This window comes from Panthera pardus, unplaced genomic scaffold, assembly GCF_024362965.1.
Source record: "Panthera pardus isolate Hobbes unplaced genomic scaffold, ASM2436296v1 HiC_scaffold_12, whole genome shotgun sequence".
Lineage (NCBI taxonomy): Eukaryota > Metazoa > Chordata > Mammalia > Carnivora > Felidae > Panthera > Panthera pardus.
The window spans coordinates 44,745,602-45,306,272 of record NW_026526677.1 but is presented as its reverse complement, the minus strand read 5'-3'; the positions used below and the strand labels follow the sequence as shown (position 1 = coordinate 45,306,272).

The window sequence follows — 560,671 nt, the reverse complement described above, 5'->3', positions numbered from 1 at the left end:
TTGCTCTACTCGGAGAAAAACTCTCTAACCATTTGCATGAGAAACTAGAGACAGGAAGGTATGCTGCATAACTTGGTAGAGAAATGAGTTCTTTAAACTTACAGTCTCTGTGATAAAAGACGTATGAAATATTTTCTTATTGAATAATTAATGTTTTTATCTTACAGCATTTTCTAGTCATAGAATGAATTTATCTTTTTTTTTTTATGGTGGTATGTTCTTCTATTTCTGTTACTCTTAAGATTCCTAAGCAAATCATCTTTGTCAATTGAGCATAGTTGTGTCTAATTGTTAAATAATTCCTTGATTTTTCTTTATTAAAGACAAGTTTGAGTAACATTAAGTTTGACGTGCTCCTTTTGCAAGTTGATGGCTGTAAAATACATTTATGTAGAAAAACACAAAGTGAGAAGTATGAATTTAATATCTTTACTGTAGGCCTGAAATGAAAGGAATAAGGCTATAATTGTTTTTCTTTCTTTCTTTCTTTCTTTCTTTCTTTCTTTCTTTCTTTCTTTGTCACAGATCACAGACACTGCCTTTAATTTTATACAAGAAGAAAAGAGGCACTGGAGATTTTTCTGAATTCATTAAAATATACAAATATTCATAGTTACTGTCTTCGAAACATTTACCTTAAGATTCTCTACTAGATGTTTAACTTCATTTTCATATTACAGCTTCATGGGGTTGAAGTAGGTGTCTTCCGAAGATGCTTTGGAGACAAAATTGCTTTATTTTCCGCTGGTTGTACAGAAAACCTAATACCTTCTCGCTGTCTGTGTCTCTCTCATGCGTAAATCTGTTTGATCTTGAGATTTGGTGACCAAGTATAACTAGAACGTTTTAGTCTGAACCGTGTAAAAATGCTAATATTTGATCATCTTAGACCTATAAAGGTCTAAGGCTTTCATATGACTCAACCTAGTATTAGAGCTGTTTTGGTTTTATTTTTTTAAAACATCTGAACCTAAACATACAGAAGAATGTGGTTTCATTTAAAATAGTCATCCTGGGAGATTGTAGATCAGTACTTAATTTTTTTGACATTTAATACCTAATTTTCTGCTTTATGTTGTATCTTTCATAGATTCTTGTCATTTCTCCCCACCTGGTTGTTGGTTTCTTGAAAGGCAAACCAGCCTTGTACCCTTCATGTAGTAGAAGTAACACTAGCGAACATTTGTTGAGCATTTATGCTGTGTATCAGCCAGTACTGTAAACATTTTACATATATCAACCCACTTAGGCCTTTTAGCAACCCTTTGAGGAGGGTCCCTCTATCACCTGTGATTTATAGGTGGGTAACTGAGGCAAATGGTATAACTGTTTACCCATGTTACCAGTTCTAGTGGCAGAGCGTAGGTGTGAACTTAGGTAAAGCCCTGCTCCACAATGCCCAAGACAATACTGTAGGAACATAAATGTTTCTGGACTATTCAGAGAAGTTGCCTGACATGCTGTTGTTCTAAATGTCTTTATTGGCTTCTTCCTTTTATTTTATTTTTAAAGTTTATTATTTTGAGAGAGAGCATGTATGTGAGTGGGGGTGGGGGAAGAGGTGGGCAGAGAGGGGAAGAGAGAGAACCCCAAGCAGGCCTTGCATTGTTTGGAGCAGAGTCGGATGCAGGGCTTGAACTCACAAACCGTGAGATTATGACCCGAGTCGAAATCAAGAGTCAGACCCTCAGTCGACTGAGCCACCCACACGCCCCTTTATTGGCTTCTTCATTTTAAAACCCAGCACTCATCAAAATATTGAGAACTTACTATGGGTCTGGTGCTATGTTTTATACTGCAGTTATCTGTTTATCCATTCGTATCACTTACCACACTATAAGCTTCTCAGTGGTCCAGACATGAATATAACACACTGCCTACCCTTTAGGATGTGGTGATTTAACATACATAAGTACACAATTTTAAACAGGCTTTTTGTTTATTTATTTATTTTTGAGAGAGAGCAAGCGAGCAGGGGAGGGACAGAGAGAGAGGAAGACACAGAATCTGAAGCAGGCTCCAGGCTCTGAGCTGTCAGTGCAGAGCCTGACGTGGGGCTCAAACTCACAAACTGCGAGATCATGACCTGAGCAGAAGTTGGATGCTTAACCAACTGAGCCATCCAGGTGCCCCAAGTAAACATAATTTTAATACAACATACAAGGAAAGGAAAAGACGAGATACTAAAAGCACTAAAAACACTGCTTGGTGTTTCAGGGAAGAGCTTATACAAACACCTGACATTTAAGTCGTGGTTGTAAGTCTGATTGAGACAAGGCTGGGATCGAGATGCATTCCATGTATAGAGCAGAGCACATGTTAAGGCTGGGCAGTGCGGTGCAATGAGGAGATATTTTGGTGCTACAGGGGAAGACGACGAAGGGAAGATGAAGAAGTTAGGGGCCAACGAGGGCCTGTGCGTGGTCAGTGCACTCTAGGCTGTGGAATACCTCTTGTCTAAAACATTCCGTTTCCCCAGCCAAAGCCCACCTATTAAATATCAATAGATTTGTGACTTTAAATGTACTGACCCATTACATTTATAAATGAAATTAGTTTGAGAGAAAAAAGTCTACTCCTACCGTGTCCCTAAGTACTTTTGAGAATACAAACCACAAGAGTATTTAAACAACTAGTTTCTGGTCTTCAGTTTTTTGATTCTCCAAGTAGGATCCCTAGACCAGCAGCATCTGCGTCTCCTGGGAACTCCATAGAAATGCAGCTTTCCAAACCATCCCAGACTTAGTCAGAAATGGGTGGGCCCGGCAGTCTGTTTCACAAACTCCCAAGTGACTGTAAAGTGCACTGAAGGTGGAGAAGCTCTGGGCTCTATAGTCAGTCTTTGTGAGGTACCAGCAAGGTCCAGGCAGAGTGCTGTTCTAGGATCTGGGACAAGGTCTGGAAAGTTCTACTTGAAACTAAAAATCACTATAGAAAACACCATACAAAACACATAGTAATACATAGAAAAGGGTCTGGCCTGGCAGGGATAATGCCAAAACGTTCAAGTTAGCCTTGTGTGGTGGAGTTATGGTTGGTTTGGCTTTTTGTCCTTTATTCTCATATTTTCTAAGTTTTCTGCCGTGAGCCTGAGTTTTCTTTTTCTTTCTTTTTTTTTTTTTTTTTTAACCAAAGAGTTTTTATTTTAAAATAACTTTACAGATGTGGGTGCATGGAATTTGGAAAAGTAACAAAAATGTAAAAATGTGTCTTTTCTCCAATAAAGAGTCAAGGTCCATTCATTCTGGATTTTTAACTCCAAATCTTGAGGTGGAATTCAGTCTCACAATTAAGGAATGACAACTTACTAGGCACCAATGACCCTTGAAACCAGGTCTTTGTTCATATTCTACATTGGTTAATTGTGATTTGACAGAGAATCTGCTCCCATTCAGCTCTTGGTAGACTGAGAAGGTGTTCCTCGTTCTTAAAGCGGAGTTCTGGAACCAGCGCCGTGGGGATCTCTCTTAACTACCATAACATGGTGCAGGCAGTTGAAAGTGTTGCTAATTTGAGAATGTCATCTTTGAGGAAATCTGAAATGATCAGAGTTCTGTGGCCTTAAGCTTTATGAAAACAGGACTTGCCCCACCTCCCCCATTAGATTGAAAATACCTCTTCACTTTGATTTCTGCATTTGATTGTGAGCTCTCCCTTAGAGCAGGGCCTGTTAAAGTACCTGGCACATAGAAGTTACTCAGTAAGCCTTCCAACTTACTGATAACGTGAAGTTTGTTTTGTTCTTCCTTCTGTGAGTCACAAGATTTTAAGCTCCCTCCTCATGTACAAGATTTTGCAATTGAGGAGACTTTGCCGAAAAGGATGTGAAAGTGGTTTACACTGTTAACCATTTATTTATCTTTTTAATAAAGCTAGAGATGCTAACAAAACAGACAGTGCACTTGCCCCAAGTTAGAAACTCCACAATTGACAAATTTTACCAAGTCTTTTATTCAACAAGACTTTTTATCCACTAATGTAAAATCATGCTTAAATTCTATCTTCTAAACTCTTAGCAGGTTATAATCAAAATAATAACTCTGATGACTGTATTACCTCCAGAGTCTTTCTTGATAAAGGTATCTATTCAAAGAAGCCTAGTTGAAGGGCGAGTTGATTTCTGGAACGTGGTGATTCCTAATGGTGTGTGCTTTAGATTAGAAAAAACTCGGGGTGAGCTTTATGAATGTTTAGCAGTGCTAAAGCCATTGGGAGGGTGGGCTGTGTGTAACATCTAACAGCATTGTAGAATGACCTAATGGAACACTTTTACCTGACTACATCATCTGCCTTCCCCACTATGCCAGAATCCATCTTACAGGCCTGGGCCAATTTTTGAATTGTTTTCCAGTTCATAGTGCGCAATGCACTGTGAGAATTGCCCACCCTGCTCTGATGTCTTCAACCCTCAGTTCCTTCATTCGTATAATATCAGTATTGTCCTAACTCCTGTCATGTTAGGACCATCCTCCCACCTCTTCCTGTATTGTCAGATGCACTTTACCTGCAAGTACACTTTGTATATCCACACTTGGTTGTCTTCACAGACCATCAAATTCTACCTATCTGTGACCATCCCAGAGCAAATGGGACTGTTTCTTGAAGAAATGTCAATACTGGGGTCCCGGACCCTTCCCTTTAGCATGATCATATCCAGAGACCCTCCTCCTTGGCATAAGGGCAGACATTTTAGCGTCTTCTCAAAAAGACACGTACACAAAACCATCCCCATCATTTTACAATTTTTCCCTTGGCAAGAACTTTCTAGTTATTCCATTTGAGTTGAGTTTCTAATTCTGATGCACAGTCCCCCGTTTGCCCCTAAGACAAAGGTTCCTATGTGCAGTGTTCTTCCTTCACCCCTGCAGACCTATTCTTTGCAACTGATTTCCATGCCTTGTCTGGTTCCTCTTCAGAGCATGCTCTTCCAGCAGCTGAGTGATCTTCCTAAATCACAAATCTGTTCATATTTACCCCTATATACTTAAAACCCTAAGGGGCTCCCCTTTTGCACACTGTCCCCAGGACCAAGCCCATACTTCATGACATGGTTTCAATAGCTCATCATGATCTGGACAACTTCTTGGCTCTCACATTCTTCCTATTCCTCATGTCCAAACCACTTGGTGTTTTACCAAATCTCTCTAGTCTCTCTTGCCTTGATCACGATATCCCTCTACCTGCAAAATTATGTCTACTCTCTCCAACTTTCTCATTTCAGTTTAGACATCAAGTCCACATCAGGGATGCCTTCAACTGCAAATAGCCAAGAAAGCCAGATGGCAGCTAATTTTTTGTGAGCATTGATTTACTGTCACCATCAGCATTATTGGTATTATTTATAATCATAAGTTCAGTCTTCCAACCTATTCTTAAGTGATCCAGTGGCTGTGATAAAACTCCATTCCACATTCCCATTCCCCTGGTTCCAAACCGGGGATCACAAACAGGTTTTATCTTAGCTATTGTTGCCAATTGGTTAATAACTGATAACTGTGTTGAAAAAATTTTGAGACTCAAGAGACACTCAGCAGAAGAGAATGCCTTGTGTGATCTGTCGTGGGTGCAGAAAACAAGCGTGGCATGTGTGCAATGTGTCTGCCGTCTTTTGCCAAACTTGTGCATCTCTAAATGGCTTGGAATAAAAACGGTTTCACAGTTAGCTTGTTGGGATGAAAAAGCACAATTCTAGATGAAGAAAAGCATTATGATTACTTTTTCTCTAATTTGCATACCTGGTGCATTGTTCCGCTTTAAATGATAAAACAGCCTCACTTTTCTAGGATTAAACCCAATTTAGTTCTAGTATAGTTATTATTTTTTGTGTACATTACTCAGCTCAGCTTGCTAGTATTTCTACTCATCAGTCAACTTTGAATTGTTACAACACTTAACACATAAGAACCTTACAGCAGTAGTTACATTTATCTCTTTCCCATTTTTCATGCCTTTGTTGTCAAATATTCTTTTTTTTCAACTTTTCCAAGTATTACAAACTGCAGAAACATTTTTGCTTCAAATAGTCAACTGTTTTTCGTGCCAATGAACTTAAGAAAACAAAACGTAGTTAGCATTTATGGAGTTCTTTATTCCTTCATGTAGATCCATATTTCCAACTGGTACCATTTCCCCTTGGCCTGAAAACATGAACATTTCTGGTAGTGTAGGTCTGCTGGTGGTGAATTCTTTAGCTTTTGTTTATCTGGAAATGTCTTTTTTTTATCTTCATTTTGTAGGATATTTTCCCTGGAAAAAGAAGTCTATGTTGGCAGCTTTTCTTCTTTAGCATTTCAAATATATGATTTTAAGTACATCATTGTCTTTTGCTCTCCATTGCTTCTCATGGGAAGTCGGTGATTATTCTTATATTGCCCCCTTTTAGGTAAACATGCACGTTTTCTTCTGGCTACTTTTATTTTGTTTTCAGCAGTTTGACTATCATAGATATGTTGAGTTGTTTGGTGTTTTTTTGTTTTTTTTTTTAATGTTTATTCTGCTTATGTTTTACTGAGTTTTGTCTGGGGTCTGTGGGTTAATAATAGTTTTCATCAAATTTAGAAAATGTTGGCCATTATTACTTCAAAATTTTTTCTGTGTCACTCGCACGTTCTTTTCCTCTAAGACTCCACATATATATGTATTAGACTGCTTAATATTGTCTTATAGACACTGAGGCTATATTTAATTTTTCAGTCCCTTTTTCACTCTGTATTTCAGTTTGGATCATTTATATTGACTTGTTTCCAAGTATACTGATTTTTTTTTTCTTTTTGTAATGTCTAATTTACTGTTAAACCCATCTAGTAAAATTTCATGTCAGATATGACCATTTTTAGTTCTACAATTTCCATTTAGCTGTCTTTTTATAGTTTTCATTTCTCTACCGACATTTCTTACATCAATCTTTTCCTTTAAATCTTCCATACACTCATAATAGCTCTTTTCAAGTCCTTAGCTATTAATTCCAATGTCTGTGTCCTCTCAGAGTGTGGTTTTTTAGGGAGCCATTATGTTGTTGTTGCTGCTGCTGTTCCTGGTTGTAGGTCACATTTTCCTGTTCCTCCTTCTCCTATCTAATAATTTTTATTGCTTGCTGAACCATGTGGATATGACAGTATTGAGAGTCTGGACTTTGTTTTCTTCCTTTAAAGAACATTGAGTTTTGGTTTTGTAGGAGTTAATTTGTTGGTAGATCAGCTTAAAGGAGTAGGGCTTTCATGTAGCCCTTATTCTAAGGCTAGAACAGATCTACTTCTACGTACAGCCCTTCTGAGCTCTTCCACTCAGTGCCTGGGGGCCACTTTATTGTGTCCAATTAGAATATAAATACTTCAGATTGTGTAACATTCAGAATCTCCATTTGGCTTACACAGACCCCGAAGGATAACTCTTTTCCTGATTAGTATTCGGTCAAAGACCCAAGGGGGTCCATATGCAATTTCAGGAGCTACTGCCCTGAAGAACCTCCCCCCCTCTGGTATCCTGAATTTCAATTTCCAAGCACCTCAGCAGCTCCAGACTCTGATCTTTATTTCTTTCATATAGCAAGGCTACACTCAATCCTAGGTTCCCCAAGGTTCTGGAAACCCCTCCTGAGAGAGCCAGGTGACCTTGGTATTTCTGGCTGTCTGATTAGGGATGTGCCTGATATTCAGGAAGAAGCCTGCAGCTCCCTTTGTCCCACTAGATCCAGCGGAGGCAACCAGCTCCCTGTCCACCCCCCCACCCCTTGCTAAATCCATCTGCACTCTCATGCCTTCCAAACCACCGAACACCAGAGGTTAGTGTCAGTGAAAAGGAAAGTCAGAGGTCAGTGTCAGTGTCAGTGGAGGGGATTTAGTTCCTCCATCATCCCCACCAATACCCCCTAGCCATTGCATGGTATTCTTTGATAGGGATAATTTGTCTCAAAGCTATGGAAAGCTTGAATATAAGAATCTTTCAATTCTGAGCCTGGGTGGCTCCGTTGGTTAAGCATCCAGCTCTTGATTTCGGCTCAGGTAATGACCTCACAGTTTGTGAGATTGGGCCCCATGTCGGGCTGTGTGCTGACAGTGCAGAGCCTGCTTGGGATTCTTTCCCTCCCTCTTTCTCCCTCTCTGCCCCTCCCCTGCTCGCTTGCGTGCACTCGCTCTCTCAACATAAATAAAGAAACATTAAATAAATAAAATATTGCTGCCTTTATCTGTAGATTTAAAAAATTAATGAGGCCACTTGGGTTCTTGGGAACAGACTCTGAGTTGGGGTTTCAGAATCAAGCTGTTTACTAGGGATTGACACCTGTGAGAAGAAGGAACTGAAAACAGGTTGGCAGAGGAGGAAATTAAACTCTGTTGGAGGCCTGCTGAGGCTTCAGCCCTCTAGCAGGGAGCTTGGGAGTCACTATTGCCTGTTAGGTGCTTTGCATCAAGCCGAATGACTGAACCTAGATACCCCACCCCTCTCACTCAGTCACCGGATCTGTGTTGCTCCAGTTAGGGCAGAACTTTGGGTATGGCAACTCTCAGAGCAAGACAGACCCTGCAGGAGCTGTGTCAGAGGCTGTCTGCTGACCACGCTCTGCATTTGAGCAGCACGTCCTCCCTGGAAGGAGAATGTGGTGGTATATCTCTCAGGGCTACCACAAAAAAAGGTGCTTGCTGTGGAAATGCAGCTTTAGGACAAATACTCTTGCTGATCTTCCCAACCCGATTGTCACTCCTAAACTCCATCTGGTCAGAAAATCTGGAGCCAGCTAGTCTCATCTTTTGAGATACCAGGAAGTAGTGAGGACTGGACTGTCATGGAGCCTCACTGGGGTAAAGTTGGGGCAGGGGCCACCCGGCAGCCTCGAACATGCATTGATCCACACATCCATCCATCTGTCCATCTCTCCATGTGTCCGCCCACAAATGTTCCCTGTGTTAGGCTCTTGGTCAGGTGTTGGGAAGGGACCTGTGGCTACAACCCCTTCCCTGCCCTCAAGGAACTCAGAGGCAGTGGGGGTGACATCACAGGGGCACAGCAGTCATCACTGTGACCCAGGCAGATGATTGGACCTACAGTAAGAGGGCCTCAGCAGTGGGTCGGTCATTCCCACTGCTTCTGGGCTCAGAAGCCAATGTCAGGCGAGTGGGAGGCACTGAGAAGTCAGCCCATGGGGAGAAGTACCAGCATGAGGCCATGGGCAGGACTGAGCTGGCAGTAGCTGCCAAAGGAAGAGTCAGGCCTGGGCCTGGGCTGCATGAGGTGGGCACAGGCAATGGGCTTTAGGGGAGACTCAAAGGCATGTGGGCACAGGACACAGCTGAGCTTTGAGGGACCAGCGAAAGTGCAGCGGATCCAGAAATGGAGGAGTGAAGAAACAGGCTGGGCAGATGTAGGAGTGGAGTAGGGGTGAGGCACCAGCGGTGTCTGTGACCAGCAGGAGGGGAACAGATTCAAGTGCAGAGAGAAGGTCAACTTCCGCTGGGGTGGGAGGGTACTGTTGCTCAATGTTCTTTCTCGGATGTGCTTACTTGGTGCTTCCCTACTCTCTCCCTGTTGCTCTGTTGCCTTCTCCCTGACCCAGGGCTGACCTAGGAGGCTGGGTTAAGGGTTGACCAGGGAGCCTGTGCATCAGCATCTTCAAAGAGAGAAAGTCACAGTGCGAGAAAGAAAGGGAGATCAACTCTGAAGGGGGCACCTGCCTGGAGCCTCTCACTTGGCCAACTCTCACTTTCCCCGGATAGACCTCATTTCTCAGGCCTCTGCTATTTGGGGAGCTTGAGACAAGCCCAGGACTCTTCAACCTGAAATATTGTCTCTGTCTGCTACAGAGACACAGCTCCCACACTGGAAACATACACGATTATTCTCATTCAGGCAGGTCCAGCCAAGCTATGAGGAGAGAGACCCCTCCGGGAGGTCTAGCCAGTATCCCAATAGGCATGGCTGACAGGGGCCTGAGGAGGCAGACCCCCAGAAGGCCTGAGGAGGCCTTTGGGAAACTTGAACAGTAACATTATATCAGGGCAATTTCCGACCTTCCACCAAAGCCCTGGCACTAGCTGAATCAATGACATGAAAAAGGTAGCTTAATGTTGCACAAGATAACTTGCTTTTTGGAGAAAAGAAAACGGAAAGAAAGGAATAGCATGGATGCTCAGGCTGTTGTTTTCCTACCAGGGCAAATAATCTTGCTCCCAGGCCGGAGGGAAAATCAACACATGCGTGTTCTGGGCATTGCTGGTGGGATGCTTTGCCCACTGCTCATGTGATCATGGAGTGCCTTCTTCACTCTTCCCAAGTTCCCACATCAGTCCAGATTCCTCCCCGCAAAGGTCAGAGCCTCAGGCAGGGGCCCCTCTGCTCCCAGGCTTACCTCTCAGTGTGGCCACCCTTCCCCGGGTCTCAGGAGCTGCACCCCTTGTTCAAGTGAGGAGCCCCCCACTTCAGGTGCCCTTCTCCCCACGACTGTTCCAGAATACCTAGTTATCAATCACTATTGCTCCCCCTGCTTCCTTCTCCTGCTCAAATGGACCCCACTGACCGGCAGGCACTCGCTCCACTGGCTCCTTCTCACTGGTGCCTTCTTACTTCTCCCTGTCCCCTCCAATCTTGGCAGAGTGGCCTGTTTTCTTCGCTTGGCTCTCTCCCTTACCACCAGCACTTCAGCACCTTGCACTCTAGCTGGTCACACCCAGCGGGCGCTTATCAGCAGGTGGTTATCTCATGTGCCCTCCTGTCTGCACCAGCTGGCACCACTGGCCACCCTATCATCCTTGACTCTCTCCCCTCCCCGGCTTTCCCTAACAGTTATATCCCGCGTTTCCCCAATCTCCTTTATGGATGTCGCTGGGGACTAAGCTGCAGACACCTCTCTTGAGCTTCAGACCCCTGTTTCCAGAGTCTTCCGGTCACCCCTCAAGGATGTACACAGACACCTTCACGGTCATCTTCCCAACTTCCAATTCTTCCCTCTCCTGTGTCATCCGTCTTAGCCAACGGCCTCAGTGTGCTTGCCCTGCCTGTAACTTGGGAGTCCTCCCTGTTCCACGACTCATGAACTTGCCTCGATCCTCCTCCTCTTCCTCCTTACCCTCCTTCCTTCCCCCTCTTCCCTCTCCTGCTCTTCCCTATCCTCCTCCTCCTCCTGTTCCTCTGCTCAACTCTGGTCCTCATCACCTCTTAGCCCAAGGACTTCAACACCCCCACTCTCTGGTAGATCCACCCCCTCCCCTCTGGTACTCCTCAAATTCATTCTAGGTAACGAGAGCCATCTTTTTAAAGCACACAACTGATCATTTCGCTCTCTGCTAGATACCTTTGATACCCTTCCCTTGCCTTAAAGCAAAGTATGGTCCAGTCCCCTCAATAGAGTCTATAAAACCATCCTTGATCTGGCTCCTGTTGGCTCCTCCAGTTGGCTTCCCCACTCCCTCCCTGCCTGGCACTTTATCCTCCAACAACACCAAGCTGAAGCCTCTGCTGCTTTGCCCAGGCTGTTCCTTCTGTCTGCAATGTCATCCCTAACTTTAACTTTCCCTACTCATTGTTTAAGGCTTGATTCAAGTGTTCCTTCTTTGAGACACCCTTGTCTGGTCCACAGACAGATCTATGATAGCTTTTGGCATAAATGCCTTGTAGTTATGTACAAAGAGTGTTCTAGCTGAGCCTAGAATGGGGGTCAGAATTGGTGGACAGGATGCCTTCTTGGATTCTGTTTGCATGAGCGGATAAGCATGAGGGTTGTTTGGGGAGAAGCACTGAGTGTGGGATCGGAACTCAGAAAGATGGCAGATAGAAACACATTAGGGCTGTTCACAGGAGGCGTTTATTCTCTGCCAAGCCCCTGGAAATGTTGGTGAATCTTGGGGGGGGGGGGCAGTGAGTCACATAGTCTGGGCTCAGACAACACAAATTCAGGGTCCCCTGGTGACAAGGACCAATGCAAATGTGAGGAGAGGCCATCCTCTCCTTCTTGGCAAGGAGCCCAGTATCACTTTAGCACCTTCAGGCCTAGAGGTTTGGTGGGGGGTGGGGGGGGGCAGCCTTGGCTCCCAGCCCTACCATGTATGGCTGGCACAGGTTGTGCCTTGCACATGCACACCCAGACAAAGGGTTGGGAATGGGACTCAAGTCCACCCAAAGCAAGGAAGAGCTTCCTCTACTTTGCACAGAGGCTTTGTGTTCTTGTAGCAACCATATTGGAGTAGCTATGGCTTTTTCAGAAAGGGCACTGTCATTTCTTGGTGTGCAGAAGCTCCCCTTTGTAGCTGTGAGGCTGGAGGACATTGACAAGGAAGAAACTTGGGCAGGCTGTAGAGTGAGGGTTAAGTGTTGGTTAAACTGATGGATTGGTTCATGATTACGTGTGAAACATTCTTTGGGAACTTTGAGAAATATTTGAGGGACCCTTCACAGGGAATTAACTCTGAGTGAGTTTATTTGAATGAATGGGCCCCCGTTTGTACTCGCAAGTTATTGTGGAGTGGGAAAATTGAGTTTATATTTTCAGTTTCCCCACAGTGGCCCCCAAAAGCTGATGATTGGACTATTCTTATTCCTTTTTTGCTCCCTGGGCCTAAGCACAGTGCCTGGTGCTCAGTGGATGGACAGATGGATGAAAAGACTGTTCTGTCGATTCCTTGTTCCAAGTTGAAGGAATTTGGTGAGGGGCACAGCAACCCTGCACGGGTCAGTCCTAAAAGCAATTAATATCTCTCGTTTCTTCATGCAGGATAGTCGCGCTCTGACAATGAGGCTTGACCCTCACCCAGGAAGATGCAAAGAAAAGGAAACAGTGGTGGATGTGGCTTGTGCTCTGGTTCTAGTGGCTGTGAGCAGTGGGCCTTTATGGTGCTCTGGGGAGCGAGGGGTGGCTCTGTGAGGTGTTGTGTCCACAGGCACAGGCTTCTCTTCCTCCACGAGCAGCCACCATCTTGTGCAGCCACGATGCCAGCCCAAAGCGAGAAATTGGTAGAGTCCACCTTGGGCAGCCCTGGAAGGTGATGCCCCACGCAAGCTCTGTTCCCCTTCCTGCTTCCGTTCCGTAGCTCTCCTGGGCCCCATTCTGAATTTAGCGAGGGCCAAGAGAGCCCTCTGTGGACCATGTACTGCCGCGTGGCTGAAAGAAGATGCCTGTCTTCATTGCCTGTGGGTTATCTGGATTTAGGTCCCTTTTCCTCCCTTCCAACAAACCACCATTTTCTCATGACAGAGGAACAGGCTGATGTTAGGGAAGGAACCAAGACCTTTAGAGTCAAGCAGACCTAGGTCAAGGCCTGGCTCTGACACCTGAGCACCCTAGGCAACTCATTTAGTGTCTGAGTCTCAGTTTTCTCACCTGTGAAATGGGCCACTGTGGATGAAATGTGATCAGGTATGTAATGTACCCTGGGCAATGCCCAGCCCACAGTTAATGTGCTTCGTAAATGCTAGCCACAATCATCAACAGGCAAGCCAGCTCTTTGGCCTGCTCCTGGAATGAAGACCTTCCTACAGGCTCAGAGCAGAGATTCTGACAACCCAGTGGTGCCACCTTTTACTCAACCTAAATATGCACAAACGACAAGGAACAGCAAGGAACATGGGTTTTCTTTCACTGAGCTGGTACACCAGGTCTGGGCAGTGAATTCAATTTGGCAAATACGGTTTTAAGGACCTGTTTGTGTCCATACTTAGTCTGGAGTTTCAAAGGGAGGCCGCCGGGGACAGGACCACTGGGAAATCTGAGCCGGAGGCCCAGGGTGAGGGATGGGGCAGGGGTGGGGTGGGGTGGGGAAGCAGCCTGGGGGGGGGGGGCACAGGTGGGTTGGAGGTCTGAGTACCCCCACTTAGGCTTCTCCTTCCAGAGCCCTGCAGGGACGTCTGCTGGAGTTTAGAAACGGGAGAGTGTCCCTGCAGATGGGAAGGCTGCTCAGTAGCCTGCCTGATTCAGTAGCTCTGCCTCACCTGTCAGAGGCCCCCACACCAGAGTCTAGCCATGAGGCCCTTCTGAGCTTGGCCCCACTTTATCGTTCCACCCACCGTGCGCTCTGACTCAACGCTTCCCCTTTCCAGCCCCGCCGATCAGTTTCTCAACACAGCTGCTACTGTCCGCTGGGGCAGTACAATTCTTCCTGACGCAGGACTATCTTGAACATTCCTGGACGTTTGACTTCGCCGGCCTCCACTCACTGAGTGCCTGTAGCCCTCACCCCCCCCCCCCCCCCCCAAGATTCATTTCCAGATGCCTTCCCCCTTTTCCAAGTGCACCCGGCCCTGGGCACGCACTCGGAACGTCCCTCCGCACCCCGCCCACCCCGCCGCCTCTCCACCTAGCCCTCCGGAAACACCCGAGTCAGATCCCACGTGTGAGGAAGCGCCCCCTTATTCCCCGAGGCCCAGTCACAGCTGCGGTCCCTCCCCACTCCGCAGCAGATCTCCGCTCTTGGAGGGCTGTCCGGAGGTCGATTTCCTTCCTTCCCCCGCAGCAGCTCCCCAAGGGCAGGAGCACATCTTAGAAGCAGCTGTGGGCTTCTCACATCCCGCCCTCATCTGAGCCGGAGAAGCAAAAGGTGCCTCACGCAGGGGTCCTGGTTCGGGAAAGCGGCGTGGTCCAGGGCGGGGCGGGGCGGGGCGGCACTAAGGGGGACCCGGCAGGGACGCAGCTCGGCTTCCCCTGCCACCTGGCGGCGATCCCGCGCCCCGCGATGAGCCGGGCCCGGGGTGGGGGGGCAGCCTGCCAGTGCCCTGGGCCCCTGGGGCCGCTTAGGGCAGCGCTCCTGGCGGGGGCCCGGGTATTCCAGCAACTATCGTGATTATCATCACTGCGACAGCCTGTGTTTGTGCAGCTATTTACAGTTTAAGGAGCTTTCATTTCACCCACACTCTGCCACTCAAACCACGTGGCAACCCTGTGAGGTCGGCAGAGCCGCAATTGTTATTTTACAGGTGGGTAAAGGGAGGTGAGTAATATCGATAACACCATCAGCTAACAGCATCACTTCTCCCACCTCCAGTCTTTTCCCTGCCCTAATTATTGAGTGGTTCACACGTGCCAGGCAGCGGCCTAAGGAATTCTACCAACCTCGGGTAACAGACTCCTGAGAGTGGCTTTTCCTGTCTCAGAGTTTGGGCAAGGTCCTAAAGCCATGTGCCCACACATTTCAAAGCAGCGCTGTTCCCAGAAATAGAGTCACATATGTATTTTAAATTTTCTAGGAGCCACATTTTAAAAAAAGAAGGAAAAGAGGTGAAATCAATTTTAATGAGATATTAATTAACTCACCCAATATATCAAAAATATTATTCCAACATGTAATCAATATAAAGAATATTAGTGAGGTATTTTCATATTGCTTTATTCACACTGAGTCTTTGAAAGCTGGTGTGTCCATTATACTTCCAGGACATCTCAGATTGGACCAGCCATATTTCAAGTGCTCAGTAGCTGTATGTGGCCAGTGGCTGCCATGTTGGATAGTGTGGTTCTAAACAAAGGAATTTGGCTAAGAAAGGTTCAGCTGACTAGAAGTCTCTTACCAGCTTTTGACCCTTATCCTACCATCAATGTCTGGATCATTTATAAGAGGAGGTAGGGGGTTGGAGGGTAGGTAGAAGTGAGGATTGAGCATTTCTTTGAAAAGAATTGTTGGCATGCTGTGTGATTCCTGTCCCCTGTCTGTGGAGGAGAGGAGGTTAGACCCCCTCTTCCAATTTAAGCCATGTAAGGGAAGCTTCTGTACAGTACACAGGCTGATGGCTGAGTAGTGCCTGGAGAAGCCAAGGAATGCACCTGGCTGGAGTTGACCCTGATGTCAGAGCAAGGAGAGAAGGCTGTGGAGTGAATAGGTGGGTTGTGCATATGGTAGGGCAAGGGGCATGTTCTCCCTGGGACATTTGTCACCTTGAGAGAGCCACTGCATTGTAGTCCTACCAGTACAGAGAGGCTGCAGGGACTGAGGGGCCACTTGTGAGCAGTCAGCCAGAGCTTTCATCACTCACAGCAGAGGATGGTGCAATGGGAAGGGCTTGGGAAACCCATAAAAGTATTCCATGAGAGAAAGAGCCTGTACCTTGGGACCTGCCACCCAGAGGGTCCTGAGGCTACATCACAACATTACCTATGGAGGGCCTTGCCCTTTTCCTCAAATCTTCTGCGCATCTCTGCGTATGACCCGGAAGATGCCCCAAAATGGCAGCTTGGTGAGTGGAAGGCAATGGAGTAAGGAAGAGGGAAGAAACTGACCGTGAGCTTCTTTTCCTTCTGTGGCTTCTCCAGTAGTCGCAGGCATTATGGTGGGATAGGGCGGCCAGGAACTGAAGTTCCTAGAGAAGGACACAGGCTGGGCCCCCATGTCTTGCTTTTTGGCAAGGCTTTTGCTTACTTCTGTGACAATCATTCATCCCACGAATATTTACTGAGCACTCAATAGTAGTTGTTATTATCACTATACTAGCCTTTCATATTTGGATTAAAATTTTTTCTAATAATTGGTGATGACACTATCAGCTATGATTAATTATGAGGTTAATGTTGAAGGCTTTACAATACAGGTAATCAGAGATCTCTGTTATATGCAAAATAAATCCAGCTCAGAGTAGCAAAAATGAAAAAAGTAGTGGAGTGGATCATGTAAGTTAGAAATTTAGAGGGTGATTGACCTCAGGAATGTTTAAAAAACTCAGAGAGGGGCGCCTGGGTAGTTCAGTTGGTTAAGCATCCGACTTTGGCTCAGGTCATGATCTCGTAGTTCACAGGTTCAAGCCCTGTGCTGTGCTGACAGCTCAGAGCCTGGAGCCTGCTTCGGATTCTGTGTCTCCCCCTCTCTCTGCCCCTCCCCTGCTCGTACTCTGTCTCTCTCTCTCTCTCTCTCTCTCTCTCTCTCAAAAAATAAAAACAAGTGTGAAGAAACTCAGAGAATATTTGTTCATCTTTTGGAATTTCTTCCTTGCTTTCTTTGTGTGAGAATCACAAACTCTCATACTATAAACAGCTTCTTCTGCCAAGCTAGGGAAGATGGCTGTCCAGTGATCCAAACCTGCGTCTTTCCAGCACTGTAGCCCAAAGGCAAGATAGCATCATTCTCACTAGTTCCAGCCGTGATGTCCCTAGGACTCTGGTCTGACGGACGCAGATGCCCACCATTTGGAGCTGGGGATTAGGGAAAGATAAAGCGTGGCAGTTGATTACATCTCAAACACAAGGACTGGGGGCAAGTTTCTTTGAGAATGTTGGCAGAAATGAGATGGGGAAGCATGCCAAGAAGATGAAACCATAGTTACCACTGCCAACTCTGGGGCATATGTGCAAAGAGCTATGCAGCAGAGAAGAGGGTGTGACCAGTATTGCTTCCTTAAGGAATTCCTAACAACCTTTGTCAAATACCTCGCTCAAGTCCAGATATGTTACATATTAATTTTCCTAATAATCTTGGCCGGATATCTCCTATCTGCCCCTCCAGATCTGCTCTCCACCCTTCTCCTCTACCCTGCTTTCCACCTGCTCTTTGCCCCAGGAGGTTGACTTATCTGGACTATATCAACAGTTCTTTTGCCCTCTGGTTGGATTTTCAGTTGAGGTTGGCCAATAGAGACAGGGAATTGGACAGAAAGAGAAAGACAAATCGAGATATTTATTTTCCAAGCTCCCTTAATGTCAGATTACTTCAGGCCGCCCAGGTTCCTCCACCAAAGGGGGTGTGGCTCTGCTATAGTAGCTCTGTCTTCAGGTTCGCACCCACCTTCAGGCTCAGGGGGGTGACATCCCCCCTGTTGTAGCCCGGGGTACTGTACTACCCCTTGGGTTTTCCTACATCCTGTTCATCTTTGTATATAATTCCTTTATAAAATTCTAAGGCCATCCTAATTTGAGTACACTATCAGTTACCTGACAAAACCCTTCTCTGCAAAGTAAATGAAAATTGGTTGCTTGTGATTGTCTTTAAGCCATATCGACTCCTTACGGTCTCTGCTTTCTTTTCGAAGCGTTCACACACCATTCTTTGTGCCTATTCCTTGACTCTTGTAGAGAGTCAGTGTCAAGTTTGGCGGCCTGTTGGTTTTTGGAACGCTCTCTTGAAAAAGTATCGCTGCCTTTGCTGTTATGAGTTCTTTAATACCCTCCCCTATGCTCTAGCATACTCTGGACATTTGGCCACTTCACTCTTTTAGTGTTTCAGTCAGAATAACCCGGGCCATGCCCTGGTAACAAACAACCTCCAACACTCACTGGCTTAAGTAAAAACAGGTTGATTTCTTGTTCCTGCTAAGCGTCCATCATGGGTTGGCATAGGGCTCTGCTCATAGTGAACACTTAGGGACCCAAAATGACACCAACAGATGGTGTCGATCATTGTGCCGGGGGAAAGAGAGTTCTGGAGTGTCTTGCATGGACAATTAAATGTTTGCCCTGAACATGAGACCAAACTTGTCACAAGGCCTCATATCTCCACATGCCTCCAAAAGGGCCAGGAAGGCAGTCCTACTGTTTGCCTGGAAGGTGCCTGTCCCTTTTGGAGGGCATTTAATGGTTTCAGATGTATCTCTTATCTGTCCAGTTGGGGCATAATACCTCTCGGGACAGAGTTGTTTTGCACTGCTTCTTTCTAGCATATGTCTGGACCACGATCACACTCAGTGATTACCCACTTGGCTTGTCCGACCATGATTTTAAGGGTGAATGACATTTGAGGGGCACCTGGGTGCCTCAGTCGGTTAAGTGTCTGACTCTCGACTTCAGCTCAGCTCATGATCTCACGGTTCATGAGTTCGAGCCCAGCTTCAGGCTCTGCACTGACAGCACAGAGCTTGCTTGGGATTCTGTCTCTCTCTCTCCCTGCCTCTCCCCCACTTGCTCTCTCTCTCAAATTAAAAAAAAAAACAAAACTTAAAAAAAAGAAGAGTGAATGATATTTGAAAACAGGTGTGCTGGGTGTTATGCTATTTAGCCAGCAGTTGCTAAGAGGTGTGTGTGCAGGTGTGTGTGTATTTCAACGTCAATGGTAAATGCTAGTTCTTACAATAGCAAAATCTCATGTAAACAGTAAAATCCATACAGAAGGACAAATGTCGCTTCTAGATGTGCCAGTTCTACCATCAGGGTTTATTCTGAAGTAAGCATACGGTTCAGTATGGAACCAACACAATACCTGGCACATATTGGGCTACTTTTTTTTTGAGTGGATGCATGAGTATCGTCATCTTATTCACCTAGCCTCGTATCCCAGCTTTTGTCGTGTTGCCGGGCAACAGAGAACATATGTTCACTTTAAGCAAGATGTAGCATGGAAGGGCTGAGCTACAAGATCATACCAATGAGGTGAAATACTGAGGGTTCTGACTCTAGCACAAAAACAGTAGAATCTGGGGGGACTTTTATTGGAAAGAGGACAAGGCACGGGTGGGGAACCACGTAGGCCATATCCACTCTTTGCTGGCCACTGCCAGCCTCACCTGTGTAAATCTACCTGGCTTTGCCAGCCTGAGAGTATAAGACATGGTTGAACGAACTTTGAATTTCACATCTTAATCGAGGTGGGGCCCATCTGCTTACAAAAGGCTCCAGGTGGTCTCAAAGTCACCCCCAGGTATTTCTGCTTCCGAGGACTCAGGCTGAGTCCATTCATGCTCTTCCACTCCTTGATGCAGGTCAGTGTCTGCAAACCATTCTGTCCCTGCTAATGGTGCCCCTGGGTTATTACACAGCCCTGTCCGGCATGCTGGCCTCATTGGTGGTGCCCCAAGCCCTCAGTGGGGAGTCAGGTGTGGTGTGACCATCTCCTCCCCAACTCTGAGTCGCCTTAAAACAGCTCGCAAGTCCTTCAAGAACAGAGTGTCCTCCGTTTCTGACTTTGTCCTCTTTCCTCTTCACCTTCACCCTACTCCCCACCCTAAGCTGACTCTATTCTCACCCTCCCCACCCCTACCACTTCCTGCCCTCCATCCTCCACCCCTGGTGGGGATGGCTCAAAACTGGTTCCTCAGGCTGGGCCAGGGATCTGTCAGCATTTCTGTGTGGTCACCTTGGTCCTCATCATGGCCAAATAAGGAGTGGGGGGTAGAGCCAGGATTGAAACCCTCGTCCACCCTTGCACTCACTCTCCCCTAAAAGCACACACTGAGACCCTAAGATAAAAATGAAATGCAGAGATTATCTGTTGCAAGTCAAAACTCTTTAGTTCTCCTCTCCCTGGATTTGTCCCTCTCCAGGCATTCCTTCGCTCAATAAATGGCATCACACCGCATCTAGCCTGCTCAGAAAGTGCGAGTAGTGCTACTTGCAAAACGGAGCTCACAGTCACCACATTGCCCCTGTCCTCACCCTGGTCCAAACCATTATGTTATCCTCCACCTGGTCAACCGTCAGTGACCTCCTACCTGGTCTCATCGCTTCCAGGCTCAGCCCACTTATTTCTCCATTAAACGATTCCACTCAATTCTCCATAAATAGATCCCTCATTGCTGGGTCTCCTCCACCATGCTAGTCTTCCTTGTGTTTGTTGATCATATTTCAAAATAATTCACGTGCGTGTTTCTCCCCCTATCTCCCACCCCCGCCCCGAGCTCACTGACCTCCTTGACTTCCCCCGCAACAGGCAGATAGAAGTCCCCTACTGTGGAATGAGTTGCAAAACCCTGCAGATATTTAACTGTAAGCAAAGAAGAGAGTGTTGCTTTTGTAAGCACAAGACTGAATATTCCAGCGCAAACTTGCAGGGTGACTGTTCTTTTCCTTCCGGGAGAGACGATAAGGGGCGAGAACGGATTTAAAACACCTGTCATCCACTACGGACATACCCCCCCTCCCCCGTTCTATGCCTCAGTACCCTCATGAATACCTAGGATGTAAGGTGGGGGTCTTGATGACGAGGGATGCAAGAATCAAGGAGGGAACCTTTTCCCTGTCCAAGGGAGAGCTGGATAGAACCAGTTTGTAATTGCCACTGAGCTGGGGCAGCAGTGAAACACAGCTCCATCATCACACTTGTGAGACTGTTTGGTTAATATTTATCTCCCTGGCTAGACTATAAGCTCTGTGAGGACAGGCGGGGGCTAGTTTTTGCTGTCAATTCAGCAGTGTCAGACACATGGTAAGTGCTCAATACATACCTGCTATTCAAAAAATGAACCAAGTATATGTTTATGTGCAGGTGGATATTTACAAACACACATGGGGCATGTAAGTGTATATGTATGTGTGCACATATTGATACACACAAGGTTGAGGCTTCAGGTGCTCAGTGTTCACACTTGTTTTTCAAATGCAACATTAGCCAGTAGAATTTTATTGAAGCGTGGTAAGGACGTAAAAAGATGCTAAAACTCATAAAACCTCTGTGTGCTGCGATATGAAGTCCTTTTTTTAATTTAAATTTTTTTTAAGTTTATTTATTTTGAGAGAGAGAGAGGGAATAAGTAGGGGATGGGCAGAGACAGAGGATCTGAAGTAGGCTCTGTGCTGACAGCAGAGAGCCCAACACAGGACTCGAACTCCCGAATCGTGAGATCATGACCTGAACTGAAGTCATATGTTTAACCAACCAAGCCACCCAGTCGCCCTTTAAATTTTTTTGACTGGAGATAGATAGTGTTGGTTAGGGAGCCAATTCTCTCTAACAAAAATGAAGGTGCTTTTTGAAGGGATGTAACCATCTCCTTTGGGCAGATTAGAATGAGATTGTAACTAGCCAGGGCTGTGTGGTACACAGCTTTAATGCCAGCTGTGGCCAGTGAGATGTGGTGCCTGGTGACCAAGGGACCCTAGAGAGAGTTGACGTAGAGCAGACAGAAGAAGCAAGAGGAGAATGGAGTGGAATACAGTTGTGCTCACTCAGAAACTGCAGGAACGAGACAGTAGATCAGAGACAAAAAGTTTACATGATGAATGTAAATGAATTTATTATGGTTATTTGGGTGTTAGAAACATCACACTCCAAAACGGATTTGGCTTAGTCCTTTATCTGTCGGAATTAGTGGCAAAGCAAAGTCTATCACTACATGTGCCTCTGTGTGTGTGTGTGTGTGTGTGTGTGTGTGTGTGCATGTGTGTGTACATGTGCATGCCTACATGGCACAACTTTCCTGCCTGCTAATTGTGCAAGAGCCCTGGGGGCTTATGGGCAACCCCCAAAGAAGGCTCCTTGCAGGTGGATACACCTCTTCGTTCTGCTTGCCCATGTTCTGTTGGATCCATTCAGAAGCAGTGACCCCCTTGCATGTTATAACACGCTTTAACACAGAGATCTTGGCTAAGATTCCTAAGCCCTTGTGCCTGGTGGCCAGGGTCCTTAGCCATTTCTGTTCGGAGTCTCTCGTAGTTTTTTGCTACTCAGCATCCAACCCCCGCTTCCTTCAGTTATAATACCCAATTTTCTAAGTTTCACAGAAGAAGCATGTGACTGGCTAATTCGAGTACTATGTCTCATCGATTTAGTGATTGGCCGAGTAACTGACATATATTCTATTGAAAAGCCAATATGATTTTTTGGAGACAGCTTCTGGAGAACATTACATGGATCCTGCCAATGAAATCAACAGAGAGAGGGAAATACAATATTGAGAGATGGATAAAAACAGTTCTCATGATATATTTTAGATCCCTGGATCAAGCCATACCTGACGTTAGTTACCCACGCACTATTTAGTAACCAACCAATAAATCGCCCAAATTCCATTGTCTTTTTCCCCCTTAAGCCTGGTTTACCTGTGTTTTCCATCATTTGCAATAGAAGGTATCCCAACAGATACTGAGTCCTGCTCCTGGGAATTTTAAGTGAGGCAAAGGTCATGGCTATTTATGAATCCAGCATCTCCCCTCTATCCTTCAAGTCTCCAAGAATATAGTTCTTTTCTGATTTGGGTGTTTTCCCTATTTTCAGCCCCTGGAAGACTTTCCATTCTGGAGAAATCCAGCTCAAGGTTCTATATGACTAGGCCCTTGAAAATAAACAAACAAAACCTGTTAATTCTCCCACAAGGCAAAGGTTACTTAGATCTCCTGGACACAAATGCTTGGCTGATCTTCCAGAAGGGGGGGGAGGGAAAATCTACCTTTTCATTTGCTTATAGATGGGAGAATAAGCTAGAATAGATATCTCAATAACTTACCTGCTAGTTAACTTTAAAGGTCTAATGCTAAGACAGCAAAGTCCTAGTAATAGAACACATGACCACTCACTTTCAGGCTTGTTTGAAACACCGTAAGGACAAGACAGCAGAGCAAGACACGAGGCACCTGACCCGGTGCTCCCTGACTAGAGAATTCTGGCCAACTGACTAGGTGACCAGAGCTGCACTTACATGGCAAATTACAAATTTAGATGCCTCCAGGGCCAGGTGGGTAACAAAACTAGTGATCTGGGGGAGGGTGGAGGAGCACAGGCAGCAGTGGGGACCACCCAGAACAGGGGAGGACTGTTCAATAAAGAGGCAGCCGATACTCAGCTCAGCCTATTGTCACCATGTGGGAAAATGGGCAGTGTGGCTCCAGTTTAAGAGAAGCCCTAAGTTTTGCAATTTCTAAATGTTGGCAGCTAAAGAAATAAATTAAAAAAAAAAAAGGCAAACAGCACTATCCAGCCAAACAAAATACATAAGCTGGCAAGATCCACACTTTTCTGTTTCTTTGTTTAAGTCCAAGATAAATAGCCTCTCAGATATCATCAGAAACCAGATTCTCCAAATGTCACAAGCTACTAGATGGGTTCCTGGCTTGGACCACCATGCATGGTGTCTGAGTTGACCTGTTCCCCCTTTTCCAGGTACTGGATCTGGCTCTCCTTTGGTGGGTGCTTCTCTCCCTCCATGTCTGTGTGGTTTAGGTGAGGCTGACTCAACCTCTGAGTGTTAGCAGCCCACAACCCTGTCCTGGCCAGAAATCTCATCCTCCTGCCATGGTGGACTAGGGCAATAAGGCAATTCCTGGATTTCTTTTTAAAAAATTATTGGGAAAGAGAAGCTCTGTTTCCTCTGAGATTGCTAGCTAGCTACAAGGATTATGCATCTGGAGGGTTCATGTACCATCCATGGGCGAGGCCTGAAAAAGAACTGCCCTATCACCAAGAAAGCAGCAAATAAGGAGGGTGAAGGTTGGAAAGAGAAGTATACAGGGACCAAATGTGAGCTCCTGGATCCAGCTACACCTGAAGCCATATCTACATCTGGAGTTTGAGTAGCTTAGCACAATTTCCTCCTTAAGACAGTTTTAGCTTACATGCTGCCACTAGTAATCAAAATAAGCTCGTCAAATAATAGTGTGTTACTCACTTCCTAATAGCTCTTCAGACATAACTGAAGCCCAGAGCCTTGGCTGGGCCCCCGTGCCTGGGAGATGGGGATATCTGTGAATCCAACATTGAAATTGTAGGGAGAAGGCCAGAAGAAGAAGTGGGGCCGACAGATCCACCCTTTCTGCAGGGGTTAGAATCAAATGTGTGCTAGGGAAGCATCCCACGTTCAGTCTGTTTTGCTATAACACTTGTGTGTTGTGAGTGATTTTAACACAAATTAGCTCAGATGTGTTGGATGAGCGGTGGGAACGATGTCCGTGAAATGTGGAAGGTGGCACTGGTTCATGTGTGACGCTGCCAGCCGGCCAGGAGCTGAGGGCGCAGCGCAGGAACACAGCTCGCTGCAGCAAGCAGAGTGGGGAGGCGGGAGGAAGTAACACACAGTTGTCCCTTGCTTCGTGTCACTTTAGTTGAGCCACAGTCTCTGTCTCAGGAGTGCTTCCTGCTCGGTGGTCCCTGATCCTGGGCATCAGTTCCTTATCTCCATGACTCCATTACAGCTTCTCTTACATTGCCTTCTATCAGTCCTTTCCTTCTTTCTTCAAGTCAAAGTCCTTCATTTTCTGTAGAATTTTTTTTTTAATGTATTAGGAGCTGAGCATTCTTTTTAAAACTCTGCTGGCATTTAAAAAAAAAATCAGATTGTTATTGCTTTGGTTACTGCTCTGGTTGCAAACTTGTGTATGTTTTGAATTGTCTGCCTCAATCCTATTTTCCCATAAGTCTTATTATTTTTAGTGTGCAATTTTACAGAAAGTGTTTTCTCCCTCCCCCAGGAACGCACGTATCTTGTTATTGCAGAAACAAAGGCATTTTTTACAAAAGAGCAGAATGATAGATGGGCATCGGTATGCTGACTTTGGACCACGTTGCTTCAGTTCTCATTCATTTCCTTGCTTTTATATGGTATTATCAAGGTTCAACCTGTCTTTTAATCTTTTGTTTGTTTATTTCTTTAGTATTGAAATATAAAGAGACTTACACCTGAATCTCAGGTCCTAATAGGGTGAACCTGGAAGATTTTTGTGGATCTCTGAATTTAATTGTCAAACCAGGAAGGCCTCGCTGTGCCCCCTCAGCATCCAGGAAGGGCCTTTAAGCAAAACCATATGCACCAACAACACAGCATAAGCAGATGCTATATGCTGTAAAGGACGTGAGATTCAGGCAGCTGGAAAATTGTGCTACAAAAATAAACACCCACTTTCTGCAAATTGGGCAACTCTCATTAGCCCTGGGAAGCTCATTTTCATGGTTAAGTAGTTAAGCTGCTGATTAAAGGCACAAGACCATTTAGGCACCTGCTTATTCTTTCATTTGCTAGTTTCAACTTTGACCAGGAGATGGCGCTCTTGAATGTAATTTGGCAGAGGGCTCCTCCGCGTTGGCTCTACCAGGCCAATTCAGCACCTGCAAATACTTCCTTCTTAAACTAAGCAAATGACTTGGATTTTCCGATGGGGAGAGGAATGCAATTGTAAAACCAGCTAGAAGCCTGAGTGGCTAAGAACATAATAACACCACCTGTCATGTTTTCATTTGAATTTAAAAATTCAATTAATGCTGATTAGTGTTGGGGGGGCCGGGGTGGGGGGGGGCAGGAATAGCCCCTAGTGCTGTGATGTTAAACCAGGAAGTAATAATACTTTGAAGGAAAAAAATAAGGCATTTGAGGAAGAACTCGTTTTTGATTTGACCACATTAGAATAAAGACAGCTTGGTGCACTGGAGTCTGGTAGACCTGGCTTTCTATCTTCTATACAAATACCGCATATACTGGCCTGTATCTTCCAGACTTGCCTTTGCATGCTACCAGATGACTTCAAAGCCATTATTCCCAGTACTGAGTAAACCAGGAGGTTTTGGAGCCAATTTACGTCTCTTCAAACATTGCTTTTTAGGCAGTGCCCACCAATATTTGAAGAGCAAGTTCTAGAATGTGGTGGCTTGAGGTCTGAATCTTAGTTTGCACTGAGATGTGGGTCCAAGAGAGTGATGTCCTAAAATAGAATCATAATGTGGCTTCCCGGGTGCCCTGTATGAGGCGCTCTGAATGCAGTATCTCTTTTAATCCTTACAACATCAAGAGGTGTTTCCTCTTGATGATCTTTGTTCACAGATGAGCCTCACAGAGGCTTAAAGAAGCTAAATAACTTGCCCAAGATTAAGCAGGTAACAACTATTACAACTAGGAAATTGTTCAGCTGGTTCCAGAATCCACACTCATTACTGTGCTGTTGATATCCCCCCCAGAACGGCTACAGTTTCTTTCCTACTTAAGACTTTCTTGACTTTCTTATTTTTAATGTTTTTTTTTTTGAGAGAGAGACAGAGTATGAGTGGGGGAAGGGCAGAGAGAGGGAGACACAGAATCCGAAGGAGGCTCCAGGCTCTGAGCTGTCAGCACAGAGCCCAAGGTGGGGCTCGAACTCACGAATCATGAGATCATGCCCTGAGCCGAGGTCAGACGCTTAACTGACTGAACCGCCCCGGTGCGCCTATTTCTAATTTTAAAGAAATTCTAAATAATGCCTCATATTTCCTTCCTGTACTCTGATGGAAGGTCTTGTTCGTCCCTTGTAGCCCATTCCCCCTGCACACTTTGGAAACCGCCAGCTTAAGGTGAGACCGGCCAGTTCTGGCTCTCTGCTCTGAGACAGAGATTCTCTTCTGTCAGCGTTCAGGAGAGCTCAGGTCTTCAGCGGTATCAGGGCTGGTATACGTGTGCTGAAGAGCCAGCCTATCCTTTCCCTGGGCTGGGGAGGGAATGAGTATCAAAATGATCTCTAACTTGGTGAGGCTGAAACAAAGGGAAATTATAGGGACTGAACGATGCCCATGCCTAGGGGTCCAGGGTGTGCAAAGTCCATTTGCCAAGGCATTGTCAAATGGTGTGTCAGTTAGTCAGGGTTGCCACGACAGAGCACCACAGACTGGCTGCCTGAGACCTGAGAAATTTATTCTCTCATAGTTCTGGAGGCTAGAAGTCTGACCAAGGTGTGGACGGGGTTGTTTCTTTCTGAAGGCATAAAAGAGGTCTCGTTGCAGGTCTCTTTTCTAGCTTCTGGTGGTTTGCTGCCAATCTTTGGTGTATCTTGGCTTGTAGAGGCTTCCCCCTTATATCTGCCTTCATTTTCACGTGGCAGTGTTTTTTTTTTTTTGGTGCATGCCTCCGTCACTGGTGTTCTTTTTACGAGGATGTCAGCCATGTTGGGTCGGGGCCCATCCTACTCTCGTATGACTTCATCTTAACTAATTACATCTGCGACCATTCTATTTCCAAATGAAATCATATTCTGGAGATTGGGGGTTAGGATTTCAACATCTCTTTGGGGGGGAATAAAATTCAACTGTAACAGACGTCCTCTGCTAAAAGCTGGCTTCTATAATTCCCCCTTGTCTAAGCTTTTCTATGACTGACCGCTCCCCTGATGATCAATGTTTACTTGCTTTACGTCAGGGTTTCTGAACTTCTTGGTGCTACTGACATTTCAGACCAGATAATTCTTTGTTGTTGGTAGGCTGCCTCGTGCACTGTCACGAGATGCCAGTAGCACTCCACCCCTCCCTGAGTTGTTACAGTCAAAAATGTCTCCAGACATTCCCAAAAGTCCCCTGGGGTGCAAATTCACCCCCTTCTAGAACCACTGCTTTGGATAGAGCAACATGGTGCAGTGAACTCCAGCTGTGCCCTGGGGTCAGGGACTCACTCTGCTCCTGGAGACTTTGCGTCTCTGTGCTCTCCTCCATGCTAGGTCTACTTGCCGTTTCAGTCCTGGAAGGTGACCTCTCAGGCAGGGTATGCCCCTCCCAGGAGCTCCCAAGACCACTTTTTCTTTTGTTAGTTGTGTTTCTGATGTCACCTGTGTATCTGGACCAGCATACTACAATAGCTCTTATGAGGGAGTATTGAAATAGTATTGCTTGATTCTTCCCGATGGGACTCTGAGCTCCCTGGTAGGGGGCAGGGAATGGGGAACAATAAAGCTTTATTAAATTTGTATTCTTAAAAGTGCCTAGTGGTTGTCTGCATTTTAGCAAAGTGGTTAAGGACATGGGCTCCGCATTTGGGTGCCTGGGTGAAAATCCCCTCTATCACTGTGACCTTGAGCTTCAGAGCCCTCAGTTGTAAGGTGGGGACAATGGTAAGCAATTAGCATTGTCCTGAGGATCAACTGAGCAATGCCTGTAAGGCAGTTGGCAGAGGCCCTTGAACTTGATAAACATGTTAGCCGGGCCATTATTATTATCTCAGTACCTGGCATAGAGTGGACCAGTAGGTGCTTGCTGAATCAGTGACTGATAAAGTTTCATTAAGCAGAGCAACCCAGTCTCTGTGTAGAGTCACAATCCTGGTGGGCCCACAGGGGGCGGGGGGGGGGTCATCCCCTTTCACATAAACTCCAGGAACTATCCCCAACCAGGATTGTGACTCTACACAGAGACTGGGTTGCTCTCCTTAATGAAACTTTATCAGTCACCGATTCAGCAAATAGGTGATGCTTGCTAAGAAACATGTGTTCTTTTTCATAGTTGGAAGCTTCTTCCCCCTCCCCCCCAAGTGTGTTTCTCTCCTTGGTTTGTCTCAGTCTCTCTTGGGAGGATTCAGGCTGAGTTTATTGGACGTTAAACTCACGCCAATTTAAAAAAAATTTTTTTTTTAGATTTTTTTCTTTCTTTTTTGAGAGCAAGAGACTGAGCACAAGCAGGGGAGGGGCAGAGAGAGAGGGAGACACAGAAGTTGAAGCAGGCTCCAGGCTCTGAGCTGTCAGCACAGAACCCGATGTGGGGGTTGAACTCACAGACTGAGAGATCACGATTTGAGTCAAAGCTGGACACTTAATCTACTGAGCTACCCAGGTGCCCCAAGCTCACACCAATTTTTTTTTAATTTTTTTAATGTTTATTTATATGTGAGAGAGAGAGACAGAGAATGATCAGGGGAGGGGCAGAGGGAGAGGGAGAAACAGAATCCGAAGCAGGCTCCAGACCCTGTCAGCACAGAGCCGGACATGGGGCTCAAAGCCACAAACCGTGAGATCATGACCTGAGCTGAAGCCGGATGCTTAACCGACTGAACCACCCAGGTACCCCTCACGCCAATGTTTAATAATCGCTTCTCCCAAAGGCAGGCACGTTCTGGTTGTAAGGATGCTGCCCATGGGACCGGACAAGGCATTTGAAAATCTAAAATGAGTTAAAGAATCACCACAACAAAGAACAAATGTACATAAACTTAGCTATTTTACCAGAAATGGAGACAAATGTTATTTACTTTATTTTTATTTTTTTTAATTTTTTTTAACGTTTATTTATTTTTGAGACAGAGAGAGACAGAGCTTGAATGGGGGAGGGTCAGAGAGAGAGGGAGACACAGAATCTGAAACAGGCTCCAGGCTTTGAGCTGTCAGCACAGAGCTCGATGCGGGGCTCGAACCCACAGACCGAGAGATCATGACCTGAGCCGAAGTCGGACGCTCAACCGACTGAGCTACCCAGGTGCCCCAACGTTATTTACTTTAAATTCAGGGTTTTTGTTTTTTTTTTTAAGTCTTTGGGAAGTTCCAAAGTTATTGTCCCTCCTTCCCCAAATGAGACAAACGCAATGGCTGCTTTTTGGGAGCTGCCCTTATGGGGCCCTCGTTTTGTACAACAGATTTAAGCAACACCTCCTCCGATCTGTGTCTACCACAGTCCGAAGGTTCTGGGGTGTTAGCTTCCACAGAAAGTCTGGGGGTGGGTTCTGGGCCTCACCTATATGAGGCGGGTGGAGTGTTCCAAGGGCAGGAAAGATACAGAGGTTTAGAGGCTGGAGCCCTTGAAATGGAAGGGTATGGGTCACGAGCAGCAAACATGAGCCTGTACATACTGATAGATATGGCCCCCAAAGCCCAGTCAGGGTGGGAAGGAGGCACAGAGAACAGCAATATTAAGGGAACAATTTCTAAATTAAGAAAAAAAAAATGAGCAACATCAGAAAACGGTACGGTGGTTCCTGAAAAAATTAAGCATAGAATTGTCGTTTGATCCAGCAACTCCACTTCTGGGCATATACCCCAAAGAATGGAAAGCAGGGGATTTTAAACAGATTATTTGTGCACCAGCACTCACAGCAGCATTATTCACGGGAGCCCAAAGGAGGAAGTGCACCAAGTGTCCTTTGATGGACGACTGGATACATGAAACGTGGTATATACATGCAATAGAAAGCTATTCAGCCTTAAAAAGGAAGGAAACTCTGAAACGTGCTATGCCATGGACGAGCCCTGAAGACACTGTGCTTAGTGGGATAAGCCAGTCACAAAAGGACATATATGGTATGATTCTACTTGGATGAGGTACTTAGAGCAGTCAATTCGTAGACACCGGAAGCAGACCGTGGCTCCCAGGGGCTGAGAAGAGGGGGGATGGACAGATAGTGTTTAATGGGCACACTTTCAATTTTACAAGATGAAAAGGGTTCTGGAGGTGGGTGGTGGGGATGGCTGCACAACAGTGTGAATGTACTTAATGCCCCTGGTCTGTACACTTAGAAATGGCTACAATGGTAAATTTTATGTTAGGTCTGTTTCACCACAATTTAAAAAAAGGAAGTAATGTCCTCCCATCCCAGAGTAGATGCCTGGCTAGAGTTGTGCATCATAAGCTGGGAGGCCGGCTCAGAAGCACTTCACAGGTTTAGAAAGACAAACAGCAAGGGGGCGCCTGGGTGACTCAGTCGGTTGGGTTGGGCATCCGACTTCAGCTCAGGTCATGATCTTGCAGTTCGTGAGTTCGAGCCCCCGCCCCGGCGGGCTCTGTGCTGACAGCTTGGAGCCTGGAACCTGCTTCAGATTCTGTGTCTCCCTCTCTCTCTGCCCCTCCCCTGCTCATGCTCTGTCTCTCTCTTCCTCTCAAAAATAAAGATTAAAAAAAAAAAAGACAAACAGCAGGGGTGCCTGGGTGGCTCAGTCGGTTAAGCGTCAAAGGGGTTAAGCACCCAACCTTGGCGGGGGTTACCATCTCACGGTTCATGGGATGGAGCCCCAAGTTGGGATTTTCTCTCTCTCATCCTCTCTCTCTCTGCCCCTTCCCTGCTCTCTCTCTCTCTCAAAATAAGTAAATAAACTTTTAAAAAAGTATACTTTTAAAATTTTACCTGAATGTGTGTGTCTGTGTGCACGTGTGTGTGTGTGTGTGGCCCTGGAATTGGGAAGGATGAGCACAGAGGTGAGCAGAGATCGGAGGCCACTCGTCGACAGGGTGGCAGCCCTCTAGGTTCATAGAAGGGAAGTCCCCACAGCAACCCTGTGAGCATAATGCGTCTGCATCCTCCCCTCAACGGCCTTCCTCCCACAGAGTCAGCTGTCCCTCAAGCCTCAGGTCTGCTTCAGTGACAGAGACAGACAACATGATATAATAAAAGAGCAATGGACTAGGAGTCAGAAAGCGTGGGTGTGAATCCCAGCTCTGCCGCCGAGTGATCTCTGAGAAGTGGCTCAATCGCTGAGCCTCCGTGCTCTGAACTGGGTCCTGAAAGGGAGATGTCTGGCATACAGGAGGCACTTAATACGTGTTTGGGATATCAAATGCGGTGTTTACCACCTGTTTATCATAAGATGCTAACATTCACAGAGTATCCTTGCAGCAATCACCTGCATATCATCCTGGGCTGGAAGAAGAGAAGCCTGCTGGGTTGGGCAGATTAGGTAGCAGCAGTAGGCATTCCCAAGGTCGTAGAAAATCCAGTGACTCAGGCATTATGAAGCTTCAGAGAGAAGCCAAAGTGGGCTATGCAAGGTGGGGGCACCTGGAATTGGGCATTGCTCTAGAAATATTATTAATAGGCCCTGCGCCAGTGCCTCATTTCTTGGTCCAGACTCGGTGTTAGGCCCCTGGAGATGTGGAAGTGAGTTGAGGTCAGCTTTCTCTGTCAAAGGGCTCATGGTCCAGTGGGAGGGGGGAGGAAGGGAGTGCAAGCAGAGCTCTAATGGGGGATTAGCAAAGAGTTGCAGAGAACTTCACTAATTCTTCTGGAATCTCCTTCTCAGAGATGACATGTGAATCGAATTTTAAAGGGTGGCTATGTGTTATCCAGACAGATAAATGTCATTAAAAAAACACTCCAGACAGGAAACATTACAAAGGTCAGAAGCATATCTGAGAATTTTCCTCGATTTCATGTGGCTGGAATATTGAGTGGAATGATCATGGTCAAGGGCTGAAAACAGCTAACAGTTTTTGAGCACTTGCCTTGTGTTGGGATGGTGCAAAGGGCACTTTGCATGCATTGTCTAATTGAATCTACTCGGTGCGATTATTATCCCATTTTACAGAGGTGAAAATGGGAAGCTTAGAAAGGGTAAGGGACGTGCCTGCAATCACACAGCTCGTTGATGGAAGAAACAGGTGTCAAACCTGAGTCCAATGGGCTTCAATGCCAGAGCTTAAAAAACAGGCCCAGTCTCCCTTGTAAAGCCCCTGAATGTGGTGCTAAGATGTTTGGATGCCATTGGGTGGACATACCAAGCTCCATTGTTCATTTGGGTTTTTTTTTTAATGCTTATTTTTGAGAGGTGGGGAAGGGCGAGAGAGAGGGAGATAGGGGATATGAAGCAGGCTCTGTGCTGGCAACAGAGAGCCTGATGTGGGGCTCGAACCCACGAACCTGAGATCCTGACCTGAGCCGAAACCAAGAGTCCAGCGCTTCACCGGCTGAGCCACTCAGACGCCCCTCAACCTCCATAGTAATATGGGTATGATCTATGGCTCCCAGGCCACACAGCTCAGGGAGGTGAGACCGGCATGAGGACAGCAGTTACACATCACATTTGCCCACGTGCAGCAGCCACTGGAGCCCTCCTATCAGTGCACACACGCGGTCCTTGCGCTGGTGCCGCCGCTGGCCCCTTGCTTCTGTTTGCCCTGGGAACAATGGCAGGGAGGCCTGTGGGATGTTTTAGCTTCCATTGATCTTGTATTGCACCACCTTTGCATTAGGACCTAGGATGAGTCCACTGGGACGAGGGACGATCCATGGAACACACCTCATGCGGGGCTTAGATACCTGCTCATCTTTCCCACTGGTTTACTCTCTCTGACTCAAATTTGTGCTCTTTCCCTTTAGGGTAAATTCCTTCTCAGAAGATTCCTGGGCTCCTCATGCAAGCAGGTTCTCAGTAGACATACCTAGCCATACCTAGCTCCTAGAGTGACCACAGCTTGGCTTCAAGCCAGGCCCTTCCAGCTGTGTCTGTCTTTACATCTGGATACGCCCTCTGAGAAATGGGTTCATCTCTCACATTGAGTGCATTTTCCATCAGCTGCATCGTGAAGACCAATTAGATTTATTGTATGAATCAGCTTTATTTATTTATTGTATGAATCATTTTAAGGCCGTGGCGTTCTCAGTAGGGGCAATATCACCCCAAAGAGGTGAAAATTGGTTCTTGGTTGTATATAAAGCACAGACATACATATGAACAGGTAGACAGTATGTCAGTGGCAATAAAATTTCACGGATGATATTAGGGAAAAAATGCCTGCAAGGCTACTTGGGGGCAGTAGAGAAAAAAGATAGAGAAACACTCTTAAGACCCTAAGATAATAGGAATATTTATGTCAATTACAAATACACTTTATATGTGATTATCTTTCTGTTCAAGCTTATTAACAGATTTCTATGTGACAAACATTAGTAAAACAAAACGAATGTTGAAGACTATTAAAAACGGTTTTAGAATGTGTCTACAGAAGGACGTCTCCTCTTCTATAGGCTATATTTGGGGTATTTCATATATTTGGAAGCCTGTGTTCTTTTTTATGAAACATAGAAATTCCCCAAATAGTTTTATTGGCACGGGTTACCCTCATGGAATTTGGGCCGAAAGCCCTTTAGACATCTGTGATCAATTAGCTTTTGATTATTGGCTAATTAAGTACATTCAAAATATATCCAAGAGATGGATATTACAGTTAAGTATAATTCAGCTAATATTATGATTGAAAAAATTAAAAAAAATTTTAAAAATGTTTATTTTTGAGAGAGACAAAGAGCGCAAGTGGGGGAGGGGCAGAGAGAGAGGGAGACACAGAATCAGAAGCAGGCTCCAGGCTCTGAGCTGTCAGCACAGAGCCCGACACGGGGCTCAGACTCACAGACTGTGAGATCATGACTTGAGCTGATATCGGATGCTTCATCAAGTGAGCCACCCAGGCGCCCCATGATTGAAAATATTTTCATCTTTCATCAGTCCAGGGCACTCATGGAAGGAATATTTATTATTTAATTTCATATGTACAATTTACAAAGAGCTTTCACGTAAGCTCCATTTGCTGGTTGTGTACCTCATCTGACCACTCCCAAGAGCCCTGTGAAGTAGGGATTATTATTATTTTACCATTTGATTTTAGAGATAAGGAAAACGAGGCTCAGTCAGCTTAAATAATTTCTTCAAGAGATTTAGCTGCCAATGGTGCATATGGGTCAACTCAGGCTGCCATAATAAAATGCCGTACACTGGGTAGTGTCGGGAGAAAGAACTCTTTTTTCTACTATCCTCATGAGTTCTCTGATTGGGGTCCTATACATTGGGCTGAGAAAAAGAATAGCCACAAGAGAGAAACAGAGCTTTATTAGCATGTGCCTCACCCTGACACATGGGAGCACTCAGAGATGAGTAACTCAAAGGGTTCATTAGATTTGGGGCTTACAAAAAGAAAAGAAAAAAGAAAACAAAAACAAAAACAGAAATTGGGCTTACGTAGCTTCTTAGCAAAATAACAATACATTTTTAGAGTGTGTCAAGACAGAGGAAAAGAACCTTGGGTTTCTAGGGGCAGCAAACTAGTGGTAGGTCAAAGCTGGTTAGGAAAATTTGTTATGTAGATTCCTCTCCAGCACCAGGCTGATAAAGGTCTAAAGTTGTCTCCAGTGATTAACTTTTGTTTTTCCTGCTAGAGAGGGTAGGAGATTTATGTCCTATCTTTAGGTAAAGAAAGCTTTTCTCATTATCTGCTTCTTCTCAATTGCCTTCAGCTCAAAACAATCCTTATGCTTAGGTGGCATACAGTGGCTTAAGCAACAGGAACTTACTTTCTCAGTTCTGGAGGCTACAAGTCTGAAAGCAAGGTACCAGGGTCCGGTGAGACTTCTCTTCCTGGCTTACACATGGCCACCTTCCTGCTGCATCCTTATAGGGACGTTCTTTTATGCATGTGAAGGGAGAGAAAAATACCTCTGGTGTCTCTTCCTCTCCTTATAGGCTCAGCAACCTCTCAGATTAGGATTCCACCCTTATGACCTCATTTAAGCTTAATTACTTTACTAAAGGTCTCCTTTCTCCAAATAGAGTCCCATTGGGTGTTAGGGGGTGAACGGAGAATTGGTGGGGGGCGGGTACACTTTGGTCCATAACATGGTGGCATTGGGAACTGTATTCCTCTCCTCTGACTCCCAAACCTGTCTTTCTGGGCCCCATCACATGATCCCTCCACGTGCCGGCATCCATGCCCTGAGCCAGCGTCAGACCGTGGTGGCAAGCCTAGTGCAGGCAGGCAGCCGCTGGCCTGGGGTAAGTGCCAGAGGTAGGAGGAAGGCCTGCATCCTTGGCATCAGGGAGAGGAAGAGCAGGCGGAAATGCAAGCTTCCCATTGCGGTGGTCATGACTGTCATTCAGGTGTTCATTTTCTCCTGCCTTGAACATTGGAGGAGTTCCCTGCTTACCTCCTCTGCCTCCAGCCTTGGCCCACTCTATTCCATCCCCCCACAGACACGAGTCCTTTTCCTAAAATGCACCTCTTTACTGTGTTTAAAACTGTTCAGTGTGGGGGCACCTGGCTGATTCAGATAGTAGAGTGTGTGACTCTTGATTTCGGAGTTGTGAGTTTGAGCCCCACGTTGGGTATAGAGATTACTTAAGAATAAGATCTTAAAAAACAAAAGAAAACAAAACTGTTCAGTGTTTCTCAACATCTACATAATGTCCAATTCCTTAACTCTGTATTTAAGAGCCATCACCACCTTGGCCAGAACCACATCTCTGACATCATCTCCTGCCACCACTCTCCTCATATTGAATATTCCAGCTACCCAGAACTCCCTTTTGTTCTCCCCAATACACTGTTTGAGAAAATGTCTATTCTTATTTCAAAACTCAGCTCAGAGAGCATCTCTTTTAGGAATCTCCTCCAGAAGTCCCTCCTAAAGAAACCTAGCCATGCTTTTCTTTCTGAAGCATGATCATTTGGTTATGCAAAGCAGTTACCTTCTATCAGAATTGTCTCCATTTTTTATCTGCCCTAATGGAATGTGGGCCTCACGTAGAACATGGTCCCGGGAGTACTTCCAAAGCAATTAAGTGTTTCTGGTGGCAGTTCCCTCACCCAGATGGGTCTCTTCCTCTTCTTCATTCCCCAGCAAGCAAGAAAGCCCGCCTATTCTTATGCAGACCTGTAGCCTTGGCTATTCTCTAAAAAGGCTAATGGACAATCTCAAGGAAGAAATCGACTCCTATGGGTTTTCTCTAGTAGTAGAAAATACCATCAGGAAAATAGGATTTCTCTTAACTCTCAGTAACCAGTATTTCATCTCCTCTTCTATTTAGAATAATTTCTTCTATGCCCAATATGGCAGCCCAGTTCTGCATCAATTTTAGAACTCTGGAGGTCTCTGAGGCTCTTAAGAAATCAGTTCTTCAAGCTTTTCTACAGTCAGCCAAGGCTCCTAGACGGTCAAATACAAAGCCCTGGCAAATCCCTTTAGTCAGAGTCCAGACTTGGCTCTTAACTCACCACCTGCAGCCAATTATCTCTTGAACTGATTGCTTGGCCAACTGTTGGGGCTTTTTTTCACTGACCAGCTGCTTAACTCAGTGGTCTATCACTTCCTTCCCTACTTGAGATATACAGAATCTTCCCCAAGAGATTTATCTGCCTAACTCAGATTCTACTCTTCATTCTCTCTCTGTCCCCTTTTCCTGGAGCACAACCACCTTCAATGCCAACCCAAGAAGAGAAAGAACTTGGTGTAACTTTAAAACTTGGCTGTTTATCATACAATAAGGGAAGGATTGTAATTTGTAACAAAATTGTCTTATCTTTAGTCAAGCACACATGCAATCTTGGAGATTCTTAGGATGGCTCTTCATTTTAGGATCAAAAGTCTTTGTAGAGTCCACAGGGAGTGACGGTTCATGCCTGGCTTCTCAGTTCTGTCTCACTGGCCCCAATCATTTTTCACTGGCATGATGCCTTTGTAATACTCTCAGAATGCACCCTATGCTCATCCCCGTGGTAACAAAGAGTAACATTGCTGAACATTCCTTCTTGTTCTCTTTCCTACACTCTCCTCCACATCTTATATCCTGATTTTATTCTACTTAACTGTCACACCACAAACATTTTTCATGTTTTTATAGGGTTTTTAAAAAAGTTTTTAACATTTATTTATTTTTGAGAGACAGAGAGAGACAGAGCATGAGCGGGGAGGGGCAGAGAGAGAGAAGGAGACACAGAATCTGAAGCAGGCTGCAGGCTCTGAGCAAGTTGTCAGCACAGAGCCTGATGCGGGGCGGGGCTCGAACCCACAAACTGTGAGATCATGACCTGAGCTGAAGTCGGATGCTCAACTGACTGAACCACCCAGGCGCCCCTTTATAGGATTTTTATAAATTAATATTTCACCAAGTGCATTTAAATACTCTTTCTTTTAATTTTTAAATTTTTTATTTTATTTTTTTATTTTAGAGAAAGAGAGTGTGTGAGCAGGGGAGATGGGCAGAGGGAGAGAGAGAGAGAGAGAGAATCTTTTTAAAAATAGGTTTTCTATGTATTATTCATTTAATTAAGATCCTAAGTACACACAGGACCACTGACCACCTTCCTCAGCCCATGCTATGTCCTTATCATTGACTCCTACATAAATCTATGTGTTCACTTCTATTTCTTTTTTTATCATTATTTTTTTTAATTTAAGTCCAAGTTAATTAACATATAGCATAATAATGATTTCAGGAGTAGAATTTAGTGCTTCATCACTTACATATAACACCCAGTGCTCAACCCAACAAATGCCTTCCTTAATGCCCATCACCCATTTAGCCCATCCACCCACCCAGCACCCCACCAGCAACCCTCAGTTTGTTCTCTATATTTATTTAAGAGTCTTTTTATGGTTTGCTTCCCGAGAGAGAGAGAATCTTAAGCAGGTTCCATGCTGATCATGGATCCTGACATGGGGCTCAATACCATGACCCCTGAATCATGACCTGAGCCAAAATCAAGAGCTGGATGCACAAACGACAGATACTCAGGTGGCCCAGGATTAATTTTTAGTAATGGAATGGCTGGGTTAAATGGGGTGAATATCATTTTAACTCTTTTAAGCTATTACTCTCTTGCTTTATATATACTGTGACAACTCTGTGTAGGTGTGTACTTTAGACCAAGATCACCCACAACGAGGGCTACGATTTTCAGTTTATCTTTACTAATTAAATAAGCATAAAATAATATTTTCAGTTCCATTTCAATTTCTACTTGAGTCATGGCCACCACCTTTGAAGTACCACTCCTCCGTGGTCAACGCAGACATTTTAAGCACCACTAACTAAACTGCTATTTCCAGGTTCTTTTAAATCAACTTTGGTTCGACTTTGGTTATAGACTTCATTAACATCTAGAAACGTGACAACCTGCACCTGCTTCATAGGTGCCCTTCCCTCACCTTCTCCCTATTCTTGTCTATGCTGGTGTCTACACAGGTCAGCATCTCTCTAGATTGTGCATCTGTTCTGCCTTATGAGTTATGTCTAACTGCATTTCTTTCTCTAGAAACATGTTTTGACTCTTTGTTCCAAATGCTCAGGACTACTGTTCTATTCCCACAATGCTGGCAGAGCCCAAAATAGTTTGGAAAATTTTCTTTGGAAATTGTTGTCAAAGCCATTGGCATGTTCTTTTGAATATCCTTATTAGTGGCAAAACTTGGTATTTAGAAGGTAGATTTTTAAAATTTGTTTTGGAAGGAAACTAGTATCTTTTACATAACTTTCCAAATCAGGCGGATCCTGTCAGAGGCCAAAAGCCATGCCATTATTTCAGCAGGGAGATATAACGAAACTATTTCCCAGACAGAAGAGAGCTGGGCAGGCAAAAAGGGGACACTGAGGTATCACAAAGGTAGTAGCTGCAGGAAGCAGCTGTCTCCCTTAGAGATGGGGATATGTCGAGATTACTGAAACTTGGAAGTTTCTAGGAGGAGCCCGCAGAGCTGGGACTCAGCCTCTAGGGAGAAGGCATGCTCAAATGCAACTCTGCTCGGAGCTTGGAGTCTGGAGAAGCGGCTCTTTGGAGCTGGGATTCTGACTCTGCAGAGGGAGGTGCCAGTGGCTGGGGCCTTATTTCAGAGAGAGCTCATGGGCTTGGTTCTGGTTGAGGAACAACCGCAAACTAGAGCCACCTGTGTGGCTGGAACCAGCAGCTGCTGCGCGGTGAAGACCTGATAGGAACGGGAAGCAAACCAAGGAGAAAGTCTTCATCCTCCCTCCACCCGTCATGCTCCCTGTGGCCTCCTTGACAGACAGAGACGAACAAGGAGCCAGCTGGAAAAAGAGAATGTCGTATGCAGAAGTTGAGCCCTGGCCTCAGAAGTGGACTTATGGAGGAGGGGAAGATTGGGGCAGACAATAGTGGCTTCGTAACGAGCCACCCATCAGGTACCAGGCTGCATAAGGATTATCAATCATGAGGCCTCCCTTAGTTCTTGGGACGCTCTTGTGCCTGAGGAATTCCTGCTGACGTGTCGCTGAGGACCCGGAGGCCTGGAGAGAGGAGCTACTAGCCTGAGAACGCACCCTTCTCACTCTGTGTTCACGGCTGGTTCCATGACGTCTGCTGAAGGTAGGCTGTCTTTGGGATGACAAGGGGGCTGTGATGGCAGACATAGGAGGAAAGGAAGGAAGGAGCCGGGGAGGTGGCATAAGACTGGGCCACATGTCCTGTGATTCTTCCTTGTGACCCACGCTCTACATCTTTAGAAATTTCTACACACCTCATGAAATGCTTGCAGGAAATGGATTTCTTGTGGCAACCGTGGAAAGGTCTGAACTTTGCCCTGTGAGAGACTTGTAGAGGGACAAGGACAGCATGTGGAGATGCAACATAGACTAAGCAGGAATCTTGCCGGCAGCCTAAATCTCGTGAAGGATTATGACTTCACTAGGCTGTGTAATTGGTCTATCTATATCTTAAGACTTGGGAGGCTCTGGCATTTAAATTACACCCATTTTATAGATAGAGAATTTGAGGCTGAAAAATCTTAGGTAACACGACCGAGATCACATAGCTGTTAAATTGTAAAACGTGAATTTGAACTCAGTTCTGATTCCCAAGATACTTCCTCTCTGCAGTGGAAGGGACAAAGAAGCCACAATAGCACAATTATAGGCCATTTATTCAACATAGAGTATATACCTGAAAATACACTAAGTGCTTATATTGCTTAATCCTCATAATTTCATGAGGTAGATACTATTTGCCTATTTCACAGAAAGAAAAACTGAGGCTGAGAGGCTAAATAATATGCCCTATTCACAGTCAGCAGTAAGTGGAGCTGGAATACCCAAGTCCATTGGACTCCAAATCTTGGGCTCCCAACCAGTGCTCCTTAGACTCTAATGTGCCTGAAAATCACCTGGGGATCATATTTAATGCAGATTGCAATTCAGTAGCACGGGGATGGGGCCTGAAAAATTGAATTTCTAATAAGCTTCCCAGTGATGTTGATGCTACTGGTTCACGAACTTCACCTTGATTAATAAGGTTCCTAATGATGACATCACACCGCTTCCCCATCCTGCCAAATCCAACTTGCTATTTTCACATTGGCTCGTCACCAAGACCCCAGGAGGACCTCTTGGTCAGGCTCGGTTGTAATATGACACACAGGGCTCATCCTTCTTTCTTTTTCCTTCCTTGGAAATTCTTCATAGTAAAGTAAGTAACCAAACAAATCCATCATCTGGCAAGTCATTAAGGAAAACATGATTTTCATCCCCATGTGATTCCATTCAATTAATGAAGCTGTCATTAAAGTCCATGACTATGTCAAGAAAATTAGTTTCAGGTGTTAGATTGTTTAGTTCTAGGGTAATTTCTATATTTTTAATGAGGAATATTTGAAATATCATCACCCTTTTCTCCACCAGGGACTTACAGCTCAGGATACCTAAGAAGTCTGCCATATTGGGGGTCAGCGGGTTGTTTACAGGAAGCAATTCACAACAGCTCATTGTTGTCTCCTTCTATTACCAGGAGATCTGCTCATTGAGAATGTTTTCAGAGCCTTAGCATTTCTTTGGGGATAGAGAAGCAAATGTAGCTTATGAAAAGTGCTGACAACTTTGTAAAGGGACCCAAAGAAGTCTAGCCAGGAATCTCCCGCTGATGTTATCTGCCCAGAAAGTGGAAAGCCTTAAGGAAGATTCATTTCCCTTCTCTAACATAGAATATTTATATTGTAAACTCTGGTTTAAAAAAAACAAACAATATTTTATTCCAAGAGTTAAATGTTTTCCCCCTGCAGTCCTAACCCCCGTTATTTCCAACCACATTTGAAATTAAACCTCAGCATTTTCACCTCTTAGTGTTGGGTTGTTGCAAAAAGAATGATAATGAAAAGTTTGTGGGTTTTTTTTGTTTGGGTTTTTTTTTTTTTTTTTTTTTTTGGCTTTGGAACTTTAAAAAACTGAGTCTGGACTTTAGCAATGAGTTTAGAAAAATACTTACGCAGTAAGCTTGCTTCCCCTCCACACCAGGGAGCTAAAACTATATGGGCTGGAGCATTGAGGAAGCAATCAGGAAGCAAAGTTAATTGCTGGTGGGGGTGTCTGAGAAGTATCTTGTTTTGTTCCCCAGTCCATGGGTTGACATCTTAGGACAGGACAGGAAAACAATAGAAACTGAGTAAAGGTCCTGCTTGGCTTTCAGTGTATTCCTTCCTAAGGTAGGTTTCTGGGGACTTCTATGTCTTTTCAGACATCACTTTCTATTTTCCATGTTTTGTGTGTCAGTAGTTCAATCTTTCTTCTTCTTCTTCTTCTTCTTCTTCTTCTTCTTCTTCTTCTTCTTCTTCTTCAGTTCAGTCATTTTTATTGTTGAACAACATGCTGTGGTAGAAACATGCCATAATATGTTTGTGCATTTGCTTGTTGATGGACATTTGGGTTATTTCTACTTTTGCTAATAAGAATATTCACGTACAGCTTTTTAAAAATAAACTTTTAATTTTAGAGTAGTTTTAGATTTCTAGGAAAGGTGCACAGCTAATACAGAGAGTTCTTGTATATCACACATCCGGTTTCCCCTATTATTAACAACTTATATTAGAATCATGTACTTGTCACATTTAATGAACCAATATTGATACATTATTATCAACCAAAGTCCATACTTTATTTAGATTTGTTTCATTTTTGCCTAATGTCCTTTTACTGTTCAGCATCCCATCTACGATACTATGTACATTAAGTCATCATGTCTCCTTAGGCTCCTCTTGGCTGTGATTTGCTAATGTTGAGTTGAAGATTTTATATCTGTGTTCATGAGTTATAGTGTGTTGTTTTCTTATAGTATCTTTCTTGGTTTTGTATCAGAGCAATGCTGTCCACATAAAATAAGTTGAAAAGTGTTCTCTTCTATTTTCTCGAAGAATTTGGGTAAGCTTGATATCTTATGTTCCTTAGCATTCGATAGGATTCACCAGTGAAGGCTCCGAGCTTAGAATTTTCCAAGTTAGAAACCTTTTAATTACAGATTCGATTTCATTAATAGATATGTAGTCATTAAGTTCTTTTTCTTCTTGAGTCAGTTTTAGTATGTTGTGCTTTTTTATCCATTTCATCTATGCTATCAAACTTATTGGCATAAATATGTTCTTACTATTTCCTTAATATATTTTGATTGTCAGTAAGCTTTCCCCACCTCCAACATTTTATGTTAACAATTTGAATTCTCTCCTTTTTCTTTCTTACCAGAGATTGATCAGTTTTGATATTTCACAGAATCCTCTCTTGGCTTTGTCAATTTTTCCTAATGTTTCTTCTCTATATCATTTATTTCTGCTTTTATTTTTATTATTTCTCCCCTTCTTCCTTTGTGTTTATTTATGTATTTATTTTTAATATTTCCTCTAGCTTCTCTAAGTAAAAATTATGCTTTTTTTATTTTAAGCCTTTTTTTCTACTTTAGCTGTGAAAGCTATAAATTTCACTCTCAGCACTGTTTTTGCTGCATACTATACATTTTAGTATGTTTTGTTTCCATTATTATTCATTTGAAACAATTTCCTAATTTCTCTTGTGACTTCTTCGACCAATGGATTATTTACAAATTTGTTGTTTAATTTCTAAATATTTAAGGGCTTTTCTAGGTATCTTATTATTAATACTTTCTACTTGGTTTTGTTGTCTGTTGTGGGCAGAGCCCATACTCTGTAAGATTCCAGTCTCTTAAAGTTTATGGCAAATTATTTTATGTTCTGCCTTGTGACTTTGCCATTTCTCCTGCAAAAGCTGTATGATGTATTTTCTTACCGTTTGACTTTGAATTTGACTATGTGACTTGAGTGACACAATATAATCAGGTGGAAGTAATGGCACATTAGTTCCAAGCAAAAGAAGGCCTTCTGTATTTCCCATTGCCTTTGGGGGGTTTAGCTATCTCCATAAAAAGAACATGTCTGGGCTAGCCTGCTGGCTCCGGAGAAGGATGACAGACACAGGGAGCAGAGCCTGGCCTCAATCAGTCTAAGAGGTCAACCTCCAGATCTATGATCAAAAATAAATCATTGTCATTTTAAGCCACTGAGTGTTTTGAATGATTTGTTATGTAAAAAGAGGTAACTGATATAGCCATTCTCCATGACAAGTGATTGAATGGATGCTCAAGGCCTAGCCAGCTGGTCTGTACCCATTCCAATAGACTTCCCTGCTCTTTTGAGCTAAAGCACTACCAGGCCTATGTTCCTGTCCTTCCAGCTGCTGCCATTACTTTTCTTCCCTTGGAACAATGACAGTGAACATTGGTTTGGACATCAGCCTGATGAGTTTGCTCATGGAGTTGCCCTGACAAAGTCCCTATTGAAAAAGCTCAGGCATCCTGGGTGCATATCTGGCCAGAGGGACAGCCTAACAGGGGTGGTGGGACTGAGCCTGACCAGTCTCAGTCTCCCCCACCAGCAAAGGAATGTGGAGTTGAGGGCACAATTAAAAACCTCTGCTGGCCTGCAACTCCTTTATATTGGCTCCCAACATTCACCCATGCTTTTGGACTCCATTGACTTCAGGATATCATTCTCTTCCTACATTAAAACTTGGCTACTTTCAATCTGGTAAGGATGAGGCTTCTGGTTCTGGCTCTGCATTTGGTCAGTTTCCCTGTATCTATTCTGGCATCTCTAGTTTGGTAGGGAGAAAGGGGGCCAACAGCAGCTGTTAGTTTTTCATCTTGCCTAGAATTGGAAGCTCCAACTTTTCTGTGTTGCTGCTGGTGTATGTGTATTTGTGAGTGTGTGCAATGTAGAACTATTTGTGTGTCTATGTATGCACAGGTATACATATACATTCTTTTTTGTCTATCGGTAGATAGATGTATATATACGCATACATAACTATGCACGTATGTGTACACATAGGTATACATACCCATACATGCCATATATATATATATATATATATATATATATATATATGTATATATATTCCACTAATATTTATTCATGCTGTATGTATTAGTCTGCTATTGGTTTTCACCTGTGCTAAATCTGGAAGAGGTGGGCTGGCTCACTCTTTTTGGGGCCTGAGACAAGAGTACAAATAAAAGCTTATTTACCATATGTCAGGATATTTAGCTATGAATCAAGCTAATAAATTGTTTAACAGAATACGTCCTGTCCTCCTACCTTGACACTTATATCTTCATAATAACCTAGAATACCAGGTTCAAATTTAGAACTCTTGTATCCCTCAGAGTTCTGTATCAGAAGTAGTGGTATGGGTGGGTGGGGCGCCTGGATGGCTCAGTCGGTTAAACCTCCAACTCTTGATTTGGGATCAAGTCATGATCTCACAGCCCTGAGTAGGACTCCTTGCTGATAGTGGAGCCTGCTTGGGATTCTCCCTCTCTCTCTCTCTCTCTGCTCCACATCCCCCCCCCCCCAAAAAAAAGTAGCAGTATGGGAAAAGCTATTCCTTGACCCTTGGCCTTCTCCCCCTATCTTTCTACCCTAGACTGGGATACACACTAATTCATGCATTCAAGCATCATTTACCCTCTGCAAAGAACCACCCTTGGCCACACTTTGGGCATAGGCATGGATATTCTAATAGCAGAGACCACCCTTGGAAGAACAGACAGGGGAAGAGGCATGTGCAGGCCAGTTAACTGGCTTTAGGGACATCTTGGCAGGGAATCCCAAGGTCTGAGAGGCCCAGATTGTCATCTGTAAGGGTGGGGGCATAGCCAGCAGAGGACAGTAAATATACATTATACCAATACTATAATGCTAACAGTGCTTCATTGAGGTATAAGTCATCCTTGAATATGGGTATTGTTGTTTTAATATACCAGCTGCAAATATTTTCTTTAGAACTTTTCCACATTTATTTTTAAGTGAGATTGACTTTTTTTTTTTTTGCTATGTTATTTATTAGGTTTTGGTATTAAGCTTATGACAGACTTATAAAATGGTTTGGGAAACTTTCCACTTATATATTCTGAAAGAGTTTCAGTAATTTAGGTAGGATTATGTGTTCCTTGATAGCTAGGTTAGTTAGATCTTGCCTGTAAAACAAGCAAGGTCTAATGTTCTTATTTATTTTTACTCTTTAAAGTGGTAGATTTATGAGAAACCTTGCTAGTATATTGTGTGGTTGTTAATGTGTTTGGAGAGTCTAGTTTTTCGTGAATCAATTTTTGATAATTTATATTGTGCTAGGAAAATCAGCCATTTCATCTAGATTTGAAAATTTATTGACAACATTTTATATGATATTTTATAATGATTTTTACTATTTTTTGCAACTATGGTTTTATCTTCTTTCTCATTCCTGATGTATTTGTTTGTCTTGCACTTTTTCTTAGTCAAACTTCCTAGAGTACTGGGTTTATCTATCATTTCTGCTGGCATTTGTTTTGTGATTCATTATTTCAGCACTTTATCTTTATTAATTCCCTCATATTTCTTTTACTTTGTTCCAATCTTTTAAATGGAATGCTTAGTTCAATTATGTTCCGATTTCCAAATGTAAACACCAAGGAAAGACCAGGTGCAGGATTGTGAATAGGTAATGAAGCCAAGGGTCAGAAGGAGGACAGGACATGAGGTGGAAGGGGGAGAGCCACACGAGGAGGAGTTATGACAAGCAGCAGAGAATGTGTGAGGCTTGGTTGTCAGCGTGACATGTTATAAAACACTGCTCTCAGGACAGGGTGACATGTTATAAAACACTGCCCTAACTCCACAGGCTTTGCCTCCAACTCCTGTCTCCATTTTGGCCACGAGCACATCCTGAAGAACTTGCCAAATACCCAACAGAAATCCAGACCCACAATGTCTACTGCAGTTTCGATCCAAGACTTTTACTGGGCTTTTTTTCAGAGCCCAATAAGAGAAAAAGAAAAACCAATAGGGACAAACGTAGGGTTAGCAAATTTTATTTTGTCAGGGAAGGATATTAAATAATATTAAATATACACATACAACCATTTATTAGTCCAGTGATTACAACTACATTTAAGATATTTTAACATACAACAGTTTATAGCTGAAAAATCACAGAATGACGGTTTTTAATTCAATTTGCAATGTGGTTCTTCACAGAATTCCAGCCCTAGCAGCACAAAGCAGAGAATAGAAGGGTGGCTTTGAAACTGGGTAACAATAGCTTAATAATAACCAGCTAACTTGCTGGGCATGGGGGAAACTTGGTGAACCCTACTTGCTTTTGGCTTAGGGCCTTAAATTTTGGACCCTAGGAGTAAGCATGAAATGGAGTTCGAAGACCTACCGCAGGGACTGTAACTCAGCTTTGCTTTATCCCAATCCTTAACAATTAAGATGAACCCACAGTGCCAAACACCAGGCAATAGCAATTGTCCGTCGTCTCAGGAAGAAGATATGATCATGTAGGTCACAAATTATTTCCACCATTTTATAAAGATAGCATCCTGGACCAGAAAAAAAAAACTAGCCAGCAACACAAGGAGGCAAACCAGTAAGAATGAAAACCATCAGAGGCAGAAGCAATAGGGCTTAATATATTGGAATGATCAGATCCAGACTTTGAAGTAGTGGGGATCAGAGTATTCAAGGGGATAAAATACAAGGTCTAGGATTTTAGGAGAGAACTGAAAGCTGTTTTTATTTTATAATTATTTTTTAATTAATTTACTTATTTTGAGAGAGTCAGAGACAGTGCGAGTGGGGGAGGGGCAGAGAGGGAGAGAGGGAGAGAGGGAGGGAGAAAGACAGAGAGAGAGAGAGAGAGAGAGAGAGAGAGAGAGAACCCCAAGCAGGCTCTGTGCTGGCAGCGCAGAGCCTGAAGTGGGGCTTGAACTCACGAAACCATGAGATCATGACCTGAGCTGAAACCAAGAGTTGGACATGAAAGCTAGTTTTAAAAAAGAGTCAAGTGAGTATCCTAGATTTAAAAACCAAAATTAAGCATACAATTAAAGGGTTTACTAGCTAATGAGAGAATTAATGCACTAGAAAATAAATTGAAAAAAAGCACCCAGAATGAAACACAGAGAGGCAGAGGTAGGAAAAACACAGAGTAGAAGATAAGAGACAGAAGGATATAGGAATATGCTAGATAGGTTTAATATTTGTGTTATTAGCATTCCAGTAGGCTGAGGATGGAGAGAGCAGTGGAGAGAGGGAGGGATAGAATGTATGAGAGAGGGAGAGAGAGACAGACAGAAGGAATGGGGAAGAAGCAATACTTGAAGAGATAGTGGCTAAGAATTTCCAAACCCAAAGAGCAATATGAGTCCAGTCTTTTAAGATTCTCTCCAAATATCTTGCAGGGTAAATAAAAAAAGAATTCCGCATCTAAACACATCATAGTAAAAATGACAAAAATCAAAGACAAGATAAAAATCTTAATATGACTTTGTCCTGCTGCTGATTTTCTCTTCATAGTCACAATAAGATCAGCAACTAACACATCAACAGAAAGAATGGAAGCCTTGGGACAGTGGGCTAAGAACTTGTAAGTGCTAAAAGAAAACTGTCAACCTTAGAATTTTACATCCATCAAAAATGTCATTCAAGAAAGAATAGAAACTAAAGATACTTTCAGACTCATCTAAATGGAGAAAATTCATAACCAGTAGACTGAACTACAGAGAGTACTAAAGGGCAGAAGGGAATAATACCAATTTGCTGTGTAGGAAGAAATAAAGGTCAATAAAAAATAAGTCAATATAAATAATATTTACTGTATAAAACCATTTAAAATATTTACCATTAAACACTTTAAATTTATAAATAAATTATAAGATGAAGAGCACATAAATTAGAGTTGAAATGTTATAAGAGTTTGACATGTCCAAGAAGAAGGTAAAAGTACCAGTTAATATTGGATTGGATAAATTCACAAGCCGTAATGTAATCTCTAAGGCAGCCACTAAAAGAATTATAAAACAGCATTTGGCTTCCTAGCTAATAGAAAAGAAAAATGAAGCAATTAAAAATATTTCAAGAGAAAGGGAGAAAGAATATGTGGGACAAAGAAAAAATAAATAATAAAATGGTAAATTAAAACATCCCAATGTCAGTGATAGGAAAACAAATGGACTAAACACTCTGATTAAAAATGAAAGATTACTAGTGTTGATTACAAACTCAATTCACGCTTTAGATGAAGTATTCATAAAACCTAAGAGTATAAAAAACAAGAAAGGATTGAGGTCACATTCACAGGTACCAGGGATTAGGGTTTCAACATGTCTTTATGGGGGACACAGTTCAACCCACAATGATACCCAATACAAAAACATGCACATGGGCACCTTGAGATGTGTAAGAATATAGATAACAGGAGTATTTGTCATAATCCCAAACCAGAGACATCTTTTATGTTATCCATAAATCATAGTGGCATAGTAATGCTATAAAATACTATATGATAATTAAAATGGATAAGTTATAGCTATTTACACCAATGTGTGTCTCACAAACATAATATTAAGTTAGAGAAGCTAGACATGCAGAATATTTATTGTATGGAATCCATTTATTGAAAGTTGCTGCACTACTATTTGAGGATATACGTGAGATGGTTGAACCCAAAAGAAATTCAAGAAGATGATTAGCGTAAAAGTCAGGATAGTGGTTATCTTTGGAGGTAGGGAAGAGGATGCAATGGGGAAGGGGCATGAGGAGGGTTTGTGGATGTAGACAGTGTTCTCTCTCTTGACCGGGATGCTGGTTGCAATGTGTTTACTTTGTGATAGATCATTTGATCATACACCCTTATTTATTTTTCTGTATATGGGTTTTCTCATATGTACGCACACATATTTACAGAGAGGAAGAAAGGAAAGAAGGGAGGGAAGCAGGGAAGTTAGGATGGGAGGGAGTAAGGAAGGAAAGGGGGGGAGGAAAGGAAGGAAGTTAGGGAGAATGGAAGGAACAAAGGAAGAAAAAAAAAGTGAATCCAGAAATTTAGTGAATTTGAGGCCATCTGGGTTATATTTACAATCAAATGAGGCAAACTAAAGCAGTATAATTAAGTTTATTAGAAAGAACACATTGGCCTCAATTCTGTTCACTAACTTGGATGTGTGTGGCTTTGCCTGCAATATCTCCTGAATAGTTTTGAAAATGTTTAATTCATGCAATAATACATCTTTGAGAACACTCAGTGTGCTGGACACTGGGGTACACTTTTCCTCTGAGTTGAATTTTATGGAACTCAGAGGAAACATGGACAATTTTGGTCTGAACAGCTACTAGTCTCAAATTTCCTCACGATGAGAAGCTCTTCCCTCACACCACCCCCACCTTTGCCCACGCTTTAGTTGCAATGACTAAAACTTGCGAAATACTATGTATTAAAGCAGACAGGATGCACATATTCAAAAAATACCATGGCCATCTGAGATCAGGGTGAGAAAGTCTGTTGAAAATCTGTGGCAGCCTGAGTTGGGGAGTTGATGTGCATGTTCTCTGAATATTTAAGTTAGATAATGATTCTAAATCTTATTGCTTGAAAGCTATCTAAAACCCAAAGTGCCAGCCTCACTGGCTCCTCCTTTAGGAATACAGATGTCATCAAATCTCAATAATGACAGCTATTAACACAGCACATGAGATGAAAAAGAAATTTAAGAAGACATTTATTGTTTCTTAAACTTTTATGATCTTCCATGCCTGGCTTAAAATTCATTGCACATGATGTTGCTGTCTTATTTAATCATGTGTTTAAGACTAATGGATGTGTAGAATATGCTGCAAGTGAATTTCCAGGAATCTGGTTTGCCCACTCATAAGTCAACCATGTTCAGGTAGTGATGTGCCAAGACTACAGTCAACTTGTCTTCATAGCCTTTCTCTCTTTCGAGAAGCCATGAGCTTCAGGAACGCAGGGACCATGTTTTCTTCCCTTACCAACGTGTGCTTAGTACCTAGGGCAGTATTAAGCATGCAGCAAACACTAAATATTTATTGATTTGCTGATTGAGACAAGAAATGAATAAATACATGACAAAGCATATGTTGTCCTACAATGAACAATGATATTCCAGAATCATTCCTCTTGAGTTGTATTTAACCCTTGCCATTACCAAAAAGGACCCTGACTTGGACTTTCATTCACTCAATCAACTGATTTTTATTGAATCCTTATGTAGACATTAGGGACATGAGGTACTTTTGATGATAAGAGGTAGGGGGAAATTTTTTTAAGTAGTAGGAAATATTAGGGGCCGATTTTAAATAGAGAGACCAAGTAAGGTCTCACTGAGTTGGTGTTTGAGTAAGATCTGAAGGAGGTGAGCGAGTGAGAGGTGAAGTGAATTTTAGGCAAAGAGAATAGCATGTACAATGGCCCTGAGGCAGAAAATCCTGGGAGAATTTAAGGGAAAGCAAGAAGCTGTGTAGCTGGAACAAAGTGAAAAGGGGAGAAGAATGGGAGGTGAGGTCAAAGTGGTACCTGGTCCAGACTGTGTAGGGTCTCATAAGCCCTTGGTTTTTACTAACAGTGAGATAGGAATCTATTGGATGATCTTGGGCAAATGATTGACATGACCTGACTTGCTTTTAAACAGGATCACTTTGATAATTTCATTGGAAATACATATAAAGATCAAGAGCAGAAACATTTGGAGCCAGAGCTAGTTTAGTCTATGGAAAATTCTAATTCCATCACGTATACACAATTGTAAGCAGAGGATTTGTTTTTCACCAAGACCAAGTCAAAATAGTTCCCTCCTTTCAAGAATATATTTGAGGATAGAGTAGATACTATCATTACACAATAGATGTTTCCTTCTTCTTTAAAAAAATTTTTTTAATGTTTATTTACTTTTGAGAGAGAGAGAGAGAGAGAGAGACAGAGTTCAAGTGGGGGAGGTGCAGAGAGAGACAGAGGGAGACACAGAATCTGAAGCTGAGCGGTCAGCACAGAGCACAAGGCGGTGCTCGAACTCACGGACCGGACCGTGAGATCATGACCTGAGCTGAAGTTGGACTCCTAACCAACTGAGCCACCCAGGTGCCCCTGTTTTCTTCTTTTTGATGGAAGTATATATTTGGTAGTGCATGAGTATTCTACCATAACTGCAATGTGGAAAGGGGTTTTAGAATGTTTAAACAAAATGAGAAATTATAGACTACCGTTTTGAGTGTTTTTGAAGAGTACCATTTGGCATCTGTAAATGCATTTTTTTAAAGAACTGACAAGATATTTAGATTAAAATTAATGGAATATGAAGCAAAAACAGTAGAGATGAATAGTGAAATCAATAGAAGTTATTTTGATACTGAGAAGTGAATTGTAATAAAATTTTCAGATTATTCTGAAAGCAGCAATTCACTAAGAGAAAGATAAATTTAAAATAGAAGTGATAAACTTGATCATCCCATAAAATAAATCATCCAATTAATACAGAGAAGTGATTAAGTAGCCACATTGCTAATGTGGCAAAAACAAAAAACCCCCCAAAACCAGTGACATTAATGAAGATAACAGAAAAGTCAAAATATGCTAACACAAGAAGATATCAACAAAGAATATTGGTTAAAGAATATTGTCAATTCAAAAAAACATTTAGATTCAATCACTGGAAAGACAATCTCGAAATGTTCTGAACTCTAAAGTTCATATATGAAAGGAACTTGATGGAGATTTTCCCAAATTTGAAAACAACCCAAAAATGTATATGACATTACCCATGACAAGTTGTAAAGCTGAAAGAAACTTTCTAAAATATCAGTATTAAAAATTGACTTCTCACCAACCATGCCAGAGAAAAACCTAATTGTCTTTCTCTTGTTGGTGTCGAAAATGAAGAGTTGATCAAAGAGTAAGTACCCCAAAATTGGTAGGAGAAAATAGTATAAAGGTCTGTCAGGTAGTTAGTTAATCAAAATATTGCTTCTGGATTTTGTGGTATTCATAGGTTTTGTTGGCTTTTTAGAATTTGGATCTAGTTATAGTTTTTTTTTTCTCACTCTTGTTAAATTAATCAAATGAGGAAGCCATTAGACTGAGGTAACTCTAATAAGGTGGCAGCCTAGGTAGCAAATCAAAGTCTAAGCCTATATGTAAAAAAATGCCTCAAGGTGATGAAACTGAAACCTAAGGACAACTGATCAAAAATAGCCAGGTTTTAAGCTATAGCCAATCAAATAATTTCCTTTCTTTGCTTCCACCTCTTGTCTATATGTCTTCTAGCTCCTGTCAGCTGGGTGCCTCTAACTACTTCTGGTTTGGTCTTGCCCAATCAAATTGATTTTTTGCTCAAATAAACTCTTAAAATCTGCCTCTGTTATCTTCTAACATTTTAAGTGAATATTTACTTTATGCCTGAATTAAAAAATTTTTTTAATGTTTATTTATTTTTGAGAGAGACAAAGACAGAATGTGAGTGGGTTAGGGGCAGAGAGAGAGGGAGACACAGAATCCAAAGCAGGCTCCAGGCTCTGAGCTGTCAGCACAGAGCCACACACGGGGCTTGAACTCATGAGCTGTGAGATTATGACCTGAGCGGAAGTTGGACACTCAACTGACTGAGCCACCCAGGAGCCCCATATGCCTAAATTTTTTAATGCATTTTTTAAAAGAGGGACCCCCAAATTATATAAGCTTCAGGCTCCCAAAATCTGGATTCACTCTGATCAATAGGTCACTTAGCATGTTTTAAGAATATAAGAGAAATTAGATGTTCCTAACGATAGAAAGATATACAAATTTGGAGTTCAGGATCAAGGTTCAAGTTGGAGAAGTACATTTGTGAATGTTATGTTGGCCATATTCTAATGCGTGGCTCTTTACCATACCACTAAAGCAATTAACTGGATCCTCTGCAGATGGGGTGTCCCACGGATTTAACTCGGCTGTGACACTACCTGGAAATAGTGTCAGATTCCATGGGTTAAGGGCTGAGTCCCATAACCAGTTTCCCACCCCCCTGCCCATGCGGATGCCAATCTCAAATTCAGGTGGTTACCTGTGCTTCTGACCAAATGGCTGTAAATCAGAGGTTACCATGAACCCCTCCTCGGGTTCCATTGATTTGCTAGAATGACTCCCAGAACTCAGGAAACTAGTTTACTTACTGGATTACTGGTTTATTGCAAAGAAAATTAAAGGATACAAATGAACTACCAGATGAAGAGATACACAGGGAGAGGTCCCTAACACAGGAGTTTCTGTCCAGTGGAGTTTGGTGCCTGGAACATGGATGTGTTTCTGGTTCATCAACATAGAAGCTCTCTGAATATATTTTTTGTGGAGGCTTCATTACATAGGCATGATTGATCAAGTCATTGGCTAGTGGCCATGGATTCAACCTCTAGTTCCACTCCTTGCCCTAGAGGTACAGGGGTGGGACTGAAATCAACCAGGTTGATTCTCCTGGCAACCAGCTTCCATCCTTAGGTACGTTCCAAAACTCACCTCATTAAGGTAACAAAGACATATTTATAGCTCTCATTTCTTAGGAAATTCCAAGGGTCTTAAGAGCTCTGTGCCAGAAAGAGAACAAAGACCAAATATAGGCAAACCTCGTTTTATTGCACTTTGCTTTACTGTGATTCACAGATATTGCATTTTCTTTTTTTTTAACAAATTGAAGATTTGTGGAAACCGTGCTTTAAGTAAGTTTATCAGTGTCATTTGTCCAACAGCATTTGCTCACTTCATGTCTCAGTGTCACACTTTGGTAATTCTTACAATATTTAAAACTTTTTCGTTATTATTGTTATTTGTTGTGGTGATCTGTGATCAGTGACTACAACTCGATAAAAGCTCAGATGATGGTTGACACTTTTTAGCAATAAAGTATTTTTAAATTAAGGTTTGTATTTTTTTTAGTGTATAATATTGCACACTTAATAGACTGCAGTCTAGTGTAAACACAAATTTATAGGCACTGGAAACCAAAACATTTATTTGACTTTGCTTTATTGTGATATTTGCCTTATTGCAGGGGACTGGAACCCAACCTGTGATATCTCCAAGGTAGGCCTGCATGTATTTCTTATTATAAAATCACAATAGTACACATATCTAAATGGTATTTAAAAACTTAAGACTCAGGGCCACATTATGACTTTTGTGAGTTCTAGGCAATTTTGCCTTTGTGAGCCTCTTCCTCCACTAAAAAGGCATATAAAATTGTATAATTATTAATAGTTATCCACATAAAATTATATAATTATTAATAATTAATATAATAGGAAGAACAAATACTGTTAAAATGTCAACACTACCCAAAGCAATCTACGTATTCAATGCAATCCCTATCAAAATAACACCAGCATTCTTCACAGAGCTAGAACAAACAATCCTAAAATTTGTATGGAAACAGAAAAGACCCCGAAGCCAAAGCAATCTTGAAAAAGAAAACCAAAGCAGGAGGCATCACAATCCTGGACTTTAAGCTGTATTACAAAGCTGTAATTATCAAGACGGTATGGTACTGGCATAAAAAGACACATAGATCAATGGAACGAAATAGAGAACCCAGAAATGGATCCACAAATGTATAGCCAACTAATCTTTGACAAAGCAGGAAAGAATATCCAATGGAATAAAGATGGTCTCTTTAGCAAGTAGTGCTGGGAAAACTGGACAGCGACATGCAGAAGAATGAACCTGGACCACTTTCTTACACCACACACAAAAATAAACTCAAAACGGATGAAAGACCTAAATGTAAGACAGGAAGCCATCAAAATCCTCAAGCGAAAGCAGGCAAAAACCTCTTTCATCTTGGCCGCAGCAACTTCTTACTCAACACGTCTCTGGAGGCAAGGGAAACAAAAGCAAAAACGAATTATTGGGACCTCATCAAAATTAAAAGCCTCTGCACAGTGAAGGAAACAATCAGCAAAACTAAAAGGCAACCGACAGAATTGAAGATATTTGCAAACAACATATCAGATAAAGGGTTAGTATCCAAAATCTATAAAGAACTTATCAAACTCAACACCCAAAAAACAAATAATCCAGTGAAGAAATGGACAAAAGACATGAATAGACAGTTCTCCAAAGAAGACACCCAGATGGCCAACCGACACAAGAAAAAATGCTCAACATCACTCATCATCAGGGAAATACAAATCAAAACCACAATGAGATACCACCTGACACCTGTCAGAATGGCTAACATTAACGACTCCGGCAACAACAGATGTTGGCAAGGGTGCAGAGAAAGAGGATCTCTTTTGCACTGCTGGTGGGAATGCAAGCTGGTGCAGCTACTCTGGAAAACAGTACAGAGGTTCCTCAAAAAATTAAAAATAGAAGTACCTTATGACCCAGCAATTGCACTACTAGGCATTTATCCACAGGATACAGGTATGCTATTTTGAAGGGACACATGCACCCCCATGTTTATAGCAGCACTATCAACAATAGTCAAAGTATGGAAAGAGCCCAAATGTCCATTGATGGATGAAGAGATAAAGAAGAGGTGGTATATCTATACAATGGAGTATTACTCGGCAATCAAAAAGGATGAAATCTTGCCATTTGCAACCATGTGGATGGAACTAGAGGGTATTATGCTAAGGGAAATTAGTCAGAGAAAGACAAATATCATATGACTTCACTCATATGAGGACTTTAAGATACAAAACAGATGAACATAAGGGAAGGGAAGCAAAAATAATATAAAAACAGGGAGGGAGACAAAACATAAGAGACTCTTAAATATGGAGAACAAACTGAGGGTTGCTGGAGGGGTTGGGGGAGGGCTAAATGGGTAAGGGTCATTAAGGAATCTACTCCTGAAATCATTGTTGCACTATATGTTAACTAACTTGTATGTAAATTAAAAAAATAAGTTAAATGTAAAAAAATTAAAAAAAATCAAGTCAATGTAATTAATACTGAATATAATTCATATGTGATAATTTATAAATTAACATAACAAAATAATAAGTAATTACATTTTGATATATTTGTATATTATTGTTGTCAAAAACTGACTTCCATACTTTGAAGCCAGAAGTGTAACACAGAGACAGAGTTTGGGATAAAGATGAACAATAGTTTTACTGTTTTGCCAGGCAAAGGAGGCTGTAGCAGATTATGGCCTTCAAAAACTGCAAGCCTGCCTGGAGGAAGGGGCTGGGGGCTTTATAGGGAAATACAGGACCTAGCTCGTTTTGACAGGGATTGTGTACGTGCTGCACACCTCCTTTGTCTTGTCGTTAGGGGGGTACTGGCTTTCGAAACAGGAGGCTGAGAAGGGAGGAGGGGAGGTGTGGGGAAGAGAGGAAAAAGGTTACTTTAAAATTGAGTTTCGCACAAAACAGATGAACATATGTGAGGGGAGAAAAGAGAGAAACTATCCATGAGAGACTCTTACAGATAGAAAACAGGTGCGCCTGGGTGGCTCAGTCTGTTAAGCATCTGACTCTTGATTTGGGCTCAGGTCATGATTTCAGGGTTCGTGGGTTCGAGGCTCTGCACTGACGGTGTGGAGCCTGTTTGGAATTCTTTCTCTCCTTCTCTCTCTGCCCCTCCCCACCTTAAAAATAAATAAATAAACAACAACAACAAAAGAGAACAAACTGGGGGGTGATGGGGGGAGGTGGGTGGGGGATGGGCTAGATGGGTGATGGGTATTAAGAAGACACTTGCTATGATGAGCACTGGGTGTTGTATGAAAGTGATGAATCCCTGAATTCTACTCCTGAAACCAATATTGCATTAACGTTTCATTATGATTATATATATATATATATATATATATATATATATATATATAGTAGCATGTATTAAGATGAATATTATCTAGGCTGAATGTATTATCATATTCACTTTTTCTTCTAACTTTAAAATAAAATATGTTCATGGGCACCTAAAAGTGTCACATAATTGTTAAAGTAACCAGATTAGGTCCAAGGTGGAGTCCCCATGTTAAACCCGTATCAGCAAACCAAAACTTTACTAAGTTTCTATGCTTGGTGCTCCCAGAAAAGGAAGAAGCTTAACCAATCAGCAGATGCCTGCTCAGCACCTTACCTGACCTGGCTCCAACTAAGGAAAGTAATTGGCAAATGCCAGTATAACTTCCTTGTTCCTGCTCACTTTGGTGTATAAAAATCTCTTGCCTTATATAGCTTTTTGGAGATCCTTTCTATCTGCTGGATAGATGCTGCCCGATTCATGAATCACTGAATAAAAGCCTGCTGGAACAGTAAGTTGTCTGTGGAAAATTTTCTTTTAACATGGCCAATTTTGCATCTCCTTCCCAAATCAATCGCACATGACGGCCTGCGTTCTAGTTAGCCGGCCTCCAGCTTTCCCACACCAACAATCTCAGTCAGAGTGCACCTGAAGCCTTCCTTTCCTTTCACTGGAAAGGTTTCTCGTTCCCCTGCCTGCCGCTGACTCATTTGCTGACTCACTTGCTCTATAGCCTGCTCAAGCTTTGGTTCATTTCCACAAGGACAAAACCAATGGAGGGGAGAAGGTCAACAAACTGGAGGTCAGGATAGTAGAAGGATCAAATATGTGGATGTTAAAGACACCTAGAATTATGACAGGAAGAGGGTTGGAAGGACAGACATTGGTCATGTGAGAGAGGAACCCAAATATTGAAGAAATTGTGGGAATCACCCAGGGTTCATGGGTGATGGTAGCAATGGGGGATGGTGTGTGATAAAGTCTGATGACATGGGAGTCAGAGCTATGGCTCTTTCAGAGGTAAGAGGAGAATAGTGGAGAAGCAACAGTGAGGAATTTAAAGAACTCCCTCCCCCCCCCCCCCCCCCCCACCACGAACCCCAGTGACAGGAGGGATGTGGGAACTGCTGCAACGTAAACGCTGCTCTCAGGGAAGAGCCAGGTTTTGGTTAGAGCCAGACTATAGAGAAGGCTTGAATGTTTAGGGAACATTGCTTATTATGACCATGAATTTCAGACATTGACCGTTTTAGAAGTTGGAGAGGGTTATGAGATGGGGTCAGAATATGCAGAACATTTTGGAGATCTTGGGGATGAAGTGAGGGATGTGGGCTTCCTGCAGTGACTAATACAAATGGAGACAAAGGACATACAGATGGATGGTTGTGGTGAAGTTGTCAGTGTCAGGGAAGGGAGAGGTGAGGATCTTGTCAAGGAGGATTCTGAGCTCTGGTGCTTTTTCCAGACTCCTCCTGGAGGTGTGGAGGCCTGTGGAAGATAAGTTGTCCACTGAGCATGTGAAGTTCTGTTAAGACCCCAAGGTTGGAGGTGTGGGGTGTGTGAGAGGGAGTCTTACAAATGGGAAAGTTTCCCATGTAGACGTAAAGGTGGCCCCATAAAGACTGCCATAGCTGCCTCAGAAGTCCTGCCAAGCCTGATACACAGGCACTTAAATATTTGTTGAATGAGTGAATGTATTGTCTTTAGTAACTGGAATATTTAACATTCACAGCCTAAAGCATCTACATTAGAATCACTTCTTGGGTAGATACCTACCAGACATCTACACAATTAAAAGAAAAACAAATAAAAAATTAGAGCCTGCCCTAACAACAAATTCCTGCCCCCAGAATGAAGAAAATTCTTACACATTGTAAAATTACAGTTTTCAGGGTGCCTAGCTGGCTCAGTCAGTTGAGTGTCAGACTTCAGCTTAGGTCATGATCTCACGGTTCACAAGTTCAAGCCCCGCGTCAGGCTCTGTGCTGACAGCTCCGAGCCTGGAGCCTGCTTCAGATTCTGTGTCTCCCTCTCTCTCTGCCCCATTGTGCTATGTCTCTCTCAGAAATAAATAAAAACATGAAAAAAATTTTTTAAGTAAAATAAAATTACAGTTTTCAACATCTAATCATTTAAAGATCCAGACTGCATAGGACAAAGAACAAGTGATTATAGAATAAAGGAAAAGAAAAGAGGAGGTAAACTTTTTGGGTAGTGGGGGGGATGGTGGTCAAAGAAAGAATATGATGTGTCTTGAACATTGGTTTGAATTAAGAGCCAGCACAGGCTAGAGGGGCAAGTGTAACAGGTATTTCCCCTAAGTCATAGCAGCCTGGGGTGAAATTGGGGTTCCTGGTACCCAAATGCTAAAAATAAAAGAAAATTAGTTATTTCACCTTTCTTCATTAGCGACCTTGTGGGATCACGCAGCATTTCCTAGGTCTCTCCTTGCAATGGCCATCAGGAGCCATTTCCTGGGACCTGGGTGACTGCACTGGGAAAGCCATCATGAGTACTTCTTGGCTTCTGGGTTTAGGCTTGCTCCAGGTGTGTTCTCTGTAGCAGCTTCTGGAAGAATTCGTATTCTGCTTTCCAGTTATAGACCCCTGAAGGCCACACTCATAAAGTAACAGATTAAAGGGATCTTAAAGAGTTTTTAGTGTAATTCCCTACCTGATTGCAGAGGGCCTTCAGAAAATGGCATTCCACTTCAAAGTGACACAGCATTTACCACCCAGAGGCAGCCCATTCCATTTTGGTCCTTTTCAATAAATAGAATGTTCAGGCTCATTGAACTGAAATCCCCATAGCTTCTTTAACAGTATTCCTGCCAAGATTTTGTAATCAGTTTAATAAGATCAGTGGCCATAGGATTATATGCCATAGGGTGTCTTTCTAGTGACCAGAATTCAGTCTCTGAAATGGAAACAGCTGATTCAACCCCGGTGCAGTCTTACTAGTCAATTTCTTTTTCTGTATGCATTATTTATAAATTTTCTTCTAATTTAATTCTCTTATTACGTTATTCTTTGTTTTATGCAATCCAACAAGCATTAAATAAATTACAGAGTGCCTACTGTGTGTCAGGCACAGATGTTACAGCCACATTGGTGAGTCAGATAAAGTTCCACTCTCTAAGACTTTGTTGGCTATAGGAATAGAGTCAAGGAAAAAGGCTTTAATTCCAAAGTAAGCCAAGTGCTGTGTTATGGGATTTATTAGAATATATTGGAGTTCACACTGGGCCACCTAATCTAATTTGAATTATAATGCCACAAATCAAATGGCTGTTTTTTTTTTAAAGTATATTTTAGACCTGAATGTAAACTTCACTCACCTTGGATAAATCTGTGTTTGCTCCACATTCTATCAAGCATTCATATACAGATCATCAGTAGTGGTGAAGCCTATGGATAGGGCAAACCCAGCTTTAAGCAGTCACAGATAGGATAAGCGGTTGGCAGGGGTGGAGGAGTAGGGAGGTGGGCCTTGGCCCTGGGTGTATTTTTTACGGCTGTCAAATTCCAGACTCACTCATCTTTCCCTAGTGGGAAAGATTACTTCTCAGAATGACACAAGTTCCTGGGCCTATGATGATAACAGCAGGAGCACTGTTTTTGCCCATTGATTATTCAATGGAACAAGGTCAGAAACATTAAGCACAAATATTTCAAATATATATATATATATATATATATATATATATATACACATATACAGGGATTCATCAGTTTCCTAATCCTGTGGGTACACGTGCACACAGGCACAGATCCAATGTGACTAGGTAGAGATGGAAACCACCAGGAGGAAGCCATTTTGTTAGGACACTGTTACATATTTGAAGACAAAAGTGATTACTAAATATAGTCCCCAGATGTCAAATCACATAAGTTAAGAGCCTCATTTCAGTGATAGCATTCCTAGCCTCAGGCTATCTTCATCATTTTTATGTTTTCCTTAACTTAATGAAATCTGCTCTGATTAAAAAACAAGATCTCCATAATTATGCCCTAAATTATGGCAGAGGGGAGGGGGTGGGTCTAATCATAGAGATTTCTTGTGGGGAGGAATGAGGGCCAGACTTTAATCCCAATTATTCGCCCTCTTGTCCTGCAAGTTCCTGAAGCACTCCACAAATGTGCATGAACGGTCCCCATGTCATGGGATTGATGTGAGCCAGCCATTCATTCACTTGACAGATATTTACCCAGCGCCTACTCTGAGGTTCCAACATCTCAGGACTAGGATACAGCAGTGAAAAAGATGTGCACAGAGCCCTGCTCTTGTGGAATGTATGTGGCTCAGGGGATGATGGTAGACGATGAGTATAATTCCCAAATGCATTATACAGAAGATAAGGGCCAGAAAACATGAAAATATGATATGGGCAAGAGGGGCTTGGGAGGGCAGATAGGGCTGCATAGATCCCATGGTTAAATAGAATGGTGCAGGTGAGCCTTGCTGGGAAGAGGAGGTGTAAGCTGAGACCTGAAGGAAGTAACAGAATTACCTAAGTGGGTGGCCAGGAGAAGACCCTCAAAGGAAGAAGAAACAGCTGGTGCAAAGGCCCCAAGGTAGGAATTTTCCTGGCGTGTTTTCGGGAGGAAGAGGCCAGGGTATCTAAAACCAAGTAAAAACAAAACAAAACAAAACAAAAAACTGGGAGGAGTGGTAGTCTGGGGTGTCACAGGATCCCATAACGCCTTGTAGGTTTCTATAAGGATTTAGGGTTTTCCTCTGAGCAAAATGGAGAACTACAGGATTTTGAAAATTTGTTTTGAGCATAGGAGGGTTTCCTGGCTACTGTGTTGAAAATAGATGTCTAGGAAGCAAGGGGAACTGGCTAGGAGGCAGTAATGGAGGTGAGGGATGATGGTAACCCAGGGATAACAGAAAGTGGTGAAAAGCGATGGGATTCCAGATAAATTCTGGAGAAGGGCCAGCATGATTTCTGATGGGTTGGATAGGAATCATGAGCATGTCTGTGGAAGGGAATCAGGATCTCAGGTTGGATATGTTTAATTTAAGATGTCTTCTAGGCATCAACGTAGACAAGTCAAGAGGCAGTGGATGTGACTCTGGGGTTTGAGGAGGGGTTCTTGGATGGAGATATACATTCAGGAGTGTTTACAAAGACTCAGTCCTTCTCCTGTGTTTCTCTCTTACTCTCAGTGCTGTTACACTCAGAACATTCTGACGATAGAAATGTGTAGGTTTTCTTACAACAAGCAGTTCTCTGCAACCCCAGCTGGGTGTCCTACAATTTAACTCCATTCTGAAACTGTGTACCTGGACATTGCATCAGATCCCACAAATTAAGTGTTCAGTCTTAGAAGACCACCCCCCCCCCCCCACGCAATTCAGATGCCAGTTCTAACTCTAGCTGTCACCTACGCTTCTGACTGATTAGCTATAAACAGGAGGTTCCCATGACCCCCTCTTTAGGTTCCATTAATTTGCTGGAGTGGTTCCCAGAACTCAGGAAAACAGTTTACTTACTGTTTATTATAAAAGGATATGATAAAGGATACAGGTGAACATCCAGATGGAAGAGATGCCTAGGAAAAGGTGTGTGTGGGAAGGGGCGAGGAGCTTCCACCCCTTGTGCAGGCATGCCTCTCTCTCTGCTCCTCCACATATTTGCCCATCTGAAAGCTCTCCAAGCCCTACACCTGTAGGATTTGTATGGAGGCTTCATCATGTATGCATGATCCATAATTACCTCCATTTCCAGTCCCTCTCCCTTCTCTGGAGAGTGATCTGTAGGACTCAAAACTTCAAGCTTCGGATCAAGGCTTGGTCTTTTTGGTGACCCCCACCCACCCTTGCCTCCTTAGAACAAAAGACACTGCTAGCACCTGGGCAATCCCAAAGGATTTAGGAACTCTGTGTCAGGAACTGGGGTCAAAGACCACGTTTTAGAACAAAAGATGTTTTTAGCATTCTTGTCACTTAGGAAATGACAAGAGTTTTAGGAGTTTCATGCCAGGCACTGGGGGGCAGAGACCAATATATATATATATTATATATATATATATATATATATAATATATATATCTATCATATATGATAGATATTATAATTATAATAAATACATAATTATATATAATAAATACATATTTTAATATAAATATATATGTTTAAATAAATATATTAAATATATTACAGATATATAAATATACTATATATATATATATATATTTTTTTTTTTTTTCCTGTTACCTTACAGGGGGTCATCAGAGAACCCACTACAATATGCATCAGGTTAATTTACTGATACAGTCATTTGTCTTTGGCTGTCATTATATTTTCCCCTCCACATCACTACTCCTGTGACAAAAGAGGGAGCAGGCTTTTGTTTTCTTTGGTCTCTGGGGAAGTTGGTTTAGCAATAGAAATGTCAATTGAGTGAAGGCAACCCATTTTTATTGCTTTTGTTGTCAAAAGCTTAGAGTTTCTGGTTGGGGCTCCCCAGGAAGGTGTGTGTAGCAGGCAGGAGGTTTGGGTAAAGTTCATTCCCCTTGTCACAGTTCAGGTAACCCAGGGCTTTCGCAGTCAGCCTATGTCATTTCCCTAATTTGGGGGGTGGTTCAGGGGTGGCCCAATTTGTCAGAAGCTTAAGTCAATTGCTAGGGATTCTAAGATACCATACAGACTCTCTTTTGGACAGTGAGGTGTATGTTCATCAGACCTGGAACTAATACAGCTATTTTATCTTCACGAGGGAAGTAAGCTTAAGAATTAAGGTGCCATTGGGGCGCCTGGGTGGCTCAGTCGGTTGAGTGTCCGACTTCAGCTCAGGTCACGATCTCGCGGTCCGTGAGTTCGAGCCCCGCGTCGGGCTCTGGCCTGATGGCTCAGAGCCTGGAGCCTGCTTCCGATTCTGTGTCTCCCTCTCTCTCTGCCCCTCCCCCGTTCATGCTTTGTCTCTCTCTGTCTCAAAAATAAATAAAACGTTAAAAAATTTTTTTTTAAAAATAAAAAAAGAATTAAGGTGCCATGTGGAAAAGGGCATAATGGGAAAGTAGAAGAAATAGGCACAATGATTATCTATTGCTATGTAACAAATTATCCTAAAATGAAATAGTTAAAGAAAACAAGATTATTATTTCATGCAGTCTCTTTGGACAAGGGGTTTGGGAGCGGCTTGGGTAGGTGGTTCTTGTTCTCAGGGTCTTTCAGGAGGTTGCAGTCAAGATGTCAGGTGGAGCTGTGCTCATCTGAAGGCTTGTCTGGAGCTGGAGGAGCTGATTCTAGAATGGCCCTTTTGCATAGGTGGCAGGTTTGTGATTGCTGTAAGTAGGACTCCCCCTGGGGCGCCTGGGTGGCTCAGTCGGTTGAGCGTCCGACTTCAGCTCAGGTCATGATCTCATAGCTTGTGAGTTCGAGCCCCATGTCAGGCTCTGGGCTGACAGCTCAGAGCCTGGAGCCTGCCTAGGATTCTGTGTGTGTCTCTCTTTCTGCCCCTAACCTACTCACATTCTGTCTCTGTCTCTCTCAAAAATAAACATTAAAAAAAAATTTTTTTTTAAAGTAGGACCCTCCCTGTAGGGCTGTCTGAAGTATCTTCACAACATGGTAGATAACTTCCCCCAGAGTAAGGAAACTTTTTCATAGAAATTTTTTTTTCTTAAGTAGGCTTCGTGCCCAGTGCAGAGCCTAACATAGGGCTTGAATTCACGACCCTGAGATCAGACCTGAACTGAGGTCAAGAGTCAGATGCTTAACTGACTGAGACACTCAGGTGCCCCTAGAGTAAGGTAACTTTAATGCCTTTTATGTTATTGTCTCAAAAGTCACACATTGTAACTTCTGCCATGTTCTACTCACTAGAGGCAAGCCACTAAGTCCAGCCCATACTCAGTGTGTGGGGAATTAAGCTTCACTTTTTGAAAAGAGAAGCATCAAAGAATTTGTAGGCGTATTTTAAGACCACCACACATAGTGCTAGAGATCTTAGAACCACACCTGAAGACTTTCCTACCAGTAAGTAAGCCAAAACCTCCCTTTATTTAAAAAAAAAATTTAATGTTTATTTTTGAGAGAGAGAGAGAGAGAGAGAGAGAGTGGGGAGCAGCAGAGAGAGAGGGAGACATAGAATCTGAAGCAGGCTCCAGACTCTGAGCTTTCAGCACAGACCCTGATGCAGGGCTCGAACTTGTGAACCGTGAATTCATGGCGTGAGCTGAAGTCAGATGCTTAACCAACTGAGCCACCCAGGCATCCCTTCCCTTTATTTTTAAAGCCAAGTTGAGTTTTTTAATTACTTGTAGCTGAAACTATCCTTTTTTTTTTTTTTTAAAGACATGGGGTTTTTAATGTGTATTTATTTCTTGAGAGAGAGGGAGAGAGAGAATCCCAAGCAGTGGGAGCTCAGTACTAAGCCTGACAAGGGGCTGGATCTCACAACCGTGAGATCATGACCTGAGCTGCAATCAAGTCAGACATTTAACTGACTGAGATACCCAGGTACCCCAGAGCTGAAACTATCATAATTAATGCAGAGGGTGTAAATTGAAGTAGTTGGTCTGGGAGAGGATAGCAGTTCCTAAAGCTGAGGGAGAGCTAGTTTCTTGGGAACTGAGAGGGTCTCCAAAAGGTAAGGGAAATGGCAGCCCTAGGAGACTGGATCTTCCACAACGGGGCTCCCAGTCTACACAAAAATCCTTCAGCCCTGCACAAACATCCTGGCACTGCATTACCTATGTCTTTCATTATCTCTATTCTGAGGCTTTGACATCTGAGGCCCTGCTCTCTCTGGAGAGACTGCCCCTCCCATGGTTAGCCAATTTCTAGAGATAGTAAGCAACTCACCCTGGAGGGTGTTTTTCAAATGCAAACCAACCAATCCAGAGTCCAAATCCCAACTAACTCCTTTATCTGACTCTCACCCTCTGAACCACTATCCACCTGCACTAGTCACCCTAGGGCCATCTCCCAGACAACCAGGGACAGTCCCTATGCTCTAGACCCCACCAAAATAATCCAAACTAGCCAATCCTAAACCTGCTTACTATGCCTCATCTGCTCCTTTCTGAGGAAAATACGGTAAAGACTTGCACACAGTATGGCCCTTCTCCTTAGCCTCCCAACCAACCCTGGTGCTTCCCTGTGTGGCCCCTACATGGCATGGCATGACCTCCTCTATTGGGATCTGTGAGTTACAAACTATCTCTTCAATGGTAATCATCTCTTGATCTCTTGGCCTTACTAAACCTCAAATTTTCTACTAATACATTATATTTTAAATCAAGTACATAATACATAAAACTTCCTACCTTCAAAGGATCATGTGGAAATAACCGGGGGGTATATCAGCTACGACCAATATTGTATACCTTCCTGAATGTTTTGGACTATTTAAGACTCTAGGGGAATATGAGGAACAGGGGCTGGCCAGTCAGAGGCTGGGTAGAGTCAGATTTAATATAATTTTAAGAAAATAGATAACATAATGCTTTTTAACCTGAGCATGGTGATTACAAAATTAATACTTGCTATATATAAGTTTTGCTTTTTGAAGAATCTGTGATAAGCCTAATAAGCAGTTATTACCATTCCTATGTTGATTTTAATTTTCAAAGTAATTTATAAAGATTTATTTTTAAAAATCTCTAGCCCCTGCCGTCTCCACCTTTTGACCTTACTACACATTTAAACACTGGGATGTGTGAAAGCATTTGGTGACAATTTTTGTTACACAGATGGTGAACGCCTCACCTCGTCTACGAAATTTGCCAAAGTATGTTAAATCTTATTACTTGAAAACAAATGTACAATTATTTTTATAAATTTAATCATGAATTTACTTCATGGTCATTTCAATTTGGCCTTTCTGGCAACCTATGGAATTTCTCTAAAATTCAAATCTCAAGCATCTCTAGTAGGTACAAGGCTTTCATTTTTTAAATTTGTATCTATTTATTTCTTCCTGGAAAGAAAGGTGATCCCCCTTTTAAGAAGCTTTAACCAATAGCCTTTGCCTAAGACTGACATTCCAGTAATGTTTTCTCCTTTGTAGTCATTCTAATGCCCCTCCCCCCCCCTTTTTTTTTGCATTATCTATCTCAGTCCTTTCTCTGAGTCCTTATCTCAAATCTGTCTGATCATTGTCTTCAATAAGTGACTATATGTCCTTCATCACCAATGAGATGGAAGCTATAAATGGAAAACCCAGTTTTTTACTTTCTATGTGTGGGGAAAAACCCAGTTCTTATGTGTGTGCTTCCTTTGCTTTCACAGAAAATACTTTTGACACTTTTGGTCACCAAAGGTGTGGAGGTTTATACCCATACCAAGCAATTCTCCGGACACCAGTGGGGTATTCTATGATTTAACTCAATTCTAACACTATTTTCCTGGAGATAGTATCAGATCCCACAGGTTAGGGACTCAGCCCCACAAGACTATTTCTACCCCACTTCAGATGCCCATCACAATTAGTAGATTTCCAGGTTATTGAAAACTTCTGTCTGACTTGGCTACAAATCGGAGGATCACAGACCCCCTTCAATTAATTTGCTAGAGTGGCTCACAAAACTCAGAGAAACATTTTCTTACATTTATCAGTTTATAAAAGGATATGATAAAGTCTACAGATGAACAGCCAGATGAAGAGATACAGGACAAGGTCTGGGAGGGTCCTGAGCACAGGAGCATCTGTCGCCATGGAGTTGGGGTGTGTCACCCTCCTGGTACGGATGTGTTTGCCAGCCTGGAAGTTCCCTGAACCTCATTCTATTGGAATTTTATGGAGGCTTCTTCACATAGGCATGACCAATTATTAACTCCATCTTAGTCCCTCTCCCTTCTCTAGAGAACGGAGCGGGGTGGGGTGGGGGGGGGCTGAAAATTCCAAACTTCTAATCATGGCTTGATTTTTCTGGTGACCAGGAGCCATCCAGGAGCCCACCCTGAGCTGCCTCAATAGAACAAAAGATGCTCCAGTGCTCTTATCACTTAGGAAGTCGCAAGGATTTCAGGAGCTCTGTGTCAGGAACTGGGGGCAGAGACCAATATATATTTTCTATTACCTCATAGATGTGAGTGATATCAAGGAGTGCCCTCATTCACCCTCAGGTTCTAAATTCTCTGTATTTCTGTGTTAAATTCTCTCATTTTCCTTCAAGTGTCAGAGGAAGGGGTTTTGGGAAAGGACTCCTCTCTTAAGCTAAATCATTCTTTTTGGCTCCTTGAGGGAAAATTGTTCCTATATTTATCACCTCTCATGCATCCATCCATCTTAGCCAGTCATCCACCCAATAACTAATTACTGAGCACCTGCTATCTGAGAAATCAGAGGTGCTTAAGATACTGTCCTTGTCTTTAAGGTCTCAAAATGAAGACTGATGAATTAGAAATCCAACAATTACAAAAGTGTGTACAAAAATACCATGATAGCACAGAGGGGATGATGACTTACTGTGACATAGGGTGGCATTTCATTTTTTTATTACTGTGTAACAAGCCACCCCCAACTTTTGTGGCTTAAAACAAGAATTTATGATTTCTTATAATTCTATAATCTGTGCTTGGCTTAGCTGGGAGACTGTCCTGTTCTATGCGTTGTCTGCTAGAGCAGAAAGTCCATGATGGCTCCTTTACTTGCATGTCTATTTATTCATCTGAGAGGACTGGAATAGCTGCCTGCTGGCCAGATATCTCTCACCCTCCAAGTGGCATCTCCACTTGGCTTGTCTGGACTTCCTCATGGCATCACTGTCTCAGGGCAGTTGGCCTTCTTTTGACAGATAGCTTCTAAGAGGGGGGACATAGAACTGTTAGTTTTATTTAGGCCTGGGCTTGGAAGTCCTAGAATGTCACTTTCACTATATTGTATTGTCAAAACAGGTCACAAGTCCAGACCAGATTTAAGGGGAGGAGACAGAGATTTTACTTCTTCTTCTTTTTTTAATGTTTATTTATTTTTGAGAGAGAGAGAGAGAGAGAGAGAGAGAGAGAGAACGTGAACAGAGGAGGGCAGAGAGAGAGAGAGGGAGACACAAAATCCGAAGCAGGCTCCAGGCTCTGAGCTGTCAGCACAGAGCCCGATGTGGGGCTTGAACTCACGAACTGTGAAATCATGACCTGAGCCACAGCTGGACACTTAACCAACTGAGCCACCCAGGCGCCCTAAGAGATTTCACCTCTTGATGAGTGGAAAGCCCTGCATTTGCATGGTGGGAAGGTATTTGTGGTAGTCATCTTCCAAAAAATTACAGAGAAAAGGTCCAGGAAAGTGATTAAACTGGCCAAGGAAAAATTGCCCAAGCATAAACTCCTTATTCTTTTTGGCTTCTATGAATGAGGACTTCTTGTCCCCATCCCACTTTTATCACTTTTATCAACTCCCCTTCCCATTGCTCAGAGAACCTAGGATGGTTCACTTCTGGCATAAAAATAATACATGTAGAGTAGCTATTTTAGATGTGGTAAAGAGTCCATTGTCCATAATAGGACCTTATTTTGATGGTCCTGACCCTCAATTTGTCTGTCTACGTTCCTGGCATTTTAAAAAAATACTTTGCAACATACCCCAGTCAATACCAAATTTATCCATAACCTGAAGAAGAAGCATGTCTCTCAGACAGCAACATAGAAACATGGACTCTGGAAACTTGACTCTCTCTTTTCCTATGGGACTGGAAGTTCATTTCTGGAGCCTCAAAAACTCTGGAAATCATGTTGTTTCTATGAAATGTGCATTCTGGGGAATTATTTATTTACTGTTCTCTCTCCAGATTTAGTGAAATGTCCTTGGAATTTCCATCTTTCTCAGCTGTGCTAAATGGGGCTAAGGGTAGAGATTTAAGCCCATACTTCAGTCAGAACCATACAGCAGAAGCTGTAGTCCCCCTCTCCACCTGACTTTCAGGGTATGCATGGTGGTAGTGGCAGGAAAAGCAGGGGGAGTGCCCTAAGTGGGAGATAAGAGAGTTTGGTGAGGGCTCCTTGGCCAGACACATCCAGCCACCACTCTTTGCCAGAGTCTCCTCCTATTCTTCCCCAACTGGGAAGTTCTGCATTTTAGTTTCATTTCTTTACAGGAGACTGTTGCTAAAGTCCAAGTGGGGATGGAGGGTTTGAACTAAGGCAGTGCATTGGTGAGGAATGGTCAGTCATCTTTGTCCATGCCTACGCTCCACTTTGCACGCAGACACTTGGACCTCCTTGTCCTGGGCAAAGGCAGCTCAGAGTTTCTGCTTTGTTTGCACAGTTGCTTGTTTGCCCATTATTCTGGATCCCTGCACATCTTCAGAGCACTGGCAATCTTCCTGGGAGTAACCCTCAGCCTGGGAGCTGCCTTCTACTATCACCATTTGAAACAGTCCCTCCTAAGTTGGACTGGGGTGCACCTGGGAACACATTGCAACTTCAAAATCCAGATGCCACTGTATCCAATCTAAAGACAAATGAGATGACACGGTTTGTTGCCCTTAATGAAACAGAGGTTAACTTGGAAATGAACAGCATGAACTATGAGCCCCAAAGGATTCCTCCCTGCCAGGGGTCCAAGTTGGGCCAGACATCACTGACAGGACCAAGCTGACTTTCCACATCTAGAGGTTCCAAATGTTATTTTAGCTCTCAATGTGTTTTGAGAGCTAAAAATTTCTGAGAAATGTTTATGTCGAGGCTGGGAGAAAAATGAAAAGAAAAAAAAAGAATCATGATAACTTTAAGAGGTGGAAATTACTACCATGCATATTTTACAAAGGCACTGGAAGATGAAGACACTGGTCTGTGTCAGAGATTTGAATCTAGGACTCTTTGGCCCTAGATGGCCTCCTCTCCCTGATTAGGAGCCTACCAGCCACAGGTAAGCTAGCAGGAACTCTAAGTAGGGCCTGCCTGCTGCTCTGCCCAGGGTGCTTCCTTGGGCCTGTCCAGCTCCCTGTTCTCTCCTTTTTCTTTTCCTGACACAAACCCCAGTGACTTGGTCTGATTTTCTTTCTTCTGGAGCTTTCCATCATTCTCTTCTCCCTGGTTTTCTGCCCCCAATCTCAGAGGCACAATGGCCTGTGTTGTATCCAATTCCCTACTTCCTCCCTGCTCTCTAAGGCAAGCACTTACTCCTTTTGTGTTTTAAGGGTTTCACTGCAGGTCTCTTTAGGGACACAGAGAGGGGGTGACAGAACTAAGAACCCTGCATACTCTTTACACTCCTGGTCTTGGGTATAGAGTACATGACCCTCTTGTGAGATAGGTAACGACAGCCTTGGTGACCATCAAACATCAAATTTATGTCAGAAAGTGGACACCACCACTTCCCTTTGTTCCCCAGCTTAGGGATGAAAATGGGGATGCTTCTGTCCCTTAAGAAACTTTTCTCCAGCCAAAAGACTCCCTCCTGCCTGAGTAGCTATTGGAGATTTCCTAGGCAGTTTGCCTCTCTGGAGTCTTCCAGACTAGGAATCACTCAATTTCCTGGATCTGCCATTCCCAACTTTTCCTCTGGGGGCACTATTTCTTTGTGCCTTGGCCCCAATCCTTTGAGGCCAACAAGAACCCTAAGTGAATGGGCAGCTAGCTGCCCCTGGTAGATTAAGATACTGGTATCAGAAGGCATCGCAGGACACTGAAGATTGAAAAAGTTGGTCCCATCAGCCAGGTCACCAGGAGACTACATATTTTCTCAAAATTTAAAGCATTCAATTTCTTACTGCCTAAGAAAAATCTCATAAGGGAGTCTGAGTCATGAACAAAGACAGGACAGCTGTGGATTTATTTTCCTTTCTTTTTTTTTTCAATGGGGATATGATACAATTAGGTTGGAATAGACTGGGTGATTGTCTCACCAGGTGATTCTTAGGGGAGAGCAGAGACGGTGTGGCTTGAAAATAGTCTAGTATCATCCACAGCTGTGGTGTGGGAGGGACAGTCAGCATTCTCAGCGGGCAATGAAAGTCAGTTATTCATTACCACCAACACTTGACAGTGAAGTGAACACACGACATTATATTTATGCTACATAAAATAACGTGATACAATTTTTATGACCCAATTTAATGCAGTAGAGGGTATCGGTTTAATAAAGACAAGGACAATAGAATTAAAATTATCTATAGATCTACATAACAAAGGCTAGTAAAAAGCAAGAACTGCACTGATTTGACAGAAAATAGATAGCACTGTCATAAAATTTGTAAAAGGGAGAGAAAGTGCCTCACTCTGAATTTGTGTGAGTTAAGTTGTCAGGTGCTGATCTGCAAGAGGAAAAAAGCAAAACCACACGGCCGTCTTTTCTGAATTCCCAGGCCAACCACAGCTCCCTTCATTTATGCCTTCCTCTGACAGCAAAACGGACTGTGAAAAACTTTAATCCTTTAACAACTAGGCGACAAACCAGCAAACTTTCCGAGGGTTGTGTAAGATTTTTCAAAGTGAATTTCATTTCACTTTGGTACCTTACTTACCTTCTTGATATCCGTAGCAACTGGCTGGAAATGGTTAATATAAATATAGAAATATCAGCACTAGTGGCTCCCTGGACCCATGGAGGGCCATGGGCTCAGGGATGAGGGTGATTTCTAAGGGGAAAAAAATGTGTGTGTGGCGTGTGGGGTGGATTTCAATTTTATGCAACTCACTAAGTGTTGATGGAGCTTCCTCTGAGATTCCATGTCAGGACTGGGTTTGGTGGAGAGGCGGAAAAGTCTATGACCTGGTCCCTGCCTTCAAAGAGCTCACAGTCTGTAGGAGATGTAAGTTACACTGACATGTTGGTTTTCTTTTAAGAGTTCGAGTTGAGAGTAAATCCTAACGCTCTTTGTTCACTCTGCCTAAAGATTTTTCTTCACCATGATCCTAGTACTAAGTTTATGGCGGTATTGGCTCCTTCAGGCTCTTTTTTGTTTGTCCGTCAGTCAACTATGTTGAACTCCCCCCCCCTTTCCTTTCCAGGGAAGGATCAAACCAATCACTGGCTTCCTTTACTCCACAGGGTTATAGGAGTGGATTTGGGGGCATTAAGTATCTAACCCATGTCAGATCACTGTCAAATCCTGAGCTCTTTTCTCTGTACAGTGCCACTCAGTCTCTACTCGTCAGAATTCCTGGGTCCCCCTGAGGTTCTTGGTCAGTGCTGCAGGGAGGAGGGAGGAAGAAGGGAGGCTGAGAGGTCAGGCCAGGCCCCTACCCTGTCACAGTAGTAGCTACAGTAGAGCTCTACTTTCATCTGTTTTACATATAAACTCTACATAAACACTCTCAAATCCAAATGAGGCTCAGTGAGTTTGGAGACTGAGAAACAACAAAGGATTTGACCACTAAGGTTTCTCTATGTAATGGCTAATTTGATGTGTTAGCTTGACTAGGTCACAGGTGCCCAGATATTCAGTTAAATATTATCTGTGTGTGTCTGTGAGGGTGTTTCTGGATGAGATGAGCATTTGACTTGGTAGACTAGGTAAAGCATATTGCCCTTCCCAATTTGGGTGGGCATCACCCAGTACACCAGGGGCCTGAATAAAACAAAAAGGAGGAGGAAGGAAGAGTTTGGTCTCTGCCCAATTGTTAGGCTGGGCCATCAGTCTTCTCCCACCCTTGGGAGCCCATGACTACTGGCTCCTTTTGTTGTCAGGCCTTAGAACTTGAGCCAGAACTACACTGCCAGCTTTCTTGGGCCTTCATTTTGCAGATGGCAAATTATGGGACTTCTCAGCTTCCATAATCACATGAGCCAATTCCTTATAATAAATATCTTTCTTTCTTTATATATCCTATTGATCCTATTGCCCTGGAGAACCTTGATTAATGCATGGCCTTAGGTCAGCTTCAGAAGAGAGGTGGGTGTAGAAACCAGGCTGAAATGAGTTAATGGGAAGTGAGGAGGTAGAGGTGGTAAACATAAACTGATTTTTTCTAGAATGGATGTAAGGAAGTAGCTTGGGGTGGGGGGACAAAAGGTTTAGAGAGAATTTCCATTGAGAATTCTTGACCTTGAGGGTAGAGAGGAAGTTGTCCACAAGTTGAAAAGGAGTCACAGGAAGTATGTGTGGAAAAGGCAACTGTTTACACATCATTCCCAAGAAGTGGGTGGGGAAGGAGCCAAGGGCACTGCCCAGCTCTGTGAACTCAGACAAGTAACTTACCCTCTTGAGCCTCCATGCCCTCACTTATAACCTGGACATCAGGTTATTGCCCGTTCCCCAGGGTTGTAAGGATTAAAAGAGATGGATTGTGTTAAGGCAGGTAGCACAGAGCCTGGTACAGAGGGCAGTCACTCCTCCCTCCCCTCCTCTCTCAGCTTCTTGACACCACCCTCTGTCTCCTGGTTTCCACACTTTCGTCTGCACCTGTGGGCACAGTCAGGTAGATCAGGGTTTCAACCATGGCTCTACCTGTATTGGCTGTTTGACTTTGGGCAGGTTATACCGTCTACCCAAGCCTCAGTACTGACATCTGTAAAATGGGAATAACATTTCTACCTTGTGGAGGTGAAATGAGACAGTATATATAAAGCATTAATGAAGTGCCTAACTTACAGAAGATTTGGTCAAGAAAAACATAGTTTAAGTGACTCAATAGAGGCTAAAGATTTTTATTCAACTGATGTGCATTGGGGAGTATGTGACAACCAGGTGTCTCTCCAAATCAAAGCAGGACTGTGGTTTTATGGGGTGTAGAGAAGAGAGGGGTATGTGTCCTTGTGGTTTTAGCGTAGTCCTTTTCGGCACCAAGTACGGGGAAGCCTGTGCTTGGAGCTGTGCCTCTCGTTCAGCATTGTTGCTATAATCCTGGAGCGGTTCTTTCAAGAGCTGTTTTTTAAATCTTGCAGGCTGTTGGAGGAATCAGTTAGGAAGATAGTGGCATAGGAGGACGCTGGGCTCACCTCGTCCTGCTGATTGCTTAGATTCCACCCACATCTGCCTAAATAACCCAGAAAACCACCAGAAGACTAACGGAAAGGACTCTCTGGAGCCAAGTGTAGACAAGAGGCCCTTGGAAGAGGGTAGGAAGGGCAGAGAGGCGGTGCCTGCTCCACGGACTGGTGGGAGGGAGCCGGGGCGGTTGAGTGGCAGCCCACCCAGCAAGGCAGAGCCCCCCTGGCTTGCAAAAGCAGAGGGGCTGGACAGAGTGTGTTCTGACAGCCAGCAGGACTTAACATCTGCAATGTTAAAAGTTAACAGCTTTGCTCGGAGAGCGGGAGGGCGAGAGGACACCATGAGGGAGAGGTGTTGGAGCCCCAGGAGACAGAGCTCAGCTCAGCGGGGAACAAAGGCGCTGGGAAGTGCCATCTACCTCTCCCATCCCCCAGCCAAAATCCCAAAGGGAACCAGTTCCCATCACCGAACTTGCTTGCACCATGCAAACACCCAACGCTGTGCTTCTGTGGATCCCTCCCTCCCACGGGTCTGCCTCCCTCCCCATGCTGCAGGGCCCCTCCCGCAGGGGACCACCCATGGCAAAGCGAGCTAAGCCTGCCCCTCCTACCCCTGTGCACCTTGTGGATCCACCCCAGCTAATACGCCAGATTCCATTGAAGCAGCACCACAAGCCTGGCAGTGTGCAAGCACCCAGACAGGGGCCACACCACTCCATAGTGAGTCCTGCCCCTGGGAGAGAGGAAGATAAGGTACATACCAGTCTGACTGTAGCCCCAGTGGTGGGCTGGGGGCAGACATCGGGTCTGACTGTGGCCCTGCCCACCAACACAAGTTTCTCTGGACAGCACAGGGGAAGTGCCCTGCAGTTTGGAGCTACCACAGGGACTACCCAAAATGACAAAACAAAAGAATTCTCCTCAAAAGAAACTCCAGGAAGTAGCGACAGCTAACAAATTGATCAAAACTGATTTCAGCAATATAACAGAACAAGAATCTAGAATAATAGTCATAAAATTAATCTCTGGGCTTGAAAAAAGCATAGAGGACAGCAGAGAATCTATTACTACAGAGATCAAGGGACTAAGAAATAGTCAGGGGCTAAACAATGCTATAAATGAGGTGCAAAATAAAATGGAGATGGCCATAGCATGGATTGAAGAGGCAGAGGAGAGAATATGTGAAGATAAAATTTAGAAGATAAAATTATGGAAAAAGAGGAAGCTGAGAAAAAGAGAGATAAAAACATCCAGGAGTATGAGGGGAGAATTAGAGAACTAAGTGATGCAATCAAACAGAACAATATCCATATCATAAGAATTCCAGAAGAAGAAGAAGAGAGAGACAGGGGCTGAAGGTGTACTTGAACAAATCATAGCTGAGAACTTCCCTGATCTGGGGAAAGAAAAAGGCATCGAAATCCAAGAGGCACAGAGAACTCCATTCAGACGTAACTTGAATCGATCTTCTGCACAACATATCATAGTGAAACTGGCAAAATACAAGGATAAAGAGAAAATTCTGAAAGCAGCTAGGGATAAACAGACTCTAACTTACAAAGGTAGACACATAAGAATAGTAGCAGACCTATCTACTGAAACTTGGCAGACCAGAAAGGAATGGCAGGAAATCTTCAATGTGCTGAACAGAAAAAATATGCAGCCAAGAATCCTTTATCCAGCAAGTCTGTCACTCAGAATAGAAGGAGAGATAAAGGTTTTCCCAAACAAACAAAAACTGAAGGGATTCATCACCACTAAACCAGCCATACAAGAGATCCTAAGGGGGATTCTGTGAGTGAAATGTTGCAAGGACCACAAAGTACCAGAGACATCACTACAAGCATGAAACCTACAGACATCACAATGACTCTAAACCCATATCTTTCTATAATAACACTGAATGTAAATGGACTAAATGCTCCAACCAAAAGACATAGGGTGTCAGAATGGATAAAAAAAAACAAGACCCATCTATTTGCTGTCTATAAGAGACTCATTTTAGACCTGAGGACACCTTCAGATTGAAAGTGAGGGGATAGAGAACTATTTATCATGCTACTGGAAGTCAAAAGAAAGCTGGAGTAGCCATACTTATATCAGAAAAACTAGATTTTAAATTAAAGGCTGTAACAAGAGATGAAGAAGGGCATTATATAATAATTACAGGGTCTATCCATCAAGAAGAACTAACAATTATAAATATCTATGCACCGAATACGGAAGCCCCCAAATATATAAAACAATTATTCACAAACATAAGCAACCTTATTGATAAAAATGTGGTAATTGCAGGGGACTTTAATATCCCACTTACAACAATGGATAGATTATCTAGACACAGAATCAATAAAGAAACAAGGGCCCTGAATGATACATTGAATCAGATGGACTTGACAGAAATACTTAGAACTCTGCATCCTAAAGCACCAGAATATACTTTCTTCTTGAGTGCACATGGAACATTCTCCAAGATAGATCACATACCGGGTCACAAAACAGCCCTTCATAAGTATAAAAGAATTGAGATGATACCATGCACACTTTCAGACCACAATGCTATGAAACTTGAAATCAACCACAGGAAAAAGTCTGGAAAACCTCCAAAAGCATGGAGGTTAAAGAACACCTTACTAAAGAATGAATGGGTCAACCAGGCAATTAGAGAAGAAATTAAAAAATACATGGAAACAAATGAAAATGAAAATACAACAATCCAAACGCTTTGGGATGCAGCGAAGGCAGTCCTGAGAGGAAAATACATTGCAATCCAGGCCTATCTCAAGAAACAAGAAAAATCCCAAATACAAAATCTAACAGCACACGTAAAGGAACTAGAAGCAGAACAGCAAAGACACCCCAAACCCAGCAGAAGAAGAGAAATAATAAAGAGCAGAGCAGAAGTAAACAATATAGAATCTAAAAAAACTATAGAGAAGATCAATGAAACCAAGAGCTGGTTTTTTGAAAAAATAAACAAAATTGATAAACCTCTAGCCAGGCTTCTCAAAAAGAAAAGAGAGATGACCCAAATAGATAAAATCATGAATGAAAATGGAATTATTACAACCAATCCCTCAGAGATACAAGTAATTATCAGGGAATACTATGAAAAATTATATGCCAACAAACTGGACAACCTGGAAGAAATGGACAAATTCCTAAACACCCACACACTTCCAAAACTCAAACAGGAAGAAACAGAAAACTTGAACAGACCCATAACCAGAGAAGAAATTGAATCAGTTATCAAAAATCTCCCAACAAATAAGAGTCCAGGGCCAGATGGCTTGCAGGGGAATTCTACCAGACATTTAAAGCAGAAATAATACCTATCCTTCTCAAGCTGTTCCAAAAAATAGAAAGGGAAGGAAAACTTCCAGACTCATTCTATGAAGCCAGCATTACTTTGATTCCTAAACCAGACAGAGACCCAGTATAAAAAGAGAACTACAGGCCAATATCCCTGATGAATATGGATGCAAAAATTCTCAACAAGATACTAGCAAATCGAGTTCAACAGCATATAAAAAGAATTATTCACCATGATCAAGTGGGATTCATTCCTGGGCTGCAGGGCTGGTTCAACATTCACAAATCAATCAATATGATACATCACATTAACAAAAGAAAAGATAAGAACCATATGATCCTGTCAATCGATGCAGAAAAAGCATTTGACAAAATTCAGCAACCTTTCTTAATAAAAACCCTCGAGAAAGTCGGGAGAGAAGGAACATACTTAAACATCATAAAAGCTATTTATGAAAAGCCCACAGCTAACATCATCCTCAATGGGGAAAAACTGAGAGCTTTCCCCCTGAGATCAGGAGCACAACAGGGATGTCCAGTCTCACCACTGTTGTTTAACATAGTGTTGGAAGTTCTAGCATCAGCAATCAGACAACAAAGGGAAATCAAAGACATCAAAATTGGCAAAGATGAAGTCAAGCTTTCACTTTTGCAAATGACATGATATTATACATGGAAAACCTGATAGGCTCCACCAAAAGTCTACTAGAACTGATACATGAATTCAGCAAAGTCGCAGGATACAAAATTAATGTACAGAAATCAGTTGCATTCTTATACACTAATAATGAAGCAACAGAAAGACAAATAAACTGATCCCATTCACAATTGCACCAAGAATCATAAAATACCTAGGAATAAACCTAACCAAAGATGTAAAAGATCTGTATGCTGAAAACTATAGAAAGCTTATGAAGGAAATTGAAGAAGACACAAAGAAATGGAAAAACATTCCATGCTCATGGATTGGAAGAATAAATATTGTTAAAATATCAATATTACCCAAAGCTATCTACACATTCAATGCAATCCCAATCAAAATTGCACCAGCATTCTTCTCAAAGCTAGAACAAGCAATCCTAAAATTTGTATGGAACCACAAAAGACCCTGAATAGCCAAAGTAATTTTGAAGAAGAAGACTAAAGCAGGAGGCATCCCAAACCCAGACTTTAGCCTCTACTACAAAGCTGTAGTCAGCAAGACAGCATGGTATTGGCACAAAAACAGATGCATAGACCAATGGAATAGAATAGAGACTCCAGAATTGGACCCACAAAAGTATGGCCAACTAATCTTTGACAAAGCAGGAAAAAGTATCCAATGGAAAAAAGACAGTCTCTTTAACAAATGGTCTGGGAGAACTGGACAGCAACATGCAGAAGAATGAAACTAGACCACTTTCTTACACCATTCACAAAAATAAACTCAAAATGGATGAAGGACCTGAATGTGAGACAGGAAACAATCAAAACCCTAGAGGAGAAAGCAGGAAAAAATCTCTCTGACCTCAGCCGTAGCAATTTCTTACTTGACACATCTCCAAAGGCAAGGGAATTAAAAGCAAAAATGAACTATTGGGACCTCCTCAAGATAAAAAGCTTCTGCACTGCCAAGGAAACAACAACTCTAAAAGGCAACCGACGGAATGGGAAAGGATATTTGCAAATGACATATCGGACAAAGGGCTAGTATCCAAAATCTGTAAAGAACTCACCAAACTCCACACCCAAAAAACAAATAATCCAGTGAAGAAATGGGCAAAAGACATGAATAAACACTTCCCCGAAGAAGACATCCAGATGGCCAAAAAGCACGTGAAAAGATGCTCATCGTTGCTCCTCATCAGGGAAATACAAATCAAAACCACACTGAGATATCTCTTCATGCCAGAGTGGCTAAAATGAACAAATCAAGAGACTATAGATGTTGGAGAGGATGTGGGGAAACGGGAACCCTCTTGCACTGTTGGTGGGAATGCAAACTGGTGCAGCCACTCTGGAAAACAGGGTGGAGGTTCCTCAAAAAATTAAAAATAGATCTACCCTATGACCCAGCAATAGCACTGCTAGGAATTTACCCAAGGGATACAGGAGTGCTGATGCATAGGGGCACTTGTACCCCAGTGTTTATAGCAGCACTTTCCACAATAGCCAAATTGTGGAAAGAGCCTAAATGTCCATGAACTGATGAATGGATAAAGAAATTGTGGTTTATATATACAATGGAATACTACTTGGCAATGAGAAAGAATGAAATATGGCCTTTTGTAGCAACGTGGATGGAGCTGGAGAGTGTTATGCTAAGTGAAATATCTCAGAGAAAGACAGATACCATATGTTTTCACTCTTATGTGCATCCTGAGAAACTTAACAGAAACCCATGGGGGAGGGGAAGGAAAAAAAAAAAGGTTAGAGAGGGAGGGAGCCAAACCGTAAGAAACTCTTAAAAACTGAGAATAATGTGGGTTGATGGAGGGTGGGAGGGAGGGGAGGGTGGGTGATGGGCACTGAGGAGGTCACCTGTTGGGATGAGCACTGGGTGTTGTATGGAAACCAATTTGACAAATTTCATATTAATAATAAACAAACAAATAAACAAATATAAATAAACTTTGCAGCCTGTCTGCTAGCCAAGGTCCAGGTGGGGAGGAGAGAGCAGGAAAAAAAGAGGAAAGAGGAAAGGGGCAAGGGCCAAAGCAAGGAGACCTGGGGGCCCTGGTGTGTCTGTTTTAATTCTCTTATAATATTAAGCAAATGTGCTGAAGGAATGAAGGACTAGACATGGTCTGGCCTAGGATTACTTCAGTGCCTTTAACTGAGATACGGAGTTATCCAAATGAAAATCCCTCTCACCCGTGCTTGTTTTAAGGTTTTTTGTTTTTTTTTTTTTTTTAATGCTTATTTGTTTTGAGAGGGGGTCTGGGGGGATAGAGAGAATCCCAAGCAGGCTCCAGAGTCAGCGCAGAGCCTGACACGGGGCTCAAACCCATGAGTGTGAGATCATGACCTGAGCTGATGTGGAGAGCTGGACGTTCAACCGACTGAGCCAGCCAGGTGCCCCACTCATGCTTGTTTTAAAAGTCGTACAAGACTATGTAGACATATATCTCCCAGGTCCCCCCCAACTCTCTGCCCTATGGAATCACCCTTTAAATATCAAGCCACAATTGGTCAAGATTCCCTCCTTGGTGATTCCAGGAATTCTGGTCTTCCGTAGGGTTTTCTCAAGAAGATCTCACCCATCCCACAGAAGTATTTTTGAGTTTTCTCCACGAATATTTGCATGAGTCAGGACTGGGTCCTGACCATTGCTTGTCACCTCGGGCCACCCTTTGCCACCTTATAACTTTTTTCCAGATTTTCCCTCCTCTTTCTCTAGGACATGGCTAAGCTCAAGTTCTACATTTCGACAAAACTTAAAGGTTTCAACATATAGAGGGGAAAAATACCTTTTGGTAACTTTAATTTTTTTTTAATGTTTATTTATTTTTGAGAGAGAGAGAGAAAGAGAGAAAGGGGGGAGGGGCAGAGAGAGAGAGAGAGAGAGAGAGAGAGAGACGGAATCTGAAGAAGGTTCCAGGCTCTGTGCTGACAGTTCAGAGTTCAGAGGGGCCTGAACTCACAAACTGTGAAAAGTTGGATGCTTAACTGACTGAGCCACCCGGCCACCCCTTTTGGTAACTTTAAAACAGTGGTTTGTTTTAAGTACGTGTATGAATAACTTGCAATAAAATGGAGACATTTTTTGTTGCTGGAATTCTTCATGGGAAGAGAGTTATATTTGTTGGGAAGAAATAAGGCAATGAGGAGTGTGGAGCGTGGCGGGGCACAGAAGGCAGGTGGGGGCTGGGTAGAGAAGCAAGACTGGTAAGACACTTAAAGTAACAAGAGAAGGTCACTATAGTGTGTTCCAAGGAGGTAGGTGGAGCCTGTTAACCTGAGGACCCTTTGCTTCCAGGACTGGGTAGTGACGTCGGCATGTAAACTGGAGAGTAGGAATAAAGCAGAGCTACTTAGTAGAAGAGATAGGAAATTGAGATCCTCCAAGGTAAATCGAAGATTAAAGGATCCAGGAATTGAGTACTGGTGGGAAAGGAAGAGAGAGGGAAAGAAAATAACCAAATAAACTAAATAAAAGAAACAAAAGACAAAACTGCTAGCCAGAATGGACAATGGACCTGCAGGATATGAGAGCCACCTCTTTCTCTTTCTTTTTAGGATCTCCATTCAAGTCCACATTGCTTATTCATGCCATGGGGGAGCAGGAGTGGGGAGGAGATGAGAAAACATGCTGAGTTCTACACCAGAGGTGATTCCTGATAGAAATAAGGTTTCAGGACAAGAGAACCAAGGATTCTGATGGATCAGGGACAAGAGGACAGCTACATTTGGTTGCAAGTGACATAGAAGTTAACTGTACTGCCTCCCATTATATTTTGTACCAACCCCCCTGTCCAGACTCCAAGTTTTAAGAAATTCAAGGTCATTATCATTTTGTTGTACAAATAATTGCTTAGACTAACATAACTGTATTATTGTTTTAATTAAAAAAAAAAAACTGTGGAGACAGTGATCTTGTCTTTAAAACATGGTAGTCCTTTCAGTATAATGTCTTAGATTAATAAAGACATGGCCTTTAATATCTGTTGGGAAGGAAGTGTCCAGACTGTTTCCTCTTTTGTTTATATAGGAAATAATGTTTATAGTTGTGTGTACAGTGAGGGTCTACAACAAGTAGTGTATATTTTCAAACAATATTTTTAACAATTTAACAATTTTCGTGTATCACGTTCAGGCTTCTGCAGCTGTAGAGTCTCACCCTGAATCCCTTGCTTGTTCATGCATAAGTGTATTTGCAATAGCAAATGTACAGGTTTAGAATTTTTGCCTGTTAGTGATTGTTTCGCATGTGTAATGTTTTGGTTGGGATGCTCAATGGTGAACGAGTACTGTGGACGTGGAGGTGGGAAGTAATTTTAATTATGTGCAATTGGTCACAAGGCCTAAGTTGCAGTAACTATTGCTGTTTTATTTAACAATGCTTTGTTGCTTTGTATGCATTACCGTTTGGGGGTAAAGATTGGGTGTCTATCCAACAGGGAGCCACAGTATTTAAATCGACCAGCCTAATGTTTCAACTTCTTTGAAGTGGCCAAATGTAAACTAAAAGCCTTAATTAGGGTGATGCAATTTTGTATGACTTAGTATCAGTAGTTCAATAAATTTGGATTGCTGTACGAGAGCTTGCATTATTATATATATAAAATATATATTATATATGTAATATACTATGTATATATACTATATACCATATACATATATATACATATATATACTATATATATTCTATATATACATGGCGCCCCCTCTCCAACCCTTTGAGTACTCTCTCCTCCCTTTGAAATCCAGACACCATCTTCTCTAAATTCCTTGAAGCTCCAAGATAGATCCAATTTTTATTTGTTTATTTACTTTTACACCCATCTCTTCAACCAGGCTGTTAAGTCAACAAAAGCGTGTATGCTTTTTTTCTTTTTTTTAAATCACTACATAGCCAGGACCTAACCTTGAACCTGGTGTACAGAGAAGTACATCGTGTTTGTCAAATGAGTGAATGAGCAAACTGTGGCCTATTCTCCTTTATTTCATTGTTCAGCCTGTCTCTAAGTCCCAGTCGGTTTTTCCTTTGTTCCTCTCTGACCTTCACCTCTCTTGTCCATACCCGCTGCTTCTGTGTAAAGGGGTGCAGAGGATAATGAAATAGGCCAGACCATGGTGAGTGGACATGCCCACCAGAATGGAGCAGCTCCTGGCGATAAACCCCACTTCAGGCAAAAATGAACCATGAGGCACCAAGTGGGAAGATGGAGTCCAGTGCGTGGAGCTCCTGGTCCAAGCAGGGAGTGGGCCTTGTGCTGTTATACAGCTGTACGGAGGGAACAGCCAGGTGTGTGGGCAGGTGTTGGGACCTATGAGATATTGAAGAGGAGGCACGTGTCTGGAGGACTTGAGGCTTGGGGATGAAATGTGTGTGTGTGTGTGTGTGTGTGTGTGTGCACTCACACTCACCTACACGGGGAAAAAGAATAGAATCAGAGAGAGAGAGAGAGAGAGAGAGAGAGAGAGAGAGAGGGTGGTGGCCACACAGAATAGCAGCCTTGTCACAAGAAGTGGTCCCCTGAGTCATTGACTCTTGTAAGAACAAGATGGGTCTCTGAGCTTGCAGAGAAGTCACCAAGCGTTTCCAGCTATGAAATCGGGATGTATGATGTGAAGGAGACAGCCAGGTAGATTCATCCTACCTCAAAGTTTCATACCTCCTCAACTGCGGACTAGTAAAACAATTTTAATTTCTCCCCACTCTCATCCCACGTGCACAATTCATCTTGATCCACTTGCTAAAGCTCTGATGGAATCATGGCATTGTTGCTAGACTTTCCATAGCTCCCTATTGACAGCAAAAGTAGAAACTCACCTTGGCATTCAAAGCCCAATCAATCTGTACTCTTTCTCCCCAGTTTAAGCAGATCATTCTGTTTCCATAATATATGTTGTCCTTTGCTGCCTTCCTGCTTTCGATTTGGCAGTTTCCTTATTCTTGAAGACCTTCCCCATTTTTACTCCTGGGCAAGTCAGCTCGGTGCTGCAGGAAAAGACACATCTGGGCTTCGACTTGGGTTCTCTCCTCTAATAGTTGCTGTTTTGGTGTATGCTGTCCAACTCCCCACTTTACTTATCAGTTTAATGGGGATGGCGGTTCCTGTTTGGTAGGGCTGCTGGGAGGATTAAGTGTGATGTCTCATGCTAGTTCCTGGCACATAGCTGGTGCTCAAAACTGTTGCTGTCCCATTTCTCAAAACCATTTCAGCTGACATCTCCTTCAGGCCCCCCTCAACCACACATGACCTTGTTTCCCCTCAACCCTCACAGACACGATTGTTAACTCTCTATGGCATTTGCGTTTCCTATATTTTATTAAGATTGTCTGGTGGCACCTGGGTGGCTCAGTCAGTCGTGTGTCTGACTCTTGGTTTTTGCTTGGGTCATGATCTCACGGTGCTTGGGTTCGAACCCTGCATCGGGCTCTGCACTGACAGTGTGGAGTCTGCTTGGGATTCTCTTTCTCCCTTTCTCTCTGCCCCTCCTGCGCACTCTTTCCCTCTCAAAATAAAATTTAAAAATGAAGACAAAAAAAAAAAAAAGATTGTTCCATCTCCCTCTTTAGATTTATACTCTTGAGGACAAAGCCTAAATATCTTTTTCTTAGCAGCCTCCGCGGAAGGTATTACAAAACTGGTGCAGTGACTGGCAGCCATGCTCGTAGTATTTAATAAACATTTGTTGCACTTAATTGAAATGTCCGAAACAACCTGATCCCATTGTTATTCTGGCAAACATCAGTCTTAGGAGCCACAACCATCCCAGGCTATCATGCATTATTCATGCGAAAGTCGCCTTCAGTGCTCTGGTTTCTTGGTCCTGCATCAGAGGAGGAGGCTGGACACATTTGCATTTCAGAAGATGTGATCTCTCTCCCCATCAGCGTGTTCCAGCCCCAGTGAGCTTAGCTCAGCATTGCCAGTCACCCAACCACAGAAGTTCTGGCAAGAATATCGGCCTTTCAATGCAACTCCAGCTCAAAATATATCATTTGCTCTCTCACATCCTTCGTATTTCTGAAAAGCAGAACTCTAGCACTAAGTGCAGACCCAGAGGAGTGAAATTGTTTAGTAAAAGAAGACATACAGTTGGCATAAAAAATGTCTGTGGAAAGGAAGTATAGAAAATCTGGATGTGGATGTAGCTGGATTTTCCATGAGAAGACACATACAGAGTCCTCCCTTATTTTTAGTTAACTCAGTAAAAAGTTTGAGGTTTATGCTGTCACAGAGCAGGTAGGCCTGTGATATTTACAAAGCTGATTTCATGTGCTTTGACAGGTGCACCACAGTTCTGACAGTGAAAAACCCATCTTCTGCCTCTCATCACACTGGATGTTGATGTTACATTGGGGTGTCCTGACAACATCCTGAAGCTACCCTCAGAGAACTGAGGATTTTCAGAGTCTAGTTGGAATATAAAACATACTTATTTTAATTGATTTACTTACAAAGTGACATTTCTGGAAGGACTGCACAGTCAACTAGAGATCATTTCAAGTTGAGTTGCAAGAAAACCCACAGTCTTGTTCCTTACACATATTATTCTTGCCGAATTCCTATCAGGCCCTCACTAGTGGAGCCCCTATATCTTTGCAGATATGTTCTCTCTGCTTGGAATGCTTCCCATCCATGTACTTATAGGGACAAGGCCATCTTCTGCTAAGATCAAATGTCATCTTTCGAGTTGCTCCCTCTTTTTTGTTCCCACATAATTTGACACACCCTTTTCCAGTGCTGCTTTTTATATTGCTACAATTATTTGCTTATATGCCTGTCTCTTTTTCTAGATTGTGAATCCTTCAGTGATGACAGGGATGATTTTCTTTTCCGAGACCATGTTTCTGCTTCTCTTTGTATTCCATGCCCTGCATGGAAATTAAAACAAAACACAATCCACAGGTCAATCTCAAGGAATTGGCAGTTATGAATACAAACAGAACAGCTTAAAATTCTGTCCTACAATGATAAGAATCATAGAAAACTGTAAAAAAAAAAGTACAGTGGGTACTCTACAAGATTGTAATGGTGAAACACAAGGTAGATACAATCCAAAAATACATAGTAGCTGAAAACAAAGAGAACAAAGAAATATCCTACCTGCTCCACTGTCGCCTGATGGAATCTATATAAACAAGAAATAAACACAGATAGTGTTCAGTCACACCCTTCCACTCTTCTATTATTTACTCTTGGTTCTCTTAGGAACCACCCTTTTCCACTTATGACCGTTTTTACTTACCTTCAAATAGGTGGTTGAGATAATAGTTATAGTTTAGATGTAATAATTGGTTTCACCGCTCATTATTTATGTTATTTCTATAGCCAAAATTTCTCCTCCTAACACTCATTACTGTAGATAAGGCCCTCCAGTTATTTCAACAGAATAGCTATTTGAGTTATATAGTTCCTACAAATTTTCAGGTCTTAGAATATCTTCCATGAAAAAATAATAAGTTGTATGGACACAGCCATCTGGTATCACTCTCTTTTTCTTTAAAAATTCTGAAACTAGAATTCATTGTCTTTGGACACAGGTGTAAGTTGTACTAGAGGAGTAAGAAATTATCCTAATTGGGGCCCATTGGAATTTTTTCTATAGGTAGTGCATCTTGACAAGATAAACGCATAACTGAGAGATGGTAGCTAGATATTGTGAAATATCTGTGTCCCTCCCAATTTTATGTCCCATCCACCTGATTCCTACCTTCATCTCATCCCAGGGAATGACTATTATAATACCTACTTAATCGACATAACACCAGAAGAAATTTCTTATGTGCCAACAAGGAAACATAAACATATATATTGTTTTCCTCTTTTTACCAATAGGAAGAGGGAGATGGAGTGAAGATAATTATTTTAATTTGCTTGGATGAACGCAGGGTATAGAAGACACAGAAGGAGGTATATTAGCTCTCAGATTATGCTAATGGTCAATGAGGAGGCATGAAAGAAGTAAGAAAATCCAAAAAGAATCTAATTCCTTATCTGCCATAAAAGAAAGTCTGAAGTTATGCTGGAATAGATAGATTTAAATTGATGGTGACGGTACACAGAATATTTATAGAAGGTCTGAAGTTCATGATGAGCAATGTAAAAACAGAGTGTTTACCTTCTAAATCATTCTAGAATAAAGAAAAGCTAATATTGCTTGTACATCAAAAATTCATTACATAAAAGGGACCTCAAGGAAAAATAATGTTTAAAAGCATGAACTAGGATGACAGACCTAGTATTGTGATGGTATCGCGCTATCTGCTTTGAAATAGTGGTTTGATAAGTTACAGTTTATTGGCCCTTTGGAAGGTGGTGAAGGTAAAGGGAATGATCTTTGTAAGGACTGAGGTGTGATGAGAAAAAGCATTTAAGGTGTGGAGTTAAGTAAAAAGCTGATAAGTAGATTGGGATTGCAGCGGTGAAATAAATCTGGACAGGGGAGGGCCATGTGGCAGGGTGAAGGTGTTGAAATTACAGAATTTATTTTTGGTACTATTTTGCTTAATTGAAACTCTTCTCGGTTTTTGTTTTTATATTTACCTTTTCATACATTAAATAAAAAATCACAGTATCAATGTTCATCATCTATGAGACCCTCCTGAGATATGTTTTTAGAAGGTTAAAAATCTCTTCCCACTGCTCTCCGTTCCAATCCTCCTGAGATGATCAACATTAATAAGCTGTTGTATGTTTTTTACAATTTCCTTTATGCTCAAACAGAAACACGTATTTAGGACCTTTATGGTTGGTGTTGGTGTTTGTTTTCATAGAAATGGAATTGTACTATAAATGTAACTCTGCAAATCACTTTTTGTACTTAACAGTACACCATGGGCAAGTAGAGACAGATTTATTTCAATCTTTTAAAGAGTTGCATAATAATTTATGATATGAATATATTACAGTTGAATCGAGCACATCCCTTATTCCTGGACATTTATGTTCTTCCCAGATTTTTACTTCTCTAAACAATGATGCAATAAATATTTTGTTAGATATATCCTTATATATTGGAGCTTTTATTTCTGTTAGGTAGATTTTCCAAAGTGGGATTTCTAGACAGTTGGTTGTATTGTCTATTTAAAAAGAAAGAACTTGGAGAAAAATGTGTTTTTGTAAATTCATGCATATTTACTTTTGCCCTAGTTTTCCAAGATGATCATTCTTTGTAGGGCTAAAGATAAAAGTTTGAATTTGGCTTCCTCTAGGCCCCATCTTGGTCCATTCTGGATGAAATCTTAGCTCAGAAGGTGGGGACGCATGCTTTTTGAGGGAGAAAAGAAGCGTAATAGGTGGGCATGTGGGTGGCTCAGTTGGTTCTGAATTGGTCTCAGGTCATGATCTTGTGGTCCGTGAGTTCAAGCCCTGCACATTGGGCGATCTGCTGTCAGCACAGAGCCTGCTTCACATCCTCTCTCCCCGTCTCTCTCTGCCCCTCCCCCACTGTCTCTCTGTCTCCAAAATAAATCAACTTTAAAAAAAGTTAACCAAGAGTAATAGGAGGAGTCAGAGAAGAAGTGAGCAGGGCCAAAGAGGAAGAGAATTTCAAGGAAGGTAGATGGTCAACAGAGTTAAATGCTGCTGAGAGGTAGAGGAAAAGCATCCTTTTTATTGATGAGGAGAAAGACTGTTCACAAAACTTCATATGTATCTTTCCTCGGAACAAGGTAATATGATACTCCTTCCATTCTTTTGATGTTAGGCATTACTATGTGACTTGTTTTAGTGAGTAAAATGAGAGCCGAAGTGACATCTGACACTATGAGATAGAAGACTTTGAGGGGCGATGCTCAATATCCTATGCCTCTTTTTCCCTATCACAGTGACTGGTACAATTCTAGATATGGAGACTCTATAAACCAGAGTCCCTGAGTGAGGACATATGGCGGACCAATGTGGGATGGACACATGTGGCATAGGTGAGATATAAACCCAGTTACTTTATGCTACTAAGGTTTTAGGGTTGTTTGTTACTACAGCATAACTTAGCCTATCCTGTCTGATACCTAGAGAAAAGGTTCAGCTGAGAAATACTGAAGTCTGGTCTCAAGGGGGTAAAAAGTAATCAGATTGTAGCTCAGGGGGTTAAAGAGGGGGTGTGTAGTCAGGCAGCCTAAGTAGCAAGTGTTGAATTCCTTTCAAGGTTGCTTCAGGGCTATCTGAACCCAGTTCTGCCAGTTGGTTAAATAGATGCTCTTTGGGGAAATCTAGGAATAAATCTAGAAGAACACTTTTAAAATAAACCTAGAAACATTAACTGCATAAATAATGACAAAACCCAAGACATATACTGTAGAATTCTTTATATATAGATTAAGACTCCAGCAGCTTTTATGCATCTTAAGTTTACTGAAGCTATAAGAATATCCCACAATAAATTCCTCTGTGTTTACTTCTAGGAAAAAATTTGTGTCGCTGGCTGAAATACATTTCCTTTTATTAGTTAATGAGAATCATGTCAACATCCCTACAAAACGCTTGTCCTTGCTCTTTTCTTATCTTTACTTTCAAGGGGTTGAAAGACCATCCTTTACCTCAATGGTTTGACGCCCTGTCTGCCCTCAGGGGCTAGCTTGTGGGGCAGAGAAGCATCAGGCATGGGGTTGTGCTGGAAAATCTGGAGGGCTAGACAACTCAGGGTGGTGAACGCAGTGAAGGTTGTTATTGACTGTGGCCACGACAACTTGGCATATTCCATAACTAGAAGAGATCCATCAGAAATTCTATGGGAACAACAGAATAGAGGGAGGTGTGTGTGTGTCCACGTGCATGCGTACCGACTTTACTGAGGATGGCCCTTAAACCAGTGGTCAGATAACTAGTAAAATCCAGCGGTATCCTGAGAATCGTTCAGCTGTAGTTGGACAGTCTGAATGCAGAAAACAATGTTGATAAGGGCCTGGTTCCCAGCAGATAAGCCCAGAACTGTCTACTACACAAGATGAGAGTTTTTGAAACTGCAAGTCACATGCTTTTAGGGGATTGTGAAATTGATTTAGAGCCTCCTGACCCAAATTTTTGAAAAAGAACATATGGAATAGAAAAATCAGCATGCAGCTTGTGTAGTAAAGTTTAGGTTTTGTTTTTGTTTATTTTTAAATAAAACTTTGGTTGCAGTCTGTGTGTGTATGTATGTGTGTATGTGTGTGTGTGTTCCAGGTTGTGGTCAAGAATGTATTTGTTACCGTGGGTTCTGGGTCAAAAAATTTTTTTTAAAGTTTATTCATTTATTGTTGAGAGAGAGCATGAGCAGGGGAGGGGCAGAGAGAGGGAGAGAGAGAATCCCAAACAGGCTCCATGCCGTCAGCACAGAGTCTGATGTAGGGCTCGAACTCACAAGACCGTGAGATCGTGACTTGAGCCGAAGCCAAGAGTCAGATGCTCAGTTGACTGAGCCACCCATGTGCCCCTGGGTCAAAACGATTTACAAGCCACTAGTCTAGAGCCTACCGGGAGCCTACATTTGTTCTCTGAGGACAGAGGCAGACTGGCACAGCCCCGAGAGACCCAAAAGTGGTGATATCAAAAGATGGGCAAAAACTGATCATTGCTGAGGAAAGAGCTCCTTCGAAAGCTAACGCCAGTGGTGGTTACCACTGACTTTTGAGTGAACCGGGGCTTCCCAAGCCTGCAGACAAGAGATGTAAATGGGTGTGCGCTAGCATGGCTGAACATAGTTTGTTAGAGTCAATAAATGCTTAAATTGGTATACCATGTCAGTAGCAATTTGTATTAAATCCCTCTCCTTGATCTTGGATCAATTTCCTCCTGCATAATAAACCAGAGGGATAATCAGAGAGAGGCACTGAAGGTCAAACCAAAGGAGTGAGGCCGAACACAAGGGCCTAAGCGTGAATAGCATTGGAGCCCGGACAATCATTCAGGTGCAGGGCCTTCCCGGCAAAGACTGAAGGTGTGGAAGACCTGGTTTTAGGTGACTCTGCTGCTCAGTGTGAGGGCAAATCCGAGCGGTAAAGTAGCCATGAAGGACCAAACATCTTTTCCTACGTGCTACGGCTTTGTTATTCTATTTCTGGGTGATACTACTTTTGAACCTTTCGTGAAAAGCCACTTTGAATTCTTTTCCGAAACCAGTGGTATTGCAAGTGACAGATAAGTAAATGGAGATTGGTAAGGCTATAGCTCATTTTATTTTATTTTGTGCCTTATCCTCTTGTTTATGCCACCCCTTTGGCAAGTTTATAGGCTGTTGTTTTTTCCTATCAGTAGAAGTTTTACAGAGCATCCAACATGCCCAATGATGACGGTACTGGGGATTCACAGATATTTAAACTGTCATAACAGTTTGTATTAAATCTTTACCTTCTGGTAATGCAGGCATAATTTTCTGACCTCTGAAGACCGTTCCAGCCGTAGAACCAGAATCATCCCAAGACTGAGAGGGTTTTTTGGCCCACTATTTTCAAAACTTCGGCTGTGCCTGGCATGCTGCAAACATATCTGGCCGTCCAGACTGAGAGTGTAATTCTGGGTGTGGACAGTGTCACCCCCGTTAAATTGCTGATATAGAAGAATTCTTTTTAGGCTATTGTCGGCGATAGAGCGCAAAACACATGTCTGTTTGAACATTTCTCTTTTCTCCCTTTGTTTGCAGGAAGATTATAAGCATGAAAAGACCTTCATTAGAAGGGTAGTAGCATATTTTATTTAACCTAACACTGCTTAATAAATAGGAACACATCCAAGTTACAACATAGAGCAAGACTTGTTTTTTTGAAATGGAAACATAAATCCTTACTAAAAAATGATTAACCTTTGTCACACTGTTAATTACCTTCAGTCACTACTTAGCCACACTCATTTATTTCATTGTTTATTTATCTGTTTATTTGTTTACTACTTGCAGAGTAAACCAGTCTATAAAGATTTGCCGTTTGGCCCATTACAGCCTCTAACAATCAGGTTGTCACTGCCGGTGTCAGTTTACGTCATGGTCACTTGTCCTTATGCATGCTTAGCTCAGATTAACTCTGAAATTCAGATTTTCCCTTATTATACAACATATGGCTGATTTTTTTTTAAAGGATCCATTCTTATCTTGCCTTATAACCATTTAAAATCTATAGGAAGGGGCACCTGGGTGGCTTAGTTGGTTAAGCATCTTACTTTGGCTCAGGTCATGAGGCTCAGGTCATGATCTCACAGTTCATGAGTTTGAGCCCTGCGTCAGGTTCCATGCTGACAGCTCGAGCCTGGAGCCTGCTTTGGATTCTGCGTCTCCCTCTCTCTCTGCCCCTCCCTGCTTGTGTTGTCTTTCTCTCTCATAAATAAATAACCATTGAAAAATAAAATAAAATATGGGGCGCCTGGGTGACTCAGTCAGTTAAATGTCTGACTTTGGTTCAGGTCATGATCTTGCAGTTCATGAGTTCGAGCCCTGTGTCTGGCTCTGTGCTCACAGCTCGGAGCCTGGAGCCTGCTTCTGATTCTGTATCTCCCTCTCTCTCTCTCTGCTTCTCCCCTGCTCACACTCTGTCTTGCTGTCTCTCTCTCTAAAAAATAAATAAACATTAAAAAATTTAAATAAAATAAATAAAATAAAATCCATAGGAAAAAAATCAAATCAATTTTAAAATCCAAACAGATATTTTTCATAATCTTAAGTACTACTTACTTTTCCATTTTGTAAACATTCTAATATGTATTTTTGTAACAGCTATAAAATATCTAAAACAAAAAAAGCTGTATGTCCCTCCCACCTATCCATGTCCCTGCCTCCTTCCCCCAAGGAGCCAACAGAAATTTTCTTAAAGGGAGGTTTGGATTGCATTTGGAGACGGCAGAAGCGAACTTTAAAGATAACACGGTTTACATATGTGCTGGGATTTCTAATCACCCCTTCCTTGGCTGGCTTGAAAAATTAAACATGCCGTGTCCTATGTACAACCAGATGTGCATGGCTCCTCGTTGCTTTGAACAGTTCCAGAACCTTAGTAATTTGAGTTTATCTCAAAAATTACTGAACTGCACGGCAAGAAATTAAACTAAAAATTACGTTCATCCATCACCTTTTATGAGCCATGGAAAACTACATGGGGAATAAATCTTTGCAAGCAAGACAGTTTCTGTTATAAGTGGTTCTTCTCACTTCAAATGCATTAATATTCAAAACCATAACCTGTCGTGTGCTCAGCTTTGTGTGAGAAGGGGAACAAATCAATCCCCTCCTTCTGTTTACTGTGTTGATTAACACTGTTCTGTCTGTGCCTGGGGTTTGGGAAGTACCGCTCTTTCTCACTTAAAGGGGTAGGCACCCAGGAAGCCCAGAAGAAGGGGAGGGAATCAGCACCTATCACGTGCCTACTGTGGTCCGTGCTCGGTGATCCTAACAATCCCAAGAGGGTTTTGTTATCCTCACTTTCTAGTGGAGGAAAACAAAGCTCAGAGAGCCTGTGAAACTCTGGCAGGCTGACACAGCTAGACAGTGTGAGACCAGGTCTGAATCCAGCTCAGTCGAACTCCAAACGCTTCTTAGATTCTTCCATGACACCCCTCAAAAGGCAATCAAAGGGACCAAGAAAATGATGCCTCAAGCAACTGGAGCCTTTCAAGTGTCTCCAGAGTGGAGAATGGAGAGTTCTGCCTATTGCCAGTTCCTAAAGATGGCTCCTTCACTCCACTCACAGACTGTCCAGAAGTCACAGCGAGCTGTTCACTCTCTGTGTGACCGTCTGGCTTGTGAGTGGGAGTTGCCACGAGTGACTCAGGCCATGTGTCCCCATATAGCCCTCGTGAGGGTGTGGGAAGCTCTCATCTCAACTCGTTCTGAAGCGATGCATTCCTGTCTGGATGACATCGTTGTTCCCTAGGTGTGTGTCAGTTGGTCCCCCTTCCCTAACCTCCAAATAGTTATCAAAGTCAGAAGAAATGCCTTTCAAGCAGAAACCCAGTCTCTCTACCTTTTGCAGAAAGTCAACTTACAGTCTCCTTGGCTGGGGACCGTCTGAAGGGCCCTGCTAACTCTTTACAGCTCTCTGCTTGGACCCAAGGCACTGATTGGTGCTCGTGGGAAGAAACCAGAGAGCAATTTTTCTCTGCAGCTGTCCCGAGTTCAAGGCTGTCTATGCAGCAGCCTTAGATGGTATCTGTTTCACAGCAGAGAACAGTCTCAAGCCTTTTCCACAATCAAGATGCCCTGTTTGTAAACATCCAAAACTGTAACTGTGTCCCTGGCCCATTACGGAGAGGCGGATGCCTGGTCACCCACTGCCTCCACAGAACAGCAGGTGCCCTCCATGTGATGCCTCGTGACAGCCTCTGGAGAAAGGGTCCTATTGTGAACGACATTCTTATCTCTATCCACAGCCCAGCATCCCCCGTTGGGCTCCCAGCACTCACTCTGTAGACTCCCTAACATCCCCTAGGTCCTCAGCCCCTTGTGGGCCACCCCACCCACCTAGCCAATCAGCTTCCCTGCCTCTGCCCATGAGCAGCTCAGCCTTCCTGGAGAGAAACTGCACAATTACGCCAAATGGTGTCACAGACATTGCATTTCGAGCTACATTTAGCAGCGCTCTCAACACAACCCAGTAGGAAGCAATCATCGCTGGGTGATTCTCCATCACATCACGCCTCGGGGACTGGCCTGAAGCTCTCCGCCTGGCCCTGAGGTCAGTGATCATTCCTTTCCTCTCTCCCTACCTCCAGTTCTTACAGCACACTTCTTCGGAGTTAATGATTCAGAGCTCCTCAAAGGTAGGGTCCAGGTTTTGTTCACATTTGTGGTCATATGTTGAGTAAGTGATATCAATGAGCAAACAGGATAAAACACCTTAACCTAGGTCCCCACAAACTGAGTCCTCTCTCCTGAGAATCAAAATCAAGGAGAAGGGAGGGAGATGAAGTTAAATTGGGCACTAAATGATTTTTCTAAGCCCTGTGATCAGCACAGCTACCTACATCATCTCATGTAATCCTCACCCAAGTCTGAAGGGTAGATAACATTATTTCTGCTTTACAGGTACAGAAAAGTAAGTGGTCCAGGCTCACCTAACTCTGCTGCTTATGCTCTCTTCTGTGCTTTTGCTATCTGACTTCCCACCTGCCCTTCCACGGTTACCTCCTCAAGTTCCCTAATAACCCAGGGAGCTTAAGAGCAGTTGGTGTCCATGGAAATTCCTTGGGAGGAGGTACCATTCGAGTTGGCCTCTGCAGACAACAGTGAGATGAAGACATCACCCAAACTTTCAAACTCTCTGATGATACTTGGCAAAGGAGGCAGGAGGGGGCTGAGCCACGTATTAGTTTGAACACATTGGATTTTGATTGCAAGTGACAGGTGCCTAACTTCAGAGAGAGAGAGAGAGAGAGAGAGAGGAGACACTGTGTGTCAAGTGCCCAGGAAATCTGAGGCACATTTGTGGGTTGTTTGGGTATGGAGCCCCAACAATGTCATTAGCAGGTGGCCCTTCTCCTGTCTCTGCCTAGGTGTTCCTCCCCTCCTCATCTATGTTGGTTTTATCGTGAGGTAGACTGTCTCTACCTGGTGGCCATCTCTACATCCGTAAGCTACATTGTCCTCATGACTCTTACTATGTTGCACCCCCATTCCCCAACCTCTGGTCTCTGTCTGAGCTTCTTTAGAGCACGGCCCATACCTTCATCTATATTCCCAGGGCCTGGCCCAATGATCACCCACTAAATAGATGAAAGATGAATGAACACAACCTGCTGGTCCTCTTCAAGTCTGGACTGGCCAAGTTCACTGCTGGCGGTGAGGGGAGGCAGGAAGAGCAGATCCGAGAGGAAGTTTCTCTTTGTGTATCCTTCCACTTAGTTTTTAATTCTAGCACTGTTTGCCTTTGTTCTCTGGTGACTTTTGACAGATCTCTTCCTTCCTTGATCTCCAATCAAGAGTTGGCGGGAGTAGGGGGTGGGGGAGAAGTAGGGATGCGCCGATGGGAAGGGGGACCACTAATATTTGCAGCAGTGTTTAGAGAAGCAAATGTTCTAAAATTAGATTAGGTGATGACTGCACAACTCTGTGGATAGACTAAGAAGCACTGAATTGTACACTTTAAATTGGTGGATTATATGGTATGTGAATTATGTCTAAATAAAGTGGCTTAAGAAAAGATTTAGAAGGAAAAAAAGTCCAGAAAAGGGTAACATTACAACATGGAATAAACAGAAAGCCCACTATACTACCTTTCCCTAGATTTACTCTAATTATAGTTACTATGTTATTAATAATAGACTGTCTATACAGTTACCATATATTGCTATAATCATGCTGGGAAAGAAAAGGCAGGGATTTGTGTCTGTTTTCTGCATGGTGTTCTCCTTAGAGTCTAGAACGGTGCCTGGTATATGGTAGGTGTGGTAAATTGCAGAAAGTGGGCGCAAATTCTTTGTAGTTCCTCTCATCAAAAGGTAGAGTCTACCTCTCCTCCTCTGACTCTGAGCTTGGCCACATGACTTGATTTGGCCAAAGGGACATTAACGTACATGATCCAAGTACAGCTTTAAAAGTACTAGAGCACTGAGGCTTACCCTTGTCTGGGACTGGAAATCCTTCCATCACCATGTGAAAAATCCCAGGTTAGCCTCCTGGAGGCTGACAGACCCAATGAAGCACAGATGATGAGTTGTCCCAGCCAGGGTTTCCTAGACCTTAACCAGTCTGCCAACTACTGGCCATGTGAGTGAAGGCCATGCCAGACCTACAGTCCCAGCTGGACCCAGCTGGCTGCAGAGATTTCCCACAGCCCCACCTGCCAAACAGTCCAGAAGAATTGCCCAGCTGACTTGCTGAATCATGAGCAAATAAATGGTTGTTGTTTGAAACTGCTGAGTTCTGCGGTGCTTTGTTACCCAGCAGCAGATAACTGGAATGGTAGGCAGTCAGTAAATAGAGAGTAAATGTAGGCAAAAGTGTCTGCATGTTGGTTGGGGAGAAAAGCCTGCACTGGAGAACAGAAGTAAAGTCTGAGTCAGCTGATGGAAGAATGGGAGCCAGAGGGAGGTAGGAGAGACATAATGGCAGCTACCAAGGAAAGAAAACTCATCCTCCTCCCCTTATGAAATTGTGTGTCTTCTATAATATTTAACTGTCTCTTTAAAAACACCTGCCCACACACACCCAGGCAGCACTGGGCCACAAAAGCCAGCTGCCGACAATTATACTTGCTCTAGACAATTGTCCTAGGTTGCTTTGGACTTCAAACTCCAGCTTTTGATTCCTTGGTCCTCGGATGTCATACGTCGTTGCTCTTTGCTGCTTCTGGTTCCTTTGGTTCTCAAAACTTCTTGGAGTCTCTTCCTTAACTTTTCGGACTCAACCGTCTGTTCTAAGCTCTGGTAGCTCTTTGGTTCCGCGTTCCCCGTGGCTTCAGGCTGCTTCTGGAGGAAATCCTCTAATCCGGAGTAAAGACTTCAGACATTGTTTTTTTGAAACTTAGGATTCCTGCAGCCTCCTGTTATCCCGGGTGGTGGGGGTGGGAGGGCAATATCCTCTCTGTACCTAACACTTGGTGGGTGCAGCGCAGTGGCACAAACCCAGGAGCTACCTGACTTTCTCTGCTGGAGAGGTGTGAAGGGAGCTGTTGTGCATATGCTCCTGGGAAGCAGGAATGGAGCTGCCGCTCTTGCCACTGCTTTTCCTAAGAGGTCCTGAGAGTTGAGATTGAGTCGTAGGACTGGGGATGGCATTAGATTGTTCTAGAACACAATGCACAACAGGCATTTCTGGACGAGCCTCAGGACCTTAGAAAGAGGACAGGAGAAGAGCAGAGATGTGCCCTTCATATCTGGCCCTTTATTTATTGTAAAGTTTATTTATTTTTGAGAGAGAGAGAGCACAAGTGGGGAGGGGCAGAGAGAGAGGGAGACACAGAATCCCAAGCAGGCTCCAGGCTCTGACCTGTCAGCACAGAGCCCAACACGGGGCTGGAACTCACAAACCATGAAATCATGACCTGAGCTGGAAGTCAAGATGCTTAACACACTGTGCCACCCAGGCGCCCCCATATCTGGCTCTTTATTTATTTATTTAAAAACTTGTTAACGTTTATTTATTTTTGAGAGACAGAGACAGAGCACAAGCGGGGAAGGGGTAGAGAGAAAGGGAGACACCGAATCTGAAGCAGGCTTCAGGCTCTGAGCTGTCAGCACAGAGCTGGGCACAGGGCTCGAACCCAGGAACTGCAAGATCATGACCTCAGCCAAAGTTGGGTGCTCAGCTGACTGAGCCACCCAGGCACCCCTTTATCTGGCCCTTTAAATATGGCTGACATACCATGTACCACGCTGTAGCTGGCAAGTCAAAGCCACTTTATCTCATTGTCACAGACCACAATGAAGTATTCAAGTATTCAAATCTGATGTTTTCACATTCATTTTCCTGACGCTGTGCCACGGCTTTTGGTTGCTTCTTGTCTCTCCTTCCTTCCTTCCTTCCTTCCTTCTTTCTTTTTCTTTCTTTCTTTCTTTCTTTCTTTCTTTCTTTCTTTCTTTCTCTTTCCTTCTTTCTTTCTTTCTTTCCTTCCTTCTTTCTTTCTTTCTTTCTTTTTTTCTTTTTTTTTTTGAGAGAGAGAGAGAGTGCTCCAGTGAGGGAGAGGGGCAGAGGGAGAGAGAGAGAGAGAGAGAGAGAGAGAGGATATTTTTTTATTATTTAAATTCTAGTTAATTAACATACAGTTCAATATTGATTGGTCTCAGGAGTAGAATTCAGTGACTCACTTACATACAATACCCAGTGCCCATCACAACAGGTGCCTTCCTTGGTACCTACCCATCACCTATCTAGCCCATCCTTCATCCACTTCCCTTCAACCCTCAGTTTGTTCTCTATCATTAAGAGTCTCCTGTGGTTTGTTTCCCTCTCTCCTCTCCCCGCTCCCCCAATATGTATATCTGGTTTGTTTCTTAAATGCCAAATATGAGTGAAATTTGTTTTTCTCTGTCTGACTTATTTTGCTCAGCATAATACATTCTAGTACCATCCACGTCATTGCAAATGGCAAGATTTCATTCTTTTTCATGGCTGAGAAATATTCCAGTGTGTGTGTGTGTGTGTGTGTGTGTGTGTGTGTGTGTGTATCACAACTTCTTTATCCATTCTTCAGTCAATGGACATTTGAGAGAGAGAGAGAATCTTAAGTAGGCCCCATACTCAGCATGGAGCCCGATGTGGGGCTTGATCCCATAACCGTGAGTCAGACACTTAACTGACTGAGCTACCCACACACCCCTGCTTCTTGTCTCTTAAACAAACCATTTGGACTCCATCTTTGGATCATAGGACTCAACTTTCCTTTCAGAATTTGGAACCATTCTTTCTGAATTTGGAACCCTCCCCCTGCCAAAAAAAACCACCTCATATAGGAAGAGGGTGATCAACTCATCCTGATTTTCCCAGTTTTAGGAAAGGAAGTCTCAATTCCCAGAAAACCCTTTCAGTCCTGGACGAACCATCCTACTTTGTCCTACATACGAGAACTCCAAAAAACCCAGATGGCCCGGCTAATACCTCCATGGCCATGTGCAACTGGGGAAGCCTCTGGTAATGCACAGCTCATCTGTAAGATGAGGGATAACAATAGTGCATGTCACCTAGGGTGGCTGTGAGAATTCAGTGAGACAGAACATGCAGGGAGCTTACTGCTATATAGTAAGTTGCTGGTAAATATTTATTATTGTCATTATTGTTATTCTCAATGTTATTATTTAGAGACATATTTGAGAAGAGCTGAATTAGCATAATCCTGTAGGGGATTTTAGGAAGTGGTGCTGAAGAACCAAGGAAAACCAATGCTACTAGATAAAACAAAAAGATTAGAACTATGGGGCCACGGAGATGCCTCACCTCTATAGCAATAACCAAATTAATATTATTTGATGTGAATTAATTATTGTTCACATAGCTTTTGGAAAGAGTGCCTGTCCCATATTTGATTACGACCTTCCAAGGAGTGCTCGAGAAGGGGAGCTGATGCCAGCCCAACACTACCGCATACAGCAAACTGCCAGAGGAGATTTACGAAGAGTGTATTATACATAGTTTGGCTTTGGCAGCTAACAACTATTGAGCACCGATTGATTCAGAATCTCTGAGAGTGGGTCCCAGAAACCCACATATTTAACACCTTGCCCAGCTGATTCTTACATGCCCTGAAGATGGAGAAGCCCACAGCAGGGGACCTGTGCCCAGAAGGTGCTCCCCAAATCTGTCTTTATTTATCAATCTGTCTTTTTGTTTCTGATGTTAAGGATTTGGTTTGCCCAGAAAGTGTTTCTCCAGAATGAGACACCAACACGTGTTCTAGTCACTGAGGCATTTATTTGAACTACTTTTCCACCATGGTGGTAATGATTAGGGCTGAAAACCCTTTGAAAATTAATAAATTTTATGAGGGAAGGAACCAATGAAGTCTGTGCAGGCAAGAGGCTTCGACGAGATGGCTAGATAGAAAGAGCACTTTAAAAATAATTGCCTGGCCTGACATGGAAGGTACACTCTCCTCTCCAATTAATGCCATCTGGTTATCCAGTGCGACACAAAGCCCCTCCCCAGGAATGCCAGGCGCTGGAAGGAGGACAAGTAATCTAATTCTCCACGACATTTCCATCTCCATTTTAATATGGAAAATCTCGATGAAATGGATTCTACAAGAACAGATTTTCATTATTGAAAAGCCATGTCAGAATAAATTAGCATGAAGAAGAAGCTGGAAAACACTAGATTGGATTATTCAGAACAATTTGATTATCCACCTATTGTTAAAGTTGTTTCATATGCATTTAGAAGGTGTTAGAGACCCTAAGTATTACTCTTTCTGCGAGTGAAAAAGTTAAATGATCAGTCTTGTCTGGGTTGTTAATTTGAATGCTTTCCCAGCTATTTCCAGGTCATCGGGTTATTTTGCATCTTGGGTGGATAATCATGGCTAGCAGAGCAGTGGTTAGAAGAGGGATTTGCCATTTGTAGATTCAGCTTAACCTCATAGCCATCACACCTGAGTATACACTTAGCTGGCATCTACCCGCAGAATATTGTCAAAGGAGAAGAAAGAGCAAAATGGATACAGATAGGCAAATTTGGGGGTTGTGGGCAAGAACTGAGCTGCCCCTTTTGCGGGAGAGCCAGGGGGATGGCCCCAGAGACTGCTGGGGTCTCAGGAAGACAGCTAGGGGAAGAGGAGATTGCTCACAAGTTACTCTCAGTGTGGCCAGGGCTCACAGATACGCTCAGGGCTCCAAAGCTTTTGCCCTAAGGCAGCTCAAGCAAAGTCTCCCTTCCCTTTCTCCCCCTCCCCACTAACTTCCAGGCCTCCCTCAGGCTGCCCTGTCAGATTCTGTCATCCACTTGGTGTTTCTAAACTCCTGGGGAGCTTCCCAAATGTAATCTGAACCTCTCCTCCCCACCCCCCACCTCCACCCTCCATCTTCTGGAGGCAGAGGATCAGAAGAGTCTAAAGAAGGAGGTGGGCCGACCAGATGGGTGGGCAGCAGGTTACATAGTCAAGGGAACTTATATACAAGGCTTGTCCTGAGTGGCAGCAAGATGTGTAGATTCCACACCTGCTGCAAAATCTTAAAAGTTTATATGGAGGCCTTAAGTGGGTTCAGTTGAGCATACCAACCAGATGGTCTCAGCACTATCTCAAGGTTGTGTCCTGAGGGCAGCCTCTGGGTGTGGGGAAGGCAAGTGAAATGCACATTCCAAGGACAGGGGAGAGGGTGAAGAGCCTCTGATGGCTGGGGTCCAGCACGCGGGTCAACAGCAGTCGCATCTTCTCAATGACGTCCCCCAACACCAGTATTTCTCAAATACCTTCTAATTCTAGGCTGGGCATTAGTTCCCCTACATGGTCATTATCCATGTGAAATGGGAAAAGCAGCCAAGCATTTCCTCTTTGCTTTATGACTCTGTTTTTGTGCCTAAATTCCTGGTTCCAGCTCAGGGACTATGTCTTATTCATCCAGCAGCTACCTCTGCACTTGGCACTTGCTGGGCACATAATAAATGTGCAACAAGTGAATAAGTGAGTGGACCATGGCCCTGTGGCATGGGTCTGACCGCTCCCATTTAACAGATGAGGAAACTGAAACTCAGAGTTTAAATGATGTGTCTGTGGGTTACACAGCTAAGATGGGAGCTGCAGAGCCTCACCCCATCTTTGTCTTTTGGCTCAAACCCATGATGAGTGGGGCTGAGAGGCCCATAAGTCTCCCTGCCCTGTTCTATATCACAAGCCTATGGACCCCATACCCTGGGGCAGGGCCACTGCTCTGGAAAATCCCTGCTTTCTTAGATTCCTTCACCAAGGGGACTCAATTCATCCCCATCCCTAAATGGTAGCTTTTCTCAGATGGCCATCAGAGCTGCGCCTCCTTACTGCCCAGTAACCCTTCTTTCCTGAGGTTCTTCTGGTCTGAAGGCTTCGCTGGGCCCCGGCTGAATGGGGCTCACCGCATAGCACTGCCTGGGGCTGGCACCATAGCAGCCTCCGCCTTTGCTGCTGCTACCCCCTTGCGGGGCCCACATCTCCAAATCCCCCTGGCCCCCTGCATCTGCAGTGTGCTGCTGGGGCCTCTGCTCTGGTCTCTGAAGGGTAGAGCTCAGTGGTCTTGGGCATGGGTTTTCTGGTTGCCCAAGACTGTGTTCAGAGAACCATGATGGGTATATAAAGCAAGAGATGGGGTGGGGTGGGACACGACACCGGAGCGACTACTAGGCCCTTATCATGAAGAATTCTATGTACTGTGTTGAGTAATTGCCCTGTCTCCTAACGCAAGTAACTCACTGGATATCAGCCCCAAACTTCCTAACTCACCAGCTAGTGTATGGAAGTTAAGCCTTCTTCAAACTGAATCAAGCTATGTGACTACTAATTAATCACAATACCTTTTCCTCCCTGGAGCCCAGATAGAGAATTGAAATTCTTCTCACTACTGTCTTCCGGGTAGTTACTACCACTGCACTGGATGAAATCTACCTGCCATCTTGATTCTAAGCTCGCCCCCCATTTCCACAAGTGGAGGAAGATTCTGTCATCCAGGTAACCCCGATCCATCCTCCCGGCTCCCCTCTACTCTTTGTTCCAGGGGTCTATATACCAACAACCCATGGGTGAGTCACGCATCCCGCCCCGCCCCCACTCCCCCAGTCCTACCCCAAAGGACAAACCCACACCCACTAAAAACAGCATCTGTGGCTTTCTCAGTGGCCCCGGGAATGGCAAACCTGGGGTGGGGCACAGGCTTTCCTGCTAAGCTCTCAGACTTTCACTAACCAGGGGTCTCATTGTGCTTCCTCCATCAGTATCAAGCAGTTGCACCCGTTTCTTAAAGTTGCACGTGAGCGCCACGCTGCCATTAATGAGAACAGTTCTCCATCAGATGAAAGCTTGTAATTCTGCCCCAAAGTTCCGTGTGGGCTCCTCGGTAGTTCTGGCTTCCTTTGTTAGGAGAGAGTGAGGACGCACCGCCTGGAGCCTCTCCCGGGGCAGCAGGGAGCAGAGCTGGCAGATGATTGACAGCTCGGAAAGGGGGTGCAGGGGGATGGGGTGGGGGGGGTGTCCTGTCGCTGCCTCTTTCTCGGGCACAGGGCTACGGGACCAGGATTCTGTTACAAAGCGGAGCAGATGCAGATTGTTGTCACCCAGGAGCAGAGGCCGATGTGTGAGGAATTTTAAAACAGAGTTTATTCAGCACCAATTAAATCCCATTTCACAAATTCCGGCGGATGTTTTCACACTAAGCCAGCCTAGGTGGCAGCGCCGGGCTGTGCCCCTGCAGCCTGGCTGTCCACGAAGGGCTGTCAGAGCACAGTTCTGTGCTTTCTTAGAAATGGCAGAAGGATTTATGTGGTATAACTAAGTACCAGAAAGACAAGGTTATTTCTAAGCAGGTAGCAGAAAATAAAATGACAGGCATGAAATGCGAAATAGAATCTTTGAAGAGAAGCATTCGAGCAACCCAGGGGCTCACAAATCAAGAGAGAAAAGGGTTTTTTTTTTTTTTTCTTTGTCTTTGGTTCTTTGAAGAAGACTAGTTCTCTCTAGTCCAGGGATACCCAGTGAACATTATGGGTTTTAGAATGGCTCCCGGTTAAAGCAATTTTATTTTTATTTTTATTTTTATTATTTTTAAAAATTCACATCGAATTAATTAGCATATAGTGCAACAATGATTTCAGGAGTAGATTCCTTAGTGCCCCTTCCCATTAAGCCCATCCCCCCTCCCACAACCACTCCAGCAACCCTCAGTTTGTCCTCCATACTTATGAGTCTCTTCTGTTTTGTCCCCCTCCCTGTTTTTATGTTATTTGTGTTTCACTCTCTTATGTTCATCTGTTTTGTCTCTTAAAGTCCTCATATGAGTGAAGTCAGATGATATTTGTCTTTCTCTGACTAATTTCACTTAGCATAATATCCTCCAGTTCCATCCACATAGTTGCAAATGGCAAGATTTCATTCTTTTTGATTGCCGAATAATACTCCATTGTATATATATACCACATCTTCTTTCTCCATTCAACCCTCCATGGACATTTGGGCTCTTTCCATACTTTGGCTATTGTTGATAGTGCTGCTATAAACATGGGGGTGCATGGGCCCCTTCAAAACAGCACACCTGTAACCTGTGGATAAATGCCTAGTAGTGCAATTAATGGGTCATAGGGTGTTCTATTTTTAGTTTTTTGAGGAACCTCCATAGCGTTTTCCAGAGTGGCTGCACCAGCTTGCATTCCCACCAACAATGCAAAAGAGATCCTCTTTCTCTTCATCCTCACCAACATCTGTTGTTGCCGGAGTCATTAATGTTAGCCATTCTGACAGGTGTGAGGTGGTATCTCATTGTGGTTTTGATTTGTATTTCCCTGATGTTGAGTGATATTGAGCATTTTTTTCATGTGTCAGTTGACCAACTGGATGTCTTTGGAGAAGTGTCTATTCATATCTTTTGCCCATTTCTTCCCTGGATTATTTCTTTTTTGGGTGTTGTGTTTGATAACTTCTTTATAGATTTTGGATACTAACCCTTTATCTGATATGCCATTTGCAAATATCTTCTTCCATTCTGTCGGTTGCCTTTTAGTTTTGCTGATTGTTTCCTTCGCTGTGCAGAAACTTTTTATTTTGGTGAGGTTGCAATAGTTCATTTTGCTTTTGTCTCCCTTGCCTCTGGAGACGTGTTGAGGAAGAAGTTGCTGCAGCCAAGATCAAAGAGGTTTATGCCTGCTTTCTCCTCAAGGATTTTGATGGCTTCCTGTCTTGCATTGATGTCTTTCATCCATTTTGAGTTTATTTTTGTGTATGGTGTAAGAAAGTGGTCCACGTTCATTCTTCTGCATGTTGCTGTCCAGTTTTCCCAGCACCACTTGCTGAAGAGATATTCTTTCCTGCTTTGTCAAAGATTAGTTGGCCATACGTTTGTGGGTCCATTTCTGGAATCAATTCTAGCAGTTTTTTGGTGGACTCTTTTGGGTTTTCCATATAGAGTATCATGTCATCTGAGAAGAGTGAAAGTGTGACCTCCTCCTGGCTGATTTGGATGCCTTTTATGTCTTTGTGTTGTCTGATTGCAGAAGCTAAGACTTCCAATACTATGTTGAAAAACAGTGGCGAGAGTGGACATCCCTGTCTTGTTCCTGACCTTAGGGGGAAAGTTCTTTGTTTCTCCCCATTGAGGATGATATTAGCATTGGGTCGTTCATATATGGCTTTTATGATCTTGAGGTATGCTCCTTCTATCCCTACTTTCTTGAGGGTTTTTATCAAGAAAGGATGCTCTATTTTGTCAAATGCTTTCTCTGCATCTATTGAGAGGAGCATGTGGTTCTTGTTTTTTCTTTTATTGATGTGATGAATCACGTTAATTGTTTTGCAGATATTGAACCAGCCCTGCATCCCAGGTATAAATCCCACTTGGTCATGGTGAATAATTTTTTTAATGTATTGTTGGAGCCGGTTGGCTAATATCTTGTTGAGTATTTTTGCATCCATGTTCATGAGGGAAATTGGCCTATAGTTCTCCTTTTTAGTGGGGTCTTTGTCTGGTTTTGGAATCAAGGTAGTACTCGCTTCATAGAAAGACTTTGGAAGTTTTCCTTCCATTTCTATTTTTTTGGAACAGCTTCAAGACAATAGGTGTGAACTCTTCCTTAAATGTTTGGTAGAATTCCCCTGGAAAGCCATCTGGCCCTGGACTCTTGTTTTTTGGCAGATTTTTGATTACTAATTCGATTTCCTTACTGGTTATGGGTCTGTTCAAATTTTCTATTTCTTCCTGTTTCAGTTTTGGTAGTGTATATGTTTTTAGGAATTTGTCCATTTCTTCCAGATTGCCCATTTTATTGGCATATAATTGCTCATAATATTCTCTTATTATTGTTTTTATTTCTGCTGTGTTGGTTGTGATCTCTCCTCTTTCATTCTTGATTTTATTTATTTGGGTCCTTTCCTTTTTCTTTTTGATCAAACTGGCTAGTGGTATGTCAATTTTGTTAATTTTTTCAAAGAACCAGCTTCTCGTTTCATTGATTTGTTCTACTGTTTTTTTTTTTTTTTTGGTTTTGATAGCATTAATTTCTGCTCTAATCATTATTATTTCCTGTCTTCTGCTGGTTTGGGGTTTTATCTGCTGTTCTTTTTCCAGCTCCCTAAGGCATAAGATTAGGTTGTGTATCTGAGACCTTTCTTCCTTCTTTAGGAAGGCCTGGATTGCTATATACTTTCCTCTTATGACCGCCTTTGATGCATCCCAGAGGTTTTGGGTTGTGGTGTTATCATTTTCATTGACTTCCATATACTTTTAAATTTCCTCTTTAACTTCTTGGTTAGCCCATTCATTCTTTAGTAGGATGTTCTTCAGTCTCCAAGTATTTGTTACCTTTCCAAATTTTTTCTTGTGGTTGATTTCAAGTTTCACAGCGCTGTGGTATGAAAATATGCACGGTATGATCTCTATCTTTTTGTATTTACTTAGGGCTGATTTGTGTCCCAGCATATGGTCTATTCTGGAGAACGTTCCATGTGCACTGGAGAAGAATGTATATTCCGCTGCTTTAGGATGAAATATTCTGAATATATCTGTTAAGTCCATCTGGTCCAGTGTGTCATTCAAAGCCATTGTTTCCTTGTTGATTTTCTGTTTAGATGACCTGTCCATTGTTGTAAGTGGGCTGTTGAAGTCCCCTAGTATTATGGTATTATTATCAATGAGTTTCTTTATGTTTGTGATTAATTGATTGATATATTTGGGTGCTACCACATTTGGAGCATAAATGTTTACAATTGATAGGTCTTTTTGGTGGATAGACCCCTTAATTATGATATAATGCCTTTCTTCATCTCTTGTTACAGTCTTTATTTTAAAGTCTAGTTTGTCTGATATAAGTATGGCTACTCTGACTTTCTTTTGTCGACCATTAGCATGATGGTTCTCCATCCCCTTATGTTCAATCTGTAGGTGTCTTTAGGTCTAAAGTAGGTCTCTTGTAAACCCATATAGATGGATCTTGTTTTCTTATCTATTCTGTTACCCTGTGTCTTTTGATTGGAGCATTGAGTCCATTGACATTTAGAGTGAGTACTGAAAGATATGAATTTATTGCCATTATGATGCTTGTAGAGTTGGAGTTTCTGGTGGTGTTCTCTGGTCCTTTCTAATCTTTGTTGCTTTTGGTGTTTATATATATATATATATATATATATATATATATATATATATTTTTTTTTTTTTTTTTTTTTTTTTTTTCATCTTTTCTCCCCTCAGAGAGTCCCCCTTAAAATTTCTTGCAGGGCTGGTTTAATGGTCACAAACTCCTTTAATTTTTGTTTGGGAACTTTTTATCTCTCCTTCTATTTTGAATGACAGGCTTGCTGGATAAAGAATTCTTGGCTATGTATTTTTCTGATTCAGCACACTGAATATATCCTGCCACTCCTTTCTGGCCTGCCAAGTTTCTGTGGATAGGTCTGCTGCAAACCTGATCTGTCTTCCCTTGTATGTTAGGGACTTTTTTTCCCTTGCTGCTTTCATGATTCTCTCCTTGCCTGAGTATTTTGTGAATTTGACTATGATATGCCTTGTGGACGATCGGTTTTTGTTGAATCTAATGGGGGTCCTCTGTGCTTCCTGGATTTTGATGTCCATGTCTTTCCCCAGGTTAGGAAAGTTTTCCACTATGATTTGCTCACATAACGCTTCTACCCCTATTTCTCTCTTTTCCTCTTCTGGAACCCCTATGATTCTGATGTTGTTCCTTTTTATTGAGTCACTGATTTCTCTAACTCTTAAATCGTGCTCTTTTGCCTTAATCTCCCTTTTTTTTTCCTGCTTCATTATTCTCTATAAGCTTGTCCTCTATATCGCTGATTCTCTGTTCTGCCTCATCCATCCTTGCCGCCGCTGCATCCATCCGTGATTGCAACTCAGTTATAGCATTTTAAATGTCATTCTGGCTATTTTTTACTTCTTTTATATCTGCAGAAAGGGATTCTAATCTATTTTCGACTCCAGCTAGTATTCTTATTATCGTGATTCTAAATTCCGGTTCAGACGTCTTGTTTGTATCTGTGTTAGTTACATCCCTGGCTGTCGTTTCTTCATGCTCTTTCTTTTGGGGTGAATTCCTTCGCTTTGTCATTTTGAAGGAAGAAAAGGAATTAATGAGGTAGAAAAATTGAAATAAAAACAATTAAAATCAAAAATATATTAAAATTAAAAATTAAACACACACACACACAACTCGAATAGATGATGCTAGATCTTAGGTGTGCTTTGGTCTGGGTGTTGAAAGTGCTTTGACATATTAGAGAAAAAAAAAGGGGGGAGGAAATCATTTGAGAATTTGAAAAAATAAATATGCTGAAGTAGACTAAAATGAGATGGTGGGGGTAAAATAGAATTTGAAAAAATATACACAAAAGTAACGAATATAGTAGAAAAAATCAAAGAAAGCTATTTTTAATAAAAACTAAAAATAAATATGAATTTTTTCTTTTTCTTTTCAAGAAAAAAGAAAAGAAATGAAAAAGAAAAAAGATTAAAAAAGAAAGAAAAAAAGGAAATCGTTTGAAATTTGAAAAAATGAATACACTGTAGTAGACTAAAATAAAATGATGGAAGTAACATAGAATTTGAAAACATTTACATAAAAGCAAAAAAATATAGTAAAAAATTAAATAAAAATATTTTTAATAGAAATTGAAAGTAAAAATGAAGTTTTTCTCTTTCTGCATTCAAGAAAAAGAAAAGAAACAAAAAAGAGAAAAAAAGAAAGAAAATAAATAAAAGGAAATTGTTTGAAAATTTGAAAAGGTGAATACACTGAAGTAGACTAAAATAAAATGATGGAAGTTAAAATAGAATTTGAAAAAATTTACACGGAAGTAAAAAATAGAGTAATAAAAATTAAAGAAAAATATTTTTAATAAAAATTGAAAATAAAAATGAATTTTTCTCTTTCTGTATTCAAGAAAAAGAAAAAAAGTGTAAAAGAAAAAAATAAAAAAAAAAGGAAAGAAAGAAAATTGAATAGATGAACCTGCTAACAGATTGAAGTAGGACTGGAATTGCTTCGTTTTCTCCTAGAAGTCATGTAGCTCTTTATAGTCCAGAAACTAAGCTGGTGGTGAGACTTGTGTTCTTGAAGAGGGAAGTTGGCCCAGTTGGGCGGGGCTCAGTGTAATGGCTCCGCTCTCCACTAGTTGGCGCTGCTAGCCTACTGGGGTGGATTGTTGCGGCGCTCGTAGGTGCATGTGCACATGCCCAGCTACCCAGTCTGTTATCCCGGGTCAGCAATCGCGCACCCGTCCTCTGTCTTCAGCTCTCGTCCGCTCCCCGCTCTTTCACTCTCCGTGACCAGGCCCCAGGCAGTACCTCTTTCCTGAGTTTTGTCTCAGATGCGGCTGTTTTCCCTGGCCCCTTACTTCCGAAGGACTGTGGCTTTGACCTGTTCCGCTCCTCTGTGGGGGGTGGGGGAGGGGAGGGGGGTCTCACTGAACAATGGCCAAATGAGCAATGGCCCAATGTCAGCTGCACCCAGGAATGCTTGCTGGACCCTGCTGCTGCCAGTGCTCTGAGACTGCGGCCAGGTGCCAGCCCACCCCAGAAAATGTTCGTGAGACAGTGTAGCAGCAGCATTTCAGGGATTATGGAAAGTCACAACACACATCTGGCACCAGGCTTCACCCTTAACAACCTTGTTCCAGCACCAGTGAATGTGACCATTCTCTGGGATCTGCTGGGACCAGGTGGCTTCAACAGTCTCTACCAAATGTCCTTCCAGCAGTGGAACCACTTTTCCCCATGTGGTCCGAGAACCTCACGGACCCCACTCTGCTCCTGGGGATTCGTCCTTCCCACCAGTGCACTGCCAGGTATCGAGCTGAGGAGTTCCAGCCTTTGCGCTCCCCTTGTTTACAGTCTTAATGGAATTTAAATCCTCTCCTTTCTCCCTTTTTAGTTTAGTCCCTGCGGCTGTTTCCAATTTTCCACTTTCTCTTCAGCTTTTGGGGAGGGGTGCTTTTCCTGTATTCTGCCCCCCTTCCCAGTCTCCATCCTCTCTCCGCCCACAAAAGCGGTTCCCTACCCTCAGCGGCTTCTTGCTCCCCAAATTCACCTCTCCGTGCCGCGTACCTGCTGAATTCTGTGGTTCAGGTTGTGCAGACTGGTGGTTAAAGCAATTTTAAAAAGAACATCACAGATAAAGCCTCCTGGGTTGTCTTTTAGCTATTGAATGGGTCACCAGAGAATTAGCCTGTTCTTCACTCAACACCCAGCCTAGAACTGGAAATCATGAGGATATCCTAATGTTAGGATGTCCTCCCTCTAGTCACTTTTTTTTTAACCTTCTCAGGCACCCCGGAAGCCCCACTTTGGGGCACAGGTCCAAATTCTCACTCTTTGTTCCTGACTTGGAGGCGGCCTTAAATGCAGCCCCCATTACTGCCCTACATTTCTGCCCTTGTAAGGTGAGCTCCCAACTGCATGGCCTCCTTCGCATCCCCATTGAGGCCTGGGGCAGCTTTAAATCCAGGAAACAGGCCCCTTGAGCCTTGTGGGAACTTCATCAGCTCTCCAGAGCCAAGGGGATCTCCTGTGCACCAGGAATCTTCAAACTCTGGTCTAGCTACTGGAAATGCACCATAAAGGGCAAGGAGTAGGGCAAGTGAAAACAGGGTAGGGTGGGAGACAACTACCCCCCCCTACTGCACCTGAGGTTTGTCCATGACACATCTCTGGGGGGACAGGTCACAGAGGCTGAGTAGGGCATGGGAGTTTGTGGGCAGAGGGAAGACAAGCGTTGACCATCTGTTCTCTCCCTCCTTTCCATCCTCCCTTCCTTTTCCCTTTCCTTCTTTGCCCTTACTTCTAAAAGTCTAATTAGGTGAGAGGAAACTACATGAATTTGTATGCTTTCCATGACTTTGCAACTAAAGTTTGAAAATTTAATATTTCAAAGGCTGTTCTTTGCTCTTTCTCCTTCTCTTCCACCTTGAGAACTTTTCCTGCAAGTGAGACCTCTGACCCCTGGCTGGTGATAGGATCCTTGGACTTGAACTGCAAGGCATGTGATTTATCTCATACTTTGATTGCCAACATAATTTTCCATTTATTTTACAGAAACAGTTTTATTGAAACAGGGGAGAAAGTGGTGGCTCCCACCCCACTTCAGAAACAACCTTGCTTGGTGATTAGTCATTCAGTTCCTGTCGATTTACTACTGGCAAAAAGGACATTTTAATTATAAAGAAAGACAATAGAAAAACTGCATTTTCTGCAACATATCTTTCTGGAACCAATGAAGCCCAGGTAGTACTCTAGGAGTCAAATGAGAACAGAGTATAGCAGACTTTCATCCTGATGCAACTTTAAAAGACAAGGGAATAAAACGTGCATTTATTAGAGGAAAGCTGTACACCTGTTTTTCTCCACTTCAGTTTTTTTGTGCTCAAATGGGAGATCTGGGGTTCCCACAGCTGGCAGAGTTCCTGGAGACCCTCCAGCCCAGGTACTTGAATACAGAAATTCTCAACAGGACTGAGCCAGCAAGACTGAGTCTCAGTGCAAAGCCTGGTATGGTTGGAAGCCAGGGGCTGACCCAGGTTGAGAAAGGCAGGGCCAGGATGTGCCTAGGCCAATGGCAGAAGGAAACTATCCAAGGAAGGAATGGAAGTCAGGGAGCTGTCAGAAAGGGGGGCAGGGGTGGGCATTAGCAGGCCTGTAGAGCAAGATCGTACAGCTAAAGGTCCAGCTGGTAACTGAACTGAGGTCAGAGGGTAGGGTGTAAGACAACAGAGAGTGGTGGGAACTGTGTCAAAGTGGCAGCTAAGTGCCTCTGTCTGAAGGTTGCTAGCTCTCCTCAGATCCAGTGACTTGTGGCCATGAAGGAATCCAGGCCCATCATGACCATATCTTACCATTTTTAAAGAAAAGCATGAGACCTTGAGTTTTACTTGAAACATCCCCGGTTTGGAACACTGGACAAGTCAACGAAATATGGGTTGGTTGGGGTCCTGTGACAAAGTCTGTGGCCTGTATAAAATCAAATGTCAAGGCAAAACTCAGATGGATACATGAGAGAAGTAGGCACAAAGTGGGCGCAGATGGGAGTAGCTTGGGCTCCAGGGAGAGGTGAGGTCAGAGGGAAAAGGGCCGGCTTTGTGGGAGGCACAGAGCATGGCCACAGTCTTTCAGCACAACCCTTCTTCACTACCATGGAGGCTTCAGGCCATCAGCCCCTTCTCTGCTCCCCCAGCGCCAGTGTGAAGGCAAGGTTGTCACAACAGCCTAAAATCCCCTATGGGATCTGGACCCCCTGATTCTCTGGCATCATCCCCTCCTACTCTCTCTTCCTTTTCGGCACTCCAGCCACAAGAGCCTCTGTGGTTCCTTGGATGTACCAAGCACATCTTTCCGGTAGGGCCTCCGCATGGCCATTCCTTCTGCTTAGCACGCTCTTCCCCCACATCTCCACATGGCAGATTCCCCACCTCCTTCTAGTCTTTGCTCAGTGTCCTCTTCTGACCTCTCTCTATGCAAGTTCAACCTACAGCTGCACCTGGTTGGCTTCTCAGTTCTTATTTTCTTTTTCCAAGTCAATCACCACCTCCCAAATATTACACAATTTGTTTGTTTATTGTGTGTCTCATGCAACTAGAATGTAAGCTCCTCCAAGGTGAAGGTTTTTGTCTGTTTGGCTCAGATGGCTGGAACATAGTTTTTCACATTAAGAGGCACTCGGTGAATATTTACTGAAAGCAAGTATGAATTCATATTTCTTCCCTTTGTCATGTAGCTCTGGGGGGAGCCTGTCTTCCCTTCCCTATTTTATTCCTCCTCTGTGTTTCCCAGAGTTCAACTCAGGTCAGCAAATGTTTGTTGAGTGACCATGCTATGCTAAGCCTCAGAGAGAGTTCTGATAGCATAGGGACAAGGGGAAACAATGCCTGCCCTCAAAGAACTTATCATCTAAGAGGAGATGCATGGCAAGTATTATTACAGGGGATGTCCAAGGGTCTGTGGAGAATCAGAGGAGGACCACTTGAACTGGTCTTAAAAGATGTGCAGAGTTTAGTGGGAGAAGAGGACATGCTAGGTGTCCAGGGGGTAGGGCCAGGCGGGGGGCAAGAGTAAGTCAACAGGATGGATGCTGTGAACTTAACTTTGTGGGGTGTTTAAAAATGAACTACTTATAGGACATTGGCTGATGCCCCTGTGACAATATGTTCATTGACATTTTGATGCTTTCTATGACTCTGCAATTAAAATTTGCAAATTTAGTATTTCAAAGGCTGTTCTTTGCTCTTCCTCCTCCTCTTCTGCTTTGCGAACTTTTCCTGCAAGTGAGACCCCTGACCCCTGGCTGGTGATAGGATCCTTGGACTTAAACTTCAAGGCATGTGATTTATCTCATGCTTTAATTGCCAACATAATTTTCCATTTATTTTCCAGAAACAGAAGTTTTATTGAAACAGGGAAACAAGTGATGTGAGCAAAGCATTATTCCTACATGTCACTTGTACTATGACAGCTTTTGAAAAATAACATTAACTCTTATATACAGAATAAGTATGCTCTCCTTTTACTGCGGTTGTCAAGGATGCTGACTTCACTGCATCAAAACACTGAAGGTCTTTTTTTTTCCTTGAAATTGATCTAATTATTCAGTAGGTGTTTCAGTTCCTTTCTTCTTCTTTTTTAAAAAGTTTACTTATATTTGGGGCATCTGGGTGGCTCAGTCGGTTGAGCGTCTGACTTTGGCTCAGGTCATGATCTCATGGCATGAGTTCGAGCCCTGCATCCGGCTCTGTGCTGACAGCTCAGAGCCTGGAGCTGGCTTCGGATTCTGTGTCTCCCTCTCTCTCTGTCCCTCCCCCCTCACACTATCTCTCTCTCTCTCTCTCTCCCCCCCCCTCAAAAATAAATAAACTGAGAGAGAGACAGAGTGAGACAGGGGAGAGGGGGAGACAAGGAATCTGAAGCAGGCCCCAAGGTCTGAGCTGTCAGTACAGAGCCCTCCACAGGGCTCGAACCCACAAACTGTGAGATCATGACCTGAGCCAAAGTCAGATGCTTAACCAACTGAGCCACCCAGGTGCCCCTGTTCTCAGCTGTTTTCAATGGAAAGTGTGAGTTTGCCTTTGTACAGTTTCCTGGGCTGTACATGGCAGGGATGAAAAATTAAACTATCACGTGGAGTTGGGGTGCTTCTAGAAGTAGGAGGATCCCTCTGATTTCCAATCTCTCAAATTCCCTGTATAAATGGAACTGATTATCCCCTTGACTCCTGAAGCACAGTGAACCATGTTCCTTAGCAAGAGGTATTTCAAATGTTCTAAATGTGACTTGACCAGTGTAAGAATAGTACTTCTCGGGAACAACTTGAGCTCCTCAATTGGCACCTTTAAAAAAAACCTTCTGTTACAAATTCAGACTTATGCTGAGTACAGCCTTTTAACCCAAAACTTTAAATACGGATCTGGAAATAAATTCTTTTTTTTTTCAGCCATAATAAGCAAATATTTACTGAGTGCCTCATTATATAGGCATATGCTACTAGGTATTAGATATACAGAATTAATAGGACATAACCCTTTTTAGAAAAGTGTTCAGATTATAAGTCAGGTAGCTACAGATTCATATATAATGTATATTTCTATGAACACAGTATATATATGTGTATATATATATACATATAATTTAATATATGTAATATAATAGGTATATTAAATCAAACAGTTGCATTATAAATACAAAGGAAATCATGTGGACATAGATGAATGTACAAGCCTTAAAAACAAACTTTTACATTTTTTCCTAGTACATTTTTTTCCTAATTAAAACAGAAAACATTATATATACACAGAACTTCTGAGAAAGTATCTGAAGCGAACCATATTTCTGTTTCTTTGTGGGGTACATAGGAAGAATGTTTAACCCCACATTCTACAAAAAGACATTTGAATGCAGGACAGAAAAAGTAAATATAAGCAAAAAGGGGCTTCTAAATAATGGGGGAAAACTCATCCTGGTTCTAATTAACATAGAAATTATCATTTTTATTCCTCAATCCAATACTGAAGCCAATAGCCACCGTACTGCAAGGGAAAAATGTTATTTTATGGTAGGAGATTTTACGCTGGCTATTCACACAGTATACAGTTGAGTAAAACAGCCAGGAGGTACCTCAAAAGCTAGAATTAATCTGCAGTTGGTGGCAACTTTAATTCTCTGAAGACCAAACTTTGGCCAATTGTAGAGAGAGTAAGTGAGCAGTGAACGGACTGTGATAACAGGGTGTGACTGGAGTTCTTGAAAAGGTGTGGAATCAGTATGGGGGGTCAATGAATAGGACAGAGGCAGGAGTAATGACCAAAGGGAATCTGGATCCCCACCAGAAAATATCAGATTTCTCAAATCCTAAGACACCTTCAGTTACAAAATACCACCAATTTACAAACAGCTCAGGGAAAAGAAACACCACAATAAAGAACACACATTTTTACATTTCTACTCGTCTTTATCTGTATAATTATGCACTATTTCCCCTTTTCAGTAATATAACCGAACTTTGAGTCTAAGTTTAAAACATTGAGTACAATTTTTTTTATCTGAAATGTTTTGGCCAATAACAGCTATGCTTACTGTCACATGATACATTGATTTTTCACAAATTGTGCGTTTGACCTCTTTGACACCTTTATTGCCTTCAGGATTGGCAATGTAATTTTGAGTCATACAAAAAAGAAAACTCCATCTGCATTTCCTATTTGGCTACTGTAATATTTTTTTTCTCCACTGAAAATGACTAAAAAGTAAACAGGTGTTCTTGAATAGAAAGACTTAAACCAAGTCCATCAAAAGGCTTTCTCCTGTCCCCATGCTGTACAGCTTACATACGTCCTCTCATGACTGAGCAGTAACTGAAAAACCCTTTTCTGGGTGTGCATGTGGGATACCACCAAGAGGTGCTTTAAATATACATTGTTCTTCAAGACAAAGCACATCTTGACATTCGATTTCTATGAGCCACTCTACTGTTACTTCCTTCTAGAGTGGAAGGAGATTATTTTGCACCTATGTGTGCCAGGCATTGGGCTGGTACCCTCTAACGGCCAATTTCATTTATTCTTTACAATGCTGCTGAAAGGTATCATTATACTCTTTCTGTAGTTGGAGAAATGGAGGGTCAAGTAGTTGTATAACTTGTTTGCAGTCACATAGACAGTAAGAGTTTAAACACGAATTTGACTGATTCTGAAGTCCATGAGGTCAAAGAAGTCTTCAGCTGTGGTTTTCTCCCTCTGCAATCAAATGAAGAATAGGTCCTGGGAACTCTCCAATTAAGTACCACACCATTGACAATGATTCTATTCTCGTTGGCCTTATCTGCCCTACTCTGTCTTGATCAGCTCACCTCACCCGATGCCCTGACCCAGGAACCATCTGACCCAATGACTCGTCACTCCACATTTCTCTGGCCTCAGAGGTGGATTTTCCATCCACTAAAGCCCTTGAAGTCTTTCCTGACCATACCCTCCCCCAATCATTCATTATTTTGTTGCTTCTTTATAATCAAATACATTTTTTATCCTGTCTTATGGCATTCATTATGCCATTTGGCTTGCATTATAGAGTTGTCCTATTTTCTTCCCATAGTTTGTCGGGAAGAAAATAGTTTCTTCCCATAGTCTGTTGGGAGGCCATGAGACCAGCACATATGGCTTTGTCAACCCTTCAAAAGGGGACCTGTCAGTAGTACCAGCAGCATGACCAAGTCACATGAGTGACCGGATTCTAGTCCACTCATAACACCTCTTTCCAGAGCTTCTATGGCCTCTTAATTGGTGTACTTCCAGCCTACCATTACCACAGTTAATACCCAGAAGAACTATGGGCCATTCGAAAGAATTTTTAGGAAATCCTTCTGTGTAACAAAGAACAACACACGATATATTCCACAGATGCATAAATCTGTAATTTATATGTGCACCTTATGCTTGTAGCTTATATTTTGTAACACCAAGCCAGTGCTTTACCCTGCCTTTCTGAACATCTTGGTTCTAGAGTTACATGAAGGGAAAGAAAAATGATCTTTTCTACCTAAATTTACACTAATCAAAAGAGAGGCAGTATTAAGCCTCAAACCAAAATAGAAAGCAAAAAATGACTCCAGACCTTAGATAAGGAAATACTTGTGTCAGAGATGGCTTCTAGCCAAATGAATTAAAGGGAGCAGAGGAAGACTCGAAAGCTTCTGTCAGGTGGATTGGCTTAGCTAGCATGCAATCTTCTTAAAATCCCAACCCTTCCCTCATTTCTCCTTCCAGCATTTCAGCCTGTGCCCTTCAAGGAGACAGAACATCAAAGCCATGTCTTGGCTGTTTACCATCCTTTTTTCTGTGTATATTGACCCATCTTTTATCACTTCTGCAAACCACTATTCAGTCCTGATGCTCCAAGATGTCAAAGCCAAGTTTATTATCAGAGAATCATACGACTACCGTTGATACCAGGACCCATGTTAGTAGCTATCTCTTGGGAAGTGTTAAGGTCAAAAGAATGGATATGATAGGTCACCCCAAAGCTTAGGAACATCTCCAAATGCATGGAAGTTGGCCAGTAAAGAAACCGGCTTATATTTGTTCTAATACCTACATGACTAGGGGTGCCTGGGTGGCTCTGTCGGTTAAGCATCTTGCTTCCGGCTCAAGTCATGATCTCATGGTTTGTGAGTTCAAGCCCCGCATCAGGCTTTGTGCTGACAGCTCAGAGCCTGGAACCTGCTTCGGATTCTGTGTCTCCCTCTCTCTCTCTGGCCCACTCCCCCCACTCATGCTCTCTTTCTTTCTCTCAAAAATAAACATTAAAAAAATTAATACCTACATGACTAGATTTATTTTGACAAATTCTACCCTGACCCACACCCACCCATGTTGCTCTTGTTATACTTAAGGGAATTAGCCTTCTTTGGAACACATTTAGAAAACGTTAATGTCCCCTTCTGGTTCATGGCTCTAGCCCTTCCTTCTCACATTCTCAATTTCCTGGGAGATCTCATTGCACTACCCTCCCCTAAACAAGTTCTATTTTAGGAAATACAGTTTACAACAAAAATATAGTCAGGATATGGTCTCTGGAAGTCTCTGCCAGGTGCAGCCATCTTCTTAAGCCTCAACATTCCTGGAGAATGTGGCACTCTAAAATTTCCATTTAAAACTAAAACTCCAAAAATATTTCAGGTAAGAGTAGGTGGCTTTTTATTTGGTGCAATAGCTCCTTATGAAAAACTATTTATAGGTGGGCCATTCTGCCATGGACCAAACATGGACCTGTTTGCCATATTTTAAGTAGATTTTTTTTTCTCCCATCAGCAGACTTTGCTCCTTTGGAAATGCTGTATGATATTCAGAATAACTTACATCAGAGAAAAATGTCTTGTTTGAAGAACCTGAGTGACTTCTCACTTCAAAATATGTCAGCCTGTCTACTCCTAAAAGCTCAAAGAAATTTGGCCACAGCTCTATCCAGAGCCTACAGAGGGAGTTGCAACTTTAAATATTCATTTATTCAGTCAGTCAGTAAATATTTATGGAGCACCTACTTTGTGCCAGACTCTTTTCATGAAGCTGGGGATAACGGGTGAACAAAGACAGAAAAGGTCTATGACCATTTGGATCTTCCACTTTGGCGGAAAAGAACAGGAATTAAATAAATGGAACCATCCCAGAGTGTCATAAATTCTTTGAAGGAAATAAAGCAGGTTAGCAGAAAGAAGGTGATTTATGGAGACAGGAGAAGAGAGGCCTCTTTGAGGAGATGATGCCTGGACCAAAACCTGAATGAACCAGACAAACTAGACTTGTGTAAGGGGAGAAGACTGTAGACAGAAGGACCAGCAGGTGCAAAAGCCCTGAGATGGGAGTGAGCATGTGACTTTCCAGGTACAGAAAGAATGTGTTTGCTTGTAGATGGAACAAGGTAGGGGGGTGGCTGGATATGAAGTTAGAGACCAGACCAAGTAGGGTCTTGAAGGCTAGGGTACAGTACTGCATTTTATTCTAAGGACAATGGGAAGCCATTGGAGGAGGACTGCCTCAGGGGCATACTTATTTATGTATTTATTTATTTGTTTGTTTGTTATTTATTTTTATGTCATATTTTATTTTTTAATGTCTATTATTATTATTATTTATTATTTTTGAGACAGAGAGAGAGGGACAGAGCATGAACAGGGGAGGGACAGAGAGAGTTGGAAACACAGGATCTGAAGCCGGCTTCAGGCTCTGAGCTGTCAGCACAGAGCCCGACTCGGGGCTTGAACCCACAAACTGTGAGATCATGACCTGAGCGGAAGTCAGACACTGAGCCCACCGAGTCACCCAGGTGTCCCTATTATCTGATTTATATACCACCAGTCTACACCAGCACTGAAGTAACTTTTTGCGGCATTTTATTTAGAACCTTGGGATCACCTATCCTGACCACATCCACTTCCCTATCGACCTCGGCTGAGCCCCGAAGTTCGAACCCCTGCAGTCACCCATCCTCTGCTGGGGCTTTATCTCCCAATACCCCACCCTGTTCCTTCAAAATATGTCCACTCTGTCTACTAGAATCTCCCATTCCATAATCAACATTCCACCCTCATTATTTGTTCCCTTCACCTTTTTGTCTTCACCGTAGAACAAGATTGTCCTTGCAGGTGCTGCCTTGCTGCGTTCCTCCTGAGCATTACTGGCTTGCTCTCCTGAGGCATTAGGTGACAGTGGGCATCCTCTACACCCCCATCCCCCACACACAGCAGCTTCCACCTGCTGCTGCTTCTTTCTTGCCTTCCTTGATGATGCTGTATTCTGGTTTCCAACATAGCTCTCTGATAAGTCCTTCCAAGTCATCTTTGTTAATTCAGTTCATTTTCCTTCTGCTTGCCCCTTGAGTTCTGGGGCCATTTCCGTTACACCCTTTTCCTGGACTGTCTAGTTTTCCTTCCATGGAGTCAGTCTTCATCCATAACCTGACCCTCCAATTCATGTTTCCAGTTCAGACTTCTTCCTCGCATTCCAGACTCTTAAATTTGATGGCCTCCTGGAACCCTCCGTTGGAACATTCCATGGGCACTTTTAAACTCACAATGTCAAAACAATGTATTCGTCTTGACTCTCATCCAAACTGCTCTTCTTCCAACAGTTTCTGACTCTGTTGAATGGTGTTACCTAGATATCTAAGCGAGAAACCTGGGAGGCACCTTGGCTCCTCACTTCTCCTTGACTCCCAGCCATCCTCTAAATTCCATCGCTTTTACCTAAAAGTTGCTCATATTTCCATCGCCTTAGTTCTGGTCGTCATCACCTCTTATCTGATGGTACTAACTGACTGACAAGCATCCTTGCCTCCGGGCTTCCTTGTCAAATTTTCTACACAGTTACCAAGAGTGACCTTTCTTAAAACTGGAGCACACATTTGTTGTTCTTACCTGGTCAGTATCCATTTACCCCCTACTGTCATGATAATATACTTATGTGAAGGAGCCCACTTCCCCCATCTTCTCTGGGCCAGACTCTGGTTCAAGGGGGTGGTTCACAGTAATTGGTTGAGAGAGGGCATGTGACCAAATTGGTCTAAACAGAAGGGGAAAGGGTCCAGGGTCTTGCTTGAGTGAGAACTTCCAGGAACAAAAGCTTTGGTTCTACCAGATTTAATTGTGGATAGACATAGGCTCAGAACTGCCGCCTCAAAGAGCCAGAGAATGAAACCAACACTTAAGAGAGCAGAACCAAAAGATGGAGAAGGACCTTCCAGATGAGCTAATTTAAGCCCTGTGTCAAGATTTGATTGAAGCCACATGTACCCTTGCACTTTTAAGTTATACGACCAATAAATTCATGCTTTTGCTTAAGCTTGTTTGAGCTGGGGTTTTTTCCCTCCCTTGTCATTTGCTACTAATAATTCAGACAGACCCGTGTCATTACTCTACTTCATGGTTTCGTAGTAGTGTTCAGGATGAAGTTCAAAGTTCCTAGCCTGTCATAAAAATCTTTATGATCTAGTAACTGTTCACCTTTCCAGCTGCATCTTCTCCCACTCCCCACATCTCCCCTCAGGCTCCCTTCACACAGAGCTTCTTGTGGGTTTCAGAATTTGCTATAGGTTCATATGCCATCAGGCATTGCACAGCTTACTCTCTCTAGAACAATCTCCAGTCTTCCCCTCTACTTCCTCTTATTCTTTCTTCAACATTGAAATCAGACATATTCTCTTGCAAGAAATTTTCTCTGATTCCCTTTCCTTAATCTGGACTAAAAAACCTCCTCATGCCCTCTTGATGTTATGGGTAAACCTCAATATTACCATTTATCCATTTGGGTCACAATTTTTTTATGTCATTATTTGTATCTGCCTCATATAATAAACTCCTTGAAGGCAAGATCCAGGAGTCTTCATATCCCTAAAGGATTATGCTTGGCACAGATTGAGATAATCAATAACACTTGGGGTACCTGGGTGGCTCAGTCGGTTAAGCATCTGACTTCAGCTCAGGTCATGATCTTGAAGTTCATGGTTCGAGCCCCGCGTTAGGCTCTGTGCTGACAGCTTGGAGCCTGGAGTCTGCTTCGGATTCTGTGTCTCCCTCTCTCTCTGCCCCTCCCCCAATCATGCTCTCAAAAATAAATAAACATTAAAAATTTTTTTAAAAAAGATAATCAGTAACACTTGAGTCAATAAATGCCTTTCAATGTTACTTACATTTATAGGCAGTAAATTATAAACTCCTTGAAGGAGAGACAATGTTTTACTCTTATTTATATCACTCATGGAATATATCATAGGCACTTAGTAAATATTTGTTTAAAAAAATGGATGGAGGAAACATATGCCTATCAGACTATGCCACTGCTATCTCTCCTTCTGGTTGTCATCCATCAACTTCTCTGTCTCCCCAGCATTCACTATGGGCTTCAGTTCTCCATATTATTCCTGACATGAACAGTCATCTTGTTAATGGTAATCTATGGACAAGACACAGTCAACAGCTGGCCTTAGACATTCAGTTCCTCACCTGTCATTAAGTTTTCCACCCCACCTTACCTACCAACTCCTATGTGATACCTTAGTAGAGGTTATCACCAATTGTCATCACCAATATTGTCATCACCAATAGCTACACTTCCTCTTAAAATCTCAATTTCATTCCTCCCACAACCTTTGGCCAACCTTCTAGACCTCACATTGTAAAATTCTCCATTCTCGTTTGGACTTTCAATCTATAGACTCTACCATTTTTCACTCTTTTTACTTCCTCGTGTCCTCATCTTCTTCCGCATCCACCGTATAGTCCAGCATTATCAGTCCCTTTGAGTTCAGATTATGTCCCAGGCAAGGGCTAGGTGCTGGGGTGAGAACAGGGGAAAAAAGACAACCCAGTTCTTTACACCTGGAATTTATAGCCTGGTGGGAGAATAGATATTAAATACATGAAGAAACATACAGATGTGTGATTAAAAATTATGAGAAGTGCTTGGAAGGGAAAGTACAAGAGGCAATGAGTTTGCATAATAGGACCATCTAATCCAGTCTCTGGGGCTAGGGAAAGCCTCTCTGAAAAATACTAAAAGAATTTCCTTTTTTAAAAAGGGGAAAATTATTTCTGCAGTTTAAATGTTAATTTTTAATTATCAAAAAAAAAAAAAAAAAAAGAATCCACTAAACTTTTACCTAGAAAAAGCACTGACAGTTATCTTCCAATAAATCTCAATACTTCCAATCTTTCCCCACACCATTCAGGGCATATCACCCTTCCTAAGCATCTCGTGTCTATATTTTTAATCTCTCCTCTTGCCTCAGGATGCTTCTGGAGATAACCCGCAAAATGATGAAAACATCTAATAATTCCATTGGAAACCCTGGAATAATGTGCAACACACAGGCATAATGTCTCAAATTTGCTAATTAAAATAAAAACCAACACCCTAGATTTTGTGGTTAAAAGTGGTGTATTGGCTGCCTGGCTTTCTCCCTTCAAGGCTCTCTGGAAGCTGTCTTGTTCATCAATCACCAGTAGGTGGTGCACGCCTTCCCCTGAATAGGGGAACCTGGTCCTATGTAAGTGTTATCTTCATTTGACCTGTCCAGCCATTCTGTGACACTTTAATATCTGAGTCACTAAGCTTTCCTTCCTCCAAGGCAAGGGCATCTGCTGGGTTTATTATAAAATTCCATGTTCCTCTATCATGCTTATGAAGCCCATCCTACTGCTCCAGGGAATAAATCATCTCCTTGCAGTTGGTCAAAACAAATTACAACTGTTCTCTCCTAGTCAGGGCAGACCCTCTGCCGAGAGCTGGCTCTCTAAGAATTTTCTGAGCCCTATCAGCTGCCATGTCTTGCTTCCCACGCATTGGCCAGTAGTCATCTGTATTTGTCCTCAAACTTTCCTCGGGGGACCTAACTCCTCCAGAGATAGGAGTGAACAAACTGACCAGAACAGATAAGGAGGCCACTGGAAGAAAAGAAGAAAATTCTTAGCTTTCTTAGACTTCAGAGGTTGGAAAATGAGGATCTTTGAACTTGTTAATGCACATACTTGAATAAGGATGCTTTGGAAAGCATTTAGGAGGTCTGTTAACAAGGTAACTGGGAGAGAGGGAATGAACTATCCCAAATTTGAGGCACTGGGAGTGCAAGGAGTTACAATTTGCCTGCAACAGTCTCAGATAGCTCTTCTGCCATTTCAAGAGCCCCACCCCAACCCCCCACCTCGTGTTGAAGTCTTGTTGCCTGTAATTCTTGACATAGGCTTTCCTAGGGCCACTCTTGTGGTGGATGTGATGGGTGGATGATGGACTGGATGGGAAGTGTCCAAGTCATATACACCCGTTGGAAGGGCGCTGTACTCACCGAAGTGAGAGATGAGCTCAAATGCTGTGTGGTGGGTGAGGGAGGAGGATGGATTAAAAAGATCTTGAGAAAGTGGAACTGGAAGGATTTGTAAATTGCCCCTATCTGGAAGGAAATGGAAAAGGAGAACTTCACGATAAGATCCAGGTTTCCAACTTGAGCCACAGAATATATTTTCACCGGTGGGGATAGAGGTGGACAAAGGTGGACAGGAGTCCAGCCCTGGAAGGGGATCCAGGGAAAGGAGAGACAGGCTGTCAGGACAGCCATGTGTGGAATTGGGACAGGGGTGGCAGAGAGGGGCTCACCTTCTGACAGCTCCATCCCTTCACAATCAGACCTTATGGCAGATATTATTAATCAATGTGCCACTCTTTCCTACTGAGCTTGAACCCAACTGTCAGGACGCTTCGTAATATAATGGCTCCTGGAAGTTATTATCAATTAATTAAATGTAGTTCGCAAGCTGAAAGCTGTTTGCTTCTTCTTGCAGGTCTGGAAGTTTAGGAGCCCAACTTATGGGTAAGGAAGCCGTGGCCCTCCCTCAGGGTCTGCTTAGCAAACTCACTGCCACCTAGGCCAGTTTCCTCACTCCTACCTCGAGACTCCATCTTTTCTCTGCACCTCCGAGGGTTCCAGGCCACAGGTCTCAGCACCCCCGATGTAAAGGTGAGCATTGTACCTCCTGACCTGGGCTTTCCCCCATCCATGGTCTTCACATGAGCCAAGCAGCACCAAGCTTCCGCTAGCCCAAGGGAAGTATGTCTCTTTGCCTTCCCCCTCCACACCCCTTACAAAACTGTGTAGACAGCAGCCCTGCCCCTGACACTAGAGCCTGAATCTTGGGAGGCTGAGGGACGAGCACGGCCCATGAAGGGAGACAATAGTGGTATTGACCTGCTGGCGGGAGGCAGGCCTGTCCACATGCTCCAAGGACAGCTTGCAGACAGGCTTTTCCTCTCACACAATTGCTGCCTGTTTCCCATGTTTCACAAGAGAAGGGGGGGGCACATTCCAGACAAGGGGACTATTTATTTTCCCACCGAAGGTGACACGTGGCATCTAAAGGTCAAGCCCAGGCCGGGGCCATGTTTGCTGGGCTAAGTCTAGCCTTTTCTCAGAGGCCCGGATTGTTCTGACAGCCTCCCCAGCTGTGTCCTCTGGGCTGGGAATGTTTCCTCAACTGCTCTATACAAACACCCATACTCGCTACTCAATCTTCTGGGTTTGTTTATCGACCAAAGTCAAGGAATAAGCATCCGCTCCAGAGGGTGGTGGGCTTCTGGTGGCTCTGTCACCAACAGATGGGGGAGGAGGGGAGGTTGGGGACAAAGGTGGGGTGCCCAGGTTGCTCTCTGTCCACAAATTTGTGCAAGAAAAGCAGAATGTAGGCTATACAGAGGTCTTCAAGCCACAATTCAATCCCTTCAAAAGAAATTCTGCATGACTGTGTCTCTTTAGCTTTTCCAATGGTATAAAAACCCTTTCAATAGCCTCTCAGATAGTTTGAACTCTTTTAGAGACAATACTATTACTACCACTAAATTTTACCTGAAAAGCACCTATCATCTTCAGCAAATATTATTTCATGAAATTCTTAGTACAACCTGGAGAGAGCAGTATGAATAATACCACGGGTAAAAAAAATGTGTTGGGTCAGGCACTGTGCCAGGTATAAAGATATGTGAGAGGGACACCTGGGTGGCTCAGCCAGTTGAGCATCCGACTTCCGCTCAGGTCATGATCTCACCGCTTGTGGGTTCGAGCCCCATGTCAGGCTCTGTGCTGACAGCTCACAGCTAGGAGCCTGGAACCTGCTTTGGATTCTGTCTCTGTCTCTCTGCCCCTCTGCTACTCATGATCTGTCTCTCTCTCTCTCTCTCAAATATAAGCATTAAAAAAATTAAAAAAAAAAAAAAAGATGTGTGAGAGTCCCTGACCTGCAGGAACCCACTGTTACCTGTGGGTATCAAGTTGGGGAAGATAGCAGGACCTTTTGAGTCTCTCCTAGTTCAAGCACTTCTCAAATTTTGGCAGCCCCTTAGGGGAACATTTGTGTGGGGCGAGTTGGTGCACAAATATTGACCTTATCCAAAATCCAGGCCTAGGGAGGAGCTAAGCCCCAAGACGTTGCCTCAAAATCTGCCTACACTTCTCTTGAAGTGTGTGCTCACAGTCAAACATGAAGACAACAACCGAGTTCATCCTGAGTGACTATTTTGATGGGAATCTTGGCTGTTACTTCGTTAGCTATGCAACCTTGGTCAAGGTGTTCAAGCAAGTGGACAAATGGGCTTGTCAGCTTCTGTATCTTTCAAATGATGCGGCCATTATTGCTTCCTTTATATGGGGGCAGTGAGGGTTACATAAATTAATGCATGTGAAGCGCTTGGAATTGTATTTGTCATATATGTAACACATGATTAATACCTGCTGGTTGTTGTTGTTATTACTCCAAGTCACCATATGGATGGTGGACTGGGTGAAAATAAGGTTAGAAGCAGCAATACCAGCTCAGGCATTAGTGAAAAAGCCTAGAGAGGAGTTAGAGAGACTAACTCAAGCCTTTCCTTCTTCCTTGTTTTTCTTCATTTTTCCTCCTTCCCTCCCACCTGCCCTCATACCTTCCTTCCTTCTCTTTTCTTGGTAGGAAGGGTGTGAATAATAAATGCGAAGAATTAGAGAAAATTGGGGTGCCTGGACACTGGGGCAGGGTCAGACCCCAGCCTCTGGGAAGAACCACAAGAACCCATCCAAGCCCAAGACCATGCAGGTGCATCCACAAGTCAAATACTGGAAACCGAATACAAAATCCATGCACCAGGGGTGAGGCAAATTGGAATCAGAAGGCTGGATACAGAGACCAGAGATTATAATTGTGGAATGGGGTCAGGGTGAGAGCAGGGTGGGCACAATCACAGAGGCCCAAAGGTATTGCCCTAATAGGCCAGGGAGGTTTATATTAGATGGTCTTTAAAGGGTCAGAGATAGGAAGCATCACTCACCACCACCACTACCACCAATAATAATGGCCAACATCTACTTAGTGCTTATACTGCCATGGCAGTATGCTGACCCTTTTATGTGCATTTCTTATGTACTATTGAATGTGTACTGTTATTCTTATCGTTTTGAAAGCTAAAGTTCAGAAGGATGAGCTTCTTGGTCAAGGTCACAGAGCTGGACATGATGGAGTACAATCGGACCTGGGACAATTTGACTGTAAATCCCACACTCTGTACTCTGCTGTCGACATTTACTTAGAAACACCAACCGAACATCCCTGGTGCCCCAGGCCCTGGATAAAGCATTGCAAAGGTTACACAGATAAATCAGACTTGGTCCCCGTTCTCCTAGCTAACAGTGGGGCAGCAAAGGCAGATACAGAATCACAGTGCAATTTGTTAAAGACCATAACACACTTAAGTGATTTTAAATTTAAATAATAAGAGCAGGCGCTTTGCAACCTGGAGAGAGAGAACTGCTGTTCCCTAGTCTTGGGGTCGTGAACAAGTCTTCCATCAAACGGGGGTACTGATGCCCATCTCAGATAGTGGTGGTGAGAATTAACTGAGGTAAGTTATCCAGAGAACTTACCACAGTGCCTGACATTGTAGCCAGTGTGCATAGATGATGAATTGAAGGAGGGGGACCAGGGGCAGGAAGAGAGGAAGATGATGGAGAAGAGAAGGCAAAAGTGGGGGATGGCTCCTCGGCAACCCCTGCAAGGAATAACTTATGGATTTAAAGATAGCTACATCATCCATTGTGGTGTAGTAGGATGGCTTTCTGGTCTCTAAATCCACGCAAAACTTTGGAGAGAAGCTAAAAGCACTTGTGAGGTCTCCCTGACACATTGTAAGATCTCTTAGTTCTCCCACGTTGGCACATTTTACTTGTACACTTAAATGAGTGCGAAATTGGAGGGCACGTGTGTGTGTATAAGTTGTGTGTGTGTGTGTGTGTGTGTGTGTGTGTGATGAGGGGTGTGCAGTGCAAGGGTTTGACTCTTGACTATTCACTTAACTATTTGACTCTTAACTATTCACTTAATAAGCATTCACGGTGCACCTGCTGGCTTGTGCCTAAGCCTTGAGGGGGAGTCTGAGACCTACCCCAGGAGAGGGTGGCGTATTAGGCCCCAGGACATCAGGCCCAGGAGGGGTAAGCAAAGAAAGGAGCATTTGGAGTAAAAGGAGGAAATGAGCTATTTGAGAAGTAGAATTTACAGAACTTCAGACCTAATTGAAGGTAGGGAAGGAGGGGCAGTTACCTGGGCTTCTATCAGTGGCAGTTCTGCCAGGAACGGGGCTTTGCTGAAGGGTCTGGGGTTTCTAGGGATACAGAACACAGCCAGGTGTTTGCTCCACCAGCTGGATGGGAGCAAAGTGAAACGGAAGCTGGCTTAGCCCCAAGAGCAGATGCAGAGAAGCTGGTTGGACGTTCCCACCACATCTGTCCCCACCTCTCCCTCCTTCGGCACCTCAGGCACATTCATCCTAGATGAACCCTTTTTGTCTCACTTTCTTTTCTTTTTTTTTTTTTTAATTTTTTTTTTTTAAGTTTTATTTATTTTTGGGACAGAGAGAGACAGAGCATGAATGGGGGAGGGTCAGAGAGAAGGAGACACAGAATCTGAAACAGGCTCCAGGCTCCGAGCTGTCAGCACAGAGCCCGACGTGGGGCTTGAACTCACGGACTGCGAGATCATGACCTGAGCCGAAGTCGGCCGCTCAACCGACTGAGCCACCCAGGCGCCCCTGTTCCACTTTCTTAACCCAGACACAGAGCTGTCCTCCCTCACTTATCTCCAATGCGAATCTATAACCTCACAGGGTTGGCTCAGTGCTCTCATTGGGTTTCAGGGAACCCGCTTTCTTCTCTGTTTTGCTCAAGGCCTGTGCAGGCCAGTGCCAGTAACAGCTGCTGATCTGGTCCCTCCTCTAGCCACAGATACCTAATTAAAAAAAAAAAAAATCCCCACCAGTTTAAGTTCCCTTCAATTCCCTCGGCTTCAGACCTTCCTGTTTTGGTCAGTAATCACATGCAGATGTCAGCCACCTGGGTGTCCCCAGTCCTCCAATCTGTGGAGCCATTTCCAACCCTCAAAAGATACAGACAGATGAATCCAATCTGGTCCCACAGATGGGGAACAGCACCCACTGTTACCTCCAGTCTCCCACCTTTCCTGGATTCTCGATGCTCACTCTTCCTTCCTCTGTCCCATCCTTGCCCCATTTCATGCATCACCCGAGAGCCTTCATTTTCCCTGGGTGACTATGAATATTTACAGAGGCTACTAAGGTCTCTTACAGAGTAGTCGTTAATGGAGGTTCGGGGGTAACAGGTAGATTTGAGCATACTACATTGGAGATCACAAACTCCCCTTATGTCTTGTTGGCATCTAGTTAACTGAGGAGGTTTCCCGTCCTGGGAAGCCTCTTGCTGGCCGGTTTCTCAACAGGCCTCGCTGTCATCTCTGCTCCCAGCCTTGAGAACCTTCCCATCCCCTCCTGTGCTGCTGGCACCCTGCCCAAACCACCAAATTCCAACTGATTTCATGCTCTCCATACTCTGCCCACTAATCCTGGACCCCCTTTGTGAACTTCGCCATCTTTCACCGACTCCATCCGGAGGCATCCAAAGGAGCTCTGTAATAACACTTTCCCCTTTAACACACCAATTTGTCCCTTTGTCTGAAGGGCTTCTCTGCCCACCCCCCGGGGGGTGCTGGGTTTTGTTTGTTTGTTTTTCCTCTTCCATGTGCTTTCCCAGCTTTCTCCTTCTTACCTTCTGGAGGGTTTCTCTATACCACTCAACCCCTGGGCCTACCATTAGGCTGTCTGGATTTGAGTTCATTTTCTTGCCTCACTGCCCTTAACCACACAAGCCGCAGCCCAGGCCAGAAACCACACTTGGGCAGGGTCCTCTGTCACACAGTTGCTCCCTGGAGGAGGCAGGTGGTAATTCTTTGAAAGGTTCCAGGCAGCCAAGCCATTTGTTTAGTGAGGGCTCCCATGCCATCCTGTGCAGGGGGGCTGGAGGCGGGGAACCTGGGCCCATCTTCTAACATTAGAATGTCAGCATCAAGGGGGTACTGGGAGGACCAGGAAATCCATACCAGCTGGGTGGGCTCTCGGTGACTTTAGGCTCAGGGGGACTGGCTGCCTGAAGGTGACATTGATGGAAACAAGCAAAGCACATTTGGGGACGAAAGTTCCCTTTTAGACACCGTGAGGCTGAGAAGCCTGTGGAACAAGCAAGGGCGAAAGGCCTTAAGCTAGACAGCTGGGAAAGCAGGTCTGCAGCCCCTGGAGAAAACAGGAAAAAATGGAGGGGGTGGGGGGGCAGGAGGAGAGGGCAAGAAAGTGGTGTTATCGCCAGAAAAGCTGCCTACCCGCTGGCTTTGCTGTGACAGAGCTCCTGGGGGACCCGCGGAGGCTGGAGATCTGAGATCTCCCCCCAAGAGGGCCTGCCGTGCCCCTGCACGGCCGTCACGGCCCTCACGCTCAGCCCGCGCAAGCGGGCAGATAATGCGCTCCGGTGTTCAAGGGCAATCAGACTCAGCAAAGCGTGAAATCAGTTTTTTCCAACCAACTCACTCTGGGCTGGAGGAACAGTTTCTATCTTCAGAGAGAGAGTGGAGTAACCTGTCATTCCCTGAAGCAATTTACCTGTTCCAGTGGAAGCGGAACGTTCTTTTAAAGATCAGGGGCATCTGCCCAACCGGGAACTGCCCATGTGTCCAGGCGCTTTCTGCACAGCGCGGCCGGGAGGCCGCTGACTCTGTGCTCCCCTTGGAGGCTTTGAGTCTGAGGGCTTGGGAGGGTGGTGGCCACTGGAAAAGCTGATGTCCCACATCCACAGCAGGGGGCCGCTGGGGGCCAAGAAATAGGTTTCATTCCTTTGTTCGCTCGGTCTGCATTTAGTAAGCAGTTTCTATGTCCCAGGCCCTGGGTCCCATTGTTTTCTTAAAAGAGACAGAAAAATGGGGCTCCTGGGTGCCTCCGTCCGTTAAGCATGAGGCTTCAGCTGGTCATGATCTTGCAGTTGGTGAGTTCAAGCGCAGCGTGGGGTTCTGTGCGGACAGTTGGGAGCCTGGAGCCTGCTTCAGGTTCTGTGTCTCCCTCTCTCTCTGCCCCTCCCCTGCTCACACTCTGCCTATCTCTCTCTCTCCGTCTCTCTTAAAAATAAGTAAACATTAAAAAGAAATTTTAAAAAAGAGAGAGAAAAATACAGGGTCGTGTTAGGTCTGTAGACTCTGGAGTCAGACTGCTTGGGTGTAAGTCGTGGCTCCACCATTTACAAGCTGTGGACCCTGAAAAACTTGCTTCCCTTCTTTGTGCCTCGGTTTCCCAATTTGTAAAATGGGAATATAAAAATTACGTCTACTTCCTCAGAGCATTGTTACGATTGTTTTGATACATTTGAAGTTCTTGGAATCATCCCTGAACACTGTCAGTGCTCCATAAATGTGGGTATATACTATGTCGGAACGTTTGCACCTCCTCAAAATTCGTATGTGGAAGTCCTGATGCCCAAGGTGATGGTTTTAGGAGATGGGGCCTTTGGAGGTGACTAGGTCATGAGGGCGGAGCCATCTTGAATGGCATTAGTGCCCTTAGTGAAAGAGGCTCGAGAGAACTCCCTTGCTCCTGCTGCCATGTGAGGTTATAACAAAAAGACAGCCATCTATGAAGAAGCAGGCCCTAGTCAGACACGGAAACTGCTCACACCGCAATCTTGGACTTCCTAAGCTCCAGAATTGTGAGAAATCTTGTTGGTATGTCTGTTGTTATAACTCATCCACTCTATGGTATTTTGTTATGGCAGCCTCAACGGACTAAGACAGTACAGAAAAGCAAACTCATTTAATGCACGTGGTACACATAGTGTTGAGGGAATGTTGTACTAGATTCTCTGACAACATTGCAAGAGTGGCAGGAAGAGCGCGTGGATGTGGCGGTAGCCGTACTGAGCTTGAGGCGTGATCAAGAAAGTGCATGTGTTCAGAGAACTGGAAATGGCCCAACAGTGCTAGAGCCAAGGTTCATGCCTGGAAGAGGCAAGTCATAAGGGAGGAAAGGCTGGCAGCAGCAGGCCGCAGGGGGCCTTGAATGCCATGCCAAGACACATTTGTTATCAGGTAATGTGTCATAAAGATGATTCTGGAATTGTTTCTGGGAACTAAAATGCCATGCCATTATTCATTTGCCTGGGAAATGTGCTCTCATCAGGAAGGTAGAATTATAGTTTGTTTATCTTTAACAAAATTGATTTCTTTTCCAAACCTCCCCTCTCATTGCCAATAAACTGTTGTGCTCCCGATGCTGTTCACAAGCCTGGGCCTGTGCCAGCTCTAATGTAACGATGGGTTCTCCTCATAGACTGACTGAAGCATTGGTCTGGGAGGCGGGAGCTCAGGCTCAGATTAAATGGCATTTGTCCATATTGAGGCCCAACCTGTTCTGAATATTTACAAATCTGGGGGAAAAAACCAAGTGACCAGTGGGCCAGCGAACCAGTGGACAATCCGTGATGGTCTTGGGTTGGGGGAGAGATCCTGCCGGTAGAGGTCAGCACAACTCTACACGTGCTCCTCTCCCAGGACGCTTCTCTGACCTAGAAGTGTCTTAAAGGGGCACTTCTAAGTGTCCTTAAGGATCCTTTCCATTATCACCTGGCAGTGATCTTTCCTTCTTGCCCAGGGGGCATGTTCCAAAGATAGCATAATTTGGAGAGTCACATGCAGTGCATTAGGAAATACCCTTTTGTATAGTTGCAGAAGACCTGGCCTCAGATCCAGCCCTGAGCCCTTGTCTCCTCATTCATAAAAAGAGCATCGCGGTGCTCGTCTCTCAGAAGTCTCAGAGGTCTGAGAACTGGTCACAGCACAGAGTGGACAATTATTAGTTATTCACTCTGATCTCTCCCACAACTGTCACATCATCCAAGTGCACCCACAGGGTCCTGCTCACGGAATTCCTATTTGCACAGAACAAAGGCACAGCTCCAGGGGCACAGGCTACATCAGAAATGTGGGACTGTGCTGCCCGCTGTGGGTAAGAGCTCAGATCTGGGTCTGAACCTGACCCTGGGCAATGAGGAGAGGGTGGTGCCTCCTCCACGTTCTCATGAAGATTTGACAAAGCGATTCCTCTACAGTGTTTTTCTTGGATCTCAGCAAAGAGTGAGCACCCAATAAGTGGCCGGTACTGGCCCACCAGTAAAGGCATTTGAGAGGGGAGCACAGTGGTGTGGAGAGATAATAAAGGTGTAGAAGGGTTGAGTTAACAGGAAGCGTGAAGACAAAAGCAGAGGGAGAACACTGGTGTGATGTCTTATGAAGCAGCAACTCCACCTGCCTCCACCTTTTCTCCGAAAACACGGGCTGACATCCCAGGGCCATGCCTCGCACACGGGAGGCCATAGCGTTCATCATCCAAACCCGGTCACTTTGGAAAGTGGAAAGGGGAGCTTTGACATGCCGAATTACACCAGGACAGCAGGCCAAATTGGGATTCCCCAGGTCAGGCTGATTTGTGTGGTCTCCACACACAGTAATTTCTCAAATATGCAGTCGTTATCCCTAGGATTCATTAATGGGAATCCCATAGTTAGAAAAGGCACTTACCAAATTCTTTTTTCTTCTGAAAAAGTGGGTCTTTTAAGACCCAAGTGCCTGTTACTTGTAAACAGAGGTGGGGATTGATGAGAAGGTAATGGTCAGGATGTGCAGTTGCTAAATGACATACAGGAAGTTCAACCTAAAATTAAGGTTGGGGCACCTGGGGGGCTCAGTTAGTTGAGCATCCAACTTCGGCTCAGGTCATTATCTCCCGGCTTGTGAGTTGGAGACCTGCATCGGGCTCTGCGCTGACAGCTTAGAGCCTGGAGCCTGCTTCAGATTCTGTGTCTCCTTCTCTCTGCTCCTCCCCCTTTTGCACGCGCGCGTGCGCACTCTCTCTCTCTCTCAAAAATAAATAAACATTAAACAAAATTTAAAAAAATAAAATTAAGATTGAATTTTGGATAAGCAACAAATAATTTTTAGTGTACCCATGCAGTGGACATATTACTATGCAAATTATTTGTTGTTTTTGAAAGTCAAACTTGGCCGGGCATCCTGAATTTTTATTTGCTGAATCTGGCAATCCTACCAAGATGGATCATGTGATCCTATGGTTTTATTATTAAATTAAATTAAATTAAATTAAATTAAATTAAATTAAATTAAAAACTATTTTATGAAAACTTTCTGTCTGCCCGGCAAACAGATAACAGAGTGGCACCCCAAGTGAACAAGATACAGTTTCTGCCACCAATTCACAGGCCAGGGAGGGAGGAATTAAGTGAAGTCTGAGAACCAGTTACAGTACAGGGTGAACAAAGGAATGAAGCTGACATTTACTGAGCACCTATTAGGATCTGGACCCAGCCACCAATGTTTCATATGCCATCTCAGTCAATCCTCATGAGCAGGGTTATTCCCACTTTATAGATGAGAGAACTAAGGCCCAGAAAGAAGTCATGAGCTCAAGGTTTCAGAGTTCATGAGTACTGAGCCAAGGTTAACATCCAGGTCTGTCTGACTCAGGAGCCCCCTTCCTGCTTTCCAATGGTAAATTCCATTCCATTGGTAAATGCATACTCAAACTGCAATTTCAGTAGGGCTGTTACAGCACAAAAGAGAGATGAACTCTACTTTGGGTAATCAGGGAAGTTGTTATCATCAACTTTTAGTTACAAATCAAATTCCTCAGAAAAGGAGGAGGTGGTTACTATAAGGAAAACCCATGGACTAGGATTCAGTCTCTTGGCATCTTCCCTTCTGTCTTGTGTCTAATTCGTTCATTTCTCACTCCTGGCTGCCTTTCTCTGCTCAGTCAAGGACTCTGCTCATCAGATCTTTGACCTGTGCATGGTCCACATGATTTCTTAGGGTGTTGCATTAATCTTAGATGTTTGGTTTAAAATTTTTGAGGTATTCATTTAATTTATTTTTTTTTAATTTACATCCAAGTTAGCATATAGTGCAACAATGATTTCAGGAGTAGATTCCATAATGCCCCTTTCCCATTTAGCCCATCCCCCATCCCACAACCCCTCCACTAACCCTCTGTTTGTTCTTCATATTTAAGAGTCTCTTCTGTTTTGTCCTCCTCCCTGTTTTTATATTATTTTTGCTTCCTTTCCCTTGTGTTCATCTGTTCTGTGTCTTAAAGTCCTCATATGAGTGAAGTCATATGATATTTGTCTTTCTCTGACTAATTTCACTTAGCATAATACCCTCTAGTTCTTTCCACGTAGTTGCAAACAGCAAGATTTCATTCTTTTGGATTGCCGAGTAATACTCCATTGTATGTATATACCACAACTTCTTTATCCCTTCATCCATCGATGGACATTTGGGCTCTTTCCATACTTTGGCTATTGTTAATAGTGCTGCTATAAACAATGGGGTGCATGAGCCCCTTCAAAACAGCACACCTGTATCCCTTGGATAAATACCTAGTAGTGCAATTGCTGGGTCGTAGGGTGTTCTATTTTTAATTTTTTGAGGAACCTCCATAGTGTTTTCCAGAGTGGCTGCACCAGTTTGCATTCCCACCAGCAGTGCAAAAGAGATCCTCTTTCTCTGCATCCTTGCCAACATCTCTTGCCTGAGTTGTTCATGTTAGCCATTCTGACAGGTGTGAGGTGGTATCTCATTGTGGTTTTGATTTGTATTTCTCTGATGATAAGTGATATTGAGCATTTTTTTCGTGTGTCAGTTGACCATCTGGATGTCTTTGGAGAAGTGCCTATTCATGTCTTTTGCCCATTTCTTCACTGGATTCTTTGTTTTTTTGGGTGTTGAGTTTGGTAAGTTCTTTATAGATTTTGAATACTGACCCTTTATCTGATATGTCGTTTGCAAATATTTTCTCCCATTCCATCGGTTGCCTTTTAGTTTTGCTGACTTAGTTTTTCTTCTCTATGCTGAGGCTTTTTATTTTGATGAGGTCGCAATAGTTCATTTTGCTTTTGTCTCCCTTGCCTCTGGAGACACGTTGAGTAAGAAGTTGCTGCAGCCAAGGTCAAAGAGGTTTGTGCCTGCTTTCTCCTCCAGGATTTTGATGGCTTCCTGTCTTACATTTAGGCCTTTCATCCATTTTGAGTTTATTTTTGTGTATGGTGTAAGAAAGTGGTATAAGTTCAGTCTTCTGCATGTCGCTGTCCAGTTTTCCCAGCCCACTTGCTGAAGAGACTGTCTTTATTCCATTTGATATTCTTTCCCACTTTGTCAAAGATTAGTTGGTCATACATTTATGGGTCCATTTCTGGGTTCTCTACTCTGTTCCATTGATCTGAGTGTCTGTTTTTGTGCCAGTACCATACTGCCTTGATGATTACAGCTTTGGAATACAGCTTGAAGTCCAGGATTGTGATGCCTCCTGCTTTGGTTTGCTTTTTCAAGATTGCTTTGGCTATTCATCATCTTTTCTGGTTCCATACAAATTTTAGGATTGTTTGTTCTAGCTCTGTGAAGAATGCTGGTGTTATTTGATAAGGATTACATTGAATATGTAGATTGCTTTGGGTAGTATCGACACTTTAACAATATTTGTTCTTCCTATCCAGGAGCATGGGATTTTTTTTCCATTTTTTTGTATCTTCTTCAATTTCTTTAATAAGTTTCCTATATTTTTCAGTGTATAGATTTTTCACCTCTTTGGTTAGAGTTATTCCTAGGTATTCTATGGTTTTTGGTGCAATTGTAAGTGGGATTGATTCCTTGATTTCTCTTTCTGTTGCTTCTTTGTTGGTGTATAGGAATGCAACCAATTTCTGTGCATTGATTTTATATCCTGCAACTTAGCTGAATTCATGGATCAGTTCTAGCAGTTTTTTGGTGGAGTCTTTTGGGTTTTCCATATAGAGTGTCATGTCATCTGCAAAAAGTGAAAGTTTGATTTCCTCCCGGCTGATTTGGGTGCCTTTTATGTCTTTGTGTTGTCTGATTGCAGAGGCTAAGACTTCCAATACTATGTTGAATAACAGTGTCGAGAGTGGACATCCCTGTCTTGTTCCTGACCTTAGGGGGAAAGCTCTCAGTTTTCCCCATTGAGGATGATATTAGCATTGGGTCATTCATATATGGCTTTTATGATCTCGAGGTATGATCCTTCCATCCCTACTTTGTTGAGGGTTTTTATCAAGAAAAGATGCTCTATTTTGTCAAATGCTTTCTCTGCATCTATTGAGAGGAGCATGTGGTTCTTGTCCTTTCTTTTATTGATGTGATGAATGACACTGATTGTTTTGTGGATATTGAACCAGCCCTGAATCTTAGGTATAAATCCCACTTGGTCATGGTGAATAATTTTGTTTAATGTATTGTTGGGTAATATCTTGTTGAGGATTTTTGCATCCATGTTCGTCAGGGAAATTGGTCTGTAGTTCTCCTTTTTAGTGGGGTCTCCATCTGGTTTTGGAATCAAGGTAATGCTGGCATCTTAGAAAGAATGTGGAAGTTTTCCTTCCATTTCTATTTTTTGGAACACCTTCAAGAGAATAGGTGTGAACTCTTCCTTAAATGTTTGGTAGAATTCCCCTGGAAAGTCATCTGGCCCTGGACTCTTGTTTTTTGGGGAGATTTTTTATTGAATTTGATTTCCTTACTGGTTATGGGTCTGTTCAAATTTTCTATTTCTTCCTGTTTCAGTTTTGGTAGTGTATATGTTTCTAGGAACATGTCCATTTCTTCCAGATTTCCCATTTTATTGGTGTATAATTGCTCATGATATCCTCTTATTATTGTTTTTTTATTTCGGCTGTGTTGGCTGTGATGTTTCGACTCTTTCATTCTTGATTTTATTTATTTGCATCCTTTTTATTTTTGATCAAACTGACTAGTGGTTTATCAATTTTGTTAACTCTTTCAAAGAACCAGCTTCTGGTTTCATTGATTCATTCTACTGTTTTTTGGTTTCGATAGCATTGATTTCTGCTCTAATCTTTATTATCTCCTGTCTTCTGCTGTTTTGGGGTTTTATTTGCTATTGTTTCTCCAGCTCTTTAAGGTGTAAGGTGTGTATCTGAGACCTTTCTTCCTTTCTTAGGAAGGCCTGAATTGCTATATACTTCCCTCTTATGACCACCTTTGCTGCGTCCCAGAGGTTTTGGACTGTGGTGTTATCATTTTCATTGGCTTCCATGTACTTTTTAATTTCCTCTTTCACTTCTTGGTTAGCCCATTTATTCTTTAGTAATATGTTCTTTTGTCTTCAAGTATTTGTTATCTTTCCACATTTTTTCTTGTGGTTGATTTCAAGTTTCATAGTGTTGTGCAAAATATGCACAGTATGATCTCTATCTTTTTGTACTTTTTGAGGGATGATTAGTGTCCCAGTATGTGATCTATTCTGGGGAATGTTCCATGTGCACTGGAGAAGAATGTATATTCTGATGCTTTAGGATAAAATGTTCTGAATATATCTGTTAAGTCCATCTGGTCCAGTGAGTCATTCAAAGCCATTGTTTCCTTGTTGATTTTCTGTTTAGATGACCTGTCCATTGTTGTAAGTGGGCTGTTGAAGTCCCTTAGTATTATGGTATTATTATCAATGAGTTTCTTTATGTTTGTGATTAATTGATTGATATATTTGGGTGCTATCACATTTGGAGCATAAATGTTTACAATTGTTAGATCTTCTTGGTGGATAGACCCCTTAATTATGTATAATGCCTTTCTTCATCTCTTGTTGCAGTCTTTATTTTAAAGTCTAGTTTGTCTGATATAAGTATGGCTACTCTGACTTTCTTTTGTCGACCATTAGCATGATGGTTCTCCATCCCCTTATGTTCAATCTGTAGGTGTCTTTAGGTCTAAAGTAGGTCTCTTGTAAACCATCCATATAGATGGATCTTGTTTTCTTATCTATTCTGTTACCCTGTGTCTTTTGATTGGAGCATTGAGTCCATTGACATTTAGAGTGAGTACTGAAAGATATGAGTTTATTGCCATTATGTTTCTTGTAGAGTTGGAGTTTCTGGTGGTGTTCTCCAGTCCTTTCTAGTCTTTGTTGCTTTGGTCTTTTTATTTATTTTTTTTCATCTTTTCTCCCCTCAGAGAGTCCCCTTTAAAATGTCTTGCAGGACTGGCTAAGTGATAACAAAATCTTTTAATTTTTGTTTGTCTGGGAAGCTTTTAATCTCTCCTTCTATTTTAAATGACAGCCTTGCTGGATTAAGAATTCTTGGCTGCATATTTTTCTGATTCAGCACATTGAATATATCCTGCCACTCCTTTCTGGCCTGCCAAGTTTCTGTGGATAGGTCTGCTGCAAACTTGATCTGTCTTCTCTTGTAGGTTAAGGACTATTTTTCCCTTGTCACTTTCATGATTCTTTCCTTGTCTATTTTGTGAATTTGACTATGATATGCCTTGTTGATGGTCATTTTTTTTTTCAATCTAATGAGAGTCCTCTGTGCTTCCTGGATTTTGATGTCTGTCTCTTTCCCCCGGTTAGGAAAGTTTTCCACTATGATTTGCTCACATAACCCTTCTACCCCTTTCTCTCTCTCTTTATCTTCTGGAACCCCTATGATTCCTATGTTGTTCCTTTTTAATAAGTCACTGATTTCTCTAATTCTTAAATCGTGCTCTTTTGCCTTAGTCTCCCTCTTTTCTGCTTCATTATTCTCCATAAGTTTGTCCTCTATATTGGTGATTCACTGCTGTGCCTCATCAAATCTTGCCGCCATGGCATACATTAGAGATTGCAGTTTAGTTATAGCATTTTTTATTTCATCCTAGCTTTTACATGACTAGCTTTTACTTCTTTTATCTCTGCAGAAAGGGATTCTAACCTGTTTTTGATCCCAGCTAGTTTTCTTATTATGATTCTAAATTCTGGTTCAGACATCTTGCTTGTATCTGTGTTGATTAAGTCTCTGGCTATTGTTTCTTCCTGCTCTTTCTTTTGGGGTGAATTCCTTCATTTCATCATTTTGAAGGAAGAAAAGGAATTAATAAGGTAAAAAAATTAAAATTAAAAAATTAAAAACAACACACTCACACACACACACACACACACACACACACACACACACACATCAAATAAATTATGTTAGATCCTAGGTGTGATTTGGTCTGGTTGTTGAAAGGAGTTTGTTAGATTAGAGGAAAAAGTGGGGGGGGGGAGAAAAAAATAAAAAGCAATTAAAAAAAGAAAAAAAGGAAAATATTTGAAAATTTGAAAAAATGAACATAATGGAATACAATAAAATGAAATGATGTAAGTAAAATAGAATTTGAAAAATTTACAAAAGAGTAAAAATATAGTAGAAAAATAAATTAAAGAAAAATATTTTTAATAAAAATTGAAAATAAAAATCAATTTTTTCTGTTTCTGTATTCAAGAAAAAGAAAAGAAACAAAAGAGCAAAAAAAAAAAAAAACTTGATTAGATGGCCCAGAGAACAGACTGAAATATGATTGAAATTACATCATTTTCCCCTAGAAGTGAAACTATGAAGCACTTTAGTCTGTAAACTAAGCTGGCGGACAGACTTGCGGTGTTTCTGAAGAGTGAGGTTGGCCCAGTTGGGCAGGGCTTAGTATAACAGCTCTGTTCTCCAGTAGGTGGCGCTGCTTAGCTTACTGGGGTGGATTGTCCTGGTGCTTGTAGGTGTGTATGCGCATGCGTGGGGAGGGGTGAAAATGGCGTCACCCAGCTACCCAGTCTCTAGTATCGGAACTCTGTTCTCCCCAGTCAGCCATCGCGCAACTGTCCTTTGTCTCCTCTGTCCACTCCCTGCTTTTACACCGTCTATGACCAAGCCGTCAGGTTGCCAGGCGGTACCTCCCTCCTGAGTTTTGTCACAGATGGGGCTGTGTTTCCTGACCCCTCCGCAGAGGGACTGCGGCTTTGATCCATTCTGCCCCTCTGCAGGAGGGTCTCACTGAGCACTGGCTGGGTGCCGGCCACACCCAGGAATGTTCATGGACTATGCTGCTGCAGGTGCCCAGAGACTGCGGCTGGGTGACAGCCCACCTCAGAAGAAGTTCACACAATCCTGTAGCAGCAGCATTTCAGGGATTACAGAAAATCACAACACACATCTGGCACCAGGCTTCACCCCCAACGACCTTGTTCCAGCACCAGCGAATGTGGTTGCTCTCCCAGGTCCACTGGGGTCTTTGTCTTTGGGGGGGCCCCCCACAGCCTCCACCACATGTCTTTATAGCAGGGGAACTGCCTCTCCCCATGTGACCTGAAGACCCCCAGATTTCACACTGCTCCTGGGGATTTGCCCTTCCCACCACAGCACCACCAGGTATTGAGCTGTGGAATTGCAGACTGTGCGCTCCCCCTGTTTATAGAGTCTTAATGGAATTTAAACCCTCTCCTTTCTCCTTTCTCCCTTTTTATTTCAGCCCCTGTAGCTGTTTCCACTTTTCCGCTTTCTATCCAGCCGCTTTGGCGGGGGGATGCTTTTCCCGTACTCTCCCCTGTCTCTGTCCTCTCTCCGCATGCAGAAATAGCTCCCTGCCTCTGCGGCTTCTCTCACCCCCAGTTCCCCTCTCCGTACTGCGTACCAGCTGAATTCTGTGGTTCAGGTTGTGCAGATTGTTGTGTTAATCGTTAGATCAGTTTTCTAGGTGTGCAGGATGGTTTAGTGTTGATCTGGCTGTATTTCATGGATGTGAGATGCAAAAAAACTTCCATGCTTTTCTGCCATCTTGGCCCCTCCCTCCTGGTTTAATTTCTTAAAACAGTTTTTACTGAGGTATACCTTACATGCCATAAAATTCACCTATTTTCTAATTAAAATTTTGCAAGATTATAGGCTAGCCTATGAATGAGTTGCCCTTGGTGGGGTGTTCATTCCTATGTCACATGTTCCCCCCACCCTCCAATAGCTATGACCAAAGGACAGGTGCTTTGAGCAGATGCTGGAGGTTGAAAAGTTGCACTTAGGGTTGTGGACTTCCAGCACCGTGATTAACATGTCTAACAGAAAAGGGTTCTACAAGACGACATTTGATATGGATCTTAATGGACAGATTGGAATTCACCAGGAAGAAAAAAAAGGAAGAAAGGCATGCTAGCCAAGGAATATTATGTGCAAATGCAAAGGTGCACAAAAGGGGAACGAGTGGGGAATAGGGAGAGGTTTCGGGAGTCTGGAGTGCAAGGTCTTAGAGGGGAAGGCAGGGTGGTAAAGGTGAACCGAGACTTCTTGGCTACCTGACTGGATACACATCAGAAGCAGCGGTGGTTGGATGCACAGCTCAGAACCTATAACCGTCTTCACCACAAGCTTATTAGAAATTTCACCCCAAATCTAGCCCTTGGAAGACCTTGACACTGAGCTGTAAGACAGCTCAGCAGGAAGTCAAAGCCACTCTTTCAAAGATACCTGCTTAAACTATCCTGAAGGTGGGTCACACTAAATTCTACCTTGTTGATGCAGCCCAAATTCAACCATCTGTGTGCCTTATGAGAAAATGGAGGGCAGCAGAAATATGGCATGCTTTATGTGAAATCCCTGCTTAGCCAGCATGTTTAGATATTAAATGTTGAAAAGAAAAATATGACCTGCCATAAATTCTCATTAAACACATTATTGCCTTAATAGTGCAAGTAAAGACAGGCCCCTCAAGAATTTTCTGATTTGTCATCAATATTTAATTTTAGCTGTTGATTTATTAATTTGTTCTTTTTCCAAGTGTGCTTATGGCAAACATTTTCAAAAATAGTTATTTTTTTTTAAAAAAAAGGAAGAAAAGAAAAATCACCATAAATCCCAACACCCAAAGATCAACCACTGTGAACAGTTTTGAGTATGTGCTTCAAACTTTCTTTCTTTTTTAAAATTAAGTTTTAATATCTAAGTCATATGCACAGAAAGTGCATTAAATGTATTAAATGGTACAGAAAAGTTTAGGATAAAAAGCAACCAGGCTCCATCTCAACCTGATGAGGGAGCATGAGGCAGGCTGAGGGGCAAAGCAGAAGGTAGCATCCCCCCGCCCCACACAGGTGGGATCTGTGTGATATTCCTTGGACACTCCCAGCTACCCGGGAACAAAGGAAGGGGTTTAAGTGCTTGCCAAGGTGATGTGGGAAACTAAGGCAAATGAAAAATTGAATTCCCTTACTGTCTGCAGCCCATTGACAAGTCCTTGAAACTGGCAGATTAACCTCCCTCTAGGAGCTCAGCTGCCTCAAGGACCACACTTTGCTGGGGGCAAAAGAGAACCTTGGCTTAACATTGTCCCAACCTCAAGGATCCTGTAAGTCTGCTTCCTTTATCTCAACTGCCCCAAGATATATGCTGGCAGTCATACTCCAAGCTTATCACCCCCCAATATACATCTGAAGGATCTCATGATTGAAGTGTTATTAAACAGTAATAAATCCTGTTTCCCTAACAAAATCTAGCCCCTCAAGGTCCTAGAAACCTTGCTTCCAAAATTCCTTAGAGACGTACTCTATCCCCGACCCCCTCCGAATGTGAGGGTATATCAATGAGTTACCCATCGCGATCCCAGAGCAGCTCTTCCGGCCTGTGGGTCCTGTCCCCGTGCTTTAATGAAATCACCTTTTTGCACCAAAGATGACTTCAAGAATTCTTTCTTGGCCATCAGCTCTGGACCACACCACCATCACCCCAAAACTTCATCAAACCTCCTCATACTGTCCCCTTTCCCGAGGGAACATATTTTAGTAGATTCAACTTCCCGTGGTGGCTGCCCTCAAAGCTCATAATCTGTGCTATTCAGTATGCTGGCCACTAGTCACACGTAGCTCTTTAAATTAAAATTAATAACAATGAAGTACCAGTGAAAATTCAGTTTTTCAGTCTCACTGGCTACCTTCAAGCGCTCAATAGCCACATATGCCTAGAAGCTACTACATTGGATAGAGCAGATTTAGAACATTTCCATCAAACAGAAACTTTTATTTACCAGTACTGCTCTAGACAAAATACGTTTTTACCTTTATCCCTTGATTTATATAGTATCAATTTTATATAGTATCCATTGCCTCAATTCTGTTTCTATTCAGATACATTTTATAAACTTCTGGAAAAATTAAATATACATACATGGGTGTCGACACAGAACAGCATATCTGTTATAAACACAAATCTTAACACCTTAGCATGAAGTGAGTAATTCATGTACCCGCCCCGCAGAGGAATAAGCACAACGGTATGAGGAACTCAAACTCTCTCTGTTGCTTGTCCCCAGCCACTGGTTCCCCTGTCAGTATTGCCAAGAGTTGGTTTTGCCGGTTGGCAGTCTTTAGTATCTGACTTCTGTCATGCAAATTATGAATGTGGGTTCTTGCAAATCATGTGAAGGAGAATTCATTCATTGGAACGGTATTGTTGTACAGACTGCATCATATGAATATACTACAGTTTACTTATCCATTCTACTATTTGGAGACATTTGAGCTGGTTCTGGTTGGAGGCTGTTTTGAGGAGTGTCCCCGTGAGCATTTGTGTACGTATCTTTTGATGTGCACGCGTACACATTTCTTTGGGCTATAAACCTAGGAACGGAATGACTGGGGCACAGGTGTGCTGAGCGTTAGTAGATTTCCATAAAGGGACTGCACCCAGTGCTTGGGTATCATTTCAGTACTTGCCCCACATTGTCTAGCTCTTGATATTCTAACAATGACATCATATCAGATTTGCCTTTCCCTGATAACTAATGAAGTTTAACCTCTTTCTGATATCTATTGACTATTTGGATATTCTCTTTTTGTTAAGTGTCTGAGTCTCTTGCCTGGTTTACTGCTGGATTTTCTGTCTCTTTTCTAAAAACCTGGTTTGTAGCCATTTTTTAATATTTTTGGATATGTGCGCCCTTCCACGTACGTGTTGCTGATATCTTCTCCCAGACCATAACTTGCAATATCATTTGATAAAGAAAAAGTTCAAAATTTTAGTATAGCCTAATGTACCAATCTTTTCCTTCAGAGTCAGTACATTTTGTGTCTTACCTAAGAAATCTTTCTCTATCATAAAGTCATGAATATATATATTGCCTATATTACTTTCTAGAAGCTCTATCATTTGATTTTGCACATTTATGGCTACAATTGACCAGGAATTTATTTTTATGTAGGATGTGAGGTAGGAATGAAGTCTCATTTTTTAAAAATATTGGAGTCAATTTGGGTTGTATGCTTCATTTTTAAAAAAACATCTTTTTCCATTCTGTTTCAGCACCCCTTTTGCCACAGCTTGTGCACTCTCTCTCTCTCTCTCTCTCCCCCCCCCGCCCCCCCCCACACACACGGCCCCCTTTCTGAATTCCAGAGGCCTGCTTTTACAAATGAAGGTGTCTTGGCATAGCCCCGCCTCTTCATTTGCATATCATCTCTCTGCTTTCAAAGTTAAGTTGTGGTGACAGACCACATGACTTGCAAAGCCTAAAGTTTTTCCTATCTTGCCCTGTTCAGATTTTTGGTAAAGTAATCCTTCCAATTTTGTCCTCCTCTAAGACTGTCTTGACTATTCTTGGGCCTTTGTATTTCCACATAAATTCTATTCAGTTATATTTTGATTATAAACATGTTTTTATACAAATTACATAGAAATTTCTGTAATGTGTTTTGTAAGTTACTTAATATATAGTAGAAATCTTTCCATTATATTAAGTGTTCTTCTACAACATATTTTTTAATGGCTTCATAGTATCCAATTACACAGATAAACTATCATTTATTTAACCAAATACATTGGTTGGCTATATGTCTTTCTTATTTTCCTATCATTAAATTGTAAATTGCCTCTATAACTTGCTCATACTCTTTCCCTAAGTAATTTCATTTATGGGAATTAAATGAAAGTAAATTATCTTAAATGAAGAAAATATGCAAGAAGATGTTTATCACGGCATTATTTATAATCATGAAAAATTATAAATGACCACTCCACCGACACTTGGTAATGGCTAATTATAGCACTTCCATTTATTAGAATATTATGCAAATGTTAAAAACAGTGGTCAGGGAGACTGGATAATTATTATGGAATATTTTATGCCATAAAGTGTATGTACTCTTTAATTATGAGTATTAAAACATAGTCCTTAGGAAATATCTAGAGAAGCATACACCAAATTAGAGTTAGTTAATACTAGGGAGTGGTATTTGTAAGGGGAGGAGAAGCACTATATTTACTTTGCCATGTTTGAATATTTTATAGAACTTGTGTTATCTTATAGTGAAAACTTTTAAAAATCGTTTTCTAAGATAGACCATGCGATGCATGAAATTATAAAATGGCTATACCCTAAGGAAAGATAAACCTGCTGTACAAAAGCAGTACTAAAGACTTAGTTTTAAGCAAGCGCATGAACACAGCCTGGAATTTAAAGGGAGACTGTAACCTCCCAGCAGACACAAGAGCAGGGAACCCACAAAGGATGACCCCAGGTAGACCAGAATTATTCCCTTACTCACACTGGATACCTAACTATGAGCTCCTCAGTGAACATGGACTGGAGGCTGTAGATACTTAGATACCAGTGGATACAGAGTAAACTGTGTATGACTCTCATTTCAGAGTATGGAATCGAAGTGGCACAGAACTGGGGGCTTTCCTCTGAGTATTTGGTGGGGATCATAGAAACAGACCGCAATCTGATGGGTGGGGTGGGAGTTTTCTCTGGAGATGGTACATATCCCAATAACCAATCGTCTTGAAAATGTTCATGAGGTGGGTCTTTGAATGAGTGGAAGGAGGAATATCTCCTTTCCCTCCCACCCGTGTACCAGCCAGGTGCAGCAGGGAGGTCTGGAGAAAGTTCAGTGGTAGAACGTGACATGTCTCTGTTCGTGTGGAGGCAGGGGGGATGGAGCAGCAACATAATATAGTTAATGATGGCAGAAGCAGTAGCAACAATTCCGACAGCAGTCCACATCCACATCTGGAGGCAGTGTTTGTAGAATCAGACATTTGACCTGAGAGGGCTCATATCCCAACACCAGCACCATTGTAAAAAATACAGATGCCTGGGCCTCACTCCAACCTAGCTCCATCAGAATGCCTGGGGTGCAGCCTGGGTTCTGATAATTTCAAAACTCCCCAGAGGATTATCATATGCAACCTGGTTTGAGGACCACTGCTCTGGGATCAACACTTCCCCTCACACGCTTGGGTGTTGAAATCTCATAATCGTGCTGCCCTGCAAAATAATGGTGGGTAAGAGTTTCATTCATCAACAATAAGCCACGGAGTCCTACAAAAAGACTCCATTAGCCCTGGTAAGCTGCCAGCCCTACTCTCCTCTCTTTGCCAGAAAATTAATGAGACTGTTTATTGGAAGGTAGAAAACTAACCGTTGCATTTTGTAGCGTTATGGGTCAAATGATACACATTCTGCTACACTTACGCTTCCATCAGGAAGGAATAAAGGAGAAGGACCCTGGTTATGTGCCAGGCATTTCTTCCATCCGTTATGTCTCTTAAACTTCACAAAACACCCTGGAGAGTATGTATTACTATTAGTTCCCTTTTACAGATAGGGAAACAGACATAGAATGGTTAAGAAATTTGACCAAAATTACGTATGTCGTGCAAGTGACAGAGTGGGGATTTGGGCAAGTTTTATTTAACTCCAAAGTTTACTTCTTGTCTTTCTCTTCATTAAAACACCCTCTTTATTGTTGCACCCCAAACACTTAAAATGGTGTCTGGCAAAGAGCAAGGGTTCTATAAATATTAGCAGTTCCTTCCGGGATTTTACTGTGAGGACAGGGGTGGGCACCAAATCCTGAGCCTGAATTGCTGTCATTCAGCTTTGTTGGAGAATAATTTAGAAGTTGTGGCTGAGTGAAGAAAAGTTCCCAGTCTATGGCTGAAATCCTTATTCTGAGAATGTAGCTTCCTGTCAAATCTATTTGTAAAAATAAGGGGTACCTGGGTGGCTCAGTCGGTTAAACATCTGACTTCAGCTCTGGTCATGATCTCATGGTTTGTGAGTTCAAGCTCCTTGTTGGGCTCTGTGGTGAGAGCTCAGAGCCTGGATCCTGTTTCAGATTCTGTGTCCTCCCCACCTCCCACCCCCCGCCCCCAGCTCCTCCCTGCTCGTGCTCTTTCTCAAAAATAAATAAACATTAAAAAAATTTTAAAAATAAAAGATTAAGACTCAAGTTTGCAAAAACAGAGTGTATGTGGTAGGTTAAGTGCTTTAAAAACGCAAAGCAGGTTCTAGAACGTATTGAACTCTTTCCTTAATTAAGCAAATCCTTTATCCAGCAAAGGACAGGAAGGTCCATGAGTTTCAGGTGATCTTAGTGATTTCGACTATTGGTGGCTCAGCAAGCAAGAAGACCACTTCTTGGCAGGCACATGGGTTCCTCTGGGGTTCTGGAAAGGGCAGAAACAGTAGTTGAGAGCAAGCCTGAGATATGGCAGGGAATAACAGCTCTACATAAGAACCAATTCAGGGGTGCCTGGCAGGCTCAGTTGGTGGAGTGTGCAACTCTTGATCTCAGTGCCATGAGTTCAAGCCCCACATTGGGTGTAGAGATTACTCAAAAATAAAAAGTCTTAAAAAAACAACAACAACAACAATTCAGGACTGGTCCCACGTTAAAGCAAAGCACAGATTCCTCCAGGGTAGGGCAGTGAGGGTCTCTGTAACTCCTAAATTCTCTCTCCTTTAGATGGGCTCCCCCTGTACTCCAGCTGTCCCCACTGTCTAGCCTCCTGGGGATGCCACTCACCGTCTTTGAAGACTGCTCTTGCACAAAGTCGCTGTTAACTTCCTAAAGAAACTTTACTAAATAATGAGAACAAAAGAAGGAAAGACGATAGATAGAAAGTGCAAGCAGCATAACGTTAGACTGTCAAAATGATGTTCTACATTTGTTTCTTTTATTCTACCTTCTGGTTCCAAAGTTTGCTTCATTTCACACACCCTGCATGTCTCCCATCCTTTGCATACCCCAGCCTGTCTCCACCTTACCCAAACCTGTCTCCTGGACGTCCTTGACCCTTCAGCGAAAATGACCTCCTCCTTGCAGCGCTCTGTAGTAGAGCCTCTGGTCTGGGGCATGGCCTTGCTCTCTGCCCAGGTCATGGGCCGGCCTCTGGTGGTCGACACACACACACAAAAGGGACTTACTTCTCAGATGACAATCCTGTTTCCTACTCACAAAGGTAGACCTTGTCCAGTTAGATTGCTATGGAAGAATAATATCTCAAACACTAAACAATAACCTCTTCATTAGACATGGAGTAATGTAATTTTTTAAATAGAAGTGTCATGAGCATAGTGAAGTTTTTTCACTCAATACTTGGTGGTGTGTAATCGCACTCTCATTTTCTGTAAAGGACCTTCTCATAATAAGGTCCCATCGATGGGCCTTGTTGCAACATCATAACATCAACATTTAGCTAGGTAGTTGGGGGGAAGGGGGTGTCCTTTATTGGTGATTTATACATTACTCAGAAGATACAAGTTTTTGGGATTTTGATCAAGAATTCCAAACTCTCAGTAATGCAGTTTTTACAACCTATCACAGACAGCTCCAAAGACAGTGTCAATTCTGTACGTCTTCTTACTATGGGTGTGTTTTCATTGTGCTCCATAAGATTGGAGAGCAAAGGACCAGTTGTTAAGGGCAGTGGGGAAGTGTACCCATTTATGTCTTGCAAAGTCATAGTAGATGGATGTCTGCTAGAACATAAGTAGCATGGGCTTCTGTGAAGCAATAGCATATGGTAACAGTGGAAGATAGTTTGTGATTAAAATATAGCTGGGGCCCATGTAAAAAGCCAGGACTGAGACATGAATGCATTACAAAGAAACTAAAAATGCAGTCTCAGAATATCCACATCAGAGGAGGACATACAAGCAGAAGCAACATTGCAGAAAATCAGATCAGTGATGTAGAGAGTGAATAGCAGAAGTTCTCCCAGAATTTAGAGAAAAAGAACAGAGATTAAGAACAAAAATAGAAAAAAAAAAAAAGATCCAATAAAAATTATAGATATTTCTTTTTTTAACTTTTCCTTTATTTTTAAATGTTTATTTTTGAGAGAGAGAGAGAGATAGAATGTGAGCGGGGGTAGGTCAGAGACAGTGGAGACACAGAATCTAAAGCAGGCTCCAGGCTCTGAGTTGTCAGCACAGAGCCAGATGCAGGGCTCGAACTCACAGACTGCGACATCATGACCTGAGCTGAAGTCAGACGCTTAACTGACTGAGCCACCCCGGTGCCCAAGAATTATAGATATTTCTTATTAAAAAGCAATTTGGTTAGAAACAATAATCAAAGAGAAATTGAAGAAAACCTTCCTGAGCTAAAGGCCAAATAGGTCTGTATATTTTGTAATTGATTTTTTCTACACATAAATATTTTCATAAGTATCTCTAACAGATAAGGAACTTTAAATAAATTTTTAAAAAATGTTTGTATTTATTTTTTGAGAGACAGAGTGCAAGCAGGGGAAGAGCAGAGAGAGAGGGAGACACAGAATCCGAAGCAGGCTCCAGGCTCTGAGCTGTCAGCACAGAGCCTGATGAGGGACTCAAACTCATGAACGGTGAGATCATGACCTGAGCCAAAGCTGGATGATTAACCAACTAAGCCACCCAGGTGCCCTGATTAGGAACTTTTAAAACATGACCCACAGTGCCATTATCTCACCTAATTAGACATTCTTTAGTATGTTCTAAGGCCCAATCCAAAACAAATAGACCTTTATATTTTTAAATAAACTTTTTATTTTGAATAATTTTAGATTTACAGAAAAGTTGCAGACACAGCATTTCTGTGTGCCTTTTACCCAGTTCCCCCTAAAGTTAACACCATCCGTAAACATGATACATTTGTCAAAACTAAGAAATTAGCATTGGTACAATGACCGTTAACTAAAGACTTTATGAAAATTTTAGCGGCTTTTTCACAAACATCCTTTTACTGTTCTAGGATCCAATCCAGGATTCCACACTGCACTGGCCTTTATACGTTTATAAAAATGGAACTGCAGTGAGAGATCATACACTAAGCTAGCCATCGGAGCTGCTCAAGTCACTCCTCGTACCTCACACTATCTCGTTCCCAACTTCCCTGGCCTTTGATTTTTTAATTCCTCCTAGTTTTTCTCCTCACTCCTCAATCTGATACACACTAGGACCATAAAACTTCTATCCATAATGCCTTTGTTCTCTATATGCACTGCACTGTCCAAGGGCCTTGGGTAATGTCCCTCTCAGTTGCCCTGCTCTATTTCTAGCATCCCTCACCCCACGCTGCCCCCTGGGTGCACCATCACCCCGGCCTCCCCGGATATGTGGTCAGAAAGCAGTCGTCACAAATTGTCCTGCTGCTGTGTCTTCTGGTTGAAAGACAATGTAGGTCTAGAGAAGTCAAAGGAAAAGTGAAAAATCAAAACCATTTCTGTTTGCACACAGCTTTCAATAGGCCTCCCTGTTCCCTTGACAAGGACTACAACTTTTGAAAATGTTATTATTTCAGCTTCGCAAAAGAACAAAGCTTTTCATGGCTGGGTTTGTGGGACTTCTCCGTTAGGTACTGTCTTGTGGATTCACCGCAGCCTGGGATCAGACCCTCAACCTTGCAGGGTTAGGAGCCTACGCTTGTCATCATTCCAGAGGTGATCGCATTTCAGAATGCTCACCCATGCCAGCAAGATCTCTAAGAAATGGATATGAAATCAGAACACCAATTTATTAATTTGTAACGTGCAACATACCGGACAAGCACAAACCCCTCACTGTGCGGACCTGACCAGCCGGCTCCATAGGAGCCGGGTTATCAGTTGGGTGTTGGTGAGTGTGGAACCGGAAATAGTGAGTGAACGAAGATGAAAATGTAATGGCATCGGGCCCTGAAAAAGCAAGGCTCTCATTTCCCCAGAAAGGACAGGACGGTCTGGTAGTTGGGCACGTCCCTGGCCTGGCGGGGCACTCTTTGGATAGCACTTCTCTCTGTGCTTCCACATTTAACCGGTCCTTTGGCTCATGTACACATTCAATTCTTGTCTGGGGCTGGGGGTCATCCTAGCCCTTTAAGCTGAGGCTGGTTCTGATCAATTGTATGGGAATCTGTGTTTTAACCCCCAAAGGCTCACTTACTTCCGAGTCCCTAGGGTCCGTGTCCGTGTCTGTGTATGTGTGTCCGTGTGTGTGTGTGTGTGAGTGTGCAGGTGTGTGTGTGTGTGCGTGTGTGTGGTACTGTCACGTATACTTTCTGTGTGCCCTGGAGCGTGGTTTTTCCCTGATTCCCGCACAGTGAGGATGTTATCTGGGGAAGCAGACTCTGAGGTGGAGATCTATGTGCAGCAAGTATCCTGAGGCGTGCTCTTGGCAGTTAAGACCCGTGAAGGAGGAAAGGGCAGAACTGGGCAGATCCAGAAGGGGGACTGACTGTGATGCAGTCACAAGGAAAAATATCAGCCGATTCTTGGAGAGCTCTGAATCTTGGATGGCCTTCTCAATTGTCTCAAACTTGGGGGCAAGACACTGGGCCTTTAGGCTCCTGCACTGACAGGACACTGGGTGGGTGGTGTAACTCTGGTGAGGCACGACACTCAGCCGGGGAAATGAATGTTTCAGTTCTGGACGTGCCAGACCTGGGCAGCACATCCCAGGATCCCCTGTAGGGAGGAATATCCCTCCCGGTAAAGCGCTGACACTCTGGATTCAGACTCTCTTGAGTTTGAATTCTGACTCAGCCACCTCTTGCTTGAATGATTATTTGACCAGTTCCATTGTCCTCATTTGCAAAATAGATATTACTTACCTCTGAAGTTTTTTGCAAGGGTTCATTGAATAACCCGTGTAAAGTGTTTAGGCTAGTAGCAGATACGCAGTAAGCACTCAAAAAATGTTAGCCGTTAGCATTATGCTAGTTCCTATATTTTCTGGTCCAGACTTTCAATTCATTCCTTATTTACTTTTATTGCATGTAATGTTCTCAGTTTCTTCAGAACCTCTGAGCAGTGAGGGTGTTGATTCTAGGGCCAAGATCTGGTCTGCCGAAAATGACATGGGGGTCGGCCCAGGTATTCAACACTTATAACCCTACTAACTACTTCTTTTGAGGCCCATGAAATAGAGAGTTGAGTAGTTACCACCTGCCTCATACCTGGGCTGTGCCGGGACCTGGGGTGGGGCAGAAACAAGGCAAGGCTGACAGATGATATTAAGATACTTACAAACCTTATCTCCAAAGTTTGGCTTCTGAGCAAGGCCAAGGGTATTATATTATCTATCATAAGGAGATTTTCCATTTCCCAAGTAGAACCCTGCCAGGCGGTTAAATGACATAGAAAACACGCTGACAGCTTGCTGTGTTCCTGACCCCATTATGCAGCCAGTGTACCAAATATGCCTCCTCTGAAAATAAACAGTTATTCATCAAATTGTCTCTTACTAGCATGGTGTAATTATCTTCCCAAAGTTATGAATGAAATGATAGGTTCCCAACAAAGAGAGCATGATGTAAAGATGGGTTTCGGCAACATTGATTTGTTCCTGGACCTGACTCCCCCGGGCTGCTTTTGCCACTGAACAACGTGTCTCAAACTGGCCAACAGAATTGTGGTAGACCCTGGTTTTCTGACTAAATACTAAATAATAGCACCTCAAATCCCAGTGCTATTTCTAGCAAATACGATCACCATCCTTCCAGTAGCCAAACTAGATAATGTAGATCACCTTGGACTGTTTCCTGATTTGTCATCACCATACCTAATCAATTTCAAATGGCTATAATCGCTATTGTGATCTGTGTCCTAATGTCGATCCCCTCCTACCTTCCATTCTTGATGTCTTTGTAATCTACATTCAAATGGCCATGAAATGATCTTTAAAATTGCAGTGGGAGAAGGGGGGGGGGATTCCATGGTGATTATATGATACCAGAATTAACCAGAGATTTAAATGTGGGGTAGAGCAATGGCAAATAAAAAGTAACTATGAGGAAAACAAGGTAGTGGCTATGAGCAGACACATGACCGTGGCTATACACATCAGAAGGAGAGGTTGGCACCGTGAAGTAACAGAGGTTTCTTATTGTTTGGAATTCTGCATGTTCTAGGAATGTATTAGAGACTGTCAAACAATTGATGATACAAGCACCTGCTAGAAACAAGTGGTTACCCTTCAGAAAGCAATGGAGAGGCTCCCAGGATCTGAAAAGTGCTTTTCTCTTCCCCTTTCTTTTCTCACAGGTTGGATTTATGAGTATACTCACCGCCCCCCCCACCCCAGTTAGAGTAGACTTGTTAGCCTTGATTAGAAGATTTAATATCTCTGATATAGTTTCTGTGTTAATTAACTTCCTTTCCATGACCTTGTGTTTGAAGTACTTGCAAAGAATAGGGAAGACACAACTCTATTTCATATGACAAATATTCCCAAATCTGCTGGGTTCGGAAGTGCTACTCCAGAAAAGTTTTCCTGGAGGAGGTTGCCCTCAAAGACTTGGGGGAGGGGACGCTCATCTGTGTGTTCTGCCATCCTTGTTCCCTATCCACTGTCCTCATCTTCGTTCTGCCCACAGCCTAATCCATCCTTAACAGAGTCATCTTTTTAAAGGGCACACCTGAGCAAGCCAGTCACTGGGCGATTTCCCCCTCTGCCTACAAATCAAACTCCTAAATAAGGTGTTTAAGTCTCTTCCTTTGGGCTGGCTTCCGTGAGCTTGCTGGCCCCATCTCTGACTCTGCCCTTTCTGGCCTCCGTGAAGCTTCAGGCACCTCCGGAGTTCAGGCACTGAACCTCCATGATGCAGACTATTCGAATGACTTCTCTACACCAAACAAACCACATGCTCTTTTGCATTTGTGGTATTACACAACTCCCTTTATTTGAAATATTCTTGTCTCTTCTCTCTGCCTATTAAAACCCAAGTTAGCTTTCCGGGTCAAATCCTATCCTCTCCATGAAAATTTTCCGCATTCTCTCAGTCAGTACCCCACAGAACATCACCACACTCTTTGTTAGACACTAGTTCCTTCCAGCCTCTGTTATGTTCGTTTGAGCGTACGTTTGTTCATTCCATACATATTTGCCAACGGCCTTCTATGTATCAGGCTCAGCAATCAGGCACAGGAGATAAAATGGGGAGCAGGACTGAAATCTAGACCCTCTTCCCAACAGCGTGGCGTGACGAGGGCCATTGCTCCTGGACCCTACTGGCAGGCATCATGGGATGGACCGAGGCATTCCTGGGCACTGTGATTCAGGAAAGAATAAGTAGGGCTCAGTCCAGCTATCTCACTGTGGTTTTACTGAATGGGTTGTGAGACTGGATGGGAAACTGAATTGCTTGGGACAATAGAGAGAATTTCGGTGCCTTGACAAAAAGAGGGCAGAAGAAAGAAAATCCTCAGAAAGTAGTTCTTTCTGTAAAGGGAAGAGGCTATACAGAGAAATGAAAATATCCAAAGAACGTTGGCTTAAAGTTGCTGTATGTATGGAATGAAATGAGGCCTAATTCCACTCTCTCTGGCCATCACTACAGGTAGATTCTATTGCTAATCACATTTTTTAAGATGGCTCGTGACTGATTGCCAACGTTGCATTAGCCCAACTTTGCAGGTGGGCTCTGGGGTCAGTCAACATCAACATTGTTTGTCAACCCTTTGGAGCTGGACTTTTAGGGGGAAGGGAAGACTTCAGGAAGATAGGGAAAACTACTAAGTCTGGCCTCACGATGGGCTTCGGGTAAAAAAGTCAAAGTCTGCCCAAAGAGAACAAGTCACATTTGGAGTATATGCCATTTAATGTATGCTTACCTTGCACCAGGAACAGTCTCAAGAGCCTGATGTACATTATTTCCTCTAATTCTCAAAAACACCCTCTGATGTAATTACTATTATCATGCTCCATTTTAAAGACGAGGAAACCAAGGCACAAAGAACTCAATGATTTGCTCCAAGTTCTACACTTAGTAAGTGGGTGGAACTGGATTCAAATCCCAAAGCTCCAAAGCTCACCCACTCTACCACCCTCCACTAACCACAAGCCCCTTGAAGGCAAGAAAAGACAGTGTTGAGAGGAGGCACGGCCTCGGACGTTATCCTCATTTTATAAATAAGAGAATTAAGAGTTTGAAAGTGATGTAACATAATCTGTATGTTTTGAAATTAGTTTGGCACTGCAACCTTTACCTTCTGACTCCTACTCGAGTGCTCTTTCCATCATAGGAGGCTGACTGTTCTGTGAGAACAATTCACATGTCATGCACGATTGCTGTTTCCACTCCTGGGCTGATAGGATCACCAAGCCCCAGCCAGGATTAGAGTCTTCTTCGATTCATGACCTATTCTTTTCCAGTCTGGGTTATTCAAAGGTCAGTTGGACTAATGGAGGAGGGCTGCTTTGCAGTCTATGTTCAATTTAAAATGCGTGATGTCTGTCAGGCTTATTATTTTTAAAAGAGAGCTCTCATTGGAGCAGAGATGCTATTTTAGAGATGATGCTGTGATTGGTTTTAGAGAGTAGATCAGATAGGATTCAGAAAGATAGTGTTGAAATTCATGTGGAAAAAATGGGACCTAAATTCTCAAATGAACTCCTGATAAGAACAAAAAGATTCTCTGAAATATTTCACAGTCTTTTGAGGCTATTAAGAAAGTGCCCAGCCAGGACTGAAAAGAGCATTAATGGTTATTTCTTTATGGCGATTGAATTATAGCATCAATCTCCACCTCGCTTGAATCACACGGAAGGAGGTTATTTTAAAAATTAGATACAAGTGTTCTGGTTTAAAAGGTGGCTGGCTAGTAACCCTTGACCCAACCTCTTCCAACGCCCCGATAAAAGTCTATGAAGAAAGAGAAAATGTCAAAAATGCATTTAAAACCCTGCAGACTGTCACTGACAAAGTGCCGCTAGAATCTGGCACGAATTAACACCAACTTGAATGCCAACAGGATTGGCTCGGGAATGTAGATTCTGCCCCACCCTTGCTCTGATACTAGAAACAAAAGTAAGTCTGCTAGATGGAAAACGATAGTAATACTAGTTAACGCTGTTAAAAGGTGAACGGGTATGTTAAAATTTTTAAGCGTTTATTTGCACTGAGGTCGATTTGAACTAGGAAGTACCGAACAGGAACTGGTTAGGGGCACTCCACGGTCAGGAGCTATGGGCAGGATACCTATAGACAAGATGGAGAAGCAAAACAAGGAAATTATGTGATTGGCTGTAGCTTAAGCGGTTGCATTATTTGGGAAAGCCTAATTGGCTGTTTGTGATTGGTTGTTCTTATTACCCTTGAGGTATTTACGGGAATTGGCTCCGGCTCAGGTTTCGGTTTGCTTACTAGGCTACCAAGGCCTTAGAGGCACCTCAGTCGAATGGCCTATGGTGTTTGACTCCTTTAACAACACTAACTGAGTGCTGACTACGGGGGAGGTACTGCTCTCAGCATTTTGCATGAACTACATCATCCATCCCTCTTAACAACTTCCGCTGTGAAGTGGGGACTATTATTTCTCCCATTTTACAGATGAGGAAACTGAGGCACAAAGAGGCTAAGTGTCTTGTTCAGGGCCGCAAAGAGAGTAAGTGAGCTAAGATTAAAACCCACACACTTTATCCAGTCCCTCTTTCATTGTGTGCCCAGTTCAGAAACGCAGTCTTTCTTTATTTTTTTTTACGGTTTATTCATATATTTTGAGAGAGAGGGAGAGAGAGAGCACATGTGAGCAGGGGAGGGGCAGAGAGAAAGAGAGAGGGAGAGAGAGAATTCCAAGCTGATAGTGTGGAGCCCCGTGTGGTACTCGAACTAATGAACCATGAGATCATGACCCGAGCTGAAATCAAGAGTCAGGACACCTAACCAACTGAACCACCCAAACACCCCAAGGTCTGTCTTTCTTTCTTTCTTTTTTTTTTTAATTTTTTAAAATGTTTATCTATTTTTGAGAGAGAGAGACAGAGCATGAGCGGGGGAGGGGCAGAGAGAGAGGGAGACACAGAATGCGAAGCAGGCTCCAGGCTCTGAGCTGTCAGCACAGAGCCTGACGTGGGGCTCGAACTCATGAACCATGAGATCATGACCTGAGTCCAAGTCGGAGTTTCAACCAACTGAGCCACCCAGGTGTCCCAGGCACCCCAAGGTCTTTCTATCAGAAGTCTAGGCAACCATAATTCCACCATGTCCAGTGATAACAAAGTGTATTGTCATGAAATGCGGTGCCGAATTGCAAAGCATCAAACAAGATAAAGGGAGACAAATGATGACAAACATAAGAAGAAACTGATAGTTTTAGAATTATTTCGGTGACTTCTGTAGAAAAATTAGAAACCCCACAAAACTGGGTTTATAGAGAATTTGAACAATGCATACATATTATAATATATAATATTATAAGCAAAATTATCCCTTTTATTAAAATGTCTGAGAAACATTCACAAAAGCAGATCTTACACTAGACCACAAAGAAAGGTTTAGTAAATCTTAAAAAGTAGAATACATTCTCTGCCTAAAATAAAGTAAATCTAGAAATCAAGAAAGAAGTTCAAGGGTAAGGCCCTCAATCTCATGGAAATGAAAAACACTCTCCTAAAAAGTGATTATTATGAGAGGAAATCAGTGGCAAGATTGAAGGATACTTAGAAAATTGTAAAAAGAGTACTATACCATACTATACTCTTACAAAACTCATGGGATGTTGTCAAAGCTATCCTCCTAGGAAAATTCATAGCATAAAGTGATCTCCTTATTTAACAACAAAATAAAACAAGTAAACTTCCTTCTTGGAATAACTTAGAAAATAAACAGCAAGTTACCTTGAGGTAACTTAAACATGAGGCAGAACAAACATCACTGTGCTATGGATAGATGTTGTGGAGACTGTGGAATGGTTTCCTTAGGGTTCCAGTCCTAACCTCATTTTGTCTCATTGTCTCATATAAAAGCTGGAAAGTGAAATAACTAACTTCCTGGGGTCCCTTGTGGTTAGTAGTGGCCATGTGAGAAAAGTGTTACTGCTGAGAGATCAGTGGAGGATGATTGATGGGGCTTCTTGGAACCACTCTTGCTTTTTTTTTTTTTTTAATGTTTATTTATTTTGAGAGAGAGAAAGCACAAGTGAGGGAAAGGCAGAGAAAGAGAGGGACAGAGAGATTCCTAAGCAGGCTCCATGCTATCAGTACAGAGTCTGATGTGGGGTTCGAACCCACGAACCATGAGATCATGACCTGAGCCAAAGTGAAGAGTCAGACACTTAAGCGACTAAGCCATCCAGGTGCCCCAGACCTCCTCTTGCTTTAATGGTCAAAAGTGGTACAGACAGAGATGATTTAGTGCTTTCCCCCTTCCCAAATCACATTTTCTGTCTTGGGCATACCTCTGATATCTGAGGTCATAATAACCATCTTGTGACCAGGAAGCCGCCAACATGAGGGGAAAAGCCAAAGGGCTGGGTATAGTGAATCTGAAGAGTAGAACGAGGTTGAATCTCTGATGGCACTGGTGAGTAGCTGAGCAATGCCAGCCACTACCCCCTCCGAACTTATTATTATGTTGGAAAAATAAATGCTTATTTGCTTAACCCACAATTAGTTTCATTTTGTGATGTAAGCAGCTGAATACACTTCTAGCTTACATGGTATACAAATCAAAGAAATGATTCTGAAAATAAAAACAAAACTTCTGGCAAATCTAATTTTTAAAAAGAGTGAAGGGCACCTGCGTGGCTCAGTAGGTTGAGCATTGACTCTTGATTTCAGCTCAGGTCATATCTCTTGGTTCGTGGAATCAATCCCGGCAATGAGCTCTGTGCTGTGTGGAGTGTGCTTGGTATTCTCTCTCTGTGCTTCTCTCTCTTGTGCTCTTCCCACTTGTGCTCTCTCTCTCTCTCTCTCAAAATAAATAAATAAACTTAAAAAAAAGAGTGAAAAGAAAGTAAATAAAATTAAGATTTATACCTAGTGTATCATAATTAGAGAGAAGATTTTAAGAGAGCATCAGGCTTATAAAACTGGCATTCTCCAAGTGGATTTTTTTTTGCTATAGAAACAAATAAATGACAAATAATCACTGTATATTCAGATTTTTTTATTCCCTTCTAATTATTGTATTAGTCAGGAGCTGGTCAGGAAAATGAAACACTCTGGATATTTCGAGGAGAACGTGATTTAGGAGAGGAAACCATATGCTTAAAAAACTATTGGAAAAACAAACGCACACACAAAACCACTGGAAGAGGCAGAGGAAAAAAGGCTAGGGAAGATGGTTGATGGTGCTCAGGTTTTTGCTAGCTTTCAGAGGATCAGGAAGTTGCTGCTATCTCCCCCCTCTGCAACCTCAAGAACCCAACACCAACCAGTGGTCACAGTTGCCTTTCCCACCAAGTGGGTGTTTCTGACAGGAAAGGCCCTGAGGCCACTGCACAGCAGGAGGAGGAATAACATAGTTTCCTTCTGCCTTCTAAATCTCCCAGTGAGTGCCTTTCATCAACAGACTGTGAGTCAGAACCCTGCCTGCACAGGATTTGGGGAAATGTAGTTCTCAGGTTTCTATCCCCTAAAATGCAGAGAGAGCATAGAAAGAGAAGGAGAATGGTATAAATACCAGCAGCCATCCTGGCATATTTATTTATTTTATTATTATTAAACATTTTATTTAGGAAAACATGAAAAACTCATATTCATTCTCTCTGTGTGTGTATAGTAATTATATATTTTAAATACTTATATATGTACATGTATATTATGTTTTATATAATTCTATAATAATTACATAATATATAGAATAATTATATACATAATATATAAATATATATGCCCATGAGATTCCCATGCTGTGTGCTCACCATCCCCCCAAATATATTGTATTAAAATTCTAGAAGCAGAGTTCTGTTCAAACAGTTTTATCTACAGATAATTTAATGAAGAGGCTGTTTACAGGAGTGTGATCAAGCATTTAGGAAGTGCTTGTATATTGAGGTATTCCAGACCTGCAATGATGGGAAACCATTGCCATCCCAATCCTGCAAAGGGACCAAGGGAGTGTGGAGGTTTTTAAGTACATCCACAAATGTTTTGCTACTTCTCCCTTAAAGCAATAGCACTTAATTCTCCTCCACTTGAGTGTGGGCTGGACTTAGTGACTGCCTTCAAATGAATACAATGTGGCAGAAGAGAGGGTGTATGACTTTTGAGACTAAAAGGCATGTGGCTTCCTGCTTGTTCCCTCTCTGGATCGCTTGTTCTAGGGGGTGCCAGCTGCCATTTTGTAAGACATTCAAGAAACCCTTTGGAGACGGCCACAGGGTAGGGACCTGAGCCCTCCTGCCAGCAACCACGCGTGGGAACTTGGGATCAGATCCTCTAGCTCAGTTAAGCCTTCAGATGAGTGTAGCCCACAGCATCTTGGCTGCAAACTCATGTGAGACCCTGAGCCAGAACCACCTGGCTGAGGGCTACTCCTAGACCCACCCATCAGACGCTTCGTGAGATCATAGGGTTTGTTGTTAAATTTGGGGGTGATTTGTTATACAGCAGGAGAGAACTGTACGTGGAGACAAATAATGTCCCAAGAGAATATTTGAATTGTGGAGGAGGGACTCAATGTTCAGTGGGGGCAGCAAGACACGGATCTGCATCTCTCACTGCCCCTGAGTCTCCAATTTTAATGATGAGGAGATCTGCAGGGGAAATTGGTCCCTTTCCCATGGAGCCGAAATGCATCCAGTCCAGGGGTCAGCGAAACTGAAGATGTTGGCCCGCACAGGTGGAGACAGGCTGTTGTCCCAGCAGAGAAGTGACAACACTGAGGGGCATCAGCGCCTCGTGCCCTGTGAGTGCAATGAGAACATGACTCCGGTTTCATTTCTGCATTCCCACTCTCACACCGTTGTCTCTTGTGGCCAACCTGGCCCAGAATTATGCGGGGGGGGCCGGGGGGGGTGTGCTGGGGAGGTAATTCTGGAAACAGTAGCAGCTACACTAAGTTGATACAATACAAATCCACCGCAGAGTTGCAAAAGGGAAAAAAATAGAAGAACAGCAAAATGAAGTACTAAATCTATCTACCTCAGCTAACGCAGGTGGGGTGCAGGGAAGCAAAGGTAGTTTCACGTTAGAAAAATCTATTAATATATTAACAGCAGTTCAACAATCTCATTGAGAAAAACTGTATAACAATCTCAATAGGTGATGAAAAAGATGTTCAGATAAGATTCAACATTCCTGCCCAATTTTTAAAAATACCCTTAGAAATCTAGGGGAAAAAAGAAACCCCCCTTTCATATACAACATCGTATATTGACAGCCTGTTCCATTCCTAATGTTGACCAGAAATGTTCCCACTAGCCAGGAAGAAATACTGCACGTCTGTATTATTATATAGCGCAGTTCTAGAAATTCCATCTGATGCAATAAGACATCAGGCAGAAATAAAAGGTAAAATTACTGTTATCTGCAGACAATGTGATGATATATCTTTTAAAAAGTGTGAGAGATCAGCTGGGAGCTCTTAACCTTCATTCATAATAAGTCAAATGGTGGCATGCAAGAAAAATGAACAAAATCCAGTAGCTTTCTTCTGCACCAGCAAAACCACTCGGATAACATAATGAGGAACAGAACTCAATCCTAGTAGAAACTAGAAAACATTAAATGCCCCACGACATTGGCATTTTTGAAAAATCCAAATCATTGATTTTGTTGAATGTCTCTTAATTTGGGCTTGTCTGATGCCTCCCCATAATTAGATTCAGGTTATGCATTTTTGGCAGGAATATCTCAGAAGTGGTGTTGCGTCCTTCTCTGTGCCTCCTGTTATGAGGACCACGTCGGTTTGTCCCGTTACCAATGATACTAACTTTGATCTCTGTTAATGCGGTGTCTGCAAGGTTTCTCTCCCGCGAAGTTATTACTTTTCCCTTTGTAGTTATTAAGCACCTTGTGGGAATTTGTTTTGAGACCACATAAATATCCTGTTTCTCATTACACTTTCCCTCATTGTCAACTATTTTCCATAGTAATGCTGCCAAGGAGGTGGTGAGATGTACATTTATATGTAGCACTAGAGTGAGTATAAATAGGTCACGTTCTCTGAAAAGCACTTGAAGATCTGTAGGGGGAAGATTAAAAATCGCCAGAGTCTTTGAGGTGATAATCCAACTTCTAGGAATCTATTCTAAGAAATAGCCGAAACGTGGCCCAAGTATTGTTTTAACTTCAGAAATATTTATAATAGTGAAAATTGGGTAACATGATAAATGGCCAAATAAATAAATTATGATAGTTCTAGATAAAGAAATAATATATAATCAATTATGGCATTCTTAAAGGTTAATGAAAAAACACTGTTATTTGAAGATAGGGGTTTTGATCCACATACACAGGATGTGCCTATAGGGTAGTAGTCTTTCATAAATCCCTTTTTATATTATTTTTATCTCTTTATTTTTTAATTTTTTTTAACGTTTATTTATTTTTGAGACAGAGAGAGACAGAGCACGAACGGAGGAGAGTCAGAGAGAGAAGGAGACAGAGAATCTGAAACAGGCTCCAGGCTCTGAGCTGTCAGCACAGAGCCCGACGTGGGGTTCGAACTCACAGGGCGTAAGATCATGATCTGAGCCGAAGTTGGATGCTCAACTGACTGAGCCACCCAGGTGCCCCTAATGTTTATTTATTTTTGACAGAGAGAGAAACAGAGCATGAGAGGGGGAGGGGCAGAGAGAGAGGGAGATACAGAATCTGAAACAGGCTCCAGGCTCTGAGCTGTCAGCACAGAGCCCGACACGGGGCTCAAACTCACAGACCGCGAGATCATGACCTGAGCCGAAGTCGGACGCTCAACCGACTGAGTCAACCAGCCACCCCTATTTTTATTTTTTTTTTAATGTTTATTTATTTTTGAGACAGAGAGAGAGAGTGCGAGCGAGGGAGGGGCAGAGAGAGAGGGAGACACAGAATCTGAAGCAGGTTCCAGGCTTCGAGCTGTCAGCACAGAGCCCCACCCAGGGCTTGAACTCATGAGCAGTGAGATCATGACCTGAGCCACAGTCCGATGCTTAACCGACTGAGCCACCCAGGCACCCTTCATAAATACCTTTTTAAAAAACCAAAACTTTATAAGAGTATTTGTTTTCAAATACAAGTGATTTTAAGTTCTTTTATATTTGGTTGTATTTCCCCAGTGTACTCAATACATTTAGGCATTCTTTTTATGATTGAAAAAAAAATCTTAAATGAAAAACACCGCATACAAATTAATTTTCTTGCACATTTTCCTTGTGCAGATTTGTGATCGGTATGTTGTCTCCTCTGGAGTCAGCAACAGAGAATCAATGGAACAGCTGACGAAGCAGGTGAAATCACTTTGCTATGTTTGGTTGCCACTGAACTAAGACATGTAATACTGTATGAGTATATCCACCCGGTCAGACCGTTTTATTTATTAACCTCGCAGATTTGATCGGCAATTCACCCAATAGTTAGGCAATATTTTATAATTTACAGTGTACTTTTATATACATTATCTCATTTACTAAATTCTGAACTTATTTAGGTCATCGTAATCCAACTGTGGAGAGAGTCTTGAACGTTTCATTGAAGACTCAAGTCTTTCCTTGCTATGAGCACAATGTGGTAGGAAGGGCATGGGCCTGGGATGCCACAGAGCAGAGTTGTCTTTCTGCTCCTTATCAGTAGTGTGACCTTTGTCCAGTCACTTCGTCTCTCTGTGCTTCATTTTTCTCGTCCTCAAAACAAAGGACTCCTAAGGTTTCATTTAGCTGTGTCGGTCTATGATTCTTATACGATGTGTCAGTTCCTTCCGTGTCCAATTTGCTTGGTTCCTGTGGGTCACTGCAATGTCAACAAACGTCAGCGTGTCTGCAAACATCATCCTGCAAATGTACCTTCACAAGTTCGCACCAGAAGAGGACTGTGTTTTGTTTTGCCCTGGTAGTCATAAGCACCAGGTAAAAATGGCATTTTTACTTCATTTCCCCAGAAACTTTGGACCTCTCCCTAGCGTGGCCCAGTTCTTCAGTGTCAACTCCCTTCCCATCTAACCCCCGCCTCCCTCTGCCCCGGAAGACTGTTGGCCACGCTGCGGCAAAAGAAACTTTATAAATAATTGCACAGCTATTAGACATTAAGCAGGAGGGCAAAGCACAGTCCTCTGAGCTCAATAAACAATGTCCCAAATAAACACTTCCCAGTGAGTTGGGAGAAATAGTTGGCAAGGGGAGTTCATGCCCCCAATTCCTCTCAAGGAGACGATGCCTTGAGCAACTGTTTACAAGGATATGCTTTTCAATTGACCCTCACACTAAACCCTGTTCCACCTGATAAGACCTACAGCACTTTTAATAAAATGAGCTCCTTATAGAACACAGTTTGATTAATTCCTGAGTCGCTTCCTCCGAGGTCTGCTTAGGATAAAGCTTGCCAACCTTGCCAAGTTTTTAAGGCTTCCAGTAGTCTTCATCGAACCAAGATTTGGGAATAGAGCATATTTATTTAGGACCAATCACAGTATGGTTAAAGCCAATTATATCAATTAACCCACAACAGTCTTGTGAGCTATCTTATCTTCATTTTACCAAATGAGAAACTGTCTCAGATGAAACGAGTTGCCCTGGGTCACACAACTAGACATCTCTGTGTGGCACAATCTATGATCTCTTTACGGTACTGTGGCCATCTAGATCTGAGGAATTCTGGGTAAATTCCAATCCACCTTCATGCTGTTGCTGTACAGCCATTTATTCACTCGACAAACATTTATCAGGTGTCCCCTACGTGTCACCGTCTTAGTCTGTTCTGGCTGCTGTAACAAAAGACTACACGCTTAATGGTTTATGTACCACAGCAATTTATGTCTCACAGTTCTGGAGGCCAGAAGTTCAAGATCAGGGTGTGGGCACAGTCAGGTTCTGGTGAGACGGCTCTTCCAGGCTGCAGACTGCCTCCTTCTCAAAGTGTCCTCACATGGCAAAGAGCAGAGCAGAGAGCTCCCTCGTGACTCTTACAAGGTCACTGGTCCCATTGTGGGGCTCCATCCACACAACCTCATCTGATTCTCATTACCTCCCAAAGACCCCACTTCCTAATAATATCACAGTGGTGGGGAGTGGGGGAGGGAGAGCTTCAACATATAAATTTGGCGGTGGGAAGGGGCGGGGGACACAGACATGGAGTTCATAACAGTCAGGAACCGTACTAGGCTCTGGGAATTCGTTATTGAACAGGGAGGAAAAAGTACCTCCATCTGTTGGAGCTTACCTTCGAGGGAGACGTATGGGGAACAGAATGAGCAAGTGAAATACCTAGTGCACGAGGGGTGGCACGTGGTAAGGAGAATGGTGGCCTACACGGACGGGGATCGGTCTGGGACATGGTTCCTGTCTGGGATGTCTGTTAAACATCCATGCGGAGGGTGAACTGCAGGACACTTGGAAATACGGTCTGGAGTCCAGGGAGAGGTGAAAGAAAACACTTTACTCTGAAAAAGAGTCACAGGAAAATCCTAGAATATCTATCTATCTATCTATCTATCTATCTATATTAGAGATAGAGAGAGAGAGTGAACTGGGGAAAAGGGCAGAGGGAGAGAGAGAGAATCCCAAGTGGAGGGAGGACTTAATCCCACAACCCTAGGCTCACAACCTGAGCCAAAACCGAGAGTCAGAGGCTCAACTGACAGAGCCACCCAGGTGCCCCTGGGGTTTTGGTCTCTTTGTAGTTTGATAGCTCCCAGTCAGCAAAGTCTGAGCCAGTTGGAAACCCTGGAGGTAAGAGAAACAGCAAGTGTTGGGAGACATAAAAGGCACTCGGTCCGGCTGGACAGTGGGACGTTAGGAAAATGGGAAAGGAAGTTGGAGAGCAGTAACCAGAGAGCTTGGTCACAAGCCAAAGGGTCACACGGAGCTTGGTTTTGCTCCAGGGAGAAGAAGAAGGCCTTGAACAGGAGAGAGGCAGGAAGGTGAAGACTGGCGGCAGTGAAGTCTGAGCGAGGGGGCCCCTGCAGGGGCCCCGGAGAGCGAGGTCGGCAGCCTTGGCCAAGGCAGAGGCACAAGATGGAGACGATGAGTTGTCTGCTTAGACTTGGTCACTGAATAACAGGGCGCGGAGATTGATCGGACGGAAATGAAGCTGAGCAAGGGTGAGGAGGGAGTCAGGCTGCCCAGGTTTCTGGCGCAGGCACCCAGGTGGGTGACAGCATGCTCTCCAATATTGGGGGGATTCAGGAAGGGAAGCCAGTGTGGGAAGATGAAAGGTGAGGTTAGTTAGTGTCACATATATTGTGTTAGAGGTGACTGGAAAGTCCAGGTAAACAATCGCGTGTGTAGATTGGAAACTTGTGGGCAAAATTTGAAGTACAGGTATTCAGGACACACACACACACACACACACACACACACACACACACACACATTCCACAGTGGATGGGGGTCACCCTGGGGTAGTACAGAGCATGCAGAGTGGAGAGGACAGAACTTCCAAGGAATCCTGCATTATTCACATGCGCTCTCTTAATTTATTGTCTTAACAACCCAAAGAGCTCAGTGTTATCTTTTCTTTGTCAAATCCACTTACATGTGACTTCTCCATCTAGTCCATGGGAACATCTAGTGAGTGAAAGCATGTAGACAAAGTTTGTGTACTGTTGTAAAGTCTCTCTTTAATGTTAGAATTATGTAATATCCTATCCAGGTTAAAATGAGAAACTCCCCCATTTTTTACAATTTTTGAAACAAGGATATTTGGGCTGATACTATGGTTTAGACTGAGAGCCAGGGAAGTTACTGACATGGTAAACGTCAGGTTATAGAACCCTAGAGGAAGTGGAGGTTTTGATACATGAAAATGGTCTTTTGGTCAATTAATATAAAAAAAAAATAAGAAAATTTCCTCATGTTCCTTCCAGTAATCAGTCAGGAGACATGGTGGTTCTACAAAGAATCATCACACAAGGAGAAATAGCACAAAATGCAAAGTATTTTGTTATTACTTTTTAGTTCCTTTCTTGTAGGAGTTCATGGCAGGAAAGGGAAAATATTTCTATAGAATCTTAAGAAAGCCTTTCCATGTGGGCTGATCCCAAATACATAAAACAGAATAGAAGCTGTTGAAAGGAACTTTTAAAAATAATGGGTAAGCGTGTCTTTTTTCTCTTGAAAAATTGCTACACTGTGTGATTTAAAAACATCTTAAACCCCCCAACAGAAATCCACTAAAATGCAATAATTTCATTGTAGGATGCGCTGAAAATAAGATTTAACCCCGTGACTGCTCACCAAAGTGAGAAAGATTATATGCTAGAATGGTACATGGAGCGGCTTCCATGGTCCGCATAGCTGACTGCCGCAGAGATGCCTCCAGAGCGAGCTGTGTGCCTTCAATGCCATTGTGTAAGTATTCACATTCAGCTGAGCCATGAGATATGGCTCCTACATTTATATAAAGTAGAAAAGAAAGCCATTTTCCAAGTTTGTTTCCACAGCAACAGTACTCCACATTGTCTTCTTTCTGTATCTAAACATGATTAAGCTTCAACTAGAGGGTGTGGACTCAAATCCTTGCAAGATAACCAGTTGAGACCGACTTTGGGTGTGAAGTCTCCAGTGGTCATATTCATTCAGCACGCAGTGATTACAAGCCTCCCCTGGGGACCGTGCTAGGGCCCTGGAGATGCAGGGATGGAGAAGACCCAAGGCCTGCCCTCTGGATCGTCAGATACTGGTGAGATAGAGAGCCAGGCAAGGGTAGATACAATGCACACATAATATCACATGTGCTGTAAGAGAGGCATATTTGGAGGATCAGGAGGGAACAACTAACAGCCCAAAGAATTCATGGATATTTTACTTGGATCTTGAATAACTGATGAACTTTCACCAGAAGAGTAAGAGAGAGAGAACAATGAAGGCAAAGAGAGTTGTATGTGCAAACACACACACACATAGACGTATGAGAACAATGTCACTGAGAAAAGCAATTTGGGGTGGTTAGAAGAGAGTCAGAGTGGAGAAGATGGGGAGCATGATATGAGGCTGGCAAAGTGGCTGGGGCTGTCTGGGAAGGACCCTATGTGCCTTACTAAAGTGTGAGGTAGACGATGAGGCGTGATCAGATCTTCGTGAGGAGAATAGTCAGATGGGCTGCAGAATAAACAGTGGGAATAATTAGAAGATCTGGGGGAGAGGGACAGAGGTAGAGAGATGCAGCTAAAATCCCCTAGTTTATCTGAGGATTTGGGAATTTGCCAAGACGTCAAAACATACGTGTAGGCTTTGGCTGCTAACAGATCACTCGGCAAAGGTTCATCTTTCTTTCACCTCTTCTCCCTTCCTTCCCAATCTTGTTTATCCCCGGAGTGGGCAGATGAGCTGGAGCTAATCCTTTGCGGGGGTTTTGCAGATGAAGAATTTAGGCCTGACAAGAAAGATCACCAGCCCAAGATTCTACCACTAGTAAGTGGCAGGACTGGCCCTTGGACTCCAGAGGTTGGGTGTGCAGTTATCACACTATGCCACCTCTAACTGTGTGGGAAGTTTGTCGTCAGAATTAAATGAGAGAATTTAATTAAATGTCTCTGGCTGAGATGATGATATAGTTAACCCTTTGATTGATTCCTTACTCCTCTCCCAATATTTGTCCTCCAGGTCTGTGACCTTGACCTGGTCACTCCCCAATTTTCAGGGTCTCACAAAGGCCCTTGAGTTCTGTACATTCTCTCTTTGTTTTCAATGTTTATTTATCTATTTTGAGAAAGAGAGGAAGCATTCGTGGGGTGAGCAGAGAGAGAGGGAGAGAGAATCCCGAGCAGGCTCCACACTGTCGGTGCAGAGCCCGATGCGGGGCTTGATTTCACAACCCATGAGATCATGACCCGAGCCAAAATCAAGAGTCAGATTCTTAATCAACTGAGCCACCCAGGCGCCCCCTCCCCTCTCTCTTGAACTTAAAGGAGGAGACTCAGACTGAGATTTCAAGACATGAAATTCGGGTGAAGCAGAAGCTTGTGCTCTCTTCTCATAGATCCATGAGAGCTGGACCACACAGGGAACAGCTAAGGGACTATGCAGTCCTTAACCTTAGACCCTGCCTTTCATTTATACTCTCCCTCTGGCTATACTTTCTGCTCTTGGGATCTGAGAGATATCCCCCATCTGCTTCCAATAAGCTCTCTTTTCGGGTTTGTGTCCTTCTGAATGGGTTTCTATTTCTTACCATTAAATATTCCCTGACTCTCTACAACCTTGGACAATGTTCTCATGTGTGAATTTTGCATGTGCTCAATTGTAAACCCCATCAGAGCCAGATTTTTTAAAAATGTTAGGGAGAGTGATCAAATTCATACTGAGCTTCAGCCCTGAAAGTATATTTCTCTGTTCATAGCTTGTTATGATGTAAAACAGGCTGTTTCTGTTGCCTTTTGGGTGGTTTTTTTTTTTTTTAAACCTCCAGATAGTTCATACCAAAGATCTCTACAGAACATTTCTCTACTCCTAGTTGGCTTAAAATATTTGACCAGACTTGGTCTAACCATATTGCTGAACATGAGTACTCACTGTAATGACGCATTTTACAAGGGCTGAGAATAACGGTACTGGAGAACATACATGCAGAGTAGGGGGCACCAATAATTTTAGGATTCAGGTCACATATCTGTTTATAATTGTCATAAGTCTGCACATGCACATGCATCCCCCCCCCCCCCACACACACACATACACACATAGCAGGATTTTATAGCACAAAAGGCAGTACCTGACTTTTGAAAATATGTCCTTTTTGATTTTGACAGTGAGCTATGCCAGGTGGTCAATTTGAATGACCATTAATCAGTGCAATGGGGTGTCAAAAGAGTCAGGAATCATTAGGAAAGTATTGTCTCTGAAAGGTTTTGCAAGTTTCTAAATTTATTTTTATCTAAAGAGACTCATGAGGCTCCACCGATGGCATATGTGTCCTATTTATTCCATCAGAACCAGGGTGGTCGAGCACAGAGACACCAATAAGGGATGAGCTAAATCGGGCTGGAGGCACCTGCATTCTCAGGGGTCATGGCTAATCGCGGCAAAGGGTCGGTGCAAAGACATCATCTCATCCGAGGGGTGTGTGCAAGGTAGGGGTACCCGAGCAAGGTGAAGGCCCTGAAATATGCCAGGTCTCCGGAGATTGGCACCACCAGGGGACAATTCTGTCTTGGGCAGGCTGGCCGGGTGCTAAAAATGTGCCAGGCTTGACACTGAGTTAGGCCTGTATCTTCAGCAAGGGTCGGCTTTCTACCAAGGAAAAATACCCAGTTTTAAAGGGACATAGCTTAGCTAGTCACCCTCGGGTATCTGAACATTGCTATTAAACTGTAAAACTGTCATAAGAGGAAGCATGAAGATTAATAGATAATATTCTTTAGCACTTTAATTTTGTAGAATTCAAAATATAAGAAAATGAATTCCCTGGCCTCTTGCCAAAGCAGATATAAATAAGTAGCTATCGAGGTTCTAATTTCCTGAGAATTTTAATAAAGAGAAATATTTATGGTTTGAAATCACCTCCAAAATTATGCAGCAAAGAATAGATAGTTTATGACTTCGGAGAACAAAAAGAAACTTGCAAATACTTGATGTTGGCAGATCAATTAAGTGGTAATACAAGCTACATTATAATTTTAATCACCATGAAATTAAAATATGGTAATGAGTGTTAACATGACTTTATCCTTTCAAACTATGATTTAATTTATGGAACTTTTCTTGACTACTTCCTTATTTCCATGGCTATTTTTCTTACTCTGTGTGCTACTTTAGATTATACACTTTCCAATGCATATTATTCAGGACAGCCACCAGTTAAATGAGTGCCTCGTCACTTATCAATTAAGGATCTTGTAGGCTATTCTTGCTCATTTTAATCTAGTTCTTTCTGCTTCCCTGCATAAAATATACGAAAAATTAAAGTAACTCTTTTATTTCTTTCTTTTTCATGTTTATTTATTTATTTATTTTTGAGAGAGAGAGACAGAGCAGGAGATGGGCAGAGAAAGAGGGAGAGAGAGAATCCCAAGGAGATTGCACATGGTCAGCACAGAGCTCCCCATGGGGCTCAATCTCACAAACCATGAGATCATGACCTGAGCTGAAATTAAAAGTCAGGTGCTTAACCAACTGAGCCACCCAGGCACCCTGAGGTAACTCTTTTTTTAAGGTCTCTTTCTGGTTTTCAAATTGTTTATTTTTTCCAGTGATGCAAAGACAACCCAAGTGTCAGCCTATCTTCTTCAAGGACAGCTTTCCTCTAACATAGTTGGGGAAAAGGAAGGAGTTGGTTCTCAGCATCCATGTGGCAGCTATTTGGGTCTGGTGCACACCTCCTGCTTCCCCCATCCCTGCTGGAGCTCTGGGTGCTCTCCTTCCTCTCATAGGGTGCCGCCACCCTCATGGATGGATCATATTGCAAAGACTCTGTTTCCCTTTACTGCTCAAATCTCTAATTCCCAACACCTCCCTGTTGACGCTCCATGCTGGGATGTCCAAAAGTTATCTCAATAAAGGAAAAGAAAATGTTTAATAGCACACCAAATGTGACTCAATGGTCAATGGGAAAAGAACAACAGAGAAAGGTAAACTCTTCCCAGAGGATCCCACTCTGTCTCCCCAAGGTACCAGTTTACTCCCTTTGTCTTGAGGCCAGCACTCCTCTGTGTCCCCCCAGATGACCCTTCTTCTGCAACTCCCTACATGTAAATGCGCACCTGTCCCCTGCACTGTGGGAAACCCCACTCCCCAACTGTCGCTGTCGGTCTAACTCTAGAATCCATTTGTTCTTCCCCATCAGGCAATCCCAGGGTCACTGTAATCCCATTTTCCAAACGCATTTAAAAAAATATGATTTGTTCATCCAAAGCATCATGAAGGAGTGGGGTTGGCTTGGAGTGGGGTGCTGAAGCAAGGCAGTCTTAGGTAGGTGCCTGAGCTGGGACAGCTTTCCTCTAACCTATTTGGGGAAAAGGAACAAGTATGTTCTTGGCATCCACGTCCCAACACTTCTGGGACCAGGTATACTTCCCTGTGCCTGTGATAAACCATGCTCAGACCAAGCAAACATGACTTAGTCGCTGACTCGAGGAAACACCAACTCTTGCAAGGTGAGGCTGTGAACCAGCTAAACAGTTATCAGAACGAAGGACGTGCTCATCAAAACTCAACTCAAAATCCTAAACTCCCTTTACTCACCAATCTAAAGCTATTATGCCGTAAACTCTACTGAATCCTAACTCCTTCCTTGTCTTGCAAGATTTGCTTTCAGTCACTGCCTGGGCCCTTGTTCGGGGCTTTGGTGGCTCCCTGTCAGCATCGTGGTTTACCTGTCCAGCCTGGTCTCCATCACCCCCAACACTGCGCTTTCTTCCAGAATCCTGAAGAAGTCGTCACCACCCCCCAGTATATGCATACACAGCAGGATGTTTCACACCTCCACGGCTTTGTTCACTGTTTTAAGTCCCCTCCCCCTTGCCTTCTTGTTGCTTTGAATAGATTCTCCTCCACTTTTACTGGTCTGAGGGCCCCTTTTCGGGAAGCCTGCCCTGAACCTCATGCCACACAAAGTGGCCATCCTTGTCTTTAGTCAGAGCCCTTCGTGCCCTTATAACATCACCCGGAATGGTCATCTATATGTCCTACCCTCTCAGCAGAACTCCGTGAGAACAGAAACTGTCTCGCTGAGCTCTGGGTGCCCTGTATCCGCGCCCCCCCACCCCGTCCCCCCAGTCCTCGTTGTTCCTCAGGAATGCACGGCTGGGGGCTGTTGAACTGAACTGGACTGAGCTGCACTTTGCCATCATAACAATGGTGAATATATTTCTCCATTTATTGTTTGTCTTTCATTTAGGTTGTGTGAGTTTTTGATACAGTGTAGGTTTTAATTTTTATGGAGTTAAATCTGTTGATCTCTGTGTGATTCCTTCTATTGATTTTGAGTTTAAAAAGTCACAAACTGATTTTTATTTTTTAGAAAAAAAAATTTTTTAACGTTTATTTATTTTTGAGACAGAGAGAGACAGAGCATGAACAGGGGAGGGCAGAGAGAGAAGGAGACACAGAATCTGAAACAGGCTCCAGGCTCTGAGCTGTCAGCACAAAGCCCGACGCAGAGCTCGAACTCACGGACCGTGAGATCATGACCTGAGCTGAAGTCGGACACTTAACTGATCAAGCCACCCAGGCGCCCAAACGAACTGATTTTTAAGAGACTCTTCCTGACTTGGCTGAGAAATTCTGCAGCATCCTCCTCCTCACGGGAAATAGGAAAACAGTATAAGGCAGAGGAGAAAAGGAGACATCTTCTCCATCTCTTCTCAGAAATTCAGGGCTCTTTTCTTTTGCTTCTCTGTGAGGGACAGTACATGGGTTAAAAGGCACAGTTATATTTTGTACCTTGGCTTTTCTAATTTTCATCAGTACATGAAGACAGCGGTCTTCAAGCTAAGCAATTCCATTCGTCTTTAGGCCCCCAAAGACAGCCTATTCCTAAATGTTTTCAAGTGACAGAAAAACAACATTTGCTGTTTTACTCTTTTCTCACCTTATTTTCTAACTAAGTATTAATACACCACAGCAATTTACTCAGCAGGCTGTGCTCGCCCGGCTTCATGCTTTGCTGTTGGCTTTTCTCCATCTGAAATGTTGGCTCATCCTCCCAGGACCAGCTGAAATGTTACAGCCTTGATAAGCCCTTTCTCTGATGAGCTCCTTCTCCTAAACCCGTCCCCCCCTTGCAGATATGCGCTTGTATATAACACTACCAAAATGTAAGCAACACAAGGCCACAACCGAAGTCCCATGCATTCCTTTACGCATTTCCTGTTTAAATATTGGCAAAATGTAGCAGGTTCTCTGCCAGGCACAGGAGAGAGTAGTGGACCAGACAGGCCCTGGCTCTGTTCTCATGGAACTTGTATTCTAGCAGGGGAGACAGCCAGCCATTTAACAGCTCGTCCCACATTTGCGAGCTTAGAAAGTGCTACAGAGGAAAAGTGTAGGAAGGTAAGTGAACAGAGGAATGAGTGAAGGGGAGGTCAAGGAAAGCTCTTCTGGGAAGCGATACCTTAAGTTGACATCTGAAGATTGCTGCCGTTAGCCAGGTAGCGTGGGGAGTGGGGGAGGGCACAGCACATAGGGAAGGGAATAGCATCTGCAAAGTTTCTGAACCATGTATTTCCGCAGGGAGGGCTAAGGTGACCACTTGCATACAGAAGGTACTCAACACACATGTATTCTGTAAAGAAAATGGCAACGTACATTAAACGAAATTATTGTGTACAATTCTTTCCAATGTTCTACCATGTTCAACTCCTCCAAGTGGAAGCACCAAGAGTAAAATTAGGAGCTGGAAATTTAGAGAGAGAATATGACAGTGATTAAGAACAGGGCTCTGTTGTCAGACAGGATCAGGTCTCAGTTCTATTATTTATGCTAGCTGTGCAACCTGGGGCAAGCTGCTTAACTTCTCTGTGCCTTACTTTCTTCATCTGCAAAACAGGATGATGATGATGATGATGATGATGACAATGACGATAAACAATGCCTACCTCATGGGGTAGCTATGGGGATTAAATGATATAAGACATGTGAGGATCTGAGAACATGCAATAAAGATCAGCGCTCATCATTTAGTGAAACCAGCACATAGTTTGCAAGTCTTCGCAGTATCACCACCTAAATAAATAGTTATTTGAGTTTGAATTAATAGTACTAACAGTTGTCAAGAAAAGGCAAAGTGTTATTTTTCTTTTTTGCCTCTGCCTAAGGAATTTCCCTGGTGAGTATGTGTATATATAGCATCATTGGTGAAAAGTAGAGCAAAGAACAAGATTTCCAAGTGATCAGATTATATTTCAGTCTCAGTCATAATTACACACCTTCACAGCTACTCTCATGAATTGCAAGCCTCATTTCTCCTCTGTTTTTACTTTTAAATACCTGCAGGTCTTGGAATCCTGTTGGCAATCTTCTATAACTTTTCAAACTGGGGCAGCTTAATTAGAATCCTGACTTCACTCCTTTCCATCAGCAATTTGCTTAAGTTTTGAAAAACATCATTAAAACAAAGGATGCAGTGAGTATGCCAGAACATCGAGCTTATTTGTTTCTGAGACAAGATCGTGAGGAGGGAAGTGACTTGCAAATGATTAATAGACTTGGTATTTGGGCTTTGCAGCCTTGATTTCCAGCCTTGGAGCTTGCACTTAATTTTGAGAAAGACCAGCCTGTTGCTGCAGCTTGCATTTCTGTATTGGATCGACCAGCCCACTAGCCTTTCGTCCTGCCCAGCAGAGCTAGACAGGAGGCAAAATTAAAAGGAAACATTTGAAGGGCAACTGGACTAGAACAGAAGACTAACCATGAATTAATTTTTTTCCACTTCATCTTGAACAATGACAGGCAGTTGGTCTTTTCATCCCCCCGTGTTCAGCCTTGGCAAGGATGTGTGTTGTGCAGGTGGCCGAGGCTCCCCGAGTCAGTGTGAGGGCAGAGTGAGAAATCTGGGAAGATCGTGAACTCACTGGTGTTGAGCTTCTGATTTGGAAACACATCACTTTCTTTTTTTTTTTTTTTTTTTTTTTTTTTTTTTGTGATAGCTTTATTAAGGTAGAATTCACATATTCCATATTTCACCCATTTGAAGTGTATAGCTCAATAGTTCTGTCTTTTCATAGAGTTGTGCAACTATCACCACAATGAATTTTAGAACATTTTTATTACCCCCCAAAGAAACCCAATACCCTTTAGTTACCTCTGTCCCCGATATACCCTCATCTACCTATTTACTTTCTGTCTCTATAGGTTTGCCTTTTCTGGACACTTAATATAAATGGAATTTTATAGTATGTGGTCTTTCATGACTGGGTTTTTCACCTAGCATGATGTTTTCAAGGTTCGTTCATTCATATAGTAGCATTTATTAGCACTTCGTTCCTTTTTACGGCTGAGTAATATTCCATTTTGTGGCTATACCACCTTTTGTTTATTCATCCATCCATTGATAGGGACGGCTGGGTTGTTTCCACCTTTTGGCTATTACGAGTAATGCTTCAATAACAATCACGCACAAGGTCTTGTGTGGACACGTGCTTTCATTTCTCATGAGTACCTACCCAGGAGTCAAATGGCTGGATCAAATTTTCCTGCTTTTTTAACTCAAACACAAACCTTACACCAGATTAAATGAAATGACAGCATTTTGTAAGTAATAGAGCACTTATAAATTTTAATTATAACTGGCTTCTAGAATATTTAATCTCCCAATTTATCCCAATAATGTTGAATCGATTTCTATTATGTGCTTTGCTCTATGCTGTGAGCCCCCTAAGATGAGCCCCCTAATCTAGGGCTTGTAATTTATAAAAATAACTAACTTATACTGGATCTTTACTTTGTGCCAAGCACGAGTCTAAATGTTTTATCTGTATTAAATCCTTGACTACCACCACCACTGTATGAGGTAGGTACTATGGTTACCCTTATTTTATACAGAACTTCTGTAACCTGCCCAAGGCCATGCGGGTGCCAAGGGGCAAAACTGGGTGGTCTTTAGCAACTTACCATTCTTCCATGCTGCTTCTCTAGCAATAGTAATATGCAAGACTTAAGTGTCATCTGAAGTTAGACATCCTAGGTTTGAATGCTGCCTCCCCCATTTACAATGTGACCTTGGGCAAAAGAATCACACTTTTTAAGCCTCAAATGCCTAATCTGTAAAGAGAACCTAATCCAATGACCTACTTCATAGAGTGGCTGTAAGCATGAAGTGAAATAAACATATACCAGGTGTTTGACATGCAGTTACTGTTCAATAAATATCACCTCTTGTTATTACTCATAATAAACTCTATAAGCGAAACATTACAAGGGCATGTGATATATAAGGACTGCCAAATGTTGCAATTTGTCTCTGCAAGAAAGGAAAAAAAGTCAGGCTAAACCAGAGAAGCTAAGCTGTTTGCCTCCCTTTACCCGAATTCTGTCCATTGATATTAACAACCGGAGTCTTAAAAGCGGGCTTCAGCTTATCTCTCCTTTTTCCATCTCCATATGTTGCTGGAGAGCCTAATGCAGGGTCGCTATTTGTATTCTGTAAGTGTTCCTTGTCTCATCAAGAAAGGGGCCCATCCAGGCTTGTTTTCGGGTGGGTTGGGAACCTTACACCCAGGAGATCAGGGCAGCAGCAAGGAATCACCCCAGGCATCCATGGAGGTGTCAGCCAGGCAAGATCCATTCCTCTGCAGGCTCCTGCCAGGAGGGGAAAAAAAAGGCTATATGCCATTATGCAAGGGAAGATCTCATAGAAATGTGTGATGCCTTTAAACAGAAATGCATTCTGTCCTCAGTATCTTGGGGGAGTTGCTGTTGCATTGGGATCAGGCTGACATGGGATTGGGGAGGCTCAGGGTGTGGTGTGACTTGTCACACTAAGTACACTTGTCTCCCACGGCAACGGGTTACTGGGCAGCAGGAGACAGCAGGGCTGGGAAAAGCATTCAGGGGAATGGTCAACAGGGAGCCCTTCTTTGCATATTTATCCGGCCCCAGATTTGGCTGATGGTTTCAGAATGTGTTAAGTGGCCATCAGCATTCCCTGCTGTTCTTGCGTACAAGGTTGCTCAGGAGGGAAGAAGAATCAAGACTGGCTTCCTGGTACTTGTTACAGGAAAGTCAGACATCCAGGGAGCCCAGCCATGGAGAAGGCAAAGTCCAAAATGTGTATGAGTTTATGGATACACACATACAAATACACACCACACTGACTCACTTAAGGATCCCTCACACTCACATCGTTAATGCTTAATAAATATTTATTCCCTCTCTCCTCACTGCCTCTAAAAACCTCTCTTAGAGATCTATATGTATCATAATTATTTGCTTTCATCTGTCTCCGCCCATCAGATTGTGGATTTTGTGGGGGGACAGAGACTATGTGTTCTTCTCTTAATATTCCCATGACCTAGCACAGAATCCAGACCATAGTATGTGCCAAAAAAAAAAAAAAGAAAGAAAGAAAGAAGAAGAAAAGAAAAGAGGAAAGAGAAAAGAAAAGAGAAAAGAAAAGTAAAAAGAAAAATCCTAACTGAATAGCATGTTAGAGGTGTATGTAACCTTCTGGCTGGAATTCTATTTAATTAAATTACCACATCAAGCCTGTGTGGGAGGTTTTATTGTTCCTATTTTAACAGATGAGGAAACTGAGGTTCAAAAAGGTTAAGCAACCTGCCCAAGGTCATATGGTTGGTGGAGCTGGAATTGAATTTCAAGCTGAGCATCTGATGGGTGATTAAGACTCACATAAAAATCAATCAACCTATTATCACATTAAGACACTAACTAGGATGACTGAAAGAAAATGCCTGAAGCTTCCAGGAAATTCAATATCATCAAAGAGCTTACATTAATTGCCTTCAGACCCCTGGCACTGAGCTAAGTGCTATAAGAGATAATCCGCACAGGTGGCCTGGCTCTCCGGTGGATTTTTTTTAATAAAAAAACTATACATAGAATATAATTATGTATAACAGGAAGATTAGCACCACCATGAACTTGAGCCAATCTGAATATGGATCAGTTGGATGAGAGCTCCCTGAGAACAAGGACTGGATCTTTTTAGTCACTGTAGTCCCAGTGCCTTGCACAAGCTGGGCACAAAGTTGGCACCCATTAAGTACCGCTGAAATGAATTCCATTTGAAGATAAAGGCCGTGTAACTATTGGATCCGAAACACAAAATGTTCATCAGTAGGATCAGAGTTGAAGGGCAGGCATCTCTCCCGGCTGGCCTCCCCACTTCTGCACCAGGTCTCCCCTGTAGGGCGTTCACTTCACTGGGCTTGAAATGAAAGCCACAAAAATATCATCTTAAGTGGAGTGTTCTGAAGGTTAGCGCTGGAGCTCTGGCCAGAGGCATAGATAGATGGGGGAACCCAAGGACCAGAGGAGTGAAAGAGTAGTTCATCACAGCATTAAGACCATGTCTTCCCCTCCACCCTGGGGGCAGACTAGGGGTGCAGAGAAAGCACCAGAGAGGTGAGCAGAAGATAGGTTTGGAGGTAGCAGAGCCTGGGGGGGGGGGCAACTTAGAGTCCAAGGAACAGCACTGGGAGGCTGACACCAAGCCCTGGGATATGGGGCTGCCACTGGGCCAAGCACTTCTGTATATGGGATTGGTTGTGGGGGCAAGGTGGGAACAGAGCAGGCCGGAGGGGGGCCTGGGTCCCTCGCTGTGCCCCAGAGGACTGGTACAGAGGTGAGGAGGTGGGCTAGGAAAGGCATGCACATTCTGTAAGGTGTACCATGTGCTTGGGGGCGGGCCTTGGAGGGGGCGGGGTAGGCGTACTAGAGAATATGGGAGAGTACCGTGGGAATAGAGGCAAGAGGAGGCTCCAGGAGTTCACAGGGTAGAGAGGAAGCCAGGAGTAATTTCAGGTAACAAGTGGGAAAAATAAAGATGGAATAAAGTATTACAATAAGTTTTAAAGGGTGGATGAAGAAAGTTACTGAAAGCTAGTATGTGCTAGTATGGGGAGAGATTTGGGTTCAGATTTTAACTCTGTCACAAGGTGACATAAGTCACATAGCTCTCTAGGCTTCTGTAAAATGGGTAGAACACCTCATATTGCCTCATCTTTCAAATGGGTAGAACACCAACCCCACAAGGATTTGTCAGGATTAAAATGAGACATGTGTCTCAATGAGACACATGGCCTGGCATAGTAACACTCACTGAATATTAGTTCTTCAACTCCCACTTGCCAAGGGCTTTTGTCTTTGCTACTTAATTCTTACATACTTTCTGTTAGCCAGTTATTTTTATCCTGACTTAAAAAATGAGAAAATTAAATCTCGAGGTATTTAACTAACATAGGTAGTACACAGCAAATCTAGGACTCATTCCCACACGTGCCTAGTTTTATACCCTCTACTCCACTCACTATCCTGCTGCTTTATTAGCATAAATATATTAATATGTACCTCTGGGGGGCGCCTGGGTGGCTCAGTCGGTTAAACGTCCGACTTCGGCTCAGGTCATGATCTTGCAGTCCGTTAGTTCGAGCCCCGCATCGGGCTCTGTGCTGACAGCTCAGAGCCTGGAGCCTGTTTCAGATTCTGTGTCTCCCTCTTTCTCTGACCCTCCCCTGTTCATGCTCTCTCTCTCTCTCTGTCTCAAAAATAAATAAACGTTAAAAAAAAAAAAAAACTTAAAAAAAAAATAATATGTACCTCTGGAAACTGCCTAGGTTAGTACTTGGATAATAAGAATTAAAGTTATAAGAATTATAAGTACACTATTATATCATACGTTATTAAGTATTTATAATTATTATATTTATAGCAGTTATGCAGTTTTGATTATTATATTTATAGCAGTTATGATGCATTTTTAATTATATTTATGGCAATTGTGTATTTATAATAATTATTGTAATGGTTAGGCACTAAAGTAGGTACTTTTCATACATTGGCTTATTTAATCTTTTTTTTTTAAGCTTATCTATTTACTTTGAGAGAGAGAGAGACCGAGAGAGCAAGTGGGGGAGGAGCCAAGAGAGGCAGAGAGAGAGTCACTAGCAGGCTCTATATCCTCAACACAGAGCCCGATGTGGAGCTCAAACTCAGGAACCGTGAGATTGTGACCTGAGCCGAAATCTAGGGTCAGATGCTTAACCGAGCCACCTAGGCACCCTGAGCTCATTTAATCTTTGTAATAATCCCAGGGGCGCCTGCATGGCTGAGTCAGTTAAGCGTCTGACTTTTAATTTCGGCTTAGGTCATGATCTCATGGTCCATGGGATCAAGCCCCGAGTCAGGCTCTGCAGTGACAGTACTGAGCCTGCTTGGGATTCTCTCTCTGTCTTTCTGCTCCTCCCCCACTCTCACACACAGGCTCATGGGCAGGTTCTCTTTCTCGATCTCTCTCTCTCAAAATAAATAAGTAAACTTAAAAATGTAATCTTTATAATAATCCTGTGAATCAGGAACTGTTAATATCTCACCTTCCCAGTTGGAATGAAGTGATTTGCCCAAGATTACAGATCTATTAATTGGTAGAGTTGTGTTTTGAATGGGAGACATGGGCACAGGGGGTGGGGCTTGACTCCAGATTCACATATTCTATACTTGTCCAACTTGTTTAACTTCCGTGCAGAAGTTTTTCTCTTTCTCCAATTTTTCCTTTTTCCTATTTCTCACCTTTTTTCTTTCTTCTCGTTGTTGGCGCAAGAGTAATTCTCCCCCATTTCCACGATCAGGTTCCGAAGTCACCCAAACCTCTAGAAGGGGGCACAAATCTGAATAAATGGCGTTTAACCTGACTAATAAGCAAAGAAATGCAAATGCAAATGGCATTAACGCAGGCAACAAATTGCAAACGAGAAAACCCAAGTCCACAGGGAAGCAGGTCCCATCTCCTGTGACTGTGAATTTGTGCAGCCCTTTTGGCACAAATTCGCATTAGGTAGTAAAAGGCACAAAAGGGCAATTTCATTTAGCAGTCATTTACTCATTTAACATACAGCAATACAGCGCGTTGGGAATTTATTATAACGCCATGAAGGAAATTACTTTCTTCTCATGGGAATTGCACTTAAGAAGGGGTTGAGTGTTACTATTTACTTTTCCCCCAACCATCTGTCATTTGGGGGACTCCTCTGGGACCAGCTGGGAGAGGCCAGCTTCAGGGTTATGTTCATTACCCTGGCCCCCCCGGATTCTGAGTCTACAGAGGGAACCCAGGTGGAGCCAGGGGCTCCTTTATCCACCACGGATGCCACTTGAGTGAAAGGTAGTCTCTTCCTGATGTGGTCAGGCAGCATAAGAAACTCCGGCTTCCTTATTTTTTTTTTTTATTGAGCTATAATTTTTTTTATTGTTTTTTCAACTTTATTGAGATTTAATTGACATATAACGTTGTGTAAGTTTAAGGTGCACCACACGTTGAGTTGATGCACTTAGATACTGCAAAATGATTACTGCTGGCTTCCTTGTTAAAGGACTTCAGAGCTCTCCCAGATAGAAGAGCCTGACTTTGTCACAATGATTTACACCCCATCATGGCTTCTTGCTGACCTGTCACGCCTGCCTCAGGAATACTGGTTTCTCCTTAACAACCTTACTCCATTCTGAGTGTCACTCCTGGAGGGAGGGACCACAGCACTGTGCCAGCATTTAGATCCAAAGATCCTTTCATCGCCCCAGCTGGATCCCACCACTTCCCAGCAGCCTGGAGGTCCTGAGCAAATGAATCTGTGGTCATGACCTTGCCCTGTAGCCTCCCCGGATCTGGTCAGCTCGTCCTGATGCCCTCCAGGTCCTGGGCAGCCACACTTTTGAGTCTGTGTTGTGTCAGCTCTGCCTGAGGCCAGGGCAGGGGGCACTGAAGGTATCAGAGGGCACGGGAGCTGAGCATTCTTCGGCACCTCCATTGCCTGCTATTGATTTTCTCCCGCCCTTGCTCTTCTGTTGCCCTATAAAGAAGCCAAAGTAGTAAAGCTGTCAGGACGTTTTCCAAAAGAAAGATGTGCTAAATGGAAACGTTTGTTAGTGCCTCTTAAACAAAGAGAGACAGCGTGGCTCGGCGGGAGCCGCTGGCATTGCCGTGGGCTGCAAGTGGAGATGGGTCTGGAGAGAGAGCAGCACTGTCAGGGGCGCGGCTGCTGATGTTCCTACAGTTGAGGGGAGCGTTACAGGCTAATCGTCTCCCCCGCCAGGGCAGAAACACGGCTCACACTGGAGCTGCTGAGCCGCTTCACTTTCCCAAAATGAGGCTGAGCCTTGGAATGTCAGGGAGTCCCACAAATCAGGGTAATTCAAAGTCTCTGTGCCTCCTTGGGTTGCATCCCCAGTCCAGAAAAGAGAGAAGGCTCAGAGAACTGGAGGTATTTATAACTTACGGTATCTGTGCATCAGGAGCGACACCATTGTCCCCCTGCATCAGTTGCAGGATATTTGCCATGACACGCTGAGACCAACAGTCATCTCTGCCATTGACTGGCTCTGGGATCTCAGCCAAGGTACATAAGCATTCTGAGCCTCAGTTTCCTCGTCTTTCAAAATGGAGATGCTTATACCTACTTTCAGGGCTACTGGAAGCATAAATGCCAAACTGTACTAAAAAATCAATTCTAACGTCTTGCACATATATGTTCAATAAATGGTTCCTTTGACTCTTTTTCTATCATTGGCCAGAGCCCTCAACCCAGTCTCTGCGTGGCCTTTTATGTCTTGACAGGGTGTTATGGATCTATTCTAGGACTTGGTGTCTTCCTGGGTTAATAAAACCCCTCTAATGGCTAAAAAAGCATTCTTGTATCAGACTATAAGGCAGAATACTACATCGATTAAAGCAGGAGATTGACATTATTAACAATGACCTCAGACAAGTGATATCATTTAGTTGCTCATTTGCACCACAACGCAGTGTTTATAAAAGTGCTTAGTATGGTGCCTGGTCCAAGTGTGTGGTAGGCAGAATTCTAGGATGGCCCCCAAGATTCCCTGGTATGCATGTCCCATATAATTCCCTCCTCTGGAATGTGCGTGTGGCTTGTGAATATGACGGATTTCACTCTAATAACTTCTATGGCAAAAGTAGAGGGATTTTGCAGATGTAATTAAGATCCCAACTTCATCCATTTTGAGTTAATCATAAGGGACATTATCCTGGGTGGGTCTGCCTCAAGTAAATGAAAGTTCCTCCTGCTGGCTTTGAAGATGCGATACACTATGAGTTCTATAGCGTCTAGAAAACGAACTCTGCCAATAACCACATGAACTTGGACAAGAACCCTGAGCCTTAGATAAGACCAAAGCCCTTGCTTGCAGTCTGTGCGACCCTGAGCAGAGGACCCAGCTAAGCTGTGCTCAGACTCCTTACCATGGAAACTCTGAGATAAGCAACATCGTAAGCAGTAACATTTGTGGCAATTTATTATGCAGCAATTGAAATCTAATACAAATTGTAGACATTTTAAAAAATTACCATTAGTAGTGAAAAAATAGAACAGAATCCTTCAGATGGGGCTCTGTCTTCATGGCCCAGGAGAAGGACCATGGAGACCAAGATATTAATTTTTCTGGAAAATGCTACCCCAAAAAATAAAACTCCATTCCCTTGATTCCAGTACCTTGCTCTGGGTAAACACCCACATGCAACCCAACAAAGTACATCCTAGGAGTAAGCATTTTAAAGGAGCACTCCTGGGGCACCTGAGTGGCTCAGTCAGTTAAGCGTCCAACTTAGGCTCAGGTCATGATCTCGCACTCCAAGAGTTTGAGCCCCTCCTCGGGCTCTGTGCTGACAACTCAGAGCCTAGAGCCTGCTTCAGATTCTGTGTCCCCCTCTCTTTCTACCCCTCCCCTGCTCGCATTCTGTATCTGTCTCAAGAATAAGTAAACAGTAAAATAAATGTAAAGGAGCACTACTGGGTGGAGGAAGTGAGGGCTTGATTCTGGACCCTTGTAGTTGATGTCAACCTAAATAAGGAGGTAACATGAGGCACGCTCAAATGAGCAGACATTGAGCTTATTCAGGAAGAGCCAGAGGAATTGCAATTCAGGAAATGCAAGCTGTAGGCAGGTCCGCTGAAAGTCTGGGGCAGGCTGCATTTATGGGCCAGGAGTCCAAGGAAGGGGAAGTCCCTCCAGAGTCCAAGCAGTAAGTTCATTGGCTTGAGGATGGAGACGGGTTCTTGGTGGATGTTCATTGGTCAGGAGATAAATCTTTGTCTTCTGTAAATCAGGTATTGAAGAGAAATAAATCAGTCTCTCAGTTCTTACGTCCTATCCTTCTGAGGGACCATTTGTGAGATGCTCCAGTTTCTATCCTCCAGTTCCATTTTAGATCGAAATCCTTTCACGATGGAAAAAAGAAGCAAATGTACTGGGATGATTTTCTGAAATATGAGCACTTCCATTCCCAAAAGTGGACCTTCCCTGGCTCAAATTAAAGCTTTCTTAGTTCCTTGCCTCAGGAGTGGAATGATCCCCAGAGAGGGAGAGAACAGAAACTTTTCTGCTCTTGGTTTTCAGAAAGCCAGTCCTCAGGGGCAACAGAGACCTCTGGGCTTGAATAGTAGTTTAGGAAACAACCAGGTGAGTAAGAGCCAGGCTATACTTACTTCCAACTCGAAGAGTCTCTGGGGGTGGGGGGGAGCCACCAGGGAAGGGATAAGTGCATCAACATTGGGAATCTCTGAAGAAGAGGCTTGTTGGTCCTTCTATCAGGCTGAGCTCAGGACAGATGCTCCAGAAAAGTTGGAGAATATGGAAAGATGAAAGACCCTTGTCTTGCTTCCTGTGTGGCACCCAAAAGAGAGCAAGACCTCAGAAAAGAAATAACTACATAGTGAATGGAGAGAACCTTCAGCAGCCCCATGGAGATTCCCACAGCTTAGTGGAGCATAACAGTACAATAACTGTGTGTACCACAGAGGGCAGCAAAGTAGCTGAGAAGTAGCCAGACTTCAAGGGGACTCTGTGGACCCTTGATAGAAGGGCCAGAGCATTCCACAGATGTCAGGAATAGATGACAACCTAGGGCGGATAATGTTTCCCCAACCCTGGAACTTGGATTGGACTTCCAGAAAGCAGAAGAAGAGAATCAACTAAAAATTAAATTTAAATTTCTACCACGCAGCAAGAAGGGGTGGGGTAGGGGGGAGCGCTTTCAATAAAATTTGTACTGAGTTTAATCAAACTGAGTTTTGCAACAGATTTACAACCATTGAACAACTAGCCTACTTCTGGGAGATCCAGTGAGAAACAAAGAACAGCTTTCCAAGAGGAGACTAGTAGATCCTGACAGAAATGGCCCCAGGGAATTATGCTTCCCTTACCCCCACCTCATTTTATGCCCTCCCCAATTGCCTCTTTGTAACCTGCTTACACTGATGGAATGTTAGTGAACATGAGACAAACTGAGGCTTGAGCTTGCACATGGCTGCTCGCCATACCTCTTGCTGCTTTGGGGTCCCTTCTACCAGGTGAAGAGTCCAGGCTAGCCTTCTGGAGATACGTTGCCCAGCCAACAGCCAGCACCAACATGTGAAGGAAGCCATTTCAGATCATCCGGTCACAGAACATTGCCACCAAATGACTTTAGCTGCAGTAGTCATCATTACTAATCTGCTGACCCACAGAATCACGAGTAATTAAAATGATGGCCGATCTAGATTGGTGTATTATGTGGCGGTTTTGTTATACAACGAAAAATCACCAATATAAGAGCACTCAGGGGTAACACCCCAGTGAGACACGTGAAACTGAGCTCCATTCAGGATAACTCAGGACAAAATTAATTAGCCAATGAAGTGACTTAACTGCACGCTTTGAACCAGGAGCCTAGCTTTCATCTGATTTCCCACACTGGCTCTGTGAAGTGAGATTTATTATAGGTGAGATAACTCAGGCCAGAAAAGTTGTGATAAAGCTTCTGATTTTCCACTGAGTCCAATTTGTGTTCTAATAATGTACCTGTAACTCTTACAATACATGGTAACATGTACCATGAGGGCAGAACCATACGCCTGTATGGGACCCAACGTGCCTAACAGGTAAGGCCTTTTTCCTTTCTTGTTCTCTGGAAGACCCAGACCCAACCCTGCAGCCTACCTACCACAGGCCCTTTCTCCCCCAGCAAACAGAAGAGTTAGAGGAGAGAAGGAGGGAGGCAGAGAGCCCTGAGTGAGAGTTAAAAATCACCATGGAGCTCAGTGGTCTCACACGAGACAAAAGCATTCATTTTCCTTCTATTTGGACAGCTGAGACTGGCCCCCTTCTTGCCCCAGCACGCATGCCAGGAGACCCAGGCTGAATCCTAATGCCAGGCGGCAAGAGGGGGCTTCTCAGGGAAGATTCTCAACAGCAAATAGGTGAAGACTCTCCAGTGACCCAATACTGTCTTCCAAGAATACTTTTAAAAACTTCTGGCTGTCTTTTCTATCACTCCTGACTTTTTTTTTCCCATCAGACTCAGAGAGCTGAGTGCTATAAAAGCCGAATATGTGCTGAGAAGGGAGGGGAGGAAAAGTCTCTGAATTCACTGAATTCACAGGGTTTTAGATTGAGAGATTCTCCAGGGCTTTGTAAACCATAAAAAGGAAGCAGATCTCTGTCAAGAGGCCCTTTCTCCAGAGCAGCTCTAACCCAGCCTGTTTGCCCTTGGAAGATGCCGTACGTAGCCTCTAAGGCATCCAGACACCATGAGTTAGCACATGGTATCTAACTATTCTCCTTCTGGAAATGCTGCCTCTCTTCCTTATCCTAAACTAAAAGAAGGGGTTTCCTAGGCAGAATGTGATGGAGAGTCCTAGCTCTCTGACTGACGGGGGTTCACCTTGGGCCTGAGCCCCCTCATCTGTAAAACACAGATAACAATCCATGCCTTGCTGTGTAGTTGTGAAGATGACAGTTGTGGAGTGATAGGTCTCCTGGCTCAGCCTCTGCACATCTTGTGTCCTCCTGGCACCGGCACTCACAGTAGGCAGTCAATGAACATCAATTCCTCTTAGTATTTCTACATGTGTATTTATTGGAGTGGTGAGTGGCCAACAGATTATCATTTTTATTTGGGTCCAAAAGGCAGGAGCTCTTTATTATGTTTAGAGAAGACGTAAACTCTTTGTTCTGCATTTCTAAAGAAAAAGAAAGAGAAAAAAAAAAGAAAAAGAAATCTATCTTTCCAAAGCTCCTTGGGTCCTCTGCTAACATGAAAAATCCAAATATCCAATCAACCTCTCTGATGTACACTCAGTTGATTGCCTCCCCAGCACCCATCTCTCCCTCACTGCTACCTCCTTTTCGCTTCCTCCTGCCTTTTAGAACCCTGATTTCATACAGATATTCATGCTCCTCCCCAGCCATGTGCTTCAAGGAAAGTAGCCCCTGCCCCAGCTCCAGGGGAAGATTTGGACTGGTCTAAGCCAGGGTTTCTCAACCTCAGCACTAGTGATATTTTGAATGAGATGCTTCTTTCTTGCGGTAGAGGCTGTCCTGCGCATCCTAAGATGGCTTTGCAGTGTTCTTGGCTTCTACCAACAGGAGTGCCATTGGTGCTCCCTTCCCCCATCGTGACAGTCAAATATGTCTCAAGACTTTGCCTGGTGTGTGTGGGGGGGGAAGGGGGGGCAAAGTCACCCCAGTGGGGAACAGTGGTCTAAGCTGATCATAGTGGCCCCACTATCCCTGCCATTGATTAATTTAGACATTGGTATGTGATATATTTCTGGCCAACAGAACTGAGGGGGAATTTGCTGATGCTTTTGAAAGAGGTTTTCTCACTCTTGAAAACGGACTCAGGGAGTAGATAACTCCTTTTCTTTCTATTGGAAATGTTTCGGTCTGGTCATAATGACCAGAAGTATAGCAGCCACCTTGCAACCATGAAAAACTAGGCTGAAGACAAAGCCTACTCACCAAAAGATAGACTGAACCTGAATCCTGGATATGCCAATGAGCCACTGAGTTAACCACGCCTAGAACTCACTCACTGCTATGTGTGATCATTCATTTCTTCATTCAAAACATATTTACTGGATGCCCACCGTGCACCAGCCAGTTTCCTAGAAACTGGAGCCAGATCAGCGAACAAGATAGGCAGATTTCCTGCATTTATGACACCTGCATTCTAGAGAACTTAGTGCTTAAACCATTTGGAAAAGCTTTTCTATTACTTGTTGCCACAGGCAACCAAATTAATGCACCTAGCAAAGGCTAAAATTCTAAGCATCACTTCAGCCTTCAATAATACCTAGGAGATTTCCTTGTTTCTTCTGATTCCTATTTCATTCTCCACACTGACCATTCCAAACCTTCTACACTTTCCTCAACCCCCTGACTACCAATGTTCTTCCTTAATGTGGTCCTTATTTTTGAGCTACTAACTTGCTATACTTTCCCATAGCACCTTGTACATGCCAATTTCATTGCATTCATCCTGTCATATTCAATTGTCTATTGATTTATATGTGTAGGTTCTGAGTGGAAAGGGGTACCCAGTTGGACCTGCAGAGTGAGTTGAAATGCTGAATGATGCAGAAAAGCCACGCAGGAGACCATGTCTGGTATAGAGTAGGCTGAAGTCCTGACAGCTTTCTATTTTCATTTTCCAGTTCCCATAAGTTCTTCCTATAGCTCTATAAAAAGGAATCCTCTTTTTTTTTTTTTTTAAACCAGCCCCAAGGGTATCTCTGTTTCAGGAATCACCAACCTATGACCTATGGATCAAACACAGTCTTCTGTCTGAAGCTACAAATGGTTTTTGCATTTCGAAATGGCTGAAAAAAGTCAAAAGAAGAACAGTATTTCATAAACAACAACAATTATATAAAATTCACATTTCAGTGTCCATTAATAAAGTTTTATTGGAACAAAGCCACACTCATTTGCTAACATATTGTTGATCACTGCTTTCACACTACAATAACAGAGTTGAGTGGTTGCTACAGGGATCATATGACTTGTAAAGCCTGAAATATTTATTATCTAAAAAAGTTTGCCAATCCTCCTGTTTCACACAACAAAAATAGCCCTGCTGACTGCAAGTACTTCCTGAAATTAGAGACAATGCAGATTTTTAAGGTAGACAACACTTACTAGATCATTTAGCGTATTTCTGATTAGGTTTGATAGAACCACCCTCTGCTCCTAAACAAACAAACAAACAAACTAAAACTAGTTAGAAGGCAAAAGCAGAGAAGGAACTTGGATTTAGCCCAGCAGAGAGATGGCTGGCCCCCAAAAATAATAAATTCATGCACTTCTTTCTTTTGTAACTTGTTTTCCAAGTATGTTCTGGAAAGTAGGCTCCCAGTATTTTTGAATAGTGAATGTCACTACACACATATCGTCGTATAGTGCAGTCGGCCCACACTGTCCGTGCAGCAGAAGCGAAACCCCAAGCCATGCCTGTACTCTCTGAGCAACTGAGAATTCCTTGTCGTATTTCCATGGTTGATTGAATTCATTAGTTTTTTCATATCTTAGACACATTCATTCAATCTGCAAACATATATTGGGAGTTGAGTAATGCAGGCTGGAGACTAAACTGAGCCGAGACATGCAAGAAATGTCAAGATCAACAAAGCAGACTTTCTTCTCCTGTCTGAAAGAATAATAAGTGCAGGGCCCAGCATTTGGGGCGGGAGGAGGGGCTGTAAAAGTAGAGGACGATAGAAATCAGAGTGGCTCTTCTCCTTGGCTTTCATCTTTGTCAGTGACAGTGCTTGTTGGACTGAAGAGGGTGAAACCTATGCTGGCATGGGAGACCCGAAGTCCAAGAAAAGTGACTGGAATGATGAGCGGCTCCACATGAGGCGAAATCTCACGGACTAAACAAATTACCCAGCTCATCATGAAGATGAGTTGCCAACAAGATCACTGGCATGTAGACCTTGGAACTGTGGGGAATTCAGTGGTGCTAGAAATCAGAAAACTGTCAAATATCTTCTTTATTCTATATCACAGAAGAAGATGGAGTCTTCAAATGACAGAGCAGTGATGGTCAGGATTCTAGGACAGATGTATCACTTCGGAATCATGTGTGTCTGTTAATAGTTGAAATCCCCAAAAAGTAGCTTAACCAATTTAGAGAGTTACTTTTCTCATTCTATGAACAGCCCTAAGGCAGGCATTGGTTTAGCTGCTCAAGGATGTCAGAACTCAGTTCTCAGAGATTCTCTTGACCTTCGCCTCATTGTTACCCCATGTTACCAAAAAGGCTTCTCCATCACCAGCACAAGTTTCCGTGTGCCAGGCAGAGAAAAGAGGGAAAGATGAGAACAAGTTGACTCTAGCCCTCCTTCCCCACCCTGCTCTTTAAGGAGCTTCCCCCAGAGCTCTACCCAGCAACTTCCACCTATATCCCATTGGTCAGAATGTGCCAGATGGTCAATGATTTCTGAAACAAGTGGAGAATATAGTTGTTTTTAGCTGGGCACATTGCCCCCCTTCCCCAGCAAGACCAGGGACTTGTTAGTAGAAAAGGCAATAATTCGTGCTGGTTACATGCCTAGCAATCTTTCCAACAACAGATTTTCTGAGAAACGGGTTTAAGTATGTTAAAGAAAGAAAGAAAGAAAGAAAGAAAGAAAGAAAGAAAGAAAGAAGGAAGGAAGGAAGGAAGGAAAGGAAGGAAGGAAGGAAGGAAGGAAGAATTGATAGCTAGGAACTGCCATCAATTTGCAAAGGATAGTAACAAGCAAATTAACCTACTTTTCTTCAATTAAAATGTTACAAGGCTGGTAGAAGAAGGAAATATGATACATGCAGTAAGTGCATTTATCATCAGCAAGGCATTTAACAAAGTCACTTGTAATGTCCTTACTGATAAGATGGAGAAATACAAATGATGTGACAATAAAGGTAGATTTATAACTGATTAAAAGACTCAAAAGACTGGTGATGAATAGTTAATGTCAGTTCTATAAGCAATAACTATTAGTGCCACATTGTATTATTTTAATTAATATCAGACTTAAGAACAATAACAATATAGATAACTGACAGAAGATTCAGGACTCGCCCCAGTCACATTCTATGTCCATTTCTGGGATGCATATCTTGCAGAACTTATAGATTTGAAGATGAAGAAAATCTGGAAGGACAGATTCAGAATCCAAAATTAACTAGATGGGCAGAAATGGTGGACCAAATAATATTAACTATCATTCAGTTGAACACCTCCTACATGCCAGATACTATGCTAAATGCTTTTCATGTGTAATCTCTTGTCCTCTAAATAATCCTGCATGTAGGTCTTTTTCTCATCCTCATTTTATAGATGAATAAAACAAGACTCCAAGAGTTTGAGTCATTTGCTTAATATCACATAGCTGGACATAAATGAACTAGATTTCTACCCAGGTCTATCCACCTTCAAAACCTATTCTATTTCCCCTGTGCCATTCTGCTTTTCTATGCTAGTAAATGTAAACAGTCGTGTTTTTCAGGACCAAACAGAGGATAGGGAATGAATAGGTAGGGGGAGGCAGCAAGTAAGTAAAGGATTTGGAGATTTGGATTGGCTGAAACGTCAACATGGATGTCTTCAACGTGTTTGAAATGCATCAAACAAATAAGAAGGACAAAAGGAATGATGGATGGATAGATGGATTTGTGATAAAGCAAGTGTGGTCAAATATTTGTTATGGAATCTAGATAGTGGATACATGTTAACTATACAATTTTTCAACTTTTATGCATGTTTGAAAATTTTAACAATAAAATGAAACAATAAGTCAATGGCACTTGATAGCATGATGTGACCATGTTTAGATGGGGGAGATCTAGCCTCTCTCCTTTGGGGTAACACAGCCATACCTTAAATTCTGCATTCAGTTCTTGGTGCCAGCCTTTTTCAGGGATGGTGACAAGGTGCCACATGCCCTTGAGAGAAGGCGAGGATGAGGATGCAGAAACCATGTCTAAACTGGAAAGGAGAAGAAAATAGTGCAACATGGTAATTCTCAGCAAACACTTATGGAGTTATGTATTAGTTATCTGTTGCTGTGTAACAAATTACACCAAAACTTAATTGCTTAGAATATTTATTATCTTATTTTTCTGTAGGTCAGAAATTCAGAAGTGGCTTATCTGGGTGGCTCTAGTTTGAAGTTCCTCATGAGGTTGCAGATAGAATGTCCATAGAGACTGCAGTTGCCCGAAGGTTTGACTGAGGTTGGAGAATCCATTTCTAAGACGGCTTACTCACAGGGTGGGGGTCTCAGTTCCTGTTACATGTGTCTCTCCATAGGGTTGCATGAATGTCCTCACAGCAAGGCAGATAACATCCCCCAGAGTGAGCTATCTAAGAAAGCAAGGAAGAAGTCAGAGTGCCTTTCATGACTGTGTTTCTGAAGCCACACACCATAACTTCTGTATTATTCTAGTCATTAGAAGTGACTCATTAAATCTAGCTCACACTCGAGGGAAGGAGGATTAAGCTCTACCTTTTGAAGGAAGGATTCTCAAAGAATCGGGGACATATATTTTTAAAACCACAATCTGTTTCTTGGCACAGTGTTAGGCATATTCTGTAAGGATTCTAGCAAGGTAGTTTTTATTTCAACAGAAAGAATTCTTTGCCTAATAATTAGAGTCATCTAAAAGAAAGTCACCCCAATCAGAATTGCTCTCATTACTAGTTAGTATATATGATTCTTTGTTTTGCAAATATCTGCTTTGTCTGTCTTTACAGCTTCTTGAAGGCAGAAATTATATTTTATGTTTATATTATCCTCCTCCCTTCACTTGGGAAATCCAAAAAGAATCTGAACAGTTAACCGGAGATGTAATATTCGTTCTTTTACTCAACAAATATCTGTAGAGCATTTACATCATGCCATGCACTACGTGACAGTGAACAAGACAGTGAACAAGACAGTGAACAAGACAGGTGCACCTGCACTTACGAGGTTTGCGCTATCCTAAGAGAGGATACAAGCAGATCAAATAATCATAGGTTGTGATGGGTGTTATGAAGGCAATAAATAAATAGGCTACTATAAATGCAGCAGAGTTCCAGGAAGCTACTTTGGTTTTACAGGGTTCATAAAAAAAGATAAAGATTTGAGTCAGATAATCTTCTGGATTCCTCCAATATAATGATGGAAACTCCTTCCTTTCTTCCTTCATTCGGCATTTACTGAGTATCTACTCTGTGCAAACCACTAGGGATGCCAAGTAAACAGTTCCACCGTTTAAGGACCCCGGGGTCTCGTGAGAGATAACAAGGTGTATACGTAGATGGTGCTCCCAGGTGGTAAATGTTGCAAGGGTTATGCACAAGGAGGCTGGTGCACACGAGAGTGCCAACACTGCCCAGGGCATCACTGAAGGCTTCACGGAGGTGCCATTGGAGCCGTGTTTTCAAGGATAAGGAAGGGGACTGACAATCTGCATAAGAATCTTTCTAAAAGGTCAGCATCTGAGATGCCAGGACTTGTTAAGGAGTACGAAGGAACAGAGACAAAAGTGAAATGTAAGTTTAATGAGTTAATGGAGCCTGATGAATGAACGCTCTCTGAGTTCTGGCTCCTGTATCACGGCATTAAAATGCACTGGGCCGAGAACAAAAGCTCATTTCACATTTAAATCTTCTCAAGAGGAACTCCAATACTGCAGGTTCATCACAGCTCTGTTGCCATCAGGACAGCGTCCCAGTGATTTCCTGCCACTGGCCTTTTGTTCCAGACCGAGTGGCCCCTCACTGTCCCGCCACTTGTCCAAGCCCCCGCAGTCAGTGTTACTCAGGATGCCTTTCTCCCACATCTCTCCAAATCCGACCCCTCCATCAGGCCCTACTGCTTCCCTGAAACCTTTGGACCACGGCAGCCTGTGGGGATTTCTCCCTCTGGGGACTCTGCACGAAACACAGAGACCGTTTGTCTTGGTCTTTAACTGGCACTGAAATGTCTCTTATAGATCTGCATGGGCTTTCAAATATTCTGTGACCTTGGGCAAGCAAGTCACCTAACCTCCCCATGCCTCGCATTGTTCATCTGCAAAATGGAGAAATGAAACTACCCAGATTGTTGTGAGGATTAGATGAGTCTACTTCTGGGAAGCGCTTAGACCACTGATGCCACACTCAGAGAAGCAGGTTAGGGCTGTCCGCTCTGATTACTGCAAGCCCTTTGTAGACAGGAGGCACGACCTCCCATCCTTTGGAGACACGATAAAGCGCCCAGTATTGTTAATTTCATCACTGTTTAAGGAATGCACAAATAAAATGTGTTTGATTCTTTCTCTTAACACCCAGACCAATAAATTTGCTTCCAGTTTTCCAAAAGAAATGAGTTTGGGGCTGAACTGTGTTCTAGAGACTTTTCTTTTTTCCAGGTCCTAGCTCTTTGGGGGTGTGTTCGAAGTAACAGTTGGATGCCGCTTATTTAAGTCACAATCCAATCCATAAATCTGACGCTTCAGCAATTATATTTTCCAGATTGAGAGAGGTGCAAAACTTGGGCCACAGTTAATTAGAAGGCAAAGAATGCCTTTTTTTATCTGTAGCACATGGACACTTCATTATGGTAATAGGAAGAGAGAAGCGTCTTTTCCTCTGTCCTTTCTTTGTTTCTCCTATGTATTCCTTTTTGTACTAAATACACTTTCTGGCCATTTCTTTTTTTTTTTTTTAAGTTTATTTATTTTTGAGAGAGAGAAAGAGAGATCACAAGTGGGGAAGGGGCGGAAAGGGAGGGAGGGAGGGAGAGAGAGAATCCTAAGCAGGCTCCACGCCATCAGCACGGAACCTGAGGTGGGGCTTGAACTCACAAACCATGAGATCATGACCTGAGCTGAAATCAAGAGTCAGACACTTAACCGACTGAGCCACTCACATGCCCCTCTGGTCATTTCTGTGTTCTCCTTTGACCTCCTCTTCTTTTTACTCTGTCTCTTTCCCTCCATTTCTTCATGGCCTCAAGCTGAAAAGGATGTGGGTCCATTTTCTTCTTTTTTTCCCTCTCTCAGTGCCTCCTTCCAGTTCTAGTTGGGTGTGAGCAGAGGAGCCATCAACCAACAAGCCCTGGCAGCCCCCCAAGACCACAGATATGTTCCAGGTTACACAGTCTAACATCCTACTTCTTTGGCTCACTCTAGGATGCCACCATGACAACCACATATGTCACCTGGTGAGCCAGGTAGGGGACCCAGAAGATTATTCTTTTTTCCATTAGCATTCTAGCAATGGCACATTGATCAAACTGGTCTTTTGGTTTGGAAATCAGAGCACAAAGCAGAGAGGAAGCAACAGAGGAGAGCTAAATTTTGAGGGTGTCTTAAAGGGAGGGTTGGGGCACAGGATCTTACCATCCTCTGGGTCTCTGTCCCCCAGCTCCCATCTGGCTTCTGAGCTGGCTGCCTCTTGCCTTGGGCAGTCCACTGTCAAGACAGACTGTTGAAAGATCCCTTAAGTGGGACATAACCACAATTGAATAGATATATAATCTCATATCATCCCCCTGTTTCCACATACGGTGGCTTCTTTTCTTGAATTCCTTCTCTCAGTTACCACCATGACATCGCCCACCCCGTGGCTCAGGTGAGAACCCTCAGAGTCATCTGACTCCTTTCTCCCCTCCTACACATCACTATGCACTATGTCCTCTTTACCCTAAACAACCCTCCCTTGTCATCCTTTCTCCAGCCTCAGCCCGTGGTCCTCCTATGGACTGCTGTTAAAGCCTCTTAGCATATGCCCTTGCCCCAGACTCTCACTGACAATCTATCTGCATACAGTGCCACTGAAAAGATCACTTTATTATCCCAAGGACACATCCTGCTTTTTCACACATCTCTTCCTTTGCATTGGCTCTTCCCTCTGCCTAGAACATTTTCCTGGGCCCTCACCCCAATAAGAATTAGTCACTCCCTTCTCTGTGCTTTCATTAATAGTGTGTGCGATTCCTTGTTTTATAAATACCTGCTTTGCCTGTTTCCACAGCTTCTTGAAATCAGGAATTATCTTTTATGTTTGTACTACCTTCCTCCTAGTTAATCAATAAATGTTTGTTGAATGAAAGGATTAAATTTCACAAAACTTCACCAAATATCTACTTCATGCAGACACGTTATTCTAAACACAGTGGAAAACCCGAAGACTCTATTATCAAAGAGCAAACAGTCTACTCTAAAATAGGCCCATGGAGGTGACCTTATGAGTACCTTGAGAGTTCCTGATTTTGTATCGCTGCATATTCTACTCCCTATCACCAGGTGGCAGTAGTGTGCCATGGTCATGTGGTCTAAGCTATGAAGTTCTAAAACTTCAAAAAGGTGGCTTTGCTTGGTCCTGGTTGCTGGATTAATAGCAAGAAAGCCACCCGGGAATGTGGACGGAGTCTGGGTTCCATGCGTGGCTGGACTTGCAAGGGCTTGTTCTTGAGCGCTGTCCACAGCTGCACCTCGCATGCCATCCTGCATTCAGACATGAGGCTCTCTCTCATCCATAAATCCAAAGCGGGAAGGCTGAGAGGTCTCTTGGTTGGGACCAGGTCTACACCTTAGGCCTACACCTTAGACCTACTTCCACTGTGCAGTTCTCTTTAGCTCCTTTTACTGGTGAGTTCCCAACCAGCTGTACAATGACAGGGCTCTTACTGATGGCTTTTGTCTATTTTAATTCAGACAATGGCTATGGCAAGTAGGAGGTCTTAGGTGACCTCTGATGGAGCAGTCAGTAAAGAGATATGAGCTGATCCCAAACTGCATTGCATGTAAAAATGGGTACAAACTGAGGAAGCAGTGATACAGCAAGGGAGGGCAACTCTTTCAACAAATACGGCTCTGAAGCACATAGTTAAGAAAACAGCTGGAGAGGGAGAGAAGATCAGTGAAATGTCCATTGTCAGGGCACCTCTCGCCCACCACCGTTCCCGGGCCTAGCCCAGGATGGGGGAGATTCACCAGCGCCTACAGGCTGAGGATGTGAACAGGAAGGGAGACTGAAGCACGAGAGGCAGAGAGGTTCATGGCCAGATTAGTGCTCAGCAGAAGGCAGGAGGGAATGAGCACAAGAACACAGGTGGGGATTAGCCTCTGAAGAATCAAAGAGCGAAACCCTTCCTCCTTGGAGGCAAGAAATGAATTAGGGTTTTGCCGATATCGTTTGACGGTAGAGGAGACAGAGATCTGAGGAAGTTATGTCTTCTCTCTGGGGGGTGAAATAAGAGACCAGGTTGCCATTTCACCCCTGCAAAGAGTGAGAGTAACCAGGGTGATTCAGCAGGCTTGTAAAGGTGGTAAGGACTAGAAGAAAGAGATAAGGGGCTGTGAAGAATGGAAGAGGAAACTGATTAGGAATCCATTTAAAAACCGTGGTTAAGAACAGAATTCATGAGTCTGTAGTAAGGCAATTGGTGGGGCAGCAGAACTCAGAAGTCTGAGATAGCTCCACAATTCTGCTTAGTTGATCTGGGCTTGGGGGTTAGTTGGAGAGGAGGCAGAGAAGTAAAAGAGATGACCCAATGAAGAGTATTGGTGAGGATGTGGTTAAAATGGTTAAGCATGATGTCCAGACTGGGTGGGAAAGGAATTGACAACAAGATGGGCTGGGAAAATCAGAAGTGAGTAAGCGATAGTATCCCTTAATGACACAGAGGGGTCACGGGGGTGAGGACATGGGAAAGCTAAAAGTGGGATGATGGAGAGCTTCTGGGAATCCAGATCTCCAAAGGGAGGTTTTTGTCGGGGATGGCTGCTGACACGGAGAGAGCCAACCTCATCAGAGTAGAAGAGGTTAGACAGATGGCTAAATATCAGTAGACATTCAGACTCTCGAGTCTCCCAAGACTACATGCGTTAGGCTGGGCAGGAAGCCCATACACCAGTGGCAGAGTTTTCTGTATCTGTAGGGGAATGACCTGGAGGCTCTAGATGATGGAGGTAGGACGACGGAGGATGAAGAGGTATAAATGGGATGCTTTGAGCTTTAGAGTAAGAGGGACTTTTGAAGGATATCTTAGAATGTTGATCTGGACGTGGCAGTGAGAAATAATAAATAGAGAAATGCTCCTGGGTGGGGCGAGGGGGGAAGGGAGGGAGGGGGCGTGGACAGGGAAGGGCAGAACTCAATGGAGACCAAAGCACTGGAGAGACCAGGTGAACAAGAAAGCTCATACCTTGGGTGGAGTTGTGGGAGGGACCTAGTCAGCTTCAGAATTCCAAAGATAGGGTACTTACACAGGCTATGGCCAATGCCTGGAACACAGCAAGTGCTGGATAAATATCTCTTTAATTAATTGCTTTTTTTTTTTTTTTCTCACAGTAAGCTCTACATGCAATGTGGGCCTTGAACTTAAGACCCTGAGATCAAGAGTCACATGCCTGGGAGGCTTGGGTGGCTCAGTTGGTTAAGCGTCAGACTTTTGATGTCAGCTCAGGTCATGATCTCCCGACTGTCAGCGCTGAGCTTGGAGCCTGCTTGGAACTCTCTCTCTCTTTCTCAAAATAAATAAATAAACTTAAAAAAAAAAAAAAGAAAGAGTCGCATACTCTACCAACAGAGTCAGCCAGACCCCCCCATTTGATGTTTTCTGCTTTTAGAAGTTTTTAAAATTTTATTGCTTGTATTCCTCTTCCATAACTTAGTCTCAAAACCTACTGGCTCACTGGTAGACAGCTTTTCCTCATGAAAGATTACAAATAGATTATTCAGAGCGATTCCATTTCCATTATTGTCTATCTACTTTCTTCTTCTAGAAATCCCTTTCCATGAAAGCTTCTGAGTATAACTCTATGAGTTAGAGAAACAAAGACATTTCTGGATTCTTGTTCTAAATTAATAGAATAAGAGTAACGATAATAATTTTTGTTTGTGTAAATCACTTTGAGGTTTACAGATTATTACCTCAGTTACCCATGTATTTCTATAAACCCTGGGGTGAGGGCAAAATGGGTATTACTGTTTTCAATTTTGTACATTGAAATCAGTTTAGATGGGTCCTATGACGCCAAGAGCACTCACCTTCACACAGCCCAAATGCGGGAAAGCCGGACTAGAACTCTTGTATTTCAAGTCTACGTTACAAGCTCTTGAGACAGTGGTTTCCTAAACTTTGATTTGAATTTGTTCAGAGTGCAGATGTAATAGGTCTGGGGTGGGATTTTGGAGCCTGCTTTTGAGGCAAACATCTAATGCCTGTGTTTCAATGGCCATACTCAGAAAAACACTAATCTAGAAACTCTTTCTTTTCCCCTTCTCTCTTAAAGGGGGGAAAAAAAAAAGGCTGATCTCACCTCTTACCAATCAAAGGAATTTTTTTTTCCCTTGGATAAGTAGGGCCCCCAGCTCTTCTTTTCTGTGACTTACCCACACACACTGATAAAGTTAATTATCTGCCCTGGCTAAATGACTTTCCCTAGCAACACCTTAGCAACTAACATTAGCTCTGCCTTAGGCTACGAAACTGGAAAGAGATTTCTTGAAGTCCAGTGTATTTTACAACAGAACAAAACATCTGAACAGGAAATTAAATAGAAAGTAAACTGGATTCATTGCTAAGAGATGAGACACAGACACACGAAAGAGTTCGTGACAATCCACCAGAACACAATAGTCAAAATAAGAAACTTTCTCCTCTAAGTTCTACTGAAGTCCAGAGGAGAGAATGTGCAATCTCATTCCATGGAGGAGAGGAGAATTTAAATGGGTCACAGGAGGGGAAGGCATTCTAGGTGCTGGGAAAGCTATTGACAAAGTGTTGAGGCAGGACTGAAAGCGGGGGACACAGGGAACCCAGTTGGGCAGCACTGGGAGCTCAGTCTGGGATCTACAACCAGATTATGGAAGGCCTTAAAGGTCACTTGATGAACTTGGGCTGAGTCAGAGGGCACTGGGAGCCTGTTAAAGACTTTTATTCACAGAACATGGTGCGCATCGAGAATATGGCGGTGAGCCCCAGAGACAGTCACTGCCCTGACAGAGCTTGGAATCTAGTGATGGAGTCAGACATGGAATAAATACAAAATGTATTTACAAAAAGTCAAACACAAAAATGAATATGGAATCATAAATCTTAAGACTATTAAGAGAAAAATATATCAGGTTCCAGGAGAGCATATAAAGAGGGGCATATAAATAGGAAATCAGGAAGGACTTCTCTGAGGAAGCAGTTTTGCACTGAGATCTGAGAGATGCTTAGGAGTTGGCTGGGGAAGGTGGTGAGTGGGAGAGACTCCAGAGCACTGGATGCCAGGCAGAGAGAATGGCACAGGCACAAGCTCCCAGTACTGAAAAGCCTTGGGGGCCGGAGCCCATGACCAAAGGGGTGGTAGATTCAGGAGGGCATTGGAGGTCATGCTGAAGATTCTGGTCTTTGTTCCGAGAGCCACAAAAAGCCACTGAAAAGGGATTTTAACCTTGGGATTGACATTCAAATCTGCATTTGCAAAAGGATCTTTCAGGCTTCAGTGCAGACAGCATATCGGAGGGGAATAGGAACGGACGTGGGCAGCCCAATTATGAGGTCGAGAGATGGCGACAACTCGGACTGGTGTGGTGGCAGAGGAGACGGAGAGAAGTGGCCAGATTCAAGAGGTAGTTAGAAGATGAGACTCAGTGATGGATCGGACGTGTGGGGGAGAGAACAGGGGTCTGACGTGACAGCAGAGTTGGGTTGGGGAAATCTAACTTGGGTAGTGGCATTGGAGCTTGATGATGGGCTGCTTAGAGCCTGTCAGCCCAGATGATGAGGTCAACGCCATGAAGTGGGAGGAAGCCCATTTTGGTGTCAGTGAGGGCTGTTTTGAATCTTGCTTCTTTTCCCCTTCTTAGCTGTGGCGCCTCGACAGGTGATTTTATAGGCTCCTAATTTGGGAAATGAGGCGGGAGGGGACATGGGCCTCCTACCTGACATGGTTTTCTTGTCAATGTTTAATAAAAAATTAACTCTTACATCCCTACCTGCTCCTTACCCCGTCCACTGCCATGTTGGATTTTAATATGTTGATATAGAAGAAAAGACACTCAAGAGCACTTGTTTGGGTTATTGGACATACAGTAAGATCTGTAAAGACAGAAGCCACATTTTATTCATCTCTGTATATTCATTCCTGTCCTCTGAGATAAAATCTCACAAAACACTTTTTTTAGTTTGTAGCATGTATCACAATCATAATTTGAAAAGATTCTGTAACTATGTATTTAATATTTGCTTTTCCCACTGGATGGTAAGATCCACAAAGACAGGTAATAAGTCTGTCTCGTGTCCCAGCACTGAACACATGGACGGCCTTCAACATGAATGAATGAATGAATGAATGAATGAATGAAGTTTTGTTCCCTGTGATGCCCATTGCTCAGCACAGACTTGGCCTCATATCTACACTCAACAAAAGGATGCTGGATGACTTAGACTATGCACCATGGAATCTAGCATGAGCTCTGAGCTAGTGATACGGGAGATAGTTCGCTCAGGACACAGACGTGAATCTGAGCAGCACCTCTGTAAAGGAGGGCTAGCCAGCTGGATCAGGTGTTGTTGGGGGTCAGGGAAGTCCAGGGCTGAGAAAAGAGCATAATTGGCTTCAGCAAGGGGGCACTCTTGGGTGACTTCTGAGAGAAGGTGCCCAGTTAATAACGGCAGTGGGAGTCCCAGGACGAGGACTGAGAAGTGAGTGGGCAGGTGCGGGAGGCATGGAGACCTCCAATGCAGATGGTTCCCCTGGGCTGTTTGTTAGTGATGTCAAAGAGAAAAACCTGACCTGGAAAGCAAAGGAGATTGCTTTTTAAGTGTAGGCTGTTAAGATGTGTTGACTGCCCAGGGAGAGGAGGAGAGGTAACCAAAACTTCCAAAAGCACCTGTGGAGGGATGCTTGCACACACTGAGGGGAGGCAGCGGGCTTAAGGCATCTCCCAGGTGGGTCTGATCTTCCTTCTGCGGTACCCAGGACCAGCCCAGACCTACCCCTTGAGGAGGTGGGTGTGTATATGGAGTTGGGGGGAGGGGGGAGACTGAAGCCTAGGCCAGGTGTTTTAAAATTTTTTTAACGTTTATTCATTTTTGAGAGAGGGAGTCAGAGTGCGAGCGGGGGAGGGGCAGAGAGAGAGGGAGACACAGAATCTGAAGAAGGCTCCAGGCTCTGAGCTGTCTAGCCCAACATGGGACTTGAATCCATGAACTGTGAGATCATGACCTGAGCAAAGTCCTACATTCAACCGACTCAGCCACCTACGCGCCCCTACCAGGTGCTTTATATGGGACATTTCTTTGGACTCTAGCACCCCCTACAGGAAGGGTGTATTAGCCTGTAGGCACACACACACCCTCCAGAGGGAGAAACTCAAGGTTGGAGAGACAAAATAACTCGCCAACATCTCACATGGGTGAATGACACAACTAAGGTTTGATTCAAGTTTGTCTCCAGGGAAACACTGGGAGAGATTCCTGCACCTGGGCCTTTTCCTGGTGCCTCAGGCTCAGTTCCTCTCTAAAAATCAGTCACTGGGGACAAAAATCTAAGCCAAGAAAACACAGGCTTTTCTTTGAACCATTTGAAACTCCTTTCTAGGCCTAGATGAGGACTTTCCTGGGCCTTAGGCATTTCTGTCCTTGGGGTCTCCTTCCTTCATAAAACAACAGTCAACGTTATATTTTATGACTGTGTAGGTGTAAATAGAAATACATTGATATTATATATAACATTTTATTAGCCCTAAATGTTTTTTCCTTCTGATTTTAAAGAAAATATTTTCAGGAGTCTCCAAAAATATTACAGGCCGTAGGCGCTGTGCCTACTAGGCGCAGTTGGATGAGTCATGCTGCTCCTTTCTCATCCTCCAGTCCGACCTGTTCCAAAAGAGCAATAGAGTCAGTCGTGGCATCCAACCCCGCCTTAATTGGTCGGCTGCAGGCCTCAGTTTGCTCATCTGTAAAATGAGTGAAATTGCTGTCACGTTTGTCGTGTGCAGGGAGAGCGTAGCAGATGAGCAGATACCGTGAGCCAGACACCCAGCATATTGGTAGGCACAAAGTAGGTGCGCAACAAAAGTTAGTTTCCAGTCTTTCTCTCCTGGGAGCCCTCTACTCCGCAGGGTGCAAAGGTGTAGCTGGGGTTGGGGCAGCAGCCTTCCTGGTGGCGGGACAGATCCCGCAGTGTCCCTGTGCCTTATGATATCCTCGCCAGACCCTGGGAATCTAGCGTCGCAAAATCAACACCGCCGCGCCGCTAATCGCCAGCTCGGAAACAAAACAGCGCTGCGCTCGGGGATCTGGGCAAAATCAGCCCGCCCTCCTCCCCCTCCGCCGCCGCCCTCCCTTCCTTGCGCGGCTCTGCTCGCTCAGCTCAGCTCAGCGCGGCGCAGCTCGGCAGCCGCCAAGCCGAGACCCGCACGGTCTCCCTGTCGCCAGCGCCGGCTCCCAGCTCCCGCTCCCCGCCCGGGCTCCGCCTGGTCTCGCTTCCACGGGGACCCCTTCGGGCAGGAGTCGCGTGGCGAGGGCCGGCGGCAGCGGCACAAAGTTGGACGCCCGCGAGGATGAGGCTGTCCCCGGCGCCCCTGAGGCTGAGCCGGAGTCCAGCGCTGCTGGCCCTGGCACTGCCCCTGGCCGCGGCGCTGGCCTTCTCCGACGAGACCCTGGACAAAGTGCCCAAGTCGGAGGGCTACTGCAGCCGCATCCTGCGCGCCCAGGGAACGCGGCGCGAGGGCTACACCGAGTTCAGCCTCCGCGTGGAGGGAGACCCCGACTTCTACAAGCCGGGAATCAGCTACCGTGGTAAGTGGCCCGGCGTGGAGCTAGGGGCGCGGGACCCGGCCCCCGGGAGGGCGCCGACCGCGCGGTGCCGGAGGAGGGCGCACGGTCCCGGGGCGCACGGTGCCGGCACAGCCCGGCGAGGGCCCTGTGTCCTGGCTGCCCTCAGCCCCTCTCGCCGCGAGCTCCGCGCCGCTCCCGGGCCAGCGTCCGGGGCCGTCGCGGGGGTTGTAGCCAGGCTGGGCAGCCCCATCTCCGACGCGCGGTTCCCGGGCGTGGGCTGCAGCTGAGCGACGCGCCACGCCAGCCTGGCTGGGAGGGAACCTGGCTTCTCCCCCGGCCCGCTCCGGGAGAGCAGTGAAAACCCGCCTTCCTCCAGATCCGCCGCTGGAGCGTAGGGAAGCCTGGTGTCTCCCAGTTGGATCCCAGGCAAGGTGGGGAACTGGCTTTCCCCTCTCCCATCCCTGAAGGGGAGGATACCAGCTTCTCCCAGACGGGCCCCAGGCGGGGTGGTCACTGCAGCTTCCTTGGACAAATGCCTTCAGGAAAAGGGACTTCTCCCTTGACTGGTCGTGGGGCACGGGGAGGAGGGGAGGAAGAGTCTGAAGCTTTCGTAAGGGCCCCCGGAAAGAACTCCAAATTATTCTCCGATGGTCCCAGGCGGGGGAGAAGAGTGTGGATTTTTAGGACAGGCTCCCAATGGAACGGGCCTCCGAGGAGCTGTGGGTGGGTTCGGAGAGGGAAGCGAAACCCGGTGAAGTCGGAAAGGGAAGCTCACATTCCCGAGGCCTGCTCCCTGGAGGCCGGGGACCCTTGCTCCAGCCACCCCGAGGCTCCACGCCGCGGGAATGTCGCGCCTACGCTCCTCCGCGGAGCGCTGGCTTTAGGGAGTGCGGGGAGGGAATGTCCCGGCAGGTGAGCGCCTCCTGGGCAGGAGCGCCGCGCGACCCGCGCAGACCTGAAGACCCCTGACTCCATCCCCACGGCCCACCGCCTCTCTCCGCGGCGGATCGTCTCCCCAGACATCGTTTCCCGGCGCAGAAGCTGCCGTTCTCCAGTTGGGAGACAGGACCTAGGGCAGGGAAGGAAGCCCGCCGGGTCTCACCTGGGCTCCCACTGGCGGGGAGTGGCGGGGTGCGTGTTCCCCCGCGCCTCCGTAAGTCAGCTCTGGTGCCTAGCAGGGAAGAGAGGGTCTTGGGGGGCAGCTGGTGGGCCCGCAGCCGCCGCCCTTGCATCCCCGCCTTCCGGGTTCCCAGAGGCTGCGGGAGGAAGCGGTTGGAGAACACTGGAGAAAGTTTGGGCCACTGTCAGCGGGCGCCAGGGCCACGCAGGCCACCGTAAGCAGGGGCTACCCATCTCAGAACGCTTCTCGCGGTTCCCCGGGATCGTGTCCCCGACTTTGTCCACCTGGCTCCCCGGCGCCCCCCGCACGTGGCGGCGCTCAGCGCGTGGCGAGGAGCCCCTCTGACCCCCGCGCACCACCCCGCGGGACCCTCGGTACCGCGCGGGGAAGGAACCCCCGGCCCAGCCCAGGAGGGAGGGAGCGGGCGGGGTGGAGGGGCTGCGGGTGTGGCCACAGCCTTTCTGAGGGGCTGGGAACAGCCCGTCCTCTCCGTGGACCGGAGGAAGGCGGGCGGAACCCTCTTGGTCTCTTGAGGGAGGCCTCACCAAAACCGAGGATCCGGGTTCCCTGGGGAAACAGCCCAAGCTCCACGTGGCAGGGACGGAGGCGGCTTTAGAGTAAGATGGGCTTGGTTTTAGTAGCTGTGTGACCTTGTGCAAGTCCTTTCATTTCTCTGAGCTTATTTCCCAGCGGTGTAAGTAGCTGTTTGTCCAACCTCTGTGGTGGTTGTAGCGAATACGTGAGTTGACAAAGAGGAGTGTGCCTGAGGTCCCCAATACGTGTTAGTTTGAGTTGGATATGAGGCCCTTATTGGTTTGATAACGGAGGGATGTGCCTGCCTAGTCATTTGTTTTTGGGGTGTGTGTGTGTGTGTGTGTGTGTGTGTGTGTGTGGTGTGTGGTGTGTGTGTGTGTTTAAAAGTGGTGTTCTCAGAACTCTAATTCAGTCTACTAGTGAATGGTGGCTGAGTCCTCATGACTCAATGGAATGAGTGAGTGAATGATTTCTCCATACTGGGAGCCTCACCTAAGATTGTTCTTACTGTGAGCCCAAGAAGATATTTTTAGATGATTTGGGCAAGTCTGGGGCCACACCAAGTGTCCTACCAGCCCTTTCTTCCCATACAAATCCTCCCTGATGGCCTGAGCACTGGCTGCAGGTACCCCAGCACTGGGGAGGAGGGGCACCTGGTATTCACCAGAACACAGAGGCTCCTGCTTCCAGAGTGTCCATGGCCAGTAGGTGAGAACCAAGACTAGGGGAGAGAGAGAGCTCTAGACTTTTACCCTACAGGTGGTTCCAGCCTACACATTAGACTTTCAGACTGTGACACCCCCACTCAGGCTGTTGGCCGGCAATCCCCATTTCTCCTTTCTGGTGGCTAAGAGATCATGGAAGGAAGATATTATGGAAACCGTGCTCCCGGCCTTCTGAGTAAATACCCTGAGATTAGCAAACCTGGTTCCGCCACTCAAAGTTAGGAAGAGGGCGCTGGCCTAGTTTGTGACATTTTCTGTTGGCTTATACTCTCTTAGAATAATCATGTTAAAGGTAAATCTAATGCATTCTGTTCAGGGTATTGACTTAGGGCCGTGGAAGTTAACATTCCCCTGGTGTTCCGCTTGCTTTTTTTATTTTTTTCTTGAGGCCCCCTCACAAGCCTTGGAATCAATGGCTTGTTTTCCTGCCTGGAATCTTTATCCCCACAATTCCAGTTCATCCCTGAATAGCTTCTGCTCTCTATGTCCCCCACCCCAGTATCTCCTTTAGATGTTCTACACTGGATTATAATGGTCGCTGTTAATACACACACACACACACACACACACACACACACACACACACACACACACATGGGCTTTCTTCTCAACAGCCAGGATCCCATTGAGATTATTATTCAGCTTTTTCCAAGTTGCTAGTGCTATATGGACTTCCTTCTCTCTCCCACCGCTTCTCTCTCCCCTCCCTCCCTCTTCCCCCTGTCCCCCCTCCCTTGGCAATAACTGTGCTTTAGAAAAGCTCTGAAAGGCCTGCTCTGTTTCTGACCATGGCCTCCTTTGACAAGGAGATTACAGTGATTAAAAATAACAAGTTGAGGATCCTCAAGGGGCTTCCCTGATAGGACGACAATTTGCAGGACCAGCCATTCCCAGATCACAATTTCAAGCCAAATAGAAGAAAATCAGCTGAAATGTTGAAGAATTGATTGAAAATAAAAGAGGCCCTTTTGTCTGACTAAAGATCTGTTTATTAGGAAAATAAAGCCAGACCCTGGCTAATGAGAGTGGCTTTTCCTAGATGCTCTTTAAAGGGAAATTTCAAGGAACTTGATGGGAAAAGAATGTCCAGTCGAGATTTCAAAAGCTTGTCCAACTTCAAGCATAATTGGGGGATTTATTCTAAACTGTGAGGTTTGGAGACCTCCAAAGCTGCTTGGCCTTCTCGTTCTTTGTCCCACTCTGGGGTGCACAATGCCACAGGACTGTGTGTCCCAGAGAGCCCCACCTCAGTCTGGCAGAAAGGGCACAGGCTTTGATGTTTGACCTCTGTTCAGTCATATATTCGCTGTGTGACCGTAGGCAGGCCACTTCACCTCTCTGAGCTAGAATTTCTCCAGCTGTGAAATGAGAGTGCTCCCCCCACCCCTTACAGTGTTGCTGTGAGAGTCAGGAATAATCTATGTTAAAGAAAAGCTGTCATAGAGTAGGTGCTTAAAAAAAATACATGTTATAAGATGATTATTTTGGAAATAGAAAAATACTTGGCAGAAACACTGGATGAGACATGGTGTTAAATACTTCCTACTCATCTCACTTATTCTTTCCAGTACTTTGAGGCAGTTTATTATGATTCTTATTTTATAGATGAGAAGACCAAGTCTCAGAGAGGTTTAATAACTTGCCCATGACCACACAGCTGGTAATCATTGGAGTCAGGATACAGACTAAGGGATGTCTGACTCCTAAATCTGTTCCCTTAACCGGTCTCCTGTATTGACACACGAAAATGAACAGGGAATAAAATAAATTAACTATGGCTGCCCTTGGCATTCTGGATGGTGAATCTTCACTGAAGGAAAACAGCAACAACAAATCAAGACAATAACTGACATATCTTGGGACACAAAGTCTAAAGCAATGGCTCCTTATTTACATTTGCTTTTTTTCCTTTTTATAGACTTTGGGATTGCATTTCCTCATAAACTAGAGAACTAATTTAGAACATGAACAACCTTGTCAATCTTTAGCCAGTTCCTTTTGTTTGTGGGAAAACAGAAACAAATTGGATAGGAAAAAAAAACCCTAATTTGATTGTTGTTTTATTCTTACACACAAACTTATACGACCAGGCCTACAAAATTAGATGTTCATAAAGTACCTGTGTAGAATTGGAGAATTTTAAAGTGGATAAGGTATTTTAAATAAACTATGTCTAATCTAGTGGAGTTTTTAAAAATTCAGTGCTGCTGCTGATAGTGTAATTAACTATAAGTCGTCCCTCCCACTTCTCTTTTCTTGTATCATTCTCCTCTTTTTTATTATATAACTTTATTTTTTAAACTTGGCCCCCTTTTAATAAGTATGTAGTTCAAATTGATAATGAAAATTAAAAGAGATTGCTTACTGCTTTGAGTTTCATGAAATGCAAAAAAAAAAAATCAAAACATACAAAAAAATGAAAGCATATCAAATAGGGATTTTTCAGGGTTTAAAATTTGGGTGCTCCTCCATACACACTGCTGACTCAGCTGGAACAGCAGGATGTAATTGCTGATAAGTTCACATACATGGGCTGGCATGTCAAGAACTTTTCACTATTGCTCTCCATTTGCTTGTCATACAGAATGTCAGATGCAGGTCAATGTTAACTTCTGTGGGGGAGGAAAACCTCTTACCATGTTATATTACTGAAGATATAGGTGAAGCTCATGTCTCACAGAGACCCCAAAACACAGCTTTTTGAAAATAAGAGGTAAATGGGAAGTCCTAGATGATGGCCAGCTTTGCTCCACGGGGTCCACCAGGAACCCAGATTCCTTCTGCTGTGTTGCCCTGTAATCCGCCAGTGCTCTGCTGTCCCATAGACAGCCTGGAGTTACAGCACCTGAAATGTGGCTGGTCCGAATTGAGATGTGCCATGAGTATAAGACACACACCGGTGGTTGAGAGATAAGGATGGAAGAAAAATAGACTTCTCAATAATTTTTTAAGTGTTTATTTATTTATTTATTTATTTATTTATTTATTTTGAGGGGAGCGGGGAGGGGCCGAAAGAGAGAGAGAAAGAGAGAATCCCAAGCAGGTTCCACGCTGTCAGTGCAGAGCCTGACACGGGGCTCGATCCCATGAACCCTGAGACCAGGACCTGAGCCAAAAGCAAGAGCCAGTCGCTCAACCGACTGAGCCACCCAGGTGCCCCTCAATAATTTTTTTGACATTGATTCCGTATTGAAGTGGTAATTGTATATATTAGCTTAAGTAAAATATGTTGTTAAAATTAATTTTACTTGTTTTACATTTATTCCTACTGGATACTTGTTAACAAATACAGTGAATTTCACCTGCCGGGAGCTTATTTTCACTGGACAGTACTGTTGTAGGGTGTTCTCATCAGAGCCGTTAACAGCCAGCTCACTGCCAACACGTGTGAGTTTCAGTCAGTGTGCAGGGGGGGAAAGGAAGTAGAGGGCAAGCAGCTTTCTTTTGAATGATGTGACCCAGAATTGCACCCAGCACTGCCAAACACACTCCACTGGTGAGGATTTAGATACTTGACCACACCTAGCGGCAAGGGAGCCTGGGAAATAAAACATTTAGCTAGACAGCCACACGCCCAGCTAAAACTTGGGGAAAGGATTTTTTTTCCCCAAAAGAATGAAGGTGAAAATGGATTTAAAGGGACAATTAGCTATCTCTGCCACATGTTTTAATGCATAGTCATCTAAAAGCACAGCATTTCATGTCCTCTCATCCAGTAAAATGTATCTAGATGGTCTTCCCAACAGCATGTAAAGTTTATATACTTGCTAAATGAGTCAGGATGGAAGGAGTGTTAGGGTGTGTGTGTGTGTGTGTGTGTGTGTGTGTGTGTGTGTGTGGTATTGATAGGTTTCATATTGAGAGGAGAAAAAAGGGCCAGTATGTCAGAGTGACCTGTTCTATCTCACCCTCTCCCTCAATAAAGGTGGAAGCTCTAAGGAAAGAAAGGAATAAGGAGGAAGTGGATAAAACAGAAAACAAGAGAGAGAAGAAGGAGGAGGAGGAGTAGAGGGAGGAAGAAGAAGGAAGAAGAAAGGGAGTTGCAGGAAGAAGGAGGAGGGGGAGGGAAAAGAAATTAAAAGAGAAGAAAAAGAAAAGCTCACAGGGATATATATTCTGAAAGAAAATGAGACAATTTGAGTAGACTGGAGCCCCATCTTATTTGAGGGTTAGATTCAAGAGGCACCATGGAAAGCAAAAAATCATATAAGCCAAAATTATTCCTTGGGGTGCCTGGGTGGCTCAGTTGGTTGAGCGTCCGACTTCGGCTCAGGTCACGATCTCATATTTGTGAGTTTGAGCCCTGCGTTGGGCTCTGTGCTGACAGCTCGGAGCCTGGATCCTGCTTTGGATTCTGTGTCTCCCTCTCTCTCTATGCCCCTCCCCCACTCATGCTCATGCTCTGTCTCTCTCTCTCTCTCTCAAAAATAAATAAACATTTAAAGAAATTAAAAATAAAATGATGCCAAAAATATCATTCCTTAAAAATCCTTTCAAATTGTATGTCAGTAGGAACATGGGTACTGGAGTCAATGTAGCCTCATTCATGTCTCCTTCCAGACAGTTCTGTTAATGAGGAATAGAAGCACACTGACATTTCTTAATAAGACCAGGACTTCCATTTGCCCCTCCCGCATTGGAAGAGACCAGTGTCCCCTCAATCAAGTAACAGGTAAAACAGGTGGTTTGCTGGTCCTTAACCCCTGACATGACAGGTACAAAATACTCACTGTGATGGAGTGAGGGAATGAGTCCCCTCCCATGCACGCTCAGGCACATGCATGTATTGAATGGGGTGGCAAGTGGCCTGAATTATCGAAGGTATCATTTCCTCTAGTTTTCTTCTGACAGTGTGCAGTTGTGCGTGATTATACCATAGGCACATCTGCTGGAACACCTACGTGTCAGGGAGCTCACCATGTCACATGAAGCCTCCTGTGTGGCCGGCCGGTCAGCTCTTGCTGGTATAAATTTCCCATGTCTACAGGGTGTCTTGGCTGGGCTAGAGATGAGGCTGGGATGGGCAGGTAAGGAATTCCGTGACATCGCCAAGAAGTCCTTGTGAGCTCTACATAGACAAAGCTTCTAACTTGCATGGAATATTCAAAACTGCCATGAAAGGTTCAGGGAAACTTAAACAGGGGCCTACGCACCTCTGTGGATTAGCTGAGGCCCAGAAGACCCATGGGAAATAACTCAAACCCTATCTCCTATTGTGGCCTGGACATTTGCAAATATGCCTCGCGGACTTTGTGAGACAGCAGAAGGGCAGGGAAAGACTCCAGGCACAAAGCACCATGTGGGGGGAATAGGAGTGTGGGAAGGTGGGCAAACTCGGAGCAGGCCATAAAAATGGGACGGTGATTCTAAGAGCTAGAGGAAGCTCTTATAATCCTCCTCCTCCTCCTCCTCCTCCTCCTCGTCTTCCCCTCCCCCTCTTCTCTTTTCCTTCTCCTTCTCCTCATCCTTCTTCATTTTCTTTTCTTCCTGTTCTTTCTCCTCCTTCACCTCATAGCTGCAACACTACTCTCTGGATTTTCACTCATTCCCACCCCAGGGCCTTTGTACATGCTCTTCTCCATGACTAGAATGCTCAGCCTTATGTGGCTCACTCCTTGTCTTTTAAGTTTCAGCTCAGATTTTATCCCTTTAAATAGGCTTCTCTGACCACCAATTTATGTTTCCCATTTCTTTTGCCTGATTTCATTTTCATCATAGCCCTTAATCACTCTCTGAAATTATCTTGTTTATCATCTGCCTCCTCAAGCTAGAATATAAGCTTCATGAGAGCAAGCACTGTGTCCTTTCTTGTTTGCCATTTATTTCTAGCACCCAGAACAGTTTGTGGACATGACAGGCACTAAATCTTTATTTGTTGAAAAAAAAAAAGTGAAGAATCCTGGTGTGAGATCTGCTAAGAGAGCTAGATGTAAGCAAGAGAAAGTGTTTCTCTCTCAGCCAGAGAAGTGAGACCAGGGATGGGGACCAACGGCAAGGAGCTCCAGGTGGAGGCAGCAGAGAGAAGAGATGCCCAGTGCCCTGGGGGCATTGGCTGGAGGTTGAGGGCAGGCAGATGGCTGGTCCCAGGTAAAGACTATTGAGGGGGACCTGGGTGGCTCAGTCGGTTGAGCGGTTGAGCGTCCGACTTCAGGTCATGATCTCCCACTCCATGAGTTCAAGCCCCACGTCAGGCTCTGTGCTGACAGCTCAGAGCCTGGAGCCTGCTTCGGATTCTGTGTCTCCCTCTCTCTCTGTCCCTCCCCTGCTCATGCTTTGTCTCTCTGTCTCAAAAATAAGTAAAAACATTTAAAAAAAAAAAAAAGACTATTGAGAGGAAGGAGATCAGCATGGTGAAAAGCTGGGTCATTGATGGTTCAGAGGTGAAGAGCAGGACAATCGGCAAAAGGGCAAAGGGAAGGGGCTCCCAGCTTCAGACACTGGCTTTGATTGAATGGAGAAGAGAGCAGAGAGGATTATTGATCAATCAAACTTCGACACCAATTATTAAGTGACTTTCCCTGGAATCAGCACTTCGTGGGGTCATTTGTGTGGCGTCCAAACCTAGCTATGCTTCAGAATCACTTGGAAAGTGTAAAACAAACAAACTAACCGCAGCTTCACTGGACCCACCCCCAACAAAGAGCTGGATTCCAGAAATCTATAATCTCTCTCTCTCTCTTTTTTTTTTCTTTTAAAACAAGATGAGGACAGGGAAATACAAATCAAAACCACACTCAGATATCACCTTACGCCAGTCAGAGTGGCCAAAATGAACAAATCGGGAGACTGTAGATGCTGGAGAGGATGTGGAGAAACGGGAACCCTCTTGCACTGTTGGTGGGAATGCAAACTGGTGCAGCCGCTCTGGAAAGCAGTGTGGAGGTTCCTCAGAAAATTAAAAATAGACCTACCCTATGACCCAGCAATAGCACTGCTAGGAATTTACCCAAGGGATACAGGAGTGCTGATGCATAGGGGCACTTGTACCCCAATGTTTATAGCAGCACTCTCAACAATAGCCAAATTATGGAAAGAGCCTAAATGTCCATCAACAGATGAATGGATAAAGAAATTGTGCTTTATATACACAATGGAGTACTACGTGGCAATGAGAAAGAAATATGGCCCTTTGTAGCAACGTGGATGGAACTGGAGAGTGTGATGCTAAGTGAAATAAACCATACAGAGAAAGACAGATACCATATGTTTTCACTCTTATGTGGATCCTGAGAAACTTAACAGAAACCCATGGGGGAGGGGAAGGAAAAAAAAAAGAGGTTAGAGTGGGAGAGCCAAAGCATAAGAGACTGTTAAAAACTGAGAACAAACTGAGGGTTGATGGGGGGTGGGAGGGAGGGGAGGGGAGGTGATGGGCACTGAAGAGGGCATCTTTTGGGATGAGCACTGGGTGTTGTATGGAAACCAATTTGACAATAATCTCATATATTAAAAAAATAAAAATAAATAAAAAACACATTATGAAAAAAAATAAGAATAAAAAATAAAACAAGATGAGGAGACACAGAGAGAAGGCGGCCAAAAGATGGTCACTTTTCTATGCCCACGTTTCCCCATCACAACCTCTCCTCGCTCCACCCCAGCCTCCTGTGCTCCACATACATTAGCACCTGGTCACATCACTGCCTATCCTGTACCTGAGTACAGTGGCCAGTAGGATGTCCCCAAAGTTGGAGTGACAGCAGCCTCCCCCTGTCTGGGCAGTGAAGCGTTGGAGAGAGAAGAATCATGAGCTTCCTTTAGGTGATGCTCAAAGCTGGCAGAGCCTGAGCCATGGTTGACCTGGTTGTACTTTTCTCTTGCCAACATGTCCCTTCCATGTAACTTCCGCTCATCGGTCCAGGTTGTTCTTTGGAGTCGAGCAAATGAGGTCTCCCCTTGGCCATATGTCAGCCATTGAGGTGTTTGTGAAGAAATAGAAACTATGACTTCTGGCCAAAATGCCCCATTTCTTCAGCCATTCGTTATAGGATGCTGTTTCTTGTCCCCTTGAACTTTGTACCCCAGATGTGCTCTGATAGGGATAGAACATGGGGGATGATTATCTCCCTTGTCCTGAGGGCTGTGTTTGTGTTAAGCTTGCCAGGTCTTGTGTTTGCTATTTTCGCAGCGCTCTGGGATCACGCTGAGCTTGCAGCCAGCAAAAATTCCTGTGAGCCGCTGGGAAGGCTTGCTTCCCTCCTCTCCCTCAACTGGTGTGACTGGTCTTTGAATGTAAGATTTGACGTGATTCCTCCTAACTTGGTCTTGGTCTTGGTCTTCCTCAGACGTAATCCAGAATGTTTGGGTCCATCCCTGTAGCTGTCAGCCACTCGTGGATCTGGATTCTGTCACTGAGTGACTTATCCATGTAATCTCATTTTGGATTATCTACAATTCTGATAAGCAGTCTTAGAAATCTTTATCAAAGTTGATAAGAATGTTGAGCAAGGGGCTCCCTTGACATCCCTTGAGTCTTTCCCTGAAGTTGACATCTAGTTCAATACTTTCAAAGTCAACTGGTTTGCTGTCATCTCAGTGGCATTTTAGTATCAACTGCCACCTTCCTCGTCAACCACCTCAGTTAAGCCACAAATATCATTTCCCTAGCCTGCTAATGAATTGTATAGTTTAGGCAGAATTATTTTCTTTCTTTGTTTCAAAGTTAGTAAAGACTCTTTCCACAGAACATGACAGGAACAAAGTCAAGTTAACTAAAGCAGAAAGAGAATTACTGAGTCTCATATTTGGAAAGTCTAGGGGCGGGTCTGGCTTCAGGTATAAATGGATCTAGGGACCCAAAAGGGTTCTCTCCTCCCTCTCTCCTTTCCATCTCTCCCTTCCATCTCTCCCTTCTACCTTGTCTGTGTCACTTTTTCCATCCCGTATCTCTTGGCTGTGTTTCTGTGTGTTGTCCTCATTTTTCTTACTACAGATAAACTTTCTCCAAATAACAAGGACTATAGCTGCCAAGAACCTTCCATGAAAAATCTTTCAGTTAGTCCTGTAACTAAAAGAAAAGCCCTGGTCCCATTAATTCCAAACTGGAAAAACCCTGGGGGAGGATTCTGATTGGCCCATCTTGGGTCACAGACGCAGGGGAATGGGGTGTGGAGAGAGACTAAATTTGGGCCACAGTCACTTCTGTGGCATTATGTTTCAGGAGGGAGAGGGGGTGCTATTGTCACCAGCCCCAGAGATCCCATTGTCTGAGTAGGATAAGAAGTGGGGCTCCTGGAGAGTGTATGTCCCTCCGTGCTTCCTGCCCTCACCCATACCCCCAGCTACATTCTCTTGGCTGACACATCACCAAGTCTCCAGGAGCTTCCTTCCCACCCATCCCAGCTCAGGACCCATGCATCTGGCTCCCAGCCATCCCATGAAGAGGTAGCATATGTGGGAAAGAATGAACTTCCATTGGGCTGTTGCATTGTGCTTCATATACATTCCCACCTTTAATCCTTATAACAAACCCATGAGATGATAATGATGATCCCTATTTTATGGAGGAGAATGATTTATTTTGAATGTATCCTATTAATTTAACAAACATATATGTACACTTATTATTATGAATATTAATTCATTTGTTGGCATAATAACAATGAGATAAGTACCAAGACCGTCATTTTACAGGAGATTAGAAACTGAGACCTCGAGAGGTTAAGTAACTTGCCAAAGGTTACACATAGTAAACAGGAGAGATTCGAACCCAGATCTGTTAGCTACATCCAGTTTTCAATTTTAGATATGTGTGATATTTAATTTGGAATGGGACTTGTTTCACCTCTGCCTGGGAATTCTGGAGCACTAGCTACAGAAGACCATCCAGGGAAACAGAGTGGGCCAAGCCCACCATCACACTTGTTTTAGACTTTTAGCCCTGCCTTCCCATCTGCCAACCCATCAATGCCATCTCCTTCCGCCTCATCCTGGCTGGGTGGGCTCAATTGTGACAATTTATTTTTTTATTATCATTAATGGATTTTTTTTGAGAGAGAGAGAAAGAGAGACAGAGTACAAGTGGAGGAGGGGCAGGGAGCGAGGAAGAAAGAAACCCAAGCGGGCTATCAGCACTGAGCCAATGCGGGGCTTGAACTCACCAACTGCGAGATCATGAGCTGAAATCAAGAGTCAGACGCTTAACTGACTGAGGCACCCAGGTGCGCCGTGCCAATTTCTAAGTGAAGCATGTGCATCGAATCTTCCCGTGTTCTGAAAGTCCTGCACAGCAGGGAGGGGACCGCTGTGGCTTGTGTACTGCTCCAGCAGTCTTTGTAACCCCAGGTTGCAAGTTAAGGCAGAAGTTAAAGTTCCCTGTAGTTGATGTGTGGGGCATGAACACTGGGGCATCTCAGTGCCATTTAGCAGGTGGAGAGAGCTGGGATCTGGCTCAGGATCTTTTCACTGAGGTTAGGGCCAGGGAATCTGAAACCCAGAGTTCATGTTAAATGGTTGACACACTGACACTTGAAGGACCCAGAAAGCTGTTTGGGGGTTGGGATTTTCAGATGGCAAGTGTACCCAAGGATGAGGAGAACTCAACCTTAGGTAGCAAGTTAAGGCTAGGCTGGAGGGTGAAACATCAGTCCTCATATCAGCAAGGCAGACCAGGAGGCCCTTGCCACGGGTTTTCAGGGAAAGGCTGTAATTCAATAATCATACAACTTCCAGCCTGCTCTTCCTAAAACATAAATCTGAATATGACATTCCCTAACTCAAACCCTTTAGGGGCCCCTCGTCACCTCCAGGGAGGTATCCACCCTTTTTAGCAAGGCTTTGAAGGCTTTTAAGTGTCTATCCCCTACCTTCTTCCCCTGACCTCTTATCACCCTGTCCCTTCCAGCTTGCAATTTATGAAATACAGAAATAGTTCTGGTTTCCAAGGCCAAGACTGTCTCATCATGCCTTTCCCTGTACCTGGAGTGCTGTTAGTCTCTTGTCCACTTGACAAACTCTTATTCCTCACTCCACTTGGAGTTCAAATGCTACCTCCTCCTTGAAGCCCCCTCTGACTGACTCCCAAATTAGACCCAGATGCTCCCTCCTCTGGCATCCCAGAGCAAATTATCCACACATCCATAACACCCATCGTATGTTATAAAAAATATCCGCTGATGTGTCTTTTCTTCCCAGCTCTTAGACTGAATGCTCCTAGAGGGAGAGGTCGTATCTTTTTTTTTTTTTTTTTTTTTTTTTTTTTTGTCTCCAGGTGCATAGCACTGGGCAGGCACAAAGTGCTTAGTAACAAAGGGATGAGGGGCTGAATACTACACATGGTAGCTTTGGAGGAGGAAACTTTGAAGGAGGGACCAAGGGGACAAACACTCAATGAGCGTTTATTGAGCATTTATTGTGAGTGAAAAGGCACGCTCAATGCTAAAAAGACCGTGCAGCTTAAGACAGACTTGGTCTCTGCTCTCACAGAGCTTCCAGGTTATTAGGGGAGACCAGTATTTAACATATAACTCACAAATAAGTGTGTAATTAAAATTGGGTGAGAGGCATTCAGAAAAAGGAAGGCTCTGTTCACGATAAGGGCTTACCCAGAGCTCCCCATACCCTGACCCTGTGAGGATCATCCCCAAAGACCTTTATTTCCTTGCAGCCCTCTCAGGGGTCCTTTACTGGCACCTGCTAGCGTTTTTCTTTGGAGGTTCAGTCATTGTCCTTGAGGACCAGCTTTTGGAAACCCGTTGCCGGTTGATCGGCCTGCTGAACATCCTGGTCTTTATCATTTTCATCATCATCTTCTTCAGCTCCAACATCCCCAGTGCCCGTGGCCATCGGCATCCTTTACAGCTCTTGAATCCTTTATGTACCAGGCGTTGTGATAGATGTTTATTTAATCCCCTCCACATTCCTATAAGAAAGGCAGTATCATTAGCTTCTTTTAAAAATGAGGGAACAGGGAGGTGAAATAACTTGCCAGAGGTCATGTAATTAATAAATGATAGCTCTAGGGTTCTAATCCAAAATCTTTGCTCTTAACCAGTTCCCTGTATGTGCTCACAGGATGGCTCTGAATGGACTTTTTTTTTTTCCTAAACCTTCATCAGCATTTTCCTTGCATTTCTTGGGTCTCTTAATGGCCTCTCTTGGGAGGCACTAGGGAGGAGTCATTAGAGAGAAGATTCTATTATTTATTGCCAAGCAGTCATCTTCAGTCATTACTGGAACTCAGAACATACTGCACATTTGTGCCTTTCAGGAGAGGGTCACATTAATGGGTCCTTGGAGGGATGGGATCTCCTGTCTTCCTTCAGCTTGTACTGTGGAATACCGTCATCACCAGTGATAATTTCAGGTTGAAACCCCACTCTGAGTTCAGCCTCCAGAGCCTCCGTCCTGTGTGTTATATACAATGAGGTAGAGGAAAACCTTAGATTTGTTTTGTTTTTTTTTAACCTATAGGAATGCATCATTCCTTGGTTTCTGGGAAACCAAGTTTATGATGAGCCCTTTAAGTGTAATGCACAGATGTACAGAAAGGGGCATATTTATCATTCAGAAACATCACTGAATAACATTTGTACCAGAATATAACTTACATATGGAAAAGTTCACAAATTGGACTGCTTAGTGAATTACTACACATTGAACATGCTCATGCAGTGGGCCTGAGATCAAGAAACAGACCATGATCAGCACTCCAGAGGCATTCCTTGTGCCACCTGCAAATCACTTCTCACTCCACTTTGCCACGTGTGTAACCACTGCCCTGACCTCTGGCATCGTAGATTACTTAAAAAAAATTTTTTTTTTATTTTAGAGAGAAACTGAGCATGAGTAGGGGAGAGGGGCAGTGGGTGAGAGAGAGACTCCCAAGCAGACTCCATGCTCAGTGAGGAGCCTGATGCCGGGCTCGATCCCATGACCCTGGCTTCATGACCTGAGCCAAAATCAAGAGTTGGATGCTCAACCGATGGAGCCATCCAGGTGCCCCTACTTTGTATGTTTTTGGATTTCACACAAATATATAGATGTAATCATAGCCTTTGTATTATTTTATATGTCTTCTTTCATTCAAGATTATATTTATGAGATTTATTCCTTTGGTTTTTTAAAAAAAATATTTATTTATTTATTTTTGAGGGAGAGACAGAGACCGAGACAGAGTGAGAGCAGGGGAGACACAGAATGAGAGTGAGAGAAGGAGACACAGAATCCAAAGCAGGCTCCAGGCTCTGAGCCATTAGCACAGAGCTCGACGCGGGGCTTGAACTCGCGAGCCGTGAGACCGTGACCTGAGCCGAAGTTGGACGCTTAACCGACTGAGCCATCCAGGTGCCCCAAGATTTATCCTTTTGTTGTATGTAGCAGTAATTCGTTCGTTTTCATTACTACAGGGCATTCAATTATACGTATATGTCACAGTTTACATATCCATTCTACTGATGATTGACACTGAGTTTCCATTTGGGTGCTAATACAATGTTACTATAACCTGATAGATGTTACTTGGTACACATATGTATGCATTCCTGTTGATTTAGGAGTGACATCACTGGATCATAGGGTCTGTATATGTTCGGCTTCAGTAAATACTGCCAAAGAGTTTTCCAGTGAAAATTGCTTATTTTCGGTTCAACGGTGTGTGAAAGTTCCAGTTAACATTTGATACTGTTAATCCTTTTACGTTTAGTCAATCTGGTGGAAATGCGGGTAGTAATTTATTGTGGATTTAATTTTTATTTTCCTGTTCACTAACGAGGTTGAGTGTCTTTTCATATGCTTTTTGGCCATTTGGGCACCTTCTTTTACGAAGCATTAGTTCATGTGTTGTGCCTATTTTTCTCTATTGGGTTGTCTTTCTTTTCTTGATCTGAAAAAGTTTTTATATATTTTGGATTAAAGTCAACTGATGGTGATATGCGTCGCAAATATCTTCTTCCACACTGTGCCGTACTTCTTCCTGATGATGTCTTTTGTTGGGCAAAATTTTTACATCAGCCCATTTATGTATCTTCTCTTTTATCGTCACTGTTTTTATTTTCTTTTTTATGTCTGCTTAAAAAAATCTTTCTGATTCCAAGATCATTCATATTTTATCCTAGGCTCACGTCTAAAATCTTTGCTGTTTTATTCTTCACAGTTAGCTCTATCGTCTATGTGAAGTTTATTCTGCGTATGATGTGCAAGGTCAAGATTCACCTGTTTCTATATAGTTACCCAGTGGTCCTCATACCATTTACTGAAGGTATTATCTTTTCCCCCTGACTGCTCTGCAGGAGATCCTTAATCATACAGCAAGTTTCCATAGACTTGTGGAACTTTTTCTGGACCCCAAACAGTTCAACTGGCCTCTTTTTCTTTCCTTGCTATAGTAGCCCGGCTGAATTTCTGTAGCTCCGTAAGTCTGGGTATCTAGTAGTACAAGCCCTCCAACTTTTCACTTCTTTCTTCAGATTGCCTTGGACATTCTTGGTGCTTTGCATTTTCATGTATGTTTCAGAATCAACTTGTCCGTATCACAAAAAACACAATGGGAATTTAATCTAACTGCACTACATTTATAAATCAATTTGAGAAGAACTGACATCTTTATAATATAGAGTTTACCAGTCCATGAACACAGTTCGGTAAACTTAATTGCGTTATCAACTCTCTGCTAATCACTGTGCTGAGCTCAGATGTGGCTCTTGCTTTTGAAGGACTTAATGAATAGGTAGACGAACACTTATCCACAAAATGCAATGTGATAATCTCATCACTGGCAATAAGGGCTAATATTTATTAAGTGCCTAGTATATTCCAGGCATGCTGTTAATAACTTTCTGTGTGTTAATTCGTTTATGCTTCACACTGATACTTTGAGGTGAGTGCTGTTATTATGCCCACCTATAGGTGCTTTTAATTTCAGCGTGGTTGACATACAATATTATATTAGTTTCAGGCGCACAACATAGTGAGTCACCATTTCTCTGCATTACAAAGCAATCACCATGATAAATATAGCTACTGTCACCATATGAAGTTTTTACAATATTATTAACTATATTCCCTATGTTGTACATTGCATTCCATGTCTTTGTTTATTTTATAGCTGGAATTTTGTAACTTGTCCTCTTCTTCCCCTATTTCACCCATTCCCCCACTCCCCTCCCCTCTGACAACGACCAAATTGTTCTCTGTACCTGTGAGTCTGTTTCTGTTTGGTTTTGTTTGTTCATTTCCCACCCCACTCTAGACACCCTCAGACTGCTTTAGGGCTGTCTGTCTGTCCCTCAGAGATCTCAGCTCTTTCTTCTGACATCATAATCATCATTTTCTGCTTGCCACTGGTGAGCACCCTACTTTTCTTACTCTATTGTACTGTGCTTTTTCTCTCACCCTTTCTTCCTTACTAAGAAGGTCTGTCTGACCTTTCGATAGACATCAGTAGCCAATCAGAATGCTCTTTTACTTTTGTGGGATGAACTGACCAATTATAGCATGAGATTTGCAATCTTTGGTTCTCAGAGTTCTTTCCTGAGATGTCGTTGTGTTGGGGCTAATGGGCTGCTGGTGCATGGTCCAAGAAAGGTGTTTTAATTTTTGGAATTTGAGGGTCCTTTATTTTTAGGACTGAAAGCAGAAGACTAGAATGCCCCTCCCTGACAGGGGGTTGCTTTTCATAATCACATAAATGGTATATGTTAAGTTGATTTTTAAAATTTTAAAACCTAACATTTGTAGAATATCCATACTCAGATATACTCCATATATGCAACCATGGGTGGAATGCTAAACTGGGGAAAAGGAGTCTGGCCCTAAGTCTGCCTTGTGGGTGCTCTTACTGCCTTGGGGTGTCTGTTGACCTCTCTGTGTCTTTGTTTCCTGTCTGTGAAATTAGAAGGCTGGAATGGAGGGTTCTTGAAACAGCTTAAGGCTCTAAGAGTCTATAACTCTGTGTTTAAAGGCCAGAATCTTAGCACTTTAATCCAGACAGTAATTCCAATCCCAATTTATATAAATTTCAAGAAACTTGAATTGAGCATCTATTAGACATCAGGCTCTGTGCCAGGTGCTAGGGATACAAAGGGAGGGGTGACCATCATTGCTGAGAAGGCCCTTGAGCTAGATTCAATGAAAACGAAGTTATCTGGGTAGATGTGAGAAGGAAGAGCATGATGTGGATTCATAGAACTCCAGCTGCTGTAACAAACAATCCCCCACAATATAAGTTTATTTCCAGTTCAGACAAAGTACAAGATGGATGTTTCTGGTCAGTGGGTGATTCTCTGTGTAGCTATTCAGAAACCCTGGTTTCTTCTATCTTGCGACTCCACCATCTTCTCCCAGGACACCTTCTGTTGGATCTTCTGTTGGATCCGCTGCATTCTGCAGGCATAGGTGGGAGAGGGAGACTGGAAGATCCTGTGGAAAGTTCGTGTGGGCCAAGCAGAAAGTGGCATGCATCCCGTCCATCCGTGCTTTCCCTTGGCAGAACGCAAACAGACCTAACTGCAAGGGAGGCTGGGAAAGTGGTCTAGCTGAGCGCTTACAAGAAATAGGAAGTATATTTTGGAAAACACACAGCATTCTCTGCCCCAAAGGACTTTGTAAGGGAGTTTGGGCTGTGAGCGGCTAGATTTCTTTTGGAAGTGTAACATTAGATAACTGTCAAGATTGAGGTTGCTGACCAGGGATTTCTTTTTTTTTTTTTTTAATGTTTATTTATTTTTGAGAGTGAGAGAGAGTGCAAGCAGTGGAACAGCAGAGAGAGAGGGAGCAGAGGATCTGAAGCAGGCTCCAGGCTCTGTGCTGTCAGTACAGAGCCTGAACCAGGGCTCAAACTCACAAACCGTGAGATCATGACCTGGGCTGAAGTCAGAAACTTAACTGACTGAGCCACCCAGGTGCCCCTGACCAGGGACTATCTTTTTCAAATTGTGGCTACCGGGAGAGAGAGTGCACCAAAGCCTTTGTTGGTTCAAGGAGGCCCAACTGAGATCATAGTTCAGGCATTTTGCAGGTTCTGAAATGTAAGGAGGAACGGGGTGGAGAGCAAAAGTTCACTACTCAAAGGAATGAGGCTTTTCCACTGTCTGCTGCCCCTCCAACCCACAGGTCTGGCTTGTTGATGGAGAACTCACCAACATTCATTTGTCAGATGGAAGCCAGCTGATTCCTGTGCTTATGATCTGCTTTCTCCTCTCTCCACAGTAACCCTTTCAGCTGCCCCACCATCCTACTTCAGAGGATTCACATTAATTGCCCTCAAAGAGAACAGAGAGGGTGATAAGGAAGAAGACCATGCTGGGACCTTCCAGGTAAGACTCCTCTGGGCTCCTCTGTTGCCCTCGTGCCCTTGTGGGTAAAAGCTAGGGGAAAGAAGGACATACTGAGGAGCTTGAGTGACAGTAGAGGTACAGGTGTCTGAGGTAGCTTCTCGGGAAGTTCCCTTGACCTTGGATCAGATGGGCCAGGATTGAAGGACCCATAATGGTGTAGGTGGCAAATGTCTCAAGCTTGCTTCCAGGCCTTCGGGATTGGCTACCAGGAAGGGATCTTCTCTGGACTCCCAGTGCCTGGGGGACTGCAGACAGCCCAGCACAGTGAGAGCACTTAGAGCCCTGGCGGGCCTGGCTGTTTTTCCCGAGAGCCATTTGTGATTGACTGGCAAGTCTCAAGTATAAATGGAACAAGAGCTTAGGATGGCCAGACTGGAAGGAATTCAAAGCATAGGCGAAGGACTATTAAGGGAACGAAGAGATTGATTTATGAGAGGAGATTAAAAGAATTAAACATGCTTTGCTTGGCTAAATGAACAGGGCTGAGTGTGAGAGGTGGTAATGGTCTTTAAATGTCAGTCCTCACAGAACAACCTTCTCCAGGGGAGGCTGCGTTTGACTTTGTACAAAAGGGCACGGCCAGACGAAAGTGGGTCAAGAGAAGAAAGAGAATCTCAAAGGCAAGGGCCCTGACAGTGAGTCATATTTCACCGTGGAATATTCTTCCAAGGGAAGTGGCGGGAACATCATCCCCTTTCAGAGGTTTAGAAAAAGGCCATCCAGTCGTCAGAACATGTCCCAGAAGGACTGGGGCCATCCTAGGAGGAGGCCTGGCCAAATTTGCCGCAACCATTTCTCATCTCAAATTTCCATTGTTCTAGAATCCATTTTTATCTGACGTTTGCAAACTCAGAAAAAAAAAAAAAAGAGCTCAAGAAAAATACTTAACACCCATAGCTGACTGTTGGGGAATCCTAGTGTAAGTTGTGGGCTCCACAGAGGGCCCTGCCCCAAAATATCTCCCCCATCTAAAGACATCTTTTAATCCTTTGTAGCCAGGTTGTCATTTTGAATCCTGTGTTAAACAAAAAAAATTTTTTTTAATGTTTGTTTATTTTTGAGAGAGAGAGACAGAATACAAGCAGGGGAAGGGCAGAGAGAGAGGGAGACACAGAATCTGAAGCAGGCTCCAGGCTCTGAGCTGTCAGCAAAGAGCCTGATGCAGGGCCCAATCTCACAGACTGCTAGATCATGACCAGAGCCAAAGTCAGACACTTCACTGACGGAGCCACTCAGGTGCCCCATTGAATCCTGTGTTTTAAAAAATGTCCATTGTTTTGTATTCTGGGTCTCTGGCCTACTAGGGCTGTTAATTCCATGCTCATTGTGATGTTCTTCTGTGTACCTAGGTGGCAGGAACCTTCTTGGCATATATCTGAAGGAGTCACCCAGTTATAATACCAAGGATGCCCAGCATTTTCTGGGTTCTTACCATGTGCCAGCTATTAGGTTTAGTTCTTTGTCTTGTTTTGGTTTATCTCATCTTAATTTAATTGGTGTACTTACTTTAATTCTCCAAACAGCCAAATGGATAGAAACTAGTATCCCTATTTTATGGATCAGGAAATTGAAACTAGGAAGATTGAATCATTTGCATAAACACCTAGTAAATAGTAAGCTCAGGTTCCTCTACCAGATGTCTGATTCCAGAGACTAAATTGTTTCGTATCTGAATAGTACCTAATAATCTCCTGGCACAAGTGTATTTGGACAGTGTATCAGTAAGGTTGTCATGATAGGGAAAGGAAGATTCATGCATGTGTTCAGCCCGTAAAGCATTGAAATAAATTCCCCTGGTCCTTGTTGTGCTAATTTACCTGGAGGTGTGGATGATTTATCAGATTCAGATGAGAGATCTGGGTACCTGAGTGTCAGGAGGGGTAAAGTTCTAAGAGGGGAAAAGGTAGAGGGTGGGATGGGGGAAGAGTGACCTTAATTGTCACCCGAACAAAATGTATCTGCTTTAAAATGGTGCTTAGAGGGGCGCTTGGGTGGCTCAGTCGGTTGGGCGTCTGACTTCGGCTCAGGTCATGATCTCACCGTCCGTGGGTTCGAGCCCCACATAGGGCTCTGTGCTGACAGCTCGGAGACTGGAGCCTGCTTCCAACTCTGTGTCTCCCTCTCTCTCTGCTCCTCCCCCGCTCAAGCTCTATCTCTGTCTCTCTCAAAAATAAATAAACATCAAAATGGTGCTTAGAAATATATACTCAAAACAGTTGAAACCAGGGATTCAAATAGGTATTTGTACAGCCGTGTTCATAGCAGCACTATTCACAACAGCCAAATGTAGAAACAACCCAAACATCTCCTGATGGATGATTTGGCTAAACAAATGTGATGTATACATACAGTGCAATATTAATTCTTGAAAAGGAAGGACATTCTGACACATGCTATATGTAACGTAGATGAACCTTGAAGACATTGTGCTAAGTGAAATAAACTAGTCACAAAAAAGGACAAAATACTGTACGATTCCACTTATGTGAGGACCTAGAATAGTCAAATCCAGAGAAACAGAAAGTTGAATGGTAGTTGCCAGGGGCTACAGGGGAGAAGGGAGTAAGGAATTCTTGACGAACAGAGAGTTTGGGTTTGGGAAGATGAAAACAATTCTGGAGATAGATGGTGAGTGATGGCTGCACAAAAATATAGAGTGTACTTATAGCCAGTGAACTATATACTTAAAAATGGTTAGAATGGTAAATTTTATGTATATTCTCCACCCCCCACCGCCAGACACACACAAAGGATGCCTGAGTTAGACCTAATGGGGACACGATGTGGAGTTAGGCCTGATGAGGATGTGGCTGCTTTCTTTAAAGGCTATTCTGTTTTTTTAAATTTTTTTTTTTAAGTTTATTTATTTTTGAGACAGAGAGAGACAGAGCATGAACGGGGGAGGGTCAGAGAGAGAGGGAGACACAGAATCGGAAGCAGGCTCCAGGCTCTGAGCCATCAGCCCAGAGCCCGACGCGGGGCTCGAACTCACGAACCGCAAGATCGTGACCTGAGCCGAAGTCGGACGCTTAACCGACTGAGCCACCCAGGAGCCCCAAGGCTATTCTGTTTTAATTCAATAAACTGATAGTCCTTCCCAATGCACTGTCGTTTCTACTCAGCTAAATCTTGGTCCTTTCAGCTGATCGGTGAATACAGGGCCCTGCTCACAGTGGGCAGTGAGTAAATGTCTGCTGAATGAATAAATGAGCGAATTATTCTTTCTACTCGTATCTGTTACTCAGTCCTTTTCAGAACTCCTGTCTCTTTATGCATCTCTCCTTCTTCCTTCTCTTGGAGCTTTGCACATGCTTTCATGTTGCATCGCAGTGATTCTCCGAGTGTGGTCTCTGGACCAGCAGCATCAGCACCACTGGGGGAACTTGTTAGAAATAAAAAATCTCGGGTCCCACCCAGCCCTACTGAATGAGGCACTCACAGGCCGCGACCTGTGTTTTAACAAGCGCTCAGGATGAATCCCGTGTCTGCTCGAGTTTGAGAGCCGATGTTGAAATGAAGCACAGATCCAGCCCATCCAACACGAACTCCTCCATCATCACATCAACGTATCTGTCTGCTGCCATATATCCTATCGCTTCCACCAGCCCTTGAGGAATCAAATTGAGAAACAAACACAAAAAATGCCTCGCAGATAATAGTAATGCCTGTGTGCCAGGAACCATTCTAAGTGGTTTACATTTATTAACTGATCACGATGAGCTAGCACTGTTACCCTGTCTTTCACAGACGAGGGAATTGTGGCACAGAGCAATTAAGTAACTTTCTTCAGACCGCTCAGCTCTAAGTGATAAAGCTGGGATTCAAACTCAGGCAGTCTGGCCCCAGATCCCTACTCCCCACCACGCTCTGCACTGCCTCTCAACGTGTACGTGTTAAGTGAAAATATGAGGGTCTACTATGACTTTTTTATGGTGGTAGTCTCTGTGCCAAGGGCTTTATATGCATTATCTTACTTAATTCTCATAGCAACCCTGTGAGGTCAGTATTGTTACCACCATTTTCCAGAGGGTAGAACTGAGTCTCCAAGGTGCTAAGTGAATTGACCAAAGTAATCCAACATGTACATGGGGGAAGGGACAAACGCCATGCCGGTGATTTTATCACACTTCATCTCCCCGCCCCCGCCCTGCCCTTGCACATTAAATGCACACTCCACCTGGGTTCCCCTTGCACGGCGCATGCCATCTTGTCTCTCCTGCTTCCCTGTGGTCTCTGTACTTGCCTCTCCCACGGCAGCCTACAAGTCTTCTCTCTCCACCAAAGCCGTCATCTTTGGAGTCACTCGCTTATTCGTGGGCATTCACGCAGTGTCTCCTATATGCCAGGCACTGGGGTAACGACGGTGACAAAAACAGGCATGGCTCTGCCCTCCCGGAGTACAGTGTCCTCCGTGCAGCTGCACCTTAAAAATTACCTCTGCTGCCGGTAGGCGTAGTAGAAAGTCATCCGTTGGAACCCGAGCAGGTGTCCAGAAGCTACAAACGCCACGGTGATTTTCAAAACACATACATAGTGATTAACACATCTGTAGAAGCACTTCTTCGTTGACACCTTCGCTCCAGATACAACAATCTCGAGACCCTAACAACAACAAAATTCTGATACTCTTTCGATCTGGTTAAAGATTACATTCTTCGTTCTGAAAGTGACTCGGAGGATGCGTGGTCCTGCTTCTGCATGAGTGAGCCCTTACGCAGAGAATACAGACTCACCAGGTACAAACAAGTGTGAATTTTAATGCCCCTTTAGACTCAGTGGGGGAGGGAATGGGGCCGCAGGGTACGGGGTTATGCTCTCACCACGTGGCCAGACCCAAGAAGAAGGGGGTGGGGCTGCCCATCTGCTTCCAGCAAAGCAGCCTGGGCACAGACTGGGGAATCTGTCTCTGGCTGCCAGAAGGGAGAGACAGGGGAATCTCTCTTTGATGAGCGAGTTGGGTGTACTTATGGGTAATTGAAAGTGACAAGGAATGCAGGGGATGGACTGCCTGCACAAAAGTAACCCACTAATCCTTTAAAATTGTATTGCTAAAACCGAATTGCTCCCTGGAATGCTCGTGGCCCAGCCAACTGTCCAGCTCATCGCCCCCTTCCTTCAGGTCTCTGCTCAGATGGCCCTTTCTCAGGGACGCCATCCGGATCCCCCTATTTGAAGCTTCCTCCCCCCTTCAGTTCCCCGGCTGGATTTCCTATCCTTCCCCACTTAATTTTTGTCCTGTTGCCTTTATTGCCACACGATGTGCCATTTTACTTGTCGACTTGAGTATTATCTGCCCCCTTCCATTAGATTGTGAGCTCCTCAAGGCAGGGGGTTTTATCTGTCTTGTTTGCTGAAGGGTTGTTTGCCTGAGAAGATCCCTTGTCAATACCATACAAACAAGTATCTTTTTAATAACTAATTATTCCATATTCTTAATCACCTGTTTCTAAACTATTTTCATTATCTCTTCATTAACAATATGTATTAGCATCTAATGGGTCCTGAGCTACACTAGAAGCTCAGAGAGGTTCTAAAAATAAAATGCTGTTGCAAGCCCATCCTTAGGAATTTTCTTAGTTTGTAGGAAAACTTTCTTTTGTTATGGTCATCTGAACTTAATCATGCCCCTTAAAAGACTAGGATTTTTCAATGTGCTATTCACTATTATAAATAATGGAGTAAAAACAGGTTTGGGGTGTTTTTTTTGTTTTTTTTTTTGCATATGCCTTTCTTTGTCTGGTATTATTTTGGTAGAATAGATTCCCAGAACTGTAATTACATACACAAAGGATGTGGACTTTTTAATGTTTTTGATATATGTTGATTGCAAAGGTGATTATAACACTCCCGTCAGCGCTCCTTCCAACAGCCTGATCTGGGCTTGTCATCATGGTAACCACACCCACTGATGGGAAGGGACACATATATTCCCATATCAGGACTAGGCATCAGAGGACTTGGGCAGGTCAAATTGATTAACCAGCTGTAGCAAGATGAAAGCTAATGGAGGAACACAGAAAGTCACTTACTTAGATCCAAATAACCAATTGCACGTGTACAAGAAGAGATACTTGGACTTATGGCAGCGCATTAAACAAACAACAACAAAAATACCCTAGGGTTTTTAGTTGCCTGTAAGTTCAGAATGAGTCATCTATTGAGATAGGACCATGAAAAGCTAATGAGGTCTTAGGACGCATCATAGGTGCATGAACACAGGAGTCAGATTGTTTTGTGGGATTATTATTTTTTAAATTTATTTTAGAGAAAGAGAGCATGTGAGTCAGGGAGAGGGACAGAGAGAGAAAGAGAGAACCCCAAGCAGGGTTCATGCTCAGTGGGGAGCCCAACACAGGGCTTGATCCTATGACCCTGAGATCATGATGTGAGCCATAATCAAGAGTCAGATGCTCAGCTGACTGAGCCACTCGGGCGCCCTGTGTCTTATGGGATTCTTAATCCATCCTGAGTCAGCTCACAATATTCTCTTTCTTCATATATAGAATACACCTTTCTAGTGAACGAATATTACAGTGTAAAATATACAGCGTTTTCTTTCATGCATTTGTTTATTCAGATATTTCCTTAGCATTCAGACCACTCTGTACTTTTCCTTCAGAGTGTTTTTGTTTAACATTTCTCTGCACCTACCAAATTGTAGGGCAAAATCATATGTGTTTTGTTCACTAGTATATTTCTAACCACCAGCACCATACCTGGCACATGGTAGACACTCAATAAATGTTAGCTGAGATGAAACATTTCATTAGCTGTCAAAGGCAACATACTAGGCTCTGAGTGTATTGAGATGAATAATTAAGGCCTGGTGCCTGGTATCAGGTGGTCAGGATCTACAGCAGAACTTGCCAACCCTGGTGGATCCCAAGTGGGTTATAGGAGCACCCAGATATTTACTTGTTTAGATATTGGGGTGGACTCATTTGTTTACCCTAGGGAAATTCTATCATTTCCTGCATGTGACACAGAGTAAGCCAATTGCACATGTACAAGAAGAGAGACTTTCATTTACGGCAGCACGTTCAGCAGGCAGATAAGAACGATATAGAAAGGACTGTTTTTGCAACATGCTAGGCACTAGAATTGCTGCGTGTGTGACAATAAGAAAACAGTCATTTTCGGGAAGTGAGGAGGGAGTGCTGATTTGAGAGGAGAGAAAAGACGTTCATAGAGGTGATTACTTTGAGTTGTCTCTTTGGGTGGTTCAAGCTTACAGATGCACGGGGGGTGACGATGAAGGGTATGTGTGAAGTCCACTCTACTGTTTCCTCAGACCTCTATTTTAAAACTTTCCCTACTTAATGTTCCACTGCATCTTCTTTGATTAGTGCATAGAGCCCAGCAAGGACACAGTAAGTTTTCTTACATGAATGAATGAATGAATGAACGGAAGAATGAACGAACGAACGAACGATCTAGGGGATAAAAGACATGCTATGGCCAGCCCCTTCTCTTCAGGAATTCACTCAGGGTAAAATGCCTCTGTGAAGATGTGATCCTAAAAGAACCATCAAAAGAACACATTTTAAAGGCAATGGCAGGACCTCTTGTTCGATACTTCGTTTTCTTTTTTTAAATTGCCATCTGAAATCATTTGTAAGGAGAGTGAGAAGCAGCTTGCCTTGTGAGTGCCTGGGGTACACATGGGGTCCTCAGGCTGCTACAGCCCCGATCTCTGGTGCCTGCTACCAGGAAGGATGAAAAGCAGTTTCCTTCCAAGCAAGCAAGCCCTGAGAACCAGATGCTCTATGGGGAGGAACAGCAGAGCACACACCCTTGTTTTGTGTTGGAAAATACAGAAAAGGATAAATACAGAGGGTGGTGAAGACGAAATAAAAAATGTCCTCTTATAACATAGAGATAATCACTATTAACATTTGGGTACATTTCCTTCCAGATTTTAAATATATATGCATATATGTAGTTGCTCAACAAATATTGGAACCAAACTATATATAGGATCTTATGACCTCTTTTATTTTTAATGAACATTATATTATGAGTATATTTCAATACAATTAAACATTATTCCACAGCATGAATTTTAATGACTTTATAATACTCCACTATTCCGTTGAATTATAATTTATTCCACCATTCCTCTGTTGTTGGGCAAGATAGGTAGCTCTAGTTCTTTTCATTTTTCCTTTCGTTTTAAAAAAAAAAAAAAAACCCCACTGCAATGAACACAACACATAAATCATTGTTAACATCTGTGACCATTTCCCTGTTATTAATTTCAAGAATTAAATTACAGGGTTGAACTAATGTCTCCCTCCCTCTCTTTCTCTCTGCACACACACGCGCACACACACACACACACACGCACACATGTGTGCATGTATATGTTAGCTCCTCTATTTCTAAAAGTGGACATTTGGAATTAGACAGTGTCACTGGTAGGTACATGGATTATTATGACAGGAGAAAGCATTCCTGTTCCTAGGCTGATTTTCTTCCTCAAAAAGGACTCTTTATCTCATTATTTCTTCCAATTCTAGCTTAACTTGTCTAGTTAGAATATATGTTGGGTATGCGGAAAGAACGTGGTTTTGGAGTCAGCAGGCCTGGGCTCAAATTCTGCCTCCACCAGCTGGGTGAAGAAGTCACTTAATTTCTTTGACTCGTAGCTCCTTCATCTATAAAGTAGGGATGAGAAAGGTTATTTTGAGAATCAGATGAGCTATTTTATGTAAAATTCCCCAGATGGTGTCGGGATGTAATGGACCCTCAAACAATGTCTCTTCCTTCTGAGCCGGAAGCTTAGTAGGGTGCCCTTTCCACGTCTCTGTGGCCAGTGAATCACAAACCCCGTCCCTCTGTAGACATGAGCAGACATCCCACCTTCGATATAACCAACCAGCTGTCTTTTCGACCCCCAAGTGAGGGGAGGGACAGGCTTGTCTAATTCTTTCTATCTTCATTGTAATATGATTGGGAAGTCTATAAAGTAAAATGGGAAAACTTCACTGTTTCTGGATACATCATACCCAGTAAATAAAAATAAAACTCTGGTCCCTGAGGGTGCTAGGTGGTTGGCTGGGCTCCATTACTGGCTTTGTGACCTTCTCCCACACAGCAGTTTAACCAAAAATGGGTTCAAATTATACTTTGAGAAAGACAAATGCCGGGGAGGGGGGAGCGATGAGCAGACAGAGGAAACCACAACTATCACCTCCAGGTATGAAGTAGTCTAGTTGTTTATTTAATGCTCTCCCTCTTAGCTGTAGGTTCCATGAAAACAGGACAGTCCATTTCTTTCGTCCCCAGTGCTGGGTACAATGCCTGCCACCCAACAGGCACTCAGTAAATATGTGTCACATAAATAAACCAATCTACTAATTTCCTGTCAGTTTCTGACCCATCCCATGAGGTGGGCACTGTTCTCGTCCCCATCACGCAGGCCAGGTAATACCGAGGGAAACGGAAACCGTGACAAAGGGCACAGAGCCATAAATGGTGGGGAGCGAGGATGGAAACGTGAGGACAGACTCTGTGCCATTTTCTCTGTTCAGCATCTTGTGTGGCTACAGGAACAGAAGTGTGGGAGGGACAGACTGAAATCGACTGCTTGTCTCCTAAAATCTTCTCAGGGCTGTTCCAGAAAGCACACTGGGTTCATCACCTCACGGGTCCTTCTTGTGCTGTCATCCCCTGACACCCATATCTTACTTCCATCCCATTTGGAGTCTGTGCCCCTACCCCGTCTCCACGCTCTCTCACACTTGGCACATCCTTTATTCAGTCCTTCACACACACTGTGGCTTAATGTGTTAAATCCCTGTTCGCCAACGAGATTCTGCAAAGAGACGGAAATCTGGGCCGTGGCCATCTCTGTATTCCCACGGCTTCCCCAAGGCTTGGCACTCTGGCCAGTTGATAAATGTTTCCCAAATTGATGGACGACTTGCTGCTGGAATTTTTGGCCCTCGTTTGCGGGCATTCGTTGGTCTCATGCTTTCTTGCATGGGAACTAGTATTGTTTTCCCATCTATCTTCTGAAAGGTCTAGAAATCATTTTCAAGTACGTCATAGAATTGTTTAGCAGACAACCTGTAACTCTTATTGCCTCCAAAGAACTTTTATCAGGTACGTGTCAAGTAGATGCAAAATGCCAGTAAGTCATGGCGTGGCCTTGTAATCCCCTCATCTTTGTTTTTCGCTTCTAAGTTTTTATTTTTCCATTTTTTTTTAAATGGAAGTGTAGTTGACACACAATGTTACACCAGTTCCAGGTGTACAACATAGTGATTTGATAACTATATACGTTATGCTCTGCTCCCTACAAGTGTAGCCACCATCTGTCTGCATATAACACTATTACAATATCATTGACTATATTCCCTATGCTATCCCTGTCATCCCTGTGACTTACTCATTCCATAACTGGAAGCCTGCGTCTCCCACTATCCTTCATCCATTTTGTCCATCCTCCCACCCTGCTCCCCTCTGAGAACCATCAGTTTGTTCTTTGTAGTTATATATTTATGTTCTTTATATTCGTATTTTGTTCTTTATATTTATCTATGTTTCTGCTTCTTGTTTGTGGATTCATTTGTTTTGTGTTTTAGATTCCACACGGAAGCGAAATCACATGGTATTTGTCTGGCTGAATTATGGTACCTTCTAGGCCCACCTGTGTTCTCACAAATGGCAAGATCTCATCCTTTTCTATGGCTGAGCAATATTCTATTGTATATACAGATGCCACGTCTTCTTCATCCACCCATCCTTCCATCCATCGATAGACACGTGTTGCTCCCACATCTTCACTCTTGTAAATAATGCTGCGATAAACATAGGGGTGCAGATATCTTTTCAAATTAGTGTTTTTTGTTTTCTTTGGGTAAATACCCAGTAGTGGAATTACTGAATCATATGGTATTTCTATTTTTAATTAAAAAAAATGTTTTTAACGTTTATTTATTTTTGAGACAGAGAGACAGAGCATGAGTGAGGGAGGGGAAGATAGAGAGGGAGACACAGAATCCAAAGCAGGCTCTAGGTTCTAAGCTGTCAGCACAGAGCCCGATGTGGGGCTCGAACTCACCGACTGCGAGATCGTGACCTGAGCCGAAGCTGGACGCTCAACTGACTGAACCACCCAGATACCCCTCTATTTTTAATTTTTTGAGGAACCTCCATGCTGTTTTTCACAGTGGCTGCACCAGTTTGTATTCCCACCAACAGTGCAAAGGGTTCCCCTTTCTCCACATCCTTGCCAACACGTGTTGTTTCTTGTATTGTCGATTTTAGCCATTCTGACAGGTGTGAGGTGTTATCTCGTGGTTCTGATTTGCATTTCCCTGATGATGAGGGATGTTGAGCATATTTTCATTTGTATGCCTTCTCTGGAAAAATGTCTATTTAGGTCTTCTGCCCATTTTTTAAGTTTATTTATTTATTCAAGAGAGAGAAAGAGCATGAGAGAGAAAGAGCAGGGCAGGGGCAGAGAGAGAGAGAGGGAGAGAGAATCCTAAGCAGGCTCTGTGCTCTCAGCCTGATGTGGGGCTTGAACTCATGAACCATGAGATCGTGACCTGAGCCAAAATCGAGAGTCAGATGCTTCATCAACTGAGCCCCCCAGGCACCCCTGTCTTCTGCCCATTTTTAATTAGATTATTTGTATTTTGGTGTTCAGTTGTATAAGTTCTTTATATATTTTGGATATTAACCCCTTGTCATATATATCATTTGTAAATATCTTCTCCCATTCAGTAGGTTGCCTTTTCATTTTGTTGATGGTTTCTTTTGTGGTCCAAAATTTTTTATTGGGACATAATTTTCATAATTTTCTTTTGCTTTTGTTTCCCTTGCCTGAGGAGACATCTCTAACAAATTTTTCTGTGGCCAATGTCAAAGAAATTACTGCCTATGTTTTCTTCTAGGGAATTTATGGTTTCATGTCTTACATTTAGGTCTTTAATCCATTTTGAGTTTAGTTGTGTGTATGGTAAAAGAAAGTGGTCCATTTTCATTCTTTTGCATGTAGTTGTCCAGTTTTCCCAGCACTATTTATCGAAGAGACTGGTCTTTCCCCATTGTATATCTTTGCCTCCTTTGTCATATATCAATTGGCCATATAAGCATGGATTTATTTCTGGGCTCTCTATTATGTTCCTTGATCTATGTCTGTTTTTGGGCCAGTACCATACTGTTTGGATTACTACAGCTTTGCAATATATCTTAAAATCTGTGATTGTGCTACCTCCAACTTTGTTTTTACTTCTCAAGATTGCTTTGCCTATTAGGGTTTTTTTTGGTGATTCCATGCAAGTTTTAGTATTATTTGTCCTAGTTCTGTGAAAAATGCTGTTGGTATTTTGATAGAGATTGCATTGAATCTGAAGATTGCTTTAGATAGTATGGAAATTTTTCACTACATGAATTATTCCATATCTTTCCATTTGTTTGTATCCTCTTCAAAAGAATTTTTATAATTTATGTATTAAGTAGCTTAAAAATGCCAATAAGTCACTGTGTGGCCTTGCAGTCCCCTCATCTTTAAAATGAAAATACTGAGTCTCCATTCCAGATCTAATTACTTTATGGGCTAGATTTTAATTCTGGTGTTACAAACATTTAAGCCATCTGTTTGCTTTTTAAAATAGAGTTAAAAATAATAAAAAATAAATAAAATAGAGTTAAATCCAAAGAGCGAATGGATCATAGTTTATTTAAACAGTAGCCTATTGAAGGAAATTTAGGTAAATTTTTAAAATATTATAAATAATTTTATAAAGAAAACCCTTTTCATTTATTTATTTATTTATTTATTCAACAAATATTTATTAACACTAGCTTGTACAGGCATGTTCTAAGCAGTGAGAATACAGCTATGATCAAACAGACAAAAATCCCTGCCCTATGAACATTGCTTTTTTTTTTTTTAATGTTTATTTTTGAGAGAGAGAGGATGAGCAGGGTAGAGGCAGAAAGAGAAGGGAACAGAGGGTCTCAAGCAGGCTCTATGCTGATAGAAGAGAGCCCAATTGGGGGCTTAATCTCATGAACTGGAAGATCGTGACCTGAACCTAAGTCAGATGCTTAACCAACTAAGCCACCCAGGTGCCCCTGAACATTGCTTTTCTATATTTTAAATCCTATTCATGGATAGAACCCAAAGTTTCTGTACCAGATACTTTTTAGGCTCTTGATGTATATTAAAACACTTTCTGTCACACCTGATCAAGTAGGAATTTGAATAGGAGCCTGACTCAGAGCTTACTTTTAGAAAGTATGTATAACCTTTGCCAAGTTATTCTTTGTGTGCCCCCTTGGACACAAAAATGTCCCTCCATTTGACCCCAGCTGATACCTGAAGTTCCACAATCCTTTGTTTGTGGGAGACCAGGGTATTGGCTAGAAGGAGTCCCCATCATTTACCACATGGTTACTAAACCACAATTTACAAGTCCCATTCTTGTGTAGTTACCTTTTTTTTTTTTTTTTTTACATTTTTAAAATGTTTTTATTTATTTTGAGAGAGATAGAGAGATAGAATATGACCAGGGGAGGGGAAGAGAGAGAGAGAGAGAGAGGGAGACGCAGAATCTGAAGCAGGCTCCAGGCTCTGAGGTGTCAGCACAGAGCCCGATGTGGGGCTTGAACTCACGAACCATGAGATCATGACCTGAGCCGAAGTCCGACTCAACCGACTGAGCTACCCCGGGTGCCCCTCAAAGGTCATTTTTGTCAAAGCATCCATTTCTGACCACATCTTATAAAACAATACCTGCATCACTCAATCCCATTTATCCTGCTTTAGTTCTCTTTATTTGACTTATCACCATCTGACATGTTATAACTTGTGGGCTTACCTCACTATAATATCAACTCCATGAAAGTAGGGACACTGCTTTGTCAAGCACTGTATCTATTCCGTACTGTCACAGTGCCTGGCACATAGTAGGAATTTAATAAACAGCTGTCAATTTCTTAGGTGTGCCTTTTTAAATTCAGCCCTAAAATAAGTTGTTCTTTTTGACAATGGAATGACACTGACGGTATGGTAAAGACAAGGATTCTGGCACCAACTTTTCACCCCTTTCCTTCTCAAAGTCAGCTGACGTCCCAGGGTTTCTTCATATGCATCTATATGAGGACACACATGCTTATACACACCTCCTAGCCTCTTTCCAAAGCAGCCTATACTTGTACAGATGCCTTTCTGGCTTCCTAGTACAGGACCTTGCCTGAATCCCAATTTAATGTTATCATCTTTGTGGCAACATAGCCACTCACCCCCTCACTGACTGCATAAGTTTGGGCCACTTAATTTAACCTTGCTAAGCTTCAGTTTCCTTGCCTGCCTGTCAGTTTGGAAAAATACTAACTCGGAGAGTTGTAAAGATTAGATAAGGATCTCCAGTTTCTGCTTTGACATAGAAAGAGCTTGGAAGTCCACTCCTGTCCTCACAAGAAAAAAGCTAAAAAATTGAAAATCAAGAACTCTAATTATATCCATCAGTGAATTGAGGACACAAGACAAACGGCCCCCTCCTTGCCCCCAACCTGGAGAGACAGGGGCTACTGAGAATCATAGCTTATCAGGAGCAGAAGTTGCTGGAGACAGTAACTGATGGGGACACTTAAATGGTCACTGACAGATAGCTAGAGGCTGAGTATAGACTACCTTGAGTTAAACCCCTTGGAGCCCAATATTAAGGGATCTCAACACTTCAGTAAATTAAAAAAAAATTTTTAAATTGTTTGTTCATTTTTTTAATCTTTATTTATTTTTGAGAGAGAGACAGAGTGTGAGCAAGGAAGGAGCAGAGAGAGAGGGAGACACAGAATCTGAAGCAGGCTCCAGGCCCTGAGCTGACAGCACAGAGCCCAATGCAGTGCTCAAACTCAAAAACCAATAGATCATGACCTGAGCCAAAGTCGGATGCTCAACCTACTGAGCCACCCAGGCGCCCCAAATGTTTGTTCATTTTTGAGGCAGAGAGAGAGAGACAGAGCATGAGTGGGGAAGGGGTAGAGAGAGAGGGAGACCCAGAATCTGAAGCAGGCTCCAGACTCTGAGCTGTCAGCACAGAGCCCAATGCAGGGGTCAGACTCACAGACCGCGAGATCATGACCTGAGCTGAAGTCGAGGGCTTAACTGACTGAGCCACCAAGGCGCCCCCACACTTTTATGAATTTTACCTCTAGAAGCCCCACCATGTTCTCACCTGGTGAAGGTGAGAGAAAAATTTTCTCCTGCTTCAGGCAGAGGGAGGGAAACAATAACCATTTTGAAATATATCCAGAACAGTCTCCATAATAAGACCTGCCCTCAAAGGAGACTACCAGAGCCTTATCTGAGCTGGGAGAAGGACAATTAGCCAACTCTAGCCACCTCTAGCCTTCCTATCTCATATAAGGGGAGGAATAAAGGCTAAGAAACTTCTGAAAATCATAGCCAGAGACTCTGGCCCAGTAAGAAATCTGACATTAATAATAAGGTTATAAACTGCTTCCCCTTCCCAATACCTTGTTGTCTCATCAACAGGATTCCAGTATAATGACAATTTAAGAGGGAGTTTCTAGAGAAAACCAAAGATAATAGAGGAGACAGAAATAAAAATACTAGAGGGTATTGAAACCTCTGACACCTACAACCACAGCAAACGTTAAACACAGCCTAACTTCTAACCAGATAAACATGAAACTTCACGCTAGCATTTTATTTATCTCAGTTCCTGTTATCCTATAGGTCATCTCTGGCTTTCAACAGAAAATTACAAGGCATGCTAAAAGGCAAGAAAAAACACCATGAAGAGACAAAGCAAACAGCCGAACCAAACTTAAGGCAGAGAGTTTGGAATTATCAGGCTAGGAATTTAAAATAACTGAATAATATGCTAAGCACCGTAAAGAAAAAAGTGTATAACATGCAAGAACAGATGGTAATGTAAGCAAAGAATTTGAAATTCTAGGAAAGAATCAAAAGAAAATGCTAGAAGCCAAAAATACTGTAACAGGTAATGAATACCTTGGATGGACTCATCAGTAGATTGGACGTGGCCAAGGAAAGGATCAGTGAGCTTGAAGATATGTCAGTAGAGGTATTCCAAGCTGAAATGCAAAGGTAAAAAAAAAAAAAAAGAATGGACAAAAAAAAGTTCAGAATATCGAAAAACTGTGGGACAATTACAAAAGGCATAACATAGGTACAATGGGAATACCAGACCAAAAAAATGAGAAAGGAGTAGAAGAAATGTTTGAAGATTAGATGAGCTAAATAAAAAAGACTTATCAAAGTACCTGGTACATATTATGTGATCAATGAATGATAGCTATTATAACTACCACTATCATCAATTGATAGATCCAAGTACCAGAAGAGGAAAGGAGGGTATGGATCAAAGACAACATTTTAAAGAGAACTTATTCTTAATTGGGGGTGGGGGGGGGAATACTTCTTTATTTGAGGGCAGGGCAAAGGCAAAGGAAACTGGTGAAAATATACAACAATTTGATGAATAAGAAATGAAAGTGATAGAGTTCACGTAGGATGCTCTCCATATAATTCAGACTTTAATAGTAATATCTCCCTCACGAGATTATTGAGAAGATCAAATAATATATAACACTGCTTTTCAAATTGTAGTGAACATCAGCATCTCCTGGGCTCTTGTTTATAATGCACCTCTCTAGGTTCCGACCCCGAGAATTTGATCCTACGCATGTAAGAGGGTGAGGAGCTGGGGCAGAGAGCCCTGCACTTTTAAGAAACACCCCAGGTAAATCTGGTACAGGTGCCTCACAGACCACGTTTCAAGAAATGTATGGACATATTTGATTCCAGCTTGACCAGAAACATGCTCAACAAGTGTTTTTCAAGTAGGGAGAGGCAGGCTCATCTGTAGAGGGGGTCAGGATGGGGCTGAGGACTGAGGAGTTGGAAGAGGCTGGGAACAAGGGCAGGAGTAAGTATGAAGTCTATAAGGTGAATGGAAAGACTGCCTAGCGACAGAAAACACACGTTCCTAGGAGGAACCTTCAGACTAGATTTGTAATTGTCTCCATCAGTCCTCAAGAGCCTGGTTGCCGGAGCCAAGTGAACAGGTGATGTGATTTTCGCAGGGCTGACAAACCCAGGGGTACAACGGAAGATGGGAAGAGAAACCAGGTAGTGGTTGGAGGAGGGGGAACCAGGGCACCATTGAGGAGGCTGGTAAGGGTCCAGACTGGGGAGGAGGCAGTGCCTCTAGCATCTCCTATATTAAAAAACCCAGAAGGTCCTAGCTCTGCACATCTCCCCCAACCATTACCTCATTTCTCTGCCCCCACTTCAGAGCCAAATATCTCAAGAGAGTGATGTCTACGCGTAGTTTTTCTTCTGTCTTCACCATCCATTCACTTCTTAACCCCTTCAGCCTAGATTTAGCCCTGTTACTCCACTGAACTGGTTCTTCCAGCTTCTTCAGTGGTCCCCGTGTTGTCAGTAGACCCTTCTCCATCATCTCCTTATATATCCTTCAACGTCAGAGAGGGCTAACCACTTGCTGTTTCCTAAAACACTCTCCTCTTGTGTCTTCCCAGTTTTATTTATTTTTCTTTCTGGCTCTGGCCGTGGCTTTGTTTGCTTCTTTTCTCTACCTGACCTGTAAATCTGTTTCTCAGACTTGGCACTGTTTACATTTGGGGTCAGATAATCCTTTGTTGCAGGCAGCTGTCCTGTGCATTGAAGGGTGTTTAGCAGCGTCCCTGGCTTCTACCCACTGAAGACCAGTAGCACCTTCCCACACACCAATTGTGATAATCCAGAAATTTTCCAGATGTTGTCAAATGCCCCCTGGAGACAAAACTGCCTTCACCAAGACCCACTGCTTTATTTTATTTTATTAAAAATTTTTAAAATGTTTATTTAATTTTTTTTTTTTTTTGTTTTGAGAGAGACAGAGACAGAGACAGAGCACAAGCAAGCAGGGGAGGGCCAGAGAGAGAGGGAGACCGAATCCAAAGCAGGATCCAAGCTGTTAGCACAGAGCCTGACGCGGGGCTCCAACTCACGAGCTGCGAGATCATGACCTGAGCCAAAGTTGGATGCTTAACCGACTGAGCCACCCAGGCACCCTGAGACCCACTGCGTTAAATGTTGCACTCCCCCAGACTCAGTCCTGTGACCTTTCTGTCCTTTCTGTACAGTCTAAGTTCGGCTCATTCATGCCTATGGCTGTAAGCATCACCTACATGATAATGATGCCTATTCATACTTCACTTAAACATTTGTTGCCCACTGCCTTATTCTAGACTTTGGGCTGAGAGAGAGGATAAGGTAAGACTGTGGCTTTTTGAATTAGACAGCATGGATTTATTTGTATATTATATACATATATATATATATTTTTTTTTATTTTTAAGTAGGCTCCACATGGAGCCCAACATGGGGCACAACCCTGAGATCAAGACTTGAGCTGACGCCAGGAGTCAGATGCTTAACCAACTGAGCCACTCAGACACCCCACAGACCGCATGGATTTAAATCCCTGTTCTACTCTTTGCTAACTGTGTAACTTGAGCCCTCCTACTTTCCATTCATTTGTCTAAAAAAATAGAAATAATGAAGAGGTTAAACGTACGAGAGACTATCAGAATCCTTGGCACATAGTAAGTGGTTAAACATTAGTAATCATAACTTTTATAATCATTACCACAGCTCCTTAAGGGTAAGCACAATGGGCTTCTGAAGCACAAAAGAGGTGTGGTTATCCCCATTGGGTCCAGTAAAACACTGTTGACAGTTTAGAGCCTAAGAGAGTTGAGTTCAAATCCTCATTCTGCAACCCCATTCTGTGGCCTCTCTAAGCCCCTTTCTTCCTCCCTGTTAAATGGGAATAATAATAATCGTACCTACTTCACTGGATGAATCAAATGAGGTGATTCTAGGAAAAGGATTTAACATGATGTTTAATACATTGGAACTAATAAACATTGGCACTTATTATTAGGGGGAACATGGGAGAAGTTCATCTTTAGCTTAATTTCAAAGCTTGAGGGGAGGGTGGCACTGGCAGAGGGAAGAGCAAGGCCAAAAGATTAGAGGCAAGGAAAAGAGTGCTATGATCTGGGAATGGCAAGGATTTCCAGGTTGCTCGTGCATAGCTTGGGCCGTGAGACGAAACTGGGGAAGGCCAGAATCTCAATGCCCCTTCATGCTAGTTTAAGGCTATGGACTTTATCCTTTTACCAACTTCAGATGGAAATATATTTGTTGGCAAGGGGAGGAGAGTTTTAGACTAGGGAACAACAGTATAATTAATTATGATTAAATATGCATTCAGGGAAGATAACTCTCATCAATCTAGAAGAATTTGACAAATGTAAGACCAGAGACCAGAAGGCTGGTTATGAGATTGTGGCAAGAGCCCCAGGAGAGATGATGAGGCCCACTCATCAAAAGATGAATATTCGTGCCAGGCATTAAAGAGCTCACATGTCCAGGGTCCCTGACCTGTTGAATACTGGGGACAAATGAAGGCTGAGTAGGACTCTGAGGCTTCCTGCTTGGCCATGGATGGTAGGCGGCCAGTCCTTTGAGTCCTCTGCTGTCCCTCCATCTGACTGCCCCCTCCTCTCTTCTTGCCTCTGCTCATCTAAGTTCATTATCCCATTAACACTCGTGCCATAGCTCAGAACCTCCTTATCCCTGTCTTCACACCTACCTGGCCATACTCTCACCCTGAGTGAATATGTCTTCTGTTTCTTTGTGCTCACATCTGAGCCCTGCAGAAAGCCTCACTGCAGTACAGCTGGGTAGATTGTTGTGCGTTAGTTTTCTGTGGCTGCTGTAACAAATGACCGCAAACATGGAGGCTTAAAACAGCAGAAATGTATTCTCTCATAGTTCTGGAGTCCAGAAGTCCAAAATCAGTTTCACTGGGCCAAAATCAAGGTGTCAGCCAGACCGTATTCCCTCCGGGGGATCTAGAGGAGAATCCACTCCTCCCCCCTTCCAAGGGCTGCCAGCAGTCTTGGCTTGTGGCCACATCACTCCAACCTCTGTCTTCATATGGCCTTCTCCCCTATGCCTCTGTCTCAAAACTCCTCCTACCTTCATCTTTTAAGGATGCATGTGATTGTATTTAGGGCCCACCCAGGCATTCTGGGATAAACTCCTCTCAAGATCCTCAAATTAATCTTATCTTTTGCCATATAAGGTTATATGCTTAGGCTCCAGGGATTAGGAAGTAAATATATTTTGGGGGGACATTTCTGCCTACCACACACATCTACTTAGGATCACTGACTTTGGAGGGCCCTCAATCTGCCTGGAAATCTGACTAAATTATTCTGGAAGGTTCTCTTTCCCATTTTCCTAGTGCTGACTTCCTCTAATTTCTTACCATTCTTTACCTCTTTCCACATCACTGTCATCAAATGGCCTGCTCTCTTTCCCTATTGGGGGGCGGGGGGGAAGGAAATCCCAGGACCAGAATTCCTTAACTTGCTGCTATCAAGTTAATCAACCTGCCTGCATCTTTCTCGACATCCTCCTACTAAGGTAACTGAGCACTCTCTCCCTCCTCCCAAGGCCATGTCCGATGCATGGGCTCTGGGAATCTCCCTCTCTAACCTTCTCAGGAACCTTTAATGGCCAAGGGCTCCTTCCCTCCTTTGTAGAGCCAGTCTTTCCTTTTCCATTAGAGCCTTTTCTCCAGCTCAAGGTTTATACCTCTTCCTCTGTGACTCTCCCTTCTTGAAATAACAACCAAAAATTTCACCATAAACAGAAACTGACCAATCCATCACTAAGTTCTCTTGATGGTACCTCCCAAAGTATCCTTCTAATTCACCATCTCTTTTCTTCGCAGCTCAGTCTTAATCCAGTCTGTTGTCATGTACCCCTGGATGGCCACAGTGACCTCCCTGTACCCACTTTGGTCACCTCACAGTGGTTCTGCCAAGTACCCTTCAGTAGCCTATAGGACCAGTATGTCAACTCCATGGGGTCAGGACTCTGTTTCACTTTCTACTATAGTCCCTGTGTCCCCAGCATCTAGAAATGTGTCTATTGTAAAGTAGATACTTAACAAATGTTTGTTGAAGGTAGTCAATCTACTACTAAAATTTCAGGAAGGAGACAAAATTTCATATCAGCCTTATAAGGCCCAGCAAGTTCTGGCCTATACTTATCTTTCTTGTCACAACAACTCCCCCTTACTCCCTGGGCTGTAGATACACTAATCTTTGAATAGTCCAAGTTCCCTCCAACCCCAGGACCTTTGTAAATAAATGTTTTTGTTGCTTTTTTTTTAGAACACTCAACCCATCTTTTCCTACCTAATGTCAACCCAGTCTTCAGATCTCAGCATATATGTTGGAAGTTGCTCCCTTGGAACGTTTTCCTTAGCATCCTTATATACTCTCACTACACATATATCTTTCATTTGTAGAAAATTCCATGACTATAATTGTGTTTATAATTGAGGACTATGTGTTTAATGTCCATCTTTCCCATCAGTTGATAACAGCAGGCATTATATTCCTTGTGCTTATCGTGTTGTCTGAGACACATAGTTGCCTAACAAATACATATTGCAGGAAGAAATGACAGATAATGGAATAATGGCAGGGCGGAGATCAGATAGTGGAAGACGAGAGAGGTTGGTGGAAAAGTCACAACTCCGTCTTGCACCTGTTGGAAAGCCCAGCAGATGATTCAGTTGGAGAAGTTCACTGTTGGTTGGAAATTTGAATTGGGAACTCAAGATTCAGGAGTTTGGGAACTCAAGATTGGGAACTGGATTCAGGCTGGTTATTTGGACTTTGGCTGTTGGTAAAACCATGATAGACAGGAAAGATTAGAGATACAAGAGGATTAACATCTGGAGATGAGAGCAGGATGGGATTAGGAGATGACAGGGAGCTCATTCTGGAAAGGAAGAGGCACAGAGGTCAAAGATGGATGTGGCAGAGGGAAGCATGGAGGCGGAAGGGAAGGCAGAGTTGGAGGGAGACATTAGGTAGAAGGTGAGGCCAGTGAAGACAGAGAATGTGGAAGCTTTACATTCATTGAGAGGGGGAAACTCCTGAGAACATAGGCCAAACAGGTAACCCAGGTGAGCAAAATGTGCACGTGTGTGTGCGTGTGTGCCTGTGCACGTGAGCACGCGTGTGGGGAAATGTGATTACTCTCTACGCAAGCTTGTTTCTCAATAGATTACCATGCATCTGTTCACAGCTATCCAAATTCACTGAGGCAGGTAAGCCAGGTGTGATGCTCTTTCTTTTCTATAAGCTACACTAAGTTGGATTCATATCTTATGTCTATGTCCTTTCCACTAAACCACACTTCCCCTGCGAAGCTACTCCTGTTCCTCCTCTGCCACCCCAGCCCCCAGTAGAAGCCACATCCACCTTAGGCTTCTATTGTCCTTGGCTCGGATGAATTTTCCTTTAATTTGTACCTCTTGTCCTCACTCTTCTAGACGGCAAGTCCCTTGAAGGTAAAGCATGTTTTCATCATCTTGGCATCTCCAGAGTCCAGCACAAAAATTAGTTCTTGGTAGTTAATTAATGAATAAGCGTTTGCTGAACAAAAACGCGGCTACATTTTATGTTTCGTTTCTTCGTTATGAAGTATTATATATGTCTATTTATGTATCCCACCTTTTTGGAGACGTGTTGCCTGTCCCTGCACCAAATGGTCCCCAATGACTATGATATTTCTCGCATCTTCTCCCTGTGCGTCTGTTTCTAACAGCAACCCCATTCTCCGAATGTGATTGCACACATGTTACTAAATCAGTGTGTTCCAGCCTGAACCTGGGTTCTTGCTTCCCGTTCGGAATAGCTTACAGGCTGGGAATATGGATCCAGGCAGTCCCAGAGGCCCAGGCTAACAACTTCTGTTCATTCTGAGGCTGATTATGCAGGTTATTGAATAGATAGTCCTTTGCTTCTGTTCTTTGAACACACTCTGTGTAGCCTGTGTGTTTCATTGGCGAGGGCATGGGGGTGGTGCTCAGAGACTGAGAAAGCCAAGCCCACTCCACTTCCATGTAGGCAGCTTTTTATCCTAGTTTGGGATTTTGGAATAAAAAAACAAAAACAACAAAAAAACAAAAACCTGACTCTCTCAGTAAAGCAGTGATCATTAGTCATTTTAGAGCTACTCTCTGAGTAAGACTTGCAAATTAATCCAATTTGGCCATTCTGTGAAAAAAAAGAGAGAGAAAGGGGAATTAAGGGGCTTTGTGACAATTGTTTCCCCAAATTCTCTGACCCGCCAGTGGTTTTGTGGCTGCGCTTGCCCCTAAGTCCCATTCACTGTGTTGCCTGGATATGGAGTAGGACCTTCCTGGGGTATATGCAACTCAGATGCTTGAATTCTGTTCTCCATATCGCTACTGTTGAACACGCTGCCTCTGAAGCAACCAGTTTACCCAGCTGCGGGAAATCTCGCTCACCTTGTTAAATTTCTAAGCGCATCCCGGTGCACTTATTCTCAAGGAAGGTAGATTATAAGAAACAGTTCTGAAATATCTGGCCATGTCAACCATTTAAAAACGTATTCACGTCTCTAGATTTAGGCTCCATCCTGGTCAAGCACACCCCCTAGAGGATGTAATAGTTTCACTGTGCTTATCACCATACTACTCTTAGTAATGGCTAGCATTGATTGAGTGCCCGTTGGATTCCAGGCACTGGGTGCCCTATTGACTTTAATCTCTACAAGTCATCTATGGGAACGTGTTGCAAATATTTTAGAGATGAGGGAACAGGCTCAGAGGGATTCTTTACTTGCTTAAGCCCACACAGCAATGATTCCCAAACTTTGGGGTGTTTTGTCCCTTGGGTTTTTTGTGGACAGGAGAAAGAAAGTTAAAGCCTGTTTATAGTTGCCATGGTCTTTAGGGAAAGGGGAGCATGAAACACAGTCAACTGAAAGGGCTGATTCTTTTGAAGCTTTTGTCCGCAATTAAATTAGAAGCTTATGCTGGGGGAGAGGCTGTGTGTGACAGACCCACATCCTGCCCCTCTCCCAGCCCAGGCTGCCTCTGGCCTACTTGAATCAGCCAGCAATTTCTGGATCCCCGGCCCCTCTTCTTCTAGCTACGTGGACTGAGTGGGCCCCGCCCACTGACTGTGTCTGTGCTGTGCCAGCTTCTTCTTTTTTATTAGTCTATTTTTTAATTTATTTTGAGAGAGAGATAGAGAGTGAGTGGGGGGAAGGGCAGAGAGAGAGGAAGACCAAATCCCAAACAGGCTGTGCCCTGCCAGCTCAGACCCCGATGCGGGGCTCAAACTCACAAAACTTGAGATAAGGGCCTGAGCCGAAATCAAGAGTCAGATGCTTAACCGGCTGAGCTCCAGGCACCCCCTAACAGGAAGTAGTATGGTAGCAAGCACAGAATTACATGGGGAGGGCAAGGAAGGAGGGGCCATCACAGACCCACAGCATTCTACCCATTCTGAAAGGCCCATTTTTATTTTTATTTTTTTATTTATTTATTTTGTTAAAAAAAATTTTTTTTTAACGTTTATTTTTGAGACAGAGAGAGGCAGAGCATGAACAGGGGAGGGGCAGAGAGAGAGGGAGACACAGAATCCGAAACAGGCTCCAGGCTCTGAGCTGTCAGCACAGAGCCCGACGCGGGGCTCGAACTCACGGACCGCGAGATCGTGACCCGGGCTGAAGTCGGACGCTTAACTGACCAAGCCACCCAGGCGCCCCATGAAAGGCCCATTTTTAACAATGTAGTTTGAAATCAGAATACATCTTACCATTGGTGTGCACATGAAACAGAGGAGTCCTTCTCCCTAGATAAACCATTACTGGTTCACTGATGCCTCCTATACTCAGTAGCATCTTAGATTTGAGGAACCACGGCAGGTTTTATCTTGTGTGTCAGTGCTGATCCATTGGTGGAAACTATCTGGAGTTTGGGAAGAGAAGAGTCTGGTGCTGTGTTCTGGGGAAGAACGATAAGCTGGGGCATGCATGTGTGACCATGCCAGGCATTGGCACCTCTGTGCCATGTCTTTGGAAGTAAATGGAAGAACACATTCCGTATCTTTAATTGTAAACTGAGGGACATAATACACAGGAGACATTTTCCAGGGACCAGATCGGAAGCCTACCTCTTCTTACATAAATTTATGGCTTTGGTCTTTTTAAGTAGCATTGTAAAGTATTCGTTTAATTACAAAAAGTGGTATATTCTTTTGTTGTATATGGTATATACAAAAAGTGGTATATTCTATATGTTGTAGAACAAACATATAGAATTATGAAATTTTTAAATTTCATTGTATGGATGTTTTATTGTTTATATATATTTTTTACCTCTTTTTCTATTGCAAATCAATATGCATGTTCATATGTGTATGTGTGCACACTCACCTGTGTATCTATAAATTTTAGAAGCAGAATCCTGGATAAACATAATTTTAAATAGGTCCCAAACAGTCCACTTTACCTTTCCTCATTGAGTTGTAGCTTGAGGATTATTTCCTGGTTTTCATTATATAAATACGTGGAGGAAAAAACAAACAAACAAAACCTTTGACCGTAAAAACTTTTCTTGTGTTGCAGTTTAGTTTATTAAAATGGTTTCCAGTCTATTAAGAGCTATGAAGGTGATTAAAGTTTTTGATAATTTGTGAACTGATGTTCCAAAGACTTGGTTGATTGACACTTGTAACCGTGGATAAATATAAAGCTCAGTAATAAAGACTGTGTTCCCACTGCCAAATAACAAGAGAATATTGGAAATGTCTCAATGCACATCCATGTTGGCTGTTTGGCAACAGCTCTTGTGGGGAGCAGAGTGAGTGGTGCTGCCCCCTGTGCGGTGTGCTGGGGGCTCAGGAGTCTTAGCAACACCTCCAGGGAATATGTGAGCTCTGGGTCACCTCTGACTTTACCTGCCTTAGCTGAATTGCTCATAGCAGACTGCAGAAATGTCCATAAACTGCCAGGACTATGGGAGGGATCTCTGAAGTGTGAAACCACTGCTTTTCCTTCTTATGGGTCAAGTGCAGGTGGTCACAGAGGCCTGAACAGTTGACGACTTATACCGAGGTCACCTAATATTAGGACTAATTCTTTTTCTTTTCTTTTTTTTATGTTTCTTTTTCTATTTTTGAGAGAGAGGGAGGGGGGTCTGGGGTCAGGGGAGAGAGAGGGACAGAGGATCTGAAGCATGCTCTGTGCTGACAGCAGTGAGCCCGATGTGGGGCTCGAACTCATGAACTCACGAACTCACGAACCTTGCGATCATAACCTGAGCCAAAGCCAGACGCTAAACTGACTGATCCACCCAGGCGCCCCAAGGGACTAATTCTTTTTCTGTCTCTTGGCAGGGAAGAGGAAGTCCAAAACAGGGAGGGAATCTCATGGCAGGTTCAGACAGTACTGTTCCTGGACATCCTACTACTGATGCCTCAGGAATTTTCTTTTCTTGGTGGGTTCAGTGACAGTGTCTACACTTCGTAGGCGCACTTGCTATGTTCGAAGTACTTTCCACGCCCTATCTCACTTAATATGATTCATTTGAACCACTGAGAAGCCAAGTGGTTCAGGAAACGAGTAAGGTGAGTCTACCCTCTGTGAACTTTCCATTTGTGCTCACCTGTGAAAGGGTTTAACTGGTGAGACCAGCAGATCTGAAAGCCTGAGTCCATTGTGCTGTCCCTGCATTCAGGAAGAAGGCAAAAGCATGTGCATCCAGGTAGATGTTATACCAACACACAGCCAACTTATTCATGTGTTTATTTGGAAAAGGGCCCATGTAACTATAGCATTGGTGATGTTTTTTTTCTAAATTTAATTAGTCGTCAACTGAACATACTGTTCATTTATTGCTAATGGCTGCTTTAAAACAAAGTCTCAGAGTAAGGAAGGTTTTTTTTTCCTGTTATATTTTTATGCTCACATTAAAAAAGAAATATAAACCCAACGTTGTTCAAAAAGAATTTGAGATAGCTCATATCTGGTTGAATCTAAAATTAACACTTTTAAAGTAGAATTTTAAAATGATCATTTTAGTAGGGCTTTGGGGACTTGAATTGGGAAAGTCAGGAAGCTTGCTGTTGACTCACACAATTCCTTTTATCTCTGCAGACAGTAATGTGCTACTGTCTCATTTCAATCCAGGCAACAGTTGGTGATCACTTACTCAGTGCCAGGCACCGGCCTTTGGCCAGTGAAACCTGAGCGCATTGCGCGGCCGCTGACTGCAGATTGCTTCCAAACTGGATGCAGGGTGTTGCAACTCTGCAAGGCAGGCTTTATACCCCCTTTGCAGGTGCCCGCGGATTGCGGGTACAGAGGGGGACTTTTGTATGGTCCAGTGCTGCCGTCAGGCCCATTTGAACTGTCAGCGGCCCGCCTGGCATATAGTTGCATTTTCCTACGTCCAGATGAGAAATTGAATTTTACCCTCCAGAAGTATTCATCATTAAGGAAAATATTACAAACCACTTTCCAAGTTGAGACTGAACACATGGCCAAGTGTAACTGAATTCAGGGCCCTGAAATAACATTGTTTCTTTAAAGCACTTTCATTGAGATGAAAGCCAATGAAGTTATAAATAACAATAGTTGAACTTATTTTAGAACATTTTCTCACCCTTTGGTTAATAGAGCAAGCCAAATAATAAAATAAATGAAGCATACCGATTTTAAAAATCAGTATCAATGTGTTTTGCTTTTTTTAAATGAAGATCCTTGTTTCTGCATTAGGCATTAACTGAAGGATCTTAAAATTAACTTGTCATTATTTTTGTTTGTAATAATCTGTAAGTGAAGCTTCTTTTTTGTCTGGCTTAAATATGGACTGACCCTTCTGCAAAACACATCTTCCACTTCTAGAGAACCTAGTGCTTACATCATGTCCACATTCATCCTCTCGGTGAGCTCCATGATAGCCCTGCGATGGAGACAGAACTGGGTTCTTATCCATATTTTACAGGCGAAGGATCAGAGGTTGAGCCACTTGCCTAAAGTTACCAAACCAGAAAGTGGCAAGGCCAACCATATGTGGAGGAGTCATGCTGCCTTTCTAAATCTTTACAAAGTTAGACCCTCACATGGAAGATATTCACCAAAACTCTGCTGCTAATCAGCACATTGCCAAAGTTAATTGTTGGATTGGCTGAGACTAGCTAAGTAGCTTGAAAAATAGATACATTCTGATAACGGATGCACTACATAAACTATTTTTAGGCTGCTTGTGTTTTCGTACTTGTTACATCGTTGTAATGTATCGACCAAACTCATGAATCATGGACTATTTAGAATGAGAGTTCACTGTTATCAAACTGTGTTTGGTGTTATATTTTATTGATCGCCTGCCTGATTGATTAACTTATACTTGGTTTTAAGAAGTCTTTGCCAGAGCTACTGAGCAATTCTTTACCTCCCTTCACCTATGAAATAACCCTGGGGCAAGGTACTGCTTAGAGTAGTTGGATCTTGTTGCTAATTTGTGTGTAGAAAGGGGTTATAATGTGTTACAATGCAGGGATATATTCAATCTACAAAGAGCAGAGGGCCTCTGTTTGAATTTGAAGCACCTTTTAAACAGCTGGCTCCACCTCTGTAGGTCTCTGCAGAAAGCCCTCACTAGGTTCCAAATGGAAAAGAGATCTGCTCTGCCAAAGTTATCAAGGCTGACATCTTAAAGCACCCAGGTAGTCACTTGGGAATGGAAAAGAAAGAATGGATTCAAACATATTAGAGGTTGAGGTTTGCTGTGAGGTTTAAAAGAGGATACAGAAATTTCTAGTTTAATGATGCCTATAATTGAGATAGAAGACAAAGGAAGGGCAGGGGGACGGGGAAGGGAAGGGACTGAGTTTGAAATCCCATATTCTATTCCTGAGGAGCTTATAACCTGGTCTGGGAATGCAGGGTTGACAGGGGAGGGGAACAGATAAGCAAACCAATGATTGCACTGCAGTGTGATAAGGGCTGCAAGGAGATCTGCAGAGCATGCTGGAAGGTCAGTGGGAGAGTGGGGGCGGAAAACAGAAGGGCTCCTAGTGGATGTGACCCTTGGGCTAAGTTGTAACGGAATTAATTAGGGAGAGTGTAGTACAGAGCATTCACAGCAGAGGGGACAATACAGCACTCAAAGACCCAAAGTAAAAGAGTGGCCAGTAGATCAGGTGAGTTCAGTGGGCAGGAGGGTTTTGGATGGTGAAAGACAAGACAGTCGGGGCAGTTCAAACGTGAAGAGTCTGGTAATAGCAGCCAGCATTTATTAAGCACTTACTGTAAGCCGGGCACAGCGGAATAGCTCAGAATATGTTCAAAAGGTAACGATTGGACTTGGGAGAGGAAAGAGGCACAAGTCCAAGGAGACTCCCAAGTTTCTGCCTTGATTGAAGGAGAGTTTATGAGGGAGGAGGGTGTTGAGCTCCACTGGGGGTACGTTACTCCTGAGGCCTCTTTATCATCCAGTTTGCTGAGAGGCAGTCTGACATTGTATTCAGGCATATGGACTCTGAAGCCAGATTGCCCTGGTTTGAATCCTAGCTCAGCCACTTTGGAGATTTATGACCGTGGGCAAGTTCCTTAATCCTGCTGTGCCTCAGCGCCCTCATTAGTAACACAGGCATAATAAGAGCACTTTAGCGTCTCCCTTTTAGAGGACAGGAGAGCCAAAGAAGAGACCCAAGAGAAGCCCAGGAGCAGCTTCCAGGAGGGCGTGTCTGCAGGGGTCCATGTGGTAGAGCTTTGCGTAGGAGGAGGCTGTGAAGAGCTGTCAGATTTGGCGGTGAGGAGCTTGCAGCAGCGGTCACCGCCAGAGCAGGTTCAGCAGCGCCAAGGGGTGAGGAGGGAATGGCAATCTCTATCGCGTGCAGTCTGTGGGGGTGCAAATTAATTCAACGTTTCTGTTGGTTTGGCGATGTGTATCAAACGGAGAACGCTCATACCCTTTAACTCTAAACTTCCACTTCTAGGAATGAACCCAACAGACAGACTGAGACAAGTACAGGCTGATGCAAGTACAAGAATGTTGATTGCAGCCTTGTTTATAACAGAAAGGAAAAAAAAAAAAGAGGGTTAATTGATCTAAAAGTCCACCATACAGGGTTAATTAAAAGAAATGATGGGACATCTTGGCAGTGGAATGCTGGGACCAGTGGCTAAGAGCTGGTGTTCTGGAATCCAACTGCCAGCATTTGAATTACCAACCGTGTGACCTCAGGTCTCCAGGAAACTTTCTGGACTCTCAGTTTCCTTAGCATTAAAATGGGATAATTATAGTACTAAGTCATAAAACTATGCTGAGAATTCAGGAAGTTGATACAGACGAAATACATAGAATATATCTGGCAAGATATTTTGCAAGCATTTAGAAATATATGGTAGATAGACATGTATGGGGATAAAGATCTATTTGGGGGATAGTAAGAGAAAACAAAGTTACAGAACAGCAAGATAAGATGAACCAACAGTTAAAACAGTGCTTTTTTTCTGGGAAGTGGAAACAGACACAATTCACTTTCTACTTTACACATTTCTGTATTTCTTGCCTTTAAAACAAAGATATTTAATATCTGATTCACCTGGCTGTTGTAACCCACAGTTACCATTTTTGTCTGGTTCATGACTGTATGTCGTGGGCCGATCGGCACTGAATGAATGAATGAATAATGGGAAGCTGTGTTTAGGAGGAAGCTGCGTTGACCAAGATCGCAAAGATATAGGAGTTCGGTGCCAACAAGACTCAGGGTGACCTCAGGGAGGAGGTGGTGAGTCAAGGGTGAGAGCATAGATGCTGCCATTTCCCAGGACGTGGACAGCATGAGGAGAAAACAGGCCCAAAGCACTGGGATCTAATCCATGGCTCTGTTCAGCCCTTCTGAAACAGGCAGCATCTGAGAGCAGAACCATATATTTTAGAACGACAGGGGGATGTCTGTGCCATTGAGCTGTGTTCTACGGGAGAAAACCAAGACCCAGAAAGGTTAAGTGAGTTCCCCCAGAATGAGTGTCTTTGACTTCCTGCTCTGGCGCTGGCTCCTTCCTCCAGGGACCTAACAGTGAGGCTATTTCTGATATAAATGAAGTTGTGCAAGAGGACATTTATTGGATCCCTGAGAACCCATTTCTTTTGTGTAATGTGACTTGTGCTTGGAAAGTTCACTGATCACCCATGCCCTTTATTTGTGAGGAACAAAGGGACTAGGAGCATAATTAACTCACCCACATCTCCCATTGTCCTTAAATCTTTTGTGCAAGCATTGATTGTTGTTTCTATTGTTGAAAGCAGGATTGTTCTCTTGGCAACAAGCATCTGGAAAGAGAGCTCAGCAGGGGGCTCAGCAGGTGACCCTGTTGAAGTTTGACCTTAAGGTTCAAGAATGAAAGAAAAAGGCAGAAAAGCACTAATTGAGCGCAGGGTCATTTTGAATTGGTTACCAGGCTAAACTATAGAATGCTTCGGGAGAAAAGACTTTTGGTTATTTTCAAGTACAGTTAGGAATTCAGGAGTATCAGCCAACTGAGTTCTCGAGTACAGGCCCTCAGGGGATCCAATTTAATGAATATTTAAGAACAACTTATTGTGAAGATATTACAATTAGCACAGGTAAATGGAAGCTTCAAATGTGCTCTTGGAAAACAGCCTTTTCTCACTTTTATATCTTAATCCTTACTTACTCATACATTGTTGTTTACTCTGAGTTTTTTTTTCTTCCTGGGGAAAAACGGATGTGCTCCGTAAGGGAGGACGGGCAGAGGAGAAAGCCTGAGATTTACGATCAGTTACAGCTGGATAAAATAGTGGCTTTGTCCTGGGGCACCTGGGTGGCTCAGTTGGTTAAGCATCTGACTTTGGCTCAGGTCATGAACTCATGGTTTGTGAGTTCAAGCCCCAGCTTGCAACCTGGATCCTGCTTCAGATTCTGTATCTCCATTTCTCTCTGCCCCTCCCCTGCTCACCCTCTGTGTGTGTGTGTGTCTCAAAAATAAGTAAATGTTAAAAGGAAATTTTTTTAAATAGTGGCTCTGGCCTTTGGGAAAGCTGTGTGTTTCTCAGGAACTCACTAACTCCCCTGAACCTCACTTCTCTCCTCTGTAACAAAGGATCATGCTACCTATTTCAGAGGGCTGGTCTGCTGATTCATCAAAATCATGTTTAAAAGGCCTGGCACATGGCTCAGTAAATTCTAGCTTCTTTCCCCTAAACTTCTGTTCCCTCACTGTCTGAAAATATCAAGTGATAAATTACTGAAATCTTTCAGCAGGGGAAGAGCAGGCAGCGAATTTGGCTCTTCACCACCTTTTGCAAATACCCTGAACTTTATCCGTAGAATCATCTCCCTTCCTGTGGCAGAGTACAGAGAAGCGAAGGTGAGGAGCAAAATTAAAAGCAAGTTCATGTTGGTTCACATGGAAAACCAGTGGCCACGGAAGTTCTAAGTTTATCTCAGCCTGTTGGTCACTCTTTAAGATCTCTGGGTAGGATCACGTAGGATGTGGGCCCAAGGGAGCCACCAAAGGCTCTGGAGAGGAGCATGTTTAAGAGGCAAGCATGGTGGTCAGACCCGAGAGTGGCAGGAGATCATGTCCGGGAAGTTGGCAGGGGACAGGTCAGGTGGGGAATTGCAGGCTGGCATCCCTGAGTTTGGATTTAAAAAAAAATTTCTTCAATGTTTACTGATTTTTGAGACAGAGAGAGAGAGAGAGTGCGTGAGCATGAGTGGGGGAGGAGCAGAGGGAGAGGGAGATACAGAATCCAAAGCAGGCTCTGAGCTGTCAGCACAGAGCCCGACGCAGGGCTCGAACTCACGAACCGTGAGATCATGACCCGAGCCGAAGTCAGACACTTAACCAACTGAGCCACCCAGGTGCTGCACACCCCCCTTCTCCACCTCCAGTTTGGGTTCTAAATGCAGTGGGAAGCCATTGGAAGTCTTTAAACAGGGAAGTGACATGACTTTGACTTGTAATTTTAAATGTGCACCCTGGCTTCTGCAGGAAGATGGGATTGCAGGGATTAAGTGTGGAAGCAGAGAGAGAAATTAGGAGGTTGCCACTGTGGTTTGTGGAGTGTGGGTGCTCTGGGGTGCTGGAGAGAGATACTGTGGAGGCACACCTGGCAGGCAGTCAAGGGGAAGCTTAAATAAGATAACATAGTGAAGTTCCGTGCGTGTAGTACACATTTAACAAATGTGAGTTCCCTTCTTCCTGGGTGCTACAACTATATCAACAAAATGATGCTTTTCAATTCAATTGGATTTTGGGGGATGATACATTAACAGCTACATTTTCTGAGCTGTGGATTTGCTCTTTGGAGCAAGGGCTGACCAGGAGATTAAGGCGAGCTCTTGCTGATCACAGCATGCCTATTGGGAAAACTTGCCAAGGGAGGGAGAAAGTAAAGAGAGGCAGGAAGCAGGGAAAGAAGGAAGAGAAGTATAGAAAAAAGCTTGGAAGGAGTGATCCAGGGGCCTCTTGGCAAATAGGAAGATGCTGCGTGTGGAAAGTGCTGGCATCATAGCCAGATTTGCATCCTTCAAAGTGACAATATAGGATGACAGGGCAGTGGGCTGTGATTCGAACTAGGAAGAATCCTGGAAGCCATCTCACCCAGTGTCCTCATTTGAGGAAACTGAGATCCAGAGAGAAGTGACTTGTGCAAAGCCACATCGATAATGGCAGATACAGGGCTGATTGCAAGACGTAGTGGAAAGAGATTGATTTGTAAATTAAGAGAGACCAGGGGCATCATTTATTCAGTAAACATGTACTGAGCTCCTGTTCTGAGACCAGCTCTAGGCGCTGGAAATGGTGCGATGAAACAGACAAGGTCCCTGCCCCCGTGGAGCTTACCCCTAGTCTCTCCTTTTACAGCAGCTCTGCCATTGAGGTCAGTGATTTCTGCCTCCGTGATTCAGTTTCCTCTTCTCTGAAAAAGGAGTAGTAATACTTCTCTACTTTTAATTAATTCATTTATTCATTCTGCAAAGATTAATTAAGTGTATGTGCTGTGTCCAGCACCGTGCTAGGTGCTAGGGACACAATAAGCCAGGTAGACCCAGTTCCGTCTTTTGCATATGAGGGACTAGACTCAAGATGGTTTTCATCCTAAGTCTCCATCAAAATCAGCCAAAGACTTTGCTACCCTGGCCCCATTTCCAGAGCTTCTGGTTCAGCTGGTCTGGGGTGAGAGCAGGTACAGAGTTTAGCACACCTGGCTCAGGGTCTGGAAGCCTTCCCAGAGGAAGTGGCACATAAAGTGAGACCACGAGCAGAAGCCGGTCTAGCAGCAAGAAGGAGAAACAGCATCTGAGAGGGAATCGCCGTGAGAGTTGGAAGGGTCACAAATGGACACTCTTAACACAGTCCATGGCCAACGAAGAACACTCAATCTATTGCTGCTTTCTGTTCCTCTCTCTCCCTTTGTTCTTCCCAGCCCCATGCCCTTCCAATTCATGTTCTTTCTCCTACAATATACTGTGTTGACAAGACAACAGCTGATTTTCTGGCTTCTAAGAATTATTTGGGAGAGCTTCTTCCTATCGTCAGTGAGCCTGAGCCAGGGAACTCACATCTTGGCTCCCTCCCTACTGCCCCCGGCTCAGGTGCCTCACTAGAGCAGAAGGGATGCCTCACACCGTTTTCCACATTATCGTATCAGTTTGCTCAGCCCAACGCTCTACCTTTAGGCAGACAAAATGCATTCTCCTCAGATATTTGATTTGTTTTGCAAGTGCTTGGTACCCACTGGTCAGTAGTAACCGCATTGCATGTGTTTGACAAATAGCCACTATGAGTTACCACAAATCCACTTCCTTAAGAAAGATCCTTAGTGTTAAAATCTAGCTAGATCAAAGCTTGGCATTTCCCCAAGGCGTGGAGAAGTTCACAGACGTGTACCATATTCTGTAAGATATAATAAGTCCATGCACGATGTCTGCTGTTTTCACACTAAAACAAAACAAAACCAAAACACGAGAGGGGACCCTGACCTGCTTTTGTATCCTGGAGAATGAAGGCATTCGATGACCCATTTAAGCCTCTTGTGAAATAACCTTCAGCAGTACCTTAACCCATCCTCATGGTGAGGGGATAGGGGAGGAGGGAGCACAATTTTGCCCTGTGCTGATATCTGCTGACTAAAGCAGAGTACAACCCAAGCACCATAGATAAGGAGGAGACTGGGGTGTTGGGGAGAAAAATCAGTCTTCTGCTGGAAATGTCATTGTCATGCTAGGGTAGGGGAGAGTCACAGAGTCTTACATTTCTGTTTATAATCTTCTAAATGCAATGTAAAAATCGCATTATTTTTCCTGCCTGTAAGCTAGCCCCATCCTTTTCCTCCTACCCCCTCCCCACTTTTCCTCATTTTGGTCATGTTGACATATGGGTGAGACCAGAAACAAAGGTTTCTGGCTCATCCTAACAACCATCTGTCCACACTTGCCAGTGAACTAAATTTGCCAAGAACTCCCACGCCACACGCTCTTGGGAGAGGCAGGCTGATAAGCTTTTGCTGGTGATCTGGGCAGGGTGGTGAAGCTGAATACATGGGGAACTGTAATCCTCATGGAGACAGGGCTGGGTCCCTCTCTGCCTAGATGTGCTGACACTGTAAGAATGACAGAATGAGGATGGGGAGAGGGGTCAACTCTGATGTTTAAAGAGCCAGAACTGCAAATAAAATCTGTATGGGATCCTCCCCACCCACCCCCCCCCCCCCCACATCCCAGCATCTGACTTTACCAGAATCCTCTTTCCAAAACTCCAAGCCTTCTCTGGGCACACAGGGTCTTTCTGGAGGCTGGTGATGTAGTGGAAAGGCCACTGGTTTAGAACCAGACTAACCTGATGTGAGTTCACTATCAGCCTGGTAAGTGACACCATTTTTCTGAGCCTCAGTTTCTTCTGTGAGATGGAATATATATTCCCCTCTCAGGGCTGTTGCGGACTTTAAATGAACCAACATGGCGAATGCGTATAAACTCCAGCACGGTGACTGGGACACAGAAGGTCCTCAGCAAACTTGAGTTTTCACTCCTAACTTTGTCCTTTGCCAAATGAAGTCAAACCACTGAAAGTCCTCTTCGCATTCAAGAGACATTCATTTGTCCACGCCAGAAGGTGTCAGCGCAGTGTGAAAAGGCTTCCTGAACAGCTACAGGCAGAGCAGGAGAGATGTACACTTTGCTGAGCTGATCATAAATCTGAATGAAATAATTATGTAAAGTATTCAAGATCAATTCAGTGAGAAGATGCCTCATCTGCCTTGATGGGCTTTTCAATTACTCATTTTTAGTACTGCATTATACCATTCTCTGGCAATAATTATTAAACATTTCCACTGTATTGCAATATAAAACTTAAAAGGCTGATTTATTTCCTGGGCACTAGACTACATAGTATAATGTTCCCCAATTAGATGGTTCTATTTGTTTAAGCCTATTTATCAGAGTGATTTTCTAGCATTGAGTCAAAACTGACACAAGCCCCCCAAGTGGAAGACGAGGGGACAACGAGTTAGATCCAGTGGAATTAAGCACTAGCTTTGGGGTTCTGGGGGACGTGAGTCCAGGCTCCCCACTTCCTAGTCCCTGTTTCTGAATTCACAGGATTATTGGGATGATTATGTGGAGTAGTGGATATGAAGTGTTAGCAACAGCATAGAGCATGGACTCAATAAATGATGACATTATTGCTGTGACTGTGCATTCTGGGATGCCCTATATTTCCCATGTATCAATCACTTGCTAGGCTCTGGGCCCTAAGGATGCCATCAGGGCCCTTTCTCTGATTGTCTCTAAGGGAAGTCACAGTTATTGCACACCTAACCCTTCTAGGCACCTGGGAGATCTTCCTTTATCAGCATGACCCAGCCATTTACAGAGAAGGACACTGAGGCACAGAGAGGTTAATTATTTTTTTCAAAGTCATTCAGTAACTAAGAAATCCAACCCAGGTTTGCCTTGTTTGAAAGCCCACGCATCGTACTCTCTACCACCCCCATGCTGTCTTTGAGGAGCCCAGGAGGCATATTTCACTTGGTTTGAAGGGGAAGTAAGTCTTCCTTCTCTTCCTGGTTCTTCTAAGGGAGATGGCTCTTCTCTTACTGAGGATTACTTACGCCTGCTAAATTACCAGTTCCCCCCAAGTCCATCTCTGTCTGTCTTAGCATCTCCAAAGTAGAAGGTGAAGTTCTTTTGTTTTTGTTTTTGTTTTTAAACCAAGGGCTATACTGTGGACAGATTGATCAGGCAACACACACACACACACACACACACACACACACACCCCAGCTCCACTGGAGCCTGCTCACTGTACTTGAAGCTCCCAAGCCAAGCTGGATTTAGGTTCAGGCCAGCTGGCTTGGTGCCAGGATCACAGTCTGTAAGAATCACTAAAACATCACTGGAAATGTAACGAGATGAGAGAAAATGATCTTTACCAGAACTGTCGAGAGCAAGCGTGACATGACAGCAATGATATTTATTATTATAAACAACACACCATGATTGTAATACACATAGTGATAGCATTGTGCCAGGAGCCTCTGTAACTATTTTACATACGTTAACTCATTTAAACCCTTCCAGCCCATTGAGGTTGGTACTATTATCAGCACCTGTTTTACAGATAAGAAGACTCCTTCCAGAAAGGTTAAGGAATTGGCCAGAGTCATACCACTAGTAAATAGGCTGTTGGATTCTCCCAGGCCCTTTACCATTGCCTCCTACTAGGTGTGCTTAAGTGACCAGAGATGGTGTCTAGGCTCCCTTCCAGGCTTCTTTGTTGCTAGGTGAGGTGTGCACATCCAGGGCCAAGACTTGAACTGCTCAGCGCAATAAAGAGAGAGTGAGAGTTGAGCTAGCAGTCTTCCGGCCTCCTCCTGCACAGTGCTCAGCCTCTCCTCCAAATGAATGTTGGGCAGATACTTAGAGAATATCATTTTGAAAGGAGGGCAGATTATCAGCTTGCACAGGGCACCCACGTGTCCTGGTCCAGCCCTGCTCCAAAGTCTGGCCCGCTGTGTTTGCTCTCAGTATGTGCAACAGCCCATATAGCATAGAGGATTAATCTGCTTTTCAGCAGGGAACACAATCCATTAGCTCTCAGGACTCAACCTCCACGGATCAGAGGCCACGTGCCCAGAACAAGGTGACAGAAGGGCCACCAACAATGCTCATGGTCACCTCTGCACTGCTCCTCCCCCAGGTTGTCACATGCTTCTCAGGTCTGGGAGGTAGAGTGCATGCCCCTGGCAAAGGGAAGATAGAGCAGAAAGGGTAAATGAAATGAATAAAATGAAAATAATCTGTTGAAAGAGATGCTAGTGTAGGAGAGGATACCAACAACTGGTGAGAGGATACAGATAGGCACTGAGAAGTGAAGGTCTTTGTACAGAAAGAGGGCAAGATTTGGACCCAAATCTTCACGACTAGAAGAGGGACTGTCAAAAGCTATCCTGGATGATGCAGCCAATGCAGACATTCAAATAATGTTTCTGATGTGTTAGAAAAACCTGTAAACATGTGGAGGCTCCTAGAACAAATGGAAAAAACAAGACACAACATTACACAAGCAGTATGAACACGGCTATCTACACATTTCCAAATATAAAGAGAGAAAAGTCTAGAAGGAAACAAACCAAAATTACTGAGATAGTGGGGGACTTTTCTCCCCTTTACTTTTCTGTCTTTGTAAACTTTTCTAAAATAAATTTATCCTTTAGAGCAATAAAGGCAAAATCCTCATTTTAATTTTTAAAAATCCGTATTGAAAGCTCTTTCGTAAAGCAAAGCAGCTGTCTTTCTTTCCATGACTTGCACTAAAAAAATACACATGGGAAACTAGAAAGAGGTTATTTAATGACTGGGATTATTTTCTTTGGATTCTTGCTTAGATTTTACTTAAATGGTTCAAAATCCCTTCCTGGAAAGATCAAGCAATAATAACGTACATTAATTTCACTCCCAGAAAAATTAAAGATGTGAAATTTAGCCATAAGAGATGATCAGAATAGCCTAAAAATTGTAAGCAACAGAATGAAGTTTGTTAGGTTAAAGAGTGGGCTATCCATACTATGGGCTATTATGCAATCATAGAAAAATTTTATTGAGAGATACACTGAGTACAAAAGAAGGTAGTTCATGATGTGCTATTGAGTAAAAAAGCAGGTCACAAGACACTAGCTACCCCATTTTCTAGAATGGCATATATTCCTGTGCATATATGTATAATCTGAAAAGATACACATCAAAAGGTTAATAATGCTCTCTTGGGGGTAGTAGAATTATGAGTAATATCTGTTTCATAATGTTTTCTTCTCTATGTGTTCTAATTTTCCTACATTGAAGAAGTACCTCTTGCATAATAATAATGAAAAGTTTATTCCTGCTGCTCTTCACCAGGATCTTCTCCTTTGGTATTAATATAATTTGCTAGCGTAAGGTATTGGGGGAATACAACCCTTCAGCTACAATATACTGAGGGCTTGTTATAGGTATTGAATGCTTTGTGAATTTATTCTTTATGTCAACCAAGCAAGATGGGTTTTATTATCCTCATTTTTCAGATGAGGAAAACTGACTCATAAGGCCAAGTGGACTTGGCCAAAGTCATCCAACTGGAAAGTGGTGGAACCGAGATTTAATCCAGATCTATCTGACTCAAACATTCACGTGCTTTCCATCTACCACACTACTTCACACAAATGTCCAGAGAAAAAATAAATATTTATGAGATGATACCAAAGGACCTATCTTCCCTCATTCTCCACCATAACTGACCCTAAGTGTTAGTGTCACCTGCACTTTCTGATGCAACAATCCATATTTAGATGTACTACCGTCCTCTCCCTCAGACTCAGCTCACCCACTACCAAGATCAATAACGACTTGAGGACAGAAAGCTTAAGCAACCACTGTCCCAACTGAGGATTATCACATTACTATCCCCGAGAGGCATCCTTGGTTGTGATGCCCTGTACTGACTACTGGGCTCCTAAGTTGTCCCCCTACTTTCATCTCACATCCCCCCAACAGAAGTCCCTTCTTAAACCAAGGCCCTAGTTTCTAAACCTACCCTCTCCTGCCAGATGTGCCCCAAGACCATGCTCACGGGACCACTTTCCTGGTGTGGATGCCATTCCAAGTTCCTGTTCCAAATATCCAACTTCTCCTTGGTTCTCATGTAGGAACTGGAGCCCTGACCCTGACCACCAGCCCTGATCTCTGTCTGAAGCTCAGCTTCATGAAGATAAATGTCCAAGATGCCACCTACATGAACTTCTGGATAGTATTCCCTCACATGTCCCACTGCCATGAGGTCCACCCACTTGTTAGAATGCTTGAGACTCCATCTGGGATCTTGACATTGTTTAGGTTATTCTCTTGAGGCTTATGTCTGCCATACCAGAAAGGGTGAGACAACCTATCCGGAGAGAATATAGATCAGAGTTGAGGAGGGGGATCAAGATTAGATTTAAAAAAATTTTTTTAACGTTTATTTATTTTTGAGGCAGAGAGAGACAGAGCATGAACGGGGGAGGGTCAGAGAGAGAGGGAGACACAGAATCCAAAACAGACTCCAGGCCCTGAGCTGTCAGCACAGAGCCCGATGTGGGGCTCGAACTCACGGACCACAAGATCATGACCTAAGCCGAAGTCGGACGCCCAACTGACCAAGCCACCCAGACACCCCAAGATTAGATTTTTAAAAAGAAGTATTGTGTATTCAAGTCTGAAAAGAAAGTGATGTCATAAATAGGATGAGGAAAGAGTAGACACCCTAAGGGTAAAGGCAGGTCATGAGGCACCTTTCAAAATGGGTATGGCATGTGATTCAGGACTAAGAGTGTGATTAATGAAAAGTTTTGGAAACTTTTGCAGTCATGCTGATGACATAGCTTAGAAAGCTAGTATTGAAAAGTCTACTCGTGACCAGATGCCCAACGAGTTGCCTTAACTATAGGTTGCTGAGCATTCTGGAAATTAAACCTTGTCTCCCTGTTTGAACCTGGATTGCTGTACCTGACTCACTTGGCTGGATGAAGACCAGTCACAGGTCTCTTAAGCTCTCTCTTGAAGGTAGCCAAGCAGCCTTCTTTACCAGCAAATCTCTCCCAAGTGACTTTAAACTTAAACTTAGCGGTGTGCCTGGGTGGCTCAGTCAGTTAAGCGTCCGACTTTGGCTCAGGTCATGATCTCACAGCTTGTGAGTTCGAGCCCCGCATCGGGCTCTGTGCTGACAGCTCAGAGCCTGGGTCCTGGAGCCTGCTTCGGATTCTGTGTCTCCCTCTCTCTCTACCCCTCCCCCACTCATGCTCTGTCTCTCTGTCTCAAAAATAAATATTTTTAAACATTTTTTTAAATAAAACATCCTTATTTTAGAAAATTTAGAAATACGAAAGGCACAGAAAGGAAAGAAAAATCACCCATAATACTCCTTCCAGACACAACTGCCCATTGTAATATGTCTTAATTTTTTGGTCTCAGGTAGTCAGAAAAAAAAATCAGAGATTGAAATGAGTGGTGAAGGCTTTATTTAGTCATTTGGAGGATGGCTAATGTGGTGGCTTTACTCAGACCACATGGAGTGTGGAGATTCTGGGAGACAAGGAAAGACTAACCTGGACTTGGATAGATTAGTTAACCCATCTACATCACAGTTTCTTCAAGGGTAGCTTAAGGTTATCAGTTATTTTTAGTGGGGGGGGGGGATTGGAAACCATATATGTAAAGGCCTTGGCCAATATAGTACTCAAAAATGGTAGTTATTATTATTATTACAGTTAAGGCTATTAATAACCATCTAGAAAAACCAAGAGCAGGTTTTCATAGACCCAAGGCTTATTGGAAGAAGCTGATATTTTCTGAAAAGCAAACAACTTTGGGAGCATTCTCTGAATCGGAAGAAACAACCTTCTGTTCAATGCCTAATTACCATCTGGTAACTGAGGTTGTGGATAAACAACCATATTTACCTGAGGTGGCTTCGATGTCTTGGAAAACATTCTTTGTTTCAGTACTGGGCCAAGGGTCTTAGTCTTATCCCCCACTGGAATCTTTGCCAGAGGCGACTGGAAAGAGCACAGGCTTTGGCTTCAGACAGCGCTAGGTCAGAATGGATCATTCTGAGCTTCATTTCCTCATCTGTAAAATGGAAATAATTATTCCCATCAAGGATTCAATTATGTGACCATACCAAGTATCTGGCACATAGAAAATGTTAATTAAATATTAATTACTTTTGGCTTTTCTGATATAGTCACCTAAAATCATCCCAAAGCTTTTAAATGTTTAAAAGTTACAAAAGTTCTCTGTGACTGCCAGTAAAGGGGTTTCTAACCAGAATCCGGGTGCACAAGTCCAAGAAAGTCACATTGTTTAGAAATCCACCCTCACATCAACAAAGCTGCAAAAGGGAAACTAAGCACCTTCTGAGAAAATATGAAGCAAAGCACTATTTACATTTACCAAGTACTTATGTGGGGAGTGGGGTATTTAGTTGTTATAGGCCGTATAGGCAGTATATGTGGTTCCGTGGGACTAAGCTTGACTAGAGAGAAACTTCTTACCTAACATAAGGGGATGGCACTATTAGGAGGGACTGTGGCACAGGGAAACAGCATAAACATTAGAGCCAGGTAGGGCTCAAACCCTGGCTCTACCACTGTTGGACTTGGACAGGTTAGTTAACCCATCACATCACAGTTGTTTCTTCAAGGATAGGCTTAATAATGCATACCAGTTTTGATGGGGGGGGGAGTGGGGTGGGAATGGAAACCATAGATGTAAAGGCCTTGGCCAATATAGTACTCAAAAATGGTAGCTATTATAATTATTATTATTATTATTATTATTATTATAGTTAAGGCTATTAATAACCATCTAGAAAAACAGTCCCAAGTCAGAAGGAAGTCCAAGGAGTTGTCTAAGAGAGCTAAGGCAGATATTATAGCCCAAACATAGAGCTGGGAATCTCACAACCAAAGGGAGGAGGCAGGTACACCTAGTTATGTATCAGGCTCTGTGCTATGTAGTGGGAAAGCAAGGAGAAAAAATACCAAAAGACATCATGCCGGCCCTCGTGTAGCTTACAGGTTATTAGAGAAGTAGCCATTAATCAAGCAAACAAATGCACGTAAAATTAAAAAATAAGGTGTCTAAAAGGAAAGAGATGTGTCCTGTGAGAACATATAAGGGAGGGAATTGCCACGTGGAGGAAGGCAGGGAAGTCTTTTCAATGAAAAAATAAGTGAGCTGAGATTAAGTAAAGGACGGAGGGGAAGGAAGAGACAAGAGAGGGAAAGAAGGAAGAAGAGGGGGAGATGGAGAGAGGGAAAGGACGGGAGGGAAAAGGAAATACGAATTTGTCGGGCTTTGGCAGGAGAAGACACAAGTCCAGTGTAGCCAAGTGCAGAAAACAAGGAGGGAGATAGCACGGTATGAGGCTAGAGAGGTAGGAAGGCAGAGATTCAAGTTTGTTAAGGATTTCCGTCTTGGTTCTAGAAGCAATGAAAAGCTTGATTCTAGAAGCAATGAAATTGTTCTAAGGAGGGGGACATTGTAATTGTATTTGTGTTTTTGAAAGATCACTTTGGCTTGCCATATAGAGAACAAATTGGAGAAAGGCAAGAGACAAGGTACAAAGGCTACTTAGAATAACAACTTCATATTAGTTCAGATTAAAAATGACATAGCTTAGTCTGGGGTAGTAGTAATGATGGTTGTAGGAATTCAGGAGATATTTGGAAGGTAAAATGGACAGCTGCTGGATGTGAAGGGGGGAGGGAGGAAAGAACCCAGGTGGACATCCAGTGTTTCTGACTCGCAAAACTGAATTAGGGCCAGGCTAGACAGAGGATAGTTAAGTTAGTTGCTGACAAGGTGGATTTGAGGTGGTTTTAATCCAACAGGAAATGCAAATAGAAGATAGGAGGTCAGAGATACATGTCTGGAGACCAGAGGAATGACCAAGGCTGGAAAGATAAACTTGTGACTCATCCACACATAGGTAGTAATTAAAGCCATGAGTTGGATGAGATCACCTGCAGAGACAGAATAAAGTCAGAACTGGAGAGGGCTTAGGACTAGCCTTGAGCCATTTCAGATTCAAAGACCGGTAGAGGAGGATGAGCAGCCAAAGAAAGTGGAGGAGACAGGAAAGTGGAGGGGTTGGTAGGACAGGAAGGAGCTATGACACTAAAGCCAAGCAGAGAGAGAGTGCTTCAAGAAGAAAGACTACATAGTATTTACTGGATTAAGCACTGCAGAAGACACTGATGGTCTTAGCTAGAGCTGTCTGGGTACCGTGATGTTCCCCAAACTCCTGGGATTGGGCTGAGAATAAGTGGGAGGTGAAGTGAAGGCAGAAAGCCAAGCCAATGCCTTCAAGCATTTCGTGACAGAGAGAGAAAACACTGTAACTGGGGAGAAATGGAGGAGTAACTGAGGATTGCTTAATTTTTCAATGGGAAAGACTCAAATGTGCTTAATAGGCTAAAGGGAATGATTTCGTGGGGGCAAAAGTTGAATCTGGAGGGGCAAAATGTAATTGTTAGAGTCAGGTAGAAGTGATGGGAGCAAAGCAGAGATGTAGGCAAAGTAAGACTCCTCTATTATAAACAGCAAGAAGGAGGACAGGGTAGATGCAGCCGAGAAAATGAAGGACTTTACATCTGATGACTTCTGTTTTTTCCTGTAAAGTAAGAAGCAAGGTAAAACAATAAGAGTAAAGAGGAGAGATAAAGATCAGAGGTTTGGGGAGAGTGGAGGAGATTTGAGATCATCGTTGTCAAGAATGGGAAAGTAAAATGATAAATAGAAAGTATTTTACCAGAGTCTAATCTGCTGAGGTTTTATCAGATACACAGAGCAGTATAGCAGGACAGACTCAAGGCTAGGAGTCAATTAATATAGGAGACAATCAGTCTTATCACAGGGTGAGCAGTTTATCTTAGGTTAGGATTTCATCACATCAGGAAGATACAATGACAGAGAGGTAAGGAAGTTTTTAGAGTTTGTATATTATGTATGTAAACATAAAGACTTACAAGAAAATAACACAGGGGCGCCTGGGTGGCTCCGTTGGTTGAGCATCTGACTCTTGGTTCCAGCTCAGGTAGTGATCTCACGGTTTCATGGGTTCAAGCCCCCCAGGACAACACAGAGTCTGCTCGGGACTGTCCCTCTGTCTCTCTGCCCCTTCCCCACTTGCACTCTCTCTGTCTCTCCAAAAATAAATGAATAAACTTAAAACAAAAAAGATAACACACTGTTGACAAAGACGAGCTAGGAAAGGGGACTTGCCCTTCTAGATTTTAAAATATATTACAGTGCTGTGGGCAAGGGGTGGGCAGGAGACCAAAATGGAAAGCCCAGAAACGTGTTTGGGAATGGTATAGGATTCGGTTGAATATATGCTTCATTTGCCTGGGAAAGTCTCAGTTTTGCCTGTTATTCCAGAACAATGGTTAGTAACACCCTCTTCATCCTTGTTTGGACAATAAACTACATTGTCATCCTATAGATGACAGAGGTGGCATCATAAAATCCCCCACAAAATGGGGGAAAGATGGATTAAGTAGTGTGAAAGTAATTCACGGTGTGGACTTCTGGTGTCCCATCCCACATGTAAGAAGCTTGGAAGTCACCACTCCATTCTAACAGCAAGTAAAGTCATCTGTAAGCTAAAGAAAGTCAAAGGTAAAGAAAAAATCCTGAAAGAAACCAGAGTGTGTGTGGGTGGGGGGGCGGGGGGAACACTTACCTATATAGGAATAAAGATAAAAATTATATCCAATTTCTCCTCAGAAACCATGCAAATATGAGGAGAGTGGAGTGAAATGCTTAATGTGTTGAAACAAAATACCAACTGAGAATTCTGTGCTCTCTGAAGTTATTCTTCAAATGTGAAGAGGAAATAAAGACTGTCAGGCAAATCAAAATTGAAGGAAGTTGTTGTCAGTAGACCTGTCTTGCAAGAAATGCTTTAGAAGTTATTTATAGAGAAGAAAAATAATATAATTCAGAAACTTGGATCTTCATAAAGAAGAGCATCAAAGAAGGAATAAGTGAAGGAATAAAATAGTTTTTATTTTTCGTTATTCTTTTTTTTTAATTTTTTTTAACGTTTATTTATTTTTGAGACAGAGAGAGACAGAGCATGAATGGGGGAGGGTCAGAGAGAGAGGGAGACACAGAATCTGAAACAGGCTCCAGGCTCTGAGCTGTCAGCACAGAGCCCGACATGGGGCTCGAACTCACGGACCGTGAGATCATGACCTGAGCCGAAGTCGGATGCTTAACCGACCAAGCCACCCAGGCACCCCTATTTTTTGTTATTCTTAACTGAACTAACAGATAACAGTTTGTTCAAAATAATAATAGCAATAATACATTCAATTATGTATGTTTACATCTATATACATGACACGTATAAGTGAAATGAATGACAACAGTGTAAGGGACCAGAGGAAGGAACTGGGAATCTTTGGTCATTATAAAGTGACTGTACTATCTGTAAAACAGTATGGTGTTATTTAAAAGTAGGCTCGAACTAGTTATAAATGTATACTATGAATTCTAGGACAACCACTATAAAAGCAAAAAAAAAAAAAGGAAGTATAATTGATTTGCTAAGAAAGGAGAGAAAATAGAATCATATAAAATGTTCAATCAAAGCCAAAAATGACAGAAGTGTGAAAGGCAAAAATAAAAACAAAAAAGGGCAACAAATAGAAAATAAATGTGGCAAATATTAATCCAAATATATCAATAATCACCTTAAACATTAATAGTCTAAATATACCAACTAAAAGACAGATTGACAGAGAAGACCCTGATGTGTTGTCTATAAGAAATTCACTTTAAAAATAAAGACACATATAAATTAAAAGCAGAATGATAGAGAAAGGTACACAGTGCTAACACTAATCATAAGAAAGAAAGAGCAGCTGTATTGATATCAGACAGAGCAGACTTCAGAGCAAGGAATGTTATCAGGAATAAGAGGAACATTACATAATGATAAAGGGTTAAGTACTCCAAGATGACATAATAATCCTTAATATGTATGCACCTAACAACAGAGCATCAAAATATGTGATATGAAAACTGGTAGAGCTACAAGGAGAAATAGATGAATCCACTATCATAGTTGGAGACTTCAACACCCCTCTATTAGAAATGGACAGATCTACCAGTCAGAAAATCAGTAAGGACATAGTCAAACTCAACAGTACTATCAATAAAGTGGATATAATTGACATCTATAGACTACTTCATCTAACAATAGCAGATTACACATTCTTCTCAAGCTCACATGAAATATTCACCAAGATATACCACATTCTGGGCCATAAAACACACCTTAACAAATACAAAGAAATACAATGTCTGCTCCCAGACTACAATGAAATTAAGTTAGAAATCAATAACAGAAAGATAGCTGAAAAATCCCCATAAACAGCACATTTCTTTTTTTTTTTTTTTTTATAAATAGCACATTTCTAACCAACACATGAGTCAAGGAAGAAATTTCAAAAGAATTTTAAAAATATTTAAACTAAATGAAAATGAAAATACAATTTATCAAAATGTGTAGAATATAGCAAAAGCAATGCTTAAGGAAAATTTATAGCATTGAATGTATATATTAGAAAAGAAAGGGGCGCCTGGGTGGCTCAGTCGGTTAAGCTTCCAACTTCAGCTCAGGTCATGATCTCACAGTCTGTGAGTTCGAGCCCCACGTAGGGCCCTGTGCTGACAGCTCAGAGCCTGGAGCCTGCTTCGGATTCTGTGTCTCCCTCTCTCTTTGGCCCCTCCCTGCTCATGCTCACTCTCACTCTCAAAAATGAATAGATGTTAAAAAAAAATTAATGAAAAAAAATAAAGAAAAGAAAAAGGTCTAAGCAATAATCTCAGCTTCCACCTTAGGAAACTAGAAAAAGAAAGAAAATTGCATCCAAAGTAAGCAGAAGAGAAGTACTAAAAATGAGAGCGGAAATCAATGAAATTGAAAACAAGAAATCAATAGAGAAAACTAACAAAATCAAAAGATTGGCTCTTTGAAAAGATAAAAAAAAAAAAAAAGAGATGAACCGCTAGCCAAAATAAAAAAAAAAAAAAAGAAGAGAGAGAGAAAGAAAACAAAAATCACTAATATCAGAAATGAAAGACGTAACATTACTATAGATCCAATGGACACTAAAGGAATAATAAAGGGCTATTATGAACAACTCTATGCCCATAAATGTATAACCTACATGAAATGGACCAATTCCTTAACAGACACAATCTGTCAAAACTTACACAAGAAGAAATAGGCAATCTGAATAGACCTGTATCTATTGTATCTATTAAAGAACTGAATTACTAATTAATAACCTTCCAAAACAGAAAGCACCAGACCCAGATGGGCTCACTGGTGAATTCTACAAACATTGAATGATGAAATTATACCAACATTCTACTTTCTAACTCATTCTATGATGCCTGTGTTACCCTAACACCAAATCTAGACAAAAATTTGCAAAAAAAAAGAAAAAAAAACCCTGCAGACTCATATTTTTCATGAAGGTAGATGCAAAATTCCTCAACAAAAATGTTAACAAATCAAATTCAGCAATGTATAAAAATTACATACACCATAATCAAGTGGAATTTATCCCAGGTAATGCAAGGCTGGTTCAACATTTGACAATCAGTTAATGTAATCTGTCACTTTCAACAGACTGAAGAAGAAAAATCATGTGATTATTTCAATAGATGTGGAAAAAGCATTTGACAAAACCCAATACCCACTCATAATAAAAACCCTCAGTAAACTAGGAATAGAGAGGAATGTCCTCAACTTGATAAAAAGCATCTACAAACAAAACCTATACCTAATATCATACTTACTGGTAAGAAACTTGAAGTTTTCTCAGTAAGATCAAGAACAAGGCAAGTATGTCCCCTCTCACCACTACTTTTCAACATCATACTGGAAATTCTAGATAATGCAATAAGAGAAGAAAAGGAAATAAAAAGTTATACAGAATGGGAAAGAAGAAATAAAACTCTTTTTTTTCTCTGATGACCTGATAGTCTATGTAGGAAAATCTGAAAGAATCAACAAAAAACCTCGTGGAACTAATAAGCAATTATAACAAAAGATTAATGGTTGCCAGGGGTTGGAGGGAGGGGAGCATGAATAGGCAGAATACAGAGGATTTTTAAGGCAGTGAACCTATTCAGTATAATACTGTAATACTTACTTCAATGGTGAATACATGTCATTATACATTTTTCAAAACCCATAGAATATACAGCACCAAGAGCGAACCCTCATGTAAACTCTGGACTTTGAGTGCTGATGATGTGTCAGTGTAGGTTCATCAGTTATAACAAATGTACCACTCTGGTGTCAGTTATTGGTAATACAGAAAGTTGTTCATGTGTGAGGACAGGGAGTCTATAGGAACTCTGGACTTCCTGCTCAATTTTGTTGGAAACCGAAAACTGCTCTTCAAAAATTAGGGTTAGGGGCGCCTGGGTGGCTCAGTCAGGTAAACGTCTGACTTCGGCTCAGGTCATGATCTCACGGTTTGTGAGTTCGAGCCCCGCATCAGGCTCTCTGCTCTCGGTTCAGAGCCTGGAGCCTGCTTGGGATTCTGTGTCTCCTTCTCTCTCTGCCCCTCCCCCTCCCCTGCTCATGCTCTGTCTCTCAAAAAATGAATAAATGTTAAAAAAAATTTTTTTTTTAATTAAGTTTAGGGACGCCTGGGAGACTCAGTTAAGCATCCGACTCTTAATTTTGGCTAGGGTCATGATCCCAGAGTCTTGGGATACAGCCCCGCCTCGGGTCTACACTAAGCATGGAGCCTGCTTGAGATTCTCTCTTTCTACCCTCTGCCCCTCTTCCCTGTTCGCTCTCTGACTCTCTCTCTAAAATAAATAAATAAATAAATAAATAAATAAATAAATAAATAAATAAATAAACAAACAAACAAACTAACTAACTAACTAATTTTTTTAATTAGTTCATAGTGTGGAAAAAGTGGAGTTGGAGCCCTATTCCATTATATTAAAAAATAAAATCTAAATGCATTGAAAACCGAAACGTGAAAGGTAAAGTTATAAAGCCAATGGAAAAAAATATTGGAAAATATCTCTGTGGTCTCAGTTAGGCAAGACCGCAAAAGTGCAAGCCATAGAAGAGAAATTGGTAAATTTGACTAGATGCAAGTTATATCTATTAAATGAAAAATTCCAAAAGTAAGATTAACAGCTGGGTGACAGAAAGATATTTGTAAATGATTGGGGATTCATATGTAGAAAGTACTACAAATCAGCAAGAAAAAGACCGGAAAATCCACCAGCAAAAATTCTGATGAGGCAATTCACAGAAGGAGAAACCTGATAAATTTATGAAGAGCTGCTCAAAGTTGCTAGCATTAAATGAAAACAAGATACCACTTTACATCCATCAGATGAGAAACAATTAGCCCAATAATCCTACGTACTGGTGAGGATATAGGAAAACGGGAACACTTGTGACTAGCTAATAGAATGAATGGTGTAGCCATTCTGTACAACGGTCTTGCAGTACTTAGTGAAATTAATATGTTTATATCCACAACCCAATAGCTTTGCAATCCCACTCCATGGTTTATATTGCTAAGAAACTCTCATGTGGGTTCCCAAGCAGAGCAGCGTGAAGGTCTTCATTGCAGCATGTTTGTGGAGGTAAAGATCTGGAAGTCAGCTGACTGCGCCTCACTGGGAAAATGGATAAGTAAAATGTGGTCTGTGCATGCAGTGGAATACTAGGCAGCAGTCAGAAGCAACGAATTACATTCACATACGGTAACAGTGGCATACGGGCATTCCCACTTTTTGAAAGTTCGCTTTCTACCACCCCGCTTTTACACAAGACCTACTCTAGTGTGTGTTTTCACCAACTGAGGGAGGTCCACAGACGGTTTTCACTTTCGTGAAAAAAGGCAAGAAGTGAAAATAGCATGCAGCATTTGTTGGGCAGTGAGCTGTTCAGAGGCAGTGCGCCCCTGAGCAGCGAGAGTGGCCTGGCCAACCTCCTTCCCCCGGAACGGTGCTCAGCATCCCCGCATCAAGCCCCATGGCTTTGAACTGTATCTGTGAGCATCTGTGTTTCCTCTTGATTTGTTGTGTGCATCTGTTAGCAAGATGTGTCTTAAGGTGTCAGAAGAGCCTTAGAGACGTTATTTTTGGAGTCTGGGAACGCTCAAAAAATTTTCCACATAAATTAATGGTAACTGCTTCTTTAGTTTATGCCATGTCAGCTTACAAACGGTTTCATAGGTATGCTGTACTTTCAGATAGTGGGGGACACCGATATCTTAAAAGTGTTAAGATTAAGTGGAAGAAACATTCAAATACAAAACAATTGTATGTAACTTCAAGTAAGTCACGTATGTATAAACACAAATAATACGTATAGTATATTTTTATATTTATATATTGTATATTTTATTTATACATATATTTTATATACATTTATAAATATACACACAAACGAATATATACAAATAGAGGTAGGATAAAGAATGTAAAGATGAATAAAATAGGAGATTGCCTTTGCTTTGTCCAGTGATAAAAATATATGATGAACTAAGGAGCTTGAGTGACTTCGTTTTTTTTTTTTTTTTGCCTGGTGTCCTAAAAGGAATATGAATTTTTATTTTTTTTTTATTTTATTTTTTTTTAATTTTTGGGACAGAGAGAGACAGAGCATGAACGGGGGAGGGGCAGAGAGAGAGGGAGACACAGAATCGGAAACAGGCTCCAGGCTCCGAGCCATCAGCCCAGAGCCTGACGCGGGGCTCGAACTCACGGATCGCGAGATCGTGACCTGGCTGAAGTCGGACGCTTAACCGACTGCGCCACCCAGGCGCCCCGGAATATGAATTTTTAAAAGTAAAATAAGTACAATACGGATATTATCATCTTATTAAATTGTATTTGAAGATTAAATGAGTAATTCAGATAAAGCACTTAGCTGAGCATCTAGCACATACTAAACACTCCATAAATGTTATCGATTATTGTTATTAGCACTACTCATGACATAGCTCCTGCCAGTCGATTGGAGTTGGCACGAAAGACCAACTGAATTTAGATGATTTCCCTCAAGAGATCCCTCCAGGTCTAACAGTCTATAACAGTACTAGAGGGATAGGCAGGTCTCGGCAGCAGACCCAGAAGCAAGCAGGAGATATGCTGAGTCTTGGGGAATGGAAGTGGCTACCAGGTTTTTTTGCAGTGTCCAAGGAAACCTTGATGGTTAACTTGGGAGAACACCGATACAATGCACAAACTAGGAAAGTAGAGACCGCAAAGTAAATAGTGCCATGAAGCTTAGAGAGAGTTTAAGTACTTCGGTGTACTTCCTCCAAAGGGGTGTTTTCTTCTAGCATTTTGATTTCACCTTATAAAACCGTAGCTGAATTGCAAATGTTAGCTATTCAGAGGGTGTTGGCTTTGGATCATTCCTTCCTCTTCTTCCTCCTCCCCACCACCCCCCTCCCCCTCTTCCTCCTGCTTCCTTGAAGTGGGACCCAGCTTATCTTAGCGAACTAAGCAAGATCATCACCTAGTGGTCTGTTTCTCAAAGTGCTGACACAAGATCCTGGTCCCAGAGAGCAGGGAACATGTGCCAAATCCCTGCCCTCATGTTAATTCAACAAGCATTGACTGGGACTCTATGCCAGGCACTATTCTGGTGTCTGGGGATATAGAGCTGCTAACACAAAATGACAGGTTTAAAAATAAAATTAAGGAAGTGTCAACTCCAAAACTTAAGAGCCTTCCCGAAGTGACATTGCATTATAATGTGTTTATTTTCCACTGGTTTTCCACAGATCATAGATGAAGAAGAAACACAGTTTATGAGTAATTGCCCCGTCGCGGTCACCGAAAGCACCCCACGGAGGAGGACAAGGATCCAGGTGTTCTGGATTGCGCCACCAGCAGGAACAGGCTGCGTGATTCTAAAGTAAGTAAACGAGGGATGCTTGTCACACTTCACTCTCCTTCCCTATGGTCTATCGAAGACTTCAAGGTGTGACTGCAGAAAGAACAGTGGCTTTGCTGAGGCATCAGATGAGTTGCATCATCTCTCTGCCCTTAGTTATCTTAACTCTGAAATGGGGCCAAGGGCCATCACTGATGAAATGCTATAAACACAACCATTCAACTGAATCTCCATTTTTATCTAGTTCAATGATTCTCATGGCCGCTCTCCATCTTCTCGAGATATCGATACTAGGGTTGGCTAAGGAAAATTACAAACCAGATGAGCATAATCTTTGACTTCCTCCATCTGGAACTTAACACCTACTGTCCTTAAATTGTGGTAGGCTGACCTGAGACCCAACTGTAACCTCCTTGGCCTCTGGCCCTGCTTTATAATTTTGTCTTCTTCCTCCTTCCCTCAAAATTGTCCTCTTGGGCCACTTCCTCTCTGGTCTCCTGATCCTCCCTTTGGTGAGTTACGATGCATTTTAAGAGGCATTAACTTAACCAGCTGGTGGTTTTCCTTTGAAAGGTAACATTATCTCAAAACTGTGTCTCCAGAATGGTATGCCATAGAATGATGTTCAGGGAGATGTAAATAGGTGGGCAGGAAACCAATTTCTACAGTTAAATAAGTTTGGAAAATGCTTTATATAGATTCATTACATATATTAGCATATTTAAGGTTTTGCAAAGTCCTACTAAAACGATATCTGTTTAACTTGGTTTCACCAGCGTTTCCCAAACTTATTTGACTCCTTTTTTTCTGAGACATATATTAACATTCACAAGTTGGGCAAATGCAGCCGTAACCTATTTTAAATAGATTTTAAAACTTTATAGAATGATCTTGAGAATTTTAGGATTTCAGGCAGGCAAATTGTCATAGGTAGACAGGGCTCCAATCCCAGCATCTAAGAAGCCATTTTCCCATGGAGGTAAGGGGCTAGGACCTCCCCAGTCGTCTTCCTCTTATTTGAGTCCTCCTAGGGCCTTATTTATGTATTTGGTTCATTTGTCTACACTTCTGGCAGGTGGACATTTCTACAGTCTTACAACTGTGGTTAATTCCAGCCCACCTCTGAGGAGTGGCTGGTAAGGAGGTGTTCCAACTAGACAGTCCAGCCCCTATGTCTCCTGGACTCAGCTGTGCCTGGTTTACGGAAGAAAGCCTACAGAGGTCTCTGGAAGCCTCTGTCCATTGCCCAGGCCCTGCCCTGTCTTTGTCTGGCTTCCCTTTGCTGCCATCTGTCTATATATCACTTGTGTCTTACTTTAATGCAAGCTGAACATTCTTACTCAGATTCCTTGAGACGTTTGTCTCTTGGCATTAATCTGTATCAGTGAATTTTTAAAAAAACACAATTAGCAGTAGAACTTTTCAAAATAAAACCTTATATACAAACCCCAGTATAGAACATGTATCTAATATCTAGTTGGAATATGGGAGAAGGCCTGTGGAAATAAAGGCCACTGAAATGAGAACAAATTGGGGCTACTTATCCAGTACTCTCTATATAGTAAGGGAGTCAGCCACCATCACTAGCCTTTGGCAGGGATTCAGAGACTGGCAGAGGAAAGCTTTATAGGGGGAAAAAAGGGCAGACTGCTGGTGTGTTCTGAATGGAGGGTAGGGTATTAACATGGGAAAGTTGGAAGCAGGCTAACTAAAAGCAGAACATCTTATGTGATTGGTTTGGAAAGCATGTTTGGCTTTCTCTGGTTGGTCCTGAGTTGGAAATAGAGGAGGCTGTGGGGGCAAAAATTAGAGGAGCTGGTGGTCATTGACAAGTACCAAATGTCACGACAGGGGTTGTGGTTTGGCTTCCCAGGCCGGTTGCTACAGAGGTTGGGGTTATAGTTCTATTGTGTGGTCACATGTGACCTGACTTTTGTCCATGAGCACTTTCAGTGTCTCACTCTGGAGACTCGGTTCCCAGCATGGCTTTTTGGTTCCCACACTCTGGCCCATGGCTGCCCAGTTACTCTGCAGAGCCTGGGGCTCTGAAGAACATTGGAAAACATGAGATTTATGTGATGAGTCTTCCTGCTCTGAAAATCCTTATCCTTCTTGTCCTCCTGGCTCCGATCTCTGGTTTTCTTTGACTTCTTGTTCTCACAAACCAGAAGTGTTTCATCTTCCTGGCAGAAGCCAGAAAGGCATCGCTTGTTTACCCGTTAACAATGAACATATGTGAACATATGTTTATCCATTAACAGTGAACAAGTGTGGCTTGTTCAGTCGCTCGTTCTTTCAGCAAATGTAACTGAGCTTCTATTCGCCCACGCGTCCACGATAGATAGACAACTGAGGTATACTCTTGGCCCTTGAAGTTCTCATGGGCCAAATGGAAGAGAGAGAAAAGGTCAGCGAGTCCTTTCTATGTACCAGTAACTCGGCAGCACAGCTAGCACGTTTTATCAGATATAATCTTCAGAACAAACTACCCTCATTTGACAGAGGAAGTCCCAGCAAATGAGGGAAGTTTCTTGAGTCACATGTCCATTGCATTCCAAAGCCCCATGTTCTTCCTTTCTCTTGGTTTTTGTTTGTTTGTTTGTTTGTTTGAGAGGGTATCTGGAGCAGCAAATCAAAGATATCCCGCACAGATGGGAAATCAAAATCTACCTATGTTTCCCAAAATGACTAATTAGTTGTCCCACCTCCGTTTATTGAATAGTTTGTCCTTTCCCCTAATTGTGTGAAATACTGCTTCATCAAATATAAATCTTTACACAGGTCCGTTCTGTTCTGCTGATCTTATCTATTTCTGCACAAAACCCACACCATTTTATAGCATAATTTTATGTTTTGATAGCAAGTCATTGCTCATTAATCTTCTAGTTCAAAACGTTCATGGCCATTCAAGCAGATTCATAATTCCAGACGAATCGTAGAATAAGTTTGTTTTAGTTCAATAAAACTTATATTGGGATTTTGAATGGTGTTGCATTGAATTAATAGTTTAGTGTGGGAAATGTCAGCATCCCTACAATATGTTTTCCCAGTCAGAAATATGGAATATCCCCTATTTATTCAGATCTTTTATATCCTTCAGTAAAGTACACTGATTTTGGGGCGCCTGGGTGGCGCAGTCGGTTAAGCGTCCGACTTCAGCCAGGTCACGATCTCACGGTCCGTGAGTTCGAGCCCCGCGTCAGGCTCTGGGCTGATGGCTCAGAGCCTGGAGCCTGTTTCCAATTCTGTGTCTCCCTCTCTCTCTGTCCCTCCCCCGTTCATGCTCTGTCTCTCTCTGTCCCCAAAATAAATAAACGTTGAAAAAAAAAAAATTTAAAGTACACTGATTTTTCTTCATTGAGATTCCATTTTTTTGTGTGGCTTTCTCCTCATAGGTAGTCTTGTTGCTTTTGTGAGTGGGCTCTTTTTTCCTGTGACACTTCCTAATCATTAATTGCCTGTGTTTAGGAGAGCCATTGATTCTTGTACACTGAGTTTGGATTTGGACACTGTTGAACTCTCTCGATAGTTCTTATGGCTTGTTCTTTCATTCTTTTGGGAAATAATGAATGAGTATACCTTGTATTTCCTTTTCATGTTTTAGTTTATTATCTATCACCTCTATTAGACTACTAAATAGTGCTGTTCATGCTTATTCCTGCCTTTAATGGGGATACTATTATATTTTACTTTTAAGTATGACACGAAGTACAGGCTCCAAATTGATGCTTTAATCAAGTTGAGGACTCTATCTCGCTGAGAAAGTTTCCTTCTCTTTCATGTAGGAGGCAGCATTTGGGAAACTGGCCAACCAGAGTATACTAGGATTGAGAAGGACTCAGGTTATCAACAATGATCCTGACTTCCAAGATATTTTCACTCTAGTTGTGGTATAAAAAAATACATATGCAAAGGTTAGCAAGCCCCAGACAAACATGAACTGTGGACAGTAAAGTGTGGTTAGAAAGAAGATGAGTGAGGAATGGAATAAGGGGAGCACCAGAGTTTCCAGGAAGGGTTAGTTTCTATCTTAAAGGCTAGAGTAGGCTTTGGATAAATGCACAAGGCTATTCCGGCCCAAGGGGTGGCCCTGGTGAAATTGAGGTGAGAATCTGGAGGTGAGCATAAACACGGCAGCCCGAGAGACAGACCCAGTGAGATTAGAAGGTCTTTGGGGGTCGATATCCATTGCTGAATCACGGAGGTCTTCCAGTGTCAAGATAAAGAGATTGAATTTGATTCAAGAGGAACAAGGGAGCCATTAGTGGGTATTAAATGGTGGACTGACAGGCTGGGGGGAAAGTTCATTAAAGAGTTAGTAAGGACATTTAAGTCTGGCAGCAAAGCTCAGGGCAGATGAAAGGGGAGATTCTGACTTGGTTGCAGAACGCTTGCTTGCAAAAGGAACATTTGTGTTGCAGTGTTTGGTTAATATTCCTGGTAGAATAAGCTGCAGAGTTTGCTAAATGTCTGTAGATGACAGCTCGGAAGTCTGCTTGGTTACTAGTGTTCCTTTGCCCAGGAGGGCAGGAAGGGAAGCACACAGCAATTATGACTTTCCTTTTGGCACAAACCTGACACCATTTCCATTTTCCATTTGGATGCAAAGATTTGAGCATTTCTAAATTACAGGCTTTCCAGGCAGACCTCCTTATAGCTTTCTCCCTACAAACGAATGACCCAGCACTTAAAGTTGCCCTGGCAGGCCATCATGCTGCCGGGATGCTGTAAACATTATAGCGAAGGAGCAACTGATTGAAAGAAAAGGCCCCCTGTGAACAGCACAGATGTGTACAGACCCCACCAGAGGGAAATCTTGTCCCCTTAAATCTGACGAAAATTTTGTCCCCTGAAGTGATCCTCTCTTTTCGTATGTTTGTAACCTTTATTACATGCATTTATAATTGGATTTCTGGCACCCATTCATAACTTTTGGGGAGGGTCCGAGATGTGGGTCCTCTTGCTCCTGGGGAGATGGTTACTTGATGAGCCATTTGGGGAATTCAGCCTTTTGAAACAATGCAGGTAGTTAGTACTCAATAGGCAAGAGCCAAGCCCTGTTCTAGGTGCGTTACAAATACGTATGTAGTCCTCACAGCCACCCTATGGACCAGATACTACCAGAGGAAGCCGACGCACAGGAGAGAGTAAATAACTTGCCCACCGTCACAGGGTACGTGACAGAGCTGGGATTGAAACAGAAGATCTGGGCTCCGGAGTCTGTGATCGGAACTCTACCCTCTAAGATTGGTGCTACTGGATCAAGTTCATCTCCAAAACCATTAGTTGCCGAATCTGCCTCTTCTGCCTACCGTGTGCTTCATATTCATTGCCTTATCCACAGACTCTTCTCACCACAGTATTACAGGAACCACCTAATTGCTCACTATGGTTCCTTGCCCTCCCTCTGCTCTTTCCTCTGGGATAAGTCTTGCTGTCCTCGTATACAGCTGAGTCATATCACGTACCTACCAAAGCTGAACGGGCCTCTCTATCACCTTCAAGATAAAGTCCAGAATTTTAATCAGAGCATTTAAGTCTCCCCATGTCCTTTACCAGAGTCCCTGACCAGCCTCTTCCTGCACTTCCATGAACCCCGTGCTCCAGCCATTCCCGTCTGCCCATTCTCTTGGTGACATTTATTGAGCACCTCCTGTGTGTAGTCTCGAAGGACTCAGAGGCCGTCTTTGAGCAGGTCGCAGTCCTAGGAGTGAAACACAAAACAAATCAGGTTCACAATCTTTAATCTGCAGTTTTGAAAGCCAAAAATCTCTAAACTCCCAAAGAGTTTTTTTTTAACTCCCTTTAGGGCCCGAACCTGTCCTGAACTGACTTGAAGTTGTTTATAGTCTTTTAGTGTAAATATCACTGAGTTGGATATCCAGACCCTGATAGGAATGTTACAAAATATATGGAATTTGAATTGCATTGTCTTTCTGAAATCCAAAAATATTCCGAATTCTGAAATACACCTGGCCTTGGGGGGGTCGATAAGGGAGCTTTGCCCTGTCGATACAGTCTACGGTGGGAAGTTTAGTAACAAAAGTATCACTCCAAGTGCACAGAGGAGGTAGCCCTGTGGCAGGACTGGGTTGCACATAAATGTTAAAGAGAAGCAACACATTGCTTGCCAGTGAAATAACCTATTTCCAGATCTGAGAACTTATTCAGTGTTACCCATTGCCAGAGAATAAAGTCAAAATACCTTAGCATGGTGTCCAAGGCCCTTCGTGACTTGTTTCAGTCACCTTTACAGACTCATTTCTACGTGCTTCTCCTCTCCACAGGAGACTGAGCCTCATGGAGGGATCTATTTTACTCCTTTCTGTGGCCCTAGTGCAGGAGTTGGCAAATCACAGCCTGTAGGTCAAATCCAGCCCCCTGCCTGTTTTTGTGAATAAAGATTTATTAGAACACAGCCATGTTCATCCATTTACGTATTGTTGAGGGCTGTTTTCATGCTACTGCAACAGAATTGAGAAGGTGCGACAGCCAAATATTTTTTCTCTGGTGCTTTATAGAAGAAGTGTACTGACCCCTGCTCTAATGCATACCCCCAGTGCTAACAACTTAGTAACAGTTGATTCCTGTCCCAAGTCCTCCTAAAAGCCCAGCTGAGACAAAGGCTTTTTTTGTGGGAAGTTTATTTGGGAAGTGATCCCCAGGGGCAGGGGAGAGGGACGGTAGGGAAGACATGATTCAGTCAAGTGTTATTAACTTGGCCATCAGTGTAGGCAACTGGTACTTGATCCCACCGGGACCTTTGTGAAGTCTTGTGACGCATGTCTCAGAACAGTGTGCCCAAGGATAGTGGGGAAAGCCATTATCCATTGGCTTCCATCTTCCATTGGTCAAGGTTGGCCCCACAAGCATTAACTCCCTCACACACTTCTGGGTTGCACACATGTTAGAATTAATCAGATTCCAAACACATACTGCAGCACCAGAGAAGCTCTGGGACAGGAATCAAGAGATGTACCACGCAGACGAAGTGTGCATCCTGCAATTACAGTAGGGCAGAGCTGGTCACCGCCATGACGGTCATTGGGGTCAGAGTTGGGACAGGAGGGATGTGAAGAGGCAGGCATACACAGGTGCCCGATGCATCGATTAGTGTGCCTGACAATGTGAGTAGCTTATATCCCTCACCAAGCACTGGGTGTGCAGCGTGCCTTATCTCACTTAATTCTCCTAAAAGCCTATCTCTCTTTTCTCTGTAGGGCTTTCCCATTTTGTTGATGAGAGAGCCAAGGTTTAGAGAGTTTACATCCAGAGTAATAAAGCAGTTGGGTGATGAAGGGGGGACTTAAACCCACTTCCGTGTGACGCCAAAACGTTTTTTGTTAACTAAACACCACTGAACTACCCTGACTGAGTTGTTCACTCTCCATCTCTCCTCCGCCTTTTGCCTCAGTTGGTCTATGAGGTCTGTGAGTGCAGAGCCCCTCCTGTAAACCAGGGGGTAGAGGATTGTCTGTTGGGGGCAGGGGTGGTTTGAGGCAGGGGAAAGATGTTGTTCCCAAGGGAGGAAACTAATTGCCATTTAGAAAATGGAAACAAACCCTGAGATCTGGCAAGAGGAAGGCTTATTCATGGGAAGAGAGGCTGGGTCTTAAGGAGGAATTAGCGAACGCTCATAATACTTTGGAACTTCACAGAGCTCACCAAACCTTTTTATCTTGGAAGGAAATAACAGAGGAAACCCACATGAGATGACTGTGTATGATTTAGAGGAAGCTGGCAGCGTTAGGAGGATCTGGGGTGCAGCTTCCCCCACAGTTTTTCTGGCATTAGGTATTGAGAAGAACCACAGGTTCCTTTGTTGTGAGTCAGGGTGGCTCTCCCATGAGGCTGGCCAGGACCTCAGCCATGCCAACCGGGGGAGGAAGCAAGGAGTGGACAGAAAGGAGCTGGGAAGCCCTGAGCCTGTTGAAGTGGCTAGTTCTGGGAGAGCACTTGGAAAGACCAAGGCCATGGCTAAAAGGGCAACATGTGCTTGGCCTAGGAAGATTTAGATGCCCTGAGACCTACCATCCGACTGGTAGAATCCAGATGCCAGGAGTTCCTGCGAGGCCAGCAGTGGCGTGGTTCCAGGGGAGCAGTGCAATGCCAGCAGAGTTTCATTCAGCAGCTGGAGTCCCAGGTGCAGGATCCAGCCCCCGGGGGAGGAACTGGCATGCAGTAAATAGGAAGTGTGGGCTGCTGAGCTCGGGTGCAAGTACTGTTCCACAGAATGTGCCTACACTATGAGGGGCCCCGGGGGGTGAGAGTCCCGTCTGCCTCTGTCATGCACCAGGGCCCAGGGCCCCACAGCAAGACCACTTCCAGTCCTTCCCCACTGATAGAGCAGCAGCTTCTGGTACGTTCCCTATCCTGGTCGTGGTGGGGTCAATGCACGATGTTTTGACCCTGTGGACATTTTTAAAAATTAAGATTAAATTCACATAACATGAAATTAACCATTTTATTTTTTTAAATTTTTTTTAACGTTTATTTATTTTGAAGGAGAGAGAGACAGAGCATGAGTGGGGGGGGGGGAGCAGAGAGAGAGAGAGAGAGAGAGAGAGAGAAAGACAGAATCGGAAGTGGGTTCCAGGCTCTGAGCTGTCAGCACAGAGCCTGATGCGGGGCTCAAACTCACAAACCGTGAGATCACAACCTGAGCTGAAGTTGGACGCTTAACCGACTGAGCCACCCCGGCGCCCCAACCATTTTATTTTTTTAACGTTTATTTATTTATTTTGAGAGAGAGTGTGTGTGTATGTGTAAGCAGGGGAGGGACAGAGAGAGGGAGGGAGAGAGAGAATCCCAAGCAGGCTCCTTGCTGTGAGTGCAGAGCCAGACCTAGGGCTCCATCCCATGACCCTGGGATCATCACCTGAGCCAAAATCATGAGTCCGACAATCAACTGACTGAGCCACCCAGGCACCCCTAAAAATAACCATTTTTTTAAATTAAAGTTTTGTCTTTGTTTTTTTAATTTATTTTTATTCTGAGAGACAGAGAGAGACAGAGAATGAGAGAGCACCCGCAAGAGTGGAGGAGGGGCAGAGAGAGATGGAGATAGAATCCCAAGGAGGCTCTGCACAGACAGGGACAGTACAGAGCCTGACATGGGACTGGAACCCACGAACCATTGAGATCATGACCTGAGCTGAAATCAAGGGTCAGATGCTGAACCGACGGATCCACCCAGGCGCCCCTAAAATTAAACATCTTAAAGCCACGAGTTCAGTGGTATTTAGTACACAATGTTTGCAACCTCCACTCCTGTCTGGTTCCACAACATTTGTACTGCTCCAGAGTAAACCCCTCACCCATTAAGCAGCTTCTCCCGATTCTCCTGCCCACAGCCCCTGGCTACCACCAATCTGCCTTTGCCGACTGATATTTCGTACAGTATGTGGCCTTTTGCGTCTGGCTTTTTCCACTGAGCGAAGTGTTTTTGAGGTTCATCCATATTGCAGCATGTATTGGCAGTTCGTTCCTTTAAATATCTGTGTAATGTCCCATTAAATGTGTCTACCCCAATTTGTTTATCCCTGTGGACATTTTTGACATGAAATAATCAAAGGATAAAAATCGAAACATTTGGGCAACGGTGAAAAAGTACACTATGGTATCACACCCGCATGTATTTAGTCTCTAGATGTCTTGCTCCACTGCTGAGCCTCACCCCATCCTTGGGAAGGATGGTGAGGACTCTGGGACAAGGGTAGAGAGGGACAAAGAAATGGTTGCATGCCTCCTTTGTCTTTCGGGATCATGAAGAAAGGGTGAAAAAGGTGAACATATTTCACCCTGTCGCCAACATGGCTTGCTTAGATCTTTTGCACCCAGTATGGGACTGCGGTGTAAGCAAGTCACGTGTACCTGGGTGTTCGTTACTGGAACCAGAAGAAGCAGGGGCTGGAGCCCTCTGACGACGCAGACAATGCTGAAGGACAAGCCAGTGTCCTTGGTGCCAGAGAAGAAGACAATCCTCCCCCAGAGGCCCACAGCGCCATCACCATTCACTTTCAACTGCCAGGTGGAGAATTGTCTCTGAATCCTTAGCCTCCCTGCAAGCCTGCTTGCCACAGACAACACTCAACCTAAAGCCGATGAAGAAATGAGATGATATAAGAAGAAAGAACGTCCCCTGCTCCTTCCACGATTGATTATTACAAGCTGATTTTAGCTCCATTTTTCCTTGGGCATTTCCCGAAGATTTCACATTTAACAGCCCCTGGAAGCCAGGAAAATAGGAGAAAAAGCTCCTTTATATCCGAGTTCTATGCTATTCATAAATGAAAATCTTGTTAATTTAGAGTTTGACAGCTGTGGTACATTTGTAAGTCTAGGGCAGCTGTCATCAGTGCTCCGGCTTATTTTTCAAACAGATGTTTAATTTGACTTTAGTGCTATTGCCAATTTTTTAGGGGAAAAAGAGGGGGAAGCAGAAACAGAAATAATCATTATATTCATCATTTGGTTTCCTTTCAAAACATAAATCGGCATGATTAACGATGACATCAGAATTGCTCTAATTACAGTTTTGGGTGCAGGACTGGTTAGCTCTCCTCTCCTACGTGGTCCAAGGTCCTTTTCCCCACCCCACCCCCCCCAAAGTCAGAGGCTGTTTTGTGATAATTACACCCAGACTCTGAAAAAAGTCCCAGCTACCCAAAAAAAGCCTTCCAGAATTCAGGAAAAAAGTGGGGAGTGGTGAAGGATGGGTGACGGGGCCACAACCCCAGATGAAAGCCGCGGGGCTGAGTCTTGTCTTGAGGCCATGGAATCAGGAAACCGGCAAGAGCAAACAGAGCCCTCAGAATGGCAGCTAGGGTCTCCCACTCACTCTTTTCATATCTACCGTGCCTATGTGGCTCAGGCAGCTGGGTTCGTGCACGCTCACAGTGTGCAAATCGGTCTCAGTGTATAAAATTAAACACATCTGTGGCTCCACGTAGAAATCTGATGAGTCAGAATGCACTTGAATAGGCCCCGCTGTTCTCGTCCACGTTGCTTGGAGGAATCTTCCTTCACACCAGCTGTGTTGCTAGGTAAACCTATTTCCCGGATCTGATTTCTCTGCCGCCGCTTTTTTGTGTTTGGCTTTCAGTGGTCTCAATTTGGCTTTGACTTACTTTGTACCTATCACGGGCTCAGTCACCGCCCTCAGCCCCTCTTTGACGATGCCTCTGTAGCAGGGACACTGCACAATCACACACTGCGTATCTTTTGACATTGAGAGGGAAGACACCTTGCCTTCTTCCTCAGTCAATCACCGTGACATGTGCTATGCCAAAGAAGAATCCACCGCAAGGAAAAATTTGGCAGACGTCCTGGATCCCAGCTCTGAAGTCATGGTTTGAAAGAAGAATCATCCACAGCCTCATCCAACTAGTGCTGGAAATAACAGGACGCTCTAAACAGAACCAAGATGAGGGTTCTAAGGGCCAGTCTGCCTTCTCCAAGGGGAGCCCCACATCTTTTTAAATGGGAAGTTTTGTTTGCAGATTGTTAATCGGGAACTAATTCTTCCTTAACTACCGATTTACCAAGCTTCTGCCGTGTCAACCAACCACCCAAGAATTATGGAGAATATTTAGGGAATTGCTACATGTATCACAAACTCCTGGCTGTTGCTTGCCACCCCACCCATCTACCTAGAGCTAGACTGTGGGTCCATTCCTCAGGCAATTCTCCCCAACTTTGCTCCACACTTGGAGCCCCATGGCTTAATACTCCACATCACAGCTAAGGCCCAGCAAGAATGGTTAATAAGATGTTGTTGAAAGCTTAGAGAGTGCCAGAAAGGAACTATAACATAGAGAAATTATATAACTTGCTTCTAAATTTTGGCTGCTCTTTGGGTCCAGAAGTCCAAGTTCATCCTTGGCCGGGATAGCAGGGGGTTCCTTGCTTCTCATGGTTGGTGAACATCAAGCTCTCTGCCTATCCTTGGTGGCCAGGGAAGACTTCCCCCACAAAAGGATGTCTTTTTACAAATCCCATTTGCCCCAAATTCTAGACCCAACTCCTCTCTGGACTGGTTTGTTCAGCGTTATAGATACAAAGGTGGAGTCACAGGGGCACCTGGGTGGCTCAGTAGGTTAAGTGTCTGACTCTTCGTTTCCGCTCAGGTCGTGATCTCATGGTTCCGCATTGGGCTCTGCGCTGACAGCACGGAGACTGCTTGGGATTCTCTCTCTGCCCCTCCCCCATTCATGCTTTCTCTTTCTCAAAAATAAATAAATAAACTTAAAAAAAAAAAGGTGGAGTCACAGCTCAGGAGACTTGAGATCGAATTCTGGTTCCACCACTTACTAATGACATTGGGCAAATCGTTTTATTTTTTTTATTTTTTTATTTTTAATTTTTTTTTTTAACATTTATTTATTTTTGAGACAGAGAGAGACAGAGCATGAACGGGGGAGGGTCAGAGAGAGAGGGAGACACAGAATCTGAAACAGGCTCCAGGCTCTGAGTGGTCAGCACAGAGCCCGATGCGGGGCTCGAACTCACAGACCCGTGAGATCATGACCTGAGCCGAAGTCAGAAGCTTAACCGACTGAGCCACCCAGGCGCCCCTAGGCAAATCGTTTTAAACTCCCAGCGCCTCAGATACCTCTGCTGTCAAGTAGGGATAATCCTAGTACCTGCCTCATAGGATTGCTGTAAGGGTTAAAGTGTTTAGAACAGCGTCTGGTATAGAATAAGCTGCATAAACGGCTACACGATTAATTTTGTTGTTATTATTGTTCTACATTTGCAATAAAATGAGGAACTCACATACATGTTTCTAAGACAAAAGAAGTGGTTCCTCCCTAGAAGCAAATTCCAGTGTGGGGCACTTAGGACAAAACCTGTACAGTTTTTGAAACATGGTTTAAAGCTTTAAGCACTGTTGAGTTTCAATCTCACTGGGTCTCTCCTTTCCTTTGGTTCGTTTGCCCTTTGCCAATTCCCATACAGAATATGAAGCGGTGTTAAGGAAAACATAAAACAAAACAGTCACGTTAGATTTAAAACGTCAAGACCAGGGAAAATAAAAACTAAAATCTAACATCAGGACGAGAGGAAGACCAAGTGCAAATATACACGGGCTGTAATCATTCAACTCTTCCCCTAGAGTTGTAAGAGTAACCGATTGCAATGCATTAAATAAAATGGAAAACTAGAGGCTGTCTGATATAAACAAGTACATATGCTGCTTAAATGAATGAATGAACAAATAAATAAATTTGCAAAGTTTGATAAGGAACAGGATGTTTATATAATCTCAAAGCCTCTGCCCTCAAAATACTTAATAACTGCCAAGAGAAAACAGGGGCTTCAGAGTGGAGAAGTCTGGCAGACACCAGTGATGGGACAAATCTGAATTTAAAATCATGAGCCGCCTGATGGGATGCAACGAGAAGAACACAGCATCGCTTCTATGATATTCCTGCTAAAGACGCATAACCTGAATCTAATCCTGAGGAAACATCAGACAAGTTCAATCATTTTACAGAATTACCTGACATGTAATCGTCAAAAGTTTCAAAGTCATAAAAGTCAAGGAAAGACTGAGGAACTGTTCTAGACATAAAAATCTAAGTGCAATGCTGTGATTCTAAATGAGATGTTTTGGCAATACAGGGATAACTTAAGTCAAAACTTGAACGGGGTTTGAGGATTGAATGTATTAATGTTAATTTCCTGTATCTGGTGACTGTGTGTGGTTACACAGGAGAAGAGCTTTGTTTGCAAGAAATACACAATAAAGTACTCAAGGTGATTGGATATCATTCAACCACCTGCTCACAGGTGCTTCAGAGGAAAACAAGTTCTTTGTGCTGTTCTTGTAAACTTTCTTTAAGGTTGAAATGGTTTTGAATTTAACAGACCCAGCACAAAGGCAGGGGGTGGTGGGGTAGAAGGGAAAAAAGGAAAGGTGCATTTGCATTTTCCCTTTTGTATTTTTCCCTTTCCTCCCTGGTTTCCTCCTCTCAGAAGGTTAGGCTGAGATGTAGATGAGTGCACGCTGGGCTCAGTCCAGAAGATAGGCAAGGACTTGCCAGGCCTGATCGTTGGGCTGATAAATGTGTCCGATCCTAGATTTCTTCCAGTGGCACCATCAGTCTGTACCGGGCACCGTGCCCGACACAGAGGATGCAGAGATGAGCAGGGCGTGGCCTCCTGGAAACTCGCGGTGGCAGGAACAGGCCAGTCTGTGGGTAGCAACTACATGGTGTAGAAGGGGTCACGCTGGGAAGAGCACAGAGTTGGGGTGAGTGGGCACCCAGTCTAGTCTGGGGTGATGCAGAAGGTCCAGAGAGCACAGCTTGTGAGCTGACAGACGACAAGGCAGTAGGGGAGAGAAGGGGATGAAACAGAGCGTGGGATTGTCCCCAGCCTAGAGAAAGCACGGAACGTTTGAGGACCTGCATTGTGGCTCCTGATGGTGGAGCAAGAAAGAGTACGGTTGGAGCAGAGGTGGCACTCAATAAATGTGACTTTCTTTTCCTTTACTTTTCTTCTATTTTTGATCATTTCCTTCACCAAAACATCCCTTCTTTGAACATTCAGCTGGGTATTGCTCTAATTTTCTAATAACAGAAATAATGATAGATAAAATATGTGCTAACATATCTTCTTATGATGAAGATAGTATTCTCCCATTTTACAGGGGGGAAACGGAGGCACAACCAGCCCAACGTCACCAGCAGAAGAGCTAGGATTTGAACCCCAGACAGCCCAACTCCACAGCCCAAGCTTTTGCTCTGCCACGATGAATGGGTAGATCATTCGTTAATGAGGCTGATTGCTCATGAGGATAACTTGTCTTTTATAAAGAGGCTTGTCTTTTTTTTTTTTTTTTAATTTTTAGTTAAATTCCAGTTCACATACAGTGTAATATTAGTTTCAGGTGTAGAATTTAGTGATGCGTCACTTACATACAACACCCGCTTCTCATCACAAGTGCCCTCCTTAATCTGCGTCACCCATTTAACCCATTTCCCCCCACACCCCTGCCCACCTCCCCTCTAGCAACCATCAGTATGTCCTCCATAGTTAAGAGTCTGTTTCCTGGTTTACCTCTCTTTTTTTTCCCCCTATGTCCACCAGCTTTGTTTCTTTTTTTTTTTTTAATGTTTGTTTTTTGAGAGAGAGAGAGAGAAAACAAGCAGGGGAAGGGCAGAGAGAGGGAGACAGAGAATCCCAAACAGGCTTCCTTTTGTCAGTGCAGAGCCTGGCACTGGGCTTGATCCCAGAAACTGTGGGATCATAACCTGAGCTGAAATCAAGAGTCAGACATTTAACTGACTGAGCCACCCAGACACCCCTTATCTGTTTCATTTTCTAGATGAGGATTGTCTTTTATATCTAGGTCTCTAACTATAGGGGTGAATGGGGGAGATGCTTGGGAAGGTGGTACATCTCACCCACTCAAGTCACTCCCCTGTCCCCCTGCTCACTGCCTCCCCTACCTGCACTGTCAGCATCATGTGAGACCTACCATGGGCGCAGGTGAGCCTGGAGCCTGGGCTGGCCTGGGTGACGGCTGAACCCTGGGTGCCTGCAAAGCCAGGACAGCTCATAGTGGAGGAAAGAAACAAAGGGTCACATCAAAGAAGAAAGGCTGAGGGTCAGGTCCAAAGGGTCCTCAGTGGGAAAGGCAGTCATAAGGGAGAAGCAGGTCACCAAGTTGGATCATGGTGGCCAGTTCAGGATGGAAACTGTAAATAAGGCAAAGATGTAAAAGGCCTCCTTTGTATGTCTTGCTGTAGGTGGCATTGGCCTTGGCGGGAAGGGAGGTCAGTGTGTCTTTCACCACCCTCTGTCTCTCACTACTCAGCAGGACTCCATTACTCATCTCGACAGACATTCAGTGAGCATTTACTATGTGCCAGACTTGTACTAGGCATGGGGAGGGAAGAAGAGAGAAGAAGCCCCAGGGACTGGCACCCGAATATTTATCTGAGAACCTGAAATGCCAGGCTGTCTTTGGAACAAGCCCTGCATTTCCAATTTTCCCTTTAGCCCCTGGAAGAAAGCCAGTGGCAAAAGGAAGTGACAGAGTTACCGCCTGGGGGCAGGGAGAGTGCTGGAGGGAAGAGCAAGCTCCCCCCTGCATCTGCTGTCATGGCCATTTCTAAAAATGGCCTAATTCCACTCTCTCTGGCCATCACTACAGGTAGATTCTATTGCTAATCACATTTTTTAAGATGGCTCGTGACTGATTGCCAACGTTGCATTAGCCCAACTTTGCAGGTGGGCTCTGGGGTCAGTCAGATCAAGGTTTGAGTCCTGGCTCTACTGGGTCTGAGCCTGTTTTCCTCCCTATAAAGTGGAGATAAGAAACTAAGGCACAGGAAGTGTCCCTTTGTATTTTTTAAGTAGTTTACAGTTTACAGAGCACCTTCTCCATACTCTGGCAAAGTTGACATCATAAAATTAAGGCTCAGGGGGCACCTGGTTGCCTCAATCAGTTAAGCATTCAACTTCGGCTCAGGTCATGATCTCACAGTTCATGGGTTCAAGCCTGCTTCAGATTCTTTGTCTCCCTCTCTCTCTGCCCCACTCCTGCTCATGCTTTGTCTCTCTCTGCCTCTCTTTCTCTCTCTCTCTGTCTCTCAAAAATAAGTAAACATTAAAAAACAAATTTTAAACAAGATTAAGGCTCAGAGAGGTACTGTGATTTGAACTGGATCACACAGACCCTGAGTGTACAAGTCAGATAGGAACCTGGTCTCAACTTTTAAAACAGAAAGGATTTGCTGTGCTTTTGCACATTTTCTTTTATGAGGATCAAAATCACCGTTTCACACTGGGGACACCTATATAGACTCTCTTTGCCAGTAGTTTTAGTTCAGGGTTTTCTTATTGCATGGGAGTTGGGAGGGCCCAGTGAAGAAAGCTGTGGTTTGTGGAGTCAGCCTCATTGGGTTCCTAATCCCAGCTCACTGATTAAGAGTTATATATGGCACAGAAACAGACATTCAAATCGATGGAACAGAATGGAGAACCCATAAATGGACCCACAAATGTATGGCCAACTAATCTTTGACCAAGCAGGAAAGAATATCCAATGGAATAAAGACAGTCTCTTCAGCAAGTGGTGCTGGGAAAACTGGACAGCGACATGCAGAAGAATGAACCTGGACCGCTGTCTTATACCATATAGAAAAATTAACTCAAAATGGATGTAAGACCTAAATGTAAGACAGGAAGCCATCAAAATCCTCGAGAAGAAAGCAGGCAGAAATCTCTTTGATCCTGGCCACAGCAACTTCTTACTCAACACGTCTCCAGAGGCAAGGGAAACAAAAGCAAAAATGAAATATTGGCACCTCATCAAAATAAGTTTCTGCACAGCGAAGGAAACAATCAGCAAAACTAAAAGGCAACTGAAGGAATGGGAGAAGATATTTGCAAATGACATATCAGATAAAGGGTTAGTATCCAAAATCTGTAAAGAACTTATCAAACTCAACAACCAGAAAACAAATAATCCAGTGAAGAAATGGGCAAAAGGCATGAATAGACACTTCTTCAAAGAAGACATCCAGATGACCAACCGACACATGCAAAAATAATCAACTTCACTCATCATCAGGGAAATGCAAATCAAAACCACAATGAGATACCACCTTACACCTGTCAGAATGGCTAACATTCTGTCTAACATTAACAACTCAGGCAACAACAGATGTTGGCAAGGATGAGGAGAAAGAGAGTCTCTTTTGCACTACTGGTGGGAATGAAAACTGGTGCAGCCATTCTAGAAAACAGGATGGAGTTTCCTCAAAAAATTAGAAATAGAACTACTCTATGAGCCAGAAATTGCACTACTAGGTATTTACCCAAGGGATACAGGTATGCTGTTTTGAAGGGGCACATGCACCCCAATGTTTATAGCAGCACTATCAACAATAGCCAAAGTATGGAAAGAGCCCAAATGTCCATCGATGGATGAATGGATAAAGCAGATGTGGCATATATATACGGTGGAGTATTACTTGGCAATCCAAAAGAATGAAAGCTTGCCATTTGCAGCTACGTGGATGGAACTGGAGGGTATTATGCTAAGCGAACTTAGAGAAAGACAAATATCATATGACTTCACTCATATGAGGGCTTTAAGATACAAAACAGATGAACACAAGGGAAGGGAAGCAAATATAATATAAAAACAGGGAGGGGGACAAAACACAAGAGACTCTTAAATATGGAAAACAAACAGCGTTAGTGGAGGGGTTGTGGGAGGGGGGATGGGCTAAATGGGTAAGGGGCACTGAGGAGTCTACTCCTGAAATCATTGTTGCACTATATGCTAACTAACTTGGATGCAAATTAAAAAAATAAAATAATTTTAAAAAAAAGAGTTATATAAACTTGGCCAAGATACTTGGTCCCTCTGTGCCTAGGCCTCTTTCATCTGCAGAAATCGTGATGGCAGGTACCTCATAGATGGGAGAATTATGCCAGTGATTTTCAGCCTTGGCTGCACATTAGAATCACCTGAGCAGCTTTTTAAAATCACCAGGGTTCTGGCACCAGCCCTGGAAATCCTGATCTCCTTCTTCTAGGGTGGAATCAGGATGTCAGTAGTTTTTGGAAGCTCTTCCAAATGATTTTAATTTTTTTTTTTTAAGAGGGAGGGAGCGCACACGCATGTGTGCAAACAGGGAAGGGGCAGAAGGAGAGGGAGAGAGAAGCCCAAGGAGGTTCCACACTCAGTGCAGAGCCCCAACGTGGGGCTCAATCCCCTGACCTTGAGATAATGACCTGAGCCAAAGTCAGAAGTTGGACACTCAACCGACTGAGTCACCCAGGTGCCCCTCCTCCAAATGATTTTAATGAGTAGCCAAGGCTGATGTTAACCAGAAAACCACAGGCTCAAAATGGTGTCACTTAGGTTAAAGCTTCAAGTCAATAAACCAAGAGTTAATACCTAACCTAACTGCAGTTTCAACCCCCAAAGAATATAACTTTTAGCCAGTCAGTCAGGAATTTTCTGGTCAGTACCAATATGGTAATCAGTCCCATGGGTGCTTTTTATCCCCCAAAGGAAGATAAAATAATTCATCTACTAAAACCTTTTCTCCCCAAATGAAGGTGACCTCACCTGAAATAATTCTTTTTTTTTTTTTTTTTCTGTTTATGACTTCCTTATCCTTCCCTTGAAAATATTTTTCTTTCTGTAGCTTTTTGGAGCTCCCCTCTGCTTGGAAGATGGGATACGGCCCATCTCGTGAATCAATTAGTAAAGCCAGATCTCTACATTTTACTCAGTTGAATTTTTGTTATTTAACACTGAGAGCCCTTCAAGTGTATAAAATGCTTACTACAGAGTGTCTGGCACACAGTAAGCACTCACTAGATGTTAGTTGTTACACAAGCTGATGACAAGGTCAAGGCCTGCGGGCTCACACTGGTAGGTACCAAGATGAGCAAGAGAAAGCCCCTGCTTTGTAAGGGTTAATTAACTCTCCGGTTGGGTAGAAAAGGCATAAATACGTGATAAGTTAAATAGCAACATGAGGTTTAAAGTTGACAGAAGAAAGGAAGATTTGGCCGAGGTGTTTTTCATACTGGTTTATTTCATTAATGCTCAACAAGATCCCTCACAGAGTAGATATTGACCCAAAGGTATAGGATAGGAAATTCAGACATAAACTGTAAATCATCTACTACATACCGAAGAGGTAGATCCAGGATCAAACCTGGCTAGAAAGGTCTTTCTATTACACCATGTCTTTGTCATGCTGATTTCATGCTATAAAGTAAAGTAACGAACTAGTTGGGATTAGAATTGAGAAAGTTTAAATCTCAGTCCTTATGTATGTTTGTATGTATGTGTGTATGTATGTATGTATGTATACGTCTGTCTGCTGTTCTATTTATCATTCTTTCCATTTGTCTTTCCTTCCTTCTATCCATCCATTCATTCATCCATCCAGTTTTGTAACCCAACATGGCCATAAAATAAGATTTTTAGATTAGTCAAATATTTTGGCTAATAGGCCAAACTTTTGGGTAAATTTTAATTAATTATTCATTTTCCTACATAAAGTTTAAAAAATTATCATTAAGCTTCACTCGCAGTAAATCACAGAGGAATAGGATAGCTGAGGATATGCTTTAATGATGCTAATGGTATCAGAGTGTTTAATGCAGATTAACTGCCACTCCTAAACAGGAATACAAATAGAGGAAAACAAAATTAACATGATGAAATACATTCAGAGACTATTTATTCCGTTAATTGTTAAAATTTAGGCAACAGTCAGATTGCAAGAGACTTGCAGCTGCGGCTCCAAAATAGCTGGTCCTCCCCTCAGCTGCTGCTAATTAATGCGATTTTCCTAATAACAGTTTTCTGATAGCAGGAAGACAGTAGTAAGTCAAAACAACTTCATTTTTATGCTGATGAGCCCTGACAACAACAACCAAAAGAGCGCAACAGGATCCAAATGGAGATATTGCTCACTGGAGCCTTCCGTGCAATATTTCTCCTGCACAGCTGACCTTCAGTGCTGGAAACTTCTCACACAGATACATGAGTGTCTGGGACAGTGTGGCAGATCACATCATCACATCAGCTATGGTTGTACTGGGTCACCATGGGATTCTGCCATGGGCTCCAGAAAGGAGCAGGAAAGTGCTCTGAACAATTGTCCATGGCCTATGTCATTGACCCATCTTCTCTTAATTTGTCTGACATTTTTTTTTTCCTCAAAAGATAATCCAAGGAGGAGGCCAGTTTGTACCATTCAATATGCAAAAGTCCTACCAGGCAGAGTTAGCAGGAAAACAGCTCTGAAGTTGCTAGCATCCCTCATGTCCAAACCATCTCTGGTTGTCTTTGGTTCATGTATGGATCCCCAATCAGTTGCAGTTAATTGATTTCCCAAAACATGTTACACAAATGATAACAATTTATTAACCAAAGAACTAGTGTGGCCTTCTTAAGGAGGGTACCAGACACATGGAAAGCCAGGATTTATTAGCTTTGTCTACTAACAATTCAGTACGATATCTTCCAAAACTGGGCCAGTGACATTAGACCTCTGGCCATGAGGGACTGCTGGTCATCTCCAGGGCAACTTGAATGGATAAGAATCCAGTCAGCAGGAAGCTGAATTATAGATATTCAGGACCAGCTATGTCAATCCAAAGAAATATGATGCATGTCAATGCATTTGGATGCAGTGGGGTTAAGTACAGTGCAAAGCATCATTACTGGAAGATCATTACCGAACATCCTTCTAGGATAAGGATTCTGCTAGTTCATTTTCTTGAACTGTATCTTCTGATATTTATATCAGAAATATCATCGATATGGAGCCATCCAGAAAAATAGGGAAATGTACATCACAACCTGATGGCACAAACTTATCCACTTGCAAACACAAAACAAAGCACTGACCATCAGGACACAGACCCTGGAACAAGTTTGATCTTTGGGTTTACCACACTGTGAGGGTTCAGCTTTAGGGACGTCCTCTGGAGGTGATGGCCATCTTGTTTTACTCCTGTTCCCTGATAGAGATGAGGAAATTGAAGCCTTCCTCTCCCTGACTCTCTTCCTCTTTGTCTCCACTGTGACTTCTGTCCCTACTTTGTGGAGGTTCTAAGCATTTCTCAGGGACATATGCTCTCAAGCTAAACTTCCTCATCTCTCTGAGATACACACTGTATAAATGTGGTTACAGTTCCACCTTTAGGACAGATATTTTTATTGATTTTGGGGGTTTTAATTGATTCTTTGCCTACTTGAGGAAAAAAAGATTTGCAGTACCTTGTTTAACATGGGTAAGAGGCTCCCTCTTAAGTCCCCCATCTCAGGAGTTAGTGAAAATTTTTTTTTAATTTACCGTGCATTTTTAAAAAAAGAGTTTGTCACTTGCATTCTTCTGTGCATTAAAATGAGGTCCCATTATTTTTCTTCCACATCATTTTTCAGAAAAATAGAGCTCTTGGCTGGCTTTCTTCCTTCCTTCTCTCCGCCTTGCCTTGCCTTGCCTTGCCTTTCCTTTCCTTCCTTCACTTATCTCTGAAAGCATTTTCGGTGAGTAAGGGTAGAAAACAGGACAAATCATGCCCAGATTTTGTGGTCTATGTGTGGTCTCATGTTGCTCTAGAGCCCTATGGGGGTCCAGTGTGACTATGTCATACTTCTGATGAGCTCATATGACGTAAGAATGAGGTCAGATGCTATGAGAGTGCTGCACAGTGTTGAAAAGGAGAAACATGGGACAAGTCTGGAGTGAGTCAAAAATGTAAGGCCTCTGCGTGTCTTTTTTTGAAAAGTCGACTCAAAGGATGAACAGAGTGGAAGGCACAGTGCAATCAGCAATGGTCTTTTCCATAAAGAAAGCTCTGTCCCTGGTTTAACTTCCTCCTGGCAGACATACCATCATCCTGCTGATTCCCAACATTGTGAAGGGATTTTGAATTCAACCCAAATGGTTCCTTTGGAGAACAATGGTTGCCATCAGCCAAACTGCCTGGCTTGAACAAAGCAAAGCCGACTTAACTGGGCTTTATGCAGTGGGAAACATTTCGTGACTCAGACCAGTCACTGTTTGCCGTTCACCCAGCGCTCTGGGTGGCACTGCTAATACAAAGGACTTTATACGTCTTGCCAGATCATGGACATATGGTAGACACTCAACACTACATGTTGAATATAAAAGAGTTGACTTATGGGTAAAGTCAGTATATGAAAACAAATCACATCATCACACCTTCAGTGCTTTTTGCATGAAAGACACTGTGCTCAGTGCTAGAGGGACCCACAGGGTACAGCAAGGTCCCTTCCCTGAGAAAGCTCAGAATTCAGTCAGAGGTACAAAACATAAACACACAATAAGTTAAATGGTAATACAAGGCGTTCAAGTTTAGGCAAACATTGAGTGTCCAGTGCCCAAATTCCAAATGAACGAGGAAGATCAATGGTATTCTAGAAACCCAGAGGAGGTTGCTTCTGACAGTCCTGGTCAATGAGACTCTGAGGTGACAGTGAGATGGTGACAGATGAGGGGGGTGTGATTAGACAGAGAGGGGGTGGGAGTGCATTCTTGGCCTATCAACTAGCATGGGCAGACGCCAAGAGGAGTCGTGTGACACACATTCTGTACCCACTGAAAAGGCAGGGTTGAGTTCAAGCAGCTAGGAAGAGTCAGGGAGAGAGTAGGGGTGGCGGGGCATGGGGTGGCTCAGACGTCAAAGGCAGCTTGCGTCCTGGTGTTCAGGATTGTGGACATTTAGCCAAGAGTTTGGATTGTGATCTATAAATGAGAGAGGCGCCTTTGTTTAGAGAGGACCTGCTATGTGCCAGACCCTGTGCTGGGGTGGAGCAGGGCAGGGCGGAGGTGGGAGATGAGATCATTAGAACCATGGTGCCATGGATGCCTAATAGTCTGTGAAAGGAGGTGATGATGTGCTGGAGGTGACAGTTAATTCCCTGGCAGAACGTAGGTAAGTTGGGTGGGTTGACAAGGAGAGGAGACCTGTTAGGTCACTGCAGTAATTGTACAGGGAGTCACTCATTTAATTGTCCATGTGTGTCCTTCCTTCCTCGGGCGGAGAGGGAGGTAGGACTCAGGTGGGTACTAACAGGCATGAAAATCATGACTCCGAAATTTAGAGCAGTGCTTCATGTAGAATCTCTCCCCCAGAAACAAGGCAGATACTTACAATTTTGCATAGTTTTTTCAGGGATTTAGGAATCTTCTGAAACCCATTCATGGACGATGAATCCCTAGCAAGGAAGCATAACCACCCTCCCCACAATCCCTAGCCCAGCCTAGAGGAAGGAGAATCTCCCAACCCACAGGTCTGGTGCTATACACGCAGCTCCCATTTCCACAGCAGAAAATCCGGTGTGACAAGGGAGGCCCTCTGAGGAACACAAAGGATGGCAGGCTGCCTGTGCGTGAGGCCCTTGCTCTGTCACCTGAATTGTTTCCTTACATTTGAGAGGACAGTGCTGCCAGTCCTGGCTTACAGGAATCCACAGAAAGGGGAGGCGGCTGAGGCCATGGCAGAGAAGGACCAACTCTAGGAGGCAATGACTTGTGTCAACAGGCCGAGCGGGAGTCTGTGATGCGGCAGCATAGCTCCTCTAGCTTAGAGGCTGGGATGGCTGTGGGATTACATCCGTGCCCTGTACCGAGTGGCAAGGACTGCAGGGAACACCAGAGAACCCCAGGAGCAGTGCTGCCCTTCTGTTTCTTGTTTTCCAGCCGCGACAGGTTCTATTTTGGATCAGAGCATAGTCTGGAGAGAGAGCAGTTGAAGCCTTGGGTGCTTCGAATAAAAATTTAACCTTCATCTTTAGAGAGAGGAAAAAAAAAGAAAGCAAAGAGCATATATCTTAGTTGGAGATTTTATTAAATGGAATGACATTTTGTATGTGCAGTTTTCACATATCTGCTATCATTCATTTCAGACCTAATAGTGGTTCTGAAGCTTTTCAAGGTCAGGGACCTCTTTGAGAAGCAGAAGAAAACTGTGAACTCTTCCCCGGAAATATGCACTTGTGCACATCACACAAAATTTCATCATCCTGAAACCTGTCTGTAGACCCCCAGATTAAAAACCCCAAGTTCAAAAAGCCTTGGTAAGATCCTCTGCTAGTTTCCAGGCACAAACTGATGAGTAAGGCATGGTCCCAGGGCTAGAGGGGCTCACAGTCCTCTGAAGGTTTATAGATGTGAAGAAGTTGGAGGGGAAAGTCAGGTAGGCACTGACCATTAGCTTGGCCATATGAGATATTATCCAGCAGAATCATGGGCTCAACAGTATTATAGAAAGATGACCCCAACTGTCAGTTGTCCCTTGACTGGTAACACCCCAAGAACTGATAATCATGTTGTGAACAATATACTAAGGCTGATTGCAAAAAAAAAAAAAAAAAAAAAAAAAAGGAATTTTCAGGAACATGAAACCCCATGTCACTGTATTCTTAAGATAAAAAGATTTTTAGCCTAAAGACGTATTGTGAGATAGTATCTCCACCCCAGGCTCAGTAATTAGATGTATATCTCTTTGCACGGTTAAGAAATGCCGTAAATTAAGCCAGAGGGAGGATTCCACAAAGGGTCAAAATATGCTGGAAAAAAAAAAAATGTCCAGTTTAAAACAATTCTAGGAAATAAGAAATGGTCCTGTTCACTACTCAGAATGGCCTACCTGTCAGAGCCCCCACAACTGGGAATACATCCTGCAGCCTATTTATTTTGTCCATGTGAGTTTATTGAAGATTTTTCCAACAGATGACAAATTTCCAGCCAGTGATCTAGCACATTCCCCTAAGGGTTTCCACTGTTTCCTCAGCCCCAGCTTACAGGCATGTACAAGCCTCCTCCAGAGGAAAAAGAAAGAACATTTCACTCTCCTGTGTTTTCCTATCAAACTCCCACCCACCCTGCTTCCTTTACAGCCACGTCTGTCTCCAGCCTGGGCCATACTTGTCGGCCTGCCTGCTCTCTTTCTAGACAATGTGAACAGGTGCCTGGCCCCGGCATCTCAGGAGGGTCCCAGCAAAGAGCAGAATGTTCTCCCACCCGCCAAATCCAGAATGTCTTTCTCAAAGACTTTTCTGATCAAAACAGCCCTGTCCCCACTCCCCCCAGAGTCCTCCAGTGGCTCCCCAGTGCCATCTCCTGGCCAGGTACGTAGGGTCGGCAGAACTTGCTGTGACTCACCTTTTGAGCGACCCTCTGTGGTGTCCATACCACTTCCCATCAGTCAGGCATGCTTTTGAGAGCAGCGTTCGCTAGGAAACTTGACTGATGATAACGTCAACAGATGGAGCGATTTTTTTTTTTTTTTTAAATAACAAGAAGGCCAGAGGTAGGTGACTACTGGTATTGTTTCAATAGCTAAACAATGTCGGGACCAGTGTCTCTGATTTTTCTTGGCCTTTTCCTCATGGTCACAAAACGGCTGCTTTATTTAACACATTGTGTTTGTAATCAAGGCTGAAAAAAGAGGGACAGGGGCGCCTGGGTGGCTCAGTCCGTTAAGCATCTGACTAGATTTCGGCACAGGTCATGATCTCAGGGTTTGTGGGTTCTAGCCCCACATCCGGCTCCATGCTGACTGTGAAGACCCTGCTTGGGATTCTCTCTCTCTCTCTCTCTCTCTCTCTCTCTCTCTCTCTCTCTCAATAAATAAATAAATAAATAAATAAATAAATAAATAAATAAACTTAAAATAAAAAGAGGGACAGGCCAGGGTAAGTCATTAATTTTTTTCATCTGGAAAGCACAACTTTCTCAAATAGTCTCCCCTCTATCCTGTAAACCTCCGCTTCTAAAAATGAGGTCACATGTGGATCACATGCACCAATTCCCCAGCTGCAAGGAAGGCTGGGAAAGTGGGAACAAGACAGTCATGATTGGCTTGCCTGGTATCACCCCCCCCAAAAAAATCTGGGTTATGAAATCATGGGGGATGGAAGACATGGGTATTGAGTAGATTCTAGTACTTGTTAGGCAGTATTCTGACTCATCAGACGATGTGTCTCTCTCCCTCTCTCATCAGGCTGGTAACTGTTTCATATCACACTAGGCCTTATTTATCTTTGTATCTCCAACTCCTCACACAGCTTTGTGGTACCTACTCTGATAAACAAAACGCCAGTGAATGAATGTCTGTCTGGTTTTAAGGCCTCTTGTATCTAAATTAGCTCTTTTGAAACATAATCCCGTTTTATCTTTTCACATCTCTCTTATGAAAATCAATTCCTCATTGTTAATTTCCCATTGGATTTGGGGAAGGTAAAATTTGCAGTACTAGGGTAATAGTATCGACAAGACATATGATAAAGATTAGGTCTGAAATTGGACAGTACTAAGAGAAAAATGGAATCGTGATAAGCTTGTTATCCCCAGGGTCATGGGGTCATTCTGAGAAGAAATAAACTGAGTGTTTAAAAATAGTTTTCTCCAGTTTTTGTTAAAATTGAAACTGTGGCTTTGTAGACATAACTTTGCTCGACGATGTGAATCAAGAACTTGAGAAATCCAAGGATCATGATACGAGGTTGGGAACGGATCATAGTCTTGTTAAGACCTGAACTGACCTCTCAGCCAGATTCTGATCATAGCATCAGCTACGTGTGCACATGCAGCCGTGTGGAGCTGATACCCCGGGTTAGGTATAGAAGGACCATGGATGATGGACCTGCCAAGGATTCTTTCTTGGTGTGCGTTTTAACTGCTGCAAAGTGCCCGTCCCTGGGTACAGGCTCAGCTTCTGTGCTATCTTTCCAAGAAATTATTCTGATGGACCTCATTCCTAAGCGATAATTCCTCCAACTCCACCTCTGCTCCCACCTCATCTGAGCCAGAAATGGCCTGCTACCCCAGAGTCCCCATAGCACTTGTAGGCGATTCTCCACTTGGGATTCTAACCTACTGTGTTTTCGAAGAGTCATTTGAGAGTGTTCTCTCTCAGAGTGTGGCAGCTTGTCATAGGCACCCAATGACATGTTCGGGCCCTTAATTAACCCTACTATGCCATTTTGTTACCAGACCCAAGCCTGGTGGATTGTCCCAATGTCAGCGTCCTCGTTGTAACATTGTACATACTGCGCTTTTACAAAACGTTACCTTTGGGGAAAATTGTACAAGTGTACAATTTCTCTGTATTATTTCTTATAACTGAATGTGGATGTGCAGTTATCTCAATACAAATTCCAAAAATTACCCAAAAAAAATTCCTCCTTGCCCCGTCTGTCTTTCGTTTCAGTCATTGGCACCAATGTCCCTCCCTCTAGTCCCTGGGGTTTGTATATGGGGTGTCACAAACTCCCTCTGTCAGTTTTCTCGTCTGTAAAACAGGGATAATGCTAGCGCCTACGTCATGGGGTTGTTGGGAGGATTGGGTGAGTTAATACTTATGGAGGACTTGGGTGTTCAATTGTTACATAAACAAAAAGTAAATAAAATATCTTGTACTCAGCCTCCTCTTTCTGCCCCAGATCCAGTAAGTTAGCCAGTAAGTTACCTAATTTTCCTACAACGTATCTCTTAGATTGTCTATTTCCACTGCCCAGATCTTAATTCAGACCTGCAGTGCCGCCATTGTTGCCTCCTGTTGGAGCTTTGCCAAGGAGAAGTTAGTCACTGCTCTTCAGCTTCCCATGGCTCCTCCATCGTCCCGCTCAACATTGATTTCCCGTTTCCTTTTTTTGTCTCTCTCTTCTCCCACTGGACTAGGATCTCTTTACTGGAAGGCACTGTCTCTTATTCTCTTTGAATTTTCAGCTTCTAGCAAAGTGTCTGACACAAAATAAGTCCTCAGTAAATGTTTTATGAGTGATTGATAATTAAGCAGGAATAATCTCATGGCAACTACTAGCATTGCTTGGTTGCAGTAATGGTAGATGACTACAAGCCTCTGAGTCTGTAGTTTTATGACCCAAACACAGTTTGTGACTTTACGGTTGGGTGGCATTGGAGTTCTCTTGTGTGTTGTAGCTAGAGCCCTCCAGATAAGCTTTCACTTTTCTTCTCCCATGGACACATTATGATGGGCTGCCAGGATGCCTGTTAAGTCTTGGACACAGCGCCATGTCCTGACATCCACCTAAAGCCATATAAAAAATTGGAAAGAGTCTGGATCATGGAATGCATCCCGCCTCCGTAAGCATTTGTTGATTAACATGAGACCATGATCAGGTTAGTAGTTAGCATTCCTGTGAAGTAAAATAAGGCAGATAGCCTCAGTTCCTGATGGCATTACCATCACTATGACTCTAATATTTTATTTCTGGGTACTCCCAGAGAGTTGTCCTTTCTTTGGTAGAAGGAAGTGGTGTTACTGGTTATACACTGGATCACTTCCATGAAAAAACATCCCTGCCATCATAGACAAAGTTTTTAAGCACCCCAAGAAATGTTCAGTAAGAGGGATTTTCCTAGAATTGGGAAAAGAATGGGCAAAATTAGTCTGGAGACCACAAACCTGAGTTTCATTTTGGCCATTCATTATCTCTGCCTGAAGCAGCTGACCAAGCTAACACCCTCACCCCTCCCTCCACAAGCCAAGGAGACAGACCCAATGTTAATCATAATCATAGCTCCTGTTTATTAAGCACTTTTATGCACCAGGCACCTTGTTAGGAGATGGTGATTTAACAACAGGAAAGATAATGGCTACCACATTGTGAATATTTACTTCATGTAATACGCATGTATTAAGGACCTTACATGAATTATCTCTATATGGCAGCCATCTGGCCACTGATGATCCATGTGAATGATTTTCTGGCCTGATTTCTCCCAAGTCCTTCAGTTTCTGGTGTCTCCCTGTCTCTTTTTGGTGAGAGCAGGGAGCATACTCACAATTTAGCAAGCTCTAACTTTATCCCAATAGGAAAATTCCCCAAGGAGAAAGAAAAGCAAATGAATAAAACCTGCAGACAGAAAAGGGTCAAGCATCCAAGAGATCCAGGATGGTTCCACCACTTGAGGTTTAAAAGAAAACGTTTGAAATGATTAGTAACTTGTTTAGAACCTCAATATCCCAAAGTTTGAGAAGCTAACATGCTGAGAAATTTCATTTAGATTTCCTTAACACGCTCTCTCATGATAAGAGAGCATTCAGTGTATCAGTGTATAAATGCTATGCAACGGGACTGCCAAATTGTAACACAGGATGGGAGAAATTTGTCATTTTGAAATGCTAAGGGAATTCTTACTAACAGCTTTCTCATCTTGTAAAGCTATTATTTTTCTGAATCATAATATGATTTATAAATCTCAGCTGAGTTTTATACTTTTGATGGGAACAGACTCAAAATGAAATGCATTTTCTCAGAATATAAATTCTCTCAGGAGTTGACCAAATGAGGAATAAAAAGAAACATCTTCTGCAACCAAGCGTACCAGATCCTGGTCTCTGTTGGTATACCTATAGGTGAATATTTGTCTTCTCCAGAGTTCTGGGCTCAGCCTGCCTCTCCTCACTCTGCACACTTTCCCTGGGTGACACCTGCCGCTTCAAAAGCTTCACCTCTTACTTCTGCCCCAGTGACTCACATGCCCCTACTCCCCACCCCTCACATCTCTCCTGAGTCACAGGTCCCTATGTCTAATTACCCACTAGACAGACCACCATCATGCCCTACAGATCACTCAATCTCAAATTCTCTTCTTTTCCCCAAACTCCGTTCCTTCTTGAATTCCAGTACAACAATACTAACATCAATGGAAGTAAGATACAGTTCCTGCTCTCAAGAAGCTTATAAACTAGCACAGGAGATAGAAAAGTAAATAGGCGGTTATAGTATAAGTTAATAATAAATGCTGTGGTAGCAGAACCTCAAGAGGCTATGGCTCTCATAGAAGAGCACCCAACCAAGCAGCCAGTCAAGAAACCAATCTTAGTAGGGTATGAGTTCTGGGTAACTGAAGTGTGTGTGTGTGTGTGTGTGTGTGTGTGTGTGTGTGTGTGTGTGTGTTGTGCTCACATGTGTCTTGAGGAGTCCCATAGACAGAGGCTCAGGGGCATGAGATTTTTAAGACAAATATAGGATATGGCTTGGACAGAGTGCTCAGGAGGGATTAGATAAAGATGAGGCCAGAGCAGAATAAGCCTTGTATCCCACATTTGATCTGCACAGAGTTTGAAATCCAAAGGCAGGATACAGAGGTTTGGCCATGTATAGGCATGAAAATGTATGCTCAGTCTTCATGGAGAACTTCAGCTGATCATGACCCAGGCTCCAGGGAGGCCATCAAAGTCTCAGTTCTTCATGGTATGTTCCATGAGATGCTAAAATGGATGAAACAGGCCTCATTTCATAATACATTTCAACTCACACGCCAAGTGTACTTTTTATATGTAATTATCTTTAATCCCTTAAAACCATGCTGGGTATAGCACAGGCCATTAGCTTTGGAGGTAGACAGGGGAAACTTCAAGACTGTGGACATGTTACTTAACCCCCCCTCTCTCAGCCATCCTCACCTGTGAAGGAGAAAATGGTTACAAATTTTCAACTGAATTGTTCTAAAAATAAGAGTATTTTGATACGTTTGCTAAACTTGACCAAAACTGACATGAAGCTATATAAAGTTTTTATTTTCTCTCTTACTATGAATTTTCTTACATTTTGTTTCAGAAAAGTTGATGTGTTTGATTATGGGGATGTTAATGGTATATTATCATCTTAACTTTCTAATAATACCTGAAAAACTCTGAATTCAGAAATGCATCCAACCCAGGGTTTTGGATAAGGAAGGAATTTGAAGAGCTATAATATATGCAAAACATAAGATGTATAAGGTAATGTACATAAAAGGCCTCCCTAGCACAGTGACTGGCACATAGGAAGGACTCAGAAATTATAACTATTATCAAAAAGAGTGGGTAAGCTGTTGTAGACTTCATAAAACAAGGCATGAAGGAAATGAAAACATCTTGTAGGAAATACATATTTTCTCTTTCTGGCCCCCAACACTTTTACAATGATACTTTTGAAAATTTGGGGTGATTTAATTTTTCTAAGCATGATCATAGGCTTTTGCCTATGAGAAGATTCCAAGGATTTGTTACAGATGCTAGCTAGCAAAGGCATGTTTGGGGAGATTCTGGGAAAGGAAACAGCATCAGCAAGGGCCCAGTAGAGTAGAAGAGGTATTCAGGCAAGGGGAATAAACTTCTCAAACTCTGAAACCCAGGGACCATGACACAAAATGGCAACAAACAAAGCCAGAGGGGTGTTTGGGGGAAATTTTGTAAAAAGCCTTGAATACAATGGTAATTTTGTATTTTATCCTATATATCAAGGGTTTTCAAACCACTTTAGCAAGAGAATTTTATTGAACTAAAATTTAATTTGCTTGGGAACTCTACACTGCAATCACATACCAACTCATTTTTACTCTATGGCCCAAGTGCTCTTTTTAAAAGAGCACATCTGATTATCTCATTCCTCTTATCAAAAACACTTATCAAAGACATCTCATCAAGCTTGGTGTAAAATGCCATCCCCCTGCATGGGGTGATGTGGCCCTGTGCACCTCCCCGGCTCATCTCACGCTACCTCCCTGACCTACCACTGGTCATGAGCCATGACCCTCCCACCTCAAGGATCTTTAAAGGATGTCCTCTCCTTTATTTCTTCCTCCCACTTGCCCTATTGACCTCCTACTCTTTCCTATCTAAGCCTTCTTTTCTGCAGAGAATCTTTCCTGGCTTGGTGGGGATCCCCTGTATTACACTCTCCCACACCCTGGAGACTTCTCCGTTCAGCACTCAATCGCGGTCATGTTAAATGCGTAGCTGCAGATTTAGCTGTCTCGTGCTTTCTCTCCACTCTGCTGTCAACTTTGAGAATGGGAAGCCACCCCACCTGTCTTGTTCATGACAGTGTCCCTGGCCAGTGTCTGGCTACCATGCAGGCCTCCAACGACTATCTGTTGAAAATATACCAATAAATACAACAGGAAGACAAATGGGGGAGGAGGCTGCTTTGGTAGGAAAGAGGATGAAGCCTTTAGCTGAAGCAAGAATGCCAGGCCTGGGCTACTTCCCTTGCCCTTTATAGTGTTCTCTGAGGTACTTCCTGGTGGAAAGTACACTCTAAAGTGGTAGATAATGGGATGCTCTGACTAACAAAAGACTTTGTTATTTGGCTTTGGGATGAGTATTCTCAAGAGAGTTTTCTTGGTCTGAGGAAACTTGCTGCTTGATGGTCAACAGAATGGATAAATGATCAAAGTAGCTTTGTGGAGACGGGAGGCAGATTTCATTCATTTATTTCAACATCTCATCTCTCTTGGGTAAGGAAAGGCTATAAAAGACATATGTAGGCTGCTCTGAATTTTATTCTTTTGTGCAAGACTGGGTGTAGAGTAGATGTTTCTTTGGAAAGTAATCTTGGCCTAGGCCCATGCCGTCAAGAAAACCGCCTCCCTACTCTGCAGAGCCGTGCATACAGGGGCCCATGCCTGGCTCTGCGATCATGTGACACAGGCAGATCATGTGACTGTATCACTCCCTCAGTGTGCCTTGCTGTAGTGGAGCTGATGATCCCTTTCTCTGTTAAATAGGGCAAATCAAAGTAAAAAAATTATGTTTTGATTGAGTAGCGTTTCTGAAGAAAATCAGAACAAATCAGTACAAAGGGCCAAGACCCACTGGCACTGTTTCATCGTTAAGTATTGTAGACTTCACGTTACAGGGACGCTGGGTTTCAGGATTCGACGTCTGCACGGCCAGCTGAAAATATACAGCAGAGTGGGTTAAAGGAGAAGTAGTATGTCTGTGCAGTCCTAGGTTAAGGAGAAAATACGTACTGGCCAAAAGTAATTTTTCAACCTCCAGATATTCTTTCCAAATTCTAAGATCCTGTGTTTGACATGTTTAAGAGAGAAATGTAACAGCTGAAATTGTCTTTGTTCAGAATGTAGGAGACAGTGTCGTCTAGACTTTCAGGAAAGATAGAGAATGACATTTTCGGAACACATCAAAATATATTTTTAAATTCTTTTTTTTCCCCTTCAGGAAAGGGATTTGACATGCTTTTCTGATTTGAATTTGGTTGATCTATAAATGGCTTCCATCATTTGATACAAAACTAGAATCAAATGAGCCATTGAGAAAAGTTACTGAAAATGCCATTAGTTCTTTCTTACCTTAACATTAATATTAGCACCACCACTGACAACACAATAACTAACATTTATGGAGTGGCTTCTAAGTATGTTCTGTGCTCCTGACATGCATTTTTTGGATTTAATTCTCAGAGCAACCCCACGAGGTATGCATTATTATTAATGACAATTTTTCAATGGAGACACTGAGGCACAGAGAGTTGGGGAGACTCACCCAAAGCCACACAGCCATAGGTGGCCGGGCAAGGATCTGACATGCCTCAAACCTGCTCTCCTCACCATTGTGCTTTTCTTCTAACAGGGCCAGCATTGTGCAGAAACGCATCATTTATTTTCAAGATGAGGGCTCTCTGACCAAGAAACTCTGTGAACAAGGTAAGAACTGCAAGTGGAGGAGGGTCAGGTAAACGGAAGGTGGCTCATTCAGTGCAACCGTCCAGTGGCAGGAATTAGCTGATTGTGCTTTCTGAGTTTCTCCAGGTTCAGCTTCCTCACGTAGCGCTAATTTTTAATCTGGCTGTGTTCTGTAGATAATTGGATCTGCCTTAAGTTCTAATTACTCAGCTTGATTCCCTGGGTAGGAGATGATGTACCTTATATTGGTGTCGTCTTCTTATTTTTGTGAAACAGTGATTATTCTAAAGAGGTTCCTTGGAATAATTCACAGGATTTAATTAAGAAATGCACAATTGTGTACCTTTAAGATGCCTGTAATGATTCTCTGGAATAATCTCTAGAAGAACTTGTGTGGCACCTGGGCAGTATGGGGGCGGGGGATTTTCTCCAAGAAAGACAAGCAGGAGATGGGGTTGCCAAGGGAGCATTGACCTTATGATTCTACCACAGTCAAGGATATGGTCCATTGATTTGCAAGCTTATTGATGCCCTCTCCTTGGGTTGAAGGCATTCTAACAAAGCTCATAGAGATCAAGTAGATGGGGAGGTCAGAGGAGAGGCCTGGATTCCTATCCAGCCTGGGTTTGAATCCTGCCTCTGCCCTTCCTAGTTATCTGACTTTATATATGTATATAAGCACAGCATCTCTTTGGCACATAGTAAGTGCTGTATATGTAAGTGTTAGCTATTGTTATCTGTATCCGATGCTTGTTTATTAATCTGTCATAAAAAATTAAGACCTTAAATATCTGAATGTGTTTAGAAGTCATTAGATAACTAAATAAAAATAGAAAATGTTCTATGATTATACAGCTTGACTGTCTCATTTCTATTAATTTTTGCAGAATTTTTATTTGCATCTAGAGCAATTGGCATTTTGCGAAGAAATAATTTTCTCAAATTCTGGCAAATCATAAGCTACTAAGAAAAAGAAAGGTTGATAAAGGTCTTCTGGGAAAATAATAATAATAGCTAATATTTTTCAAGCGCTTGCTATATGCCGGGCACTATTCTAAGCATTTCACATGCCTTGCTCATGTGATCTGCACAAATATATCATCCCCATTTTATAGATGAGAAGCTTGAGACACAGAAAGTTTTAAAAGCTCACTTAGAATCACAGCTAGTGGTCAAGGGCAGAGTTTGGACCTTAAAGCCACTGCCTTTCCATTGAAGGGACTGTGTCTCAATTCATTATTGCCTTTGGTAGATCAAAGTGTACCAAAGCATAGCTCCCTATGGATGAGCTGGAGCAGAAACTAGGTCCTATGTGGAAGATGGTTCAGAAAGCATGAAAAAAGCAAAGGGAGAGAATTGGATGCTTTGCAGTGGAGACATACCTGTCATAGGGGCCAGAGAACTGGAACCCGAGGTCCCTGGTCAGCTTCCAGGTGGACATTTCCACACACGGCTTTGGGGACTTTCCTTTTCATATTTAATTGTCCATAGGGTCACTCAGCCTTTTTCCGAACAGAGGACACCTTGACTGTCAAGTCCCTTGGTTCATAAAGGACCAATCCCATTCCTGCCCTGTCTCTATGAGATGACACCAAGGTCCTGTGGGTTAGAGTTAGGGTGTTCTGGAGCACACATTTACAAGCCACCTCTTGGTCTACACCCACAGATGGCTAATCACAGCCACTGTGGTATGATTTTGTTAGTTTGACATTCAGAGGACAGACTTATTTCTCAGAATTGAGGGTTCTTAGGAAACACTTCTCTGTCACCCTTGCATACTGACAGCAATCATTAACTACTGTGCACTTGCCAAAGCCTCAGCCCTGATGTTGTGTGAAGCCATACAAATATGCTAAGTTCTGCAGTTACAGTGTCAATCCAATGGTGTGCAAGTCTCTATTGGTTATCACTTCCGAAGCAGAGATCCTATCAAAATGACGAAACATGCATATGTATAAAGAAACCGTTTTCCATCAGCAACTTGGTGGACAAAAAATAAAGGTCCCGCAGGCCCTGGGCTGAAGGATCATTACATGCAGTTGTGGACAATCCCCCCCCCCCCCCCCCGACCCCACCTGAGGCAGCAGACCTATGAGGAAATCCAACAGTTAACAAAGCAGATCACATTAAGAAAGTCTTTAATTGATAAGCAGAGAGCAAAGGGATTTCTCTTAACTGTGTATGCCTACTTAATTATCTCCAGCTCTTTCATTAAGGTCTTTACATTCTTTCTTGCTTGGTAAGTCAAATCAAATCCATCAAGGAAGGGGGGGAAAGAAACTAGTGTCTTATTTTTTCTCAGTTGAAGCTGTTCATCCATGGGGGAAAAATTAACAACAGCGAAGATAAAAGGCACTGGCAATCATTATTTTTTAAAAGAAACATAAAACATTAAGTTACTTACAATTAGGAACAGAGAAACATAAAATATTCAAAAAGGTGACCTATAATAACCACATGCGTGCACATGCTCACTTTAATACCATGTCACAAACGATGGAGAGAGACAGGGAGGGAACTCACAGAAGGGAGGAAACTGTGGGAGAAAAGGGATAAGGAGAAAAGACAGACTAAGGGGAGAGCTAAAAAGGACGCTGATGGATGGAGGGTAGAAATGCGAGAGGGGGCAGCTCAGGAGATCAACATGGCAGGAAGTCATCGATATTGGGTGAGGCTGGCTGTGGTTAGCAGAAGAGGGGTGAGTTGACGCTTGTTCTCACTGCCCTTTGAAAACCCGGTTCATTTTCAATTGGCTTTTCCTCATAGGAAACAGTATGTCTGTTTTTAGTTTCAAACTTAGAAATTTATTTTTTTTAATTGTTTCATGTTTATTTTTGAGAGGCAGAGAGAGAGAAAGGCAGAGACAGAGACAGAGCGTGAGCAGGGGAGAGGCAGAGAGAGAGGAGACACAGAATCCAAAGCAGGCTCCAGGCTCTGAGCTGTCAGCACGGAGCCCAACGGGGGCTCGAACCCATGAGCTGCGAGATCACAACCTGAACCAAAGTCAGATGCCCAACCAACTGAGCCACCCAGGCACCCCAAACTTTATTTTTTTTAATGGAAGCTAATTTTCCTTTGGAACTCTAAGAGGTTTATTATGAGTGTATTCCCCTGAACTCTTGGATATATCTTTAAGTTTACCGTCTATATCTGAAAGCCCTTTTGATCAGGTAAAGCTACCCATTGGCCTTATTTTGGTCTTTTGAGAGATTGCTCCCTCATTTAATAGTGCCTGGTAGCTACAATTATAACCCCAGCATCTATCTCTTAGCTTGGAATCCTTTTTCAAAACTAAATTTAGTTTTTTTACAACATAGTTGGTCATAATAATGGAAATGTAAAAAGAAAAAGTCTTTAGGAGTTACTAACTTATGCTACCTTTCTGAAAATGTATGCAATAAGAATTGTCCCTTAACTATCAAACTGGCTCACCTAGGAATCATACCTAGGTTTCATGTGCATTAAGCAATGGAGAGTCTGCTCCTAAGCACAGACAATGCGCTGCCCTCTTCCAAACAAAAATAGCCAAACAGTGATTTCTATTTTGGGTGGTTTCAGACCTCTTCTTTGGTGCTGTTTAGAAATCCTGAAGCCATAAAGGCAGGTCATTTTTTAAATGCACCCTTCTTTACTTGAAAAAGCATAAAGAGAAACACATACACACACACACACACACACACACACACACACACACACACACAAATTACTCTCATTGATAACTTATGCAGACATGTCCAGCAGAAGGTCCTCTTCCGGGAGTGATACAGTACAAAGATTAAGAGCATGGGTTCTGGACTCCAAAAGACCTGAGCTCCGGTTCTGCCTGAAACACCTCCTATCCCTGTGACCGTGGGCTGGTTACCTAACAGTTTACTGATCTGCAAAAGGGTGTTAACTGGAGTACTTACCTCCTAGGGTTGCTAGGATGAAATAAGACAATGTACGGACATACAAGGACTCTCTACAGCGTAGTGATTATTATAATATTTCATGCTTTCATCTCCATCCTAGAACCCAGAGTTCACTTTTTCTACCCATCACTGATTTTCTGTGTTCGAACCAAATGAACCCAGTGAATTCCACAAGGAAGACTTGTACAATGCTCTTCCTGGCGCTCAAAAAGATTTTTATACTGTCATTGCTCTTTATATAATATTGACGAAAAAATGTCCAACTTGCCAAAGGAACCTTTATGTTAATATCACTAGAGAAACTGAAGAAAAAGCAGTTGAAGCAAGCTGCATCTGTAGTCATTGTTTTCGTCTTGCAAGAAGCTGAACAGACTAAAAGCAACAATGCACGGTTAGGGATGTGGGCTTGACTATCAGAAACACTGAATTTATTCACGTAATCTCTCTTTCCCCACTTATCAGCTATTCACAGATAAAAATGGAGGCAGAGAGGGAATCTTGTTAAGTTTTTCCTGGCTGCCTCTATGCTCAGAAGTAAACCTGAACTTACGAACATTTTCCTAAGTCTCTGAAAGCTTGGTAAGAAGGGATGTGACTATATATGCATTTTAAAAAATAATTTCCAGCAATCTTTTATGTCTCTCTACTTGTTCTCACTGCTCTTCTGCAAAGCTGCTCCTTCTGGTCCCGGCAATTTGACCCCAGCAAACATTTCTTAGAGAAAACACACACGTGCATATTCCTCTTAAAATTTAGTGGGAAAATTGTATTGTGGAAAGAAAGGATAACTGAGAAAGTTTCATCCCTGGTTTCCCAAATATTCTGCCTTATTGGTCCCACAGGTCTCCTCACATTGTTAGAGCAAAAGTTCTGAGTCTTTTTTATTTGTAAAATACAATTACTATCCTTAGAGGTATATAAAAATCCTTTATAAACCCAAGCACTGGCCTGGTTCAGAGTGTTATTAATCAGTGAAAACTGCACCTTATCTTCTTTTCCCAAGTATGAAGGACAGGACAAGACAAGATGGCGCTGCCTTATAAGTGACCCATATTTGCTTCCTAACTTAGTGACTCTCCTAACTGTTTCAGATTCCATGTTTGATGGGGTGACGGACAAACCAATTCTAGACTGCTGCGCCTGTGGAACCGCCAAGTACAGACTCACATTTTATGGGAACTGGTCCGAGAAGACGCACCCCAAGGATTACCCTCGTGAGTAGAGTAGCTACTTCATGGATTGGGGGAAGGTGTGTGGTGAAGTTCTGTCTGGCTGTGGGATACACCAGCCAAAGTGTCTCAGGTCTGCTTGCTTTTACCAACTGACTCATGAAATGCACATTCCCACAAAGTGAATTCATTGAGGCTAGCCGATAATACTGTTTTGCTTTTTGCTTCTTTGCATAACGTTGTTCTGATCTGTGATTTAAAAAAAATATTCCTAAGGTCATGCTGCTTATCTTCAGGTCAAATATTTGGTAACATCAGTCCCCGCAAAGTGGCTTTCTCCACGAATTATACAATAGATCTATATGTGCTGGGAATAGCTGGCAAAAGGGGCCTGCTCTTGACTCCACAGATCAAGGTCAACAAACGTTCGGCATCCTCAAACGTAATGGTGGTCTATCTGCACACCCTTTCTCTACTGATTCCAGATACCACCCTAGAATCCCTCATGACACCATGCTCCAGAGAGCCAAAAGCAATCCATGAGAGTTGTCAGGAGGCCCCAAACTTGCCATTTTGGAGTAGATCCTTAAGCAGGACCCTACCAACTCCCTTTTCTCTTGTCATTGTCTCAACAAACGCCTAGCATGTGCCAGGCACTGTGCTAAGCTCTAGCGATATTCTGGTGAACTAAAAGAGACATGACCCACATTCTCGTGCAACTCAGAGATTAGTGGGGAGACAGACACTAATCAAATAATCACACACAAAACTGTGAAAATTCTAACAACGAATAGTGGACCTACTGGGTGCCGAGCATTGTTACATATGTCACGTCATTTAACCCTCAGAATAACCTGTTTTTGTGGATGAGCTCACTGGGTATCAGAGAGATGTCATGACTTGCCCACAATCAGATGTAAGTTAGTAGCGGACCCAAAATTCGAAAAGGGGTTGTTGGCCTCCTTGTCCTGCCTCTCAATTGGACTCTGCCTTTAAGACCCAGTGACGCTCATTCTCGCCAACTGTGGGTGGCAGGATGTTGGTGTGGCTCAGTGGGTGGCACTGAGCATGATTTTTCTGTTCATTGTCTGTTTTATTGTTCATTTCGCTCTGGAGTCACCACAGCTGGGCAAAATGAGTGAGACTGGAAGAAAGGGATTCAAAGGAGGGACTGAAGTCCGCCACTAAAGACGGGGAGCAAAGGGTCCGTGGTTGGGACTTAAGTAGACCTGCTCCAGACCAGAGCCTCCGTGCTCCCCAAGCAGCCCACCCAGCGGGTACTTGGCAGATCTAAAGACCTATTGTTTAGCTTTACCCGCATGTAATCAGGACTTGGGATCTTAGAAGCTCCTTACTAGTTTCTTCTTCTCACTCTGGGATGCAGCTTGATCTGCTTCAGCTGGTGTGGGAGACCTGCGTGAACAAAGTTGGAATCTGCCTGGCGGGGAAGAAACCACTTGGAACAAATATGAAGGATAAAAATTTCCTCCAGTGCCAGCCCAGAGGAAATAAAATGTTAAGGGCCCATCACTTAACTTTCGTAATCCTAAGGAGCTTCTTGCTCTTTTCTAGTCTGACGCTGTTATTTCCCAGAATTCAAACAAACAAAAACAAATACAAAAAAAAAAAAAAAAGGCACAGACCATTGTTTCTGGGTCTTCGGGCCAAATCAAGTACAAATCTATATCAGGTTTCAGTGAAGTTGTTGGGAGTTTCTTAATAAATAAAGCAGACGTGTTCTAGATCCCTCAGGATTGTTCCAGTGTCACATGTCAGCGTGTCTTAATTTTTGGTTGGAAAAATTTTGTCACTATGTACAGAGGAGCGTGATCACATCAGACTGTGATTGTTTCTTCAGGAGTCTTCTCCATCACAGAGAGAAGTCCTTCAGGACTAAAACCATGACATTCTCGTCTTCCATTTAGTGCCTTGGGAGTGGCTTCCCAAGTACTGTGTGCTGATTGCTGAACTCAGTAGCATCCACTATGACCTGGGAGGCAGGTTTCTAGACCACATCTAGTCACTATGGCCAACACTGATGAGGAATTGTAGGCCAGACCTTCCTTGGAGGGACAGGATGGACTTGTATACTCAGAGGATTGGAGCCAATCGAAAGGGCACAGAGAGGGTCTAATAAGGACTTTGAAAATTCAATGCTGGCAAAAGTGATTTCTACTAATCTTAGGTAACAGATGATTTCCCTTTGGCAGCTCCAGGGATGACTTTGTCTTGATTAATCCACCCTTGCCATTAAGCCCAATTAAGCCATGATGCTTCCCAACAATAGTAGAAACTGATAGTTATCAAGTCTCCCTTCTCTTTATTAATTACTCATCCAAAATACCCCTTTCTCCACAATGATCTCAGAGCAGCAATTCCCAAGCTTTTTCATTTCAAGATGCTTTTTACATGCTTAAAAATTATTGAGAACTTCAATATCCTTTTGCTTATATGGGTATTTTGCAATATTCACCAAATCAAAAATTAAAACAAGTTTAAAAATATTACTTATTAATTAATTTAAAACATAACATATAATGAATTACCAATAATAAACTCATTACATGTTAACATATTTTATGTAAATAGCTATATTATCTAAAACAAAAGAAATTTAGTAAGAGAGCGTCATTGTTTCACATTTTTGCAAATCTCTTTAATATCTTGCTTAATTCAAAGACACCTAGAGTGTCATATCTGCCTCTGCATTCTCCCTGTTGTGGTATGTTTCTTGGTTGAAGTATATGAGGAAAATTCTATCTCACCCAAATATGTAATTGGAAAAGGGAAGAATATTTTGATAACTTTTCCATTAATTACAGATAATCTTCGTTGATACTACACCAAAACTCTACAAATGGTAGTTTCTTTTTTTTTTTTTTTAAATCTTTATTTATTTTTCAAAGAGAGAGAGAACACAAGCAGGGAGGGGCAGAGAGAGAGGGGGACAGAAGATCCGGAAGCGGGTTCCATGTTGACAGCATAGAGTCCAACGCGGGGCTGAAACTCATGAACCACAAGATCATGTCCTGAGCTGAAGTCTGACACTTAACTGACTGAGCCCCACAGGCCTCCAACACTCCTCCTTTCTTAAAGGATAATTACAGTGTAGAATATGAAAAACTATCAGTGAACTTGTACTCTGTTATATTAAAATACATTGCTTTGCACTTTGGAAGCATCTTTTACAAGCGAATGATTTTGTAACATCATACGTTGGTCATTTAAAAAACCTTGGCTTACTGAGTTATGCCGATGGTCCAGATGTTGAGACATTGCATTGTACAATCTCAGAAATCGCATTCATTAATATCACTTTCAGAAAAGTGCTGAAGTACTGGAAAGCTATCAAATTCATAGTAACAGACACAAGTTTTCCAAAATTCTAAGGTTTGCTTGAAAGTTCAAATTTTATCATTGGCAACAGATACTGTCAGTTGTTTTCCTTGAAATGACAGGCTCTCTTCATTTTTGAGAACACGTCTGCCACATTCTCCAGTCTGAATAACCATAATTTGTCTGTCACTTGTTCTTTCTTTTTTTTTATTAAAATTTTTTTTAATGTTTATTTATTCTTGAGAGAGAGAGAGAGAGAGAGACAGAGTGTGAGCAAAGGAAGGGCAGAGAGAGAGGGAGACACACAATCTGAAGCAGGCTCCAGGCTCTGAGCTGTCAGCACAGAGCCCGATGCGGGGTTCGAACTCACGGACTGCGAGATCATGACCTGGGCCGAAGTCAGACGCCTAACCGACTGAGCCACCCAGGCACCCCTGTCATTTGTTCTTTCAAGTAAAAGTGATGTTTAGGAAAATAAACGTGTCCAGTGACCTCCAGAAATGCAGAAGAGCATTTATTTACACACGACAATCACAGCACCTGGGTATCTATGCAAGTGCTTTATGCACTGTTTCTCATTTAGTCACATGGAATAGGAAAACAATGTGTACTCAGAAGGTACAGAGGTTTCATAAAATTAACACTTTGTAGTGTTTCATCTAAAACATTCTTCAGTGAAGCTGGCTCTTTAAACGGTTTGCTGCGGGTCCTTGCATTGAGGAGCACACTGCTGACAGGTCGAGGCCACTGCTTTGATTGGCACTAAGTGACAGCAGTTTCCTTCAGCACCACTTTTGCACCATCAGGGTGAATGTCAACATGTTGCAAGAGGCAAATGTCTTCGTATTCCTATGAAAAGAGTTTGCACCTCACAAGTCCCCTGCAGGGGCCTCAGGGTGCCCAGAGGCCTGGAGGCCACACTTTGAGAGCCTCCGCAATAGGGTAACAGAGCAACCTAGGGTGTCTGACCTTCAGTTTGGGGTAACTTGCCCTTGAGAATTCGCATCAGGCTCTACAAGAGGATTGGGCAATGCCCTTGTGTTTTGTACCATCTTCTCAACCACTATACAAGATGGTTTGTTCCAAATGCTGTTTCTGGGGTTCCACTTCTTAGAGAACCAAGTACTCTGCATTCATGACACCCCCACCCCACCCCGGGAGAGGCTAGGTGAGGTGAAATAAGGAAGGGCAAGGGGATGGACGGCCCCAGTGACTTCTGACATTCCCTCTCTATTGTGATGCCATAAATCTCTGCTGGCCATCTGGAAATGGCAAAATCCTTTTAAAATACCCCCAACTGGGTAGTACCTAGAAATCCATTTTAAGGCTGAATCATGCAAGTTATACCTCCTAATTTTATAAGTGGAAGAAAAAAAAAAAAACCACCTGAAGCACAAAGTTAAGGGCTCAGATCACATAGCCAGAGAGTTTCAGAAACAAAATCAAAGCTCGGATCTCCTGATTCCCTTTTGCCTCTTCTGGGGGCTGTTGCAAGTCTGTCTTCTCTCTTCTGCAGTGAAATTAAATGCCTTATACACAAAGCATCTTTTAAGCGTCTGCTGTACCAACGTGGACTCAACGGATACCAAATTCCAAACAGCTTTGCCCTACTGTACAAAGACCTACTCTGGAGAGATCCTAACTGAGAAGTCAGAAAGAGAAGGTCTGGATTCACTGACCCTGGACAGAGTTCCAGAATGCTGGAGTGTTGGGAGAAGTGCAAGCCCCACCCACCCCCCAGCCTACCAGTGTCTGTCTTCAACAGTGCCCAGAAGCTTTCCAGGAGGTTGTGTCTTTTATAGGAACATGGTGACCGGACAGGGTAACCTCAGAGATGTCCAAAGGGGTTGGAGCCGTGTTCATTCTTGGCCAGGGGATCGAGAGTCGCCTAACAGATGCTGATTCTCTTTGCTCCCTTGCTCTAAACACAGCTCCTAGGTTCTTTGACAAGTGCCTCCACCCTGTAGAGACTCTGTAATGTCCCTTGACAATGTGAACAGCATAACTTCCCCCATTTTTGATATGGTATCGGTTTTAACACTGCTTAACAAATACATATTGATGAAAAGAACATTTTTTCCAGGAGCCAATTATTTTTTTTTTTCATTTAACGACACATTGCCTAAAATATGAACTTGGCCACTGGGAAATATACTCTACAGAATCAAAGTTAATTTCACAATGAAACTCAGCCATATTTTCCATTGGGTCATGTTACTTAAAAATTCTTAGTTATTAAATCTAATCACATCAAAGAACACCACTCCAACCTTTGGCAACTACTCTCATTTCTTCCTATGTACATCCACATACAGGGTTTCACATTTGGAAACATTGCATCCTACTTTGTGCATTTGGCTTGGTTTCCATAGTTCTAATTTGTTATATCAGCTTGGTCTAAACCACTTATCTAACTGTCATTTTACTGAACATCTAGGTGATGTCAGGATTTTTTGCTAACATAGAAAGCACTACAATAAAAAAGAAAGAAAGAAAAAAAGAAAAAATGTAATAAAGTCTTCTTCCACCCTTCCTCCTTTTTTTGAATCATTTCCTTGAAATAATTTCCCAAGAGTAAGACTACCAGATCAAAGGATATGGACTTTTTTTGACTCTTGAGACATTTTGCTAGATTCTTCTCCAAAACATTTTTATCAGTTCACCATGTAACCAATAGTGAGTAAATATATCTCTTTCTCCCCGGCCTCCTCGGCATTTAACTAAACATTTTCCGTTTGGGTTTTGCCAATTTATGGTTATAACAAATTAATATTATCTTAAATTGGCATTGGTTTAATTAATAACATACTGGAATCTTGCTTCATGCCTATTGTATTTGCCTTTAAAACCACTAGGGCATTGACAGGAATCAAGTCTGATTTTGCCCATTATCTCTCCAGGACCTAGCTCATTGTCTGGCACACTGAAAGCCTCTAAAGAAGAAAGAAGGAAGGAAGGAAGGAAGGAAGGAAGGAAGGAAGGAAGGAAGGAAGGAAGGAAGGAAGGAAGGAGAAAAGGAAGGGGAGGCAGTTATGAGCAAGGAAGAGAGTGGAGGGAGATGAACAATGAGAAGGCACTGAAGAGGCTGGGGCAGGAGAGAGAGGACCCTATGTGGCTGCTAAGTGGGGAGCAGATTAAATGGTGCTGGTGGCTATTGGGAAGGTGGATTAGGAGGATATTACAGTGATGGTGCTAGCTCAGACTAAGGCAGCAGACATGTGATAGAATGAATGAATGGACTTGAGATATCTTTTAGAGGTAGATTCTGTCATGGATTCAATGTGGAGGAGTGACAGAGGAAAACATCAAAACTGATGAGCCAGGTTTCTGGCTTGGAAGAAGAAGTACTCTTTCTTCTTAAAATATTCTTCAGTGTTATTGTCTATTTTTATAAGTGATTGTGAAATCATTTTATCAAATTCTGTAAAGGATTCTGTCAGAATTTTAAATGGGATTGCATTGAATCCCTAAATTACTTTTGGAAGAATTGTTAGCTTTATAATATTTAGCTTGCTCACTTTCTTCCCATTTATGAATAAGATGATTTGTGGGTTTCCACGGCTCAGTGTCTAGAACGGTGATGAGTCATAGGTGGACCATAGGTCTCCTCTAGATCTAACTTCAGAAGCAAAATGAAACATTTAACAAAAAATCCCACTCCTTCCTACCATCACAGGGAAATTCCTCTCTAAGCCCATCAGCGCCCCCCAGTGGAGCGACCACCAGGCTGAGTATGAATAGAGTACATCACCCGGTATTAGAATTTGGTACCAAGTACAAGTGTAATGATACACAGTTTCAGTGAACGATGGGGCAAAAGAGAAAGGAATAAATAACTTCTTTCCCGCTTTTTCTCCTCTCTTCCCTCCATCTGTCTGGGAAGTCTTACTGCAACAACTCGCTGTTTTCTGCACTGGGAATAGGGAAGGAAAGTCAGTTAGTCTGGTCTTCCAGCTAAACATGGCAGGTTGAATGCAAACATTAATTTATGATCTTTCCTTAGATTCCATAAAGATAGCACTAGGTGAATAAAAAATAAATAAACTCACAAAACAAGAAAAGAGGAAAGAATACATACACCATACAAGAGATACTGCCAAAATCTGGGAAGCTGGACTAGTGGCAACCGTCAGCAGAGCAAAGAAAGATGGAGCCAGTACCCCCAGAGAGGGCGACACATAAGAACCAAGACAACTAATTGCACGGAACACAGGAATAGCCTCAGGAGCCAAGTGTTCAGCACAATGAATGGAAAGAATAACATCGTAAAATATTAGAATAACGGGAATAGGAACAACCCTAAAAGCATCCAGAGAAACAGACAACAAGCAAAGAATCGGGCCTCTTTAGAACAACACAAAAGCTATAAAACGATGGGGTGATGCCACATTTCAGACTTAATGGTTATAAATTCTGAGGCGGGGGGGACCCTTTTTGCTCAGCCTGGAGACCAGGCTAAGATAGAGCAGCTTCTATCTCCATGTGCTGGTTGGGTTTCTTTCTGGGTCATTTTTTCATTGAAGTTTATTTTGTTTTGGTAAGAAAGTAGGTAATAGAATATTTCTACTTTTGTATTTACAGAATTTGTTCTGTTTGTTTTTTTCATGGCCTTATATATGTTTACTTGAGAAAGACTTTTTTCTTATTCCATCTTATTCCATCTTATTCCATCTTATGGCATCTTATTCCAACGTGCCGAAGGATACGTTATTTATTTCATGGCACGTGAGTGTCCTTGGTCCATTCAAGGCCCCTCTGGCTTTATTTGTTTTTGTTACATTCCATTTACCCCACATATGATTACTGTCATAATAGAATCTTTCTGCCATCTTATTTTATATTTCCTGATTATAATTTCTTTTTGTTTCTTCATTTAACCACTTCTTTTCTTTCCATTGCCTGCATTAGGTTTTCTTCTGCTGGTTTAAACATTATTTGATTCATTTTGTTTTTGTTGTGCTTGTGGTGGTCGCCTTTAATTTAAAACACATACTTATGCTGATTTATCTGCATTGATTTCATAAACATTTCAATATTTGTCTTCCCCTGAACAAAACAAGAATGCTGGCATGCTCTCAGATTCCTTTGGTCTCTACCATCCCTCTCTACCCAAGCACACATTCATATCGATTATTTTCTAGGATGGCTGTTGATCTCTCCTTTATTTCCATGTCTCTGGTAGTCCCAGTCTCTGTGTTTCTGAAGTTTCCCAGTGTTGAGCTCAGAGGAGTGTGGAGTGGGTACTTAGTTCACCATCTCATCAGGAAACAGCAAGAAACTTGCAGGGGTTTTTGTTTACAGTTTTCCATCCATTTAATTCTTGGCAATATCTATGCTTCCTGCTATATTATGGTAAGTGTAATTATGTTTTTTCAGGCTGTACTACTTTATCATTTCTTCTTAATTGTTCATATTCTGATAATGGGGTCTTAACACCTTGATCTAAAATTGTATACTTATCATTTCTCCTTGATTTTTAACAGATTGTTTTCTATTTTTGCTGTGTCTTTGGAACCTGTAGACATAATAGTCATTATACCCTCATTATTAGCTTTGACTTTCAACATTGCATAATTAATGTAATTAGCTGGCTTTAATAACTTTTGCCTTAAATTCAGTCGTGGCTGAAACCCCACCTGCTTTTCCTTCACTTTAATTAATTTATCTTTTCAGTGTTTTTTAAATGTGTTTTTTTCTTATTTTTAGACTTTCTAAGCCTTTTAAGGATTTTCCAGTAAATTATTGTATTTATCCAAAAATGCTTTCGCATTTTTTTTTTTTTTTTTTTTTTGGTTTTGGGATTTTTTTGGGTTTTTGTTTTTGTTTTGGCCAGGGTGCTCCATTCCTCAGATCTGTCTTCTTTTGCATCTTTTCCTGTCTCTGCTCTGAATGTTTCCTCCTAGTGCATTTTTCTGTTTAGTTCCCTATAGCATCCCGTTGCACGCTGTACCTGTGTTATCATTGTTTGCTCCCTCACACTCCTTCCTCCCATAATGAGCTCTCCTGAAATAGGTGTATTTAAAAAACAGATTGCAACTATTCTCTGACTTCTGCGTTTATTCTCATTTCATTCCACAGTTTACTGCTTCCACGGCCCCACCCCCACCTCACCCTGCACCCAGGTTCTTAATTCAGAGTTCTGCTCTCATACAGCCAAACATTTTTAATAGTTTAAAATCATTTCTCCCCCTTTTACTCCTCTTTCCTTGAGTGATGATTATGACTGCTATTTCTGAAACCTTTGCCTCAGACTATTTTATTGGCATTTAAATGGGACTTGAAATTGGAAGGTTCCGGCCTCTCGCGCTGTCTCCCTCCTGGAAGTCCACAGACGATTTCTTGGGCATACCCTTTGCTAAATAAGACATGCCTACACTGGATTGACCATAGACTATTATATATTATATAAAGTATTACTGTCCTTGTGTCTATCAAGGTAAAGTCTCATTACCAACGATAGAGGTAAATTAATTTATTGATAACTTATTTGCCATTTACTCCTGCTGGTTGGCGGTTCAAAGAGCATATGGCTCCTGCGTCTCATTCATGAAGCTTAAATGGCCACCTGTTTGGAACTGATTTGAGGAGGAAGAAAGATTGGATTCATTGGCAAGTCATGGATCAGTTATTATGTAAGCTCTAATGCCGCCAGTTCCCCTGGCAAAATGGATGTGATTAACATTTAAGTATGACACCAACCCATGCATTTTTCATGTAGGATTTCCTTCAGACCTCTTTGCTGATACCTCTTTGGTGATTCCAAGAAACGCATACTTTAACAATAAAGACTTCATTTTCCCTTTGCATGAAGATACTCTAAACTCTGAAAAGCTTTATGAAATTATAGGAGAGGGAATATACAAAGTCCATTAACCAACAGCATTGTGTGTGGTTACCCAGGAATTTGCACACAAAACTCTGCTACAGCTAATGGCGTTTATGTGCCTAAGTTTTCCAAACAACAGAGCTGAAAAATAGACCCTCAAGAATTGCTTTATGCCAAGAAAGGGCAACTATTTATAATCACGAGTGGGGCTTTTTGCAAAGGTCTGTGCCAGGCACTACAGTCCTGGCAAACCTCCCTCCCAATTTGCAAGAACTCTGCTGTTTGGGGCTGGAAGTAAAGCATGAGTACAAAGAAATCCTTGCAGCTTTTTTCTAGCCTTGGTGAAATTCAGAGCGAAAGAACAAACATATAACAGGACAAAGGATATAGGAAATCACAGCACAAGCAGCCTGGCCTTATTTTTAGTAAAAAGGATTAGTAAGGGCCACCCTGCAGTAAAGCGGATTGCCTATGATCAGGGAGTAGGATGGTTGTAATCTCTTTACTGTACCGCTGAGTTGATTGATTAAATTAAAAGTTGTGAGTCAAATGCCCCCAGAACCTCTTGGAGTCCTTCGGTCTCTGTATATTCATGTGATCCTAATGACCTTCCATTGGAAGGGAAAAGTGTGCGCTACCTGTAGGGAACACATGAAGAAAGGCTGGAGAGGAAGCTAACCCTTTTCACCACCGCCAGCAAGAGTTTAATTAAACTCTCTCGAACATAATAAGCTTGGTTCAGTTTAAGAGCAACATGTGCCATGTTTGCCTGCACATGGAGCTTCCCAGGGTCTTGCAGCTCAAGTGGAAAGAACAATGCGAAGCAGAAGGCTTTCTCTTCACATCTGGCTCCTCAAAATGGGGCTAAGAGGCTTTCTGGAGGCTTTTGCTGACTGGGACAGTTAGTGTTTACAGATGTGAGTAGCTTTCCGTCATTGAATGCAAATTGCATTTGCTTTGTTGCGCACACCCTGGGAAAACCAAGAGGAAGAAGAGGAATAATGTTCCTTTATCCGCCCACCCACATTGAGATTCAGGGCACAGTCTTTTCAGGTTTATTGGGTCCCTAAGCAACCTTTGAAGAGAGCTGTACATCTGTCCGCTTGTCCCTACTGCAGCGGACATGGATTCATTTGGCTTTGCTTTTCAAGCCTCTGGTTCCATCTTTGGTCCATTGACTGAACTTTTAGGTAAACATTTCTTGCTTGCAGACCTGAGTGGTTGGTTACCCAGCTCCTGGGCTAATTCTGCCTTCCTCTTACACTTTGTATTCTGAAGGTGAGCTCATCAGAAAAAAAAAAACAAACAAACAGTGAAAGAGGGCTAGTTTTCCACGTGAAGGCTAAAAGCCAGAAAAATAAGCTAACGCAGGAGGTGAGAGAGAGCAGTTTCCTCCTGCAACAGGGAATCTCAGCACCAAATATCAGAACACTGTGAGAGCCGAAAGAGCATTTCTGTGGTGAGAAACACTGTTAAGTCAGGTTTCTCTTGCCCCAAAGACTGGCCAGTGGTCAGTGCTCTGCTAAAAAGCAACGTATACCATGTACAGTGTGAACCATCATGGACCTGAAAGTCAGATCCCACTAGGGGTCTTGAATCTGACATTCACTTACAGGACAGTATGAAAATTGCTTAACCTCTCTGTGCCTCAGTTTGCTCGTTTGTAAAGCAGGGATGATCAAAGCACCTACCTCATGAAGCTGTTTTGAAAATGGGCCAGGATTCAAAGCTAAGTTCCTCTCTATTCATATGGAATAAATTCACCTAGGACCTTGGAAAAGACACCAACTAACCTTTTGAGCTCCCATTTTATGTAATAAAACCAAAATCGACATCACTGGATTCTTGTAGGGGTAGATGAGTTAATATTCTAAAAACCCTTTAAAAAGGCTTGGCATCTAGTGAAAGCTCACAAAGTATTAGTCATGATTATTTTTAAATGAGATAACTCATAGATGGGTTTTTTGCTTAGTACCAGATACACAGCAAGTTCTGTGTTAACCTGGCCAAAATGTGCTTATTTCTGAACTTGTCATTATTCTCACCCACATTTCTGAACCTTAAAATAAGGACTTAGCTCTGATCTCATCTTGAAATCTTGGACATATCCTCTCATCTGATTGGCTACCCTCACCTGGTGAGAACTTCCTGAAGTTTCCACCTGGCCTCTAAATTCTCTCCATGTCTTAGATGGAGAGAGGGCTGGGTTCAAGGTTCATTTTATCCCTAACTTAAATACTGACAAAGATGAATAGCCCCAAGTTTAAAATTCAAAGATACTTGGAGCACCTGGGTGGCTCAGTCGGTTAAGTGTCCGACTTTGGCTCAGGTCATGATCTGGTGGTTTGTGAGTTCAAGCCCCACATCTGGTTCTGTGCTGACGGCTCGGAGCCTGGAGCCTGTTTTGGATTCAGTGTCTCCCTCTCTCTCTCTGCTCCTCCCCCGCTCACACTCTGTCTCTCTCAAAAATAAATAAACATTAAAATTCAAAGATACTTTACAAAAGACCTCCTACTGCAGATAGCCCAACCAACAGTGAGGAAATAGAGTTTGCATTTGTGACACTTTTCCCTCTCAGCAGGGAACTTAATAACAAATACAACATACATTTCACAATCAGCCAGGCAAACACATGGAACTAGTCAGCTAATCTTGATTACAAGTTAGTATTTACTGACTTGTGTTTTTGTAAATAAGCTAAGGGAAGTAAACAGAGTTTGAGATTTATGTGTTCTGTAATTTCTGTTGATCAAGATCAGTTTTACTTGGTTTCTCTCCCCTCTCCCCATCTCCCCCTACAAGCCCACACAAAAAAATTCTTAGGTGGGATTTGCCTCAGAGTATACAAGGCCTGAGCAGCACCTACCTAGACAAGAAGCAAAGCTGGGATGAGATAAGGAAACCACCTAGCTGTTAAGCTCAAAGACTCCTGGGGTCCACAGCATCCCTTGTAATGACATCAAGGAAATGTCACATAGGACACACTCTAAACCCTCTCTAAAGTCTACCTCAGTTCAGTGCATCTTACTTCCTTTAATCCATAAAAGATGGAAAAATCTCTCATATTCTCCTCAATTTGGGGGCATGCAATGATAATTAGCATCTTCAGCGTACTGTGTATATTAGAAATAACATTGGCCAAACTTCCTATATGATCCTTTCCCTTACCTCCTCTTTCCTGTGTTCTCTTTGCTTTTCCTCACCTTCTACCATAGTTTCATGCTAGACCCCTGGAGAAGAGCATTGGAGTTGGTTGGGACCATCACTGTGTCCCCAGCTCCACCACAGTGTCTGATATAGAGCTAGCGTTCAATATGTGTTATTCAATGGGCTTGCTACAAACATCTTCTCCATTAAAAAAAATAATCGTAACTACTTAAAACAATCACAAGAAGGGGAAACGCGTCTGTGCTAAAAATCTTATTAAGGTTACTCAGAATTCATATACACAAAACTCTGCTGGAGCCAACAGCATTTATGTGCTTAAAGTTTTCCAAACAATGAGTGGAAAATATACCCTGAAGAATTGTTTATGCCAAATAAGGCTGACTATTCATGGTCATGACTGAAATTGCTGCGTGTTTTCTGCCAGCCACTGCATTCCTGCCAAATATCCTCCCAATTTGCAAGGATTCTTGGGCTTCACGTTGGAAATCAACCAGTAAAATGCCTCTCCAACCCAACTTACATGGGTCTTATTCTTCATCAGTACTTGCTGAGGCACCCTGCGTAGAGCAACACCCTAACTCTTTGCAATGCTTATTTAGGTTGACACAGTAACGTGGAATTTCATGGGACCACAGATCATGGAAGCAAGTTAACAGAGTTGTGATGTCAGTTTGGGTTCTGAACGCACAACAGTTGGAAATCGGCTCACGCCACTTCCGTGTCAGGAGCACCAGTTGAGAGGTTGCCTCCATCTGAGGTCAGTCAGATGCTTCCATCAGCCAGAGCAAGAGATCAGCTCCGCATCTTGGTAGCTGGTGGGCCAAAACTTGCAGAAAAAAAAGGAAAAAAAAAAAAAGCAAAAAACTGGCAGACCAAGTCTTAGATTTGCTAATCGTAGCTACTAGGGGGTACACGCTTGAAGAATAACCCACGACGAAGAGCGCTTTCGGGCAAACGTGTTCCTCAAAGGTGAGCCTGCGGAAGTCCTGTGTTCAAATTCAGTTGCAGCGCCCCCAGCATTCTGGCACCAGTGATTTTCCTTGTTTGGAAGAATTTTGCAGGAGTTAAGCAACCCATCATTGTCCCACTTCTAACAAGGCCGGCACGCCTAATGATAAAGAGTGGTCTCTGGAACCAGACTAAATCCCTGACACCACCATTTACAGTTCATGAGATGTTAGGCACACCACTTAATTAAGCCCTCTGTGTCTCAGTTTTCTTTTCCATAAAGTGGGAATGATAACATACGAACTTCACAGGATTCTTGTGAGGAGGAAATGGATTAATATGTGTAAAGAGCTTAGAAGAGTTTGGCATATATTAAGTGTTATATATTTGTTGGCTACTATTGTAAATCATTTCGTGTGATCCAGTCCTTGCCTTGAACTCCAGTTCTAATAAATGGGTCTCAATCTTTAGGCATTCATTGATTCCATAGATATTTAGGGACTGCCTTCCATCTGGCTGACCTTGCCCTTAAGGTGGCCTTGTTCCCCAGTGAGACTCATGTAGGAGCCCTGGTTGCCCCCAGGCCCCCCCACTGGGATGAGGTTCCTCCCTTGCTCCTATCAATCCTTCCAAGCCCTGGAATTCTGCCTCTTAAGCCAGACCTGCTTGCTGCCCAGTGTCTCTGTTCTCTTCAAATAGTGGGAGCTCCCTGGCCTGCCTGCTCACCTCCACTACCAGTCTCTCTGTCTCATCTTTCAGCTCACTGCCTGGTCTGGTCTTGATGCTGGCAGCACCCTGGAAATGTGTTCAAGCAATGAATAAATTTTTCAATGCTTTATTTCCCTCCAGGGAAGAACTAGGAAGCCAGACCTTATTGAGTCAAAAGAATTCCTGCTGCCCCTTTACTGCAATAATTTAATCTCTAAGAAGTTCAGGAAAAACAAAAGCAAAAAACAAAAAAACAAAAACCTAAGGAAATACCCCTCTAACCATAAACTATCCCTCTTCATCGAGAGAAAACAGACTTTTCCTGCTCAGAATGGCACAAACAGAACTCTTCCATTTCACCAGAGCTCCAGGGAATAATAGGCCACCAGCTGCCACCTTGGGCTGCAGGTTTTGGGAACTTGGAAAGAGGAATTTTCCATCCTGATTATTGCCTTTGCAGTGTTCTCAGCTGCCAGCACATGGTGGTGGGCGTGGGTATGAGCCAACTTTTGTGTTCCTAAATAATAAGGCTGAGATGCTGTCCTCCTTTGCTACAGAACCCTGGACACCCATCTATCAACCAACCCTGGCCACCCATCTATCAACCACCTTGCCTACACGCACCTACTATGTGCAGGCCCTTAAAAAAAATAAGTCACCTCTTCATGTATTTTTTAAAGCATTGGAAGGAAAGCTGATACTCAAGGCAAAACTAAGAAAATTCTCATACTACCAAAGCGGAAGAGACTTGACTGAGGTCATACACCCCAGGAAGGGTAGATCCAGGATTTAATTATGTGAGCCTGGGTTAAAAGACTAATTCTTCAATAGCGCTAAATTTACTGAGACCTGACCAGCCTAATCTCTTGCCTCTCTGTAGCTTTTTTTTTTTTTTTTTTGACTCCACACCCATCTTATATTCTCAGATAGCACCCTGCTCATTGTGACCTCTGGGCCTTTGCACAGGCTGTTTGATGGGTTTGCAACATTCTGGTTCACCCCCACCACCTTCATCTGGGTGACTGCTGCCCACCCCACACTTTTGTTCTCAGCTTAATCCCCATTGCCTTGGAAACACTTTTCTATTTCCCTACTCTGGATTAGCAGCCCTCTTTTTTGCTCCAGCCTTTTGGTTATCCTATCATGCCATCTTCCATGCTGCATTGCAGTTGCCTGTTCACATGTTTCATTGCCCTAATATCCTAAGACAGGGCAAAGCCCTTGTCTGGTTTGGCTCAGAACCCCCAGGACCCAGGATTTAGAGCATAACATGTGACCAGTGAATATTTGTTGAATTAAGAGGAAGCAAGCTCTCTCTCTACCAAGCTGCCTCCCTGACAGGTCAAATCTGAAAATAAAGACACCAGCTTTGCAGTTCCTGGCTAATGGCTCCATGCAGGCTGAGCACCTGACCTGTGATCTTTAAAATATTCTGGGGTAAGCCTTGAGCTCTCACCAATAACTCTTACAAGTTCACAGCTCACCCTTGTCATTGCCCTGTCACCACCCCCATTACATGGGAATTAAATTTTTGATTCCAATACAACGCAGCTCAAGCCTAGGAAAGGCCAGGGTGAGCCTTGAGAGACGGTGAAAGAAAGCTAACATTGCTTCTACCTTCACATCTTCCTTTTTAAAAGTGAACTTTCTTAAAAAATGGTTTTTTAAAGTTTATTTATTTATTTTGAGAGAGGCAGAGACAACGTGAGCAGGAGAGGGGCAGAGAGAGAGGGAGAGAGAGAATCCTAAGCAGTCTCTGTACAGCCAGCATAGAGTCCAATGCGGGGCTTGAACCCTCGAAACTGCAAGATCGTGACCTGAGCCAAAACCGAGAGTCAGACACTCAACCGACTGAGCCACCCAGACAGCCAATGTGGGGTCCAATGTGGGGCTTGAACCCCCGAAACTGCAAGATCATGACCTGAGCCAAAACCGAGAGTCAGACACTCAACCGACTGAGCCACCCAGGCAGCCCTAAAAGCAAACTTTTAATTGAAGCACACATACATACATACATACATACATACAGAAAAGTGGCTACATCATAAATGTACAGCTCACAGTTTCCCATTCATTTTAACACATGCATGTTAGCAGCACAAAAATCAGAAAATTACTGGCACTCCAGAAGCCTCCTTTTGTCCAGACAGTGCTCCCCTACAAAGGGCAGCCACCATCTTAACTTCTAATACATAGAATTTTACAGCAGGTACTCTTTTGTGTTTGGGTTCTTTTGTTTAACTTTGTAGTTTTGTTCAACTTTATAGTTTATCCATGTAGTTGTGCATAATTTTCGTTTGCTCTTTCTCATAACTGTATAATATTTCATTGCATGAATATACCACATTTCATTTTACCATCCTATTACGGATGAACATTTGGGTAGTTTTCAACATGGGACTATTATGAATAGTGCCATATAAACATTCATGTGCATGTATTCTAGTAAATATATGTATGCATTTCTGTTCTTTACATACTAGGAATGGAATTACTGGGTCATAAGATATATAGCCCAGCTTTAGTAGTGATTATTAAACAGTTTTCCACAGCAAGAGAAATCTGGTAATCTACATCCTTGCCAACACTTGATATTGTTGGTCCTTTTCATGGTATGTGTAGTGATATCACATTGTGATTTTAGTTTGAATTTCTTTGGTTTTTGCTATTGTGTTGTTATTGGTCATTTGGATAAATCTGAAGTGCCTGTTCAGTCTTTTGACCATTTTTTTCTCTTGAGTTGTCTGCCTTTTTCTTATTGATATATAGCAGTTATTTTTACATTCTAGATAAGAGTCCTTAGTCAATTATGTGTATTCCAAATATCTTCTGTTCTATGATTTGCCTTTTCACTCTTTTAATCTTTTGATGAACAGAGGTTTTAATTTTAACATAATTCAAATGATCTTTTTTTTCTTCATGGTTAGCACTGTTTGTATCTTACTTAAGAAATCTTTGCCTGCCCCAAAGCTATAAAGACTTTGTTCTTTATTCTTTTCTAAAAGTTTTATTGTTTTGCTGAATTGATCTGTAATTGAAATTGTATATGGTATGAGGTAAGAGTCAAGATAGATTTTAAAATTTTTTTCCAGAATCCTTTATTGGAATGCCCATCCTTTCCCTTCTGCATTAGTGTGACCTTTGTCATATATCAAGTGACTATATATCTGTGGGTCTATTTCCGGACTCTGTATTCTGTCATTCTGTTTCATTATTTATTTGTCTATCCTTCACATCTAGAAGCATTAGTTCTCTAACTTTATTCTTCTTCAGACTATTTTGACTATTCTTAGTCCTTTATATTTCTGCATAAATTTTAAAATCATGATGTCAACTTTTATTTTTAAAAAAAACTCCACTAGTATTTTGATTGAGATTATGTTGAATTTATGAACAAATTAGGGGATATCTGACAACTTTACATTATTGACTCTTCTAATCAACAAATATGTTCTATCACTTCATTTATTTAGATTTGCTCTCCGTTCACTCAGTAATTTTTTTAAGTTTATTTTGAGAGGGAGAGAGAGAGAGAGCACAAGCAGTGGAGGGGCAGAAAGAGAGGAAGAGAGAGAGACTCCCAGAAGCAGAGCCCAATGCAGGGCTCAGTCTCACAAACCATGAGATCATGACCTGAGCCAAAGTCAAGGGTCCAGTGTTCAACTGACTTAGCCACCCAGGTGCCCCACTCAATAATGTTTTATAGATTTCTTTTTTTTTTTGTCTTTTAAAATTCTTTTATTTTTCTAATTTACAATAGTTAACATTATTTTTAGAAATTTCAAATGATATACAAGTGTCTGAAATAAAATATAAGTGTCTCTTTGTCCCCTGCTCTAGTAACTCCTCAAGGGTTGTTATTGTTTGTTTTTATTTTTTAATTAATTAATATATTTATTGTTTAATTTACATCCACGTTAGTTAGCATAAGTGTAACAATGATTTCAGGAGTAGATTCCTTAATGCCCCTTACCCATTTAGCCCACTCCCCCTCCTACAACCCCTCCAGCAACCCTCTGTTTGTTCTCTATATTTAAGAGTCTCTTATGTTTTGTCCCCTTCCCTGTTTTTATATTATTTTTGCTTCCCTTCCCTTATGTTCATCTGTTTAGTATTTTAAATTCCTCATATGAGTGAAGTCATATGATATTTGTCTTTCTCTGACTAATTTCGCTTAGCATAATACCCTCCAGTTCCATCCACATAGTTACAAATGGCAAGATTTCGTTCTTTTTGATTGCCGAGTAATACTCCATTGTATATATATACCACATCTTCTTTATCCATTCATCCATCGATGGACATTTGGGCTCTTTCCATACTTTGGCTATTGTCGATAGTGCTGCTATAAACATGGGGGTGCATGTACCCCTTTGAAAAAGCATACCTGTATCCCTCGGGTAAATACCTAGTAGTGCAATTGCTGGCTCATAGGGTAGTTCTATTATTAATTTTTTAGGAACCTCCATCCTGTGTTCCAGAGTGGCCACACTAGTTTGCATTCCCACCAGCATTACAAAAGAGATCCTTTTTCTCTGCATCCTTGCCAACATCTGTTGTTGCCTGAGTTGTTCATTTTAGCCATTCTGACAGGTGTAAGGTGGTATCTCATTGTGGTTTTGATTTGTATTTCCCTGATGATGAGTGATGTGGAGCATTTTTTCATGTGTCTGTTGACCATCTGGGTGTCTTCTTTGGAGAAGTGTCTCTGCATGTCTTTTCCCCGTTTCTTCACTGGATTAATATTTTGGGTGTTGAGTTTGTTAAATTCTTTATAGATTTTGGATACTAACCCTTTATCTGATATGTTGTTTGCAAATATCTTCTCCCATTCCTTCGGTTGTCTTTTAGTTTTGCTGATTGTTTCCTTCACTGTGCAGAAGCTTTTTTAATTTTGATTAGGTCCCAATAGTTTATTTTTTGCTTTTGTTTCCCTTGCCTCTGGAGACATGTTGAGTAAGAAGTTGCTGTGGCCGAGGTCAGAGAGGTTTTTGCTTGCTTTCTCCACTAGGATTTTGATGGCTTCCTGTCTTATGTTTAGGTCTTTCATCCATTTTGAGTTTATTTTTGTGTATGGTGTAAGAAAGTGGTCCAGGTTCATTCTTTTGCATGTCGCTGTCCAGTTTTCCCAGCACCATTTGCTGAAGAGACTTTTTTCCACTGGATAGTCTTTCCTGCTTTGTCAAAGATTAGTTGGCCATACATTTATGCGTCCATTTCTGTGTTCTTTATTCTGTTCCATTGATCTGAGTGTCTGTTTTTGTGCCAGTACCATACTGTCATGATGATTACAGCTTTGTAATATGTCTTGAAGTCTAGGATTGTGATGCCTCCAGCTTCGGTTTTCTTTTTCAAGATAGCTTTGGCTTTTCAGAGTCCTTTCTGGTTCCATACAAATTTTAGGATAGCTTGTTCTAGCTCTGTGAAGAATGCTGGTGTTATTTTGATAGGGATTGCTGTTTTGTAGATTTCTATGGAGAAGACGTCTTGTTCATTTTTCACTGGATTTATTCTTAGATACTATATATTTTATACTATTGCAAGTGACAGCTTTTTAAATTTTCAATTTTTGTCGCTGGTATATAGAAATGACATTGATTCTTGCATATTGACTTGTTATTCAGAGATCTTGCTAAGTGCACTTTTTAATTCTATTAGTTTATGTACAGATTATTTTGGAATTTTTACTTTGGAATTTTTATTTTGGAATATTATACTATTATATCTTCTACCAACAATTCCCTTCTTATCATTATGCCTTCTATTTCTCTTTATTGCCTTATTTCATGGTTAGAACCTGGTGATAGTGGGCATTCTTGCCTTGATTCCAGTCTTGTGGGGAAAGCTTTATTTATTTGGGGGGACAGCTTTTTAATATCTCATTCTTAAGTATGATTTTTGCCTTAGCTCTTTTGTAGATTTCTTTTTTTTATCAGGTAAGAAAGTTCTTTTCTATTCTTAGTTTGCTGAGTGTTTTTTTTATCACGAATGGATATTGAATGCAATCAAATGATTGTTCTGTATCTATGAAGATATACATATAGTTTTTCTTTTTTTCTGTTAATGTGATGAGTTATAGTGATTGAATTTTGAATGCTATACCACCATTGTATTCCTGGAATAAACTCTACATGTTTGTGATATAGTATAACGGGATATAGCATCTGTTAATATTTTGTTTGAAGTTTCTACATCTACGCTCACGAACGAGACTGGAGTTCTGTCTACATTTTTCCCTTCAATTTTGAGGTGGAATTTTTTACCCCAGCCTGACCCCCCTTTTTATCCTATATATAGACTTGATTCAATAGGCTTTGGTTCTATTATTAGCTTAACAAACTTTCCCCTGGGACTTCTATCTTCTCTCTCACTGACAATGCAAAAAGCCTTCCTAAAAACAAAGCAATTGTGAGCCAAATCCCAGTTCAACCACTCACTGAGAATGTGTCCAATGACAAGGTACAGATCTTCTCAGAGCCTTTCCTCATCAATGAAATGGGATTGAAACGTAAATTGGATAATAACATACAAAAGCACCTGGTACAAACATACGCTGAATAATTCCTATTTCTCACTACCTCTTCTATCTACTACCTAAAAAGTTGGAAATACAGAAGAGTATTGGCTTACTTACTTACTTACTTACTTACAGAGTTTAGGCAACAGTTAAGATTCAAACCTGAAAAATGAACTAATCGGGATGGGAGAAGTCCATTCTTTTTGCTAAACTCTAAAACACAAAGCGGTTATTTACTGCTCCTGCTAAGTTTTTAAATACAAGCTCCTGGATTTTTTTAAATTAGATAAACATTGCTAGAATTTATCATCCAAAGTGCTACAGTTCCTTCCCTGAGGCTTCAAACTCAGGTGTTAATGTTGTAGTAAACATTTGGAACTTGTCCAGAAATATAGCCTCTCTCCCATATATAACGATATTTATGTAGAAAAGTCAGCTGGGAAGGACACTTTTAAATAAAGTTCCTTTTTCTAAAAATATAACTGCAGTGGTATTTGTCAGTGCACAGTAAACATATAACCAGATTCTAGAGTAGCAATGAGGATAGGAGGTTGGTGGTGCCCTGAGATTATGGTTTTTATCTCCAAGATGAGAATTAGATAATGGGCTAGGTTTTAAAGATATCAAATACATCAGGGGCCAGAAGTTCAGAAAAATTGGGCTGGGAAGACTGAATTCAAAGAAAGCAGAGATTTATGAACATCAAGAGCAAATACTTTCATTTGTTGCCTGGGGCATTGGACAGGTACCACCCTACTTGTCCCCTGGCATCTCTACCCCAAGAGCCGATTCTGGTGACAGCCATGCATGACATTAGAATGACCTCCTAACTAAACCTGGACTTGGCTGAGGCTGTGAATCCCCGGTGGAGTAGAAAGGGCATAGTCTTAAGTTTGACAGACCTGATCATAATTTCAGCTCTGGCACTTACTAGCAGCTCAGTTCCCTCATCCATAACATGGGGCTGGTAACCGACCTACCTAGCAGGACCGTTGTGAGAATGGAGGGATGTCAGCTAACGCCTACGAAGTGCCTGTTGCAGGGAATGTGCTCAGTAAATGGTAGTGGTTGTAATAATGATATCTATAGTGATAACAATGGCAACAATTATGATGACAACAACAGAATCAACACCCATAACTTTGGGTGGTGGGGTGTTGAAGCATCATTTTTATTCTATAAAACTATTACTTTGCTTCTAGAAACAGGAAGAGTAGCCCCAGCTGGTTCTTGTCTAACCTCCAGGCTGTTATTTTATGGATCTCTGTGCCCAGACACGTGATCTTAGTTGAACGAGTCATGTCTAATTTCCCCCAAAAGCAGAGCCTGAGGAAAGGACTTTGGTGCAGGTAGTTCATATAGAAGGCGAAGGAAGCGGGAGTGAAAGGACTGGGGTAGAATGACAAGGGAGAAGGGAGAAGGAAGAATCAACCAAAGAGTGTATTTCGAAGTCACTGGCATCAGTACACCTCTGAAAAGTGTACAGGATGCCTTCCAGCATTGTCCATGAGCACCCACCCCTCCACAGCCTGGGGATTGTCTCCAGGAGCACTAACTTCCCTGCACTCCAGGCACTTGGTTGCTGGCCAAGTCTTTTCAGAGCTTCAGAGAAGGCCTTGAGGCAGTAAATGGAAAGAAGCACAGTACACTGGAGGTGGACACTCACTGACAGGATGACTGTGTTCTCACACTTGCCACTGCTTCTCTGTCAGCCTCCAGAAAATAGAACATGAACCCTAACGATAAGCTTGTGTCAGGGCTCTGCTGCTTGTTTCTGGGAACTTCTGTCTGTACACCTGACTCATTCTGCTGCTATTTTCCTGCCACTTGCTCCACCCACCCAATGGACTTCTACACCCCCACCCCCTCAGTGCTGACTGCCACTGGAACCACAACTAAGCTAACCATACTACTTACAAAACTCAGCTATCCTGTAAGACCTTGCCTTACCCTAATAGACAGATCCTGTGAATGCTCCAGGTTGCTCCCAATCTCTATCTTCCCTGGAGAAATGGGATATCAATATTAAAAGTAACCATTTATTTGGGGTGCCTGGGTGGCTCAGTGGTTGAACATCCAACTTCAGCTCAGGTCATGATCACACAGCTCATGAATTTGAACTCCATGTTAGACTCTGTGCTGACAGATCAGAGCCTGGAGCCTCCTTCGAATTCTGTCTCTGACTCTCTCTGCCCCTCTCCCACTCATATTCTCTCTCTCTCTCTCTCTCTCTCTCTCTCTCTCTTTCTCTCTGTCTCTCAAAAATAAAATGAATAAACATTAAAAAATTTAAGAATAAGTAACCATTTATGGAATGTTATGTACCAAGAACTGTACTATTTTTATATGGATTTCCTTCTATGATACCTGTAACAACCCTAGAATGTAGGCACTATTGTTATTTCCACTTTTCCACAGAAAAGGAAACTGAGTCTTAAAAAATTTGGAAGCTTGTTCAAGGTCACACACTAGTAAATGGTGGAAACAGGAGTCTAATGATGACCTTGAACCAGTAGGATATTCATATTTGAAATAAGGATAAACTGATCCATATAACTGCATGGATGAATGTCAAAACTATGCTAAGTTAAAGAAGCCAAACTCAAAGGGCTACATACTATATGAGTTCATTTATACTATATTCTAAAAAATGCAAAACTGTAGAGACCAGAAACAGATCATAAGTTGCCAAGGGCTGGGGATGGAGGAATGCAGTTGAGTACAAAGGGACACGTGGTGATTTTTGTAGGTAGTAGAAATATTTTGTATTGTGATTGGTTACATGATTGCATGCCTTTGTCAAAACTCGCTAAACAATACATTAAAAATGATAATTTTTATTGAATTTAAAAAATATTTTCTTTTCTTTTTTTTTAATGTTTATTTATTTTTGGGTGACAGAAAGAGAGAGCATGAGCAGGGGAAGGGCAGAGAGAGAGAGAGAGAGAGAGACAGACAGACAGACAGACAGAATTCAAAGCAGTCTCAGTGTCATCACAGAACCCAGCGGGGGGCTCGAACCCTCGAGCTGCGAGATCATGACCTGAGCCAAAGTCGGACACTTAACTAACTGAGCCACCTGGGTGTCCCTAAAATATACTTTATTTTCTAAAGAGAAATAAAGCAGACAGTAATTTTCTTCTTTCTGGGTGGGGGAGAGGCAGAGAGAGAGGGAGAGAGAGAGAATTCCACACAGCCTCCTCGCTGTCCGCACAGAGCCCAGTATGGGTCTCAAACTCACAAACTGTGAGATCATGACCTGAGCTGAAATCAAGAGCTGACATTTAACTGACTGATCCACCCAGGCCCCCAACAGTAATTTTCTTCTGATTGCCCCAGCAATTGCCCAACTGTGGGAATAGAAGGGAGCAAAAATCAAGGTTTCAGAGGCTTGGTGGAATAAATGAGCTAAGGTGAGAGCTCAGCATCAGGTTGCAAAGATCTGAGGAAAGAGTTCAAGGAGAGGAAATGGAAACAGTCAGCTTAACTTTCCCAAAAAGCCTGGAAGTGTGGGAAAGCCAAAAGATAGACTTTGTGGGAAGAGAACAGGGACAGAAAAAAATTTTTTTTCACTCAGAATGAGAAAATTTGAACGTCTTTACTTCAAGGGAGAAGCTCCTCAGTGAAAAAGAGATTAAAGGTGGAGTTTACCCATGTATTTGCCATCTCTAGCACTCTTTATTCCTTTATGTAGATCTGAGTTTACATCTATTTTCATTTCATTTCAACCAGAAGTCCTTCAGTATTTCATATACTGCAGGCATGCTGGTAATATATTAATGTATTCACTCAGCTTTCATTCATCAAAAAAGTGTTTCATTTCACCCTCATTTTTGAAGGATATTTTTGCAGGATATAGAATTCAAGATTGACCGTTTTTTATTTCTTTAAGAACTTTAAAGTTGTCATTTCATTGTCTTCTGGTTTGTCTTGTTTTTGAAGCCAGCAGTCATTCTTATTTTTGTTTTTCTGATTGTAATGTGTCTTATTGGCTCTGGCTGCTTTTAAGACTTTTTTATTTTCTCTAATTATCATTAATTTATTATGATGTGGATAGATATGATTTTCTTTGTTTTTATGATGTTTGCAGTTTATTGAGCTTCTTGGATCCATAGGTTGATATTTTTCATCAAATTTGGGGTAATTTCAGGCATTATTTCTTTACATAATTTTATACCTAATCTCCCTATCCTCTCCTTCTGGGATTCCAATAACCCTTATATTAAACAACTCACTGTTGTTCCAAAGATCACTGAGACTCTAGTTCATTTTTTTTTTAGGTTTTTGTCTCTGTTTCATTTTAAATTGTTTCTATCACCCTGTCTTTAAGTTTATAGACCTTTTTCTTTGCCATACCCGAATACAGATATTATATTTTCCAGGTCTAGAACTTCCACTGGGTTTTTAAAAATAGTTTCTTTCTCTGCTGAGAGTCCTCATCTGTTTACCCATTATGTCCATCTCTTCCTTTAAGTCCTTCAACTTGAGAGTAGGTGTTTTAAGGTCTTTGTGTGGTAATCGTGACATCCCCATCATCTCAAGAACTCTTTCTTTTGGCTGTTTTTTCTCATGATTATAGATCATATTTTCCTGCTTCTGTACTTGTTAGTAATTTTTTATTGTATGATGGAAATTGGTGAGTAACTGAATTTGTTACCTTCTTCTAAAGAGAAAGGAGTTTTGATCTAGCAGATGGTTAATTTACTGGTATATCTACTTGTTTCACTTTTGAGGCTTGTTTTCTAAGCTTTCTTAGGGTGAGTCCCGAGTAGCCCTTACTCTAGTGTGAAAGTATTTTTCTCCTAAGTTGTGGCTTTTCCACAAATATAATGGCCAGAATGGCCAGCAAGGTTCCTCAAATATGGATGGTTGGAAGTCCTACGTCTTCAGCATTGTGTGACTTCTGCACTCTCCATTCAGCTCTTAGCTCCTCAGTAGCTATATTTCCCAGGCTTGTGAAGTTCTGTCCTGCACATATACAGCTTAGTGTTTGGGCAAAGACGTAAAGGGACTCCTATGCATATTTATGAAATTCCTCCTTTGTGACATTCTTACTAGTAAATTCTTACCCATTGACCTTAGCATCCCCAGGTTCCTGCCTTTGCCTCCTCAGCTGAGCCAGACTGTCATGCTCTGCTGTCTTCCACCTTCCTATACCACAGACCAGAAAATGCCCAGAACAAACATAAGGCTCACCTCTTTCCCTTATCTCAAGGGTCACAGTATTTTTGCTGTCTATTTTCTAACACCTGAAAATTGGTGCTTCATATATTTTACCCTATTGTATAGTCACTTATGTTGAGAGGGCTAGCCCAGTGCCATTTATTCCTTCAGAGTCAGAAGCAGAAGTTGTGTTAGCATGTATAAATTTGGAGGTTGTCTATAGATAAAACTATCCTATTGTCTTCTCTACTTCACATTGCCTTCAAGATAAAAACTTTTTATTAAGACATTCATATCCCTTCTGATATGCCTGGCTAACTGGCTTCCTCACTGATCATCCCTTCTTTACAAATACACTCTCTCTCTCTCTCTCTCTCTCTCTCTCTCTCTCTCTCTTCACTTTGACCTACCTTGTGCTTTTACATCTACTCCTGGCTTTCTGGTATGCTATGCTTTTGCACATACTGGCCCTTCTACAAAAATACCCTCCCCTTTCCCTTTAATTGCCTTGTCAATTCCCACTTATCCTTTAGAAGGTAGCTCAGCTGTCATCTCCTCCAGAAAGCTCTCTCTAGTACAGTCTGGGTTAAATATCCCTCATGTGTGCTATTGTGTCACTCTGCTTTGCCTTTATCCAAGCTATATTATGTACACTTCATTGTAATTGCCTGTTGTGACCTGTCTTCCATACCTTCCCACCATCCTCCAGACTGAACATCTTAAGGAGCAGGACTAAGTCTGATTCTGCTCAGAGACTCCACGGCCTAGCACAGATTTTGTCAATCTTTTTCTGTGAAGGACCAGATAGTAAATATTTTACAGTTTGCAGGCCAGACAGTTTCTGTTATAACTACTCAACTCTGCCACCATAGCAGGAAAGCAGCCATGAACAACACATAAATAGTTGTGAAATATAAAACTTCATTGGAAAAAAAAAAAAAGGCAGTGGGCTGTGGCTCGCTGGTTTCTAACCTAGCATATAGTATTCCTAGTAAACATTTATTTAGTGAATGAATTAATAGAATAGAATATTATTATTGGAAGCCTCAGAGGAAATGCAAAAGGATACAACAAATTGTGTCAGTGCAAGGGTTTTCCCTAGAATGGAAATGTGACACTTTCCTTAAGACCTTAAGGAAAGAAAAAAGACTAGCTGAGTTAAGAAGGCAGAAAGATAGAAAGTTGAGGAATTTCTGGCCAAATTGACAGATCTCCCCATGCAGGGTTTTTTCCAGGAGGCCATACTGGGATGGGATCCTGAAAAACAGAATAGCTTGGTCAGAGTGAGTTCCTGAAGTAGCCAAGCACAGGAAGAGCCAGAGGGCAAGTACAAGCTGCGTTCTGGGCAGCACCCAGGGGCAAACCCAGAGGAGCCAAGTTCTGTAGCTGAATCCAAGGCATCGAAACCCCAAGCAGATTCTGGAACTGAGCCCAGGGAGAGAATAACAAGGGCAAAAGGGAAGTGAGATCCAAGACAACTTTTATGAATAGGGCTGGCAGGTCCACAGCATTTTTCAATTGGTCACTGGCTACATGATGCCTAGATAAGTCTGTTGTTGGGTTAACCTTGGTCTTCTCAGAGGAGTTAAGTGAGAAGGTTGTCCATTTAGAGATGAAAGGACGAGAAGTGTCTGGAACTTAGGGATTGGAGAAGCTCTGGTTCAGCAGATCCATAAGGACCCATCCAGGGCTAAAACCCAGGGCTAAAAGGATACATTGGGTGAGGCTGAGGTTGGGTAATGGGAGTTTGTAGCAATGTAGACACTGAGGTTGTAGGACATTCTCCAGTGAAGCGCCATGAATGTTATGTCAAGGAATTATATGGATGACTTTCTGCAGGACTGAGATTGGCAAGGGAACGCAGCCACTGACAAAGCAGGCTAGGAAATCTGGGTTGTTACTGAATACCTGTCATGCACAGAACACTTCACAGAATCCGTGTACATATAACATGCCTCCTTCTGCATAAGACAAAAAGCCAGACATGGTTCTTCTTTCATCAGTAATGGTCTTTTAGGCATCATTGTGAATGTAGGCATCACTGGTGATTTAGCACCAGCAATGACAACAGAAAAAGTGTCAGAAGTGAGGTTACTGCACATATATTCAGTATATCTCTTTGGAGGGGCTTTTCACACAAATGCACCTGGTTGGCTATCAGTATCTCACACTCGCATGTCTGATCATTTCCTCCTCCCAGCTTTCCACCGGGACCCAGGTATGTGTAGGCTACTAGAATACTGCTGGAGCCAGAGAGAGGCATGCTAAAACTAAAGAGCTGTGTAGCCTTATCTGAGAGCCAAAGAGGTTAGCAATAGTCTTCGTTTCTCTGCCCCTGCCCCTGCCCCTTCCCTCAAGACTAAAGCCCTAGAGTTTCACCAAGGACCTCAGCTGTAGCCTTCCTGAGTATTCCTTTAATAAAGCCACAAGTATGTACTTTGTCTCCCTATCGCCAGGCTTCCTGATACCTGGGGTTTCTCCTTCTCTTTCCTCCCTTATTTCCTGGAGGGTGCTGGGGCCCAGTGCTGAACCTCTCTATGTCCCAGCTAAGTGGATGTGCTGACCACCTCATTCTCAGGCCCCAGACTACTGAGTCCCATTTAGATGATTCCCTCCTGGTTTTTCTTTCAGTTTCAGGACCTTGTATCTGTCATTCTGTCATCTCTACCCACCAATTCTAAACCAAGCTGCCTTCCAACCACCTGCTCAGATCTTTTTTTCTTCCCATGCCTTCCAGAAACCTGTCTGGATTTGCCCCATCCTATTCACATTTAATTTGACTGGCTAATATTTATCAAGCCCATTTTATGTTCCAGCCACTAGTCATGACTTTGAGGACTTCAGCCTCAGAACCACACCAGGAGACTGGTCATATCAATATCCAGAGGAAGAAAATGAGGTTGAGAGTGATTACTAACATATCCTATCTAGAACTGAGCTTCAGAACTGAGCCTAGAACACACAGTGGTCTGATTCAAAAACCAGAGCTTTAACTACTTCACCAAACTGCCTCCCAAAGACTGTCCAGTCTCCCCTCTTATTGGCTCATACCTCTGATCCTGTGTTTCTGTTTCCTCTCTGCTGTTCCCAGAGTCAAACCCTACACAACGCATGCAGGAATTGTTGCGTTGTCTCCTCACTCTGGGCCTTCTCCCTTCCCAACACTGGGCACATCCTGGACGTGGTGTGGTGGAGTAGAGAGCGCAGCTCTGGCACCAGACAGATTTGACCTTGAATCCCAGTGTCCTCACTCATCTACTCTTTGATCTTGGGTTAGCTCACTTAACTTCTTTGAGTCTGGGTTTCCACATGTGAAAAATGGGAATTCTTATAGCCTCTTTATCAAGGAACTACTACTACTACTTCTTCTTCTTCTTCTTCTTCTTCTTCTTCTTCTTCTTCTTCTTCTTCTTCTTCTTCTTCTTCTTTCTCCTTCTTCTTCTTTCTCCTTCTCCTTCTCCTTCTCCTTCTCCTTCTCCTTCTCCTTCTCCTTCTCCTTCTTCATGTTTACTGTGATAATGTAGGTCAATCCTTAGCACAGTGCCTGGCACTTAGTGAAGGGTCAGTACATGCTAAGTATTGGCATTTGATTCTTCCCAGAAAGAAACTTCCGTCATGTTTCCCTCCTTTCACAGTGGGCACTCAGTATCCTTCTTGACCCAGTCCTGACTTTCTCCTTCATCTTATCTCTTTGCCTCCTCTACCTCGAGTCCACCAAATAGTCTCCTCTATTTCCTGACCTCTCGGTGGGATGTAGGGAAAAGAACATGTGCTCTGAGGTCAGGCAGACCTGGGTTTGAACACCAGTTTTGACCCTCACTAGCTTTGTGAGCTTTGGCAAGTTCCTTAACATCTCGAGGTCTCAGTTTTCTTATCTATAAAGTGAGAATGAGGTTGTAGTGAGGATTACACCTACGAAAGCATTACACCTGACACCTCATAGGTGTTTAATCATCATATGTGTGTCATTATCAGAATCCCTGCTCCTCCTGTCCTGCCAATCTTCCCGTGGGAGCCTCCTTCCACTGGACGGTCTCCTTGATATTCCAAATTCTTTTAGATTCCTCTTGCGAATTCCCATAATGCTTTCCATCCATAATAGTACCGAGACCTTTGCTTTGTATGGTTCTTTAAAGTTTTCATAGTTCTTTCCAAAACCAGCCCAATTAATTTGCACAACTCTGGGAGATAGTCCAGCTAGTAATTATTACCCCTATCTTTAAAAGGTAAATTGAGGCTCTGAGAGAGTGAATGACATGGTCATGCGTAGAGGCCTGGAGCCCACTTCTTCCGGCTCTTGGTCACCAGTGCCTCTCTTCCTATACCATTCTGCACCTGAGTGACTGCCATTCACCTGAAGTCATCGCCCTTTCTAATGTTGTGGATTGTTTTCCATGGGTACCTGCCTTGTCTCCCCAGGGAGAAGTCTGGTCCCTGCCCCTGGCCTAGTGCCTTGCAGATATCTGTTATATGGTTGATGTCATTCAGTGGATTAGAATTTGATTTAATGTGATATGTTGCAAGACCATTGTAGGAAACTAACAACTAAATTGATCAGAAAGTCGAACTGGTACAATGACATTTTATTCAAGTGTAAGGAACCACAAAGACAGATCCCACTCTTGCGACACCTGCCTCTCTGCACTCATGCCTTTAGACTTTGATTCCTTGGATTTGGGGACTTTGGAGTTGCCTGCTCCATCCTCTCTGCTCTGCGATCTTGTTTCTATAATATCCCTGACCATGCTGGATTGTGAGTAATCTGCTGAACCATCTGTTTCCCCACCCCCAGGCTGTGAGTCCCTCCAGGGCAAGCACCTTATCCAATTCCTGTCAGTGTCCAGGACCTGCCACTGTGCTTGGCACATAGTAAATGGAAGTTGAATGAATAAATCAGAAAGACCCATCTGGGTCCATCCCCTCATCTCCCTATGATTGTGCTCATTCCTATTCTCTTATTCCATAGTATATAGATTTCTTATCGCCTATACTGAATAAAAGGCAGGTTTCTTGTTTTACTCATTTTGTAGCCTCCCTAACAACCAGGAAAGGAGGAAACTATAATTATTGAGTGTCTATTGTGTGCCAGTAGTGATTTCATATATTATCTCATCTTTTAAAAATTGAATTTAATTCTTATAATAGGTCAGTAAGATAGGCATTATCATCTTTGAATTACAGAGGAAGGAGCCGAGACTCAGGGAAATAAAGTAATTGGAATTTGACCAAGTTTACATAGCTAGAAAGTGGCAATGCTAGCATTTGAGTCCTTGTAAGACCAATGTCTCTCTTTTTCGTTGCTGCTTGGTGTTTGTTTTTTAACAGTATGCAGGTTAGCTGAGTGTGTTAGCCCAATAGGTGTCAGGAACTCTGCAGAGCTGAAACTTGAATTTAATCATATTGAATCAAATCTGTGCAAGCCTGCTCCCAAATGCTTCGAGCACATATACTGCCACCTTCCCCTTTGACTGTTTGCGTGAAATGCTTTTGAAAACATGGGCTAAGCATTCTCAATGCATCAGACACAGTGCTAGGCGCTAGGGACAGCACTGAGGACAGGTCTCCTCAGGGAGGTTATAGTCTGGTGGGGAAACAGACATGTAACAGTGATCATAAATGTTATCTGTGCTATGGGGAGACGGGAGACAAGACTTAGGTCAGCCTGGGGGCTCCTGGGGGATTCTGGGTAAATTATGAAGGAGGGATGAGAGTTGGCCAAGCCAAGCAGGAGGAGAGCATAGAGGTAACAGCATGAGCTAAGCCCCTGAGGTGCAGAATTACAGGCAGGGTAGGTCTGGGAAAAGGGGGCATTTTGGTAGAACAAGGCAGAAGAAGCAAGAGACGCTGAAGCTGGTCTCCCTGTGTTCACAGCGTGAACCAAAGGTCACATGTGGCTCCCAGCCCTTGGCCTTACATAAGTAGTGCTCTTGACTTAGATGACAACCAGGAGAGTCTCCTCACCCAGGAAGTGAGTTACACAAAAAGCTGGCAGCATATCCATCTGTCTTCTCTAGGGAAATGATGGATGAACACAGTGTTTGCATTTCCCTGATGTGTAGGAAATAATGAGCAGGCGATTGGGCAGGCTTACACAGTGACATCATGTGCCTGGGGCAGGGCATGGCAGCCCTCAGCAGGCTGGGAGGGTGGCTTTGTGCCCGTGTTCTTGATGGGCGCCTGGAGCAGAGGGCTCTGGGGTAGCAGGGAGCTCATGTAAACCGGATCGGGCCCTGTTCAGAATGGTTTTCTTATGTGGTAGAGTAAAGCAGAGAGTTCTGTCACCCCGGGCCACAGGGGAGTGAGCTGCAATTGTTACTTGTGTCCACCCAGTTCGAGTTTTCCTCCTCACTATGCCTGAAAATGTCCTTTAACTCAGGACTTTATTAACCAACCAAAGAATGGCTGAGAACTGACCTGGCCTTATGATGGACTATATGTTCATTAACCAGCATATACACATATATATACATCAATACTCATCACAGCAGAAACAAACCCAGTGAAGTGCTGATGTTGACTCTCCATTCCTCTCCCTCCTCCCCCTGGCACTTGGAAGACCCCTCAGTCAGTTTTGCCTTGGTCCTGTCCAGATCTTGTTCTGTTCTCCCCCCACATCACCCACTGGTTCCCTCCTGCACCTCCCTCCTCGTTCATCCACGTCACCCTGATGTCATCTTCCTCACCACGTCACCCTTCCCTCCTGTAGGCACCCTCCCCCGTGATCCTCACCAGACCGCTGTGGACCAGTCCCTTCCACATACCCAGACCACCTCTCCCCATCCTCTCCCGTGGCTAGTCTGACTACCCCTCATCCTGGAAGGCACAGAAAAGCCAGCTCAAAGCCAACCATGCTTATTTCCAAGAGCTTCCCAAGCCCACACTCATTCCCTCTACCCTTTGCTCCTTGCTCTCCCCCCACAGCCCCACACTCCCCTTTTGCTCCCTCTAATGCATGCTTCACACGGCTGCCTAGATGACTTATCTAAAATTCAACTGCGAGTATGCCATTCCCCTGCTCAGGACCCTTCAGCGGTTTCAGACCCTTTCAAATGGCATCCAAATTCCTGAGGCATGTGAGGCAGAGCCATCCATGAGCAGGCTCCTTTCTACCTCCCTGGCATCGTTTCCTACCTCTCCCCTGACAGTTGGTGACACAGCAATGCTAAATTACTTATGGCTCCCCAAACACACAGTGTTATTTAATGGTTCTGAGTCTGCCAGAAATAGCCTCTCCTCTCTATTCCGTCTTACAAATCTGATCAGCCTTTAAAAGTCTTGCTGAAACCCTTCCCTGAAACCCAGAATGATTTCTGTCTATTGTTGTCCTGTCTGCATATTCCCAAGACCACCTTGTTTACAGCAATGGTTTTATTCATCCCTGAATAGCACAGGGCCTAACACAGAGTGGGGGCTTAGCCAGTGCTGGTTGAATAATTGTCCAATTACACTTTCTTTGCAACATTTAAGGGACTCGTGCATTAGCCACAGCCACACTGATACCTGCATTCTGATTGGCTTTCCCAGGTCGGGCCAATCACTGGTCTGCAATCATTGGTGGATCCCACTCCAAGAATTATGTGCTATGGGAGTACGGAGGATATGCGAGCGAAGGTGTCAAACAAGTTGCAGAATTGGGCTCACCTGTGAAAATGGAGGAAGAAATTCGGCAACAGGTAAGAAAAACAATCACAGAATGACCCAAAACCAGGAGTGCAGTCAAAACATCCCTTAGATTTCTTTCCTGGGGGCTTGAAATTCACAGTACAATGTGCTGGAAAATCGGTGCCATAGGAAGCAAAATCTATTTGCTGAGTTTGGGGGTTTATGTCAATGTGAGGACAGAGACACACATGTCTATCCTGTTGTCTCAGATTTTCCCCGACTGTATTTGCATTTTCTTCAGTTTGTACTAAAATCAGCTGCTGTGGCCACGTTTTGGGATGCACCCTCCTGAGAGTCAATGCAGTTGGTTATGGTTTTCTTGCTATGATCCTTGAGAGGGTCGCAGAAGTGACACCGAAGTTGTCCACACCAGAATCACTATTCCAAAAATACACTGCATATCAGCCCATGCTTTTTGCGACTATGCCTCGAGGTGTTTAACAAGTTAGTTGGTCATTAGTTGTAATAATTAGGGACTGAGGATCTTTTATGTACCATGTACTGTGTGCCACGGGGCCAGGAACTGTACCATTATCTAGCCACCCGCCCCCCCATCCCATTGAGAGTTAAGGGAGAAATAGCCCATCGTTCTTTTTGATTTGCTTGGCTGACAGTGCTATCGTCCCTCATTAAAAGCACTAGAAAGAGGCCGAAGAAGCATCTGGCAAGAAGAGCTGCCATTTTTCCACGGCCATTCACAGGCTGTACTGTGGAGAGGTGATGGGCCAGCTTCGGCTGGTACCACGCACTCACAGAAGCCCTTCAGGCCTGAGAGGGCCCACTGGGCAGATACGGCTCACTGCTCACAAGTGCTCAGGAGGGAGTAAGAAAGGAGCAAGCGTGCTTGGAATGTGGTCATTTCAGAGCACAGGTCACTGCGAGGCTGTCCCACATCTCCTAAGACTGCAGGAGGCCCTGGGGACCTGTCTCAGGACGTGTGTGTGCCCACAGGCCTGAGCAGCACAGGAGGGCAAGCTAAGCTGAGGCCCCTGGTGCCTCCCTGTGAAGTCTCCCGTCGGGACTCCAGGCTGCCCACAAACTTTAAACTGAATGCAGCACAGGTCACCCTGACTCCTCCTATAATCTCCTGAAGAATCCTTTTGGACCAGAATCCAAAAATTCCCAGGAATTAGCTTATGTTTTTTATTAATTTGATTTAAAGCCTTTTCTACACTCTGGGGAAAAAATGTCTAACCAGATGTTTCAAGATTGCATGTTATTCATCACAAGTGTATCTAACCAACTAGCTAGTATTTCCCAGACTCTGGCCGGCATGCTCGTAACTCGCCTTGCTCATGCACATATACCTGTGAGGCCATGGAAGACACCACCTTTTTTTTTTCTAACTTTATTTATTTTTGGGAGTGCAAGTGGGGGAGGGGCAGAGAGAGAAAAAGAGAGAGAGAATCTCAAGCAGGCCCCACACTGTCAGTGCAGAGCCCAGTGCAGGGCTCAAACCCGCAATCCGTGAGATCATGACCTGAGCTGAAGCCAGCTGCGTGACCGACTGAGCCACCCAGGCACCCTGGAAGGCATCGTCTTGGTCCTAATCTGTCCAGCCTGTCATGGGGAAGGATCCTTTGCGATCCTGAGGGTCCACGTTCCTGGTTCTCAAGCACAGGATTCTGGTACACTGGCTTGGCAAGTTCCGTTGTGTGGTATGATAAAACAACACACACACACACACACACACACACACACACACACACACATTACAAATAATAGTTGAAACACTGAAGTTTGAAAATAAATTAGGTCAAGGTCAAGGGCATCTTCTTAATAATGCCAGTCTCATTCAGTGTCCTTCTCAAGAGATTCCTGGAGAGAAGAGAAGCATGTATGAATCATGAGAAACTGGGACCAGTTGTGCCAGCAAGCATTATTTATCATGTGTCATAGCAGCAAAAAGGTTGGAAGCTGATGGATGGGGCCCCCAGCCTTAGAACATCCCCCTTAGGAAAACATTCTTTGCTTGGTGTGTTCCTAACCAGCACACATGGGATTAGCTATCTAATCCCACAGTCTGCCTATCCCAGCTGGCTAGTATTCCTGACATTAAACCATAATAGGTTTAATTATGAATACTGCACCTGGGAGTTAAAATCCCACTGAACATTATCTCAGGGTCTATCACTGTCTTTCAGGCCCCCTGGTGTGGGTGTCTACTTTTAGCACTCATGTCTAGTCTGAGAAGACAGTAGTATTATCCCTGTTTTACCAATAAGGAGACTGAGCCCCAGTCAACAGCCAGAGAATACTGGAAGTTAAACCCAAATCTGTCTTGCTCCAAAGCTTGTACCAAATATATAATTTGCAAGGCCTAGTGCAAAGTGGGGCCCCTTGTTCAAGACTTAAGAATTCTAAGATGGTGCTGCTGTAAGAGATGATGTAAGAGAGAGATGTAAGAGAGAGAGCACACGCACATGTGAGTGGAGAAGAGGCAGAGAGAGAGGGAGAGAGAATCCCAAGCAGGCTCTGCACTGACAGTGCGGGGTTCAATCCCACAAACCATGAGATCATGACCTGAGCCGAGATCGAGAGTCGGACACTCAACTGACTGAGCCACCCAGGCACCCGATGCTGTGAATTTCATAGCGTGGGGCCCTGAGAGTCTGCTGGTCACACACCCTTGAAGGTGGCCCTGCCAGTCCACTTGCCTGCCCGGTACAGCTGCCCCACAAAGAAACCCCTCTCACCAGCCTCTTAAATAATCCCTGTTTCCAGAGCTCCACTAGCAGTGCATCAAGCCCCAGAGCCCCTTGGAAAGTCAGCCAGAGAGAGTGATTTCCAGGCCCCTTTAGTTCCAAACCATTCATAATTCTCAATATTGTTCCCTGCAAACACATAATTTATTATATTTTTCTGTAAGTCAGGTAAGAAACAACATAAAAAAGAGCAAGAATATGAATCCTTCCAGAATATAAAAGTGTCCTCTGAATAACTGGGAACTTGTTTGAACACATCTACAAACTAACACAGTGTTCTCAGCCTTTAATGCCTTATATCCTACCAATCACTCTATCAAAGAACCTGAGTCCAACCAGGATGGGGGGGAAAAAAAAGCCCTTTTTTCCCAAGAAAGACATTTATATGCTTACTAGCATTCTCTTATTATAGACTTATCGCTCACCTGTAAGTTTCAAGGGCATTAAAAATCACAGTAGATATTGTTGGAGGTAAAGCTTATGCTAATGGCTTTCAAACACAAATGAACAAAAATAATAACCCCATTAGTAGTGGAAAATTGTAATAATATTGTTGAGTATAAATTTTACTGTTACTCTAACTGCAAAACGTCAAGAAAACTAATGAAAAATCACCATCACGTTATTGGCTATACCACTGATGGCCAGAAAGAGACGAGGAAACGCCCAATGCACACTTCTTAGCGGACAGACAGAGTGTCCTGATGACCAGTGGGGAATGTGGATTAGAAATACTGAGCTCAGGCTAGACCTTCAAGTCACAAAGAGGTAACCCTAGGCAGGTGGAGGCAGTAGAGAATGTTAGATCAACTTGTAGGTGGACCCAGGAACTAAAAGTGAGCGGATATTTGCTCACTGTTAGGAAAACGTTGCACTGAGTCCGTTTCCACTTTATCAAGCACACCCTTATGGCATGTGTCCAAGGCATCTGGTTCTCTGCCAACGATGCCCATTCACCGTGTTAGTCATGCTAGAAACCTGAGCATCATCCTCGATTCTCTCCCCTGCCCCAACTTTTGCCTTCTGTCCTAAGTTCATCCAGTTCACTCCCTCATCACCACTGCTCCACTAAGCCGCCCTCCTCTCCTGCCTGAATTATTGCACTAGCTTCCTGATCTCCCTGCCTCCAGTCTTCTTCCTCTTATCCACACTGCTCTAGGGCCATTTCAAGAAAACACAAATCAGATTATGCCATTGCCTCCGACTAAGATGTCCTAACTGACCCTAAGATAAAGTTCAAACTCCTGATCATAGCTTGAGGACCCTTCCTGATCCAGGCTTGTCTCACCTGTCCATCTTATTTCTTGCTTCCGCTCTAAGCTTTGCCCATCCAGAGCCTCTTTTACGCTCCCCAAAGAGCCATGCCCCTCTAGCATCTGAATCTTCCCTCAGCCTGGAACATCTTCCAGCCCCCCTTCACCCAGTGAACTCCTAATTATCCTTCCAGGCTCACCTTGTTTCTTCCTGGAAGCCTTCCCTAATTCTGTACAAAATGGGTGACCTTGCCAGGTGCTTGCACAGCACCCTGTACCTCCCCTGTCGTCACCCCCATCACATTGACTGTAAGTCCTTGTTTCGTGTCTCTCCCTCACTAAAATGTAAAGTTCAGATCTGTGCTTTTGGTCGTAGTAGCCTCATGTACAAATGATGCAGCTTGTTATCTGCCCACTTGTCATCTAAAACCTGCTCAATACTTCCCCTTTTCTCCCCACGTGGCCTTAAAACCTCCCCCTCTGCCCCTGGGGCCCACATCCCAGTCCATGACCCCAGTAGGCCATCACATACCAGCTCCTGTTCACTCTTCTAGGTTAGACTTTCCTCCCCATTTCTGGCATCCAGGAAATGTTTCCAAATTTTTCTAAGTTTTCAGTTATGTATTTTTAAAAATTTATCCATTACATTTTGTCCAACTTTTTTCCAATGTTTTATTTGTTTTTGAGAGAGAATACACAAGCAGGGGAGGGGAAGAGAGAGAGGGAGACAGAGGATCTGAAGCGGGCTCCATGCTGACAGCAGCAACCAGCCTGATGTGGGGCTTGAACTCACAAACCACAAGATCATAACCTGAGCTGAAGTTGGATGCGCAACCAACTGAGCCACCCAGGTGCTCCATCTAACATTAAAAAAAAAAAATTTTAATGTTTATTTATATTAGAAAGAAAGAGTGCATGAGCAGGGGACGGGCAAAGAGAGAGATGGAGACAGAATCTGAAGCAGGCTCCAGGCTCTGAGCTGTCAGCACAGAGCCTGACACGGGGCTCAAACTCTCAAGCCGTGAGATCACTACCTGAGCCGAAGTCAGACACTCAACCAACTGAGCCACCCAAGTACCCCACCCTGTCTAACATTTTTGTGTTTGAAGCAGAAGGGAGAAAGTTGAGCTCTTGTGTCAGCTGTGTTTTGTGTTTTGTGTTTTGTGTTTGATGTCCACTTAATATCTCCAGTCCCTAACACAGTATCTCACACATAGTAGGTGCTCAACAAATATCTGAATTAACTGACAAGTGAGTCACATATATTTCTTGCAGAAAACCATGAGCTTTGAATGGTCACTCACTCATGGAAAATGCCCTAGAAAAAAACCACTCCCGCTTTTATATATATCTCTAGCTTCAAGGCTTCCCTGACCGTAAGGGGTCGGATAATGGTGGGCCCTAAAACAGGCATTGAATATTTCATTTCAGGGGCCCCTGCCTTGGAAGATTACTTAAGCCAGCCAGCAGGATTGTCACCCCACCTGTGACACAAGAATCAATAAACAAGCAGGTGTCCTTTTTCTTTAAAGTTAAAATAGTGTATAAGACTCTGGGTACTGGCCAAAAGGGCTTGAGAGTTTTCTTTTCTCATCTCCTTTTAAAGCATTTAAATCATAGTCTACCAAACATTTGTTTTTCCTGATTTTTTATTTTCTAAACTTTGATCACTTTTCTCTAATTAAAACCATTGCCTTCTTGGGGTGCCCGGGTGGCTCAGTTGGTTAAGCGTCCAACTTCGACTTAGGTCACGATCTCACGGTCTGTGAGTTCGAGCCCTGCATCGGGCTCTGGGCTGATGGCTTGGAGCCTGGAGCCTGCTTCTGATTCTGTGTCCCCCCTCTCTCTCTGCCCCTCCCCCGTTCATGCTCCGTCTGTCTCTGTCTCAATAAATAAATGTTAAAAAAAATGTAAAAAAAAAAAAACACCATTGCCTTCTTTCTTATGTTTTCCATGGATTGTGACATGCTGCCTCATCTGGTTGAGAAAGTCACTCGCACACCCACACACACTCATTACCAGCTTTTGTTTGTGACAATAAAGCTCCACTGATCTTCAGTACACGGGAGAAGTAGTACTGTATAATAACTGAAAGCATTGGCTCCGAATCAACATTGCCTGCGTTCATTCCTGGCTCCATCACTTACTGTGTGACTTTGGCAAGCTGCTTAACCCCTCTGTGCCTTGGTTCCCTCTTCCATGAGATGAGGATGGTAAGAGTGCCAACTTCAGAGGGTTACTGTGGGGGCTAAGTGTACTGATATGCATGAAGTGCTTGGAGCAGAGCCTTTCCTGTAGAAAGCACTCCCTAAATGCTACTGATCTCTGCCATGTTTTCATGGTTGGGTCTCCATTTCCTCATCAGTAAATCAGGGGTTTGTCCTCAGATGGAAAAGCCTCTGCAGGAACCAGAAAAGCTGGTGGCTCAAATTGTTCAAGTTCACCATGTCACTCCTCAGCCTGAGAATGCCCACAGAATGAGGACACGACTCCTTTGCCACCCCCCAGGCTCTGCCTCTGCCTGCTTCTCCTCCCCTGCGTGGCAATGCCATCTCCCCATATGCCCTAACCCTCTGTCCCAAAGCTGAGGGGCAATTTGAGGACAATAACCACACCCTCACATCAAAAAGAAACCGCAACAACAAAACTCCAAACCCATTCCAACTCTATTCCTGTCCTCAGACTCTTCCCCTTCCTTTGAGCAACCTTATCTGGATGTCCGCAGGAGCTAGTTCAATGCCACCTCCAGAACAAGGTCTAGAGGCAATCAAAACCAAGAGATCTTCTAGATGCATCAGGACACAGCCAGAGGTCACACATGCAGACAGGCTCCCAACCTGAGGAAGGAGATGGTCTAATGAAGCTTCTTGATTATATGTAACAGGAACCTACTCAAACTAACTGAAGAACAAAGGAAACTTTATGTAGGGACAAAATAGAACTTAGGAGAACACAAGTTAATACTGAGTGAAAAAAGCCTCAGGAGAGCTATGCCTGGAAGGCATCAAGCTGAGACAAATTGTCACTTTTCTCTCCCACAACCCCACAGTCCCCCAAAGTCACATCGTTTTTTCTACATTTTTTTTTTTTTTTGAGAGTGAGAGAGAGCACACATGTGCATGCGTATGAGTTGAGGAGGGGCAGAGGGAGAAAAAGAATCTTAAAGAGTCTCCATGCCCAGCATGGAGCCTAACACAGGGCTCGCTCTCACAACCATGACATCATGACCTGAGCCAAAAATCAAGAGTCAGATGCTTAACCAACTGAGCCACCCAGGTTCCCCTTTTCTATGTTCTTCTATGTGAATCTCTCCTCCGTCCTCAATAGACCTACTGTCCCTGCTTGTTAATGTTGCACATGGCTCCAAAGGGTGGCTATATAACTCTCTTCCTTGGCTTCCCATAGCCAACTGAGCCTTTTTGGTGACTCTTAGCTGAAACACTAGGAAGACAGATTGATCACTGGACAGTCAGTGCACAGGCACCCCTGTATCAGATATCTACCCTTAGTCTAATCAGTGGCTACCTCCATGTAAAGAACCACACAGCTCGTTACTCCACATAGGAGCTGTGGGTAGGGCAGTTTATACTAAAAAAAAAAAAGGAATGGAAAGTAGAAGGTAAATTGATGGACATTTCAAGGCAGCAGTGGATTGGCAAGAATTAGAACAGATTGCAGAACCTCAACCAAAAGCCCAGAATTCAGGGCAGCATGTCAGGCCTGTAGGAGCAGAAGGGGGGGCACTAGAGAGAACAGAGACAGCATGAAGGAGAAGAGAGATTAACAGAACCCTGGGATGTAGAGCTAAGCCAATTGGGTAAGAAGATGCTGGGTCTAGAGATTGGTTCAGCCACTGAGGTGGAAGCAGGGGGCATCACTAGACCCACGCATGACGATTTGGAAAAAGAGAGATTAGAGAAAGGATATGGGGATGGAAAACACTGTCATGATCACAAATTGCCCTTGCCACCTACTGCCTTGCATTGTTACTTAAAAACCATGAAAACAGTACAAGGCAAGTAGGTAAGTTTTAATGTGGCTTCCGAAGGTCTTTGACCTTGAGTAGGTCACCTAACCTTCACTGAGCCTTAGAGTCTTCATTTGCAAAATGGCGCTAGTGAGAACGGGAACTGCATATGTTGGTTATGAAACAGTATACGCAATAATACACATGCAGTGCCCATCAAAGAATAAGCCCATTATTACTTTTATCATTGGGACAAAAAATTAAGTTGAAGGATTTATCATCCTCCCTTCCTCCCACCTTCTAAGATGCTTTGGTTTTATTGGGTGGGAATGCAATTGGAAGAGGTAAACCGTGCTACAGAGAAGGTGCTAGAGGATGAAGACCATGTAAAGAAGTGAGGGAAGAAGGAAGGTCAGAAAGCTGAGACAGTATTAGAACGTTAAAGAGTGAGAAGAGACATATTTGAGCAGCTGCCATTTTGGAGTGGAAATCAGGGAAAGAAGGAAAAATCCAGAGGAGATTTTTCATGAATTTAATTTCTACAAGAAGAGCCATCAAAAGGGAGTAAGCCCTTTGCAGAACACTGTGTGAGGTAATTTACCCTCTGCTGCGTCCTCAGGAAACATTCAGTAAAGACCTGTGGTGCTTTTCACGCTTCTTGGAGTCAGATTGGGTAGATTCTTCTTTTAGGTATGTCACCCATCTGCCCAGAGCCCCCAGGGGTGCCCAGTTTTATTTGGTTTACATTAATATCCGTACTCATACCTCCTTTGTCCTTCCCATCTCATTCAAGGCTTAACCCCATGGAATGTGTCCAAGTGGGCACGCGGTTGATAGCAATAAGGTGATTCTGAGAGTGGAGATGGGGAAAGGAGTTAAATAAACGTTCTCAGTCACAGACCCTTGATACGGAAATTAGGACATCACTTGAAAGGTGTGATTTCAGTCATACGAAACCTCTTGTTTGCTTTCAGTTGAGTCTTCAAACAAACCCAAATCGCAGTAGGACAGGGAGCCACAGTGATTCAGCAAAGCCTGTTCTTTAATAAAAGTGGCGCGGCTGCCTTCGCTGGAAGGAAGCAAAGCTGCCTCCTAGCAGTAATTCCCAGCCTGCACAGTTTTATAGCAGAGCATCGCTGATCCCTGGAATTTTTCCAAAAATTTCTGTATGAGAGAAATGGGGGGCAACTTTATTCAAAACTTATAGATGATTTCACTCAGGAAAAAAATCTATTTTTACAACCACTGAGCCAAAATATGGCAAACAGAAGGCAAATTTAAATGGGGTATAATTAATAAGCTGCCTTGATATTTAAAGGGAAGTTTGGTAAGGATCTATCAAAATTGTACTTTTTCTTTTTTCTTACTGTGGCAAAAAAAACCACACATAATATTTACCACCTTGATCATTTTTTAAGCGTTCGGTTCAGCAGTGTTGAGTGTATTCACATTGTTATGTGTATATTTTCTTTATGACTCAACATAGTAAATCTATATCTAGGAGTTAGGCTTTCAGAAATATTCTCACACAAAGCTGTGTGGGGAAGGATACTCATTACAGCATTGTTTATAAAAATAAGAGGTGGAAAGAAGCAATCTTTTATCAGTAGGGGACATACTAAAAATTCTGGCTGTGTTAAAGAAAAAAATTCTGGCTGTGTTTCCATAGTTCAAAACCATGCATCTATTAAAGGGAATAAGGCAAGTGTATATGTACTGATATAGAATGTTCCCCAGTATATATTGTTAGGTGGGGAAAAGCAGGACAGTGTCTCTAGCTTGCTGCCATCTAAGTAAGAATCAAATTATTATATGCACATATAGCATTTTCAGTGCATAGAATACCTCTATGAACATACACCAGAAACTCACTGTCTCTAAAGCAAAACGGGAGAGTAGGGACCAGAACTGGAAGTTGTATTCACATTTAATCATATACCCCTTTGTACCATTATACATATACATGTTACCTTTTTAAACAAATGTTACTTAAGTAAACAAACAAAACCTTGATATGAAACTGAATATTGCAGAAAGGCCAAACCCTAAATTTAACCTGTAAATTTAATATGCTCCCCTAGAAACTCGAATATTTTTTTAAATTATCCAGGCTGATTTTATGGAAATGAAAAATTAACTAGTCAAGAAAGCCGGAAAATATCAGAAAGATAATAATGATTGGAGAGAGAGGGGGAGAGAAGACTAGCCAAATCATATATTTGCAAATGCTATATCCAGTAAAGGGTTAATACACAAAATATATAAAGAATTTATACAACTCAACACCAAAAAAAAAACCCCACAAATAATTTGGTTTTAAAAATGGGCAGAGGACCTGAATGGACATTTTTCCAAAGAGGAAATACAGATGGCCACAGACGCATGAAAACATGTTCAGCATCACTAATCATCAGGGAAATGCAGATCAAAACCACAATGAGATAGCACCTTATACCTGTCAGAATGGCTAGTATCAAAAATACAGAAATAGAAAATGTTGGTGAGGATGTGGAGAAAAAGCAACCCTTGTACAGTGTTGGTGAGAATGTAAATTGGTATCGTCACTGTGGAGAACAATATGGAATCTCCTCAAAAAATCAAAAATAGAAATACCATATGATCCAATAATTCCACTACTGGCTATTTACCCAAAGAAAATGAAAACACTAATTTGAAAAGATATATGTACCACTATGTTTATTGCAACATTACTTGCAATAGTCAAGATATGGGAGCAACCCAAGTGTCCGCTGATAGATGAATGGATATGGAAGATGTTACACACACACACACACACACACACACACACACACACACACAGAAGAGTATTACTCAGCCATAAAAAGGATGAGATTGTGCCATTTGTGACAACATGGATGGAACTAGAGGGTATTATGCTAAGTGAAATAAGTTAGACAGAGAAAGACAAATTCCATATGATTTCACTTCTATGTGGAATAAAAACAAAACAGATGAATAAACAAACAAAAGGCAGAATCAGAACTATAAATACAGAGAACAAACTGATAGTTTCCAGAAAGCAAGGGGTTGGGGGAATAAGGAAAATGGGTGAAGGGGAGTGGGAGATACAGGCTTCCAGTTATGGAATAAATAAGTCACAGGAATAAAAGGCACAGCATAAGGAATATAGTCAATGTAGTAACAATGTATGGTGACAGACGGTAGCTATGCTTGTGGTGAGCACAGCATAATGTATAGTGATGTTGAGTCACTAAGTTGTACACCTGAAACCAATATAATGTGTGTCAACTATACTCAAATAAAAATAAATAAATAAAAATAAAACTACATTATAAAACCACATTACATAAAACTGTGTGAAACTAGAGCATGAATAAACAGATCAATAGGATCTAATAGAAAGTGCAGAAATAAAACCAAATTCATTTGAAAATAAGTTTATGAGAAAAGTACAATTTCCTACCAGTTGGGGAAAGATGGATTATTTAATAAATGGTAATGGCACACCTGGAAGCCACGGTCGGGGGGGGGGGGGGTGGGGGGGGGGAGCAGTTTGCTCCGTAATTCATTCCCTTAAACAAAATAAACTCCAGTTATAGCAGAGATTTAAATATTTAAAAATGAAGACATAAGGGTGCCTGGCTGGCTCAGTCAGTAGAGAGTACAACTCTTGATCTTGGGGTTGTGAGCTCAAGCCCCATATTGGGTGTAGAGATTACTTAAAAATAAAATCTAAATAGGGGCACCTGGGTGGCTTATTTGGTTTCGCATCTGACTCTGGATCTCAGCTGAGGTCATGATCTCACAGTTCCTGAGGCACTGATGGCTCAGAGCCTGATTGAGATTCTGTCTCTCCTTCTCTGAATATTGCCCCTCCCCACCTGTGCGCTTGCTCTGTCTTTCTCTCTCAAAATAAATAAATAAACTTTAAAAATAAGTAGAATAAAATAAATAAGTAAAATAAAAAATGCAGACATAAAAGCATTAGAAGAAAATATGAGAGGAATCCTTTTTAGACTCTAGAGCAAAGTCCTCTCCAAGCATGTCACAAAACACAGATGGCCTAAAAGAAAAGACTGATAAAGTAAACTAAAATAACTTTTTAATTATCAAAGAGACTTCAAAATTTTAAAGGTAAAGGACAAAGTGGAGTGGGGGGGAAGATTTGTATCCCATATAATAAACAGAGGGCTGATTTCTTTAATATATACAGAGTTCTTATGGGTTGCTTTTTAAAAAATCAATAAAGCAATAGGAAAAATTATCAAAACACATGGAAATTCAATGGCTTTTAGATATTTTAGAAGATGCTCAGGCTCATTTACAATTATGCAAATGCCAATTCATTCCACAGAGCTGCAATTTTTGATCTATGAGACTTTTGAGAACCCCCTGTGGAGAGAGGTATAGGAAAACATACACTTTCCTAGCTGATTGTAGCAGTAACGATCGGTACAGCCTTGCAGAGAGAGTACATTTCTCTGACTCCGGAGTTCATACCCAGACGTTTACATATGCAGATACACTCGCACATGGGAATGTGCTATCTACTGAACACTGTAACAGAAAAAGTGAAAAAATTTACATATCCATTAATAGGGGACCAGTTAAATAAAAATGAGAATTTGAAATTAAACACTGCCAAGACAAATCGTTTCGTTAAAAAAGAAAGTACAGCAGGGTATTTATAGTGTGCTCTGTGTGTGTGTGTGTGTGTGTGTGTGTTATCCTTTTAGGGACGTATGCTTACATCTCCTGAAGGGTGGATAGGAACATGAATAGAGGTTGTATTACGGGTGGGGGGAGGGGCTGAGATTGTGGGATAGGAGTAAGAGAGGGACCTTCTATCGTATTCTCAAGGTGCTTTTGAATATTGTACCATATTTTTGCAATATCTATTTTAAAAAGTGATTATTCTTATAGTTGAAATAAAAAGGAAATAAGCCAAACACCCAAGCTTAGGAACCTTTCAAAGACACCATATAAGGAAGCATATTGTGTGGTTTGGTGGATTGTTCCGTCCTGGTGATCAACAGAGCTTGTCTAGACTTGCCAACGTGGTGCCAGTGTGCGCTGAAAACCCCCACTAGGTTCCCCGGGGACTGGACTGGTCAGAGGTACAGATTTATAATCCAGAGCAGTTTACTCAGAGAAAGGGTATAAATCATAGCAAAGGAGGAAATGTCAAAGTCGGTGCCTGGACTTAGGTCTGAGGAGTGAGGCCGCCAACGGGAAGCCCACGGAAGCCCAGATGGCATGGAAAAAGCTGAAATGTGCCCAAAGCCTATTCAGGTATGTTGGCAGCTACACTGCCTGGGATGGCCTGATATCTTAAAGGGTCAGACGGGACCAGCCAGAACTTTCTCAAGGCTCCAGAAGCGATCACAGCCACCCCCTCTTCACCTTCAAAACTACCAGGCGGTAGTTCTCTGCGCTGTAAAGGTTTAATACTCTGCAGAAGAGTATTAAATCCACTGCTTATCAGTGGATTGTCCCACGTTCACGGGCCCTGCAGGGGCCTGTGCAAGCCTGTCTCATAAGAGCACGAGCTAAGTCAGCATTACACAAAGTGTGGTCTGTGGAGCGGTGGGGAAAATTTGCTACCAGTCCATGATGCACTAAGTCCAGAAGTTAAGAATAAGCACTTAAAAATAGCAATTTAACAATGTCTAATGAATCGGGTAATTAAAAAATCAGAACTTGGATTTTGTACGCTTTTACTTTTTTTTTTACTATGACATTTTAATTTTACCAAAATACTGTCTGCAACAGATTACATCGTTTAAAAACAATAACAAGCTGGTCTTTCACTACAGAGTTGAGAAGCATTTTCTAGAGGCAAGGACCATATCTGAGTCATTTTCTTACCCCCAGTACCTGAGTCAGGGTCTGGGATACCATAGATGCTTACAGATGGTGGTCTGAAGTCACTGCAGTCCATAGGTTTTTTCTTAAATGAGAAAACTGAGATAAGAAGAATACACATGATGCCCAAATACTGCTGGCAGCACAGATCTGTATCCCAGGACTCCTGACTTCCATTCTGGTGCTTTCTCCTCTCTCTGCTGAAAGAAAGGAGGTAAGGACAGCCCTGAAAATTTCATACTATTGTATGTATTCATTCAGAACTCTGTTTCTGAGACACTTTAGACTTTCCAATGAATATTTGCCATCTAGTGATTTTAAAAAAGGTGTATGCACCTTGCATCAACTTCATTCATTCATTCATTCATTCATTCATTCATTCATGTGTCAAATACCATATTTGGGAAATCCCATGTCCTTAAGAGGCTCATGGTCTCTTGAGAAAGACCTACATGGAAACAGGTGATTACAACACAGTGTGACGTGGGCCGGGAAAGTCAAGTACAGAACACACTGGGAGCGCAGAGCAGGACCTTCCCTGCTTCAGGAGATGGCAATTTCATGAATAGCATTAAACTCAATAGTTTGATGCTCAAAAAAAAGCACGAGTCCATTTCTTGTCTTGCTCTTCCTGGACCATCAGGATAGCAGTTTTTATTGTCACCTTTTCTGTGTGAGGATGAGCTCATGAACTGAGTGTGCTAGGAATGTAGCCAGTACATGTCCTTTGGCTGAATGAGGTGGCTGTCCCAAGGGCCATAGCCCTCACCGCCACTGCATCTGGTCTTCAGGTCTGCTGGAGAATGCCTTATTCATTTCCCACCTCTGATCAGAGCATCTGTGAAGGTCCTTCCTGGCCATGCAGTTCTCTTGGGCTCTCTCATACTGGAGCTCTCCTGAAGCTAAGCCTGGCATTCCCAGACAAACAAGTTCATCCAGTTGTAGAACCAAGAGCCATCCACCCGGTAGTCCAGCTTGCTTGCAGTGAGGGATGCATGGCATAAGGCAGTAGAAAACAGGTCTGTAAAGGCTTTCTCTGAAATTAGAGGTTGGAATCGTCTTGTGAACAAAATTGAATACCAGGCTGTGGAGATTACATGTAGGCTAGTAGGAATGGGGCGCCATTAAGGGTTTCTGGGCAGGCACATAACCAGAGACCAGGGCATTCATTCATTCAACATAATTATTGGCGTCTATTGTGTGCAGAGCACTGAACAAGACCCCGTGCTAGGTCCTAAAAGCGCAGAAGTAAGTTAAGACCTGGTGTGGGAGTCATATCACGTCATCCCCCTGGGTTATAATGCACTCTTTACCTCCATGCAACCATTTAAAATCTTTGTCTCAGGGAAGGAAAGAAATTAAATTGTCTGAGAAACTTCCTACTATATAAAATTAGCTACAGAAATTATAAAGCCATAAGTCAGACTCCCAGTTGTTCTGTAACTATATAAACATAGCAATTTTTCCTTAGGATAGAAATCTAGAAGCAAACAAACCAAAGAGGAAACAGGAGCCCCGCCTCATGGAGAGATGGTCTGCTGTCTCCTCAGGTTCCCTCCTCACATGAGAACATGCCTCGTTCACACCATGGAGCCAATGAGGCTTGCGAGACGTGGCTTGGAGGGCTGGGGTAGCAAAGGGTAAAGCAAGCAATCACAAGCTGATGAACTGCGTGTTATGGTAGAGTTTTGTGGAAGGGTACGTGGGGGCACTAAGGAGAAAGTATCGGTTCTGATCAATTCCATCTTGAATTAAGGACCTCACAAAGCCATGAGTTGAATTTTGAAGGATGAAGAGTTTGCCGGTAGGCAAAAGGGGAGGGCACGCCAGGCCGTATGGAGGTGCGAAATATCTCTGTGAAACTAAGTGATGGGAGAGCGGTAGGCGATGGAACATTTCATTCACTTATTCATCCCCCAAAGGTTTCCTGTACCCCTGTTGTGGGCCATGCTCTCACGTAAGCAGGAAGGCAATCACAAGTGCATAGACACAGATCTTACCTCGAAAGAGCTCAAGTAATCAGAGTTCAGACAGGCAGAAAACCCAAAAAGCAGTACACTGCCTTTGCTTCTGGAAGGCCAAAGGGAGGAAGGCCAATGATTCTCTCAAAGTCTTCCCATTCAAGGAAGGGGCTTCTAGCATTCCTTTGATAGTGTGTACACCATAGCAGGCACAATGGTAGATTCCTTACAGACTTACCTATCTGAGTGCGTCTTCACAGCAAGCCTGGAAGGTGGTCCATTATTCACTTCATTTTCCAGAGGAGAAGAACAAGGCCCAGGAAAGTTCGGTAACTTTTCTAACCCAAGGTCGCACAGCTAATAATCAGGAGCACTGGACTCTGAGCTCTTTCCTTCTCACTGGGCTCTTTAGGTTTCTTCATGTTGCCTCTCCATCCTTAAAAGAGCTTTCACTCTCATCTATATCAGAATTCCACCCAACTTCCCGCATCCCACCCTGCCATGATGCCTTTCCTTGTCCTTACATATGCATGTTGCATCCTCCTCCCCAGGTCTTCCAGAGCATCTTGAGTCCCAGTTTGGCCCATTTTCTGTCTTGTATCATAGGTGTCTGTGTCTGCCTCTGGAAGAAAGAACATAATGTAGGAGTCCATCTGAGAAGGGCTGTGCCCTGGACCCACCCCTCCCTCTCCCCAGCAGGGCTTGACATGTGGCTGGCTGATAACACACTGATAAGTGTCTGTTGAATTAAGTGGGACACTTTACCCCTCAGATCCCTGACAGGAAGCCTGCTTTAGCAAAGGCAGTCATTCAACCTCCTTTGTCTCCATAGCTACCACCAGTTCGCCAAATGACACCCTATTTCCCAGTAGGCTCCAGTTACAGTAATTCTTAATTTATCTTTCTATTCAAAAGCAAAATTATGGCTTCATTAATCAATGGGTAAAGAAAATCAAAAGTCTATTAACTAGCAAGCCAATGCTGTTCCAAAGGGCATTGATTCATGCATGTTATGGGCAGCCTGCTCATTGGAAACTACAGCTCCTGAGAGCAGCTCTCTGGGACAGTATTGGGGGGACTGGAATGTTTTTAGCCTTTGAATGTATAGACACATATCAGATTCTTATTGGGATTTTTTTGGGGGGGTAGGGAAGGGGAGACTATTGGCTTGTCAGTAATATGGTGTAGAGACTAAATATGTCATAGGATTTCATAGATGCATACAGTTAACCAATAAGCACTGACAGATACATATATGTGTTTCCTGGGGAAAAATTAATTTATTCCTTAGTATAATGAATTCCCTGCAGAATATATTCAAGAAGATCAATCAATGCAAACATAAAGAGTGTGCTTACCTGCCTAATAATATGGGATCATGACTGCAAATATGGTTGGGTCTTCCAAGATGAGGATTTCCTCTATACCAACACCCAAAGGGTTATCTTTCTCAAATGGACCTGCTAATTATTGAAAACTCACCCCTTGGCATGATCTACATGCAGACTAGTGACCTTAAACTTAAGCAAATACATATATCAAATACAAATAATGTACAAACCTAACCACAAAGAAGTGGGTCAGAGATCAACTCCAAAGCCCTCCCAATTGGAGCCTAAGACAGTGGCAGTGTTTGCTGTAGGGTACATATTTGGCCTGGGTTAGGGCTTTATTTTATTATTCCAACCTCCACAGAGGTTTTGTGTTCTTTTACAACATGCATCGTTGAGTTACTGGAGTCTAATATACTTGGAATGGAATATACTTTTGCTTCTTCTGGGACAATGCAAGGATCTTAGGACATTTTAATTCCCTGCACCCCACTGCCACCTTAATAATGCCAAATAATAAAATTTTATATATATTTAATCCTACGAGGCATTATTCGTATTGATTTTACAGTCAGTATTCATTTGGCATTACCCCTATATTGATCCTTCCTTCCTTTTTGCATTTCCATTTTCCTTCCAAGATTATTTCCTTCTACCCGAAGAACACCTTCAGCATTGTCTTTGGTGAGAATCTGAAGGCAAAACTTGTTTCTGTCTGTCTCAAAATATCTTTACTGTGCCTTCATGTTTGAAGGTTAGTTTTTAATAAGTAAGTTGGCAAGTATTATCTTTCAGTATTTTAAAGACATGATTCTTCTGCCTTTGGCTTCCATCATTTTGTTGTGAAGTCACATGTCAGTCTGACTGTTGCTCTTTTGAAGAGCCGCTCTTTTTCTCCAGCTGCTTTTAAGCTTTTGTCTTTGTCTCTGCTTTTCAGAAATTTTACTCTATGCTTAGGTGTGGTTTTGTTTGTATTCACTTATCCTTTGGACAGGGAGTGGTTGTAGCACGTCTTGAATCCGCGGCTTCATATCTTTTGTCAGTTTTGGAAAATTCTGCCCATTGTTGCTTCAAAGACTGGTTTGACTCCAATTTTCTCTCTCCTCTCCTTCTGGGACTCCAGTGACACATATGTTAAATTTTGCTATCATTTCCCATATGTTTTGAATGGTTTTTGTTTTTTTTTTTTTATTCTCCATCATTTTTCCCCTCCGTATTTTAGTCTGGATATTTCCTAACCCTATCTTCTACTGGTCTCAAACTATTGTTAAACCTGTGAGTTCTTTTACATTTTTTTTAATGTTTATTTATTTTTGAGAGAGAGAGAAAGAGAGAGATAAAGACAGAATGTGAGTAGGGGAGGGGCAGAGAGAGAAGGAGACACAGAATCTGAAGCAGGCTGCAGGCTCTGAGCTGTCAGCACAGAGCCCTACACGGGGTTCAAACTCACGAGCTGTGAGATCATGACCTGAGCCAAAGTCGGACACTTAACTGACTGAGCCACCCAGGTGCCCCAAACCTGTGAGTTCTTAATCCTAGTTATCATATTTATCGGTTCTAGAATTGCCATTTGATTCCTTTTTACAAATTCCAATTTGTTGCTGAAATGTTCCATTTTGATTTCTGTTTCTTTGAACATGCTAATCACAGTTTTTGTTTAAATCTGGGTTGGTAACTACAATATCTAGATCATCTATGGATCTCTTTCTATTATCTTTTTCTCTTGGTTCCAGTATCCTGATATATCTGATGATTTTTTATTGAATGCCAGACATTGTCTATGAAAAATTATAGAGGCTCTGGATGACATTATCTTCCTTCACCAAAGATTTACTTCCACGTTTAGCAGGCAGTTAGTGTAGGGTAGATCACTTTAATCAAATCGTGGATTGGGCTGTTTTGAGGCCGAATTTCAATCTTTGTGAGACCTGTTTTTTACCCTTACTCCAAGGATGCATCTCTTCAGGGGTTCTCATGGAAAGTCCGGGGTGCTTACCAGTGTCCCTCTTCCTTATGGCTTCTGACTTACAATTTTAATCTTCTTAAAACATGAGGCTGCTGAAAGCTCTGTTCAGTCTCTTAGCTACTAATTTCTACTCAGATTTGCAAACTTTCTCTCCTGTGGCTCTTACAAATCAGCAACTGCCTCAGAAGGAAAAGCAGTGCCAAATGTTGGGCTCATTTCTCTGTCCTTCTTTTCTCTTCAGGATCTTGGCTCAAATAATTTTTTCTCCCCAGTCTTGCCAAAAGCTATGCTCAGCTTCTCAGCCTCTTAGCTTCATATGGCTGATGGAAAAGCCAGTGTCTAAAGGGAAAAAGCAGCTTGGAATATCTGACTCACTTCTATGCATCTCCCATCTCTCTAGGATCTTGGCCCTCAACTCCTGGCTGCATTGAGAGCTCTCCAGTGCTTTAAACCGAGTTGTTTTGTTTTGTTTCATCGATATTTTCTAGTTGTTCTTGGCAGGTTGTTGGTCCAATACAAGTTAGTTCACCATTGCTTGAGGTAAAACTAGAATTTCTTCTCTAAGTATGTGGGTTTTCTGTCTCCAACATATAGCTGTGTTTCTGACATCGTTCTGATCCTTTGTCTTCAACCCAGTCCCACTCTCTTGGATCAGTACTAATGTGCTAAGTGTGGAGATCTCAATGTCTTTCTAACTACAGTTGTTCAAAACTCCCCCTTAAGTTATATTTGTTGTGTAAGTTACATTCGCTATTTTTTTTCATTCCTAATTGATATTGGAAGATACAGTATTACACCAGGCGTGACTTCTTTCAATGGGAGTAACTTGGCAAAATTCTGCACTGGGGAAATGGCTTATAATGTTTTAGTACTTTGATCCATAAGGTTTCCTCTGCATTGAAGTCTCTTTCCTGCTGGTCAAAACATTATTTTTCTGTGTCTGGCTTCCACTCACATAACCCCACCGGGAAGGAACCACCTGCTCCTTTGAGTTTGAACTCAAATTACCTGTCTCGGAGCTTTGCTTTCTGTTTTATGGATTTCCATTGCATACGAGTGGCAGACCTGATAAATATGTCATCATAAGTGCTAAGAAAATTGGATTGATTCTTCCAAATAGTCAAACTGTTAAGAAAAACTTTTTAAAACTTATCTATGGGCTTGGGGGAACTGGATGCTCAGTCAGTTAAGCGTCTGACTCTTGATTTCAGTTCAGGTCATGATCTGGTACTTGATGGGTTCGAGCCCTGTGTCAGGCTCTGCACTGACAGTTCGGAGCCTGCTTGGGATTCTCTGTCTCCCTCTCTCTCTGCCCCTCCCCCACCCGCACTCTAAATAAACAAACAAACAAACATTTTTAAAAAGACTTCTATGGATTTAAAATAAATGATATTTTACAGTAGTCAACTAGGAGGACTCTGATTCTTCTAAGATGTTATGAAATGAATGCCCCTTTTTCTCAATGTTGAGAATTAGCTGTGAATGAGGCATTATTAAAGATTTTCTTGGTATCTTTGAACAGGAATTATATTAAGGTAATACAGATTTTGCTGAAAATACAAAATAAGCTATGTTGGCTATATATTGAGCACAAGTCAGTGCACACGTAGGAATGTCTACTTTGGTAGATGCCCTCTGGTCTAGCTCGGTTGGGAGCAGTAGTCGATTACTGTAATCTAAACAAGAATGTGCTAAAGCAGGGAATTCGAAAGTTAATACCAGAATATGTCAAGTATTTTAACTTAATGTAAGTATACTTTCCATCACAAATATAAATCACTCAAAAAAACTCATCATTCCTGATTTCCCATGTAGGCTTCTCAAAAGTGGGTCTAATACTTAAAGATACTTGTAAAGCAGTCTGAGTCCAGAGCCCTTGATGCTTACAACTTCTCTCAGTCTTTGACAGTTATCTTGTTCTCACCTAATCATCCAATATTTTGAGCAACTTGCCTTTCTTGAGTTCCTTCAAAGCAGTCATAAAAGGACGCCTTCCTTTTTTCACTCATTTCTCACCAATTTCAAAAAATCAACTAAATTATGTAAATACAGTATAAGAATAACTGGCAGCAGATTTGGAGATGTAACACCACTTGGTAAACATGCAGTGCGTCTGTGGCCAAGAGTGACACACAGCTGAAGCGTTCAGCATGCAGTGGACTCCGTCAGCATTTACAGCGGAGCGAATGACAGGCGCTGATGAGTCCTGCAAGGAGGTGAAGTGGTGGTTAGTCAAGAAAGCTTCTACAGAGGCCCCTGGGTGGCTCAGTTGGATAAGCGTCCGACTTTGGCTCAGGTCATGATCTCACAGTTCATGAGTTCAAGCCCTGAGTCTGGCTCTGTGCTGACAGCTCAGAGCCTAGAGCCTGTTTCGGATTCTGTGTTTCCTTCTCTCTCTCTCTCTGCCCCTCCCCTGCTTGTGCTCTGACTCTCTCTCTCTCTCTCTCTCTCTCTCTCTCTCAAAAATAAATAAACATTAAAACAATTTTTAAAAATTGAAAAAAAAAAAAGGAAAGCTTCTACAGTGCTGGCAATGGGTGCAGTGCATTTTGCTCAGGCTTGGGTTGACTCTTGTCGATTGGAAGTTACCTTCCTTGCCACCATGCGTCTTACCCTTCATATTTGTTCACTGACGTGATTTCAGAATGACTGAAATTAGCTCCATCACCAATCTGTAATATTGCCTAAATTTAATAACAATAACCCTGAATGGTTTGTGTGTTATCGAGTGCCAGACCGCTAAACACTTCGCATAAATACCACACTGAATCTTCATAACCCTCTTAAGCTGTACTATTATTCTCCTCATTTTATACCTGAGGAAATTGAGACTCAGAGGAGTGAAATGAGTTGCCCAAGGCTTAGGTGGGAATGGCAAATGCAGAATTAAAATCGAGGCCATCAGAATCCAGAACCCACATCTTTACCACACGCTAACCTGCATCCCTTGTTGCAGAACTTGGGAGGTGGTGATGGGTCCTTTCTGCTTCTCTGGCTGGGGCCAGCTCCCAATGCTGCCATTTTCCCTTTTTCGCTCCAGTCAGCATCTATAAACTCAGCCCATTTTCTTTCCCCTCAGGGGTTGATAACCTCCCTCTCTCTCATCCTTGATTCTCCCCCTCCTAAGCCTGGCAAAGTGCAGGGTTCCGGCATCCAAAGCTCTCTTTTTCCTCATTGATTCTGGAGACATCTTTGTGAGCTCTTTGTGATTTAAGGACTTTACTGTCATCACTATGGAGACACAAAGTAAGAGAAAAATACATGCAGAAAAATGACGAAGTTTCCAGAAACTTACAACATATTTGAATTCTAGTTCCTGGGCTATGATTTTTCATTGCTCATGCTGTGATGAGAACCAAATGCACCCTTGGGTTGTTGTCCTCCATATTTAGTCCTGAGAAAGGGGCTCCCCAATTCGCTACCTCCATTTAGCAACAGTCCTTGTTACCTCCACATCCATAAAGGCTCTTTATCCCAGGACAGATACCCCCTTGTTTACAGGGGGGCTTATACTCTAAAGCACTTCAGACTGGAAAGTATTTTCTGGGAATTCTACCTGACATATGCAATAGCAGTGATGATTTCTCTGAGCATTACCTAATGGTCACTGTTTAGTCACTAAATATCATGGTTTCTGGAAAAACTCTTATAAAATGTCTGTATTTTACCTGGCACCCATGGGGGTGAGTGGACAGGGCAAGAGAGACCCAACTTCAGCCACCATTAACCATTAGCTCTGGAAATAGATTTGTTCCTCTAAATAACTGTCACTCAGGAAAGACTTACTGGCTACACTGAAATGGAAGAAACTCAGAGAAATCCCACACATAAGCCTAAGCTGCCACTATGATGTAACCTAATGTGTACCTCAGTGTCTAAGGCCCCGTCCTTTTCATCTCAGAATACCAAGTGTTAACTGGATACATGGCTGCCCAGAATAAAGACTACATTTCCCCAGCTTCCCTTGAGTTAGCTTTGGCGGTGATACTAAGTTTCTGACCAATGAGATGTAAGAAAAATAATGTGTATAATTGCCTAGAAGAGGACATAAAAGGAGTGCACATGCCCATTGTTGTCCCCCGGACTGTCCAACTACAGAATTTTTACATAAGAGACAAATAAACTTTTATTCTTGTTTTAAGCTATCATATTTGAGTTTGTTAGTTATATGCAGTCAAATCTATTCCTAACCAACATAGGTAAGAATTCCAAAAGTATTTCAGAGATTGAGATACTTGTTTCTTATTCCCTTTCATGGTAATTGTCTTGTGAGGTATATTTAGATCAAAGATTCTCTTTCTTTCTCCTCACTGCACTGTCCTAAACACACATGGATACTTTGGTCTCAAGTGACTAAGGAAGAGGCATTTGTTCTCACTGATAACTATTCTATACAAAATTCTTCGATTAGGGGCACCTGGGTGGCTCAGTCGGGTAAGTGTCTGACTTCAGCTCAGGTCACGATCTCACAGTTCGTGGGTTTGAGCCCCACATGGGGCTCTGTGCTGACAGCTAAGAACCCGCAGCCTGCTTCAGATTCTGTCTCCTTCTCTCTCTGCCCTTCCCCCAGTCATGCTCTGTCTCTCAAAACTACATAAATGTTAAAAAAAAAAAATTCTTCAATTAAATGAGGGTTGAGAAGTCAGAAACAATACAGAACCCCACACAAACTTGGTCTCATCTTGTGACCAATTCCCAACCCCACCCCACAGGTGGGAAAACAAATAAAATTACCCCACTTTTTAAAATTCCTTTTGTTCCTTTGTTCAAATGTTACATACCCTACAAGGAAATGAGAATAGGTATTTCCGAGACTGAACCCTCATACACGTGAAATCGTACACAATAAGTGCCTAAATAAATCATGGCTAGGCTAAGTAATTTTTTGCCATCAGATGGTTCCTGTAAAAAAGCATGAGAGTGTCAATCTATATGATGCCCCCCGACCCCATTTGAAGTTATCTGTTAATTACATGTCCTCAATTATCCGGTGCCTGTGCTATTGTGGCAAGTGTCTGGTTCATTTCATCCCCTTGCTCAATAGATTTTAATTGCAGCTGCTGCAGCAAACACCTCGAGATGCATTTCCTATAGAGACCACGGCAGCCTGTAGACTGGCCCAATGATGATTAATTTCAATGACTTGAATCACTGAGGAAGAGGGAAGCGCTTCCATTTTAATTACATCTACAAGAGAGTAGCACTTTCACCCCTGCTCATTGTCCTGAAACAAAAGACCTCCTGAAAGGAAAATAAAATCCAGGGTGCAGTGGTCTCACTGACACAGATCTCCTTTTTCATTGCACCACAACTCAGCCAGCTCCGTATTGGGAAATAGTGGCAAGTCACTGGGATTTGCAAGCAGACGGGAAGCCACGAAGAAAGCAGCATTCAGTTTATTTTTATTTATCTTGCTTGGGCAATTAAAATGCATTGAGTGGGTCGAGATATGAGACAGCATCTGACCATCCTTGCAGATGTTCTGCATAAAAAGGTTGAAGAATAATTAACCCTGACATGCGTATGTATTTATTTATCGTTTCACTGAGACAGAGCTAGAGACATTCTAGGGGTTTTCCATACTCATTCATGCCCTTGGGTCCTGGCACATGCTGTTCCCTTCTCTCTCCTTTTTCCATTTGGACAAATATCATCTTCCAGCAAAGCCCAGCTCAATCGCCACTTCCTCTGCCCTGCCCTGGGGGTGGCGTAGGAGTGGGAACAGGAAGCGCAGAAGACCTTAGATGAGATATATCTGACCAGGACTGTCAGTGCTCTGTGACCTTGTGCAAGTTACTTAGCTCTCTGAGCCCCGGTTTCCTCATATGTACACTAGAGGAGAATGAACATTCTCCTAAGTCATAGTTGTTATAAATATTAAGTGAGATACTTTATATGAAGCACTCAGGATAACTCCTGGTCATAGAAGGGGCGTGATAGGTTATACTTTACTTGCCTTTTCTACACCGCCAACAGTAGCATTTTAAAATCTCCTTTATGGTGCTAATTGATCAGCAAGTCAGAAAACAGGGATTCAGATTTTCTCTGTCCTTTCCTCCTACCCCGACCCAAGTAAAAGGTAATTAAACTTAGTAGCCTGTTGTTGCAAGTCCATTCCCTCCTGTTGGACCTCACTGCTAACTGCCTTGATTCACACATGGTTTCTTCATTAACGCAATAGTCTCTTTAGATCTACACGCCTCTCATCTTACCCCCTCCTTTGCAAGTCCATGAAGCTTCCATAGTGATCTCTACTGTCCCTCCCCTATAGGGTGGTCAACCATCCCAGTTGTCCCAGGACTGAAGGGGTTCCCAGGATGTGGAACTTTGGGTTTTAAAATCAGGACAGTGCTGGGCAAAGCAGGATGAGCTGGTCACCCTACATCCCCTCCTTCAAATCTCTCACTGGTTCCTTAGGAATTCCAAGACAAACTTACATTAGTCAAGGTAATACATAAAACAAAACCGTCTGTCATCTCGCCCTGCCTTCCTCTCGACTTCATCTACGTCACCCCTCCCTATTTGCTACACAAACACTACCACCCTTTGCTTCAGTGATATTGGGCTTCCAGATGTTTCATGCTCTTTCCCAGCCTCATCCTCATCCATGCCTTTTGCAGTTCCTTCTACATACAATGCCCATCCCCCTACTCGTTTTACCCAGCTAAGTCCTTGGGATCCTAACACATCACCTCTTCTAAGAAGTCTTCCCTTAGCACCTGCTATAGGTGCTCCTCTGCTGTGCTCCCACAGCACCTGGTTTTGCCTCTGACCTGACATTTACTACACTCTACTGTGATTATGGTCTGTCTCCCCAAACAGACTGAGAGGTCCCTGAGGATAGGGACTGTGTCTTCTCTATCTTTGTAACTCCAGGAGCTGACACAAGTAACTGCTGGCTGTGGAGAGAATGAACAAATGAGGTGTTCACACTTGCCTCCCCACCCCCACAACCACGTGAACTCCTCTAAAGCAGAAAGGACACATATCTTGATTTTCTTCGATTTCTTGGTTTTCTCCTCTAGTACCTGGTACACAGCAGGGCTCAATTAATATTTTGAACGAATGAATGGATGGATGCATCTTTCTTTAGATAGAAGCCAGATGATGAACTTTCATGGGTTCAGTTTGTCCGCTGCCCTGCACAAGGCACCAGTTGTTAGAACCAAGCATGGCCCCATGCTGTCACTAGGTAGCTATTGGCTAAAAATTACAGGGGATATGCCCCCTCTGCTCCCTCCTATAGACACAAGCTCCGGAAGAAAAATGGTTTCTGTCCAAAGACTGATTTCAGATGGGAGAAAATTCTCAATTAGGTTCCCTACACAGTTGAGTGGAAAGGCCACTAGCACATGGAGAAGAAAGCTATACCAGATGGCTTTCCTACTACAAAGAGATGAAATATGTGTCATTTCCACTTGCATAGTGGTTTGGTCTTTTTGGAGCTCAGCATTAAACAGCTGGGAGCCCTTTGTGACCATGCAGATTCCACTGCCTGATGGCAGGAAGTCAGGCAGCAGGCAAGGTCTGTCCATTTCCTCCCACCACCTTTCCAGCCAGTAAACTGTAACTTTCTCCCCTATAAAAGTTTTATGGAAAGTTGAGTAGAAAACCTAGCAGGAATTAAGACCTCAAGGGGTTTGGCAGGATGGAGAAAATGAGAGCAGATTGGAAAATGAGTGATTGTTTCTGGAAATAAGTGTGGAATGGAAAAAGGTCTAAGGGCCTTGTGGTCACACAGCCCTGGGATCAAAACCTACCTCTTCCATGTAGAAGCTGTGTGACCCCAGTTAACTGGGCTTCAGTTTCGAATCTCTACAGTGAGAAGATTTACAAAACCTGCTTGGTTACAGGGTATGTCCGGTATGTGTTAGCTCTCTCCCCTCTCTTGACTCCTGCTGTATTTGCTAAAATGATACTTCTTGTCTGACAAAGGATTTTCCCCTTCATTTGTAGATTTCTTTATAATGGTAACCCCCCAAAAGATTATTTTAAATGAAATACAATTTAGATTTATGCATTTTTAAAACCTACTTGCTTTCGAATAGAAAGACAATAGTATGCTCAACAGGATAAAATTAGAACTGTCCAGGGGTGCCAGGAAATGTGGTGGTTCCATCCCAGAGCAGACCATGAAGGCCAAAAAAATGGTGGTTTATTTTCTAAAAATGGTGTCTGTGAGTCTCTGGGAAGGTCTAGGAACACCTGTGCCCTGCTGTGACTCCCGTACTTGAATTTCTAAGTCTTGGAAATGGAGAGGAGTCTCAACACATTAAACTCTCTTCTATACACCTTGCTGTTTGTCCCTTAGGCTCCTTATTTCCATACACTATTGTTTCTGATAGTTATTCATCCACTTCCCAAGTTCAGGAATCGTTTAAAATCACATTTGAATAGGTATGCATGAGGGAAGCTTACTCACTTTCTCTTTTTTTAAATTTAGAGAGAGAGTGCGTGAGCGGGGGAGAGGGGCAGAGGGAGACAGGGAGAAAATCCTAAGCAGGCTCCACACTCAGCCTGGAGCCCGATGCGGGGCTTGATCCCACGACCCTGGGATCGTGAACTGAGCCAAAATCAAGAGTCAGATGCTCAACCTACTGAGCTGCTCAGGCGCCCCCAAACCTTACTCACTTTCAAGTGAAAATCTTCCCATAGGGAGCTATAGAAGACAACCCAGCAAGACTAAATGGGACAGGCTTCCAGACTCAGAAGCCAAAGTTCTAATCCTGACCACTTCATCTTTTACACAAGATCAACACTCCTGTTTATCAGCCAGTAGGTAAAATCTCTAAATATCCATCACTCAGACCAAGTTCTCATCCAGTGCTAGAAACCACTCCATCACATTCCTAGCAGGTAGTCACCCTACCTCCTGTCATGCCTCCAATGACAGGGACCTCGTTTTCTGAACTACGATACATGGTTGCATGCTTTGTGCACTGCACAAAGGCACCCAGCTAAAGAACACAGATAGAAGCTGAAATCCTGTCTCCTTTCTGTTTCTGAAGCTGAGTGCCCCCGGCTTGAGGGACTCTTTTCTTCTAATTTGACCATCCCCAGGGGGTTCCCTTTTCTACTTTGCACAAAGACATCATATAGACATCATATAGTAGTGATCCTTTCAGGTCAACACAGTCCAGCGCCCTTAGAAGGGATTCTGTCTCCTGAAGAGTAGAAGGGACTCCAGTTTCCAGCACGAAGGTGTCATTCCAGATGCCAAGCGGGCGGCAAACTTTGTGTCCTTTGGCTCCTCTTGGCAAGAGCCACGTCCCCAAATGAGCCCAGATGTGGAGAGACCAGCAGCAATTAGCATCCGAGCTAATGTTTCTGCGAGGGGGGAATATAACAAAATAAACAGGGACCTATGGCAGTGAGCTATGCCTGATCATTTATCAAACTGCAAAATCTTATCCATGACTGTGAAATGGCTTTATGGTTAGGAAAATGTACTAATAATTTTATTAGGCAGCAATTAAACTTAAATTCCTTTTAACTGTATTTGATGTCATCCTTTTTCTGGGCCCATTAGAGTAACATTAAGGTGTTTGTGCAGATAGCTCAGTCATTTCAAATTACTTTCCTGTCTAATGTGGGAGCCTTTAATAGCATACTCTTAGGTTGAATTCAATTTTGGAGACACCAGGCATGCTAATTAGATTGTCTCAGTGTTCCTTTGCAAAAGGAACTGAAGAAGAGCTATTTTTTCCCCCTCTTTTGCTTAGCAGTGTTCATGGAACACAACTTTCTGTGCAATTAGAGGTATAGACCCTTTACTGCACAAAATCCCACTTGAACCATTTATTGCTAGCAGACACAACGTCTGGTTAATATGACACCATTGTTGAAATGTTTTTAAGATCTAATTAGAGCCTGTAAGTTTTCTCTCCTATTATTCTGAATATCAGAGTTAGCGTTTGTTCCGTCTCAGCCTCTAACATTAGAACTGGAAGAAGGGTAGAGGGAAGAGATGAACATTTATTAGGCACCATCTGCTAGGTTCCGGGGAAGATGCTTAATGCCTATAACAGCCCTGTGAGCTTGCCTTATTATCTCCACTTACAGATGGGAAAATTTTGGCTCAGAGAGGGTAAGTAAAGTGCCCACGGTCACACAGCTGGCAAATTGCGGAGCTGGGATTTAAATTGTCAGCCTCTCTTTGCCACTTACTGGTTCTAGGAACTTGGAAAGTCACTTTAACACTCTGATCATCAGGGTCCTCCTCTATAAAACAGGGATGATGGTAATACTCATGCCCTCACAGTCCACTGTAGGGATCAAATGCAGTAATAAATGTAAATGGCCCTTGCAGATGAAGTGCTGTACAGAAGTGATAGGTAATATCTCCTGATGTTGCCATAGGAGGTCTTGGGTGGTATCGGCCTGCCTTCTGCAAGATTGAAACCACACATCCAATGCCACAAGAAGGTCAGGGAGAGCACAAGTTAAACATTGTCCTTGGGGCTTAAGGTAAACGAGATTCAAAGGGAAAAGAAGAGATGCAAAGGGAAAATGAGAGGGAGTTGAGTTGTTCCAAAGGTGATTTAATGGATCTGCAAGTCTGTTGGTGACTCGGTTTCCCCATCTGCAAACAGGGAGTGTGCAGGCTGATGTGTGGATTGAATGAGATGGTGTTTTATATAAAGTACCCAGCACATTGCCCAGAATTGAAACACTCGACAAAATCATTTCATTTGACAATTATTTCAGCCAGGCTTAGTCCCTGGCAATCTTCCACCTCCGTGATCCCTGCTCGCTTACAGATTCCGTCTTCCAAGTCTCTTTCCCTTATTGATCTATTAACATAAATTCTTTCTCCAAATAGTCACTGTACTTGGCATCGATCTACTAACTTACAGCTATTACAGTCATGATTGCAATTACCGTGTGTCCAGGCTCCTTGCAATGCTATCATCATTTTCTCCCGGTTACCATGATAAATGTTCCTAATAACTCCTGCCTCAGATCCCTTGTGGAATGAGGCAAGAGATTAATTTATTAATTGATGGATTAATGGCTCAGAACTGTTACAATCGTCATTAACTGCTATTACCTTTGAAGTGTCAAATGGTTACGGGAGTTGAGGGCGAGGCTAAAAGAATGTTCCTTCCTCTCACGCGAAAGATGGGAGCTGTCACCAGCCAGGTAGAAAAAGTGAACCGCACGCTCTGAGTGCAGCAGTGCCCCCTCATCTGCAGGGGATACATTCCAAGACCCCCCGTTGGATGCCTGAATGCGGTAATACCAAACCCCGTATATACTATGCTTTTCCCTGTACGACAAACATACCTGTGATGGAGTTGAATTTATAAAATAGGCGCACGAAGAAATCCACGATAATTAATAACAAAGTAGAACAACTATAACAAAACACGGTGATAAAAGGTATGTGGGTGTGGTCTCCGCCTCTCGTTCTCAAGATCTCTTACTGTCCTGTACTCCCCCTTCTTCTCGTGATGATGTCCAATGATAACATGCCTCCATGATGAGATGCAGTGAGGCGAGTGACACAGGCACTGTGACACAGTGTTAGGCTACCACTGGCCTTCTGAGGATACATCGGAAGGAGGGTCATCCGCTTCTGGAGCCCAGGTGACCGCTGGTGGCTGAGACGGCTGAGGCTGGGGGGCTGCTGTACAAATGTGTTGAGGTCGTCACGGCACAAAGCACAGTGGCCATCCCTTTGTGCTCCCTGACTCTGACCTGCCCTTCCCCATAACCGCTGTGATTCTCTCACCGCTGCATACCAGCCCTGCACTGCTGGCCCTCCCCTCACCCCGAGACCATTCTCCACCCAGGAATTCCCAAGAGCCAGTCCGGCAAAATAAGAAAACAAGCGGACCGTCTGTCCTGCCAGCCTCTGGTCCCTGCAAGCTCTGGTCGGTGCAGCAAGTAGCTGCGATCCCATCACCCCATCTTTGAGAGGGCACTCGTCCTGCTGCGCCCAGAGCCCAAGACAGGCGCTCCAAATACTCAAGTCAGCAGCGGGACACCAGGGAGAGCCCAGACCCTTCCATGGGCCCGCTCTGGTCCACCCCCCTTCACAACCAGCTCTCACGTATGAGGAAGGGAATCCTTGAAGAGTCCCTCAAGCTTCTCGTGCAGTTCCCTTAGCCCTGAGGCATTTCCATCTGGATACAAGAGTAATGCCAGCGCAAAGCACATGACTTTGCTGGCTTACTCCCATCAGAAAACATGGTAGCACACATTTTCCTTATCACAGGGTCTGTCCTTAATTCCCCCTCCATCAGCGAAGCCAATCGATTTCCCTTAAATATTATAGCCATTGCTCCTTGCTATTGGCTGCAGAGTTTAGTTGGCAGTTTTGCCCATGACACATACCCCATGTTTTACTACCCAAGATCTGTATGCGTTATTTTCCCTCCCTTTAACACCAGCCCTGACTTGTTCAAGTTCTGTGCATCCCACCCCATTTTCCTAAAGAGCCTTTCTCAGTCAGACTTGGTTGAACTCGTAACTCAGCCAACTCGTAACTCATCCACAGAATCCTGTAACCATGTTCCTGAAAGAATCATGGGAACAGACCACGGGCTTCATTCAGAGTTTAGCTCTGGATGTGAATCTAGCATCCCACTGCTTTTAACTTAACTCTCTGTAGACTTGGAGCGTTGGGTTTTCAGAAATTCCATCGATCCTTCCTTGCTTGTTTTCTCGTTGGAGATGGTCGTGTCTTGTCAGGCAAGCCATTGAGCACGGCCTTCCTATTACAGCGTGTATGGACGTGTGTGTGTGTGTTCCCGAGGTGGGCCCCATAAACAGGAGAACGCTCTGTACAGATTCATTGGTAAAATGTGTTTTGTGCCCGCACATCACAGACAGCAGGATGCTGACCAGTCAGCGAAGGGGTTGACACTCCTTATCAGCAGCCGGAGAGATTGCTTACAACAGAGAGGACAGCAACAGCAGGTGAAACCTGAACCCGTGGCAGAATGACTTATATGCAGTTTACCAAAGAGATGTAAATGCATACGCAGCCACCACAGATTACAAACAGCACCACAGAGTGAAGGTGGATTAAATATGTATCCCTCCAAACAGGGTATGGGGCAAGCCCTTGGCTTAGGCCAGCTGAGTGGAGCCATCCTAGATCTCCTCAGTCCACCTGTGGTGGTTCTGCAGTTTCTGATGATCTACAACTGGATCCAGGCTGGTCAACCCACCTGCTCATCAGACTCACCCCTTCCTTACATCAGAGCCGGTGTTCACACTGCAAAGACTTCTTCTTCTATCAGTCTCAACGATCTGACATGACTGGGGGACCTTTCAATGCCAGATCTTGCACCTGATCTTAGAGTCAATAAAGATTATTGAGCTGGGGAGTAAATCTGGATAATAATATGCACCTCCCCAGGTTGTATGAGTATCAAGTGAAATACACACAGAATGAGTTTAAAAAGCATATGGGCCTTGTTGTTGTTATTACTTTTTTATGAAAGGCACTCTCCCCTATTAGTGATTGCTGGCTTGTCCTTTGGACTCCCCTTCAGAAAGGCAAGCCAGACACATGTGACAAGTTAAACAGGCATAGAAGATATTTTTATCTGTTTAAGCCAACAACAGTAAATGCATCACAAGACAGTGTGTGATTAATTGCCAAGTGAATTGTGAGAAGAATAATTGCCAGAAGAATATGAACAAGAGAAGGCTCAGCTCTAGCTGGTGGGGGAGGGATGGAATGAGGCTCCAGAGAGACTGGATAGAATAATGGAGGTTTGTTCTGGGTCTTGCAGGACGGATGGGATTAGGGTTGATGGAGGGAATGCATTCCAGGTAAGATAAGTTCTGTGGAGACAGGTGGACAGAGAGGCAAGGGGGTGTTCGGGGGGAAAGTTGCGGGAGGACGTGGGGTTTGACAGTAGGCAGAGAGGAGTGTGCAGATAGTGGGAAATTGTGAATGGCGTTTTCTGTGACTTTATACCTCCAAACAAGCCCATACACCTATGCCACATGCTCTAACCAAAAGAAAAACAAGCTCCACACTGTCCAAGCCATGTCTCTTGCCCAACACCCTGTCCTTCTTGCTACCTACCCACCCTTTGCTGTTCCAGCTTAGCTAGACCCCTAACCTTGCCTACATTCCCATTTATACCCTTGCTCAAGCCATGAAAACTCAATTCTAGTGTTTTACCATAGAGATTTACTTCTTTTTTTTTTTAATTTTTTTTTAATGTTTATTTATTTTTTTTGAGACAGAGAGAGACAGAGCATGAATGGGGGAGGGGCAGAGAGAGAGGGAGACACAGAATCTGAAGCAGGCTCCAGGCTCTGAGCTGCCAGCACAGAGCCTGACGCGGGGCTCGAACTCACGGACCGTGAGATCATGACCTGAGCCGAAGTCGGATGCTTAACCGACTGAGCCTCCCAGGTGCCCCGAGATTTACTTCTTAATTCCAACTCAAACCTATAGAAGTAAAGCTAACACTTACCTAGGCCTTTGTGTGCTAAACACTTTAAATGTCCTACCACCTTTAATTCTCAGAATAACCCTGTGAGATAGTACTGCCCCTACCGCCATTTAGCAGATGAGGAAATTGATGATTGAGATGTTAAAGTTCAAGGTCACATCTACCAATAAGTGGTAGAGTCTGGATTTGATCCCCAAACTGTTGACCCCATGGCATGGTTCCCAGTCACTGGTTGATAGTACCCTGTTATCGCCTAAACCCACTCCATTGGTTCCTCTTTGGTCACCCTTGGATAGGATGTCTTACTCTAGTCAATCTTTGGAAACCTGGATTCTACCTCATGCTGCCATCCTGCTGCAAACCCCTGAGTACCAACGACACGGCACAGATAGGAATTCTCAATGGAATGGTTGGTTTAGGGTCCTAGAAGACTCTCAACACCAACATTATTTGATCCTAACGATGATGGGAACCAGGGAAGGTTTCAAGATGATTATAATCACAGGAAATAATATGATCAAAACCCATGTTTTCAGAAGATGAATCCCGGGACCCAGTTCAGGACTGCCCTGCCTGTTCCATTCTAGATATGGAGAGGCTGCAGGAAGAGGCAACAATTTATAGCCTATTTTGTGGTCCAAGGCGAGGTGATAAGGGTCTGAATTAAGGTAATGGTGGTGGAAATGGAATACGATAATAAAGAATCACTTATTTCACTATGAAATAAAATTCATTTCTCCTGAAATAAACCATTTTCACCGCCAGCGTGCAGTTATCTGTAAAGAAATCGGCTTATTAGCTTCATAGCTCTTGGGGACTCAGAATGCATCTCAGGTATATTATTGTGTCTTGGGTTGTGGTTTTTGGAACCACTGAAGGCAGCACAATTTGGAGGGAAACTAAGGGCGCTAAGCTTCTGGACAGCGCCCAGGCAGGCACGGGTTCAGAGTGGCTCAGCCGCTCAACTAACCACATGGCCTTGGGAAAGTATTTAATCTCTCTGAGCTTGTGTCCTCATCTGTCAAATGGGGATACTACTGTCTGCCTCACAGGGTTGTTGCGAGGATTAAGCAGGACAGTGGATAGAAAGGCTATGATTAGCACAGAATAAACGTCAGTTTTTATACTATCATTTCTTAGCCAAACATCTCATTAAAAGCCCTGCATAATCACCCATAAAATCTTGTTTGAAATAAAAGTGATTGGGTTCAACCAACCCTTTGGAAAGCAATTTGGCTTTCCAAATGCTTTCCACTGTGTATTAAGACACATAAAAATGTTCACATCCTTTGACCCAGTTGTTCCAGTTCTCGGAATCTATTCTTAGGAAATTGTCCTCGATACAGGAAGAGCATAACGCACAAAGAGTTTCACTGCATGAACGGCTTGCTACAGCGAAAAATTGGAAGCAACCTGAGCGTCCAGGAACAGATGCTTCTGCATTATGCTGATGCTCTAAAACTGCTTTAAATCAGTATTAAATACAGAGCTCATAACAACGTCTTAGATTGGGTAAGGTCCACCAATCAAGGATCAAATGTAATCTTTTCTTCACTTTGTTAACCAACCCCTCTTCTCTGCAGGGCTCCCGCATGGCCCACAGACCAGCAATTCTAGCCCCTTTTCTGCCAGAGCTCTGCAATCCTGGCACTTCCCCCAGGGTGGGAGGAAGGTTGAGGCAGGGTGGGACTTCGTGCCAGAGCCTCCACGCACAATGCAGGTTTCTTCCCCAGCTGCCTCAGCCCCTCTGGCATCAAACCTTAGCTCTTTCTCCTGCAGACACAGCTTCTCTCCATGACTAAAGTGACTGGTGTCCTCTTAGCTCAGCCTCTCTCTGTCTCCCAAGGCTGCCTTGTAACTGCGTCTTTCTCAGCCCTGCCCCTTCTCCACCTCACATCCCTGCTGTCTGCCCACTTGCAACCTCTTTTCCATTATTGCTAACAGTTTGTTGTGACTTTCTGAGTTAGAGAACATATCTTCTAGAGTGTCCAACATTTGCTCATCCAAATACACTTAATGGAAAAAAGATTAACTTAGATGTTAAAGGTTACTCAGACACCCATTCACACTTAGACTCTGAATCTTAAAGCCTTGAATACTTTGTGAAATCCCTCAAGATAGGACTGAAATGTTATTAAACCACATCATTTCAAAGCTGGCATCCATGAAGTTAAAAACACGGGCATTTAGGGGAGCCTGGGTGGCTCAGTCAGCCAAGCATCTGACTTTGGCTCAGGTCATGATCTCACAGTTTGTGAGTTCAAGCCCTGCATAGAGCTCTGTGCTGACAGCTCGGAGCCTGGAGCCTGCTTGAGATTCTGTGTCTCCCTCTCTCTCTGCCTCTCTCCCACTCGCTCTCTCTCTCAAAAATAAACATTAAAAAATTAAAGAAAAAAAAAAAAACACGGGCATTTAACTGGTAAAAAAGAAAGTTCAGTAAAAGCACTTGGTCTACCTTTATCTTGTAAGCTGGAACTTCTTTCAATAACATCTAGGGAGAAGAGCATGTGATTTCTCTTCAGTTTGTGTAATTATGTGCATTTTGCAATTTCTTAGCTTTGGCAGGCACTGGGTAGCATTTGGCTTCAGCTCTGTGAACTCTAAGGGCAATTCACAACTGGGCTTTTCCTGACAGCTCCAGCATCTGGATCTTGAGTGGCCCAAGTCCACCATGTGATGGAACCTTCTGTGAACCTTCTCAGCAGAGCACAGAACACGCTGTCCAGGGCCCTGTTCTTCCCTTGCTCCCGGGAGCCTGGGGTATAGGCCTCATACAGTTGCTTCCCAGGTTATAGGCATGTTTTAGAAGTAAATAGAGCAATCATCTTTTTTAATGTTGTTTTACTGGTTGAACAATAATCAATCAGTATCTTAACTCAGTATTTACTCAGCACTGACTGCATGCCAGGAATCCTGTACCACAGATATGAAGGTAGCTCATGCTGCTGGACCATTCTGGCCCATGTTCCTCCCTTCCAACTTCCTTCCTTCCTCCTTATTTCCTTCCTCCTTTCCTTTCTTTTTCCTTCCTTCATCCTTCCGTAGATATTATTTATATAATGCTGAAAAACAAAACAGAAAAAAGCACGTGCAATCCCACTACTTGGTATATAAAGAAAATACTGAACATCTTTCCTTTCCTATCCCACTTTCTAAACCCCAGAGGTGGTAACTATCCCTAACAGATTGGTGTATGTCCTTCCCAGTTTTTCCTTAAATTTATGTAAATGAAGCTATCCATCTAGCCATATCCCCAGACATTCCTTGGAGAAATAGAATGATGCTGTACTTATTAGTCCTACGGTTTTGAATGTTGGCTACGTAGCCAGCACTGTGTGTGACATTTCACATGCATTGGTGTGTTTAATCCGATAACCCTGATATGAGGTGGGTGCTATTTTCATCTCCACTTGACAGATGGAAACCCCTGAGGCTCGGAGCAGATAAGCAACTCCCTTGTCCAAAGTCAGGGTCCAAGCAGCACAGCTAGGATTTGAACGCAGGTCCACTGTCTCCAAAGCTTGTGTTCATTCCACCGTTCCAGGCCACCCTCTCACAAAGCAATCCCCGACATGCTCTACCAACCTTCCTCATCTTAGCTTTCTTCTATAGATGGTTCTGTTCATCCCCAGTCTGCCTCAAATGGTCCACACTAGCCTTGTGCTGGGAATCCTTGTATTGGGAATCCTGTACCAAGCGGCCCCTGAAGACACAGAACTTGGACAAATAACCAGTCTCCGCTCGGAAGAGCTTGTAGGTTAAGTTTATAGATGGTGCTTCGACAGTGTTGATTTCCTCCTTAATTTGTAACCTTGTGCCTCAGCTTCCCACCTCTCCTACAGATTTTCTCGCTCCCACCTCCTCAAGTAGGGTGATTTCTTTCTTCCCTCCCCATACACTTAAAACAATCGGGCACATTTTGTTCTCCATGATCTTTCAGGACTGGGCACACGTTGTGAAATAATAAAAGGAAGGGAAGGAAGAGCATGGGCTGTATGACTCTCTGGTTCCAGAAATTTTCTTCCAGGGTAAGCTAGCATCCAGTTCACTCTCGCAAGCAGTCCTGAGCCAAAAGATTCCAAATCAAAGCAAAAAATCCATCAAGAGAACTCTGATTTAAAACTTAAGAAAACAGCCTGTACATATTTTTAGAACAACTTAGAAAACTCTGAGTACATCTGTGACTTGAAACAGCTGGAAATACATTTTTGCCAAAATTATGCTGATTACGAAAGTCGTTAATGGTCAGACAAGAGGCGTTCAAAATCCACGCGGTCTGGTATTTTTGTACATGCAAGCTTCAGATAATCTTCACTATCGTACATCAAACGTTGACCCTCTAAACTGCCTTTGAGGGGTGCCTGCGTTACTCAGTCGGCTAAGCATCCCATTCTTGGTATTGGCTCAGGTCATAATCTCACGGTTCGTGGTTTCGAGCCCCGCATCAGGCTCTGCAGTGTCAGATTCTCTCTGGATTCTCTCTCTCTCTGCTTCTCTCTGCCTCTCTTTCTCTCTCTCTCTCTCTCTCCCTTTCTCTCAAAATAAATAAATAAACTTTAAAAATAAAATTTTTATTCCAGCCAGCCAGGCAGTTTGTACAGCAGAGTTTGCATAATTATTTGAAGACTTTAGTATATTTTGCCCTTATTGGCTTAGTAAAAGGAGTGGTAAATCGAAAAAATAAAAGTCATAAGAAGCATAGGTCTTATAAACTCATAATATATGCGAGAAAATAAAAGAAATTATGAGGTGTGTTGGAAACAGAATAGCGTTAGCCTCGGAGAGTCATTGGACTCAAGCCAGTCAACCATGTGTTCCGTTCTGAAGGAAAACAACAAAATTAAAGAACATGGGTTCAAAATGTTGGTAGCAAATTGAAGGTAAAAAAGAAGGTGCCATTAAGGAGTTGGATATTTTGCGTTTTGTTTGCTGAAAATGGAAATTTCTCTTACCTGGGACCCTGTTGGAGTGGGTATGTCTTATTCACTGTTAGGTCCCAGCAGCTTCTTTGCACATCATAGATGGATTATACTATTTGTTGAGTAAATGAATAACAGGAGTCAGTTGTAGGCTCAGCGTTTTAAGGATTTCATTGTGTGTAAAAATAGAGGCGTGTTTTCCTGTCCCTAAATATAGAAAGGGAAGCAGGAAAGAATGGATTCCAGCCTGCTCCATTGCTATGCCTTATGATGGACAAGCATCTTATGGGGGCAAAGAGTACACGAAGGGTGACAATGAAGGCCTTTTGTTGGACTGTTGTGCAGATACTCTCCACACCATGCCCCTCCTCCAGATCACACACAGAGACCTGACTGAGGTCAAGCAAACCACAGACCTGGCCAGGCCATGTGTTCCAAGGAGAAAGACAGAGTTTGGGAATAAGGTGTCTCACATCAGAGAATGCAGTGTTTAGAGAGCAGGAAGAACTGGAAGTTGTGCCCAGAAGTAGACCCAGCATCAAGATCAAGGTCGTTATAAGGGCATAATGAGGGAAATATGCTAAATGGAATAAGTCAGGGAGAGAAAGACAAATACCGTCTGATCTCCCTTTACGTGGGATCTAAATCTAAGAACAAAACAAAACAACAACAACAACAAAACAAGCTCATAGATACAGAGAACAGATTGATGATTGCCAGAAGTTGGGGAAGGTGGGATGGGGAAGGAATGGATGAAGGAGGTAAAAAGGTACAACCTTAGAGTTATAAAATAAATAAGTCATGGGGATGTCATGCACAGTATGATGACTATAGTTAATAATGCTGTATTGCCTATCTGAAAGTTACTAAGAGAAAAGATCTTAAAAGTTCTCAGCATAAGAAAAAAATCTTTTTGTATTTATGTATGATGACTAAACTATGTTTAAAGTTTTTTGTTTTTTTTATTTTGAGAGAGAGAGAGAGTGCGTGTACATGAGCAGGGGAGGGGCAGAGAGGTGGGGGAGACAGAATCCCAAGCAGGCTCCATGACGTCAGCGCAGAGCCTGACGCAGGGCTCGAGCCCACAAACCGTGAGATCACGACCTGAGTCGAAATCAAGAGTTCGACGCCTAACCAACTGAGCCACCCAGGCACCCCAATGACTAGACTATTAACTAGACTTATTGTGGTGATCATTTCACAATGTATACAAATATGGAATCATTAAGTTGTACACCTGAAGCTAATATTATGTGTCACTTATACCCCAATAAAAAAAACAATAAAGCCAATAACCCAAGCCAAGGAATAAAATGGAAATTCACAGCCACTGCAAAGAAGCAAAGCAGAGATGTAGTGAGTGAGGAGTATTCAGATGGACAAGTCTGGAGGAATTCTTAAAGTAAAGCGAAGGCATCCAAAGTGGTGTTTCCCACCAACTTGCTGTGTGTATTTGAAGAAAATGGGGCAGAATACGTGTAGCTACTGTACAAAAGATGGAGGGTAAATGACAATATGAAAAAGAAAGTCTAAATTGGTGCCCTGCAGAGCGAGTCTTTGGAGTATTAGCTCCAAAAAAAATAAATAGTGAAGCCACAAATTGGATACAGTTGAGGTCAGACACTGGAGAAGTATTTGAATGGTACCAATGCCACAAGCCCAGAGGTAAAGCAGTGCAGGAAACAGGTGAGCCCAAGAACAAGATCAGAGCAGGGTCAGCCTGAGATTCCAACTAGAAGGGTTGGTGGAAAGGCCGAAGGGGTGATCACAATGGCTCTGCAGGGATAGGGCCTCCCTGGAAGGCCATAGCCTCACCTCCATTCCCGTACCGCCCCATTCTCAAAGGCATCATACTCTGAACCTCATCAGTGATAGCCTGTGAACATGCACAAGACCCAAAAGGCATTGTGGTAAAAATCTATACCTGCATACGTACATCCATACATGTCATCCTGCTCCAGGGTTCTTGAGGATAATGAGTCCTGTTTGACCCAGAGATAAAGGGAGTGGTGATTCATTTCACTTTAAGTGACTTTAAGGTTTAAGTGAACATGCATTCAATGTGTCCTACCTTCAAAAGTTTGCTCTATGAGATGGTTGGGGAGGAGGGTCTCTGTCTTCCTCTACGAGCTTTCTCCCCAGACAAGTGGAGCTAGGATGTGGTCTCCAAAGCAAAAGTATTGCCTCGAATCCCCCAAGGGTGTGCTGGCTAGGGACTGCCATCAGCTAATACCACTCCTCTGCTCTCAGAGGACAAATTTTCTCATAAGCCTTGTGTTACCTCAAACCCTAGAAAAGGAAAGTATTAAGAAGTGGGGGGGTCGAGGGGTTTTGGTCAGTCTGTGGGAAGGAGGTGAGTAGGAGGGATGCATGTTCAGAATCTCACTGCCTCTCAGACAAGGCCATCAAGTGGAAATCGATAGGCTGGGTTCTAATTCAAGGTCTAGCCTGAGCCTGGGCCCCACCTGGGTCTCCGAGCACATCTGTGTCCTAATGGAAAACTGTTACTCTCTCTTCCCCCGGAAGGGAAACTAAAATATACTGTCAGTCTGTACTCTCCCCTCTGATGTCCAGGGACTCCCGCAGCAGGACAGCCCGGCTGTGAGACCCACCCACCACAGGATGCATGCAGAAGACCCCCACAAAGTCTTCTGACAGGAGTGACCATTAGCGGCTCTCAGGGTTACCCGCTTGCCTGCATAGCTCCTTGGCGGCTTCAAGGCCCTCAGCAGTGCTTCTAAAAGGGGGAAGTTTAGAGGCACCTGGGTGGCTCAGTTGGTTGAGCATCCAACTTTGCCTTAGGTCATCATCTCAGAGTTCACAAGTTCGAGCCCCACATTGCACTCTCTGCTGTCAGCGTAGAGCCCGCTTCAGATCCTCTGCCCTCCCTCTCTCTCTTTCTTTTTTATTTTTATTTTTTTGACATTTATTTATTTTTGAGAAACAGAGTGAGACAAAACGTGAGCGGGGAGGGGAAGAGAGAGAGGAAGACGCAGAATCTGAAGCAGGCTCCAGGCTCCGAGCAAGCGGTCAGCACAGAGCCTGATGCGGGGCTCGAACCCATGTACTGCGAGGTCATGACCTGAGCCGAAGTCGGACGCTCAACCGCCTGAGCCACACAGGCGCCCCTGTCCCCTCTCTCTCTGACCTTCCCCCACTCATTCTGTCTCTCTCTCCCTCCCTCAAAAATAAATATTCAAAAAAATAAAAATAAAAGGTGGCAGTTTACGAAAGAACCCCTGCTGAGCCCTAGTGAGCCTAGTTGCAGCACAGCTCGCCCAAGGACCCAAGGAACATCTCTCTCTAGAAACTTCTTCATGCTCACTGAGACTGACTATGGGAAATGAGCCTGCACCGGTAGCTACCCCTGAGGCCTCTCATCCAGGGCCAGCACAGGCAGGGGTTCCAGCCCTTTGGGTTAAAGATGAGCTTCACCTCCCCCAGGTTTTTGTCTTCCTACCCCCTGCCCCCCATGGGTGAGACAGAACATGCCTCTTAAACCTCCGCATTCATGTGTAAGATTTAATCTCTGGAGTATGCTCTAGATTCCTCTTCATGTGGGTCACAGAGAAGCATGTCCCTGTGGGCATGTAATTGAGTCATCTGACAGTCCTAAGTACCCTTCAGCTCCTGGGCAATAAATGCAAATTAAACTTCCTCTGTGACTCTAACTTGAATGGCAAATGTCAGCTTACAGGGTCAGCTTAAAGCTTAAGGATAGATTGCAACGGTGAAACCTCAGGAGAGAGAATGCTAAAAAGCGATGGGAAAGAACTGGAAAGGACCCAGGCCTACCCCACAAAACCAGGGCCTGCCTTGGCTGGCACGGTAGACATGAGTGTTTACTTACTCAGCCAGCTAGTTGCAAAGGACCAATCACAAAGATATTTATTTTGTCTTCTCTCCTGCTCTGGTAAGCTAATTACAAAGTAATTAAATTAGCTGCAGAATAAATTAGTCGTTATCAAAGGGAAAATCAAGGCATTCTTAGGGAAATTATTTAGGATAAAACACTGGCTTGACTGATTATTCTAGACTGAGAGATATTTTGTTGATTTCTTTTACTAATGGATTTCTTATGTCAAGAGGAAAATCCTAAATTTAAAGGTGCGCGGAATGGAAATACTTATTCTCCCCTTAATAAATGGCAAAAAAAAAAAAAAAAAAAAAGAGAGAGAGAGAGGGAGAGAGAGAAGAAAGCGTGTTTGAATCCTTGAGAACACTGGAGAGGGCAGGCGATGTGGACCGTGTACATGAGCGTCCTTTTCAGCCCCAGATCAATGAGTCACTGAAATGTCTTCATAGATGGAAATTAGTGGCACCTGCTGTACATGTGATCATTCGATACAGCCGCCTCACCACGCCGGAAGTAATGCCTTCTTCGAAAGTGCATGCTCTGCCCTCTTTAAAATTATGAAAACGTAGAGATTCATATTCGGGTTCTAAATCACACTTCTATTAGATACCATGCAAAGTTCAAAAAGTGGCTGTCTCCAATCAATCAGTTTTGCAAAGCCCTTAATGAAGTCATGCCCATTTGATCACAGAGAGGTGGAGATACCTGGTGATAAGTGCCTGGTTTCCCGCTCTCTGAGAAGATGAAAGTTATTTAGGAACTGAAAGAGTGTGGGATATTAATGGCGGAGACACAAAATCACTAGGAAAAGCCCGGAGTCAAAGGGCAAAAGCGAGAATCATTAAAGATAATACAGCAAAATCCCACAGTCAGAAACCCCAGGATACCATGGATTTCTTCATAGTACAGGTCAGATCAAATCCCATGAGCATACTGCTTTATGGTGGAGGGTAAAATGTCAGGCCCCACACTTGGGCCCGAAACAAACAGCATGATGACAAGATCAGAGAACGGTCGGTACTAGGCAGGAAAAGAACTTGTGGGTCTTAGTGGGTGGTGAGGCCAGTCGGAGTCAGGGGCATACAGAGGCTGCAGAAAGGCTGGTGTGAGAGTGGACCACATTAGAAAATGGGATCTAGAAGTATTCTTAACTGGGGCTTCATGTGTGAGATTTAGAGGTCACACCCTTCTCTGCTGTCTGACGCTTATTTCACTGTCTTCAATAGTTCCGTCAACATTGGCATGATCATCCTTGTCGGTGTATCTTTGCAACCATCCTTGATGAACGCCTAAGGATAACCCTAAACATGGAATTTCTGGAGCTAAGCATATATACATTTCTGGTGCTTTTAATAATATTAGCAAACGGGCCTCGAGGATGATTGTACAATCTGTCCCTAATGAGATCACTTCGAAGTTCCCATTTCCCCACCTAGTCCCCACTTGCCTTATGCCTTTTTCTCTCGGACTGAATTTTAAAGTAGAGTGTTTTAAAGTACAAGGGATTCTGTCCCCTTTCATTTTTAGGAGGAGAAACAGGGAAGCCCAGGGAGCATAGGTGATGTGTCCTCCAAGCTGATAGTAGAGCTTGGGGTGCAGGGGAGAGATACTGGGGTCTATAGCCACCTGCTCCTGGCTTTAGGCCTGATGTATGACAGATGCTCAGCAATGTCCAGGATAGGCTAATCTATGGAAACACAAAGTAGATGAGTGGTTGCCTAGGACTGGGGAGAGGAAGGGAGATGGGGAGTGACTGCTAATATCTATGAGTGTCTTGGGGAGGGGTGAGCAATCAAAATGTTCTACATTGATATGGTGATGGTTGCACAACACTGTGAATATACCAGAAACCATTGAATGGCACACTTTCAAGAGGTAAGTTGTATGGTATGTAAAATATATGTCAGTAAAGCTGCTATTAAAAAAAAAAAAAAAAAAAAAAGATGCTCAGTAAACATTTGTGGAAAGAAGGAAGAATGGAAGGAAAGGAGGTCAAAGATCCCTGATCCTTGATTTCCAACCAGTGGCTGTTCCGCTGTTCTCTGTTGGGACAGAAGTGCGCATGTCTGCAATTGATCTCAGCAACAGTTTTGCGTTTCCTCTGTTACGTGTTTCCCTGTTTTCATGCGTAAAAAGTGGGAAAAGGGTCTGATCTTTATCCTTTTCTATTTCCTGGAGAATCTAGCTCAGGGCCGGTCACAAAGTAGGAACTTGATAAATGTCTGTTTACTGAATTACTGGCGAACTGTAAGTAAATTTAATATGAACTAATAAGGCAGTGACATAGTATTATTTCCTAACACTGATGCCTAATTTTCTGCAGCTGCCACTTCAGGCTCTATAAATGAGGTCGGCAGTTACACAGTTTGGTATTTTGGCCGTTCTGATTTCCCTCCTCACATTTCAGTGCTTGTAGTAAGTGGTCACGGGTCCCATTTTGCCCTGCGTGTCTGAAAACACAGAGCTAAATTTAGGGCTCAAGAGCAGTGAGTGCTGGCCGCAGGGCCAACCCAAAAATCCGTAGGGCTTAAAGCTTATGCAGTCTGGGAGAGGGTCCTTTTTCAGAAAAGAGAATGCAGAATTATGAATGCAAATTAAGTGTAGGATCTCTGAAGCTTCTACAGGGAGGGCCCTCAAAGTTAAGCTTCCTTAGCCTCCTGGTACATCTGCCTCTAGCCATGTTCCTTTCCCTGCTCCTTTTAATCGCATTTTATTTTGTTTTTGTGTTTAAGTGTCCATTGTTAGAAGCAGTTGACTATTCTCAGCCTCCTCGCTTTCCAATTCCTCTTAAAAATAGAGTTTAAGCAATTGCTTAATTAACTCTCATTGCTGCTGTGCACATCACTAGAATGACGGTAGGAACATCCCATCTGGAGTGAAGGCCAGGCTCTAAAAAATCAGTGCATAGTGTGAAAAATCACACCTAGTCACAATTGTCCTTAAGTCCCTGAAATCGCCTATGAAGTAGGAACATGTAATTTTATGGGTATGACCTTGAGTTCTCGGTTCTTGAACACTTTCCACCCTCATCCACCAGGTTAACAACTACCAATCCTTCAACACACAGCTGAAGAACCACAGCTTCTAGAAAATCTTCCATGCTCTATATCCACACCCCTAGTCTCTATACGCCCCACCCCTGACTCATTTATGGCTCCATGCTAATCTCTAATTAGTAGCTTGTCCTGTGCACTAGAGTGTAAGCTTTTTGAGACTAGGGACTTTGAATCATTAATTTTTAAGACCTCAGTGCCTTGCATAGTGATTTTTATCCTAGGAATTTGCTAATATTTGAGATCTGTGGAAGGAAAGGAGGGACAAAGAGGCGGAAAATCAGAGCTGTGATCATTCCCCTTCCATCAAAGCCATAGAAAAGAAAGTATTTTTAACATCCATTTAATTAATTTCTATAAGGTTTTCTTGTTGATGTCATACATTTTTTTGTCTTTATGTAAAAAACCTTTTGGCTTATTTCATTATTCTCACCTTTGGTGATTTGTTTTAAAGTTATACAAAGGATACATAGAAACCTGTAGTGCTCCCAGATTCCAGGAGAGGGTCCTCTGTAGGGTGGTGGCTGAGAGGGCGGGCTCTGAAGTGAAGCCCCCGTTTGAATGAATCCCTCTTGGCCACTTACCATCTGTGTGGCTTTGGCACGTTGCCGACCCTCCCTAAGCCTCAGTTTCCTCATGTATAAGATGGGGATAATAAAACTAATAACTTCATAACATTGGCTTGAAATTTAAATGAGAAAATACATACAATGGAGTAAATACACATAGCTGTTCAATAAATGATTATTATGGACAAAATCTATATCCAGTCCTAAGTTATGGCTTCATTAGTAGGTGACTATAAAGTAGCAGATTCTAATAAAGGAGAAAGAGAACATTCACTGGGAACGGAGAGATAATGAGGTGATGGGGAAACCATTTTTATTCTAATATGTTTAGCTCATTTTCTTACAATTAAGCTACAAGATTATTCCTTCACCTTCAAAATGGATAAATTCTTCATTGTATTAACTTGTTTGAAAAGATACCCTACTTTAAGTGGAATGAATTTCCCTTTAATATGATTTTCTAGCAAGATTAGATTCTAATATGGATTAATACCCTAAATAGAGAGCTCTAATGGACCACTGTAGGAGAGAAACAGGAGTCAAAGACATCACCCCTTTATAAATGTCAGTCTCTGAGGAGACATCCATCAATGTGTCAGAGGGATCTCACAGCGTCAACCACAAGAGTAATGATCGCAGACACGGACTGAATGCTTGCTGTGTGTCAGGCAGCCCAAGTGAGGCTTTCCAACCTCGCTGGAGCCCCATGCCTATGCCAGAGGCTGACTTTCCACTTACAATGAGGGAAGCATCTGGCTAGTGAGCAGAACACTCCCGTCTGCCCGGCCCAGAGCATCCTTTTCTGAGAGTCTGAGCACCTGCACGGCAGCCTTGGCAGCCTCTGTCCTCAGCGAGGCTCTCAGCAGAGGGAGGCTCTCAGCAGAGGGAGGGAGGAGCTCTCCAGGGCTCAGTCATCCTGACAAGAGGGAGCCTTGGGAAGATATTTGCCTCAAGTCCTTTCTGCAGAAAGCCCTTCTCCCCTTCCCCCAGACATCCTCTACATTTCCTGCACAGCGCTTATCACTTTCTGAAATGATCACGTACCTCTGTTTATGTTTTGGGGGCATGCAGCTGCCATGCACACAAGGACCCTTCTGTCTTTTTCCACACACCAGCCCCCCATGCCCAGGACAGTGTGTGGTCCAGAGCAGTCTTCCATGAATGTGTGTGTTAAATGAAAATAAGGAAGGAGGGTGGGACAGGAACGGGACGATACCCTCTAATGGCAGGAATTCTCGTGCCCCCCGAGCTGGTGCTTGATCGTCCAGATTGGGTTGCACTCCACTGAAATCTGTTCCCCGGGGCTCTGTTTTCCAAATTTATCCAGCCCCACACCCACCCTCACCCACCTTGGCTAACCTCCTCTTCCTTTTGAGCCAAACTCACTGAGTAGCCTTTGGATTCTTTCACTTGCAATCATGCCAAATCCTGTTCTTCCTGCCTAACCCTTCAGGAAACATCCCTTCTTTTACCACAATTTCTGCGGGTGGCTAATGTCATCGATTATTGGACTCGTGCAACTCTCAGAGGGTAATCTTCTCTTCAAGTTTCAAGGCCATCGCACTGTGGGCTCCTATGTATCACTGATTACACAGAGCAGAGAGTCAAACAGATGTGTTGGCTCTGCTCTTTACAGATTCTTAGGGAACCTGTGGTGCTGTTGATCTCTGCTGCGTTCGTGCTAATAGTGTCTGTCTATAATCAACCTCAACCTACCCTTCACCACACCAAAAGATAAAGGCCAGACTGTAGGAACACACTGAAGGCAGCCCTCGAGACCCAGGTAATCCCCTCACCTGCCCTGCCAGGGCTCGAGAACTCCTGATTTAGGAGGTCGATCTCTCCCCTGATTCCTCCTTAGGATATATTCCCAAATCAAAAACCAATAGTTACATTTCTCTGCAAAGGAGCAGGCAAAAAATGTTGTTGTTTGACACGGCGGCGATGGAAACAAGACCATGTTTCTCTTTTATGGAACCTCGGAGAGTAATTCGTTGAGATCTTGACATTTAATATCACCCAGTCACCTCTCCAACAAGATACTTGCTTTGCTTCTGTCAGCCCCCCACACAGACATCGCTGCTGGCACTTACCGGGTTGTGTTGTAAGGTGGGCTGCTTTTAATGCCCAAGGCAGGATTTGGCAAGAAGAAGTGGCACCTGCTTTATTGAAAGACATCTCCATATTTTACCCCCTGGAAGAGAAACGTGCAATGTAAATGCCCTTAAGAGATGATTGTCGTACATCAGCGTGTCCCTTCCACAAAGCATTGTGCCAGACGCCCAGTCGCACACAGTCACCAAGAATGGAGGTCGCAGATGGAGAATTTGAGCTTTTAGAGAAAACAAACGTGTAAACTCCTAAGCGTCTGCCTGCTTCTGGCCGACACAGAGCCAAGTGATCTGAGTAGTACCCACTGGCTTAAAAAGGAGCTTCACACCTGAGAGAGGGCTGGGGAAGAAGACAGCATTCAGGTCCCCATTGCCTGGAGTCTACGAATCAGTACACATGAGATACACTACCTCCCCCAACAGACTTTTATGCACTGAATTAAAAGAAAGGATGGAGCATGTGATATCAATCCACACATTAGTGTTGGTCCCCCAGCACCGGGGGAGACATTACCATGAAGGACTTTTCCTCTCCACTCTTCAAACGCTGGACCGATCATTCCAGCAGTGGGGGCAAGGCAGTCCAAAATCCACAAGGCTTAGCAGCTCAGGTACAAAGAAAATGAAATCAGAAATCCAGGGTGTTTTTGCTATCACTGCCAAGGGCCTATCTTCAATTTAATATCAATCTTTTAAATTTCACACAGTTTTTTAAAAAAAAGGTGGGGGGTGGGGCGCCTGGGTGGCTCAGTCGGTTGAGCGTCCGACTTCAGCTCAGGTCATGATCTCGCGGTCTGTGGGTTCGAGCCCCGTGTCAGGCTCTGTGCCAACAGCTCAGAGCCTGGAGCCCGCTTTGGATTCTGTGTCCCCCCTTCTCTCTGCCCTCTCCCCTGCTCATGCTTTGTCTGTCTCTCTCAGAAATAAATAAACATTAAAAAATAAATAAATTTCACATAGTTTGGGAGCGCCTGGGTGGCTCAGTTGGTTGAGCGTCTGACTCTTGGTTTGGGCTCAGGTTGTGTTCTCGTGGTGGTGGGATCGAGCCCCAATTGGGCTCTGCACTGAGAACGGAGCCTGCTTAAGATTCTCTCTCTCCCTCTGCCCCTCTCTCGGCTCACTTGCACTCTCTCTCTCTCTAAAATAAATATGAAAAAATAAAATAAAAAATAAAGTTTATAAATAGATAGATTAATTAATTAATTAATTTCACATAGTTCAACCCCAGCAAATCTGACTGAGACATTCGCTGTCTAAACTCCTTATGTGGCTCTTCTTGCCTTCAGCTGTGGCTTTCATACTGCTCCTCAGGGCCTCAGGGTAAGGCTTCCAAGGGGTGAGGGGTGAGGTGCGTTTTCAGCCCCAACGCCTCCACTCGTTTGAGTTCTCCTTTTATCTGTTCTAGAAGCTGGGCTTCCAAGCAGGATTTTCAGCAAAGGGTTTTGTGACTGAGAAACAAAGTTCCAAAAGGACCGCCCTATGGGGTGAAGACTGGACAGGTCCTGCCTCTTCTTCCTCCTGGCTATCTCAGACAGCACCCCCTGCGCACCCCCACAGTGCGGGCATATGTCTAGCGGCCTTCCTCTCTCTCTTGCAGAGTCCAGTCTCCCTTCCATTCCCTCTGCCTGGAATGTCTTCCTTCTTCTCTGCCAGGTGGATCTGTATTCTTGCTTGAAGATTGGGTTCAAATTTGGCCTTCTGAGTGCTGCTCTTCATGCATTCCCAGTAATTAGCCGTATTCCCCCAGCATTTGCGTACGTGTTGACGCACATAGAATTATTACATATGTCTGAATCTTGGACTCATCTGCACGCTCACAGAAGACAGAGTCCACGTCTTATTTCTTTCTTCCTCCGTCTTCCTTCAGGGCTTGGCATGCGGTAGGCACTCAATAAATATTTGATGGATGGATGGATGCGGAGCTGTTTAATTCACCGCTAGTTAGCAAGTTGGCATTTTCCCAAACAGCTTTATTCAGAAGGAATTCAAAGACACAGAGCCAGTCTCATAACCAACTCAAGCAGCTCTGTGTTGACAAATAAAATAACTTCTTTTAACTACTTCTGTTTGGATCTGAATTTCACTTTTGTAAAAATAACTATTACAAAATTAAAAGAAACATTGAACAGAAGTCACACGTTGAAAACCCATGGATGATAGCAGTCTCTTAAATTGGCATGGTTTGACCCTGCTCATCTGAAGTCACTTCACTTAAAATCTGTGCAGCTCCCTGTCGTTGCCTGTGGTTTTCGAATTCCTCCACGGGGCTTCAGGGGTTCCTTGAGGACCTCTACGGGTCAGGTCTCCATGGAGATCTGACCGGGAGGGATATGGCTCTGGGCCCCATACCCTTTGCTACAATCAAAGAGGTTTCACAAAATCTCAATGTTTAAATGTTTTGTGTTTTCAGGTTTCTTTGTTTGTTTTTGTTGCCTTTGGCTGAGCCTGATTCTCCAGTCCACCATAGTTCCCACCACTTACTATTTTTTTTCTATCTATCCTCACCTGCCTGATCCCAGATATCATTTGAGTTTGCAACAAACCCAGCCCTCAAAGAGCACTTTTCATTGCTATGACTCCTTTCCGGGCCCGGAGTGCACACATCCTTGTTTTTATTTTTATTTTTTTATTTTTATTATTTTTATTTATTTTTTAATGTTTATTTTTTTGAGAGAGAAACAGAGCACAAGCGGCAGGGGCGGGGGGGGGGGGGGGGGGGGGCGGGCAGGGCGGGGGCAGAGAGAGAGGGAGACACAGAATCCGAAGCAGGCTCCAGGCTCTGAGCTGTCGGCACAGAGCCCAGCGCGGGGCTGGAACTCACAAACCGTGAGATCACGACCTAGGCCGAAGTCGGACACTTAACCCCGATTGAGCCGCCCAGGCGCCCCATCAATCTTGTTTATATATAGTTGTCATCACGTTGCACCCATCATTTTATATTTTCTTCCTTCACTTCACACCATACCACAAATATTGTTCCATTATGTGAGACACATCTTTCATGGTTACCTTTTTCCATGACAAACGTTTATGGTGGTTGGCTCTAATTTATTCAGGTCTTCCATTACAGTTAAAACAATTTTTATTTTATGCTCTTAGAAATAATGCTGTATTGAATATCCTCATATTTTCTAGAGATAAATGTGTTCTTGTTGATTTTAACAGGTTCCTTCTATGTTATTGATTGAACCGTTTTGATGCAAGTATTGTTTCAGTGTTCTTTTTCTTTCCATTTCTCATGGGTTTTTTTGCGATTAAAACACGTAAAGTATTATCTAGTTGAATCTCTTGATCTCCATTGTTATTTCTTCTATTGCCTTGAGCCTTTGAAAGTTCTTCATAGTTCATTATTCACAGTCCCCAAGATCTGATGCAATCTTGGTTCTCTACTCTTTTAGTTGTTCTGTAGATTTAATATATATATGTATATACATGTGTGTATATATATATATATATGTATACACATATATACACACACACACACATATATATAGGTATATATATATATATATATGTACATATGTATATATGTATATATATATGTGCGCCTGGGTGGCTCAGTCAGTTAAGTGTTCGACTTTGATTTTGGCTCAGGTTATGATCTCACAGTTTGTGAATTCAACCCCACTCGCTGTGCTGGCGCCCTGGAGCCTGCTTGGGATTCTCTCTCCCTCTCTGTCTGCCCCCCCCCCCAACTCTCACTTTCTCTCTCTCTAAAATAAATAAATAAACTTAAAAAAATACATAAATACAATTAAAAATATATATGTTAACTTTTTAATGTATTTGAGCGTATTGGGTACATGTTTAGATATAAATGATATTTAAATCAGTATCTATTAAATAACTTCTCCTTTACTCATTATTCACCATACTTCATTACGTATCAATTCATTGTACACCAATAGGTTTATTTCAGCACTCTAATCCTCCTCCACTGTTCTTTATGTCTGGGTTTGTACCAGTACTGCGCTGGTTTAATTATCCTTGCTTTGTAATATGTATAGAATTTATACTCCTAGTCTTACCCTATCAGAAGATTTTTTTTTAAAATACCTTTTCATGTTCTTGACACTGTTTGCCTAATAAATGTTAGACTCATTTTGTCAGGTTGTAAGAAAAAGTGGTGATTTTGATTTAGAATGCCTCAAGTCATTATTACTTAACTTCTTAAATCACTGCAAGTATTCTAGGCATCTTATATTCTTATATTATCGTATTTATATGATTCTAGGCCTTTACTGCTTTGCTTACATATGGTCATATATATGGTATACGATTATGTATCGTGGATGGTAATGCCACTGATTTCTTAACTTGAATACCAAATCTGCCTTTGTTCTAAGCTCCCTGGTGTAGTTCCAAGTGTTTAGCAAAGTCTTTGTAAATATTTCTCTCTTCTTTCCCAACAGTTGTTCTTTGTATCTTTTACAATTTGCCTAAAGCAGTATTAAGTGATAACGGTGGTGACCTTCTGCTTTGGGGCCTATATTTGCAAGAAAAGCTTTTAGTGTTACTCCGTCATTGGTTCATGGTTTTAAATAGTATGTTTATCATGGGGCGCCTGGGTGGCTCAGTCGGTTAAGCGTCCAACTTCAGCTCAGGTTATGATCTCATGGTCTGCGAGTTCAAGCCCCATGTCGGGCTCTGCGCTGACAGCTCGGAGCCTGAGCCTGCTTCGGATTCTGCACCTCCCTCCCTCTCTGCCCTTCCCCTGCTCGTGCCCTGTCTCTCTGTCTCTCAAAAATAAATAAACGTTAAAAAAAATTAAATAGTATGTTTATCAAGTTAAGGTACAAATTATTTTCCTCAAAATAAAAGGTTTTATCTGTTCCCCTTTTGAAATATATTGAAACAGTATGCATCATCTAATGTTAATAGATTTTCTTTTATTGATTTGTTTTCCACATTCCTGGAGTAACCTTCATTAAGATCAAACTTGTCTCATAGAATACATGAGATGGAGTCCAGCCCAGCCTGTGTTTTGATACAGACGGCATAGCTTGGAAATTATCTGTTCCTTGGGAGTTTGAAGAAATCCATTAAGTCTGTGTGCCTTGCTTTTTTGAGTTTCCTGAAAATTCTAAAAAAATTTTTCTCTGTAACTAGTTTAATAAGGTTTCCTATTTCGTTGTTTCATTGGGGTATTTTATATTTTTATTACAAAATATTACCCATTTGTTGAGGCTTTTTAGTCAAGTAGCATGTAATTAGGTATAGTTGTCACATGTAGGAAGCTTATCCCCTTTTTATATTTCATATATGGAATGAGCCCCGAGTTGTCATCTAGCTTCCACCACTAGTTTATCAATGCAACTTTAACCAAGTAATTTGACTTTGGACATCATTTTCCCTGTAAATGGGGGTCATGTTGGGGCACCTGGGTGGCTCCATCAGTTAAGCGTCTGACTCTTGGTTTCAGATCAGGTCATGATCTCACGGTTCATGAGTTCAAGCCCCACACTGGGCTCTGCACTGACAGCTGTAAAGCCTGCTTGGGATTCTCTGTCTTCCTCTCTCTCTCTTCTACTCCCCTGCTGTCTCTTTCTCTCTCTCAAAAATAAATAAACATTTTTAAAAAATAGGGGTCATGTGACTTACATCCCAGGGTTGCTGTATTACAGATAACATCTATGAAGTTCTTAGCACCGTGCCGGTCCTCAATAAATAGAAGATATTACAAGCTTCTCTTTTTTAATGCCGTTGGCCTCATTTCTCTTTTGTTCTTCATTATATTTCCATGGGCTTTTCAGTATTTTTCATCATATTTTCAGAAGCAACATATAAGCAATGGGGAGCCACCGAAGGATTTTGGAGAAAGAACACCAGCTCTGGTAATCGAGTGTCCGAGCTAGGTTTGTGGACAGGCCATCAGAAGATGGGCCTGTGCTGTGAGAAATGACACAGTTGACAAGGGGCCAGCTGTAGACCCTTCTTGCCAAGTGGGATGTGGAGGTGTAGGCTTCACATTCATAGTCAGCGAACACAGGCTCCAGAGCTCGGGAGAGGCCCTTTCAAGGGCTCAAGGGAATGGGAAATTGACCAAGTGGCCCCCAATTGTCCTGTTCCAGCATCCAACCCTTTAGGGCCTAGACACAGACGCTGACAAACACCATGACCCAGACTAAACCCAGCTTTTGAATGGGACAACAAAACAAGCTTTGTTCATCCTTTTGAAATGGGGCCCAATTATGTTTGATTAATAAATGAAACTCTGTGTCCAAATAGGAGAGACACTGTAGAGACATGGTCAGAAAGCACTTTGTGTAGAAAAGGCTGATGAAGCTTTCAGAGGGCATTCATCTGCCTGGAGCTGCTCTAAGACAGAAAATTTCAGCCTCCAAATCCTTCTCTTGTTGCCCTATTCCACCACCCCCCCCATTTTTTTTTTTTTTTTGAAATATGTTTAACTCTTCTACTTAAGATTTATTTGGCCTCCTTGGTTGATGGATTTCTGTGTTTATTCTGTCATTTAGAAAAAAATGCACTGTGAAAAACATTCCTGATCTGTTTATAAATGTCAACAGAGAAAATAAGCCAAAAGGTTGACAATGGTAATTCATCAAAAGATATTCATTGAACACTTGCTATGTACAAAGCACTGTGGTATACACTATGAGGGAAGAATTAAGAAATAGCCCCTACCCTCAGAAGTCCTTCAATCCAGTTGGGAAAATGGCTAAATAATAGACTGGCTACAGGGGCGCCTGGGTGGCTCAGTCGGTTGAGCCTCTGACTTTGGCTCAGGTCATGATCTCGTGGTCCGTGAGTTCGAGCTTGATGTCGGGCTCTGTACTGACAGCTCAGAGCCTAGAGCCTGCTTCAGATTCTGTATCTCCCTCTCTCTCTGCCCTTCCCTCCTCTCACTCTCTGTCTCTCTGTCTCTCTCTCTCGCTCTCTCTCTCTCAAAACTAAACATTAACAAAATTTTTAAAAAGTAGACTGGCCACAATACAAGAGATATGGAAACAAAGGCTGTAATCGGGTTGCAAGGCACACCTGTAGGAGCACAGATGAATGGAATGGATGATAAGGACTTTCGTGAGCAAGTTGCATGTATGTTGCATCTTAGACTATAAATAGGCTTCCAATAAGCATGTTCCTTCAGATTCTTCTGGATGAGCCGGCCAATGCACCCATCCGCTATGCCCCAGATGTCAGCAACACAAGCGGCTGTTCTGGGCTATTCCATCAGCCCCATGTGTGCACACAAGCACACAAACATTCCCAGTTCACATGTGTTTGCTTTCCTCTCCCTCACTGCATTTGTCCAGCCCCAAATCCTCACTTCCAGTTGGCCTCTGGCCCTCCTCAGCTTGATAACCTCCAAAGTCTGGCTTCTTACATCTAGTCTTTTCTATATGGTTGTTGGTTCTGCTCCTTTCCTGGAGTTTTAGCCCCTTCCTCTGTGTCGTCTTGCAAAAGAAACTCTCTGAATTCAGTCCTCTGGCCATAAAACCTCCAGCCCTTACCAGGAAAACCTTGTATCAAGTTATCTGTTGGAATAAATCCCTTCATTAACCATCTAAGAGTCATGGAAGTATTCCAGGCCCTCCTCCGCTCCCCTACCCTAGGGAAGGTGAAAGGGGGTGAAGGGAAGGCAGGTGAGGTGAGGTGCAGTAGAAGTCCACCTGCAACGTCATCCAGCGGGCTAGAATAACTGAAGGTTGTGTGTCAAGTCCCAGGAGAACCTCAGGAGAAATCAGCCATTCCCATCTGGTAAATTTACTGAAGATGTAGGAACTGGTTGCAAGCCCAGCTAAACGATCTTGCCCCTGTAACAAACCCTTCCTGAGAGACAAGATGGGAGGAAGGTGGGGGGATATGTTTGTTAGAATCCTGCCAGCCACAAGTGACAGGAAACTTAGCCAGGAGTGTCTGAAACAACATGGACATATACTATCTCACTCAATGAGAAGTTTGGAGATAGCTGGTTCCAGGGTTAAGAGAGTGGCTCATGGATGTCATCAGGAACTAAGCCACTTCCATCATCCTGCTCTGCCATGTTTCAAGTATCAGCCATGGCTCCATTTGTGGACACAAGATCAGTACATTGCCTCCTCATATGACAACCGAGGTGATTTCTTCCATTTGGAGTGCTGTTGACCTGGTTACTCGTGGTCTAAGGGATCTGATATGGCATCATTCATGTGTCTAGAACCGTGGAGGGGTGTCTGGAAGGCTGGGACTGCTGACTGGCATGCCCACACATAGCTTCCTCAGCACGGTGGTCTCAGGGAGTTAGAATTCTTATGTGATGGCTCAGAGTTCCCAAAGAGAGTGTTCCGAAAGACAGAAAGAGGAAGCTGCCCGTTTCTCAAAGCCTGGGCCTAGAGATTGGCCAAAGCAGTCACAAAGCTTCCCACGTGCAAGGGGAGGGGACACAGACCCCCACCTCTTCATGGGAGTAATGACAGAATTTATGGTCATCTTTGACCCATACATAGGTTGTAAACTAAGCTGTTGTGCTAAAGCAACCAAAACTGTGGTTTCTAAATGAGACTGAAGTGTCTTTCCCTCACACATGACAGTGCAGAAGGGAGCAACGCAGGCTGGCGGTCTGTTTCTGCCAGGCTCTGCACATGGCTCCCACACCTGGGTCCAAGTCAGCTACTCCTTTCCAAGAAGCCGGAAGAGTAATGAAAACAGAAGGCCAACAGCTTCCTTAAATAAGATGATCCGAAAGTTACACATATCCCTTCTGTTTGCATCACAGTGGCTAAATGTTAGTCCCACAGCCACACCTGGATTGCAAGTTATTACCAAATGGAAAATGGGAAGAATGGGACTGAGTGACAGTTCCTTCTTGGTCTCTCTCTGCAGCTGAAAAAGAAACAGGTGGTGGTGGATGAGATTGAACTCTAAATAATAAACTTGGTATCTGGGGGTGGTTTATAAATCAGCCTTATAAGTGTAGAGAATCTTCACATCCAGGGCTGGGGAGTGAATCACAGGTACTCTGAATACACCTCCAAGTGTGGGGCCACTCACCCACACGGCAGCAAACTATGCGCAGATAACCCCCTATTGGGAGAGATAACTTGCTTAAACCTCTCACTGAATACTAATAATTATCAGTTGGGTTCACTTGATAGGGTCCTTCTTCTTAGAAATATCCGATGCAGCATCTTCCTCCAAATTTCATCAAGACCACCAAAGAATTGGTTGACAAGGAATTTGCTAAATAGTCCGTTAAATGGTTTATCAACCATAATTATACAGCAGATCTAACTCGAGTTAAAACCATTCCCGTAAAGGGTCACCTGGGTGGCTCAGTAGGTTAAGTGTCTGACTTCAGCTTAAGTCATGATCTCACATTTCGTGGGTTCAAGCCCCCCATTGACTCTGCTGACAGCTCAGAGCCTGGAGCCTGCTTCAATTCTGTCTCTCTCTCTCTCTCTCTCTCTCTGTTTAAATAAACATTTAAAAAATTTAAAAAAAATAACCCATTCCCATAAAGAAGGTGTAACATCCATACAGCCCTCCTCTCACTCAGGTATTGGTGAAGCCCTTCTTAGGAGAAGGTGGCATGAGGCACAGGTGTTCTCCAGGATGTCTTTGGCCTTCTTCCCGGTTCTGAGAAACTCACTGAGCTACACCACACCAAAGCAGGTCGGCTGGGTCTCTTGCCCGTGTCATAGCCTTCAGTCTCTGCCTGCGAGTGCTCACGATTCATTCATTTCGGCTCTAACGTTTGTCGTGTAAGCCTAAAAGCAGCCCTGTTCCTGTCTGCTTTATCGATTGCGGTTCTGAGTATACTTTTGCTTAACAAAATGTGTTCCATTACTTTAAAAAAAAAAAAAAAAGGATTGATGGCTATTGGCTTGGGAGGGCTCCTCGGGTTCAGGGCACAGGTAGCTTATGCTCTCGTCTATTTTCACAACTATTTTCAAGAAATAAATGGTCTTCTCACTGGCTCTTGAGGGATAATTTCAATATATTTGAGGAATATCTGAAATGGAATGAGAGTATTATGATTCTTGACTTCACTTATTTGTAGTTGAATCTCTTTTGCTTCTGTATGTAAAAGCAGAAAGAAAAAAGTACTTCTTTCCTGAAGAGGCAGAATAGAGTGACAGAAAAAAACAAAACAAAACATGGATTTTTCTACTCAAAAGACTTGATTGGAATATCATCTCTGCCACTTATTGGCTCTGTGACCCTGGGCAAAGTACTAGGATCTCTAGGTTTACACCTGCTCATGGATAAAATAAGGACGATGATAATAATTCTCACAATATCATGCTATTATGAGGGTTAAGTTAGCTAGTTTATGTAAAACACTAAGCACAGTGCCTAATACTATTAAATTTTTTTTAACGTTTATTCATTTTTGAATGACAGAGAGAGACAGGGTGTGAGCAGGGGAAGGACAGAGAGAGAGAGGGAGACACAGAATCCGAAGCAGGCTCCAGGCTCTGAGCTGTCAGCACAGAGCCCAATGTGGGGGCTCAAACTCACAAACCATGAGATCATAACCTGAGCCAGAGTCAGACGCTTAACCGACCAAGCCACCCAGTCGCCCCAACCTAATACTACTAATACCATCATTTATTGAACGCTTAGTATGTGGCAGGCACTGTCTAGGTCAGTGGCTGTCCCTTGGGAACTTGTTAGAAATACAGTGGGTCCCACCCCAGACCCACTGAATCAGAACCTCTGGGGGTGGGCGGGTCCAATACTGTGCTTTAAGCCCACGTGGTGATTCGGACGCATATTCATGTTTGCAGCCCACCAGCCTAGGTGTTGAAGCAGTGGAGAATATGGTGTTCACATCCATATTACACTACAGCTAATAGTTTGTGCAGAAACAAATGCAGATGTGCCCTCTTCTATTTTGTTTGATGATGGCCCCAGAGTCTTACTGACTTAGTCACATCTGTGCCATGTGTGGCTCTCAGAACCATTCCTTGCAAGGAGATGGAAGGTAGGAGACTCAGGAAAGCCAAATACCTCACATCCCCCTCCCTCCCAGGTCCTCTCTTTCCTCCCCCAGAGGGTCTGTGTCCTGTGTCAGGCGGTTTGTAAAACACCCGCGAAGAACTCAGCCACTCCCGAGAGAGTGAATAGCTCCTCCTTAGCCCTAGCACTTGGGGCCGACCCATATCTCCCTGACTTGTCATTGTGTGTTCCGTCTGTCCCCTTGATAAAATATGAGCTCTTTGAGGGCAAAAACCATGTCTTCCTCATCTCGGTGTTCCCAGTGCCTGGTATACACATGGAAGACCCCTAATAAATGGGTGGCAAATGAATGACATGTCAGCCCTAAACATCAGAGGGACGGACATTTGTTCCAGGAGCATTCAGGTGGCAGGTGTGCCCTCGCAGCCAATATATCTCCAGCCCTGGTGACAAGTAGGCAGCGGGATTTGCCCAAGGACCTGTGAGATGTTACCTGAGCGCTGCCGCCCCCTCCCCCCCCCCCAATCCATTGGCTCGGTTCAGTACCACAAGGAAGGCTGTGTGACAGTCTCAGGGAAGATCAGAACCACATTAGGAACAGCCTAGGAAAGTAAACTGCAAATATCCCTTTCTTTGCTCAGTCGTAATTGTTTCCCCAGTTGCAGGCGAGGTTGAAATCAACTCTGTCTGTTGACAGTTTGGGTAGAATAACTTTCCTGTTTCAAGAATCCTGAACAACAGAGGACTGAATCCTGCTCTGGGCTATGGGAAAGGAACAAAGCACTCAGTGGGATAGATGGGAGCTGAGCAAGGCCTTAGCAGAGGAAGAATTTGGCCCTATTCTAGGGCTTTCCCTGGATTGTTGCTGCCTTCCGGGTCTTTTCATGCTGGGTGGGTGCAGAAAGCCACCCTGCTCCCCAGCCTGCCCCCCACCCACTGCCACCGAAGCCAGAAGCCATTCATCTAGCTCACTTAGAAGAACCAGAATAAATATAGACTTCTTCCTCCACACATTAATTTATGGGACCTTCCTATTTCGTTCTCGCTGCAATGCTCCTACCTGCTGCGGTCACATTCAGCTTTATTGAAAAGCAGCAGGGAATTCATCCTTCGCTAGAAAACGTTGACAGTTGAATTCAGACTGTGAGGGGAAGGCCATTCCAGTTAAGCCTTCTTTCTCCAAGCAAGAGTAGAGACAGTAGGTATTGGGCTATGGTGAGGTGCCCCATTATGGGGAGAGCAGGCATCCCTTAAGAGTTGAAGGCGAAAGAATAGGTACAGAAGGTCTGATTTAAACCATGTTGTATAAATGGTCCTGAGATCTGGTTATGAGTGGGGGATACCCACATTCCAGCCATCACAACTAGGCTGTGTCCTCTAAAGTCAAATGTTTGTTATAAAGCTCTCACCTACTAGTGTCATACTGTAGCCCGGCTGAAGTCAGGTATAGATAGAAGGGAATGGTCTGCACAGCCTCTAGAATGAGGGCAGTCAAAGAGAAGGAGTTGGCCAACGTCTTCCGTGCAGGCCAAGAGAGTAGGTACCATGACCAGCAGGTGCAATGTTTCGACCTACAAGGCAGGTCTGTCCCTATGATGGAGGTAAGTGCATTTGACTAAGACAGCTCTGTGACTCTGTCCATTAAAACCATTCAGCTCCACGTCCTTTGCTTCAACTCTGTGCTTTCCAGGCAATATTCAGTTAAGATTATGGCTTCTCAAAAAGACTTTGCTACTCATGGAGGCTGGCCCAGCACTCACGGGTTTATGTGAAGTCTGCATCCCTTTTGAGTTCCTCACCATTGAGAGCATCTTCTACTTCTTGAGAGTTTGGGTGACCTCCTCTGCACACACTACCAAAGTCCAGATCCTGGGTCAGAAAAAGGAGAAGACTATATGACAAAGCTCTTGAATTCAACTGTGAGAAGGGGCTATTTTTTCCCCATTTCTGTCTTCAGAGGGCCAATGTTAAAATTAAATAATAAGCCAGAGTCTCTTCTTTTTTATTTTTACTAAGGTAGATTTTTAGATTGCTCTAAGCACTCCTCTGAAGTGATTTTGCTCCCCAAATTTCTAATTTTTGTTCATTATATATTTGAAAAGGATTTCAAATTGCCTGGTGATAGAAAATGAAAACATGACAAGTTATATGCACTCTGATCTTAAAACCGTCTGTAATATGGCACCATAAAATATAAGTAGAAATCATTTCAACCTCACATTAAAGATCTATGACTTAAAGGTAATTTCTGTCATTTGAATATGATGGTGAGCTGATGGCTGAATTGAATTCTTAAGATAAAAACAATTCATCCTGCATTAGGAGTTATTACTTTAATTGAATAATATCTGGATCATGCCAGTGGTGATAATGTTAATGTTATTACCCATTATCTTGGTGATGTTCACCCCACTGTTTCCAGAGAAAATATAGCCCATTAAACGGACGGAAGGATTAAAATAGAAAAAAAGCTTAAAGCTTTTCATGGCTCATTATGCCAAGGTCAGAACAAAGGAATGGCCCTGACCTTGAAATAGGACGGAGGACCTGACCTGGGCTAAATGTTCGAAAGAACTGCAAGAGAAGTCCTTCAGCCATGGCAGAGTGCCATGAGTTTCCTCAACCATATCTTTCTGAAAATTAGCATTCATTAATCAATTCATTAATTCACTTACCCATTCATTCCTTGAACCAGTTCATTCATTCATTCAGCCAACATATTTTGTGTACCTTCATGAAACCATGAATGGTGTCCGACCATTAAGAAACAAAGATGATTTAATCAAGGAGGGAGGGTCAAGGCTTATGGAGAACATAGCACATTTCCAACAACATAGTGGGAGCCTCCAAATAATATCTGATTTATTCTTCACTACAACCCATAAGGTAGGTAGAGTTACTATACCTATTTTATACTTGAAAAAACTGAGGGTCAGACTGGTGAGATAACTTGCCCAAGGCCTTACAGATAGAAAGGGAAAGAATCTGAATTCAAACTTAACCCTGTATTATTTCAAGGTCTAAGCTCTTTTCACTCCACTTGGAATTTGGACTTAGGATATAAAGATATTTTAAAATATTATAATGCACTGTGATAAATTATGCAAATGGCACACCATAAAATGAGCAGGAAAACCATGGTGGTGATAGCCAGATCCCCACCCCGGGTGGACTCCTTGCACTTCTGGGCAGTGGGAAATGTCTAGGTTGTCCTAATGTGTCATGCAAAGCTCCTATACATCCATATATTATTCAAATAAAGTAATGACTCCTAGTGCAGGATGAAGTGTTTTTATCTCAAAGCTCCATCAGACAGAGCTCTTTCCACCTCTTTATGAAAAAACCTAGTCTCTGTGTCCCCCTTCCATTCTCCCAAAAAAGGGCATTTGTTCTCCCACGTCCCACATATCTCAAGACAAGAGGAAGGGTCAGGTTCTACCTCATCTCCATCACCTCCTCACATCTCATCTCATAGAAAGAACCACGCTCCTTTGAGGCTCCTCACACGCCACCACTCAGCCTCTGTCCACCTAGTCTCTGCCACCTGCCAGCCTTCTGGTCACTCCCAGCCACCACTGAAGATTTTGGCCCTGAGACCACTGTCTTCTCCAAACCACATCAGCAGTTTTTACTGGGACTAGGATGACTTTCCATTGTTATGGGTGCTGAAGTCATGTGGGCATGTAAGATATTTGTTGCCCTGTGAAGTCAGGAATTCAATGGCAGGTGATACAATGGCCTAAGTCTAAATCAAAGAAGTATGTCTGATAAAGCTTTATGTAAATACAAAAAAATTTTTCAAACCATACCTTTTCCCAATATAACATTTTACAACCCCTTTCTTATTCAGGCCTGGCACCACCACCTGCATCATAACCCAGATCTCATCAAGCTGTGACAGGTGATAGAGGCCATACATGAAGAGTCAGGGAACCTGATTAGGAAATCTATGACCTCATAGGTTGCATCTTACCATATTCTTTTTGAGGTGTCTTAATACCATGAGACATGTAACAAAGATTCCCATATGCTGTTCCACTGACCTGAACCATTTGCAGAACATTTTTAAGACTGCAGATTCCTCTGCCCCAGCCAGAGATTCTCATTCAGTAGTTCCAAAGTGGGACCTGAACATAAGTAGACTTAAAAAGTCTTCAGCTGAGGGGCACCTGAATGATTCAGTTGGTTAAGTGTCCGATTTTGGTTCAGGTCATGATCTCACAGTTCATGAGTTCAAGCCCCACATCAGGCTCTCTGCTGTTAGTGCCGGAGACTGGAGTGTGCTTCAGATCCTCTGTCCCCCTCTCTCTGTCCCTTGCTCACATACTTTCTCTCCCTCATCCTCTCTTTCTCTTTCTTTCTCTCTCTCTCAAAAATAAATAAACATTAAAAAATCTTCCACTGATTCTGAAGCACAGTTTGGGGAGCACTGGCAGATAGCCCCTGCTCATGAATCTGGATGCTCCTTACATCCTGACACCGAGTGTCTTGAGTCCTCCCCCACTCATGTTCACCATCATTAAGTGAGGAAAAAATACCATCAGCCTCCAATTTGCCATTCCCTCTCCCACCACCAGTGATAGGCTAGTAAATATTTAACCATCAGCTCTAGAGGGAAGAAAGGAAGGAAGGAAGGAAGGAAGGAAGGAAGGAAGGAAGGAAGGAAGGAAGGAAGGAGAGACAAGGGGAAGGGAGGGGAGGGGAAGGGAAGGAAAGGGAAGGGAAGGGAAGGGAAGGGAAGGGAAGGGAAGGGAAGGGAAGGGAAGGGAAGGGAAGGGAAGATGGACCCTGGTCTTTGGTGTTTGGCAATTTCTATCATGTAAATACTCCCACCATGGCCAACTGCAAGCTACTAACATAAGTCACTGAACACAGTGTTGGGAAGAGGTGTGTATACAATCAACTCTCATGAGCCAGATAAGGCAGCTCCACCACCCACTGTACTGCCCACCCCTTATTTATCTCCAAACCCCAAACTAGCCTGTGCTCAAAAGAGCAGAGGTCTCACTCAGATCCCACAACTCAGCCAGTGCTTCTCAGAAGTCAAGTTACCCCCATTTTTCCAAAGTTCTCGCCATATGAAAAAATAGAGGGAAATGCTATAACAGGATTGACAAACTTTGGGTAATGCTTTAATAACAACAACAACAAAATACAAGGCAACAAAATTATGCTAATCTCATGATTATTTACAAGAATTATAAAAATACTCATTTATACTTCAGCGTAGGTGGGGTTGGTCAGAGCAGGACGTGTTAATAGTTGCAGTGAGCTTCTTCAGCTCTATTTGGTGTAGCTCTGTGACTCTGGAACCGTGCCAGATCCTGATCTGAAGCTTTTGTGAGCATGGAACTGGGCAGAAGGCCCCCGGCCTGTGTCCACCCTCGCACCTCCTACCCTCACCCCCAATCCCTCATCCCCCCACCTCCCCACTCCCAAAAGGTAGGCCCTGGATATAGTTTTCTTCCTTCTATCTCTGTTCTTTACCTTTCAAGAATGTCCAAAGCCGCCCTGTTGCAGGGGGGAGAAGAATTTCCCTCTACCTACTTAAGTTCTTGGCTAAGACATTCCCACCCATCCCTGTAATAAAAGAAGGAGAAAAAAATTGTAATTGCATCCATATGTATATGTATACACATATACAGCCAGGTAATTGAGGCTTATATACCATCCTGAACTAAGGAAAGGGATAAAGGTCTGGGGCTTGCAATCACAGGAAGGTGAGACCAGATATATGATCAACAAAATTTGCCCTGCATTGCAGACAAGCCTCTAGTAATTGCCCTCTTGCTGGTACAGGTCCCCTCTCTAAATGTAATTTTCCCTTGCAAAAGGGTAACTTTTACTCGATTTTCAGCACTTCTCCTGTGTCTGCAGTTTCTCAAAATAATCCTTGTGCCAAGGAGGCATATTTTAGGGTGGCATATTCTCTTATCCTTCACCTGCCACCAGACCTTATCCTGCTGACAAAATAACCAAATGACAAGAGTTAAACACAACAAAGAAAGGTCAGGGATTCCAGCTCCCCCTGCACCGCTGGGGATCAGCAGTTAGTTACAAATGACTGGCTCTTTCATCTGGCTCCAGGCTGGTGAGGGATGTGGTGGCAAAGAATTCTAGGTTCCATTTCCGTTATTTCTCTGAGCTACTTCTGGCAGGAACATTATAAGCAAATCAAGTTTTGATCAGACGAAGACCACTTGAGGTCTGTAGGAACTTCTGCCCATTCATTCATTTTTTTTTAATTTTATTTTTTTATCTTTTTTAATTTACATCCAAATTAGTTAGCATATAGTGCAACAATGATTTCAGGAGTAGATTCCTTAATTCCCCTTACCCATTTAGCCCATCCCCCCTCCCACAACCCCTCCAGTAACCCTCAGTTTGTTCTCCATATTTATGAGTCTCTTCTGTTTTGTCCCCCTCCCGGTTTTTATATTATTTTTGTTTTCCTTCCCTTATGTTCATCTGTTTTGTCTCTTAAAGTCCTCAGATGAGTGAAGTCATATAATTTGTCTTTCTCTAATTTCACTCAGCATAATACCCTCCAGTTCCATCCACGTAGTTGCAAATGGCAAGATTTCATTCTTTTTGATTGCCAAGTAATACTCCATTGTATATATATACCACATTTTCTTTATCCATTCATCCATCGATGGACATTTGGGCTCTTTCCATACTTTGGCCATTATTGATAGTGCTGCTATTATAAACATTGGGATGCATGTGCCCCTTAGAAACAGCACACCTGTATCCCTTGGATAAATACCTAGTAGTGCAATTGCTGGGTCATAGGGTAGTTCTATTTTTAGTTTTTTGAGGAACCTCCATCCTGTATTCCAGAGTGCTGCACGAGCTTGCATTCCCACCATTCATTCATTTATCAAACAAACATTTATTGTCTCCCAAATCCTATGCTAGAAGTGGGAAATAGAGAGAGAGAGATGAATGGGATGTAGTTCCCCCCCCCCACCCCCGCCTTGAGGCACTCCCAGCTGGGGAGGGAGGGGACACGTGCTTGTAAAAGGGTAACTGCAATTCAGTGAGGTGGATCCCAAGACTGAGGTCAACATTGGGTACCTCGGATGCACAGAGGAGGGGCCGCTACAATAATCCAAAGGCTTGAGCTGCATTCTAAAGGACAAGGAGCCATTATGTAGGTGAGAAAGGGCTAAAAGTCACCTTGGGGAGATGGAGGTTGATGCAAAGGTATGGAAGTTTAAAAAAACCATGTCTGGTTCAAGAAACTTCAAGTAGTTCGGTGAGGATACTTTGACATCAGAGGACCCCTGGGCTTAGATTCTGGCTCCTTCGCTGATTAGCCCCGTGCAGGGGAGTAAATCGTTGGGATTCTTTGAACCTCAGTTTCCTCATCCATAAACCCCACCTTTTAGGACTGATGGGGATTGAGGGTGCACGAAGGGGAGGAGATATGAGACTGGAGGAGGGGGCAGGGCCAGAGACAACTTTGTGTCCCATGCTAAAAAATTTATATATTATCCCTAAAGCCAAAGGAAGAACTTCAAGAAATGGAGTGAGTGGCGCCTGGGTGGCTCAGTCGGTTGAGCAGCCAGCTTCGGCTCAGGTCATGATCTCACAGTCCGTGAGTTCGAGCCCCGCGTCCAGCTCTGTGCTGGCAGCTCAAAGCCTGGAGCCTGCTTCTGATTCTGTGTCTCCCTCTCTCTCTGCCCCTCCCCTGCTTGCTCTCTGTTTCTGTCTCTGTCTGTCAAAAATAATAAACATTAAAAAATTTAAAACAAAAACAAAATAGAAGTGAGTGAGCCAGTCCAGCATATGCTCTAGAAAGTTCCCCATAAGGGCTGGAGTGGGAGGGAGAGTAACCCCGGAGGCGGGAGGGAATTAGGAGGCCTGAGCACTCATATAAAGGAGTGATGAGGGCAGCCTGGTGGGGCAGCCCCTCGGAGCCAATGACCAAAGGTGTTCCCTGGGATTTCTCAGACTTTGGTAGGTCAGCTCCACTCACTCTCAGCGGGGCCTAACTATATGAAGGAATAGAGAATCAGGGCTCCTGTTATCATGGGAATTAAGCTGCTTTGGTGATTCCCAGAACATCACACCCAGACGCACTGAAGTGCGCTTCTGCAGTGCAAAATGGAAACAGTAACAGTGGTTAGCTGTGGGTGACGGGATTACAAATTGTCTTTATGGTATTCTTTCTGCCTGTCTCAATTTTCTGAATGTTCTACAATGAACATGTTTTTGTAATAAGAAAAAATCCATTATAAAAATGATTTCTGAAAAAACAGAACTACACACAGTTTCAGTCAAAACAGCAATTCTTTCCTTACCACCTGAGTAGGGAAATGCTCCATTGAATTACAAATGGGGGAAAAAAAAATTGTTGATAAGACCCAACTTCAAACTTTGACGGTGTTTGTTTTCTTCCTTTTGCTTTGAGACCTTGTGCTGTGCCATTGAAGATAGACCAGACACACGTGAGCAGTCTTGAGTTTGAAAAATAATAGTCGTTTTTAGTGTTTATAGCTTCCCGCACAAATTCTTTGCACAATTTTTACTTCAGGAAGCTTCAAGTACAGGAAAATTGCCCAGTAGTGAGAGGTGATTGGATTATTGATATTCTCTTTTTAAAGCAAACAAACATCTCATCAGAGAGATGTCCAAGTGACAATAATACCTCCACACTCAGCCTGGGTTGTAAAAATAAGGAATTGCATGCAGGTGGGCGCTGGGTTAGGTTTAGTGAAATTCAGTAGGAGCTACAGACAGAGGTCTAAGAACTGAAAAATTTCAGCTCTGTGCTCCAAAACACTGAGTGGCCATGCCTGAATTCAAACGTTCATGGAGTCACCTCAGATAGACACGTTATGCACCAGTAGGCTGCCTTCTAAGAGGTAGCACCTTGACGGCAATCTTCAACTTGAATTTTTTAAGGTAATTATAATAGTAATGAGAAGAGGTCACAAAGTTTTATGGTACATGAAGTGTTCTAACAGGTAATCCTCGCAAGAAGCCTATGAGTTAACTTGAGTCTCATTTTAGAGATGGAGACCCATGAGGCTCAGAGAAGCTGACTGACTGGCCTAAGGCCACACAGCTAGAAAGGAGAGAGACAGGACTCAGATCAGCTCTCAAGACTCCGTGTTATTCCCTCCCCTCATCCCTTCTAACGACGGGTCTTAGTTACCTCATTTTCACTAGACCCACTAATTCAAAGGGCAAGTTGGGTCCCTAGGAATTGTATTAGTTCCTATTTTTTTTTAATGTCTATTTATTTTTGAGAGAGAGACACACAGAGCATGAGCAGGGGGAGGGGCAGAGAGAGAGAGGGAGACACAGAATCGGAAGCAGGCTCCAGGCTCTGAGCCGTCAGCACAGAGCCCGATGCGGGGCTCGAACTCATGAACCATGAGATCGTGACCTGAGCCGAAGTCGGACGCTCAACTGACTGAGCCACCCAGGGGCCCCGGGATTAGTTCCTATTGCTGTTAAAACAAGTTACTACAGATTTAGTATCTTAAAACAATGTGAATTTATTCTCTTATACTTCTGGAGACCGGAAATCCAAAATGAGTCTTACGGGGCTAACATCGAGGTGTGAACCAGGCTGGTTCCTTCAGGAGACTCCAAAAGGTTCTGGCCTCTTCAGAATGTCAGTGGCTTGTGGCCCCATCACTCCAATTTCTGCTTCCATCGTAGCATTGCCTTCTCACCTTCTGTAGTCAGACCTCCCCGTGCCTCCTGCTTACAAGGACACTTATATTTAAGGCCACCCACATAATCCAGGATAATCTCCTGATCTCAAGATCCTTAACTTAATCACATCTGCCAAGTCCTTTTGGCCTTAAGGTAACTTTCGTAGGTTCCAGGGATTAGAACATGGATACCTTTGGGGGGGCCATTGTTCAGCCTACCGCGGGAGTATTCACTGGACTGGTCCTTAAATGTAAAATCCTCTGAATTTAAATGTAGCTCATAGCTCCTTTTAGTTCTCTGTTTTTAACCTTTTGCTTTTGAGTGCCTTGGGGCTTTCGTGTTTGTCTGCTTGCTTGTACTCTGAAGCAAATTTGAGTCTGACTCCCCGTCCCCTAAAACTCCAGCCTCCTGCTGTCTTCCAGGGATGGCTGCTGCCCGCAGGGTTTCTCCAGGTCAGGTCTGGAAAAGGCCTGCAGAAAGATGCATTCTCTCCTGTTAGGCCTCTCCTGCCTGCTGCCATTTATTTATTTTTGTTTAATTTTTTTTTCCAACGTTTTTTTTTTTTTTTAATTTATTTTTGGGACAGAGAGAGACAGAGCATGAATGGGGGAGGGGCAGAGAGAGAGGGAGACACAGAATCGGAAACAGGCTCCAGGCTCTGAGCCATCAGCCCAGAGCCTGACGCGGGCTCAAACCCATGGACCGCGAGATTGTGACCTGGCTGAAGTCGGACACTTAACCAACTGTGCCACCCAGGCGCCCCATCCTGCTGCCATTTATTGAGCACTTACTCTGTGTCAGGAACCGGGCAAGCATTCTGTATTCATGTATAGCTCATTTATGTCTCACAGCAAGCCTGTAAGGTAGTTATCCCACTCTGCAGAATGAGAAAATCAGGCTCAGAGAATTAAGTAGCCTGTCCAAGGTTGTACCGTTAAGCCACAGAGCCTCTCAAATCCAAGCTCTTCCTACCAGGCTATTGCAAAATTAGATAATCCCCAAACCCAAGTAATGTAGGGACCTTTTTTAGAGGGCATTTGTAAGCTCACAAACCCCCAGGGCTGAGTTGTAATTCTTTTCATTATCATATTGTTTAAATGTGTGCAAAGATAACTGGATATTAACTCTTTATGCTTATAGCTCTCATATGACCATAAAAGCAAACTAACGATAATAATAACACAAACTACAAACCTTTTAAAATGCTAATTAGGAACATTGCTCGAATGCGGTGGGTGATGCCGTTTTGCTGAAATTGACTACTCGCGAGACCCAGTTGTGAGGCCCGCTGTCCCGACATGGTCCTTCAGAGTTTGCTGGGCCTGGACACCAGGTCCTTCAGCCTAATCCACCTCTCCCGGGCCACTGACAGCACAGGCATCATTTGGACTTTCCCTGGTGAGAATGTCTTTGATGTGTTAACTCTGCCTCTCGTTTTTTTCCCCACCAGCTGTAGCAGCTGGGTTCTCTGGGCAGCAGGCAGAGCCCAGACTGGCACGTGCGAAATTAGGGAATGCTCCTGGGAACCACACCTGGGGTGGCGAGAGGGGTGGCGGGCAGAGACGGGCCAAGGGAGAGGCGGAACTGTGGTGCAGACCAAAAGAAGGCCTCTGCCGACATCATGTGAGGCGGTTTCATCCAGCTGGTGCAACCCCCAAAAAGAACTGACAACTGAGGACCACATTTTAGCATCTTTCCCAGCAGCTGAAGAGTGATCTGGGCAGAGCATCACCGGTCCACAGGAAGGTTGTACAGAGCAGCTGTGGGATATAAACACACATACATCCTGGCTGCTGAAATTGTCTGGTGATGCTAGGTTATAGGATCTTTGAGTAAAGAGAATATTAGGGGGGAATAAAAACTTTCACTTACTGAACATTCAGTATATTTGATGAAGCACCTACTATGAGATAGATGCGTGTTTTGCTAGATGCCTTCTGGTTGGAAAGACACGTAAATGAAAAAATGATCGTGCAAGTGATAATGAAGCAACTTGGTTGAGGTAATGGAAAAAAAGACGATTTGAGGATCCAGGGGCATCAAGAAGGCATCCCCAGGGCAGGGAGGTGGGGGAAATGGAGGTTATTGGGCAAAAGCTACAAAGTTACAGTTATGTAGGACGAATAAGTCTAGAGACCTAACATACCGCACAATGACTATAGTTTAAATGACCGTAGGGGCGCCTGGGTGGCTCAGTCGGGTAAGCATCTGACTCTTGGTTTTGGCTCAGGTCACAATCTCGCGGTTGTGGCATCGAGCCCGCTTTGGGCTCTGCACTGAGTGTGAAGCCTGCTTGGGACTCTCCCTCTCTCCCTCTCTCTCTGCCCCTCCCCTGCTCCTGTGCACACGTTCTCTCTCTCTCTCTCCCCTCCCATAAATAAATAAATACAAACATATGTATTTATATATAGTATCATATAATATATACGAATACTAATATAATGCTGGATTGTATACTGGAAATTTGCTAAGAGAGTAGATTTCTGGTGCTCTCACCCCAAAAAGAAAAAGGCAACCCTGTGAAGAGATGAATGTGTTAATTAGCCTGACAACAGTGACCATTTTACTACGTGCAGGCGCACCTCATTTTATTGTACTTCACTTTATCGTGCTTGGCAGATACTGCCTTTTTTTTTTTTTTTTTTTTTTTTTTTTTAACAAATTGAAGGTTGGCAGCAATCCCGCATGGAGGAAATCTTTCAGAATTCCTTTTCCAATGGCATTTGCTCACTTCGCGTCTCTGTCGCATCTTGGTCATTTTTGCAAACTCTTGGGTAATTCTCGTTTTGGTAACTCTTTGGCAATTCTCTTCCAACTTTTTCATCATAGTTATGTTTGTTAGGGTGATCAGTGGCTCACTGAAAGCTCAGATGATGGGTTGCACTTTTTGGCAGCAAAGTATTTTTTGATTAAGATACGCACATTGTTTTTTTGGTTTTTTTCTTTTTTTTTTTTTTTAGACCTAATGCTATTGCACCTTTAACAGACTTCAGTATAGTGTAAACGTAACTCTTATATACACTGGGAAAGCAAAAAATTCATTTGCCTCACCTTGCTGTGATATTGGCTTATTGTAGTGGTCTGGAACCAAACCCACAATATCTCCAAGGTATGCCTGTGCATGTATATCATCAAAACATTGTATTATACACCTTTTAAATATATAAATTTCTACTCAAAAAAAATTAGGCCTTTGAGAGGAGGAGTTGCTTGAGGGACAGGAATAAGTGGACACAGTGGACAATTACACAGAAGGAGGGGGCATGGAGACATGTGAGTTTAGTAATCGTGGCTAGCCTTTTGTCACCACTCGCCTGGCCCTTCACTTTCACTATCTCATTCAATCTGTACATATCTTATTACCCTACGAGAGGACATGGCCACAAGAGCAGGGACTGTGGTGCCTTGTCCACTGCCCTATGCCCCATGCCCAGCACAGTCTCTGACCCATAAAAGGAGCTCAATGAATACATGTTTCACATATGAGGAATCCCCTCAGAGAGGGTGAGTAACTTCCCCAAACTTACACAGCTTGTAAGTGGTTGAGCCAGGATTTGAACTTTGGTCTGACTTATTCCACCACACTGCTCTTTAACTGTTGGTCCGTGATGCCACAATTAATAACTAGAAGTTGGTATTCGTAGCCAGGGAAACTTCTCTTACCATGGGAAGCCTGACAGAGGCCAGCCAGCCTCTTAAGTTCCTGGTAGGGACATCCCTTTAGTGTCAGCCACAACACAGAACTTCTCTGTTACCTCCCCAATCTCTCCCCAAACCTCTGTGGAGGACATGGAGGGGGGGTTGGTCCTCAGGAGTGAGAAGGGTTAAGCTTTTACAGCTTATCAAAGCTGTTCCTTTGCATTTAAATAGCGCTATTTAAGAAAGCAGCATTTCTGGAACCTTATTTGATGCTAACATTCCCCGCCTCCCCACCCCCCCCCCCCCCCCACCCAGCACCTTAAGGCAGGCCTGTTCCTCCACTGTCCAGGTCATTTGGAGCTTCATTACTTAACAGTTTGAAAGCTTTTTATGGAAATCAGTGGATGAAGGGAGCTGATGAAGTGAAATGTTCTTATATTTAAGGACCCAGACAAACAAGCTGACAGTACAATACCTGAAGCTTCCACCTTGCTTTCTAATTCAGTCTAGGGTATTTCGGAGATGATCTCATTAGTGATATAGCTCTTTTAATGACGAACCCATATAGCAATGGAAAAACACACGTATATGCTTTTGTATCTTTTTTTACTTTGCTATATGGTCTTCGAGGTCATCATTAAAAGAGCTATGTCACACATGAGATCATCTCTGAAATGTATTAAATGAGAAAGCAAGGTGCAGACAGTTTGTGTAATCATCTATTTGTATAATAATCTAGCTACTATTGTGCAAAGAAATGGTAGGGGTAAAGACAACGTGTGTGTGTGTGTGTGTGTGTGTGTGTGTGTAAACATACAAATATAGAAATGAATTGATAATAGCCGCTAGGTAAGGATGGTGAGATGTGGATATTCCTTTTTACATATCTCTCATGCCCTCTCTTTTCGGAACATCATATAATATGGTTATGTTATTTGGGTTTTTTTTTTATTTTAAAGTCCTTATTTTAGTACGTGAGGTAATTTTCATCTTGAGAGAGGGCTGACCTGGCCCTTTTCACCCACATTAGCACCTGTATCTCAGAATACTTTAGTGGCTTTGTCAGTGAAGCCTTCTCCACATCCCGAACTCTCCGAGCCTGGCCCTCGGCTCACCAGCCCCTGCTGTGTTGGCCCCAGAGAGCCCATCAAAGTCTGGCACGCTGTGACTGCCCCTTGTTTAGGTCTGCCTCCCCACTCAGGAAAGCTCCATGAGGCAGGGGTTGGCGTCTCTCTTGTTCCGGCTCTGTCTCCAGCCCCCCGCAGTGGAGCCTGGCAGAGACTGTGGGCTCACTCCGTATCTGCTGGGCGCCCGGCAATGCCCGTGACCTCAAGCATTAGGAGCTACAGCCCTGTGCCTTCCTCGTCCATCCTCTTGCTCTGGTTGGAAGGCCGCCCTCCACCTCGGGCCTGGATCTCACCCCTTATCTTTTCAAGTGCACTCCCAGTGCACCCTCTCTCCCGTGACAGCGATTTCTCTTTCTGTATTAGATTATACCGTTTCACATACAAACCTGCCGTGATGTCACTCTTTTAAGAAATAATCACATGTCCTTCCTGCTACTGCCAGTTTTCTCAACACCCTGCACAGCGCACTCCTCAAAAGAGCTGTTTGGGCCTGCTGGGGCACCGCCTCGCGGGCTGGTCTTTCCTAAACCTGCTTCAGTTGCATTTCCAGCAGTGACCAGCGAGGCAGCGGTGGCAGCAGTGAGCAAGTAGCAGGGCCTGCGGCAGCGGGGCAAAGGGGAGGGGGTGCAGCAGGGGACAAGGGGTCAGTGGGGGATAGTGGGGACAGCAGAGGACAGTGAGGACATGAAGAGAACAGTGGGGTAGCAGGGGTCAGCAAGGGGACAGTGGGGGCAGAAGGGGGATAGTGGATGTAGCAGGGGAAGAGTGGGAGAGCAGGGGTATCAGGGGGCTGTGGGGACAGCAGGAGGCAGCGGGGAAGCAGGGAGACAGTGGGACAGTGGGGGTGTCAGGGGGCAGGAGGGCAGCAGGGGACAGTGGGACAGCAGGGTGTCAGGGGAAGTAGGGACAGTAGGGGGAAGCAGGGGGACAGGGGGGTGTCGGGACAGAGGGGACAGCAGGGACAGCAGGGAGCAGTGGAAACATTAATAGGCAGTGGGGAGAGAGCACAAGGGCTTTGAAGAGGCCGGGGGGGGGGGGTGCAGTTCCCCTAGTGTTGTCAGCCTCTCTGGCTGTCCCTAGTTAGGCTCTTCGCCATCCCCACTCCCTTCTCTGTCTCTGCCCGCTCTCCAGGTTCTTTGTCCTGTCACTTTACCACCTATATGCTTATGCCTTTCGAATATACATCTCTGGCCTGGACTTGTCCCTCGAATTCCAGTCTCATATATCCAACTGCTGACAAGACACCTCTCCTTGGAGTCATCCTTGACCCCTCTTAGTTTTACAACCCACATCCATCAGCACCTTGATGTTCTGCATCTCCCTTCAAAATAACGCCTTGCATCCACGGTCTCCTCACCTTACAGTGCTCTCTCCTGTCCTGCTGCCCCCATGCCCCACCACTGTCCACTCCCTGCAGTGGGCAGGGCCCTCAGAACACATCAATCGGGTCACCTGCTCCTGGGGGCAGACCCTTCAGCACATGCTAACCCCACTGCATTCACCAGAAGTGCTCTCGGACCCCTGGGAGGGCCACACAGGCCAGGGGCTTCCTCTAGTTTGTCATTAATTAATCATTTAATTAGCTCACCCATTATTCATCCCTTAATCATACCCGACACACCTCCTCCAACCCAAGCCGATGCTGGGGATGCAGGGAAGGACACAGTCCCCACCCCTATTCTTGCGTTGGCTTCTGGGATTAGACCTGGACTGGAGCTGTCCTCAGAGGAAGGTACAAGGGGGAGACAGGGAAGAGGGATGAGGGGTGTTCAGTGCTGTGCTTTTAACATCACTGAAAGGACACCTGGGCAGCTCACTTAAAATGTCCAACTTTAAGCATTCAACTTCAGCTCAGGTCATGATTTCACAGCTCATAAGTTCAAGCCCTGCATCAGGCTCTGTGTCTGATAGCTCAGAGCCTGGAGCCTCCTTCAGATTCTGTGTCTCCCTCCCTCTCTCTCTGCCCCTCCCCTGCTTGTGCTCTGCCTCTCTCTCTTTCAAAAATAAAACATCCGACTTGATTTCAGCTCAGGTCATGATCTCATGGTTCATGAGTTCGAGCCCTGCATGGGGCTCTGTGGAGTCTGCTTGGGACTCTCTCTCTCCCTCTCTCTCTCGCCCACCCACCCCCCCATAAGTAAGTAAACTTTAAAAAAAAATACAAATAAGATCTTTAAAAAAAAATAAAAAGACCACTGGAGATGCTCCCATGGGGTAGGATTGGGGCACTGCCCCATAGGTGGCATCACAGTCACCTTCAGCCAGGCCTGGCCAGGGCTTCCTTGCAACCCCTGCCTGTTTGAAAGCACACAGGGGGCACCTGGGTGGCTCAGTGGGTTAAGAGTCCAGGTTGAGCTCAGGTCATGATCCCACGGTTCGTGAGTTCAAGCCCTGCACCAGGCTCTGTGCTGACAGCTCAGAGCCTGGAGCCTGCTTTGGATTCTGTGTCTCCCTCTCTCTCTGCCCCTCCCCTGCTCATGCTCATGCTCTCTCTCTCTCTCAAAAATAAATAAAACATTAAAAAAATTTTTTTAAAAAGAAAGCAGACAGCCTCTGCTTCTCGTGTTCTCTCTCCCCTGTGACGTCAGAATCTCGCCTGGCCTGGCCCCTTTTTCACTCCTCTGCCTCTGGCCCTGGCACTTAGTCTTTTCCAATTGCCGGAGACAGGGTAGAGGTGGGGAGGAGGGCCTGGGAAGATCAGGTGGAGAGAGGCTGGTGGGATGGAGAGACAGACATGCCCCATCGACCTCCCTAGCTCCCTCAGTTCCCGGGGGCTGCAGACTTTCACGTGCATTACAAAGGACAAAATGAAAAAGTCCGGAAAATGAGGTTAAACCCCGGATTGATACTTCGGTCCCCAAAGGACAAGCTAAACTGTTGCCGCTGGTTCATAGAAGCACACAGAAGGCTGGTCATCTCTCTCAGGTCATGGGGTGATGCCTCTCCTCAGAGTGCTCCACCTGCCAGAGTCAGCTGCGGGTAGAGGGGCGGTGGGGCAGCCCCCGGGGGCTCTGATGGGCCCTCCCTCTCCCGCTTCAGAAATACCAAGCTGCTTTCACCAAAACGTCTCACGGGGAAATTGTTATCTGCGAGCCTTACGCAATTTTCCCATCGGAATTACAGGCTGTATTTGAAAAGAACTAAAAAGACATTGAATTTGAAACGCTTCTGTGCAACCACATCACCTTCTTGTGGATCTGTTAATGGGCTCTGGGTACCTTCTCTGCCTTTGAGCTCACCGATCAGACAGTGGCTTGGGATGACCGCTGCTTCCCGGGCGTGAGGCACGCTATGGGCACTTCAACAGGCAGCCCAGGTCGCGGGGTGTCCCCCTGAAGCGGACTCGGAAATTGTGAAATCTGACCACAGCTCCTAACGCGGCCTGTGTCCTGTCCCTTCCTTCTCCTTCTAGTTCAGGCTGTTCCAGCACAGTTGTCTGGCTGGCATTGTCCTACCGCTCTGCCAGTGCCTGCCAGCTCCACGCTCAGATCTCCGAGGATCACTTCACGCAGCTAGGATGATGGAGTGCTGTTGGGCTGAGGCTCAGAGGGCGCCAGCCCCTTCCTCATCACAGCCTCTCATTCATGCAACAAATATTGCTTGAGCATGTCCCAAGCATGGTCCCAAATATGGAGGCTACAGCACTGGGCAAGAGAGACAACAGCCCTTGCCCAAAGTAGGGGGGCCCTATTCTAGCAGGGAGAGAGAACCCCTCGAAAGTAAAGAAGCAAAATCCACAGGGTATCGGACAGTGACCAAGGCGATGAAGAAAACACAATCAGATAAGGTGATGGGGGCGTGCCGCGTTGAGGAGCCGGCGAGGAATTGCTCTTTTTAGTCACGGGGTCAACAAAGACCTGAAGAGAAGGTGACGTTTGAGCAAACACCTGGAGGAGGCAAGGGCGTGAGTGTCGTGATGTCTTTCCGGAGGACAGCATTGCTGGCGTAGGAAACAGCAAGGGCTAAGTGTGCCCGGTCCGTTCGCGGGAAAATGAGATGTCTGGAATGGCCAAAACAATTGAGAGAGGGACAGAGCCCTAAGGGATAGAGTTAGTGAAGTAACACAGGGCGAGGCTGGTCACGGAGGGCTGTGGGGGACACGGAAGCTCCCCATTTGCCATGGGGTGTGAAGCCATTGAAGGATTTTGACCTGAGAAATGGCGTGGGATGGTTGCTGTGCAACGAGCCCAGAGGAGGGCCAAAGAGGAGGCAGAGACACCAGCCAAGGAGCAATTGCAATCATGTAGGTGAGTAGTGGTGATGGCTTGGACCACAGTGGCAGCAAGGCAGGTGACGGAAAGTGGTGGGCTGATAAATGCATTTTAGGAGCAGAGCTGACAGGGTGGACAGAAAGACTGGATGTGGAGTAGGAGAGAAAGAAGCATCAGGGAGGAGAAACTGGAAAGGGGCATTGCCACTGAGCTGGCTGGGGAGAAAAGGGCAGGCCGGGCTAGGGGAGAGGACGGTCACGAATTTGGTCTCAGACTGTTGAGTTTGAGACACCAATTCGACATCCAGACGAAAATGTTAAGCAGTTGATACACAAGGTAGAAAATTAAACTTCAGTCATCATTGACATATGTATAGTATTTTAAGGCATGAGACAAGCTGCAGTTAATTATAAGGCAATATGGGACAGGATCAAGGACTTGAACCCAGGTGGATGGAGAGGGGTCAGCAAAGAAGACTGAGGAGGAACAGCCAGTGAGGTGAGAAGAAATAGGCAGCAGGTGCCAGAACCATGTAGAAAGTGTTTCAGGACAGAAGGAGTGACCAGCTCTCCTGGTCCAACACTGCCGAGGGGTCATGGATGCTAAGAGCTGGGCAATAACCGTGGGCAGTGGTGAGAGCATTGGTGATCCTGACCAGAGCAGTATCGGAGGAGGGAGGCATCTCAGTTACTTCATCTGAAAAATGGGAACCATTTGCCTGCCTGCCTCAGACTTCTGCAGTACAGACCACAGGAGACCACAGGCAAGCCATGGACCACTGCCAAATATGAACCATCTGTTTTTATTTACGACCCAGTAAACCCAGAGCTTGTCGAAACAATGAGAGACTATGTTGTGGGGGCACAATTGATTTAAAAGATGCCCATAGCTCCATTATTACCTCCTAAAACGGCTCATTTCCTGCTGCTCATCACCAGGATACCCACCAAGGGATGAAAAAGCTCCCTTCAGACATGGAAGCCATCAGGGTTGTTTTTTATGGTAAGTGGGAATTCTGGGATAGGATAGAAGCAAATAATGGAGCCAAACACCGTTCACGAGAGTCTACCTAAGAGGCCAGGCACTGCCCTCACAGAGGGATCTGGGTGACCCTATGCCTCAGAGCAAGAGCTCTTTGGGGAAAACTGTCAGCCAGCGGTAGCCACGCTCTTGCTGAAAGCGACAAGCAAAACAGGAGAGGGACCAGAGCAAGATAGAGAGGAAGAGTAGTCAGGCCGAGTGGAAAGAGCGAGAGTTTTGGAGCCAGACACATCTGTATGGGAACCATGGTTCCTGGGTGGGCTGCAAGAAGTCACATGACTTCTCTGAACCTCAGTTTCCTCGTCTGCAAAATGAGATGATAGCTGTTCCCAAGGATTTTCCTAAGAAACAAGCTGATGAATACAAGGAAATGTGCGATGAGGTGGGGGTCTCTCTGTGCATGCACGTGTATCACTGCACGTGCATTTAATATCATTGGTCGTTGGGTGTCTGCCTCTCCAGGAGCAGTTCCTCTCCAACGCAAGGACCCTGCGTCTCCCCTGCTCTTCATCAAAATCAGTTCTCAGGGCAGCATTAACATTCAGAACTCAGAGTGTTCTAAGGCCTGCAGAGGCCCAGGCGGGGGATGGGGGGGCTGATCTGTAAAGAGTGCCCAGCTCTCCCTGCACCACAGCTTACCCTCCCGGCTCCCCTCTGCCTGGGGTCACAGGGTGACGAGCGTGGTCTCCAGGGTCAGGCTGACGTTTAAACTCCAGCTCTGCCATTGCCTAACTGGCTAACTAATTTGGCCAGATAAATGTGTTTCTGAGGATTAAAAGTGTATACCTACGTCCCTTGCAAATGTTGTAAGGATTAAATAAAATACTATATAAAGGTAACGAGCACAGTGCCTCTGCCCAGCACATAAAAGCAGTAGATCGCTGTGTTATTATTATTGATGTTTCTGTTACTTTCCCTCTCTGAGTATGGATTGCAGCCCCTTTCTCTTCCTGCAGGCAGGAGGCCGGTTGTCCGGGCAGAGTCCCAGACCGTAGGTCGAGGGCAGGACGTTCTCTGTGCCCCTTGGAGCAGAGGGGCCTTAGGATGAGGAAAGAGGTTGCGGTTCAGGACTGGGAGATGAAGGTTCAGTCAGGTACAGGCACAGAGAGGAGGTGAGGCACGAGGCAGGGAGAAGGTGACAGACTCTGGCCTTTCACTGCGGGCAAGGCTGAGATGCCCAGCGCTCTCCCGCACTGGGGGCTGGCTCTGGAGGGCATGGGAAGGGCAGTGTTGGGCAAGGTTGGCTCTGACACCAACCCCCACCCGTTCCCCAGACCCACACTCTTACTCTCTGCTCTGCTCAGACTCGGCATCTCCTAATACTGATGTGATTTCTGCCTCCAACCTGTCCCGGGCCTGTGTTCGCTCCACACGGCCCTGCTTCCTCCAGAGCTGATCTCAGCCGGCGGCCTGTTTGGGGCTGTGTGATTCCCATTTGCTGTCGGTAGCTATGAAGTCTGAGTACAGCTGTGACATCTTCACAACATATTTACCAAAAGCAAAATGAAAGAGCTCATCCCCATGAAGATGGACACCAGTGACCTGTGGTTTCTTTGGGGTTTTTTATTTTAATTGGCACATCTCCGGAAAAGTGCTAATGTCATCCAAAAGAGGCATGAACTGTGAATATGCCCTGAAATAGTTGGTTTGAAAAGAGTCCTATGGGAGATGTATAAGGGCTCTAAGGATTCTTGAAAGATCCTTTCTGTGCTTTAGAGACGTGTTAAGAGAGCTTTTCATTTAAGTCTGAAGTTTGGATTGCTTACTCTGACTTTAAATCCTTCATTCTTCAGAATGGAACACGCCCCGCCCCCCGAGCAGCCCCATCCAAGGCTCACCCAGCTACATGAACTTCCCATCATATGCTCCCTGAGACTCAGAGCTTGGCTTTAAGGGAGGGAGTATTCTCCCGAGGCTTTGTGGATTTGTACATGCAACTGTGTGCTTCACAATCTGTACTCAAGCGGCGCAAATTGATTCTAATACCAGCTTGGCCTGAATGTAAATGAGAGTAAGAATAGTAACTAATATATGCATATTTGGGCACTGCATTAACACATTATATGAATGATGCCACTTAGTCCCCCAACAACCCCGTGTAGTAGAAACTCTTTCTAAATCCCATTTCACAGATGAGAAGGCTAAGGGAGGTCAACAGACTTGCCAAAGGACACAGAGCTAGCTAATGGTGTAGGCAGGATTTGAACTCGGTGTGATTCTAGAGCCTGTACTCTCAAACATACCGCTCCCGTGCCGGCTGGAACAGTAAATACCCAAAAGATGAATGGTGTTCAGTGTGTCCAAAGGTGTGGCAAGATGGGCATAAATACATTCTTGTGGGGGCGTAAATTGGTACAGATTTTTGGAGCACGATTTGGTAGGTCCTGCCAAAACTGTAAATCTGCTTCATCTTTTAACCATCCCCTAGGAATCCATAACACAGGAAGCCTTGGGTTTGTAAACAAAGAAATATGTATACAAGTCTTCGTGACAGCATGGAAACAATTAAATATCCACCAATAATGCTAGTTAAGTAAATTACAGACCCTCCACACTATGGAATTCTAGATACACATCAAAGGCTTTGCTTTTTCAATAATTTGCTGGATATGGCCATGGAAAAGCCACTCTCCAGTCCTATAGAATTGAGGGTCTACCAGACAAGTTTGATGCTCCAAAGATTTTTAGCTTTTTAAATAAATTTTCCATAGTGCTCCTGCATTCTTATCTGATGGAATAACACAAATGATCACAAACAAGCAAAACTAAGCTATTGATCATGCAGATGGCATGCAACCACTAGATGAAAGAATTTACAGCAACAAGCTGTTCTAAAGCCTGCACACGTGGCTCCATCATCCTTGGAGCCTCCATATCTCTAAAAATTACAGATAGAGTTTCATCACCATGCATAAACACTAATGGAGGGCCCAAACAATTTTTGTCATTATATACTGCAAAAGCAAAATCAATACATTGTCAGCTGGGACTTGAAAACCAAGATTTCATTATAATGCAAGGTGCATCTGCAGGGCCAGCTAACATGGTGTCTCTCTTAACTCCACCCACATTGATTTTACTTCTTAGTAAAGTATTTCTTCAAGGGCAAAAGGATTGTCATCAGACGGTATCTCATTTCTTGGGTCTCATGTCTTGGGTTTCTCTTTGATGCATCTTGACTTGGTTTACCAGAATTTAAAGATCTCCAACACTTTAAACAGCACCCAAAGGACTGCTATGATGCAGTATCTACTGACCTGGAAAGTTTCCATGGGATGGTATTAAGGAAAAAATTTGAAATCATGGTGCAGAATAAGTATGATGCGGTTTTTGTGGGGAGAGCCGTTATCTAATGTGCACACACATACGCACACGCACGTAGTTGCATATGCAATGATATACACCAAACTGTAACATTCTGGAGAAGGAAGCAGAAGGCAGGGTAGATGCTGGATGGGCTATGGTCACTATTCGCATTGTGTGCTTCTGTGGTGCTAAATCTGTCTACAGTATGCATGTACAATTCTGTTTATGCATTATTCTGTATATGTAAAATCAAAGAAAAACATATCCTAGAGCCAGATGATGAAGGCCATGTAGGAAAACTCAGGAATTAAGAACTGGTCATGGGGGGGCACCTGGGTGGCTCAGTTGGTTAAGCATCCAACTCTTGGTTTCAGCTCAGGTCATGATCTCATGGTTCATGGGTTCAAGCCCCGCATCGGGCTCTGTGCTGACGGCACGGAGCCTGCTTGGGATTCTGTCTCCCTCTTTCTCTGCCCCTCCCCTGCTCACTCTATATCTATCTCTCTCTCAAAAATAAATAAATAAACATTAAAAGAAAAATAACTGGTCATGGGAGTTGTGAGGAGCTACTGAAGGGCTGAGGCAGGGAACGGAGACGGTCGGATTTGTGGCAACATGGAAGGTGCATCGGGGGGAAGCAAGAAGGTATGGAGACGGTGGGAGGAGGCTCAAGGGACTTGAAGGCTGTGGGCACAGTGGGTCTAGGAGCCCGCCAGCTGTGAGGGGCAGGAGATGGGGGAATGGAGGTTCACAGTAGATGTGCCTTTAACCTGCTGGAGGAGGAGTGGCCTTCTGGGGTTGGAAGAAGGGCTCATTGCGAGCCATGGGATGTAGGAGATGACTGCAGGGTGGTGGGATTTTCTGGGCATGGTACCCACCAATTAAGAAGTTTGTCAGTTCATCCTAAATATGTCCTAGACACTCACGCCAGGCATGGCTCTAAAAACTGGAGCAGAGATATAAGCCAGCCAAGCAAGTCTCTGCCCTCTTGGAACTCAGGGACCTGTTCAGTCAGCAACAGAGTACTTCCTTCCTCAGCTGGTGACATTCTAGGCTTTTCCAAGTACAGTGGACAGTGGCGTCTGAGCACTGCTGGGCCCAGCCAGGGGAAGGGGAGATCCAGGACCAGCTGAATCCTCTCCAGGGAAGGTCCCTAGCCAAAGCCAAATTTGGGCCCGTGGAAGCCTTAAGCCTTGAAAAGGTTATGATACTCCTCTGCCCTGTCACTGAAGATAAAAACCCAAACAGACTGCCAAGTAAAGTTAAGCAAGATCCACAAACTTCTGCATTTCCCCCCTCGATGTTGACTTAATGCTTTCCGTCAAATTGTTAATTAGCAAATCCTTCCTCAAAAATCGATTTTAAGGGTCCATGCTACACGCTGTCCAAAGCAAATAGAGCAGAATGATATGAGCAGCACAAGGGGTGTTGGCCTCAGACTTTGTTCTGGCCTCCTGTCCAAGGGAGTCCAATCAGGTGTGTGGGTCTCAACAGCAGGAGAGGTCTGGGGCCGGGGGGGTGGGGGGGTGGTGACAATCCTCCGGAGCAGGTATTGGCTACCCTGCAACACCTCATGCAGCCGGTGCCTGGACACAGAGTGCACAACCTGCCCTCCAGGCTGGGCATGATATAGAAGCATGGCCATCCAAGGCGGAGGCCGGGTCAGAGCTCCGGCTGCAGTGCGGGAGGGGTGGCCGGAGCTGGAAACCAGGGTGTGGCTCAGTGAACCCATCAGTGTGCAACACACAACAGACGCAGCGGGCACTGAGCCCCATCCCCCGGGATGGCCGAGGCTCCCGGGCTTCGCTACCCTGGGGAGGGATGGCTCCACACCTGGGCAGCAGGTAAGGGAGTGAGGGTGGACAATGTCACCATGTCAAACCTCTCTTGCTGCCGTGAGCCTGGCTCTCCTCACTAAACAACTGTGGTCCTTTTTTTGCAGAGTGATGAGGTCCTCACCGTCATCAAGGCCAAAGCTCAGTGGCCAGCCTGGCAGCCTCTCAACGTGTAAGTAGCACACAGACCCTGGCCATTTCTCATACTCGGAGCCACCCACCGGCTGGCCACCACATGAGTTATGTCATTAAAGTCAGCAGTACCTCTCAGGTGCATGAGCAGGTGAGGTACACTGCCCACGTGTGGGCCTATCACACTTACCTGTATCTTCTCAGGAATACGGGCCTGGTCTTTGTCTCCCCCGATGGCTCTAATACCACAGAACCGGACATAACAGTTGCCATTACGTGTTCACTCATGTTCTCGGCCACGTCCGACTGAAACCACCTTCGCACACAGGTACACTCACTCTAGGCAGGTCTTACTCGTGGAAAACTAGATTGGCCCCAGGTTATCTCTTTCCTGTCTACTCTATCCCTTTAAGATTTCATCCTCCCTTGTATTTTGATGACCTAGTGTATGCCGATGGCTCCCTGAAGGACTGCTCCGCCAGGCAGATATGTAGGTAGGTAGGTAGGTAGGTAGGAAGATAGGTAGGTGAGTAAGTAGATCATCCATCCATCAGTTTCTTGGACACCTCTCTGTAGATGGCGTACGTGGACCTTGAAATCATCATATCAAAAAAACAAAACCAAACCAAATCCTATTGTGTTATCCTCTCCTTAGAATCCCTCCATGACCTCCTTTGGTCTCCGGGATCACTTAGAGAGGCCCCAGTGAGCCGAACATGCCCCAGCTCCTGCTTCCTTTTCCTTAGGGCTCATGTCTTGCCTCTCTCTACTCTGCACCTCTCTCTGGCCATGCCGAGTCCTGTGCAGTTCCTTGAACGAGCTTTGGTTTCACTCCTCCTTCAAGGATGCAAGACTTGGAGCAAAGTTCCTGCCAACCGCATGAAAATGGTTTATGAAGAATGGCTTGGCCATTCTCTGGAGGCGTCTATACCCACCGATGATGGTGGTGATGGAGAGCGCAACAACACAGGCAGTGGGTGAGATTCTGCTCGGTGGGAGCAAAGGCAAAGTCAAGATGATGGGTAGAGAAGCACAGGATGGGGTAGCAGGAGCGGAGAGAGGAGTGCTCCCACACAACCAGCGGGGAGCAGGGAAGCTGCTGCCAGGCATCTGGTGCCCACCTGTTTAACCATTCAGCAAATTAACCGTTCCTCCCCCACCCACGACATGCCAGCCCTGTACACCCAGTCCCCAGCCTTTGGAACCCACAGCCATTGGGGGTGGGGGGATGGACAATAAAGAGAGGTCTCCCACCCCAGAGCTGCCCTTTGCACACCTTCGGGTGACACCATACACCATGGTGGCCGTGCACACTCCATGGGGATAAATGTTATGATGAGGTTATAAGTGGTTCTAGAAGCCTAGAGAAGGGGCACAACCCAGCCGAGGATTGAGGAGGGGTCATGAAGGGTCTTGTTCAGAAGGTATCATACGGGGCTGAGTCTGGAAGGAGGCTCCTTGCCCTGGATTGGCCCAGGTCTGGGCAGAACTGAGGCCCTAAGTGGCGACCTGAGGAAAGAGAGACAGGCCCACACCTGGACAGCGGACCAAGGGCAGCTGAGCTGGCTGCGTAGAGGCCTTTCCTGGCTTGCTGTGATCTCCTCTGAGGAAGCTGGGGCCAGCGTGGTTGGAAACCTGCCCAGCCCTGGAAATGCCTTCCCCTCCAAGGAGAAGCAGCAGAGGCAGGGTCTACTGCCCCCGGCTGTCCCCTGGTAGGGGGGCATTTGCCTGTCTCAGGCCTGTCCCACCAAAAAACACCCATGTGAATTCACCGAGGCCCTGAGGCCCCTTCACATCATTAAGTCAGTCAGAAAAAAACACCCACCCTGAATCTTGTGCGCTCAGGCTCTCCTCAGCTGCCCCCAGCTCCCAAAACTGCATGTGGACGAGTCCTCACCTTGGGCTCAAAACCAGGCAGGGGCTGGGGGCATCTGGGCCAGAGTTTGCAGATGCCAGTGTTGATACCACTAGGGAAACCTGATGCCAGTTTTCCCTTAAGGAGCCCGGGGTTTAGGAAGGTGTAAGTGGCAAAGCAGGGTGCTTCTGGAAGGAAAGCGGAAAGGAGGAAGAAAAAGCAGGGAGCAGAGAGCTGTCCTCTTGTGTCTAGCGCCTACTATGTGCCAGGTACCCTGCCAGGACTTATGTTCCTCATCCCACTCCATCCTCATACTAACCCCATGAGGTAGGGGTCTGGAGCCTCACTTTGCAGATGAGACAGAGGCTCAGACCTCAGCAGCCAGCTCCACTGGCGGAAGAACTAGAATTCCAACCCTCCCCAGCTGCCTCCACTCCCTGTGCCCCTTACTTATTACAAGGCCCCTCCAACTACGTAACAGGTCATTCAGTGTCCGTCTTTTCACCAATCAAGACATATATATATCTGCCAGTCAGACTTCGGACCAGCATGAAATTCACACTGTGACCACAACCAAATTGTCTGACTCCTGCCCCAGAACAAAACAAAACCGTGACTTTCACTTACCTTGTGTCCTTCCGTTAACGATGACTGAAACATTTCATTGCCTCAACAAACATTTATGGCCGGTCTCTAAAGGGAAGTACTGTCAAAGATACTTAGGAATACAGTGCTGAGCAGAGCAGAGTTTCTCATGAACTCACAGTTTAGTGAGGGAGAGACATTAACCAAATGCTGACAAATGTGACATGTCTGTGAAGATATAAGGTGCCATGAGAGAGCGTGACGGGGACCCTGACCCAACCTGAAGGTCAGAGAAAGCTTCCTTTAAGGGATGGCCATTGAGCTAAGAGTTAAGGAACCAATAGGAGCTGGCTAGGTAAAGAGGCAAAGAAAGGGGAGAACGTTCTAGAAAGTCTAGAGAGACTATCATGTGTAAAGACCCTGAGGAGGGTTCAGCATACTTAAGGTGCTAAACAGTTGTGGTATAACTAGGTCCAGAAATCACAGGCGAACTTGGTGTGGGGCCAAGGCACACATTAGGGATTTAGATTTTTCCATTAAGAGTAATGGGAAATCTTTGAAGGGTTTTAAGCAGGATGACAACATGATCAAATCTTCATTCAAAAGAAAACAAAACAGGGGTGTCTGAGTGGCTCAGTATGTTGTCCAACTTTTGATTTCCGCTCAGGTCATGATATCATAGTTTGTGAGTTCGAGCCCTATGTCGGGCTCTGCATTGACAGCTCAGAGGCTGTTTGGAATTCTGTCTCTCTCTCTCTCTCTCTCTCTGCCCTTCCCCCACATGAGCTCACTCTCTCTCCAAAACAAGTAAATAAACTTAAAAAAAAAAAAACAACCAGTAACAACACTCTGGCTCCAATACGAGAAGGTTAAGAGTAGTGAGGGGAGAATTCACAGTGACCTTGACAAGGATGGTGGTGGTAGAGATGGAGAGGTATGGCGGTCGTAGAGAGGTGTAGGAGCAGAATCCCACAGGCTGCAGTGATAAGTTCAATATGGAGAGTGAGGGAAGCAGAGACACCTGGATGAATGGGTTGGTGGGGCCACCTACTAGGTTCAGAATAGTAAATGAAGCTCAGTGGGAAAGACCATGAGCTCAGTTCTGGATGTGACACGTTGGAGATGCACGTTGGAGGACATGCCTGCAAAGGAAGGAAACAGAAAAGGAGTAGCAAACAGACTGGGGAAGGAAGCTTGGCATCAGGGAAGCCAAGAGAAGAAAGTGCTCCAGGAGAGAGTGGTCAGCTGTGTCCAGTGCACCTGAGAGATCAAGTAAGATTAGGGCTGCATCATGCCTATTGGGTTGACCAACATGAAGAAAATCAGTGACCTTATTGAGAATCCTTTCCACTGAGCAACGGCGGGCAGCCTCCAGGGGGGTGAAATGTGAACAGAAAGTGAGGTTATAGAGTCAGCGAATACAGACAAGTCTTCTGAGTTTGCTGTGAAAGAAGAGTGGCTGGAACAGCTACTGCTCCAAGGAGTAACAGAGTCAATGATGTTTTTTGTCTTCTTTTTTAAGATGGGGAAGACTTTTCTGTAAATTTGAAATATATATATATATATATATATATATATATATATATTTATTTATATTTAGGGACACCTTCCCAGCTTTCCCCGTCCCTCAGACTTCATGAGACCCCAGTGGAACAGAATTAATCGATGGCAAACACCCAGACCTCCCAAACACCCAAACCCTCTCTGCTCAGTGCTACCAGCTCGTTAAGGGAAAGGAATTTTCCTTTGATTTTCCCATACCCCAGTCTCCCCTTCCCTCTTCCACATCTCATTAGGAAGTCAAATTAGGAAGCCTCCACGCAGCCAAGTTTTGTTTTGCAGAAACAGCCCTGCCCCTCCTCACTGAGCCTGCCCGATTGAGGTTAATGGGATTCTATCCACCCTTGGGCCAGTGGAAAGCCGGGGTGACCTACTTTGTGAGGTCCTGCCCTGTGAAACTGACTTGCTTTTCAATGATCTTCATCTTTTTCCCCAGGACCACTTCTCAAAGGACAGCCATGAACGAAACAAATTAGCTGCTGACTTGTTTAGCTCAATAAATCAAGCTGTGGTTCTGTCAGCCCAGAGTGCAGGTAGAGACAGGAAAGACAGATTCTGAACAAAACCCACATCCTTCACCAGTTCCTCTGGCGCCTGAGTAGAAAACGACCAGGTTTCCTGCAAATCAGTTCTAAATTCCTACCACCCAGTTCCTCCAGGTTAATCTGAATGCTAGGAATTACTGGAACTTCTGCAAATAATCTTTATTCTTACAATGGATTTTATAAGGGACTGTAGTCTCTGTAATTATTTCCAGCCACTCTGTTTAATTCACATTTGATTAGACAACTGTCCTTGTTTTTGAGACAGATGAAGGGAGGGTGGACTAGAGACGGTCACCCTCTCCAGCAATCCTGCCCCGCAAATCACCCAAGCCATGGCTCTCCCCATGAGGACAAAGGCATCTCTCTCTTTCTCAGATCAGGGCTGAAAGTTTCAAGGCCCTTCCTGTCTCCAGTAGCACTTGCCCAGGTCTGCCGATACCTTCAGGATTGTAAAGACGCGTTGGACTAGAGGAGCAGGTGGTAGATCTAATTGGCCAGAGGGACCCGGAGCCCTAGATGCCTCCAGGTTATAAGCAGTTTTTCCGAGGCAGAAACCTCAGACCTACCACGCAGGACTTCAGCCTAGTGCGTGGCTCTTGCGCCCTCTAGTGGTTATATTGAGTTTCTGCAACTTCGAAAACTATGGGGGATTATTTGAAATACATGAGAGACAAAGCTCGGCATATGAGTGACCTGAATCGCCAGTGACTAGAGTCTCACCAGTGACCTGAGTTACACTGGTTTGGATCTGAAATTTAGAAGGAGATAATAAGTTCTTAGGAGGAGCATAAAAATCCCTATTGCCTCTTTTCTTTTATGGTGTTCTTTGAAGTTTTGTTTGGAAAGGCTTAATGAGCAAGAAATCAACATTTACCAAGTCCTAGGATGTGCCGGTCACAATGACAAGCAGTTTCCTCACGAAAAGCCCTTGGGTGGCTAAGATGATGCTCCCATTTTGCTGCCATAGTAGGTGCAAAGAGCCAGGGGCGGGGGGGCAAAAAGCCCCTGGCACAGAGCTAGCAAGCGGCTGAACCCAGATGCAAATCCAGCTGCCTCTTCCAATATCCTTTGTTCTTCCCTGCGCACCATGCTGCCCCTCTGAATGTAAAAAGGTGAAGCACTTCTCCATGTCTTCATCTGGTCTTCCTTATTCATTTTTCTGGTGTGAATTTTCTGTTCATAACTTTCCTTTATCTGTCGCGATTGTGGTGTTTTTCTTACAGATTTGGATTAGCTCTGTATGTATGACAGTTACATTTGTCAGTCACACTGCATGGAGATGTTTTTTCCAACATGCCATTTTTTTTTCTCGCTAATTCAACCATGTTGTTTCATTACACAGATGTCTTTAGTTGGTTCATAATTCAATTAGTTACTTTTGTTATTGCTTTATTGTTTCAAAGCAGAGGAAATTAACATTTCTCTAGCAAATCAGTAATCGACATGTCCCCTATAATCTGGTTGCTGTCTATTTAACTCTGGATTATTTATTTAGGTATGTGAGATTAAGTGCAAATTCCACATTTTTAAAAGAAAAACTGCAGTTAAGTTGGCCCCACCCTGTTGGCACAATCTTTCCTTTTCCCCCTAATTTGAGAAGTCTGTTTTGTATAATACCATATCTAAAGTTTCTGGGATCTCCAATCTATGCCACTCATTTATATTTCTTTCTTGTCCTGAATAGGCGTCCATTTTAATTATCATGATTTATAATATACTGTTATCATGGTATGGCCAGATCAACTCTCTTTGCTAGAAAACTGATGAAAAACTTAAATCCCAGAACAGAAAAATAAAACCAAATTCACAAAATATCATATCTGGAAAGATATGGCATATAAGAAAGCATGAATGTGGATTTTTATTATGGTTTGGACAAATTAAAGAACTCCAGTCGTACCAAGCATTTCCCAAAGAAAACTCCCATATATTCTTATCCATTTCATTATTTTAAATAGCATTTTTATTATGGAAGTAATAAATACTTTGAGGTGATTTTTAAATTAAATTTGAAGGTCAAAGGAAGTATAAGAGCTCCATTCATTTCCTAGATTAAGTAATTTATTTAAAACAAATATTTGAGGAGAATCCACTTCATGCCAAGTTCTAAGCCGGGCTCTGAGATAGAGCTGTAAGCAAGACAAAAATGGTCTCTACTCTTCTGGAACCTAATGTGCAAGATGGAAATTCAACCAGAACCCCAAGGAAAGAGTGAGCTCATCGTGCTCTGGGAAAGTGCACCCGGGGTCCTAAACAATTTGAAGAGAGGTCAGGAAATGCTTCCTGCAGAATGCATTATGGGAGCTGGGGATCAGGGGACAAATTTCCCAGTCAAGGGTAAGAGAAAAGAGCAGAGCATAACTGAAGATGTTAGAAAATTGCTAAAATTGCCCCCAGGCCCGTACAGATTCAAGTTTGCCATATTACCCAACCTAAGGTCAGGCGTTTTGTGCAGGGATTGGTTGCCCCAAATTTCCTACTCCTTAAAACTCACCAAGGTCTGGAAGGATACGTCACTCAGGTTACAGATTTGGCCAAAGTGCATCAGTGGAAAACAATTTGCATCGTGTCTTACAAGACACGTGAGGTTCTCCGATGGTTAAGTCCATCAGCTGAGCAGAGTATCGGGATGGCCTGTTGGGTCAGGCTTGATTCGGTTTCCCCAGCACCGGACTCCTGAGCAGAGATGTCTTTGCCCCTTAGGTTGTCACTATGAATAGTGTCACCCATAGCTTACAGGATACAAATGACAATTCTGACAAAGCAAGCCACATGCTCAGGGAGATGGGAAGGTAACAGGTGGAGTGGTTGGTTTCTATGGCAATGGGAGACGATGTATGCCCCCCAAGGCCTTGCTGGACCCCCCAAGGGGCCAAGAGCCAAGGAGGGCTGGGGCAAAAGCAGTCCCCTCAGATGTCCATGCTGTGTGGTTTGCACCGACAGGAAGGCGGGCCCCAGACCATACACTGTGAGTCCCTAGTGAGCAAGGCTGCAGTTCTTGTAGAAGCCACGTCTTTAAAGAAGCTGCTAAAAGCTAAAGCCACTCACCTACATGCCAGTAAACGCACACCTGGGAAAAGAAGATGAAATCCCCCAGTTGGTGCCTACGTAGTGGACTAGGTGTGTGGGGGACGTTAGTGGTTTATAAAGGCTTCCTCGGAAAGCATCGTGGGAGCCTCACAGAAACCCTGCAGGTAGGTGGTGTCAGATGAAGAACCTGGGACTGGAGGACAGTGAGTGACTTACTGCCAAGACCTAGAGCTGGGGGTGGAAGAGCCCAAGTCCTCACACACTGCCTTGTTCAGCCCGCCCGCTGGGCACCGCGGTCCTGGGATGAAGCTTAGGGTCCCTGCCCTCAAGCAGCTCCCAATCTAGAGGGGGAAGACCGAATGATGACAGGGTGATGTTGATCATAGGGCACAGCTTCAGAGAGTATGGAGAGACACCACAGGCACTGGCCTCAGTCAGGGAGATCCAAAAGACTCCAGGATGAGGTGACTCATGACCTGAAGCTTGAAAGAGGAGTAGACCAACACTCGTTAAACTCGAGGTGCATCCAGAGCACCTCGAGGGGTCGTTAAACTAGAATGCTGGGTCCTACCCCCAGAGTCTCTGATTAAGTAAATCTGGGGTGGGGCTCAAGAATCCACATTTCTAACAAGTTACCAGGGGACCGCACGGTGCAAACCACTGCAGAAGAGCTTTCCCAGCAGATGGAAGTGCACATGGGACCTGCAACTAGGCTGGTCTGGCCGGGGCACAGGGCGGCAGATGGGGTGGGTGGCAGGAGGCTGGAGAGGAGGGCGACACCGGGCCTTGCTGGGCTGCTGACACCCAAGCCAGGGCTCAGACCAGGCTCTTCCCCCACTCCTGTAACAGAACATAGACTGGCATCAGGCTATAATGGGTAGTCCACTCAGGAAGGCCTCCCTCCACTTCCCCCCTCTCTTTTCTGATCTCTTTACAACCCTACACTGCTTCTCTCAAGTGCCAGGCGCTGGACTAAGCACCGTATGCAAGTTCTCTCATTAAACACAGTAACCCTTTGGAGTAGACATATGGAGATCCCCATTTTACAGACGGGGACGCTGAGGCACAGAATGCTTTGGTAATTTGCCCCCAGGACCCGCAGCTCAAAGAGGTGACGCCAGACACACACCCAGGCTTCCGTTCCTCTCTGTGCGTGGCTTGACCCCATCTAGCCTGCCAGAGCCCAACGGGTCCAGTTCCACGAGGCCTAACCAGGTCTGGAGTCATTACTTTTGGGGACAGGTGAGGGGAGCCAGAAGCAGCTGGCCTCCACAGAGGGACACGGGGACTCCCCAGCAGCTGAGGTGCACCAGCTGCCAGCTGAACTGAACAGACACGTTGGTCCCCAGCCAAGGATTCCCCACAATTAGCAGCCTGGGGGTGTAGAGTCAGGCAGAGCTGCCTTTAAACCTCAGCCCCTACCAGCTGTGTCTCTTTAAAGGTCCATTAACTTTTATACCTTTCCACGCTTGCTTTCTTCTCTACAAAATGGGACAACTCAAACCCCACGGGATTGTCACGGGGGTGGGGAAATAAAATAACCCGGGTCTGCCACCCGGTGTGTGCTGAGTGCATCTAACTCTTCCTTCCCCAGCTCCCCAACCCCCGCCCCAGGGGGCCACCACCATTGTCCTCGCCCAGCCCTGGCCACGGCTGAGACCTCTTCTTAGCAACTTGAGGAGACAGAGGTTGAAGAATAATAGCCTCTTGTGGCTTGGGGGTTGACAGACAACCCATCTCCCCGGCTATATAGCCAGGTCCTTGCTCACCAACCGGAGGATGTGGCCACGGGCGAGTTCTGGTACCGGGGTAGGGCCGTGCTGTCAGCAGCCCCGTGAGGACAACAGAGGCAGCAAGCTGGGGAGACGCTCTCCCACCTGTGACGGCACAATGTTGATCGCAGAGTGAAAACGGGGCAGGGAGAAGGAATTTGAAATTGATGATGAGAAGAGCGCTGATTCGAACTAATATTGCCTTGGGTCGTGGTCTTGTCTGCCATTTTTAACTTGGTGATTTTGGACAAGTTGCATAACATAAGCCCGTGAGCCTCAGTTTCCTCATGCATAAATTGGAATCAGTCATTCTTCCCTCAGGTCTGTTCTGAGGATTGAGTGAGGATGTCCAAAAAAAGAAAGAAAGAAAGGCTTGGGGCATTGGTAAGCACTGATTTGTAAAGTCCATCCCAACACAGCTAGGCACACAATGGAACCGGTAAGCAAAGGGTTAATGGAACTGCCCTCAGCTGCAACTTTTCAGCCAAATGTCTTCCATTTGCCTTTAAACTGCCCTGATTCTGCTCCTGGGAGGAGGTGGGGCTGAGTTTTATCCTGTCTCCTCCTTTTGCTGCCTGTGGAGGAGCTTGCTGGGGACTCTATGTCTCTCAGTGATGGTCTTTGCTGAGTATCGGGCAGGCGAACTTGGGTTTGGCTACAGATTTGGTGAGCCAGGCAGGAGCTCTGCGCCCATGGTTTGTCGGCCCCGAGCTGCTAACAGGATTCTGGTGACTGGTCCAAGCAGTTGCCTAGGCTTTTTGTCGAGGGGCCCGACCTCAAGACCCCACTCCGACTGGGCACCATCGGCCTTCGGCACCTAAATTAACCTGAGGCAAGAAAATGGCTTTGGGTTTGGTTTAGACAGAGGTCTCTTGGTGAGTACTGCATACTCCATGGCATGGGAGGCTGCTTATTTCTTCCTCCCTCTGGTTTGGCTTTCTTAGATTTCTTCCTCTCACTCGGCTGCCTCCAAACACAGGATTTGGGTTCTCTTTGTCTCCTTTTCTTCTTTTTTTTAATTTTTTTTTTACATTTATTTATTTTTGAGACAGAGAGAGACAGAGCATGAACGGGGGAGGGTCAGAGAGAGAGGGAGATACAGAATCCGAAGCAGGCTCCAGGCTCCAAGCTGTCAGCACAGAGCCCGATGCGGGGCTCGAACTCACGGACTGCGAGATCATGACCTGAGCCGAAGTCGGTCGCCCAACCGACTGAGCCACCCAGGCGCCCCTCCTTTTCTTAAGAGAGGGCAGACTAGCCAGTTGTTTGGTTCAGTCAGTGAAGCTCTGAATTTTAGGGAGGAACTAGAAACTAGGAAGCCATTTGGTTCTATGGGTGAAGCCTCAACTTTTGCGGAGGAACCAGTGCCCACGGAGGCACTCTGGGCTTCATTAGGCTTGCTGCAGCTTGTGATATCTTCGAATAAAACCAGCCGTGTTCTAATTGGAAAATGGAAAGTCCCTGCTTGATTCCCACATGCAGCCCTTTCGGCTCTGTTCTCCAATATAGGGCAATCTTCTTTTGTAACACTGGCCACAATAGTCCTTCGACTCTTGAGAAAAATGACCAATTAATGAATCCGTAAATTATACCACCTTGCAATTAGATTTGTGTTGTAAAAAGGGGTAGAGACTTGGAAATTGGGCCTTTAAGATTTTTTCTGCATCTTGTTTGTGTATTTGTATGTGTCCATGTGTGTGAGGTATTTGCTCTCCATCTGCATGGTGTTGCTAAAGTTAATTTGTAAAAGAGTTCTGGTTAGTTAAAAAGCAAACGCTTGTTCGAATTGGACATTCTAAAACTCAAAGACTGAAACTAACCCAAATGATTTTCACATGATCTTGGAAAATACTGAGTAGTAAAACTAATTTAAGGTTGCTGGTTTAATTAAAATGGACACGTGCTTAGAATTAAAAGCACTATAATATAAAACTTTTATTCTGCTTGTGTTTATTGAAAGTCACATAAGTTCCTGTTATCTCCATTGCAAAATTTGTCAAAAAAGGGGAAGAAACTTAAAAAAAACCTTAGAACTTTTTGTAATGCCTGATGAAGTTTTAAGCACCAAGCCTGGAGAAGACCGGCAGGTAGACTTTACCAGGAGCCAAAAACAACAGGTAATTTTCAATATTTGCTGGTATTTATAGATCCCTTGACAAGCCGGGTTGAAGCTCTTTCCCCTGCCATTCAGTGAAGTCCTCAGAAGTTGTCCAAACACTTCTAAGTAGGGGAAAGTAGGTGATGTGCATTGAGGGCACTTGTTGGGATGAGCACTGGGTGTTGTATGGAAGCCAATTTGACAATAAAGTATACTTAAAAAAAAAAAACAAAAAAACACTTTTAAGCAAAAACATCCCTAGGTTTGGATTGCCACTAACCATTCAGAGTGACAATGGAGCAGTGTTTGCAGCACAAGCCAGACAAACCGTGCCCAATGCCTTGGGTGTCCAGTGGAAATTACACACTTCCTGGAGACCCCAACCAGCTAGAAAAACCAAGAAAGAAAAAAAAAAAACCTTTGGCAAAGATCTGCCAAGAAACTAACTTAACTTGGGGAAGAAGCCTTGCTGGTTGTTCTGCTTTAGGTATGAGTGGCCCCTAGACATGGGCTTGAGTTAATAAGCCCTTATGAAATGGTATATGGAAGACTGTTGTTACACCCTTTTCATAACTTAGGAGTTCCTCACATCAGAGAATTGGATACTTTCAGGGAGGTCCAGCAGGTTAGGTAAGTTCACTTCCAGCAGGTTGACGTGCCCCACAGACGTGCCCTTGCACCGACTGTATCCTGGAGACTTGGTATCACTAAAGACCTGAAGAGTGAGCACCCAGAGGGCCAGCTTCAACTTCAGTGAGGCTCACTCTTCAGGGACACTGAGGGGAGTCAAGCCGTGGATTCCTCACATTCAACATACGAGAATCCGCAGGTTCCCTACAGCCTGCCAGCAAGGAGGACCTCAAAAAAAAGCACTGCTTGGAGCAGTGAGCCTCTGGCAGACCCCTCCTATTCAGGAGAGCTGGCCTGAAGACCTCAATACATGCAACAAGCTTGGTTAAAACACCTCTCCCCAAAGGTCCTAGATACAATGTAGTACAAACACTAATAACCAAACTACAAAATCTTGGTAATGCAGGGGCACCTGGGTGACTTGTCGAACTTCAGCTCAGGCTTGTGGGTTAGAGCCCCGCATCGGGCTGTGTGCTGACAGCTCAGAGCCTGGAGCCTGCTTCAGATTCTGTTTCCCTCGCGCGCTCTCAAAAATAACTCTTAGTAATGCAGAATGTTGGGTTTCAGCCTGGGACTGAAGAGTATCTCTAAGTGAGTGCAGGAAGTTTCCATTCCCCAACTCTGATCTGTGCCCCATCTCAGCAGGAAGTAACTAGAATGGTCATCGTCCCAATTCCCTCAAGAATGAGGAATGATCAAAAGAGGGTAGGGATTGAAACCGGTAACCAGAGAGATAATGTGGCTGATCGCAGCTGCAGACTAGTAAGTGCAGCTGTGACTCTTTACCCAGAACTTTTTCATTTGCCTTCCAATTTCCCCAACTCTCCTCCTCAGGAGCAGATTTGAGGCTTGCCCTCACGTCTCTGCCTTTGGCTGCCTCTCAAATCAACTCTTTCCTTGCTGCATCCTTGGCGACTCGGTGATCATCTTTGCTGGGCATCAGGCAGACAAACTTGGGTTCAGTTACAATAACACAAAGTATTTGTTCGTTTACTCAGAAACAGTGAGCATCTACTCTGTGCCAGGCACTGTTGTAGGCACTGGAAATCAAGCCATAAATAAGACAGACAAAAGCCCTGCTTTCCTGGGGCTCACCCTCCAGTGAGAGTTGACAGTCAATCAACAGCTGAACAATAAGAAACATCTACAAAAACAGTTTAAGTGCCTTGAACAGATTAAAAGTGCATATGATGGTAGCATATGATTCTCTCCACGTGTGGCCAGTGGAAGGGCTCAGGATAGCAAAGGGTGTAAAACAGGAGTGGCCACAGGCAGAGATCAGTGGAAGACCAAGAATCCTTGGTCCTTCTGTCCTCTCCTCCTTCAGCTCTGGTCTGGCCTGATGTCCCTCAGAGTGTGTACCCCCCAGACCCCCTAACGTAACGTATCTGGTTTCCAGGAGAGCGGCACCCTCGGCTGAATTTTCAGTGGACAGGACACGCCACTTGATGTCCTTCCTGACCATGATGGGCCCCAGCCCCGACTGGAACGTGGGCCTGTCTGCAGAGGATCTGTGTACCAAGGAGTGCGGCTGGGTCCAGAAGGTGGTACAAGACCTGATCCCCTGGGACGCCGGCACCGACAGTGGGGTGACCTATGAGGTGGGTATGTGCCTGTGGTGGTGAGGGACAAAGCTTTCTGGGTGCTTTCTCTTCCCCCAGCCTTGTGCTGGGGGTCCCAGACACAAATGTGGTAAAGGAATCCACAGTCTGGAAGGGGAGGCCGGTGTAGTTTCACCCTCACATACCATATACAGTACGACCCACACAGCTGGCCAGGAGGCCATGGAGAGGGAATCTGCTAAAAAGCAGTTCCTAGGTAAGCAAGGGAACAGCAGGAAATGGGCATGGAAGCAAAAAGCAAGAGACGGGGGTGAGAATAGGGAACAACAGAAGCTGATGTATGTGAGGCTGGGCCAGATCCTGGAGGTTTCCAGACACCTAGGTTAAGGACTTTGGATTGTCTCCTGATTTAATATTTTTCATTGCATTGAAATCCGAAGCCATTGGAAAACCAGTGGCAGGGCAGTATGTCGGAAAACCCCAGTTTGTGGGCCAAACTGGGACTACCACCTGACTTGTAAATAAGGTTTTCAAACCCCGCCGCCCGCATTCAATTACATGTTGTAGGGAGCTGCTCTCTCCCTACAAAAGCTGAGTCGAGTAGTTGGAGCCGACACAGTGGGACCCACAAAACCTAAAATATTTACCATCTGACCCTCTCTAGACTAGTTTGCCAACGCCTGGTCCATCAGGAAGAGCTCTGGATTCAGGCCAGCCTGGTTCAGCTGTTTCCTAGTTGGGATGAGCTCTCTGAAACTTTGTCTTCATCAGGACGTAATCCTGAGTACCTGGGAGAATCTGAAAATCGAGGTCTACCGATTTTTTTTGCACGATACATGGCGTGAATAGAATTGCATTAACACCAGAGGCAGTTAGAGCTGTTGTGAAATCCCTAACAATTAGGTTTTTGTTCTGATCATATTACAATCAAGTTGCTTTTGTGGTTTTTAAACACTCTGTTTCCCACACTCTCTCTCTCTGTGTTCTCTTCCCCGCTGACAGTCACCCAACAAGCCCACAATTCCCCAGGAGAAAATCCGGCCCCTGACCAGCCTGGACCATCCTCAGAGTCCTTTTTACGATCCAGAGGGCGGGTCTATCACTCAAGTAGCCAGAGTTGTCATCGAGAGAATCGCCCGGAAGGTACTGGGGCTAGAGCTCACCCTGCCACAGACCCTTCCCACCAGGAGTGCGAGCCAACTATACCCCTATCTGCTCAGGAATCATGAGGTCCCTGGCGTATTCCAAAACACAGGACTCCTGGACCGCCTGAGGTTTCTAAGCATGCAAATTATTCGTAAGATCTAAATGAGCAAAATCAACATTACAGTGGGGTTCTGTGCTCCACTGAATGATTTGGTCCAGACAGATAGCTATCCTAGTGAGTTCCATAACTGATTACTGACGTCTGCCATGGGTCAGGGACTGGGAAGCTGTGGCTTTCTTGCCATTTCTCTTTCAGTGTGATTGTAAATGTTGGCTCGGAACTCCACCGTGGCCTGGGATTTGCACGCAGGGTGGGCATCCGATTTTACCTCCTCCCTCGTCTGACCCCAACACGTGCCACTGTTTGATGGGAGCCCTCCAAGAAAAATTCCTTTTGCAGGGGGAACAATGCAATATTGTACCTGATAACGTCGATGATATTGTCGCAGATCTGGCTCCAGAAGAGAAAGATGAAGGTATGTAAGTTTTCTTGGTTGCAGGTAGCAATATAACCTGGCAATACCTTCTGAGAAATCAGTTTGCGAACAGGTTTTCAGAGCTGCAAAAATAGTATGTCCTTTGACTTGGCAGTCCCTTCTCTGAGGACTTCTTCCTGGAAGATAAGCCAAAATGAGGCCAGGACTCAAAGAAGACGTGTTCACCAGTATCGGGCCTTTGCATGGGCGTCCTGGGACCCCCGGCACTCCCCACTTTGATGGTCACTCTGGCCTGTGAGGCAGCGTGGACACGTCCACTTCCCCAGCAAGGAAAGGGAGGCCTAGATCCTAGGGTCAGGAGGGAGCAGCAGGCCCATGCCTTCAGCCCCTTCTCTCATGGGATCTGGAGCCACACCACTTGGGCTTTTTTCTGTGGCCTTGGGCAGGACACTTCCATGCTACCTCACTGTCCTCACCTGTAGAATGGGGATTAATAACAGAACCTGCCTCGCTGAGTGTTGCTGTGAGAACCAGATGGGACAAAACATGTGAGGTTCTTACAATGATGCTGGTGTGTAATAAGTGCTGGGCGAACATTGGCTGCCCTCATCGTGACACCTGTGTATGGGGTCGTTGAGAAGATTAAACAGCAACACATACACACACACACACAGAAGGCTGTGCTTCCCCAATTGCCTGTGATCTGCCTGTACACCCGCAGAAACCGTGTCTGCCACGAGTGAGGGGCCAGAAAAGAGAGACCCTCATGTGTTGAGGGGAAGGGTTAGTAGGACTCTTCCCTGTCGCTTAGATACTCATGGAATGATTAAAATATCGCCTTTAAAGGCAAGTGAATAGCTGCTTCCACCCCAAGAGCGCCCAGGTTTGCTGAGGCAGGTCAGGCAACGCAGATTTTCTTATCCCCAAAGGAGCTTTCGTGGGGATAGGGCCGGCTCCAGTGTCCACAGGCTCCCAAGGAAAACCTGTCCCACGCTCTTTCCAGATGACACCCCCGAAACCTGCATCTACTCCAACTGGTCCCCGTGGTCCGCCTGCAGCTCCTCCACCTGTGACAAAGGCAAGAGGATGCGGCAGCGCATGCTAAAGGCACAGCTGGACCTCAGCGTCCCCTGCCCGGACACCCAGGACTTCCAGCCCTGCATGGGCCCCGGCTGCAGTGACGAAGGTGAGGCTACAGCCCAGGTGAGCGAGGAGCTGGCAGAGGCTTGTTCTGTGTTGTGGCGAGGGGCGCCTGGGTGGCTCGGTCATCTAAGCATCTGACTTCGGTTCAGGTCATGAACTCATGGCTTATAGGTTAGAGCCCCGCATGGGACTCTGTGCTGACAGCTCAGAGCCTGGAGCCTGCTTCGGATTCTGTGTCTCCCTCTCTCTCCGCCCCTCTCTTGCTCGCACTCTGCCCCTCCCTCTCTCTCTCTCTCTCTCTCTCTCTCACAAACCAACATTAAAAATATTTACAGAAAAAAAGAAACAGGTGAGCAGGTTGGCCAACACTGAATCTCAATCCATCGCCCTAGTGGGACATGACCATCGTGGGCCTTCGTGTTCTATTCACACCCGAGTTAGAGCACCTCCTTCCTGTGTCAGGACCTCGGGGCTGATTGCAAGGATCCTGTCTAGCTCTCTGCAACTGCTCAAAAATCAGGCCTGAGCTGTAAACTTGCATGGCCTCTGTCATGATGGCACAGGCTTCAGAATGGCACTGAGCTGATTGCTGTGCAAAGGTCAGCTGCCTACTTTCCAGGGTACAGCTGTACTCTCCACCTGGACAGGTCTAGTCTCTATACCATGAGCTTAACTGTCTCACAGGTGCGATGAGGCAACAGGAAGAGATATAGAAATTGGGCTGGTTTATGCCAGGAAGAAAACCACTTCCAAGCTGAGTATAATTGAAGAAAGCTTATCCCACTGTGGGTCATTCTCCCTCTGGTTCTTGCTGGGGACAGTAATACGTCTCCTGGCTGCACTCCCATGGTGATTTATTGCCATTTGTGCCTTTGATAAGGCACTTCAGAGGGGAGTGAACCCCCCCCCACTTCCATGTATTCTAGATATTAATCCCTTATCAGATAGGATTTGCAAATATTTTCTCTCATTCCATAAGTTACCGGTTCACTGTTGACCGTGTCCTTTTGCCCAAATTCTAAAGTTTCGTGAAATCTGGGTTTGTTTTTTCCCTTTGGTTGCCCGTGCCTTTGGTATCCTATCCAAGAAATCATTGCTAAATTAAGTGTCCTGAAGGTTTTGCCCTAGGTTTTCTCTTAAGTTTATAGGTCATTGATCCATTTCAAGTTAATTTTTATATACGATATTAGGTAAAAGTCTCCATTCTTTTAAATGGGGGTATCCACCTTTCCCAGCACCACCTATTGAAAAGCCTGTCCTCTCTCTATTGAGTGGTCTTGGAACCCTTTTCAGATTATTTGCCCATTTGCGTGAGACTTTATTTCTAGGCTCTCTATTCCAGTCCATTGATCTGTAGGTCTGGCTGTATGCCAGCACCACACAGCTTTGATTCCTGTAACTTTGTAGTTAAATTTTAAAATCAGGAAGTGTGAATCTTCCAACTTTGTTCTTTTTCAAGGTTGTTTTGATTATTCGGGGGTCCTTAAGATTCCCTATGGAGTGTAGGCTAGATTTTACTATTTCTGCAATTGTGCCTGCTTTTTGTGCCTGACGTGTGTACATGCAGCCCAGAAGCTACCCCTCTCAACGCCAGATTAAGTTCTCTTGTGCTCACATCCGGTTGCCTTCCGCACTTGATTATTCAGGGTGTGGTTAGAACAGGAAGGAAGCAGAGACCCCTTTGGATGTTCCAAAGGAATTAGACTGCATGAATATACATCTTATTGTAGCGGGTGCATCTTCATTTCTTCCTAATCCTCTGGGCCAGCCCTTTAGTCCACGCCTTATCTCCCCACTCCCACCCATCTTCCAGGGCCCCACTAGAGGGATCTTCTACAAAGATCTGATCATTTCACTCCCCAGCTAAAAGATCTGTGGCTCCTTATGGCCCATGTGCAAACTCCTCAGCTTAATTTACAGGGCAAATAGTCCTGCAGCGACCCCGGGTGCAAGGCCAGGGCAAAATGAGCACTGTGACACAAATCCACACCACATGAGTTACACTGCAACACTAAAGACACACGGTCAGTAAAGGCACTTGGGGACAGCCATTTGGGGGTCACTGGAAGAGTTGAGCCTCAAGTCCAAGCTCTACCTGTCAGGTACACAGTGGGTGGTGGCCAAATTCTGCCTTCCTGGCGTAATGTCTTGCCAGGTCCTGGAAAGCCTGAGGTGGGACTTGTCAAGCCTGGTACCCCTAACTATTTCTGTACCAGCCTAACCATTATTACACTGGAACATCGTGTTCTTTGTACGGGCTTCCTTTGGTTAGCCTTGTCCCTGGGCCTAACGTGTGGGTCCCGGGAGAGAAACCTACAGTGTCCCCCCGGCACTGTCCAGAGATTAAATCACCATGGGTAGGCATCACACCTGGCAAGCGACAGCCGCATTCATGTGCAGGCTGGACTCACAGTTCTTCTAACTTCATCTCCCAATACCATGTACATAAACACTCCGTACTGGGGTGTTGGCATAAGCTATCCATTCACCTTTAAAAGCAAATCTCCTTTACCCAACAAAAGTATACTCAGGTGTGCCCTCTTGTGTGAAATCTTCCCCTAAACTCCAAGGAGTGGGTTTTTCCCCTCTGTTACCTTTGCTGTCATATTTTCAGTACCTGGAATTATTGTGCCCAGCTCTTAGAAGAGAACAAGATCCATATCTTACGTTATCTTTTTAACCTCAGAGCATACCACTAGGCATTCAAAGCATTCAGTACGTCTTCATTGATATGGATAAACGTATGACATCATTTCCTTTTTCTTTTAAAGAACTAAGACACACGCGTGTGCGTGCACACACACACTCCTATGTTTCCACCAAGGGTAGTTCCCACCCCTATTTGGAAACGGGACTACCAAGCCATGCTGCGGGCTTTATCCTCCCCCCGCTCCCCACCTCCAGTGTCACCTACATGTTCATGGCCTTTGCTAACCCCTAGGGATAGAAGCAAAGCCATATATAGCCCAAGACGTCCACACAAAAGAATGGTTCTACTGCCTTCCTCACTCTTCCTCTGTCCCCTGGCACACAGACATTCCTTCCCCACACTACCATTTGTTCTCCGTTAGCAGCTGGGGTATTCTCTTGGTTGCCAGCCTCAACAGAGGCAATGAGAGGTCGGTGGTCAGTTAGTGTAATCTGTTTGGGTACAAATCCACCCTGTGTTTGTCTTCAGGTCCCTATATCCGAAAGCCAGTCGCAATCTTTACCCTCCAGAACAAAATTCTCATCAGTTTTTCTAGACAGGGAACTGGCAGCTTTAGAGAAGAACTATAAAATCCCAGGTTCCTCTGAGTAACAGAGCTTACATTGTATCTCAGAATATATATAATACCTTTCCAGCACTGTCCAGTAGAAGTTTGTGATGGGAAAGTTCTGTATCTGTATTATCCAAAATGGCAGCAACTAATCATACGTGTATGATTACAAACTACATTTGTACATTCAAATGTAGTTAAGTGACAGAGGGAAGTGAATTTTTAATTTTATTTAATGGTCTTAGATATAGGATACACCCTAGACCATGCAGATATAAAATCTAAGATAAATTATTATATAAAATAAAACATTCTTGTACCCACCCAAGCAGCTTTCAACTGTGTTGTCCTGAAATAAGGAGTAATCCATGCACCTGGAAAACGGGCATGTCCTTTTAGAGAACAATTCCTGGTTTCAAGATTTATACCTTTTAAGTTCCCCTCCATCCCCAACTGCCTGACTCCCCTTGAATGCCACCCAGTTCTAATTCCAGGATATTTAACATACAGTGTTATGTTAGTATCAGGTGTACAACAATTCCATACATTACTCCGAACTCATCTGAAGTGTACTCTTAATCCCCGTTACCTAGTTCACCCATCCCCCACGCCCGGAACAGTTTCTGTGTAGTTGAGACAAACCAAAAAAGACTTTTAATGCCCCTTGCTTTATTTCTGAAATTCCACAAGTAAAATCCTACAGGATTTGTCTTTCTCTGACTTATTTTGCTTAGCATTATGCTCTCTAGCTCCATCCATGTTGCAAATGGCAAGATTTCATTCTGTGTTATGGCTGAATAATATTCCATTGTATACATATACCATTTCCTTTATCAACAAGCGATAGACACTTGCGTTGCTTGCATAATTTGGCTATTGTAAACAATGCTGCAATAAACACAGGAGTGCATATATCCTTTCAAGTTAGTATTTTTGTATTTGGGGATAAATACCCAATAGTGTAGCATTGGATCAGAGGACAGTTCAATTTTTAACTTTTTGAGGAACTTCCAGTGTCTTTCCACAGTGGCTACTCTAGTTTGCATTCCCACCAACAGTGCACGAGGGTTCCTTTTTTTCCACATCCTCCCCAACACCTGTTGTTGCTTTTATTTTAGCCATTCTGATGGGTGTGAGGTAATAGCTCATTGTAGTTTTGGTTTACATTTCCCTGATGAGTGATGTTGGGCATCTTTTCATATGTCTGTTGTCCCTCTGTGTGTCATCTTTGGGGAAATGTCTGTTCGTCTCCTGCCCATTTTTAAATTGGATTATTTGGTTTTTGGGTGTTGGGTTTTATAAGTTCTTTATATATTTTAGATACCAGCCCTTTATCAGAGAGGTCATTTGCAAATATCCTCTCCCATTCCGTAGGTTGCCTTTTAGCTTTGATTGTTTCCTTTGCTGTGCAGAAGCTTTTAGTTTGATGTAGTCCCAATAGTTTATTTTTGCTCTTATTTCTCTTGCCTCGTGGGACTTAACTAGAAAAATGTTGCTACGGCCCATGTCAGAGGAATTACTGCCTGTGCTCTCTTCCAGGATTTTTATGGTTTCAGGTCTCACATTTAGGTCTTAAGCCATTTTATTTTTATGTACGGTGCAAGAAAGTGGTCCAGTTTCATTCTTTTGCATGTATCTCTCCAGTGTTCCCATCACCATTTGTTGAAGAGACCATCTTTTTCCCCATTCAAAACCGTGCACTGGCACAAAAACAGACCTTGTAGATCAGCGGAACAGGACAGAAAGCCCAGAAACAAACTCGTGATTATATGGTCAGTTAATCTTTGACAAAAGAGGCAAGAATACACAATGGGGAAAAGACAGCCAGTTCCTTCTCGATTCCTGCCCTGGAGAGCTGGGCACGTGGGCTGCAGCGGCGCCTGCTCGTGTGTTGCAGACGGCTCCACCTGCACCATGTCCGAGTGGATCACCTGGTCGCCCTGCAGCATCTCCTGTGGCATGGGCATGCGGTCCCGGGAGAGGTATGTGAAGCAGTTCCCTGAGGACGGCTCTGTGTGCACGCTGCCCACTGAGGAGACGGAGAAGTGCACGGTCAATGAGGAGTGCTGTGAGTAGGGGTGCCCAGCCAGCAGGGGCTAGGGGAGGAGAGGGGGTGCTCCCAAGGCGGCAGCCGTGACCCCAACAGGGCTGGCCTCCCAGCTCCCAGCAGCTGCCTGATGACCGAGTGGGGCGAGTGGGATGACTGCAGCGCCACCTGCGGGATGGGCATGAAGAAGCGGCATCGCATGGTCAAGATGAGCCCGGCGGACGGCTCCGCGTGCAAGGCCGAGACCTCCCAGGCGGAGAAGTGCATGATGCCCGAGTGTCGTGAGTGGCCGTGGGGCAGGGGATGGGGGCGGTGGGCCAGACCACAGAACCCCTGCCGCTACCACCAGCAAGGCCGGAGGCTGGGCGCGTGCTGGGAGAACATACGCCCCACTGTCCTTGCAAGAGCCATCAAGCGGGGCCTCCCTTGAGGGACATTCTGAGCGAGGCTGGGATGGCAAACTGGCGACCTCTGGAAAGCACTCGTCAGCAGCTGTGTTTTATAGGACCCCAGAGTATCCTGGTGGGAGGCGGGTGATATTGTAATACATTCGGGCAGGACATCCACCCCTCAGGTCATAGGCCCCCACTCTTGTTCTGCACTGGACAAGCCTGGCCCCATAAAGCATTACAACCCCAGCCCTACCCACAAATGCACACAGACCCACACATCAGTACACATGCACACACATGCACACAAGTAGCGGTCACCCTAGGGATTTTAGCAACAAAGTGTCCAAAAATGTACTGCATGGTCTTGGGGGAGTGTGGGGTGTTGCAGGCGGGGACTTGTGTATTCCTATTGCTGAGCTACATCAGCAGGGGAGATGCAGGAGAGTGACAGGAAGGGCAGTCGTCTGCTGAGCCACTTCTTGCTCCACGGGGTCACTTGGGTCACCTGAAGGCGGTCAGTCCATGGCACTCGACTCCAGGGGCCAGAGTGGGGAACAGAGGGTAGGGGACACAGGGAAATCAAAGAAAGTAAAGGGAGCCTGTTCTCAGTGGCAAACCTGGCTCTTGGCCTAGACACCATCCCCTGCTTGCTGTCCCCGTGGTCCGAGTGGAGTGACTGCAGCGTGACCTGCGGGAAGGGCATGCGGACCCGCCAGCGGATGCTCAAGTCTCTGGCGGAACTCGGAGACTGTAACGAGGAGCTGGAGCAGGTGGAGAAGTGCATGCTGCCCGAATGCCGTAAGTCCTGCAGCCCAGCCGCCTGCTGGGGACGAAGAGCACAGGCTTTGGGTCTCCATGTTAGCACAGATCTTTAACCTTCAGTCTCCTCACTAGCAAGAGGGGGTCCTGCTACCAGCTACACGACACCCAAACCGCACGTTGCTATGAAGTCTAAAGAGGAGACGGAGATGGGAAACACATAGCACAGGCTCTTGTCAAGGAGCCTCATTATGTGGCTCTTGCCCTCCCCGCCTCCACAACTCTCTGATCCATGGGCTTTCCAACCTTTTTACTTCTATTCCTTTTCCCTGTGACCATTTGCCCACAACTAGAGGGTGGACGTGAAGTCAGTAACTTCTGTACTTTTGCAGCCTTGCTAAGACCAGCAACGAAAAGCTCAATGCCCACCCCCGCCTCTTCCAAAACCTCTTTGATCACCTGCATTTCTCGGGTACTGATCTCCAAGGAGAGGAAGGGAGCCCATTTTTCTGGCTAATCTTCCAAGAGAGCTTCTCTTTTAGGAAGTAGAAAGTCAGGCTTGCTAGGATGGGTTTTTTTGGCTTCCTCTGAGAGGAAGGTCCCAGCTTTGTCCCTTATGCAGATGACCGCCCCCCTGCTCAACTGTAAAATAGCAAGAAACATTTCCTAGGTTCCTCTGAGGATTAAACCACATAACTGGTCCAAGTGCCAAACACTAGACCTGGCAGGTGTGTTACACTCAGTGTTACATATTACAGTTCCCGAGCTGTTTTAGCTACATGTGGTCATGTGTGGAGATGACCCAGACCATCAAACTGAGGCTGAGGCTTTGACCCTGTGTTCAACCCATCTCACCAAGAGTGGGCGCTCCAGAACCTCTGACTGAGACACTTACCCACTGAAACGTATATTCACAGGGTTCACTGAATGGAGAACGCTTCCTGTGCGCCAGGAACTGAGCTGGGAAGATTTCATTTAGTCTTCACAACTAATGAGAAAAATACCATTATCCTCATTTTACACATAAGCTGCCTGAGCTCACAGGGAGGAAGGCCAAAAATTACTGACCCAAATGAGTTCTTCCTAGATCTACATTTTGCAGACCCAGTGAGGAGTCCAGAATCCTTTGCCTCCTTAGGTCACATTCTCAGAATCAGACCGTTGCGTTATTTTCCCTCTACTTTGTGAGGTGTTGGCTTAATAAGAATATGCTGGATCCTATACCCTGATAGACCATTAAGACCCCCACTTGTCCCCACCCCTCTTCTCTAATGAATTTTCTGTTTCTGGCTCCTGCGATTTTTGCACAAACTGCCATCTGTAGGACCCGGGGAGATGTTGAACGAGAAGCCACCAGAGCCTTACTGCAAAAGTCACAATGGCCTTGGGTATTGGTCCACAGGGGTCAGCTCTGAAAAATACCCAGTCCTTGGGACTGTGGAAGATGGCTCTATGCCACTTAGGGCTGATTTGACAATACTCTAGCTGCTCACAGGGAAAGGTGAGAGACTCTGAACATATCTTCTAAATTCCTCGAGTCATTTGGGCACAGAAGGTGGGTTATGACCTGGGCACCAACCCTGTGGGCTGAAGTCAATCTGCATGTAGGAACCTCCCAGTTTCTTCTGTAAAATGGGAAAACAGCACCTTCTCTGCATCTCTGACTTGTGTGGAGATGTTCAGAGGAAAACGCAAGTGGCCATATGCTGTTTCAGACATGAGATCCACTCCTGCCCATCTGTGTCTTGCCAGCCATTGACTGTGAGCTCACCGAGTGGTCTCAGTGGTCGGAATGTAACAAGTCCTGTGGGAAAGGCCACATGATTCGAACCCGGATGATCCAAATGGAGCCACAGTTTGGAGGTGCACCCTGCCCAGAGACCGTGCAACGAAAAAAATGCCGTATCCGGAAATGCCTGAGAAATCCATCCATCCAAAAGCTGCGCTGGAGAGAGGCCCGAGAGAGCCGGCGGAATGAGCAGCTGAGGGAAGAGTCCGGAGGCGAGCAGTTCCCAGGTACTGCTCCCAAGCCTGAAGCTGGAGTTCGGGGACATGTCAAAGCAGGGGAAGTGGGTCTTGAAAATTGATAGGGGTTTGCGAGTTGAAGGCATCCCCAGCAGCAGGTACAGGGCTCGCAATGGCACAGAAATGCCACAGAGCATGAGATGGTCAGTAAATAGGGGGCAGAGGGAGCAGAGTATAAGGGGAGAGGCAGGAAACCAGCCTGGAGACGTGGGGACCAGACCATAAGCCTGCTGAGGTTTTGAGACTTGATCCTGTGAGAAGTTCTAAGCAAGAGGGACTTAACACACCTGTGTTGAGGTGGCAAAAACAGAGGCCCAGAGGCCACTTCTGTTTGTAGCCCAGGAAAAAGTGTGTGTCCCCTACTCTGGCACTAAAAAAACAACAAAAACCTGGAGCTTCACTGTTGAATAAGCTGGTCCACAAGCAAAGACTACAATTTCATTATTTATTTCATACTTTTGCCAGTGACAGATTCATGGGTCAGCCCTTGGTATAGACTGATGGTGTTTGGATTCTCTGGAGTGGGTGAGGAAGGTGTCATATTTGAAGGTTAATAGGTACACTGTGTTGCTATTTTAAAAGGCACAGCTCAATTTACCCCACATTCTCTTCCCTAAGGCCTCTCACCCCGACAGGACAGAGAAATACAGATCTGAAGAGCCACCTGATCGTTCACTGTCCGTTAAGGAGAGGTGTGCATATCAAAGTGCTATCTGTTGGGACAGGGTAGTCAGCCATTCAAGAAATGGTGATTAAGCCCAACTATGTGCCAGGCAGACACTGTGCCATGGCCTTCTCCTCCATAAAACTTAGCATAGTAAACGTGCCTGGTTGTACAAGAGTAATGTAGAGGATCTTGAAAACATTTTTTGAAAAGATCTCCTCTAACCTCTGAGTCAGGTTAAGTTTTAAGGCAAGCATGTTTATCTGTGTAGGGAAATTAATCACACTTGAATGTATTCAGGAGACCACGTACCTGGGGAGCAAAGCATTAGGATAAAGTGGTTTAATTGCTCGAGTGCTAACTGCCATCACCAAGCCACCCCGAAACTACTAGGATTCTGCAGGTCCGTGGCAGGAGCTGGCTCAGCTAGGCTGGTCTTCTGAGGTCTTGCTGAGACTCCTGTAGCTCCTGACAACTGGAGGCTCGGCTGGGGCTAGAAGGTCTAGACCGGCCTCACCAGCACTTCTGGGGCCTCAGAAAGACTGACTGGAGTCTCTCACCACACGTTCTCTCCAGCAGTCTAGCCAGGCTTGCTGACATGGGGGGGGGGGGGGTGGGGGGTTCCTACCAGCCTTTGAGCCTGTTTGCTCATGTCCCACTGGCCAAAGCAAGTCAAACAGCCAAGCCCAGATTCCAGAGGTGGCAATGTGGACTCTGCCCCTTGATGGGAAATGCTGCAACAGCATTTATGGACACGGAGTTGACAGTCTCTAATAAGGGCCCTAACCATTATTAAACTCAACCCATCATTCCATACAAAAGCAGGGAAGCCCAGACAACTCAGTTTCATAGCTGTGGCCTGGAGTTCAGCATTCTTATTGGTCCCCCCATTTCTGCTGGCCTAACCTGACCTCCTGCTTCCAGGCTGCAGGATGCGCCCGTGGACAGCCTGGTCGGAATGCACCAAACTGTGTGGTGGTGGGATCCAGGAACGCTACATGACGGTCAAGAAGAGGTTCAAAAGCTCCCAGTTTACCAGCTGCAAGGACAAGAAGGAGATCAGAGCGTGCAATGTTCACCCTTGTTAACAAGGGTGTAAGTTTTCCGGGGCTGCACCCTGGCTTGCACAGTCATCGATGGCTGGAGTGTGTTTGCTTGTTGTTTAAGGCAATTTAAATTGTATACATTAGTTTTCATTTCTGCAGTGTGGTTCGCCCACCAGTCTTGTTGATGCCAGGGACTTCCTTTCTGTCTGCTTCTTGGTATGCAGAGGCTGCGTGGGGCTCCCTCATCCCCAGATGGCCCTCCTCCAGCACAGAAGTGAGTAGTGTCAGCTACCTGTACTGGATGGACATGTGTCCCTCTGGAGCACCCACCTGGGCAGCCGATACAAGCCTGGCCCCTTCCACAGGGAGCAGCAGCCAGGTGTGGAAGGGATTCCGTGCCTCGGTCCCAGGGTGCAGTGGGGAGGAAACAGTCCTGCTCACACGGAGAGCGCAGAGTCCCCTCACTCTTGTCTTTGGCCTGCTTGCTCTTGTAGGAACCTCGTTTGCCCATCTCTTTTCATTTAGTGGAATTTAGGGTCCCTTGTTGAGTCTCCTCCGTCATCAACAGTTATTGGGAAACAAAGAGCTGGTAGATGTGAAGTGCATTGATGTAGAGTGGCTTTTCTTTCAGAAATGTATCTCCCCTCCTAATATTGGTTCCTGATACCCCAGAGAAAAGAAACTTTGGCTGCTTTATTGGAATTTAAGGTTGCCACTTCTTACACCTGAGGTAAAAGGTACTAAGTCTAGAAAGTACCTTTCCCTAGCTTCTTTTTTTTTGGGGGGGGGGGGGGCACAATTCTCCTAAGGACGCCAGCCTTATAAACTTATAAACCTTCTGACATTACATCCTTACTAGGACCCAGGCAGCAACACCGGCCTCTCTAGAGGAGTCCCAAACCTACGCTTTTAAAATCTTCTGACACGCATCTAGATTTTAAGTTTTCAAACCAGTTCTACCAAAACATCTTTTAGTTATACATCAGCTGCCTGCATCCCACCAGGCCATTGCTTCAACAAAAAATACTATCTTTGTATATTAAAAGGTGTTTTTTTTGTTTTTTTAGTCCTAAAGTTTTATATGTAGAAAGAAAAAGTGTTTCAGAGACCAAGAAAGAAAGCTAGGGAGAAAGGTATTATTACAGAATCAGGCTGGGTAAGAATATCTGGTGGGAAGCCAAATTCACCTCAGCTTTCCACAGTGGGGCTCTGGGCCCTCCATCACCTGCATAGGAAAGGCCACGGTTTTCCATCCCCTTCCAAGCACTCATACGCACCAAATTCAGGGATTCTGACTACCAGGAATTCGTGTAAAAGGACATTTTACTGAGCTGAGTCTAGCAGCAGTTTTTACTTATTCATTTATTGTTAAAACTGTTTCATTTCTGTTGCAGGTTTTCATTATGCTTAATCCAAATATGTATCCCGGATGAGATGCATACGTGGTTTTGAATACACTACTTTAAGAATTTGCATTAAGCCCATCAGGATGTCTCCAAACACAACATACATATGATATAGCCCTGAATCTGTATTTTCTTTAACATCAAAGACCATTCAATAAAAAAAAACTCATTTGGGTCTGGCTGCTGTGTTTTTAAACTAAGTGGTTCAGGAGGTTGGGACTTCTTGCAGTTATCTGCCTGAATCATATGCAGCAAAAGACAGGGTTTCTGGTCCCTCATTCAAGAGGGGCCATTATTACCAACCAACACAGCCCTGAGTCTTCTGGAACTTTCAGTTGTTTCCAATATTATTTTTGTGATCCTTAAATGGACTTTCTCACCTCACGAAGGAGTGTAATATAAGGAAATAAGGTTTCATTCGGACAAAAAGTCTTGATACAGAACCCGCCTCCTTGTGCATTCCTCTCAGCCACCTGGAGGCAGATATCCACCCCATGAAAATCAAAGGTCAAGTCAGTGATTCCTAAGTAAGTAAGGACAAGCCACCCTAGTGTCCCATGTTCTTATCAGGTCTCTATTGGATACATTTTTAATATTAATTTTGGAGACTTAAAACCAAGTAACTGGATAAGGGCTGAGAATGGGTAACATGCATCTTGTTATGTGTTATTTCTTTTGGTTGCAAGGGGGAATTTATAAGAAGCATCAAATCTCTTTCTTACCAAAGTCTTGGGTTAGGTAGTTTATAGTTTTTCTGGCTAACCAGTCATTTTGGAAATAAAGACTTTACTATAAAAATGAAATTGTTTCAAGTTCCACTTGGGATAATAAACAGATGAGACACCCAGTAAAAACCGCCATATAAAGAGGAGCTATAATTGTTGTATATATTTACATCCACATTTTAAGATGACAATAAATTCAGAGATCTATTCCCCAACCAGACCATGGGTCACTCACCTGAAACCTTCCTTGCCGATGCATTAATTGAAGAAAGTCTGTCGTAATTAAAGAGAAAAAGCCTACACTTTTTCAGACCCAGAACTGAAAAAAATTAAAGATTTTGTACTATGTGTGTAATTTAAACTTTGTGTATTAAACATGTTTTAGGCTCACTCCAAAGTCTGTATACTTCTTCTGGGAAGTGAGAGTACATGACACATTCTCACAGAACTACAATTCTCCAGAAACTGAGTCCAGGTCAAGTCCATGACTAAAAGGTCCATACACAACAAATATCTAATGCTGTGACCTAACAGCCCACATATTTCAGGCAACAGTTTCAAGGGGCTAAATATTATAGTGTCCCAGGACTGTACGCTTAGTCTCTTCTTCCCCAGAGTTAAATATGTATATCCTAAAGAAAAGGACACTATTGTCCAAATAAGAGTAAACATAAATGTTCAATCCCCAATTACCACATGGAATGATTCGTTTTGTTCTTCATGTTGCCCAAAAGTAGGGAGGATGAGTGAAATAAATTAGTCCCTTTCGAAAATGAGTGAAATGCTGTGACAAACTATAAATAGCGGCTGGATGCTAATGAGCATGAAGATAATTCTTCCATTTGAATCCTTTGAAATCTGTGAGTAAAAGATCTGTACTAAAATGTCAAATTTAAATAATGGCGTCCCTGCTGTAGACCCCTTTGGTTCAAGAGGTTTTAGGCACTCTGTGGGCCAGCACTGGGAAGCTGTGTTTAAAACACTGGTGTGGTCCTGAGTTGCTGAGAGAGCTGGGGCCAGGAATGTCACCTTTTCTGGCTCAGGCTTTGATAGCAGCAGGCTTCCGAGAAAGGACTCCTCTGCCCCACCTCCCCGGTTCAGCCAATTCTCACCTTGGGAGCGAGTCTGATGACATCCAACGGAGGAGTCGCTGGATGCCAGCCTCCCCCCACGTTTCCCTCATATCTTCGTAAACCAGCAAAGGCCCACGTTGTGCGGAAGCTGGCCTGAGCTGCGTTTCTGTCATTTATAACTGAAAATGTCCTGACAAATAAAATACACATGCAATACTTTTAACCCAGCTCTCCTCAGACCAAAATGCAATTTCAGATTTTTCTCGTAACATTTACAATGTTGAACATAAGATAGCATTCATTAACATTTTCTCATATTGCTCTAAGTGCTTCATGAAATTCAGAATGTGTTCTTAACCACTTCCTGGCTTTAGAACTGGCTGGTAAAGTTCTCATATTTTAGCAGTTCTCATATTTAAGTTAACCTTTCTCGTATTTTACCTTACGTGTTTGAACGGTTTTCCTTTACTCCAAATAATTTTAAGTATTAGCAGAAGGGAAAAGGACAAACAGCTTATTCAAGACTACCGACTCCTTTACAACACTTGGGGTTTTATCAAAGTAGGGTCTGTATTTTCTTCTGTAAAAAAAGGAGGGTCTGTATTTTAGAGGCAAGCAACCCTACTGCGTGATCTTTCCCTGGAACCCCTGGCCCATCTGGGAAGTCTGAAAACACCTGGATCCGCTCCCTTACGCACTGTGCTAGCACAGGCTGAGAGCTTCCACCACCTGTTACCGTCCTACAATGATACAAAAATTGAAAGCAGATGTTCAGAAACGTTTCCAGTGATTGCCAGTATAGCCAAGAGGATGATTACTTTTCTAAGTAGCTGATTTAAGTTACATTTAGCAAGGCTATCATTCCACAGCAGCGGAGAGGAGTTAATTCTTCAAACTGGCCATTCACCTCAGCCGGTCGGAGAAGGAAGCACAGAACCACGCCATGCTCACTGCCCCATCAGAAAGGGATACTGGCCCGCAAAGTGTCAGCCTCTAGATCTCTCCAGAGCCTAAGTGTCCACATGGCAACACGTACTTACAGACTTGTACACCTACCTACCTATGATTAGGTACCAGGCCCTGGCTCTTCCTGCTCCTCTAACATCCTATCAAGGAAGAGAACAGCCCCATCACCCTCTGATTTTGCTACAGAACTTCCCAGAATGGTAGCCCACACATCTTCCACTTCCTTGCGCTCCAATCACACCACGAACACTATAATCTGGTTCCTGCCAGGTGACAGACACAAAACCTTCCAAGTTACCAGCAAGCATCTACGCAACCACACTGCCTCTTACCCTTCTGCACCTCCCCCCCTCCGCCACCACCCCAGTCTTTTACAGCCCTCCGCTCTGGCCACCCCTTTGGCTTCTTTGACAATAATCTCCTGGTTCTCTCCAGTTTCTGACTGCTTCTCTTGGGTTTTCGCTGCCTTTTAAGCTTTTATCCCCAAGTGTTCGTTTTCCCCCTGGAAGTTTTACCCTTGGATCTTCTCTCAAACTCTACTTGCATCCACTCCCGCCTGTTCAAACATCAGCTCAAAACAGATAAATTCCAAATCTGCACTTGCAGTCCTAGCCTCTTTCTGCAGCTCCAATCCCCATTCCCAAATGCCTCCGGGACTAACCCCTGTACATAACCGCCACAATCACCATACGTTTCTGTCACCAGAGGGTTGCCCGTGTGTCCTCTTCATTGATCAAATGGTTTTTCTGCAAATGCCAGGCAAGGGGGGTAGAGCTGTGTACGTGGCACACATGGTTCTGCCCTCTCGGAGCCTGTGACACCCAAGTGCAGATGAGACAAGACAGACAAAATACTCACAGATGCCTCCGTGTCACTAAGTAAATACAGGGCAATGTGGTCAAAGAGAGCTCTCTGAGCAGGTGGCATCTAAATTAAAAGCAAAAGAATGAAACAGCTAATTGGAACAGTCAAGTGAATCAACGGTCTGGGAAATACTAGCATCCTATAGAGTGTAAAAAAGCAAATCAGCCTGAATGTGAGAAGCAAGGAGATGACAGATCCTGCAAGGGGCTGTCTCTGTGCACTATGGTAAGGAATTTGGATACTGGTCCAAGTGCATTGAGGTGATGACAGATTTTAAGCAGCAGTGGAACATTTAATTTATGGCCTGTATTTACACAACAGCTTTGTGGGGGCAAAATGCAAATAAAAAGACTACTTCAAAGGCCATTGCAATAACATGGATGGCAGAACAAATTGGAAAGAGACAGATTTCATGACTCCAATTACCTCTTACCTGACCACTCTTCCCTAAACCTGCACTTCTCCATCATTCATACTCCCACCCGATCCAGCCACTCCCTGTTCAGAATCCTTGGCAGTTCCCCATTACCTACAGAAGGGCCATCCTATTTAAAGCTCTCCACAACCCGAGCCCAGTCTACTTTATCATTATTTTTCCCCACTGCACTTCAAATCCTTTTAGATTAAGGTTCCAATCCCAGAATACTCCCTGCATTCTGCCAAAATGTGTCTTTGCCCAGGCTTTTCCCCAGCCTTTCCACCACCTCACTCCTCTCCTCTCCTCCCCATCTCAAATCCCACCAATCCATCAAGCTCTGGCTAAAGCACCACTTCTAACTAAGAGGCTCCCTCAGATTTTCCAGAAAGAACATATACCATCTGCTGGACCGGACAGCTTTGTGCACACTTATTCTGCCTACACTGCAGCCCTGGCATTTGTTTTCTCCCTCATAATCTTTCTCCACTAGACACCAAATAGTTTGTAGGAAGGAAAAGCTCCACATGTATCCATTTCCCCCAGAACAGCTAATGAAGCCTTGCACAAAGACATTTGTTCAAATTAAAATACCTTGTTTCTAAAAAGCTCCTTGAAGCTTTCCATGCAGTTACTGGTTAAATACTCTTAAGTGGTCAAGTGGTATTGAAAGTAACCACTTTATCATCTCCTCCTATTATCTTCCAGTTATCTGTTTAATGGGATCTTTATGTACGGGAATGGGAAAAGAAATAAAATTAAGATTAGTGGTGATGAAAAGTCAGAAGAGGAACAAGCTAGACCTTAAGTATATACAACCTCATTATAGCAAAATTTTTAAGTCAAATGATAGGGGCCCCAGGGCTCCTCAGTCAGTTGAGCGTCCAGCTCTTAATTTCAGTTCAGGCCATGATCTCACAGTCCTAAGATCGAGCACCACTGTCAGGCTCTGCACAAAGCATGGAACCTGCTTGGGATTCTTTCTCTCCTTCTCTCTCCTCCCTCCCTCTCACTGTCTCTCTGAAAATAAACATTTTTTTTTTTAAGTCAAATGCTAAAGGAACCAATTTATATTACAAAACTTTGAGGCCCCAAATTTAGAGGAATCATCAATGTAAGATGTATGCCAACAGGGCATAATGTCCAATCCTAAAATACTGTAAATCCCTAAACAAATGTAGAGACAAAATTAAATTCATGATTATCAATTCAGGAAATCCTGTTTGAAAGAATTTTCACATATATAGAGAGAAGAGGTTCTAAAGTTGGGAATGTAACCTCAAATGACAAATGTGCTATAGAGCAAGACTGGCAAAACGTGGCCCACAGATCAAATCCAATCTGCCATCTGTTTTTGTACAGAATGGTTTTTACAATTTTAAATGAATTTTTTTAATTCAAAAGACGATTAATATTTCATGACATGAAAATGATATGAAATATAAATTTCAGTGTCCCCACATAAAGTTTTATTGGAACACAGCCACATTCATTTGTTCATAGATTGTTTATGGCTGCCTTGGTGCTACAATGGCAGACATGAGTAGCTGGGACAGAGACCATATGGCCCACAAAACCTAAGATGATATTTATATTAACTGTATGGCCTGTTACAAAACAAGTCTGCCAATCCTCCAGCTATAGAATAAAAAAATGGTCCCACAGGCAAAGACTTCTTCATGCCATGAGACTGGCCATTCTTTGTGAAAAAAAGATTTGAAATCAGATTTCAAGACCTACAAGCCACCTCTGACTGTATGATGGATATTAAATGGGCGAGACTCTGGCTTCTGATAGAGAAGCAGCAGTAGCCAGATTTACCCTCCTACCGTAGACAATCAGAAAACTGGAGTTAATATGTGAAACACCTGTTTTCAGCCATTCTACACCAGGCAGCACAGGACTACCATCTCTGATGGTGGAGAATCAAAAAGGTAAGCCTTAAGATTGCCCTGACTTTCTGCCTAGAGGCACATTCCAGATTGTAGAGGGGATGGGGGATTCTAAGCAGGACATAATTGTTTTCCTAAGCTGAAAAGACACTGGAGATCGATCTGTCCCAGACACCAGGAGCTTGAGGCAGGTGAAAGTTGCAGGACAAAGTTCTGGAGGGGAGGCAGCTACACAGAAAAAAGAACTCCAAAAATATGCCCGGGGTCACCAAGTCTCTGCTTGATACTAAGATATGCATGTACAGGATGAAACTCCAGGAGCTGTGCAAAGAATGACCCAGGAGCTATAGACAGTATGGTTCCCCAGAGCCCACACAGGCTGGGAACTTTTCAGTTTCCATTACCGGAATCAGAGAGTCATCACTGATTATGCAGGGCATTCAGTAGAGACACCAAAAGGGCCACACCTTAGTAGTAGAGCTAAACCATCCTGGGGGAAAAAAAAGATACTTGAGACTATATAAAATGTAAAAGACCTGAAAGGATTAAACTGAACTACAAGTAAATTAATTACCAGGGGGAAAAAAATCTTTAAATGAAGACAAGATCTAGGCACCCAACAACATAAAATACACAATGTCTAGCATCCAATCAAAACTTACTAGATGTGCAAAAAAATAAATAAATAAAAAGGCAGAAGAATGTGACCCATAACTAGAGAAAATTTTGTCAGTCAATAGAAACAGATCCAAAAATTATACAGATAAATGAGTTCCACAGACAAGGACTTTAAAAGAGCCATAAAAACCATGTTCAAATATTCAAAGCAGCCTTTCTCAATTCTCCCAAGGATGGTACACAGCTAGAACCACTCTAGATGCACTGAAGAGAAATTAATTCATTGCACACCACAGACAGGCATTAGGCTCAATTCTCTGGAAACTCAGTTGAGAGGGGCTGGATAAGAGAAATACATGAGCATAATGAGAGAAATGGATGATGTAAAAAAGAACCAAATAGAACCTCTACAGGAAAGAGAAAAGAAAACACAAGGTCTAAAATAAAAAATTCATTCAATGTGATTAATAGCAGATTAAATAACTGGGGAAGAAAACATTAGGGAACTTGAAGGTGTAGCAATAAAAAGTAATCAAAGTGAAGCACAGAGAAGGGAAAAAAAGTCAACTGATATAAATTTAACCTTCAAACTGTGTTGCTACAAATCATCTATTCAAAATAAAATGTTCTCCATTAAATCTGCCTATTATGTAGATAATCTCTTGTTATCTGAGGTTACCTATGATAACTTTACATTTTTCCCAAGGCGCCTGGGTGGTTCAGTCAGTTAAGTGCCCAACTCTTGATTTCAGCTCAGATCATGATCTCACAGTTGTGAGACTGAGCCCCTCATGGGCCTCTGTGCCGACATCATGGAGCCTGCTAGGGATTCTCTCTGCCCCTCCCCCAGCTCTCTCTCTCTCTCTCTATCACACACACACACACTCTCTCTCTCTCTCTCTCTCTCTCTCTCTCTCTCTCAAAATAAAAAGAAATAAACATTGTAAAAAATCCCAACTGAAAGTCCTAACAAAGACATGCGATGGTGCTATAATACCAAAACCCACAGGATAAATATGGTACCTTCCTGGGCAGTAATTTTAATTAGTATTCAAATAAATGTATGCGCTTTGCCTCAGCTGCTTTAGGCTTTGTCTTCAGCGGTATCTCCTTTAGATATAAGGGTTTCTGACAGGAGCACTTCATAGAAAAAGTTTAAGAAATGCTGACTTAATAGTCAGGAAACCCCTAAGAACACCAAGCCATTTCACTTCAAGTTCACCTGCCAGATAACCAATATCGATTTTTAGATTCAAACCCTAGGGCACTGTTGGGAAAAGGCACAGGGCTAGCTACTAAAGTAAGTTTCTTCCAACACTCATTCCTTTGAGAAACCACCCAAATAACAAGTCATCAAACCTTCTCTTGTGATAACAGATCAGTTTTAATTCTAGCACCTGAAGCTATACAAGGGTACGCTTTATCAACTTCACGGGGCTGTTGTACACATTCAATAAAGTGACAACCGTGCAATACCACTTAGTATCTCACCATCAGGAACATACTTCTGAATTGTTGAAACACAATCCACAAAATTAAAAACAAAAATCAGAAGCCATCCACAGTTATACTAATCGTCAAAGAGAAGTTTTACACTTACTACTTGATAGAACAGTCAATACCTAGTATGGGACATCACAAGTGACTTCAGATTCTCACCCTGTTGTCGTCTACGGAGGAGGTTTCTCAAGCAGGTGTGTGACTGGCCAAAGGCGGGAGCCACCAGGACCAGGACCGGGATGGCAAGGACAGCTCTACCACAGTTTCTGTAGTTTTCACTGTTTTTTTCTTTGTCAGTTAAAAGTGAACAGTGAGAATTAAATACTTATCTTTACATATACACAAGGTATGCTGTGAAAGCATATTTGCTTACAAACATATAAAAATACTTGTTAACTAGTTTGATAAGAAAATAATGTATAAAAGTATATAGCAAAAACATTAATCATCTCTGACCCCGGAAAGATCAATTCCATATTTTATATTACAAACAAAAACAGTTTTAGGTTTTTTTTGAATCCCTTATCCAGAAATACTTGAAAAGGAAGACAGACAGAAATTATTTATTTTTACTCTCAACATGGCTGTGAAAAGAGTTAACTTAAAAAGCCAAGAACATTGAAATGCCTAAATGCAGAATAAGTCCAAATATTTGGCCACAAAGAACATTATTATCATCTTTAGGAGTGGAGCTGTAATAAAGGCTTTATATGCAGTTTTTAATCTATAAACATAACAGGCATTTTGGTATTTTGGCCACTGGAAAACAAAGGCTGTAGCATCAGCAAAGGTCTGAGATGTCTCACTTCTGTGGATTCAATTCAGTGTACTTAAGGTTAACTAAAGTTGACATCAAAATTTTTAGAGATAGGCAGAAATTCACATTTAAAAACAACTCAGGTTTCTATTTAGAGTAACAATAGGCAATATGATTCCAGAAGTTAAAAGTTAATTTCACAACCTATGACTTCAGCTTGGCAAACAGCTTAGGTTCCAAAACTGATTCACCCCTATTAAAATGTAAGCCCTTAAAAAAGAATATGTCTATGTATATAGATCATTATTTTTAAGAAATCAGATAATCTTTGAAGCAGCCTTAGTGTTTCCTTTAAGTGTGTCTTGAAATGACCATAGGATTAGCTTCACGGAAAGGATTAGCCAGCTTCTTGGTCTAAGGCTACCACGGTGATCATTTGTGTCTAAGGCTAGAAAGGTACCAACACGATGTGATGTAAACCATAAGGAGAGGAGGAGACGATGAGGGCTTTTCCTGGCAGTTGGTAGCTAAAATTCAAGGGATTCTTAGAAAATGACACAATGGCAGCCTTTCTTGTCTTTTTCTTTCCGTGTTGGTTCTGGTGAAGGAGGACATTCCTGCTCTTGAAATTTCCTGTAAGACAGAAAAATCTATATAAAAATCTACCCTGCTGGTAACATATTATTACAAATATATTCTTTCTGGACAAGTCTAGTTTATGTGCATATGTTTCTCAATGTTGAATTTCACCTAGGGAATCGAAGCAAATCTCGGGGGGAGAGGCACAAGTGTTCAACACCAGCATAAAGCAGAGCTATCTGAGCTCCACTCATAGGTGAGTCTGGAATCAGATGAGATACTGAACTCAATGACCTCTAAGTTCCCTTCCCACTTTGTAACTCCATTAACAGTAAGGTATACTTAAGAACAGACATCCAGGGGCGCTTGGGTGGTTCAGTGAGTTAAGCATCTTACTCTTGGTTTAGCCTCAGATCATGATCTCCCAGTCTGAGATGGAGCCCTACATCAAGTCTGCTTAGGATTCATTCTGCTTCGTCCTGCCCCTCTCCCCTGCTAGCGCTCTCTCTCCCAAAATAAACACTAAAAAAAAGCAACCATTGCTAGAGTAAAATATAAAGTACATACCCATACAAGGTACACAGTTTCTATTCCTGTTTTGCCACTCACTAGCTATAAGTCAGCATTGGACAAGTTAGCTGACCTCTGTGAACCTCGGTTTTTTCGAAGAGAATAATAAAACTCTACCTTTCACAGTTGCTAGAGGTTTAAACGTGATCTTGTTACGTTTAAAGGCCTATCAGTGGCTGGCATAAAAAAGCCTTCCCTAGGGGCACTGGCTAGCTCAGTGAGGAAAGCATGTAACTCTTGATCTCAGGGTCATGAGTTCAAGCCCCTGTTGGCTGTGAAGCCTACCTAAAATAAAAGTAAAATTAAAGTAATTTTGTTAATTGCCGCCTCTACCCACTTCTCCAGATTAAACGATAGATTTGGATATAGATTCTGAGGATCAAAACCAAGGACAAAGCATTCAAAAGGCAGTAAACGTTATTTTAAGAAGGTAACAGTTTGTGTGCGCATGCACACGTGTTAAAATACATAACAGAACTTGACATCTTAACCATTCTTAAGCATACAGTCCAGTGGTGTTAAATATATTCACAGTGTTACTACTACCACCATCCACCTCCATAACTATTTACATCTTGCAAAACTGAAACTCTGTTTTCGTTCAAAAATAATGGAACTTGCACTTTTAACAAACCACTAAAAAAATTAAAAACTATAACCTTTACTTTTCTTTCCCCACAAAGAGAATGCCCAGGCAAGGGGTTAAAAAAAGTACAGGAAGCCCATAGCCCGATGTTGATTCACCTTAAAGACACCATTAACACCAGCTCACTCCACGTTTCTGTCAAGCAGAGAGACCCGCAGATCTGCAGATCTAGAGAGAGCCCACGGGGAAGGAGGCGCCAAGCCACCAAGACTAAAAATAATCAAACCCCTCCCACTATACGGAAACTCAATCTTTCTCACACAGAAACTAACTCCAGGCCACCTGCCCTTCACCTCAAGCTTCCTGGAACCATTAACACTTTCTGAAGCGCAGGGGCCTTCTAGGCCAGCAGAACAGAAAAACCCTTTGTTATGAGGGATATCATACTTCACACCACGAATGGGAGCACCTGGAGCACCGCATCTCCACTACCTGGCTCCCTGGCTCCCGCAGCCTGGGAGGAGGTGGGGAAAAAGCAAAGCCTAAGAACACAGGCTCTGGAATCAGAGACACAGATTCAAGTCCCAGCCCTGCCATTTAAAGCTGAAACTCTGAACACGTTAGCTAACCTCTCTATACCTGCTCTCCCATCCAAAAGTGGGGATAAACGAAAGTATTTCACTTACTGGGTCGTGGTGAAATTTAAATGTGGTAACACATGTAAAGCATCAGACACAGTATCTGGCAGAGATCTCCACTCAAATGTTAGCTGTTGTCATCCCTACCTTCGTACCACTGATACCACTGGAAGTGGCGTAGGTTGTGTGTGCAATTTTTTTTTAAATCCCTGTGTGTACTCTCTACTTCAATATAATTAAGTCTGGCTTTATATGTAGGAAGTTCCTAGTATACAATATGTACTTAATTAAAATTTTTAACCTATCATGTACACAGAAGCATTTATACATATAATTTCCTGTTCCTTGCTAAAAACATTTAATGGTAATTTCTTTCTTACTTGGTGGTTTTAAAAAGCAGTGTGGTTACCTGTCAAATTCTATAAATTAAAACAAACAAACACATCGTAGATGTGTTTCACTTACCTTATAACCCGGACAAGTTCATGGAAAGCTTGATCTACATTCATCCTAATCTTTGCTGATGCCTCCATGTATGTTACCTTAAGCTGTCGTGCTAACTGTTGTCCTTCTTCCTGTGTTACCTGAAATTCCAAGAGTTGTATCTGAGGTACAGAATTAAAAATCAGATCTGCTCCATCTAACCCTATGGCCACAGACTGCTCTCCTAATCTAGCCAGAGGCCAAGCTGATTTGTCTTAAGATAAACCAACAGACTTAAAAGCTCAACACATATTGAAGCCCAGCTCTGAAGAACAACCCAGAAGAACATACTTGTGACGAAATATTACCATGCAACAAGATTCCAGTCTGGTGATTACTCAAAGTATTAAATACAATGGTGATAATTCTGGTAAGAAAAAGTACAAGGTGCTAGTAGAGTCTATAACCCTGCTGGGCAGATCAGGGAAAGCTTCCCCAAGGAATGACATTTAAACTAAGAACCAAATAAAGAGCACGGAGTTGGTTAAGGGTGGGATAAGAGAGTATCCCTGACAAAAGAAAAGGCCTGTGTGAGGGCCATGGACGGGCGGTGTCCCAAGTTCCAAGAACTAAAAGAAGTCTAGAAAAGCTTAAACACAACAAGGCAAGAGAGAAAACTATCACGAAGAGCTGAGGACGAAGAAGACGAAAGCCTCAAGAGACTGTGGGTCTTCCTCATCTCAAAACTCCCTAATACCTGGTACATAGGAGACACTCAATAAATGTGAGAAAAAATGAATAATGATTGTGATCACAATGCCTTTGTTATATTGAGACAAGAAGTGTGGCAGAGCTGATGACCTAAAATGGTAGGCCCGTCAGAAACATAAAATGAATATATATTATCCTACACATTTTCAGTATAAAAGGTTGAAGTAGTGGTATTTACTAAAACTGTTAAACTAAATTACATTTACATAGTGTGAATGAAAAAGATCTTTCTAAAAGAATGACTTCTATTGCTGTCTTTGCCACAAAAGTAAACACTTGCAGAAAGTTAGAAAATGTCAACTGGGGAAAGGGATAGATTAAGGAAACTATCTCTTCTGGTCTCTTTTCAACGATGGACATTCTTCTCTACAAAAATGGGAACATGATTTTTGTATATTTGTGTTATACCCTGGAAATTGTTAAGCTCACTTATCTGGATGTTCTTTTGTAAATTCCATAGGCTTTGCTAGATGAACAATCATGTCATTTACTAATAAAGACAACTTGGTTGCTTTCTGATATGGATGCCTTTCAGTTCTTTTTCTGGCCTCACCTCACTGCGTAGACCATTCAGTGCAGTGACAGCAGCATTCAGTCCTTCACCATTAAGCACACTATTAGTTGTAGGGTTTCACTGAAGATGCCTTTTAGCATGTTAACAAAGTTTCTGCTATTCCATTTGTAAAGAGTTTTTAACAATATATTGAATTTTCTCAAATCTTTTTTTGTTCTGCATCTACTGAGATCATAATCTTTCCACATTAGTCTGTTAATCTGGTGAACTGTGTTGATTCATCTTTGACTGTTAAATCAACACTGCATTTCTGGAATAGACCCCACCTGAGTGATGATGCACTGTCCTTTTCATATATTGTTAAATTCTATTTACTAAAATTTTAAGAATTTTTACATACATGTTTGCAAGAATTATTGGACTGTAGTATTCGTAAATCTTTGTCTGGCTTTGGTAAGCCAGAGTAATGCTGGCTTCATATAAGGAGTTGGAAAGAATTCTCTCATCTTCAATATTCTGGAATACTTTCAGCAAAATCAGTTTGGTATAATTTACCGATGAATCCATCTGGACCTGAGGTTTTCTCCAAGGGAAGGTTTTTATAACCAGTTGAATTTATTTTATAGATACAGTACTATTCATGTTATCTATTTTTTTCATGAGTTTTGATATTTTGTGCACCTTTTAAGAAATGTCCATTTCATCTAACTTGTTGAATTTATTGGTATAAAGTTTCTTTATAGTATGGTATTTCTTGTTACAGCATTTATTATCTTTTCAATATCTTTAACATCTGAAGTGATGGCACCTCTCCTATTACTGATATTGGTACTCTGTGCCCTTTGCTCTTTTTAACCTGGTCATTCTGGGTAGATTTGTCACTCTGATCTTCTAAGAACTGGGTTTATCTTTCTATGGTTTTTCTATTTTCAATTTTGTTAATTTCCACCCTTTATTATTTACCTTCTTCCAATTACTATGTCTTTAATTTGCTCTTTTTCTTCTAGTTTCTTAAAGTAGAAGCCAGTCATTGAATTGAGACCTTTCCTTTTTTCTAAGATAACTAATGCTATGAATTTCTCTTTATTTTCCTCTTTGGTAGCATCCCAAATTTTGATATGTGTTCTAAATATCATTCAGTTCACAATACTTTGCAATTTCCCATTTGATCATTTCTTTATAAGAAGGATAAATTAGAAGCTTGTTGGTTTCCTCATATTTAGAGGTTTCCTAGCTATGTTCTGTTACTGGTTTCCAAATTAATTCTCCACCATGGTCAAAGAACATACCTGGTCTCACCAGAATCCTTTTAAATTTATTGAGACTTGTTCTCATTTCAAAATAATGTGTATTCTGCTATTGTTGGGTGGGGCATTCACTAAATGTTCAGAATAATTTGTTCAACATTGCTGTTCAAACCACCCATATCCTATTGGTTTTCTTCTATTCAATTATTGAAAAGGGATGTTGAAAATTCTGTTAAGTGTGAACATGTCAATTACTCTTTGCAGTTCTTTCAATTTTGCTTTAAGAATTTTGAAGTTGTGGTGTGCCTGGGGGGCTCAGTTAGTTAAGTATCTGACTCTTGGTTTGGCTCAGGTCATGATCTCACGGTTCTTGAGTTCGAGCCCCGGTTCAGGCTCTGTGCTGACAGTTCACACCTTGGAGCCTGCTTTGGATTCTCCCTCCCTCCCTCCCTCCCTCTCTCCTCTCTCTCTCTCTCTGCCCCTCCCCCACTCAAGCTCTGATTCTCTATCAAAAACAAACAAACAAACATTAAAAAGAATTTTGAAGTTGTTATTCAATATATGAATGTTTAGGATTGTTACGTTCTTAATGAATTAATCTCTTTTTCATTATAAAACAATCCTCTTTATTCCTGGTAGGTTTTTTGCTCTGAAATCGACTTAGTCTGATATTTATATTGCCACTTCAAGAGGCTTTCCATTAGTATCAGCATGGTATATCTTACCCCATCCTTTCACTTTTAACCTATTTGTCTTTTACACTGAAAGCAGATTTCTTGTAGGGTCTTGTTTTTTTTTTAATCCAATTTGACAATGTTCGCCTTTTTTTTTTTTTTTTTAATTTTTTTAAAATGTTTATTTATTTTTGAGAGAGACAGAGACAGAGTGGGTTAGGGGCAGAGAGAGAGGGAGACACAGAATCCGAAGCAGGCTCCAAGCTGTCAGCACAGAGCCCAACGCGGGGCTCGAACTCCCGAGTCGTGAGATCATGACCTGAGCCGAAGTCAGACGCTCAACCGACTGAGCCACCCAGGTGCCCTGACAATGTTTGCCTTTTAATTGAGGTGTTCACACAATCTACCACCAATGTGATTAACGTCATCACTGAATCATCTTGATATGTTTCCTATCCATCCTATTTGTTCTTTAATCTGCTTATTCTTTTTCTATCTTCTTCTGGGTTAACTATATTGCTTTTATGATTCCATTTTATCTCCTTTGTTGGCTAATGAAGTACGTACCATGTTATTTTAATGACTGCCTTAGAGTTTATAATACACATTTTCACTCATCAAAGTTCAAATGCATTGTGCCCATTCACATATAGTGTAAGAGTCTTACTACAGTAACACATTTCTCCCTCCTACATTTTGTTATCTTTTACCTCACAACAGAGTGTTACCTTTTTTTGCTTTAAACATCCAGATTATATTTTAAAGAGACAAATAACAATAAAAGTAATTTATATTTACTCACATAATTGCCATTTCTGGTGGGTTTTTGTTTTTTGTATAGATCCAAACTGCCGTTTGGTATAATTTTCCTTCTTTTTACATTTCTTATAACACAGGTCTGCTGGTAATAAATCTTCTCTTCCCACCTTTTGCATATCTGTGGAATATTTCACCTTCATTTTTTGAAACAAATATTTAGTGGGTATTTAATTCTAGACGAGTTTTCTTCTCTTGGTACTTGAAAGATGTTGTGTCACTATCTCCTGCCTTGAGTCGCTCGCTGCCCATGAGAAACAGTGATGACCACTGCCATCCTTATCTTTGTTCCTCTGGGCGTAGTTTTCTTTTCCTCTGGTTATCTGTCACGTTTCCTCTTTTTCGCTGGTTTTAGACAATTCCATTTTAATTTGTCTCATTCTAATTTTCTTCATATTTCTTATGTTCAGGGTTTGTTGAGCTTCTTAAATGTATGCATTTTACAGTTTTCATCAAATTTAGACATTTTCCAGCTGTTGCTTCTGGCTATTAATCCCATCCAGGGTATTTTTTCATCTCAAACATTGTAGTTTCAATTTCTACAAGTTTGATTTTGATCTTTCTCCATCTTCCATGTTTCTCCCTAACATACTCAGTCTTTTCTCTAGCTTCTTGAACATATGGAATATAGTCATAGAACTGCTTAAGGTATCTGTTCACTAACTCTACCGTGTGTCATTTCTGGGTGTGTTTCTACTCCTTGTTTTTTCTCCTTATTATGAGTCATATTTTCCTGCTTCTTGCTTGGTAATTTGAATGGATGCCTGGGTACTAGACTTTGACCTACTGGGTTCTGGATAGTTTGTATTCCTATATATATTCTTGAGCTTTCTTCTGGGATGCAGTTATTTGGAAAGTGTGGTCCTTTTTGTTCCATAGTGCCAGAACAGCATTACTCTAGAGCTAATTTTGCCCTACGACTGGAACAAAACCTTCTGAGTACACTACCCAATACCCCAAGAATTAATGATGTTTTTCACTCTGGCTAACCTAGAGCAGGAATTATTCTTGGCCCTATTTGAGCTCAAGGTATTGTTCCCTCTAATCTTTTAAGGTAGTTTGCTCTCCCAATTTAATATTCCATTTCTAAAATTCAGCAACTCAGTACAGTATCATCAGGTTATTCCATTAATGCAAACCTCTAATAATTAATTACACTACCACCTAGGAGTTGATATTGTTGTGTTCCAAAAGGGTAGCAGGCAGGTTCTACACAGCACTAGTATACCCAAGTTTTTGTAATTTTTAAACTTCCCTGCCTCTCTTCAAAATAGCTTATGCACCATAAGGCCTATGGTTTTGAAATATAAATCAATCAAATCAAGCAAGCAATTAACAACTAGTGAGGAAGCCAAGTAAGAAAAGAAAGTTTCACAGAAGCCAATTTTAAAAAGACAATTCCTATTTTAACTTGACATGGGAAATTCCTTCCTACAAAAAAATACCCCCATGTTGTCACAAATTCTGTTCCTTCTTCCTGGGATGCCATCCCTTCTCTCCCAACCCTATACTCTTAATTTGTTCCTTAGTAATACTTCAAGACTCAAGCAATCAATAACTTCCCCCTCAGTGCTGATGCAGTTTTGGAACAGCACCCCAGAGCTCCCATCATGCCCTACAGTGAACAAAACTAAACACACTATACTCCAATTTTTGATGTTGCTTTTTCTCGCTCTCCCACCATCATACCCCTTGTAGCTAGGGAGGAAGGCATATTTGTCTTTGTACATCCAGAGCCTAGAAGAGTATATAATGAAATAAAACATGTTAAGTAAACAGAGTATGACCAAATAAGTAAAACTTGAAATAAAAGACACAGGAAGAAAAATAAAAATTAGTATTTGAGACTAGTCAATCTCAATAATTATTAATATAACTTTGGGGGAGGGATATATGTCCTCAAAAATTTTGCCATGTCTTTCAGCACAATTATTCTTCAAAAAGGTACTTTGTCCCACCCCTCCTGCATAATGTAATTCAGCTAGAGAGAAATGGCAAATGAGGTATCTTTATACAGAAAAATTAATGAATTAATGGCCTACATGATAAAATACTCCCAGTGCTCATTTTGTGCCTCATTTATTTATTTTTAAAGTACTGTCTCACATCACTGTCTTCCAGCAATCAAGGTCAGCAAAGTTTGTGCATACATTTCTGGTCAAGAAATCTCTAACCACATATAAAGCTGCTTTTGAGCTCACTGGAGTAGCATTATTTTAACTAAGAAGTAGAAATAGCATTGTTACCACCAGAGCAAGCAAACACAAAAATGAGCCAAAAGAATATTACATGGAACAAAGCCAAAGCTTTATGAAGCCAGAATCAACAGAAGATTGAAAGCTACACAAATAAGGATTTCCTAGATGTTCCCCAACCCAGAGAATTCTATAAAGATACCAAATACTAAACCTCATCTCTTGGATATTTTAATTTGGTGGGTTAGCACTACCCAGAAATGTTCTGTTTTAAGCAACAAAGGTGAATCTGATATAACAAATTCACAGACCTACATCTGGGAACCTCCAGTGACCCTCACTTCCAAGGCACAAATGAATATTAGCAGATATCCACAATAATGAGTATATCTAGTACTACGTATTTCCAAATGGAGAGGAGCAAATATGAATGATGAGAGCAGTTTTATCCAACAAACTGAGTTTAATAGGAAGAGACCAACAGAACCAAAACTTGTTTTTGTGGGTTTTTTTTAAATGCCTATTGTATAGAAAGAATCATCAAATTAATACCACATCTTGATTCACTGATGCCTTGAATCATTCAATTCAGCAAATATTTATTGAGTGTGTGTCTTTGTTCTACGTACTAAGGACAAAGCATGAACAAAACTGATCGAAACTGAGAAGCCCTCATGCTACTTACATTCAATGGTTTACAGATCTTTAGATACAGATAAGGCAAAAACAGGTAAGGCAAGAAGAGGACCCTAACTCTACTGTTGGGGGTAGGGGTGAGGTCTTTTCCTGGGAGGCTACAGGGGCATACTGTGGTCAAGGTACTAAACAGAGACAGTGGGGGTTAGTACACTTGGGTATTATCCTAAGTGTAATGGGTTCCTTTCTCAAATTAACAGTGGCCACTAGCACCTAACAAGGAGGAAAGGAGAGGGGGGGGCTAAAGTAAGCCAGAGGAAGAAAGGGTAAACACAAAAAGAACAGAACAGTCCATTTCTAGACAGGGCTGAGTCAAGGACAAGGAACTTGATATCAGAGATACAGCAAAGTCCACAATCCAAGCACACATACTGCTGTATTAAATTTCAGAAATCAGTATGCTATTATATGTACCTACTTATACATTTTAGCAAGCACAAGCAAGTCAACTACCTGTGTTCTCTTCCTCCACCTTAGAATAAACAAGATGATCAACGTTATTTATCTCTAAGGGGCTCGGTGTGTGGTAACTCTAACCATTCAAATTCTTCTTATTTAATGACAATTTCAGTGACTTTGTTCTTTCTATTGCGTGTCATAAGTGTCTAGAAAAAGGTTCAATAAATATTGGATGGATGGAGGGATGGAGAGGAGGGGAGGGGAGGGGAGGGGAGGGGAGGGGAGGGGAGGGGAGGGGAGGGGAGGGGAGGGGAGGGAAGGAGGGAGGGAGGGAGGGAGGGAAGGAGGGAGGGAGGAAGGAAGGAAGGAAGGAAGGAAGGAAGGAAGGAAGGAAGGAAGGAGTGAGCAAATCCAGAGATACAGAAGCCAAAAGGAAGTTATTAATAAGCAAAAGCTCTTCTGCTTGACCTCTTCCCAGATGGGTTCAGAATCTCGGGAACCAATAATAGGAATGTCCAGGGCTGACCCACAAATTCAAAGAACATGGAGAACTTGCATTTGCTATGTAACAGAAAACTGGCAAGAAACTAGAAAAAGTCCAAAGGATTGTGTCTAACACAAAGGCAGAAGAGAATGAACTGGGTCAATAACTAAGAGCAAGTAAGACTGGTTACTGAGTAAGAACCCTTTAAGGATGATGACCAAAAAGTCAACATTTCTAAACAGGGGAAGAAATTTTTATGGATCCTGTGGCCTGTCCAGGCTGTTAGTAAAGCAGGTAAAGGTACCAAGACATTATACACAACACCCTTAATTCTAAAGAGACTTTAAAAAGGTAAAATCCTTTAGCACAGCACCTCAACTTCAAATGCACGGTGTATGGCTCTCAAGGCTGGGAGGTAAAGTGGTCTTTGTACAACTAGAGCCTTAGAAGAAGGTGCACCTGAGGCCTAAGATACCTGTGAGAGAGAAGGAAATACTGGCAAAGAAAGAGTGGAGGCATAGGTTAAGGTATCCCAGAGCTAAGTAAACAAAGTGTTTCAAAAATGAGAGTATGAGCATCTGTGTCAAACGTTACTGACATCTACGTAAATGGTGACCTTGACTAGGGTGCTGCATGCCTGAGGTCAGAGCAAGCAAGAATGGCAGGAAAGAGAGGAGAGCAAGTGTAGATAACGCTTTTAAGGAGTTTTGCTTGATACAAGAAACAGAAACGTACACAGAGAAGAATGTGAGATTAAGAACACGCTTTTGCTGTAGTTACTTTTTGTTTTAAAGATGAGAGCCACTGTAGCATGACATGCTTGTGGGAATGATTATGCAGCAGAGAAATGGAACAACCAGAACAGAACCATTGCTGGGGTGACATCTATGAGCTAGTGAGAAGGAGCGGGACCCAGGGCCTACTAGAGAGGATGGGCATAGATAGGTAAACAGTTTATCCACAGAAGTGAGGAAAGGCAGAATTGATGGGGTACATGTGCACTTAGGTTAGTATTATGTGGAGGTGGAAACATGCAGAAATATCTCAGTGAAATAGGAAAATATGATTCATCATTAGCCACAAGTGAGGAAGGGGAATAAAGCGTTGTAAGTTTAAGAATGAGAAAGTGAGTAATAAGCATGAAAACAAGTGGGAAATGAATGGACAGGGAAAGGTGGTAGATTTCCTGCCAGCCAGTATTCAAGGCTCCTGTAAGTGCAGCCATCATGCCTGAGTGCGAGTGTGCGGGAACCCAGAAAAGAGAAGAGGAAGCATAAACAGGAAAAAGTTTTTCTTGGCGCCCATCCTTCAGAGTAGAATCTACGGGAATGAGCAAAAATTAAGCAGATATGAGCCACTTGCTCTTCTCCCCTGGGGATATACACAGCTGAGCTTTCAGCTACAGGTAATTTATCCTGTGTACGGTTTAAAGCAGAGAAATGAATATAGAAGATCTTACTCCAGCCTAAGTGCGTATGTTTTGGGTGATGGAAATATGAAACTTATCATCCCCTGCAATGTTCCTCTCATCACCTTGTTTCTCATTTTACTCGGAGAATCTTTACTCTTATAAAAAGGAAAAAAAAACCTAGATGAAAAATTTTGTAAGCCTATGGCATGAAACAAAGCCAATGCTGAATATCTGCAGACAGATGGAAACCATACACCAAACACTGGCAATCTTCGGTACATAGAGGATTAAGAGTAACACATACAGACCCTCTGCCCCAAGCCTATCACAGCAGGGGCCTATGGGGGGGGGGGGGGCATACATTCCCCTACTTTCCCTGCCCTACTTTTCCCAGCCACCATCTACCCTACAGGAGACCTCCCACGCACCCCAGGCCTCCTACCTAGTTAGTCTGTTACTAGAGTTGTATATGGCCATGAAAAGGGTTTGACAAAAACCTTTTCCATAATCATGGCAGAAAGCACTCAGGGGTGGGGTAGAGGTCAGTGTTAAGATTGGGGGAGAGCCGCTTGCTTGCCACAGAGCTCCTCTGTTAGGATTTCCCAGATTTGGTAACATAGAAAAGCGTTTCTAGTATTAGAAAGGACTGACAAGAGCAGCAGACAGGTTCTACTGGCAACATTTAATAAATATAACTAGGTTCAGAAACCCTGAAGGAAATGACCCCCCCCCCCCAAAAAGGAATTAAAAAATAAATGGACTCTATACTCTAGGCTTAAGATGTGAGCAGTGCTGTATTCTAAGTTATTTCAAACCACTTATACTTGTTTGAAGTGAAGATCAAATTTTTTCACCATAACTTTGTAATAATTCAGATGTGAAAAGGACCTAGCAGTAAAACTTATTCTACATTAAGTATCACGAGTAAACATTTCTAAATCTTAGCATTAGAATAATATCATTCCCTTAAGCCCATGTTTTAAACTTGATATACCTTCAACAAAATTTTACAAATAGAGCACACAAATCAAAGATTATGTTTTAAATAGTTAACTACAAAATAGAAGGCTGTCCTCGATGCTATTATCAACCCATTTTTCCTGAGGTTTATACTTTTCAAACAAAACGTTAAAAACATCAACACAAAGTTATATAAAAACGAAAGAGAACTTAAATGCCAAAAAAAAATTAAGAAACAACTTAAAAACTTATATTCCAGATATGGGGTACAGGCTAAAGCCCTAAAAGAAATAGACACAAAAAGACAACGTAGAGCCTGCATTTATTCACATCTGACCTTGTTCTGCTCCTTCACAAAAACGTGAGCAGACAAGGTGCCCAATACTTTAAAAATTAAATGTGAAATAAGAGGGTAAAGAAACAAGTGAGTATAATCCAGCCTACAACTAAATACCAAAAATATTCTTTTCTTACAGGTTACTGGTGTTAGAGCCAGCCAGTATAAAGAAGGAACAGAAAATTCCATCATTAATGGGACTTAGGGAAAATCCAAATACTGTAATTTACGTTAAAACCACTCTCTAGATGAAGGTAAATTAGCATTCACTGAATGAGTTTATGGGGCACCTGGGTGTCTCCGACTTCGGCTCAGGTCGTGATCTCGCAGTTTGTGAGTTCGAGCCCCGTGTCGGGCTCTGTGCTGACAGCTCGGAGCCTGTTTCAGATTCTGTGTCTCCTTCTCTCTCTGCCCCTCCCCCACTTGTGCTCTCTATCAAAAATAAATAAATGTATAAAAAATTTTTTTAAAACACTGAATGAGTTTGGCCTTAAGTAAGGGTAACTTTAAGATGAGCTAACTGAATTAGAGTTGTGGTGATTACTCACGAAATAAGAACATGTGAATGGAGGTGGTACAAATATGGGCTTATAGAGTCAACTGAAGTGTGGTGTAAAAATATGTGAGAATTTGACTTCCCCAAACCCAGACTGCCAAGCTCAGCAGTTTCCCTGATCATGGCACTTTCAATGGTTTCAAGAAACACATCCATTCACTGACATGATCATCAATAATGGGATTCCCAACAGCCAAGTTCCTTCTTACCTGTCTTTGATGATCCAGATCTGCTTTATTACCAATTAAAATCATTGGAAACTCATCACGATCCTTCACTCTGAGAATCTGTCTTTGAAACTTATAGATTTCTTCAAAACTAAAACAAAAACAAATTAATTTGCTCAAATCTCAGAATTTGGCAAGTTCCACAGCCCATTTAGTACCTTATTACTTTTCCTTTTTCTATAAAAACAAGAAAATCCAAATTCAATAAAATAGTGATCTACACATGAACAGGAGATCTACATGTTAATACTAGTACAAACCTGCCTCGATCTGTGACTGAAAAGACCAACAGGAAACCCTCGCCGGTTCTCATATACTGTTCTCTCATAGCTCCAAACTCTTCTTGTCCTGCTGTATCCAGAACTAAAGAGAAAACAACACATGTAACCGTGTTCGTGTTTTCATTTTATGAATGACTTTCCCATAAGGGCAGGGCCCAATTAATGTGGGTCCTTTAGAGTATATATTTTAGACTCAGTGTAATAAACAAAAAGACTTCTCTTCCTAGTGCTTTATTCTCAACACTAGAGACAAATATATCATCCAGCAGACAGTTTCAGAGTCATCTTCATCAGTACGAGTTCATTTTTGTAAGCTAGAATATATTAGCATACCAATTACAAGGTTAAAAATATCAAATATATCTAGGCAGATGGAGTCAGACAACTTCTAAAGTCACTTGGATGTTTTATCTCCTCCACAGAAAGGACTGAAAAAGATACCCATTCAAGAAAGATCCCTTGGTCTACTCCCCCCAAACACCTTAAAGAGCAGGCACTAACGTTATTTACTGATCTCTCTGAATGAAAGAATCCTCGAACTTAAAAGAACAGGGCTATCTTTTGTGGAGATGTGTAATGTGTAGCCAAGCCCAAAACCCTATTTGCTAAAGCCTCCTCCGTGCTATAAATTCTAAGCAAGTTGACAAATATTGACTCTTTTTCTATATTTACTACACCCATTTTAACCTTTGCAAGAAAGTAGATAGGGCTGAAACTTCATGTTTCTTTCCAAATGTCCCTAAAAATTCAACTCCAACTAGTTACCATGACATGATTAGTTTCACCAGCACAAGATCAACACAATTACTGTTTTATATTACATTTGCTGAGGAATATTTAAATACCTTAATATGTAGGATAAATATTTAAATATTCAAATATCCTAATATGCAGATTCATCAATCAAAGCTGATGAAAGACATGGGCTCAAGACCACATTTCAATTGTAGTATGCAACCTAGCAAAACACCCAAGCTTACTTTTCAAAAATATGATATGTAAACTATCAAATAAAGGAAGATTACTTACTATCTAGCCGGGCTGCTCTGTCATCTATCACACACTGCTTTGTGTAGGAATCCTCGATGGTTGGGTCATAATCCGTCACAAAATAGGACTGTAAGAAAAATAACCTCATTTTTAAATTTATGTTTACTTGCCCACCCAAGTACCAATTAACTTTATCAAATCTCACTGATCCAGAATGAATAGCAATAGTTTCATTGTATTAAGGTTTCTCCTACTAAACCTTAATAAACGTTTACTACCTTATTTGGTTTACAAAAATAGTAGTATCCTACTACAGTTGGTTTCCAGCTGAATAAAACGTATTCAGAGTAGCTTCCAAGTGGAGAAAACGTACTGATATCTCTGAATCCTCCTATCTGATATATGCAAGAAGACTGCAAAAGACCTAATGCAGTTTTTTCATAATTATATATAATTTTTTCAATTATATATACCTAAGATGGGTGTATACACACACACACACACACACACACACACACACTGCTCACAGTCTTATAAAAATAGAAAAACACAGTTATAATTCAAGTCTATCTGCAACCCAGGGGTAAGCATCAGTTCTAAGAACAAAGGAGTCTGAAACAAAGGAAGACAAACAGCCTGGAAGATCCCACACCCCACCTTCATTTCTCCCCTTCTTTCCTCATACTTGGTTTTTTCCCATTCATTTGCCTTGTGTATTATCATAAGGAAACATGATTTCGGAATTTTTTTTTTCTTTTGGCTGGGATCTCAAACTTACTCGTTCACTGATATTTTTGGGTTTTTTTCATCTCTAACATCTATTTCTGTCTTTCTCTGTTAGCAAAGCCTCCCAACTTATCTTCTGCAATCACCAGAAGAAAGGACAGTTAAGGTAGCAGAGTAGGAAGGGAAGAATCTCAGTGAGCCAGTTAAAAATGTTTGTGTATTACACTTCACCGTTTTTTAAAGGTTTTAAAAAGAAAACAACAGTGACAATAAGACTCAGAGAGACTTATTTCCCACTTCTTAAAAGGGCACTAACTAGGACACTGACATCATCCTTCTTTTGTTCTGAGCATCTCCTTTGCTCTCCCCTCTTGACTGACTTCCTCAAAGCCTACTTTCCCCCTGGCTCATTACCAAATCTGAGGGAATGACTTGGAGGAAGGCAGCTTAATGCTGGGAGCCAGAGCCAAAGGGGTTCAGCCATTCTTCAGGCAAGGAAGGGTTCCTGGCAGCTAGACCTGCTGGCTCCAGGGACACAGCATTCTTAAGTGACAACCCCCGGCATGTGTAGTATGCAAACACCAAGAAGCTACTCAGAAGTAGGCACTCTGAACAAGACTTCTAAAGAAACTCCTGGTTGGGGAGTTGGGGGTGGGAGGGAGACACAGATGTGCTTGCTACTACTATGACCTCATATATTGTATTTTTGAAGGACACTTTCCATACTTTATTTATATTTTAGGATTAACTTTAATTGCTTAAATGCAGGGGGTTTTTTGTTTTGTTTTGTTTTTACAACAAAGTCAGTAAAAGAAACATTTACCAGCAAGAGCAGCTCTGAGTAGAAATCCATCTCCATCACCACCCTATTCCCATTTAAAAATAAACAGATATCAAAACAGAGATTACACTTTTTGGCCTCGGCACCTCTTCAAAAAGTGATACAAATGGCAACAAATAGTACCTTTATGCCCACTTATTCTAAACAACTTAAAACTGCAGTCTTTCCCCAAGCAAGTTGGATAAAAGCATGCTGCTTACATCTTTTTAAGATTAGTTTCCTGAAACAGGTTTCTCAGCAAGAATCGGATACTTCCTGCCATGCTTTTCATCTTGTAAAACCTGAATTTTATTGACTACTTCCAGTTTATACCTAAATGTGCTAAAATGTGCTGCACTGTCCCTCCCACTTTGAAAAAATGGACAAATATTAAATATATTTTAATCATGAATAACTAAAATTCTTTCGATGTGACAGCGTTGTTTTTTTTTGTTTGTTTTTTTGTTTGTTTTTTTGCACTGTTGAGACAGAATTAAGACATTAACGTATGTAGAAGAATATTGGGTTTAAGTAACTTTGAGGGCCATTAAAGCAAATTTTGTTTTCCTTTTAGTGGCTATTTAAGTTTCACATTTTCTTTGGCCATCTTAGCTCCTGAAACGTAATAAAAATTTTGCCACTTAGCTAACTAACACCGGCATGCACTTATTTCACTGATATTAATTTTTAAGGCAAACTAATTGCTGGAATTTCTAGATATTTAGGTCTACATTTCATCTTCATTGTGTCCTGTTTTCAAACTGCACCTGTAGGGACCATCGCCTTGTTGCTATATATCGATTTTAAGGAGCCATCCTCTTTGTAAGCATCTTTTTCCTTCATAAAAATTCATCCTAAGGGGCGCCTAGGTGGCTCAGTTGGTTGGGCGGCCGACTTCGCCTCAAGTCATGATGTCGTGGTCCGTGAGTTGGAGCCTCGCATCGGGCTCTGTGCTGACAGCTCAGAGCCTGGAGCCTGCTTCAGATTCTGTGTGTCCCTCTTTCTCTGCCCCTCCCCCGTTCACGCTCTGTCTCCCTCTGCCTTTCAAAACTGAATAAATATTAAAAAAAAAAAAAAAAAAAAAAAAAATTCATCCTAAGGAACACCGCTCCAGGCCCTGACTGACACAGAATCCAAAACCCTCTTCTCTCTCGAAATTCCTATAAGCCACAAGTCACAATGTGCCTAAAAAGAGCATTCTTCATGCGCAGGTAGCAGGTAACGTATATAATCATCCTCTCCCACTACGAAGACATAATGTTTCTGTTACTTAAACCCAGGCACCAGATATTTAAGGTAGCATATCACCAACAAGAAATCAGTCTCTGGTGATGGACAGTGCTGAATTTGATACTAACTGTGCCACTTTCTAGCTGTGGAAACAGAGACATGTTACTTCTCTGACCTTTAGCATCTGTAAAATAGGACAGTAACAAACCCTCCTGGAGCAGATAAACTGAAGAAATATTTATAAAGTGCCAAGACATGCTGATGATTGATAAATGTTAACCACACTGTATTATTATTTCTGTCACACAATTAGATGATATGAGTTAGTGTTTTTATTCAAGTATAAAGACTCGTTAATCCCAGGAACAGCTGTAATAATTCCAATCCTGCTTATACCACAAACCAACCTTGGGACTTGGTATCCAAAATGTTGTGAGTCAAGATAATCTCCCCATCTGGAGTTTTGGAGATATTGTCTGGAACCTGAGCAGTAATTACACAGATATACACATAGGTAAAAATTCATCAAGCTGTACACAAGCTGTGTGCACTTTTTTGTACATATACAAATTACACCTCTATATAAAACACATAAATTTAATGGTCCCCTACTGTTTACAGGATTCAGTACTTTACACAACATGCAGATCCTTCTAGTTTGATCTGTGCTGCTCACCATTCGAAGCCTTATTTTTCACTACCTAAAATCCTCAGCCAATTGCTCTTGCTATCCTGGTTTCATTCGTTTGACAGTTATTTATAGAGAGCATCACAGGGACAAGGCCCTATTTTCACAGAGCCCACTGCTTTTTAGACAACACCCAGTAACTGCGCTGTGGCTGTGGGTGAGAGGAATAGAGAATGTTAAATGTACTGGCCAAAGAACTGAAACAGCATAAAATGCCAATACCATGCTAGTTCAGAAGGCAACAAAACATAAGTGGTTAATACCCTACTCCTGTAGGAACTGTGTGTACACTCACTTATAAACATAGTCCAGCAATTTGCCAAAAAAGAATACAGTCTCTCTCCTGAGGCTGCTAGAAGTTACCAACCACAGTCCAGAAAGGATATTCTATAGCAGATCGTGAGAAAAAAATAAGTACAGTCTTTGCATAGCAGAAGACCATAGAGAACAGTACAGAAGAGGGAAGGGGGACAGCAAAGAGAAAGTAATGTGCTTTCTTGGTATCACAAGAAAGAATGCATGCAGAAGGATCCCGGAAAGAAAGAGAACGCCTGCTTTCAAAGGGCAGGATGCCTTCCAGGTAGTAAGAGGGGCAAATGGAGCTAAGTCTCTTTAAGGTTAAGATATACAGAGAAAAGTTTAGAATTAGGGAAGCTATCCCATTCACACAGGGAGTCTATTTCCCCCTGATAAAATCTGACAACCTGGCTTGGTAAGGTCGTCAGAAGCCCTTAGTAACACAAGGGCATTATGCTGTGATGGCAGGAATAGTAGTCCTGATTATATGCCACTAGATTGCACAACAGGAATTCTGCTTGCCTTCAGAGAATTGCCAGCTCCACATCTTCCCATTCACAGCAGCCTTAAGGAAGAAACGGAAGGGGGAAGGGGAGGAAAGAGAATAGGCTGAGGCCACTTCTGCATTCAGTGGGCGAGTGAGAGCCCACTTTCTCCTGACCCCCAGCTACTGGTAAAAGTGCAGTTCCCAAGCACTGCCACAGAGCGGTGTCTGGTCTATATACTGGGACGGGTAATGTACTGGAAATTGTGTGGAACTCCGTAAATCTAGCACACTGGTTAAATTCACTACCCTTGCATATGTAAAGACAGGAGGCTAGATCTAAAGTGCCACTGGGGAGTTTTAAACAAACGACAGGACATTTCTGAGCACAGTGCCATTTTCAGGAAAGTCTCAGGAGTCCTCTAAAAACATGGGGTACAGAAGGAGGGGAAAGGGAGACTTTTTTTTCTTGACATCCTAGTCAGCTCACCCTTTTCCCCCACACTACACACAGAATCCACATCATGAAACATTCCAGGTACAGAATTCTGTGGTTCTCTGCTCCCCTCCACTCCAAGTCAGTACTTTCCTATTCTTAATTCTATCCACAAAATCTGTATTATGTTTTTTTTTCAATTATGATAGAATAAACCAAAACAGGTTTCCTAAGGGCCCATTTTCTAGTAATACAAGCACTTATAAAGTCTTTGTTGGTAACAGCATGATGAAAAGAAAACTTATGGGCTCCAGGGTCTGAAAAACCTAAAATTCAAACCCAGATACCGTTCCACTACTAGAGTCCTTGGGTAAACTGATTAACATCTCTAAAGCCCATTTTCTTAACAGAAAAGGGTATGAAGAGGGATAATTTAAGGAGGGCATGTCCCAGTGCCTGCTTCAGATGCAGCACTGAAGGATCATGGGAAAAGAGAAACCTCCGACCCAAGGGGCGGAGCACGGCTGCCCCGAGGCAGCCGCGGAAGAGCCTGGCCAGAGAGAGCAGTGTATGCCCCATTCTCTTCCTGGCTAGGACTGTCTGTCTGCCTAGGTTCCACTGCCTCATCCCACCACAGTATCCTAGTGTGTGGGGCCACCAGGGAAGCAGCAGGGTGGAGTGGAAGGAGCCTGAGTTATACAGACCAGAATACAGTTCAGCTACTTTTACTACCTATGGGAAATTAAAGCACCACATTTAACCTGTCTGAACCTCAGTTTCCATGTCTGTTAAGATGGAAATAATACTGAGCTTGCAGGATTGTTGTGAAAAGTAAAACTACTGTATGTGGAATACAAAGTACAGCCTATGACACACAGTAGGCCCTTGTAAGTCTTAGCTAATGAAGGCCAATCCAATCCATACCTTACTTCCTTTGCAAGGCCTTCAACACCCCAACCAGAAAACAATCTCGATATGCCCTAATTTCTCTTATCCTTAAGGTGACAGGTCTGGATTTCCCCAACTTCAAATACTGTAGACTGTGATTTGGAAAATATATACACCAAACTTTATATATACCTTGGAACTGATACTTACATTTTCCTTTTCCAATTGCTTATCTTTTCATATATGTGTACATGTGAATGTATAAATGACGCACTGAGCTAAACTCAACAGAGTAGAAGCATAAACTTTCCTTCAAAGCTCTTCCGTGTGCAAGCTCTTCCTTGCTCCTGAATGAAATCTAACACGTCTCCTAATTTTTTCCAATCACTCTTTGATTATACATAATTGTTCAATCACTATCAGCCCCAAAACATCATGATTTCAATAGTTAAGATGTCTAGTATTGACAATTAGTCAATACTCATCTAAATTAAAAAGCTTCTTTCTCCCCTTCTGAGATAGAGCTTTCAAGAAGTCTGCAGTGGAGTGGGGGTGTAGCAGGGGGCACCAGTCAAATATTCTTTCTTTTCCCATTTTCCATCTCTTCTACCTCTAACAAGGCTACCTCTGGCTCCTTTAGTTTTGGAACTGAAGGACTGGGGAGAGGTAAGGGGAGTTGAAAGTCCGCACCAATGAAATCTGGTGTCCATGCTAACTTTCTGTGGGTTTCCTGGAAGAATCTTACATGAGACCCTCCATGTGCAATTCCCATGACTTTAGTGAGAAGAAGCTATTTACACTTCTAACCCTCAAATCCTGGAATTTCCATTTCCATCCTGGTTCATATCATCTTCTAGGTGGCCATGCACAGCATCCCTCTTTAGAAGGGTTTAACCTGGTTCTATCCAGAGGCTCAAGGAAACACTACTATCTCTGAAATACAGATTACTTACTAACTATACAGCCCTCTTCCTTTCTCTCTGCTCTCCTATGGATCCACAGATTCTCATACTATTCATTATACTCTACCAAATACCAGGGATACATGTCGAGTTTTCAGAATGATTCTAGTAGACATTCCCTTATCATTTGGCTTCAATGAAAGGGGTTTAAGAGAAGCATCCTGCTCTCTAGAAGCTGTGTGTGGAGGTAGGAAAAGACACAGAACACACCACAAACTAACAACTCTCTCTAAAAACATCCTGGTCTTAGAACCCTTAACTCTCCACACTTTATCTACTGGGGATAAAGAATGGGCTAAATGTGCAAAACCAATTTAAGGCCACCTTCTAAGGCCACCTTAGGCAAGTTCTTGAAATATGAAGGTAACCTGGTAACTACTGCTTTATTCTCAGCCTCTCAAGCTTCAAGAGAAACTCAAATATGGTAGAATTCCAGTTAAAGCCCTGTTATAGATTTCCAACTAGATTTGATGTCCAAGGCCTACCTCATGCTTCTTAGAACTTTCTTGGAGTTAATAAGCAAGGTACACTGCACATAGTCAGAACCTCAAAATACTGGAATACTTAAAAAACACTCTAGGTACGAAGATTATAATGAGAAGTCAGAAATTTATTTCCCAGAGCACAAGGACCTGGTTAGCTATCTATCGGTGCCTCTGTTTGCTAAGACAAGAGCAGTGTAAATCCCTCTGGTAACACTAGAGAAGGCTGCAACAACTTCAGGCAGCTGGGGCCAGAGTCAGGCTCTTCCTGGTGTCACTTTTTAACAGCAGCTGTCAAGTCACAGAGAACCTTTGTTCCCTGCAACACCCTCTCTTATTGTTATGTCAAATGTTTCCAATATAGTTGATATTCCTTTACTCAAGGACATATTTTTTCCTGACTGCAATTAGTATTTCATTTAACCTCACATGTATAATTACGGAGATCCCCATAATGGATCTTCCAGGACTCTAATGCAGAATAAAGAATACCCTAAGTCCAGTAATCCTTTTAGTTTCTTCTTAACAAAACTCAGGCCTTCAGTCAATGTTGCTAATTGTGTCAGACTGTCTATAGCCACCCTGTGCCTTTCATGTGACTCCTGTGCCATCTCAAGGATGATACTCACACCTCAAGTGAAGTATTCGGTTGCAAACCGATGGGCCTGGTATGGAATGAGAAAAAGTACAGTACAAAAGTCAACTTACAAACTGGTTCTATTTCAAATGTTTGTTTCTAAGTCAGTTGGTGCTCATTTCCCCAGGGAAAAATCGTTCTCATCTGTGTTTAGGTCCATAAGGCCAGACCACAAGAGCTACCATTGAAATATGGTCCCAAGCCAGTATTAACCCTGAATTCTATTCTAACCTCTGAAGCAGAGGCATTTGGCCCAAGAAGAGATGGAAAGGGAATTTCCCTTCCTTTCCTTTCCCAGGACAGACAGCCAGGTAGAAGCTGCACCAATGAGGAAAAGTTTATCTTTGGGGCACCCCTTGGACAACCCAGCCGCATCATCCTGCCCCAACTTCCCATTACTCCACTCTTACCCTGGCTTCAGCTTCCCTCTGAAAATGTTCTAAGTAGAAAACCACTTACTACTCTCCCCACCGTTCCTTCCATTCTCTGCTCTCAAATCAAAACTAACAATCCCTCAGGAAAGCTAGATCTCACCCAGAAGCACTAGGTGGAAAATCATCAGTCCAAATTAGAGCACGCTGCGGTAGGAGTTCACCCCTAGCTCACCCCTTCAAGTGATGCTTGCTCTTTTAAAAAGCAAAATTCTGGGGCACCTGGGTGGCTCAGTCGGTTGGGTGTCCGACTTCGGCCCAGGTCATGATCTCGCGGTCTGTGAGTTCAAGCCCCGCATCAGGCTCTGTGCTGACAGCTCAAAGCCTGGAGCCTGTTTCAGATTCTGTGTCTCCCTCTCTCTCTGACCTTCCCCTATTCATGCTCTTGGTCTCTCTCTGTCTCAAAAATGAATAAACATTAAAAAAAAACATTTAAAAAGCAAAATTCTAAACCAAAATGAATCTTTAGTAACATTTTCGGCACAGGTCAAAAAGAGAAAGAAAAGCTTCAGACTCTGTGAAAGGAAAATTATTCACGGTGTAAACCACCATTTCATGATGTCAGCTCACCAAAGGGAGCGTTACCTTACTCCTCAATTCTTTTAATCCTCCTGAACCCACAGGCTTTAAAAGGAAAGAGAAAGGATTTCCTCTTTCCTTCTTTCCCTTCCCTCCACAAACCCTATCAACTTGTAAAACTAAGGAACTGCGTGTGAACTAAAAATTTTTGGTTCACAGTACCAGGGGAGTGATTTTGATAAGGGGGTGGGGAGGCTGCCAAGGCTATAACCAGTATTCATATATACAGATTACTAGTAGGTAAGACAAGCTTAACTCAGGTACTGCCTACATAACTACATATCCATCCTTCAGAGCTGCCATAATATTTAGAAACCAATGAGCAACTGAAAGCCAGTGGCCTCTATCTACAGCATGATAGAGTCTATTTCCCTTGTTTGAACTTAATAGTTATTCATTTGCTCTCATCCTGCAATAATCACAGTCTCATTTCAAAAGATAACATATAAAGCCTAAATGAAGTTCTAAGGATAAGAGTTAACAATTTTTTTAAAGTACAATGACAACTGGCACAGATAGAAGTGATAAACAGAGGGCCATAAGCCTAACTATGTATGATATGTGGACATTAATAAATAGCTCATATTATCCCCATGGGAAGTTTGAGTAAATCCCATGATGTTCCCTTTTGCACACCAAGTCTTTATGGTGTCTTTCAGTTCTTGCTTTAATGAATCTCATCTCCTAGGAAATGTCCCTATCCACCCCATCCTTCCTATTTTGATAGCTATTACCTTAGTTAGGTTGGTCTTCCTTACCTCTACCCTCATGTGGACTGGAGCTGCCTAAACAACTGGCCTCTATGGGACATTTTAGATGAACAAGACAGCCCCTGAACTCTGGGGCATGCAACTGTTCAGGCCTCACCTGGGTCCCATCTCTGTATCCTTCCTGTCCATATCAGAGTCCTCCCGTGGCAGGGGAGGGTGGGGAACCTCACACAGACCTCAGAGCCAATACTGACTTTAGGCAGGAAGCATTTTCAACCATTACAAGATCCACATTCAGAGTCTCAGCACTATTGGCTCTTACTTGCCTGACCTTAGCAGGACAGTAACAATGCTGATAACTGCTTCTGTTTCATTCCCAACCCCGACATCACCATCTCTCCACCCTCTTCTCAGACTTTCCCAATCAACACAGGGTTCCAACTGTTATTTGGCTGCTGCTACACTTAACTCTTTTCTTCTACTGATAATCTGCTAAGTAATCCAGGCCATTCCTAGAACTAGGGCCTCTTTTTAAGAGCTTTATTGGAATATAATTCACATACCATAAAATTCACCCATTTAAAGTATGTTGTTCAATAGTTTTTAGTAATTCACAAGGCTATGCAACCATCATCACTGTCTAATTCCAGAACATTTCACTACCCCCAAAAGGAATCCTATACCCCTCAGCAGTCTTTTCCCCTTGTCCCATCCCCTCCCACTCCTAGGACCACTAAACCACCCATCGGGACATTTCATGTAAATGCAGTCATACAACATGTGGTCTTTTGGGTCTGGCTTCTTTTACTTATTAGCATACGTTTTTAACGTTCATCCATGTTGCAGCACGTATCAGTACTTTGTTTCTCATTCCTTTCTGAGTGATATGCCATCACATGGATATATCATACTATATTTATCCATTTATCAGGTAATGGACATTTGAGTTGTTTTTATATTTTGGCTATTATGAATGATGTTGCCATGAACATTCATGTATAGTCTTTTGGGTGAACATATGCTTTCACTTTTCTTGGGTACGTATCTAATGGTGGTATTGCTGGGTCATACTGTAACTATGTTCAACTTTTTGAAGAACTGCCATTTGTTTTCCAAGTAGCTATGCCATTTTACATTCCCATCAACCGTGTTTGAGGGTTCTAATTTCTCAGTATCCTCACCAATACTTATTGCTGAACATGTACGTGTCTTTTTAATTCTAGCCATCCTAGTGGATGTACAGTAATATCTCCTTACAGTTTTTTTTAAATTTTTTCTTTTAAGTAATCTCTACACCCAACATGAGGCTCAAACTTACAACTGCAAGATCAAGAGTCACGTGCTCTAATGACTGAGTCAGCCAGGTGCCCCTCCTTACAGTTTTCATTGGCATTTCCCCTAACAGGATATTGAGTATCTTTTCACATGCTTATTGTCCATTTGTGTACCTTCTTTGGACAAATGTCTGCTCAAATCTTTGCCCACTTTTAAACTGGGTTGTCTTTTTACTGTTCGCTGTAAGAGTTCCTTATATATTCTGGATACAAATCCCTCACAAGATCTATCGTTTGCAAAATTTTTTCCTATAGCCCCGTTATTTTAAAGTCTTCCTACCTTAAATTAGTGCACAGTTCCTAAATCTCAATCCCGGGCCAAAGTCCTGTTACCCACCAATAATCTGCCATAATTCCAACTTCCATATACCCAGATTTGTGGGTTATATCTGCCCTTGTGCTCCATCAACCAACTGCACTATCCTTCTACTATGTGGTGCATCTGCTGTGGTAACTGCTACCTAGAACAAAACTTCCATTGCTATACATTCCTTCTCCCCTAACACCCATCCAGTCCACCTCAACCCTGAACTTTCCCCATCACACTGAACTTACTCTGCCTATACCATACCCTAGCACAGTTCACTTGTGCCAGTTTGTGAATTACTACCCTACTTCATCAATTCTAATACGCCACCAAATTTAAGACCAACATTAATTTATGTGCCAAGAAAGAATAAAAAAAACATCAACTATGGCATGTCTTTGATTATGAAGCCTCTCAATGTCAGAGACACCAGAATGCAGGGGGAAATGTCTCTTAGAATCAATGAAATACAGTAGTTCTCCACAACAACTCTGTAAGGCTGGTATTGTTCCCAATGAGATCATTGAGGCTCAGCAGCTAAATGACCTATCAGAGGTCACAAAGTCAGTAGGTTGGTAGAACTGAGATCCAAATTCAGGTCTGACTCCAAAGCAACACCACTTCCATTACACTTTCTTTAATCTGCCACATTAACATCAAAGCATGCAACATGCACCAGTTTAAAAAAGAAATCTTGTTACTCTTAAAATAACTTACCTTTAAAATTATAAACTGCTATTGCCAAATAGAAAAAAAATTAAAAGTTTCATTCAAAATGAAAACACTCCATTTCTACATTAAGAATAAAGGTCTAAGAATGGCAACATAAAACATTATACACACACACACACACACACACACACACACACACACATATACACTTTCTGATCTAGCAATTTCACTTCTGGAAATGTATCTTACCAATACATCTGTTCATAGGAAACAACATGTACAAGATTATTCATTATTGAATTTTTTTTTAATCTAAAAGAGAAGCAACTTAAATGTCCTTCAGTAAATGACTGCTTAAATTATAAAACACTCACTCAATATGAATGTAGCCATTAAAAAAAGAATGACTTCATGTACTAATAATGTGGAGTAATCTCCAAGATATGTTGTTAAATAGTTTACCTATTTGCTTTATGGTGCATAAAATATCTCTGGAAAGATACACAAGAAAGATACACAAATACCATTACCTGTGGGAAGAACCCAACCTGGTTACTGGGAGACACCGGATGGGAGGGAAAATTTACTGTAGGCTTTGAAATCCAAAACATGTGAATGAAAGAGGGAAACAAGGGGAAAGACCTAGACATATTAAACACAAACTCTTTAACAATAAAAGCAGAGCATGAGAGTGTGAAGACACCTGATTATAGTCCCAGCTCTACAACTTAGAGAAGTGTTCCTGGAGGAGTCAACCTCTGTCTTGACTTTCAGTGTGAATGAGGAGTTTGTTTTGTATGATCTTTTAAAAGACTCCAGCTAATTTTATTATGGCATATTTAGCTCCTACACTGTGTCAAATATAATTTGTATATGATATGAAGAATTCCTTTGTTTTTATGTGTATGATAAAATAGAAAGAATATCAGATTTTAAGCCAGGAAGGTTTGCTTACAGCCGTAGCTCCCACTACTTTCTAGCTGTAGAATTTGCAGCAAAGCACATCACTAACACAAAATACTATTACCTGGGAAGTTGAAGTTATAGCTACTTTCAAAAGTTTGTTACAAGGAGTCAAATAAGATGCATAAAAATTTACTAATATTTTTACGCCACTATGTGAAATGTAAATTATTAATATACACAGAATCCCTGTTCAGGTATTATAAACTAAGTGTAGGAATGAATGTGGATTTTGGAGTCTGTCAGGCCTGGATATCCCATTTGACTGGTATGAGATCTTGGGAAGGTTATTTAAATCTCTTTAATAAATCTTAAATCTCAATTTCCTGACCTATCAGATGACCATAATGATTCTCACTTGAAAGGGCTACTGTGGAGATTAAATGGCATGGTCAAATACCCTGTACACTGCTTAGCTCAAAGCAAGCACTTAAAAAATGGTTCTCTTCCTTTCCAAACTTAGAAAGGAAAGACTGCCCCATAAAGCAGGTAACTAACCAACTCCTTTTGCTGCCCAGAGCCTGGCCTGTTACTTCCCTTTTCATTTCCTTTCCCTTCAATCCACTGCCACATACAAATATCCTAAAACCCATCTTAATTTCTCATCTCTTCTAGAACAGAGAATGAATGATCTGTAGGAGCACAACTAGAGGTAAAGGTGGCTGGTGATTTTCACAGCCCACGTTCTACTCAACTTTTAACAAATGCTAACAGAGCACCTACAATGTCTAAGGAGCTGAGGACGGAATCCAGGTCTCATGGGGCTGTGGCAGTTCTGTGGAAGGCTGACCGTCAACATATAAATATGTATAATATAGCAAAGGTCATATGACCTCTAAAGGAAAATAAAGGGGCTGACAGCAGCAGAAGCTAGCAAGGAGAATGTGATATTGAGGGCCAGGGAGGGCTTTGCCGGCAATGTGACATTTGAGGACAAAATCCAAGGTCAGTGGAGAGAATCAGCCACGCTGCTACGTGGAGGAAGATCACTGCAGGCAGAGAGAACATCACGTTAAAGGTAGTGACGTGAGAGTATGGGTGACATGGCTGAGCAGCAGCAAGGAGGGCAGCGTGGCTATGACAGAATCGACAGGGAAAACAGTACATGAATGGAGGCAGTCAGAGCCTGTAGGCCATGGTAACGACTTTGGGTTTTATTCTAAATAAAATGAAAACCACTGCTGAGTTTGATGCTCTAATCTTACTCTATACTGGCTGTTGCCTTCCTTTCCCACTCTTGCTATGCAACAGACAGAAGTCTTCTGATACTTCCTCCCATAGGGATTAGCCAAGAACCATCCCACAGACGTAATCAAAGCAGGGTGTAGGTACATGGTGCTTATGATGCCCTTTAAGATGTTGTGACAAAAGATTTCTATTGATTCAAAGAGGGGGGGGAAAGCACTTTATACATATTTAGATCATATTTAGGTCAATTATACTTAAAAAATGTATTACTGAAGTAATTTTCAAGTTTATTTATTTTGAGAGAGTGAAAGAGAGCGCACACACGCGGGGGCAGGGAGGGGCAGAGAGAGAGGAGAGAGAGAATCTCAAGCAGACTTCATGCTGTCAGCCCAGAGCCTGACACGGCGCTCAATCTCACGAACCAGGAGATCATGACCTGAGCGGAAATCAATAGTCGGACACTTAATCGACAGAGCCACCCAGATGCCCTTAAATAATACATTTTTAAATGTGCTTATTTTATAGAAACATAGGTACAAATGAAGGATATTAACATTGTGAACTACCAAAGATGTATGTACACCCAGGCAAAATGTTCAATGAGCTTTGTTATTGTGAAAAACTATTAACAACCTAAAAGTCCGTTAACAGGAAATGTTAAATGAATTATGGTAGATCCATTATAGAATAGTAAAGTGCCACTGAAAGAATGAGATAAGTCTCTATGTATGGATTTCAAAAGTATCCACGGTATATCAAGATCATTCATTCAACAAATATTTGAATAAGTACTTACTACTCAGGAGCTGGGGTACAGTCCTGAGAGAGAATGAAACTGATATGGTCCTGGTGCTTGTGGAGCTCACATCTTAGTAAGGGTGACAATACATATAAGCAAGCAGAATAAAGATGACAATTTTTGAAACAAGTGCTACAAAACAGAACAGACCTATGCGGATCGAGAATGGATGGGGGATGGGGCTTGTTTTTAAAAATGACATTACCGGGGCGCCTGGGTGGCTCAGTCGGTTAAGCGTCCGACTTCAGCTCAGGTCACGATCTCGCGGTCCGTGAGTTCGAGCCCCGCGTCAGGCTCTGGGCTGATGGCTCAGAGCCTGGAGCCTGTTTCCGATTCTGTGTGTCCCTCTCTCTCTGCCCCTCCCCCGTTCATGCTCTGTCTCTGTCTCAAAAATAAATAAACGTTAAAAAAAAATTTAAAAAAAATAAATAAAAATGACATTACCAAATACTATAGCCATGGGTCTATAGCACAGGTGAACTTTAAAAAAAAAAAAAAGGCCTTATTGAACCTCTTCTCCTAATAACAATAAGAACTAAATTTCTCATGGCTTCCATTTCAAAGTGGGAGAGAAGGAGAGAATGTTCTCACCAGAGGTTTCCTCCAAACCACAACCCAGGAGGCTGGGCCAGCACTTCTCAGAAAGTGGTTCTGTCTATTCACACCAAGGACTACCCTTCTTACTTCTGATTATTTAACCTCATTTGTCCACCCAGCAATTCTTGGCTTCTATGAAATCCCTCCTTGCAGCACACAAATTTAAATCAGACTAGATCACTGGATAAATTTAAACTCTTTTAAGTGGAGACAAACATGGTTCCTATCAAAAGGAACCATATAAACATTCGTCTTACAAAAATACCCAAATATGTAGATTTAAAAAGTCAAGAGCTAAATGGCATGTGTCCACAGAATTTAAGACTTTACTCACACCATTTAAACGTCCCAAATTATAGCTTGTCTATATGTGCACAGCCTAATTTCACAGTACAAGAATGCCACATCAATCGCAAACCACACGAAGAGAAAATAAATATGCAACTAAATTCTGAATCACATTTGTATGTACTTAAGTCAGCTACTAAAACTATTACTCTGTTTAGTAAAAGTACTTTTACAGCGCTTACTTGCAGATTCAAGAAAAGGTTTACTCACTGTAGTGGGCTGAACTGTGGCACTCAAAAAAAGACTCTCCTAACTCCTAACACCCCAGTACCTATGAATGGGACCCTATTTAGAAACAGGGTCTTTGCAGATACAATTAAGTTAAGGATGTACAGATGCGATCATCCTGGATTTAAATCAAATCCCTGCATCTTTATAAGAGAAAAGAGTAGAAGATCTGAGACACAAACAGACAAGACCCAGAACGGAAGGCCACGTGAAGGCAGAGACAGAGACTGGAGTAATGTGTCCACACAAGCCAAGTACAACCAGGGCTGCCAAGAATCACTGCAAGCTGGGAGAGAGGCATGGAGCGGGATTATCACTCAGAGCCTCCAGAGGAAAACTAACTCTGCCGACAACTTGACTTCAAGGTTTTGGGCCCCCAAACCGTGAGCGAATACATTTCTATTGTCTAAAGCTACCAAACTTGTGCTAATTTGTTATAGCAGACCTAGGAAACTAATACACTCATCTATAAAATATGAACTCCTTCCTTCTCCCTAATAATTTTTTGTGTGCATTTTACAAGCCCAAGAAAAGTGAGTGAAAAAACAGAATAGCTTTTCTATTCACAAGCTAGTAGAACTGAAAAACTGAGCTGCCTTCATAGTAGCAGCGCTACAATCTATTGCAAAAAGATATACATAGACACATGAAGTAAGTTTTCGTTCTCTGGACTAGAAAGATTCAGTTGGTCAACAAAAACACAAAAAGTGAAAGAAAGTAAATGGATTTAAATGGTTCTAACTTTGGGGAAAGTAGTCAAAAAAATATGATAAAGTCAAGAATTCATAACTAATTGTATTATTTTTAGTTGTTTTTTAATTATAAAACAATACAGCCTCATTCATTGCGAAATTTGGAAAATCGTTAAGAAAAAATGTTAAACTCACCTTCAGAATCAAATCCTGTCCTCACAATTTCTCCCCTTAATTGCTCAAGTAAGGCCCATCATTACAGGCCTTTGTTTACAATCAAGTTAATATGGCAGTTACACAACTATGAAATTGAGGGTCTACAATGGAAATTCTGATCTAATTTTAACATAAGCCTTATAATTGAAACACACAAATGGGAACTACAAGGAGAGGCTATTGCCATGGGGGTTTCCGACAAGGTGCTTTCCCTTGATCATTTTGGGTCCTAAACTGTTCTGGTCTCTAATCATAATTTACATATCAACCAAGCACTTGATTTTAGAAATAATATTTTTAAGTGGTGAAAAGCAGCCGATGAAGATCAAAATATTAACAAGTTTTATTCAAGAGTTTGACTAATGATCTCCCACATTTCACTTTCATTTTATTTTCTCAAGAATAATTATCAGATAGATAGATGGCACAAAAGGTGGGTAAAGAGAAACAGCTAGTAGCTGCCACGCAATTGTGCAGGTTGAAACACTAAGAAAGAAAACTGTTGCCAAACCAAATCTCTGAATGCAGGTTAAACAGCAATGGTTTTGTTGAAAACAAAAATTTCACTAACTCCAGGTACATTTTCAATCTGTTCTACAATCTAAATATGTTTGTTCAAAATTACACAGCCTCCCCACTCCTTCAGTGTGGGCTACACACAATGACTTCCTTCCGAAGAACATGGAACACAGGGGGAAGGAGACTAGTAGCTTTAGAGCAGAGAAACCACACACACACTATCCTCAGCCAGACGACTATGGTCAACATCAAGAGTCAAGAATCGTGTTGACAGTGCACACACTTGATGTGATGTGATGTGATGTGATGTGATGTGATGTGATGTGATGTGATGTGATGTGATAAGCATGGCACTTTCCACCTGTGTCTTCCTCCCCAAAACCCAAAACCCCAGTCTGGTCATAAGAAAAACATCAGACAAATTCCAATAGAGGGGCATTCTACAAAAATACTTGCTAAGTTCTCTTCAAAATGGTCAAGGTCACCAAAAAGAAAGGAAGTCAGCCAAGAGGAATCTAAGGAAACATGACAATGAAATGTAATGCGGTATCCTGATGGGACCACAGAACAGAAAAGATTATTAGGTAAGAACTATGGAAACCTGAATAAAGTATTAACTTTGGTTAATAATAAAGTATCAATATTGGTTCATTAGTTATTAAAAAACATACCATATAACTTAAGAGGTTAATAATAGAGAAACCGGGTGCTGGGTATATGGAAACTTTGTTTTACCTTCTCAATTTTTCTGTAAACCAAAACTTTTTTTAAAATTTTTTATTTTTTTGAGAGAGAGAGCGAGCAGGGGAGGCGCAGAGAGAGAGGGGGAGAGAGAGGCGCAGAGAGAGAGAGAGAGAGAGAGAGAGAGAGAATCCCAGGCAGGCTCCACATTGTCAGTGCAGAGCTCCAAGTTGGGCTCAAACTCACAAACCCTGAGATTATGACCTGAGCCAAAATCAAGAGACAGGCGTTTAATCCATGCACCCCTAAAACTTTTCTCAAATAAAGTCTATTTTTAAAAAATTTACATGAAAATCATTTCCAGAAAAATAGTAATTAAGGTCTCAGTTTTCTAATCACCTACATATAAAAGCTATGGAAAACAACTAGGGCCACTAAGCAGTTTCTTCTAGCACTAAGATTACATCTAGATTTTGCAAGACTGATAATTAAGGTACTCAGGGGCAAGATAAAGGGAGGCTAGACCTACACTACCTTTCAAGCAAATCCGATGATTTACAGTGATAAGGGTGTGAAAGCCCTAAGTCTCATAATCACAGAGCTACTTATAAATACGATAATCTCAAACCAATAAAAGTAACAAAAAATAGTAGTTCAGAAGAAGATTCTTCTAAAGCAGAAACTTACGTGCAGAAGTTTGGTCGTTCTTCACCATGGACTAAAATAAACATTATGTCCCTAAACACAAGGACTCCCCATTTCCTCATTTACATAATGAGAAGTGACTTTGGCACAGTGCAATATTCAAAGGATACTCACAAGATAATACTATATCATAAATAAAAACATAACATTCTTAGTCTTTCACTTCACTGGAATCTGCTAAAAGCAACAAATTCAGGTAAAGTGTACTAATACTTTGTCACTGAGGTAGGCGTCAGTATGAAGCAAGACAATCAACCACAGGAGAAAGACAGAATGGATGCAGGAGGGGAAAGTAGAAGTCATCGTGAACTACTTAACATTTACCAGGCCCTCCTCTTAAATATTTGCCTTCTCCTGCAGAAGTCTTCTGAAGAAACTCTCATTTCAATCAACACTTAAGTGAGATGACCCTAAAAACTGCTACACTGCAATTCAGCAAAAGTGGGCTTCTAAATGCAAGTCAGACATTGGAGATAACAAAAATAAATTGAGTTAACAGTTCTTGCCCTCCGGGTATATACTCATGGTCAAACCAGAGGCAAGAAAACAAATCCCATCTTTTGTTGACTCTAGGATGCCATCAATTGGAAGATGCATCCTATCTACAAAGACATTAAAATACGAATTTTTTAATGTCTCGGGGTGCCCGGATGGGTGAGTCAGTTACACGTCCGACTCTAGATCTCGGCTCAGATCATGATCTCACGGTTGATAGATCGAACCCCACGTCGGGCTCTGTGCTAATAGTGCTGAGCCTGCTTGGGATTCTCTCTCCCTTCCTCTCTGTCCCTCCCCCACTCACACACTTGTGCTCACTCGCTCTGGCTCTCTCTCAAAAATAAAGAAACATTTTAAAAAGTTTATTAATGTCTCGGAATGGATAAGATATTACAGTTTCTGAATGATAAATGCTATGGTGAGTTTAGCAAAAAGTACCGTGGAAGCAGAGATGTGGATACACTACCAACTGACACTGCTACCTTCACAGTTCTGGGGTGCAGGTGTCACTTGAGCAGTGCCACAGCTTGTAATCCTCTACGTCAGTGGGGAAATACAATTCAAAAATTATTCATACATCTTGCCAGGAACAAATTTATTTACAAAATGCAAGACAGACCTGTAAAGATGCAGAATATCTTTATTAATGAAATATTTTAGAGCCAACATGAATAAATTCATATTGACATTTCACTAAATTATTTGGGAAACAAAATGCGCAGGACATTTCTTTAGTTCTAAGAAACGTAGTTATTTTATCAACAAGAAACTCAGAGGTGAGAGAACTTACCAGTTTTTCCTTTTGACCTTCCTCCACAAAACAAATCATACCCAAGCTTTCAAATGTATGAAGAGAGCAATCATCAACTACACTTCTAAAAGAGAATCAGGCCAGAGCGCCTGGGAGGCTCAGTCGTTAAGCATCTATCTGAGTTTGACTCAGGTCATGAGCTCACAGTTCGTGAGTTCGAGCCCCGTGTAGGGAGACCACGAGCCCCGCTTCTCTCCCCCCCTCACTTGCGCCCTCTCTCTCTCAAAAGTAAACAAATAAATACATAAAGGAGAATCAGTCCATTTTTAGAGACAGCAGGAAGAGCAAAATCATTTTCATGTTTTTCCCCTTCAGTTAGGACTAACACTCTACTTTAGAACAGGAAAACCCTGTCTCTGCAAACTCCTTAAGGCCATGCACATAAACCCTAGAGAAATATTTGTTGAATGAATGAATCACTATCGTAATAAATCCTATTTTTGGACGTTCACTCTTTTAACACTACAGTGCCCAGGGATGAAATGGCATCTGTTCAGGTAGGTGCCCTTAGAAGCAAACCCCTTGTTCCACGGCAGTATTCCTGTGCCTAACCAATGGGACTCTCACCCAGTCTCCCAGGACAAGCTTCCCTGCTGTGGTCATCACAAAAGAGCCAGACTCAGCCAGGCCATGGAACAGCTAAGGCAAAAGAAATATTTCCTGAGGAAGGCAGTCAGTGTACAGTAAAGACAACCGAAATACAGATATTTTATTGATTCTTTCAGTCCCCACTTTTGAGGCTATTCAAAAGTCACTGTAGATCAGACTTGCAGAAAAATTAAGTTTTACATTTCAAACTCCTTCAGGGACACATACATCAGATACACATTGAGTCACATGTACTGATTTGGCAACAATACCTCTACAGAGTTTATCATGTGCCAGGCACTAAGTATTTTGCTTACATTAGTTCACTGAAACCTCACAAGAAGTCCATGAGGTAGTAAGTACTTATTATTTGTCTCCATCTTACAGGTGAGGAAAAGGAGACGTAAGAGGTTCAGTAACTTGCTCAAAGCCACAGGCAGTAAGTGGTAGAGACTGATTCCAAGCAGTCTGGCTCGATTATGTGCCCAAAACCACTACATTACACTGAGAGCTACCTTCGGAAAACAAAATAAATGTATTGCTTCTATTTTGTCTGTATTTATGGAGAAAAGTGTCCAGACCTCAAATCTTCCCCACACATCTCAGTCAACCTTGACACTGGTAATAAGCTGGCCAGCAGATAAAGGAGTGTTTCCTAGGTATGTATCACCGGCATTGCAATAAACACAGATATAAAACTATCCAGACTCCCTTCCACCTTCTGAGAGCACGATAACTACAAGTTCACCATACATAATGATTTCTCCTTCCCCTTTAAAGTGTTATCAAAATATCTCATACCCAATACTAAACCGACAAAAGGTCATGATGCTACCCAAGACTTATGGTAGAAAAATACAAATAAGTTTTATTTTTCCAAGTGCAAAATGGTTACGCAACCAAAACAATAGAAGCTTGCAGGATAAACTAGCAAAAACAGATGCAAGAGAATCCAACATGATGAGATAAAGGAAGTTAGTTCCATTCAACCCATACTGAGTCTAAGATCTCTTACCTTAAGGCACTCACAGTAAGCAAGCTGTCAGCCCAAAAGAGGAAAAGAAAGAGCTTACTAGAGAAATGATAATAAGATTATAAAATTCTAGACAACTCAACTGTAATCATTTACATACATACAACAAACTAATCACTTTACAAATGTTTAAACAACAAGAAGTGCTAGGGGCAGGGGTAGTCACAGTGTGAAAAGAATATAAAGATGAGTTAAGTAAAGGTCTTCCTGCATAATTGATTTATTTAGTTGTAGCACACTGTCTACTCACTCCATCCCACAAAAAAGCCACATTCATTTGAGGTCATTTTTACCTCTTGCTATTTCCTCTGCAGTGAGTCTGCAAAGTTATGAGGCACGGTAGTGATCCTACTCATTGAACAGAAAGCAATTGAGTGAAACATACAAGCAACCAGACCTCTGGCACCCTGTGAAACCACAAGAGAGCAAGATCTTTTTTTTTCCCCATGTTCTAACACATTTTTTAAAGTCTTTTTCTTAAGCAGCAGCATACCTTGAATGATTGCATGCTTGTCTAAAGTCACATGCTCTCTACCTAAAGTCAAGTCAACTGACACTGAAACTGGGAGATTAAGTCAAAAAAAATTTTTAAGTCAAAAATTTTAAAAGAGCTTCATTAAGCAACACTCATTTACTTGTTCATTTCCCTAATTTCAATCTATAAACAAAAGCTATGGAAAATTTTTCCTGTAGAAACTCATTCATACTTAGTCTTCAAAGTGAAACCAGGTTGGCCCAGAGATTTGCCTTAATCAATTTTTTAGTGCTTTCAGGAAAACTTATGTAAAAAGCAGAGGAAAGGAATTTTTCTGAAAAGCACTAAATATACTGTGTTTGTATAAAACTGCATGGATTGACAAAAATAAAAATACTAAATAATTTAAATTTATTTCAAGATTTATTTTTCAAGATCCTAAAAGCAATTATGAAAAGAAACAGGATATAAGATATGGGAAAACCTTGAAAATACGAGTTAATCTTCTTAGTAACTTAAGCAACATAATGATAAAAGATAAACTGTAAAGAACTAAAAACAGGTCAATACTTTTAAACCTTTGGGGACTGTCCATAATACCGTCTCCCCTTCTACTAGCACAGAAGAGCTAGCTAATCGGGAGCAAATTTTACATTTTCTCAATACATTTCTCTTAGTGGAAAGGTGGTGGAATGGAGCAGGGAACTCCGTAAGGATGGCACTGAAGTCCCTTATTCTTTATACTTACTCTCTGAAGAATGATCAAAAAGTACCAAAATATCTAAAGTCCCGGCGGAAGGTAGGGGTTAAACCTGAATGTGTTTGCTACTTCTGCCATATCCTGTGATCTGCTGGTGCACCTTTGTTTCATCACTCCGGAGTGAGTGGGAGTAGGGAGCAGGAGTAGGGAGCAGGGAGTGGTCAACTTGCTAAGACCACTTTAGCCCACCTATTCCTACTTCAGCCTGGTGGGAGGAGATCCTTGTTACTGAACAAAATCTCAGAAATAGATCCTTTCCCTCCCACCCACCCCCAACTTGTTTCTGGCCCAAAGTCTAGTCTCTAATTCAAATTCCGACTCATTCCTGAAGTTCTTCCTTTCCTATGTTTTCTTATCAGTAAGACCTCCCTACTCTCATTTGAGCTAACCCCTGTCTTGGGACAGAATAATTAGAATGCCTGAATTGGGGCACCAGGCTCAGGCAGTTGGGCATCGCGCATACTAATTTCAGCCCAGGTCATGATCCCAGGGTGGTGGGGTTCAGCCCCACATTGGGCTCTGTGCTGAGCATGGAGCCTGCTTGGGGTTCGTTCTCTCTCTCTCTCTCTCTCTCTCTCTCTCTCTCCAACCCCCCCCCCCCACGCTCAACACTCGGAAGGAAGGGAGGGAGGGGAATCCTGAAGAGTCCTAGGACCGTAAGAAGGAAAAATTAAGAAAGAAAAGAACCTTGCTACACGTATACAAAAATCAGGTCCAGAAGTGGTAAAAGCCAGTTCCGCCAAACTTTCAGGGAGCAGGTAATTCCAGTAGTACACAGATTCAGAGAAAACGAAAGGAGGAAATATTCCTCAATTCATGAGGCCTGTAAAATCTAGATACCAAATCAGACAAGGACATTAGGTAAAATGAAAATTACAGGTCAACTTCACTAAACCATAAAAAAAAAAAAACCAAAAGCCCATAAATAAAATATTAGGAAACAGAATCCAACAGTATGTAAACAATATGTAAACAAGAATGCACATTATGAACGTATTCCATGAATCCAGAACAGAAAGATACATTGGCTTTTTTTTTGAAAAGTTACAAATATAATTCACCACATGAACAGATTAAAGGAAAAATAACATGATCATAACAGATACAGGAAAAGCATGAGAAAATGTCACACCTGATCTTAAAAATACATAGCAAGTGGGACTAGAGGAAATTAGTCCCTGCAGAATATATTTTTTTAACAGTGAAACTTTAAAAATCAAGAACAAGAAATAATGTCCACTATTTATTTATATTTATTATTTATTATTCATTTCATTACATTTATTCAATACTATATTTTAAAGTCCTAACCAAAGCAATATAAAAAAACAGAATTGAAAAAAAAATTATTTGATATGTTTATTAATACAGAAAACCCCACAGAAGATACAGATTATTGCCAACAGAATTCTACAAGGTGTTTGGATACAAAAATCTATATAATGATCCTCAGAACCCCCTCCCAAAAAAAGCCATTTCTGTACACAAGCCATTACAAAACTTAAGCCAAACAGACGATGCCATTTATAATAGCAACAGTAAATATACAGTAACTGGGAGTAAATCTAATAAAATATATTCTAGACCTTTATAGAAAATTATAAAGCTTTAAATAAAGGCCAGAGCACCTGGGTGGCTCCATCAGTTAAGCATCCAACTCTTGATTTTGGTTCAGGTCATGATCTCACAATTGTGAAATCAAGCCCCCATGTCTGGCTCTGTGTTGAGCGTGCAGTGCAGCCTGCTTTGGATTCTCTCTCTGCCCCCTCACCGCCCACACACACACACACACACACACACACACACACAAACACAACACACGTGCGCACACACACACACACCCTCTCTCTCATTCTCTCTCTAAATAAAAATGTAAAAACGAAGGAAGGAAGGAAGGAAGGAAGGAAGGAAGGAAGGAAGGAAGGAAGGAAGGAAGTCAGGCAGGCAAGCAACTGGTCAGCTGGCCAAAGGCAGGGGGAGATATATCTGAAGTGAAAAGCATTCTATGTTCATGGACATAATTGTCAAATTGTCAATTTTCCTTTATATGATACAATCTAAAATAAATAAACCTATTGAGTTTACCACTGAACTTGACAGAACCACAAGATGGTTATAAAATTTATAAACAGGAAAAATACCCGAGAAATTCTTTTTTTTTTTTTTTCTAAATTTTTTTAACGCTTATTTATTTTTGAGACAGAGAGAGACAGAGCATGAACAGGGGAGGGGCAGAGAGAGAGGGAGACAAAGAATCCGAAACAGGCTCCAGGCTCTGAGCTGTCAGCACAGAGCCCAACGCGGGGCTCGAACTCATAGACCGCGAGATCATGACCTGAGCCGAAGTCAGATGCTTAACCGACCGAGCCACCCAGGCGCCCCCCAAGAAATTCTTTACAAGAGTCAGCTCCATGAGAATTTTTTGCTTTGGTCAGTGAGGTTTTGCCAGCACTTATACAGTTCCTAGCACATAGTACTGGCCACAAATATTCGTTCAATGAAATTTTTATTGAATGAACACATCAGCAAGGCTTGTCCTAACCATTTATAAAATTAAGAAAGAATGACACATGGGAATGCAAGATGGTGCAGCCACTCTGGAAAACAGTATGGAGGTTCCTCAAAAAAACTAAAAATATAACTACTCTACGACCCAGCAATTGAACTACTAGGCATTTATCCACGCGATACAGGTATGCTGTTTCAAAGGGACACATGCACCCCCATGTTTATAGCAGCACTATCAACCATAGCCAAAGTCTGGAAAGAGAGCAAATGTCCATCGATGGATGAATGGATAAAGAAGATGTGGTATGTATGTATGTATGTGTGTGTGTGTATACATATATATACATGTTTGTATATGTACAGGTATGTATATGTATGTATATATACATACACATACACACACAATGGAGTATTACTCAGCAATCAAAAAGAATGAAATCTTGCCATTTGCAACTACGTGGATGGAACTAGAGGGTATTATGCTAAGTGAAATTAGAGAAAGACAAAAATCAGATGACTTCACTCATCTGAGGACTTTAAGAGACAAAACAGATGAACCTAAGGGAAGGAAAACAAAAATAATATAAAAACAGGGAGGGGGGCAAAACAGAAGAGACTCATGAATATGGAGAACAAACTGAGGGTTACTGGAGGGGTTGTGGGAGAGGGGGTGGGCTAAATGGGTAAGTGGCATTAAGGAATCTACTCCTGAAATCATTGTTGCACTATACGCTAACTAATTTGGATGTAAATTTAAAAAAAATAAAAATTAAATTAAAAAAATAATAATACTGGGGATGTAACATACAACATAATGACTATAGCTAACACCATAGTTATGGTATATATTTAATGTTGCCAGGAGTTCTCATAAGAAAGAATAAAACTTTTCTGTAAAAAAAAAAAAAAAAAAAAAAAAAAAAAAAAAAAAAAGAAAGAAAGAATGACATGGGCATAGGAATAGGCAAAAAGACTAACAGAACATAATAGACGGCCCCAAAAAATCCATACTATATAAGATTATCTGACATATAAAGAAGCAGAAGAGCAGATCATAGGAGAAGGTGCTGGAACACTGCGTAGGGATGGGGAAGAGTGGGACGGGGAGGCAGGAATTCTAAAGGACCCATAAATCTATAAACGAAGCATGCATTATCCTTAGAACCCCTCTAGAAAAGTCTCACAAATTCCTATTTTCTACATATATTTAGATGTTATTCTATCTGAAAAAATATATAGTGCTTTACCTGGAACAGTAACGGTTAATGATGTAAGTGCTTACTATATATTAGCTATTATCACGTCTGAGCCCTCAAACTCACCTTACTGGGAAGCCTTGCTTTAACCACCTCCTAGCTTTGTAACCCTGGAGAGGTTATTTGATGAGCTTCATTTCACTCATCTACAAAATGAGCTTACACAAATACCTGACAACAGACTGGTGGAGTTTGGTTTTTGTTTTGTTTTTTTTAATCCTTTTAGGTTTTTTATTTTAGAATGCCAGTTTACAGATTTCAGAGTTTACAGTTAGTTACTAGCTTTCAGAATTGATAGTTAAGAACTTGCATTTTCAAATCCAAGAATATAGTGTGTTTTTCTATTTCTTTAGGTCTTCTTTGTGAACCACAGTAGCATTTTTAGGTTTCTTGATAAAAATGTTACACATTTTTTTGGTGTGTAAAAGAACTTTTTGCTGTCGTACAAGGGGCCTCTTCTTCCATTCTATCTTCTATTTGGTTTGTAAAATGGCAATTTTTTACACGGAATACTACTGTGCCATACAGAACGGAGTAGTGATTGGAGCAGCAGCAGCAACTGATCCCATTTTGAGGGAGGATGGAGTTTAGTATCTCAGTAGACTTTTCTCCATGTACTTACACAAATTTAAGACTTTCTGTCTGGGAATATTACAGAAAAGCATACAGCAAAACATTAACACATTAGAACCTCTACAACATAATTTGGTTTTCCTTCCTCGAACAGCACTAAACATGACCTGATTATCCCATGGCATGGAACCCAAAGATAGTATAGTAAAGGCTTCAGAAGAATATGTACAAATCTGAAGATCTCAGGGCATATACCTAATGCTTTATTTTTCACCAGATGAGAAACAGTGACAGCTTAACACTACAACCATATGTTATATAGCTTCTAAAATGCTGCTATTATATAATTTTTAGCATTTTGTATACTGAACTTTCTGTGCCAGGAAGTGTGCCATTGTTAACTATTTTACAGATGCTTAAATTTTATTTAAATTATCAAGTTTCACTGATTCTGAAATTTGTTTAGTAAGACTTTTGAAAGCTAAGCAATGATTAAAAAAAATAATAAGGGGTAAAAGTTCTATATCTTTACTCCCATTCACATAACAAAATCAGGAGTTCCAATTCAATTTAAGACATAGTTTCCAGTAAGAGTAAAATGTGTGAACTTCCTATGTTTAGCACACACTGGCTGCCCCCCAGAACTGCCCCTTCTGTACCTCATTTGTAGTTTACCACAGCTACCCTCATCTGAACTTCAGATTACAACTTGAGCCCTGAATTTCAGTTCCATACCCTCTGAGCACTCAAGCCCTTGCTTTGTTAGTATATTACTTTGAACTTCTAATTGTTATGTTGTTCCACAGAAAGCATGCGTCATTATTTCTCTTGTATTGGGGGGAGGAGAAGGGGGCCTCTCTCCCTCAGTATTTTTTTTATTTAAAAAAAAAATATTTTTTTTAACATTTATTTATTTTTGAGACAGAGAGCATGAACAGAGGAGGGTCAGAGAAAGAGGGAGACACAGAATCTGAAACTGAGCTGTCAGCACAGAGCCCGATGCGGGGCTTGAACTCACAGACCGCTAGATCATGACCTGAGCCGAAGTCGGACGCTTAACCGATTGAGCCACCCAGGCGCCCCTCTCCCTCAGTATTTTGTTCCTTCTCTTCACAGTCCTTGGCACTAAAGTGCTCAGTGGATACTACTGCCTGACATCCAGTCCTATCTAAGTACTAAGTACTTAGAAACTAAGTACTACACTATTATGGGATCCCAGGCATTTGAAAGAATACTGTAACATGCACTACCCAGATTTATGTTTAGCCTTTAGCAGTGAAGGCAAACTGCAAACATAAAATTCATTTAAAAAAAAAAAGTCTGTCCCCTACTGGGGGTGGGAGGGTGGGGACATAGAGCAACCAAGCAGTTGAAATTCATGTCATATCTTACATAATTTAAATGTTAAGCAGAGAAAGCAAACATTGCAAATCTATTAAAAGTATGATTTGGCTTTTTAGCTCAGCTGTGGCAAACTAGGCATTCATTTGTTAAAGAAAAAAAACAACTCAGATAAAGCAGAAATAGCACAAACCAATTAATACAAATTAAGTCAAAACAACAGTGGTGTTTTAAGACATACTATGCATGCATGAGTTTCATTATACAAGATGTTATAGTTAAAATACCACTAAGTGTACTCAAAATGATATGTAAAAATAAAAATAGCTGAACAAAGGGTGGTCAAACCTCAAAACAAGTGCTATAACCACCACCCAAAAATGCAAAATAGAGGAAGTGGTCTTTTTCAGAGTTTAAGAGGGAAAGAAATTCTCATTCTATCTAACTTTATTCCACTGGGGAAGGGAGTCCCACGGAGGAAAATCAGTTTCATGCTCTTCCTGTGTGTTAAAAGAACAAATACTTTGTCGTTACTAACACGAAAAAAGGCAAGCAGTATTGTGTTAGTGTCAGAAACATTTTTATCAGTACTAGCAAAACTGACTTTTAATTTGCAGAAACTGCAAAAACAGTCTGCAATAGTTTGCATGTACACACACACACACTCACTCTCTCTCTCTCTCACTCTCTCTCTCTCACTCTCTCTCTGTCTCCCTAAAAGAAGCACAGAAGGCTTACTCCAAGAGAATAACCAATTATCCTATCAACTTTCACTTGATTTCATTTGAAAGTCATCAGTTACCACTGCTACTAGAATTATGACAACATGAATTCATGCAGTAAAACCCAAACAATATAAATTCTCCCCTACTTAACCAATCTCTAAATGCTTTAGGGAAAGAGAAAATGTGCACTACCTACTTCACCTCCCAACCAGCTCTTCATAGATTTGCACACATTCTTGCCCACAGCCACAACTCATGAGGAGAAAAAACACTCATGGATGAAAAGGTGACTTACTCCCCACCCACACTACAGGTAATGAAGATAAATGCTGCTCCTTAAAAGTCACTGCAAAATAAAGACACTATAAAACACAGGTCAAACATGAGAAAGTATGGAGGGAAAAATACAAAGAGGCCAAACCAGTAATCGTGATCAAGTAGCTTTAGTAGAAAAAAAGAAGCTCAACAGGATTTCTTTTTATTTTTTTTAAGGTTCATTTATTTGGGGAGGAGGGAGTGGGAGAGGGGCGGAGAGAGAGAGAATTCTGAGCAGGCTCCACATTGTCAGTGCAGAGCCCAACACAGGGCTTGACCCCACAAACTAAGAGATGACCAGAGCCGGTATTAAGTCCTACACTTAACTGACTGAGCCACCCAGGCACCCCAGGATTTTTTTTTTTTTTTTTTACTAAGCAATATTTTAATATATATACATAAATATTTTTTTTTGGTTTCTTTCCTGAGAATGATTTTTCTTTTTATTTTTTACTTTTATTTTTTATTTTTTAAAATTTACATCCATATTAGTTAGCATATAGTGAAACAATGATTTCAGGAGTAGATTCCTTAGTGCCACTTACCCATTTAGCCCACCCCCTCTCCCACAACCCCTCCAGTAACCCTCAGTTTGTTCTCCATATTCATGAGTCTCTTCTGTTTTGCCCCCCTCCCTGTTTTTATATTATTTTTGTTTTCCTTCCCTTAGGTTCATCTGTTTTGTCTCTTAAAGTCCTCAGATGAGTGAAGTCATCTGATTTTTGTCTTTCTCTAATTTCACTTAGCATAATACCCTCCAGTTCCATCCACGTAGTTGCAAATGGCAGGATTTCATTCTTTTTGATTGCCGAGTAATACTCCATTGTATATGTATACCACATCTTCTTTATCCATTCATCCATCGATGGACATTTGCTCTCTTTCCATACTTTGGCTATGGTTGACAGTGCTGCTATAAACATGGGGGTGCATGTGTCCCTTCGAAACAGCATACCTGTATCTCTTGGATAAATACCTAGTAGTGCAATTGCTGGGTCGTAGGGTCCCAGGATTTCTTTTTAAATAAAATCTAACAATGTGGTGCTCAGAAGGCTAACAACAAAAGGGTGGGCAAAAAAATGCATCAAACTGAGTCCACAGAAGAAATCAAGTATGAAAACATCAATATTGAACATGGTAAAATTTATTTGGCAACAGCTACAGCCAGATTCTTAAATGCCATCATGAAATAATGGAATGATATTATTTAGGCAACAAAAAGTATGAATCGGTGCAAAAACTATTAGAACCACTGGAAGTTGAAAAAAATATTATGGCACATAGTCAAAAATATAGGACACAAAGCAGAGAAGATTCATGAAGATTCAATGTACATCAACCAAATTTTATCCTTTGAAGCAGAGGCAGATTTGCCACAAAATGAACGAAGATTGGGCCCTTCATTCACTCATGCCCTTCATTTACACGAATGACTTCTTTTCTCATTCTAAATAAATATCCATCCGTGTATATAATTCTGTAGCCTCTTTCTTAAAGGGGGAACGCCAAAACTACACAGGCTTTGGGCCCCTCAACATTTGAAAGATATCTTCTCTAATGTCCAAAAATTCCAGAATGCTAAAAATAGAATAACAGAGCAGAAATCAACCAAAATTTAAATTTCAAATATAAAATAATTTGAATGAGAAAAAAATTAAAATGAGATTTCTACAAATACCAAATGACTAATGCAATTTTCACAGGTGAAATCATAATTTTGAATGTTTATCAAAAGAAAAAAACAAAGCAATAAAATATAAAACTTTAAAAAAAATGATTAAAACCAAAGGAAAACAGAACATAATAAAAAATAAAAACAAAGATCTATCAATTGATAGCACTGACAATTCAAGAACTAATACTTTGGGATGGGGGTGGAGACCATTCTAGAAAATCTAAATGAGTACCACTGGGCAGGAATAGCTTAGTCATCTTGGATTCCGTGAAAAAGAGGCAGTATGTTAGCATTTGGTAGCACTCAAAAAAACATATCCAGAAAATACATATATTCAAGGGAAAGAGGCTGTAACAAAAATAAGATAAAGATACTCTTCTACACAGACCTATAATAGAATTAAAAAGCTTCATTATGGTAATATTTTCACAAAATTTAAAAAAGAAAAAAAAATTACACACAAAGCTGTTATCTCAAAAAGGAGAGAAGTGAATTAACAGAAGATAAAACAGACAAAATTCTCTAAGAACTAGGAACAAAATGAGTATCTGGAATAATGACCATAGTGATAAGCCCAGATTTTTAAAATGCACAATTTAAAACTCTTGATGCATGTGAAGATGAATATGTCATCCCATTCATCCTACAAGACAAATATGATCTTGATCACAGCCTTTATATACCCAGAAAAGGGAAATAAACACCCATACGATACAATTAAAGTAAACCAGAAACTGACCAGGTAAAATGATAGTATATAAAATTCTTCAGTGTACTAATATACCCTAATCAAGTGATGTATATCCTAGATATTTCTTACCAATTCAACATCAAGGGATACGACTAATAATGGTCTAACAATAACAAATGCCAAAGAGCATCTGATAAAATTACACTGCTAATAGTAACATTAATAAAAACCCTCATAGGATACTTAATCCAAAAAATCTGTAAAATTTTTTATATGATGTAGAGAAATAAAATCAGAAGCAAAACAAGGACATCTACTACCACGTTTATTTTGATTTTAACTATTTTGTTATTTTTAAAGTTTAAAAGTTCTGGCCAATGGAGTAAAACTATAGATATAGGATGTAAATATTAAAAGGGAAGAAATATGTATAGAGACAGATGTTATGAACTTATGGTGATCATTTCCCAGTATATGTAAACATTGAATTGTTATGCTGTACATTTGAAACTAGTATATCTCCATTATATGTCAACAAATAACATTATGTAATAATAATATAGTATATAATATATATCACATTATATATAATAGAAACAAACAACAAGGCAAGGAGAAAATATTTACAATACATATAGCTGACAAAGGACTTGTATTTCAAATTTATTTTTTTTTAAACGTTTATTCATCTTTGAGAGACAGAGCATGAGCGGGGAAGGGGCAGAGAGAGGGAAACACAGAATCTGAAGCAGTCTCCAGGCTCTGAGCTGTCAGCACAGAGCCCGACATGGGGCTCGAACTCATGAACCGAGAGATCATGGCCTGAGCCGAAGTCGGCCGCTCAACCGACTTAGCCACCCAGGCGCCCCCCCCCTTTTTTTTTAAACAAGGACTTAATTTCAAATGGAAGAAGCCTTGCAGCTCAGTTACACCAACAACCCAATTTTTTAAAAAGACAAAGAATTTTAAAAGACAAATGGGATGTACATAAAAAGATGTTCAGCGTCACCAGAGAAAAGCAAATTAACACCACAGTGAGATGCCACTACATATCCAGCAGACTGGCTAAAATATGCTGGTAAGAACCCAGAATGACTGGAATTTCCATACATCTTTGGTGGGAATAGAAACTGGTACAACCTTTTCACAAGAAACTGTGAAACGACATTCCAAAGTTAATGACTTTATGACCTTACCATATGACCTAATCATCTACAACTTGGGTTTTGTTTTGTTTTTTTTAAGTTTTATTTATATGAGGGGGTGGGGACAGCAAATGAAGGGCAGAGAGGGAGAGAGAATCCCAAGCAGGCTCCACACTGTCAGTGCTGAGCCCGATATGGGGCTCAAACTCATGAACCCATGAGATCATGACCTGAGCTGAAATCAAGAGTCAGAGGCTTAACTGACTGAGCCACCCAGGTACCCCTCCACAACTTGGTTTTAATCCAAGAGAAATGAAAATATAAATCCATATAGTAACATATAGTATATGAATGTTCAGTGCAGCTTCATTCATAGTTCCTAAGAACTGGTAACAACCCAAATGCTCCATCAAAGAGTAAATAAATTATGGTATATCCATAGTATGGAACACTACCAAGCAACAAATAGGAACAAACTACCAAAATAAGCAAGATCATGGATGAATCCCAAAAATATGCAAAGCAAAAACATACCAGACAAAAAAAGAGTATGTTCTTTATAATTACAGGATATAAAGTCCAAATCAGGCAAAATTAAATTATACTAATTAAAGTCAATATAGTGGTTACCTTTGGAGGTTACTAATTGGAAATAGACACAAGGGACTTTCTTGGGGTGATGGAGTATTCTTTATCTTGCTTGTGATCATGGCTACATAGTTTTGACACAAAAATTTGTCGAAACTCAACTAGTACACTGAATATGGTTGCATTTTATCATGTGGTTACGACTAGAGAATGAAAATGTGGGAAGTAATGGAATGGATAAGCAGGCATAGCAGGGAACTTTTATTTTACATGCCGTGTATTGCTTTCATCTTTGCATATGATATGGTAAAAAAAAATCTTATTTTTAATGAAATCTTCACTAATGTTTCACTTAGGGTTTTTTTGTTTGTTCGTTCGTTTGTTTTGAGAGTAAATGAGCAGGGGAGGAGCAGAGGAAGAGGGGAAGAGAGAGAATCACAAGCAGGCTCCAAGCCCAGCACAGAGCCCAACTGGGGGCTCGATCTCACGAACCGTGAGATCATGATCCGAGCTGAAATCAAGGGTTGGACACTTAACCGACTGAGCCACCCAGGTGCCCCTCACTTAGTTTTTCAGTTTTTAAAAAATCACACATACATTATCATTGGAGCAAAAGAGAAACCAAGACATAAATCTCTTATAAAAGACAGAAGAAAATTTGGTCACAGAAAAATAAAGACATGCAAGTCAGATTTTAAGAAAGATGTTTTCCTAAGGTTTAAGTAATAAAATAAATCTTGAGTTTAGTCTATTCTGTGTTTACCACATAATGGAGAAACTAACTGAAGTAAAAGATATACAGAGGCTTTTTGTATCAATTAGCAAATTTATTTACAACTTTATAATTATAAAATAATGACCACTGTAGAAAACGTCTAACAGTATAAAGAAAACAACTCCGGATTTGGATCTCTTTCTTCCTGTTATTTTTTCTTTTATTTTAAGGAAGAAAATCAGGACAAAACTTATACCATTTTATATTTTTTCTCTGTGTAAATGATAGCATGAAAACTTCCTGTTTCATCATGTACACTCCCAAAACCATTTTTCACAGACTGCATTGATCTGCCTTATGTCCACTGGAAGAATGAACTAGATTTTAACCATTGGCCTATTTAGGACAATTAGAGCATGTCACCATTATAAATCATATCACAATAAATCTTTGTAAAACAATCTTTATGGTTCTTATTCATTTCCTTAGTAAAAATCCCTGGAGGTATACTTCTCAAGTCAAAGGATAAGGCTAGACTATCGATAAAGTACAAGCTGTACTCTAGAAAGCTACTGGTCACCAACTGTATTCCCTTAAGAGTGCACTCAGCAGCACTGAAGTTTTTAAAATTCTTTTTCCCTATTATAGGATATATTGTAAGTGCAGTGAAGAAAATCCAGACACAGAAAAAAAAAGAAACCAAAAATAAAAATCATCCAGAAATGTTTACTCTTAAGTCCTTGTTTCCCTGTGCATATGTAATTAAACTTGTATTGTACTGTATATGGTTTTATAATCTACTTTCCTCCCCTACTTAATGAGCATCTCCTCCTTGCCAAGGTGTCTCAAAATTAATTTTAATAACACTAGCCATTACTCAATCCATCTTTATCACTGACCACATAAACCATTTCCAAAATGTTGAAAGTAACATTGTTACAAAATGTATCTAAATCTTCTACCATTCTACTAGTAAATTACTTCTACTAGTAAATTACTATATCAGGAAAATCTCCTTGAAATATAGCCACACTGGATCATAGTATATGAAATTTAAGGCTTAATTCAGCTTTTACTTTTAAGATTCCAGGAGCAGTGTAAGAGAGTATCCTTATCCCCATATCTTTACCTACAATAGGTAACCTTTCATTGATCTTTGTCAATGGGTAATTTAAAAATGGCTTATTTAGCACCCCCCTTTTTTTGCTACTCAGAGATAATTTAAAACATTTACTATATTTTGGTTCTTAATTGCTCATCATATTGCCATTTTTTTTCTTTTAGCATATAAGAACTGTTGTATCATCAGCATATTTTTTTAAAATATATTCAATTCTGGCATGCCTCTAATGTAAACTATTAAATTACTAATTTGGGTAAAAATTTCTTGAAAAACATTTATGTACGTCTAGATTATTTTCCCTATTTCTGAGACTCCCATCAAGCTTTGTCTTGTTTCTGTCCTTTCCACCCTTTCAGGAGGAAAAAAATATATATACATATCACTGTCCTCAACTTTTGATGCTTCGTTTGTGCTCTAGATTCAATCTTCCACTTTATCAAAGGTCCTTGCCATCAACAGTACCTTCCTTCTCTGGTGTATTTCCTATCATACTAGCTCTTCTTCAGCATGTAAGTAAGAATTTTTAATTTTAAAACACATGTACCCCCGGGGCACCTGGGTGGCTCAGTCAGTTCATGATTTCACAGTTCAGTTCGTGAGTTCAAGCCCTGTATTGGGCTCACAGCTATCATTGCAGAGATCCCTTGGATCCTCTGTTCCCCTCTCTCTCTGCCCCTCTCCAGCTCACACTCTCTCAAAAAGAAACATTTTTTTTTAATTTGTAACAAAATTAATAAAACACATGCACCTCAGTTTTTACCTTCCTTCTTTCTCCTCCATCGATATTTTTCTTAACCTCCCCATTCAGTGTAATCTGACTTTTATTGCTATCATCCCACTAACACTGCCTTCTGTGACTTACTCATTGCCAATATTAGGATTTTCACCCTTCGATTACTTAACCAATCTAACATATGTGACTCTGCTCAATACTCAACATTTCCTGAAGTTCTCTTCTACTGGTTTCTGCAATACCTAACACGGTTTTTGTCTCTAGCTCTCCGGTGGGTTCTCTTGGGTCATTTTGTTCCTTTTCTTCTGCCTATCCTCTTTTAAACGGCAGCCTTCCAGAATTCCATCTTGAGCCATGTTGACCTCCTCCACATGGGTAAGCCTCACCTACACAAGCTACCCTCAACAATCACGTATTATTTTAAATTCCCCAATCTACCTCTTCTCCCAGATCACTTTCCTATGCTACTTTTCAAGTTATAAATAGGGATAACACAGAGCTGCCCCTGAAACACCTCAAGAACAGGTACAGAGCTGAACTCCTTATAAAATCAAGTTGACTGGCATAATTACTAGCAATGTTAATCAAGAGGCATAAAAATAGTAATCCATTTTTAAGCTAATAACCTAAAGTCACCCATCCCATTCACACCCCCACCAGCAAAGTCCCAGTAGGGAGCCTAGCATTCCCCTCTCAAGGCTATAAAGGCCCCATTAGGATGATGTTAGAGTATGTCAAGCAGGGAGCCAGGGCTTTCGTCCCTGCCAGTCAGTAATGAACTTCTCTCCCTGAACAGTTCCGATGGAGATTATGTGGGGAAGCCTGGACTTCCACCTAGGAGTAATATGTAATGTCCCCCCACCCACCCACCCAAGGTTTCCATGGAGGCTCAATCTCTACCTGGCAGTAATGAGGCAGCACCTCCACCTTCCTTTTCCTGCCAGAGTAGTATAAAAAAAAGTCAGCTAAAATAAATGGTTTGAGTAAGATCCAAAGACTCAGAACAAAGTATAAAAATGTATAAGATTTCAATTAGAACATGCAAAAACTGTCATGATGAGCACTGGGTGTTGTACGGAAGTGATGAATCACTGAATTCTACTCCTGAAACCAATACTGCATTATGTATTAACTAGAATTTAAATAAAAATTTGGGGAAAAAAATCAAAATCCAGGAAGATCTCAAACACAATGACAAAAATAACCAAAAGAACCAACATCAAGATGACAGAGATGTTAGAATCATCTGATGAAGACATTAAGGCAGACGGTCTTGATAAAATATTGAAGAATGTTTGGAATAAATGGGGGAAAAGTCTCAGAAATCAAGTCTCAACAAATATGCTTTAAAGAACCAAATGGGAACTTAAACTGGAAAAAAAACAATAACCAGAAAAAAAGTTCAGAGAAAGGTCTAAACAGCAGAATGGAAGAAGAAATATTCAATGGACTGAAAGATAGAAAAACAGAAACTACCCAATCTGAAAAACTGAGAGATTGGGGGGAAAAAATGGGGGGGTTGAGCCTCACAGCCCCAAGGGACTATAACAAAAGATCTAATATTCACATTATTGGAATCCCGGAAAAGAGAGGACAGAGAGGGGCTGAGAAAATACTTGAAGAAATAATAGCTAAAAACTTCTCAATGTGGCAAGACAAAAACCTACAGTGAAGCAGCTGAGCAAATGCTATAAAGGAAAAAACACAAAGAAATCCATACCAAGACACATAATAATTAAACCTCTAAAAACTAAAGAAAAAGTCTTAAAAAGGCAGAGAAAACACCTTACCTACAGGGAGAAAAACAATTAGAATGTCTACAGATGGCTCATCAGAAACCATGGAGACCAGAAGTGACACAATTTTTTAGATGCTAACCAAAAAGGACTATCAACCCAGAATCCTATATCCAGAAAAAAAAGTTGCCCCCAGGAATGAAAATAAAGCAAATAAAAGTGACTATATCACCAGCAGACTTAACTCTAAAAGAATGGCGGAAGAGGTTCTCTAAACAGGAGGGAAACAAAGAAGGAATCTCGGGAAGGAAGGAAGGATGGATGAATGGATGGACATGGCAAAAATATGGATAAGTAGGACAGACTTGCCTTCTCTTCAGTTTTCTATAATACGCTTGTAAGTTGAAGAAAAATTATAATACTGTTTGATGTGTTTCAATATGTATGTAGAGGAAAGCCTGAAAATAATTATAAGCAGGAGAGAGGGAGTAAAGAGACATAAAGGGAAGTAGGTTTTTATACTTCACTCAAACTGGCAAAATGAAGGGGTGGACTGGGTGGTTTAGTCAGTTGAGCACCCAGGTCTTGGTTTTGCCTTGGGTCATGATCTCAGGGTTCTGGAGATCGAGCCCCACGTCATCAGGCTCTGCATTGAGGGCGTCATCGGGCTCTGCATTGCATTGGGATTCTCTCTTCTCTTCTCTTCTCTTCTCTTCTCTTCTCTTCTCTTCTCTTCTCTCTCTGTCTTTACCTCTCCTCCCCCTCTCCCACTCACAATCTCTCTTTCTCTCAAAATAAATAAACATTAAAAAAATAAAACTGGTAAAATGACAATACCAGTTGACTACAATAGTAGATGGAGATGGTAACAGCACTTGAGGGATTTTAGCTTTTTTGTGGGTGTTCTAGGTATAATAGGCTAAAATCCCACAGGTACTATTTTCCATCTCCATTATATTGATGAGGAAATTAAAGCTCCAAGTTGAGAAAATACACAGACAGTTGTTAAGTAGCAGATGAGACTCAATCCCATAGTTACCTGGCTCCAAATCCAGACTTCTTTTTCACTACATTAAAAAAGGGTTCTTCGAATTAAATCTTCATTCAAAAATGTGGGTGGTGGGGGCGGTAGAGAGGGTCCATTAACCTCTAACTGAAATTTAGCATTTAATTTCCTTCAATAAACCACTGTAGCAGTACCTGTGACGGTCACCAAAAAAAAAAAATCACAGATATTTCATGTAACAGTTATTGCAGGCAAATCAGGTTAGCATTTATACTCAACACCAGTTAAAAGGGAAAACTTTTGTTTTTGGTATTTCAATAACTAGACTTAAATGTAATTGGTTTCCTTTATAAACCTAGATACTTTATTTTATACACTCAAAAAACTGTATTCTGGGGGCACCTGGGTGGCTCAGTCGGTTAAGTGTCCGACTTCAGCTCAGGTCACGATCTCGCGGTCCGTGAGTTCGAGCCCCGCGTCGGGCTCTGGGCTGATGGCTCAGAGCCTGAAGCCTGCTTCCAATTCTGTGTCTCCCCCTCTCTCTGACCCTCCCCCGTTCATGCTCTGTCTCTCTCTGTCTCAAAAATAAATAAACATTAAAAAAATTAAAAAAAAAAAAAAAACAACTGTATTCTGAGGAGTTCATACGTTTCACCAGACTGCCAAAAGAGTTCTTTGCACAAAAAAGGGTGAGGAACCCCTGCGTGTAGAACATTTCCCAAATTTTATTTCAAAAATCTTAATGGACCACAGCTTCCACTTACAACTGGAATGGGCAGAACGGCTCTGTTTGAGGAGATGCCAAGGAAAGAAAACCTTTAAAGTCAAACTATGTCAAAAGCAAAACACTTTTTCAAGTTCTCAAAAAATCGATACCATAAAAGTCTAGTCCTTAGATGACATTCAGAATCTATCCAAAAAAATCACCAAGAAACCCCCAGCATACACCATGAATTCATATGTGGTAATCTCCAAAAAAAGGAGATAATTCAAACCTCTAAACTCAGGAACAAGGTCATTAATTCCACCTTCCCCATCCTTCCACCTTTTACCCACCCCAGCCCACCCACTTCCTCTTAAACTCACACTATAATCTATATAAATCTAAAGGTGCCCTTAAATCACGTTTTCAATCAATCTCTTTGTTGAGAATTAGCAACATTCCAGTATACATACTTTCACGAAGAACACAGAGTTCCTCTTCTCTCTCCCATCTTACCTCTCCAAAAAGCAAAAGTATCCAAATAAAGGCAAAACTTTTTAGATGAATAACCACCAAGTGCAATTTTTCTAATCCCATGATCATCCAAACTTGGAAATAAGATTCCTTTCATTCACAAAGTCACCAAAAGGGTAACACATTTTAAAATAAATAAATAATCCTAATAAATAGTCCCCCTAAAAAAATTATCAACTCTTGATGAAACATGCCCTCAGCCCAAAAGTTATCCACTTTAGAAATGAGCAAAAATGTCGAGAGTATAGTGCAAAACACTGGCCTAGTATATGGTACTCTAGATGTTCTTTTAATCCTTGGTCACACCTACCTAAAACCACATTATGCGAGCATTCATTTTGTGCATCTACAAATAGTATTAAGAAATTTGTGATGGGAAAAGTTAAAGGTATCACTTCTTCATACAGGAAATTTACGGCAAAATTAATCATCAGTTCCTGTAACCAAGATGAAATCAGAGGCAGTGCTTTGGAGAAAGCTACAATAACAGTATATAGTAATTTTAGAAGCAAATCAAAACACACGTATACACACACATCCACACAAAACAATTTTGCTCACAAGTTCAAATATGAACTTTTTGTTGTAATAAAAATTGTACTCAATTTTTATTTGCTGTTTGAACAGTCAGGGAAAAAAAATAAAAAGTTTCCCACCCTGAAGGAAAACCCCTAAAGAACACACTTGTGTCTTGTCAACCAAGTCGTGATACCTTGAACATCATATGAAAAGCTAAGAGTTTCCATTTGACTACATTGTTGTTCTTCATTAACCATAAAATAACTCGGAAAATGTTTTATGAAGAAAAAAATATTAAAAATATGTATGTATACCTACCTCCCAACTTAGGAAATAAAAAATTAGCAACAATTCTCGACCCTTATATGTCTCTCAAAAGTCATATTCTCCCATCTTCCTCATCCCCACCCCAAGAGGTGATCGATCCGTACTTAAATCTGTTGTTTGTCATTCTCGTGCATGATCTATCCATACAGTGAATACCTCAGCTTTCTTAAGCTGCATTTTAGAGAGGATGCCATTACAAACCTTAGTCCCTCCACTAGCTTCCAACAGTGCCCTCTTCATCAACAGCTCTAGTAGAAACCCATCAAGTCATCAAGTGTGCTTCTGAGGAAATCTCATTCACTGATCCCACCCCTATTCAGTGCTCCCTCCAGATCCATACTGGTAACAGGTAGCAGAATTTCATCCATTAAATGAGATTATATCACTCCTTTCAGTTCCCCTCTAGTAAGTGTTGGCATTTTTTTTAAATGTTTATTTATTTTTGAGAAAGAAAGCGAGAGAGAGAGCGAGCGAGAGAGAGAGAGAGCGAGCACAAGTGGGGGAGGGAGGGAGAAAGGGGGACAGAGGATCCAAAGTGGGCTCTGTGCCCCCCAACAGCAGCAAGCCCTATGCAGGGCTCCAACTCACGAATTGTGAGATCATGACCCAAGCTGAAGTCAGATGCTCAACCAACTTAGCCACCCAGGTGCCCCAGTGTTGGGGGTTGTATTCCAATATAACATTCATAGGCTGTAGTAAGACGATTATTGTATTTTAGGAGTTGGGAAACCCAATCTCAGCTTCCCTGCTTACTTGGTATAGGACCGTGGGCAAACAGCTGCTTCCCAAGCCCCCATCTCCTCTTCTACAAGATGGAAATAACAATGACCATGATCACCACCTTGCAATCATAAAGGGTTATTGCTGGTATTAAAAGGAAACCATATACACAAAAGTTCCCTGAATGCTCAAGTGCAAAACATCATAAAAGGTAAGTTCTAGTTAGTATAAAAATTCTTTTTTTTTAATTTTTTTAATGTTTTTTATTTATTTTTGAGACAGAGAGAGAGAGACAGACCATGAGCAGGGGAGGGGCAGAGAGAGAGGGAGACACAGAATTGGAAGCAGGCTCCAGGCTCTGAGCTGTCAGCACAGAGCCCGATGTGGGGCTCCAACTCACGAACTGTGAGATCATGACCTGAGCCGAAGTCGGATGCTCAACCGACTAAGCCATCCAGGCTCCCCAGTATAAAAATTCTTAAGAATTATTTTTAAAAAGTTAAGATGTGGCCAAGCAATTTTTGTAATTCATTAAATAACCTAATGCTTTTACTGCAGAATTTTAAAGTATTAACAACGCTAAAATAACAGGACTCTTCCAGTCTGTTTAAAATGAAATTGACTGCTACAACTAAATAATTTGCTCTAAACTCTACAATGAATCAAGATTCTTTTTATTCTTTTTTTGAGAGGACGAGAGAGCATGAGCTGGGGAGGGACAGAGAGAGAGAAAGAGAGAGAATCCCAAGCCAACTCCGACATGGGGCTTGAACTCACGATTCATGAGATCATAACCTAAGCCGCAATCAAGAGTGGCTGCTTAACCGACTGAGCCACCCAAGTGCCCCAAGATTCTCACTTCTTTAAAAACTATGATATAATGATTAGAAATTCTATGAAACCCTGCAAAAAAGTTATGCATAAACCATGTTTTTAAAGGTAATAAACACAACTAGACTGAATAGGGTTTTTTTCTTCTCTTCCTTTTTAAGCAATTTAGAAAACTCCACGGAATGACAGGATTTATTGATTGTGCAGGAATGAGTTCTCCACTCCATGAAAAAAGAAAACCACACTTTGTCTTCCAGGTTGGAAAGAGGAATTACCAATCCAAGTGTGAAGAATATCATGGCCCCAGTCAAAGATCAGTTCTATTATAAGCCAAAGCAGTGAGACATTTATATACTGCACAGGAAGTATGAAGACAACTTTTTAAAAATCTTAGGGAAAAAATGCCAAACAAGATAAAACAACCTAACTGGAAAGAAAACCACACACACACACATACACACACACACACACACACAAACTCCTAAACTTATGTGCCATAGGACTGTAAAATCTAAAAGGACCTTAGAATATGATCTATTTCAGAACCTTCATTTTACAGATGAAGAAACCAAGGCCAACAAAATATAGATCCTTTCACCAAATAAAATGTGGTATAACTGGGGCTCTGCCCTTAAAAACCTATGAGTACAATGCAAGCATTCTTTGAGGATAAAAACAAAACAAAACAAAAACTTGTCACAAAATGCAAATTAGAGACAGCGAGTATAAGAAAGAAGGAAACTAGGAAAGGAGGGAAAGAAGAAAGGACAAGAAGTTGAGCAATGAGAAAGAGACACAACCCTAAAAGCTCGAAAGTAGTTATTAACCTGGCCTCAGTATCTCTACCCACAAGATACTTATTACAAAGGGAACAGTCATCACTTTTCAGTGGTTAACAGAGTGGTCCAATTCTACACCAGTATTGGGAAAAATAGACATGTGCCTCCCTAATATAAGGTATGTACTGGAGGAAGACTCTTCTTTTGTGATAGTTCTGCCGAAACTACCTAATTTGCTTCTAATGATTAGAAAACATCAGACAACCCAAATTGTGGAATGTTTTACAAATAACTTTAAGACTAAAAAGACATTGAAAATAAGTACAATGTCAATCCTGGATTGGATCCTAGACCAAAAAGATTTTCTTTTGCTATGCTATAGAAGACATTATTGGAACAACTAAGTTTCAATAATCTAAGTTAAAAGTATTACAACTTCCTGACTTTGGTAACTGTACTAAGATCATATTAAAGACTCTCTTTTTTGTTCTTCAGAACAGTAAAGGGACATTACTTCCACAACTTACTCTCAGAAAGTTCATCAAAAATATGTACAGGATTCAATGGAGGCACATGGGAGGGGCACCTACTCCAATCTGGATATTCTCTGGGGAAAGGCTTGCTGGAGATGAACCCTGAGTCACATCTAGAAAGATGACTAAGAATTAGTCAGATAAAACGGCATACTTGGTAAAGGACAGAGCTTCAGAAGAGTCATGGATGTGCATTTCACACAGATTGTGACTAAGCATGATCAGACTGTGCTTCTCCAGGAGCAATAGGCTGTGTGAGAGCAGGAATTTCAAACAGGATGGGCAGGCGTCTGGAGGTTGCCAGGTCTGGGGAGAGCAGAAGCCAGGGCAGCGTGTGCAGGAGTAATGGGACATAGATCACAAGGAAGCAGGGGAACAGAGAGGGAAGCAAGGCAATACTTTAAACAAAACCTCACTCACTATGCAATCTCAGCTCTCCTAATTTCAACTAAATGGAAAATGTTTCATGAACTTAACTTTAAAAGAAGAAAAAAAGAAGAAAAGAAACACAACTGAGACAAAAACTTCATTATTAAGGTAACTCATTAAATAAAAAGTGGTTTTGGGGGGCAAGGTAGTATAGTGTAGCCCTTAGCACCTGTAAGGTGCTTTGTAATCAGAAAATAAAGGTTCAAGTCCCATCTGAGCCATTATTGTGGGATCCTGAGCATTTAACCACTGAGCCTCAGTCTCTATAGCTGTAAAAAAAGACATAATAAATCATAAAGATTAAATGAGGCAATATTGATAAAGTTTTTAGCATGACGTCTAATACACAGAATATGTTCAACATATATTAGTCATCATTGATTCAAAATATTCTTCATAGGTCCTTATTCCTTATTAAATAGCAAAACAAACAGGTGCCTGGTTGGCTCAGTCAGTGGAGCATACAACCCTTGATCTTACAATTGTGAGTTCAAGCCCCACTTTGGGTGTAGAGATTACTTAAAAAATAAGATCTTTGGGGCGCCTGGGTGGCTCAATTGGTTAAGCGTCCTACTTCTGCACAGGTTATGATCTCACAGTCCGCGAGTTTGAGCCCCACATCGGGCTCTGTGCTGACAGCTCAGAGCCTGGAGCCTGCTTCTGATTCTGTGTCTCCCTCTCTCTCTGCCCCTCCCCCACTCATGCTCTGTCTCTGTGTGTGTCAAAAATAAACAAACATTAAAAAAAAATAAGATCTTTAAGAAAAACACTTGAAATCATTAGTATTGTAATTCAGTTACGACATAAGATAGTAAAATGAAGTCCAACCACTGTACCAAAAACACAAAGTAAAGTCTACCTATAAAAGTACTACACAAGCTTTATAAACCATATTATGGCTTTCCATCTTATAATTCTGTTGAAACTTATTAATACAAACTCAAGGTTCAAATAGGAAATTAGAAGATGCCAGTTTCATATCCAAATACCAACTATTTATTTGGGGACATTACGTTGGGTGCCCTTTTCAATGTTAACTACTTAACCTGTACAAACATTTCACAACTGCAACTTTAATTAACAACAAAAAATTATAAATATGACAAGGCTTATAAATCACTCATAATCCATTTTAGTGCCATTCTAAATAAGTAGCTATGGAGAGGAATAAAAGTGAAGAAAAGTCATTAAAGTAATTAGTAGGACCCATTTTAGGCAATAGAGTATAGAATATTACACGGGGTTCCACTTAAAAAAAAAAAAAAAAGGAATGTGGGGTATTTTGTGACAGGCCAGTAAGACAGCTGGAACAAAGCTGTTGGAGCAACAGCTGTGCACCATGTACTGTTCATCTAAAACCACAAACTAAAGTAACCCATGTCAGACAACTTCATTTGACTAATCAGCTCTGCCAATGGCTCCTTCCTGAAACTGTCTGCTACAAAGAAATCTAAGTAAATACGTAATTTGCAATTAAGAAAGGAGAAACAATAAACAAAATCAGTCTGTCTTTAAACATAAAATTAAAACCCAAGAATCACAATCTAACATTATACCAAAACTTTCCATACTATTTTAACACCTGCTAAAATTATGATCACCTATCAGACTTTCTAATGGTAAGAAAATAATCCCAAAACCCAACATTTGATGAAGTCTGAATTGCTGATACATAATCTCACCAATTCCTACTCCATTCTTAATGCTCAGCTAAATGTAAAGTGTCTGACCATATAACACTGCAGTGATACAAAGCTGTTAACATTAAGTAACTTGATAATTGAGAAGTAGCTAATTCAAACCAAGGTTTGGCATGGAAATTCCATGCCAATATGTGAAAATAATTCGGGTAGTACTCAAGCTATTGTAACCATTCATTTAAACATCTGCAAGTTAAATTATCACAGACCAAGTCCACTGTTTTATACTTTATCTGCATTTTTTTATTCCCAAAACCCATGAACCCTTCTCTAAACTTAAATTCACTCTCAGTTCGAACAAGATCCACATCTGTGTATGCTTGCACACATGCATACACACGCTTAAGGCGAATTTCCCCACCTTACTGACATACCTTAATTTCAAAGACAAAAGGGACAAAAATTACAAATTTCATAGTCACGCAACTTTTCCACAAGATTTCTAAAACTTAAATGTTATACCTATCACAAAACTTCCTTTGCAGTTTGACTCAACTATGTGCTTACTATTCTTTTCCTCTCAGCTAACAAATTGCTGACTGTTGTAATCTCAACCACATGTCATCATTTAACCAAAAACAAGGCATTAAAAGAAAACCCACCAGGAAACAAGACAAAAGTAATAAATCTTTTAAGACCTTACTCTCAGGCTGTTTTACATTTCCTGAGTCAGAATTTCCAGAAAGAAATTACAATAGGACTATCTTCTCTAAAGACTATTTTCAAAAAAAAACTGAATGCTATGGATCAACTACTAAAACTTCTAACACAAGATTCATTCAAATGTACACGTTACTACGTTACTACGTATAGGTAATCTTTTAATTACAAAGAAACTCTGAAATCCAAAGTGAAAAACAGTTCGGTTCTTTGTCTTCTTTAGTAACCAGCAGCTATGGAACCAGAATAGACACAACTCATCTTTCTTAAGACCACTTTCTTTTCCCAACGATTTACTATTTCCTGTTCAAGACCTAATACTAACAATTAATAAATATTAACATATTTTGCTACATGATTACTTCTATGTAACAGAAGTATCCTTGGTCTATGACTCTCAAAATCTAAAGTATAAAATGTACAAACAAATACAACTAAGGGGCAGACATTCGGGCAAAATATTCCAAATCTATAAAATCCTTTACTGAAATACTTGTTTTACTTGTAAACATTCTCGTGTTTACAGGGCTTAAAATAACAGTGCCAAAGTGAATCAAACACAGAATGGTTATCTTGTCCAAAGCCACAGTCATATATAGGCTAAACCAAGATCTACATAAATGTCTTGACTCACAAAAAGGATTCTTTGCACTACCTCAAACTGTCTTTTCTCAGATAAGCAGCATGAATTTTTTCAGGTCTAGGAAATCTTTTTAAAAAAACAAAAACATGGCAGCTGTTGTGGTTAATGTCACAGACTACATATGACTATGACAAAAGCAACCACAAGGAATAAGTGTCACAGAAACAAACTCTACTTTTAAAATAATTTCTACATTTATACTCTCAATGCATGGTAAATAAAGCAATAAACTCAATTAAGCCTGCATAAATAAAAATTAAAAACAAAGAAAATATAAAAATAAAAAGGATAAAAATGTATTTATCTAGATTACTTCACAAATACATAATCAAATTACACAATAAATGTGAATGGGCTGAATTCCCTACCAAAAGACAAAGACCCTCAGATTTGACTTTTAAAGATCACATTAAATACTGTTCACAAAAGCTTACCACAAAATAACCAAAAAAGAAATGTAAAATATCAATGAAGTAAATGCATACAAACAGAAAGCAGAACGGCAATGTAATATCACAGGATGAAAATCAAGGTTAAACTCCACACGAGACTAATACTACTGAATTTTAATACAAAGATTCAAGCATAACATTTTATATATAAAATTATAACATCAAAATAAAGCAAAATAAGACACTCAAGGAAACTTAAAACACAGTCTTCATGGGATATTTAATGAATGTATTTCAGAGTTTCACAGATTAAATAGGTAACAAAAAACAGAAGCTATAAAAGATCTGAATATAATCAGCAAATTCCATTATAATAGATTTGAACAAAACTTTGCACCTTAGAAGCTACAAATGAATACTCATTCTTCTCTTGTGTTCTTAAAATATTTACCAATATTAATAGTATTTGGCCACTAAAAATTCTTAATGTTCCAAAACACAGAGAATTTATAGGTCACATTCTTTGACCACAGCCTAACAAAGCTAGAAATCCACAGAAGGATCCACTCAACCCTTCCCCAAATGTGCATCTTAAAAATTAAGGAGACATCCAAACAAATGAAATTTATCTAAGAATACAAAGTACAAGATTTCATATCAAAGGAAGCAATGCAAAATCAGTCTTACAGTGCCTTTCCACAAGTCATTAAGGGCACTACAAACATCCTAGAAAACCTCTCACTACAATTTCTTTAAAATGCCATGTAAATTACCTAAAGTACTACTGTAAAAAGTAGATGGCAATCTCATTTAAAAAAAAAAAAATGAAAAAGAACAAAAAAGTTTATGAAATCATGAAAAGACATCTATACAATATCAAATAAGCACACTTCGGATCACATACATACACACACATGCTAAAGAAAGGACTTCTTTTGCTTCTAAGCCATTCCAATTTCTATACCTACAGCAAGAAAAAACTTTGCCTTGATCTTCATCTTACAGCATCTCACACTCACTGTCTCCCCAGATTCTTCCATGTGCCTCAGTGCAGAAAGCTTAATCTTGAAGGGTAAATAAACCTGAAAACTATCCCTTTTAACCACCTCTAATTCTCCAAAATGAGAATTTTGGAGCCAAAACCCCAAATATGACTGAATTAACAGAATTTCACATTTGTTGAAATCCTGCTGATACTCCAAAAATTAAAGCCCCCTGGTATCAACCTGCCCTTCAGCATCAAAAAGATTGAGAATCCAAGGGCCCCACAGTAATTCTGAAGGATGGCCAGTTCTTTACCTCCAACACCAGGAATGGCTAAAAGCAACTCTTCATGGGATGATACATTTTTAAAAACATACTCTACTACACAGGGAAAAACGTCTCCCCCTGGAAGGAGTTATTTCCTTAAATAGCACCAAACTTTAGAAAATAGCAGTTTTGTGGCCTTAAGAAAAAAAAAAAAAAAAAAAAGAACATTACCACTGGTTAATATCAGACTGAGATATCAAGGGCATTAAATCAGTTTGAGACAGTAATTAGATTTCACATCCAGAAAACTACATCAATGATACAGAAGGCAATTTGGCAAATTTTCCTAGAATAAAGACTATCTTCTTTTTTGCTGATTAACTTAACACAGTATGGTATAATGATTGCAGAGAATCGATGCATAAATAATAAGTATTTCATGAGATGATTGAGAAAATGAATTCAAAAATGAAGAAAACTTTCCCAGACCTGAGATGAGAGGGTTTCATCATTTCCCAGGGAAACCTAGTGAACAGAGAAAAAGTTCTACCCATATCCTGATAAATGTTTCCATTTCCAGTGATAAGCAAAGGCTACAAGCATGCAAGCAGAATCCTGCAGGACAGAAATGGGAGGCCCACCAGCCAAATAAAGGTCAAGAATCAGAAAACAAAGATATACCCCCACTGTCATAGTACAAAAACGCTGGGGGGCCCAACAATTTTATGTCCAGCCAAATCATCACTTACCATGCAAAAGTAAATATAACCTTGGCTATCTTTACAGTAAAAATACTTGAAAGTATTCTCCAAATCACATTTCAAAATAAAGACTAGCTGTTGATAAAGACTACCTGTAAGCACTGACACCAGTGAGAATGACACAAATGGCAAATAAAAGCAATGACCCTTCATAGGAATAAGATTAATACCATTACTATTTACTATTATAATAGCAAAACAGGATGTAAAAGACAAAAAACAATCTTTTAAAAACACTGCAACACACACTTGGTTGCTTTAAATAAGGACACTAAATTTATGAAAGATATGGGTGGAAACAGCAAACAAAACTTCTAACTTCCTCACTTCCCATAACTGGGAATAAAACAGTATTATTCTAATTTTCTAATTAAAAATGTTTATGAATAATTTTAAGGTAAATCTGAGTAAAAAAAGATAGAAAATATATAGCAAAATACAAGATTAGTACAAAGGGAGGTCGTTATGCTAAAGATCATGACCAAAATCTGTACTGACCTAATAGAAATTTTTCAACCTTTCCCTCAAGATACCTGCCTACAAAATTAGACAGAAATTTTCTCCTTAAACAGAACAAGTCAATCCCCTTTTGCCTCAACTTGGTTTCTTTACGCTTAATTTCACTCCATGCCGAGCTAGACTGATTATGAAGACCAGATTTTGTTAACATAACTGAATAGAACAAACTGTGCTTATTATCATTACCTAAATAAAGCAACATCAGAGGTCTTAGTTTTGATCACTTGGCCAAGGTGACGTCAGCCAGGTTTCCTCACTGTGGTTATTATTTTCCCTCAATAATTAATACCTTATGGGCAGATACTTTGAGACCATGTTAATATCCAGCTACTCTCAAACCCACCAGTTTTAACATCTATTTATGATTCTGACTTGAATCAACTGTTATACTGCCAAATAGTGATTTTCTAATTCCACCACCTCCCCTAAGTTTATTAGAATTCTACCGTAAGAACTTTCCTTCCTCCTTCATTTATCCCTATGGATTCACAGATTCTTACTTTATGGACAATAATCAATTAGTATCATTATTCGATGGACTATATTGTCCCAGAGTTAGCCAATGGGAGTTCTTTGGGTTGGCTGTGTCTCTTTGACATGTCACCATTGTTTTGTCTTTTGAGCACTATCTTACTTTCTGGCACTACAAGATGTTCCTAGCTCATCTTCTATTCTCTGCTCTAGGCCTGGGATTAGTCACTTCTCCAAGTTTCCTTCTAGTAAAGGAGGGTATTTAGAAACCAAGATCTGGCTCTAGGTATTCTCACTGCTAATAAGTCGCGATTTCTATGTACTCTCAGCATACAGAGCTGAAAAAAAAAAAAAAAAGGCACAGATATGTGCATGTGTATCCACATGCATCTTTTTCTGCATCTATAATTTTTAAACCATGAATCTGTGACAACATCTTCAATTCCAGGCAAGCATCTGAGTTGAGGCTAGCCTTCCCCCTTTCCACATTTAAAACTCCCTTCACCAACAATGAGAAAGTTGGCTCCCATTTTCCACAACATATTTACTTATTTGCTTAATCCTAGTATAGAAAATTGTTGGGGCGCAGTCGGTTAAGCGTCCGACTTCAGCCAGGTCACGATCTCGCGGTCTGTGAGTTCGAGCCCCGCGTCAGGCTCTGGGCCGATGGCTCAGAGCCTGGAGCCTGTTTCCGATTCTGTGTCTCCCTCTCTCTCTGCCCCTCCCCCGTTCATGCTCTGTCTCTCTCTGTCCCAAAAATAAATAAAAAACGTTGAAAAAAAAAATTGTTTCAGAATTGAAAAGCCATGTCCCCCCCCCCCCCTCTCTCTCTCTCTCTCTCTCTCACACACACACACACACACACACAGCCTACTAACTAGAGTTCAATGTTTGCTTCAAGTTCTTTTTGTCTTTATCCTGAGGACATAGTCCAAACACCCAGTTCAAAAGTTAGTTTTTTTCTTTCCCCCCTTCAGTGTAGTTATCTTACTCATTTGAAATAAGGTTCGGTTCATTTATTTCCTTTATTTTTTTTTAAGTTTATTATTTTGAAAGAGAGAGAGCAAGCGAGGGAGGTGCAAAGAGAGGGGGAGAGAGAATCCCAAACAGGCTCCATGCTGTGAGCACAGAGCTGGATGTGGGGCTTGAACTGATGAACCATGAGGTCATGACCTAAGCTGAAATCAAGAGTTAGCTTCTTAACCCACCAAGCCACCCAGGCGACCCTAGTTCATTTATTTGTTTGTACTCCACCTGAGGGTGGTTTTTTCTTCACCACTTGATTGTACTCGTGTTTGCTGTTTATGGACTAAGTATGTGAAACATTAAACATGGTTCCAAAAGTCAGAAAGTATCCTCAGAAAGGTTACCAACCCCATTCTTTCTACCCCTTCCCCCTCATTCCTACCCACCCTCTCTGGCTAACCAATAATCTCATTAATCTCTGATTTATCCATTCTGTGTTTTTGTCCCAATAACCAAAAACATATGTATTTTCTTATTTCCCCTTCTTTCTTACACAAAATGCAGTATACTTTACATTATGCAATAGGTATTTTGCACTGTTTTTTTCACTGAACAATTTATCCTGGAAGGCCCTTCACATCAGTTCATAGAAATCTTTTTTTTTTTTACAGCTACATAATGCTCCACATGTACCATATTTTATTCAATCCCTCTCCTATTCTGTAAGTGTTTCCAATTTCTTCAATTACAAACAATGCTGTGACCTCATGTGTGTGTATTTTAAGGGTAAATTTCTAGATCTGGTTAAGCACAGATAGAATCAAATCTACATCTATTTTACGTCTCCTGATATAATGCACTAAGAAGAATTCATTATTTCTGTGTTGTTCCTCCCCTGCAAATGCAGAACCTGAATTTAACAATGAAGAAACAAACCCTAGCTAGCTATGTTAAATGTTACTTAAAAGGAAATAATTGGATTATATGGACATTTTCAATTGTAGAAAAATGTGTTGCTGGGAAAAAAAAAGAAAAAAGAAAAAAACAAACCCTAATCAAGGAACTCTACAAATAAGATACACGCTTCAAAAATATCAATGTCCTAAAATACAAAGACTAAAAAACAGTTCCAAATTAAAGAAGATATGGAAACTGAATGCAATGCTTAATCTGAGATATTCTTTTGCTATAAAGGGCATTATTGGGACAATTGGCAAAATCTGAAAAAGCTCTACATGTTAGATTACTAATACATCAATGTTAATTTCTGATTTTGGTTATATATCTTGTTTATATAAGCAAATGCTCATTTTTAGGAAATATACATGGAGATACTTAAAAATAAGTGGTCACTGTCTTCAACTTACACTTAAATGATTTTTAAAAAGCATATATGGGGAAAAGGATAAAACAAATATGGTAAAATGTTAGCATTTGGAAAATCTGGGTAAAGTTTTTTTAAAAAGCAACACTGAATATTACTTTGACATTTATATTCGTACTTCTAGTACTGAACATGTACTTACTTGTATACAAAGCTCTTTCTCCTAGAAAAAACATCACCATACGAGGCGGCAAGATAAGTTGGCTGGCAATATTAAACTCCTAATGTATACAAACAACAAGTTCTGTGACTATAATATTTCTAATTAAACTATGATTTAATGCATGTAACCAATAAACAATCATAGCGCTTTTATACAACACTAAAAATAAAATATAATTTATAGGGTGACAAGGAACTCAGTCTAATTATGTCTCCAGTAACACAATTTTAGACAACTTACATTTCTTTGTTTCTTTCAGAACCACACAGAAAATACGTGAATATATAAATATTTGTCTTTTTCACAAAAGCCTGAGAGACATTTCTCTTTGCAAAGTAGAAATAAATCAAAGGCCTACCAAGGACATTACTTTAAGTTTCAATCCCAAACACAGACTCAGCAGCTCTATCTATCCAAAGTAATTCAAGATCAAGGCCTTACCAGTAGATTCACTATTAACTAACATTGTCTACCAGCAGAATGAAAGTCTTTTACTCATTATCACTTTTCAGTAAGAAGGGCACAAAAGAACTAATACTCTAAACACGCTTCTATTTTTCCTAACAGAAAGAAAGAAAGAAAGAAAGAAAGAAAGAAAGAAAGAAAGAAAGAAAGAAAGAAAGAAAAGAAAGAAAGAAATGTTCACATTGCATCACAAAATCTCAATTTTATGAGATCAGTTTTAATTTGAAAAAGGAAACTTAAGGAGTGCCTGGGTGGCTCAGTCAGTTGAGCTTCAGACTGTTGATTTCAGCTCAGATCATGATCTCACAGTTCATGGGATGGAGCCCGAGTCAGGCTCCACAATGTCAGGGGGGCCTGCTTGGGATTCTCTCTCTACTCCTCCCCTACTCGTGCTCTCTCTCTCTCTCTCTCTCTCTCTCTCTCTCTCTCTCAAAATAAACTTTTTTAAAAAGGAAACTTAAAATAAAAACAATACTGCTTCAAGAAAGTCTCTTTCCCCACTCCTTCCCCCCTTTTAAAGTTACCAATTTATTTGCCTAACCGAACCAAAGACTGACTTTCTTTCTTTTCTTTTTTCTTTTCTTTTCTTTTCTTTTCTTTCTTTCTCTCTCTCTCTCTCTCTCTTTCTTTCTTTCGAGAGACAGTATTCCAAGCAGGCTCCACATTGTCAGTGCAAAGCCTGATGCAGGTCTTGAACTCATGAAATGTAGGATCATGACACAAGCCAAAATCGAGTCCAATGCCCAACTGACTGGGCCACCCAGGCGCCCCTTAAGGACTACTTCCATTTCAAAGCTTGGTAAAGACCCACACTTCAGCAACACAGGTGAATTAAAAATCCCATCCCAGTAGGCAGCTGCCTGTCACCATCACTTTGCCTTCTAATGGTACTCGACCAAGGGAAAAGAGGATTCTTGACACTCAACAGAAGCGTCTCCACTAACTCCTGCAACTTCCCCATCCCAATGAGGAGACACACATGTAAGAATGAGTTTTAAGAAAACCTAGGTTAGAATTTCCTTCTGCTTATCCTCTGTTAAAAGTGATCATCCTTTCCCTTGAGTGCTTACTATTTCTATGCAGGAACCGCCAGCACATCCATTTCAGGTGTTACCAAAATGAGGCAATCTCTAGTATGTACCACCATCAGCTGAGGTGCCTTATTTTTCAATGCTAAGAATTCATTCGTAAATTCCTCTGAAAATATAATCTGCACACAAAAAAACAAGTCTACAGTATAGTTTCAAACTCACAGACACAAGTTATTTTAATTGCAGAGAGTGTCTTCCAGACATCGCAACAGAACAGCAATTCTGGAATCTAAACTCACAACCTTCACACATGGATCAATTAACTATAACATAAATACATGTGTCTTGAAATCTCTTCTAGGCTCTCCACCCCAAGGAAAAGGCAATGAAAAAGCATCCAGCAAAAGACAAACTCTGGGTTAAAAGCAATGTCTGAGTCAGGTCCAGCTAACAGGTTGTAAGACTAAAACCCAGTGAGTAAGGAATCAACTACCCCCTACATAGTTCAAAATGTGACAAACTGCTCAACAGAAAGTCAGGATACTAAACAAAGAATAGAAGATGGGAAATTCCTCTCTTTAATTTTATAAAACATGTGTGGTCTCTTCTCAGAGTTAGCAGGTAAAGCATTAACCTCAAACCCAACGATTACTCCATCTTTTCCTAAAATCAACTTGCAACTGATAAAAAGAAGTTTCCCCGACTCAAAACAGGATCAATATTCATCACCTCAATACCACACAAAGTGAAGAGGGGAGTTTGAGGTTGGGGTGGGAGGCAAGGGGTACTGAAGACTTAAAAGACCAGATTACGTGTCAAGGAAAAATAAATACATTACAAATTTTGTTTCGGAAGAACAAGATACAGAAGTAATAGAAGCAATTAAAACCAGGTAACAATTATTAACATACTCTGCAGATGGCACTGTGCTGAACAATTTGCGTGCATTATTGTAATTATTCCAAAAAACCTAAAGGTACTACTTAATTTCCCTTTTCATATAGGGAAACTGAGGCTTGGGGAACCCAAGAAACTTGACTAAGGCACACAGCAGCTGGTTAAATGAGAACCTAGAATTTCAAAGGTGCAGGTTTGTTCACCCAAACTCAGTGTTTTATGGAGAAAAAAAAAACTAAAGCCTTGAAAAGATTAGGAGAGATTAAGAAATTCCCTAGCATCACCTGAGTAAGGAAACCTAGAATTCAGATATGCAAAATTCTCTCCATTTCTTTGTACAATGCTAAGATCACTTCCTAACTACTCATCATTTAGGTATTTACTCATCATTTAGGTATTCCATTTACCAACAGAATTTAAAACATTTTTCAAAAAACTATGAACAACAAAAACATATTTTACGTCTTTATACAGACATTTTATGATCTGCTAAAGTCATTTTTAAGGAGAAAATGCACTAATTATTGCCTTAATCTCCTATTTTGCAGCTCTTCATATGCTAAATCACAAGTATACCTAAGGTTACAGAAAGTCAAGGCTAAATACAAAGTGTTTTTACATTCTCCATTCCCCAATTTATTATATTTTTTCTGCTCAAGATTATATCATAGAAAAATATATACGGAACACTGTAAAAAGGATGTTTCAGAAGACTTAAAAAATAAATAAAACCAATTTGTGTCATCCTGATCCACAAAGAGAACTCACTTCCGCTTGTTAAGATTATTATCCTTCTGCCATCTCCTCTCCCAATTACTACTGCTAGACAATCACAGCAGAATGAATTTTAATTTCCCAAGAGTCATACAATAAATAGTGGCTCTATTAAGTGTAGATGATAAATAGTCACTTTAGCTCCATAATATAAAATTAATATAACAGCAATAACATCTGTAGATTTATTATGCACTAGGCATTGTTTTAAGCCCTTGACATATGTTAAGTCTAATTTTCACAACAACACTATCTGGTACTTTCTATCTCTCCGGATTACAGATGGGGAAAATTGAGATACCAAGAGGTTAAGTAATTTATCTAAGATTATACATGCAGCAAGTGGCAGAGCTGAGACTCCATGGAAGTGGTCTGGCTCCTACCTCTCCAGAAAGTCTCCTCCGATGTCAGAACCTATATTACTCCCTTTCACTGGCTCCAATTCATCTGCCTCTCCCACTCCCCTCCTTGCCTGCCTTCTCTCTCCAAACTAGCATATAACTCCCCCATGCTCACAGAAGGTATGTCCTCTCTCCCTACCGCCAAGCCTACACAGCACTTTTATCAAGTCTTTGCAAACTGACTTTTACCCAATTCTGAATTCTCTTTGCATTTAAATGTGTTACAGAACTGTACACAGACACTTATACTAGCAGCAATCATTAAGTGAGCACGTATTACGTGACAGATACGGTGCTAACAATATTCCCATAATTTATAGGATTATAAACAATGTGTCAGCCCACCCGTTTTACCGATAATTAAATTGAGGCTCAGAGATGCTGAATATTCTGGCACTGTTCTCACAACCAATATATGACAGAATAAGACAGACACTTCAGTTGACTCAAAGCTCACTTTTTCTCTATGTATATATATGTATGTCTTTCACATGCATACACACCTTCCCTTCTTTTATACCATCTAGTACAGTGCTATTCATGAAGGTGTTTCTTTAACAAATGAATTCTAGAAAATCATTTTAAAAATAGCAATTACTGTTATCTTAACAATTTCTAAAACCATTTCCCAAAAACAAAAGGTTCCAGTACCTTAATTAAGTAACTTAAGATTCAAATACATTCAGATGATCCCTCCCCACCCAAAAAAAAAAAACTAAGTATGTGTGGTTTAAACCTGTCAGGTGACACTTTACTAATACTGGAACCCAGAATTATCCTCTCACTCATCACCACCACCACCAGCCCAACAACAGTCCCCAAAGAAAGGTTTAGCTATAAATTGTTTTGCTCTGCCATCAGTTAAAGTCTCTCTCTGGGCCCTAGGGATATAACATAACATCCCTGATTCTGCAGCCTGCTAAACTTAAACCAATCTCACCTCTTACAAAGTGTGATTTTTTTTTTTAACCCACTAATGAGCATACTGTAAATATTCATTACACAAACATCTTCTCTTCCTGGATACAAAGGTTTTAGCAGCAGTTTTTAACCCCTTGAAATATTACAACAGCAAATTATTGCTCATTTAGGCAACGTGAAAGGTAACAATCACATTTAACAGTACTCTGTATTTTAATGTCACTACAAACGTGAAGTGAAATGAAATACGCCATTCAAGTATCCCAGTTGATAACGAATGAAACGGAAACCAGAAATTAATTCTTCACCAAAGCATCTTAGCAGTACTCTTGTGTACTAAGAATATCTTTTGTTACCTGTTATAACGGGGTCCCTTCCTTCTCTCGCAGCGTATGCCACACCTTTTAGGTTGACAAAAGCGGAGAGACATCTGGGTTTCTCATTTTTAAAATCCCGAAAAAGATCGCTCAACCTTCTTAACCAGAGCAAATCCTAAGAATGAAGAATTCCATCGCAATTGTCTTTACCACAAGCCCTGACTTTCGCCTCCAGCATCCAAAGAGGTCTCGGGGTGGGGGGAGTGGGTAGTTGGAACAGATACAGCAGGCACGCCCCGGTCGGTCATCTCCGAGCATGGCCCATCCCAAACTTCACCTTGGCAAAGGGAGAAGCAGGAAGGCACCAGGAATTCCTAGGAAATGGTCTCACCCCTATCCTATCGGAGAACATTCTCAACTTCCTCGAAGCCACCATTTCCCTCGGGCATTCTCACACACCTCCCACCCGGACACATTACCTAAGAGATTACTTAAAAGAAAAGCACAAATACACACAAAGAGAAACACACAGCTCGATCGGGCAGCTCCGGCTCAGCGTGCGCAGAGAAACCCGCAGACCACGCGGAGCCGCGGCCAACTTGCCACCGCGATCGCAACCGACGGTGCAGGAGGCGGCCCGGGGCGGCTGGAAGCCCAGCTCGAGGGGCTGCAAGCCCTACGCCCGACGCCCGGAGCCCGGGCCTCGGGGCAGGAAGACGGGCGCGGCGGCGCAGCCTCCCCGGAGGGCTCGGCCCCGGCCGGAGCGATAAGGTGGATCGACGCTTCCCACCCTGCCAGCTCCGCCCTCCCGGACACATTCCTGAGAAGCCCGACTCCCGGGACGCCGAGCAGGGCGCCGGGCAGGCAGGAGCGCGGCGCCACGGCCGCAGGGCAGGAGGGCAGAGCCGGGCCCTCACCCCCCGCCCGCCCCCGGCCCGCGCGGCGCCTCCGGGGCGGGGTCGCGTCAGCAGCCCCGCCACAGGTAGCGCGAGCCCCCGCCCGCCGCCACCCCGGCGCCCCCGGCAGGCCCGCTCCAGGTACCTGGATGAACTGGATGGTGAGCGCCGACTTGCCCACGCCGCCTCCGCCGACCACCACGAGCCGGTACTTCTCCTGGCCGGAGCCGTCCCGCCAGCCGGCCGCGGCCATGGGGACGCCGCCGAGCCCGCCCGGCCACGCCGAGCCGCCGCCCGCCCTAGGCCCGGCTCCGGGGACGTGTGCGGCCGGCGGGCTGCGGGCGAGCGGCGGGCGGGGGTCCCGGGCGCCGGGAGCTGCCGGGAGGGCCGCTCCGGGCGGCAGCGCGGCGCCCGGGCTGGCCGGGTCCCGCCCGAGGCGCGGAGGAGCGGGAGGACCGCAGGGGCCAGGGGCGGCAGCGGCCGGGGGGCGCGCTCCTCCTCACGTCGCCGCAGCGCCTGCCGAACGCTGCCTCCAGCGCCGCTACAAATGGCCGTCTGGGGGCCGGGCTGCTAGGCTGAGGTGCTGCATATGCATGAGGGGGCGGGGCGGGGCGGGGCCGCACTGGCCTGGGCTGGGATTCCGGCGCTGACCCCCGGCGGCTCAGACCCCCGCGGACCCGCCCCTCGGATCCCGGGACTGTGAGCGCGTGTGCGTGAGTGAGTGCGTGCTTGAGTGAGTATGCGCGTATGTGTGTCTGAGTAGGTGTCAAGTGGGAGTGAGAAGAAGACAGCAGACAGTGTGTGACCATAACTGTGTAATGTCAGGGATTGTCAGGGATTATGTGGATGAAAAAATACAGTATGTGAAGGCGTGTGTGAAAAATAGAGCTGTTGTCATCTTAACCCAATTTTTGCAGGAGAGTAAATATCCTGTTTTACGAGTACAGATGGTGATCGTGATTGTGTGAAAACCAGTGTGTGACAGTGATTGAGGATCAGAGCTATGTCACAGTAACTGTGTATGGGATGGGTTCCAGTGATGAGGTTGTGTGACAGAGACTAGACTGGGCATGGGGAATAAATCACGGTGATGGAGGGTGCATGGACGAGAGTGAATGGGCAGGTTTTGTATGTGTCAGGAGACTGTCCTGGTGGCTATATTTGTGTGTATGAAATATGTCATAATTGTACAGAGGAATATACGTGAGAGGTTAGTTTGTAATTAAGTTCACACTACATACCAGGCACTGTGCTCAGTGCTAGAGATCCTTTCCTAAACCAAACAGTGTCCCTGCCCTCAGGGAACTTAAGAGGCCAGTGAGGGAGACAGCCAGGACAATAGGCAAATTATAAGGCATAATGATAAGGGCTATAGCTATTTAGCATCTGTGCCCATGGCAGAAGCATTCACCCCAGAGCTGGGTGGTCAAGGAAGGCTTCCTAAAGACGTGAAGAATCAATAATAGAAACAGGCAAATCATTAGAAGAAAAGTAATCCAGGGAAACGAAACTGCATGTAAAAAAGTCAGAGCTGAGAAGATAAGAACTGTCACATGATTTTGAATGTACTGGGGAAGTTCTCGTGCCAGTGATTGTGTATGAGAAGTGATTATCGATGCGTATGGTAGTTTAACCAAATGTAACAGGAATCACAGCTCTGGGAAGAAATAGTGTAGGGTAGTAGATAAGGCCATGGGCTCTGGGGCCAGACTGTCTGGATTCAAACCCTAGCTCTTCTACTAATGGTGTGATGTTGGGAAGTGAACCTCTGTGCACCAAGTTTTTTCCTCTCTAAGGACAGTAAGACTTACCTACCATCAGGGCGTTTTATTTTGTTTTGGTAAGAATCAAATGAGCAAATACATTATAAAGCACATAAAACAGTGCCTGGCATGCAATAAGCATTTATGGCAGTTTGGGAACATGACTGCAAGTTCTTGGACAGTATTTAGTGACTTGCTTGGAACCAATAGAATGCAGCAGAAGAGATGCTGTATAACTTCCAAGGCTGGGTCAGCAGAGGCCATGCAGCTTCCACCTCTTCTCTTGGGATTCTCACTCCGGGAGAAACAAAGTAAGAAGTTTGGCTACTCCAAAGCTGCCGTGCTAGCAAAGCATAATGCAAGGCAAAGATACAGCTGAGCTCCTAGCAGACCGCCAGCATCAACTGCCGGCCATGGGAGATATCTTGGGCACCCAACTCTGTTGAGCCTTCAGATGAGGGCAATCCCCACTGGCATCTGACTGCAGCTGCATGAGAGACCACAAGGAAGAGCTGCCCAGGCCAGCCCTTCCTGATCCACAGAATCATGAGCAAAATAAAGTAGTAAACTGGTTGTGCTTTTTTCAACTTTTTATTTAGAAATAATTTCCATGTGTAAAATATAAAGTACACCCATACATTTTTACCCAAATTCCACTATTGTGAGCATTTTACCCCACTTCCTTTATCTTTCTCCCCTCTCCATTTCTCTCTGCCATATATATGTATACATATACATATGAAAATTTATAATATTCACATATATATGTACATATATACATGTGTACATATGTGATTGTGTGTATATATATACACATATAATTTTATGATTATTCCTATATACAAATAAATGTGTATGTGCATATATAAATGTATGATTCATATATATTATATATATATAATCCATATATAAAGATGAGTTTTTTGGGGTGCCTGGGTGGCTCAGTCGGTTAAGCGTCCGACTTCGGCTCGGGTCATGATCTCGCAGTCTGTGAGTTCGAGCCCCGCGTCGGGCTCTGTGCTGACAGCTCAGAGCCTGGAGCCTGTTTCAGATTCTGTGTCTCCCTCTCTCTGGCCCTCCCCCATTCATGCTCTGTCTCTTTCTGTCTCAAAAATAAATAAACGTTAAAAAAATTTTTTTTTTTTAAAAAAAAAGATGAGTTTTTTAACCATTTAAGGATAAGTTACAGACATTATGGCCATTTGCCCCTAAGTACTTCAGTGTGTATTTCCTAAGAATAGGGACAGTACAGTTATCATCTTTAGTAAATTTAATATTGATATGAATACTTAATCTACCATTCATATTCCAATTTTGTCAGTTGACTCAATAATGTGCTTTAGAGCATTTTCCCCCCAACACAGGATCCAGTCCAGGGTCAAACACTGCATTTAGCCACCAAACTCTATTTATCTTTTTTTCATGTGGTACAAAATGGTTGTTTTAAGTATTGGGGAGGAGGGGCAAAATGTTTGTTACCCAGCAGTAATAGCCAGAAGGGCCTCAGTGACAGATATTATTATCAGTGTGAAAAGGAGAAAAAGGAGAGAAAAGAAAGAGGAACCCACATCAAGGAAGTGCTGAGAAAGGACCAGTTATACTTCTCACAAATGTCTCCTAATATCTGCCTAGCCCTAAAATTTCCCATAATCCTTCAGGACCAAGAAGATGACCAGAGTCCTTATGCTCTTTGCCTTCTAAAGTACCAGTCTATTTTCAGTAGAATCTATTTCATTCACCTATTTGTGAGCTTCTTCTATGCCTGTGTCCTGACCAAGATGTTCTTTCCTTCCTGCTCTGCACCACTAAGATCCCCAGGTACAGGACAATTCCTGACACCAAGCAAGCAAACCCATCCTATAGGAAACATGTACTGGTTGCCTTCCAGCCAGCCATTCCTCCTTCCTTTCAAATAGTTATCTCCAAATTTTCCCTCTAGTTTGTGAAGGACACCCACCTACCTGCAGCTTCAGCCGTTCACTCTAATTCACTTAAGATTATCAATCTGCACTGGCCACAGTAGTTAGTGGGAGGGGAGATATAGTCTAGGTCAGGGCCATCAGGAACAGATTCAACTGTGGAATCAAAACTACAGTGTGATGCCATTTCATACCCACTAGGATGAATTTTCTGCTTTGGAAAACAGTCTAGCGTTTCCTCAAAAGGTTAAACATAGAGGGGTGCCTGCATGGCTCAGTCAGTTAAGTGTCCAACTCTTGATTTCAGCTGAGACCATGATCTCGAGGTTCGTGGGATCAAGCCCCGCAGAGCGCAGAACCTACTTGGGAATTCTCTTTCTCTCTCTCTCTCTCTCAATAAATGAATAAAACTTAAAAAAAAAAAAAAAGACTACTTAAAAAATGTTTTTAAAAACGTTAAACACAGAGTCACCATATAACCCAGAAATTCCCCCCAGTGTATATCCAAGATAAATTAAAACATGTATCCATACAAAAACCTGTGCATGCAAGTTCATAGCAACATTATTCATAATAGCCAAAAAGTACAAATAACCTAACTGTCCATCAACTGATGAGTGGACGAACAAAATGTGGTATAATCATACAATAGAATTTTATTTGGCAATAAAGACATGAAGTACTGATACATGCTGCAACCTGGGTGAACCTTAAAAATGCTACACTAACTAAAAGAAGCCAGTTAGAAAAGAGCACATATTGTATAATTCCATTTATATGAAAGGTTCAACCTAAGAAAATCTATGAAGACAGAAAGTAGATTAATGGTTGCCAGGATGGAGGGGAAAATGTGAGTGGTAACGGATATGAGGATTCTTTCTGGAGATAGGAAAATATTCCGAGATTAGATAGTTATGATGGTTGTACAATTCTAAATATACTAAAAACCATTGAATTATACACTTTTTAGAGTGAATGTTATGGTATAGGAATTAAATCTTAATAAAACTGTGGGGAGAAAAGATTGAACTGCAGGATTTTATTTGAGCTATGAAGGAAATGTCTTTTTACTTCAAGATGTTCCCCATATCAGCTCTATTCCTTTATTGATTGATTGATTGATTGATTTGATTTGATTCAAAGTTGAGTGTTCAGCACGCAGGAAGCTTATATGCTCAACTCCACCTAGACTTCTATTCCAAAATGTTTTCTTGGCCTTAGAAAATATCCCAAAAGCCTACACAAAAATAAATCTTTACAAAAACATAGGAGAATATGGGAAAGAAAGAACTAGTTGTCATTCAAGCCAATTAAAGATGAATTTTCATCTTAATCTGAAAAATGTCCTTCTCAAGTAGCTAGAATAGAATAGAGTATAGGCGCACCTGGGTGGCTCAGTTGGTTAAGCATCCAACTTCAGCTAAAGTCATGATCTCATGGTTCATGGGTTTGAGCCCCGCATCAGGCTCCATGCTGACATCTCAGAGCCTGGATCCTGCTTCGGATTCTGTGTCTCCCTCTCCCTCTGCCCCTCCCTTGCTCACACTCTGTTTCTCTCTCTCTTTCTCGAAAATAAACATTAAAAAAATTTTAAATAAGGAAGAGTACAAATCTTCACAAGAAGAATGACTTACAAACTCGGAAAGAATGGTAGAGATCACCCCCCTTAAGTTACCCAAAGAAATATTGTGACTAGGGAAAGAATTTCTTTCCCAATGTCACCTAGCAAGTTAGCAGGACATAGGTCTTCTGACTCCCCTGCTTAAAGCACTTTACCTAATGCCAAGCTGAGTGTTATCCAGAGCCCCACAGAGCCTCACAGCATGGAGTCAGTGTAATGCTACCAATCAAGAGAACTGTTGAATGCATCATTTTGCCTTAAGTAGATGACTGTCCGGCTAAGGGGTTGTCAAGAAATTTCAACAGGCAGATTCAAGGCCTGTTTTGGCCAGCAGATATGTTTTGGTGCACAATTCAATTTTTTAATTGAATTACCAATATTTAATTGAGTTACCAATATTTTTTCAAAAAAGATAGTTTGGGGCACCTGGGTGACTCAGTCATTTAAGTGTTGGACTTCGGTCATGATCTCACAGTTTGTGAGTTTGAGCCCCATGCCGGGCTCTGTGCTCAGAGCCTGGAGCCTGCTTCCAATTCTGTGTCTCCCTCTCTCTCTTGCCCCTCCCCTGCTTGTGCTCTATCTCTCTCTCTCAAAAATAATAAACGAACATTAAACAAAATTTTTAAACATATTTCACAAACAAATCTGAATTTCTAACTCTTCCCAATAAAATTAAGCGGAACATCTAGCAATACCAGGCCGTTACCATATGACAACTGGGTGCATACAGGTAAGTACATGCTGCCTTCGAGAAAAGGTATGGATCCTCCTGTTCTTCAGTCACCTGTACTCTTATATTGCACCCCATCCATTTGATGTTACCTGCGTTTGCAAATCCTACCACTATATGCCAATGCTCCCCAACTAGGATGCACATCTCAATGGCCTATATTGTCATAAAACGAAGAACCTGGGCTCCCCCACCCCGCATCTTGATAAGTAAGATTTCAGAGCAAGACTCAGCATTTATATATTTAAATATCCAAAGTAACTGAGACACTTCCATAATTGAGAATTTTTGGAGGAGAGTAGACTCATCCGAGTCCACTCTTATTTCAGAACAAACAATGACCTTCTCATCTGGAATGTTGGTGACTCATCATCTCTAAAAACTACCATTGCCCAAATACCATCCCTGGCCCATCCCAGAGAAAGGATCTAGGGGTGGAGTGAGGAAGGAGGTAAGGCTGAAACGAAGGTCCCCCTGACCTCATCTATAGCTGAGTCAGATAGAGCCCAGGCCTGATAACCAAAGAGGGCCAAACCCCAAATCAGAGAGCATTCAGTTGATGGAAGAGCCCCATCCACTTATTTCCTTAATGGGCCACCACTTACAATGTGAATGAATGGCTGGTGGAGAATGAAACAGCCCAGCAGGAGCTGCATGTATCTGATACGAGACAGATGCACAAATCTATTCCTTGTTTAAAGATCACACTGCTAAGAATAGAAACTGAAACACACACTGAAGCGTGTGCACACACAGCCCTGAAGAAGGCCACAACAGAGCTGGAGGAATCCATAGCTTAGCGGAGGATCATCTGAGAATCATAGAGCCTTAGAGCAGAAGAAGCACCCTGAGATCATTCCCTCTAAAGCTCTCATTTTAATGGTGAGGAAGCAAAGGTTCAGACAGAAAAGAGCAGTCCCTAGCGCTGCCTAGAGATAGAGCACAAGCATGACTGGAACTCACATTCTGTCCCCCAGATTGGGGTCTGACTCAATGGAGAGCACTGTCCTGGGAGCCCCAGAGCATAGAGACTGAGCAGGGTCAAAGTCACACTGCCCCTTTCTGGAAGAGCTGCCAGGAAGAATCAAGCAAGAGTGTCCCCTGCTGCATCCTTTCCAAATAATGAAAAATCAAAACTACTTAAATATTCAACAACGGGGGCGCCTGGGTGGCTCAGTCGGTTGGGCGGCCGACTTCGGCTCAGGTCATGATCTCGCAGTCCGTGAGTTCAAGCCCCGCGTCGGGCTCTGTGCTGACAGCTCAGAGCCTGGAGCCTGTTTCGGATTCTGTGTCTCCCTCTCTCTGACCCTCCCCTGTTCATGCTCTGTCTCTCTCTGTCTCAAGGATGAATAAATGTTAAAAAAAAAAAAAAAAAATCAACAACAGAGTTCAGTTAAATAAATGATGCTATAGCCATAGTATGAATATTATTTGGCCATTAAAAATAATTTTTAGGGGCACCTGGGTGGCTCAGTCGGTTAAGCATCTGACTTTTGATTTCAGACTCATGATCTCACGGTTCATGAGTTTGAGCCCCACATCACACTACCAGTGCAGAGTCTGCTTGGGATTCTCTCTCTCTCTCTCCCTCTCTCTCTCTCTCTCTCTCTATTTCTCAAAATAAGTAAATAAACTTTAAAAATAATGTTTATTTATATAGGAAAATGAGAATAGGATACAAACCAGTAAAGACAGTGTTATAAAATATAAAATATATACATAACAGTTACCATTTACCTAGCACTTACCATGAGCCTGACACTGTGCTAATCACTTAAAGTCTATTATCCAATTTAATCTACAAATCAACCATCTGAAGTGAGTTCTATTATTATTTGCATTGTACCAAAAACTTGAAGCCCTGAAATGTTAGATAGCTAATAAATGGCAGAGTGCATAGTTGAAACTATGAGTGGTTCAAAGTTTTTGTAGTTACATGTTATGAACAGATGAAAAGAAAGAAAGGCTACCAGGGTTATTCAGTTATCCTGGGTGGTGAGATCACAGGACAGTTTTATTTCCTTTTTTTTTTTTTTTTTTTTGCAATTCCCCATTCTCTCCTACTCCCACTACTCCCAGCCCTGGTAACTTCTAATCTACCTTCTGTCTCAATGACTTTTCCTATTCTAAACATTTCATATAAGTGGAATTACACAACAGTTGTCCTTTAGTATCTGGTTTATTTTGTTTAGCATAATGTTTCAAGGTTCCTCCATGCTGTAAACATGTATTCACACCTCCTCCCTTTTAAGGGCTAAATAGTACCCCATTGTATGGATATATTGCTGCTATGAACATTTATATACAAATATCTGAGTTCTTGTTTTCAAATCTTTTGAGGTATATGCGGAGGAGTGAAATTGCTGGGTCAAATGGTAGTTTTATGTTTAACTTTTTGAGGAACTACCAAACTGTTTTGCACAGCATCTACTCCATTTTTTTATTTAAAAAATTCATTTTTGAGAAGGGTAGAGAGACAGAGCATGAGTGGGGAGGGGCAGAGAGAGAGGGAGATACAGAATCCAAAGCAGGCTCCAGGCTCTGAACTGTCAGTACAGAGCCTAGCGGGGTGGGGGTGGGGCTCAAACCCACGAACGGTGAGATCATGACCTGAGCCGAAGTTGGAGTCTCAACCGACTGAGCCACCCAGTTGCCCCACAGCTACACCATTTTAATTCCTACCAACACTGTGAGAAGGTTCTAACTTTTCTACATCTTCATCAGCACTTGTTATTTTCCTTTTTTTGTTGTTGTTTTTCTTGCCATCCCTCTAGGTATGAAGTGGCATCTCACTGTAGTTTTGATTTGCATTTTCCTAATGACTAACGATGTTGAACATACTTTCATATGTTTATTTGCCATTTGTGTGTCTTCTTTGGATAAATGTCTATGCAAGTCCTTTGCGTGTTTTTTAATCGGGTTGCTTATCTCTCTGTTATTGAGGTGGACGACTTCTTTGTATTTTCCGAACATCAAACCCTTATCAGATATTGTGATTTGCAAATATAGCCTCCCATTCTGTGGTTTTCACTCCTTGATAGTGTTCTTTGATGCACAAGTTTTTTACTTTAGTGGAATCCAGTCTCTTCTTTTTTTAGTCAGAAAAAACATGAAGTCATGTTTATGAACACTTTTTCATGATACGGGCAAAGCAGGAGACAAGGTTGTACATACATAATCTAACTATGTAAACTTCAGTGTGAGTTAGATAATCTGGAAGAATTAACCATTCCAGGAAGAATGAGAATCAGGTCAATATGTGGAAAATGCTTACCTTGTCCTGTGTCACTCAGGTTGACCTGTGATAGCTGCTTCATCCCTTCCTTTCCTGCAGCAACTTTCCAAAGACAGTCGTGCCTGCTGCTGTAGAGGGACTAAACCCCGAAAATTGAGCTTTCTGTAGCACCCAGGTCTGATTTATAGAGCTCCAAACAGGCCTCTCTTTAACCCACATCCCTTACCAGGACCATGACTATGACTATTTTAAAGATTTGTAAAGAACTCGTGAAAGACCAAGAGCATGAAAGAGAGAAAATGGAAGTCCTTGCTTCAAAATGATCAGCTAAGACATCTCTAGCCTCCAAAACAGAAGGACACAATTCAAATGCAGCCATATAGTTTTAGGTTAGACAACTGGTAGAACCTGACAGGAAAGCAAGGTAGACAGCTCCTAGGAGGCTTTTTTAAATGCACTGTTTTCTAGGCCCCATCCCTGCCCCCAGAATTATACCGTTTCAGGGGAGAACTGAAAGGAAATGCTTTGTGATTGTAATCTTCCCTCCTGTGCCAGGATACTCCTGTCTCCCGCAGGTGCAACACCAGTGGTCTGGTGAGAACAAATAACGTTTTCTTCATGGGGCACTCTGGACCCCTGGGGAGAGAGTGTGAGACAAAGTGCCCTAAATGTAAGAAGGGAAGGCACCTGAGAGATCTTCTACTCTACCGCCCTCCCCCATATTAGTCAGTGGTAGGCATTAGGGGACACAATACATAACAGCCCTCTTCCCCACCCAAGTTTTGAACCAAGTGAGAAATAAGGCACAGAAAACCAACAGATGGAGATTAAAATGTCAGCTTTATTACTGAGAAGAGCTACACTGGACAGACCTGGCTTAGATGTGAGGCCAAATAGGCTTGCTTCCACTGTTCCCAGAATAAACTCACCACCAAGTTGCAGGCAGGGCGGGAAAAAAACGCAGTCCTCATCTTATGGGGATCTGCCTCTGTGACATTCAGGAGCACGGAGTAACTGCCCCATTTCGTCAGATAGGCTGCCAGAGAAAACAAAGGGAAAAGCTAAACTGAGCATGCCCAGAGTATTCTGCTGAACTCATTAATTAGATAATGCATACCTTCTTCATGGAGAAGGATGAACAAAGCGTGGGGAGAAAGGCTAGGAATCTCACTTTAGTGATTTTCAAATGTTAGTGGGCATCAGAGTCACCAAGAAGACTTATTCCAGCACAGAATGTCAGACTCCACCCCCCAGGACCCTGATTCAGTAGGTATGGGGTAGGGTCTGATAAACCGTGTGGTTTTGTTGTTTTTGGTTTTTTAAAGAGTGCTGGGGTAAATCTTTTTTTTTTTTTTTTATTCATTTTTGAGAGAGAGCATGAATGGTGGGGGGCGGGCAAAGAAAGAGGGGGACAGAGGATCCGAAGCAGGCTCTCCCTGATAGCAAGGAGCCCGACCAGGGGCTCAAACTCTAGAACCACGAGATCATGACCTTAACTGAAGTCAGATGCTCAAACAACTGAGCCACCCAGGCACCCCTGATCAACTGTGTTTTTTAACAAGTTCCCTGGTGATGCTGATACTGCCTAACTTGGTACCACACTTTGAGAACCAAAGCTTGAAAAGAATCTCTCCCCTTGGAATTTAAGGAGGAATAAATGTTCCCTTTTTTGCTTTAATTTTTTTTTTTAACGTTTATTTTATTTTTGAGACAGAGAGAGACAGAGCATGAACGGGGGAGAGGCATAGAGAGAGGGAGACACAGAATCCAAAACAGGCTCCAGGCTCCGAGCTGTCAGCACAGAGTCCAACGCGGGGCTCGAACTCACGGACCGGGAGATCATGACCTGAGCCGAGGTCAGACGCCCAACCGACTGAGCCACCCAGGCGCCCCTAAATGTTCCCTTTAACAGTCAGGATTTGTTTGGTTGCCATTGACAGAAACCCAACTCAAACCGAAATAAAAAGAATTTATTGGTTTCTGTAACTAAATGATACAGCTGTTGAGCTAACTTCAAGCTGGACCAGACTCAGTCAAATGGTGTCTTTAGGACTCCTTCACTCTCTGTACCTCTCAGCTGTGCTTGTCCTACACAGCTCTTGTGTCAAGGAGGGTTTCCCCTGGTGTTGGCAAGATGGCTCCATTTACGTTTTTTCCCCCAAGCCAGTGTTTCTCAATCTTCAGCATGAATCAGAATCACCTGGAGGAATTGATAAAACACAGATGCTGGGGCCCAACCCAAGAGTTTCTGATTAAGTATATGTGGGGAAAGCCCAAGAATTGGCAATTCTAACAAATTCCCAGTTGATCATTTTGATTCTATCTGAAGAATAAAGAGAGGACGCTGGAGAGACGCAAACAACAGGTGTTCACTACTCTTTGTTTTATACATCAAAACACCCCCATGAGTTAAGTGGCTGGTCTGTTTTATCCCATTTAAAAGATAAAAGTCCGAAGGACACATAGGCACAATAAAAAGAGCATGGGTTTTAACGTTAGAAAACCTGATGTTAAATCCCATCCCCACCACTGACAAAATTAGTGGTTTAGGGCAGGTCACTAAATCTCTTTGCTCCTCTCTTTGGTATTTTAAAATGAAAATAACAGTCACACCTACTTATAGGGTGAGATGAGGGTGCGATCATTTACTGGAACATGTAAGAGTCAGTCCTTTATAGTTAAAGAAGTAGTAGACAGACGGTGAGTTTTTATTTTATTTTATTTTATTTTATTTTATTTTATTTTATTTTATTTTATTTTTAGATAGATGGTGAGTTTCAAATTATTTTAAAAGTCAATGTGAATGATAGCATACATGAAAATTAAAATGGCACAGAGTTACTAGTTTTGTTTTATCAGTAGTAGTATTTTTCACCTAGACAATGGGAAAGATCAAAGATTTAACAACACTGTGGAGTGGAAAGTCAGGGGAAACAGATATTTTCATTCATTGCTGATTGAGCCCAGCCCAGCTCCTAGGATTTTCCAAGGTACTCAGGGACCCAATGCCTCAAGAATTTCATCTCTTTGCCTGAGGGACTTCTCTGAACTGCGGAGGTCCATTCTTGCCACCAGCAGGCCAGCTCAAGGAATTAGCACATACCCCCCTAGTCCCATCTCACACCCCCTTGCTTCTAGGGCAGCCTTCCACCAATGACTCTTGGGAGATGCGGCTCCTTCATCTTTGTTTAGGAGACTCTGGACCAGGTCTCGTAATTTCTCAGTGGCATTAAGTTCCAGTCACCCACTGGAGTAGCTGGCCTCATGACACATCCCATTCCTGATTACCCCCGCCCCCTGAGTAGATTTACATCTCTTTGGCTAGAATTGTGTTATATGGTCACCCTTTCTGGTATAGGAGGCTACAAAAGCAAGTATCCTTCCAACTTCTTTCTTTGGAAGCAGCATGGAAGAAAAGAGTTGGTGATGTGCACTAAAGTAGGCTTTCTGGTGTTGTCACAGGGGCTTCTCAACAGTGTTGAAG

General features: G+C 42.9%; 2 protein-coding genes across 6 annotated transcripts; one reads left to right on the top strand and one right to left on the bottom strand.

The window, feature by feature from the left end:
- The first annotated feature begins 206,647 nt into the window (after positions 1 to 206,647).
- On the top strand, positions 206,648 to 465,969 carry SPON1 (spondin 1). 3 transcript variants are annotated; one of them, XM_019456395.2, is made up of 17 exons: positions 206,648 to 207,048; positions 226,552 to 226,658; positions 279,518 to 279,651; positions 313,546 to 313,619; positions 318,601 to 318,723; positions 352,869 to 353,017; positions 436,808 to 436,872; positions 450,307 to 450,508; positions 451,472 to 451,612; positions 452,076 to 452,151; positions 453,116 to 453,298; positions 458,413 to 458,583; positions 458,676 to 458,843; positions 459,588 to 459,752; positions 461,466 to 461,729; positions 463,327 to 463,497; positions 464,843 to 465,969. In XM_019456395.2, the coding sequence occupies exons 1-16, from the start codon at positions 206,811 to 206,813 to the stop codon at positions 463,488 to 463,490; spliced, it is 2,424 nt and encodes an 807-aa protein (XP_019311940.2). In that variant the 5' UTR covers positions 206,648 to 206,810; the 3' UTR covers positions 463,491 to 463,497; positions 464,843 to 465,969. The 3 variants fall into 3 exon arrangements, 1 of the variants encoding a protein (XP_019311940.2); XR_002081851.2 differs by having other exon boundaries at positions 206,649 to 207,048; positions 463,327 to 463,722; XR_002081850.2 differs by having other exon boundaries at positions 206,649 to 207,048; positions 463,327 to 464,185.
- Positions 465,970 to 472,767: 6,798 nt separating this feature from the next.
- Positions 472,768 to 548,469, bottom strand: RRAS2 (RAS related 2). Of its 3 annotated transcripts, none has more exons than XM_019456396.2 (6): positions 548,065 to 548,469; positions 489,058 to 489,145; positions 488,008 to 488,110; positions 487,730 to 487,838; positions 476,503 to 476,621; positions 472,768 to 474,297 (listed from the first exon to the last, which is right to left on the bottom strand). In XM_019456396.2, exons 1-6 carry the CDS (start codon positions 548,170 to 548,172, stop codon positions 474,210 to 474,212), a joined length of 615 nt encoding a protein of 204 aa, XP_019311941.1. In that variant the 5' UTR covers positions 548,173 to 548,469; the 3' UTR covers positions 472,768 to 474,209. The 3 variants fall into 3 exon arrangements, with proteins under 3 accessions (XP_019311941.1, XP_019311942.1, XP_019311943.1); XM_019456397.2 differs by lacking the exon at positions 548,065 to 548,469 and adding an exon at positions 509,514 to 509,564; XM_019456398.2 differs by lacking the exon at positions 548,065 to 548,469 and adding an exon at positions 507,620 to 507,638.
- Positions 548,470 to 560,671: the final 12,202 nt, after the last annotated feature.

Excerpts from the sequence above, each read along its gene's own strand:
- RRAS2 (XM_019456396.2), bottom strand. The coding sequence starts at position 548,172 with ATGGCCGCGGCCGGCTGGCGGGACGGCTCCGGCCAGGAGAAGTACCGG. Across the intron at positions 488,111-489,057 it reads CAGAGCAGCCCGGCTAGATA|TTCTGGATACAGCAGGACAA; the intron begins GTAAGTAATCTT and ends TTTTCTCTTTAG. Across the intron at positions 476,622-487,729 it reads ATCTGGATCATCAAAGACAG|GTAACACAGGAAGAAGGACA; the intron begins GTAAGAAGGAAC and ends TTGGAATTTCAG.
- SPON1 (XM_019456395.2), top strand. The coding sequence starts at position 206,811 with ATGAGGCTGTCCCCGGCGCCCCTGAGGCTGAGCCGGAGTCCAGCGCTG. Across the intron at positions 453,299-458,412 it reads CCCCGGCTGCAGTGACGAAG|ACGGCTCCACCTGCACCATG; the intron begins GTGAGGCTACAG and ends CGTGTGTTGCAG. Across the intron at positions 458,844-459,587 it reads GTGCATGATGCCCGAGTGTC|ACACCATCCCCTGCTTGCTG; the intron begins GTGAGTGGCCGT and ends CTCTTGGCCTAG.